Source organism: Coturnix japonica, chromosome 5 (assembly GCF_054131305.1).
Source record: "Coturnix japonica strain WE chromosome 5, WE-NBRP24, whole genome shotgun sequence".
NCBI lineage: Eukaryota > Metazoa > Chordata > Aves > Galliformes > Phasianidae > Coturnix > Coturnix japonica.
Genome location: NC_140667.1, coordinates 33,163,019 through 33,739,734, shown reverse-complemented (window position 1 = coordinate 33,739,734; position 576,716 = coordinate 33,163,019). Strand labels below are relative to the sequence as shown.

Here is a 576,716-nt window from a genome sequence, read left to right as displayed (position 1 = left end):
TAGAACTCTAAGCTCTTGTTTTTATCCGCCATGAAGCTGCACATTTTTGATTGTTATACAGACTTCAGAAATAAGAGCAATAAATGTTGTTTATTAGTCTGACAGGTTTAAAATGCAATACCAAAAATTAAATTGAAGGTCCATTCCCATTTGAACATTTTATCTAGTGAGACACAGATCACCCTTTTCCTCTAATGCCAAAGAAATTTGATTCTACATCCATTAATAATCCCAGATGTCAGCCATAGACATCGTTTTCATCAATCATTGCATTAAAGCACTGACCAAAAGATATACCTATGAAAGAAGAAAATACACTTCCCACTACTTTGATGTCTTTGATGTGTTTTTAAGATTTTAAGCCATTTTGCCAAAGGCTGCTTTTAGTGAAGTGAAGAGACAACTGCATACACATCTCAGCTGCAAGAATGTTGATTCTGTTTAGCAAAGAAAAAGAAGTCTCAGGACCTATTTTAGCTTCATTCTAGATATTCCAAAATAACACACTATGCTTTGTAATACACCTTATTTTTTGCTAGCATTACATTTGGGCTGATCTGGATGGAGTTTGACCTGAACTCTAATGCACATGGAGTAGCTGTAACCAGCTGCTCCTGCTCCATGTCCAGGCTGGCCTGGCACAGAATTGTTAAATGGGGCATCATGGGTATGTATACATCACACCAATCAAATCTAAGAGGAACTACCAAACTGCCTCCAAAAGCACTAATTCAAGTATCAAAACCAGACAGATACATCAGTGCAGTACTAGCCTGCCTATTGAGTGGGACTAATTAGTCTATATAACAACTTGTACTAATGAATTTCAATGAAAATGGGCTAAATCTAATTACCTAGCAGCCTTTCTGCATAAGAGCACATACATTAAGTGTTACTTCCAATTTGCCAGTGCACAGCAACTATCCGAACATTTAACCTTTCACTCTTGTATGTATCAATTTCATTCCCCAGCCATATGTGCAGAGAGAGCCCTCCGATCAGCCACGTGAGAAACTAGGAGGAAGCTGGAAGGAGAACGGTGTGGAACTACCACAGGCAATCCTTTACACTAGGACATTGCTAGTACATATTAAAAAGAGCACGTATTACAAAAATCGCACAGTGTTTATTCTGCAAATCACTGATTTCTGATTAGGTCAAGTCCACCTATAGCCCATGCATGCAACATGGAGGAAGTCTTCCTGGAAGGGTAAGTTATGCCTAATGATGGCCATTGCCATAGAAGGTAATGACCTCACTCTGAACATAAACTTCTTTAGCTGCCCCTGGATTCATGTAGAACCTATGCCAAATATGATATAGTCATCCATCACATTTTCCACGTAATACATCAAGATATGTTTGCTTCTAATCAAGGGTGTTCGCTCAGCATCTCCAGCCATGGTCAGCTAACACTACCACTTCAATTTGTCTGCCTTTAATACTGAAATATTGAGTAACACTTTTTAATGTTTTGAAGTAGCTTGGCAATTGAAGTCACATTTCAATACCTATAAAACTCCTAAATCAATAGCAGAAGTAGGACTAATGGGTAATTATATTTCATATTCAGGCTTATAAAGACAGGCACTCTAGTAGATCCAATTAAATGCACTGGTGAATGGAATACTTAAATTCCCATTGAAAATTTCTGCTCACCTCTTGAAGACACTTCTATTAATTCCAAGTCCCTATCTGCCTTATGATGCCTGTATAAATACACATATAAATATTAAGTTCCTAAATCATGTAAGTTCTTTTGAATTTCCTTCCTGTTTGTTGCAAACATTTCTAATGTTGTTCTCTCACGAGCCTAATTTTATAAGAAATTTGGGCTGATATTTTTCACAGGATATATTTTTACTATATTCCAAGTTATTAAATCACAGTGGAGTTTACCTTCTGTAAGTGATTGAGCAAAAGATGAAATGGAAGCACACAGGCTTCACAGCAACTATCTCAGTCCACAAGTGTCACTTCTAAGTCCCTGTTTGAGAAAAGAAAAGAAAACCCTGCACAAACTGTGCAGTCTTTGTGGGCATCTCTAGAAACCACAGGGACAAGTGCTGATGACTCGTTACCCCAGGAATGGCACTTTGCAGAGTCTCTCTGCCTGTGTGCAAGACTTAGTACATTCCCAATTCAGCCCTGAAATTGTGATAGAAAGCATGAAGAGTAAGTGGTTCTTGCAGATGCTGTTTTGTCTAAAACCCCATAACTTCAAAATATAGAAATGCTAAATTCACAACATACTAAGTACAATAATTAGCATTACTGATATCATAATGTCATTTACATAGCTGCCTAAAAGACCAAGACTACAGCACAGTCAAAATTCAGGGTAAAGGGGTGAGAAGAAGGCCTTTTATGGTCTTGCTAAAATTAAGTTGTTGATCAAACTGTTCGGAAATGTCAGGTCCAAAGAGGTCAAACTTTTAATTTGGATACATACAGCTTACAGGGTCACGTGTAATACTGCTGAAGATGAGTGTGATAAGAATGTAATAAGTAAGAAATAAAAGCAGGGTGGAGGTAGGGAAGAAGGAAGAAAAGATGAAGGGGAAAAAAAGTACTGGGTTCCCAGTGCAGTGCAGGTTCCTCAGCCAGCTAGTAGGGAGAGTAGAACAGGAATCCAGATAGCACCAATTAGGAGACTGGAGAAAGAAAAGGGAAAAGGGCTTATTTTCATTTAGGCAAAATCTCATTCATTTTTATGCACTTTGACCAGAGAACTGCCCACAAGTACGGGTATCACATAGGACTTAACTTTTGTCAGACATACCGCGACCATACCTGTAAAACAAACCTTCAGACCAGCTGCCTGGGTGGCTATGCCAAAGACTGGTGAAGGGGGATGTGAAACTACAGTGAATGATCCCTTATATTAGGACACAGCTGGTGAACAGAAAGATGTATGATTAAAATCACAATGTGGCTATTCTGCACATTACTGACTACTGATTAGGGCAGTCATTTAAAAAAAGAAGCGTGACATAATAAAGGTGGCAATCAGAGTAACTCCGATGGGAAAGGAGAAGCATTTTCCACCTTTTCTCTATCAAAACTCAACTAATGTGCCAGCCCACATCATTGTGAAGCTCTTGGAAATCAGATGACCACAGTGAATCATTACAGGTTCTGTCATCTTCATCATGCACCTGCCACACACAGATGATGGTAAGCCAGGACTTGGTACAGACAATACCTGTTTTACAGAAATTCAGTCTATCCTCCCACTTCTATATGAACTGGTGTTCCAGATAAACAAACTGAACTAACCACAGCTGGTATATATATATACACTGTTTATATATATATATATATATATATATATATATATATATATATATAAATTTTAAGAAAACAGTGTATACAAGTACTCCATACCCTATTAATTATCACTAATAAGGAACTTGAAGTGCTAATAAACAGCTGCCAGATGTGTTCTAATTTCCTAGCACTCACAGTAGATAATGCATATTGCTTACTGATATCCAGTACCATAACTGTGCTAGTTTACTGTCATCTAAGGAAACCATAAGAAACTCCATGTAATGCATAAAAATGACTCAAATCTCATAGTCTTACCTTTCACAGGAAAAGTGCCTGAAATCTGTAAAGAATTTGAACTTCAGGTTTGTCTTAATGAGACAGTCTTGATCCTTATATTAAGTAAGGCAGCAAACTCAAACGTTTCTAAAAATATAGATATTGCAATTCATTGTGACCAAACACTTTCTTGGCACTCATTTCAAAACAACAATACTAATGAAGGATGATAATCATTGATGGTACAGGATGGTTAATGATCTAATTAATATTAACAAGCAAAGAGTAATCAAGGGTTATAAAGTGCTAGAAGCTTGTTTAAGAAAGATGAATCACATAACACTTAAAAACAAATCCTATTGTGATTGGACGCTAATAGTAGGATCTAGCGCATCTAGATAGACCAGAGCACAACTGAGTGCAGAGAGTTAAGAAGTGACAATGAACTTCTCTCAACATCAAAACACCCTCATGGAAAAACTTCAGTTTTGTAAAAATTTTAGAGTTTCTGAGAAGAAAACTCTGAAATGACAAATAACGAATATTAGCAGAAAGTGCAAGGATTACTGCATCCAGGATTTCTAACTATCTATATATGTAATTATATTCTAATTATCTAACTCATTAGAAAAAAATGCATAAAAATACTTTTATATGAAAAGTGGATGCTACGAAACAATCTGGAGAAACAGCCAGACTGTCACAGCTGATGAGAACTTCACACTGAAAGAGGATGGCTGATTTTGAAAAGTGATATACTCAAGATAGATGTTCAGTGAAAGGACTATGCTTAACCAGATGAAAGAAATAACTTCCAGGCAGTAAAAAACAAAACATCCTTATTAATTTAAAAGGTCCTACAAAGCAAGTTAAAATAAACTGATCTATTATTGAGGATTACAAAAGAGAATGTCCTCTGAAAAGCAGGCACACAGCAAAGCTGTAATACTTAGTGGAACAGTTATTGAAATGCTGTCCAGTGAAATAGGAAAAGACAAAGATGTTTGACAACCTTCCTGTTTAATGACATGCTAGATGTAAAAGAAAGAAGAAAGTAAAGCCCCAGTATAGGTCCAGAGCACAGCACTGAAGTTCATTGAAAAAAATAATTACCAAAAGTCATCTCATCACTGACAAAGATTATAATTGATGTTTATCACTGGATGACACAGTTGCCTTTACAGACTACCAAACAGTCTCTTCTTTCAGTAAGAGAAAGAAAAGAGACTGATCATATAAAATTATTTTAAACTAAACAACCATGAGTTCATTCAAAACTTATAGCACATTATTTCCACTCAATCTTTTTGCAATCCTAACAGATCTTTATCTAAATAAGTGCTAATATTGTCTAGTTAGAATTAATGAGCACTTCAACAGATCATGTAAAACTACTACAAGTTTTGAAATATAAACTGATACCTTAGTTCATATTTTAAAAGTTCTGGCATCTCTGAAAAAAAGAAAGAGACAAAAGAGAAAGAAACAGCTTAGTACTTCAACATGAAGAGAAATTCAGAAGAAGAACGAAGTACTTCTGAAAATCATGCAAAGGATATAATGAAACCATACAAATAAAGAAATTACAACTTTTTCAAGGGGTAAGCAGTAAGGTTTTGTTAACTTCTGCTCTTTTTCTTAGTTCTTACTGCTAAAAGTTATTATCTGTACTCATAGTCATGAAATAAATGACACTGACATTTCAGATGTCTGTTTAGATCTTGTGATATGGCAAGTTGTAAAGCACAGCTACAATAATGCAGGAAATATTAATACTCATGTTTCAGGATAACCACTTCCATGCATCTAAAAGGTCAAAACAACATTTCCTGCATAGTACAGGATTGCCCCATTGATTAACACAGAGATTTCCCCTTCAAAAATCCTTTGTAAAAGCAGAAAATAGGGAAAAGAGCGACAACTACGCTCTCACAGTATAGAAAGTCTAGATTTTCCTTTGGAAAATCAGAAGCTTCGTATTTCTCAGAAATTTAGTTTAGTTTTTATGTTTGTGCTTTTTTTTTTTTACTATTGCAATATTTTTTTCCCAAGACTTCTATACTGTCCTATCTGGTTCTATACAAATTTATCCTAAGATATATTAATTTAATGAATTTAAATGTTTTAAAAACACAAAGGTAGAAAAAAAAAAAAAAGGAGGAAGACATCGTGGTCTAGACAAGAATAGAGTCACTCAGATTTCATTTGTGAAATATATCTACAGCAGGAGAAAAGCAAATAAAATGGGGGCATTGCAATAGTCCCCCTAGAAAATTTTGCACGTGTTCAGCCGTGGAGATGGGAAATTAAGCTGCTACACTCTGCAGTGGGCAACAACAAAAAACAAAGCAAAACATGAGAACAAAAAGATGTAAAGCTCTACATCGTGGTTACATGAGAAGAAATTTGTGAGCCTTGCATATTCAAAAGACAAGGACAGCAGCAAAAATATTCAAGCTCTTTTTCTGTTTCTTTGAAATACTGTATGTGTCCCTTTCATTTAAACATCCTGGGTCCTTGTGAAAACTCACACAGAAAAATAGTAACTCAGCATGAATCTTGGAGTCTTCCTTGATTAGCATTTCTGACTGACTTCGGAAGTTCAGCTGCAACATCCTGTTCAGAAATGCAAAAATCTTATCTGTATGCTGATGGAATGAACAGACACTGTATGGATGATGCTCAGAATAAAAATTCAGGCAAGGGTGAGACAGCCCTCAAGCTCATGTTTGCTGGAGAACAGGGACAGGTTGCAAAAGACCAGCAGATTATGCAAGGTATGTGAGTATTTGAGAGGAAAGCTGCTTTTGTGGATTGATTACAGTGGCTTCTTCTGGCCAAATTAGATGTGATCATTAAGTTTCATGTGCTTTGCTTTTGTATTTTTTGATGTTTAACTTTTACCTTCAATGGCGAAATTAGATGCAGGTGAATTAGATCACACATCAAACTTGTGATCAGGAAAGTCAGCCATCCATGTTAACTAGCAAACTCAAAGAGGGCAGATTTAGGTCAGGTATAAGAAAATATATTTTACAGTGAGGGTGGTGAGGCACTGGTATAGGTTGCCCAGTGATGTGGTGGATGCCCCATCCCTGGAGATTTTCAAGGTGAAGCTGGATCAGGCCCTGCGCAACCTGATCTAGTTGTGATGTCCCTATTAATCGCAGGGAAGTTATGGTCTTCGGGGGTTAAGATGGTCTTCAGGGGTCCCTTCTAACTCTAAGGATTCTATGATTCTAACAAGTCATTCTGCCAAAATTTTCAGTATCATCACATGGCAGAAACTGTGAGACACTGTCCCAACATTGTTATTGTTATAAGCAATTTTTCTGTAAAAAGTCTTGTTGACTTCAGTGGATAAGTCAATTTTACTCTCACTGGCAGATCTGATTGCAATTTTTATTATAGGCACAAATTGTTCCCCAGCTTCCATCCACTATCATTACCCATCAACAAAAGATCTTTCTCTGAGAGCAGTTTCTGCTGCTGGCAATGCTATTCAATGCTTATACCAGGAAGAAAGGGGTTCCCACAAGCACCTGTGTAATGCTGTGGAACAGATCAGGTCAGAAGGAATTTTAAAAGTGGTGAAAAATGAGCAGTTTCTTCAACAGCTGTTCCCCTTTGGAAACTTCTTCCCTGCCTTGTTCTAGATGTGCAAGTAGTCCTGTAAACAAAGCAGAGATAGGATGAAGGACTGACTGTTTTGATGTCATTTTCTAAATCTTCTTCAGGAAAAAAACAAACCTCTGGAATATTCAACTTACTGCATATTCTTTCTGAAAATACATTGCCAAGTTTTCAGCCTCTTTAAAAATATATACATCTAAGTGAAGGAGGATTCACCAAGTTCCTCTGAAACTCACTTGTCATACCCATGTATTGAACAATGTTTCATATGGCATTTTAAGCCTAGTGGGTTTATATTTCAATTGTAAGTAAGTGAGAAGATGCAATAGCAAGAAAGTGAAAGCAGTAACACTAGATTTGGACAGAATGAAAATAAGGTTTACAGCTGAAGTACAAGAGAGGGGGCAACAGTGGTCAAAGTTCCTACCGAACTCAGTGCTCCTGGATCATACTACACACAATCTATCTGTAAGACCACAGCCCAGATACCTACAGGATTCCTTTCCCCATATTAACATAAAAGGCAAATGGAGGAAAGAAATAGTTAGATGGCAAGTGAGTTCAGAAGGATTACCTGAATGTTAAGAAACTGCTCACAACATCAACTTTTATTTTTCTCCCAAACATTTGGTTCTTATTACATTAAAAGCAAATAATCACATTTCTTTCGCTAAGCATCAGTTATCTATTGCAGCATCTGCACTCTGCAAATCTTTATCCTCCAATAGTGAAACAAATCAAGAATTCATCCTCTGACAAAAGTTTAAGCCCTCTCAGGAGCCTAGGCATGACTTCAAGCCATAATCTTGTAAACAAAAATCTATCCCAAGGGCAAGCATAACATTTTCAGAGGGCATTCTCCTTATCATTTTCTTGAACCCACGCCATTACGATCTATAGTCCAAAGAAGGCAGATGCATGAAGTGCCAAAGACTTTACCCAGGTGGTTCCTGGGTGTCTCAGCTGCAGTGTGCTACACTCCGCTGTGCCCCTCCAGCCACACAACTGGAGAGCAGGGCAGACAGAAAAGGCAAACCCCAAGAAAGAGCCTGAGAGAAGCTGCAATTAAAATGGGCCTGGGCAAATGCCAGCCCTGAATACTCTCATATACAATGGGTCCTAAACCTAAGTTAGGCCAACTGCCAGGCTTGGGGATGCATGCACAACCATAATCTCCCAGGAACAGAAAGAGGCAGCAAAGTGCAATTAAGTGTTCTCAGTTCACCAATCAGCTACTGCAACACTTGTCAAACATTTCTGTATACAACATGAATAACAAAAAATAAAAGATTTAATTCAATTCCTGCCACTTTTGGGAAAAAGGAGAAAATCTAAAATCCAGGAAGGGAAATACTAAAACAGAGCTAGGAAAAACACGTGTATCATAAAAGGAGGATTTTAAAGCTGGTGGGGTCTTTTTGTTTTGTTGGGTTTTTTTGTTTGTTTGTTTATTTTTTGGTGTCCGTGTGTGTGTGTGTGTGTTTTGCCATAGACGCATAACCACAAATGAGTTGCATTGATTTACCTTCAGTAATGAGAACAGTTGCAAAAATGTTGGCAAACGGGCAATATGAAACAAGTTGAGTAAGAAAACCATCCAGCAATATACTTTGGCTGCAATTTATGTTTGTTGCATTCTCGGCTTATACAAGACAGACTTCCAGTAATCCCCCTTTGACACTACCACCATGCTCCAACTTATTCCCCTCATTAGGCTCAGTTATTCACCATCTGTCTGTGCAAAATAAAGTCAGTCTGAATATTATTTCTTCATCGTGATGCAAAAGCAATAATGAAACACATTATACAAACAGCAAGCTGGAATTAGGATACTTAGCAGTCCAAAAGAAAAAGAGCTGGAGCCCAAACTCCAGCCACCAGAGTCCAAGTCCTGCCACAGCCTGGTGCTGGAAGCCAAGTTCAGGAGCTGCCAGTGAGAGGGAGAGCACTAATGCACAGCCAGACCTGGTTGCGGTCTGGAATCAGAAGAAAAGAGAGGTTTAATTATGAATAATGCCATTGCAAAGAAAACAAATCCTGCAAACATACACAGGCAAAAACCAAAGTCAGGAATGCTGCAGATCTGAGCACTCTCTCTCTTTTACATTAAGCAGAGTCAAGATGTGTTTCAAGTTTTGAGTTATTTTGGGTATATTTTACAGGAAAACCTTAATAAATAAACCTAAGGATATGGAATCTTACCATTTAATAGCTGATAAATTAATCATTATGCAAAGTTGTTCAGCTACAAATCACCAATCCCCTTAGGAAGTCATAGACTCTAAAAAAGGCAAGAAATAGTCAAAGATTTCCATGTACTCTTTCTTCCCATCCTGCTAAAAGGAGAATCACAAGGTATTCATTGTCTGCGTTTTTCCTTATATGATTGGCAGGAGTGAAGAAAGTCTCCCAAAGGAGTGCATAAATAATTTAAATGACACACACGGTGGTTGCCAGTACCCAGCAAAATTCATCCCAGCTGTAATTCAGCTTGGCTCTTTAGCACTCCTTCTCCAAAGCAGATAAAGCAAAGGCATACAAGAAAATAAAGAAAAAATAAAAAATACCAGCAGATCTCTCTACCAGCAGTTACAATACATCTTGCCATAGGATTAAAATCTAAACCTTATTTTCAGAAAGGTTATAAGGAAATTATGCTCCAAATTGCTCTGGGATCTTCGGATGGAAAATATTGTGTATATTCAAAATGATTGTTAACACTACTTGTATGTCATTGCTTTGAACACAGACAGCCCAAAACACGTGTAAAAGATGTTATAGGGGTATTTTAAATCAGAGCACCAATCCAGAGCATATTAAAGCATATAAGCTGCCTTCCTGTCTCTAGAGTTTTTAATATGATGAATGCCTGAACTCCTGTCAGCCTTGTTACGACAGTGATTGTTCAGCTGAGCACCACCAGCCTATTGTAAACCTGAGTCAAAATGATACTGCCCTTCAGTGGAAAATAAGCCTCAGTTTTTCTATATTTTTATGTTGAGTGTGTTTTTTTCCTTTAAAAATATTTCAGTTAAAGTTTTTATTTCAATACTGGAAAGTTAAAAGTTGGTTCACCTGCCACTGTAGACATGTGAGACTAAATTATTCAAGACGACATGGTTTTTTCTACTGTTAGGGAGTTAAGGGATTCTTTTTCCTGTAAATATTTTAGACAACTAAATATCTACACAGATAACTTTCAAAGCTGAAATAAATTTATTTACTCCATGAAAAACATGGCTTGCTATTGAAGCTGAAGGAAAACCTGTTATATTTATTCTTGCCTTTGAACATCATAATACTATTTGAAATATGTCTGTGCTGAGGGAGGGAAGAATACATACAGCTTTGTCTGTCAAAATCAAGGCAGAGAGCACAACATCATTAAATTTTTCAAAATCTTTGTCAGAGGTAGATTTGTTCTCTCTGCAGGGAAAACCAAAACAGAGATGAAAAACTACTCTGGCTTAAATTTCTTCTATGGGATTTTACCTTTAAAGTCTTCTAAAGCTTCTTCCTAATTCACAAAGATACAGGCATTTCAAACAACAGAACTCAAGGACTAAACGTTTTGTGACTTATCTTACACATTTGTTTAGAATCAGTTATTTAACAACAAAATCAGCTTTGATATTAAGAAATTTTTGTATTGTTTCTTAGCGCTACCACAGGTATCAAGAAACATATACTTTTCCAATGAAAAAAAATATTGCAGCTCATATCACAGTCCATTCGTGCAGGTCTTATGAAGTTAGATTTAAATGTTGTTCCTGAACTTGAATTGTTTGTGCATATAGAAATTAATGGACAGTCTGTAGCCTACAGAAGGAGAAAACAACCTTTCAGAAAATTCCAAAGTATGCAGCTGCCTCTCAGTTACCCACTGCTAATGGTCCTGCTGCCTAGGGCTATTTGAGAAGAAGAGACTTCTCACTCTGATACACCCACATCACTGTTAACTCCATTAGAAATCATCTTCACTGGTTCTGCAGTTCAGTGAGACTAAGCTTACCCAGATCTCAACTGTCACATTATTATTTCTGTCAGGCATAGTGTCTCAGTGTTTGCTTGTTGCCCAAGCTCTTCCCACAGATGTATGCGTGCACAAGCGAAAAGGGATCAAAGGAATGACATTCACCTTCTCTAAATGCAGTATGGAACTCTACATGGGCCTGGTTTGTGTGTGTGGCAGAAGCTTACAGCTGTGCACCCAACACTGCAAAAAGTCAAATCTAGCACAGATAGAAATCACCAAGTGCTTCAGCAGGAATTGTAACACAGCAAATCTGCAGAATGTGCTGCACCATTTGAAAATCTTATAAAACATACTAGATGAAACAAAAGTGATTTTTATAGAATTCATAGAACCTGCTTTACAAGTATAAAGGATGTGTACACTTTATCTGCATATGAATGTAATTAAAATTCAAAGCATTAAAATGAATACTAAGAATAACAAGAAGTTTAATGGGTCCCCGTGGAGCACAGACTAAGATGGTTTGTTTGACTAAACTCCCCTTCATTAATATAGTTACAGTGGAACTGCACACACAAGAACAATAAAGAAGAGTAATTACCTTAAAAAGAGAACCACATAAAGGTGAACAAAGTAAAAATGTATGAATAAAGGTAAACCCAGTGTACCAAATATAAATGAGAAATGAAGGCTACTCTATCAGCACGGTGAGGAAGGCAGCTAACCAAGTACTGCTGCCTCTCTGCCTCTGCCTTTATCTCATACTTCCTGCCTGTTTCATGTCACAAAAGCAAGACAAAAGCAACAAAAAGAACTTTTCAAAAAATATAAGATACATACCACAACACTGTACTGAAATGACAGCATGTACAAATAGCTTTTTTCCAGATGACAACTGAATAGACAGTAGAAAGAAGTTTCCCCGCAGTCCATTTCTCCCAGTGCTGTAAACAGACCAGAGCTGGCTGCTGGTTAGACAATGGGTTGGCATCAAAGCAAGCAGTCCCACCTAAGAGAAGTACCTTTTAACAATTTCTTTAATGGATGGTTTTCCAAAAGTGTTCCAAGGACACAAAAGAAGTCAGTCACTGCAATCCCTGCTTTAACACAAGGATTTGATTAACAGTCCAGAATGAATTACCTTGGGAAAAGACAAGGTCCGTATTTCTACATGGATTTTCAAACTGCGTGTGAAACGTTCATAGGGTTGTATCTCAAGATTTTGTTTAAAGCACATGCAAATGAGTGACAGTTCTTGGTCAAATACCACATTTTAACCTAAAGCATAAGCCCTGAATCGCAGACAACTCAGATATGTAGATGGAGCGGGACAGGAAACATGGAGAACTTACTACGAAAGCTTTTCCACAGTGTTTCCTGGTTATTTTCAGAGGCTTGAAAATACCCTTTGTTAATCAGGTTAGATACACAGCTGGCTTTTGAAGAGCATATTTTAGTCTAGTACAACACAAAGGCAATAAGTGGGATTTAAACATTCACTGCGATATGTGCAAAAAATTTGATGATTAAAGGTGCATCTACAAAAATCACAATCGTGGTACATGAGATATGGAATAGACTGAGGGATTGTGTTTACCTGGAATTGGGTCTTGAGCCTGCTTCCGAACTTTGGTGTGTACAAAAGCCATTGACTGTAAAACACAATCAAGAGACCATGTGGTGGTTGCAACAATCCTTTAAGATAGAAGAAGTGATCAGATTCGGTCCCCTCCTGGGACATTCTGAACTTTTTCATATTACTTCCAGTGATTATGTGGGCTACTTTAATTGCTATTTACATAACAAGGCTTTGTATCTTTGTTTCTACTGATATGCCACCAAAACAAAACTCAATAATATTAATAACAATTATCTCTGGTGAATTGCGCTTAGGGAACATCGGAAATCTTCTAGATGGAAACAATGTGCTCAGACATCAGTTTGTTTTCTTTATAAACATCTCTTTACAATATTTACTATCTTCTACCTGTCTCCTTAAACTTCTGAATCTTAACAGGTTCACACAGTGTAAGAACCTTAAGAATAATAAAACAAATGGCTTTTCTACTCAAGAGATTAACCTCTAGCACACAAAACCATTTCTCTCACTATAATAGAATTCACAATTGGTTAAAAGAGCTGTAATGTACAGAGATGGTGTGTCCATCATGCAGACTTGATGCATTAAGTCTTCATATTTCTGATTGTATAAAATTTGCTGTGTTCCAAAGATCAAGTGAACTTGAACGTGTTTCTCACAGCAATGTTTTTTTTTAGCAAGAAGGTCAAACATCACACTGTATGAACTATAGAAAATAAAACCTCTTTTCTAAGAGTGACTTGTGGTGAAGATCATTATTTTTTATGCACTCTAATAAACAGGGATAGTCAGTGTTTACAAAAGGGTCATTACTCAACACAGCATACAAAAAAGCCAGATATTTTAGTGAAGCATTTGTCTCCTACATATACTCATGTTCTGACCATGAACAGATGGAAGCAGCAGCTTTTTTTTTTTTTTTAGACAATAAATTAGAAGACCTGATTTAGAGACACGAAAATAATTAATCCTCTGGTTTTCCATCCAGCTTGATTCACATATGCACAACTAAGACAAACTACAGGATAGAACCTGGGAGAGGATAAATCTGGATGATGCTCTGTGCACAACTTCAAGAAAAGAGCAGAAGTGATACCACACTGAGAACTCAATGAACAGCACTGTCTACTTTGTCTGAGAAATTATGCTTTGCCTACTTATGTTAATGGAAAGAAAATTTATTTACCCATCCATCCATAAAACTGAATGAATTAAACTCTAAATTCTAGGCAGTCTGGAGTAGCTAAATGGAACCTCACAAAAGCAAGAATCTCATTAAAAATGAAAATGTAACCAGTGAAATACGAGACTCAAAGAAATGAACACTCTACCAAAATGATTCATAAATTTCCATCTAATCAGTGTTTTACTGGGTTTGTTGGTGGTAGAAGGGGAAATCAGCACAACAGGGCTCTGAACACTAGGCTGAACAAAAATTGGCTGCACTGGAAAACAGAGTTGATCAACAGCAGATCTGAGATGATGTAAATACGAGCATCACAGATGAAGAGAATACTATAAATACCCCCTATTTAAATTTTAATAAACTATTTGATACAGTTATTCTGCAGCTCTAACTGAGGGCTGGTCTAGCTGTGCAAGTTACAAAAATGAATACTGAACAATCAGAAGCAAAGATGACAACACACTGTGTAACATCAAGCTGAAACTTTTATCACCACTTTGCATCACAGACTCATATTAGCCTCATTCTCTTTAATAGCTACACTGATTAATTAAAGTAGCATGCAAAGAATAGATCAGTGTGTTGGTCAAATTCTGAGGTGATAACACATCTGCTGAGCACCACCATTAGCTGAGAGAAGAGACTCAGAAAGGTTACAGTATTGGCAGAATAGAGATTTTTAACCTGGCAAAATAGAAGCTAATCTATCTGCAAGAGGAAAAAAAAAATTAAAACACAGCAATAAAATATGAGTGAGTATTCAGGGGAGTGATGCAGTAAGGGGAGATGTGGTAGAAAGTGAGGGAAGGAACAGCGATGCCAACTCCCAGGTGTTTACCTGGAGGCTTAAGCCATGATATTGAATCTCCAAGGCAGGCATCCTGTCCTTCTTCCTGCATCACAACTCTGCACTTGGGGCTGTGTGACCTCCTAGCCTCTGGCAGTCAATTGTAATCACACCTGCTGTCTTACTACTGCACATTTCTCTGCTGCAGCACCGACTCAGGTGTATCCTGTCCCCCAGCAAATATTTTGTGGCTGGAGGCCAGCAGCCAATAGAAACTATCACTTCAAAAGAGTGTTTGAGTACCAGAGAGAGAAGGAATTTGCATGGCATTGCTCAGCAGATTCTCTGTACAAAAGGTTTGCAAGAGTTCTGCCTAGTTTGTTGTCTGAGCTGCAGTTTAGCATTGCTGAGTAGAAGAACCACACTGCACTTATTCCCTTCCCAAAACCAGAACCCGAAGAAGGAAGAGAAAGGAGGTAGGCATTCAGATACTGAAAAGATAACATGAGAATCACTTCAATGTACACTTCAGACTGCGGAGGCTGAAGCTGATGGTAGGGAATGCCATGCAAAAGATTTATATAAATGAGGGAAATTTGCAAATGTAACAGCCTGTTCCACGCCTGTCTCCCTCTGGTGCAAAACCTTTCCCTCCACCCTGCTGCTGTCACCAGAAAACAGATCTCAGTGCTGCCCTCTGCTCCCTGGAAGAAGCTGCAGACCTCCAGGAGGCCTCCCCTCAGCTGCTCTGCACTGAACAAACCAAGGGGCCTCAGCTGCTCCTCATTTGTAGACTTCCTTTGGACACTCTCTAACAGCTTTATAGACTTCATATATATAACTACATATACTGTGGCTCCCAAGGCTGCACACAGTGCTTGAGGTGAGGCTGCACAGAACAGAGCAGGACAGCCCCTTCCCTTGCCAACTGGCAGTGCTGGGCCCGATGCACCTCAGACTACAGTTTGGGGCCCTTTAAGTTTTGAAAAGGAACACTCTTAGGGTAGATTTTTCTTGCCCAGGTATGTGCCTTCTTTTGTCTTTGTTGTTATCGCAGAGACACCCACCCTCCGAGCTGTGAAACCCAGCTGTAAAGCTCAGATGCAGTACCAGCTTACCTCAAAAACAGTCTTTGATAACATGATCAGCACACTAGCAAAGCCTTTCTTGTTTCACGGACATGCCTTAGTAATGTTTCAGACAAATACTAATCACATGACTGAGGCAGAAAGAGAAGAAATCCATACTGTGTTAGTATATCAAAAACAGACATACCTGCTAGATGGGGGAAAATGCATTTATATACAGATACTTTATTGTACTATGTATATACACATTGTACTATATACTATATATATTACCGATTTCAGCAGTGGCTTCACTAACAGTGGGTCCTATGGTTACCTGTCACAGTTTTGTAAATAAAGCCCTCACATTCACATAATGCATTTCTAGAATGACATACAGCACACTGTATGGCATGTGTGCATAACTCTGTATCACTAGGAGCATTAGAGAAACATGGTTCCTAACAGATTTGCTTTCAGAAAAGTATTCTATCACATTATTACTTTTCACAGATGTACTGTAAGTTAATTGCTTTGTCATTTAAGAAACTGCTGCTTCCGTATTTTGGAGTGCAGCGTCAACATTAAAGGCTGAAGGCAGGAGGCAGGGATATTGATACTGCAGCACAAAACCAGCATAACCTGATTAATGGCCTCTATTGCTAAGAATTGCAATGAGAAGTCACAACTGCAGTGCTATGGATTTAGCTTCTTATGAATGTAGAGGAAGTGAGAAAATGAGAGGACAGCTGCATTGAAAAGCACAAATCATAGACACTTTTCAAAATTAAAGGGGAGAAGGGTTGGGGAAGAGGTCTTAGTTATTTTTTTGCTCTTGTTGCTTTTCTCTAGCTCAGGAGCTGATGAAGGGAGCCATCAATTTAATAGCCAACAAACCTTATAAAAACATGGCATCAAATCTTCAATTAGCATGTATTAAATGAGATCTCTATTATGGGATTCAGTGCCAAAGATATTTACATCGTTTATGCAACAGCACATATCCCTTTGCAAACAAAGCTAAAAATGCTGCAAGAAAATTCTTATTCTCAAATTGCTAGGAATGAAGAGTTACAATGTATTAACTGATATGCTAAGGTGCAGGAAGCATTTTCACACTTCGAATGCAGAGAATAGAGAAGTGAAGGCATCTAACTTACACCACCTCACTATATTTTTCTCAAATGTTTGAAGTATTCCTAAAGAAAAATCATTAATTCTAGAAACTTCAATGAATGATTTTAATATTTTTAAAGCAAGCCAGTCATGATAACTGAGAAAAACCAAATAGGTGAATTAAGTATATGTGCTAAGGCACATCTTATGTTCCAGACCACTTAATTCAGCAACCCATTTGAAAGGCTGCCCTTGCTTTTATCCAAGGATGACTGTCTCTTTTATGCTTTCTCTGTCATCCTTCTTGATGACAGTGCTGGATCACAGAGTTGCAGCGTGATTGAACAGCTATCTCAGGAGGGACAAATAATGAAAACTCCTGCCTCTTGACTTCCTGGAAAGGCAGAACTTCAACAGCCCCAGGGCAGCACGTTCTCCCTGACACTCAGGCACATACAGAGAAGGCACCTACAGACAGACTGCTCCCAGTGCCTCAAGTGGACAGAAACACACTGAACAAGGCAAGAGAAGAACCCGAGCATCATGAGCTTCAGCTAAAGACAATCCCCCTCTTTGCACGATACTATTTTAAAAGCATACTCTGACAATAAAATTTGGGGTTTGTAGAAAATAAGCTTTGGGGATAAATAGCTGTACACATTGTTTGCGAGATGCAAGAGATACAATACTGTCGTACTCAGTGTTAGTAGCGTGCTCAGAGCTATGACCAGTTTGGACCACCAACATTAAGTTATATAGCTGTAATAGGCCTCAAAAAGCAGCAAAAATCCTACAAGGCTCTTAAATATAACCTGTAAAACAGCTTACAGGAATGTGTTGTTTAGAAAAAGCAGGGAAAAATGTGGAAAGCAGAGGAAGTAGCAGTCTTTCAGCATCTAAAGGTCACCACAAAGCTGACAGTGATGAATATTCACTGCATCCACTTGAATGAAGAAGAAATGAGTTTATCCTGCAGTAAAGAAGATTTAGCTTGGCTACCAGGAAGAGTTTTTGAAACTACCCAGTACAGTTTTAGTAGTTTATAAACACTTCAGCTTGCCTTAAAGATGCAAAATGCTTAGACAATGCCATAAAAGAACCTCTTAGTCAGAAAACTGGAATACCAGTAGGAAACCTAACAATAAGGGGGTATCCCTTTCAGTGTGGATACTTCATTGATATTTCCAGAGGAATACTTAGTTAACTCTAAAATTTTCTTTGAATACCGAATTCTCATTATTTGTGTGTTGTTTTTGTTTGTTTTTTTAAATGAGAAAGCAGGTAAAATATTGTTTGCAATCCAACAACAGAAAACGTACATTAGGATTTACTCATTAAACTGTGTAGACTGAAGATTTGGCTAAATTTGAGAATGTCTGTCAGTAGGCAAATCACTTTTCCAACACGAAAACAGAAAAGACCAGGTATTTCTTTTGAAGCTCTTGGTTCTTACACTGAAAGGGCCGGGTTGGTGCAAACTGTCTTCAGCACCTCCTCAGTCCCCACCAAGCTTGACTTGGTGGCAGCTAAGACCACTGCAGTGCTAGAAAAAGCTGAAATGTCCCCATAACATAAAAATGCATTCAGAAGACAGTGCAAACACCGGAGGGAAAATATACCCACCATAAACATTTCCTCCAATTCAGTTTAAAATTTCAACTTAAAATTCCCACTCCTCAGCTTCCTATTGATGAGCTAAGCCAGTTGCATGTCCAGTTAGGTCATGCTCAGCATGCCTTCTAGTAGCCCTTCATTTTATAGCCATATCAACTTACACTAATAAAGCAGTTGCTTCCCAATCCCCTGCCTCTCAGGTTAATTCAGCACAGAGAGCCATTTACCCTCTAAACGAGTTCTGAAATCATTTTTTAAAACTATTGTTCAGTGCAAGAACTGCGCGGAACTGAATAAGTGAATAACTAATTAAGTTTCCTCAACTAGTATCTCAGAAGTGGAAGGAGGTAAAGTCAGGCTCCTGGAGACTGTAAGTTATTTTTTTCTTTACATTTCTGAATATCTGCCAGCCTACGGCTCTGGGCACCCATCCCAAAGTTAATTATGAATAACTGCATGTAGACATTCCCCTCAGCCCACTCCTTCTCAGCAAATTTAGGGAGAAAAAAAATAGGTTTTGTAGCAAGCCCAGCAGTTTGCAAACCTATGTTCTTGTAGTGCAAAGGAGAAGTAAGATCTAATGCCAAGCACGCCCAAATGAAAATGCCCTGCAGCAGAACCTCTTCATTCACATGGAGGAAACTCCAGATCCCAGATCCGCAGCTCCTGTTGTCTGGGGTGGGTGGGAAGGGGGAATAAGGAAAAAAACAAAAAAAGAGAGTATCTCAGGAAATCCAACTCTATCTACTAGCAGAGTAGTTGCTTACAAACACCCAGGAAAGTGTTTTGAGTGGAACACTGGAAGTGGGGCAGCGGTCAAAATTCAAAAGGAGCTGCAAGACCCTGCTTTGCAGCATATGAGAAGCACTCAGTCTCAGAGAAAAATAGAAGCAACTGGTTCCTCACTGTACTTTGAATACTTTGAATACTAGGACAGGGGCATAAGCATCTGCAGTCTCCTAAGGTGTCTCTAATGCCAAATTACTTGTTCATTTCCCCTCTGGGTCAGAGCTCAGCTTTGACAATCAAATCACATGCCCAGCAGTTCTCCTGCCTCTTAGAGAGAAAAAAAAAAAAAACAAAAAAAAAACACCAAAGCGCATTAGCTTCCTTCAAAGAGGAAAAACAGCCATGATTGAGAGGATAATTTGTTCTACAAATCACTTACTATGCCTTGTACAGTCTTCCAAATGATTCCAGCAGGATTCATGTCTTCACACACTACTTTCATGTCCTCATTCAGTGATCTGGGTATTTACTGCACCGTGTCACTACCATGCTACAAAAATACACCTCTGGCAGATAGCAGCACAGCCCTCCCATTTCTCTTACAAACTGCCTTCTTTGAAAAGAACAGAAAAAAATAACGCTTGACAGTGTCACGTACCAGCCAAAGGAGAAAGGAGTTTGATTTCTACTTCTCTAGAAGCACCTCAGGCCAGGGAAGATTTATATTGTGGCACATAAATCTGGCCAGCTGCAAACAGGTGTGAAGGTGCCTCAGAGCCACAGATCATAATGGCATTACCAATCAACACCATTTGCTATTGAAAAAATGTCAACAGAAGACACTCATGGCAGTAGGGAACTGGAACAGGGATGCCAATGAACAAATAAAAATTGCTATTTTAGTCCCCATTTCAGTTGTTTCAATTGTGGCTGATGCTCACCTGCTAATCAATGACTTTCCAACAGATGCAGGGAACTCCGTGCCTCAAACTCTGCAACATCAACACTGGCCCTTGAGCTTAATGAGAATATAGGCAAGAGTTTTACCATCTCCTCCTCCCTTTAAAATATCATTAAGGCTTGATAACACCCTAAAAACAAACATGTAGCACAAAAAAAGACACCCAGTGAAGGCAAGCATCTTTACCCCCCTAATAAGCTCAGAAGTAACATTTATCCTCTCCCCTTTAAAATAGGTCCTATCTGTTTCAGCATTCTTTCATTAGGGATCACCTTTCCTACCTCCTAGCATACAGAAACTCCAGACACAGACAAGGGTCACACTGCCCTAGGTCCTGAATAGCCAAAAACAGAAAGAAGCACACTGACTGACTTTTATGTGGGACCCAGGATGTCCCTTTAGAAGAGACAAATATTATGATCACGTTACAAATTCTAACTTACCTAGCCTTAAGATTGAAAATATATATATACATATGACAAGCAACAAGAAAGTCACCTGCGATAAAGCTACTTTTCATCTCTAGCACAGTTAAATAAAGAACATAAGATCAGGCTTGTTTGTGTGACCACAGAGGATGACAAAGCTAGACCAGCTAGAGAGTTCACAAAGATAATAGAATCAGATATAGAGCAGCCCAGACCTGAACATGGTACTCCAGATGTGGCCTCATCACAGCACAGTAGAGGAGGATCACCTCCCCTGACCTGCTGGCCATGCTCTCTTTAATGTACCCCAGGATACAGTCAGCCTTCTTGGCCACAAGGGCACACTGTTCTGTTGTCCCCCAGAACACCCAGGTCCTTCTCTGCAGAGCTCCTCTTCAGCAGGTCAGCGCCTCTACTGGTACATGCAGTCATATATTCCAGGTGTAGGACTCTTCACTTGCACTCGCTGAACCCCATCAGGTTCTTCTCTGTCCAACTCGTGCCTGTTTACATTCAGTTTTCAAAACTTACTAGCAGAACTGTAATCGATAGCTATCTGTAGCAGACTGGCCATCTGTCGCTATTTTAGAACTGTTGTTATCAACATCAACTTCATTACTAAGTTTTAGAAAAAGCATGTGTATACAAATATATTTCAGTAATGAACCACAGACATCTATTTCTTGATAATCTTTTTGTTATATTCTGCATTTAATACCCTCATCCAAGTATTCTAAGAAGCAGCTGTTCAATACACAGGACTTTTTGAGGCACTTTTCTTGTTCTCTTCATTCCCCCTCTTGCATAGGGTCAGCAGGACCAAGTGGACACTGAAAGGTCAGGTCACAGTGTAAATAAATAGCAGCTTGCATGGTGAAATGGTGAGCTGGGGAAGCATCTGTGGAAAAAAAAAACCAACTCATAACTTACATTCCAAACTTAAGTAAAACCAAGCAGGAATGATTTAAAAGTCCCATTCTCCTCAGTGGCAGAGCTGAGAGAATTACAGAAGATTAGAACAGTTAGTTTGCTTTCCCTGCAGCTCTTCATGTGCAAAGCAAAAAAAAAATTTGTAAGAACAGGCAGATTGTGATACTGCGATGCAGGGGAAAATGTAAATTGCAGCTACAGTATTTGGGACTGGCTGGTCACACGAGCAGCCAGAGGTGCTCTCCAATTAAACCTGTCTGCCCCTGAAGTAGTGGCAAGGCCATCTTAGCAATGCTCTCCAACCACCTCGTCCACCCCTGAGCTTGTCACAAGCCACTAATAAAGATAGGTAAAACACTGGTAAGATAAACCAGAACAAGCATTAACATGACAAGATTTGCAGAGATTTACATCTCAGAGATCTACGTGGAGCATCCCAGAGATCAAATACAGACTACTTTAAAATGTCATGCAGTCGTGACTGGAAACACCACCACGAGACTCCCTTCTCCTAATTCAAACAGTCTGAAACGACAGCCTTTCATTATCATACTCAGAAACTGAAAAAGCAAAAGTTACTACACTCTACGCTTTCACGGAAAGGGTTTAATTCTCCATATTTGCTAAATCACACCAAATGAAAGAGTAAGGGACAAACTATTATTAGCGTTATCAGGTATATTAAACACTTCTCCATAATATCAAAGCACCAGAATGTCGGTTGTGCACCAGTAACATTCAATTTAGCAACAGAAATACCAAGTACATGTCCATTGAACTTAAAAGAAAGATGAGAAACACATGGACAACAGCTATAACATGCACCATCTACATACTTGTCAATAAAAGTCAATAAAAAAAGGAAGTGATTATTTTCATTAGCCACGATGACAGATCAGATTCATTCCTTCTGATCCCACAGAAATTCTGTTTATTAGTTGGAGGGGAAAAAAATGAAAGAAATACTAATTTTACACGTTGGTTCTGTAGGACAGCCGCTCGTCAGAAAACTGCCGTCTGTCAGAGCCTGAACACAGCGTTATGCTTCAGATTCCAGAGAGATGATGATCTTTGACACAGCAATCTGAGATTTTCACACTGGGATACAGGGAAGATGCATTCAATTTGAGATTAAAACGCACCTGTATTTCCAAGTGCAAAGATTTACCAAATAAAAGAAAAAAAAAAAAACACAACAAAAAAACCCTCAAACCCAGCCCTGAGCAGAGTCTAGATAGAAAAGCTATCAGGAGGTTTTTGCAGTTAATTCCAAATTAGCCATTACTCAAGATGCTTAAAAGAAACAAAGTAAGCATTTACGTTGCACACACAAAGGGCTACAAGCAATACTACAATACTAATAACAAGTTCTAATTAAAAGTTGGACTTATCCTATACCGCTAGAAGAATTGTGACAAATGACCTGAAATTCTGGGAATTTAAAGTTGACCTGACAGTTCAGGTTTTTATTGGTTTACTGGCTTAAAAAAAAACAAAAAAAACAAAAAAACAAAAAAACAAAAAAACAATTGCAAAAGAGTGTTTTCATTTTTTAACCATTCATCTAGCACGGTAGGAATCTGAGAAACCGATTTCCATAATCACAGCCTTTCTTGCTGAGCAGATCAATCTAGAGAAAAATGTGAAAGATCACACGAGCCACAGAATGTAACATGCATTACGCAGTTAAACAGAACACCTTCCATCCTGTCTGTTTTGAGGTCTGCATGTATTCAGCATGACAGACGGGTACATTACCTACAGAAAGAGACACAGCACATTAATCACAGGGTAAATAACTGGCAAAATTCTGCAGATTAAAAGAAGAGATTCAAAAAGGCAGACTCCTTCCCCATCCCACCTCCCTCCCTCAAGGAATTCCTTACACATTTGATGCATTCAATTTTGCACAATTTAATGCTATATTTCATCTCTGTGTATGTGAAGGAGATAATTGGGTGCTTTGCCTTCAAAAATTTAGCAGGCAACTAAACTGAACATTATACACAGTACGCATCTTAGGATTTTATTCATTGCATCTTTTATACAGAATAAGCGTCACTGATATTAAATCCACTGCAGTATTCTGTAGATGTAGCAACAAAGGATTACATTATAAACAAAGAACAAAATTTGTACTTAATAAAAAAAGGTTTGTTTGTTTGTTTTTTCAGCTGACAAACATGATCACATTACTGAGAAAAACTGAGATAAGCATGGAAGGTAAGGCCAAATTTTTCTTTTTGGTCTCAAATTGATAACTTGTCTGTATTTACCATAAATATTAGAAGCTAACCGCCAGCAACTAAAAATAAGCATATCTATAATTTTCTAGCAACCAGAACCCAAATAATGGAGAAAACATACAAGAAAAGAAGCTTCTTTTCGCTCAGATTGACATCTGCAATCTATGTACACTATGTTAAAATTCCACAATGTTCTGGAGAGCAAGGAGTTTTAAAATAACCTGCTAAACATTACTCAGGTTGGCACTTTTTAAACTCACGTGTCGTACTTCAAAACCGCTAAAAGATTGAGAAACAATACACTGCAGAATGCCTATACCAAAATTACATAAAAAAGACAAACTACTCCATAAAGTGTCACTGAGACGCTCAACCAAAAATAATATACATTTGTATTTTTTTCAAGATAGATATTACTGTAAAAATGCTCACATTAAAAAATATAGTTATTATTGTATTTCCATTAAAACTAGAAGGGACTACATGGAGCCAAAGTATGAGGAATTCGTATATAATGACATGCTTCCTCATTTTATAGCACTAACAAAAATAACAGAGAAAGCTCTATTAAGTATCTTTGATCATGATGGTATTACTCTGTAATATCTTTTCCAAACTTTGCTATGACGGTGCATGTGCATGCAGGTCTGTGCACATGTGCTTGTGTACATAAGCACTCAAGCACATCAAAAATAGCCGGGTATGTATTATCCAGATACACGCACATCCACATTCCTGCATATAACACTTGTATAATGCAAATAATATGCAGGAACTCTGCCATGTGACAATCAAGAGTCACATGCTGGTGCTTTTTTTTTTTTTTTTTTTTTCCTTTTTTTCTTTTTTCCTTCTAATGGTTTATCAAGTAAATGCAGTAACACTTTCATTTCTGGCCAAATGTATGTGTTAACTTTCGGGAAATTAGGAAATAAGTAATTTATCCATAACGTCATATACAATAAAACTGATAAAGAACTTGGTGTGAAAGTAGATGGAAAGGAATGTAGACTACTCTAAAAATTAGTATTCAAAGATTAGATAAATAGTATGGCAAATACCTTGGAATTCGTAGAAAGATCAAAATGCAATTCACATTACAAAGACTGGAGATACTTTCATAGATAGATCTTTTAAATATGGATATGACTGGCATTTATTTTTAAGCTTACTTCTATTAGAAATAGACTTGTTTCCTGTACAGGTGATGCATTGTCTATACCATATATAGTAGAAAAATAAATTCTTTAGCAACTTAGAAATAGTTTATAAAACACTTGAAGTTGCATTTTGTTTGCTAAACATGCCAATGTTAGACTGACAACTATAAATAAAAGCTATATAGACAACAGATGTAGTGTCGAACAAGTTAAGAATACTACACTTTACAGGACAGACTTTATTGAACTATTAATTCCTGTGTGCTTTGCAATAGGAATAAGGTTGACTTTCCTTTTTTGTTTTCTTAAAAAAGATAATTAATTGCAAGAATATAACACAATATCAAGATAATTTATAATATACATGTACTTCAAACAGCAGCCGAGTTTATGGTATCATAGTAATCTAGAATGATAACCCAAGTCATAATTAGAAGTACAATACCTAGGACATAAGTGGGAAAGGCAATTTTTATTTTATGCAAATGGAGCAAATCAAACTCTTAAGAGCCTTAATACTCAAAATCAGCTATTTACTATAATACATACAAGACGATCTTAAATCTTGTTATAAGTGAAGATTACAACAGTGACCATCATAAAGCTTCGTTTTTAAAACTACACAAAACATTCTAGCAGCTGAATGAGCCAAAACTGTTTTTTTCTTTGCAGATCTAAAAAGGTGTTTTTTGAGCATGAAAGAAAAAAGCTGCTACGAAAAGTCTCACAAATAGTGATTGCTTATGGTCTCCCCTTTGCTACAGCTTGTAACCTTCTGAAATTTTTACCACTAACAAAATATTTAACCAGAAGTTCTGTTTAAATTAAGCAGCATTCTTTTACAGCAAAATCGGTACCAATGGAGAAGGAAAATTAAAGAGAAAAAAAATAGGACAAAAAAAAAAGAGAAAAAAGAGAGAACTTTAAAAACAAACAAACAAACAAACAACGGTGCAAAACCAAAAAAATCAGTCATTCAGATTTTAAGTTCAACATACCACAGGAAAAAAAAATGAATACAAGTTTATGTGATTTTATATATACATACTCCAAAGAAGTTAATTGTCAGTACCCAAAGTATTTATTGCTATGTATTAGCAATGCATTTTTGTATATCTTTAAAGGGTCACATAAAAATAGATTTAAAGGATAGATTAATTGAAGTCCTAGATTAAAACATTGTTTGGTTTAGAGAATTTTACTACAACAAAGTTCATGTTTATGTATGAAAAGTTATATAACCTGTATGAAAATGTCATGAACTATTTTTCTAAACACTAAATGCATTCCCAAGTGGGAAAAATTAAAATATCTAAAATATATTAGATTAAGTTTACAAGACCGTCAATGATCTTTTAAACATGCAGCTGTTTACAGAATTAACAGTTTTACAAAATGTTTAGTTAAGGAATGGAACATAAAGAAATAAGTAGGCAACATCAAAATTTTTGTACAATATTTGAAACTCACTTTTACAACAAGCATGTCCTTGGTATTGTGCTGTAAGAAATAATAAGCAAGTTCACCCACCCTTAACAAACTGTCCACAGGTTTACTTACAAGTAAAGATGGAAGGTGAGGCATTGTAAAATTCTCAACAGTGCATTTTGCATTCTTCCATAAACCATCCTAAGCCTACGGTCACGTAAGTAGCCGGAGATTATAAAATAAACTATAGCTGGGCTTTAGTTGTTTATACAGAATGCTTGAATGTGAATAAAATTGCCAAAAATAGCATGTTAAATAACAAAAACAGCCATAAAGCAGGCTGTAAGCACTGAATGTTTCATAAATGTAATTTTTTTAATCATTAAATTTCTATAGAAAAATTTTATTCACAATATATTGTGACAAACTGTCACAGGAATGATATAGTGATTGCAATAAAGTATCATGCAGCAGCAGCTTTGTACTTTATAGCTATTTTTGCTTTTAAAAATTAAACCTCTCCAGTCATGCTTACCACATAGTTTTTATCTGCAGTGTGTACAAATGAGGAACACAGTACGGGATATAACAAAAAAAATGTCCAACCAGCTGGATGAGAATTATTTTTCATAAATATGAAGTACATTACTGTATCCTGAAACATGCACGTCTATAGCTTTTCTTTACGGTCCAGTGCCAGGCTGCCTGCAATCATCTTCTATTTATATAATACCAAGAGGGTCTGCTGGTAATTGCGGCTGTATCAGCTGAGGCTGCAGTGGTGGTGGTAACTGCAGAGGTACCATTGGCTCCACCATCTGCACTGTGTTGGAAGGCGGTGGCTGACATGCCACTGGGTTCGGTGCTTCTACAATCTCTCCATTGTAAAAGAAAAACTGACACTGCTGAATGAAAGTCTCTATCATCGACTGGTGGATTTTGGTGGTAGAAAAGAACTCTCTGTTTTCAAAATCGGGTCTCATCAAAGTAGGCCAGAAGCAAATTGATAAGTTATCAGCAGTCATGAAGTTGGTTTTATATTGCTGACTAACCCTGAAATGAGAATGACATGCACAGAATGAGTTAAAAACGGTATGCAATCAAACAGAAGACTTTAAACACATGCCAACATTCTGAAGTGATAATAATAAACAAACTTTCAATTCATCAACCAGACACAGGATTTCAAGTGTTAGAAAATCGATTAAAAGGTCTAGACAAATGACAGAACTGGCTTCCTCCTGCAGTACAGCCAGATAATGAACAACACTTATAGAACTTAAATAAAAAAGGAACAGATTAGATCATTAATTAAAAACAAACAAATGAAAAATATCAAGTGTTTATTAAAGCACATCTCCATAGGTTTTTTCATATTAGCCAGAAAAAAAATTTGGCTCTGCTGTAAAAATGAGGTGCTTTAATAACTGTGGATATTCAAATGTTCAGCACATATAAACAACTGTTAAGAAAGAATAACTTAATGCAATTTTATATTGTCTGACATCTTTACAGCAAAATTTATACTATTTTTTAATAAATCAAAACCTTGGGGAGGAAAAAGGACTCATTTTATCATTTTATACTATTTTGTTGCCATGTTACTTTTTCTCACGGTAGATGTGCAGCCAGAAGCATCCTAAGATTGTGTAAAAGAAGCAGAAGGAACAGGCTCTATATCCAACTTTACATTCCAACCCCTTTGCAAACTTGGCAATTCTTTGCTATTAGAGACACCTCATTATGAAAGAGACTGTTTCCTTCTACTTCTATAATTCTCTTTCTCCTACCCTACTTCATCTAGCATTTAACACTTCTGAAACTATGAATTACCATGTCGCACTGCTCCAAGATCTCTATTTCCCTTTGATTATCTAAGCAGATAACACTGCAACTCCAGCAATTACTACAGTAATCTCCCAAAGCAGCATCTAATCAATGAGCTAGCTTTTTATTTCTATGTTCATTTTCTTCTTGTAGGTACTTGCTGTACTTCTCAAGATGCTAAATTAGTATGAGATAGGTTATCTATCTAGGATGCTAGCAGCAACTGCTGCAAGTGAGACCAAATTCTGACCAGGAAAATGTTATGAATGTCATACTCATTAACTCTGAGCAGCAAAGCAAAACAAATCACCTGGAAACATTTTTTTAAAAGCATGTTATGATTAAGATTTTTTAACTACTAATATTAGTCCGTATGAATATTTCTCCTCATAATCACCTAAGTTTTTAAACACAGCTACATGAGTTTTTAAAAGTAAAATACTTTTAAATATACAAACTACTGAATTCTTAGAAGAAGTGAAGGAATTAAAAGACAGCAGTCCATCTAGTTAATATCAATCAAAATAATTTTAGGTTACCAAAAAAAAAAAAAAAATCCATTTCCTATCAGAATGCTGATTTGCCAACGTAGGACCTGGCGAATAGTTCCAAAAAACAAAATTAACCTAATTCTGTGCATCACCACCAAAAGGAGGAATTCTTTTCCTATTCTCTCTCACCATCATGTACAGAGAAGTTCATGCTTCTCTCCTTGCATTTGTTATGTTTGGCATTTGTCACACTCCTCTGAGAGCCAGTCTGTTTAGTGAAACAGCAGAACACTACCCTAGCAAAACAGGTGGAGCTTTTTTGCTCTGTTTTCCTGATTTTCCCATTTTAATAAATTAAATGAATTCAACATCAGTTCCAGGTTTCCAGAACTTCACAGAACCAACTGAATGGGAGAGAGTGGAAATAAGATAAGAAATGATAGGTTGTTACTCTGTCTCTATGCCAATTCATCCATGGGTATATCCACTAGACTACTATCATAAGCACTGGAATTACAAAACAAAAAAACAAATAAAAAACATTATTCCGTGTCAAGACAGCCTACATAAATTAAGAGAGTTTTAAATAGGGTTCTATTCAATAGTGCCACTGACTTCAGTTCTTGAGTGGATCATTATCAAATACCTCAAGAAAATTGAGAAAAATTCAGAAAATAACACAAAGTTTACAGAAGTAATACACTGTGAAGGCAACCAGATTTTCTAGAATCAATTCAAATTGTTTGATATCACAAAAATAAATACAAAAATAAATAAATAACAGCCAATCAACTGACTAAACCAAATCAACTGCATAAATAAATACAAAAACAAATAAAAGACCCAAATCCAAATGCCCAGTAACAAAATATTAGTCTATTATAGAATGGAGAACAGTTAACTTCGGAATTGAACTGACACTATTTAAGGATGAAAAAATGTAAGATCCCCCAAAGAAGCATGTATCCAGCTAAAAGTCATGCTGAGCCATAGAAACAAAGGAATTTCAGAGTTACAACACAGTTACTAGATTACTCTCATGAGCTATTGCTCCCAAATGATGATCTTGAAGGCTCTTTCTAACCTATGTGATTCTACAAACTTTGTAAGCATTATTTTGATAGGAACATGTTCAGAAAAAGAATGAACCTTGCTTTAGAACTTCTACCTTTCTGCAAGGAATGGATTTACTAAATGCACTTCCATAGGGCAATGCTGTATGAACAACAGGAATAAAACAACATCTGATAAACCTTATTTTTATTATTTCTTGCACCAAAACAAATGTGTGTAATACTCTGAGCAACTTAAGAAGAGAATGCTTGTTTCATTCAGGGGCTATTGGAACAAAAGTAGCCAATTCAAATAAAAGACTTCTGTTTTTAGTAGTGTTAGTATTATTAAACACTACTAAGTTATAAAAATAGAAATAATGTATTATTAATGATAAGTCTATCTGCCTAGCAGAACATAAATCCGTCCTCTCTCTAACCCAAAGAATATTTACGTATCGTATACTGTTCAAGGAGCACAGAACCATATTTGTAAGCTTATTTGTGGTTTGACTGCTTTCAACATGAACTTCGCTCAGCACAAGATGGTAGTATAACAGGAACTATGGGAAAAACAAGCTCCAGTGTGTTTACTTGGTAAAGTACAGGTGCAGAGGTATAACTGCACTCTTACTTATCTTAACAAATGCAGTATGACATAAGATGACGTTCTTCTCCCAATAAAACTTTGCAAAAGCTTCAGTTAAAACTACCTGCAAGAAAGACGTACCACACCTAATGACAACTCTGCTGCTTCAATAAAGTCATTAAACTCAGGTGATATGCTGTAGAAGATATCCTCTTTGAAATTCTGAATGATTTCTATAAACACGAAATCAATCTATATGATCATGATAATCATCTAGGTGATCATCTCCCTACTACTGAACCTGTGAATCTCGCCAACATATTTAGCATTAAAATTCAATACAGGACTACAGTTTTTTTGTGTTGTTTTTTTAAGAGTTACTGTATTGTGAACACCTAATGACGAAACAAATGTTATTAAAAATTCTGAACTTAAAAATGTTCAACTTTTCTACATACATTTTCCCACGAATTAGTTTTTCATCAACATTCTACTTGTACTCGTGCTTTTTTATTTTCCACAATGTAATTAAAGACAAGTACATTTTTTGCTTCAGTTTTCAGTGTATAAACTAAAGGTTCCCAGCGGGATTCTCCTTTTTGAAGTTTTCTGATTTAAGCAGGGGTTGAGAAACGGGTCCTTCATTTTTACTCCAAATTCATAATTACAACAATATAGGCAAGAAAGAAAAAACCTGTCACTGAATATCTACAACTGAATGTCTCCTCAGCAAAATGCAATCTAATTCATAATAGGCCAGAATCAAGATTTTCTGTTTTTGAAAAATATTCTTCATTCTGACCTAACATACAATTTTACTTAGTAGCAATTAGTGAGAGATGCATCAACTCTGATAGTTATGCTGATAAATCTAACGCTTAAGATATTCAAGAATATGCAATTCCTATGATGTGGTAGAAAGTACAAAGGTAACTGAGATACAGTTCTGTAGAAATAGAATGCAAAAAAACTTCAGCAACTTGTCAATTACTATTCTAACGATCAGCATGAGCAGACTGCAAGGATTTCTGATTACACTTCATAGATTGAAAAGTTGTGAAAATCATAGTAAGTACTACAGTTATTGCCATAAGAAAATATTCTCACTCATTTACAATTAAAAAAAAAAAAAAGATAATAATAAAAGATTGACTTGTATTTTAGCATGTGTATTACTTATTCTAAATAGCGCAAGGGAACACAAATAATGCCTCTCTCAACCTGTTCTGAATAAATTTGTCCCAAGGATATTTGGACACTATTCTTGAATGAAGGTGATATTCACACTTCCTTTCCTAAAAGAGTAACATTTAATTTAATTCAAGGAGAATAAATTAAAAACTGAATGCTTTCACTTGACTTAACATTTTTATTCAAGTTTTTTCTTCCTATATCAAATCTTTCTGTATATCTTTAAAAGGTTGAAAATGGACTTCAGCGCAAAGGCCAAAAAGCACTACTTCTCTTCTCCAGTAACCTTTGTGATATATATATTTCATTTGCTTGTATATGTACATGAATTAGGAATCTATTTACGATAACTAAAAATTGTATTTAGCTCTTTTACTTGCAGCAATCTGGGTGCTTGAAGCTGCAGTAAGATTTTTGTTACTCTCCTCTGTGGCATGCAAACAGGCAACCAGCTGAAGATTTTGACAATTCTGAGACTGACACTCTTCTACTGAATTCAAGGAATCTGGTCCATTAAGAACTACTGAAACATTACAAGTGATTTACATCAAATTTGTGATGTTAGTAATGCTAGAGTACTTTGTTAGCCTGTAATATATAATTGCAAGAAATAGTTCTATCCACTCATGAGATTCTATTCTAGAAAACTGGCTAGAAAACTGAATTTTACTTGGCAACCTGCACTAAAAAAAAAAAAAACAGATACATTTCCTTGCAAAGGAAAATACAAACTACACTTGTGATTGAAAGAAGTATAAAAGTAAGAGCCTAAATTACAAAGCTTCCCACATATTCAATGAAAATTGAAAAGTCATTTATGCTGGAAAAGACCTTCAAGATCATCAAATACAACCATCCACCTAACAATACATATCTACCATGTCCACAAGTGCCACATCCACAGATCTCTTACAACTCCTCCAGGAATGCAGACTCCACCACCTCCCTGATGGTAGATATTATGCATCAATTACATCAGACGTCATAATGCATCAACATTAATTCATAATTTTCAATCTCCGTTTTCAACACTTTTACTGGCAGAGGAGAAATGCAGCATGACATTTTAAATTCTAATGTGTTGGGCTTATTTTAATGTTAAACAAAATTTCAGTAGAAAAATACTAAACCTGTTCAGATGTGTTATCACGTATTTGAAGACATCATAGTTCACTGGGTGGAACTTCTTCACAATTTCTTTTAACTCATGTAGCCGTTCTGTCTTATCCGGGATCTCTATAGAAATAAGTGACATTTTCTCATACATTTAGAAAGAAATACTGAATAAAGTGTTGCTAAGTCTTTTTCCAACTATAAGAAGCACAGATATCTACAGAGAAACAGAAAGTGAAAAAATATTCAATAAAATTCCTATTTACATGTATTATTGCAAAGAATCACCTTTTCATAAGAAAGTGGAAAAATCTAAATATATTTCAACTAAATATGAAAAACGTTTATCTGTTTTTAGATAGAATTATTAATTTCTATTTAACAGTCTTTTTAACAAACCATCTTGATCAAGTTGTTGGCTTGTATGCAACTAACGAGACAGGGAAATCTGTAAGACTTTCCATTGCTTGCAAAATGTTTGTAACACATACATAAGATTTATACAGATTATAGTTGCACAAAGTTGCCTCAAATTTCCCTGAAAAATATCCCTGAAAATTTCAGGGAAAATATAAAAAAAACAAAAACATGTCTATAGATGTCATCCAACAATACAAAATTTCTACTCTAATATACATTAACCACGTCTAGGTTGAAGCCTTAGGCTTACAGCAATATTGACATATTTTCAATTAAAAAAACATGGCAAAAATATGTAGTACTTTCTTAGAACTGTTTGCTACCAGTCCAATTGCCCAAACTGATTCCAATAAATATATCCTTTAAAAGGGGAACAATGTAGTCACATTTTCAAGTTTTGAACATTTGTAAACTTAAGTAAGCTTTTCACCCTACACACAATTCGAAATGAATTTGAAAAAAATGCCAGAGATTCACAATAATGCTCCCCAGACATGTGACTTCTAAAGCCTATTTTGAACGTAATACTTTATGAAATCATGGGATACTCTTTTCCACCCCTGTAAACAACCGTGATACATTTACAAGTACTAATAATAGGAATTATTATGCAGTGCTAATAATAGGAATAAAAGGAGATTCCTCCAAATAACCTTCCTTCATAGAGGAAAAATAGCAAACTACAATTTGTTTATGATAACTGATGTAATCACCACACAATTCTGTTCTCATTGTGTAATTATGTTAATTTTAAAGAACACTAAAAAAATTAGCACACCTAAGCAATTAATAAAAATAAGTGCAGCAAGCCCTTTTAACTTACAATGAATTTAAAACTGCAGTAACAGTAAATATTGTTAAAAAAGAAAATATTCTTTATTACTTACTTGATGCTTCTAACAACTCTTGATGCAAAGAGTAAGGAATTAATGGATCTGGCAGATCTGCAAAAAAAGCTTTAAGAGCCCCAGCCACAGCATTTACTGTCACTTCCATAGACTCCAGGCTGATACTATGATCTGTAAGACAAAATTAAAAGCAATTTAAGTCAAACTTATAGTAGTGACTCTTCAAAATACTTTTATGAAAGAATTTATTTAAAACACTGAAAATGAAAACCTTGCATAGTATTTGTCAAAAACCATGAACCAGGGAGTAAACTGCCACTGCTTTGACATACATGAAATAAAGTCTGACAGTATTAAGAAAGCAGTAGATCAAAAAATAAAACTGTCTAACTCACCATGCAGACTTAAACGCTTTTCTATTTGACACCAACCAGCTTCTGATAATTCATTCTGCCCAAGAATGTGTTTTAAAATCTCCATCCCAAATTTTGTTGAAAACTGCCACAGCGTACATCAATATGCAGAACGTGTGAGATGCTGTTTATGTGGCCACATGAGGCCTTGTAAGCAAGGGCAAGACATGCCAGGGACTGCACACGACCATATAACCTACTGCTAGATTTCCAAACAACAGAAGCTTTATGTAATATATTTGGAGATTTTAATTAATTGATAAAAATATAAAAATCATACTAGATAATGTTAAAACTCTTCAAAAGTCCACTGCACTCGAAACACCATGTACTACTACAATGACAGAAGAAAATCTAGCGTAATAGTCAGATTATTTGAAACAGATAAGGCATCAAAAATTGCACCTTTATTCGCTTTATCATCTAGGAGGAATTTTACTATTTCATAGACTTAATTTCATTAGTAATACTAATAAAATAAATATTAAATAAATGGTTTGCACACGGTTTCATTAGTTACATACAGCCTAGACTATATGAATGCAACCTACCAAAGAGTAAAGTGCTATGAATATCAGTTTGAAAGTAACACTTACTTACACTGGCTGTACTATCTTATAAATCCATAAAGAATTCAAGTTCTTTTGGCTTTAAATACTGAAATCTGTCATTACCTTGATCAAACTGTTTCTGAATGTTGTCTTGATCTGTTTTGTTCCCACTAACACGATACAGGCCTTCAGTACATAATCCTTAGGAGGAAAAAAAAATACATTCAAAAATAGGTTATGTACTACAGAGCAAAACAGAGTCAGCCATAAGTACCTATTGAGAAACCATATGCAGTGCCTAAAAAGCAACATTAGCAATTATAGTGTTACAGAACTATCAAGCTGCGAAATACCAGTTGCGTTTTTGAGTTCGCTACTCCATTCAATGTTAGTCAGAAATGGAAAGATTGTTAGGAAGTAGAGGATCTCCAGGGCTCTCATTATTACCTTGTCTTACTACATGTTACAGAGTTGTCATAATTAAAGCGGGCATTCTAGGCAAATAACATTTATGCTATTCATGTATTTATTATGAATACACAAACGCACACACATACACACTCACACTTGCTCACTCCACTCCATTGATAATGCGTTCTATCATAATGCGACCTGTTTTACTCACAGCTACTCACTAAACAGAAGGATCTGACCTGCTAATTGTGGTTACCCATAATCTTTTTTTTTTTTTAATTAATTTGGAAACCACTCCAAGCTGTAAATCCTCACCTTTAAGTGTGCAAAAATATCCATATGGTACATCTCCAAAGTAGTACATGGTTTAACGAAAAAGAATCACATTCTAAAGCTTTACGAAATTTCCTGACTCTACCATTGCAGATGAGTACATGAACGCATTTTACAATATCAGGTCAATACAGCAACTTTTCTGTCACATGAACTCTGGATGCGTACATTAATGAGAAACACTAGAAATCCTGGAAACACAGTCAAAATACAGAATGCACTTAACTGCTTCAAACCACTGATTGTTACTCTCCTAATTACACTTTTCCCTCTTAATTTTCTTCACAACTCACAGATCTCCTTGCTAGCTCCATCAAAGCTACCTTAGTATGTTCTGACTACTTTTTTCTTCAATAAACATTCCTTATAGGTTTCCAATTCCATAGCCAACAATTATCTCTTCCAAACATCTACCTAAACAGAAGAACAGAAAATGGTCTAAAAACACAGAACATTGTTCTGTGATGTCACCTAGAAGCATCAAGAGATACAAACTGGTGGCAAAGTGCAGAAGATGGAATTCAGTAATTTTCACAGCTGGAAGGACTTAAAATTTGTCTTCAAAACAGTGTCCTGAATGTTATCAGACAGAAATACTCTGTATTCCTCTTACCAAATTTGTAAATAAAGATTAAAAAAAAACATCAACAACAACAACAAACAGTGATAGATAACAAGCTAGAATCATCTAATATGGGAGAATTCTCAGTTGCAGCTCTTCCAGCCTCAGGCTATTTTGTGTTTCATCCAACTACTATTCAATTTCTTTCTGTACAAAGGGAATTGAATCTGCTGCAATAGCATTTTCTGAGAAGTCCAATTCAGTCACTGTTTAGTAGCAGTGTTTAAATCCTGAATACTTGAACTGGGCTGCTGTGGAGACAGAGATGCTCTGTCACAGTATTTAGCAGTTATTCTTTCAATTTTATCACACAGCAGACACCTCTTTGTTCAGGCCAGTATAGCTCTGAGATACTGTTAAAGATAATGTACAGAACTTCAGAAACATTTCAGGATGTATCTACTGAAATGAATTGTCTTCCAAGAATAGCAGCTAACCATTGCAATTCTGGATTAAGCTAACTAAATCAGTCATTTAAATTCTTCACATAAATATTTCCTCTTGCCGGAGAAGTGGGCCCATGGGAACCTAATTATGTTCAACGAGGCCAAGTGCAAGTTGTTGCTCCTGGGACAGGGCAATCCCAGGTATTTATACAAACCAGAGGAAGAACTTGAGAGCAGCCCTGCAGAGAAGGATTGGAGGGTCCTGGTTGATGAGAAGCTGGACATGAGCCAGCAGTATGTGCTTGCAGCCCAGAAGGCCAACTACATCCTGGGTTGAATTAAAAAAAGTGGTGGCCAGCAGGGAGAGAGAGGGGACTGTCCCCTCTACTCAGCTCTTGTGAGGCCCCATCTTGGAGTACTGACTGCATCCAGGTCTGGGGCTCTAGCTAAGAAGGACACAGAGCTCTTAGAGCAGGTCCAAAGGAGGGCAACTAAAATAATCAGAGGGCTGGAGCACCTCATCTATGAGGAAATACTGTGGGAATTGGGCTTCTTTAGCTTGGAGAAGAAAAGGCTTGGGGGAGACCTCCATGTGGCCTTCCAATACTTGTGGGGAACGTTTAAACAGGAGAGTAAACAACTGTTTACATGGACTGAAAGTGATAGGACCCCCCTTGTCTGGTGGTTGTCTGGTCTGGAGGTTGGCTACCATGCACACAGCAGGGGAGCTGAAACTAGATGATCTTTGAGGACCTTTACAACCCAGGCCATTCTATGATTCTACAGTATACATGCTTGAAATGTCTGATACATCAAAGTCTTCAAGTATGACACTGCAGTTCACTAGTTTTAGATTTTAACTACCACAGCTCTCGGTTCCTCTAAAGAACACATTAACTTCAGAACAAGGTCTCGTAGGGCAACATTCACTTCCCATGCCATTAAGTAGTATATGGTGGAGGAGAGGTAAGAGCAGTGGGAGAAGAAAAAAGCTGTTTTTCTATGATATATCCTCCCGTCCTCCAGCAGATTCTGGCTTGCATATGTTTTTGCATAAGGAGCTGTAATCACCATTTGAGGATTTATCCTCCATTAATTCATCTAAATCCCCTAAAGTCATTCACTTTTCTCAGGAAATCTTTCTCTCTCTCTCTCTCTCTCTCTCTTTTTTTTTTTCTCTTCACTGTGTTAAAAATCAGGGAGTTCTCTACTCTTTGTCAGCACCACTCATAGTTTTTGTTTATTTCCATTTCTCAGAAATTTTCTAAGCTAATTAGCTTAGCCCTTCTCTGTCCAAAAGTTAACATTATTGTTCTATGCTGTTTCTTTTCCAAATTCTTTTTCACCTTAAGACAGACTGATTGCAATTGTAACCAATGCAACACATGGAACTAAACAATAGTTTAGGTTTTTTTTTCCCTCTGTTCACTCTCTCTCTTTTTAATTCTTTTAATTCTTCCTCCTTGTTTAGTACCAAGTACTGAGAGTTAATATTTTCAGACAGCTTCTGTGATGATTTTAAAGACTTCGCTTGAGTGACAACAGCTATACCAATATTTAGCTTGCCTAGGAGTCACACAGTATCTGCCAACTTGGCAGCTGTAGCCAGGTTCTCAGTATCATTGTACTGTCTCCATCTCTGAACACATGCCATTTAATCACAGCAAGTTTAATTCTTTCCCCTATGGTGACCAACTGCATTTTTTTAGGAATGATTTTGGACTACAGCAGCCAAGAAAATCATTCTTACAGTTACCTTTGTAAATGTTGTGATCTGTATCATTCCATAATCGTATTCAGCAGATTGACCTAGTGTAAATACGCTCAATCCCTATGCCATCCAGACTACACAAGACTAAAGGAATCTCCACCTGACTGATCCACAACTATAATCTGTATGTACGCCAACAGCATATGTGAGTATAAAGACTACAAATTATTTTCTAGTAAGAAAAGTCTAGCACTAAACTGCTTTAAGCACATTTAAAATTCTACATTTAAAGCATTCCTAACCTGCACACATTAGCTTTTTGTAGTAATGTATAAGACAATGAAATATCTAATAAAAAGCAAGCAGTAAAAAAATATCCTGTACTTTCAGGAAGACTCAAAAATAGGAAGCTCTCATCCAATGCTGAATAGTTCTGTAATTTTCATTAACCAATCATTAAACAAGCTCTCAATCACTTCATAAAAAGTTTCTCAAAATTCCACTTCATAGTCTGACTTTAAAAAAAAAAAAAAAAAAAAAAAAAAAAGAAAATGCTTCAAATAAAACAACGTGAGAGACAGCAATTCACTTTTTCTGCATGCATCAAATAAAGGGTAGGTATGTTCTTTACCTCATTAAATATGGGTTAAATCTGAAGATACAATAACTTTAATCACTGTGGGCATAGAGGAAAGTAGGGGAATAAGAGCTCCTGCATAACTGTAAGCATTCTGCAAAAGACATTGATCTCTTGGTCTTATCTGCATTGTTTAGAAATTCTTGACACAATTTTCATGATGTTTACTTTGAAGATAAACCTTAACTATCAATACAACTCAAGTGTACAACATGTATTTATGAATATTTCATAGCATATTTGTTTACAGTTTTCAATTATTCTCAAGCACTAATAAATTAATAAACGTGCTCCTCCTCCATCTGTCTGGTAGTCAGTCTTCCATCAGAAGAAACAACTGATGCCTGTCTTCCCCTCCTCTTGAGTTGGACAGTTTCCCTGCTACTAATTAATTCCAAAGTTAAAAAGCTTCAACTGGTTGTTTAGATGTTAGACCATCGTCAATAGTGAAACCGCCTAATTCAAATTTGAAGTGATCACAGAATTACTCTGGTTTTAAGGGAGCTAAGGAGCTCATCTACCCCAATCTCCTACTTAAACACAGGGCAATGCTCAATGCTCAAAAAAGATTAAGCTGGTAGGTCTCTGTCTAATCTGATCTTGAATACCTCCAAGGACAGAGTCATCAATATCTTTGGGTGACCTGAACCACTGTTCAAATAATCCTCAAAAAAAAAAAAATCTTTTCTTCTTTTTATCTACTTGAAACCTCCAATTTTAATGATCATTGTTTCTAGTTCTCCTGCCATGCACTTCAGTACTTTAGCTTCATTCTATCATCTTGGGATTCTTATAGGCATGAGAAAGACACTTCAAAATAACTCCTTGGCCCTTTTCTCTAAGATGAATCAATCCAGTTCTCATTGCCTCTCCTTACAAACTATAAGCTCTAGTCTCTGTCTTCCTGCTACACTCACTCATGTCTTTTTTTTTTTTTTTTTTTTTTTTTGGTAGCATTTCCAATAATGCCTAACATGGTCTGAGTAAAGAGGAATAATCACTTCTATTGATTTACTGCCCACCTTTTCTTGGGGCAGTCCAATACATCCTCAGCCATCACTGTTAGCAGGATGCACTACAGGCATATGCTTAGCATGCTTATCACCAGGGTCCTCCAGATCCTTTCCAACAGCACTGCTGCAACAATTCCTGCATTACCACTGCAGGAATTTAGCCTCTGCATGTGTCCTTGCTGGATTCCACAAGGTTCCTGTTGTCCCATTCATTCCTCTTGTCCACATCTCCCAGAATAGAAGCCCTGGCCTTGAACATATTAACTGCAACTCCCATTCCAGGGTGATTCACAAATTCGAATAGGGCTCAAGTTGTACTGCAGGGCTATTTAACTCTCTTACTGCCCAGAATCATGGCCTATAAATGTTCTTTTTACATATACAGCTTCATGGGTAGCTGAACCAACATAACTGATCATTATGACTGAAAAACTTGGCTAATTCCCTGCTTCATCAGTCATTCTCTACTTGCTCTACTCATATGTGCACAGTCCTGCTCCCTGCCTTGCACCTGCACTGGCACATATTTGAACCTTAATTTAACAGATGTAATATAAAATAGCAGAACGCAGTCCATTTTTGCCAAGTCAGTGAACTGCACTGATTCAGGGAAAGGTCTAACAAGCACCCACAAAAGAAGTGGCAGAAGCATACAGCATGAGAGGATCTTCAGAACTTACTGGCTATTATGCTGCTTTTTATTAAACAGTCCTTAGAATGTTGTGTCCCATACACCAGGGTTATGGGAATGGCCCTTATCCCATTTTGTTTCTCTGTTCAGCAGAACAGGCTTCCAAAAGCCACTAGCTCTCACAAGACATCTGAATAAAAGAGATCATCCATCTTGAATTTATGGATTTTGTAGCCACTAGATTGCAATGATAGCCAGCCTTTTTACCTCATACGGCTCCGCTGACTCATTCTCTCATACAGCTCTTTGCCTATTTATTCACTGTCCTCATTCTCAGAAGGCAAATATTGCATTGTCTGCTTTTAGTATAAAAATCTGGCCTATTGGCAGATTAAGTGCAAAAAATCTGGGTATAATTCATGGGAGACAATATTCTTTTACTCATTCTACTTCCAAAACTGCAACTTAAATAAGAATGTATAAATATAAAATGCCGTAATTATTTTCCAAATACAATTTCTGATTTCAATTGTAGTTCTCCAAGACAGTAAGAGATGTGGCTCAATCAAATCAACTCACACTGCTTTGTTCCAATCAATGTCTCACATATACTGAGTAACTTAATAAATTATTACAATGTGCACTACCCCGTATGTTTCTCTTTCCTTTATGGCTTTATGTATAGTTAACACCATAGCAACGTTATTGGTTTTTTTATTAAGTACTGAATTTAAAGTGAATAACCTTGTCAATTAAGCACATACCAATATTCTACAATGATTTTTTAATAACTGAAAACCCAAAGAAAAAACACACCGTACATTGCTGTTATTATTATTAGAGCTGCACAAAGTCAAGCACTACATGTATTAACCTGCAAACTGTGTTAGTTTTCGTAACATTGACTCAATTCCTCCTTATTAGAAAACAGACTGAAATGCCATTTTTATCAAACTTTTCACTTATCATTTAACAATGCATACAAAAAAAAATCCACAACACCTTAAAACAATACCTAAATATATATATATAAAAAAAAAAAAACATGAATGTACTTAACAGTTTGCATGTTAGCATGAAATTTTAGTCCAAATGATTGTAAGTGCAGAAAAGTTACAAATAATCAATAAAAGTGTATGTTGGATAACATATAGATAAACAGTCCTTGTACATAAATTGGTGACAAGTAAAACAACATAAAAACATAAGCACATCACTATCACAGAACACGCAAGCTATGAGCCTGCCATAATCACAACAAAGTTCTACGTTTAAATCTTAGAACAGAACTAGCATTCAACATCACTTTATGTGGTTCTACAACATAAAATTCAAATATACCACCAACAATGGTAAACACTCTTTTTGTTGACATCACCTTCACAAACCTGTGCTCTTCTCTTTCAAGCAAAACCAACTACTTCTGAATCTGGGCAGCTACACAGAAGCCATGTACTGTAGAAATATTACAGAATACCCTCCTTACTCCCCATATGACAATTCTTACAGGGAAATGCATAATCACAGCATTCATTCTACTAAGACAACTGAGATTCAAAAATCATCTCCACTTTGCTGCTTATGCAAAAAAAAAACCCAAAACATTACTATGTACTAAAAACATAAGTGTCTACATTGGATAGAATCTAAAAAAAAAATAATAAAGAAGTTATTTTTTTCTCCAAGACTGTACCATAGCAACACCAGCTCTACAGGAAAACAGTCACAGCAATTTTCTTAAAAACCTAAGCTCAACTCTAGCTTTGCTATTAACTGTGCTTCTCTGCTGTGTATGTAAATCTAGTCTGCAGAACACTCATATACTTCAAAATTTTATTTTAAGTGATGAAACACAATGACCTACTCATTCAACCAGGGGAAAACAACAGAAAGAACTGGAAGTACTGCATCCTCAAAACCTTTTGGAAGCCTTCAACTGAAAATAACTACTAATGTTAAAAAGCCTACTTAAATAGCTGCCCTGAAAAGCAAGTTACACAGCAATTTAATAAGAATGTGACAGAAGTAAAAGAACACAAACACCAGCAGCTTCTAAGTAATGTTACGTCACCAATGATATAAAAGTGCTTACACAGAGTTTGTAAAAGGGTACCCTAACCTTTTACCTACCTTCAGTTAAAAAGGTAACAGTCAATGCTCTAGTATTGACTACTTCACTCCTTCAGTTTCTACTTTAAATGCTATAAAGACAAGTTTCCAAAAAAAAAAAATTCAAGTCCCAGATTTTTTTATTTTTAATGAGAAGTTATTTGTCTCCTTACAGCTAAATCACTGTGGAATTAAAATTTTAGCTGGAAAATATCAACCTAAACAGGAACACACAGAAAATATCTTCAGATATAGGTATGTAAACACATGGACCTTGAGTTAAGATCTCCTATCTTTACCAGATCTACCTTTATCCTGACAGGATTTTATGGCTTCTTCAGATAAAAAAGTCTGTTGAGTTAGAAAAGACTAGAATTCTTCAGCTCTTGGATTTACTTTAGTTTTATCCAAACTATTCCTCTTCCACTGATGTGCACTTATTAATTAATTTATTTATTTAAATTGTGAGGATATTGTAGAACAGCATGATAAGACAGAAAAATTTGAACGCATTTTCTGCATGCTCTCAATTCTTTCATGTTTACGTTGGAATCTTCAAGAACACTTGCTGAACTTATCTGAGCATCCAAAGCAAAACAGAGAAATCTGTGTTCTACACTCAGTACTTTTTGCCTCAGAGACAGTTTAGAGAAGTATGTCTAAAGGACCATCTTGTATCATTTCATGAGGCAAAAGGAGAGTATATTAAAAATTAAGGCTGACCCTTCAATTTGAGGTTAACCCTATCTTCATTAGAAAAAAAAATTCAGTTCAGCCACAACGCAAATTAAATTTGATAATACAAAGAGAAGGAGCTGAACACAATGAAGTATCTTAAAGGGAAAAGCCAAGCAGTTATGCCCTCTGTAAAAGAAACATACTGACTAGTTTCCTTCAAGCAGAGCTGGAATAAGACTAGAGCTCTTGATTAAAAAGAAATATGCTCATCATTAGTACTGGTGAATCTGAGGGGCTAGTTAGTACTAACAGTATTTAATATGAGACAGCTTACCCACTGCAGGACTCCCCAGGGCCAAGCAGCTGATACAGTATCTTTACCAATTGGAAATGGTACCATTCCCAACACTATACTGAAGCTAACAGATCCTTACTTGCCTTCTGCAGACTTATCATCTCCAAATCTCTATTTGTAAAACCTTCTATCAGACAGACCCACATAATCAACTCCGGGACTACTTCAGTAGAGGACTTGTGCAACACAAGCAAAATTTTAATTTCCCTTTAACACCCCTGAAAGGCTGCACAGGAACTACAACACATGGTATGAACCTCATCAGATACCGCCTGGATATTAACCTAATATAAAAATAACATATGCTAAAAATGAAACTCCCACAGCCAAGTGTGAGAGTTAAAAAGAACGACCAATCTACTTACAGAGAACTTGTAGAAGAGCTGTTTAAGATCAAAAATAAAGGTTTTGTTCCATTTTTAGGAAATTATTAGCAGAAACAGCAGGTCAGCTACTGTCTTCACAATCACACACACAAAGCACAAGCAATCACAAAAGAAATATTAAATGATCTATACCACTCTATTACCCCTTGCTCTTCTTTCTCTTCTCCCATTATTTTCCTGGGTGAGGTGAGGAAAGTGAAACCAAAAGGGAGGAAATTCTGCTCTTATCCACATTTTATCTACGTCTTATTCTGCATTTAATGCAACTTCAGAGCAAGGAAGAGCTGCACAGCTTCACACAATGCAAAAAGTTATGTTCTCCATCTTTAAAAGCTAAACAACAAAAAAATAATCCACAAAATCCAACCAAATCCAATCCAACCAAACCTCAAAATAACTCCCCTATCCAAAATGAAGTCTTCATCTGGACCAGAATGATCATTCTATTTCCCTTACGACCACACAGTAAAGCAGCTGAAAGCCAGACAGGGCTCAAAACTCATGACTAGAAAGTCAGGTAGAAAAAACAGATGAAAACCATACCATGAAATCACACCTTAGTGAAAACACACATTAATATTGTACAACAAGTAGGAAATCCGTAAATTAAATGAATCATTTGGTACTTTTAACAAAGAATATTTTAAAATATAATATTCAGAAAAGAGATTTTTCTCTACAACAAGTTAAAACACGTGTCCAGGATTATCAGGAGAAAAAAAAAGAAGAAGGGGAAAAAAAAGAGCTGACAAATTAAACCATATGAAATATCTGAAAGTGGATTTCAGAGCTTCTTAATATGTTACATAAAATACAGTGGATTAAAATTAATTTGAAATTAGAAAATTAAGTTTTTTCTCCTTATTAAAGGAAACAAATGTCAAACGTTGGTATATAACAATGGAAATATTAGTGTAAATAAAGAAAAATTACTTGTTAAACATACAATTTAGAGAACGCAACCTATTTTTATAATATGCTTTTCCCATAATAAAGTTATTTATTCAGGGCATAAAATTCCAAAGAGTGTTTTAAAACAGAAAATGAGAGGCACTACTTAATCTGCATGTGGGATAGTTTTCCTGCAATAATTTTCCTAACTTACCTGTATCTTCAATGAATTGCACACATTTTTCAACAAACAGAGGTATGGGTTTCTCAGATGTAACCAGGTCTTGTAGGGGCATTCCAAAGTAATTACTTTCCCAGTTTCTACGGATTGGAGGATTGAATGTCTTAACTTTCTTTTTTTGCTACAATAAAACAGAGTTATTTAAGTAATAATTATTTAAGTAATATTCAAGTAACATTATAACTAACTTAAGCACAGAATCACACATCTATCAGACATAAAAATACCTCTACAGCAAACTGAGTAAAAACAAAAGTACTTTTAAAGCAGCAGACACCAGATAAGCAGCACTCTGATCATTTCTAAAACACTTAGTCATCTTTGCATCATACATAATAACTTCCAGCATGACTCACAAAGGAATCTACATTAAATACAAATTGATCACAGCAGTCTAATGTTTCCTATCACCAGAGAATGTCCTCCATATGTCTTTCAAAGGTAGTATATAATCTTAATATCGCAACTATTTTAAAAGGCTAATGTCACAGAATATGTAAAAATAAATCACAGAGTAAGAGTTTCAGGCACCAGCACAAACATGACTGTTGCAGTGAGGTACCACTAAAAGCACACATTTTTTTCTGAAAAGGAGGTTTGCTCTCAACCAAACGTATTACAAATATGATCAAGAGAATCAAGATTTGTTGCCTGCTTTCTCTAGAGCCCCTGCAACCTCCTGTTGAAGGAACTTTTCACAATTTAACTAACAAATCCACTTTTAATTATCCAGAGTATTATACAATATCATATAACACTCAGAAATGAAACATGAACAGATATTCAGAGATTATCACATAAAAGTGGCTGTACTACATGAGAACTGAATTAATATCATCATCATCTCTAGCATTCTATTTTAGAAGTTTATGCACAGCAAAAACAGTGGTAAAAAGCAGCTATGCTTTCATAGAAAAGCTCTGACTTAAGCATTTTCTTTTTCTTCACATAACAGGTAATACTAATCAAGATTTAAATTTAGTAACAAAGTTTCCAGTGTGTTACAACTTACAGTAAGACTGTATCTCATGTAACTAGTGACATAAAATACACCACCATTCTGTTTCTAGGTTTAACACTTACAAAACTCAAATCTCCCCTCTTCTGCAAAACCACTGGACTTCTATTCCATCAAATTCATTTACTAAGATGTTAAAGACTACCTAGAACTTCAAGGTAGAAAAGTGCATGTTCATCACTGACTTGCTCACTGGGAGGTATCAAATTGAAGTACAACTCTATGAGGGAAGATGGAAACCACGTTTCTCCAGCCATCACCCTGCAGCACTGTGGAACTTCTCCAACAACTGATAATGAGATCTGTTAATCCAAACTTTTCAACAGCCTAATCAACAATTAGAGGAATGTTTCAAGGACAATTTCTGCCTGATGAAACTGGCATTAGGCTGCCTGTTATTGATCACAGTAACAGCTAATAAAAGACAGGGTTTACACCTTTCAAATTTTGAATATCTATAAAAGGTTCAACATTCATAACTTAAAAGAAAGGGACATACATTAGCAAATACTTCAAAGCATTAGAAAGAAAGAAATTGCCCACCAGCAATGTTCTCCTCACAAAGTTTTATATTAATTGTAATTTTTACTTTTTAAATGAAAATAATATAAATATACTGGGGAAAAAAAAATTTAGGATAAGCTTCTGTGGTTAAAGGAGACATCTGAAACTATTCTTTCAAACTGTGAACTCCTCAACTAACTTTGATTTATCTTGGATAAGACATCATTGGTTCTTCCAGTTTGTGCACTCAGGTTAGAAACAGCCTTATCTTCCCTCCACCACAGTTCCCTGTTTTCAAGTCTCCAGCACTCACCCCAGTTCATTGCCCACTTTCTCCTTAGTGGAAAAATCTTATTTACTTAGGCAACAAACACAGACAGTACTGATAAGAAAAAACTGAAAGGCCCAAGCTGAAGCTATGTGTAAGGAACGTGTAAAACTCGGTGAACACCAGTGTCAAATGCTGAATGGTAGCTCATTTTAGGGATGCTTGCTTTAACACAATGAAGCAAGCAAATAATAATTAAAATTAATTTTCTCTCAAAGTGTTCAGCACAAACCAATGCCATCTTAGAGCAAACAGCATAAGACCACTCAGACTATATGCTTCAGACACAGCAGCAAGAAACAGGATGTCACTTTGATAAAGATGTAATATTAACATAACTAATAAATTGTATTATAGCAGAATCTGGCTAATGAAATAAGAAACTAAGATTTTCCCAAGAATTTAAACAAAATTAGAGCAAAGAATGAAGGAAAAAAGAAAGCCATAACCAGAAATGCTTTTCAAGCTGATCCAAAAATAGAGAGTAGAGAAAGCATTTGATTTAGGTCCATTGCATAAACATGAAATTAAGATTTTGTAAGACACCAGTAAAGTTAAAATAGCAATTTTATCATCTTATTCCCATTACACATCAATTTCCTCTCTATACTGTCAAATATATATTACAGTATCTCTTTCATAATTTCCCCACCTTTTGATGCAGTGAGCAGGCAAAAATCTCCAAATGAAATCATTCTGCAAATAGCACATTCTACACAATCTCCACAATAATAAAGCTGCAAATTAATAACACAACTTTAAAGTAATAAAACATCAGTTATTTCATTATTTGAGGCGTTCACACTTCCCATAAGTTGCATGACTAGTGTCATTAAGTAAGGAACTTCTCAATAGAAAGACACATTATTGTGCCAAAGGCTTCACTTTTGTTAATCTTTCCAAATGACTTCAAAAACAAAGAGGTCATATTTCCACAATTTCTTAGTTTTATTTCTAGCTTTATTAAAAATTCATTTTACCCTTTTCCCAACTCTGAGGTAAAAGTAGTCAGCTTTTCTGATCCACCAATCTTATCACAAAACTGTTATATCAGACACTCACTAGCATATACTTTTTCTGTGTAAAATCAATTTCTAAAAGTTTTCAAATGTAAGAGCATTAGAACAAAAATACATAAAGATTAAACTACTCTGGAAGTTAAACACCCTAGAACACTTGAATCATTTCGAACACTTTTGTCATTCACTTTTAGTTCAACAAGTATTTCAGTCAAAGGCATCCCCCACCACAGCTCAGCAGCTGCCAAACACTGCATGCAGTGAGCACTATGGTAGGTATGGTCAGACTGCTTTGCACGCTTCTCTGAAATCATAATAAAAAAGAACAACCAAGTACCAAGTCAGAGAAGACAAGCACCAGCAAAAAGCTGCTAAGCTAATCCTAGCAAAAACCTCAGTTATTTCATATGCCACTGCTTAATGTTGATAACTAAAGTACCACAGAAGCCTAACACCATAAAGCAAAAATCCTCTGGTTTTATGTAAATTTGTTTTTTTATAATTTATTTATATATGAGTTTTACACCATCTCCATCATGAGTTCTATCATTTGCTGCCTGCCAACGGCCTACCAAGACTGCACAGTTCACTCCCTAACAAAAGTTAAGGCCAAACCCCAAGCAGACCCTTTTATTTCTGCAAGAAAGTAGTCCAACTCCAGGAGCCCCAAACTTTCCTTGGGTTGCTGACACCAAAACAATGTAAGGACAATACTGCTTTAATTACAGTAGTTTAATCACAGAAACAAGCCTATTCCAAAAGATTACTTGAAGTCCTCCCAACAGAAGACAAGCTGAACATGAAAATGTTTATTCTAGCACTACACAGCACCCAATTCTCAATGTCCAAGTTAGAATTACTGTTATAAACGAGCATTAAAAAATTAAAACATAAGTTTAAAATATACTCAGGATTAATTCTCTTGACAGTAAGTTCCAGAGAACCAGCTCAGTATTCTCATCTTCCAGTGCAACTAGTCTGAGGTATCAGCCAAATGTGAATCTTTAAAGTACAATGTACTGCAACGAGCTGCCCAAATCTATCCATCAAACTCCTTCTGCTGAAGGGCTATTTACTGCAGCTAGTCCTCTCTGCCCAAGCAGGACTATCCTTTTTTTTTCCCTTCCCACCAGAATCCCAGCATCCTTTGTTAATCCAAGTGGAAATTCAGCCACCTTTCCTCTACCTCCCACACACTACACTACTACTTTTAATAGCAGGGAAATTTTCTGCCTGCTTCATTTGCAGTCAGCCCTGAAGTCATAGTGGGCAGAGTCAGTTTTTTCAAAACTATTAGAATAGTTCATGAAACCAGGTACCACAAGCAGCATTCATCTTATAGGCTTAACAAAGTACTAGCAATTTCTAATTCACAGCAAGCTCTTCAAAGCACGTATAATGCAGATGACAGGCTTTTAACATGCCCTTTCTCCTACTCATGCCTTTTGCCATTTTTTAGTTAAGCTTGTAATACTGAGTTTTAATATACACAAGCTTTAAAAGACATAAAGCTCCAAACATGCATTTTAAGAGTGGTACATTTGAACAGATTAAAACTGGAAGTAGAGACTTGGATCTTCTTTTCTAGAGGCAAAAAATGAAATCAATAGTTCATTACACATTCCAGTTTGAAGTTTGCTAAATCAACCACTGAATTTATACCAAAACAGTTGAGAAGATCAACTTAAATTTTTGCTATTGGTCTCAAGTTTATCACAGTCTTACTGAGACCATGCCATGGTTTTATGATTTTTGGCTACTGGTATTCCACATCACAACATCATGATATATAGGCTATGTATTTTCTGTCACTTTTCAGTAACAGTTTCAACACAAAATTCCATATATTTCTGAAATTATTACAATGAGAACTAACAAGTTTAAACCTGGTACATAGATGTTAAACCTGTGTATCACCAGAATAAGATAGGTGCAACCTCATGCAGATGCTGTTGAACTTTTCTTGTTGAAATTCCACTACACCACAACAAGTTTTCAGATGAATATAAAAAGGCATCTTACAATCAGCATAACGTGAAACAGAAGGTAACACACACTCCTCTCTGTTCAACACTACTTGTAAACAAGCTTAGAACACATAGTGTTTTGAAGTGCTGTTTTTCAAATTTGGTTGATCAATACAACTGGAAACTTCAGGTAAAAAAAAAATAAATATGTACATATATATAATAAAAATAAATAAAATGTAGTTCATTCATTTCCTATTGTTTACAAGATTTCTGTAGTTGGGATTTGTTTTCAGAAGAGCTTCAAATAATTTGATCCATAGGATAAAGTGAAATCTACTCATACTAGTTATGCTCCTACATTTACAAAATTACTATTTGGTGAAAACTTAATATTTGCAAATATTAGTTGCAAAGTAACAAGGGAAGAAACCTGCAGAATTTCAAGATTAGAATTTGTCCTTCTGTTCACAGAAACGTACTCAGGATATATGCTGTTCCTGATACACCATGGAGGAGAAAAAAAACAAACCCACAAAATAAATGCACTTCATGAGAGGGAAAAAGAATGCAGCCTAAATTAGATGCCAAATTTCAGAGGGTTCACAAAGGTAAGAGCGCTCAACAAGATGGGTGAATTTTTAAAACACATTCATTTCTCAGTAAGGATAAATAATAAGGGTATTAACTGCATCACACAGCTACAGGTTTCCATACCAGAAAGGCTTCCTGCCTGAAATTAGAAGTACTAAATTAAGACTAGAATCCCCTAATTGATTTAAATGATTTAATTGACAAATAATTATTACCTACATGTTATTACTTAATGTTGATAAATTGATATATTTTAAAAAACACACAGAGGTTTGGGCCTTACATATTTGGTATCAATGTATAAACTTCCCAACTACTGCAGTTTGGAATTATAGTGCATATGAAGAAGTTCCTTATGCCTGAAAAGCAGGAAGGTTTCTCATAGCATCCAGAGATGCTCACTTCTCTTTCGGGTCTTGAAATCTTCCGCTTTATCAATGCGTTGTTCCGTACCTCCAAACTGATGGAGTTGAACTGAACATACACTTTAGTATATGACCTGCAAGACTGCTGCTTCTCAAGAGACTGGTGCAGATCAACACGCAATACCACACCTCAATATTAGAGTGTTTTAATTGAGGTAAGCATATGCTTGAAGTTCCTACTTGTGCTATTTGAAGAGATGAATGAGTACAGATACACATCTCAGCTGGAGAGGTCTCACCAGTCAAGGTAAAAAACAATCAAGGCAAAGCTGCATAAAAAACTGCATACACCTGGAAGCTTACTTTCAAGCACAGCATTACCTCACGCATGAGGTGCAGACACAACTCCACATCAACCTGGCTAAAAGGTGCTTTGACTCTGAAAACCAGTCCTCATTCTTCATCTCTCAACCAGAGAAAGGTTAACAGACTGCTTGTTAGTAATACACACAAGGCTACAGAACAATTATTTGCAGAATGTTTAGAGTCACTGTAATAACTCTAATATGTAATAAAATGGGATGAAGGTGATTTTATCATAAATCAGATTACAATAGACTGATCCTACCTTCTCCACTGAAAATACACTCACTTTTCTTGAGGCAAAGAAAACACAGTTAAAGGGTAGTTTTACCAACCTGGAATCTAGTAATAGATTCGGTGTGATATGAAAGAACTGTGACAAATACAGTAACAGAAACAGGACAATATTAAGTAAAAGTCATAGTCCAGTAGAAAAATCATGCACTGGAAAACTACCATCTTTACTATGTACTAGAAATACAGTAGTTGGAGGACAGGAATAGGCCTAAGTGTATTAAAGTAGCAGTAACTGCAGGAAAGAGTGGGTGCTACTCGACAAATACAACAGTATTTGCAATACTACATACTGTTTTAGTCATCCTTATTCAAAAATATAAGCTCAGAGGAATTACAAAACTTCATCTTCTAAAACTCAGGTCAAGAAGTAAAAAGCAACAACATTCTTGCTTACATGTTTGCAGGCAAAGGATCACAAAAGGAAAAAAAAAAAAAATCAGGTTACCACAAGAAAAGGTGAAAACTAAAAATTGCAAAAGGGTTCCTCATCAACAGAAAGATGACAGAAGTTCTGGAGTTCTACAAAAACAGTGACAATGAGGGGAAAAAGTCTTCTGATGGATTATTTCAACAGTAACTGAAAATAAAGCTCAGGGATGGTTCCTCCGGTTCTGACCACTAGCATAAAGAAATAAGATCTGAGAACACAAGTGTTTCACAGACAGACCAAAAATTCAGACTAAAGTACGCTCAGTTTTACTGGTCTCTGTTTTAAAAGCTTTACTTTCCTTTGGTAACAAGCAGTGCTAGAGGATATTGCAAGTAACGTTATCTGCTTGCCACTGATCTGTCATCATGATACTTCCCAAAGTAAAACATTCTAATTTATGTTTCCAAACAGAAATAAGTATAGCAATATCGAATATTTATGTCTATCCTCGATAACATCTCAAGTGTTCAGAATAAATGTTTTAAGTTTGGTACAAATGCAACAAGTGCCAGACTCTGTACTTGGGACACAGCAACCCTAGCTGTATAAGTCAGACTGGGGCTAGCTGTAAAGACAGGATAAGAGCCAGCCCTGCAGAAAAGATCTGGGGACTGACTGACAATAACTGAATCTGAACCATCAGTGTGCCACAGCAGTGCCAAGGGCCAACTGTACCCTGGGAGGTACCAGACCCAGCACTGTCACCAGGTAAGGGATTGCTTTACTCTGCTCTGCACTGTGCAGCCTTATCTCAAGCACCACACACAGCTTTCAGACCCAAAAGGTAAGGAGGACATAGAACTATTAGAGACTGTACAAAGGAAGGCTACAAAGATGATCAAGGGTCTAAAGGGCAAAACCAATGAGAAGCAGCTGAGGTCTCTTGGTTTGTTCAGTGCAGAGCAAAGGATGCTGAGGGGAGGCCTCATGGTGGCCTACAGCTCCTCACAGGGAACGGAGGGCCTGCATTGAGCTCTGCTCTCTGGTGACAGTGCCTGAAGGAATGGCATGGAGCTGCATCAGAAGAGGGTCAAGATGGGTGTTAGGAAAACACTCTATTCGAGCAAGTGGTCAGGGATGGAACAGAATCCCCAGGGCAACTGGACACAGCCCAAAGCTGACAGAGTTCAAGGAGCATTTGGATAACTCTCTCAAACATAGCACTTGGATTTTGGATGGTCCTACCATTATGAAGCCAATACTTGGGCTTCATAATCACCGCATCCCCTCACCAACTCAGGTTACTCTGTGGTATAAGGTTTCAGAATAGAACTAAGGCTGGAAAAACACTAGTTGCTTTCCCTATTGTTTGCCAAAACTCCTTTCCTCCTTCCTATCCCTGCAGATGTAATCTCTGACAATGAGGACCGCAGACTTAACTGGTTGAGTTTTAGTTTTGAACTGAAACTAATTCATTTTATGAAAGTTTACATTTTAGTCTAACTAAGGTTATAGCAAAAATAGCTACACTTCAACTTATGTTACCAGTGCATACAGTTGAATAGTGTAGAAAAAGTTATCAGTATGAGCTTTAAGAAATATTTCAGAAGTAGTACTAAGTTGTTAAACACTGTAAACTACAAAATAAATAAAACCATGCATCTCTTACAGAAAAAAAAGAAAAAAAAGGAAGAAACTACACTTAAAGAAATTCAAAGGAGTATATCTTACAAACTGAAGTGACTTACAACATGAACTTCAGTTTGAATTTCCACATAATCCAAAACAACACAACATACACAAAAACCCCCCAATACCTACTAAAAGAACTAGGCATCCAACATTCTTAAGACTTTCTGAATACTTATGAGCATTTTACCTCACAAGATAAATTTGCTTTCTCCATCATTCCAAGTATTTCTACTTCTGCTATTAGACATGAGAGCAACAGCCCTGGACCATAAATTTCAGATTCAGAAAAAAAGCAAGAGGAAAGCTACGGAAAACTTGAAACTACCCTTGTAGTAGTCTTAGCCACTGCAAAGAAAGTTACAACAATCAGAAACTTCTGCCTACATCTGCTCCTCAACAGGCTAAAGCAACAGCAGAGGCCTTGGTAAAGACAGCAGGGGAGCTGCTGACACAATGAGAGGAAGGGAAGATCTTATAACATCCAGTCTACACAGCTTCAACATAAATATCCACCTCGAAGGAACTTTCTCTCAACACAGCTGAGACAGCAGTATGAACACTGTATTTAAATTTCTATGGAATAAGGTAACTTAAATCAGAAGTATATAATTGCTTCATTTTTAAAAAAATTGTTTCCACTTTAAAAAAGTATCTTCAAAGTATTTTTAACCATATGATTTTGTAGTCATAAGACAATAACATTTACGCTCATTAGGAAGCCTTAAAAAAAATACAGTACCCTTTAAGTCGTGTGTGATTCAAATCACATAATTCAAATCTGCATAGTAAGAGCAATTCAGGACTTAAACAATTAGCAAAGTTTAACTCCACATTCTATTTGAACTAAACTTCTGTTTCTATATGCTATTCCGGTAGTCAGATATAAGCTAGTAGGAACATCCAAAAAACTCTATCAAGGACAATATTGAGAACAAGGTCCTATTTTTGACCAAAGAAAGGAATATATTTAACTGACCAATGTAATGTTAAACAGAAACCACTTGCTAGACCATGCTTGCCTAAAATTATAATCTAACCTACAAGGAATATAAATTCAGTACCTAAAATCATAACACAACCTGAACATAATCCTTAAAAAAAAAAAAAAAAAAAAAAAAAAAAAAAAAGTGAAATAGAATACACATTTTTATACCAGTTATTTACAAACTTACACTAGGTGGGCATTTTGTTCTTTTTATTTTAACAGAAAATTGTACAGGTTGATTACTTGTTTGCACACACTAGGAAAACTCAGTGGTCAGTAAAACCACTATAAAATTTTTTTTTTCCAGGCTTTTAGAAAGAGTTCCACATTCCCAGCAAACAACTGAGAGTGAAAAAGAAACCACTCCTTTCATTCCCCAGCCCTTAACTTCATTCCGACAGCAAGAACTGCAAGAACTGAAAGAACCAGTTCTACCCCTGTATTCATAAAGTAGGTTTTGTTTTGTTGTTTGTTTTTTGTTTTTTTTTTTAACAGATTAACAAGGAAGGATTTGTAGATTAAATTCTGCCTTCACTAACGTGTACGTGAAGGAAATGAAACTGCACGGGTACATACAGATATGAAAAAAGGACTAAAACTTGTCAAACAACTGATTAGGCAGACAACCCATCTCATTCCCCAGGTCTGCTGGAGAAACCTTGGACAAAATGAAATAACGCTACTTAATAATTTTACAGTATATTTTTCAAAATAAAGAATCGCACATATTTTTATTTCTCCTTCCTTATAATACATTAGATGTGTAAAAAAGCCAATAACGTATACATAAACACATGTGGTTCACATTGCAAATAACTGACTTACCTTCTTATCTTCTTTCACTTTTTGAGTTTTCTTTTTTATTTTCTTTTCATCCAATTCTTGATCTGATGTAATAGCAGGGTTATCTATGCCGCCCTTCCATGTTTCAACAGGTGACAGAAGTGGGTCTTCTTCACTACCACGATGCCTGCCTTTTCTTTTAGTTTTAGAGGTGGTAAAAGCCTCATCATCACTTGCATCTGAATGCGTTCTCCTATAGTAAGACTTAGCTTTGCTGAACAATGTCTTAGACTTATATTTGTACTTTGAAGGCCTTCTTTCCCCATGACTTTTAGATATTCTCTCAGAAAACCCATTTTCTTCATCACCCTGGGCATTTATAGGCATTGAGTTTCGAACTTTAATAACACGGTTCTGACTATCATCCGGAACTGCGTAGATATCATCTGCATAGCCTTTAGGTTTGAAAACGGTATCAATAGGCTCAGCATAATTGTCAGACTGGTCTACATCTTCTGGTGGTGCTACAGGCACTCGAGAAGGTTGTTTCCTTGGGTTTTTACCAATACCTGCCTCTATTGTTTTCAGAAGGTTAGGATCCAGTTTTTTCACATTTGTCCTTGGAACAAGGGGTTTCGGTTTTATTGGAGGAGGCACTTTATGGTTGCGTTCATGGTCATGACAATTGAGTGGCGTACTGTGAATAGGATACTCATTTCCTTCCAAGTCCAATCGGTACTTTGAACGGTCACTAGGGGTTGGGAGTAACCTTACATCATCACCAATTGGACTGTATGGTGGCGGCCCCTCAGCATCGTCCTCTGAATCTGGATAATTATAGTCAAGGGAACTTCCTCTGGGAGACCTTGAAAAAACATCCTCACTTGTATGTGTTGTTTCTCTTGTGCTGTCCGACATGTAGGAACTTTCAATCATGTTTTTCTTCTCTAATACATCACTAAAGAATAATGTGAAGACCTCCGTTTGACGATGATACTGAGATAATGAATATAAAGCTGTAAACTTCGCAGTTATCTCTGTTGCTATGTGTTCTCCTTCAGTCATGAGCTCCTTGATAGCTTCATTCTCAAAAAAGTCTGCCTGGCTATCCGTAACAGCCACCAATTGGACAGGAATTGTATCCTGAACTTCAGAAAGAAATGCCCGAAGCATCCCCATGGACGCCTTCCGCTTTGCAGAGTAAACCAGTATGTATCCATGAACAAGTTCATCTTTCCTTACACCAATTGAAGAATGGTATGATAATATAGTTATTTGTATTCTACGCCTCTTTTCACCTATAATTTTATCAAGCATCACAGAATTGTTTTGGCCAGCCTGAGCAGCGCTACAGGAGTGGGAGTCAAGGAAGGGTGAAAGAATGAGATCTACACTGAATGGATCACCACACATAGCACACATGACAATTCTTAAGTCAGCTTCTGACAGATCTTTAATAGTGGGAACAGGACTCACAACATCAAAGTGATGTTTAACTGCTTCCAGTACTCCCCTCAGAGCTTGCTTTATTTGGGTCTCATTAAATTTGCGTGGATATGTACCAGCAGGCACATCTACGAAAGGACACTGCAATTTGTTGGCCAGCTGCTGTCCCTGATGTCTCAGAATAGGTAGATTCTTGCTAACACTGTCCCTCTGATTAGCCAGTATCAGTGTAAATGGAAGATTAGCCATGTATTTGTCTCTCCTTATCTGAGATGCTTCAGCTCTTATTTTTGCAATGCAATCCCCAATAAAATTCAGTGATTCAATAGAGTTAAACACACAAAAACAACCATGTGGTTTGAAGGTAGAGGTCCACAACTGAGTCAACAGGTATGGGGATTTTGCATCAACTGGCCTAAGATCAAGCTCATATATTTTTCCATCTAACGCATATTCATCATCAGTAGACTGTGTCCGAATTTCATTTGCTAACTCTTGTGCAAGGCCATCTTTACCCAAAATGAAAAGATTAACCTTATCTATGTTGGCACTATCATGGTATAAATTTGAACGGCCATGGTCTAACTGCAGAAGACTGTTGGCAAGTAACTGCTCTACTTTAATGTCCATGCAATTTTGGCCACTGAGACAAGTTTCTTTAGTTGGATGATAAACAAATCCTATGTGTTTGAGAAGAAGAGATTCTCTATCAGGTGCAAGTTTCTGCAAAGCTTTGTATCTAGGCTCCTCACTCAGAACTGCATGAATTTCACTCATCTTATCTGAACTTGGTGTTGCATTAAGATCCAGGTCATAAAATAGCTCTGAATGTTCAAAAAGCATTTCCTGAAACTCCTCTTTGGCTTTTTCAACAATCTCTCTCTGATGCCTACCATACACTTCCTTACTATCTGCATCAGTGATGTATTTGAACGCCTCATCCTCCATAACAAAACATATAACTTCTTCCCATGGCTGTCCAGGTGAAATGAACTGGATTTTCTCAAGAGTTTTTTTGAATTTCTCCTTCATTTCAATCCTCCTCTTTTCAGATATAAGATGCTGCACATGATTTTGATAAACTTTTTCTGCCTCTAACGTAGTGAGAAGGTCAAATGGAATCCTTCTGTCATTCACTTTATCTATGTGGTCTGTTTCATCCCAGGGTGTTTTTTCAAGCACTACAAAACAGGAATGGAAGTCAGGCCTTTTCTCTATTAACTTCAATGCTTCTGACCAGCTCAAATGTTCAATCTCATCTAGATTTGACAGAAGAGTATTAAGAGCTCTTGGCAATGCATTAATGTATTCTTCTTTTCTTTTTCTAATGTGTTCCTGTTTAAGCTGCTCTATGTGTTTTGAAAATGTATTTTTGGCCTTTTTTGTTCCTTCCAAATTTATGTACTCTTCATAATCAGGGTGGTTTTTCAGTTTGTTACTAACTGTTTTCCAAGTAGCATGATAGTCTCTCACAGTTTGGACAAGTTTTTCAAACTTGTCTGTTGCCGTAACAACTAGCTGTCTTTGAGTTTTGTAGGCATCCAAGTAGGGGATTATTTTAGGTTTACCACGAGTTTTATCCATCATTTGTACAAGGGCAGTAAAACAAGTTTCAACGTTGACATTGAATCTTGCTGATGTTTCCACGACCACAAGGTTCTTCTTATTAGAAGCAAATGCCTGAACTTCTCGTAGATAATGATCCACACATTCATCACATTTTGTTGCTGCTATTATTATGGGTTTCTTAGATTTTGATAACTGAATATACAGATTATTCACAAATTTAAGTTGATCATCAAACTTCCTATTGCATCCTTGGCTTACATCAATGCACAGCAAAAATCCATCTATGCTTAATTTCCCTTCAGGCATTTGTTTTTGCTCAAAATCTTGTTCCAAGCCCAGCTGATCTGTGCAAATGTACATTAATTTTTCTGCTGACTGCAGTTTGGAGGCAGCTGCACGTTTTATGTACGGTTGTAAGTTTGTACTCCGATGAGGCAAGAAAGTCTGATCATCAATGAACTCAGTCTGCTCAATTACGTGAATTCTGCAGTCAATTCCATCCTCCCCACATTGCGTTACGTCACCCCAGTACAAAAAGTGATCATTGTTAACAACTCTTCCTCCAAAGTCAATTGTGCTAAGCACAGAGGTATGCTCAGGATAATATTCATCTGCTTTCGAACGAACGAATCTATTGCACAAACACGATTTCCCAACTCCACAATTACCTTTATCCTTTTCAGTTCCAGACAGTCCAACAACACTAACTGCATAAGATGGGGGACGTGGCTCTTTGTTTTTTGCCATCATAACTTTCCTCTCATTATTTGGCAATTATTAAGGTAACTGTATGTGGTTTTCATTCTGGAAATGTTCCTACTAGGTTAAATTGTATATCCAAGGTTTCACAAACAGCTTTCAGTTGTTCTTGCTTCAGCTTGTCGTTGAGAGTTCAGACACTCAGAATGAAGAAGGATCATCTTCCTAAAGGAAAAAAAATAAAGGAAAAAAAAGTTACAGATTGCAGATTATTTCCTTCCGTAATCCTCAAGAGAAAAAGAGGTTTTAAAAACAATACTGTTTGTTTACCCCGAAATTATTTTCTCTGTACATGAATGCTTCACAACTACTTTAAATGAGATCTTGAGCTCCCAATTTATTCATGTTAATCTTATTTATATCAAAGATTTCAAAATGAACAGGTTTTAGACACAGTTCAGTAACAGTTCATCATCTATTTGAATAAGTGATCAGAATATGGCTGAAAAGAACAAATAAGTTTTTTCTTGCACAAATTACAGGCACTAAGCAACATTTTCTGCTTTATCAGAATTTTCCTTATTACTTGAGATAAGGGACAAGTCAAGCTTTATGGTGGCAGGCTCTCACTATACATAAATATGTTACAGTAACAAATCCAGAGAAATATTCACATACATATACTTTCATTTATGCTCACATCTTCACTGAATAGCACGCTTACTTGCATGAATAACATTAACTTTGGGTCCGTTTATGAATTCCACTTTCAGTTTCCAGTAAAAGAAACGTTCTGAGTATGAAGCTGTGAAACCAGGAAGTTGACAATGCAACACAGTTACCACCTACCTGCAAAAGTAAACTTTACTTGTATGCTAACAGCAAACTGCTTTTAAGGGGAAGCTTCTAATCTAAATTCTATTGAAAAAAAAAAAAAAGTGAACGCTGATATACGGATACTAACATAGAAATATAAGAGTTAATTCTGAAGTTTTTAAAAATATAATGTATATCCCTCTGTCTCTTTAAAATAAATTTAAAAAAAAAAACACAAAAAAAACTGTAAATAGAAACTCAATACACACAAAATCCCATAGAATTATTACAAGGATCCAGTGGTTTTACTGAAACTGTCATCCTGTATAATGAGTTGCACTATCAGTTATTAATCAGAAGATATTGCTTGTGTATGTACTGCAAATGGAAAGATATTTACTATTTTAGAAACAATTGCACTATGCAGAAAACAGCACAAACAAAAGAAGGCTGAGTGGCCACACCCAGCAGGTTGCCATTGTGAATGTCAAGCCTAACTGAAGTCCACAAACTGGAGGAGTACCCCAGGAGTTAATACTGAGTCCAGTAACGTTCAACATCTCCCATAATGATTTCAGTGATGGGTCACTGAGTACTCAGTAAGTTTGCAGACCATACAAAACTGGGAAGAAAGGCTGATACATCACAAGTTTACACTGCTTTACAGAGAGACTTATTGGAGAAAGCCTGGCAGGAACCCTTGCAGTTCAACAAGGAGAAGTGCAAATTTTAGCACCTGGAGAAGAACAACTGCTTATATCAATATATGCTGGAAGCTAACCATATGGAAAGTAGCTTCACAGATGCAAACTTCAGAATCCCAGTGGGCAGCAAGTTATCAGGAGTTAGTACTGTGGCCTTGTGGCAAAGAAAGCTAATGGTAGCTTAGGCTACATTAGGAAGAGTCACAAGTGTGTCAAAAGAGTTGGTTTTTCCAATCTACTTCAGTACTGATGAGACAGACCATACCTGGTGTACTGCGTCCATACAATAAAAAAGATACGGACACAATGTAGATTGTGCAGTGAAGGGTCACCACGCTTGTTAGGGGATTAAAACATTATCTCATTCTCTCACATAAGGAAAGGTTAAAACTGTTTAACCTGGAGGGATCTCATCAATGTATATAAATATCTGGAGGGAAGGTATAATGAATGCAGAGACAGATTCCTTCCACTAATAGTGACTGAAAGAAGAGGTAACAGGCATGGACTGAAGCACAGGAGATACCATATGAACATTTTGAGTTCACAAACGTTAGAACATATGAAGCTTAATTATAACCATTAAGAAGTTTCTAAAAAGTATTTGTATCACACTGTAACAGGAAAAGGAAGTTTTGAAACCTTTAACAAACTGGCCATATAGAATTAATGCTTCACCAGTTTTTCACCTAGAAGTAGAAACTGAAGGTCTGATCAGAAGCACAGTATCTATGTCATCATCTTAATAATGCAGCTCATTGACCACAATATAGAAACTTAATACATTTTTTTTAAAAAAACAACAGCTTTCAGTTACAAAAATAGTGAAGAAAAGTACCTTTTTAAGGCAGAATAAACTATGTCTTATATTGAAAAAGGAAAGGGAAAGTAATGTTAATAATTTTTATACTTAGTAGCTTTTAAATTGCAAGAAGTAAAACTTATGCTGCTTTTTAGGAATTTGTTCTGTTTTTTTAAAAACAACTCAAGACATTCAGGAAGATTTTTGTTTTGGTTTGGTTTTTTTTTTGCTTTTTACTTTTTCCACTATATTTTTATGTTTTTGAAACTCAAAATTTAGAGCTAGAAGAAAATGGCTCTGCACATAAAATCACTTAGTGAAAGTAAATCCTTCGCAAACAGTGTTTGTATTAGTACAAATAAACCAACCCAGTGTTTTCTTTCTAAAGCAAACCTTATCATAGTAGCATCATTCAAACCACCAGAATGAGACATTTAGTCACCACTTCCACTATAAAAATGTTTTCTGTTTAACACAGCACAATACACATTTGATGTGGACTAAACAGAAACCTTCCTTCATAAGACTACTTTATTTAATCAGGAAGATGCTGTCTATTTGCAACTAGTTTACAAGACTCAATCAATACTTTCAGATTACCTACATCTTCACGTAGCAAACATTCTCCCTCCTCCAGCAATAAATGTTTCATCTAATCAATATATTTTTAAGAGACTAAGTACTAAGAGTAAGGTGAAATTGAATGCTTACATGGAAAAGCAAAGAAACCAGTCTCTCACCAAACTTCTGCCACTGAAGACTTTCAAAACAGTGGAAACAGACTCAAAGGAGGGGTTGTTTTCTGCAAGTTATTTTGTCTCTGACTTGAAAATAATAGAGTACTTCTATGTGTAGACAGAAGGATTTTGAAGAACTGAAATGTATGACATCATTGCAGGAAGAATCTCTGACCTGACAATCGTGTCATAAGACTATGTCTCTACAGGCTTCCAGATTTCCTGGTGCAGTTATGAAGAAAATAAGGTGCATCACCTTGTACTTACTCACCCGCCTACCCCCCTTGAACAAAAGGCTATGAAGACCTAAAGCCTAAACTTACTGTTAGAAAAACAAGGTGCAAAGCAGGACAATTATCCTGCTGCGATCTTTCTGCAGTGATGTCACCACATCCAAACAGTGACCTTCAGTAAGTCCTTCTCTGAGGGATCCGAAAACAAAGGTAAGATTCACCAACAACTTCAAAATTATGACAGAAGCAGCAGCAATCAGAAAAGATGTAACTCTTAAGCTGTGCGTGGAAACTGTTTCCCCCATATTAAATCTATACACTTAATTCACAACTCAGAGCCAAAGCTGGATCTTGCTCTTAATTTAAACCATCTAAACACAGCTATTAATACTTGGAACAGACAGAAGACATAACTCTTCCTAAGTAACTGTGATTTCAGAAGTACAAGGTGGTATTTCAGCCACATTTAGGCTGCAAAAGCCTTTAAGTGAATACACTATCTCAGATTATATACAAAATAGGTAACATTTTTTAAAAAATTCCAATTAAAGAATTTGTAACTCTCTAAGACCTGGAATACAGTTTTGTAAGATGAACTTGAAACAATCTGTTAGGTAGAGTACACATAGAATGAATGCCTACATAAATACATGAATCTTATTACTAAAAAAGTACAATCTACATCAAAATCCTCTTACCCGTAATAAACCCCAGTAAATGTTGATTTTGTAGCAGCAACTAACTACAGTACAGTTATCAAAAACCGATCTCATCCATGGATCTTCAATTTGAAACCACTCAAAACCAGGCTTTAAATACCAGGTCAGCGTTACATTTACTAAGACACAGGAAAGGAATGAAACTTGATGCACTTGGACTGCCTCATGGTGCAAGCCCTTTCAACTAAGGAAAAGTTCTGACAGAGATATAGTACCATGCTTTAAATGTGTTAAGCATAACATCCAAAATGTATGTTTTTTTCTATGTCATTTATATTCTCAGTAATACTATTTCGGAATAATACAGGTGGTTGAAAAGACAACTTAATCTTTACTAAGTTGTCTTTCTGATTTTAATAAGAGTTCAGCAAGTGATAAGCAATGCATCGATACCAGAGAAATACTGCAATTCTCAACTTGTGGTAACAAACACTAAAAGATCAGCTAGAGCCACAGATACCATTTACTCCCAAATACATGTATCTTAAAGTCTTAAAATATTTTGAGCAAAAGTCTAAGTATTAGCATGGGAGACAATTATTATCAGCAGTTAATAAAATTCTAAAATAGTATCACTTGTCTTTATTTAGTAATTGCAGCTGCACAGGAAGTTGCAGGTGAGCCCACAGCCAAGAAAATCACTTACACACAGTACTCTGCAATACCTTCTGAAATTATTTTCTGAACCTAAAAACATTTCCAGTGTGCAGACCTAGCAAGGCTGAAGTGTAAGTGCTGTATGAAAGACTCTCCAGAACCGCTCATGACAACAAACTCAGCAGCTGAGAACAATACTAACAGGTAAGTAAAGTTCTCCCATGGCCATCTGCTCACTCTAACGCTGCCTAGAGTCAACAGTTAAGGACCCCTGTTTTTCCAGGATTGGTTTCAATTACCATAGTGCTCTGAGGATGTACATAAATGAGCCACCTAAGCACACTTTTAGAAGAGGGCCATCCCAGCCTAGTCTGCGTCACAGGGTATGTGAATGCCTTAAGTTACTGTGACCGCTACAGTGGGTCACAAAGTCAATTCAAACACTAAATGCCTATAAAACAGTTTGCAGGATGACTTTTGCATACACATCACTTTCAAATATCAAGGACCATGATCCCAAGGAAGCCATAGTTTAAGAATTAAGAATACTGCTGACATACAGCTTCAGCCCTCACTTCACACTGTGTACCAAAATTTAGCATTAGAAAATACTTAGATATCTGAATTTTAACATCTATCAGCACATCACTAATTGTATCCAAAGTGTAACAGAACAATTCAAACACCGTCAATTACTGCTCATTCAATAATTAACCAAGAGGTATATTCTTTACTCTAACAAGCATTAAAAAAACCATTCTCTTCAAATCAAGGTCCTTTTAACCAACTAAACTAGATTCAGAGCCTGCCAATATCATCTCACTAAGAATCATGATTCACCAGTCATTCCGTGTGCCCTGCTCTTCTTACTATCGTGCCAATAGACACACCCTCACAAATAATGGCAACCTTATCTAATTACCTGTACTTGAAATTTTATTCATATATAAAGGTCAATTCAGTGCTCACTGGTAAAATTCTCCTAGTAGAAATAATTTCCTGATGCGCTGTCTGAACCATTATTTAACCAAGAAACAATGAGACAGTAAGGGATGATGCTCTGAAACACCTCCAGCAACAACTTGAAACTCAAACACAAAACGAACACAGTGTTAGACACAGGGAGATTGGTCCTGATACACAAATGAAGGACAAGAAGGGACTGCCCCAATGCATTCATCTCAGATCTGGTTCCTACAGTGTCCAGCTATCGTCCTTAAGGGAGTGAGACACCAAAGACTTCTTCACATAGGAAAGTGAAGTTTATAAAAGGACAGAAAGAAAAACTGACCACCCAATAAATGAACACAAAGCTGGGTTTAAACATTGAAGTTTCCTAGATCTCTCCTACTAATAAGAGTAATTTGAAAATCTCTATTGCATTGCCCACAATTAAAGCAAGGCTTGAATTTTGTTTCTAAAATCAAAACAGACTGTCACCCCTCAGCTGGAATCCTGTACTCCAGGGGAATTATTGTCATTGCTGCTGTTGGCAAAAATCACAAAGAAAAAAAACACAAACACTGAACTATACAAATTAGATCACGGAACAACACAGGTAAACTGCAGAGGTTCCAATTATCATCACTGCACAAGTCTGAACTCAGGCTTCTCAAGTGACTTATCTACAGGTTTCTGAATACTCAAGAGCACTCAATACACATTCAAAGCTTTGATTTTAACAGCAAAGTAAATAGTGCAAGCTTATGGGAAAAATAAATTCATAATCCTTCCTCCACAGGAAAAGCTCCTACTGAAGACATGCCTACTGCTCACAGGAGTTTCTTAGCACAAGACTACCTGATCAGCCTATTGACAAAGTCATTCAAGAACACACAAAAGCACTAAGGGAAGAAATCTTACAAAAGGGAATGAACTGACAGAAAAAGAAGAAAGAAAATGGAGCAGATGAGGGAGGGTGATGAGAGAAATTGGGCTAAAATGCATTTGCTGCAACTTAAATTTCACTGATCCACGTATCTGGATCATTTCATGTTAATTGGCTTGATGAGGAACTGCAGTACAGAGTCTGAGTACTGACAGGAGAAGTTTAGAGACTTGATTCAAAGAGTAATTCATACAACCCAGATGTGCAATTTCTAGTTGTGTAAAGTGAGAACACTCCAACTGTTTGCAAAGTGAACAAATGAAAAGCCACATGTAAGTGGCAAATAATATTCTGCAGAATCATTAGCTAATTTAACTTAATGCTACAGTGTAAAAATAGCTACATTTCTAGAACTGTGCATAGAGGTTTTAGTTTCCCCTTTCTAAATGTGAACATCCTTCAGCTATGCTAACACGTCCAGCAATACAGTACTGCAAAACCAAGGAAACTGCTGTGATGTACCACAAAACACATATAACCACAACGAAATAACCACAGATTCATTCAGTTTCTGATGGGTGATAGGCTTTGCATAAAAAGCACAGCTAATACTCAAAGTAACTTCACTGCAATTCCTTCAATTTCCCGGCCAAATATTCCAAACTCATTTTTCTTTAGTTTAAATATTCTATTAAAATGCACAAACATATGGAAGCGATGACAGGGCTCAAACGATCTGTGAAATTAATATCCTTACACAAGTACCTCCTAAAAATCAACGAAGAAACAACACTCCAACCTCAGTTACACTGACCTCTAGGCTAAGAGCTCTCAAAAAAAAAAAAAAAGGCGATTAAGAGTATTGTGCCTCCTTTACATTGGTCATAATAGACACAAGAAAAAGAAATCCTGGCAGCGCTAACAGCCAGCTCTCGGTATCACCGGGACGACCAGTCACCCAGCTCTACTCTCTGCAGCTCTGGCATCACACCTGCGGGCCAGGAGGCGGCCGGCGGCTCGCCCGTCCCCCACGCAGGTGCTCCCACCCGGCGGGGCGCGGGAGGGCCCTCATCGCCGTGCCGACGAAGCCCCCTGGCGGCCACCGGGCCGCAGCCACAACCGCTCAGCCAGGGCAGAACCGTGCCCTAACAGGGCGGACTGAACCTCGCAGGGGAACCCTCCATCATTCCACGGTAAGAACGCAAGGCAGGTTTTATCCCCAGAGGTACAATACTTACGGATGCGACGCTTCCGGTCTGCCAACCAACACAGCCATGACAGCAGCACTGAACACCTGTCTACACAAACTCTCGTTCCCCCAGGAGAGGTTGGACAGCACGATGCCCCGGGCATGTCTGATATGTGCAATTTGGAGGCCAGTTCACGTGTCAGCCTACTGACAATAATGGCGTGGAGAGCTTTAGAGCTGCATGCAAAAACACCATCAGAAGATGCCAGTACATAGGACGTGTCTGCTGTTGAGGACAGACCTACAGAAGCCTGAAGATCCCGCCTGCCTCCTTTTAGTACCTTCAATAAACGGAAATGGACTTAGCTCTGTACCATCTCCTGGACTAACAACTCCCAGAGTGAAAGCTTATGCAGCACGACCTACCAGCACTGTCAGTGCATTTCTTTACTACTCAGTTCACATGTGAAAAAGCACCTACAGCTTTAGGAAAGCATATTTTAACCTCAAAGAATTGCAGCACGTGATTCTTAGCGCTAAATATAGGATTTTAAAACAATTCAGTCTGAGCATCAAGTATTTAATTGGATTACACTGCACACGTAATACCTTACCTAAAATACAGCCCAACAGCAGAGAGCAGCGACCATTTGGTCGCAATTATTTACCCTTTTTTTATTTAAATACACAATGCTGGCAGCCACTTCCCATGGGGATACCTTTAAAAGACACACACTATTTAAGTTCAGTACGCCCCAGGCTTAAAAACTACTTGATATCAAATACACCAAGATAGCGATCACGTAACAAATGCCTAAAACAATTTCTGCCACTTTAAGTGCTATAGAGTCTTTCAGAAAAGCCCTCTGTAGTTGCACCACGCTTTCTGAGCTCTAGTAACAGAGTTCCAGTAGAGCACTATAAATAGACCACAGCACATCTTTAAAATCATTTTCAAATAAGGCACAAAGAAGAACAGAGCATCCTAAAAACACACCTGGATGAACGGATATGCTGGTGTTACATACTACAAGTTTTACACACAAATGTGGTTCTTTTTACTCTGAGAAAACGTGCAACTATGCTCAGTGATGTCACTGCTGACAGCAGCTGTCACGCTGAAGAGCCCTCAGAAGATATGGCAGCACAACAGCAAAATGCCAGCCTGTAATTCCTCATTAACCTATGGAGTAAGTACATGAGCACCAGTCTTGTAACTGGCCTCAGTGCACAGGTTTAAAATGGACGTCCAATTGACCAGCACACACTGATCTCTCTCCCTCTCTCTGTTTCTACTCTGCAGAAGAGTTTTTTAAATTTCTGTCACGATTTTTTATTAAGAAAAAAATTTAAAAAAATCTTCCAATTACCCACATGACACTAAAGAATACACACATACCCCCACAGGCCTATTTTGGTCTAGATTTAAAACACTTCCCTCCTACTTATTAAGGAAATACTCCACACTGGTACCAGAAGCAATATAGGAGAGGGCAAAAGGGGCCCACTGAGCCAAGGGTAGGCCGGATTCTGGGGGAAGGTGACCTGTATTTCTCCCCACCTCAAAGATAGAGTCCTTATTTTTAAGTAAAAACAGTATTTTGTACTTCTTATATCCTGTATTCTCAACACCGTGGCTCTCTATCTGTGTGTCTCTGGTGCTTTCCTTGGGTGGAGAGAGTCTAAAGGTTATGCTGGTTTAAGGGATTCAAAATGCTCAAGAGCTGCAACACTGCAACTGGCTACCCTATTTCAAAGGCTTAAAATCCACCTGGTGGAAAAACAGAAACGCACACACATCATTAGGAAAGCGAAGTTTGCTTCAATTTAGTATCACGCAACACTTGAAGGTGAAAGGAAGGAGGAGAATTGACAACTGTTCAAATTTTTGCTGGAGGACCGAAAGAAGATGAGGACGAGTAGAAGGGGGCGGTGAGGAGGGAAAGAAGTACGGAGGAAGGGTAACAGAAAAGAGGGGGGGGGAAAGACCGGCGGTGGGAATGGAAAGAAGGGAGGAAGCCGGAGGAGTTGGGGGGGGAGGGGGGGGAAGAGAAGGGAACGAGGAAGGAAAGCAAAGGAGCAGGGGAGCTCCCCTTCCTGCCGCCCTGCCTCCCCAGAGAGCCATGACCAGCTGGCAGCTCGCACGGCAGCTTCAGACCCTCCCATCGCTCGGGCCTTCATCACCTGCCTGGGACCAGGCTCTCTGCCCTCCCCGCCTCCCCTCCCCACCGCGGTGCCGAGGGGCCGCCCTGGGCCGGGGGCCGCCCGCCCTCTCCCAGCTCCGGCCCCAACCCTCCGGACCGGCTGCGGCCAGCAGCGACCGCACCGCCCGCCCGGGCTGCGGCCGCCTCCCCCGCTCCGTCCCTCCCGCCCCGCTGCGGGCCGCCGGGGCTCCCGTGGGAGCGGATTCGTGCCCTCACCTCGCGCCGCCGGGATCCGGCTCCTCCGCGGCGGCGGGATCGGCTGCATTCCCGGGACGCTCTCTCCGCGCCGGCGCCCCCGGCGGCTTCTCCTCCCCGCGGGGCTCCTCTCTCCTCTCTCCGGCCCGCGGCTCCCGAGCGCTGCCGGCGGTCGCGGTCCCGTCCCGCCTCTCCGCTCCCTCCTCAGCGCTCTCGGCTCAGTAATGGCGGCCGCCGAGCCTCCCCGGCTCTCGCTTGGCTGACGGAGTCTCTCTCTCCCCCTAACTTTACCTCAGCAGCTTCCCTCCCCTCCCCCCTCCCTCCCGCCTGCCCGCCCGCCCGCCGCCGCGGCTCAGCGCGCGCCCGCCGGGCCAGCTGCGCGTGCGCGGGGAAGCGCCTCTTCCTGCTGCCGCTGGATTCCCTGGGAAGCCTGGGAGAGCGCGCGCGTCCCGCCGGGTTCGCGAGCACGCGCGCTCCCGCGCTCAGCCCCGCCTCCCCCTGTTCCCTACCGCCCTCACAGGCTCCAGCGGGTGCGCGCGCCCGGAGCCGCGCTCGTGCCCCGGTGGCCGCATGGGTAGCGCGGGGTCCGGGGACCCGGGTTCTAGTCCCACCGCGGGCGGCGGTGCAGGCCGAGGCGCCGTGACGGGCACGTACGTGTGCGCCGCTTCGAGGTGTGTCCGTGCACGCTGCTGCCTGGATGTGACGGGGCTTGTTCCTAAACGGGGGTAGAAGGGGAGAACGCCGGAGTTTGAAACTCTGCTTTAAGAGGCGGAGGTCGTTCCCTCCCCCCCAACCCAGCCGCCGTGCTCACTGTGCCTTCATTGACCCATGTGTCCCAGGGTGCAGTCATACCCTCGGAGCTGCTTTCTACTCCACAGGAGCCTGTGGACCTTCATGCTGCTCTCGCTGGGGAAAGCCGGTCCCCAGAGAAAGGCAATGACAGGCAGCTGCGGCTGATGTGCTGCAGGGCTGGAGTGACCAGCACTGGGTCTCCACTTCTCTCCTATAGAACGTACCACTTCTGTCTTCTTTCAGCCTTAAAGATCTGCAGACACGAGCAGGCTTTGTGGCCTGTAGTGTTCCTGTCTATGGGGCAGACGTTATCACAAATCCCACACTCGTATTTAAGCACCCAAACTTAGTGCTCGCTTTTCACCATTATCTCCGCACACCACCATTTGCTGATGGCTAAGGGATGGTCACATCACCCTCAGATGGCTCTCCCAGACAGTTTGTGAAGCACTCACAGGATGGTGTGAAGTTGCCCAGGTGGGCATTTGTGCCTCTGCTTCTGCCCTATGTCTGAAGAGAGTGGTGGGTGAGGTACAGGACATGAGATGACAACTGGCAAGTGGGTGCTTATCTGTTGTATCCAGAGCATGGGGCAGGGAATGGAATGAGCACCATTTTCTATAAGTCATTTCTGCATAAGCACAAGTGTGTATATATGCATCATTGTCATGTATACATACAAAGGAAGAAATGTGTACCCATAATATTGAATAACTATGTGATTTGTTTTGTGCATTTGTAATGCTGCGTGCACATTTTACAGTTTTACATCTGAAAATTATGGAATTAAATGAACAGTTTAAAAATTCTGATCTCAAGACACATATTCTGTAAACTTGATTTTCTGAGAAAATCCTAACTGGCAAAATCTTTCTGTGTTAAATTTGAGCAAATGGTCTCATGTAGACACTGCGTTACAGGGGAGTATTTCTAGAAATACTCTTCTTACATAGATACGCCTAAAGAAACTGAAAACTCTGTGATGTGATCAGAATGGATGAAAAAGAGGGTTTTTTTTTGTAGTCAAAACCTCACTCTCTTAAAAGAAAGAAAACAAAAAGCCTAAGTGCAGAAGTTAATTTTAATTTGAACTGCCTGATTTTGATAATTTTTGTTTTGTCCTGTTCAAAATACGTTGTGTAGATACAACTTGGGGTATTAAATCTCCATTTAAAGCTCGAAATTGCTATTCACGTGTTTTAGAAATAAAAAATAAAAAATTGGAGGGTTTTTTTTTGTTTTTTTTTTTTTTTTCAGCTCAATAAAATATAAGCTTTAAGGAATGGAAGTTTTAACTTTATGGAAGTTTGGTGGCCCTTCCAACCCAGTCATTCTGTGATTCTGTGATTCTGTGTGAATGAGATCTGTAATTTCATATCAGAATTGATTGTGTCACCTCAAACCTGATGTGCCAACTAAAGTGTGTTAAAAACAAAAAACTCAGGCAAAGCAATCAGGCTTACATACATATATATATATATATATATATGTTAAATAAATTAAAAAAAAAAAAAGAGAAGTTTAATAATGCAGGACATGAGCTTGGGAATAGCAGGAAGCCTTTTCCAACAAGCTCTAACCTGAAATAAGAATGGATGATGCAGAATGCTCCAGTTAGGAGCAGATGGAAATACCCTTTGTTAAAGGGAGGGTGGAGGTACTCTTCGCAAGAATGCACAGTCACAGGGTAGAAGACAGCAGGCACAAGTTGCATCTTACTGTGCTAGTCCCTAGCAGAGACAGCATCAGCTCCAAAAGCATTCTTTGGTGAAAGAAAGGACCACTTTTCCAGGCAGAATTTTATTGGTCAATTCTTCTTCCCCTAAATATCGCCTTAAAAGTTAATATAATAGAGGAAAACTGTACAGACAGGAAGATTTTCATATAGATTTCCTCACTTCAGATTGCTGCAGTAAGAGGAAACTGATGTGCAGAAACTCCATTTGCCAGTTGCCTTTCAGGAACCATGCAAAGTTCTGGCAGGCTATAGCAGGCAGCTTGCTATGACTTTGCAGAGCTTATTAAAACCTTTGATTTTGGATAAAGCTACCAACAGCCAAGAATTATGACCAGTGAACCAGCAAGCAGCATTATAAAGATAGTTATGACACAGTATTTTTCTTATATTCTGTGTTATAAGTTTAATGTTAACTGTTGGATGGAAATAAAGCCCATTTCAGAATCATATTAAGAAGATGTGTGAGGTTTATAAAATTTTGCAGGAAAACTAGTGAGAAAATTGAAAATCAATTAAAAAAAAAAAAAAAGAGTAGGCATACAGGTAGTGTTATATCCTTACAAGAGCCCAATAATCAGAGCTGTAGAATAGAGCTGCTTAAAGTTTCATATCACTAATGAAGCAGTAAGCTATGTGAAAACTTGATCGAAGTATTTTCAAATATGAAATTTATTTTAAAAAAGAAATTTAAAAAAAAATTGAAACATTTGTGAATATTTGTCAGAAAAAAATATTTCCAAAAATCTTTTCTATGACTGACAATAATACAGGAAACATTACAACTTATAGAAGGGGTAAAATATAATAATGAAATCTGATTAATAATGAAATAGTTTAGTTTTTTGTTAGTTATGCAGAAAGACATTTCAGATTAATCTTTTAGTAAAGTTTGAGAAACTCGGAAGAAAGTCATTTCATAACACCGTTTGTTATTTACAACTATTGTTGTTTGAGCCTTTTACTGTAATAGACTTGTCCTTAGAAACCCTAATGTTTCAAGGACTGATTATAAACACAAATATGGTAAACATCTAGAAGCCTGTGCAAGGTGAGCAAAGAAGGTATCATTTGTTTCTGTCTTTCCTTTAGGGCAGCAAGACCTTAGGAATGAAAGAACAACAGTAGCAGCAACTATCTATTTCCCAGACTGCTTCTGTCTCTTTCCTTAAGCAGGGCCAAGCAAGAAATGAATTTGTATCTGTTTCCCTGTGCTTCTAAAATTTGGGGATTTCAAACCACAGATAGGGTCAGCAGTGCTCACACTTCACAAGGGTATGACATTTCCTTAATTGCCTTTGCTCTCTCATCCTCTCTTTCTTTGTTTACTTTGCACATCAAAGTTGTGTAATCTCCCCATTGTACAGAACAAAAAAATCAATGTGCCGTTGTTGGTTGTAGAAAATGAAATCTGCACAAAATATTTTACCGCAAGCTGCTTTTCAGCTCTCTTCCCCAGTATCTTTCATTAAACAGCAGAACTGCCAGGTCTTTCTTACATCAACGAAAAGCCACTGTTTCTTCCAAAGAACCTTGAGAAAATCTTCACACTCCTTTAAATTGTGTTACTTACACTCATGTTAATTCACTGCATTGCAAGTAAATGCATTTGTACATGAGAAGAGAGGGCAAAATAAAACAGTAAATACCCTTTCATCTGAAATTATTAAGGAAAAAATGTCTAGTTTTAAATAGGGCTCATTAAGAGACCCACATTACTGCATAATTCCAGAATAGTAAGGGGAGAGATTCTCATCAACGTTACTGATTTCCTGATCATCAGTGCACCTGCCAAAAAAAGAGCACGCAAAACTTTCTGTACTTTACACCTCATATCTGTCCTTGGTTTTGTTTAGTTTTTGGGTGTGTTTGGTGTTGTTGTTTTAAACACACCTTTTCTTCATTTTCAAAATCAATACTACATTGATGACTACTTTTGATTCATTTTGATGACCTGCAATTCCAAAAGGAATGTCAACAGCATGATCAGTCATCACATTAAACCCAGCTTATGCAAAATGAAGACATTTTTTTTCCTGAAGTACCCTCCCTCTAAAGGATCCTTCACATAAATACAGCAAAGCTATTAATAAAAAGTCAATTCACCGTGGATCGCTGTCTGGGTTTCTACCACTCAGTTGTTTTGGAAAGAAAGCAGAATGCTTTTTATCCACTGAAAACTGAAATGTTAATAAATGTTTGAATATGGCAATGCACTAATTTATACAAGTTTGCTGTATGCAGCAGTGTTTACTAAAAACATCATTTAATTTAATGATTTCTGTGTCAAGATTACTACATATAGTCACAAAATGGTGCAGTTTTTTTCTCACTGCATGACTACACTATAGTTTGAGTAAGTGTGAGTGACAGGACCATAATTTTATCCACATCTAGGAGAAAATCATGTAGTATCCAAAAACAATTTTATACCCCACAAAATCCATAATTTTATATTACATTGCTTAATAATGGGCAGTGTCAAAGTCAGCCATAGGAAAAGGCACTGAGGGTAGTCAGAGCCTCAGCTACTGCTTAAGGGGGTTTTTGTGTTCATCTCACGAATGCCCACAGATCTCACATTCTTGTCATCCTCTTCACTGGTGGGTACCAACATAGTGTTACATAATCATATTTGTATGTTCTGCTGGGAAAATACTTTGTAGAGTTAAAAAAATTACTTCACCTGGACTCCAGGTAGAGCATATTGGACAAGAAATCTCTTTCTGTCCATCTCTGCTCCTAAGCAAGGCACAAAAAGTCATTCTTGTGAAAGAATAAACTGGAACCTGCCATACAAAAACAGCTGTCCCAAGATTTAAGTTGGATCAGAGTTCAAAGCATTTCTATCATGCCCCAGTCCTGGAAAGACAGCCACCAGATTCACATAATCTGCTCTTTGTGCCATGAACCCTTGCCTTTCTCTAAGCCAAGCTAATTTCCACACTGCCAGTATAAAGCCCACAGCTCCTAGGGACCAGGAAGTCCCAGGAGAATGCAGAAAGATGCAACAGAACATGGAAAAGAGCATGCAAAGATATTGTATCCAGTTCTACTTCTAAACGTTATGAGAGAAAAAAATTAACCAGACTTCATGTTTTAGCTTATGGAAAACAAAAAACAAAACAACAACAACAACAACAAAAAAAAAAAACAAACAAAAAAAAAAAAAAAACAGAAATCACCTTTCAGGATATGTTCAGTTCTTTGGTGTTTGCAAATGAAACCTAAACACTCAGGAGAGAGTTTGACACTGGGAAGGAAATAGCCAATTACTTCTGTTTGGTATTTTACTTAAAAGAAGGCAATTTTAATTCCAAACCACAGGCTCTTCTTGCCTGACCTCAGGGAAATGTTGGCACCAGCAGGGGATAGGACCACCCGCAGCACCACACAGACCATACCCAAGGCTTGTGCAGGCCTGCTTGTGGCATCTGCCCTGCCCAACAGCAGCTACCACTGTCATACAGCACTGGACACCATCTCCTATGGACTTGCCAGATGATAACTCATTTCAGTAAAGACATCAGCCTGATGAAGGGGAAAGGAGATAGAGCTCTGTGAACAACAGCTCTTCTGTTGCTTGCTTGTTGAAGAAATCAGTGAATGAAGCGCAGGGAGCTGCTGAGAAGAGATTACGCTTATCACAGGTGAACAAGAAGAGGGCTGTGAGGAGAAGATACTAGAAAAGACTCCTGGGGACAAGGGCATAAAGGAGGTTTGCTTGTGCTATCATCATGTCTCCCTGCGTGCTTTCTGACAACTCAGGCTTTTCTGTTTAGAAGCATACTGGTTGAAGAAGTAAGGGAAGAGGAGAGAGTTGGGAATAAGGTGATTTTCTTGGTTGCTTTCTGTTAGATAATTAGACTGAGGACGTTTTTGTTTCAGGTGCCTCAGGGATAATGCAGCTTTAGGAAATGGGTGGATTTCAGTTGCTTGTTTGCTTTAAAGCTGCGATTGAGAATTTCTTTTTGTAAAAGGAGGGGAAAAAAAAAGGTGCTAAATATGCCTTGGGAGAGGTGATGGAAAATATTATGACACTAGTCAAGATGATTGCAAACACAGCAAGGCTGAAATGTGTTCAGCTGACCTAACTAAGCATGAATAATGTATCTCCTCATTTGACTACAATATTACTGGTCAAATTTCAAACATATCAAGGTGATATCAGTAACCAAGTTGCTATTCTATCAGACATTAACAGTGTAGTTGTTACAAGAAAAATATGCTAAAATATTAAGTTTCTAAAGAAACAGCACTAAACGTGTTTCAAAGCAGCCTACTTTATAGGGCAAGCACCTTCTCTAATAAAATCTTGTCAGACTGCAATTTTTTAGTATCAAAAGAAGAGCTGTTTAATTCAAATTACAAACATCTGACAAAATTTGAAGGCAATCTGTACTGTGAAGAAGAGGAAGGAGGTTCATTTTGCTAACAGCAGTGTCGGTTAGGAATTGATCACACCAGTGATTATATTGACACCTACTATTGAGACTATCCATATAAGGATATTTTACTTATTTTTTATTTAGTAATTGTCTTGAGCAGCAAAGCTAGTAGAAATAAAGAATGCCCAGTTGCTAAGAAGTTGATTGTAGGCTGCAATATTTTCAAGACAGAATACAATTACAGGGTCACATCTCCTTTTTTCAACCTCTTGAAGAAAGAAATACACAGTAAAGGATTGCCAGATCTTGTGTTAAAGATTAGAGAGTCTGAGCAGCCTGTTGCTCTGTATACACATGAGAATCCTGGGCAAAGGCAAACAAATGAAATGCGTTGTCTGGAAATCTGTTGTTTGTGCTTTTGTTATATATTAAGTGTATGTGACTTTTTTTTTTTTTTTTTTTTTTCCTGTGTGAACAACACAAAACAGCTGTCTATTAAGAAACTAGTAGATGTTAATTGCCCTCAATAGATAACGCATTTCTCTCCCTTTTGTCCAGCAGAATGAATTCAGTATATAGTAAGATCAGACTACATTAAGAGAATTCAGGTCATTTGAGCTCATAGTAATTTAGCAAAACAGTATGAAGGAAACACTTATCCCTAAAATGTGAGTTTTGATCTGTAATTCTGAAATGGGTTCTGTATTTCCAGTCAGATCATTTATAATCAAAATACACCTTAAAACACATATGCATGAAAACAGTCAGTTGGGCAAACATGTCCTAAAAGGTGTTGCCAAATAAAACCCCAAGTTACTGTCCATTTGCAATAAACAGAAAAAAGATCTTTTGTTGTCATTGTAAAGTAATTTACTGTTTTTTTTTTTCTGAGCACATTTAACTGCAAAACTAGATTTATTATTGTAATTAAATATTTCATATTATGTTCTGCTTTATTAAAAAAAAAAACCAAAAAACAGATCATTTCTGCAATGAAACATAACATTTTTTGGGGGGGGAGGGAGGGGGGAGGTGGTAAGACAACAAAACAACAGCAACAAAAATCTTGGAATCTTTAAATCCTTAGTGTAAAGAATGTGTTTTGGAGTCCTGGACAACTGCAAACAAATACAACTATGGAATATAGACTGTTTAAACATACTGTTCCTGCTCGTGTTCTGCTTTTTACACCAAATGTGTATATGTCTCCTTAGCCTGTGTAAAGAATTCAGAACAGACATGTTTTCATAGTAGATGCTAACTGTCTTGAATAGATATGTGGTTCTCTCCTTTTGCCCACTGATATGAATTTGGGATAAAAGCCCTTTTCTTCCCATTCTCTATGTATAGATTTTACAGACTGCAGTTGAGAGAAATACTCTACTGAGTACGAACAACTTACATGCATATACTTTGATGGAAACTGTTTCATTAAACAACAGCACAGACATTTTTCTCATTTGGTTTCTGAAAGTCACTCTGCCATTTTTCTCAGGTGTGTGTATTTATGGGTGACATTTTTAGTTCCCATTCTTTTTTCCTTGGTGATTTTTACACTGTCATTTCAAATTACATGGGGTAAAATTTTTATCCGGTTGGTATGATTGGCAAAATTCGCATTGACTGTCCTGAAGCCACGATTTACCTGACAGGGCATTCCAGAAGCAGTAGTGGGGGCACAATACGTTATGTAATTACTTTGTGCTGACAAAAAGAAGTTTCAAAAGAACCATGGGAGAGGTTCCTTTCAGGTGGTTCTCTCCTTTCATAATTAAAACCTTAAATTACTTTCCTCTTAACAAAAAAATTGCACGTTTACTTAGTTAATATGGTAATCAGTGCTTCCACTCTGATTTTTTTTTCCTGCGTTCTTGTCTTTCCAGTTACAAGCACACACGCACGCACATGCTCTGCGAGTACCACGTCAAATGGTACAGCAAGTGGCTGAAAGGCGCTACTGAGGCTGTTTTGTTACCAAACAGCTGCTCTCCTCCTTTAGCATTATTCATGAATCTGCCAACTTCTTCCCTTCTGACAGTGAATCTGTTGTGCACATGAAAGAGGTGTGGCACTCCTCTCTATCTTTGAGCACATGAATAAGAGAAAATCTGGTGTTTAATAAACAGTAGCTATCATTATTACCATTTTGTTATCTTATAATCTAGTCCTTCTTTACAAAGTTTCATCTGCAATAAGACTGAAAGGAAAACAGAAAATAATCTTGTTAAGTAATAGAAGTATTTATGGACTGTTACATCTAGCAACTAATATGCCACCAAATTAGTTTTGCAATTAGGGGAATTTCTCATTTCAGTAAAACAGAAAATGCGTTCTGAGTATTTTGAGATAAGTCAGGCATTTGAGCTGCATTACTTTATAACTTTCATATATATTTGCCTATGTAAAGCATTTAAATTAGAAGCTACAGTGATGTTATCTGGCTGTTAAAAAAGTAAAAATCTAAACAAAAATACTAAACCTTCGACACTCACATATGTGAAATTTTGAACATAACAGCTGTAAGCAAAAATAAGCACATTCCACAGATTCCTGCTCACAAAAGTCATCTCTGCTCCTAGGAGGCTCCTTGGTTTTCTACTGTGCCTACCATACAAGTCACATTTTTTTAAGGGGAAAAAAAAAAAAAAAAAAAGAGTATAATTACACAGGAAATGGTCTTCATGATCAAAAAATTAAAGAAATATTATTTGCTCATAGAAAGATATAGAAGAAATTTCAACACTGCTGAATGTAATTTAATACAGTCCAAAAGTGATGAATATTTTATAGAAATGTCTGTCTTTTGAGACACATTAATCACATAGATCGCATTCAGAAAGCTGACCAGCTTTTTGCTTTAAAAAAAAAAAAAAGAGTATTTATTTTTACTTTTTTTAGTTGTTTTAGCTTCATCAAAAATAACAGTAACTTCATTTCTATTTCCAGTTAAATGCATTACCTGGAATACTTAAAGAATCAGTGAGGTAGCTAATGGCTGTCATGTTTTAGAGGCCTGTCAGCTCCAGGGCAGTTCATTTTTGCTGATAAACACCCCACAAGAATCCATCCATATTCTTACTCAGCAGATCAACTGCATCTCATGTTAAGTCAGTGGGATATTTACCAATAACTCCAATGGGATTTCTCTTGTCTTATATGTATATGATTAATTAATCCCAGAATCACAGAACTGTAGGGGTTGGGAGGGACCTCTAGAGATCATCAAGTTCAACCCCCCAGCTAAAGCAGGTTCCCTACAGCAGGTCGCACAGGTAGGCATCCAGGTGGGTCTTGAATATCTCCAGAGGAGGAGAAACCACAACTTCTCTGGGCAGCCTGTTCCAGTGCTCTGTCACTTTGATGAGCAGTGCCTGGCAAATAATCTCCAGTAGAGCTGAGCCATACCTATGTCAAGAACACAGATACAGAAGGAACTCTTTCCCATATGCTTACATGATTATCCCACCTTAGAGTGGGATATGCATCCTAGGGGCAAACAATGAACAAAATAAAATCTTCTGCTGGCTGTCAAAGAAATCCCTTTTTCCCTCAGGAGAAGTAACCAGATTCTCAGCCATTTTCCAAACCTCTGTATATCACATGAGCTGCTGTAATCTGCCTCAGGCTTTCAAAATGTGTTTCAGGAATGTTCTGTGTGAGTTGTAGCTGCTGGTCATGATACAGAAACCTGCATTTGTTCCGATCTATGTGGGATCAAATTGCTTAGGGCCAAATTTAAAAGATATTTATGCATATATCCAAAATGGAAAACAAAAATATCAGGAAGATCACTATCCACCTGCTGTAAAATCACTCTGTATCATACTGCCCAGTGCAAAGTGTTAGCAGTAAGGAATCTTCCAGCTATACAGATACATGATTTCGGTTATTTTTGTTTTATGTAATGATTACCTAATATAGGATAGTTTGAAAGACCAGAAAGTCAGCACCCTACCTTGTAGCTAATTGCCTAACTGCTGGATACAGTGCATCTCTTCTTTACTCTCTTAGAAGCCATGTGAGCCTTTCCTTCCTTTATGCCCAGTAACATGGCTGCAGTGGAAAGCTCCAGTTCAAACACTTCAGTCTTGCCTCTTCCCTTGCAGTTTGCATATTTTCCTGGAAATAAAAGATGCAAGTCTGAGTACTCGCCATTTGAAAAGAAAAGCAGAAAATATACTATTTTTTTCTCTGTGTTCCTAGGTGACTTTCCACTATACTTCAGAAGATCTTTGAAATCAGAGGGAGAGTCATCTGTCTGTCTTCTATAGTGTCTTCTCTGAGTTCTTTGAGCATCTTTACATCACTCTCCATCCACCAGATGGTTTTATGAATAGCAACTCTGCCTGCATTACAAAGCAGACACTGTGTCTGTTTTTGAATCCCATTCTTATCAACATGTGCCTTAAAGTTACATGTTGTGGCACCAGATTTATAGGTGCTTCTGCCTTTACTGTAATTAACTTTTCTTATTTATAGTTCAGATTTATAATTCAGACCCACAAATGAATTACAATATCATCTCTCTTAAGTTAATGATAAGTTTCATGTGATTCAGGTCTGTAGAATGCCTGGGAACCACCTGAAGTATGCAAAGTAATACTCTTGCTATCATTTCATCCCTTTAAGATGATAGTCTGAACATCCTGGTATGTGTTAGCTTTTATTACATCAATAGTCTTCATGAGCCAAGTTCAATGTGAAGTTTGCAAAACTAAGATATATTTCAGTGGTGGCGGAGTTGCAGTTTCTCACAGTATAATACAATGGAGGATATGACATTAAAAGAAATAATGCCCATCATTATTTTCCCGGCTTTTATTTTCTGGTATGCACTTAAAATCCAGGTAGGCACTTGCTGACTAGGCAGATAACTGTAGATAATATACAGTGACTTATAGAAGAATGATTTTAGTTTCCATTTGGATGTTAAGTCTACAGTAAATGTGCAGGTAGGCCTGCAAAAACCCTAAAGTTTTATTTTCTACTTAAGGAAAGTGCCTTCTGTATCTCGCTTAATTTCAATTTGCTAGCTGGAAACTATACACTGCATTGCTAATTTCTCTAACAATCCTGACTAAACAGTCTGAATGAAGAAAAGCTGGTAATTATCACCCTTTAAAATAATTTGCAGTAATTGATAGGTGCATGTATCTCATTATCTGTGAGATTATTGTAAACTGATTCCTTTTAGTATAGGTTTACTCTATTGTAGTGTTCTTTTTGTGATTTAGGGGTTGGGATTTCTTTTTTGTTTCCTTATTTGTTTGTTGCATTTTTCACCGTATGGTTGTTACATTCCCTTTCATTTCCTCTCAATAGCTAAGGTAGAATTATTCTGAAAACAAGGTGCTCTATTTCAGTTTTTGTAAATTTTAGAAAAATGTGTGCTTAATGTAATGTTCTTCCAAGTAACTGAGCAAGGAAATCAGTATTGGTATCAGTTGTTTTCATTTCCAAAATTACAAGATTCACTGTAATTAGAGAATTTATGTCAGTAACATTCCAGTTTGTTATCTTATTGAAATGTACTCTGTCAAATGATTGCTATATGTTGCCCTGTGCCAGGTAAGGATTCCCCTTACTTCTTGATAATTTAAAAAATGTAGCCATATTATTTCTTCTTATAAAAATATATTATCACTAAATCTTCCAGAAGGAGATATATATATATTTTCAGTATGTTGATATTAGCACATTTCAGAAGCATAGATACTGTTCTTATGGCCTTTCACATTTTAATGTAAATGTCACTGGTTTAATTCAGGTCAGACTATCTGTTTATTTTAATGCTGTAATCTAATTGAGCATTTTCACTCAATTTTCTCTTGGACTCCTTAAGCGTTCAAACCATGACTAAAGTGCTACCTTGATATGGATATTCAGTTTTCAGTTTATTTCTTTGAAACATGAACTGTTTAACTCTCTTCCCTATGTTCTAATTAAAGTCCTCCAATGCCTTCTTCTTAAGGTTGAAGAATTAGATGTAGGCCGAGCATCAGAAGAAGTAAATCCTCATTGATGTGCAGCCTGCCTGGGAAGGGAATGGTGTAAGAACTAGCCAGGGTTTTCCCGGCACCCAAATAGATAATTATTATACATGACATGTAATATCAAAAAATGTGCAAAGGTAGAGCAAAGTGTTATTTCCAACAGCTGAATTTGTAAGCATCAAGGTTTTAAAGTAAGAGTAGGGTGGTTTTGCTGTTCAAGATGTCTTATGCCCAGAATTAAGGTTTTTAAGTGAGTTGATGTCACAACTTTGGAAACAGTACTTTTTTTTTTTTTTTTAATATATATATATGGTACATTTTTAAAATAAATTGATGATAGCATAAACGCAGTCCCAAAGAACTACTTATCCCTAACATTTCCTCAGTCCTTCCACACACAGGAAAGGCATGGTGACTGTTTACTGCTCTTATGTGCTCTTTTCCCTTGGGTATGTTGGCAGAGTCAGCAGGATGTACAGGAGTGATACTAAGGCAATTCATTTTCCTGAAAATGAAAAGAGTGGCCATATTATAGATTAAAAGCCTCTGTCAGTCCAATCCAGAGTTTAATCAGGACTCATAATGAGTTCCTCAACTGATCCATTTGTTGCAGAGAAATAATGACTTAATGTTCCACTTTTATTTTTTTTAAGGATATCATCAGCCATCTGCTGGCACCTGACTATTGATATCACAGCATTTAGTCAATTTCAGTAAAAGTCTCATTTAAAATGGTCAGAGAACACTATGGATGAGTAGAATAAAACTGTGTCCCAAAGTTATCCAAACAATTTTTCAAGTGTTTTTTTTCCCATAAGCGTTTCTTATAAAATGCTTATAAAATCAGGTTTGTATCAGGATCAAAGTAAAATCAGGATCAGAGTTTTAAGACCTTCAAGGATCAATGCAGAACAAAGAAAACCTACTCTTTTAAAGAATTAATGTATCAGGAAAAGAATGTTTATACTTGTTTTTAATCACTTGCAGAAACAATACAAGCCTGTAAAAGCACATTCCAAAACCATCGCCTCTGTCAGTTTTTACCCAGTATTTGACATTGACACAGTTTTCACAAATTCATTCTCAAAAATAGATATACTGAATGTCTGAAAGAGAGAGAGAGAAAAAAAAAAAGAAACTGGCTCAAGTATAACGTGCTGAAGACAGAAGGACAGAAGTATGCTAACAAAAAAGAACAAAACACTTGACTAAAACCTTATTTGAACTCTTAAGTAGGACAATGTCCTTTTAAATGTCAAAAAAGTGGTTAGCAAGGAACTTAATGTCCCCTTCTAATAATCAGCAAGATACATGGTAAGAAACATTTTTTTCTGCCTCCAGATTCCTAGAAGAATGTGCATATGATGGCTTTTAAGCCATGATGTAGAAATCAGTGATTTCTTTTAAAAGATTTTAGCTAAGAATTCTTAAAACCTTCAGGCAGTATAAAATGCTTAGTAAGTGCTTTTTGAATGCATTTCTCATGAGATGTAGATACTTACATTTGTTTTTTTTCTGTCCAAATAATTTTTTCTGAAGTTCCTGTGGCCTGATAGTAGGGCTCCATCCCTGACCTTACATCTCAGCAGTATTTCCCAGGTTGGATGCTGCATTTTGTAGGCCTGTACTAAGGGGGATGAAAAAGTTTTCAAGGAGACTCCCTGTCCTCATTCTGGGCACTCCTGGATGGCAGCAAGCACTGGTCTCCTCTTCTTCCAGAAGCTACCTGAGGTCAAAGCAAGCCCCAGCATAGCCTAGAATTCTCCCATAAAAGTGGAAAAACTACCTATCTCACAGCCAGTCAGCAATGATGGAGTGAATGACACTCCTGGTTTAATTTCCCTGTGGGAGGAAAAGCAAGAAGAGACACACAGCTGCCTTTGAGGCATCTCAGGATTCCTTCATGCCTAAAAAACATTCAAGAGCACATTTAGAAATGTACTTAAGTTACAATACACATGAAGTGGGGATCTGACAGGAAGATATGGAAAGATCACATATGAAAGATCAACAGCCCTATAGTTGTTCTTCTTTCAGCTATCAGTTGCTTACCTGGCAAGAGGTGACTCAGGAAAAGTCTTGAAGTTAATGGCAGATAGCATCTGAATGTAAGTTCCAGTACAATGATTTAAGGTAATCTGCCCTCAAATATCTGTTGTTCCAGACAAGGTCTGGAGAACCTTTGCATGCTACACGATTCTCCAATTTTATGAATATCAACCAGTAAATATTGCTCCTACTCCTGAACTCATTTTTTTTGTAATTAAAGTACTGGAAAATGTATACCTTCTCAGAATTTACATTTTAAATCTGAACAGCTTTGCAAAAGTCATGCAAGTTTGTGCAAAAGTTTGGAAATCCTGTCTCCAGTGTTATTCTATAGCGTACTTCAGAAACATAGATAAGAACTGACTTCTTTATGCTCTCTGTATTTACAGTGGAGAAGGTTTGGATAATAAAGGACTCAGTTTAGTAGTCAAGAAAATAATGAATATTGGTTGCTGATTTTTTTATTTCAGTAATCAATTCATTTGATGTCAAGAAAGAACCAAGAAAATTACAAGGACCTACTGACACATTTATGTGGTTTGGGATGGTTTATCCTACATCTATTGAAACAAATTCAAGCTGCCTAGCTTAAGTCTGCTGAAAATAATCAGAATTGATAACTGGGAAGAGAAACAAGGTGCAGATATTTAAATACTATTAAATCTCAGAGTATTTTACCAAAGCATGTGGAGTTTTCTCTGTGATCAAGATTTTATCATTCTTGAAAGAATACATTTTAATTCAGTTGAGGTTATGTGTGCTATGAAGGGCCCAAGGCCAAATGATACTGTACTCCCCTGGCCTTAAAAATCAATGAATCCAAGCAATAAAATTCAGCATCAAAGGATTCTCAACACTAGGCCACATGTGCTGAATCACTTGTTGTGAGAGACTAGAGCACTTATGGATCAGGAGTGCTTCTCTGTTGATTTTTAGATCCAAAATTGATTCCTTCAGAATTAAATCTCAATCTTTCATTTCTACAGAAGAATGAAAATTGAAGAAAGGGGAGATAAGAATCACCTAGAAGTATTAGAAGGGTTTATTCTGTGACTTAATATTAAAGTAGTAGCAATAAATATTATTTAGTACAGACTAGTCCTGCAAAGACTAAACACTCCATTCAGGATGGAGACTTTAGTTCATAGCAAAGTTATTAAATTTCTCACTGTACCGTCATTTATTCATACAAAAATTACTAACATTACCACTGCACTGCAGGACTTCACTTACTTTACTGCTGCTATTTATATTCATTTAGCTCTGTTCATTATTGTGGCACCATAATGTATACTTTTGAATATATTAATTACGCAGCTATAATGGGACATAAAGGAAACAGAATATGCTCCTGTAATAATATATTAGAAGTTTAATTTCAATTTAATATACTCTAAAATTAGACAAATTATAGATATGGAGCATTTAATTAAACTGACTGCTCTGGCTGTGCCTATTCTGTCTCTGTTAACTGCTTCCAGGTGTGTATAGCATGTCCAGCTCCAGCCCCATGCCCAGACCTGCCAGGTAGAGTACAGTCCAGGCATCAACTGTAGTCCAAAACTCCCTTTTATAGAGCATCAGGCATGCAGAAGAGAAGCTAAGATCAATCAGACAGCATTTCCAACTTGTCATGGCAAGACACCTGTACAAGGATGATATATATGTATGCACAGTGCTAATCTAGTGTTAAAAACATTTTGCTCTGTAGATGGCAAGTTACCCATCTACCCTGTATATGATACAGTCCTTGGTCCATGGATCATCTGGTCCTAACTAGTCTGACAGTGACCAGACAGGGAGTTACAACCAACAATACCTTCCCAAACTTCCTTATTATTAACAAATCCACATTTGTGAGTCATTCTAATGAAGTGCTTCACTAGGAGCCTGATGGTATGGAGAACTGAGAGACAAAAGGATAGGACGTAGTCCCTCTACAAACCTGGCACATAACCCTGCTATTGACGCTTCCGTACAACCTCTTCCACTACAAGAAGTCAGTCACCAACTTTTCTTATTCTCCCAGCGAGTGGTCAAGAATCCCTGTGCACAGCCATTCTGCTTCACTAGTGAGCTATTGGTGAGGAGAAGTAACCATGACCAGAGCTGTGCACCCAGAGGAAGAGTGCTGACTTGTGCCTCAACAAGCCCATGACTCAAACAGGGGCCAGAAGAAAGAAGCGCCTGAGATGATGCCTGGCTAGGGTGGGGAGTGCCTGATCACAACCAGATCATGCTGTGTAATCATAACAGTCCTGCCAAGTAATTGTTTACCAATCTGAATGGTGTGCTTGCATTCAGTAATTGTGTAGAACAAATTGAAAATACTACCATGGCAGCTAATCCAAGCTAGCCTAGAAGGGATTTTTGCACAAATTAATGGTGGGCCTGGAAGTTCTCTGCCCTTCAGGAACAAAACACCTGACACCACAGACCTGACCATGGTGCAGCCCACTACCAGGTGGGGCTGCCAGACAACCTGCTGCACCTACAACAGCTTCTCCCAGAAAAGAGAAACACTCTATCCGTGAACGTTTCAGAATTAATCTTTGTCTAGGAGCAGGGGCAAGCAAATGGATATGGAAGGAGTGGGTTGCTTCTGAAATGTTCCCTTACTCCCCAGGAGTCCTACACCCTGCCTTTGTACAGCTAGAATTTGCCCATCATTATCAGATGACCTAAATCTAAGCAGAGAAGTGTCCCTTCACCTACACAACCCTTGTTCCATTCCCTTGAAACTTCAATATGTGTATAGACATACCACAGTTCAACCCCTCTCAAACTGTCTAGTGCATATACTCTGTTTTCAGCTCCTCAGGGAGGGAACGAGACACCAGCCACCAATGAGTTTACTGGATTTTGGAGACTTTCTGTCTGCAAAGGTTAATGTCATAGATGTGGATATACCTTCTTTGAACTTAAAAGCATAACACTTCCTTGCTTTGTACTCACAAAGCAGCCTAGGGCAGCTCTGTCATGTTCAGAGCACACTTCTGTCAGACAGCCTCCTTGCCAGAGGAGTGATGAATCTTTGCTCATCGCTGTTAATTCTGATGAGTGTCTGAGTCTTTTCTGCACTCAGATTTCTCCTGAGTGCTTTGCAGCTGCTGTGTTGCCAAACAGGGGAACTGAGTGCCTTTTTATGATGTGTACCTGAGAAAGGTGTGTGTGTGAGTGAGGTGTGAGGGCACCATGCAGTCTGAGGAGCCATTAAGTCTTAGCAGCTTGCCAGCAAGCTGTACCTACTGACATGTTCCCCTGTTTGTAGGGAACACTGGGATGCATCTGTGTGTGACATGCAGCATCTCTGTGGGCACAAGTGGCCTTACAAAGAGAACCCAGGGCATAAACCAGCACACATCAACACTGGACAGTGTAGGTTACTGGGGGCCTGACAACCTCAAACACAATCTAGAATGCTTAACAGAACAGATGAACTCTGGAAAAAAAGAAAGGTGCCTCTAAGAAAGCTGGTTTACCATCACTAGAAAAATTAATTTTGATCACAAACTTTATGTCAGACTTCTTTGTCTGTCACTGCCTGTGGACCCCTGTTAGTGATCACAAACTGAATACTGTATGGGAGTGTGGAGCTAGTAATCTAGCTTCCTCACAGTAGCAGGACAGCTTGTTTTGCATTTTCCCTCCCCATTCTTCACCATGCAGATTTCTTGTGTTTGCTGTCAAGGGGAAAGAAATGTTAGAATGAATTGATATAACAGAAACTTATTGCAGGCCGCTGCTCAATCATCGAAAAACTTTGAGAGAATAAGTGAACAAAGTTTGAATAGGGCCATGCTAATACAGTATTTAGGTAATAGGCAGAGTTGTAGCAGACCTTCAGATGAAACAAATTTATAAGCCATGCAAAGCTATATTTAAAAGCTATCAAAGACGTAAACTTAAGAAAAACATGATATTGTGTGAAACCAATCTGTCTAAATATTTCATAGTGTATATATGCTCTCTGGGAAGAATGCAAAGGATACGTGATACGTCTAATGTGTTGCTGAACTGAATATTCTTTTATATTTGTTGCCAGCAGGAAGTACAGGTTACTTAATTTATAAACTGACCTTTGATTTTCTGGATCATCAGTTCATAATGTTTTTGAGATAATTTCACTGTAAAGATACAGAAAACAAACTTGTAACTTGTGTTACAAGTGAGGAGAGGGAGAGGGAGAGGGAGAGGGAGAGGGAAGGAGAGGAGAGGAGAGGAGAGGAAAGGAGAGGAGAGGAGAGGAGAGGAGAGGAGAGGAGAGGAAAGGAGAGGAGAGGAGAGGAGAGGAGAGGAGAGGAGAGGAGAGGAGAGGAGAGGAGAGGAGAGGAGAGGAGAGGAGAGGAGAGGAGAGGAGAGGAGAGGAGAGGAGAGGAGAGGAGAGGAGAGGAGAGGAGAGGAGAGGAGAGGAGAGGAGAGGAGAGGAGAGGAGAGGAGAGGAGAGGAGAGGAGAGGAGAGGAGAGGAGAGGAGAGGAGAGGAGAGGAGAGGAGAGGAGAGGAAAGAGTGTTTTCTATTGTGAAAATTCTCAGCTTCTTCTTGCAGAATCTTCATTAGAGACATTGATCTAATTGCATTTGCAATTGCAAGTTTCAGCACTGCACAGCTTTGAACTCACAGGCACATTTTCAATACAAGATCCTTTTCCTCTACCAAATGCTTCACTGTCACCAGTATGTTTTGAACGTACTGTCAGATTAGGAAGTTTGATACATAGTATTTTCAATTTAAATGGATTTCTTTGACATTAAAAAATATATATTTCCTCTGACTAAGTATTGACTGTAAAAGACATAGAGCTCTAGATCATTTCCCCTGAGAATTTTTCAGTATCCTTCCAATTAGTCAGTCAATAGGATGTTCTTATATATATATATATATATGATTGATAGTCTATTATTCTCTAGGAATTTCCTTTACTGCCTTTATCCAAGATGCTTCCAGAAGACAAAGAAAGCTTTTAAAGCATCTGCTCCCCTACATGGCATTTATTATCACTAAGATGCACCCCATACTATGAATGGTAAGAAAGCAACTGCACAATTATTTTCTTTCTTTTAAATATGTATATATTAAATATATTTACTGTATTTTATTTATAGTGACCTCTCCATGTGGTAATACTCAAGGAAATGACCCTAGTAACCAACTACCTAACTGCCTCCACTGATTTACACCAAGTATTTTTCTACTGATGGTAAAAATTACACATATTTCCCGCTACTTAAATTAATTTAAATTCTTATTCTCTCTTCTGCATAAACACAAAGCTTCTATTACACACTCTAACGTCCCCCACATAAAGTAGACCACAATTGCATGTATATTCCAAATAATTCATAAATTTACAGCAGAGGATGCATAGGATATATTTAAATGCAATCTATTTAGGTAGGATGAAATTCCTTAGTTTCAATAAAGATGCTTGAAAGACTGTACATACTACTTCAGGTCTGCATTGTGTATTTTCCTTATCTTGCAAAAGTCTCTGTACAAAACCAGTACACTTCATATGCTGTTGGTACACATGTGGGAAATACCTTAAGCTTAGAACCTGCATTACAAGCCCCCTCCACTTCTCATGTGATGCCACAGATTTGCAAGCCTGGCCTTACAAAATTCTGTGTAATTTCTGGTATTCGATGAATGTAACACTATTATCAATTTGCTTAGCTAGAGCCCAGACTCCCTTTGTCACCCATCATGCTGGCTTGTCAAGAGGGACAAGCCCAGAAGATGTAGGGAAGATTAAGAGTTCAGACTCAAATGAGCTCAAATCTTGCTGCTCTTGGCAGAGGTGATTGATGCAGCTGGTTCAAGCTGAATGAAGATTTTGGCCCATGTGGGGATGTAGCTAATATCAAGAATAAAGAACAGGCGCTGAACTGCTATTTTGTATCATACTTAAACTGATGAGACTGTAGTCTTCTGCATTTTGCTTACATTCTGTCTACTCAATCAGTCTGAAGTAAGAAAAAAAGTATTCAGTCAGATCAGCAAACTGAATCAAGTTGCTCATCAGCCTAGATTTTATGCAAGAGACAGAGTAGAGATATGCAGCACAGAGACATAAAGGAAGAGGGACTTCCATTCTTAGCATCTGACTGTAGGTAAATCAGTTTGTTTATAAGAGAAACCAGCACCCTCCACTGAAGGGGCAGTTACATGAACTGCATAGCAGATTTACAGCATGTTTTCAAAACACAGTTCTACAAAATCTCATCCTCACAAAATGAAATCACATAAGTTCAAAATGACCAGGAAATGGCACAGTTTTAGTAAAGCTATTCAACTGAGAAATAACAGAAACATTCACACAGCTGTAAAACCGGAATCAGAATTATTCAGCAGAGGTTCTTATTAACAAAATGAAGTATATATAAAGCCAAATTCTCACCCTTGGACAAAGCTCAAGTAAACCTGCCTTTTGCAGGCAAAGCCTAATTAATAAGCTGGTAACAGAATTTTCCAGCTAAGCTGAAGTTTTCACAGTTCATTGACACCTAGAGAGTGAATCAGCTAATTTGATTGCTACATATACTTACAAAAAGCATATTTTTACCTCATTCTAAATCCTATGAATCCCCTTAAAAATCAATGCCAGCAAATAGTAAAAAATGTCATATACGACTCATATGCAAGAAAAAAATAAAATTACCAGAATACGGTATCACCTACACATATTGCTCAGTGAACGTTACTACTGTTCTGGAGGCATTAATTACATTAATTACATAAGGGAGCATTCAATCTTTGATATACACTTGTGAGTCGAACATACTGCATTCAAATATTGGACAAAACACCTCAATTTAGCAATAAAAGTCTCATATGGTCATAGCCCTAGAAAACAAAGTCAAATTCAAATTAAACAATAAACCTTGTAGAAGACTGTATTTTCATTGTTATTTTGGCATCATCTTATTCTGAATCTTATTCTAAGTAAGACTCATTCTGTAAGTATCTTTCTCTTTTTCTAAGTTTTGGTTATTCAGAACAGTTCCTGTAATAGCAAAGAGCTGATACAGAAAGAACCTGGTAATAAATCAGAAACTTTCAAAAAAGAAGGAAAAGCTTTTCTTGTAAAACTAACATTTTTGGATAATTTAGTAGCATCTTGGTATTTGATTTTCTCCTTCAGAAAAATCTTTGATCCAAAGAAAATATCCAGTGAACACTGAGCATTTTAAAAATACTTTTATAACAAGAAAAATAAGTAACAGTAAGAAAAAATTATTTCACTTCACGTTTGCATCTCCTCAGTGGCAGGAGAAAAAGAACTCTTCTAAACAAATGTGGTTTGCTTTTTATTTCTAAACAAACAAAAAAAAGACCTTTAGATCACTAAAATTGCACAATTACAACCCTTCAAAGTTAAGTGCGCAATTTTTCTTCACTGCAGCTGCATGCAGTGACTGTTTGAGTCACCAGACAAGGGAAAGCACTCCTGCCAGAAATCCCTTGATCTCTCTCCCGCAGAAAGTCAGCAGTGACCTTAGCCCATGAGGTCACCTGAGATGACTGCTGTTTGGGACCATTTCATCAACTTCTGCCTGGACAAACTCTTGCAGCCTATCAATTGATGCTGCTTTATCTGCACTTCAGTCCTGGGACTGGAATCCCAACACTGTGCTTCACAAAGAACAGCATCCAGTCATCCATTCATAATTTTCCAGTCTGTCTATACTATGTTCTCCAGGCAGCAAGTCCAAGATCAGTAAAGGTGTTTGTTTGCCATTCAGTTTTCCTATCACCATCCTGTGAAAAATTTACTTAGTTCCACTAACCAAATGTAAAGATAGAGGAAAATAGTGTTAGGTAAAATCCTTGCTGATATAAATGAACAATCCAGAGACAGAGGTAAAGTTTTCCATAGTCACCCAGGGGTCAAAACTGGGTTCAGTCTTGTTTAACATCAATTGGATAATGATGTAGAATGCACCCTCAGTAAATCTGCAGACAATGCAAAACTGGGGGTAGTGGCTGACTCATCAGAGGGTAACACAAGCATTCAAAGGAACCTTGACAGGCTGGAGAGGTGGGCTGAGAAGTATCTCATAAAGTTAACAAAGGGATACTTCATCTGGGGAAGAACAGTCCCAGGCACCAACACATTCTAGGAGAACCCAGCTAGAAAGCAGCTCTGCAGAAAGGAACCTACATGTCCCAGGGGATGCCAAGTTGAACATAAGTCAGCAATGTGTCCTTGCCACTGAGAAGGCTATTGGTATTCTTGACTGGGGATTGGGCAGAGCATTGCTAGCAGGTCAAGAAAAGCGATCTATCTATCTCCTCTACTCAGCTTCAGTGAGGCCACACCTGGAATGTTGTATCCGTTTTGAGCCCTTTAGATCAAGAGACACCTAGACATACTGGAAAGAGTCCCATGGAAAGACACCAGGATGCTCATGGGATTGAAATGCTTCTCCTGTAAGGGGAGGCTGAGAGAGCTGGGACTGTTCATCCTGGAGAAGAGAATGTTCAAGAAGGAACTTAACAATGTCTACAAATACCTGCAGAGAGGAAGGGGATAGGTTCTCCTCAGTGTTGGCCAGTGCCAGGACAAGAGGCAATGGGTACTAACTGGGGCTCAGGAGGTCACATCTAACCATCAGGAAGCACTTTATGATTCCACTGAGCACTGGCACAAGCTTCCCAGGGAGGCTATGAAGTTTCCTTCACTGGAGATATTCGAAAGCTGCCTGGTCATGGCCCTGAACACCCTGCTGTGGCTGTTCCTGCTTGAGCAGAGGTTGGATCAGGTGGACTCAGAAGTTCCCTGCAGCCTCAGCTATTCTGTAGTCCTGTTACATACAGCAGAGGTTCATGGCTTTGGGAAAGATTTTGTTCCAGAAGTCTATGAGGCTGCTTATATTTACAGTATTTATGTAGTTATGGGAATTACAGTCCAAAATGACTCATTTAGCTTTATTCTGAAAGCCTAAGTTATGTAAATGCCACTGCTATCAGAGCTACAAAGTGAGAGCTGGAATCTCTAGAAGAGCACTACAGACTCTTTCTGTGATGGCAGTCCATTGTGCTTACTCAATATTGGACTGCCAAAGTGTCCATACTTATCTGTACTGCCAGCAATACAATGATGGATGTTAGCTCATTGGTATTTTCAGCCCCTCATCTTGCTGCCTCCCTATTGTTCTTCATTGTGTTTGAGCCATTGATTTTGAATTTCTATGTTGATGAATACACTGAACATATAAAAGACTGCAAATAATCTGAGAGTTCTTAAAGCTCAAACACAACAATGTATTGAAGGAATAGCCCAAGTTTATTGGTGCAGACTAACTGCATTCTTCAAATCACTGTTAAATGAACTAAATTTCTAAAAAAGGTGACCATGCATGCTCATATCTGCCACAACCATTTATAATTAGAAAATCTCTAATATTTATTATTAATTCTTTGGTGGTCAGAAAAATTGACAAATGGAACAAGGAGACAAATAAATCCCAATGGAGTTCTCTTTGCTCTTCAGAAAAAGATCTGGAGACAACTGAGAAGTGTAGCATCTCCTGTCCTGTGAGCCCCTTCAACAGGAATTCCATATGCTTTGCAGTGTCAGGCGTGCAACAACACAAGAAGGAAAAATCACTATGAATTCTCGAATTGCCTGTATGTCTGTATGCAGCAGTGCCAGCAATATTGATGCTTTCAAAAATTTAATAACAGAAACCACACTCAACTATTTAGGGTTAAATACCTATAAAATCTGCCCCTTGATTTCCAATAATTTCTACGAAACATTTTTATCTAGAGACATAGGTTTCATTCTAGTGAGTTTGCTGACAGAACAGAGCTCAAAGTCTGGCCATATTGCAGCAAATTTGCCTTTGTGTTAGTCCTTGTGCTGACACTGACAAACTAGAACTCCAGCTCTGATGAGAAAAAGCACGATAGTAATCTCTGGCAAACATTTACAAGTTAAAAAAGAGAAGTGAGGACAGCAGTGTAATGTATTGCTTCCCAGCATTAGAAACACTTCCTCCTGGAAACATTGAGCAATACGTTCAGTACTCAGTCTCCCTCTTGAAGAATCTTTCTCCCCTGCCTTGGTCTCTCCTTCCCAAGCACACTTTTAATTTTGGGAATCAGAAATGTAATGAAATCCAACCCATAATTTAAGGTTAATTTAGAATCAAGTTCAAACTGCAGTTCTAGGAACCAATGGAATACTTCCTTCTTTAGCATAAATCAGGGATAAAGAGCTGGCAAATCAAACCTTATAATCATGTCAAACCAGAAAGTCTGAACATGATCAAATCAAAGCCTAGTTTAAATATGTGTAAATTAATTTTTCAGTGATCCATTTGATTTATCTCTTATGATGATACTACTTATCAAATCAACTTTATATACTTTGTTAAAGTAGAATTTGGGAGGACATTAGGCCTGACCAAATACACAGAACACAGGTCTGTACCTATCTTTCTTTGGTTGGTCTTAGGCATTTTAATTTAAAAAGACTTGCAAATTCTTTAGCTGTCTTTTCCTTGATGCAATCAAGCTTCCCAGGTTGCTGATAGCTCACAGTGTTCTGCTAATTACTGCAACTGATGACAGACACCCTCCCAAACACCCTTCTCTCTAATGAGACATATGGTTGACATCCTCTGCCATTGCCTGCTTCAAGTACACCTCAAAAAAAAGAAGAAAAAAGAAAAAAGCTGAAATAAAAGCAGAAGATGGTGTGTCCATTTAATCTGGTGACCCTTGTGGTTAATTATTACTGCTAGAACAATCAATGGCCACTGGCCATAGCTAGATACTGGCTGAAGAGCTGAGCATTTTGTGCGCTTCTTCCTCCCACAGATGCACCTTGTAAAAGATGAGAATAAAAGCCAAGAGCAGATGAGATGAGAACCAGTGTTTGTTAGACAGTATCACAGGGCAAAGATATTCCACTAAGGTCCAGATGTCCAAAAGCTCCACAATTACATTGTTTCAAACAGATATAAAGAAGTATGAATTGAGGACCATCTCTCCAGAGAAGTAGAGACCTCCTGTAGTCAGTCTACACATTGATACATTATTAAATGAAGAATTCTGGAACAGATGGCGGTCTCTTAAAGTATGTAATGAAAGTGCAGGATAGATCTATCAAATCCTCACCTACAACTAATGATTTACAGTAGCAAACCTCACTTAAGCTGATATTTCATCTAAGTAACTTCTAATCTTATACCAATATACTGTTCTATATTCTAGAACAGTAAGAGGCATCAGCAAATCAAGTCTTTTGTAATTCTGAAATTGCATTGCTCCAGACCTTACTTGACAGGAAGAAAAAAAAATGGGTGCTTCACCCCACATTAATGCAATTCATGTTAAACTAGGCACCAAGTCTAAGCTTCTCCTGTGTTAATTTTGGTGAAAAATAGTTGCTTTCTTCCTCTGAATTTTCATGTTGAAGCAAACACTGGACTCCCAGTTTCTGGTAGTACTGGCTTCCAGGAGGAACTGTGAAGATTCCAAAGGAAGCAAATGGGAAGGGCCAGCAGATTCAACTTATTTGCGTGCCTACTCTCATTTAGCTGTTCCACATCTTATTAGAGTTGTAGGGTTGGATTCTGATTTCTCTGACAGTTCTGATAATCAATAAACTTCATCGATGGACACACCAATTCATCTGGGATTTAAATCTACAGAAAGGTGTGAATCATGCCCAGAGTGTGTCTCCTTATTGGCTGAAGGAAAGGGAAATAAATGCTTGCATGTATCTAAGAGAGATAAGTGGGAACGCATGTGTTGAAAGTGCCTTTTTATTACAGTTTGAAATGCCTTGACTTTCTGCCTCCCTCTGAAATCAAGGACAGATTTAGCAATACAAATAGAAGAGAAAGGAAAATCTTTAAAAATGTCTTCTATTTTATCTTTAATTGAGCTGCAAAGTCTATTTTCTACTTCTCATTATCTATGTATTTCACTAAAACAAGACTGGTGAATATTTGAAAAATAAATGTACAAAATTACAAAATTTGATTACTCACCAGCTTTAATATTTTAAATAATTCTTATTACTATTGTTTCTGAATTAATGCAAATTATTTCCTCTTAATTAATGCATAATTTCCTCTTAATGTCCAGTAGGTCTGCAGAAAGCTAACTGGAATACTTTAGTACTTAATAAAGTTGACATGCAGACTGTACCAAAATAGCCAAATGCACAAATTACAAACAAGTGGGACAAGTATGCTATATTAATTGTCATTTGTCCTGATATATCTATCATCCTGTCTTTATGTTTTGAAACAATACTGAAAACACTGCAGATTATGAAAAGAGCTGATTATGAAAAGGGTACTGCTTCACTCAAATGTTTACAGTTCAAACTCACATTTCTTTAAAGCCATTTTCCAGCAAATGTTCTCTTACTTTTACATCTCTTGGATGGCAGTGAAGATTTTTGGATGTGCTCTGAAGCTTAGTTTCTGTGAGGGAGCAATGTGAAAATTATAAACAATTTATGTCCGTGTCTGTGCTATGAGAGCATCTTCAATCATTAAAGTAGAAAGAAAACTTTCCCAACCTCATGCAGTAGCACAAGTAAATTGTCCTTGTATTTCTAACACTGCAGAGCTACAGCTTATTAAAAGATTATCAGCTTTGGGGTTATGAGAATAAACTATAACAAAAATCATTTATATAATTTTTATGGTTAGCAAAGTCCTCTTAACAGTCTATATATTCACCTAAGTCTAAGAATTTTGGATATATTCTCAAACTATTTTTTCATTTGTCTTTACTTTCCACTGGGTAGAGTAGTGGAATAAATTTTTCATATTCTGAGTCTACTTTCACCACAGGGAGCAATCCTACCTCACAGTGCACCAGCTCAAGGAGCACTGCATGCTTGAGCAACATCTTGCTGCAGTGTTTTGCAGCTGATCAGTTCCTTGCTGTCACGCCTGCTAATACACTAGCCTGCGAGAGACTGAAAAAAAAATATCAGGAGAACAGCAACTCTTCAGCAGTGTGTGTCCTAAGCTTTCTCTGAGTAATTTATCACCTCTGAAAAGAACATGCTTCTTAACTCTCTAAAGCAAGGCACAAAGATACACTGTGTTGCTCAAAGGGAGCCATGGATGTCTGCTTCTGAGTGCAGGTGGCTTGCCTTCAGAAAGTCAAGGGCTAGGTACCTTGGAACTACACCCACCCAGCACCTACGTGTGCTCTAAAAACAGTGGAGGCAGGTAGCATCTTCCTGAGCAGACATCAGACAGAGACTATTTCATGCTGGAGCCTGAGCAGTGTGCAGGAGAAGGGATCAACCTGGAACTGTTAGCTCAGGCACTGACCATGACACAGCTTTTATCACTGAGAGTTGCTCCAAAAGGATGCATCCAGTGGAGGACCTATATATGAATTTTCTACAAGTTTTACAGAGGCCCAAATTCTTTTCTATGCAGTCAGTTGACCTGCAGATTTGTCATAAGTGCATGTGTGTGTGGTGGGGAATTAGATGGATCTCCCCATAGTCAGGAACCAGCAGAAGGAATGGTACTGCATCAGTTTGTTTTACATAGGAAGCAATTATCACGTATCACACTGAAGCCCCATTAACTGCTTTTGTATTTTAGAAATTTGAAAGAATCAGACTGGAGAAAGGATAATTTCAGTTCCTATTGAAAAATTACTTAATCTGTTTAAATTAATCTTGGTTAAGTGCTGTGATATAAAAGCCACAAAATGTAGCCACCAAATATATCCTTATATTGAAGGAATTATTTGGAGCAAACTTTTAAAAATCCTTATGCCTTTTATCATCATGCCAGTTATTCATTATTTCTCTGCTCAAAAGGATTTTAATACTACTCACAAAAGAGACCTTCACTTCAACCAGAGTCATATTTACTAAATCCACAACTTATTTTCTCAGATTTAATTTCATAAGTTGTAGTTTTTCTCCCAGTTTCAGACTGCTATTTCTACATGTACTGTACATTGATAGAAAACAGGAAAATAATGGCTGACAGGCAGTGTAGGATTGCAGTAATTATTTTAATATAAGGCTGATTTGTTCTACTGCTTCTTTCCCTGAGGCTAATAACTGGAGGCTAGTTATACTGAAATACAACAAGCCAGAGGAAAAACACCTGTTGCATATGATTATTCTCTATTAAAATGTAATGAATAATTCAACATGAATACTTTAAAAAGCAGTGTTGCTATCATGCCCTTCAATACTTAAGAAAACGTCTGTAGCTGAAGAGAGGGAGGGTCAGGTCAACCTAAATTATTGGTTGTGTCATATCAGGTATGTTAGTCCACTCATTTTGTAACTCCAAATATAAGATTGTGCTTTTCCCTCTCTTTGATGCGAAAGAAAAAAGAAAGAATAAAAGAGCAGTGATACTGCTTCATTAGCCTGAGTTCTGCTGCTTTTCTACATTATATTATTCTTTGCATAGACGTGAGCTGAAAATCCACAACTGAGCAAGAAGATGAATGTGTGCAATGGTCACTCCAAATAAGTAAATTTAAAATTAAGGCAAAGTAATTAAGGCAAATTTTATGGTGATATCATTAGTGTTTCACTTAAATACTTCGCCATTTCACTGGTCTATTGGATGCAACAGAATGGAACCTAGATATATCTAGGAGTGATTTTCCTCGGAGATTTAGGGTATTTTCCAAGAACTACTTTATTGCTAAAATTTCATGAAAGACAGATAAGTTTGTGCATTGACTTTTTTTAAGCAAACACCTCATTAAGATTACAAGAGTTCAAAATGCATGAGGTTCTCAAATATTCCAACTGTCCCATAGAAAATGCTGGGCATCCTCCATTACTTACATCAAGAATGCTCAGCAGTTTGCAGTATCGGGGCTCTCATGAAGCATGGGAAAATTTCTTATCAGTCCAAGCAGATAAAAATTTAATATACAAATTTATTATTACCCAGATGTGATAATCAGAGAAATCAAGGTCATCGGCTGCAAAAGAGATCCAGTAGACAGGATTAACTACAGATCTAATTCTTCCCAAATCATGATCACGGGGTCTCAGACATGAGCTTTCTGTGTTTAAGAGCAAGTGTGAAAGACAGAAAATCAATGGAACTGTTTCAAGACCTGGCTACAAACAAGAAGAAAATTCTATCTCAATTACATCAGAAAAATTGGAATGTTGAGAAAGATTGATAAAGGACAGTTTCTAAGGTTCAGAGAATATTTTCCTATGACTCTTGCTTCCTTCAAGACAGAGAAGTTGCATGCTTTCAGTGTGAAGGAAGTATGTGCTGAAAGAAAGGCAGAGGAGCTCTATTCATTATTAGTAGTGACTGATAACAGTTTTGCATCCAGTGATTTCTAGAGCAGTAGCTAGGCCACCCAGCCTGTGCCATGGTTAAATTTTAACAAGCATCTTCCTGAAATTCAGACTGAGTTGCTGCAAATGTAAATTATCAAAACTTCCACAGTTAAAGGCTCATTCACACAGAATATGACCTGCACTGCCAATTTATTTTCCTTTTTTTCTATGACTTTATACAGTTACTAAAAAGACAACTAGGAGTACACAATTCACAAAATGAAACAGTGCTTCTGGTAAGATACTGTTTTACGGGCAGATCAGGCAATGAATTTAATGGCATTTTCAGTGATTTTTAATATCACCTCATGAACAAATCACTAAAGTCATAGATTCTGAGTTTCCTAATTAGGCCTGAAGAAAATGCTTGTATTCCTGGAAAATAGAAATATTTTGGCATTGAGAGCAATATTTCTAATGTTTCCCATGTTTTGCAGTATGAAATAAAAACAATTTTTAAAAGATTCTAATTCCTAATTTCTCTAAATTAACATTTTTTCTCAACGCTGTATGAAAAACTTTCCATTTTTAGAATTAGGTGGAAACAACATTATCAGAATTCTCATCGCTGAACATTAAGGAAGCTGCTCTCCCCACAGCTTCCTTAAGATCCTATTTAATCTGCAGGATCTCTCACAGCACTGCTAAAGCACTGTAGCAGGCCTTGCAACCATGAGTAACTTTAAACCAGCTACAGATATAGCTGAAAATATCTGTAAACAGGCAGTACTGCCATTTTCAAGTTTAGGACTTGGAATGTATTCATAAATTTTGACTGGGCTTCGGAGAAAGATTGCAGAGGGTCTCTTAGTTTTCTCAAATCAAGTTTGTGCAATATTTTCTGTTCATTAAAGTTGTTAGCAACTACACTTTCCATGTTACCAGTATTCTCTCAACCTCAGAAATACATCCCAGGTCAAAAAAAACAAAACAAAACAAAACAAAACAAAAAAAAACCAACAAACCACAAGTTGGATAAACCTTCCCTAGTTCAGAAACAGAAACTTCCCAAGTTACACATTGGAACAACATTTTGCTATTAAGATTATTTGTTTTCTATAGATTAGTCTAGTCCTTTTTTGAATTAGACAACATCTTCAGTTCCACAGCTGAAGTCATGCAATTGGAGAACTTATTTTGAAATCTAATTTAGCCAGATTCCTCTTTTTACAGTGAGACATACTTGTTATTTACCATGTTTTTATCTATACAACTCACGATATTATGAATTTCTGTCCCCCCTGAAGCTGTCTTAATTTAGTCTCATATGGAAGTAATGCTAAACAGTTGATTGTTTTTATTGTTCTTTTCTGTTCTTCTTTCCTAATTCTTCTATACTCATTTAGAGATAAAACCATTGAACTGAATGCAGCATGGGGACACTATTTTGTTTTGCACTCAAGCCCTTTTCTAAAATTAATTTAATTCCCTTTGCATCATTGTGATGTTTTCACAAAAAGCCCTACAAGGATTTCAAGGGTTACCAAGGATTTTCCTGTGGCAGTGCAGTTGTATCCTACAGATCTCTCAACAGTACATTTTCTCCATTCAGCAGCCAAGTTTTCATCATGCTTATACTGTCCGCAGTTCTGATGAACAAAAGCTATATGAACTCTTTATATCCAGATGTAACGACACTCCCAGTAGCAATCTCCTTCATGCCTGACAAATTGGTTTTACTGTTTGAGTTGATAGGTATATCCACATAATTACATGTGGAATTATCAGTAAGCTACCTTTTTCCACAGTTTCATGCTACATGTGTATCTGAGTGCTCATCCAGAACTTCTAATTCTATACTTCACCAGGCTTCTAAGTTGAAGATGCAAATCTTCACAGAATAACTGTTCTAATACTGAGGTTATATAGAGATTACTAGGTAAAAAAAGTACTGTGTTTTAAACTGTAAGAAATTGTATTGATAAAAAAAAAGTATATCCCTAGAGTTTTAATGTTACGTTTCAAAAGGCATCTGATTCACAAAGCATTGCCATGACATATGGATGAGAGCACCATGTTTCACTATTACTCGTCCTAGAGTTTAAGTGGCAAACTATTGCTTCAGGCTACAAACACATGATAAGTACATCACATTCTGTGTTGCTTGTATTGCTTTATAATTTTACTGCATCTTTGACATTAAATTAGTTTATGACAAAAAGCAAAATATAACACCTCACCATTCTGTCAGCACTTCTGACAGTAGTACCATAATGCTAAAAATCAGCCTGCCCTGATCTAGTTTCTTTGGCAAAAATATTATTGGGTAATATAAAATAGTGTTTTACATTAAACATTAAAAACTCCATGTTGAAGCAGAATTTACATTTCTACCATCTATGAAGCTCAAGTTAGCTTCCTAGTCAGTGTTCAGCTACCTCATATGTTTATTCCCCTTGGCTTCGTGAAATTGTAATTCATTTTCCCACTCCAGTTCAGCTCCCCTTTTCCCCCAGTGCCACACACTGGAAACACTATTTAATTCTCTCAAGTAGAAGAAGGGAAGGGACTAAACCTGAATCTCTTGCGGTACGTCAGTGTCCTAGTTAAGGGGTGCCCAACCTTTTGACTTGCCTAGGCCACACTGAATGAAAGGGAATTGTCTTGGGCTGCCTAATTTACTCTGAAAGTAATGCCTCCTATTTATTTCCATGTAAGCTACAGCAGCTACAAAGAGTACAATAACACTATTTGATTGAGAAAATTTTCAGCTACAGAACCCTATTTTTCTACACAGTCACCACTATTAAGTATGCATTTTCCCCAGCAAGAGCCTGCGTGCCACACTCATAAAAACCTGTACTTCTGCAGAAAAGCACCATCCATTGCCTCAGTATGCTCACATCCACAATTTGGTTTCCATTAATGTTCAGCAAGCGCTGACAAATGTCAGTGAGTGCCTTTTATTATATATGGAGGAACCACACCTTTGCTTCTTATGCATTTCCACTTCAGACACCATTTTGTCAGAGTGCCCCTTTGCTAGCATCTGTCACATGGCAATAACACTTAATGAAATATTGCTGGGAAGGTTCAACCTCTACTGCCACACCAGCAACATCCACCTCTGATATTGTGGGCCATCATAATAAAACATAAGGCATTATTTTCAGAGCAGCCCTCCTAAAGTGTACAATATTGTTAATATATAAGTAACAAAACATTTTAATTGTAAATGCTTTTCTTAAAACATTTTTTAAAAGAGAGGAAGAAAATCATAAAACTAGTGGGATATTTGACTTCATTTTTGTGAAACTAATGTATCAGTCTGGTTCAATAGCTGTAGCTGCCATTCTTGGTGAGTTCACAAGGTGTTCATCAGAGATTTTTGATGAAATGTTGCTTCAACCTTGAAAACAGGATGTACATATTGCCAAAAAGAGATGACCAACAATAAGGCGTGATCATGAAGTGAGAAATATTTCTGATAAAACAGGGTTTATGACATGATCAGATTTTTGAATTGAATATCTGATTGCAACTCAATACTTTCCATTTGAAAATTTGCAGGTAATCTATTTATATCAATTGAAAATTATGTTGCAAACATAAATTGATGTTTTGTTTTGTTTGCAATCTTGAAACCTGCTCTCAAATTCCTTTATCACAACAGGAAGCACAGCTGCATAATCTTGGCCGTTCAAAGCTTTGTGTTTAGCCAACATATCAAAATGCATAAAGTTATTTGCCACCACTTGAGCCATCACTTGCCATCACTAGAGGTTAGACATACCTGACCTAGGCAGTCTGCTAACATAGAGGAGATGTGACAAGCTTCTTCCTATGTCTTAAAGGAAGGAGGTGACTACAACCAATTTGCTTTTAAATATTAAAATGCATTCCAGAAATACTTACAGCCTAAAGATCTTCCTCAGAAGGCAAAAATCTAATCTCTAGTTTGTGATTTTTATTAGATATGAGCACAAAAAAAAAAAAAAAAAAAAAAAAGCCTAGTGAGCCTTAAATTGAAAGATAAGAATAAGAATTCTGATATCCTCAAGATCAGCTGGCAATTGAAGTGGAGGTTTTTCAGTGCTAGAAGGTTAGAAATAAGAATCTAAATTCCACCTAAGGTATCCAACTTCTTTCTTGGGTCTGGCTTTAAATTCCATTAGTTACATGAACAGAAAGGAAGAAAATCAATACTTCAAGTCCAAATGTGTCTGGAAATAGAGTTAATCCTTTATGTACACATTGTGTCATACTGAAACAATATAAGAATTCTTCTCTTACTTTGGATAACTCACAGCTGCAATATTTCAACACTACTTTGCAGGCTTTTATCACAGTTCTAATGAAGTATAGTTGGTTTTGAAGTAAAAGTCTGTCAGTTTTCATGAAAAGAATTAGTTTTTTGTCTTGCACTGCCTGATCAGCTTTAAGATCAGATTTAGTTTTCATCTTCTGAACAACATATTTTAAGGAAATTAATTGTAGTGATACATTTTAAGTTGACGTGAGGACAGGCTCATTATCAAGAGTAGCACGCCAGTAGGTAAAGATGGATCATCTTAAAAAAAGGGCTCATGGGAAGGAAGTTTAAAAGATTAGACTGTCTCCTGGGCAAAGGTTATTTTAACTAAAGTCAAAAACCTTTGAGAATGCTCTACATAAAATGCACTTTTGATAGATGTACTTTTATTTCTACAAAAGAGGTTATACATACCACAAGAATAATTTCTTTGACCATTATTTACTGGTTGGAAGTAAGCTAAGATCAAGGTAAAAGGCAACTCAATATTTAACAGCCTGCCTGCAGTGGCCTAGTAGTCAGCAAGCACCATGCTCCCTATAAGGGGTTAATATTTCCTTTTAAAAATTTCTGAGGCTTTTTGAGAAACATGCAAGATATAAGAAAAAGGGAAGAGAAAAGTGTTAGACTTTAATAGCCACTGTTATACCTCTAGCAACTTCAGTTTTTCATAGTTAAATGTGCTTTCTGGCATTCAACCTACCAAACTCATAACCATTCAACTTGCATCAAATCTTGCATTGCCAGATTTGGCAAGTGTATTGGTTCTAGCATTAGTGTCATACTTTCTGCCTCTGTGATTTGTAGCAAAGCTCACATGGGACTTCAGCAAAAGAAGGGATTCCTTGGTGCTCTGATCTCATACCTGGTCCCATACCTAATAATGCCTGCCTTTCCTGTTCCTGTAAGTTCTGCTTGACTGTAGAAGTGGACAAAGCCAATCCAGAAATGGTCATTCCTTACAAAGGTCAAACCACCCAGTGTCTCCAGTGTCTGTGAATAGAAATAGCCATGTATAACACATTTTCTCTGCTCTCAGACAATCTTTATCCTAGCTTTCATAATCAAATTGAATGCTGTGATCAGTCTGAATGCTCTGAAGACTGGTGAGGGCTAAGTTGACACCTCCTAATGCTGTGCAGCCAGCCCCGTAATCACTCATAGCCATGCTTCTCTAGAGGGAAGTAGGAACATACTTCAGTAAGAAAATATAGTATTTGGTTTAAACAATTGTAATGAAGAAGAGTTAGAGGGGCAGGCTGGTGACTTGCCAAAATGGAACAATCTGGAGAAGAATGTCACAGGCAGATTTGGGAAAGAATGTGTCAATATTTTTGAAAGGTGAAAGGGCAAGCAAGGTTAAGAAATAAACCTTAATAACAGAGATGATAAAATTCCAAGAAAATTAAGGCTTTGGAGTAGATAAAAAAGACTGGGGGGAGAAGGGAGAGCCAATATAACATTTTAAAAATATTATTGACATTTTTTAGTTTTCAAAGGGAAGAAAAAAAGAAGTAAAACAAGGAAATCACGGGGAAATAAAGACCTTTTCAGAAAGAATCTAGAGAATTCAAAATATCTTACAAGAGAGAGACATTAAATGTCTCTACTAAAGAAGATTTATATAGAGGGGGAAGTTCCCAGCAGGAGACCACCTCTGTGATTAAAAACAGAAAAACTACTATCAACAAATTCCACTGGTTACCAAATGTTTTTCATTGCTTCCGCAGTGAAGGCATCTGCCTTGAACTATGAAAAAAGCTTTGACAAATAGCTTCCAAAAACCAGCTTGAGGAAGCTACAAAGTTGTTTCATTCATAAACAGAGGCTACAGATTACTGGCACAAAGTCTCTCTTGCCAGCTGCAAGACAAAACACCCCAAAATAGTGCACTCAATTAGGTGGGGTTTTTGAAGGATTGGTTGCTGCCTAGAAAAAATAAGGAAACTGATTACCGTAATATATCAGGCAAAGCACACTGAAGAGTCAGCTGCAGATTTTGCAACAAAAATAGGAAAAGAAATTGAAAGAGGCCCTCTCTTTGAGATTATAAACCACTGAAATATTTTACTGATTCTGGAGATTAAGCTTCTCAACATCCTTTTTGAATATCAGTGACTACCCTAGAAAATTATACCAGCAAGTTACAATGCAGAGGGCTTTTTACTTTCTGTATCTCCTTTCTCTGGCACTTCTGTTCCCATAAATGTAGAAGAAAAATGAATCAAAAACACGGATAAAGAGATAATACCCAACCTGCATGTCAATGGTTTGTATTAACTTTGAAAAACACTGCTCAAAAATAAACAGTTTCATGAAAATTTTGACTTCCTGATTGGTCAATTTATTTATTTATTTATTTACTTATTTACTTATTTTCTATAAGGATGAATAACATCTTAATTTTTAAATGAAACTGCATTAAAATGAAGGTTGCACTGCAATTTAAGAGGAGCAATTGAGGCCTTACATTACAATAAAGTTAGAAAGATGCACAAAATCTCCTCCTCTCCTCGTTATCAAAACCTACAGATATTTCAGAAAGAGAGATACAACTATTAAAATAAAAGGAACATGAACCCAAATCCTTGTGTTACGCAGTTAATGCTCTCAGTTTCCTTTTAACAGGATGACACTTATTTGAACAGAGTGGTTGATAGGTCCACTGCATTTTCTAAAACTAACTCACAGACTATCTGTGAATTCAGGCAGAAAATATCCTGGACACACAGTGACAAGATGTGGAATATTTATTCTACATGAATATGCAAGGAAAATGTCTAAATTTGTGCTCTGAATTTCCTCTAGCCTTGCTTCTAGAAATTGATTTTCTCCTTTCAGCAAAATTTTCAGAATACAAAATAAATAAACTAACCAAATTCCATACATACAGTATGACTTGCTGAAGAACCCCCTCTTTTCTTTCAATTTTCATCAAAAGGTCATCAATGGTCAAACAGTGCATTGGAACAAGGACAGTATTTATTCTGTTACCTTGAGAGAACTTTCCCTGGCTTTCTTAGCTACTCTTCAGTTTACTGACGCCTAAGAGCACATCTCTGAAGTGCCTCTCAACTACAAGTCATTGACAACTATTTTTCAACTACTGGCAGCCACTGTAACAGCTAGCATCTCTGCCAGATATGTAGAGATGTGTTGCTAATACTCGTTAGAAGGAATACAAAAGGAAATTAGCTCATCGGGGTCAGTGTTGATGCTATACAAACAGATAATGCTAGGGTACCACAGTGGAGCCGAAAGTTCACCAAAGTAATAGCCACCTATTGTTTCCTCTTGGATCAGAAACAAGTGATGTAACTTTTCCATCACAGAGAAATGAAGATATTTAAGAGGAAACTCAGCCAAGTATTCAGATGGTAGAAAAAGAAGCAGCCAAGACAGAGGCTATTGCCTGGGAACAAGTGACAAAATGAATGTCTAGTCAAAGCCAGTCTCCCTTTGACCAAAAACTATTTAGAGGAGATTCTGCACAGATAAAGAAAAAACTTGTGGCTTTGCAAAGACAAATTGTAAGAGACATTAGCTTTCTAAGCATAAGGACAGAGAAAAATGCCACTAATAATTCAGAGGCTGGCTGTACCCTGATACAATAGCCAACAAATATTTTCATCAAATAGTTGTTAAAAACCCCAGACGGAATTCTATTTTAAGCTTGGTTTTGTTAGTAGTGGGAACATTTGTAAAAGAACTGATCATAGGAAATAACCTTGAATTAAGTGATCTGAAGCTGATGCCATTTAAATTGAATGGAAGAACAAACAAGAAACATAGGCTGTAATTCAGCAGACTGTAATAAGCTTAGACACTAGCTGGAGATGAAGGGCAGGCTGTAAAACCCACCTAAGAAGTAGAGTAAGTGAGCCTAGGCAAACCAAACTGGTACAGTAAGAGCAGAGCATTAATAACTAAACAAAGCTGTTGTGGATGATGTTGTGTACTGTGCTATTGTAACTGTGTGAGCTGTAGTACACAAAACAGCGGAAGTTTCTGACTCAAAATGAGAAATTTTAGGGAAGTAAGGGGACTAGTTGAGCCAGTCAGGCAAAATAGCTCAAAGATGTGTTTCCTCAGTCGCAGTTTCAGTTGTAGAACTGGTAGATATTAAAGAGTACAAAGATACTTCCAAAAAATAAAGAGGGAAAGACTGGAAAAGGGTATGGAAATGAAACTTCCTGAGCTTGTTTTGATGTTGAAACAAATCTCCAAGTGTGAAAGGTCATCTCCTTGGCTGAATTTGAAAAGGAAGACTATGAAAAGTTCTAGATCTGACAGCAAGTACCATCAAATGGGATGGTACTGAACAACCACAGCTTACAAAGCCTTATCTTCTTTATTAAGATAACCAGCTCTCTAGCCACAGCAAATGCAGTATACCTACCCCTATGGGAGTTCATTAAAGCACTTGACTCAAAATTAAGTGAGAATGGTTGGCAAACCTAGAGAAAATATCTCTTTTAAAGAAAATAGTACTATTGATAATTACATGCTGTAATATCTTATTTGCCATATTTATGGCTCATGGCTTGGCAAGCACCAAGAAAAGGTGGAGAGCATAATTTCTCTGCCCAAGTGCAATAAGAATTTCCCTGATGTTGTTTCATGTTTTCAGTGTGCTTACAGATCCTGGAGCATTTGTTTGTCAGCTGAAATAGACACCAGAAAAATGGTAGACCGGTTGATTATATTCCATGGCAAAATAGAAAATGTTTTTTTAAAATAGCGCTAGTCTGAATTTTTGCTATCTTGATCCTGAATAACCAGAGAGCAGTTGCCCTCTGTAATGCTAACACTCATTGCCAGTTGCATATGATCCTATAATGAGAGGTGAAACTTGACTGTTATATTAACTATAGTAGGCATACACTCCTTGTTTTCTCTTCCTCTTCTCATTGTAACCAGTACATTACTGAGGAAATAAGAGTCTACTGACAAGTAACTCTGGCTGTTTATTTCCTACCAAGCATTTCAGGGGATATACTCTTATATCAGTCTTCTGATATTACACCCAGATGTACATTCTGCCACAGTTTAGCAAAGGTAATTAACACTGGCAGAGATTTCTCTATGTGAGGCTGGCTCTTTGCATACCTGGTGCTACCAGTCAATGACAGCAACTGAAATTAACTATAGCTGCTACTCCAGTAGAACACAAACCTATCATTTACTGAGCTCCCCTTTTTAGCAATATTAATCTAGTTAGTGTTTTGCAGGAGTAACAAAGTGAATCAAGAGAAATCCACCCTAGGTATAAACCAAATCTTTCAGCCCTGTGAATTTTTCTGACATAATTTCTACATGAGAACCACACATAATGACTGCTCTACAAGCTTGGGTAATTTAACAGTTCACCTCAAAAGGATAAGGTATGCAACTACAAAACAGCACATCATTTTCACATGGCTTTAACACATCAAACAATTCACTAAAAGATTTTACACAGAAAACCAGTTGGGATTTTTCATTTCTCAAGAAGGAAATAGTCACTCTGCAATGGAAAGCATTTATAAATGTTTTGCTGGGTCTTATACATGGTGTTTAATCATTATGATACTATGGACCTTAATGGAGATATACTTCCACAGTTACAGCTAAGATACAATAGCATTCACAACAGGGTGATTTTAAAGTAATGCAGCTATTGCTTACAAGTGTAAATTGAATAAAAATAAATTGCAGATACTGAACTTTTTTTTTCCCCACAAAGAAAAACAGAAAATAAAATATGAAATAAAGTATGAAAACTCAAAAGCACATTTCTAAGTTATCTTTTAGATACAAATAAAATTATCCCAAAAGACAACTTTCTGTTTGAGCTAACCCCAAATTCACAAAGAAAACCCAGAAAGAAGAGGAACTGAAATAAAAACCAATGTAAGACAGGAACCCTCGAGGATATATTGTCAAAGTGACTCATGAGGTTTAAAGTCAATAGAAGTTGACGGGTGAGACTGAAATTCTGTGTAGTGTTTTAAAAATGTACCCTAAGGTACCAAGTAAGGAAACCAAGAGCTAATCCCTGCATACAAATACCATCTACTGCAAAATTTACTTTAGATTTTTTTTAAAAAGGTCACGAGGAATGGATTTTTTTGTCTGCTCTGGAGGGCACAAAACATTTGGAAAGAAGTTTGCCCCACAGAGAGCAGCAGCCCAAATCTGAAGGTTTAAGTGAAGTTCCAGTGGCATCCAGCTCCCCTTATTCCTCTGCGCTTCAGAATATCACAATCTCTGCTACTGGTATGGTTATCTCTAAAGCACATGCATACCTGCTGTGTTTGCACTTCTGACCTCTAGACCCATGCACAAATCCACTTGCTGTACTTGTTTCTCTCACTTCTCTCCTTCTTATCTTGTCCTCTTTTTCTACAATCCCATCGAAGCAGGGCAATCAGTTTACTGAAATAATCTTCAGCTGAGATTTTTCAGAAAGCTTGATTATTAAACATATGCAAAAGATTGTTGCTTTTGGAATTGCATATTTAAGAGTTTATTTTGTTGCTTGTGGTACAAGGATGGAACCGACAAATTTCAAGTAATAAAAAGCCTAAGCAAATCTGCTGGCATCTCTCAAAACCTATTCAATTGTTTATTCTTCTGAGTCATACTGCAGTTGGGAGGGAGGGAGAGACAGAAAGATGACCTTTCTATTTACTGAACTCACTGCTGTTGATGCTTAATGGAATCCATATCCTTTTAATAACAGTTCTACTTTAGTACCATTTTCTCCACTTGATTTCTCACACATTTTACTTAACATGGACACCAGCTTGAAAATAGGACACTTCACCTGCTTTAGTTTGAGTTTCTCATCCGAACTTCGAAGATGATGTCATTTGACACAGGAATGAGGCTCTCTAAGGCCCTTTTAAACAGAGGCAGAGATCCCCCACATGATAACAGAGCACAGCCAGAACAATGGCTGGCCACATTTGCTGGGTGGGACAGAGAAGTGGGTTCCCTCTCTCCTGCTGAGAAATACTGCTTTGTTTCCCTCCAAGAATGTAGTTCAGTTTTACAGAATAATTGTTTCAGTGTATAAATAAATAACCGTATGCTCTAGACTTTTGGACCGTGGTATAAATGGTCACTTCCTCAGTTACTTCCTATGAACATTTTCATGTTATCCTAATCATACTGACTGCTGGCAATAATAAATTTGACTGCTGTTAACAGCAGAAAAATGTCATTCCTCTCTGTAAAATTCAAGCATAAAACTTTAAACTTTGCTTGATTATTTAGCTTTAAATTATTTCTTAAGCAATGAGTCCAGCATGAGGAATCTCTTGCGTACTACTGCACTGTTCGTTTGGTTTTGAAAGGAAACATCTGAAGATCCAAGCCAACTAAATTCCAGAAAGACAGCACCCTCCAGATGGCAAAATTTCCATAAGTATCTCTCTACCTGCACTCCTTGAAAGCAGACAGGCACTAAGAGTTTCTCCAAAGAAATATTTATTTACAACATTTCTAGCAGCATTTTAAGATAATGTTCCCACAACTCCTGTTTATTTCCAAATTCAACTCAGCTGAGCAGCAAATTAAGCTATTGAGAAGACAAGATCATCAATGATTTAGATTGATAAAGGACCTACTCTAACATACATTACTGGCATAAAAGCTCCTAGAAGTGGCAAGTCAGTGAAGCATAATAGAGCATGCGATTCTGCCCCAGCTCCCATTGGATGTACCAGCATAAACACCCTCCACGTCTGCCTTGCCATATCCCAGGAGTGCCTGGCACAGGTGCTGCCTCCACTGAGAAAATAGCTACCTGCCAACCTCTTTGACCACGCTCCATCCACTTGATCCCCCTGGAGAGGCCCTAGGAGCTGAGCTGAGCAAACTTTGCAGCACTGAGCACTTTCATGGGAGTCTCAAGGACCAGCCACAGACACAAGCATGGACCAGCCAGAGCTCAGCCGCACAGCCCAGCTCCCAGAGGATGGTCTAATGGAGGACCAGCAGATGGCAAGTAGCACAAAAAAGAAGTTGCTACATTTAATTGAGTCCAAGCAGGCATGGAGAAACAAGTACTCTTACGACTGTTTCTATGCACAGCTTCACATCAGACATGACTTTGATTGTTTTTCACACAAGCAATGAAAAGAGGTAATTCTTAAAAGTGTCCCCCAAAATATATATATATTAGGTAAAGTGGAATATTTTGCTACTGCTAACCCAGTGCACAAAACATTCTCACAAAAAGAAGGGTTGTTACTTGGATGGCAAAAGCTATGCCCCAGCAGACAGAGCAAAGCCATGGAGTTCAGTTCTGGGTGTGAACTCCGCCAGGGCCTGGGGCAGCAGGTTGGTGGGAGCCTGGGGTTCAGCCACGCTGGAATCCAGCTGGAATCCAGAAGCTGCTCTCAGAATAAGCCAGGTGACCAACATGGAGAAAATCATTATAAGGTATCACTGATTAGATGGTGACACATGGCCACAGACATGAACTTCTAGGAAACCAGGAAATAAGACATCAAATATTGTTTGGAACTAATGCTTAGATCCGTGGTAGAAAGGAGGGGAAAAAATATATATATTATATATATATATATATATATATATATATATATATATATATATAAAACTAGGTAAAATGATACATTATTCGATCTCAAGAAATTTATCCTTCTATACCATTGTCTATTATTAAAGTTTTATTTCTGTTTTTCAAAATGAAAATTGTTTACATTGATTGAATTCTACCAGTAAAACAGTTACGTACAGGGATTATTTGAGGCCAGCTTCCACTTTTCACTTAATAGTATCTTTTCTCCAGCACTCAAAACATGCTCATCCTCGTTATACTACAATTCTGAATACCATAGTCATAAATATGCATGAATGCCGACTTGCCTTTATATATGTATATTGCCTTTATTTTACACATAAAGCGACTTAATGGAATTTTATTTTTAAATAAAATTAAACTTAAACCTGAAAGAGTCTAACGTCTACCATGCCTGGGTATGTATGGGGGAAGGAAAAGGAGATTTCTGAGAACATCCTGCTATATGTATAAACCTACACTCCCTGTTGGTGGACACTGCATGAATGCTGTGTGTGTAAAGAGCATTACAGATAAATAGAAAGATTTATATGCACACAAAATATATATGTATTACATTAGAATATATAAATTTATTAGCATCAAGAAGTTTATGAATGCCAAATAAACTCCAGGTATTTACTTAAATATTCATGATTGTAATTAGACTCTTAAACATTTCTGACAATTAACTGCTACATTATACTAATTAATGTATCTTCTTTCTCCTCTACAGGTGAATAGCAAAAGCATTTTAAGCTTCTTTACTCTTAAATTATGCATTTCAAATGTAATTTTGTATATATTTGTATTTATTTAATGCATTTAAGAGCAGACAGTAGCTCTTCTGCATTTGAAATGCGAAAAAAAAATTTAGTGGGAGTAAAATATTATTGTGATGTTGTAATTAAAAATTGACATTAATTTCCCCACAGACTGTTCACATCTAGGAGAGAAGTTCATACAGTTGATTTGCTCTTTGCTGCACAATGATGCTCTTATTTTATCTGACATTCACTAAAAATAAATGTGTGTGAATGAAGGAATTAGGTCACCTAGTGACATTACAGGCAGCAAAAGAATATTCAAGAAAAAAAGTTTATATCTGCACACACCAAGTAGTATAGTTTCATACAATAAAGTGACAGGATGGCCACAATAATTGGTTCCAGTCCTGGAGCAGAGCAAGGGATGCCATGGTTACTGCAGGCAATGGTCCATCCTGCTGGCAGTAAGCTCACTGCACGGTGCACAGTATCCTGGCGTGTCTGCTGCCCTGAGGCTGTGATGGCTTTCAGCATAATCAAGGAGGGGCACCTCATTTACAGCCAGCCTCTTGCTGCCAGCTGCCCAGGGTCTCTGCTGTGGGGTTGTAACACATGCATTGATGGCAGGGCAGTGGTATGTGAGGCCTCACTTCACTCCCCATGCAAGGAATTTGCACCTTACTAGGGCCTGAAAACCTTTACTGTGCTGCTCCAGGCATTTACGTGGTGCAGGGAACAAGACTCTCCAAGTACCAGTCTGTGCTGAAGACTACAGGAGTAATATACTTGCTCTTGCCAAATCTCAACACTTCTTAGTTTCTCAGCCAGCTCTGTGTTTGCTCAGTACTGTGCAAGTCCTCAGTTTCTCATGGGTTTTGTTTCAGTGCAAGACAGTACACGCCAGCTCACAACCTAGTGCACCACCAGCCTTGTTTCCTGACTCAGGCCTGTCAGAGCACATAAGCCTGCTAGAGAGGCTTTATCTGATGAGTAGGATATCCACTCTATATGCAGTTAATTGACTTCATTACTTACCCATTTGGGCCTGCCCCAATGCAATGCCTGCTTTGGAACAGGATTAGATAAAAAAGTAACTCTGCTCTAACAAGAAAGGAGCTAATGCAAAGTAACAATCCTGAAAGCCAAGGCAGGGTTTCTCCTTCATCCCCAGGTATGAGGAAGGGCATTCCACTGTGGTCTTTGTAGGAGAAGGATTTAGGAAAAGACAGTATGCCTACAGTTTTGTAGTACTAACAGTGGAATTTCTGCCTTAAATTATGAGAACTAGCACTATCTAATTTCATTTTATTAAGTCTTTTACTCAGCAAGAATGACACGGAAAAAAATCTTAAAAAGGCTTTGGATCTTTCTGTGGGGTCATGATCTGAACTACTCTAAATCTATGCACGTTCTTTTTCAATAGACAAAGCTAATGCAGATGGCTTTATTTATTTGGAGAATTAAAGAATTCATCACGTAAAACAACTTTTAGCTACAACACTAAGTTCAGGCAGAATACTGAAGAGCTGTGACCTTTACACCTACAATGACTGAGCAGTATGTAAAGAGGAAGGGGGGCCTGCTCCCCAGAAGCAATTTATTCATTTTAATTATCTTTGCCTCCTTTCTCAGTTGGCCTTTCATCACCACAGTTCTTGTGTCTGAGAAGCATCATTATATGTGGTTTCATTGCCTTACACTTCTGCCTCTAAGACACATCACAGGGTCTTCCTTCTAATACAATCATGTCCTCCATGTGAAACTCACACAAACTCTTTTGGCTTGGGAAACAAGCAGTAAAGTTCAGTACCCAAACTTAGTTTTCTACATATACCCCAACTCCAGTATTTTGGGGAATATCCTTCCTCATCATAGTATTTGCAGTGCTCTTATAGGCATCTCAAAATTCCTGCAATCATACTCAGCAAAGCCACTGTACCCTGAATTTGAAGGTGCAGTGATAAAGCAGTACACACTAATGCATTGCTAGAGCTTCAATCTTAGCCATGATAGGCTCGGCTCATTGCCAGAAGATAATCAGAGTGACCCAGAAAATCTGTGCAGTAATCTTTATGTATCTGTTTCCACCAGAACTGATTTTACTCCTTTGCTCATTGGATAAGTGATAAGATTTAGCAGTATTATAGTGCTTGATTCACTGAGATGAGACTGATGTGCTGAAAAATTCTGTAAGAATCTTTCAGCTTAGTCAGGAAAGACATCACTAATGAAAGAGCAAGGACGGGTCACTGCTACCAGCAATATAGGACATCACAGACTGCAGTCAGTATACAACACTTCTGCTATAGTAATGGGCAAGGATTATGAGTGTATTGCTTCATAGTACTGGTCCCTGCTTTTCTGTACTGTAAAACAGACTTTCTTGAGGCATGACATTAAAACATCTTATAAGGAACTGAAAATGGCTGAAATCAAGCAAGGAATTTTCTATTGTTTACTTTCTGTCTGTATTGTGTCAGAATTCAACAAGGATTAATTACACTCAGCATGGGAATTAAACAACCAACCAAACAAATAAAAAAACAAACAAACAAACAAACAGCTTTATGCCAGCAATATTTCTGCAAGAGACCTGGAGGCTCTGAGTGAGCAAGGCAAGCAAAAGCTACATTTATAGCTCTGCTTCCCCACACCTTTCCCACATACAAAAGGGCAGAAGGCCTTCTCATTCCATGGTACTGCAGATCCTGTCCTGATGAAAACATTTTACCAAATACACAGCCAAGAGGCTTCCAACCCCCTCCTCAGGATTTTGCCATGTCCGACAAAAGCAGCTCCAGGGAGTGACTAAAGGGCAACTTAAGTCATCCAAGGACTTTCCCTCTTCTTTTTGGCTGTGTGCTCCCAGTCTTGCTCATCCAGGAAGCTGACCTAGCCATGATGTGATGACTTTTCTTGTAAGATGAAGTTTCATCACTTCTCTGAACCAACTCGTTATGCAGTCACAGGAGCACCAGGGCCCACGCAGAGTGGGAGGACAGGACAGTCTACAGCCTGAGCTGTTCTTGATGTGCATATTCAGTATCCTATGCTACTGCAAAGCAAAGCCAAGTCATAATTCATCCCAGAGAAAATTTTATCTGTTGCTACAATATGCCATAACTGACCACTGCTCATATACATTAATTACTCTAAGACTGTTTTGGAGAAAAAAAAAAATAAAAGGCACATATTTATAGGCTAATTATCTACATAATTAAATTCGCATGAAATCTCTGCAACTGCAGAACGCATGCTCAACTCAAAGCTGGCTCATGAAGGACAGCCTCATTTTCTTAGGCCATAGAGAATTTAGTGAAGTTCCAGGCTAGTTTTATTTATGCCTCAGCTCTATGCACAGCAATCTTTTCATAGCACAACAGCTGCCATGCTGACACGTGCAACATCCTTACACCAAAATGACTATCAATCCCACTAAAATGCTCTATTGGCTCTGATTTCCTGTGCTCTGTACACTGAGATTTTGCTGACACAGGCTTTCATTGTGATCCTGATAGTCTGTTTTCAGTGTTTTGGGCTTTTTTTTTTGTTTGTTTGTTTTTTACAGAGGTGAAATCTCAAACTGAGAAGCTATTCTGAACCTCAGATAGATAACACTAGATAAAGATCTGTATTGAGATGTTGCATATGAAAACTGAAAGCTGAACCAATATGACTTTAGAACAGCTTTGGGGAAGATGAATTCAACACTTCCATTGATGTACCAGTTAACTCAAAGGAAGACTACTAAAGTAATGTATTTTTTACAGTAATATTGCTCTCAAAAATATCAATTACTGTCTGCACATTTTTGTGGGTTTTTTCTTTTTTAATTTATTTTAGTGACCCAAGCAGTTTACAGAAATAAGGGGGAAGCTGAAGACATGGACATTTACAGCTGGTAAAACAATAGCAAATACCATCCTTGTGCCCCAAAATAAAGTTTCTGGACCTAACACTGCTTCAACTATAAATGCTTTAACCATTAATATTTGTGATAGCAAGTGGAGAAAGGAGAACATCAGAGCAGCAGGAGCAAAGAGAGAGAGCATGAGGCCTTGCAGGGACTAAGCTTTATGCATTTTAACACAACCTGTCTAAGGGAAAGGAAATCCCCACTGAATGACCAAAGGAATTTTCAGAGAAGTTCAGCATTTTGGAAATATACTGCTACCATGCTTCATTTTAAACAGCTGAATAAAGTTTATAAGGCCATTTTAAATGTACCTTGTTTATTTCCTAGAAACATTAATGTAATTCCAAGAACTAGAAGGTAAAAGGAATATATGTCTTACTAATTTTGTCTAAGGAAGCACTGCTTTTTATCCAACACTCCATTAGAGATAATTATAGTATTTTCCACCATATTTTAGTAATCCAGGGACATAAGTACAGTCATGGGAGTTTCTTTTACAGTTTATACAACTAAGACTACATTTGCTAAAAATCTTCAAATGTAGATACCTAAATGAAAGCATCTAATACCAGATAGAGATACTCCTAAAAAGTCAGAGATCTTCAACAGGTCCAGCTAAATGAATGTTGCCTTCTCACTGTACAGCAATGCTTTGGCAGAAATAGAACCTAACTAAGCACCTGCCTTGCTGCTAAGGAATCATGGCATAGCACTCTCAGCCCCTCTGCTTGGTACAACTCTGCTCCTTAGTGGGAGTACCGAGGAGAAACCTGTTCTTCACAGCCCAAAGGCCAAGCTCTGAAGTTCTTATTCAGCATTTTCCTGGAAACCTTTAGCTGATATAGCCTACTCTTTTCTCTTTCCAGGATATGAATTGTTATTGCACGTAGCCTGCTTTATTCTCTTTTTCTGCACACACATCTGAAAGAAAGGCCAGTCAAGTGGAAAGAAAAAGCATGCTTATTCTAGCTAGATCAATTGACAGCACTGGAAGAAGCAGAACAGAATTTCAGCATCTGAGCTATTTTCGAAGTCTTGAAGTAGCCTTGTGTACTGGAGGCCCTGTTTGCATTTATATATACAGACTTTTTAAAATGTACTTAGGCTGTCACAGCTACAACAGCAATATTAATACAGAATACAGGTATATCATGTAACTCTCCCAACATAAACACACCACGTTCATATAGAATAACAGATTTTCATCCCAACTTATTTATTTATTTATTTATTTATTTTTAACTAGGCAGAGAACATTTTTCTGCCTTTTCTCATGCTCCGATGCTTGCAAGCATGTGACATTAAAGGGGCGTGGTTCAGACCTGCTAGACATGGATAGATTGTTTATTAATACAATTCTTCAAGGCTTGTGTGTAGGAAAAGTATTTATAGAAATTATTCAGCCAGCATCTAAACATGGACACTCAAAGTAAGAGATCCATTGTTACAATTCCTTAAATATTTCTAAGAATTCTAGCAAGTATGGAGGGTCTGAAAAAGACAAAGCAACAGCTTGAAAAGGTGACTAAGCAGGTTCAAAAGTCTCGTCTCAGAGCAGAGGAGGGAAGAGTCCTTCACATGCAGAGAAAACCACCCAAGAGTTGCTAGGTGCTGCCCCTGAGCCGTGAATCAGGGGAAAATCTCAGTTCTAATGTAAAGTGAAGGAAGAGTTTCACAGAAGCAGGGAACTTTGGCAGCTCCCCAGCAAAATGGATCACAAGGCTCTGGTGAATTGGGGGCACCCTCTCAGGTGCAGAATGTTAAATCTGAGATACTGACTCCATCTCCCAGATACAAATGCACACATTTTATATCTTTTATCCAATTTGTCTTTCATTTGATGAGATGAATCTAGGCTGTGTTTTGGGTTTGCTTTGAGGCTAGCATATTTGTCAGCTTCTGAGAAGTCAAGATGACTATGAAGAGACTTAATCTGTATCCCTGTTTTTCACACATACATACATACAGATACGATACACTATGCTGACATTGTGAGAAACACTCAAAGTCAGAAATTTCAGGTGAGGTAAGGATCTTAGTGACAGCAGGCCTACACTGCAAAAACACAGTCTAATTCTCACTACATGAAACACTTTTAGCTATTTCATTTTATAAGGAAAAGTAAACTTTCAAAAATGCACATCTACACAACAAGCTTTTTCTCAAAAAGATTATGATTCAATTAAAAACAAAACACTGAATTTCAGTAGCGCTACCAAAAATGATCAGATATTTTCTTTCCTTACTCTCTTCTTTCTCAGCTAATGTTCTTATTACCAGAGTTTCCTTTTCATCAGAACAGACATGAGGGAAGCACTGTGAATAAACAGAAGGGAATTTGGACGTCAGGACACACTACCGCAGGCTTTTAGCATGCAGTAAGTTTTCTAGAAGGCAGCTTTGATGCCACTGTTCTTTCCCCAAAGACGTTCCTCATTACTGAGTGCTACATGTTGCCCTGTTGGTCTGGAAGAAACATTTCATTAAGTACAATATCACTATAGATTGCATCTAGTTGCCATAGAAACTTTAGAGAAGAAGCTTGGGTTTAACCCTTGGAATGGACTGAATTTTTCATCCCGATAGCGTTATAACTTTAAAAGATACCATAGCTTTTATTGTCCTTTATCTTTCAGTATAAAAACTGGCAGCTGCTGATAATTCATACCGAGTTGATAGCTGTGAAATATTTTTACTACCAATATTTGCTACTTAACTGGGACACTGTGGAGGGACAAAATTGCTGTTGACTTCACTGCAGCTGTGATTTCCACCTCATCTGTTCAAAGCCAAAGGCTACTGTAAAATCAGCACAGAAAATTCCTTTTAATGTTCTGTTCTGTGGCAAGAGAGAAGGAATGAGCAAATGTGGGTGCAAGTCATGAATTTACCACAGCTCCCTTCTGTCTCAATTTGTCAAATGGGCATAAAGACACCATGTATTTCTGAGGTGCTTCGAGTTCCAGGAAGTGACTGCTCATGGACCCTTGATGGCTTCCTTTATATGCATTAGATAATGTCTAAGAATTTTTCCTTTGTAAATAAAGATAACCTTTAAGTCACAAACTATAGACTCCTCCATACATCAGGCTCTGCAGCTCCCTAAGCAGCAGTATTTCTACCAAAATGGCATCTTCTGTTAGCAAGATTGCTTCCTAGTGTACACAGAAAGGACAAACTTCAATGTTTTCACAATGGAGTAATACACTGCTGTACCCAGATCACACCACTTTGTTAGCCAAACGGCTCACTCAGTGAAGGAACACCAGCTCACTCAGGAAACAGAGACACAATTCCATACCTGTCCACACTTTGGCCTTGACATTACATAAACATTTTTTGTTTATGTAAAGCAAAAAGCCTGCAGATTATGGCACTTCCCATTCACATAAGTGTAAGAGTAAATTGTGCAGCACATGCTATTATCACTCAATAAAGAATTCCTTCTACCTCGCCAGGCTACATAAAAATGTGGAAAGTCTCATCTCCAAAAGGTCTCAAGTCTTCTGCCTCCCTTTTTCTTGAGTTCTCATTTCTTACTTTTTAAAAATACTTCAACATCAACAAATGATAGTGTAAGGTTACAGTAGTGGAAGGGTCTGGCATCATCTCCTGCCAACATTCTTTGCAGGGTGGCTTCTGCACACTAGCACTTTTGTTTCTCTTGTTACAAGCTCTTTTCAGTTTGTAAAACTCAGCCTCTAGTTACAGATGGTTTTGTTCCGAAAGAAAAACTGGAGGGGGATGAGGGGAAGGGGGAGGGGAGGGAGGGTGTGGATAGTGGTGTGCAGGCTCAGTTCAGTGACTGGTCCATGGCAGGATTGTGTTGGGGGTTATATTTAACTTGGTAACAGAGGTTTTGTTATTAAGATCTCTTAGCTACATTTCACAGCCCTTACTCATGCTGGTTGACCAAGCAAGTGTCACTGAAGTCAATGAGGCTGTGGTGCTTTATTATTTCAAAACACATAATGATCACTGTAATAGAAATGATCATAATGAAACACTTTCATTGGAAAGTCAATGAGTCTATTTGTGCAAATGTTCACAAGCATGAAAGAGAATTGCACAACTTAGCCCAATACATACTCTTTTCTGAGAAGTTCAGTATCTTTTCTTGATAAAATCTCCACGAATAATACTGTCTTACATGTGCAAATTACACAATGAACCTGGTTCTGCTTGGAATATCTAATTTGTGTCAGTGGCACTGCTCCAGAAGAATGTATTTAACTCTTTGGAGCCACCGTTAGGCTAGAAAAAAACTGAGGCTTTTAGCTGATTGAACAGGGATGATTTGAAAAGGGACTTTCTGTCCTTGAGAATCACTGATTTTAAATGGTACTGTTTCATTTGAAATGCCTCGTTCCTAAAACTGCACTAAAATGGTGCACCCATGGAAATTTACAGGAAAGAAATAAGATTTAGTATAATTCCTATTAGAGGACAACTATATGACGGAATAATGAGGTATTGCAGTGAAAACTGTCCAGTGAGTAGTCTCATCTTTTATTAGCATTCATCATTTTTAAATAGATCTGGGTAGCAGGCTATCTTCCTATGTTCAAATTTAAAATCACAAACATCTGTAAACCCAGAAGGCGCAGGAATTCTGCATGGAGCTATCCTGACATAACATACCAGTAGCACACAGAAGTAAAGGGTTTAATTTTGCTCTGATGAGGAAACTGTAAACACAGAGCTGCTTATCAAACATCCTGTTCTTGAACCAGAGCTAGGTAGATTCTTAGGTTACAAACACACATCTTATTTTCCTGGCAGCATTAGCCATTATACACTGGGTAATTGAACACTGTATTTCCTTTGTCCTGTTCTCCTAGTAGCCAAGGTTCATTCCCATCCCTTTAATTTGCTCCTAAAATGACAAAAATTGAATAGAATCTCATAATCACCAAAGGGAAAGATGACTGATTGCAACAGACTCATACCTCACGTATACAGCTCCCTGAGGTGACTGAAGCAGCTATGCACCTGACCAAGGTAGAACTGGACTGCAGGATCCAAGGGTCTGAAACCACAGAGAAGCAAGCCCTTCCATACCAGCTAAAGGGATTTTCTCTCATGCTGGAATGTGAGATCCCTGAGAGGCAGTAGTCTTGTTTGCTACGGAAGGGCAACAGTGCAAGTCTTTACAGAAAAAGCTCACTAAATTTCTTTTCTCTGACTGCAGGCAGTCCTTGTAAAAAGAGATTTGAAAAGCAGGAGGAAGCCACACAACATCTTTCACAGAATAAGCGACAATGGAATTCTTCGGCTTCTCTGTGTCTGCATTACTCTGGATCCATCTGTCCAGTCTTTCTGAAGGTAAGAATAGCTTTGACTACTTTTCTGGATGCCTGGTGTTCTGGATGGAGAAGATGAATCTAAACATCCTCAGACTGATTCCATACTTATGCTCAGTGAACCCATCACAACCAGAAGACAGATTTATGACACAGGAATGGAATGACACACTGCCTGTGCCCGAATACTTTGCTTGTGGATATTCTGGACAGAATCACGGGAACTCTACATTTTGGAAACATGCAACTGCAGTAGCGTAAAACTCTGAATAACTGAAGAAATGAAAGCAGTGTAGTGGTTGATAGATACCAAAGATAATCAGCTCAGTATTTGTTAATATCAACTGATTTGAAACAAGTGTCCTTTGAACTAATCAGTGTCTGCCCCTTTCTCCCACTGCATCACTCTAGTGGAACAGTTACCAAGAATAAGCCCTGCTGTGACGTTCACCCATCCATCCATCACAAAGTGAGAGACCAGACATGGAGAGACCAGTCTCTCTGATTCTACTCCTTCTCATTTAAGAATTCTCCACATAGTCTGTGACTTGAGTCTCAGAGAAAAATTGCTGTGTAATCATTCAGAATCTCAAAAACTGCAGTATTAACAATCAGATTAATCTATCCAAGATGAAGCAGAAACATCTAGGAGAAAATCTGATCTTAAGAGTCCCTAAATTCTCACACTCACCAGGGGGGACATTTACTACAGTTCAGGATTTGTGCTTTTATAAATGCATTGTTTGCCACAAATCTAAAATCCTGTGTACTTAAATTACCTAACATATGCATTTCTACAACAATTCTACCTGCAGACATCCTGCCGCGGAGAGACCAGATGTCAATTCAACTTCAGATGGAATATCTCCGAGCCTCAAAAAAGGCAAACAGTTCTTGTGCAAAAAAGGAAGAACATCTGTCTAAACAATCACATGAAAACACTACACTGTTCTAGAAGAACAACATAAAAGCATGTAGCAACATTTACTACATTTACAGAATCTCACTGAAGAATCTTATAGGCTATTATTTTCAGTTTACTACTAAGGAGGTTTTTTTTTAGCTTGCACTGTTTTGGAACGTGCTCTGAGGCATGTTCCCACAGAGACAATACTTATAGCTATTAAAACTTAATATTCTGAATAGGTATCAAACAAAATCAAGATATTTTTTCTTATAAACAATAGCTTCTAGTATTAAATCCCTTCAGGATAAGATGATGTTTATGAACATTTGACTAAATTCTAGAAATAACTTCAGAGTTCCAAAATATGACAGAAGAATGTATATATGAATGGCAATTTAATCTAATTTACCTGAAGTTTATATGCACTACTGATATCAAACAGTGTAGTTCTATCTATGTGTTAAATGACCAGTCTTCACTTCAGATAGATACACAAGTAGGGAGCGTATGAGAGAAGGCACTCGAATCCATGCTTCAAGTTACCCTGAAAATAGGGTTAGACCTTAACTATGCGTGTCCACTGAGTTGTACAAATGAAAGCTTACAGAAGAAAATTATCCATAAAAATGGGCTGCTTTCAAACTAAAACCACATCAGTGATGTTAAATTACATTTATGAGATTTTTTTTTCTTTCAAGATATCCCCAAATATGAAACTTATGGTTTTGTCTCACCCCAGTCTCTCTGGCTTGGACTCTGGCAGCTGCCTATTGCAAGTCCTTCTAGAAGGAATGCTAAGGATTTGGCAACAAATACTAAACCATACAAATTTCTGAAGAAAACAAAACAAAACAAAAACAGTTTTTCTGATTATTTTCTTAGACACTGAAAAATAAAGAGTTAAAATTGAATACTCTTTCATGTGCCTTCTGTTAATTTCTCCCATTACTGACTAATTTGCACAGCATAGACACCCAACTGCTGTTTGTAAACAAATGGTTAAAGGATTAGAAACATATAGCAGTCACCCTGCTAGTCTTATTGATAAGTTCTCAAACAGGCAAGTCCTTGTTGAGGGATTTAAACAAATGAAAAGCATTATTTTACTATAGATGATGAGACATGAGTTAACTGCACTTGCAGGATTGTAAGCATCACCATATAGAAGAAATACCTAAGGGTTTAATTCCTAAAGGCAAAGTAGCTGCAACGTTGTAAGGCACAACATAGACATAGAGACCTGGCTGCCTAGTAAGTTCTGGTCCTGAGCCCACAGTTTCATCTGCTTTACAGAAAGAAACAGATGCTTAAGGATGGCATTCACAGACACTGATTGACAGAACATAGAACAACTTATCGTTTCTAGCAGGAAACACAACCACAAAGGATAGAGCTCATAGACCATGATGCTGTCTTCTAAAGTCCCATGAACATTCACAGTTACATGCTCTTCTAAATATCAGTGCCTACATCACATCACTCCTGTGCTGAAAAACCAGGCATAACACCACTCAGAGTGTGTCAGGCCCCACTGTTAAGGCTTGGCTGAGCTCAGGTGAGCAGTCAGTAATTTAGGGTAGCAAGGGCTTTCCCTTTTTTTTTCTTGTTCCTTCCACCACACACCCTACACATCAAATTCTGCCAAAGTAGTAGACTGAGGAGAGAGCAGAAAGCAAGGGGAAAAAAAACCTTAATTCTGCAGAAGTAGGAGTAGCTTCTGTACATTTGTACATTGCTACTGCCCACACTACCTTTTTCTTCCTCAAACCTTCTCTGGCCATTTAATACCACAACTTCCTGCTGCTAGAGGAGACTGAATGACACAAAGTACGGACAATGTATTTAAATATTCATTAGACCAAAGAGCTTAAAAGACCAGTGTAATAACTTCAGTAAGAACACATCCAGGGAAGACCTGGGTTGCAGTTTTTGCTCCCTTAGGGTTATCAGTACTCATACATAGCAAAGCAATGTTCAAAGCAGAAGTAAAGAGATCTTTCTTGGACTACACACTAACAATTACAATCACTTCATTCTTCTTCACAAGCCAGAAGAAACAGTGCATTGCAACCTCAACAAAAAATGAGCAATAGCCATAGGCAGTTTCTTCAGTTTTTCACTTCAGTGAACATAGCCCAAGCCTACTGCACCTTCAGGCTGACATGTCATGACAGAAATTCTTTACCAAATACATCCTACCTCTTTCCTGTCCTTGCTTCAAGCAGTTCACCTCCTGGGTCAGATAACTAGCAGGTGGCAATCTTCTCAACGGTTGGCTAGCAGCACCCTGCAGGAGAGCTCAGTGAGTTCCCACAAGTGCTCATCAGATGAGCGACCATCTGTATGGGGGATGGGCAAGAGCCTTCTTTGTTTCACTTTCTTTACCCAGGAAAATATCTACAAAACTGAATCTAGATCCACCAGGGGAAGAGATTTATTCAGAGCATTAACTTTGTTCTGTGCTTCTCCCTTCATTGTAGGGCAAACAGCAGTGACTGGCTATTACCAATCCTGTTAAACGATGGCATTTCCTGTTCTGGTTAGTACTACACTTGAAGTTTTAAATTATTCCCCAGCTGAATGTTTTCCTGGTTTAATTGCCAGGCTTTGGAGAGAGACCTAGCACCCAGGCCCTGACATGAGTTCAGCTCTGCAATATGCAGCTGGCTGCTGTCCCAAAGCTGTTAGAGCAGGCACTGACTAGAGGGAGATTTACACCCCTGTGGACTCAGATACTTGCAACTTCTCCTGAAAAGCTCTGCCTTCACTGCTACTGTAACGTGCACTTTCCAAGTGACTGCACAGAACTACTTGCTGTTTTTTTGTTTTGTTTTATTTTGTTTTTTGCATTGACCCAGGAAGTCTTGCCAAGCCTTGGGAGAGCTGGATGGGCAGCAGGCTGCTGTGTTAGTCTGTGAATGCTGCTGGAGGGCTGGATGATGCTGCAGTCTGCCCAGCATGCAGCCTTGCTCCACATTGGCTGAAAAATTCTTTGCTGCTGAGCTCCTTCATGAGGATGGAAAGCAGAGAGCTACAATTTCTGATTGCTTTGGCTTAAACAAAGTGTTTCCACTAATGCTAATGCATGGGATTTACTTCTTAGTTAATCTACATTCAGAAGAAAAGATTTCACTTCTTATTAACATCAGTGTGAGGGCTAATGTACACACATTCTACTTGATTATGATGATGATATAATGCCAGTTATTCTTTTCATACTGTCCTTTTAGAGGCACGGGGCTCAATTCTATCCTCATTTCATTTGATTAATGCTATTTACTCCTAAACTGAGCTTGAAGTAATTATTAGCTACACTCTTATTTCCAATAAATGCTCAGTAATCTAGTCTCCTCTGAATTGTTTTGCTTCTCTTGGGTTAGAAGACGTGACAGAGAGAATCAATCATTCAGATGCAAAGACAGTAACAAACTTAAGATATTTCACTGTTGCACACACAGAGCTGTTGTACCAACATTACCAGTGTCCTGCCTAATTGTCACCGTGCTGTCCCATTTCCCACTCCCTGTGGAGTTCTCAGGTAGCTACAGGCATCCATACAGTGCAGCAATTCTCCTGCGTGATCTATATTGAGCAAGGGTTTTAAGAATAAGACTTGGATATTAACGATGTAAACCTGCTCATAATTGCTGCATTGGTTTATGAGTAGACCTCTGCAACACTACAACAGCCATTGTTCTTTTGTGGTGATGGTCGCAGTTATTCTAAGAGCCAGCTCCATAATTTTCCTGGTATTTGCACAGAGTGCAAATGTGCTCATTGCCCAGAGCTTTTTTTAACAAAAAAACTGTTCAGTCTTTATCACTGAGATAGGGCAGGAAGAATTAATGCCAAGTGACTTAAGCCAGAAGCAATTCTGGCCTGCACATTGGTATTTAAGACCTGGGACTAAGACCAGAGCCTAACACTACACCTGTTATTCATACACAAAGCACATCCATTTGCTTAGGCCAGGATGCTTTTTCTGTAATGGGCGAGGAAGTCCTTCAGCCCTCAGAGATCTAGAGGCTTATTAAGAGTCTGACCTTCCTCTTCAAAGACTGGATGAATGGAAAAGTACAGGAGTGTCAGTGCCAAGCTCCTCAGTTTCCCTGGGAAACAGCTGTAGCAGTTTAAGAAATAAATATGACACAGCTGCTCCCAACAGCAAATTCCTGCTGCTTTAATGTGATGAGAAGCAGAATATGAAAGCCTGAAACTCTTAATATATTTTACAATCAAGTTAATTCACTCCCAGTATAGTTTAACCTAACCTATTTGACTTTGCACTGAAAAGGGCTAGGAGCACTAACCCAGTAAACTTGTTTTGCTCTCCAATTCAAAGCTGGGACTGGTCACTAAGATTTCAAGGATACAAGACAGCTCTGATGTACCCACAGTCTTTACAGTGTACTCCTAAGGTTTTGAAACAGAAGTGTGGCTCTGGGCTTGGGTTGCTGTTTTGACCACGTGTTTCTCAGACAATGGTTTTCAAAAGACAACAGGGATGGATAGAGGCTTTAAAAGGCCCTGTCACAGCCCTAATCCCAGATACAGAGACAGAGCTTCTTAGGTTTCCCATAGCAATGCCTTTAAAAGGCCACTGTCCAGGTGATTAATCAGCATAAAAGATTACAATATATCACAAGCGAAGGCTAGGATTTTAATGGAAACATAATGGGCTTAGGCATTCATCTTAGACTTTACTGAGCTAACTCTGTAAGATGGAGGTAAGGAATGTACACTACTGGAGTAGGCTTACAGCTACCTGCTCTTTGCTGAATAAGTTTTCCTTATGAAAAGTGATTCTCAAAGATTTCTTCAAAGAATGCAGAGTGTGAATAAAACAAGAGAGATCTCATCCACCGCAACTTGTCCTAGTGGCCTGAGACCTCTGGTAAGTGTTGCCAAAGAAAATGGCGGGACAAATTATGTGGAAACATAAGATATGCCAGTGAAACAGTAACAGATGAATACTCACAGTTTTGGAAATGGGGCAGCAGCTATTTGTGCACTACTAATTTTGCAAAGCAACTTACAGGCTTTTTTATAGGCCACATTATTGCAGGCTGTTACCCTTGACCGGTGGAGAGCAGGATATATCCATTAACTGCCACTGCCAATTACATTTCTGTCTGCTCCCAAGAACATTACATTCTTAGAAAAGGAGCTGGCAGATCTTGACATGCTGTAACTGTGGGGAGGGCAGAAGCAATGTCCAGAAGGGAAAGGTCTTCAGACAAAAGGTTCCAGGAAAGCATGACAGAGTATAAGAATAGAAAGCAAAACATAGTGAACCAGAAAAATAAAAGCTCTAGGCAATGTATGCCAATGGATTAACTCCTAGTCCTAAAAAACAAGGTTTTTGCACCAGTGAACGAAAATGAGCCTCAGCATGCACTTCATTTTATCTCTGACTGATCTCTTAGATGAATAGTAATAGATTAAACAACATAAGTGTACCTGAAGGAGAAACTTAGATTCTGTCTTTGAATATTCTCCTTCAGCTTTGGTGCAAAGCATTACTTAGGTGGCAACATAAGTGCAGTGCAACATATAAATCCTTTGAGAAAATAAAAACATCAGAAAGAAGTCTGTCCTTTCCCAGAGAATCCTGGCCCACTTGCCCAGCTCACCATTCCTCACCAATTTACAAGCATAAGAGGAAAACACTATTCTACATTTTGCATACTTGCATTTTAAAAATACACAAAGTAAATATATCCTTCTATATGCTCATATTTCATTACTGTCAAAGCATACGGCAGTGAGTCTAATAAACTCTACCTTGAATTACTTGAAGTGTATTAGGAAAATGAAGCCAAGAGAAAGAGGACAATGCCTGAGAAAGCAGGGTCACCCAAATCCAAATGCATACAGAAAATACATTCAGGAAAAAAAAAAAAAAAAAAAAAAAAAAAAAAAGTAAGAATATACAGCTTTGGAAAGGGATAGGAGAGAAGAAATGAGATAGTATAACTGAAGATGGGAATGTGGACCTTTTTCTGTTAGAGTATGGCTTTTGTGGAGAACACTGAACAAAGATATATGATCAGGGGAATCACATGTTTGTCCCAGCTAAAAAGCATGATTAAGTGTAATTAATGCACTTGTTAAGAACAAATGAGACTGACTATACTGAGAAGTTATGAAAAGCAGGTTCACATCAGGCAGTAACTAAAAGACCCTTGCACAAGCCAGAACACATGATAAATGAGCCTTTATGGAAGGGAAGAAGCTGAGCAGTATGTAGTTGCAATACTGGCTGCAGTGTTCAAAGATAAGAAAGCACAAGTTTGCAGGATATACACAACTTGTGAGGAATGTCTGTGATGCGATAAAAATGGCAGCTGTGCACATCACTAAAAAAAGAAATTTCTCTTGTTTCAATTACTGCTTGTGCAGTTAACACATTCCAGTGCTGATAGTGAGACTGAAACAATTCATTAAGGAAATGGATATTTTTTTGCATATAGTCTTTGCTGCTCCTCACTTTTGTTACATATTTAATTCTGACCATGTCTGCACTTGATGACCAAACTTCCAGGAGAGCAGAGTCCCAGAGATCCTACCACCTGTTATATGGTGATATGTTCATTCCCTCACATGGAAAATGGTTGTTAGCATCAATTTTTGCTATCTCCATACCTTACACAATTGAGGTAGAGAAACACTGACTGCTAATGTAATGTAATGTAACTCATCAGTTCAGACTTATCAAGTTAACACAATGTTGCTCTAATGTTCACATTCAATACTTTGGCACTAGGACTGTTGCATCTCTGAGGTAACAGAAATGCAACTTCACAGAGATCATGTACACATACATAACAAAAGACTGCCATGTTTCTTGGTGTTCTTTCCCTCGCCTACTGTAAATAGAAAGAGAATGGAAAAAGAAAAATGGACAGGTAAAGCAACCCGGAATAGTGTTTTGGATTTACCTTCCTTATCTTTGCCCTTAACCGAAAAACAGACTCTGGTCTAGGAGATTAACAGAAGTTTCTATTGGATTTGCGAGTACTATATCATTGTGTATACTATTCTTTCATTTAACATGCCTTCATTGCTATTTTAAATTTAAAGAATTTAAACCAGATTATGAATACTTATCTAAACAGAATAATGTTCATAGAGGAATAAAAAGAAATGCAAGTCTTACCTACTCAGTGGTGTATAAGAGTGCTGTCCTAGGAAAACAGTCTTGTTTTCAGTTCACAAATCATATTTATACAACAAATTACACCTGATCCAAGTCAATAAAAAATAATGAGTGTATATATTGGGCAAATGAGTAGACAATTTTGAAAAGTGCTTATACTACATATTTTTAATCTTTAGCCAAAATGCATTTGTGAGTGTTTCTTCTAATTAAAATATTTTAAGAAAGTTTTGTTGTTTTGGACAACCAAAGAAGAAAATAATTTTTACTGCTTTTTATTATTATTTATAGCAGTGGAGAAGATGGTATTTCCCTGTTCATCTTTCTCAGATGTTAAATTGTTGACAGTTATATTCTTGCAATGAAGGCAGAGTCTGCCAGTTTTGACACTGACTTTAACTGTGGGCAGGATAACATGTTTCATCCTGTTTCCACGAAACACAGGAGGGAAAACTTCTCCTGAATTTTCATGGCACAGGATGAAAACTCTTAAGGATAATCCACGTAGAGTGGGCATTATTCAGATCATTGTCTAGAAGTGTCCTAAAGCCTGAGATGAACTGACTGATAAAATCATATCATAGAATCTTTAATCAATTTATTAGTGTGGTTACTAATTAGAAACTTAGGAAATACTTAATGTGATTTGTTGAAGGATGCCAGTCTTCTCTAATGACCTTCTAACAGTACTGAAAATATAGTACTTTAAAAATCACACAGTAAGAACTGCTTATAGAGAACACAGCATGTGTAACAGCTTTCTGATTTAGATCATCTAATGACAGCATATTATGGTATTATAGAGTTTTGGTTGGTATTGATGCAGGTACTAAGTCCTGCTGTTGGGTCAGTAATTAAACTGGTGTATGTGGGAAAAAGCTTCAGCTGAGAGTATAATAGATGCAGGGTACTTGGATCCCCTTAGCACTATCTGGGTGAATTCCAGCCTTAATACACAGCTAATAGCAGCCAATAATTGAAGACTAAAAGCAGACTGGGGGGCTAAGGTAAATTACTACAGGCAACACCAGTAAAAGTACAAACATTACAGTCACTGGTGGAATTTAACCAAACCTCTACTCACCTGTTATCAACATTTATTCCTGTTGATATGACAACATAGAAGTCATATCAATACAACAGAAGCAAAATAGAAGCTTAGCATTGCCCATGCACCCATTAACTTGGCCTGTTTTTCAGAGGTGTTTTTTACTTCTAGTTTAGCCAAGAAGAAATCAGAAGTATTTTTATTGATGAGCATGAAGATGGGAAAATGGATGTAAGCAACTACACTATAGGACTCTCCCCACTGCTCCAGTTGCCTAATGGTTTCTAGATTATGGGGGGAGCAGAATGAAAAATAAATGTAAGTAGTATGTTCATAGGCTCTTTATAACATGCTCATGAATCTACTAATTAAGTGAAGACATTTTAAACAGAAAACAGCCTAACTAAATAAGAGACAGGAAGGAAACAATAACAGGCATTTACAGTAAGTCAGATGGGAGCCTAAGTAAAGTGTATAAAATTAGCTGTTTACAGCAACTCATTATAAGGTAAAGAAAGTATCAGTTCATTTAAGCAAGAAGATCTCAGTATTCCCTGCTGGCTGTCAGCCTCGCTGGTTACCAGCTGGCAGATCTATATGGGCAGGCCAGTAGAAGCAAGAACTGAAGAAAACTGTGAGTAGCAGTTTCTTAGCTTTTTCTTTACTGTATGCCCCTTGAAATGTAATCTGGTGTTTGTTCCCATAGAGTGAACTTACTTTAACTGTTCATATCTTGTCACTAAGAGTGTTGCTGTAAATAAACACAGAAAACCTATATTAATCCTTATTCATTCCTAAAATTTCAATTTATGCATTTTTTTTAGTAAATCAATAGGACTTTTCTCTAGGTAAAGGCTGAAAGCACAAAGAGATCATAAATCTGCTTAATTTCAAGGTATTCTTCTGTTTCTATTTTAACACATATTCACCTTCAGAAGACAGACAGAAAAATGTGCTTGGCAGGCCAAAGGCATGAGCTGTGAAACTCCTATACTATTTCCTGGGACTCAGCTGCCTGCAGCCAAAAGGCTGCCAGCATACACCCCACAATACCCCAGGTTGCAGCTGGGCCCAGGACCTTAGCTTGCAGTACTACTGTAAAGCCTGACAGTTCTCCTGTATTGCTTTACCATCTCAGCAACTGTTGCTGCAGTTGCACAAATAGATTCACAGATTTTACCTTTGGGCCTGTTCTCCAGCTCCAATGAAAAGCCTTCCTGTCTTTGCCATTGCTCATCTCCATCTTCTCTATGGAGAGGAGACTAAGAAGACTTTCTCCACAGACCTGCCCCATTTTTGAGGTGAAAAGATAGCATCTGTGGAAACATGGTATTTTAGCGTAACCATCAGCTGAGTCTTAGCAGTTCTACACCAACAGCAATTTCTCAGGAGGAAAAAAGGAGAAGTCTGGCTCCCTTCACAAGCTGCACATAAAATAGAAATGATTCTCTTTGTACTTTCTTGAATCACCTTTCATTTATTACAAAAGTGGCATGGTTTTTTTTTTGTTTTGATTTGGTGTTTTATGTTTACCTCGGCATTACTGAATTCCTGGGGTTTTCATTAAGAGCTTTGGTGTTTGTTTGTTTTGTTTTGTTTTTTTTTTTCCCCATTTACATAACAGATTTTCTTTTCACAACTCCTGGAGTTTCATCTGAGTTGTCTTATCAGTGATCCTTACTCACAGACCTGAGTCATGGCCTTTTCTGGCAGAGCCATATGAGAGTCCCCTTAGGAGTCTCAGATCTGAGCATCAGCCACTGAGGATAGTTACTCCAGAGCAAAAAAGAGTCCCACAGAAGGGATGTACAGTGTTTTCACAGCTCTTGCAATCCTCCCAAGTTTGGTGGTTCTGCATAATATCATGCAGAATATTTTGATTTGCTGATGGCCAGGTGGAAATTAGGGTGAACTGATGAACGTACTGTTCTTTCTACTCTGGAAATGGATGGATATAGTCTCTTGTTAGCCTGAAACCTTTATAGTTCCACTGGTATTTACAAGAAACATGAGAATTAGGTCTCCAGGCATGTCTGATACAAACAGCAACTAAGGAAAACAAAGCTAATGAAGATAAACTTAACCAGACCAAGGAGTTTTGCTCAAATTATCTTTGATGCAGAAGCCTAGAGACATGAGAAAGCACTGTATTGCCTCCTTCCTCTCTCAGTTTGTTCTTGGTTTGTTATATTTCCTGACTGCTGCTGCTGCATCAAAGCACTCACACAGAAAAACACAGAAAAGGGCCTGGCATGACATGCCAGGAACAAGATTGTGCTCAGTCATGAGGTTTTGATCTTGAAGACTGTTCAGCTGTGTACAGTACACAAAGGTGCAAGCTTGGTACAAGCTAAAAAAGGGGAAAAACTCTGGCGGTTATTTTTGCCTGGTGACTGAAGAGTTAGTGCAGACCAGTAATAAATGCTGCGTGTGTGGTTTTCATTGCTGATGCAGTTTTAAAACATTGAGCATATGCAGAGGAAGTCCCAGCATGGTGGTAAATTGCAGCATCTAGATTTTTTTTTTAATCGCTCTGTGTATTTTTAGAGATGTACAAGAAATGAAATCTTCAACCAGAAGGAAGTGTTGAAAGAACTTTCTATGCAAAATGGAACCTTCAGTGTTTGTAAACTCAATATATAAAGAGAAATAAATAGATACGTAGAGCAAACTGTTCATGCTTTTTCAGGTTCCTCCATGTGTACAAATACCCAAATCACCTCTAGAAAATTCTTTGTTACTCACCTTTTTAAATTGGATTTTCAATAATTCTTTGACTTCTTGATTTACAACCACAGGAATGAAAACCAAACAAATACCTTTTTGTTGTTGTTGTCTTCTAGATCTCCGAGCTTTGTTCTATTGTAATAACCAGCCTGACAGACTTTATATCACACAGATAAGAAAGGAGATACAGAATGTGCTGTGATCTGTGAACATCTCTAAGAATAAGTGATACTGCACTGATACAAACAAGCACACGTCCCCCATGGAGATGCGGCATATTTAGGGATGACTGGAACATCATGGAGATTTTTTTTCAGTAGCATTAATGCAATGCTATCTGTGAGTCAAATTTCTTATGCATATTTTTTTTCATTCTTTTTTATAATGTGATCAAAGATGGCCAGAACCTCAACAGGTGATTTTAGGCCATCATCAATTAAGTAAACCAATGTCAGTGTGAATATTAGCTGCAGGAGGACAGAGAAGCAGAGAATAAAACAGGAACTGCATACTGCATACAGTACTTGGCCCAGGACACTTGTCTCCATAAATATCTATATACATATCTTAACGCTCAAGTAAGGTTTTAAATGGTAAGGCATCACCTCGCCTTTGCATAGGTTAACTTCCACCTGTACAGTTACAGCAGTATAGGGACACCTTCTCTGGATTAAAAATGATTTTTATGTTTGAAAAAACTGAGTATAGCTGCTAGAAGTGACAATGTGTTAATGTCAGCATCTGATGAATACAAATGTAGAGGGAATTGCTTGTTGCTGAAATACATTAGATCATAGCAGCAGCAAAGTGTAGCAGCGAGACGCCACCATCATCATTTCAACGTCTGTTCCATATAATTGCAGAGTGACTGCAAGCTAGCAGGGAAAGCTATCTATCTTTGGGATGCTTGTAAGTGACATGCTATTTAAAATAAAACATCAAGTCTATGAAAAACATTCAGAAGCTTTTCAGCATCTACTGAATTGTGTACAGTCTTCATGGAACATCATAAATGCAGTTCTCAGAGGAAGTAAATGGTTGTCTGAAGACATTCCTATCAATGCTATTAACACAACTCATCAGCTAACAAGAACATACTCATCTGTCTAGACAGATGATATTAGAAAAGTAATCACCATAGATCATATTCATGTCCCAGTCCTAAAGGAGCTTTGTGTGGTTTGATTCTGTACCTTCTCTGGCCCACAGTACTGAATGCAGTGATCCTCAGTCACCAATGGCATTAGTTATCTAAGCCTTATGTGATCAGTGGAGCTCTTGCTGTCTGCACCTGATGAAGTATTGGTCCGGTGCAGATAAATATAGAACTCATTGCAGAACCAGAGACTTAAGACATCAAAGAAATAGTTTCTTGTCTTTCCTTTTCCCATGATGCTACAGAGAATGTTTAGAAGATTAGCTCAGATTAAACAGCCAGCATTTTGACAGGTAAAGAAAAGGATAAGATTTTCACCCAAACTGAAAAGACCGTTCCAAATCCATGAAGACTGAATGCCCTACCCTTTACGAGCATTATAATAACAACGTACTTGAAATCCATTTGTGTGCTTAATCTCCTTGAATTTTGCTAAACTCCACATTTGGAAATTACTTTGGTTGAGAGTCCCAAACTCATATCTCATCTTCATGAAAAAAACTATTTCTTTTTTACTATTATACTGCCACTTTTCCCCTTTCTGTCTGTGCTCTTATTCTCATGCAAATATATGTATATTGACATTTTGGGTGATGTGAATAAATTATAAATTTCTGGCTAGTTTTCTTATGAGGAATATTACCAATACAATACCTGTCCACTTAATGTATCAGAGTCACAAGAGGGCAACTGTCCATGTTTTGTCTTGAAATTGAAGCTCTAATTTTGTCAGTAGCATCATCTTAGTTTTTAATCAAATACACATTAGAGAAAAAGCAAGGAATCAGAAATTAACTCAGATTTATGGAGGAACTTCAAATTTTGCTTTATGACTGCTATCTCAGCCTAAGGACACGACCCTTAGAGGACTTACAAGCAAAAACGTAGAGGTAGAAATGATGATACAGAAGTAGTTACACATAGCTAGCAAGCGGAATGAAAACTTAAATTTATTTTGCTTAAATTAGAGAAATGATTGTCTTGGTTCTGTTTAAGACGCTGCAGAGGTTTAGAGACACTTAGTGAAATACCAATTACAAAGGCTGATAAAGAGATGCACTCATCCCACTACTGATTAGAAAATGCATTATATTATGTCTGTACTACTTCAAACATTGCGCTAGATATATGAAAATGAAATAATGGCTCTAATGATTATTTTTTCTAGCAACGGTTTTATGTGATAGCCCACTTATCGGGGTAAGTTCCAAAGCTACATGAACCTGTAATATGGATAACACATGCTATTTGTGTATTTTTTCTGTTGCAGAAGTCTTATGCTGTCCATGAATACACTGGTCAGAGTACATTTCAAAATAGACTTGTGTCAGGTTTCATTTGAAAAGCACAAGTATTTTATTATTTATTTGGTATTTACGTGTACTTCATTTTCTCTTCAGTAGGACTCACTTTTTTTCCCCCCCTCCTCAGAAGTTATTTCTATTGTAATCTGCGAAGTAAAAGATTTGTAGTTTAAAGGGTTACCAAAAGCTTGAATTTATATCCATTTAAATCATACAGCTTTGTAATTAATAGCAATACTTCCACAGTAAATTGGAGGGCAGAATACAAGCAGATGATTTCGATACGTACAATTTTAACATATGCATAGTGGAAATTTTCCAGTGAGTTACTGGAAAGAATTACTTAAAAACAAAGGTATTAGAAATTTCTAAACAATTTATGCTTGTTCAAGCATAACAAAATAACCATTTAGTTTGAATAGATCACAGTACTCATGGTGATTTTGTCTACTGAGTCACTGTGAAAGAAAGAAGACGAAATGTCTGAAAAATGGCAGACTAGCTCATCTGCAGAGTTCTTAATGAGCACTGCTCTTGCTAGTTGATTGTATGTTGCTCACAATCAAAAGTCAGAGGCATAGATGGAAGAGATGTCCTTATCTTAAGGAGGAAAATCTTAAGAGAAGAGAAAAAAATTGCATAGATAAACTCAAAATATTACACATCTTTTGCTCTCTGAGAAAATTCTACTCAACACTACTCAAAAACACCACTGCAATGTGATCCACTTCACAGCAGCCCATCCAGAAGGAGGTTAGCCAAGGTATCTGGTCCTATATGAGGTCTGTATGAATTACTAATAAAACATGAAAGTACAGATTCTGCCAGCAGTATTTCTGTCATCACACCAACCTGTTAGAAAGTGACACTGTCAAATGACACAGCTTTCATTTAGGGAAGGAAAACTGAGACCCAGGATATTCCTCCAGCTTCATCACCAGTAGTAGATGGACAAGAGGTCATGCTGTTTTTAGGTCATCATAACTGTAACATTCCCACATTCAGCCTCAGGAAGTGACTACATCCTTTTCCCAGATGTGAAATTTGCATATGCCACCATCTCTTGCCTTTTAGAGTCTAGACAACCATGTCCCATGATGGAACCACCAGAATCATCATAACTGAAATCACAAGAATTTCTTCCAAAAAGGAATAGTACACAAAATCTGGCTTCCTGGAACCTGATTACTGGCACTCAGGGTAAAAGCAGGTGGCACAAAACATCATGAACTGAACTTGATAGTTAGCACTGAGTCTGCCTCAACAGCATCAGACTTATTAGCAAACACAGAAAGCTTCTTCACTGGGACCTGCCTCATATGTCAGCACAAGCCATATAAAACATCCCAGAAGTTATTCAGTAGGTCACAGACAGGAGGAGAAAGAAAGATGGATAATGCTATATTCATCCCCTCATCAGACATCAGATTTTCAAATTTCAGTCAAGCAACCCCATTAAAAACAGTTTCATTGTGGACCATATATTTCAAACAGAAATCAGAACGTATATGTACTCACAAGTAAATGATCGCTGATCCTTTTTGTAATGGTGGTAGAGTCCAAATGTTTGTTACCTTTAGAGATTTAGAATAAAGGTAAGCAACAAGGTCAGGATTGAATTGCCAAAGCTTCTATCATCACTTCCTTCCATAAGATTAGTGCAGGCATCCCAGATTCAGGCACAACACACAGTCCTGCTGTGCTCCTGATTTGAGTAAAAATGTTTAGAATGGCACCACAAGCCCTTATCATTAAGGCAGCTCTCTGGTAACAATAAAGCTCATCCACTGATCCCAGTTCTACTACCGTAAACTCATTCTCGGCCTGTTAGAAGGCACTGCAGCAGGGAGCACCTATGAATTCCCTGCCATTTGCTACCTTTACCTATAGCATACTGGGCTCTCCAGCCTGTGTGTGGACTTCAACTTTTCCAACATCACAAGGCTGATGAAGAAAGAAAAAAGGAAATGTGAGACAGAGAAAAATGACAGAAAAAAATGAAGGCTGAGACAAACAATCTGAAAGATAAAAGATGCCTCAAGGTTTATCTTGCAGCTTTGTTGTAAGCCAACAGAACTTGCTGTTGCCTCATCTCAGTTCCTAGAGCTACTGTGAAACTATAAATCACAGTCAATCCAAAATAACAACATATAACAAAGTTGGACGTTTTCTTCTTTGTAAAGATCACACATGACTCAGGAGCACTTTCTGTAACTCTAGTTTCGCCAAACTTGTGTCCACTTGCATAAAAGCATGTAGCAATTCAGATGTGCATTTCATGTATTTATGAAACGTTAGAGTATTTAAATACAAGGTGATACTTCCACATACTTATCTCTACATTAGAACATCTTCATTACTCTGAAAATAAGAAGTGAACACACTAAATGTAGGAAACAGGACAAAGAAAAGCAGACATAAAACAAAGACAGGGACTAAATCAGAAAATCACTGAATTAATGCTTTTTTTCCTGTATAGCATATGAAAGGATAGGATATGAAAGCATCCATGGCAACAACATATTATATATTATATATATATTATATATATATAAATATATTTCTATAAATAGGTTATTAATAAAAAGAAGTGCAAGGAAAGAACTGGTTTGCCACTCACAGAGAGTTGTCAGTAGATGTGAAAGAGGTCAAAACCATTTAATTCCTCTGGCTGCAGTCAGTTTGCTAACACTAGTAGTACAACTTATGGGTTAATACTTCTGCCTAGAAGAGAGAAAGGGATGTTATAGTTGTTAAGACATTTTCAGTTCACTGGCCAGGCTGATTTCATCATGTGGTACGTAAAGATGTAGGTGAAACTATGACAGGAGCATTAACAGTTATCTCTTGGAGCTCATGGACAGTAAGTGGAGGAGGACCAAAAAAAAAAAAAAAAAAGAAAAAAAAAGAAAAACGAAGCAGTATTGTGCTTTTATTTAAAAGAAGTGGACAGATAAGCTAAAAAATTTCAGACCAGCCCATGTAATTTTAATTTATGGACAAAAGCAGCAGCAGAGTTTTGTAGCTCAGAAAAAAAAAGAGAAAGCTTCAGGAGTGAAAACCCTTTTATCAGAAAAAGACTGGACCAAATAAATAAACTATGTCTAAGGAAAAAAAAAGGAGAGGAGGGGGTGGAAGAGTGATAAGTAAAAGCCAATAATGGACTTGCCAAGAACAAGTCATGTCAAACTATTGTAATTTCCTTCTCTGACAAAGAGACAGACATTATAGATAGTAAAAAATAAGTACGCATCATTTTTCTTGACTTATTATAAAGGCTTCTGACACTCTCACACAACATCACAAACAGACTGGAGAAATATAGCTGAGATGAAACTATTTGATGATGGCTGTAGAACTAGCTGGAAACAAAGTACACTCAGAAACATCAGAATCTCAACATCAAAATTAAAGATAGAGAGATTAGGTAGTAAGATCTACAGGTAGCTGCCTGGATTTACTTCTACTGAGTAATTCCATTAGCAGCCAGAGAGAGGGAATCTAAAGTAAATATGTTACACCTGCAGCTGATGGAATGCTTATAGGCCGTAAACAGTTTGGGGGGGGGGAAATGCAGGGGGAGAATTAAGCAGACCTAAGCCATTACCAATTCTCCTTGTAAGCAAGGCTTACCCAGGACTCTAAAATGCCACAGTCACCCTGTCCTTGGGCTTAGCACACTATCTATGCCAAGTGTGGAAACAAAAGAACAATTTTTTAGACAAAATTTATATGTCTTACATTGTGTTAGGTTCAGAGACACTGCATTGGAAGCACTGCAGAGGCAAGGAAACAGTAGCTAGGTGTTGGGTGGTCACTGCCCTTTGGGAAGATAGGCATGAACCAGACCTCAGACTGAATTTAGCTGGAGAGGGCCCAGACCAGGAAGCTACGAGGGGCAGGAGAGAAGACAACAGGGTGGGAAGCCAGACATAAGTGCAAACAGCAAGTCACCTTATTTGTAATTAATCACAATACCAAACACACTTCCCTAGAAGTAAGGCTGCACTGAGAGATTGATAGACCACAAAATCCACGTACCTTAAAATCAGGCTGGTTGCTTGCATACAGAAGACACACATGCAGAACAACCCTTTGGTTCTGATTGCATGCTGCCATGTGCATGACAGCAAACAGCTCCTCCTGCTCCATCTTTGAGACACAGCCTGTGTGATTCAGGGGATGTCTTTGGATATTTCTTATGGTTATTCTGGTCTTCATGAGTCTATAGAGGCCTTATGTCATGAAGGCAAAAGCCATCTAGGATGGAATGCCTGGCATTAGTTGAATGTTCATCAGTACTTGTACAAGGTTCGTGGTGCCCCTGCTTGATACTGCAATCTGCTCACAATATGTCTGCTCTCAGATGTACTTCAGCCACAAAAATAAATAAAAAAATAAAAAAAATCATTGCCTTTTTCATGCGTAAGCAATACTAAAGCTTTTTTTCTCTCTTCTCCTGCCTGCATTTATAGTCCTTTATGAAGCCACAGAAACAGAAGCACCACAGGTGCCTTTCCCACCCTTTGATCCTGTCAGGAACACCTCTGGGGCTGGCTGCTCCCTATAGCCAAAGCACCAGAAGTGGTGGGAGCTCTCTGTGGGGGTCCATCAGGGCAGCACCTGGTGGCCAGAGCCCATCCTGCCAGGAGCCAAGCAGCCAGGGGCACTGGGCACCTCCTTGTGGAGCTGGACCAGGCAAGGGCAGGACAGGTCATGAGCCTACAGGTTGACTTGGCTCAGCAGGACTCATGGCTGGGCAGGGCTAAGCAATGGGGCAATGAAGCCCAGCCTTGCTACACCTTCTATAGGGCAGCTGACATGGGAGCCTGGGATTAGGCAGGGTGTGAGGAATCCCAGGATTGACTCTCTGCTTGCAATTAATACTTAAGAATTGCAAGACAACCACTCTTCCCTCAGTTAATAATTTGATACATTCTTTCCCTCTCTTTACTATTCAAATGACCCAATGAAAATGTTGCTGCTGATTGACCAGACTATCTGTCCTTATAGGTACCAGTCAGGAAGACTGATGGAATGGAGAGCTATTGGAAAAAGCTACTGGCAAGGTACATACTTATATCCTAATAACTGGCATTAGCTTCTGAAATCACATACTGTGCACAGTGAAAATCATCAGTGCAGAAATTATTATTGTAGCTAAGAAGCAATGCCTGAAAAACACTATTCATTTTAATGGCAAATTGCTGGGTAAGTTTCAAAGCTGAAGGAGGAACAGTTGTAGTTTACATCATTCCTGCATAAAGTGATACAGATTTACAGGATATAAAATATTGTGTCCCACACAGAGTGAGTACAATTTAGGTTAACTCAACTCTTGCTCAATGAAAAATTAGTTCTCTTCTACCATGGAAAACCACTGCAAAGGAAACAGGAGGAGGCAAAATGAAAACGAAACAAAACAAAAATCCACTAACAAACAAAAATGAGCAAAAGATAAAGGACCCACCAAAAAATAAAACAGGCTGTATTTATAGTTGTCTTGTCCCAGCTGAGAGGTATAATGGAGCTCTTTATTAGAAACTGAATAGCAAAAAATACAGTGCAGAACATTTTGCTCTTACGTATGCAAAAAGATAGAGCCAACACTTCTAAAATATTTTATTCATCTAGTAAAAGATACAACCTAACCTGTGTTTATTGACCAAGTTAGCTTTACTCACCAGTATTTCAGCTGTTTTAGAAGAGAAACAGCATGCAGGAAGTCTTTACCTCTGCTAAAACTCCTTACTTGGACAGAGGCACTTATCTTGAAAGTATACCTCATTTTGTTATGATTATTAAAATGCTGCATTACCTGCAACATTTACTACCTTGAACTCGTTGCTTGCAACAAATGAGCAGTAAACATCATTAACGTGGATGTGTACGTTTTGCACTAGGTTTGATGCCATAAAACAAATGAATGAAGCTAATCAAGCTGCCTACCTCATGATTGTTTTTACAGTTCACATCCAGCTGAGTTCACAGCATAGCAGAAAGAAAGGGATATAACAAAAGCATTTCACAAGGGCAATTTGAAAATGTAATTGGTTTAAGTCATTGTCAAAGCCAACAGGCGTACAAGTTTATAGGATAACTGTAAGAGGGCACAAATACTGCTGGTATGAAAACTACCTTGCATTTAACTACATGGAAATTAGCATGTAGTGGCAGGATAACAACACAGTGAGTACCATATCATTACAAGATTATAGCCTTCTGAACCCAAAGGCAAGAATACAGGTTATATGCTAATTAATTTTGGATCTACTAAAGGTAATTACATAGTAATCTTCATGTAGTTACATGGTGTTTAATAGGAAACCCTGTTAACTAATCATATAATTAAAGAATAATTGCATGATTCTCCTGCCCTGTGACATCTACGGTGGCCAGATGAATTAAAACTATTGGATTTTCACAGTACAGACTATTATAAGACTTTAGGGCAGTTCTATGCCTCCTGAGATATTTATATAGGCAAGAAAAAAGTACCAGAAGTCAAGCTATTTGCTGCTTTCTCAGTACTCAGAGAACAGCACCTCACACCCATAACAACCATTCATTTCCACAAGATTACTTAAAGGAAAATCTCACTTGTCTTTTTCTTTGTTTTGCACTTTTCCCTATTATTTCATTTTCTGTATCCTCTCAGTCATGGCCACCCCCTCTTCTCTTTCAGGCACCTATTGATCATTTACCTTCACTTGATCAGAATTCAGATTTTATTTTATTTTATTTTATTATTTTCCCCCTTTCCGTTTTCTGCTTTCTTTTCCAGGGGACTCTCTTTGTCTCATCTCCTTTCTGCTAAGAACACTGTAATGCAAGTAATAGATAGGAACATTACTGGAACTCTTCCATTAGACTTTCCAAAACCTGAACTGCAGCCAGAAAGGCTTCTCCATGTTCTTTCCATTAGCCAAACATCCTCTGCATTTCTTCACCAAGAGTTGCTCACTGCTCCCAAATTCTTTTCTCGATGCTGACACTTGGGCATTTCTAACAATTCCTACCAGGTAACACCACTGACTACAGCAAAAGTTGCACAGCACAGCCAACAGGAAAGAGGAAGACAAACAATGTGGATTGATAAAGAATGCTGGTCAGAATGCAGAAGATACCTTGTCATATGAACTGCTGATGCTAGAAAAATTTTCTCACCAAAATGGGGTGAAAAATGGGAATTTGCCAGAAAACAACATTAAAAATAAAGTCCAGTACATAACAATGTTGTTAACATCTTTATAATTGTTATTATTCTATATTCCATTTCATACCAAACAACGTTGGAGTTATACAACAGTATAATCTACAGCAAAATTAGAAACAAAACAAAAAGATTCAACCTCAAATCAGCATCCTTTTGCAATTCGGTTTCAGTATAGAAGAATTTTCTGAAAGAAGGTCTATCAAAAAATTTCCAAGCATTCAAGAAACACTAAGTGTGTTTATGAGGTTTCCCTGCCCTGTTGGGGATACAGAAATCTCCATTCAATTCAAAATGTGAAAACAAGTGAAATGTCAGACTAATAAACTGCTACAATGATCAATCATCCACGATACCCTGCACACTCTGTCCAGTTTTAAAATACCACGTCCCATTCACTGCCCTCCTGAAGTCTGAGACTCAAACTGTTGCAGAGCCCTGCGGGAAGGAAAGAAATGACCTTTTTCTTATTCTGCTTTGACAGACCTCATTCTGCCTGACCAGTGCACAGCACTGTGAGTGGGTGCTGCCCATTCTCAGTAAGTGACAAGCAAAATAAAGATTGGTGTGAATGACAAAGAGAAGGAAAGCTCCACTAAATGGTAGGCAAAGCTACAGGTCAGTGTAATGCCATAGGAACATCTGAATATATAGAACTCATAAGGTGGGCCAAGGTTTTGGCTTTCTTCACGTCAACAGCAGTTCTGCAACTCTGAGTTGTATACTGAAACTTCGGTTTCTAACTCAGAGGCAAACTTTTGGTGTTGAGAGCTTTTTAGCTTTCCCAGTTCTCCTTGCTGATTCCCGATAAGATACTCCGCACCTTCACACCTCACGGTGGTCTGTCAGAACTGCAGCAAAATAATGCCACAAACAGAAGCAGCCTCATAGTTCATGGCTGTTATTTATAGCCTGATATTATAGTATGTGCAGGTTGAACTTAATGAGGCTGAAACTCCTTGGTTGCACCCCACTGTAAATTGGGGGCAGTTACAGTGTGTTAGGTAACTCAGCATCATACTGTTAGCACGCCAAATCATATCATATGCCCCTACTAAATAATTAGCACTTTAAAAAACAATTATTGACATTAATTTCAATCCCTCCATTCTCGGTATAATCCCAGTATAAATGCAAGTTCAGAGGTCATTGCAAAAGTAACAGGAAGCGAGAAAAAAAGACAACTAAATTCTTTCACAGCCATTTCTACCTCAGAATTGGAAGAAAAAGATGGCTGTGTGCCAGCCGTGTAAAGTACTCCCAAGTCTCATGGTGGGTTTCACTTCCTGGATCCCTGAGCATCTAATGATGGTTCAGAAAGAAGAAAACAAAAGCCTGTGTGTCAGGAGAGTTCCCTGAAAGGTAATGTGGCACTGAAAAATTATGTCTGATTGTGATGCATTTTGGCACTGAAACAAGTCTGCTGGTCCATCATACTCACACTACACAGCAGTTCTCACGTGTTCAGAATTAAATGGGCAGCTTGCTAACTAACAGTCCCCTAAGAACAGGAGAACACATTTGCATATGGACTTGGCATCTTGGTTAGTCACTGTTGAGACAAATGGCTGGGCACAATTAAGTAAACTTAAGCAGTAAGCACAAGTAGCCCACAGCATTACTTCAGTTCAGACATAACAAGGACTTACTAATTAACAGCAGTGATTACTAGAGCCTTAGAGGTTATGAACATCTCTTTTTTTTCTTTTTTTCTTCATGCTAAAAGTCTGTTTACTATGCTGATATTGACATTTTTCAGAACTGCAAATCCATTGTGTTAACATACAGAAATAAGCTTCCAAAACAGATTATGGGTTATTAAAGGACATTAGAATGAAGAGACCATGACTGTCTTCATCATTTTTCCTCTGCAGCAAATACATCCAGAATTTGGAGGTGAATAACCCACTCCCCAAAGGCCCATGATTGTCCTTCAGACACAATGGGGAAAATATCAAGAGAAGTCAGCAGAAGTTGGGGAAAGGAAGAAATTAAGATATTATCCTCTCCATCTCTTCCTCTCTCTCTCTTTGCACCACCTTTGGGACGTCATGACGCAGTGTGTCAAGAATGACTTTTGCTCCAAAGGCACTACATCTGTGTCTTTTTTCTCCTCAATACGTGCAGCCCTTGATCACTGCCTTTAGCAGCTCTGGAGCTGTCTGAGAGTGCCCCGAGTCTGTTTGCTCAGATGAAGGATGCAGTGAGTTGAGAAGCTCTGCTACTCAGACACAGAGCAAGTAGTTCTCCTAGATCTCAGAACAATGTTTAGTCACTGATCTTATCTGTATATCAAATATCCATTATCTCACAATTTGATACATTATTTGCAAAATCCCCAGAAGCCCTGGCTGAGACTAAGAAGTGTACAGGGATTGCTGTTACAAGATTGCCAAAACTAGGCACGCCAAAATCTAATGAAATAGAAACTGGCTGGTCATTTGGAAAATGCAGGCTCTCTTATTCTGTGCAATCAGTCAGTCACCAGGATTTTGGGGTGGCAGAGGCTGACTACAAAACAGTACAGAAACCTGTCAGCAGTAAGAACTGTCATTTGCCACAGGAAGCTCTTTGGGTCATACCTCTGAATTTATACAGAAAACACAGTGACTCACTTGGCAGCTGTGATCAAGACATTTTACATGGCCAGAAGCACCAACCTTAAAGTGTTTGGCAGAGACCAGTTATTAATGCTCATGCTGTGAATATGTTTCCTTGTGTGTCCTTCTTTTCATCTCTCTCTTTCCATCCTGGATGGAAGTAGCTCACCTCTTTGCCCTTTACCACACAAAGGCTGTTGTTACTGAGGAGCTCTTTGTGCTAGCACTTTTTCATCAGACCAAGGAAAAAGAAATAGCGAGGAAGTACAAATAGGAAAGCAGTTCATGTGAAGAAATGCCCTGAACAAAAAGTCAAGAAAGTAAATTCATATGACTCAGTCGCCCTTTCACCTCTCAGGTTTCTTATGCACATTTGAGACACTGCCTGAATCTGAGGATACAAGAAGTACTGTCAAGATGAACAGTTCTAAGAAAATGAAAAAGCTCAGCAGAATTTCTTAATGTATAATTAAATTTGAACCATTAAATTGTAAATTTTTACAAACCTAGCAGAAGAAGGGCCCAAGGCTGGGGAAACAAAGGCAGGGAGCCTGTGTTTATAAGTATTTTAAGTTAAATAAAATGTAATTATGTGGCTAAAACAAAAACAACAACAACAAAGAAGAGGCAGGGAGAGATGAAGTTGTGTATAAGACATGGAAGCGATTCCTGGGTCTCTGAACACCTGGGGCCCACCTAACAGGAAGCAGAGCTGGGACTGAGAAATGCCATTGGAAAAGGAAGATTGCAGCACTGGTAACTGGGGGATCAAAAGGGAGAAAAGTGGTAGGAAGGAGAAGAGGACAGGACCTAGATAAAAGGAAAGAATATATAAACCAACATGTAAATTAATTGGGTTTCATTCAGTCAACATTTACTGATGAAACATTTTTCTGGCAGGATCCCAGCCTTACGGCATCTGACACATCAGAGGTACAGCTTCAGTCTTAACGTTGTCAGTAGAGATCTGCTTAGTACAAAAGAGCAGAAATTACAGTAATTCACATGCTGCATGTAGTCTTTGCTTTCATTCATACAAGTGTCAGGAGGAAGTTAGATGCAGCATACAGAACCCATCCAACACCTGCACCTGACTGAGGCTGCAGCATCTACACACACTGGGGCAGACTGGCTCTCCTGCCAAAGTAAATTTGTACTTGTGGCACAGTGGCAAGGTGTCCCAGCAGGGTAGTTTTCTGTGTCTGTAAGAGAAAACGAAGATGTCTGCAGCAAAGTCACCCAACTTTTCGCTCAGGTCCAGCTACTGCAGGAGATGTGAGCCCCTTCAAAGAATCATTCTGTCCAAGATCTTAATGTACTCAGTACTTATAGTTTGTTGCATTGCAGCCAGTCTGTTTGCTGCCACATGATTTCCTCTTTTATTGATTAGCCTTATTTACTGCCTTATTCATCCAACAGCTTCATTAAAGTAGAGAAACACAAGAACCAAATCCTTTTTGTCAGTGCCCAAGCAATAATTTAATAGCAATGTGTTGTTGCCCTGTATCTCAACAACATGTAATTTTGCCAACTTTAGCAATTTCATTAAAATACTATTTTTTCCCTGTACACTGCAGCACTGAGAGTTCAATATTACTTAAAACAAACTGGTTTGATCTCCATTTGTAGAGATAAATTTGTGAATAAAATCTAAACAAAACAAAACAAATAATAAAAAAAACCATAGGCAAATATAAGAACTTCTGGTTTTTATTTCTTTGTCCTTCCTAAGCAGATGGTGGGTTTTGTGCAGTTGATGGTCTGCAAATTCTGGTTGGGCAGCAGTGAACCAGGAGCACTTCAAGTCAGCGTTAGCTCTTGATTTTCTGTTCTCACCTTCACTTTTGTTTGCCCAGAACTGGAGGTCACACCGAGAAATACGTAACAGGTGTTTTAAAATACAAACCTTTTTGATAACTCAGGCTAACTTTATTTTAGCCACCGTGACCTCTTTCTCCCCTGGAAATAAAGCCAGAAAAGGTCAGCAATGACACATACCTCTCTTTATTGCATCAGGTGGTGACAGCTGAAGTCTGTGAGGGCTACTTGAAAGCTGTCACAGGAGAGGAACCTTTTCATTTCTTTAGTAACCTGGTTTCAATTGGGATAAAACACCATTTTGCGCTTTTCCTGTCATTTCTTGCTTAGCTTTAATTGTTCCAACTTGTGTGAAGACTCCAAGCACTCACACATCAGCTCCCTTGGCCATCACTCAGATCCCAGCTTTGATAATGCCCTCTACAATTTGTTTAAAGCCAAAGGTTGGGAAGTAGACTTCAAGATTTAAAATTTCTCATTAATTCGCATAGTGCAGAAAAATCAATACTCAGCCAATGTTCAGACACTCTGACAGGCCCTATACACATTGTACCAGCTTGATAATTGTTGTAATTTCTCTAGGAGGTATGCTATGCATATAGGGGGGTATATCCTACATAAAAGCACATTGGAAATGGAGAGATTATGACTAGCTCATCAAAGCGCTGAGCCACAAGGAAGCATCCTCAAAACGCAAACCCAAATGGCAAAAGAACAGGCTCTAATTAACCACATCTCAGTGTGGAAACAAAAAATCAGTAACAGCTGTAAGAGAAATCCAGATGGCTGCACTGTTGCAGGGTAAGGCCATCATTGTAATGCAAAATCATGAAGCACAACCGGTACCGTTTTTCCTTCTTTAAATTATTCACAGTGTGACCTTCCAGGGTGGGTTCCCAATTCAGCATTTCACTGTCTCGTTGTCATTAAAGGATGTTTTCCCTGACCTTTGCAAAGCTTTCCCTTTTGTGCACTACCTGGTATCTTGGCAGAAAATACAGGTAATCCACAGCAGATACGTAGAGGAAAAAACTGAAAACTCCATCGATTTTCCCTGCTGTCTAAAAAGACAAAAATTTATCTCCCAAACACAAACTCTGAAAGCTTTTTATAAAAATAAATAAATAAAATCATTTATTAAACAGCATGTGCTTATTAATGAATTTCAAGGCAACCAGATGTAGAAGTCACTTTCAATATGTTGTTGAAGGCACTTATATTAATGAGCATAAGCAGAAGCATTTTTAGATGTTTATTTGCACAGGGAGAACACTACAATATATTGCTGTACCAAGCAACTTTGAAGTACTTGTGATGGATTGTTAAGTATTCTTCTTGAAGAACAGCTGGCAGTATTTGTTCATACGCGCTCGAGAGGACCCTTCCTTCTCAGAAGAGATGCCCACTCACTGTTTTCTGAATCAATTGGTTGCAAGCTTCTATAAAACAGCACTACCATTTTCACATGCGTCATATCCAGACAGCCTAATCCAATATAAATAATACTATTTTTAATAGAGTATTTTAATTGTTCTGTAAAAGCCATTTTAAATCACAACCTTCTTCCTCCTTTTGTTATCTCTGGTATAACAGAAAGAGTAACTGAGAGATCAATCAGATAAGAAGCTCCTGTCAGAATGGTAATGAGGAGAGAAGAACGGTTCTCTCAACTAAAGGAACAGGAATAATCAAATTCCTCTGAAGTGTTGAGGCAGGGCTCTCACTTGGTTATTCTAGCACAACAGCTGAAGAAGATATCGCTTATCTTACTGCTCTTAATAAGTACAACTTGTTCCACAGAACAAACTCACAGTTACCAAAAGGGAGGGCAAAGCACAGCAGCAACTTCCACCAAATGTGGTGCAGGCAGCAATGCCAGCAGTGCTCAGTCACTGGCATTTTCAAGGGATATTTACAGCCAGATATATATGCAAAGTAAACGTGAAAGCATACTGGTTTTAGGGGCAGTAGTATTAGGCAATACACATATGTAAATGTGCCAAATATCCTTGTACAAGTATGCTGAACTTATAGACACAGAGGAGTCTGAAGCATAAAAGCTCCTGAATAGTTCTGATAGTGCAATGTACATCGCTTTGTAGAGAAAAGTTTACATCTCCTCAGATCCGTTTGTTCCCTGGAGCAGGTATTCTTTGGCATGTCAAATGCAAGCACATGGGTACTTTCTGCAGAAATATGATACCTTCCAGGTATGCAAACATCAAATATTGTGGATGCAAATGAAAATGGTATCTTTGTACTAACTGCAGTTTAAGGTGGTTGTATTAGAGGATGAAATCATTCCACTCCTTCTGTATGTTTTTGTAACATTACAAAATTGGGCTGTAGCCCAATTTTCCTCCTGGCAACAGCTACCTAATCCAATCTGTGATCTATGCCATCTCTTTGCATTTTATTTTAGCCATATAACATAAAGTGGACTTCCCAAATGACATCTACCATGACATAGTGAGAATTTTCCTTGTCTCTGCTGTTTTGCTACAAATCTGTTTTGCAGATATCAGGAGAGGAGTCCAGGGGCATCTGATCAAGCCATCTCAGAACAGGACCACAGGAATGGAGGTTAGAAGGCAGATTTCTTACTCAAGAGCTATTTCACCCAGCCACACCAACTGCACTATAAAAAGGGATGATGATGGGGTAGGATTGCTCCTTTTTCTTTTTTTCAAACCTCAGAACTAGCATAAACTAGATCAAAATAATGTAACAATGTAGGTTACAGCATATCCTGAAATATAATTTGTACGCTTTTAGAACAGAATGTTACAAAAACAGACACAATCAATTAGTTTGATTTTGAAGCAATTATATCTGGTATATATCCTAACATTAAATATTCAGCAAAAGAGATGAAGTGTTTGCACACCTATTTATTTTTGTCATAGCATTTCAAATTCAGGCACAGAATAGGAAACAGACACAGTGTTAACAATGACCAATGGCAACATACTAGAATTGAGAACTGTTCTTATGAAATAAACAGTTGCAATACATTCAGTGAAAATCACAGCCTAATCGCTACCAATTCTATTTTGATAAACACCTCCATATTTAGAATAAATAAACATATTTTTCTTAAACAGCTTCTTTAAAGATATTGCATGGGTCAGCAATAAGTATGAAACTTAAATGGAACTACTTAAGTTTTTAAGTTTCTTGGTATTTTCATCAACCAAGAAAAATGGGTATTTTCTGGTAAAGAATAATGGAGTCTACCTCAAATGAACACACTACCTGGATCAGCACTTTCTGAAGTCTTTACCTAAATGTTGCTGCTGGCTCCAAAGCCTCCAGGTGCTTGGAACTAATGAGACCTGCCTCAGTGTTCCCTGTCGAGTAATTGAGTCATTTAAAGGAAAAAAAAAAAAAAGGAAAAAAAAGTAAGAAGTGGGGAAGTTTTACTTGCTAAATGATGAAAGACAAAAGAAATTAAATGAAAAGCAAGTCACTGACTTCTGGGAGGGACATGTTTTACAAAAGAAAGGGAGCTCAGTGTTCCTTTTTCTCATATCTGTCTGTTCAGAGGCAGTTTACATGCGTGATAAGTTACAAAGAAACAATTCAGCACATTTCTGACAAATGTAATCTGTGTTTTTAATCCTCTTAATTAATATCAAAGATAATTAGATAATCATGAGATAAATAGCAATGTATCCTACTCCTCTACAACCACAAATAACTTTGTTGATGGAGCAAAAGGCCTAAGAAATGATAATCATAATGCCACAAAAATGTTCCTGCAGAGCTGCTGGAAAGTTTAGCACAGTGTCTTTACTCTGATACTGACAAAAAAAAAGCCTTGGAAACTGTCACCATTTTTCCCTCCCACATTTTCCCTGTACCTTTCTAACTGATCCCAAGGAACAGGCAGGCAGTACAGGCCAGGATGTGAAAGGGATCAGCAACACTTGAACTTGCTTCAGAACCTACAGAGAATGAAAGAATGCAATCCCATTACAAAGACAGAGAGATGGGTCATACCCTTATTGTGGGCTACAAGAGATGAGTTGCCCTTGCACAGCCCATAACTAAGCCCAGGGCTGGCAGCCTGCTTTGTCTCCCAAGCAGTTCAGGTATGCGAAATTTTCCCAGCTGGGTGACACATTAGGAAAAGCACCTTCTTCCTCTAACATCCCTTTTATAGTACTCACAGTGAATTAATGGGCCTGATCTCCTCTCCAGAGGGATTTAGATTTTGAGCCCCTGCACTGCATGGAAGGGGCTTGGGCCAGGGTTTATATCACATGCACCAGCGTTTACAAAAAATGTTTTGCAGTCCAGATGGGCATCCTTTGTACTGCTGTCAGAATCAGTGCAGCAGACTGCAGTAAGTCAGCAAGATGCTGGGGGCTCAAAACAGAAAAGCCCTATGCCACATTTGCTTTGCAAGAAACTGGGCAAGTTAACAGCACTGCACAATTGAAATACCGCAACAAACACTGCTGCTCCGCTGAAATCTGGATAGGTCTGCAAGGAGGGGCGTCCCCCAGAAACAGATGACAGACTGCAGGTGACTACTAATTGCTGTAAACACACTTAAACTGAATCTACCACTCCAAAAGCAGTGTGATTTTCTGCTGTTGTCAGATCACTTGACTGTGCTTACATCAAAACAACAGCTGAAATAAACATAATGACAAACACTGGTAATGAGCAGTTAAGACACGTTTCAGAATGAATTAGCTAGGATGGGATTTCTGCTCTAGTGGAATCGCTGCTTCACAAGACTATCTACCACTAGCTCATTAAAAGAGCACCAACGCTCAAAACTCCTTCACTGGAAGCACAGCCCGAAGTGAGTCTGGCAGAGGATTCCTGTGTGAGATGGTCAAACAGGGCAGCCTTGCAATCTGTGCCTCCCCCACACATATGCAAAAGTGTGCCCCTTAGATTGGAGGTCAGTTAATTAGTCAAATTAACGTCACAGATGTCTTACAGGACAAAATTTCTGGAGGTCAACATTCAGGAAAAGGCTTTAAAGCGATTGCAGCTGTTGAACAAAATTGTTTGTATGCAGTAATGCCAATAAATAGATCTTGGCCAAATTGTAATAATCCTCTCAAAGAGGAAGACATTAATTGCTAGGAAGCGTCATTGCTGCCTGACTTGTCAAGCAGTAACTGGCCACCTACAGCGATCATGATCTGGTTCTCCACAATACATCACAGGAGTAAAATTAATTCCTATTTACAGCAGAGTTTGAAAGTCATAACATTTCCAATCTGCAGTGAGATCACCACTCTTAGAGCCTGGCTTCAAAATGCCAGCTTCTTAGCAGCTCTCCGCTCTAAGGCAAACAATAAATCACTCTCTCCACATTTATGTTGACCATTTCTCTGCTTCCATGGATGCCAAGCTCTGTTTTTTCCTCTTTCTTTATTTCAGTGGTTCTCAGCTAGGGAGCACAGGTTACAGAAAACAGGCATTGGATACGTCCCATCAGAAATTACAGAACTGTACTGTCAATAGTTTTCCTCATTTTGTTTCTTGGCTTAACATATGAAAACTATCTTTAAAAGTTCTTTTATTATGAATGACATCCTTTTTTATCCTCTTGGAGGATAGAAGCATATCAGAAACATCTTCCATTTTTGCTATAAGTACTGCTTGATTTGCACACATTAGAAATTAAAACTTAAAAAACAAAACAAAAAAACCCCCAAACATATAGAACCTGAATATGATGATGCTAAATTATCAGGACATACTCAATCCAATTGAAGCACAACATATAGCCTTAAAACACTAATTCACAATAGTGACTGCCCTTCCTTGCAAGAAGGGCAGAACAGTACCAAGGTTCCTGGTTTGCTTCCCTACTAGTTTCATGTTCATGGAAGACCATGTCCTCATGCTATGTAACCGCCCTGCAGCTATCCAGGTGTCCCAAGGCCCTCCTAAGTCCTTCCGAAGTCCTCCAAGGGAAAGCAGGCAGCTTTCCTGACAGCTCTGCCATCTCCATGCTCCCCCGCTGTGCCTGATTGCTTCCCAAAGCACCGAGTTACACGGTGAAGGTTGCTAAAGGGTCATTCCTGGTGTCTCCTCACAGCTGCAGGTCTCATGACCTGTGGTAACGTCAAACATGAAGGGCCAGGCATGGCCTACAAACAATGCAGCACTACTCAGCTGGAGAGCAAATCCAAGCAGCAATCCTAGTCCACAACAGTCAGGTGTGGTCAGGTGCAATTAAAGAACATCATTCCTAAGTATCATACACAGCAACTGGGCTCCAGTGCAGCAAACCCCAGCCAGTAATAAATGGTCGCCAGTGCCAACTCTGGCTCCCAGATGCCGTACAGCCTGGTAAGATACACCGATACAGAGATAAAGTAAATAGATTCCTGTTTCCCTGGGCAGCACAGATCACAACGTGGAGAATAAATATTTCAGTGAGTCACTTCCTGTGTGAGGAAAATGAGAACACAGAGTCTAAAGGTTTAATGCTGCCACAGTTCAGGGTGTGACTTCTCCATATCAAGTCACAGACAACCTGGAACTTCCATGGCACAACTGCGATGCTGCAGGCTCCTACAGCACTGAAAATTTGGATTCAATAGACCTTTACTATCCATTGCTGTGACAGTAAGCTCCCATGCTTCTCAAACGCCTTTCACATCTTAGGTGAAAGTCTGATATTTTTCTCATGCCAAGGAAGATAAGGTTAATATGGGATTCATAAAGACAGAAGCCCAGAGCTTTGTAAGGGCTACGTTCCTATTGTCAGTATATGACTAACTACTGGCTAGCAGAGTTCCATCAAACCATTCAAAATGACAGGCATCCTTTCCTACTGTAGTTCCCCAAAACAAAACAGAAAATACAGAACAACCACACTGTTTCTCATTTTGTTTTGAAGAAAATTCTGTAATTTCACCTCAAAACAGCAAAATCCCCCCTTCTAGCCCCCATACATAGACCGATTTATTTTTATGTTACCACCCAGCACCAATAAAGCACTGTAAAGGGAAACATGAAACAATTGGTATAGTGCTCACTAAAAAAAAGAACAGGAATAGATGAAACTTCAGGTTAATTTATTTCAGCCTATTTTCCCAAGTAGCATTCTGTGGCAACTGCTGTTGTTTGCTTGCATTTTAAACAGCTCTCTTGTAAATATACATTCCTGTAACCTCCGTACCATGAAGAAACAGTGTCATAGATCAGGACTCCTGATGGACTGCAGTGATCTGACCCTTCTGTCTCTCCTTATTTCTGAAGCACCAGGATCAATACGTCTCTGTGATGCCACACATTTCCTACGTGCACAATTCTGTTGAAGCAGAACAGGTATGTTCTGATTTTATTTCTATCAGTATAAATGTTTTATTTCCTCTCATACGCCATTCCAGTTTACAAACTACTTAGACCTCCTCTGTTCTGCCCTGACCCACCTGCCTTCACTAAAGGTGTAATTCTACTTGTAGTTTTGCTGTACCAAACAAACTCCTCTTGCTTCCTGGCATGAGGTCATTCCAGGCAAACACTGGCACTTCATTGCTTTCCCTCCTCTCATCTGCTATTGCGGATTCATATGCAGCATTCTGTACACAAATACTGACGTTGAGCAATGCTTAACCTGTGTGAGTCATACTGCGTGAGAAGAGCAGAGCTTCTCAGTGGAAAGTAATCCATTTCCACAGCAGAGTTTGTCCAAATGCCCTTACTACTCTGCAGATCTGTCTTAAAAGCTGTGTTTAAAAAGTACAAAACCAGAAATACTTCAAATAAATATCTCTGCCATGTACTGTTTTCAAACCTTATGAACTACCAACTCTTGATAATTAAAAGACATTTTACCAGCAGTTTCATTTTGTACTATTGAAGACTTATTTCCCATCAGGGTAACAAACCCAAGAACATTCATAGAGACAGATTAGTTTCTACACCAACCCAAAAGGAAGGACAGCATTCAGTATCCATGAGCGCTATCACCTCTTTCTCTGGAGTAATAATTTTATAAATGTGTTACCTCCCAAAAGGCGAGGAAATCCACTTTCAAAATAAGAGCTTTATTATGCAGAGAAATTAAGCAGCAGTAGCAGTGAAGCAGCAGTATCTATGTTGTATAAGAAATGTGTTAAACACACATTTATAAAAAAATGTTGCAAACAAGCAACAAATTCACAGGCTTTCTAAAAGCTTAGGATATTATAGCATTACAAAAGAGAGGTCAGTAGTGCTGGCACTCACGAATAAACACGGGTTTGTTAGACTATGTTTTCAAAGCCTAGTCGCTCAGGAGGCACATTTTCCCAGCCTTTTAATGCTTGTTTTAAAAAGTAACTCTCTGAAATAGCCATTGGGTCCTATTATCCAGCAACAGGAAGTGGTGCAAACCCAAATCCTCCCTGGTTCAATCTTGAATGTAATTAATTAGAGGCCTCAAGGTATCAGAGACAAAAGCCTGTTTATATGGAAATTCCTCCTCTAGAAAGTGGCAGGCAGACACTTCCTGATCCAGCAGATAACACAAACTCATCCCTGCCTGTTCGACCACCCGACAGTCAGGTCTCACATCACCTCCAGAATGCTCGTTGCGGAGCAGGAAACATTCAGGCTCTTCAACTTTCGTTCACTTTAGCAGTTTCACATAATTACATGCAAAAATATTTGTAACATTTACATGCTGAAGGAACAGCACACGAGCTCACCTTAATAAGCTTCTCACATTTTATTTCAACTAAATAGCGGCCAAACTGGGCTTTAAAACTGTTAGAGCATTTCCTCAGTGTCAATTCAAAAGGAAACCCTTTGAAGGGAAAAGTGCTCCAGTACCATCAAAAAGTCATTAAAAATAAATACATTTCAGAAAAAAAAAAAAAAAAAAAGGATTCAGAAGGTTGTATTCTTAAAACAGCCCTCAAGTAGTAACAGGAAGCATTTGTGGGGGAGGCAAGTGTGAGAAGCCTTCTGCCTTTCTCTTGGAAAAGACGAAACAACCTCTGGACCACAGGAAATAACACAAGTTTTATAAAATCCCAGTGGTGTGAGTGAAAGCACTTCAAATAAATCTGTGAGTCCTCAAAACAATATTAAAGGACAACAGATGTTCTCCCCACCAGCTTGTTCGAAGGCTCACGTACACCCTGGGAGAAGCCATTTATTTGCATAGATTAAAGTGGGTACTCAGATCCAAACTCATATAAACAGAGAAACAGAGCAATAGGTGCATAAGGAATAACAAGCTCTGCCTGTCCTCTTTTCACCAAAAAGAAAGCCTCATTGAATGTGTCAAGATAATGGAAAAATACAGATCTTTACATATACACATTATTTTCAGACTTAATATCTTTATAATGTAAAACAGAACCCACATAAAAGATAAGTCTTAAATTTAGCTGAAAGCTACTTCTTGAATGATTATTTTTTCTTTTGCTGATATGTGGGCTGACATACTGGTTCCTTGGCTGCTATGCTGCCAAAATAAAAAATAATCATCATCATAAGGAATAACTCCTGTCATTGTAAGTCAGTTCTGAAATTGAATCAGCAATTCAGATCCATCTTACTGTCACGCTCCTTAAGCAGAACTGTTCTGCCTAAGCATATCCATCAGGAAGCATTTCTGCTAAATAAGGATAATGACAATACAGGTCCAGATGGGGCTGCAAGATACTCATCTGGCACTCAGGTACCAAACCCCAGAGCAGAGTTGTACCATCTTTCCTTCAGTCTGTAAGCAGCCTGTGGCTGTGCACCAGACCTCCCCTACCCATCGGAAAATGTTATTCAGACACTCATTTGGTCAATTCATCAAAAACGCTGCAGGCAAGGATCAAAGTCCAGTTCAAGTCATTAGGCTAAAAACACTTCCTGCAATTAGGACCATGTTACTCACACTTTTTACAAGCAATACAGCTTTATCAGGAGAAGCAGTAAATGCTCCTTGCTTGTCCTTAGTAAAGGCTAAACTGAGGAATTACCCTAAGTGTGGGGGCTGCAGATTTACATCTTCTCAGACGCTGCAGAAGTCTTTGTGCCTTCACTGTTGTTCTTGTGAAGATGCAGGCAGGGAGACACTACCGAAACCAACACCTGGAAAGAGACAAACAGAGCCTGGCTCCCCTTGTTAAAGGAGTGTCCTAGGTATGCAGGTACAGAGCTCACATGACAACCTCAGGGCTGTGTTTGCTATTGCAGTGGCTCTGCACAGCTGGGGCACCTAAATCCCCTTTATCTCATTGCACAGTACAACAGGGGCCTTTGCAAATCAATTCCACAGCCCCCAGAGTCGCTCACAGCTCTTTAATCTTTCACCTAAGCAACAGAAGGCTTTTCCTTTGTTATCACTCTCCTGCTGATTCTCTCCAGCACCAGCAAGTTGGGCGTTATCAAAACAGAGTCTTCTGGGAACCTGGATATATTCTCACTGGCACTATCTCTCTTTTTTTCTCCCCCTTGGCTGTAGCCCTCAGCATGCACTATGGGGCCTGGTAACCACCAGAGCACAGCTGACCAGCACACCAGCAGCCCACTCCAATGGCTCCAGAAGAATCATGATCAAAGACCAAAGGGAGTTGGGCGCAGGCCTGGATGAGAACCATTCCCACAAAGGGAAGGACACTGTGGAGGGATTCATCTGTTGTACTAGGCCCAAGCGAGTCTCACTTGAAGCAAATTCAGAATTCAGATTTACTTCTTTCTTGTTGATACACTGAAATGAGCTGCTTTATCCCCATGATCACCAATCAGAGCAACCAAAAAGTGCTGTAATTTAAAGTCTAATTGAATTAGTAGAGAAAAAAATTGATTTGTAAACTACTTTCCTCTCACAACTTCAAAGAACAATTAAAGTGTTACAGCTATTGTGAAGAGAAATTTAACATCTGCAAGAATGCACAAACCACAATCTTAAGTGGCTTACCAGTTTGCAGCAATCAGAATGTAGCAGTAGAAATTTTATAGCACAATATTTCACCAACACAATTTCATACCTGCTTTGAGCTTCAACTTCAGCAAAACTGATGTTGTTGAAAGCCAGGAAACACATTGTGTTAAGACACAGCGTGTTCCTCATGAAGGAACAGCAGGAGTTATCCACAAGCACAACTGTGCTCATGACCCAAAGAGCAGCGTGCTGAAGAAGACAGAAGGAACTGCAGCAGCTCACACAGGTAAAGCAGCATTGCAAGGCAATTTGGCAGCCGTGCCCTCAGCACACACAGGAGATGGCATCGGGTAGCCTCTGTCCCTCTATCTGCATGCCTCCTTTGCCTGGTGAGATGATACTGTCTGTAATTGCAACTTACAGCACAACAACCATCAGTTATTACGTGCTGGTAACCCATGATCATGGTAATTCTGCAAGAAGTCTTCCACTGCTCCTGAGCAAAGAGCATAGAACCCTGCAGTTCAGGAGAGATGAGTCCTATCGTTAGGATTACCATCTTTACAAAAAAACTACAGTGGTACACTAGGAAATATCAGACAGATGAAAGTAAAATATTAAAGCTGGAAAGAGCAAACAACACTGTATGTCAAGTCTGTGACCTTATTTATAAATGTAAGGTTAAATGCCAGTGCCTCCTGCTCAGCTTCTAACTGATCCAACTGCCAACCGATACCCAATATCGCTGATTTCATGATCTAACAGTCGAAATCATGCACATTGGCTAGAAGTCATTACTCTTTAGTTAACAAGGTACTCTAGAATTTTAAAAAATAACAATAAATGTGTGCTTCTGTAACATTAAGTCCCAATAGACATGGCACCTATTCCCTTCAGTTGTTTTGCAGGAAGAGGCCTGGGAAATGTGTTTCTTGCCCATGAAAAATGGAAAGGTAAAGCAACTGTGTTCCCATTTAAAGTTTGGTTTGGCCACAGTTATCCTTAAAATGCAAAGATGTCCCACCTACTCTGATGGTCCTTCATGCAATTATTAATAAATAAGTAATAAATAAGTAATAAAAATGCATTAAACATAGTTCTACGGGTAATACTTTCAACACAGCAAAGACAACAACTGGTCAAAAGGAGGAAAAGTAAAAATTAGTACATGTATAGAAATGCTCATTTTTCACCCACTCTCAATAGGAACTGCATGTCAGAGGCAGTCACAAACCTTCTTGCAAATACCACAGTCTTTTTCTAAAAAAGACAGGAATCCCACTTCTTTTGTTCCTTAAATGACTGTACTACACCAAAATCACTGCAGGGTTATTATGGACGTAAACATCAAATACTACAACAGGTAAAACACAAGTAAATAATGCACAGAGAAAATTCAGAGGGATGATGTTATCAATGGAATAAAGAGCAGAACACTGAGCCACCTTTTATTTCTGTAAACTCTAGTCAGCAACTGAAAGGGTCTGAATATTTGTGTCAGTTCTACAGGTCTGGGATAACGTGACAAAAATAAAACACTGATACAAGACCTCATGAGGGAAGGCACAGCAGAGGCGACTCAATTACACGTGTCAAGATTGACTTGAAATAACTAAATAAGCAAACCGAGCTTTGAAGCATGTCATTTACATGCTTGCAAATTCAATAAAGCTTGAAATTCGATCCATAATTTATATCCCTCTCACCAATGTAAATTCTGGGTACATAAGATTCAAACATTCCTAATGTAAATGGATACTTTTTTTTAAAATTATTTTTTAATCTTTTAGAGCTTCAGTAAGGAAAATCAACTAATGAAAAATGTATGAATAATTATTTGGATTACAGGAAGAATCTGTGTCCCACAGAAGTCAGTAGCACAGAATTCCTTAGTGTGGAAAATCTCCCAGTGTAGTTAAGATTTATGTTCAGGATGCCTACACTTCACATTGTGTAGATGAAAGGGCCCAAATGTCAACTCAGACATCTAATTGTAGGCAGAAACTCATTCCCTGGAGGCATATTCTTTTACTTCAGCACACCAACACAAGAATAAATATCACAGAATGTAAAGCATTAAGATAACAAAACCAGAAGGGCCATGCCGTTTGAAGACCAAAGTCTACCCTCCTTCAAAATTTTGTCATTACACTTAAATTCCAAGTTGCTGCACTGTAATAGGAATATGCATTCAAGAATTTAATTTATCTTGATTGCTTACGTCCCCTGGCAAATCGAGCTCTGGAGTTTTCCACAAAGACCTCAGTTACCTTGTGTCCTGTCTGAGTCTATTACAATGCAAGGCAGTCAAGAAATGAGCCTAAGGGTCATGTAATCCAGTAAACTGAATTACTTCATGATTGAACATTATCTAATAACAAATTAATTGGTTCATGATCCATTACAGTCAGACTATATGTGTATCTTTTATTTTATTTTTTAAAGGAACAAAAATGTACTGCAGTTACATAACTGAATTTTCTACTTAAGGTTTTGCAAAGGTTACAGTCATTTTGGTAGTTAAGCAAGTGAAAAGCTGAACCAAAAATTACAGAAGTTGCAGCATTGCAAATGTCATTTCTTAAGCAGGACTTGCATCTTGGCGTACCTCTCATCATGCTGCTTGGCTGGACAGGCTGTTTTCCATTCTTGACCTTAAAACAGGGCACATCTGAAAGATGTACTTTGTCCCTTCTTGCTTGATAATGTTACAGTCCAGCAGTTAAATATCATCTATCATCTTCTGCATAATTTAATCCATTTGGGCACAGCCAAATAATGATTTGAAAACCATTAAATATCATAATTGTAACTTAAACTGTGATAAACTAACTCCTAGAAAAGCTCTTTGAAAAAAGAGTGTCCACACCATTAAGCAGCAGGACTCTTGCAGTAGTCACATCAAAAGATCACTTCATGGGTAAGCCTGTGACAACCTGTTCAAGCTGGAGGTGCTGGCAGTCGCTTTACCATTTCCACAGCTATCTTTAGATAAGCTTTAGCCTGTAAAAACAGAAACACATATTCAGAACTTTTCAATATAAAACAACACTTGATGTCTTGTCAGGCATATGCTTTTTCATGCACATTTAAAAAGAAAAGTGTCTTCTATTCAGATAGTTTTGTGTTGAAGAAAACTATACACTACTACATAAAATCAGTACAAGCATTATTTAAATATCAGAGTGAATGAAACTTCAGCATTATTTTTTGATAGAACTTTTAACAATCTGTCCTCAGCAGCAAACAATCAAAATTTTGCAGGAGGTGAGGCACTGAAAAAGAAGGGGGATCTAATCCCACAGGTCCCTTTAGTTATAAACAGCCCTCACCTCACAGATTGATGCACCGTACACAGGTCTAAGAGAATCAGAGAAAATAATGACGTTGCAATAAGAAAAATAAGATTATTAATTCATTATACACTTAAAAAAAAGAAAAAAAAAGAAAAAAAAAAGACATATTTCCACGAGACTGGAACACATATAAAGAAGTTCACTCTCACACCAACCTGAGACATGCAGGTTGATGCTCTAAGTCAGAGGGCAGAAACCAAAGCTGCAAGACTACCCAGAAGTGACCCAATTCAAGCTTGCTTCTCTTTTAACCTCTCTGACAAAATGGCACAGCTGGGACCATAATCAATCTAACATCAAATATTCATAATCCTACTGCCGGAAGATGTATATAGAGACACTACTTGAGCTTTAATGCAGCATAAACTACAAAATTAATTTCAGTTAATTTCTTTATCAAACTCAACAACTGACAGATGAAATCAAACATTTGTTTTAGAAAGGTCTCTGATCTTGATATAGCTATTTTCACGTGAAACATTATGTGTGTGGGGTATGCGTGTACATATTTACCACATATGCTCTTCAGAGATTACTTCCACTGTTAAAATGGACACCTTATCTATTATTTGAATTTGTCATGCCTCAATTTCCAGTTGGTGCATCATGTTTGCCTAGTAAAATAAAAGATTCCCCTTATATATAAAAGATGCTATTCAGACTGCATCCACTTTGTTAGACAGTAACCACAGCAATTTTTCACCTCAAATGAGCACTCATTTGGTGCCCATCTTATTTGGCTCTGTGATTTAGATGTGGTAGTCCTGATGGGCCTTCAGTATAGAAAATCAGTTGACAAATACATAAGGTTACAGCTTGAGGAACAGGAAGAGAAAGGTCTGTTTCCCACTCACACCATGAGCACCTGCTCCCTGAGCACAGTAACAGCCACTTTTTGCAGGCAGCCCTACTTTTCTCTTTTTCTCTTCCAAGCTTTGCTCCTCACCTGCCATTTTTCTTTTCTGGCACTCCCAGACTCTGATACTCTTCAGACAAAATCAAATAATTCTTGGGTTTGTAAGGAATGCAGGCACCCTCTACTTGCAGATAACAGAACACATCAAGTGCATCATGGCCACAGCAGAGTAACCAAAGGCCTTAATCCTAAAATGCTCTGGACACACAAGTTTCACATGCAAGTGGCTGTATCAAAGTCCAGTGAGCAATCTATATTTGTTACTCACGTGATTTAAGCCTGTGCTCAGCTTCATATCCTCTTGCTGTACAGTGACAAAGCTAAGACTTATTTAAAATAAGAGCTATAAGAGATTCTGATGTACAGCCAAAAAAGTACTACTTCCTATCCTGAAGTTCAGTGTAAGAAGAGTTTTGTTGTTTTTTTTCCCTTCTTATAATCAACTGAGCATCAATATTGACCATTAAAGAGAATAAAAACATAGTTCTAATAACATGATGACTATGGTTAGAACGTCTCCAGAAGACTGGTACCATTCAGGTTTATTTTCTCCACAGGCTTACACTACAATGACCTACTTAGGACTCACACAAACTACATGTCAGAGGCTTCTTTAAAACCACTAAGCTGTGTATCACCACTCATAAAGCAGGGTTAAATCCAGGCAACACACAGATAACTGAAGATTCTTTATGGGGGAGTCTGAAGAACTGAATTTTACTCAGCCTTCTGTATCATGGATAAGATGGCTCTTGTTTCACAGTAGCTTTTACATCCCTTAGTACATACACTGACAAAACATCTACAAGTGAATTATTCTGTCTTAAGTAGTCAATTATTCACAGTTAAATGGCACCAATTAGAAAAAAATAGATACTATTTCTTCATCTACTCTAGGAACATTATATATGTTTAAAAACAATCTATACATCCTCATGGCGACTTAGATCATACCAATCCATTGCAGAGAATAAAAGGAAGCATGATTATTCCCAAGTGAGTTATGCTGTTAGAATTCACAGGATCTCACAAAGATTTATATAAAATAGAGGATTTAAGAAGCATGGGACAGATACTGCACAATGGAGACATTACTGCAGCTAAAACTGAAGTGGGTGTAACTACTTGGTCATTTTAACATCTCCTTCTTGATTTTGATATGTTCTCCAGATTTCTCCTTCCTTTCACTTCTGCAATAGGTTATTCTGGTCTACCTAGTCACCTGTGAAGTAACAGCTGTGGTACTTGCAGGTTCCTTCACTAGAAAGTACAGCAGAAATCTCAGTCACTTACATACAAAATAAAATATTGAAAAAATAATGATGTTAGCTTAAATAAGACTGCATCTGAAATCTTACGATATTATTTTTCTGGACCGCATCATGACAGAATAAATACCCAGGGACCGGTGAACACAACAGAATCTACTCAAAAAAAATTAGAAGAAAAATTTAAAGTGAGACATGAGAGCAAACACTGGTTTTTAGTTTATGAGGAACAAAAGCTTTTATTCCAGAGTACAGAAAATATCAGCAAAAGGTTTGCCCTTGTTAAATGATAATTCGTGACAGACAGGTTAAAATTTTCAAGTAGAAAATAAACAAGGAAAGCAAAAAATATCCAGAGCAAAGGCTGACTGAGTGAAGGACAATAATAAGAAATTGAAAACACCAGTCAAGAAAAAAAAAAAAAAAAAGAGCCTTCCAATTCTGTAGACATCAGCACAGCTACAAAGGCTCAGACCAAATGCCAACCTAGCAGACTCCCTTCAGCTGTGGCTAATGACAGAAGCCTACAAAAGAATAAGTGAAGGATACTTCCCTAGGATTCCCTGCAGGCCTCCAACTATTTGTGACTCAGGAACCTCCTGAGTGGTATGTCTATGTATAAATGCTATTGAACTGACTTTTTTCTCTTATGATGCTTTGCAGTCCTGACTGAGGCACTACTGAGCATCAAGCTGACTTCTTCATAGAACTGCAATAATTTCAAGGTGTTTATCCTGCTAATTGAGAGCTCATTACTGCTTATGTAAAGTGATATTTTCTCCTGTATACATAAATTTATGGCAAGAACTTCAGTTACAATTGTGTAATTCAAAGGAGTCCTATAGGTATAACTGCAGTGCAGTTGGGTAGCACAGATGTGTTGATGAGCAATGTGCTTCTCTGTGTGGTCTAGCTACTCCCCAGCTTGAAATCTGCATAAACAGAATAATGGATCAGTTTGGAACAACAGATCAACTTTAAAAAAGGTGACTGACTGAAAATAAGCTGCCTTTGCAATTAAGTATTTACACTAATTGGTGTTGGAGTGCACCAGGTGGGAATTTTGGACTATTCACTTGAAGAGTCCCACAGGCAGCTCCCCCATAGCACAGATCAATTCATAGGTTTTAATGAATCAATTAACAACCAGAATGGAAAACACGGCCCCTTTTTGAGAGTACCCTGGCACAGTTTCTGCTCCAGAACTGACTACAGCGTACATATATAAACACACACCAGAAACTGCTCCTACAGATGAATAAATTTTAACAGAGGACAGTAGTTTTCCATGTAGTTTAGCACACAGTTCAAGTTAGTCAACAACAATGACTATGCATATGCTGGAGTAGTCATGTAGATCAATGACTAGCTCCACTGTTAAAGTCAAACTAACCAGTGGTTTAGGGAGGCTCATTTGCTCCAGATGAAGACACCATCAACAAGGACTTCCATAAACCATCCAGGCAGCAACCAGATAACATTCTTGGGAGATCAGATTCCTTAAATACTACTCTATGTCCAGATCCCAATAAACTAGATTTTTCACTCTCCCAAGCAATGTTCACAAGTGTCTGGGCAAGGACTTCATATTTACGTATGCCAACTTTCATTTGCCATTTATCTGATCTGCCATGCAGTAACAGGAGTCTCCAGTCTCAACCCTCTGCAAACCAGCACGCTATTGCTACTTACTCCGATTATCAGCATTGTTTTTTTGCTTGTGTTTCTTTTGTTTCATTTTTTAAGCTCCCCCTATCCCCCTGTAGCTATTTCATGCATTGAACAGAACAGTCTCTCACACGTTTTGCTACAAGGACTCCACCGGTAATCAGACTCTGACTAAATCAACAGTTTCAAGCCTTTTAACAAGTCACTCAACTATAAGTGAGGACCTGTCTACTAGCAGTAGCATACATCAACGTACAGAAAAAGTCTAGAGAGAATCACATTAATCATCAATACACCTTTTGTTACGTAAACTCAGCTCTATATATCCAGCCTTTCATCCTACTCACAATCTACTTAATGCAGCATCTGAACACAAATAATAGAGCTTGGTTCCACTATTTACTCCATCACTACTAAGAAAAAGAAGATAGATTGCAGCCAAAAATAGAGAATGATTTTTATTTCCTTTTTGGTTGGCAAGACAAAAGAGAATGAGTTCTTAGTCATCACTGACAACCATTTTCATTTATATAGGTTAAAGATGAAGTTCACATGACAGTTTCTCCATTTATGGTTTGGAAGGTGTAAAGGAAGAGTTTATAAACTTTCTGATCTTTTATTTATTTATTTTGCTGATGGACAATTTATATTTAATAGAAACACATAAATTCGTTGGAAGCCAAACATCCTCCCTCTTTAAGAGCATGAAGAGGCACACAGAAGATTGATGCTCTGAAAGCAGACCAGATTCTTTTGTTACAAATGCCGAAGAGGTTGGGCCTGAAAGCAGCACTCCCAAGAGTAAAGGCAGAGACAGAAGGTGATGTTCAGAGTCAAAAGAGGTGATAATGGTCATGTGAAACTACTCACCTCTCAAAGACTAGTACAAACACTGTCAGAAAAGACTGCAGCATTTCTTAGATGACAAAACATCTTACGACTGAGAGGGCGCAATGGATGAAGTAACTAAAGATAGCACAGATCTTGGGGTAGGAATTGGAGAACTTGTAATGAACTTTGTCAGGAAAAGGACTGAAGAGTCCTACTTTGCTTACATAATCAGAATGTCCCAGTTCATTACTCTGCCATGGAATAATAGACGCGTAGTAGAATTAAAATATTTATTTATTTTTATTTTATATAAATTCTTATTACCTCTATTTGATTAAGCCCTATAGTAAAACTAGAGAAATTTAAGACTTTCAGTTATACTGAAATTCCTTTCAGGTATTTAATTCTTGAAAATCTTACCCCTGAGGTACATATGCATCACTCCTAAAGAATCTGCAAAATAACCTAACAGATTACAGCTGACTCTATTTCCATAGGTTGGCTTGGTTTGACCTGCTGATTTGCCTTGCAGTTCATTTTCACTGAAGTATAGATCTTAGGCTGCAAACAGTTCACAGTGTTTAGTACAAGGGCCACACAACCACAGAATACAACTTACCCATCAATAAAACCAAAATAGGAAAGAGCTAGTATCGCATTCATCTTCTCCCAAACCAGTGGATGCAAGCAACCCAGAAAAAAATATACTGATCCCATGACTTTTTTATGGGCCAAGGATACCAAAGAGCACAAATCCAAATAGTGACATCTTTCTAAATGCTATTAAAGGATTCCAAGACTATTAAAACGCTGTGCCTAACTCAGCAATCCAAAGGAAAATCTATGCAAGCACTGTCTGGAACAGTGAATGCTACTATAGCTACAAAGAAGAATACAAATATTTTAATCTGCACAGCTGAGCTGTCAGGGTCTTCTACTATAATCATCATTAAAGAAAACTAGCAACCTTAGGCAACAAGCATCTAATGAGATAGTGGCCATTACAAAGACAAACAGTAGACTTGGCTACCGTCTACATGATAACAATGCTTGATTATATCTTACTGAAAAAAAGAAGTGCATCTTTCTTTATTCAATCACAATCCATGTTTTCAGTTCTACAAGATCTTTTAGTTTAAGCCCACATGGAAATTACTTGACTTTGACACAACTCCAAACTCCAGTGTGCCTGGAGCTGCCTACTTGTGTCTCTATTTTACCACGGTCAGCACAGGAGGCACTAAAAACATAATAAACACAGCTTTAAATGAGCTTCCACTTCAGACAAAAACTTTATAACACTCAAATAAATTTTTGATAGCTACAAGAAGCCCCACTCTGTCTTCCTCTTGGCAGTTCTCTATGATAAGATTCTTCTTTTGATGAACTGACAACTTCTGCCAAACTGCAATGAAGCCCAGAAAGGGGACTTACTGAAAATATGTTAAAAAGTTAATCCATAAATTACAACTACAATGTAGGAGATGGGTTAAGTAAAGTGGATGTCTCCTGATTAAAAAAAAAAAAAAAAAAAAAAGCCACAGTATTCATGGGACACAGAAATCTCCTGTTAATCCTATTTATATGTAAGCAACTGAAAAAGCTAAGCCTTCCTCTGATGCAGCCTCAGCTGTGAAGCATTGCTAGCCTCAAGGTGCCTGTACATATATACATTACTCAGATGCCTTTATGTATAACAAAAAAAAAAAACATCCTGCCCAGAAAACATTGTTAAGCAGAATAGTGCAATTCAAATGCAATGCAGCAGCATCATTCAAACAGACTATCCTAACATTCAGTGCTTTCTTCAGCAGAATGTGTAAATGAAGGTCTGAAGATGTACTATCAGCACCCAGAATGAAGGATTCAAACATACCAAATGTTACTGTGATTATTCAGAAGAAGCCTGGATGGTGGTAAGGCACAGTATACATCATATCAAGCAATCTTCAGGGCTTGCTTTTCTAAAAGATATCATGCCCTGGACAGACCTCTCTTTAAATGAAATCATTTATGACAGCTAAACAACAGCAAACATAATTTGCTACCACTAATTCAATTTTTTTTCCAACTACTTACTGAAAAGCTTTAAACACAGTACATTTTTACTCAACTCACACTTCATCCTTGCAAAGAATTCTACAGAAGATGTCTTTATGAATATAATTTTCATCTGTCCCTTTGGATAATATCAAACTCAAGTCTGTAACACTCCTAATTTATTTGACTGCTGAAGCCTAGTGCCCCTGCTTTCCACCTGACTGGGCTTCTTCCCTCCCCTTACAGAGCTCTGTGCCATTTACTGGCCTCAAATTCTTTCACCAGTACATATGAATACATTTTCAAGGGGGCTGGAAACGTTTCACATAGTTAAACGTGAACTAGACAATAAGAAGTATGTTTTTTTTCTGTCATACGCTGGTCCTTATGACAAGCTGGATGGGACGAAATTAAGCATGTTTTCCAGGAACAAGTCTTAGTTTCCTTACTCCAGGACAAGTTTTTTTGTTCTCCTACCCAAGCCAAATCCCTCACCAAACTGCAAGCAAGTTTGCACGTATCTCCAAAAGGCTGATCAGCCTGGGGTTTGGAAATTCTAGTAGCATCAGATTAATGGAATTTGCTCCCTCTCATGTTCCCATACTTTCTCAATGCACTCTACTTGACTTTATGAGGCTGAACTCAGAGTATCTTTTCCTTAATTGATTCCAGATGCTCTCTGTAACAATTTGTGGCATGAAAACACTAAGGAGTTGACTAACCAAATGTACTCATCCTCTGTATTTTCTGCCATGAGAGCTTACCATATTTTTTAATGGAAGAAGACGAAATGTAAATTTCATTCTACCATGACTACTTCTCTGCAGTCTTAAATACGACATCCTTCCTGAATCTCAGAGGTTTATCATCTCTCTACAGTTCTATTTTTTCTTAATCACTGTATTCCTAAGCCAAGATGAGAGACTACATCTCATATTTATCTCAGTCTCCAGCATATCTTCTAACTGAAACGTCTGTTTCACCAAGACTTTCGAGTTTTTAAACAGTGAATGGTTACACTGGTATAGGAAACATACTTTGAATTCTTTACTTGCTTGCTGACTCTGGGATAGGTGGCAGTTTGGTACCTGATGGTCACAGTCAGCCTGCCTCTTCTGGCAAGGCATGAGCAAATCCACTGTGCTATCAAGGCTGTGAGATACCTGAGGGTTTCAGCCTGGATGAACTCACAAGACAACCACCCTAAACCTCCTCGAGTTTTTTGCTCACAGATGGAAAATCTTTTAGAAACCCATTCTTATGTTTTTCCCATTGTTCAACAGGCACTTTTTAACAATTAGTTTGGTGGAAGTGTAATTCCAGTGGAAACAATCATGTTTTTATCTCTCACTGTGCATATAGTCCCCGCACTGGTGAATTTCAAAATGCCTCTTTCAAACCCCCATTTTGCTGTTGGTTTTCATCTGCAGTCCTTAGTAGGTTCTCACATTTGAGCATAAGCAATTCTTACCTGGTTTCAGTGATCATTCTTTTGTTTCCCCTATTCTCTGTTTCCCATTTTAACAATGTTCTTCATTTTTATTTTTATTTTTTTAAATAGCTCTGCTGTCCAGAGACTTACACTTTTGGACAAGCAAACAGCAAAGCCATAGCCAGCCAATCTGCCTCCACAACTAAGAGAGGAAGGAATCGTTCCCAAGACTCTCAATTACATACAGAAAGGCCTGGTAAGTCCTTACTGTTGACTAAAGTAAGAAACGATAAGCTCCTCATAGAGGTTCTTAGATCACTACCAATTGGTGCTGTCTGCAACCTTTCTGTTAGATTAGCCTCTGTTATTTAGGCTAATATGCAAGTACAGCAATATTCAATTTTCACAGCACATTTCTACAGCAGATAAAAAAGTTTTGCCAATAAAGTCTGTTTAAAAAAAAAAAAAGCCATAATTTAAACAACTAAGCTGACAGAAACAATGCAGATAACGTTATACCAAGAGCAAAATGAATTTGCTAATATCCTGCATTTCTCCTTGAGGATATTATCCCTTGGGAACTTGAGCTTTAGCAAAATAGAACTTGTGCCACTAAGCCCTCCCTATCTTTTAGTTATACAGACAACCCTTTTCACAATAGAGGAGTCTTACATATCCTGTAGATTCTGATGGAAAAGTTTCAAATCTGAAGCATCTACAATTTTACAAGTAATTTTATTTCTTCTGGAAGAGTTATTTTGGTTGTTACTAGTTTCCTTGCCAGTTTTGTATAAAGGCAGTTTTCTTTCTCTACTAACTGCATGTAGGAAAACTAAGCTTTAAAATAAACTATCTAAACAAGTCTGCTTATGCAATTTAAAATCCTAGTGGAAATTGAGAGCTATGCTTCTACATGTCAGCAAGACAAGATGAACCCAGTGGTATGTAAGCAAAAAAAAAAAAAAAAAGAACTAAAAGAACTAGCTAACATTTTAAAAACACCCTTTATTCTTGACAGAACTTAATAGGTGTTACAACATTCTGGGTTTCTGAGAATTCAGTGATCATCCATATCCCCTACTGTATGACTTAACTAGATAATATTTCAGTTCTGTGAGTCTGTATTTCATTTTTAAGTGTGATCTAACAAAGACAACAAGAGAATTTTGTATACAAAAATCTGTAAATTTAAGGGACAAGTGCAGAGATAATTTCAGCAGCTCAGAGCACATTGTTCTCTATCTGAATAACTATGATTGTTCATGCATGAATAGCCACAATTTTAGTTTATTTGAGAAACACGGTGATGGGTGTCATGCATTAAAGATTAGAATCTGACCTTATAGAACCTCTCCCACCATCAGTTGTGTGCTAAGAATTTCATTTTTCTTTTAAAATGTAAGAGAACAACAATCACTTTCTCTGTCTTTATTATGAGAAACAAATCAGTGATACAGGGAAATTTTTTTTTCATACTGTGGAGATTAGTTATGTCTAAAAAAAAAAAAAATCAAACTCATTCTCTGAGGAGAATGATTATCTCACAGACACAATGGCAGAGAAGAATATTAAAAGTTTTCCCCAGAGTCACACATATTTGTCAATCTTTATTCCTCTCCATATTTAACTTAATTGCCACAAATGGTGCTTATAACCCCTCCTTTCATTACCAAGAACAGTCCAAGAAGGAACAGATGGCAACCCTACAGACTCTCTTGTCTTTCTTAATTTTCAGAATGCTATCCTGCACATATGTATGTAAGCTCAGACTCCCGCAGGCTACAGACTCTTGGTTAATACGTATTTCAGAAACTGTGAGTGTTCCATATTGGTATGCTTACCTATTTTGCATCAATTTTGACCTAAGCTATATATCTATTGAAAACCTTACAAATTCTGATCAGACTTGCCAGATAGAAAGTACAGTATTGATTGGAATGATTCCTTTTCACAAGGATCCAGAATCAGGATTATTCTACATTATACCACAATCAATCAGCAGAGGTCTTGTCAAAGACAAGTAAAATTATTGCATTCAATTAGATACAGGTATTCTGTAGTGCTGCTGCTCTATTCAATTAAAAAAAAAGTGCTGCAATGTGAGCCACCATTCACCAGTACATTAACAATATTGGATTACACCCCACCACTATTTTAAAAGAATGGGCAAGAAAAGTTATTTCAGTCTGTACCTAGCAATCATGAAAGTGATCATAGAAAGAATACGTTATTTGTACTTTGTAACTTTGTACTTTCTACCTTATCTATAACTGATTATAGCATCTATTATCATCAAATACTTTTTTTTTTTTTAAGCTATCATCTAAGCAGCCTACAATAGTAAGGCTGCATCATTCAATACACTGTGCCTACACAACACGGCAGACAACATCGTGCCCTACAGAGCTTGGCAACTCCAGCAGAGCGGACAAACAATCTCAGTTTCCAAGTGTTAATGAAATTTTATGTGCACAACTGCTTTACCTCAGAGACTTGCATATTTGACTGCCACCATTTCAACAACTCACATTTTCCTTTGGCAATAAAATGTTATGGTAAATGCACAAAAAATCCATTTCCTCTTGTGAGCAAATTCCTCCACTTCCTGCAGAAAACAACCCAGGTACTGACAATACACAGATTTTGCTTCAAACATTTTTTGATAGGATCCTTTGACAGTTTCCAGGCTCCACTACCAAAGGCTCAACTGACAGTTTTAGAGGACCTCCATTAGCTGCATGGTCTCACGTGGCTTGACACTGACCTTCCTCCTCTTAGCATACCAGAACCTGAATCAAATCCTAGCTATTCTGAATCAAGCAAAAACACATGTACACAAGCAAAACCCATGACCAGCATTCCAAAAAAATGCAAAACATAAGGGCCAAACTTACTTAAGGACACAACTCTCTTTTACAGGAACTTCATTTTCCTCAGTTATGTTCAGGCACACATTTGTTATCAAATAGCAAAAACAAGAAACTCTCCATCCACTTTTTTTAGAGGGTGGGAGTGTGATGAGGTGCTTATTGTTAGTTTTAGTGCAGTACACTAGACTTACGGCATCGCTTTGAGGCTGTGAGATCACAACAGGCTGCCCTGAATCACAGGTCTCCCGTATGTTAACATGTAGTGGAATGTCTCCTGTATTAAAGATACCAAACACGTGTAAGTGAAGACCTGAGATATCTTCAATGTTTCATCAAAATAGCCTTGAAGTAACTTGAAAACAAACTCCAGCTTTCTTGAAGTTCTTTGAATTACTTATTACCAAAACATCAGCATTTCAAGTGAAAATTATCTGCAGAACACTTCCTATATATCCACAGTGTCTAATGCCAAATATATTCTGGCTTTTTCATTCTCTGAATATCACAGACTATCCTTTGTAATAAACGACGACAGGTTGTTTGTTTTTTTCTCTTGATTACACAGAAGAATACAAACTGAGATACAAACTATTTTGAGTACATGAAGTTTGCTTGAGCTTTAGGGCAAATACGCAACTTCTTGTTTAGCCTATCTCCTCATTGTATATTCCTTTCAATGCTTTTTAAAGATCTTAATAGCCGTTCAAGGACTCTGAAGGATACTTTCTGAAATACAGTTTTTCAGCAATAAAGAAAACTTGAAGCTCCCAGAAATAATTAAGAGGTGAATTGAAAAGCAACTTTTAAAATGGAAGATACAGCTGTATTTTACATCACAGGTTGATGTAGACAGAATACACAATGCTTCATTCAATTATGACTCATCTCAGTGGCTGCAATTATAATCCATACATTTTTAGAAACGTTTATTTAGCCTAAACCAAGCCAGTGCAGATTAATGAAGTTCAACATAGTTAGAAGAAAAAATATTTAGATAAATGGTATAAAAACTGACAGGATTTGGAAATTACAAAGCTTGTTAAGGAAAAAAAATAAAAAATAAAAAAAAATAAATCAAAAGCACATAGGAAATGAAATAAATAGCAGACAAAAGCCGTGGCTCCATGATTACGGAGCAGAATGCTTGAAGAAATTCAGTTGTTTGCTGTTTCTTTTTAATTATTATAACCATCCACTTGCTTTGAATTTAATTGTTGCTTATTTTTTTCAGTCTTGAATGACTCTTTTTAGGTATAATAAGTAAATAAATAAATAACAAGTCTTTTAAAATTTTCTTTAACCCTTGATGCTCTTAGTAACAGAATAAGAGTAACTTCATATATCTCCCTGAACTTAACTCTTACAAATATTCTGTGTAAAGCCTAATCTTCACTTGTTTTTCCCACCAACGTTCTCTGTCAATTTAATAACAAACTCAAAATTACAAAGCAAAACTACTCTGCTACTAAGTGGCAGCTTTTCTCTTCCCAATAGTTTCAAAGATCTGATGGCTCAACAGAAGCACAAGGTCTTGCATGGACAAAAGTGCATGTCAGAAAAGACAAAGCAGCAAGCAAATCCAATATAAAAACGTCAAAAATGTCTTAATCATTTCAGACTGTAAAGAAAGCCTAAGGGCTTGGAAATGTTTATTTTATTGTAGGAAATAAAATAAATAAATACATCTCAGAGTCACCGCAGGCTCTATTAGCAGACAGTTTAATAAGTTTGGAAGTGCTAAAGTCAGCACAGAAGTCATTATCTTAGAAGTATGTAAATCAATGGAATATCTTTCTGGTCATAATTCTGGTCACTCAACTGTAACAGAAGAAAAAAAAAAATCAAAATAGGGGGTTTCAGAGAGAGGGATAGAAAAATCAGCAAAGTCTTTCTTATGGTCTTAAGTACTTTTTCCTACAGGAATTCTTCCTACAGGGAAGAATTAAAAGATGAGGGAAAACCTATATGAAATAACAAATGAAACTCAGAAGGTGTACTGGTGACTCAAATGTCTTCTGTCACAAACAAGAATAAGAGAGGTTTTAACAATATTAAAGGCTACATATTTCGAGAAAATAACTGAAAAATACTTCTGTGTTCTGCACATTGTTAGCTTGTAGAACTTGCTGGATAATATCAGGGAAACTCAGATCAACTCATCAGGATTCACAAGAAAACCAGGTCTTTAGCTGAACAAACAGAATAGCAAGATAAAAACAAAATTAATTTTAATAGATAGATATAGATAAAATCTCTCAAAGCTTTTGGGTGCAATTCAATAGCATTAGGATAAAACTACCATTTGGGACAGATTAACATATAAGCCGTAAGCAGAAATGTTTATAATACCATATGGCATTATTGTGCAGTGGTCACCCTTGAAGTACAAGCATACTAAACAGATCAAGTACTGTGACTCTAAATTTAGCCCTTGGGGTACTTTTCTTAATCTTAAAATTGCCATCAAAAGGATTGACTAAGGTAAATTTCACTCTGTTTTTCCTCATACACTGCATCTATCCTCTAACAAACTTCCCAGTGTACCAGACCTTTCCTTAAACACTATTACAATCGGTTCTGTCCTCTTAGGAAATACCAGAAAATGTTAACAGGGCCAATGGTAGGACATATCATTCGTGCCTGTGTATCTAAACGCAGATTTTATTCAACTCCATACGGAACATTTGCATCTATCCACATCACCCAGGGCTGCAGAAATCCCCGTGGGCTCTGATCAGAACTCATTATACATTCAGAAGACTAAAAGATAGACCAAATGTATGTCTTTAATTATGTGCTGCCGTGTTATTTTGTGTCAGACCTTGAAGTTTTTGTGTTGATCTTTCTAAGTGAGCTTCCTGGTTCTTTTAATGAATTAGCTATGGAAAATCATTGAGATAATTATAGTAATACATGAAAACACATCATTAACACATGCAATTATCCCATTTACCAACTTCATTATGCTGTGTTATATTCTTTTTTTTTTTTTTTAACTGATAATGCAGGTTGTGAATATGCCTTTTTAAAACAGCGTGTATTTTATAGATCAGTGTATATTTTAAATTTATGCCAGATTATTTAATCATGGACAATTTCTGTTTCAAAGAAATGTATTTTTTCCTTTACAACAACATTTTGCAAGTCAGCATATTCTTTTAATTTCAACACTTAAATATAATCATTACAGTCTGCTTGTTTCCATGTAAGAGTCAAGATATCTTCACATGGACATAAAAATAACTGCTCTAATGAACTGCATTTCAAACTGGCATATTTATTTCACACATATAACAACATACTTCATTTAAATGAAATAAATCTACTCTTATAGGCCCTGACATAGTCCTTAGGTTTATGTTCTACAGGACCACACAGAAGTCTTAACTGTCTGTAAATACTGGTATGTGATACATAATATATTGAATTTCAGGTAATACAGAACATCAGAAGAAAACAATCAGCGTTCTGCATAGTTTTTAATTCAAGAGATTTAAGATGCAATTCAAGAATCTGCATCACCAGTCCATATTCCACTAGCAAGAATGATCCTGAGAATGAATCTGAGCATACACTGAAAGTGACATTTGACATCTTAAACTTTAATTATATTGTATTTAAACGATGTCTGAATATACAATAATTTACAATTGTACAGATCTATACTCAGATAAAGCCTTCCTCATACATGTTATTAATAAGATAGTCCTATATCCTTACCTAGAACATCCAATCCAAGAGTTTTTGCTAGATCTCTCACACCATCTGCTCCAAAAATATGCGTCTCATGTTTACATTTGGGACACTGGAAAACACTCATATTCTGAACTAGTCCTAAAACCTGTTAAATGAAAAAGGAAGAACGTTGACACCTGGGATTCAAGCTTCAGTTCTTGTTCATCTTTGACAACTAAGAAGAGATTATCAACACAGAATCAAGAAATCATCATCAGTTACTCAGTTTTACTTTCATTTCTAAATTATTTCTACATTATTATTTTTTTCCCATGATTATACATCTAAAGAATTAACTAACGTACACGTCACAGATGGACGTATTGCACCAATCTAACTTTCCAACGGATCTCCTTCTCAGACAAGATGTGTTACAGTTCTGACCTTTGAATACCACTTTCCAGCTTTGTAATTTGCAGTTTGGGGATACAAATTTTTACAAATTACAAGAAACAACAATCAAACGTGATTTTCAGGTATTTCCCAACTTTTCCTGAAGGGAAATGTTTTCAAGAAAAATGAATCAGATTCACTATTCTTCTGTAAAGGGGAACAAATTTTAAAGATCGAGTAACAAAATTAATTATGTGAAAGGAAGTGACAAAAACTACTTTTGTCTTGATGTCAGATGTTCATCTAAATCCTTGCAAAACATCTCCTGCAAATTTGCCAAATCAGGCACAAAAATATCCTCTTTCACAATGTAAAATAACGCTCATGATAAAATTGATCTCATTTTACTCTCCTAGTAAACAAGCCTGTTAACTGGGGAAGAACAGTCTCTCAGAAGCGATGACAGCACACAAACACTGTGAATGAGAACTCATTCCTACTTGCCAATCAATGGAAGACTCAGTTTGATGGTTCCATGTTAGAAAATTTCAGTTCAAGACATCTGTGCTACAGATGAATATATATTTTCAAGTTCAGAAAAGTTGTTATATATTTTTGTGTCATTCTGCGCTTTTTAAAATTTCCATAAACATTCTGGTTACGTATTTGAAGAAGCTAATAAAGTTAGAGAAATAATGTATCCACTGTGGCAATGAAATTATGATCTTAAAGGCTGTTGATTCAATGCAAGCAACAGCTATTACCTTATTAGCAATAATGTACAACCTTTTGACTTAAAGCTTTAAGTAAAAGAATATGGAGGTAGCTCTGCAAGCAGATAAATCATGCTATTTACAATTTCTTAGTGAAATTTTCTATGCACCAAAGTTAGAACTAATCAAAGGATGATAATCTGTTTTTGTTTTCTATACCACTGCTACATGTTTCATGTTACTCTCTAACAGTTTTTAAGGCAAGGAACATTTTAAGAAACAGACAGCATATGTGTGTATATATAGATAGATAAATACAAACATATATTCACGCCATCATCTGCAGCACATGAAAAAAGAGATCTTGACATTTATACTCTAAATGAATTCATCCACCTTCAAATAATTTGTGTCTTTAACTTTTTATTCTCCTCAATACAGCTGTACAGTATTTATGATACAGCAAATTCATAATCAAAGTCATTTAGCCTAGTGAGAATAGCTTAGAAATATTACAGCTGTTTGGTTAGATACTAGATGATCAAAGAATTAAAGAAGTCCTTCTGCCCCAGTTAAAGCAAATACTGAGCTACAGCTGTATTTCCAAAGCTAGATTGGCTTGAGAGGTCTTATTCACTGTCCTTTGTTTAAATGAAAACGAAAAAAAAATCTTGCTAAAAGCATGTGACATTTCAACATTGCAATATTGTTTCTACTATCTCAGCCTTATTCCCATCAGTCAAACACCAAATAGCACATATTTACTACAGTATAGATTGTTCTTCTTGCATACAAATATATTTTTATAATATTAGTTGCCAATTACAAACACTAAATTTAATACAGAATCTGTGCAAATATACAAACTTTGATCACTGAGGTGTGTTTTTAAACACATATCTCTCAGACACTTGGATAAATAAGAGATTTCACTGTTACTCTCAGAGCCTTTAAATCTGTAGAAAATATAATAGGTCAGTAATGACTCTTATTTTCCTGTTTAAATACTAGTTTTGGAAAAGCCTCCAAGTAGCCCTTACTGTCTGGACAAATTATTCCACAAGCGTGCATGAATCTAGTTCTATTCCTCAATGAACAATTCTGCCTGCATACTTCTCTGAAAACTTGGCTCAGTGAAATGAACATGAAAACAGTAGAACTTGATGCTCTGCAGCACAGAGATAGCTGACAATACCAAAGTTGTAGTTCTAATGCTTCTTAACTTCTTTGGCCAAACTGTTTTATCTTGAACAGTGAAAAGACAACCATCAAGAAATAACAAAGAAATTAAGAAAGTGGCAAATTCTCATTACGAATTATCTACTCACATATGGCTCCTGAACGCTTACAAATTCCTTTTGCTCAATTAACCTTTTGGTTACACAACATACGGTGCCCAAATCCAAATATATACTACCTTCTCCAGACAAGGAAAAAACTCTGGAGAAACCCACTTTGAATTCAATTCAGCATAGGATAAACAACATTAACAATTGTGACTCAGATTCAATTTAGACTTAAAACTAAATGCAAAACATAGGCAGGACCTTCTTTAACACTGATGTAAATGAAACACCTATGCTGATGCGTGTATAAAGTGAGAAAAGAAAAAAAGAGCAAGATGTGAGAACTCCAGTGCATTGCAGTTCAGCATCTGGCATAACAGCGTTGCTGTGCCTTATCATTTGATTAAGACAGATGTAGTCATTCCATTCAGTCCACACAGATCTTAAAATCTTGCCTTTCACACATCAAATCAAGCCAAGCCTACTACAGAATGCATGGTTTTATTGGAAGCCACTCTCTGCAAAGAACACTGAATGAACCTGGCTTAGAAAGAAACCTTTCTTAGAAAGAAATCCAGACAATTTCTCATTAGAAGGAAAATTCAGAAAAGTACTAAACTGAATGTAATCTTATATTAAAAAAAAGTCATTCTGCATAATTTTAGTAAATCCAAATACATAGTCAAAATAGAACATCTCATATGCTGTTTTTCTGTCTTATGCTTTTTTTTTTCTTCTAGTAGTAAACACCAAATGCTACCATACTTCCATTTTGGTACAAAGACACTTAAAGAGCCATTAATAATTTTTAATATTGTTAATTTATTTCTTTTTTCTCGCTATTTTGCAAACTAAAACAAACAAACAAAAAAAATGCAGCCTTTTAAAAGAGCTAAAAATGCTACTGATGTCTTTCCCTTTCTTAACAAAAAGTAACCTTCACACAGATAAGCCAGAAAACAATTTTTGAAGTAACGTAAATAGCTTTTTTCTTTACTGTTTAAAATAATGAAGCGTTCCAGTTTGTATTTTCTCATCACATGCATATTTCAAATGAAAAATGAGTCTTTGTGAACATGCACTAGAGTAGAACATTCTGTTACTTAGCAACTTGTAGCACTGTCAAGACCTTAAATCAATGTAATCATACTTAAAGAAAAAAAACATTTGAGAATTAACCTAGTTAGTTCATTTTTAATAAATATGTTTTGATTGTTTATTATCCATCTATTTCAAATTCCTTTATTTGGTTCTTCAGTTTGTGAGCGGTAAGGTGCTGGAACACGCTGCCCAGAAAGGTTGTGGATGCTCCATTCCTGGAGGTTTTCAAGACCAGGTCAGAGGGGCCTTGGGCAAGCTGGTCTAATTCTATGATCCTATCACTCAGTTTAAATGTAAAACATTAATTCTAATATTTACTCCATTTCAATCCACATGAATATTGGGTATAATTCTGAACTTTGCATTTCCCAAACAAGCAAGCTACCACATATGCTCTAAGCCTAATGAAAAGAAAAAAAAAAAAAAGGTGAAAATGATGGACTTCTTCCTTCAGTGACAGTCACGGAGCCTTTCAAATGGCAAAGTGACAATTAGGTATGCAGCTAACTTCATCAAAACTTACACTTCCTTCTTAAATTGCAGAGATATATGATTTCCTTTCATCTAACAATTCTTGAGCAGAAGAGATCACATAATGAGGATTTAGAAAGACAATATATTTGGAATGCAGAAATTACTTTATAAATTACTCTATTTAGCTGGTTAGCATTCTGATCCATTCCAGGTGATTAAACAAATTGATTGAAAATAAATTAAATACTATTATTACTTGATGCTGAGAAATTCTTTTCCTTCTGCTGAAAAAAGCCTCTGGCACAGATAAAAGGCAGATTCTAATCCTTTTTTTAAAACAAGGATTTTTGACATTCAAGTGATCCAAGTGGGTTGTTCATCTATCACAAACAGAGATTTATTTATTTTTTAATTTTGGAATTATTATTATTTTTTAAATCTACTGGTATTTTTAATGTAGATGCTTACAGGTACTTGGACTTTTCTAAACATTTCAGTTCCTTTGCGCGCATCCAACAAAGCCACATCTTGTGGAGTAGAGATGATTACAGCTCCTGAGAAAAGGAAGTACAAAATATCATTAGTTTAAATTATGATTCATAACTGTTAAATATTTTGAATGCTTACTAGTTGTTTTTTTGGTGGTTTTTTTGTTTGTTTGTTTTTGTTCTTTTGGCTGGTTGGTTGTTATTTTTTGTTGGTTTTTTTCAATTTAAGAAAGAAAATTATCCTGTTACTTCTAATGCAGTGACCAAAGCTGCATGAGATATGATGCAGAACAATAAAAATAACTAAGACATTTTCACCCTTTATTTTTCTATGTAGAAACCATTTACGTTTTCCAAATGAGAAAACTGATCTGGCTGCCATATGACCATGAACTGATGATAGAACGGACGTGAGTACCTTTTCAGAGCCACACCACCATAGATGCACGGGACTTTGCAGTGGGAGCCCTAGCATCTTGAGAGTCCTCCTAGTTCGCAAAGCACTGGGATAGGAAACCCTGTCTCCTGGATGGCCCCATGCAATCCATGTGCTGACTGACGGCATCTCTTCTGTGTGACAGTCAGCCATTTCCAAACACTGCCTGACAGCACATGTGAATGTTTTTGACCAGTGTGCTTAACCTCTAGTTTACAAAAGGAAAATATAATCTGGTGTTTCAGGCCTATCTCCGCCTTATGTAATATTAGACTTAAGTCCAAAAACTGAACAGCGTATGTAACACATTAAGCAAACAATTTCCTATTGTTCTCTAAAACTCTGGAATGCAAATAATTTGCTGTTTTTCCTAAGCTGACCTGCTTTCAGTGACACAGCAAAGAATAACCTGGAATCCTTTCAGCTACATCCACACTTAAGCTGGTCCTTTCAATGAAGCGTACTGTTACATTTCACCACCAACACTGAAATACAGAGTTAATTCCACAAAATGAATGCACCCTAACTCAAATGTAGTCTACAAACTGGTAGCTTAGACTCATTGGCCTTGAGTCTTTTAAATGATTTTTTTTTTGTTGTTAAAAAATAATTGTAAAATGAAGATCTTTCAATACTTAAAAAAAAAAAAAAAGCTTATCTTAGCTGTCTTCTCAAACGAAAAGAATTTTCTGCAGGTTAGCTGTCCCACACAATAGGCTTTCGTCTACCTTTTTGTAGACAAAAACGTTCAGCATTCCATGCAGCAGTCAACACGCAGTCAGCAAAACTTAATTCCCCATTTTCTGGTCCAATATTTTTTAACAACTCAAATGATTGGCATGAAGTACAGAGGTTATGAACAATGAAAACATCCACTATAACCACAGGCAGTTTATGTGAAAGGTGTTCTTTATTAACAAATTCTCTTGCTGGAGCACCTCACCCAAAGGGGGAAACTAACAAGATGAAATGATCCACTGGCATTTCACAGACTTCAGGCTGTCATGAATACCAACACACTGTACAAAAAAGAACTGACTTCAGAGACACTTGAGTTAAAACTAGGATTGTAGACAGCCTGCAAGTTTTTTCCATAGAATGAAAGTCTACATGTCTAAGAATCTGCTTGTGCTGACACTGCATAGGTCCCTCTTCTATTTTCCTTTTCACTCTGAAATGGATTATGGATATATATATATATATATATATATATATATATATATATATATATATATATATATTTTAAAACAACAACAACAAAAAACCTTTTACATTTAAGTTTACCTTTGTTACTCCAGTTTGTGAGAATAAACAAACCTGAAATCATCTCCTGTTGACATAGAGGACAGAACAGCTTTGAAAAGGAGAGGAGGCAACATCACAGTGTTTCCTTTGATAACCAGAGGTTATCAAAGTAGAAAGCCTCACTGAGACTACCCGCACAGTGGCTTAAGAAAGCAGAGAACAGCATTCACTAATCAGACTGGTAATGTTACTCAAGAATCTGACACTTTCATAAGCAGTTTAAAGAAGGTAATTTTAAATTACTGTAATTTCATTAGGATTTGTCCTCTGGTTCTAAAGCACTTTCCCGAGGCTCCAACTACTTAACAGAATCATCACTAAGTGATTTACTTCACAATAGCAGAGAAGATAAAGGACATCTCCCAATTTAAATTTCATGAAATAAACTGGAAATTAAAGGTGGTCTCAAGGAAGTGCTACTCACCAATTTTAATCATAACAAAATTAACTTTCACAGTAAGTTACTCATTTCATTTACTTCTTTTTTTATTAGAGGTAATCCTGACTCAGTTTTGAACGTGCTAATTCGGGAAAGTGGAAGTATACTTCAGTTCTTCAGTAGCTTCTACCTTAGACTCCATTGAAATGCAATTTAGTAAGCATTAAATTTTTAAAATAAGCTGTAAACATGATACAAGTTTAAAACGTTTATATTACAGCCACCAGAAATTTACTGACTTGCAGAATTTGATGAGCCTTTTGAACTGTTTATGAAATACCTGTTTGTTGAGTGATTACTTCTTTGCAATCAACTGAAACTCAGTCAAAAAAACCCTACAGGACTGCAAGGGACTTCAAAGGTCTCCACTCCACTCCTAATATTGATATCTAAATCCATGGAAAACCCATCGAAAACTCATAAAGAATAACTGCTGATTAGGGAGAAGATCTAGAAATTTCATGCTCAGAAATCTATGTTTCACATACAGACTAAAACAGCACAACAAGCTTATACTGACTTACACCAACACGCTTTAAACATACTTTCTCTCTCTTTGGTAAAACTGCTAGCCCAGCAAACTCAACCTGAAGTACAAGAATTCAAGAACTTAGCAGCATTATTTCCTCTACCAGCAACAGAATATGGCAAGGAGACTTTCCCTGGTGCTCCCCTTCACTGAATAAGTTTGCATGTTTAATTTGGAAAGCAAATCAAATGTTTCTGTTCTACATGTTTAATAGGAATATCAGACAGCAAAGAGTTATTTTGATCAATAAAGTAATGAAATATGACTGAATTCACACACAACAGTAGGTCTCTTGAAGCAATACGTGAAATGTTTACACAAGATTAACTGAATGAGGCAAATGAAGGCTGACAAATTGAACAGAGAGGTTGCAGAAACTATAATGTTATCACATTTCACATTAAAAACATACTACAAATTCTATGTTAGCAGCTGCATACAGAATAATTTCTATGCCTTGAGCATACTAAGGATATCTACCTTAAACACATTTAGGTTTAACTGGCATATCTACTTATTCATGCATTTCATTTATTTTCCTAACTCCATCGTATTTCAGCTGGCAAAAAGCTGATGCACTTTGCATTAATAAAAACTATGCTAACTCTGTTTTGAATACTTAGCACGCATAATAGAGAGACAGAATGAACAGTGGTCTGTAACACCGATGCTTGCCTTTTTCCTTAAACCCCAGGTGCTTAATCCCAGTAAAAGATATATGCGCTCATACATCACTGGTACTCGCCTTACTGGTGGATGGGTGCTTAGGAAATTAAAAATGCTGACGAAGCTTTAAAGTTCTGCATACAGAAAATATCACCTCTATTCAGCAATTCATGAAGATTTGCATTAGACACCTTGGGTTACAAGGCATAAGGTAGTATCTCATCAATCCTTTGATATAGTCTATTTGAGCCTAAGTAAACCACGTGGGCTTTCTTTCAAGCAAGCAGAAAAAAATCTTACAATGAGAAGAACGACTCTCAAATAGATTCCTTGTGTTGTTTTTCTTCCCGCTCCAGCATTTACAAAGGCAGAATTCATAACCAGGCTATGACTCCCCCCACCAACATTAGATTATGCCTAGATGATATCACCCTGATTCTTATTAGCTTAGTAAAGAACATTAACCAGAAAACCTGTGGAGTGAGATGTAACAAACCAGAAAGACTGACAGAGTTCTAAGGCAAAAAGACACAGAAAGTTACGCTATGTCTCTCTGTCACGCCTGTTGATACACAGGCACTGAACACACTTGCAGAGGCACATCCACATAGCTGCCCCACAGTCTGATCAGACCACAACACTCAATTAATTTTTGTAGCTTTTGCTACCTCTTCCACTGCATCAATTTTAAACTTCCAGGCAAGACTTACAAGTTATAAATAGCCTAATAAACCTGAATCATCTCTACTGCAGATCTTCACAGGCCCTCTTACCTTCCGTTGAACTTCTTGTTATTTCATTGATAAAATATGCCTATAATTATAAGATGCAGTTTGCACTTGAAGATGCAGAACAAGGTATTGACAGAACAATGGCTTTAGTTTTTGCAAAGGTTTCAGCAGGTAATGCTTAAAGTTGTACTAACACTGGAATGTGTCCAGAGACAGGCAATGAAACTGGTGAGGAGTCTTACGAGGAGCAGCTCAGGGAGCTGGGATTGTTTAGTCTGGAGAAGAGGAGGCTCAGGGGAGACCTCACTGCACTCTACAACTTCCTGAAGGGAGGTTGTGATGAGGAAGGGTTTGGACTCTTCTCCAAGGCAACAAACAGAACCCGAGGAAATGACTACAAGTTGTGCCAGAGGAGATTCAGATTAGCCATAAGGAAAACCTTTTGTTTGTTTCTGTTGGAAATACTACTTCTCTGAAAGAGCGGTCAGGCACTGGAATGGGCTGCAGAGAAGTGGTGGAGACACCAACCATGGAGGTGTTCGAGGAACATTTGGAGGTTGTGTTGAGGAACATGGTTCAGTGAGAACTATTGGTGATAGGTGGATGATGGACTGGATGATCTTGTAGGTCTTTTCAAACCCTGGTGATTCTGTGACTTCCCTTTAAGAGATCCTTGAGATTCATAACACATCTCAGAACTGTTCTGAAGCCTGGATCCCAGCTGCATCCCACTTCCAGCCTTCATTTGTCAACTACAATTTTTGACAACAGAAACAAACTACTTCACAGTACAACCTACAGTTACATGAATACAATCATCAATCTATAAATTCCCAATGTTGTGATTGAGGGTTCTTTATTATTCCATCCCAAATCTATGCCTTTTTGTAGTTACTTAAGATATCAGAATATAGCATGAAAGACTAAATCTTCAAGGTCACTTGAAAAAAAAAGTATAAAAGTGTGATACTAAAAATATTTGCCATTCAAAACAGATGAAGTAAAATTTACCATTATCAAAAACCCAGTTGACTTTCACAAAGAATCCTCAAAAATTTACCATAGAAATGAACAATGCGCTTCCTACATAAAAGAGGAAAGAAAGCTCAAAAACTGAGAAAAACATTGCGTATCATTGTTAGACTAAAAGGAAAGAAGATCAGATGCCTTGCAACTATGATTTGCATCAAAGTAAGAGATTTTCAACAAGGGGCAAATAGACACTTGCACAAAGAGCAGTGACAGAATACAGATACACCTCCCTTCAAAGCATACACTACATACAACTTGCATGGCTGCATTGGTTGGTGGTTTTTTTTGATCATCTCTCTTCAGGAAAGAGAGGAAAATGGTGTCATACTTACTCAGACTGCATTTTCAGTTAATATGACTTTTTTTTCCTCACATCAGAATTCTTCTTCCTGCTAACACCACCAATAACTTTTTCTTTTTAAGATCATTATCACTGTTTTCTTTTTAAAATTATTTGAGAATCCTTCCCCCCCCCCCCCCCCCCTTTTTTTTAAAAATGTTTCTTTTTGAACAGACTATCTGTTTATTAACTGGAACTTCCTGTTCTTGTACATTATGATATGTTGACGCAGGATCCAGTTCTGTCTGTATGGGGTTTACATGCCAAAGTTCTGGTGTCAAGGGATTTGCAGGGGTGCCTCTGTGAGCAGAGTCCAGCACTGCCTCATGTCAGATCAGAGTCAGCTCCAGCTGCTCCCAAGGGGACCTGCATTGCCAGAGCTGAGCAATGAGCAACACAGGGTGAGCATCTGGCACAGTAGGTTTGAGAAAGGGAATAACTACTGTGGGTGAAAAAACATGAGAAACAGCCCTGCAGCCACTAAGGTCAGTTCAAGAAGGAGTAGGAAGTGGTCCAGGCACAGGGCAGAAGTTCCGTCCTGCACAGGGGAGGCCCATGGAGGAGGAGGTTGTCCCCTTGCAACCCATGGGCACCATGTGGAGATTTCTATGGCCATAGAGGTGCCTGCAGCACCGCAGTAGATGGCCTGGAGGAAGTACAACCCATGGAGAGCAAGAGCAAACCCAGACTAGAGCTGCAGCCCATAGAAAGGAGTCTGCAGTGGAGCAGGAGGACCAGAGGAGCTGCTGCCCACAGGGACCTGTGCTGCAGCAGTCCACTCCTGAAGGATGGGACTCATGGTACAGAGCCATGCTGGAGCAGTGCTTGGAAAACTGCAGCCTGTGGGAATCCTCTGCAGGATCAGTTCAGGGACGTCATCCCATAGGATGCAACACAAGCTGAAGCTGGGGCAGAAAGACCACGAAGGAATAGCAGAGATGAAGTATCATGGACTAATCACAGCCCCCTACTCCCCATTTACCCCGCATCACTAGGGGGAAGGAGGTGGGAGCGGATGGATTATAGAGGAATTTGATTTTAGTATGCTTTTTGTTTCTCAGTGTTCTAGACTGTTAGTAGTAAGAAATAATCATATCTCAATTGAGTTTGTTTTGCCTATGACAGTAATTGGTGAGCAACCTCTGCATAGTCTCCACCCTTGCACCTTTTTCCATAGTATTTTCTCCTTCTGTTCCTTTGTGTGTGGGGGGGAAAGTGGGTGCACTGCAGTGAGTTCAGTTGGCTGTCATTGTAAAACCACCACAGCGCTATGCACTACTATAACACAGCTGTCTACAAGGCTGCATCCCAGGGCTGTGTGGCACTGCAATAAATATGAATAGTTTGGTTCAGCAGTTTGGCACATAATGGTTAATAATATGTCTTCAGAATTTATGAAAACAATTGGCATTTAAGTTGGTAATACGCCTCTACCCATTTCTTCCTCAATTTGCACTTTTGAACAGAAGAATATTTCTATGACTTTTAAAGTTCAATTAATAGAATTAATTAATTAATCACAATTCTTTGAGAATTCCTTTTTGACATAAAATTCCTTTGGTAAACATTCAATAAATACCCGAAGACAACATTCAGGAGATAATTAAGATCTGTGTTTGGAGAAAAATGCAGTCATTAGGAAAATCACATAATTTGCAGGATAAAGCAACCAAAAGATGGTGTGCTGTATAGGTTTAAAAGGTAAGAAGTGATGGAAGTCATTTGCTGTATGTCTAGCAACGACAGTGCTTCTTTTTTTATGGAGCTTGAAACAAAACATAGAATAGCATTCATGTTGCTTTTCACTTTGCTTATCCTGACTAATAATCTTTTCCAATTTTCAACAGCAGCCTTTTTAAAGGTTATAATAATAAGCTTCTTATAATAACACATGCTTTGTGTGGAGAGAAAAAAAAATGTTACTTTTGAAAGACTGGAAAATTAAACGCACTGAAATAAAACAACAACTTTTACCTTTAGGTCTCCTGTATAAATTCACCACTGTAACAAGTAAAGGACTGTTCAGCAAGATGTGAAATTCCTGGTTTGTCTCAGCCCACTCCCTACTGACCAGACACATATCTCTAATGGCTTTCACTGCCATGGCATCTTAGGGTCCATAGAAAAATTCACACGACAAAGCTTAGCAAATGAAATGACAATTCCAGTATTAACCCGGAGCCAGATCTGTCAACTGAGACAGAGTGCCGTCTCTAAAGCTGTCAAGCTGTCACATTTGACTATTACTATCTTCACTTTAACATTAATAAAGAATGGGCAACAGGCAGACTAACATAGTTAACAGCTTCCACAATTCAGCTTCTCCAGGAGGAAGTGCTTGTGCTAACAGGGCCCTGGGAACCTTTTTACAACAGGCAGGCACTTTCTCCTACCCATGTAGTAAGTAGCAACAAGTCACAAACAAAGCCTTTCTGTCCAAGCTGGTCTAGGATTTCTATGTGGAAAATAAGACTGGCATCTGAAGACAGAAGCTGGGGTGAAACAAAAATACCTATCGTGTTTCCAAGTAATCATTTCTCACCTGCTAATTAGTTGAAAAATGAATGCAAGCATGAGAAAATTCTAACACTAAAGCTCAGTACCCTACCACACACCCCATAGGTTCCTCTCTTAATGTCCAGTGTTACAATGCTACAGATTTACATGTCAATCTGAACAACCCTCCCCCAACAACACCTTTAACAACACCTCTGCCGTTGCTCTTTCTCACACTCACAGAAAAACTTTGTCAAGCAACTGACAAAAAAAAAAATCATGCAGGTTCTACAAATTTATTTAGAGGAAATATTTTCTTTTTTCCTTTTTTTTTTTTTTTTTTTTTACACTGTCTGTCCCTAGGGAGCCATAGATAAGTAATGAAAACATAATGCAAATACTGTATCTCACATATGCATGCATGCAAATCAAAGTACAACTTTCATGCAAACTAGATAATGCACTTCTGAATGTACTTAACTAGGATATATACGCTGCCTCTGAGGAAAGAAAAAATTATGCTGCTAATACCATGACTGTCCAAGGCATCCTCAAAGGAATAACAAAGAACAAGAAAACTGAAGCGGAAACAGAATGGCACAACAGCTACTTTCTGCAAAAATAAAATAAATAAAGACAGCGCACTGTTTGGAAACATGAATTGCAAATGAAGATGGAGCTCTTAAAAAAAACAAGAATCCTGTAAGCTGCTCCAAAGACATCAGCACTGAGATTTGTGACACTATCTTCTGAACCCTTGAAAGAAACAATGCTGAAGGAAACAAAGGTATGCTAAACAAGGCTATGGAGTGTTGAATGCACAGCAACCGATTAACCACAGGGGAAAAAAAAAGATAGAAAGCGAAACAAAAAAAAGTACAGTAAAGTTGTAATACGCAAGAAGAAGCCCTTCCATAGAGAATGAAAAATAACCACAACAGACAGCAGAGGAAATTCTATATAAATTGCTAAATTATAATCCACATTAGAACACATGGATTTATAAATCTTAATCACTGTCTGATGTCCTATTCAAAAACATAATACTTATTTTTACACTACAAGAGTTGACCTCAACTAACACACTGTACTACACCAACTAACATGAAAGACAAATGCAAACTAATGGCATCATTCCTAATTTTATGAAGTTCAGAAGAAGTAGTAACAAGATGAACTGAGCGACTGTGGAAGCAATGTGATTTTAGAACTCAACGTGCAAACTTCAGCTAGAAGGTAGTAGAAATGTGTATATATATATATATATATATATATATATATATACACACACACACACACAGAATAGTCTTTTTTTTTTTTTTAAACCAATACTTAATAGTCTAAAGAGGCATGGGAAATGAATTTATCTCCCTTATGGCATATAAAGAGAATCTGTACTGCTTGTTGTTAGTTTAAAGTGGTTTTCTTTATCTTAATTCAACATCTTCTCTAGTTTGACTTACTGCAAAATTGAATTCAATAGGTATGGAAACCACATGCTTATGACAACCATATTTAACTGAGAACTTATTAAAAAACTGAATAAAAATGGAAAAATATTTACTCTTAATTCTTCTCTTTGTTACATTTACACAAAAATGAGGACATTGCTATCTGTAAGAAAAAAAATAATCCTTTTTAAACATCTATTACATTCTGAGAAGCCAGGTTAGGGAAAAGAAAAATCTTTCTAAATTACTGTTTCCATTTACTGATGCAATTTATCAATTAGAAACTACTTGTGATCTTCCATAAACATACTACATACAACACAACTTGGAAAACTAGGAAATATAGGACTGAAGTGCATTCTAACACCACTCCTCTCGAAGAAAGGACAGTGCAGAAGCACCACAACCAGTGACACTTCTGAAGACACTTCTGTAGAATTCTGGGGGAAAACGGCACAAAATCTCATCTCAAGAAGATCAAGAATCTGTCGATCTCTTTGTTAAGTGAGTGAATAACAATTAGTAATATCATACCATATTTTGAAACAACTCAATCAACACCTTTTGGATTTCATAGTTTTACTGCCTTTTCATACAAGATTTAATGTGAAATTCCATCTTAGCAAAAACTTCATACTACTGGTATACACTGCTAAAAACCTTGGTAGTAAAAAGCCCTCCTGATCTGCTACCATTACTCCAAAAGTAATTCCTGCTTTATTATGCAAGTTTTGATGGGGTAGTGGTAGAAGCTGAATCTTCCCACTGACATTCCATTACATTTTGTTGTTATGCAACAGATGGCAGCAGAGGGGCACTGTGACAAAATGGTATCTAACATGCAAGTGCACGTGAAGAAAGTGAGGCACTTGGTGCATTTCTGCACTTGCGACGGTGGTTCACCTACACTGGTGCAGATTTGTATGAGTGTGGCATTCAGGCTCTTGTTCATGGCTGCCAAAAAAGCATATCTAATGGTGGTGACTTGAAAAAGTGTTTGGTAACTAAGAATTTGTTCTATCAAGTAATGTTACTGTGATGATCTTTGTAGTTGTTTATGTTTCCATGGAACTAAATAGGAAGCATTACTTTTGTACTGATCTAAGTGTGCAACATGCACTAAGTACCAATACCAAGAGTTAGTCTCAATGATGCTTGTGGGTCTCTACCAACTTGCGACATCCTATGATTCATTATTTGAGATAATGGGTTTTACTCATGGTTTTCTTCTCATCATACACCTAAGGTTGCAGATACGCAAAGGCAATAGAAGACTCACACTTCTTAAGAGAAATGTTCATTAAATCCTTTGTCTCAGTTCTGTCGATTTGTTACCTTTCACTGCTCAACGCAATCACAGAGAGCAGAGTGATCCCCCTGAGGATATTAACAATTTAGGGGCAACAGCACTGCAGCTGAAGTAACATTTGAGTTTCGTATGTCAAAACACTTAGATTTTTCTAAACTTGACATCATGGAAGCTTGTGAGATACCACCACATAGCTTTTGCACTAGATTTAACTTTTTCAGACATTCAGACATGTAGATATGAATAATTACCATTACCACACAAGAATACACCTTACAAGATAAATATACTATTTGTCTGATTTAAAAATGACTCCCTTCATTCCACTAAGTTCCTAACATTCATCAGACAGGTTATTGGCGATTGCTTCTGCTGAAGTATGGCAGACAGGTAAGACCCTTACACTCTATTAGATCTCATGAGATGCCAAGCATATCCTTTCACAAGCAGCATTTCTAACTCCTGCTCAAGCCAATGGGATTAGAAGGCAGCCTATATATCTCAAGACTGATTTTTCAAAGTTCATATTGCCTACAAAAATTCAAATTCATAACACAAGAGGAAAATGAATGCATCAGTGCACTACAGTGCTGCAGTTTAACTGAACACATGCTGTGCGTTAACAGCATTGACAGCTTCTAATTAAAAAGCAATCATGAAGAAAAACAATTTTATTGTATTAACATGTAGCAGCTAGAGACAAAGGAACTACTTTTCTGTATTAGCCTTAACAGACTTTGGCATACCTGCCTTTCTTTCCAGAATACTGAAATAACTGACTTCTCAACCTTTATGAAACTTAACTCGAGAGAATGCAACACCATCTCAATATAGACATGCTAAAAATCCCTGACAGTGTTTTTCCTATCACTAAAGTACTGACATAATAGTTACTTAGTGTGTTAGAAAAATGATTAATAGAATTTTTTACTAGCATTATTAACAATGACTTCTTTAATGCTACCAGACTATTTCAAATCTCAGAAACAGTCAAATGATGTACATACCTGCAATTGGAATATTCTGTGAGATTGATAGTTGTACATCTCCAGTCCCAGGTGGCATATCAATTACTAAATAGTCCAGTTCACCCCAGTCAACCTAGAGGAAAACAAAACGTATGTTGGAGCTTTGAAGGGTTTTTATTTAAGACACTTTAAAGGACACGAGGACGGAAACAAAACACATTATGTAGAACAGGTGAGCCAAGGACACCTCAAAGAATGACAGAGACAATGTCATTTGTTGTGTAACAAATATTGCTTAAAACCTGTTTCCATCAAATACTCACTAATTTTGCAAATTACTTGTCAACTCCTTGAAATTATGTATAATCTCCTAAGCAATCCTTATTAAGCTGCTTCTGTGAGGTCATTCATGCATGTAGAACTACTGGTACTAAATGTACTGATATTTACTAGGAAAAAGAGCCATTTACTAAAAAAAAAATAAAAATGTTAAATTAAAGTCTATTACAAAAAATGATTTGTTAAATTAAAGTCACCAGGTATAATACACAGACCTACAGTGCACATAAGACATCACAGAATAAATCAAGACTACTGGTTGCTAGGCATCAAATGAGAGTGATGAAAGGTCCTAGGTTCAAACCTGGAATTTCTGTGATTATGTATGTTCTTGACCAGTACAGACCTTCTGGTGGGCTAAATAACTCTCCCTGCAATGCTGTGATCTTCATGAGCTCCAATGCAAAGGAGCTGTTGAGCAATACAGCCCCTCCTAAACCAGGAAAGGAAACAGTACTACCCCAAATTATGTAAAACCAAGCTACACTTTGCCTAAACACTTCCCAGTGGCCAACTAAACCTTAGGAGACCCATGATTTGACTCTGACTCGGTGTAGGTTAATACCAGTGCACTTTTTCTAGCCAGCAACAATGACATGAGGTCTGTTGTCTCTACAGTACAGAAGCTTTAGAAATCACAGCCAAATTAGAAACAATGAAGATGCACAAATGTCTCCCCTCACTCTTTGGTCCACACAGACAATGTGATTATATGCTGTATCTGATTCGAGCTACAGATACAGACTAAGACCTGCACTAAATAAGAAAACACTAAACTAGAATTTCATCTTCTCATGTTTTACACGTTTCCTTAGTGTCATCTGAACAGCAAAAACAACCAACAATTTTGCCTGTCTCCAGTTATTGTTCTGAAGTTTCAGACTTTGTCAAGGGAATGTTCATTTCGAGTCTTTGTACAGAGAGAGATGCTGGGGAAGCACAAACCATGCTAAGTCCACCCTACTAATACAAAGTAGCAGTCCAGCAAGAAACAGAATGGTTCAGGGCTGACGGCTAAAAACAGAAGATTTCAAAGCACTTCCTGGGAAAGGCTGATGGGAAAGGTGAGTTACCACTTTAGGCATTTAAACTAGGGATTCTGAATTGACATCAGGCCCTCTTCCTATTCCTAGTTTCCTTTACGCTGCAGATACACTAAATGGTGCCAAAGACCATTTCTAGCTAAACAGAAAATGCTATTTTTTTAAATTTTTTTTTAACCACAGCAAACACTGCATGTTTCTTTATTTTTACATTTAGCATTGATCGATATTACAATACTATCAACATTTTGCCAGTGAAAATGACATATGCTGAGCAGGTTTCTTAAGTAATTAACATTCATAATCATATCAAGATTATAAGTCCAAAGAAGAATCTCACTTACATGCAGAAATGTACAACCTAAAGGTAAGCATGAGATACAGAGGCCAGATTATTTCAAAAGTCTACTGTTTTTACTTATTTTTCTTATCTTGTTTTGTAATTAGCAATATTAATTACATATCAGAGCTTGAAGACGTCTCCTTTTCCAGAGACAATTAACTTTGCTCACATAGAGGCATGAACTTCATACTTTTATGTTTCTTAATTAAAAATTAACCACTACAAAAGTGACAAACTGAAAGGTTACTGATACAGATGCTACAAAGCAGCAGTAGCTTACAACAAGAGAAGAGTCAAATTCCTTAGAGATCTTCAACTAAACACATCTGCCACAAAAGGTGGATATTTAAATATACAAGAATAGAGCTTTCATGATAATCACAGCCATTTTGCAACATTAAGGTAGTGAGTGTTTCGTTCATACAAAGGTTTAGATCAAAATGCCTTTTTTTCCCTCATGTCTTTAAAATGTATGATCCTGGCATCTTTTGTTAAGCCCAAATTTACAAGTCCACTCACTATGTTCTCCTTCCTTAAATCCTTCTGTAGAAACTTCGAATAAACTCATTTCTTGCCTTCTGCCTTGCAGCAAGATGCAGACCTGAAACACACATGCAGCTATCCATCTTTACTGTTATTCTGACTCTCCTACCTAGTCTGCCAAAACCAGTTATGGTTTTAGAAAATCTCAGATACTGAGTTCCAGTTCTTTACTACATAAGCTCAGCTTCAAGCATCACCTCAAAAGAATACTGCAAAATAGTTAAACAAACAAACCCTCACCACCTTTGCCAGGGATGACTGAATAAACTGCTTTCAAAATTCACTAAGTAGAATGGGAGAAAGGTTACAGAAATTCAAAGGCATCAGAGCTATTTGCCTCAACCTTGCTTAGTGACTCCATAACAAGAACTTCCTGGATTGCATAATGAATAATGATTTTTAAGTTATAAACCTCTGCAAACAGATGTTAACAATGGAATCTTAAGCACATGGTGAACCTCATGGTAAATCTCATTGCTAGGCAACAGAAAAAATACTCCTAACACACAGGGCAATTACATTATAATGCTTTAGCTAATTCATGGCATTGAAATCACCTTATTTGTTTTCTTCAAATTAATTGATTGAAAAAATTATCCTCGTCAAATTAATTGTGTTCTGCTATTATTCCTACAAATCTGACAAGAAAAAAAAAAATGGAGAAAGTACACCAATATAGCAGCAGTGTAAAGGACATTTTTCTGCTCTACAGAGTAGCAGCAAGACAGGCTCCTGTCATGCTAGTTCAAAAATGAAGTAATAGAGATATTTAGATGTGCACATGTTGAATATGTGCAAGAATTACCCTCCGCACAGCTCACAATTGTGCCAGTACAACTGTTGGAAGTGGGACAGCAAACCAGACTGGAAAACTACTCCTTATTAAAAAATGCATCTCTCTATATATTTTAGATTGTTTAAAAGAACTAAGCTAGTGTTTTTGCCTGGGAACAAACAATATCCTGCAGCCAGTACGGACCTGCTTGGACACAGGCTGGAGAATTCCACACCTCACCTCATTTCACTCTGCAGACCTCTGCTTGGTGCAGAACAGGACTATGACAAACACTGGATTTCAGTTGCTCCTCCATCCTTGTCCCACAAGGGTATGCAACACGGCAGGCTTTTATTAAACAATTATTCAATATAATTTGGAAGGTGTAACTATTCGTTATAGAAATGCACACATTATTAACTGAGGAAAAAAAATCCAAGTCTTTTACTAAATATTGATAAAGCAGAAAAAAGAGAAAGAGACATTTTTAATTAACTTAAAACTGGAACATATAATCATAGGAGTGGCTTTCTGAAGTCTCTTATTGTCATTCTTTCAACATTATTAAAATTGGATGTATAATCAGGTTGTGATATAAAACACTAATTTGAATGCAAATCTTGTTTATATGCAAGAATTCACCAACTAAGGATCACCAGTCCTGGTGTTGTCCTACGGTTCTAAGTGCACCTGCATGCAAATGTCCTTGCATACAAGTAAATGAGCTCAGATTAACAGCACATTACACTAAAGGAGTTCCCTTTGCAAGCACTAAGCAGACAGCAGTTACAAAAGCCTGCCTTGTAGCATCTGTAACCTGTCAGCACCTCCACCCATGTCTAAGAGTGCTAAAACCTTCGACGTTCTAATATACACAGTGTGTAAAACATTTCAAACCATAGAAATATAATTTTGCTTTCCAGAAGTATATCATTCATCTTTTTTATAAAAAGGTTTCACTTGACATTTATTGTTAAGCAACATAATTAAGTGCCACGTGCCTCTGTGTTTTTCCCTTGCTCAGGAACACCATGAATGCTTCCATGTAAATTACTTGAATCAATCACTGTTTATGTGACAATTCATAATCAAAGCACCAGATACGCATTTTGAGCAAGGGTTCCAAATGGCAAGACAAACCTCAGAGCATAGAAAAAAACATGCCTTTTCTGTTGAGGAATTAAGGCTGAGAATCCTGCGCACATGAGGTAAAAATGACAGAATATTAGCACAGAAGAAGGATTGCTGCTTGTGGTTTTGAAGTAATCCTGGTGTTTGGTAAATAACAGACGATATTATTTATTTGTTCTTACTAAGAGGAATACACGCAGAGTTCCAATCAAACAGCACTGCAGGTGCAGACTTGGCAGCAGCCAGCCAAGCTCTGAACACCAGTATCAGAAAAGTCTAAGAGCTACACTGCAGACAGCCTAAGGTCTATTCCTGCCTACCGCCCCCTCCTCCTAACCATTGTGTTGGGGACATATATGTGATTCAGTGCAGACAAAGAGCTGAATGTAACAAAGCTCAGAAAACGTGTTATAAACTCAGTATGAATATGTACAGAAGTTTTCATCTATCTATTAATGAAAAAAAAACATTACAGATGAATTCCCTGAAAATTTACTTAAATAGTCTCCTCAAAGATATACAGGCAGTAGGGATTAAAATGCAGTTCCACATTATATGAAAACAGATTATTAATATTATGATGAAACTTACAATATTGTAATTTTTTTAAAACATATACTCGTTCTCACAAATATTTGATAAAGCACAGGAGATGCTCAGTCCCTGCACAAACTTTCTCTCCACCACTGAAATAATTACTTGCACTGTAGCAGCTTCTTACACTATAGCAGGAGATTCCATAGTGCTTAATGCAACTTGACACTTTCTGAATGAAGAACACTGCTCCTCTGACTTGTCCTGTGAAGCTTAACCAATCTTGAAGACTTGCAATTTAACACCACAAAAAACCAATGCACTGCAGTAATTCAAATCCCCTCTAAGGTATTTTTGAGCAGTCACTTTTTTTCTTTTCTTTTTTTTTTTTTTGCCAAAGTTCAGAGAGAAATTGAGGTGCAGCCTGAGAACAGTTTTCTCCAAAGATTTCCATAAGGAGAAGGAAATTCTCCTATTCCTCTCAAATATTAACTTTAAATGCCTAGAAATCAGAGCTGTGTTAAAGTCAACCACTGAAACGGGAACTGGCCTCCTCCTCCCTGATGGTTTTTTACAGCATTAAGATATGAAGGCAGATGAAGAATATGATGCAGTAAGCCTGAGGTTTCTGTTGCCCTCACCAAATACAACCTACAGGTTAACCCGCCTAAACTACCATATCCCAGATGACTCAAAAACGAGGAGTTTGAGGACAGGCACTTGATGCCAAGCTCCTACCCAACCACGGGAAGACCAGCCAAGGCTGCATCAGCCTCAGAGACACTGAGATGTTGAGCAGCTTGACATATCCTCAACAGCCTGGCTGGTCACTGGAGATAACTGAAAAGGAGTAGCTTTGCGCATCCCCAAAACAATTACTGGAGATAGTATCAGCAATGTTATGTATAAAAATTTCCCTATGGAAGTGCCTTTGTGAGATGAAACTTATTTCACAGCAATTCAAAGCACTTGCTCTCTAATAGAAGACATTTTGAGAAACAAACTGTTATGCAGTCTTGAGACTGATCACTCATCTGCTACTCTCTACCCTTGACCCACAAACAGCCCATACAATGTAACACAGACCACTTTTCTTCAGAAATATACCTTCTTACTGTTCAGTGATATAAGATTGTCTGCAGTTCAGCTTCTCAATAATGATGTTCAGAACATAATTGTGGAAGACAATTTTCTTATGCCTTTCAGCAATAAAGTTAAGTAAAGGAAACAAACACAAAAACATAACCCCAAGCAAATTGGAAGAAAGTGAGATAGTAACACATCATCCAAATGAATTAATAAACAGGTTGGTGCAATTGCTTTAAGGATATTGCCTAAACAATTAAGCCTCTAAGAGCTCTGCCTAAGCACAGAGGGACATTGGCATTATTTAACTATCAGTCTCAAAGTTAACAGACCACTTCTAAGGCAATGTTATTAGGAATCCATTTCAGCTCCTAAGATTTACATGTACTGTCTGCACAACAGATATCAAAAGGGAGAAATTCATTAAATCAGCCCTCCACATATGATTTAGCCAGTATTCCTCTAATGATGTTAAAAAGCTGGTGTATAATTCAAGACTGAATGCCTAAGCTACAAACAGAAAGCTATTTGCCTAATTCTCTTTACAAGTCATTTAACTCCTTTAAACTTCAGTTTATATTCTGGTTAAAAAAATAATATTTAGTTTATTAATAGGTTAATAAAGGCACAATTTTGTGACTCATTGAGAAACTGATTTTACATTAGTAGTTAAACAGAATAATATTAAATTTAAAAGTTAAAAAAAAATTCTGTTTAAGTGTTTAGTTCTTTTTTGGTACAGAATACAGGACTTCAGGACACTAGTCCTAAAGACCTTCAAGAAAAAGATGACAGAAGAAAATAACATCATAGATGTTGTTCAGATCATTTAAGATGCTGCTGAAGAAAGTTCTCCAGTATTACCATAAGGAGAGTAACATAAAAAATGGAAAAGAATCAATTAGATGTAGACCGCTGAACTGAGGCCAGAGACAGTAAATGTCAATACAGAGCTAGATTTTCTGTTTGGTGAGATGTTATCTAACCTCGGAATAAGAAGGCTTGAGTTGAAACATTGATTTTCAACACTAAAGCATTTACATGCATATATTTTAAATAACCTGTTTTCCCACAAACACTGACAAAACTCTATTGTCCAAACTTTACGTACTTAAAATTCACAAGCACATCCTCTCTAGTCACTGAATTCTGAATAGTCTACCCTTGCTAATGAAATCAGCATTGGACTAAGCTTACCCTGGAGTACAATAATCAATGCATCCAACAAGAAACAAGAAATCACAGCAAGGCCACCTAATAAGAATATGGAACCTTTCGCTTCCACAGGAAGACTCAAGGGGATGAGAGAGTGAAAAGAGAGCGTAAGTGAGAACACAGGCAAGAGCAAGCAAAGTAAATCACTGACTCACTGGGATTCTCAACCATGGACTGGTCCATAGACTGTGAGCTGATACAAGTTTTCTGTTAAATGAACTGCCTTTGGGCTAGGAAGGAGTAAAGCCAACTACACAGAGATTGTGTTTACAAAGAGTGGATTACAAAACTTGTACTATAAGAGTAGATAAGATATAACAAACATAACTAAATCTAAGAATTACGTACATTTTGCAACCGTATACACAACTTTTCAAATTAAAGGTGTGCTTACTGCTAGAGTACTAAAAGCATTTACTATGGATTAGACAGACAGCCTACGACGGCTTCATGCACAAGATTGCCAAAATAACTGCCATACTTGCAGATTCATGCTTTTGCAAGCACTCATGCCCTCAGTTCTAATTCTGCAACAGCAAATTAGAAGTGTTATTTGTAATCTAAAGCTAATTAAAATAATTTGCTAAAAATGCTGATACTATGAATTAAGGGTCATTAAGTGATTACTGCCAAGAAAGGGTCAGGTTCTTCCATATTTTCTTCTCCATTCTACACTTCTATTCAACTCCAATTCTTACTTCTTAAAAAAAATATACAGAAAAAATTTGTTTACATCTAGCACCAAAAAAAATTTTGACTTCACAGAAAAAGAGGCATATTCCAAAGGCATAATTCTGCCTTAAACTATTTTTCTTTTAAAAGATATTGCTGATTGAACAAAAATCAAACAAACACAAACCAGAAAAGTGGTAAGGTTTTTTGGGTTGGGAGAAATAAAATACATGAAATCTTTGGTACCTTTAGTACAATTATTCTACATTTGTGTCAATCATTTAGTAAGTGAGGAACAATCACTTTCTGCCAAGAATATAGGTACAGAATCTGCTCACAGATTTGGCTACCCACATTACTTTCTGGGAGCAAAAGAGATAGGGAATGATGTCACGGGTAAAGGATGAGTCTCCCCATTTCAGTGGTAAGAATAAAACAGCCACCAACTTATTGACTCATTTAAAAAAAATCTGTTAAATTCACACTTCACAAAGTAAATTTGAACAATTCTGAACAATCTGGTGTGAGAGCAGGACAGTACTCAGTTTTGAACATGAATATGAAAAAATGGAAATATGGAAAAAAATGGAAAAAAGTAAAAAAGAAAAAACAAAAAAACCAAAAAAACAGCATTAGTGAGCTCCACCTGCACATTCAGAAGCAACCCAAAGCTCTCTTCAAGATCTCGACTGCTCAAGAAGCAAATGCAACTACAACTGAAGAAGGTACAGCAGTGGGCAGACCAACTCCTTCCTCACTTACCTCACTTATTATATTTTTGCATGTATGTGTTATTACTGTTAGATAATAACACTTCAAACGTACTGCTGTCCTTAGGCAAAGCACAGTTTACTAATAGAAAATATTACTATCCTGAGAGTACGACTTTAGCTGTAATTTCAACTGCAGCACTAATAAAGAAAGTTTGGCAAAGGCATCTGTACTTCAGAATTTCTTTAGCTTTCTCGTCATAGCCAATATCTATCAGCAGCCCTCAGTCAAATATCCTAAACCATAATTACTTCAATTTACTTTTGCAGAACAGTTTGACCTAATACTTAGAAAGGCAGAGCCCAAAACCAACGCGTAACACCTCTTAAGCAGTTCTTCTGATTCACAGCAACTCAAACTGTGAATTATGAGAGTTGTGTGCCCGTAACCCAGAGTTACTTGGATGCTTGAGTCAAAACCATGTACATTTTCACCACAAAATATACAGATAGTGAAAAATCTTCTGCAAATACCAAAATTTCTGTTCTGCACTAAGTGTCGACTATACACCCTTTTGGGATCCAATAACTATATATAGCTATCTGAGAGAGGAGCCCTACAGTCTTATAAGACCTATCAGGCAAGCATGCTCAAAATGCACCTGTCACTGTTAACAGTGAATCCAACACAAAGCTGAGTACTCACAGCCATTTCAAAACAAACTAAAGCCAGAACACTGGTTCAGCTGCTGTAATTGTGGGTTTTGATATCATAATTAGATATATGAAACAATTCATACAAAAGATGGAAGGTATGAGTTTCATTTATCTCAGCCACCAGACAAGGAAAATAAGAGTCACAGAAGCAACCATGACCATATACAGAAACTAAGAGTTGTCTAATCCAGGCTACACGTAGGTGCTGAAATCCAGGACACACAGAAAACGAGATATCTCACAGGATTTTCCTAAGACTTCTGCTCAGAGTCCACAGTACCATTCATTTCCAGTCTGTGACCCTCCCACCGTTGACTTAAGACTATTAATTTCCATTTATTCCACAACAAGCTTAGAACTTCCAAATTCGTCATGATACCGTACGTGTTCTGCTAATGCAATAGCAAAGAGTCTGAAGGTGTCTCCAGGATGGGAAAATAACCTCTCAGCAACACTGGGAATGACAAAGGAGGCATTCCCACCATCCTAGATAGACTCAGTTCAGGTTTTTCTTTGACTTTTGAACTCCATTCCTTAAGGCCAGGCACCCACCTTTCTGGCACTGCCACACAGTGTGCAATTACAGCAATGATGATAACCACACTCCTTTTTTGCATTTAACTTACAAGATCTACAAAGAACAAACAGACTCCCTTTATCACTTCAAAAGAACATAGCGAGCAGAAGAGTGGCATATGAGGTGCCTACAACACTTGATATTTTGTGAAGCCTCATGCAAATACTAAATGCTTCATTCAGAAAAGAAAATAAATAGTGCCTTCTCTTTTCTCAGTTCCTCTGCCACCAGTATTCCTGTTTAGCAAACACTTATGAGCATGATTAAATGGCCACCGCTTTCCTTAAAGGACAAAGCTAGATGACATGTTTTAGGCACAAAGTTCTAAACTTTGACGCAACCTTTTAAACCTCAAAATAGCTTTATTTAAAGCTCCAGGAATAAAATATAAATATATGTAAGTATCAGTATCAGTTCTAGCCCTAAGGCAGCCATTTTGGAAAAACAGGAGTTCCCCTCCATTTTTCCCTGCCTAGTCAAACCCAGAAAGAACAGTTGCATGTTTTACATTTGTTTTATTTTATGCAAAGGAGAGCAGACACATGCATACCTGCGTGATTTGTGCAGAAGATGAGACTACTGGAAGCAGAGCAAGGAAAACATTCTCACAGCCTGTTCCCACAGAGGTAGCTGCACAGTCATAACCATGACAGCTGAGGAACCAGGCCAAGAAATGTTTGCTGTAAATACATTCTCACTTACTTGTGAAGCTTTTTTTTTTTTATCCTTATTTTTTTTTTAATCCTCAAAAGCAGTTAAAATACACTTAGTGCAAATGCTTCCAGTTCTGCCCTAAGTTGCTGGATAATGTTTTTGTTTTCTTCTGGCTTTCACTTCTTTTTACAACTGCTGATTCCTTTCAGTGACTATAATCCTTTCTCATATCAGCTGCTAACACAAGCCAATAAACCAACAGGCATCTGTATTAATCTTATTTGCTTCATTAGGGAAAGAAAGGCAACAAAACAGGTTTTGTAGCTTCAGTTGGAAACAAAAGAATCAAGTCTACATTAATTCAATCATACCTTTCCCAAAATACTCAGGAATGCATCACACAGGGGTGACAATAGGAATGCTGCAACTTCACAAGGCACATGGAGGGCCTGGGGTAGACAGGAGGAGTTTTTTAATCTCCTAAATGTTTGCTGAATCTAATGCTTAGCTTCTCACCTCCAGGAAGTACAATCATTTCCCTTTCAATATGTACATACTGGCTGGAACTGGTTTAGGCATTTCTCTATGAACAGACAAGGGCTTGCAAAGTGATTATTAGTATTTTTGCATATTAGAATTGACTACACAAACAATTCCTGTAACAGGCTTTTATAAACATCAAACACTAAATTAAAGCTTAGTTTCAAGCCCGCCGGCTTGAGAGGAAGCATGCTAGCTTTTCCTTTAGTCAAAGCAAAAGAAATGCAACAAAAATCAGGATAAACTTTTTTTTAAAAACAATAAACTATTTTATAAGGTGTAAGAGAATAATATTGTCCTTGAAAAAGATACCTTAAATTTAGTCATGAAATAAATCATGTCTCTCGACCTTCCCTCCTTTTAAATGAAAACTCATGAAAGATATAAGGAAAAAAAACACCTCGCAAGCATTCAGTTGCTTTCTGTTGTTTGCTGGTTGCACATACAAACCCATGAAGCACAGTCATAGGAGCTTATGAGAGCATATCTTGCTGTAAAATGTGGCCACCATTACTACTGAGTTTTGTCCTCCTCAATGGTAAATTTTGTATTTGTTTTACTTAGAAAGGTCAAGGTATCAGTGATACTCTGTACAATGATTAAGTGCCTGGATCTTTTAATTTTTGTACTGAGAACACAAAAATATAAACAGAAAGCATCTTGACTCCCTCAAGATGCAACTGCTCTTGTGTTCCAAAAAACACTGATATCTCAGCTTTCCCCCCCAAAAAAACTTTAGCCTGGACTAACAAATTTTATATTCAACTCAGGCTGAGATAACTCAATACAAAAATAAAGCACAAGATATAATTTTAAGATTGTTTAAATGCTGACATTTATTTTTTTATGTATTTTTTAAAATACAGTGACACCTGTTGAGACTACCATATTTTAAAATTATGCACTGCAAAGAACAAACATCTTTGCAGTTTATTATGTAGACACAGCTTTGTTTAGCTCTCTGAAATGTAAACTGTAAATATCCTGCTACAGACTTCCAGTTTTCCATTACTTGCAGACTGGATAAGTACATGAATATTGCAAAACAATTCAGTGTTGAAATTAGCAAAAAAAATAAAAATGAAAAAAAATATCTGCATTTAGCGTACACATTTTGGATGCATCTATTTCGTTGATAAATAGACAAGCAAAGATAGAATGTTAATATATTAAAATGCAAAAATACGATAAAATACTGATCCTTATTCCACTTCCTGATCACTTTCGCTACAATTTCCCAGTACAGTATCTCTTCCTTTTCTTATCTCCACAATCTGCTGGCAGCACAATGCAAGTTAAATGCCTTCAAGGGAAACCACTTGACAGACTGTCCTTCCTAAACCAAAAAGTGTTAAAAACGAGACTCCAAAAGATCTTCCTGCCTCTTCCTTTGCTGCAGTCTTGTTTTTTTTGTTGTTTTTTTTCCCTCTCCAATTGGTCTTCACATTTACAATAAGAATAATTTTCATCATTGACTCAGTACTGCTATTCTGGGGATCTTTTCAATTCACTCAAAATATAGCTGCAAAAATAAAAAATAAAAAATAAAAAAATCAGAGCCATCAACTTGTTATTGTTGCCTTCCTCTCAATCCAAGATGTGTCATTCTCTGCTGAATCCTAGCTCACCAGTCCCTCTCATCCACCCATTCACTCTCTCAGTAATTTTACGCTGATGAAATATGACTTTTTTCCCCCCTCCCACGCCACTAATAATTCCATCTTTCAGCAAGCTTAACTGATAATTATCGACAAGTGGTTAAACACAGTAAAACTGGAACTTTATGTCAAATCCCACAAGTCATACATTTGAAGGATAATGAAGAAAACCTGTTTTTGTTACCCTACTAAGCTACAGCTAGTACCTATTCTTTTAAAGCACTGGTAAAGAGACTGAAAGTATCTCCAAGAGGGGGAAAATATCCTCTCAGCAATGCTGGGTATGTGACGTTGAGGTGCATTTCCACCATCACAGGTGTGGGGAGGATCTAGCTCAGGCCTTATTTGACTCAACTCCTTTCCTGCATACCTTTCAGGCATTGCAACATTCAATACAGCAATACACATTGTCCCTGTTTCAACTAGCCTACAGCTACTGAAAAGACTTCCTTATCACTGGGGACTCCTAAAGGTTTTGACTGAACACTTTAGCTAGTTAACTTCTTGTTAAAGGACGGCCATTTTCTCCTCTCTCAGCTGCAGCCTTTAAAAACTTACATTCAATTACTCAATAAGCAGCTGGATGGCTATTTTAGAATTAATCACAGAACAATTTAGGTTGGAAAGGACGTCAGGAAGTCATCCGGTTCATCCTTCCACACAAAGCAGAACTTAAAGCAGGTTACTCAGAATCTTGTCCAGCTGAGTTCTAAATATCTTCCAAAAGAGAATCCACAGTCAATCTGGGCAAGCTTTTTAGATGTATGATTGCTTTCACTGTTATATAATAATAAATCATACTATATAGTGCAATTTGTGTTCATTACCTTTGTGCTATCACTGTGCACATTCAGGAAGCATCTACCTCCATCATCTCTGTACATATCCATTAGGCAGCTGAAGACAACAGTTCAGATCTCCCTTTAACCTTCTCAAAAATCAGATAGATTCAATTTTCTCAGTGACTCTTCACTCATTACATCTTTTATCCCCTTCATCATTTTGATGGCTCTTTGCAGGAGGAGATACAAGTGAGGTAGCATGTACCTCCAGAGCTTAAGCAACTGTGCACATATCTATAAGACATTTAGACTCCGATGAGTATCAGTTGTGGTGAATGTAACACATTTACATCAACATCCAAGAACTAAAAAGTTTGGATGTCTAACAGATTTTTATATCATTGATATACACATATAGCTTGGGAAGCTAGAACACAAAATCTGTTATGCTCAATATATGTATAATAAATTTTATATATGAAACATCATAAAAGGAAGAAACTTAAATTTACTTGGAAGTTGTAAATAATAGTCTTTTTATTTCTATGATTTTTTGTGAAGCAGTAACTCACTACTGCACTGAACACCATACGTATACACAATGAAATCTCCACAGTTCAGCATATAATCAACTACCTTTTAGTGTTCCTGTAATATACTGCCTTCATATCACTTCTAGCTTAGAACCTCTCCCCCTAGCTACTTAATTGTGTTGATAAACAGACATAAACAAGATGGTACAAAACAGTGAAAACATATGTTAAAGAATTTACAAGATTTAATACATCTGTTTATAAACACAAAAGGTAAATGAGATCAGACAAATGTACAAAGACACCATATACTGAACAGTCTACTGACAGAGTATGCATGGTACAACAGTAAACAGGAACTCAGTAGCTACTTTACCCGGTGCAAATACATCTGCTCTCAGTATCTTATCTACTTTCCTTGCCTTCTCAAGTGCAGCACTATGTATACTTAAAATAAACCATATTTAAGAAAAAATTGCTCCTGATTTCACATATGCAGTCTATCAGAGTTAGAAGGTTCAAAGGAGGAGCTAGTATATACATACACACTTCTCAAAGAGTAGCAACTGCACACAATAACTTATTAACTAATGAAAGACAAAGTAAGAACAAAAAAGAAATAGCCTGTATTTCCTTTACTATAATCGCCTCCGTGAAGATGCACAACAACAGGCCATGATCAAAATCCATAACACGATAGCTGCTATAGTTTTTGCTTGCCAATAATATTTTCAAACTTAATCTAATCCTGAATCATTAAATTTACATTTTAAGGGTTTCATTTCATCTGTTGTTGCCTCCATGGCAACTTTTTCACGTAGGCTATTAAAATACCCCCAAACCTACAACCTACAGTCCAATATAGTCCTTTTGAAATATTAAGCAATTTGTTTGCATCTCCCCTTCTTCCAGTCATGATACACAGCTATTTCATATGATAACTCAGCATTACAGAATTATGCTATGAGAAAAAAAGTTCCACTTGTATTTATGTACACACACACCTCTATACAAATGTTACCACCATTACTTCTGTTAAGTGTTGGTTTCACATCAACTCTTTTCTTAACAGAGACCAGCTTCAAAAGCAAAGTTGCACAAAGAACTTCCATGTCTAGCCAAACTGTACAACTGTAATAGCCACACAAACAGAACTGCAGGGTTTTTTGTTTGTTTGCTTTTTAAAGGGCAAGACTGGATCTTCAGAATACAGCTCTAATCAGCTTTGGGTTTCTCTAATAAAATCATTTTTGTGTTCTGCTGACTAGGTTCTTTCAACATCAATCTACAGGGAATGAAGTCTGTCCATGCATGTAAGTGCAAAGCACCATTTTCTCTCATTCATGTGCAAATGCCCTGCGTTGAAAGGCCTGCATCATTTCTGCTAACTACCCTGTATTCCTCCCAGTGAAAGTTCATTTCATTTTCATTCAATACATACCTTCAATTAAACAGAGGCACTACACTGTTGCTAAAAGGAGGAGGAAGGAAGAGACAGAGGAAATAAAATTAGATACTAGGAAATGTATTTTAATGACTTCTCATTTTCAACTGAGCCACTGCAGGAGAAGCTTCATTGTCTTTCTGGGAAAACGTGTTCATTCTTTTCAGATGCACGTAAGGAATCCTTACAGCTCACAATATGCTTTAGCAGTGCCAAAATCTTAGTCTGTAACTATACTACGCCAAAGATGCTGCCAGTGTCCAAGATGTTCTTGCTGCTCTAGAGGAGCATGTAAGATTTGAATAGTCTGCAAAAATGTTGGTTACAGTGACATGTCAGGGTAAGAAATTCTGTTAGGGATGTTAAACACACAAAGACCCCTGCCTTGAAAAGAATGCAGCTTCTGAGTTCACTACCAGGGAACTGTTTGCACTTAACAGAATTGCTGACATCCATAATCTGCATCAGAGAATCACAGAACGTCCTAGACTAGAAGGGACCCATAAGGATCATTGAGTTCAAATCCTGTTTCCACGTAGGAATGCGTCACATCCCAATTGCTTCTAGGCAATCCACTTCTCTACTGAAATCAGCCCCACAGCTCACAGGGAGAGGCGGAGGACAAGTAGGTAGTGACTCAACTTTACTGATGTAACAAGTATACATAAGCACTTCATGCTGAAATATGCATTTCATTTATACCTGCATTTATACCCACATTAAGAAAAAACAGGTAAACTAACTAGCCAACTTATCTTGATTATTTTTTTTTCCAACTCCATGCTTGTATTTTGACCTGATAAACTGCTATTTCATATCTGTTAAGATCCAAGAAACCAACACGTGATATCCTTTGCACTCCAAAAAATATTCCCTTTCACTTGTATTTCTTATGACTATAGCAGCAATTAAATTGGCAGCCAACTGCAGCACCACTTCCCTTCTGCAAGCCTTTCAGTGAAACAATTGCCACAATATACCATATGATGCACAGCAGCCAGTCTTGTAGCGGCTCTTGAATCACTTTAGGATTATGCCCATTCTCTTCTATGTGCTCCACTGCTACTGATCTGCCAAGATGTTCACAGACAGAAATGGCAATGGTGCTAGAAAACTTACAATGCAGACTGCATGAGATGGTGGTAACGACCATTTAAAATTCTTGCAGCAACAGCAGTTCAAAGCAGAGTACAAGTCTTGCTAGCCTCCTCCCTTTCTTTTCTCAGCTGTCTACTTGACACTTACTTCAGAGCTTCTCAGCAACATTACTGTTCAAGTACAAACTTGAGGTAACTCTCGAATTACATCAGTATATTTACTGTATTTAAAACTCACTTCTATAACAAATAAAACAACACAATAGGACTGAGTCAGGACAGTCCCAGTAAGAGAATGAGTGCTGAAGGGGACCTACACAAAAGAGGAGGCAGCTTCTGAAGTATATGCTATGTGGAAAGTAAATTGAAAAAAAACTTCTTCTACAGATAACAATGGAGAACTACTAAAACTTGTGTGCCTGGGCCATAATGGTATCTTCACAGAAAAGAATTCAGAACTACAGTTTAAAAAACTCCAGTAAACCAAAAAATTCTCCTCCCCACAAGCCCAAGACAGTAAGTCGTTCTTCAGACCTCCTCTTTCAGATGTGAGGCTCAATTGTCAGGGAAATCACTGATGCCCTGAACATTAAAGGACCCTGCTTTAATAGTGTGCATTTGCTTCCCCAGCTCCTACGGGGCTTATGAGCTCCAATGCATGGCATCATCTATGCCCTCCATGGGGCTGCTGGCACATGCTCCCATCTGGGGATAGCACTGATTGTAGTAGTACTGCAGTGCATGCCAAAGGCCTTCAGTCTCCCAGGGTTGAGAATATGAATACAGCAGGTGCTTACTTGAGCTATGTCTTTGAGGTTTTAGGCTCTGTGCTTTGTGTGAGGCTGGCCAATGCAATGTGACACACGAAGAAGGCAGAATGGCATGGATGCCCCTTAGTTTTAAATGCCAAGTCTAGACAAAGGGTTTCTTCCTTAAATTTTGGAGTGCTCAAACTGCTGACTAGGGCAACATTTGTCACTATTCTGAAGTCTGTGTCAGAAACAGAGGAGAACTCAGTAAAACTGGAAAAAGGCTATAGAAAAATAAAAACAAACCACAACTTCTTTTCCAGTCATTCAGGCAGTGTGAAGTTTGGAAGCATTTACAGAATATATAGAGAAACCCAGTGATCTCTAAGCTGCATACATTAAATCTCTGGAATAGATGTCAGCTACAAAACATACTGGGTCACTTCAAAGACCAAACACAAAAACTTACTGCATTTTTTTCAGCTGTTTGTATCATTAGCACTTCACAGATCTATTCACACGATAAGAAGGAAAAAACCTGTCAAGAAATAAGAAAGCCACCCCGCATCCATATGCCAGGGAATTTAATAACCAACAACCTACCTGCACTAGACAGAGATTGTATCTAACAATTTCCATGTACCTGTCATAGGTTAAAATGCCATCCAAGAATTCTTTATGATGTTGAATACATAAGTGCATAAAGGAATACTGCTGCAGATAAGTACAGATACCTATACATTTAAACCTATAGACATCTTCAAAGTACTTCAAAGAAAAATACAGAAAAACATCCCCTCTTACCTGAAGACAAAAATATTTAGTTATAAGGCAGCTAAACAAGAAAGGAAGTTGTCATAATAAATACCTGAAATGCACAGTAAAAAAGAAATACCCCAGAATGTTTTTTTGTTGTTGTTTTGTTGTTGTTTTTCTTTTTTAATTTGCCTTGCAAGTACCAGCTCAAAAGGGCTGAGAAAACTGCAAATCCAAGGACCAGTAACAACATTATATAAGCACCATACATGAGCTAGTAAGATCAGTAGTAAGTTAATCACCAGGGATAATTTTCTTCCAAACGCATGCTGCTTGTAGTTTGTTTGTTATTAAACTTTCATCAAGTAAACACAACTGTAAATGGTATTTAGCTCCACAGCTCCTGTCAAGAGTACACAAGAAGATCCGTGCTGTTTGGTTCTCCAGTGAAAACCCTTCAATTAAGCAACTGACACTGCGAAAATAAATCCTTAGTGCACAGAACACTCCTTCAGAAGCCTGACAACAAAAGAAGTTCATACAAAAGACCAAGATAGAAAAATGCTCACCACTGATACAAAAAGATATTATGGACACTTAGATATCAGATGCATTTTAAATTAACATGTTAGTCTGAATCACAAATAAAACCTTACCTGTCTCAACAATTTCTCAACGGCTGACATAACCATGAGCCCTCTCCACACAACCGGGGCAGTCTCTTCAATCAAGAAGCCCATAGACATGCTGAAACAATAAAGCAAAAAACGTAACTTTCCAGCATGATATCAAGTATATCTGTCAAGAAGCTTGATTTGAATTAAAACATGCTCACCATGCGATTCCATAGTTCTTAAGGGGCCTCATTAGATTTTCTAAAACAAAAGCAAACAAGTTTTTGGGAACGTGTTTTTTGTTTTGTTTTAAAGAAATAAGCTTAGGTTTTTTGTTTGGTTTTTTTTTGTTTGTTTGTTTGTTTTTTTTCTTTCAAGAGCAGTTTTCCCTTCTCCACCAACAGAATTTGTCTGTTTTTCTCCTCATTCTTTCCATATATTTACATACACGTACTTCAATCTATTCCACCTGAGATCCCAGGCCCACTGTTTCTTAGGCTGCAACATTTTACTGCTGTCATAAGGTATTGCCAGAGATACAGTGTATTTGTCTGTAACATAGTATCACTTGGTTCTGCCGAAACATGGGCTTCATTTCCGGCTACAAAACCCTCATTCCACAGAGATGAAGACTTCAGAAATAAAAAATAAAATAAAAATAAAATAAAAACAAAAAAAATTAATATAAAAATAAAAATAAAATAAAAATAAAATAAAAATAAAATAAAAATAAAAATAAAATAAAAATAAAATAAAAATAAAATAAAATAAAAATAAAATAAAAATAAAATAAAAATAAAATAAAAATAAAATAAAAATAAAATAAAAATAAAATAAAAATAAAATAAAAATAAAATAAAAATAAAATAAAAATAAAATAAAAATGAAACAAAAATGAAACCAAAGTACTACAATGCTTTGTGATTACTATTTTTAATTGTGCTATTAGCTAATCTCATGAATCAGAGGATCACAGCCTTTAAAACATCAGCTTTTCAAGGAATTAAATTTGCCCTAGAACACCAGATGAGAGCTAGAAACTAAAGCTACTTCTAAACTACATGCTCATAACAGTGCTGAAGAAAATCCTCAGGACTTATTTAAATTAAATTTCTGTAAATACATAATATTCTTATTTGGACACTGCAAAGCTAATGCCCTTGCCATGTTCCACACTCTTCCCTATACTTTCCAGACTCAAGAAAAAAAGAGGCAAAATACTGCAACTGCTTCACTGACAAAGGGATGAGGCAGCAAAAAGTAAACAAATCAACAAGAAGATAACATGAGTACACTTAAAAATATTAATAATAATAATTTCCCTGAAGCCAGAAACTCTTCTTTCTTTCTAGACTCCATTATCCAAGTTCACAATTTTCCTTAAAATGGCACATACAAACCAAAGAACCAAAGGAATTATGTTTGAGCCTCATCAATTTATTTTAATAGTACATAGAGGCAGGAACCAGCAGAAAACAGCAAGACCTCTTTAAGCCATAAAGATATATTACAACATGTATTTTGACAGAAACCTTTGATGCAACTAAAGTAAAAACACACATCTAATAAAATAAGGACAAGGTGAATATAATTTGGTGCATTCAAAGCTGAACTCAAAAATTCAGACAAAGAAAACATTCAAGAACACTTGAATTAAACAGCTGAAATAAAATATACAGATGAAAGCTTTCAAGCAATCAAGTAAACAGGCATTTGAGCCACGTAATTGCATAAACTGCAGAAACATGGCTGAAAATAAATTCCATACAGTTTTTGTATTCACTGTACTTCGGTTCACAAATCAAAAAGAACAAAATAGAAAACTAAACAAATCACTTCTATGAGTACTGCATTCAAGAAAGTACAAAGATGGGCTTGGTCTGATTCCCTGAACAAGCTAAGTTCACCTCTGTAGCTCCGTTCAGATTTTAATCGGGGCTGAGTTCTGGTGGCATTATACTGCCTAACTACAATTCTAGTCATCAGGCTTACTTCTTCCCCCTGCAGCAAGATAGCTTTGCTATGAAAAGGTTGATGACATTTGAACTTCAGCCTAGATTCACCTCTAGGCACTGCTTTGGTGTCCTTGTAAGCAACACACATAGTGCCACAAGCTACAATTCTTCTGACAATATTGAGGAAAAAAATGCTATTTTCACGTTTACCTATGAAAAGCTTAAAAAATAAAAATAAAAAATGTGAAGCATCTGTAACAGCATGCATCATTGCAGCATCAAGGTCTGTTTTGTTTTTACTACACAAAAGAAACAATTATAAAGGAAAAAAGGAGGCCAATTCTTAACTGCTCAGCATTTGATGATAAGAAACTGAAAGATAAAAATGAATGCAGAAAGCCTAAGAACACTGAGAAAGCTCCCCAAAATATTATTCAGCTTTTCAGTTCAACTCAGGGGCTCTAAGGTACATCAATACAATATACAATATCTGAGACTAACATCACAATATCCATTACATCTGTAGAGGACCCAGGTAAGTCATATGAACCTCATGCAACAGATGCACAAACACCTCATTCCCCTCAGTGTGTAACAGAGTCACTGCGGGCACACTATGCTGACCTGCTGCCAAAAAGGGTCTCTGTTGCTAGAATGGGCGCCCTGCTTACTTCTCAACAGCAGAGCTTCATTTTATAAACACTGCATCTTAGCTCCCTGGTTAACAACTATGATTATAAACTGCTCAGAGGTGCAAGGTTTAATCAAGTTCATATGCTGCACAAGAACAATACCCAACCTGCTGCATATTCTGGCTATAACTTACTGCATACCCTCAAAGTGGTACAAAATCCGTAAAGCACCCCACTGTTTGCCTACTGCTAAAAAGCATTCTTGAGACTGTCTCAAACCTAAAGTGCTTCAGCAGGCTCTGGTAATCACCCTCGTCTCATCAAACACAACAGGCGTTCTTCCTCTATCACCCTGAGTCTCATAAAGACTTTCTAAAGCATAACATGTTGAGAAGATTAAGCTAAATGAGAACTTGGTAACATCTCAATTTCCTGTTTATTTCAGAGCGTAGTTAACACTTCCTTCTCTGTTATTAGATGTCTACCATACAGCTTCAGAAATCAAGAAAACAGATAATAAATCTGATTTCTTCAAATCATAACAGAGAGAGCCACACTATACCATCCATGTTGATATCAGTTTCTTCATTTGCAAATACTAAGCAAGTTTGGTGGCCCTAAATAAAGATTTCTGTGCTTTCCCTGAACATACAAAGTCAGATCAATAAGATCAAAACAGCATCAACTAGATATCAGTAAAATGCCTTTTCTGCTGGGACACAAATAGGGAATTGGAAAAGGCAAACATGAAAATTTGTTAGAGCAGCACAGGAGATCAGAAGTGTTCTGGGACAAGTCTGAAGACTGGATTGTTACTCACTTAAGGAGGAATGATATTGAACGATGTTCAAGTCCTTGGGAAGGATCTTCCACACTTCATAAAACGTATGTCTTTGGTTTTGTATTTATCCAGAAAACCAAGCTTTGCAGACTAACCTAAGTAACAGAGCTACCCCAGAGAGCTTATTCTCTGGGAAAACTGACATAGCTGTTAAATGGTGTCCATAGGTTAGCATAATACATAGTAGGTATACAACTATAAATTCCATAGGAAGGGACATTGGCTCAGTTTTCAGATGTCTGCAGATGGAAGCATTAAAGCAAGCAAAAGCTTACATTCAGTCTTATCATGTATGTAAAGGTCATTATTCCAGAAGATTGTGATGTTACACTACACCCCATTAAGAGCCATCACGCTGCTTAAGAAAAGTAAATGTAGCTTAATACATGGATGTTATTTCTACAACACCCATGTAGGAAGGCACTATCTCATTTTACAGATGAGAGAATCCAGACACAGGCTGTGAAACTGTTGGTGTTGCCAATGACTGCACAATCCTGCAGACTTGGAGACCTGTACTGCATTCCTCCAAAGGCTGACAGAAGAGAGACACAGCTCTGCTAACCTCTAGTGCTAGAAAGCATGTAATAACTGATAAACAGTTAAGTTTTACTGTTATAACAACATATTTTCCATTGAAACTTGAAAGAATTAAAATAAAAATAGCAATCTTAGGCATAAACAATATTCAACAGGAAAAAACGTAGGAAAAAATAAAAAATCACACTACATAGTCTGTTATAAAAAGCAATTCAGAGACTCATTTATCACCCCGTATTTAAGATCCAGAACAGCAGCTTTAAAGGTGTATTTAAAAGTATATTTCTAAGTATCACATAACTCTAAGCATTCCTTCATCTTTCATGGTATTCTGTTTAAACAAAAATCACACAGTAACTCCTCTGCGTACATTTATCAGAATTTTAGCAAGCTTTGTAGTTTAAACAAAAGGATCTGCTGCTGTTTGTATAACTCAGCATTAGCTAAGGTTTTCACAACAAATTTCTCTTTTCCACCTCTTCACATCTCACTGTGTTTCTGCCTGTAACACATATGGCACAACAGAGTGTAACCTACCTCCAATGGCAAGGGTGGGATGCTGACACCAAACTATTAGTCAAAGTCAGAAATTTTAAAAACCTAGTCATCACTTTAACTGGGGCCAGAAGCTCAGAATATTCTAAGGCAAGCAACTGACTAATTGAGACTTGAAGATTGATTTCACACTGTGTTATAAATTTATTTGCAGGATTGCCCCAAAGGTACTACAATTTGTATTTTAAGCTTGAAGAAGGAGGGATGAGATTTCCCATTATGCTCTGCACTAACAGTGTTATCTAACCATGAAGACACCACAAATACTTCAACCAAAGCAAAAAACCAAAGAGAGTCAAAGAACATCATTCAGTGCTCACAAAATAACTCAATTTTTTAAAGAAATAAATGCAAACAGAAACACGGCTTTTTCCACGAGAATCACTCCTTATATTTTGTCAGTCCAATCCCATTCCCTGAGACGTTTTTCACAGCTTTTTTTCTCCTAAATAGAATGTAGAAGCAACAAAGCTCTGAGAAAGCATTTTCATTAACAGGGCTGCTCTGCAGCTATGCCACCAGTCCTATCTAAAAGCAAGAGACCTAATTGTTTGCTGGAAGAGTATACTTCAAAAGCAAGTCTGGCAAAAGTAAATAACTCAGTGATTTAGTCATGAATTTATTATATTTTAAGGCATCCTTGACTTGTTAAGTTTGGACTAAAGGCACAGGACTAGTTTCAAATGTATTTCCATTGCCTTAAACCACCAGTGTCCTTCTCACAATCTCTAAAATAAACCACACTAAAGAATTCTCAAAGCTTCGTGAAACCAAAAAAAGCTGGTTTGTTTGTTTGTTTGTTGTGGCTCAGGAGCTTTCTTAGACTAATTTGAGTGGATTCCTTAAGTTCTTGGTATCTGTGGGGAATGAAGTGGACTAACACACTGCACAGTTACCAGGCTTCTGTCCTGACATATCAAACACAAAAACTTGGTATACTCACATTACCAGAAGCTCTGCTTCAGTTCTGCTAAAGATGGAATGCCCAAAATAATCACACAGCACAAGACAACAGTAAATCAAAACAGGAAGAGCCATGAACACAGGAGACAGACTTCCCCTGCTCATAACCTTCAATTCAAGATGTAGATGCAAACAACTTTCCCATTAAGTAGGGACTGCCATTGCTTTCAAAGCGAAGTATGGAATTCAACACATTTGATGCAATTCAGCCTTATATAGAGCTTATATAATACTACATTAAAAAGAAGAATGTCGGTGAAAATAAGAAGTAGAAAAACCATTCCAAGTATTGTATGCAACTTTAACAATATTGAAGCACCTGGATGCTAACAAATGAAAACCTGTCGGCTCTCCACGAAGAAAAAAAAGTGTTCTCAGCATTTTCCATTTCTTGTAAAACACCTCTATACGTCCTTTTTAAATGTTATTCTTTTTTCACCATCTGTAAAATGAAGTTCTATATGCTTTACAAGACTATGACTTTCAACTAAAGAGATGCTAGCTTATAAACTTTCAATGTCACATTTAGATTCATGAAAATACTTGCTTTTACTTCTATTTTTGATGTATACGGCTTCATTCTTTTTCCTGAACACGCACTCAGTTGTACTGTGGAGAAGGGGGAGGAAAGATGGAGAACACAATGAAAAAATCCAGAGATAAAGCACGCAAGTGAAATTAGATACATATTCTGAGAAGGTTCAGAATTAGCACCAGTTCTTTAAACATACTTGTAGCAGAAAACAGGGAAGCAAACACTTATTCCTCTGAACAAGTAAATGTGTTTAGCGTACCAAAAGAAAATTCTTTTCTGTAAAATGCTTTAATTACTATTTGTTTCTTATATTGTAATCCTCATTTGTCATTTGTATGATATTTATCTGAAACAAAGAATAAAATTTTAATAGCTGTCCAGAGGTTTTTCGCATACTTTTTTTTTTTTTTTTTTTTTTTCCAAACAGCAGACAACATGCCATTCCTTGCAGAGTTGGCTATTAAAAAATAAAAAAAAAAAAAATAAAAGCCCAAACATAGCCAGGCACTTCAACAGTGAGCAACCACAGAACTGCTTACAATGCTCCTAACTAAAACCTGTTTCCTGTGAATACACTTGCAAATACAGTTGTTTTCAGTTAAAATTATTTTGTTTATTGTGGGTACTAAATACTTCTATAGTACTGCCATATTTTCTGATGTTTTTGTTTTTACTGCAACAGTTTGCCTCTCATACAGCAAAAAAGGTTTTTACACTTCACCAGATCTTACAATTTTTGCTTAATGTTTACAGCCTATTCTCAACACACACTTGCCAGAGTATGTAAGATGGCTCTTCGGGCTAATAAGAAAAGACATAAACCTCAAAGCAGTCTTCTCATCAGTGCAGGGATTTTCAATCAGCTATGTCACTGACTGCTGCTGACTCTTTTCTATAATGAAATCAACACAGATAGTCTTAGTGGTGCAGACATGTCTGCTTAGTCTCCAACTAGATACCCTCAATAGGGATAGTGCAAACAGCAAATGCTTCTGGAAACCAAAGGAGAGCCAGTTAAAAAGGCAGATTAGGCTTTCTAGCCTACGAACAGCTAACAGGAATCAAAATCATTGAGGACAGGAGGTCAGACTGTTGAAGTGAAAAACAAAGTTTTAAAAACAAACATTTGAGGACTGGGATGTTGACCACATTTCAAAGGAAAAAAAAAAAAAGTGTCATTTTATGAGAGTTCTCTGATAAACTCAAGGAGATCTCCAAAGACAAGAGTGCATGGCCTTGTGGCTCAAAAAGTGAAAGAGATACAGAGCTACTTCAGTTATCTAGATAAGTTGTGGTAAGATATCACAAAACACCACATTTCAGTTCAGAATACTTTCAGAAAAGAATAAACAACACGTAATATCAAACTACAGGCAATTTAAAAGCAACTTGTTTACAAATCAAGAAGCAGTAGCTGTAGAAAATATGACATTGAGAGAATCAAATTTAGTTTTTATATGAATTAATCATGATTCTGTTCCACTGGTGAAGCATGATAAAGACATCGTTGTTGATCAATGCAAGCTCTATCTTTAAAATCAAACCTTCACATATGACCAGGAAACTTCATGGTTACCTGAACAACTACACTATCAATGTAACATTTTCTCTATCTAGTACACTCCAAGTTTCCTATTAATAATCCAAATTTTCTATACAACATTTGTTTCAGCCATTTAACAGATTTTGCTTTTTGCAAAGTAGTTCAAATGGAGACTTTAAAAACAAACAGAAAACCCAAAACACCACAACTGAACTTCTGCAGCCTACGAAGTCAGAAAACAGCTTTTAAGTACACAGTTTGAGCAAAGAGTTGAAGTAATGTTTTGCTACTTGTGTTAGAAATGTTGATCTGTAAATATATCGTAGCTGATCTTACTATTTATTCCATAGTTAAATTATCCTCAGCTAATTAAATTCAGTCATAAACTTATTAACCAGTATTTCCCTGATCATTTAAAGTATTTTGAATGATACTCTATTAAACATCAGCAGGTTTTCCAACATACTAAAAGTTTGCAAGATTCAGCTGTGTATCTCCCATTTATGCAGACTCTCCTTACTAAGAACAACTAACTCATATTGAAAACTTTATCATGATAGTGGAATAATTATTCTTAATTCAAGAGAAATAATTGCTGCACAGATTTCTTCTGTACGGTACCAAGCATTCCCAATCTCTTTTTCACTGTTATACATGAGGAAGAACTTAAAAATCCAAGTGCAAGAGTGATCAGAACCCCGTAGAATTACTGTAAATATTCAGTAACAAAGGATGCTGCTACTCATCATTTTCATATCCAGGCCTCATGCTAAAGACATCAATAGTCCCTGAACATAATTTTTGACTGCTACGCTATTAAAAATGTCTTTAATTGACTTACTGATCATTAAGCATACATAAGTAATGCACATCTTTAGTACAACTGCCTGGCTTTGCTCAATTACTGTACAAATCAATACTTGTTCAGAGTTTGTTTTATTTTTGAAAATGCAGTAAGAAACTGGAAGGTAAGGCGAAACTTCATTATAGAAAAATATGACCCTTTTGGTATCTATACCTACATGATACCTATATATACACATATATATAAACACGTACACCCCTACAATTGATCCTGATTTGTTTTGGTTTGTTTTTTGCAACTGTACCCTATTATTGACATGAAAAAAACGAAATCCTTGAAATTCAATATGAAAATTTCCTGTGCCATGGAATTTCCCATTGCCACAACCAAATCACCTTCACGTCAGCACTTTCATTGCTGCTACTGTGCAGCTTCATCAACTCAGGAGGTAAATTCCACAGAAAACAGAACTTCTGAAATACAAATTCTACTCTGTCACCATTCACACTGAATTGTTACACCATTTTCTCAGTAGACATATGTAATATGTCCTGCTTTTGAAAGATACAGATCGACTTTCTGTTAGTTAAAGGTCTGTTCTTAAATCCCAACAGTATTTTCTTGTGTGTTCCATACAAAGGCAGAATATACCTCCGCAATTGAAACATGTTTACAAGACAACAGTGATAATTTCAGCTCAGGGAAATCCTCTGATTTCTACTACACTGAATGCCTTGTTTTTCACAGCACACAAAACATGCTAAGATAAAAGGCCTATCGTTAATTTTCAGCTGCATCCTCAAAGCAACTCTAGTCACTAACATTTACCACAACACTGAGCTGTCACAGTATCTAAATGAATCCTTAATTGAAGTCCTTGCATTCTTAGCAAATTAACTAGTATGACCACAATAAATAAATTGGGCAACTTTCTCCTTCTCTTTCTCTCATAATATAGATCTCAATTTCATAGAATCATAGAACGGCCTGGGTTGAAAAGGACCCCAAAGACCATCTAGTTTCAACTCCACTGCCATGGGGTCGCCAACCACTAGACCAGGCCACCCAGAGCCACGTCCAGCCTGGCTTTGAATGCCTCCAAAATGGGACATCCACAACCTCTCTAGGCAACCTGTTCCAGTGGGTCACCGCATTCAGAGTGAAAAACTTCTTCCTAATGTGAAGTGGATTAATAAAATACAAGATTAAATGTATTTTTGTCCTGGGGACAAATTACATAAGAACATAAGAACACTTCAGTACTCTTCTCTATACATATTGAGAATCAAATAATACATGAGAGGGCTCAGCTATTTATTTATTACACAACAGAATTAGCCTTTACCTTCAAATACTAAAACAGAAGCCCAGTAAATAAAACCAACTCACTTTCTAAGAAAATATCAAAATAATGTATTTGTTTGTTATGTACTTTAATGTAATAAGAACACAATTTGACATTTTCCTGTACAAGCATGTATCTTCTTGTTCACCTGCAGCATAACTGAATATGGAAATCCATCATTACCTCTTTCTAGAAAGTACAGGGTAGAAGCATAAGGATACAAACTGTGAAACTAAACTTGCCACATCCTATATTTTCAGAGGTTAACTCCACACATTCAATAGCAACCTTTTAAAGATTTGGGGAAAAGGCCTCAAGTTGCACCAGGTGAGGTTTAGGTTGAACATCAGGAAAAACATCTTTACAGAAAGGGTTGTTAAGCATTGGAATAGGCTCCCCAGAGAGGTGGTTGAGTCACCATCCCTGGATGTGTTTAAAAACTGTTTGGATGTGGTGCTCAGGGACATGATATAGTGAAGGGTTGTTAGAATTGGGGTAGTATGGTTGGGTTGTGGTTGGACTCGATGATCTTGAAGGTCTTTTCCAACCTGAGCAATTCTATGATTCTACGATTCCATACTAGCACTGTTTCATTCTGCATATTCTCTACCAGCTGAGAACATACAGAACAGCCACTGCAACACCTACAAATGTACACAGATTAGTTAGAAATAGATGTTTTAAAACAATAGTAGGGTAAATATAGAGTAATTACAAATAGGAGACAAAAAGATTGTGGCACAAATGAAAGAGGAAGGAATATTTAATGTGTCTACTACTTAGCAATGACTTCCCACAGATATTAATTACATATGTATATGTGCATGTGTGTATAAAATGTATATTTATATAACATAAGAGTTTCTTCTTTTGGTAAAACCCTTTTTTGTACCATCTCATCTGGTCAGTGTACTCAGTCCCCCCCTGTCAACAAATATTGCCAGTTTGGCTTTTCTTGACTACAATCCTAGCTCACTTTGGTGCAGGCCAAGTGTTAAGAGCATGAGACTGTGGTTAAATGTATATATTTTAATTACATGCACTTTGCCATAGGAAGAGCAAAACAAAGCACTGAAATCCCACCATCTCAAAGGCTGGCAAAGTACTGTAATAGTATTTATTTTACTTCCTATATTAGCCATTTGTTCCCCCAGGTGACAGCTTTCATTTTGTTTTCTGTTGTTACTATTGTCTAATTTGAAGATATTCTACAGTGGGATCCTGTACAGCAATTTTAAACCTGCTGACAATAACCTTCCTTTCCTGGTTACTTGTTCCATTCTGTTTAGTAACTATCCATGAAAATCCCAAAGCCAATGGAACCACTTAAAAACGATGATGAATTTGCTCCCAGCTGTACAACCTAGCTATGAAAGTTGCCCCAGCAATAAAATTAAAAAATTAATGCACTCAATTTTCTTTTTCTGTTTGCATCCCTTCTACACCACAGCAAGGAAGCACAAATTAATGTTCTGTGCTCATGTCTTACAAAGAAAGCAACAAGAAAAAAAGAAAAAAAATCACACTTACTTGGTGTTAACTCTGGGTTTCCTTTTAAGTTCATCATCTTTGGAATTGAAGGCCCATATATGTCTGCATCAAGCAAACCAACTGCTTTTGCCTGTGAAAGAACCAAAGAAAATGTATTTATCAAAATGTCTTTCTTCCTTCAGAAGCAAAAGTTTAAAACTGCCCACAGAAATAAAAAGACAATCTCCACTTTAGACAGAAGTTATTACTGTTTCTTTTCTGTTTAAACTGCAATTGAAGCATGAAAGATAACACTGTCTCTATGCTTTTTAGCCAGAGGTCACAAAATCCAGGGTCTCAAAACACATAATCCTCACTTGCACATTTTGTTATTTACAGTGTGGAGGACCATGGACAAACACTGGAAGCAACACCCTCTCTACTCCATGCGCACAGAAATAAGAGATTTTTAGAGGTAGCACATTTCAATGTAAAAAAATCAGCAACATTTGTAAATACATGTTGAGATCAGAACTACTTCAATGACTGCACAAAGAATGTGAAAACATTAAAATGTATTTTTATCCTCTTTTAAGAGGCCAGAATAAGTTTTGACAGATACCTTGGAAATATCAAAATGTAAGTCTACAAAGCCAACTAAGCAGGTAAAACATTTTAATAATGTACATAAGAATACTAAAAATACAGATTTATAGTTACACATGGCACCTTATGCAGTAAACTTTAAATAAAAGTTATCTCAGCTACGTAGTCTAGACATACAAGATTCATTCCAACAACCTCTTAAGAGTACATACATATTTTGCGGGAATGGAAATATTTTCCCTACAGATGGCAAGACAAACTACCAATTACCAGGTTCTCCAACTAAGTAATAAAGAGCAAACTCTTTTAAATGCTGAACATCAAGTTTCTCACACATAAAAAGCATTCAACATTTTCCAAAATTGCAGGAAAGTATGTTTAAGGGCATGTTTGAAAGGTTAATAAGGCAATGGGAGCTTTTCCAACTATGCTGAATCACACTTTCACTGTTAATGTTTAAAAGCGTGTTTCATTTTTCTGAAAAAAGCCTTCATAATTCAGAATCACATTAAGCCTTCTTTAAAATCATTATTTTGATGGGAAAGATGTAGACATAATACAAAGGCTTGATAATGACTACTACGTTTGGGGTTAGAAGACAACTGTAAGGAGGCTTTTAACACAGGTCTATAGAATCATTAGCTTTAAACAGGATTTCTCAATGTGAACTATATTCCTCTGCACCATAGTTTGCTCAGTTTGTTTTTTAATGCAGAATCGTGATTGGATTAGTAAACGAAGTTCAAGTCGCTAAATAGACAGGAATTTCAATTTACTATCTTATACTAGCTTAGGCACCTTATACTAGTCAGAAACTTAAGTCTGACCCCATTTACAACAAAATGAATCATAAATTTGTTATTTCGGGGTTGTTTTCGAGGGAGGTTACTTTTTCTGTTTTCAACTATCTTGTTTAAATTTAGTGAACCCTGGAAGCAGCCCTAGCAGCTGAGCAATTTAATGTGTCAGATTTAAGATGCATTTGGCTCATATTAGTTAGGTTTTACAGCTAAGAAGTAAAAGAAATACTTATCCTATATATTTTTACAGTTGAAGTTTTTACTACAATAACCAATCTAATTTGGGGTTAGCTATTCAATATACTTCTTTATTAAACAGAGCAAAGCATACTTAATTAAATGGATTATTTCATTTAGAGTTTTTAATACTTCTTTCCTTATAACAACCTATGAAAGCTACTACAAAAAGGCTCAAAAAATTACTCTGACAAATTATTCTGCTTCTTGCCTATGTATGAAAGCTGCAATTTAAAAAAAGATTGAACAGACCCATTTTAGGTTAGCTTTCAAAGACATCAAAAAGAATATCAGAGCTTCTTTGTTCTTGTAAAAAAAAAAAAAAAGCAAAAAAAAAAGCATATTTTAACAGATTAGAAAGATTCATGACTCAGTCCCTTTATCTGTGTCAGCAGCTAATTGAACCCATCAAAACATCATCTAAGGGCTGTGCCACCTAATTAGTTCTCAAATTAAAGTAAATATTTGCAGAAAAATCTGCATACTTTTTTTAAACATGACTGACAATCCTTCCCTCAACTTTTTGAGGAATCCCCTGCAACACTGACAAGGATCATGAATAACCACTAACAGGCTACAACCACCTTACTACTCACTATCATTTTGTCTTCAGGCTAAAGGGACTGTAGACATATGATAATCTAAATTAATTAGATTGACTTCATGACCTCCTGAGCATAATCAGATCTTCACCATCACACACTACTTATTCTCGGGACTCCATAGGAGCACTGACATCAAATCTTTCTATGAGTGAACCAAATTTTCTGACATTATTTAATAAACACACAAAGGAGAAAAAAAATATTCCTCAACTGCCTCAGTCAGGAGGACTTTGCAAATGCAGCTACTATTCCAAATTACAAAGCTGACACTATTGCAACCCAACAAAATAAACCTGACCGTTCTCAAAAAATGAAAATTATCAGCATATTTACTGAAAATAAAGCAAGGTGTTTGTCTCTGAGATGTACTGTTTCTGTTCTTGGACATAGTTCAATACAACTGTCATCCTGAAACAAGAAAAGTTCACGAAGTCTCCAGTTTCTACGGGTCATGTTACTGAAAGCATGAGCGTTCCTGTGAGCATGGCGCTTTGCACAGACTGACAGAAGAAAGATCTTCTGGAAACTTCTTTAAATCACCAGAAGATCACCACTAAAGTAGGCCTAGGGTAGTTTTTCCTTAACTAAGCAATTCAACATAAAAAGAGTTCACACTGTCTTAACACAGCAGCTTTTACAGAAATAAGTAATAAGCTAAGGGTTTAAGTTTTATTTCTCTCAAACACCACTCCATTTGCAGCTAGTGATTATCTCTATAATACTAATAATGCAGAAAATACTAGTAATACAGAAATAATACTAATAATACAGAAAAGCATTATGGAAGCTAACCAGAAATCTTGTAAGACAGGTCCTGAAGATCTCCTTCAGTATCTCCACGATGCTTTAAATCCGCAAGAGACCTTGGTACAGATCTGAATGTTATGTGAACCTGTCTGAATCAACGCACCAATACCAGATACTTCTCAAGCACATTTAAGTTTATTCTAAATGCACGTCTTAACAATAATCAAGATTTTTTTAAACTTCAATTTTATTAAATATCCTGGATTTACCCATGTAATCAGTACCATATATAAATCAACACATATTTCCAAGTGTTGTTGTATTGACACAAATCCTAAAAAATAAACTTAACATCAGTCAAGACAAAAAACAAAAACAAACAAAAAAAACACCTGGGCATAAGAAACAGATAATAAGCAGCTGATCAAAAGCAAGGCCATGAAGGCAAAATAAAAGAAAGAAAAAAGCAAGCAAGTAAGCTCCAGGACTCCTCTGACATTATCTTCATATGCACATACATCTCATTCAGTTGCTTCAGCAAGTAATGCAAAGGTTAAGCACACAGAGACAAAGACCTCAGGAGCACACTCATGCAGGCCAGAGACCTCCTGTTTCTCAGTATTACTTTCCCAGTGCAAGATGTAACACTCAGTGCAAGGCTGCCCACTGCATCCTGTAGAGAAAGGATTCAGGTAACATCTCTACCATTTTCTTCTTACGGTTTAATTTTGTGCTTATAAAAATATTTCTATCCTGCTTTATTCACAGATAACATTAATTCCCTCCAGCTGGCATAGTAATAATCGGCTTCAAAGCAGCTGTTCTCAAGCCTTTGCCCACCTCCTTCCATCTGCCCAGCTGCTGATGTAGGGCTGACTCAGTCTGAGTTTACCACTCCTTAGAAAACACCTTCTAGACACCTACGCTTTTTGTTACCTACCTGCAAATTCTAAACAGTTTAAACTCTGAAGATGTAACTGCAAACACAGCTGTTCTCACCCATTTAATCACATACTTCTAAGTCACTGGACATAACCCACTCTAACTAGAAATAGTATGCCCAACTAATGCACAATTGTAGAAAATTTTCCTAGTGGGTAACATGGTTACCACCATGTTACACCAGACAGTGAGAACACACAATTAAAACAATACCCTTGCCAGGTGAAAACAAAGATGCAATCTCCTGGAATATTCAGCAGAAAGTGCATTTAAACAGTAATGGGTGATCACATACAGTTTATCAGTGCTTTTCAAGTTTATTTTTCCTTTTCTGCCGAAACGCAGGATAACTCCTGCTTGGATTTGTTCTTCCTGCACTAACGGTGCCACCTTTCATGTTCTTAACTGATGACTGGTGATCTCAAAACAGCAAAAAAATAAACTACAGAGTGAAGGACGTGCAACTCATCTTCATTTTCTACTTTTGCACCCTCGACTGTCACCATTTTTACTTCACTGCCACTCATCTTCTCCATAAAACACTCATTTGCACAGTTAGAACTCCCTAAATACTGCAAACAGACACTGAGCACAATGTCCATCTATGTGTCTATCTTTTTATCAACTATTTTAGAAGACAATTAAGAGATATAAAAGAATATGTGCATCCTTCAGATAATAGGAACTATGAAATCTGTTTGTTTTCTTTTCAACCAGCTTCATTCACGTATCACAGATGAGCCCTCCACACAAAATCCTGCATTCAATACAGAATGTGGTGATTTGCATTGATTTCTTCCAAGTTGCCAACTGCTTTATTGAGGAACAGGTCTGATAAAAGACTTTATGTCAGTAGAAGGAAGGAAAAAAAGGGGAAAAAAGAAAAAAAAAAAAAAAAAAGAAAAACCAGTTCACAAAGAGCTGCTATAAATAGCTGTTAATCAACATAGCCTACATTACTGCTAAACACCCAGAGACTCTTAAACAGCATTAATTTCACTTTTGCTCATTTGTTATGAGATTTTTTCCATACTTGGTAAAGGATGTGCATCCCCACTGGATTTTAATGGATGATACTTTACTTTGAAGTAAACTCTGCAGACCAGCAGAAATCCCTGGTGTTCAGCCAGAAAGGGATGGAGACACAGGTTAATGATCTGTCGTTCTGTACAGGAATGATTCTGTAAACCAGAAGTGCTCCCAATATTCAGGAGCCGCAGCCCCTTCCAAAGACAACTCCAGCTTTGCTAAGTGAAGGTGCCAGTTATTTTTAAAGCTGGTGTTCTTAATCCACAGCCAGTGACTCTCAATTTACCCTTATAATGTGGTTATAGAATTAGAGCTAATCCTAAACTGCAAGCAGCAGTATACAGGACAAAAGAGAACTTAAAAATCAGGATAGGCTCTGGATTCATCGTTTGACATACTGACACACTGAATAGCCATCTTTTAATCCCTAATTCTCCAACTCTTTCAGCTAAACACTACTTACGTGCCTAGCTGTAAATTGGATTAAAGCCAATAAAGGCCAACAGCAATTTTATCACTATCTGTCCCAGAAAAGCAGGCTTGTTCATTCTTCTGCTGGTTTAAATGCCTTTTTTCCTTCATATGAAGATCTTCTGACTTTGTCAGTTACAGAACTTCTCTGGCATTTTTTTTCTACATTAGTTTGCGTAGCTCTTGCTCAAATTACTCCGTCATCAGACACCAGTAACTGCCTTCTTTGGCTTTCTTACACTTTATGTATCTAATCAGGAAGAAAAAGTAACTCAAAAAGCACCATTTTAAAAATAAGCCACTAAATCCCCAACACTTCCACGTGCCTCACCTCAAGGGCAGTGTGCTGGCTTGTTATTGTAAACACGTGCCATTTTTACATCAGTTTCACACTTCTTCAGTAGACTTTTAATGTGTGTAGTTAACTCCAGACATAAAGCTTGAAACCTCTCCCACCCCCTTTTTTGTTTTTAATCCTTAAATTTAAGTACAGTAATTTGATTAATCATGCACTTTTAAGAATGTTTTATTCATTTTATACTTGAAAACAGATTTTTAAAGCTTCGTTCTTTCCTTCTCTCAGCTGACTGAGAAGCTGGGCTGTCATTACAAGATAACACCAATCAATTCTCACTGGCATCTCCAGCTTTACTGACGCTATTTAGCATCAAGAAACTAGCATAAACACCTTATCTATAGCAAATAAAGCCTTCTGCTTCTCTAAGCAACAAAGGTGGCTACCGAGAAGCCTAGAAATCAAACCCTAATAATCAGGAAGGTTGCATAAGAGGACAAAACAGGACAAAAGCTTCCCTTCAAACTAATTCCTCAGTGAAGGAAGGCCATTATTATCTAAATTCTCTTATGTTCCCTCCTTCCCCATCACGATTTTTTTTTTTCCTTTTACCTGGACAATAAAGGACTACACATGGCAACATACAACATACATATCACCTCCCGGTCTAATAGTCAGATATTAAACTGCATATAAAAACTATAATTACAGAAGCCAAATGTCTGAGGACAAAAAAGCTGGAAGGAAAAGAAAATAAGGTGAGTTTTGAGTAGTTTTTGAGTAGTTGCGTAGTATGGAACTAATGCATGTTCCATAATAAAAATAAACGTTCTGAAATAACTTGATCATCACAATAGTGATTGACACCGACTCTGCTCATAGCCGCATCACTTCTGTTCCAATCACGGTACGCCTGTACGACACCCCCGCTCCCAGCCGGAGCTCCGCGCAGTGGCGGTGCCGTCCAGGCGCTCCCCCCACGCCCCAGGCCCGGCCCGGGCCCTGCAGCCGCACGGCTCGGCGCCCGCTGGCGCTCCCTCTGCCGGCCGGCTGCCACCGGCCGCAATCTCCACGGGTTGCTCAGCAACCCGAGTTTACTCGGGAAAACAGAGGCCTCTCCTTACAGATCACTGCCGATTATCCCACATTTCGGCCTGCTCTGCTCGCCCCACGTCCCCAGACATGGCGTGAGGCCACAGCACGTCAAGCTGCTGCTCGATTCTCCTCAAGTGCCCAGACATTTCGGGCAGAAGCCATTTGCTTAATGCTTTCAACACTAATTCCTTCCATATGCTTTTACTGCTTGCTGCTCTGTCCTTCACAGCACCAAAACCATCTCATCCTATAGTGAGGAAATGAAGTCTACTTGGAAAGAACAAGAGAGAGTCAGAAGCAATCTGAGTGGGAGCCTGCCTGCAGTGACAGCACAGGCACACGGCCTCCAATTGGATGCGTGCCATCCTGAGTCATGCACAGCTGGTGTTTGCTCACTAAAATACTCTGTTCATAAACAAGCAATCTCTATCCCATTATTGCTGGCACCTATTAATTCAACTTGTTTCTACTATAATAAATCGGCCCCGGCCAGGCAGCTTTCATAGTCATTCTAGTCTGAATATGAGTCGTCCTGGCACAACATCCAAAAACTCTTCTCAAGTGCTCCTAGGAGAGCCCAACTGACTGCCAGTTCAACAAAAGAACCCCCTCCAAAGAAATAAAAAATAAATAAATAAAAAATCAGCTGTCAAACTAAGCAAGCAATTACAAACAGAACACAGAGTTAGAACTTCAAGTTATTTAGTAACACAAAGAAAAAACTGCATGGATTTATAGATCTTGGTACAAGCAAAAGATTTTACACAATTCTTAACTAGTGCATCTACAACATGTAACCTAGGGTACCAAAATCTAATAAACCAGAAAGGGATCCTGTTTGTTTCCTTGGCCTTGCACCAAAAACTCAGGAAAAACAAACAAAAAAACAAACCCATGACAAAACAACTGATCTTGGGGATGGTATCTAAATATCTAAATTAAACTCTGTCTTACATTATTCTGAAACCATGAGGGTAAAAACAGCCCCAGCACTGAAAACTTGAACTGATGAATGCTAATCCCAGTTTTGCCAACAACACTGGCCAGTAATGATGTCTAAGGCTCTGCTGATTCTTTAATACTGCAGTCTATCATTATAGTAGCTCAGAAAGCTTTCAAGTTGGGAAAAAAAAAAAAAATTAAAAAACAGCTTATTTATAGAATAAACAGTGGTTCCTTTCTCTCTTACTGCAGAAAGCAGACTTTTAAGAGAAGATGGAAGGAAGCTTTCTTTTACTGAGAGGACAAGAAATTCCTTTATGCTTGACTGTTAATCTGCTTCCAACTTATGACACTATCAAACAACAATACAGTGTCAAAGCCATTACTGAAAGCAGCAACAATCTGCTATAATCCAGCCTCCTCTGAAAGCATCTTCCACAGACTTCTCTCACCAGAAAACAGTTATTCTCAATATACTGCAACCTGTATAATCTTAGAATACTCGAAAAATCCGGAGGCAACAGGTTTTATTGCCAATTAGCTCCAGTACACTACTTGCTTTGAAAACTTAGCTATAAATGAGCAATTTGTAACAGAAACAGACTGTATCTAATGAAGAAGCAAAGCACAAACCTTTGCGGTCACAATGACCTTTCTTTACAAGTCCTTTCTCTTCTGCTTTAAACAGTTCATCAAGATCAAACATCAGTTTCTACAAATCTGTATTTTGCTTATAAAAAACATAAGCACTGCAATGAAGTTGCAGCAGGCTGCTGATGCCCTGATTTACTAACAGAACCACAAGTGAGAACACTAGTGCATTCAAGTCCAAAGGTTAAACATAAACATGACGTATACTATCATTTTATTGTAAAGATACCAGTGCATAAACCAAACATGGTTGACTTTATTCAGTTCACCTCAGCTTCTTATTTTGTAACCACACCAATGCACAATTTCACCATGTTTGTAGTTTGTTAGGTTGTGACTGGCAGATCAGACTAGTCACAGCCATCTCACCTGCTCTTTCATCAACATCAGCCCAGCCTCTGGCCTTAGTTTTTAGATTACCATATAACATCAGAAATGACTGGTGCCATTCTACACTTCCCAAACTTTCCTGCCTCAACTTCACTTAGAATTATTTCTCAGTCCCTAATTTGCCAAATAACTCCAGTAAAAACCTCTTCGATCATTCAGTCTGTTCATTTATGCATTTTACAAGCATTTTAATGGGCTACTGAAGTGGCGCATCAAATCACCACGTTTAAAGCCAGATATTTAAGCCCCAACAAAAGGGTACAACCCCACAACTTATGAATGCCAGAATTACTAAGAGATGCTCCATCTAAATTCACACAATGCACAAAGCTGCATGCATGAGCAGTATCAGACAATTCTAAAAACACTCAAGCTGGTATAGAAAGTTTCTGTGCAATTAGTTGACATGGTTTCCATGGAGCTACTCAAGGACCATGCCACGGCACAGAACTACTTGCAGGATCACATTTATTTTGGAAAAGTATTACAGCAAATGTCATGTTTTAAAGTTAATTAGAAAGAACCATTCAAACAGTTTTGCTTTTCAAGATAGCAGACTTTCCTCCTGAATCAAATTACTCCAGCAGCCTACTTAAAACACAGAATTAAACACTGTGAAATATCAAGATCAGATGCTACCACAAACAGTATGCATCTCATTTAACAGCTTTAGCACTCACTTCTTATCAAGTATGATTGGTGTTACAGAAATTAAAAAAAAAAAAAATTCTTTTACTAATTTCTGCAAGTGTGCAGAGAGCACTCAAACTTCACTCCTACCTATTTTATTTCACTTGTCCATTGCAAGAAAAGAAGATAGTACATTTACCTGGCCAAAATAAGTGAGAATACCTTGTTTTATATTGCTTTGTAAGCACTGTTTTTGATGATAACTGACATTAACTATGAAATACTTTCCAAGAGTCTTTTGAGAATTCAACAAAATAATTAAAGTTGACTGTGATGAAATTCCAAGGCCATGCTCAATAGGCAACTCTAGATAATTTTAATTTAAAATAGTGGAGCGCATCATCTGAAAAAGATGTTTTCTCACATATCTTTCTTGGCCTTTGCATAGGGATTATCAGTAAATCCGAAGTTCCAGCTTCACTGAAACCTCTGTGGAATACTATTCTAAAGGGTACACTTATTTTCAACTTCTTAGCTACTTTGGAATCAATGCTTTACGAGCTCTGTACTTGCGTCACACACCCTTCCATACAAACTTGCTTCTAGCATTTAGCAGTTTCAGTTTTGCAATACCAAATGGGGCAATTATATTTTTACTAAAAAAATAATAATAAGAAACATATTTCTAAGCTTCAGGAAGATACGTAGCTTCTTTCTTCCCCTCAGCCCATTAAGTGTTTTAATACGTTAATTTCTTCTGGAAAAGTGAATCTTTGCAGCTACAAATAATGCTTTGGACACCACCCAGCAGATACTCATATTTTTTCCAAGTCAGTGCTCTGAAGTAATAGAAATTAATTACTTATTATGCATCCCCAGCCTACACAAACATCCTCCTCTATGTCTACACATCCTTACAGAACTGCAGTTGTAATCAGAGACACACAACAAAAAGGGTACAGCCAAACACAGATGAAGGATGAGAGCTGAGTCACCCACAGCACCAATACAAACAAATTTACATAAGCTTAGATGTCCATTTAATAAAACAACAATAAAGAAATTAACTGCCAGACATAATCTATGTGACCACCCCTACGAGTAACCATTTTATTTATGACTCAAACATTTCTTTAACATTAAGGCTGATAATTAGATGTTCACCTACCGAATCATTTGCTGCTAGGGCGAGGGCTATATTTACTGCAAAAAAAAAGAGAAGAAAAAGATTAACTTTATGATTTCTAACAAGCAAAAACATAAATACACCACACTTGCTTAATAAGTGCACTCATCGTCTTGGTTCTTAGCTTCTAGTATCTCTACTGTATTAGTAGTTGAATAGTCAGCAGAACCTACTTTTCAATCCGTGCTAGCAAATTCACATTAACCTGCAGAAAACACAAGCTCTAAATTTCTACAGGACGCTGCAATATGAAATTACAATTTTAGCATTTAGCCAAAGGATAACATAAAGAAAAGTATATCTTGACTTTTGGAAATGAGGCACTACTATAAAAATCAAATACCACAGCTCTCCACAGTCCCTAGTGAACTTTTAAAACTAGAGATTAGATAAGCATTGAACTAAACTATCAAAATGCAGTGACCAGAAACATGTTCATAAACCTTTTCTGATGTCTTATGATATATTAAAATAGACAGTTTTTGGAAGAAGTTGCAATTCTGCTTTTTGCTCAATTCGTACAGTACAAAACAAGGTCTCATCTACTCTGAAAGCATCTGCAGCAATTAAAGAAACAGAGAAACACGAAGAAGCAATTAGTTTGTCCCTTAGCTTGTTTACAGCTGTTTACAGCACTTCCATCGACAACTTGTGCAGAAAACACATGGAAGAAATGGCATCCTTTAATGGTTCAACAGCTTCAGCTACACCGGACAATCTGGAAACTTCAGTATAACCAAACAGTATGTGTTGTATTCCAAATAATAACATGTTATAACAAACAAAAACCCTCACACCTCTCTTGGACAAAATCTTTTGCCTCCTTAACACACTGCTGTATTTCAGCCTACAAAGCATTTTAAGAAAGATAAGCTGCAATCAGCCTTTCCCTGCTGAAAGAGTACAAAGGTACTGAGAACAAGTTGGGAAGCCAATAACAGTTTAAAGTATTTAGTATAAAGTGGCAGGTTCCATTAAACAAGACAGTGAGAAGGTTAACAAGAAAAATTATACAGCTTTCCCTAAGATGTGCACAGGTGCTCTTTACTCCAAAGCTGATAAAGCGTATAGATTTTATTCTTCGGTTTGCTACGTAAATGGATGCAAGATTAACTATTCCCTTAACCAAGCAGAGAGAATTAATCCTCTGCAACTTGGAGCCTGACCTACAAATCAAAGATAAGGAAAAAAACATGCAAGCCAATGATTAAACAAATAAATAAACCGCGGATCACGTTTGAAGAAGCACAAGGGAAGCAGCAAGTTACTCAACATACTGCTTTAATGTGCCTATCACTTCAGTCCATCTTCTTCACATACAATTATAATATGTGAAAATTAATCTTAAATAAAAGATATTTGACCACTGAAGGGAAAGAAGACAGTGGAAATAATATACTGGGAAAGCTCAAGTGTATTACCTGCATTTCTAGCTGGACAGAACATACTACTTTGAATCCCAGATGATTGTTGCACTCAGTTTTCGTCGTATTACTGTCTGCTCCAAAAAGGCTCAGAAACACAGCACAGGACCCCAGCCCTAACATGACCCTGAACGTTAACACGGGCCCTCACAATTAGACTCCAGCATGATCAGGACTGTAAAAGAGTAGTGAATACATATTCAACAAGTCCAGTACTTTTCACCACCACTTCTTGTCTTCATAGGATGCCGCAAAGTCACCATGCTACCATACTAAACCAGCCAACATCAAGAAGGAAGCACAAGGAGATCAGATTTAGTCTTGATACTAGTACAAGTCTGGGATGGCTTATTAGCTTTGACTTTTAAATTCCAAATTCAAACTGGTTCTAAAAACAAGCAATTCAAAGAACACTGAGCTAACAATGCTAATAAAACTGCTAGGCCCAAAATCACACACATACAGAGCCAGCTGAGTGCATCTGCTGTATAATGAACCTATTTCATCAATAAAATACTCACAGCCAGGAACAAATCTTCCTGAAAGATAAATTATAAACCTAGATCTCAGTGTAAACAACATTTAGAAATAGAAGAACTCCTTTCTCACTAGTTAGCTGAATATTTTAACATGTAAAAAAGGTCCAATATCAGAATGCACAATGTTGGTCCTGAAAAAGAACCGTAATTTGTCATCTTTTATTATCATCTCACATCCAAAGGTCAAACTTATGTCCAGACGGTACGCACGAATAGATGGATTTTGGCCACTAATTTGAAAAGATTAATACATCCTACATGCAGAATAAAATGATACAAGAGAAAAAAAGAAACGATGTGATACATTTAACCATGTCTTGACTACATCAGTTCTCCCGGATAACTGTAAAAAAAAAATCTCATCTTGACAGCCTTTGCTGGAAATGACCAAAGAAAACCAAGGTAAATTATCAGCAGTTACATTTCCTTCAAACTTCAGGATTAACAAAATGTGAGTCAGAACACCACCCCATGCTTACACAGCTGAAATACTAAGAATTTCAGAAATAAGAAACTTCTGTTCTTTCAAGTTCACCCTCTGAATTCTTCTCATACCAGAACCAATTCTGGGACACCGCACTGAGACTGAGGAAATCTAGCAGAACACTGTAAAAGAAGAGAATTCAACAGGAAACAAATACAGAAACCAGGAATCAAACAAACAAAAAAATCTCATACTAGACAAAAAAAAAACAATGTAAGTATTTAAACACAGATTAAAAAAATATATTTTTCCTACCAAACAATTCATTCTTTTAATCAGAGACTATATTGATTGTCAAAGTGCTAGAAGCAACTAAGAATATAATACAAAAGCTATACGCTGTTGCATATAGCAACAGATGAAGAACTACACAACAGAAACACAAAAACAGATTAAAGAATGGCCCTGACAAACTTAACCCCAGTGCATATCCATTCAATCTGAAAGGGAGATCTGGAACAATTGGAATATAAACCTACAGGAAGAAAGAAAACCAGCAGCCTTGACAGTCCCCTTTGGAGTAATGCGGATCATAAGACTGATGATATTTTCTGTGGTGCTTTAAGAGCTATAAATACGACCTCTAATTACCAATTACCATCCTCCCTTCCTTCTCAGCCAAAAAAATTGTAGCCAAATTTCCCACAAGCCTCTTCTACTTTTTTTTCCCATACATATTACTTTATCTTAATAAATTGTTCATCTGAAACATTCAACTTACTTTAATCATCAAGAATCCTTAGTCCTCTTTCTTCTCAACATTATAAATAATATAAATGCATTCATCAACAAAAGGCTGTTCAATACAATAGCATTTAAATGGTCTGTTTACACTTCAGCTCTCTCATTTAATGTCTGGTGAATCCTGATTTACTTTTTTAAAATGAATGGGAACGAACTCCCAGCCGCTTAAAGGTGTTTATACATGTGTTGTGCTTCCTGTGCAAATTACACAGACTACATAAAGATACGTATAAACTATGTACAGATACCAGTTAGAATCTGCATTAGCACTTCTGTTGGTAGATGTGAGGTTATCTTGTTCAGATTATATTCAGTCTGTAAACCTGTTGATTTATTAAACTAGCTGTTCCATTTTCTCATCAATCAGAAACAACTCACCAACAGATTATAACCATCAAGCTCATATACTTAAGAAATGGCGGTGTTGATCATTTTTAATGTCTTTGTGTATGTACAGAAAAGTGTACATTATGTATGTATAAACATGTGTCCTACGTACATTACGCATTTCCTATATTAAGTATATGTATCCTATGTATAGGAAAAGATATATTCAATATTTCTTTTTCCCTGAAGTACTATGAAACACTGTGAATAATGTTTGCGGTTCTAGTATTTATATTTATACACACAAATTTGTTCAACTTCAAGCAGATGTACATGGTACTAGGAATCTACATCATCTTGTTCTACTTCTTAGAATTCAAGTTTTTCTCACTTTTGATTCCAAAGCCTAACAGTGTGGGTAAGAAAAGTCAGGAGGTCACAGCAATTCAATAGGCTCTCACTGCTTTGTGTAGTTTATCACTGGTGTTTCACCTGTCATTATGAAATGTCTTTACAAGTAGTTGAGAAAACTGGCCAGAGACCTGACACTGAACCTTCTGAACACTACAATATTGATAATCTCTACAGAGCACATGACAATATAGGACACTGGAGCACTGTACACTTACACCTAAGATGACTGCAAAGAAGAAATAGCATCACTACACCAGCACGTAATCCCCATCACCTTAGCTCACCCCCAGTTCAAAGCAAGCTGTTCAGGGACAGCACTGCACTACTACAAACACATTATTTCTGCTACCTGCTCTACCAGCACCCTCTTCAAAACTGGTTCCTCTGCATTCATATAGATTTTCAGCAGCTGCAACAGGTCTTCACAAAGGCTGAGGGCTCTGTTAGTGGGACTTAACTGTCCAAATATGCCTTGCAAAGGAATTCTGTACTTTGTACATAATACAAAGTAAAATATCAGGGGAAACCTATGTATTTTGCAACAAAAAGCTTAGCAGCTATGTAGGTAATACCACACTGAGGGATGGAAGCATGAAAACACACTTCTCTGTTGCCTTGAAGTAAAACTGTGTAATCTGTCAGGTGTCACAGCCGCCAGCTGAATGCAATTCAAAAACCACACTGGCACACAAATATTTACATACCTATTATAAAACCATAAAAATACAACAGACAGCTCAACAAAAAGAAAAATCTTACCCGCTGTTGTTGATTTTCCAACTCCCCCCTTGCCAGAAGCTACGACCAACACTTGCTTAACTCCTTCTATGGGCTTTTGTTTGGGCAGCCCCCGTGACTGGATCCGAGTGCGTCTGTCTTGTAGAACATCATCCCTGGAGCCTGAGGACTAATGAAAAAAGAATGGAGCAGAGCAGTTGTGTTATCAATCCACACCTTTTGCAGAAAGAGTGAACAAGTACAGACCAGCCTGTGCTCGGAGAAAACCCTGTTACTGCTCTTAAAAATCTTTTTGCACCCCTACGGCAGCCTGCCTTATGCTTAGCATTGCTTGAAGGAATGGGGCCTACTCAGCACTGACCTCAGGGACATTTTGTTTAGACACGGTTAAATGTGATCTGTCTCACACCTCAAAAAAGAATCTGAGCTTCCTGTAAAATAAATCAAAACCGCATTCGCTAATTTGGAGACTTTTAAAATTCACCACCAGGTTACTTGATTTGCAGGATTCTAATCAGGGTTAAAAATGAAACCTTTTGTTTCCTCTTTTCCTGAATAGGAGTCATTCATAAGAAAGCCATTGCACACAACGCACAGTTTAAGTATAATGAAGTGCCACACTGGAATAGTGGAACTAAAGTCAAGGCTGCACATCAGATTATACTAGCTTTAAATTCACTACAATTAACACACACGGTGGCCAGCAGCTGTTTTCATTTTCAGCATCATATCATCCAAAACGAGAGCCCCAGCATCCCAAGCCAGCAGTCACTGAGGCTGAGCGACCTGGGGGCGGGCAAAGCAGCACCAAGCGCAGAGAAGCCCGCCGAGCCCCGGCTGCTTTCCTGCAGCGCACTCGAGTTACTTAGAGCGCACCCCAGGTAGCTGAGGGCAGCACACAGCTCTTCTGTGCCCCAGGGACTGGGGTGTATAGCAGCGCACAGGAGTTAGCATCTCAGAGGGCAGCACCCCGTTCACTAGACGGTGGTCGAGTTTTGGAGACGGTGAGCAATCAGGCATTACTTCTACAGAATGAAAGAGGGTCCGGGAGAGACTCCTCTTCCTTCCCCCTGTCCGCCTGCTAGGCTGACCGCGACGTTGAAGCGTCACGGCTAACACAGCCCCAAACCCATGGAGGCTACTTCGGAGCATCTTCGATGCAGATCCTGAAGCAGCTGCTCAGGAACCGAGCCGAAAACTTGTCTGACCCCCCGCCCCCGAGCTCGCCCGGACCCGCTCCCCTCCTGCACCGCCCCGGGGCCGGCCGGCCGGGCAGCTCCCGCCTTCACTCACCGCGGAGCCGGAAGACGAAGCAGCGCGAGCTCCGCTGCCCGCAGGGTGCCGCAGCACCGCCAGCGCCCCGCCGCCACGGCCGGAGAACCGGGAGAGGCGCAGCGCCCAGCGCCAAGCAGCGGGCCCCATCGCCGCCTCCCGCCGGGCGCGCTGAGATGGCGCCGCCGCTGCTCGGCCCGCCCCCTGCGCCGCGCCGGGCCGCGCTGTTGCCCCACGTACATGCACAGCTTTCGAGCACCAGCGGGATGTAGGAACGATGGGAACGGCCTCACCGCGTCTGAGCAGCCGGGGCAGCGCGGGCCTGAAATCTTTTCAGGCGTGGCTGCAAACGGGAAGCGGGGAGCGCCGGTTGGGGCTGATGGCCGCGGGCACGGCCATGGCACGGGCCGCCTGGCTGAGCACCACGGCGAGACGCGCTCCGGCCTTCACTGGGGTTGAGCACATCGTGGCTCTCCGCGGTTTGTGTCGGCTGCAGACATAACAGCTGTATTCCACTTCATCCTTTGAGTCATCAGTTCAAAGAACCCGTGGCCAGGTCTGATGCCACTTCTTCGGTATTAATGTATACATACACTTTAAGTGCAATTCATATTGTTCTAAGCAGGGTGCTTTGTGACATGTGAGTGTCATATGAAGCATTCAGGCATGCGCTGCTTAAACCACCCCAAGGCCTGTGGCCATGTCATGAGAGGAATTCGGATCTTTTTGATGCGATATATTCCAGACAACCCCACGAATAGCCTGTTTATCCAGGCAGTAATACTGAAGCGCTTCAGACCTTGGCAGTTTCTGGCCATTAGTTTCCAAAGGTAAAATAGTGTAGATAGTGCCCTTTGTTGGCATCTGCTGTAGTGTGTAATGGATCAGGGATTTTATATCCATTCAAAGTGTTATTGTAGTAAACACTGCCCCTTTTTCACACTGAGAATTTTCACCACTCATTCAATGTTATTTTTTGACTCGTATTATTAAAAGCCCTAATCAGGCATTTTGCTCAAAGCCACCATTTTCAAAGGTTTATTCCAGTGCTCAGCTGCCAGGGAAAAATTACAGTGATAAAAATGAAACTTTTGCTTTCCTTCAAGCGATGCTCATTCAGTCCCTTGTTCTTGCTGTAACCATTTAAGCATATTTTGCATAGTGAGCACAGACAGTGAAGAGGTCAGATAGATTCCCAGTAATTCACCCTACTGAGAAACCAAAATGCAGAAGAACGCAGGCAACCAGTGAGCCATTTAATTCAGAAACTGTATTAGAGATCTCCCTCAAGGCCTATTCTTCACTGCTCCAGGAAATGGTGCTACCTTTTTCCTTGCAAGAAATTTGCATAATTCATTTTCCTACCTTGAGCGGTTAGAGGTAGTGTTAAAGTGCAGAACGCACATCACACAAACAAAATCAGCAATGCAGGATCAGTGGTAGGCGTGCAGAACTGGTTTACGACATTTTTAATGTAATTTTAATAGCAATAGGGAAGCTACGATGGCACTAGGCTGTACTGAATATGAAAAGTAGAATTTGGCCATTAAATTTGCTCTAAAATAAGGAAGTCATTTCCAAAATGCCATAATTGCTTTTGGTTTCTTATTTAAATGTTAACAATTGCATGTAGTGGTGTAACTTGTGTGCATGACGTCCTTACAGTCCACGCATACCACTGGAACATGAGCCCAGGAAAACGCATCAAGAAATCAGCAAAGATCTCACTGCCTGATGGAAACCATGGGCGATCTGTGTTTTTCAGCAAATGCAGGATTTTTCAGTTGTTCAACAAAATGAAAACCACAATATTTAATGTTTATGCAAATTGTAACCTTTTCTTGAAGTGTAAGGAAGCATTTTAAAGACTTCAAATTGGTAGTCAGCCTGAACATACGAATGATAAAAATGTAATTGATTTCTGCCTGAAATTAGATTGTCTTGTATTTACATGTATTTTTCCTCCACCCAAAATCAATGAAGGGCATGCAGGTCTATCTAGGAGAGCTTTGAGGATAAATGACTACAAATTTTAAAAACAGATTCATGTGTGAAAAATGAGTTATTAGATAATTAGGTTCATTTGTGTGCAACATGGAATAAGCAGTTGAGAGTGTATTACCAGGACTGCAACCTTGTCAATGCTGACGGAGCTCTATGTCTCCATTACCATTTCTGGATGCCTGCCGAGTATTAATAATACAGGAGGCTGAGGGCATGCTGCAAACTCTGAACTCACATGGACCATTTGTTTGGGTCACAAATTAGGCAAACAATCACATTAAAGACAGGCTAATAGCACTTCACTTGTAAATACACACTGTAAAATGTTCCTCACAACTTTGGGGTCATTTCAGCTCTGGGGCCTTTGTGGTTGAGGTTTGCTGTAGCACATATAAGACAAAGAAGGCTAAAATGCTTTTTTTTGTCTGCATTGGGATAATTACTTGGCCCATAAAGAAAGGAAGCCTCATAAAGTAAGGAAGGCTCATAAAGTAAGTAAGCTTGATGCAGGTTATCAAAGCTCTCATGATGTCGTATAATTAAGAAATATAGGTGAATATATTAAATGATTAGATAATTCTGCATGTAAGCCTGCTATCTCTGTCTGTGACAGGGGGACAACCATGACATCCTTGCATCTCACACTATTGTCCTTGCTTCATTCATTAGAATTTCACTTCTTGCTTCATCTTCCTGCCAGGCTTGGATATTAAGGTCTGGCACCCATGATGGTGAGGCATTTCTGCCCCTTTTGATGCAAAGGTCATTTGGCCCATGGGACTGTAAAAATCTGCATAAAAAAAGAGGGGTTTACCTGTGCTGCCATATGAAATATTATTCGAGGATCAACAATTTTGTTCATTATACATGACAACACTTGAAACTGTAACAGATTAATAAGCACAATGAAATCACAGAACACACAGCAGTAATACACATTCTTCTTTTTAATGTATATCAATTAAATATAGACCACAGAAGTAGCTTCATTGTATGCAAACACTGTTTTAGACCTTAAACTGAGAAATTTAGTTCTCCGCTTTAGTTCTCTTCTGCTAAATGAGGACCAAGGCCTGGTAGGATTTAACCCAATTTAGTTTGTATATCGCTTTTGCATAGACCCTATAATCAGTTCAGACCTTCACAGTCAAGAGAGACAATATTTTTTAAACTATTGCTAGATTCTTCTGAAGTCAATCATCAAGTTCTTCAGGTTAATGTCATGTACTACAGTAACAGTCACATCACAGTGAAGACACAGCTGCTACTATGGCAGTTTTTCCAGCTTCGAGCAAGGAGTGCAGAAAATGAAGAGATTTGTTTTGTTGGATATGCCCTTCGGTAACAAAGGAACATAAGTATTTTCTTAGGTACACAAGATATATATTCCTTGCATGAATGTAACTAACTCCAATTACTGGTCTTTCTGTACTTAAAAGCTTTGATATTTTTCTCTAAAAAAAAACAAAACGAACAAAAAAAACCCTCACACTTTCCTATTCTTTGCTGTATGTGTTACAACCATTGAAGGAAGAGTGGAAATACCTTGTCTTCCAACAGCACAGACACTGTAATTCCATTGGTGGAAGGAATCTATTTATTTATTTATTTATTTATTTATGCATTTGACACCACACAGATACAGAATTAAGATCTTCACTGCCCTAAAAGCTTCACTAATCCATTTGACTGCATTGGTTTGAGTAATAATGGTATTCAGGCACAACTTCAATTTGTGAAACCACTTTAATTCTGTTCTTCATTCATTTGCTCAGTAATGAACTTATGTTTTACAGGAAGCATTTTTGTTAGCATCAGAACCTGGATCATAAATGAGTTTTGTACAGCAAATGAATCTAATTTGAACAATGAGGCTAATTGAGAAACAACACCAACTTCTAGTGGGTTTGGTATTCACTAATTGTTTAAAAAAAAATCTGTCTCACATTCCAAACCAATTCAGTTTTGCTCTATGTCCATTAAATACTTTTCTCATAATTTCTAGTACATTAGCAACGCAAGGCATCACCCAGGGGAAATGATTTTCTTTGGGTGTATATGGACCACTTACACAACTGTGCCAGCAGCAACATCTTCCAGATTGATCCTTGCATGCTGAAACAATCACAGCTCAAAATAAATGTGATCCAAGAGCACTTTCTATAAGTACTACATATAAAACCATGCTAGTCCAAAACTGTGAAGGCAAAACAGCAGATTATTGTAATGCTTATTTCTTTCTCCAGTTAATCCACCACTGTGAAAGACAGTAACTCTTCATGGTTTTAGACTGAGCCAGAGGCAGATCCATGAGCTTGATCTACAGTTCCTGATCTCTAATCTTCTGTGCTAAAATGTGAAAAGAAAAAAAAAGTTTCTGAGTGTCTCAGATTTTTGTTTATGTTAACATCTAATGCCAAACAACAGGTTTCATTATGCAGAACAATAATCTAGAGAGATAATGAGAGAGTCAGAGAATCCTAACTGCTAAATCAGGCCAAAATGTTTTAAATGCAAGTTAACCCTGACCAAAAGTACGATAAGAACCATTAAAAGCAGATATGAATTAGTATCCAAAGATATTTCTTACAACTAATGAACTTCCTAGATGTAGCCTAGATGTTCACCTGAAGTTGAGCTGAATCATTCTTCAAGCTTCAAAAGATGTATTTTCTCTAACAGTAGGTAACATTTATTTTAGCTACAGGCACCAAAACAAAGTTATTTTAATCCAGACATGAATCTCACTCAGACTGTCACTTTGAAGACTATTATTTGTTTGCCCTATAAGCAACGGAGTACCCAGGGAAAATATAAATGTCTTTAACTGCTACTAAAATATCCCAAGTTCCCAACTAATTGTTTTACCCACTCATTCATATACATATAATTTTTGAAACTGCTGGAGGGTTATCTGTGGGACAAAAAGGAGCACTTTCAGAAAAAAATTTAACAAATACAATTTTTTCATCCTGTTAGAACATGAAATATTGAAGATGGTGATTTTTTTCCACCCTGCAGCAGCTATTTCACATCTGTTGTAAAAGAAAGCTTAACTCTTCAGCAGCTTAAAAAATAATAATAATCAAAGATTATATGAAAAATATCCTTTTAATCATTGCAGTGCTTTTGAGGTATCAAATTGTAAAGAAATCATCTCACTCCCAATGAGTTCAGAAACACATGTTAAAAAGTCAGTGCTTTAAGAAAGCATTAAAATTAAATATTAAAAAACTGGTTACACTGGAAGCTCTTTGAGATACATTAAGCCATAGCAAGAAGCCACATTATTTCTTGACACATGGTATATTATCTTAACTCAATGAATATTCATTAGAATGTACAGTTCCCTATTACTTATTCCACTGCATTAAACATCCGTTGTTTTGTTTTTTTTTTTCCCCCACAAGATCTGAGGGGAAACAAGATCACCTGCTTCTTCTGTTGGCTAAAATCATGGACAGATTATATACAGTATTGCATTAACAGAAACAAATCATTAACAAAGACTGACTGTACATAACAGTCCTACAGTTGCCGCAGCTGCATTTTGTTCTCTTTTAATGGGATGATATAATTTCAAATCAAGCTTATAGACCAACATTACTGTGATGCCGTGTTATGGCAAAAAGGAACACATTTGTGTTGTGATACAGTGATCTGACACTGAAGAGAATTAATTGCCAAAAGTTTGTCAACTCAACTCAGCTTACTGAGCTCTGGCAATCTTGAACCATGTTGCAAAAAGAGGTGGAGTTCAGGGAAACAACAGATTCAACAACTGATAAATTACAGACTGAGAATATGATTTGTGCTTCCTTCGACTTCCCAGTTTTATCACAATGTGTAGCAAACAGAACTTGGGATGACTTCAGAGGTTTGCAATTCAGAGAATCTCCTCATGACCTATCATTTGTGTGCATGCCTTCCTTGCTAAGGTCAGTGTGCCTGAGGAGAAAAGTGAGCCGTGGCTAAAGGAGAAATCTTCTGGCCTGAAACTGCAGAAAGAGCTTCGTTTGAAAGCCATCTATATAAATGCAAAAAGAAAAAAGACATGCAGCCTGATTATTCCTGCACACTTGACAATGACTAGAGGCAAGGAGGCCTTCAGGTACATAGAGAATAATAAATGACCCTTCATGGTGTGTGTCAAAGGAATGGAAAGAGCAGCGTCTCAATTCATGTACATTTTTTAGTAATAACATGAGGCTTTATGCCAACGCTGAGATCTCTGCATACAGCATCTATTGAAAATATGGGAAATTGTAGTTCTAGCACCTAGAAGATTCTATGTGCATTTTTTGCCTATAGGAGTGTCCTCACACTACCACCAAACTTTCTCACCAAAAATGAAAGAAATTGGAATTATTTCCAAAAAGCACACATCTCTAGTATTAAAATAATAATACTGCATTGCTTCTAACTAGTGTGAAGTGTTGTAATTAGACCCTATGCTGCATACACAAATAGGTTACTATTACTGCTCCGTATCCTGCTCCAGTGGAATCAAAATAGTTTATTTTAAAATTAACATCTGTCAGTGATGCAGAGACACATGGTTGGTGCAGTACACACTCAAACAGGGAACAGTAGAGTAGTTAGATGTCACAAGCAGACGAATGTGCATGGAACTTGTTGATTAAAAACAAACACACAAAAACAACTAATAGTGTTCCTGCTTCCTTAAGGCAATCGTGGTAAGCAAGCAGATCACATCTTCGCCTCTTATCTTCTCTCAAAGAGCTACTTCCAGTAGCATTTTACACCAGCATTGTGCAATACTTTGGGTCTTCAAGTGAAAACACTTATTCCAGGTGGTTACTGACAAGCAGTAGGGTAAGTCTTTGTGCTCCCTCCCCATTCTAACACTTCTAAATACCTCTGGTTTGGAAGGGAGATGTACTCTTGACTTTGATGTCTTGGAGGGGATTTGAATGAGGCAAATTAGCGCTAAATACAGTCATCACCTATGACTGTTTACTAAATGTTCTCAAGTGCTTTAAGTACTCTTTCCATGTACACGATCTGCTAGTTTTCTTGCTTTCCCCACTCCCCCAGCACATGGGAAGAGAGAGTTCCACAATGGACAATATAGAAAATGTAATGTTCGAATGTAATTCTTCCCTCAACACTCTACACCCTTTCAGCTACATCCGTGTCACAAAATAAAATATAACCCATTGTATCAACCTATTTTATATCTTTGCTGTCTATAAGTGCTAGGCTGCAGCTTTGTACTGTTTCTCTTCAAGACAGATGACTCTACCCAGAGGCACTTCGTTGATGTGACAGCTGCTTGAAAAACCTTAGATCAATGTTACAGACACCACAGACAGGGGAATAACTTCTAAGATGCATCTTGTCCCCTCGATATCACAGTCAAATATGGCCCCTGCCAAGTGACACACAATACCAAAGTTACTGCTAACAACAACAACAAAAAAACCATCCCTAGGGAAGACTTCAAGACAATCTGAAATCATTTTGGTCCTGAAAGACCATTTTATCCCCTGATAAACAAGAGAAACCTGAGCACCAGCAGAGGCAGAGACCCAGCACCCACCTCTCTCCACAAAAGACACTCCATTAAATGCACATGAAATATACATGACCATTCAAACTAAAGATATGGAAAAATGCATGTGCACTTACGTTCACGAGAAGTGGATCATGCTGCCATCTGTCCCTCTTAAAAAGAACTGGTGTGAAAATAACAAAAAGTGCCTTCTGGATACAGTCACTCTCTAAATACCTACTCTCTGCTGCAGGGTCAAGAAGCAGATAGCATACAGTAAATATCCTGGGACAGCTATAAAACCCATAGCATGTGGGAAAACACCTTTATTATAATAACTGTTAAAAGTATTAATGTATTTTATACATGAATACATTCCTTACAAATACGGAGGTTCTCTCATACAGAAAAACAAAAGAAAAACCAACCACAAATTCAAATGGCTAAAATTTAGCCAAACATTCTTTGGCTTACAAAAGAGATCTTTCGCCTAACTATGGCCCAACACAATTCAAGAAACTGAATATGTGCTACAATAACATACATTTGTTTTTCCAGGGGAAGTACAATATAATTACATCAAGAATGATGCACATAATGATCCTGTACTAATTGTTCAATGTACTGGTTCACAACCATATGCCATATGTTTTTAAACTTGCATATGAATAAATGCATCGAATTCTGGTGTAAACAATGGTATCACAACAAGGAATAACTAATAGCCACATGTATTTGAAACTATTTGTATTCTACTTCCACAATTTGCTCAGAGGCTGTAGTAATACCCATTTTCCTTAACAATAAATTTAAACCACAAATATATATGAAGAAACTCATTTTAAATGGATTTCTACCTCATTAAGTTCTTCTAATTGAGTCTAGGGATAGAGCTTTAGAATAAATGAACAGAAGGTATTTTAAATAAAATCAGCTAAGTTTAAATAAAAATAACTCATACTTACTCATATATTTCCCTACAGCTAATAGAAAAGAGCTAGTTTATGCACTAGCCACCTAGTGTGATTCCATCATTTTTAATAAAGGTTTGCTTTTTAAAGAGCAACCTCTCAGAGCACTAATGCAAAAGAGCATATTTTAATCCAACCTTCGTGTAACAATGGCTATTAATGAGAGCATATTGCCTCTTGCTGTGCAGTGGTTAACTGCACTAAGCTTGTTTGATGACTAAGACCAAGAAATAAAATTTAGTTTCTCATGACTCTGATCTGTGTTACTTTATTTTTTTTAATGTGGTTTTGAAGACAAGATTTCAGGTCTTTCATAGAAGCTCTGAGAAGCTGAGTTCTGCACCAGCCCATACTACATTTGCTGCAGGTGATCCCAACATGTCTCAGAACTCATGAGAGGGGGGCAAAAGTCACCTACTCAGTGGGCCGGGACACGGAGTCGGAAATGTGACCGATCACAGAAGCAGCAGGTGCAATAGTTTAACTTTCCTTCAGATCTTAAATCTGATCCCTGGCCACACATACATCCGTTGTGTTAACTGTGTTATTTGTTTTTCCTCCTGCTTCCAAGTAGTGTCACTGAGAAAAAACCCTGACATGAAACCTCAGGAAATGGAATCCAAGCATCACTAGTCTGCAAAGCAGCAACGACCCGTCCTTCCATTGCTCAGTTTTGGCCTTTACTTTTCATGCAGAATCCACACAGCATGTAATACTGCCCCACTAGGAAATAAGCTAAGTAGCATTTTTCTCATGCAAACAAGCCAAGCGAGCCACCAGCTTCCTGGCAGCAGTAGGGCTCTTTAAATACGAGCTGTTAAAACGCTTTCTGTTCTACAGCTACATCCTTCTCACGTGGCTCCCTGCCCCTCCTCAGACTACTGCTGGCCCAGAGCTCCGCACACACGCCAATGACCCGGCACCCATGCGCAGTGCTTTGTAACGCCCAGCCCCTCACTGCAGCCACGGCCTCGCTAACCCGGAAAAGCAACGTGCGCTGCACCGTGACCCCGCCGCCCTGCCCGGGCTGTGCACCGCTCCCTCCCTCTCGTTCTCTGTCCCATGGCGGCGGCGCGGCCGGTGCTGGCTCGGGCCTTACTGCAGCAGTGCCTGTTCGCTCGGCTGCAGGTGAAGCCGCCCGAGCACGGCGTGGAGGCGGAGTGGGAGGAGGTAACGTCCAGCGCGGCCGCCCCGCTCGGCGCGGTCTGGTCCCCTCCCCTAGTGGCGGGGCAGGGCGGGCAGGGCTGGGGGCGCGGGGCAGCGGTCCGCCCGGCTTTGCGGATGGTACAACACACGGACGGCACTGCCCTCTGGTTTTATCGCACACGGGAAGTCCGAGACGTGCTCCTCGTGGTAACTCCCGTCAGGCTTCACGACACCTGCGTTTTACTATCTGCAAAATCTGCAATTAGTTCCCGTTTACGTTCATTCTTTCAGAGTTTTCAGTGGTTTCTTCTACAGGTCCTGTAGGAGAATAGCAGCTTCTCCATAATATACCTTCTGCTTCTCTCATGTTCCCTCTAAGACTCTCTGTCCTTTCCTAAATACACTTTCACAGGGGTGCCACAGGTGCTGGCTGTCTGTTGAACTACCCAAACGTAGACACGTGTTTTGTTTTTTATATAAAATGAGTCAGTATGTTAGAAGGCAGTTACACTGTGTGAATCTCTTACTTGAAGATTTAAATAACGTAACCAAAATCATTGGAAAGGTTGTTGATAACACTGAGGGAATCGGCATGGGGTTTGTCCAATGTGAGCAGCAGGTATTTTTCAGACATGAAACCTCATTGGTCCTTATGAATCTTTCCTGGATCTCTAGGCTTGCAAAAAGAAATCTGTTGTAACAAAAGCTGGTCACCCTGCAGCAAAACAAACAAGCAAACCCAACCCTGTAGAAATATTATGGTTTCTTTAGCCTTTAATGGCTTTCATTAGAGATCATTAAAAGCCATAATTGCTTCTGATGCTTCCTCGTAGGATAATGCTACTGCATATCAGTGTACCAATGAAAAATAAAGAAATATAGGTCTAATAAACTCTTATTTATGTAAACCAGTGTGTGCGCAGTGACCTGTAACAGCTAAAAAGTAGGTTCTCACCTTGAGAAACTTCTAGTGAGCCATAAATAGTGTGTTATGTAGGTGGCTTTGAATAGCTTCCGAGCTTTAAGAGACCCCTGCAGGTACTCTGGGAACTCTGGAGTGGATGTTCTTTATCAAGAAAAAGGCTGGTAGCGTACTTTGTATATGAGTCACCTCTCTTCATTATGTTTCACAATTGCAGCTTTATGACCTTTTGAGGATTACTAGGTCTTGTTTATGCAGAAATGCCAGTGAAATAGGATCCATTAAAAGTTTCTGTATATGCAAAATACTTTGGAGGGAAAAAAGGAACTGTGTTTAGATCTAGGGGCAAATACAGTGAGATTGGGTATTTCACACTATAGGAGAAACAAAATATAAAACAAATATTCATCTGACAAGTGTGAGCACCTACACTTAATGCAAGGAAAGCTGTCTCTCCCTTATTTCCCTTGATTTATCTTCTAGTTAAGGTACCAAATGGAGTAAAAGATACCTGGTACAGGTTTTTCTGTGACCCGTGGTAGATTATGGAATTTCTCTTTGATGCAGCAGAATGGGTGAAATATGAACAACGCTTCTCACTGTTCAGTGAGGCTGAATGAAGATGTCAAAGAATAATTCATGTAAGTTAGTTCCACAAGCTTGCTTCCTACAAAGCATCTCTGTTTCCATTATCAGTTGCATTACATTTTTTCAGGAGAAAAGAAAAAGAAAATCATGCTGAGATAACATTTTGTGGAATATATTTAGGTTTTGCTAATGAAATCCTGCATAGTTCAGATGAATGTATTTTGTAAAGAGGGTAGGGGAAGGACTTAGTTGTTTATCCTGCAGTGGAGCTAAAAAGGAGTGTTTGGAGGTGGCAGAGCTAAGGCTTGCTGTGTGGCCTCAGGGACTGGATACTTGAGCCCTTCGTGATGCAGGTTTGCCTGCTCTGATGATTACTTAGGACAGTTGTACAAAAAATGCTCATGTTGCAGAGTAACTTGATTCGCTGCTTTTTTTATGTAGGCATTTCACTGATAACAGTAAATCCACACAGCACAGCTGCCTGCCTTTCACTATGTAAGTTCTTTCTAGTGACTGTTTGCTTCTCAGCATGTTGCATTTGTAACTTTCTTATTTGTGTTATTTTGCTTGACATTTCCTGGGTTAAATGTAGCTCTGAACAGCAAGGACACCTGGAATACCTGCGTGAGACCTGAGGACTGACATGTATTACAATTAGGTTAGCTCTTTAAATTCAGTTTTAAGTCTCCCACTCAGTTAAGGAGGAAAAAGTATATATATATTATAGGTTGAGGCTGAAGCATGATTGAATGTGTTGTGAAGTGTTCAAATATAGTTCTCAATCACAGTTGAAACCATGAATTTTAACTTGTGAAAACTGGATAGTTTTCATCCATAACATAGTTTCTAAGTGTCCTAGAAGATAATAAACACATAATACAAACATCCCCTCATAGCATTAACTTGTCTCTGAATTCAGACTTTTTCATTTTATATTTGATTGGTGTGAAGCACTGTATGGTAACTGTTGAGTCACAGCCTGAACCACTGATTGATCATCTGGGAAAAGAACCCAGTCAGCCATGGGAGCACAGGTGAAAGCAATTCTGCTGTGTGAGTGGAAGGGGTGGAGCCTGGCTGCACCTCTATTAGACCTCATTTAAGGGCTGACTGCTACTAGGGAAGGATCTGTGGTTGGAGATTTCTCTCTGGTGGAGTCCTTGTGAGCTTAAATTCTTTCAGATGGGTGAGCACCTTTACTTTTCCTTTGTTGCTCTTCCACCTTGTTAATCTGTCTGATTGTAACAGGTGCTGAAGCCTTTATGTATTTAATTTTATGATGGAAAAAGTGTTCCAAATTAAGCATTGAATCATGAGAGGGGCTGAAAAATAATGTTAATTAACTTAATAGATATTAATAATAATTTTTAGTTAACTGGTCTTAGAGTCTTAAGTGTTACTTTATTTCCCTTTTTGGCTTTTTAAAGGTGCTTCCTGTAGAATGTTGTTATTTCCATGTGTGAAAATATTCAAAAACTTTCAGAAGTCTCAGGGTTGGAGTAATCATTTGTGAGGTGTGCAACACAGTATAATTGCTTTTCTCTAAGTTAGTGTAATAATGTAAATGTATTCGACCTACCTAATAGTTCTTTATTAGTAGTTTTTGTATGCCTTATTCTTTATTAACGTTCTGATGTTAGTCTGATTCTGGAACTAATATTTAGCTAAATACGTAAGACAGTCTATCCTTTGGCAGCCTTTATTTCTCTGTTGTTTGAGTAGGGAGTTTGAAATGCAATTTGAGGTTCGGGACATCAAATTTATTACAGTGTTTATGAAATGTGGCAATCATTTGGGAATGGGAACCTGCTTAATGTTCTGCAGTGGTCAAAATGAGTTTTGAGAGGAGCTCTTTATAGCTTCTGAAAGAATCTCTGCATGTGACATTTAAGCTATAAAGAGCGTTCTCTTCTTCAGAAATTAGGAAGTAGAAAAATAGTAATGAAGGTGCAGATCTCAGACATTGCCTTGAGTGCTTCGTTCAATCTCCACAATAACAAAAGGCTGGAATCTCATGTGTATAGTTGTTTTCTTTTCCAAAAAGTTCTATGTTTTAAGGAAAAGAATAAGTTAGAAAAAAACAACACAATCCTTTATTTTTTTTCTAAGTAACATTCATATTTCTTATCCTTCTGTTTTGATAACTTTGAAAGTAATGAATCCTTCCTGTTCTGATCTAGTTAGCATCTCTAATGTAGTACTTCATTTTTTTCTTTGAGCTGATGTTAATTTTCCATTTAACAGGAATATAAGGATAATTATTCTTGACAAAACAGTGGTGAGAGGGTAGGATTTCTTGTTATTGTCACACTGTGTATGGCTTCTGCTTTTGCCCAGAGAGGTTAAACCATTGACAGATGCTTGAACATGAAACAGCATGCTTGTTGGTTGCGTAGCCAAATAGCTTTATTTTCTTAGTAAAGCACTCTTTGTTGCACATGTTTGTGAACTAAACCAGAGAGGGGAAAAAAGTTACAAGGGAATTACTTTATGCTTTCTTATTACTACAGACCTAATTGTTTCCTCAAATGGACAGTTCTTTCTAGTGGTCTCTTAGTTTGCTAAAGAAGTGGCATATCCTTTACCTGACATGAATCAAGGGAGAGGTCCCATTTTGTCAGAAAGGTTTCACCTGAACTGATGGATAATATTTTTGATAACTTTATAGTATTGTGATATTGTGAACAATTGTTGGTCATCATATTTAAATTGGTTGTTACATTTAAATGTTAATTATCAGACTGCTTTGTTAGAACTGTCCTTTACTAGTCTGTTTTTAACAATAAAATATAATTCAGTTCACAGACAAGCCCCATGGTATTTGACATATTTTATAATAGCAAATAAAGCCATATTTCACTCTGTAAATTATTTTATCTGTAATATCTATAATAACAGTAATACTATGCATACTATATTACAACAAAGTGTGGCTTCACATGAGCTGACAAAGTGACTTAATTGCATGTAGCAGCATTGTGCAGGTAGTTGGCTTATATAATGAACTTTTGTAAGCCCATAAGTTTGAAATCTGATGCTATGGAAAATAAGTAAAATTAATCTTGGGAATTTTGTTATTGTAGTTTTGTCACTTTCTGTATCAGTTTTAATGATAAACCTGCATGGTGGATAATGAGAGATTGATGTTGTTTTCTGTAATCTTTTGTAGATCCAGAGAGGACTTGTTATCTATATATGCTTCTTCAAAGGTGCTGATGAGGATCTTGTTCCAAAAATTGGTATGGTATAAATAATCCTTATGAATTCACATATAGTTTCTTAAAGAATTAAGTGGTAGCGGCAGAGGAAAGGCAGCAGCTATTTAGATCAGAAGTCAAAAAGCCATCAAATAGCATCATTCCCAACTAACCAGGTGGCTGACAGAACAATTTGGTTGGTTATGTTTCATATGTTTCACAGCTGTCCATCTCTTTTCACTGTCAGTTCATGATTAACCTGTTAGAAGACCGATTCACACTGAATGTTCATGTTGAAAACAATCTAGCAAACAGAAAGTGCTACGCCTACTAATGATTATATTACGACTATCAAGCAATATCTTCAGTCTAGGACAGGATTGAACTTAGAGAAGATGGTTTGCAGATAATTCATGGCTTCATTTAAGAGGTATATTAATTTTGATCTTCCTGTATGTACTGGATGTTTAAAATTATAGCCAGTAGAGGGAGTTGGGTGGATAACTTACTAGTGTCCAGTCTCATACTGCATATTGTTAGTCTTTCTGGATCAGAAGTGATAACAGCAATATCTGTCACTCATCTACTCTTCTCCGCATGCACTTTTAACATTTATATCCAGGTGGAACTGATGCTTTATTCAGGTTAAACTCTACCATTTGTCTGCTTTCTTCTAGAGTAGCTTTTAGCAGCAGTGGTGGTTGGTTGGCTGCTTGCTTTGTTTTGTGTGTGTTTGTGTGTGTTTTGTTGTTGTTTTTTACTTTTATTTAATTTCTGCCTCTTTTCCTCTATCACTGGCAGTGGATTATTTGGGGAATTCAGTGATGTGTGTTCCACATAAAAGCGTCCCATTTCTATGGGTTGCTGATAGTAGTAGTTTCACAAAAGGTCATGTAACAGTCTATTTCAAGCTGTTTGCTGGTACCAGCAGAAAGGCCTAGCAATGAGCAAGCACAGGTGTTAATGAAAATGCTGAGAACAGCTCATGGTTCAAGGGCATAGTCTTTGTGATGCTAAACTAAGTTGAAATCTTTAGGTGTATTTAAAGCAGCACGGTATGAAAACTGATCTTATGCTTGTGAGAGTTTTATGATACTGGAGAATAATCACCTTTTCAGCTTTTTGGCAGCTGAAACAGGCCAGAAAAAGAAAGTCCTCTTTGCTATTTAGGAGGTTTATTCTCTGCCCTCTTCCCAAGTGTCTGTTTTATGGAATATTTTTGTTCTTAATGTTTTGAAACTGTTTAAGTTTGTGTGGTTTTTTCTTGTAGGTTTAGAGTGATGACAAGTATTCTGACAGCTTTTAAATGGTTGGAAGAAATTCTGGGGGAAGAATTTAATAATTATAGAAACATTAGAAAATGTAATGTTATCAAACACATCAGTTCTATTTGCAAGCTTACACACTGCATTTAATGGACCAAATTACATCTCTGACTTGCCTGCTTGCCTTTATCTCAAAAGGCAGGCTGACACCTGCATGTCTTCTGCTTGCTCTGGGTGAGACTAAACTGCTGACCCCAGGGTTTCAGCAGGATCAGTTTGGTGTTGGATACTGCTGCCAGCTACTTCAACCATACAGAAAGTCAGGACAGTAATGTCTTCAAGTTTATCAAAGATGGTCTTCTTACAATGTATACTCTTCTGTGAGTGTTGGAGGAGTATCAGGTAATTACTTTAGGGTCACTAGTTAGATCCTGGGTTCCTCTGGGGAGCTCCAACTAGAATAAACTGCAGGATTTTAAAGAGCAAACCATTGTCCCACCCACAAAAACTCTCTACTTAGGCACACTGCATTGATACCAATATCCTTTGCATTCTTCACAATACTCTGACATCTTAACCGGTTAATAGTATTTAATGACAATCCATGTTTTGTTTTAGTAACAGTCAGGACAAGCAAATCAAGTAAAATAAGCTATTTTGGACTATCTTCTAAAATCTTGAATATTGTTTTATGTTATATTAGGTCCTATTTGACTTACTTTAGTTACACTAATTTTTTACTTTATTTGCAGTCAATGTGCTGTTGAATGTTAAATTAAGTGAAAATGAAAATGGAGAGTACGTATCTGTCCTTGATTTACCAGGCAATGTGCTCATCATACCACAAGCTACACTGGGTGGTAAACTGAAGGGAAGAAAGATGCAGTACCATGCAAACATAGAAAAACAAAAAGGAATGGAACTTTATTCTCAGTTTGTGACTTTGTGTGAAAAGGAACTGGCTGCCAATGCCAAATGCATGGAAGCAGGTGTCCTTGTTAAGCACGGCACATACGGAAACAGACAGGTGTTAAAACTGGATACAAATGGACCTTACACTCATCTGGTTGAATTTTGAAAAAATAAATACTATCATGGATACAATAACGGCTGTAACTATTGTCTTTTTTCTTTTCTCAGTATTAATATATTTAAATGATTTGGGAAGGTCAGTATAAGAGGGATGTGCACTCATCTGTGCTGGTATTATTCATCCCATTAAGTAGAAGAATGCCTTAGACTGCTTTGCAATAATGAGCAGGCATTTTATGTACATATCCATCTGAAGTATTCTTAAAATAATTGAGATTGACACAATTACAATATCTCACTTGGATGTTTTTTTTGCCAAAATTCTAGTAGTAGGGTAATGCATACAATTGTTACTTCAAAATAATTACAAAACTATTATGTATGTAACTTGTAGTAAAGTACACTTGAGAAAGCAAAACGGGTTTGAAGAGACTTCCAAACATCATTTAGTCTTCTCTCCCTGCTAAAGCAGGTTCCCTAGAGTAGGTTCCACAGTAAAGCATCCAGGTGAGTTTTGAATATCTCCAGAGAAGACTCTGCAACCTCTCTGGGCAGCCTGTTCCAGTGCTCTGTCACCCTCAAAGTAAAGTAAGTTTTATCTCATGTTTATATAGAATCTCCTGTGTTCCAGTTTGTGCCCATTACCCTTTGTCTTGTCTCTGGGCACCACTAAGAGAGCCTGGAGGAATGCTGTACATGTAATTATTATTATTTTTTTAACCTGATTTCTGGGGTCAGGCACTTAGTTATCTTTGTTTTCCATCTATTAAACGCTATCTAGCTAACAAAGATACTGACAGCAAAAATGCAGTGAATTTTTAGCCTCTTAGATGGTGGCTAAATAACAAAAGCCTCTCTTCTTATACAGCATGTGTAGAAGTAGGTCTTATAGGCGGTACTAGGATTTGAGTATACCCTACACAGACACTGTGAGAAGAAATAGCGAGATACATCCAGAAACTGAAGTCAAGGCAGTACCACTGTATTGCCTTGTGGAAGCTTGCACTCAGGATGTCCTCGGATGTGTTTTGATGGGCTGCTTGCTGTAATTTGTTCTGTGTCCTTGTTGCCTTTGTCTTGTTGTCTATACAATTCTTTCCTAACAGGGCCTCAGGAAAAGGACTGGAATACTAAAATGCAGACAACAAAAACTGTATGATGTATACCACAGTCTCATTGTTCTCTCTGCCTGCATTATTTCCTTTCACTTTTTATCTACTAGATCTGAAGCAGAGACTAGCTTTTATTTCTTATAGTGTTAGCACATTTGGGGTCTCAGTTCCAACTGACCTTGTATGCAGTGCTATGATAAACATTTCTAATAGACAACATTAAGAAGATACAGTGGGAAAATCTGTGGTGTAAGCAGTGAGAATGTGGCAAATTGAAAACTGGTTCAAGTACATTCAACCTGAGTCAAGTTTCTCCTTTGCTGCTGTGTCATAGTTTTATGAAGTCAGTAATTGAAAAGGTTTCAGTAATTTAAAAGATTTAAAAGTGAAATTAGACAATTACGTGGTTTGCAGTAATTATCCAGGATTCAATTTTTAAAAGATAAATGATACTGGAAAAGATGTAAAACATCATGCTTAGTGTTCATGCCTGCTTGCACAATCTTAAATTGTGATTATTTACAAATATTCTATCATTAACTTTATTTTTAATGAAGTTTAACAGTGTATAATTTGTAACTTATACTATGAGAATCTTTTTTTTTAAGGTATGAAGCTCATAGTTTTGATAAGAGAGTAATAGCATTTTTCACATTAAGAAAATGTGCAGTTAGTCATAATGAAATATTTATGGATGTTGAATTCTGGACAATTTGGATTCTCTCAGTTGAAAATATCTACTCACATAAATGGCCTAGAAATATTAGTTAAGTCCCAAACAAGATAGTTATTAATACTTAACAGACAAAGTGAGTCATGAGTTGTTTTCTTTTAGAGACATCCAAATAAGATTGTCCAGATATGAATAATAGAGCTTTATCATTTGACTGCTTGAGAAAACTGGTTTTATTTCTCCTTCTGCTGCGGGCCAAATCCTGAAAAGTGCTGAGTAACTCCACCTCTCACTGACCATACAGGAATTGCAGTTATACAGTTTCTCTCAAGAATTGATCCTTTGAGCTAAAATACAAAGTCTGCAGAATGACTTTTTTTTTTTTTTCCTCTCTCTCCAGAGAGATCTTCAGCAGCCTCACAATTCATTCTCTATATTTCAAGAATTCTGCAAACCCTAAGAGGAATGAGCTTGAAAGTATTTAGTGAAAAACAGACTTCAGACCAAACTCCATCTTGAACTGATGTCTCATATAAAGTTTGTAAATGTTTCTGTATTTCAGTAGCTCTTGGGAAATGACAGAAATCTTGAGTTTCTGCTAAAAAGTGGCATCTTTGTGTAATATCTGCCAGTTTCTGATTTATTCTATCTGATGTGGGATACTGATTTCTGCCATCTTCTGCCACAGCAGTTGGCAGCTTGCTGAATGATGTGCCCTTTGTACTGCTTTATTTATGTCTACTATCGATTCATGATCCATTTACTAAAAGAAGCTATTTCTGAATAATGTGATGGACCACACTGATGAATAAATTGATTAAAATTATTTTTAAGCCAAATGCTCGCTACTTTCTGACATGAGTATATGCTTTAAACAGATGACATAGCATTGCTTTAGTTTTTATTCTATAATTAGGCAAAAGCTCAAATAACTATTCTGCTCTATACTTAAAGAATATCAGTTCTCTACCATATTCTACACTTCCTTGAATTAAACTATGAAATGCATAACCATTATACTGTTCTAGTGTGACTTGCAATTCTGTCATCACACAGGAACTGTTCTGACATGTTTTTATGGCCTTGTTTGCAATGTGCCCACTCAGTACAGGTAAGATGATTGTGCATGAACTATGGACTGTGCTCTCATAAAACTAACGAGTAGGGCTGCAATAGTTCGTTTTTGAGTCAGCAGTACTCTGCTTCCTTTCCACGCCTCTTCTCTTAAGTTTTCACCTCTACTGTTACGTATAGTATGCTACATAAAAATATTAGTCCAAAATTTCAAGGTCATAAACGTCTGTATTTACTCTCTCTGAAACCTGTTCCAGTGTAAGCTGATCTTCACCAAAGTAAAATAAACAGACCCTTTTCCTTTGAGTGGTCTTCAGCATTTTACCTGAATGCCTTAGATAGGTGTCTCTGGATTGACCAGCTATGCTCTGGAGAGCAGAATGGCTGTGGAGATGTCCATCCACATTTGGAAGTACAGTTTTCTCTTTGTTTGGTATAATTTGGTAAATGAGCACCTATAATTTGAGAATGTCTCTCAATGCTGTGTTTCTGCTTCATCTCCTGAAGTTCCTTCAAAGCAACTCGGAATTCAGGGATCCACACAGTGTGGTATAATGTCAAGAATTCTGCTGCTAGGAGTGCTTTGCAGCTGCAGTTGAAAAGTAAATGGTATATGTGGACAAGAGAACAAAACAGCAGTCAGAGTAGCCTGAATAATATGACTGTGTTGCACATTTTCTATTTAAATCAGTGTTGTCCACTGCCAGTGTGTGGCTTTGGGCAAAGCAATTTTCTGCTCCACTTTTTCTGTGTATAAGACAGAGTGAAAATGGAGACAAAAAAAGATGTTTAAAAACACTGCTTTTCTTCTACTAAAGACAAAAAAAAAAACAAAAACAACTCAGTTCCTCATTTTATTTGGGAATGCAGTATGTGCTTGTATCTTTCCATATTGTTGAAGCTGTTTAAGTTTGTCTTTCTTTACCATGTACCTCAGCTTCTACCTTAAAAACATGTTTTGAGGTTAGTGTCCACAGAGAACACGGAGTATCTCAGCAAACTGTTTGGTATCACACAAATATAGGAATTTCCTACAAGACCTGGAAATGCAGATAAATGACTTTCCCATCACATCGTTCTAGCTCACATGTGTGTTGTAACAGTGAATTTAAGATTCTATTTTCTATTCACTGTAATTGTATTATCTGTTGAAGTGATGCAATATGTGTCCTATTACATTAATATGCATTAAAAATGTGAGTGAAGAGGTTAGATTATTTAGATGTGCTTAGTTGGAAATGAGATTGCAAGATAGTTTTTGGATTAACAATAAAACCAAAAGAGTTCTGGGAACTCTTAATAATCAGTTGGCAAACCATATTTAGAATACATTAATGTGCTGCTAATTCTTGTCGCAATATTTTATCCAGGATTCTTTAGGTATTTAAAGTGTACTTAAAAATACACACTATTCATTTTTTTACCAGTGAAGACTGATCTTTTATTCACATGTAGAATTGTTTGGGTTCTATGTGTCATGGTTTTGACAGGAGATTTTTTTTTCCTTATCTCATGTTTCAATTTTGATAACTGTATCTAATGTTTTCTAGACCTGTGTGTTACTTTTATTTACATTTTAGGATTAAAAGTAACACCAGGACTACGTAATCATCTGACAGGAATTCATATTTTGTGAATTTTTATCCTCTGTAGAGAATATAAGCACTAAATTAAACCATATATCACTCTAAATATTCAATCTGATTTATTATTATTATTATTATTTATGTAAAAGATCAGCCATAACAAAAAAAAATACAGAGAAACCAAAGATGTATAACTAAGACTTTGCAAAAGCTGGGACACTTACACTGTATTGGATTTCACCTGTCTCCAGAAAGCCCTTACTTGAGGGAACTAAGTGTTTCCCTTCACTAGCACAGTTACTGTCTCAACTGAGGGGGCAATACTGAACAAGCATGGAGGCTAAAGGCTACATCAGTTCTAGAAATGAGCACGTTATATTGCTTAGAAGCAGATTATTTTATTCAGATTAAAGCCAGTTGTAAGTTGCCTGTTGCTGATGGTGTAACCATCAGCAGAATCAAACCCTAACTGTCTGACTCTGTACTTAAAGAGGTAGCTAGATTGTATAATTTAATATAACTGCAAAAAATAATTAAAAAATAAATGTCTAAACTTAAACTTAAAATTAATCTAAGACAATCCTTACAAAGATTTTTAAGTATAGTGTAATTTGGTTCTGTTTGCTATATAATTGCTTGGTGATATTTCATCTGATTTAAATTATGCTCCTAGTCCCGTGATTCTTACTCACATTTACATGATCCCGTTGCAATCAGAGGAATGCATTCTTTTCCATTGCTGTAGAGTCATCAAGCTATAAGAAACCAAAAAAATGGTCTGCTTAGAGGCGTATGTGACTGAAGAGATATTCTACTATAACTGAAATCTGTTTGGCAGAACTAATTCATGCACTAAATTGTTCAACCCACTTTACCAAAATAGACTAACTAATGAGAAGACTAATCAGGAGCTTTTTGCATTGCAATTGTTTGCCACTTACTTGTTTTATTAAATATTTTTTGTTGAAGCTCAGTCAGGACTAATGGAGAGATGGGAGACTGAGTTAATAGATGGTGAATACATCTCATTATCCTATTTTTGTCTGTTTTAGAACACAAAACTATAAATGCATAACAGTATTTTTATTTCAGACTGAAAAGGGTAAAGATAAAAATGGCAAGCATTACTGCTAAAGTAGATGCTAATTTGAATCAATGCACAGTTAACACTATTGTTGACCAATTTAGGAGGGCAAAATTATATTAAAGAATCAAGGTTAGTTATAAAACCAATAAACATAGATCCTTATCCTCATAAAGCTCTGCTGGCATGGAGCAGTATGAAAGCAAATGTAGACAGAGATAAAAGTAGCACCTCACACCACTGTTCCTCATTGCTTCTTCAGACTAGTGCCAGTTTGGCATTAAAACACCATTACTTAGAGCTGACACCATGTATATTGGGGTCTGGGAGGAAGGACTCTTAGAAAAAAAGCATGCAACACTGTATTTCTCTCTGAGAGATGCTTTATCTTGCCTTATGCTCACATAACATTTAGTATTATGAAATACTGAACAGTGAGTGGGTCCTCTGCCAGTCACCACAACAGAGCGATTAATAGTAATAACAACAATACATTTCTAAAAACTGTTCTAAATATTTCTACTGTTTATTACCTAAACATAATCAACCCTTCATGTATATTTCCAGGTCCTTCTGCTACCCCAAGAACATCAGAAAGTACCTTCTGTTTTTACAGGACATTATTACTCAGCACATCACAGCACCAACAGCCTTTGAATACAAATAGTTTGCTTGACCTTTCTTACAAGTCGAGTGGCAGACTGCACTCTGCTGAGCAGCAGCAACTCATTTGCTCATCAAAATGAGGTTAACTGAGCAAATAACTCTTTTTGGGGGGGAGGGCTGTACACTATTTCTGATACTCCTTGTATCCCAGAAATAACACCTTTACACCAGCAGGAGTTTGTAGAGTTGATTTCTGTGAAATACGCTATGGAAACAGTTTCAGATGTGAGACTTTATGTATTATTCTTCATTACCACATGTATTGGCAGAGCTTTCTGTTGAAAGGTCACTGCCTCAGTGCTCATGTTCCTGTATAATGGTGAATTCAGTAAAATTGAAACCACTGTCCATATATGGCAATGCAGCCTGATGCTTTTAAATCTGTAGAATACAGCCAGGCAGTTCTCTGAGAAGACTATTAAATATTCCTTAGTGATCTATATACATAGGTCTTCCTGAAAATAATGCCTCCTAATTATTTTCATTGAGACTACAACAGCTGCAAAGAGCACAATGTGATAGAGCAAATTCTCAGCTCCAAAACACTGTTTTCCAACAATCGCCATTAGCTCTGCATTTTTGCCAGCCATGAACAAGAGCCTGCATGTTGCATTCCTAACAATCTTTGCCAGTGAAATTGACCCATGGTCACCACTGCTGTAAGGCACCACGCTCACTGTGCTCACACCCACTGTTTGGCCTCCATAAACGTTTAGCAAGTGTTGATGAAGGTCAGTGGGTACCATTTTTTTCTGCACAAAGGAACTCGGTTCCACACCTTTTCTCTCATACATGCCTCCATGTTAGACACCATTCTGACAGAGTAACGTGACAATATCTAATAGTATATTGGTAGGGGAGCTTCAGCCTTTACTGCCATACCACCAACATCTGCCTCTGACACCATAGACCAGCATAAAATAGGAGAAGCCTTCATATTTGAGCATTACAAGGTTATGTAAGTGTTGGGGACAGTTTTGACTCCTATGCTTATGTATCTCATGCATTATTCCCTCTCCACAATGGTTTGCACCACTTCAAAGAGCCCAGCTTGTGGAAAGGAACCTTTGCTCCCAGCCCCAGGGACTAACCTAACCAGTGTTCCTCTGTGGGAATGCTAAGACAAAAGACTGCCTTTTACATCTGTTATCCAGTCAAAATCAGCCTTTGATTCCAGAAGGTGTTATTTACTTCATCAGCTTTGTATAGCAGCAGCTCAAGTAGCAGAACACCTTAATACCACCAAACTAATACTGCCAGTAGAAACCAGACCTCATGCCTGCCTGCTTGTTTCGTCTCCTAGCTGGCAGGCAGAATGCAATTGTATGTACCTATCTCCCGACATGGAGAGGTACACAGTCACAATACCAGAATAAGACTCCTTTAAAACTAAAAAATGGCCGAGATACATGTTTTAGTACGTCAGACCATTTGAGACCACTCTGAAGACAGAGCTCAGAACGGAACGTTCCTTCAACAGAAATTCTCACATAACCAGTGAACTCAGCTATGACAACTGTCAAGGAGGGAGGCCGCTCCTCAGAAAACCGGCCTCAGTCCGGCCCCCAGCTCTCCGCCCCGGGGGAAGCCCCGCTCCCGGCACCGCGAGGTTTATCCTCCCGGCAGCGCCCCCCGGCTATACCCGCTTCACCTCACGGGTTCCTTCTAGCGGCGCCCGCCCACACCCGGCTCCCGTTCCGTAGCGCCGAAGCCCGTGCCGGCCGCAGCGGGCGCTCGATGGCTCCGGCCCTGATTGCACAGCCCTGAGCAGCGGCAACTCCCTCCCGCGCCGGCGGCTCGGGCTCAGGCCCCCGCCACCCCCCCGCACCGGAGGAGGGCGGGCGGAGCCGAGCCCCGCAGCGCCCCGCAGAGCGGCGCGGGAGGCTCGCGGCCGGCTCTCGCCGCCAGGTACCGCGGGCGAGGGGTGGTGGTCCTACCCTGCCGGGCGGGCGCAGAGCGAAGAGCGGGGTCTGGTAGCGCGGGTGCATCCGTCGTGCTCCCTGCTCGGTCTCCCTCCGTCCCTGGGCGCGGGGCGGGAAGCGGCAGCTCCGTGGCGACCCTTCCCGCGGGGAACAGGGGTGTGGGAGCTCTGCGCGCTCCCGCCTTCCGCCGGGGAGTGAGGAAGGAGCCTGGGGGGCCTCGGCAGCCGCCTGCAGCGCGGGCGTGAAGGCCCGGGGAGGGCGTGGAGCTGCCGAGTGACCCTAAAAGACACGAGTGTCGGCAGACCCCGCAGAGCGGGAGAAGACGCCTGGAGAGGTGCTGGGAGATGCGGCCAGGGCTGAAGGAGGCTGGGCGATGGGAGCGGGCGGAAACGCCGAGGGGAGCCGAGAGCTCGCTGAGGGGCTGCTGGGGGTCTGCGTGTGGAAAGCGCTGTATCGTCGCGCGGCCGTCTGCATTGAGCAGCAAGACGGTCGAGCGGATTCGAAAACCGATCCCTGCGATGACCGGTTGGTTTCCGGGCTCCCTGTCAGCGGCCCGAGGCGTCCGTCAGGCGGCGCTGGGGCTGCCCCCACTACGGGCGCAGAGAGCGGGGCGACGGAGCGGAGCTGAGCCCGGGCGGGGCCTCCGCAAGGAGCCGGCAGGCAGAGCGGGGAGGGAAGATACGATCCTCGGTGGCAGCTGAAGCAGCAGGAAGGCAGTGCCCGCCCCACTGCTCGAGTGTCAGGACCGAAGTTGAAGGGTAGGGCTGGTGATGTGCCTGGTGTGGGTCGGTAGAGGTCTTGAGTCTGCAACGGACCGATGTGGCGTTCCCTTGCAGTCAGTATGCATGGCCTGATGAGCTGATTTTATTTTTAGCAGGTCTTTTTAACTGACAGTGTTCTGGGGAGACAGTGGTGGTATTGGAGACTCCGGTGTGCACAAACATGGTGGCTGGCATTTGCGTTTTGAACTGGCTGCCCACAGCAATGCTCAGCATAATGGGTAAAGCTCTGCACAGGGGAATAAAACCTGAATAGGTGCGTTAGTGCTGGCGTTTTGCAATGAGGGGAGGAGAGACTGCTGGTATCTTGGGTTAAAATGCAAGTAAAGCTTATTGAGATACAGGGAGTTCAGCTTTGGGCTTCTGTGCTTGGATGTTTTTCAGAAGTTTTGGTTCACTGTTTGTAATGTCTTAAAGTTTGGGCTAATTATTATAGAAGTAAATGTATGTAGCTGTTGCTGTGACTTCTATTCAACTTTTAATCTTATTTGCCAGAAATGCTCGGTCAGGCTGCATTGTATGTGCCGGTGTTTTGCTGTGTGGTAGGTTCCCACTTGATATGTAGTGTTCTCAACTCGTGTATGAAATAACAACTGTGACACAGGGGATAGATTACTTCTGACTGTGTACTGAAGGATGTTTGGTGCTTTATTTATTTATTTATTGCTTTTTTATTTTATTTTTTCCCCTTTTCCTAATGGTTTTGATACAACGGAAAGGAGTAGGGGAAGCCAGTTTAACATTACTTTGAGTCTGGTGATAAACAGAAAACTTGTTCTTGAACACAGGATTCGTTTCATTGCTGGTAAAACACCCGAGTTATTGACTAGTTCATTGCATTGAAATGAACATGCCAAAAACTTTGTTATCCAGTGCAGGATGATCATCTTTTAAAAAGCAGAACATGCTGATGGAGTGGCTGGTTAACAGCACCTCACAAGAGTGTGGGATGTTTGTTCTATCTGGTTTGTAAGGGAGCAGAACTTTAAAAAGGCATGAAGGGTATCTGTGCTGCAAGCCAAAATGTATGAAATCTCTGTACAGTTATGCTTCTTTTTTTTTTTTTTCTTTTTCTGAGTATTCTTTGAGGAAGTGACATTTAACATACCTGGAGAATGAACCATTACAATCATCTCTGTTTGATTTGTGCCCTTAGAATGGGCTCTATCTGCCAAACAAGTCTCCAGCAGAGTCTGCAACTGTGAGGGCTTCTGCTGCTACATTTCTGTGCTGGTGCACTTAGTGCAGTTGAAGGCAGATTGTAGCAATAAATAACCCAGTACTGCCATAGCCATCATGATTTTTGGGGAAAACAAATATATTTTTTATAGGATTTCAGGGCATGTTCAGCAAAACTATATTGGATTCAGCATTTATGTTAAGGGAAAATGGGTAGCTAAAATAAGCCTGCACATATTATAATTCACTTTAATGTTTTAATGAAGAATTCTATTTCACCCAGCTTCTCTTGTTGTGACAGAAAAATACACTGGCACATTCAGTTTGATGTATCTTGGCTGTATTAGATAAACAATGTAATCTACAGCATTGTCAAGAAGAAAGCGATGCTCAGACATATTGAAATTATTTTTAGGATTTAGGTCAGTGCTTATACTTTCCTAGTGTTTATGCATTTACTTTGCTATCCCATCAGTTTTCAAACCTGCAGATAAGCCCTTTCAATTTGCAAGGTTGCATGTTAATAAAGTGATGTTCTCTGGTCCTTGTAGTGGAGCTTAATTTCTCTTTCGATGCAAGCTTTCAGAAATGAACTGTGCTAGTTGTGGGTGCTGGGGATGAGTGGGGCTGGTGGTTCTGGCTGTGGGGCTCAGGAAGTGGCTGGTTCACATTTCTCAATAACTGAATGTAGCTCTTTGTTTCCTGGAACAGTTAGATAGTGGAGATAGAGATTAAAGTGATTATAGTAAACATGGTAGTAAACGGTAAGTACTTTTTAACATGGCAAATGAATGTTTTCCAATACCCGTGTTTTCAAAAAATGTCTCAAATACTTTGCGTTACTGAAGCAGTGATTGTATTTCCAGGCACATTTTTCAGGGCATGTTTTTACTCCAGTCACATCAAGCATTGTCCTGAAAACATCACAGAAATTATTCAGCATTCCCAGAAGACATTGTCTTGTCATTTCTTTCACACTTCAGCAAATGTAGACTGTGTTGTAATTCTTATCAGTGCCGCTGTTATGTATGAAGGTTGTGGGTGGTCACATTCTTTGTGTGAATATATTTGAGAGCAGCATGCCCCAAAGATTATGCTAGATTTTCTTTAGGTTTTTATTGCATTGAAGCTTTACTGGTTTTTCAGACAGCGTGTGACTTTTCCAAAATTTAGAAATCAAGACCATTAGATGAGCATTTTGCTAAGTCTGGCTGGAAAACCAATAGTTTTAAACAGTTCCTATGGCAGTAAACATGTGCTTTGTATGAGCATTTTTGCTCACAAGATGTCAAAACAAGGCCTTTTTGTTTTGCAACGTGAATGGAAGTGATGTTTGTTCATTAGCACAGTATCAAATGTAATGTGAAAATGACAAAACCAACTTGGAATCTGCAATATAGGAAGATGCACTTGAATGACAACTTTAGCGAGTACTTGTGTAAATGCTGCCAAATATTCACAGATAGAAGAGAGACATTTTCCTGGGGCAAAATGCTTCTTCCAGAACACGGTTAACCAGTGAGCCTGAAAGAGAGACATCTTGTTTCAACATCTCTGATCTCAGAATCATGTTTCTAAGCTGAATAATTACATACAAAAGTACAACAGGATTGGAGGTTTTCCCAGTCTGAAATTTTCTTCAGTAATTAGAGCAAATGGATGGTTGTGTAATGATCTGTTATTTTTCATTGTTGTTGGTTTAACTCATTGGTAAGATTCTTCATTGCTTTCTGCAATTTTGGATAAACATGTGATGCAAATGCATACGTATTTTTTTATTTAAGAAGGAAGATATCTTCATTTGTGACTAGAATTGAATCCCTTCATAACACAGAATAGTCATGATAACATGCTGTGAGATTTAATTTCTGGTGCGTGTTTTCCACATGGTAATACACATAAAAACAGTTATTAATATTTACAATTCTTCTGGATAGAAAAGTTTTAGAGTCTTGGATCTCCTCCTCTATGACCTGGTTTTCTATGTGCTCTGGGGTGTGCTAATTTTATGTCTTGTGTCCTTTCCTTGTAAACTGCTTTTTGACATCCCATTTAGTCGCATCTTCTGTAAGCTTGGATTCCAATTTCCTGCTGCTGACAATTGGAACTTAACATTGCAAAACATCTTGCAAAGAATGCAAGAATGCTGCATGCTTATGGCAGGTCACTTGTTTGGATGGGAAGCTATCAAATCTATTTGATGCCAGGGAGGGATTTTGTCCACATTGGTTAATGACTGGTTAATTCAAGCACATGTTTGTATGCATTTATAGACGAGGCTCTTGTTTCTTAACACTTAAAAGTTCTCCTCTCCAAAGGCTAAGCCATTCATCATACCCATGCTTTTGATGCTGAAATGCCCTAAAATTATTTGTATGTTTTCTTTGAAATAGTACAAAAGTAAGCAGTGAAAGGGTACGTGAAATTCTCAACTTCTGCTGAATGAGCATATTGGGGTACTAAAGTATTTATGTTGAAGCTGATTCAGCTTTTCATTCTCTGGGAGGCAGATTTTGTTTCTGTGTCTGTTGGTAACAGTTTGCAGAAGTAACTAAGTAAACAAAGACTGCTCTGTCTTTTGAGTAATGGTAAGAATCTTTATGTACTATTTGAATATTTCTACCTCTGCAGTATGTTGAGTTCTTGAAGTCCAGGCTGGTTTGAGCTGGGATTTTATTTTCTGACCCTGAAATAATCAGTTTATTTCTTATCAAGCTGCTACAATTGTATCACTGTTGTTTACTTAGATTAGATTATTTATGTACGTTCGATAACTCCTAGCTAAGTTATAGCTGAAGTTACTGTATGGTTTTTCTTGCACTTTTTTGCTTTCTTGAGATCTCTGTCCCTGCTTATGTTTGCCTGCTAGCATAAAAAATACACTAACTACTGGACTTTGACTATGCGCTGTTTTTCACTAAAAATAGCTGGGTTTGTCAAGTGTTTGCTGCCTGGGACAAAACCCACCTTATGAAATAAGCATCCTTCTAAGTTACCAGAACCAGGTATAAATTCTGTTTGTTTTGAAAGCCCTCTAAGCAGGTATGTGAAAGTAGTTAAATAAGCCTAAGCATTGATTGTCCTGTCATGTGCTTGGCTCAGATGCATGGGTAATGATCATCCATTAAACTTTTAAAACAGCGCTGCAGGAGTAAAATTGATCTGTAACTGAATGTGTCAGGCTGGAAAACTCTCTCATAAACATACCAGCTTGCTTGTAAGATAGGTGACAACAAAGCCTGCTTTATGAGGTGGAAAAGATACATGAAGTCAGTTAAAATACTACTTGCGTCGCAACGAAGGACAACCTGAAGCTAATGACTGTGCTTCAGTTCTGTTTTTCAGCAATAGGATCAAAATGCCATTAATTGTATAGTCAGCCCAGTGTCAGCTGTTATGAAAATGCCATTAATTGTTACTTTTTATTTTTTACTATTAGGCATTATTTATTTTTACATATTTCTGATACCAGTGATCACATTACTGATCAGCAGTGGTCATTCACTAGAAGAACTTTGTCTTTCTTACTTCTCTGCTGGACTAATGTTTGGAAGAAGAGAGAATCCACAGGTTTTTGATCTTTGTTTTATATCAGATTTAGGGTATAATTACTGTAATACTTTTGAAATGAGAAAAATATAATTAGAATGATGAGTTCTAGAGCCCTTTCTTCACTGTGTTGTAGATGTAAAGGACTTCTGTGTATATCCTCATTCAAGTGTTGCTTGCTGATAGCTCGAGGAAGCTTCTGTAGGTACACATTTCATTCAGTGAAATTTCATTTTTGTTTTTCCACATTTCTGTTTCAGATCAAGAAGGATCAAAATAAAAGCACAAGGGGGAAAGAGAAGTGTCAGGGGACTATCAAATCAAATAGCTCAACACTTTAAAACATGGGTTTCATCTAAATGTCAGCGCTGCTTTGCATTCTTAGATTGTTCTTGCTTTGATTCACTGGTATGAGAGGATGTTCCAGACAATAATACAAGAACTGGCTGCTGTAATACTCTGTTGTGTTGGAGTGGCCCACCACATGGCAATGCATTGCCTCTAATTAAAGCAGAGCTGCACCTGCGTCAGGGCTTTAAATGCTTAGACTTGATATTTCTTTCTCTGCATAGAAACTGACTAGCAACATCCTGTAACAAGGACATATTTAATATTAATTAATCCCATCTCTTCTCCATATTCTGTATGCACCATGTCTTCTGCATTGTTCTCCAGTGTGACAACTAAAGCAGTGTGTAGTAGTAAATGTTGAATCCCTGCATTCTCATCTTTCTTCTAAGAAGGTTGTATGACTGTACTCTTTTCTTGTTATTGATTCTGAATTTGGCATGCAGGTTTACAATGCTATGAGCGTGGGTTTAGGGACATGTGTTATTGAAGAGAGTAGGGAATATAGTGTTTTATGCATAGCTTTGTGGAACCAAAGTTTTCATGTTGGTCAGCCCTAAGACAGTCAGGTCTGCAAGTCTTTGTTACAAGTAAGTAGGAGGTGGAGTTGTGAGCAGCATAGTTGACAGAGCTTAGACTTGTCCAGGTTGAAAAGCACCTTGGGAGCTCTTTTTGTGTGACGTTTTGCTCCAAGAAGGGTGAATTCAGGCTGCATTGCTTAGGACTTTGTTTAGTCTAGTCTTAGTCTGAGAGCAAAGGTTCTACAACCTCTCAGCACCTGTTCCAGTTGTTGATAATCCTTAGAGAGAAAAACCTTTTTTGCTATCCAGTCGGAACCTTCCTTGTTTCAGTCTGTGCTGTTTCTTGAATTGTTCCTTCCCACAAACCTCAATAGGCAAGGAATCTGCCATCTTCTTCATAACCTTCTCTTGTGAAAGCTGCTGTTAGGTTCCCTTGAGACTTTATCAAGTTAGACGTGTCTGGCTGGTGGATACCATGACTTCAGCCCATTGACTTTCTTCTGGGGAGCCCCAAGCTGGAGACAGTAGCCCAGGTGTGATGTAACAAGTCCCAGGCCCTTCAGTGTTCTGGCTGGCCTCTTTATGATACAGCTTTGAAGTTTAAGCACTGGCCAAGACACCCTGGATGCTTGGTTAGGACAGCTCTGCCCAATCCTGCATTTTGTTTTCTTCTTGTTTAACAGTCGACTTTGCTTCTCTATATTTAGTGAAGTTAAACTGTGTATTTTCTTTCTGTATAGAGAAAGGAAAAAAAAAAAAAACAACAGTGAAAATGTTAATGATCATTTGAATTTTTGCTTTGACTGCAGGGAACTAAATGCAGCACCAGCTGTTTCCTAACCTCCACTGAAAATGGCAATAATGAATGGGAAATCTTTGGGCCTTATAAATATTGTGAATAAAGACTCTTAGTAAAGAAGTTTAGATTACTTTCAAATGCACATGTACCTTTAACCTAATTTCACTTGAGTTTTCTAAAGACAGATTGAAAAATGCTGGTTGTATTTAAAGTAGTACACAAACTGGATTTCATAGCCTGCCAGACTTAGTTAAAGTTAGAGGTTTAAGAAATGTTTAATTCACTGATCGCTGTATTAAAATTGTTTCTGGAACTTTGTATCTATAGTATTGTGTGTGACTTTTTCAGAACAGGTGAACCATCTTTGCCATCTCTGCTGGTTACTGGCATAGATATGAATGCTGTCATTATTATTATAATTCCTATTTAAAATAACAAATATTTTGCACCTGTGAGATTGAAATTGTTATTTTGTGTAGAACAAACACTTGTATCTAATGTGCTTTTCTGAAACTGATCTTTGTGTTACCTCTTTTTCTAGGAAATAGAGTTTTTGACATCTTTTATCCATGAACCTAGAGAGGAAAGAGTTTTTACCATGAGAAGACATCATCAGCAAGGTAGGTTAAGGTCCAGTATCTGACAGTTATGTGTTATCTGTTCAGTTGAAGGGAAAATGTTATCAGACTTCATCTCTTTATGTGCACTGAAATGATTACTGGGGCTGTAGGTGTTTTAGAGACACTAGACATCTGGTAACTGCAGTGCTGAGTAGTGATGAAACTGTACTCAAGTATTCAATGAAATACAAAATCTTACAGATTTTATGTCATGCACAGAAAAAAAAGGTGATGCCAGAGTTCTCAGAGTGTTCATAGATTGCTTACATCTGCTTACTGGGGCAGTTTAAATATATATTTATCTCTGTTTGTCATTTTATCATGTGATGTCTTGTCAAGCTGCCTGGTATTTCAGGTAAATCTAAAATGTCTGGTTTCTTTGTGAGCAAATTTTATATTGAGATGTTCAGAATGTAGTGAAGGTAACCTTTTATTGTGCATTTGATGACAGCCTGAGCGCTGAATTATTTAGAATTGTTTTGTACTGCCTACTGGACTGTTAGATCATTTTACACTATAATATTGTTACTGCATAGGAAAAAATGCACGCTCAGCAGCCTCAGTGATCTCTGGAAAGGATAATTTGTTTGAATTAACAATATGGCTGACATTTTACCAGAATATCCTTGACTATTTTTGTTTCCAAAGGCTACAGAATATTATATTTGACACTATGTGGCATTTATAGGGGAAGGGGGGGGGGGGGGAGAAGTGTAATTAGATGCATTTTTTTTGTCTTAATTTGCTTCTAGCTATGGCTATCTACAAAGTGGGATTTAGTAGAATAGTCTGAAATAAGTAACCTCAAACAACTTGTATCGAATTTGTTCTTGAAACCCTTTTTTTCACTTTCTTAAGGAAAAAAAATAAAAAGAGAGACACCATTAGAGGCTGTTTTTTTTTTGTGCCTCACTTGGCACTTGGACTAGATCAAGAGTTTGAAAAAGATGTTAACATTTAAGTTTGCGGATACAATCAGTGTGAATTCTTAGGCTTAGGTTACTTCCATTCTTGCACTTCGTTCTAAATCACAAAATCCATCCTATTTGAGCCTGGTTGATCATTATTTTTGGGCATACACTTGGTCAGGTACTAGAAAAGCTCACTTCACGTGAAACATGATGAATTAAAACAGTTCAGTGAGAACTCCGATGTATTCTGAACCATATTTATTTGGCACATTATATCAATATCATATTTACCTTATTTCCAAAAACATTAAATATTACTAATACCACCTAAACAGTATGTAATGTTTTTGAAAATTTTAAGTTTTCCTTTAAAAAGTATTCTGAAATATTGGATGTAATAATGACTGCTGATTCTCTTGTAACCTTTCTGTTTTTCTGTTTAGGTGTTCGTGCTTCTGACTCGGTCATCAAATATTAATGGAAAAAAAAAAAAGCTGATTAATTAACATAGTTCTGGCAGTTTGTTGCTTGTTTTTTTCTTTTAATTCTTTGGTGTTTGATGAAGAGAAATTTGAGAAAAATTTCAAGGAATGGAGTTAGCTCACAGTTTACTGCTCAATGAAGAAGAGTACAACCAGCTTGGTGAATATCAGAAGGCAGAGTTCATTTTTGAATGGTTACAGTTTTTGGAAAAGCTTTTACCAGTCACTAGCAGAGTAAGTATAATGTGACTTGAAGAAAAGTGTGTTGGTTTGGTTTTTTTTTTCCTTTTTTTTTTTTTTCCCCTTAAAAAAAGTGTTTTATTCCAGTAGCAGTTTTTTTTCTAGCGGTGTCTAGCAAATGTTCAATGCTGTATGGAAAATACTCTTAATTCTACTAGAAAATTGTGTACTGAAAAATACAGACATTTTTGATATGGCTTTTCTTTAGGTAGAAAAGTACAGTAAAATGAGCATTTTACTAAGAACATCGATGTATCAAAATGATAATAGCAGAAAAATGAAGAGTATTAGAATTAACTATCTGTTAACATTTATTTTTAATTGCTACTGGTTTTGTTTCCAGACTGATATAAAAGAAAACCAGAAGAAACTGGTTGAACAATTGACTTCTTTATTAAACAATTCACCAGGACCTCCTACCAGACGGCTTGTTGCCAAGAATTTGGCTGTACTTTATAGCACTGGAGACACTTTTTCTGTTTACCAAACAATTGAAAAATGCAATGAACTCATTCGGAGTAAAGATGATTCACCAAGTTATCTGCCTACAAAACTGTAAGTATTTTTCGCTGAACTGCAGACTTCAAATTTGGTAACAGCAGAGACAAATGTGTGAGACACATGATAAGATGTGAATGTAGGGAAGGGAATGCTTCCTCATTTCTGCCCGTTGTCTAAACAAGCTTTGTGCCATGAAACAGGATTTGAGCGGCTCCTTGATTAGAATAATTATTATGAGTGTGCCGTGTGTAAAAAGTAACATTTTTCTCCAAGTATCTCTGAACTTTTCAGACTAAGTATTACAAAGAGGAACTGAATTCCTTTGAAAACTGAAAGTAAATTCAAATTACTTCCTGTATGCTGTAAGAGTTTTAACTTAGCCATTTAATATATGCTGCCTTCAAGGCAGAATTATGGATGGTTAAGGATTCGTGTCGCTTTTTATATAAAAAGCTTTGTGTCTTCCCTGGAAAGTTTTGGATAAGTTCAGCTGCAGGTTGTGAATAAAGTCAGGTCAGTACCGTTTAACATAAATTACCCTTCAGAGTTTAATAGCTTAAAATATGTTTTTCATCCTTATTAAAAAGTGCTTAAATCACGTTACTTTTGAAGCATTCAACACAATGGTAATTTGATAGGAGTCAACAAGGATTGTGTACATTAGAAGAAAATTTGGCTTACCAAGATATTTCATGTTTACTGGGTCCACTGGAAAGAAATGCACTGAGTGACCTGAAGCTGAATTAACTTATTTAGAAACACAGACATGTTAAATCTGTATGCGTACGCTACCATTTAATATTATAAATGACCACAGTATGCTTTAAGGTAATGGAAGAAACTAAGGATAGTTTTTGCTTTATGGTCTTTGTGTATGAGAAGACAAAACCAGCTTGAAATGCATATTGTTATATGGAAGCAAGTCAAACACTACCTGTTACAAAAGAGCTTAAGAAAGCTTTTAATTCATTGCTTATTTTTTAGTTAGTAAAAGACAAAGCATTTATCTGACATTATAAATCTAAGTTCACTGCCACAGGACAGATAATGAAAGAAAGGACATAATGGTACTGAATATTGAATATGGGCATCAGGAACCTAAATGATACAAGACTGTTGGTGATTTCCAACCAGGCAATTGAAAATCAGGCCAGAAAGAATAGCAGCAATGGATGACAGATCAGGAGTGGGCAGGTGTTTAAAAAACAAGAAGGCGGTGGTAGTACTACTGAGAATAGCAGTAAAACAGATGAATACAAATCCAAGTACAAAATACAGTGACTGAGCAAATTTCTTAAAGAGCTGAAATGGGTGTAGTTACTTAGAAGCATATGAAATATTTGTAGTTAAATGCCTGAAGTATGGCCAAAAGAATAGAGGAATATGGAATATTTTTTTGCAGGACGCAAAACCAAACCTTAAGTTTTAGAAATATTGGGAATAATTTTTTTTTCTAGTACACCGAATATCCTCCACTGTTGCAAAAAATAAAATAAATAAAAGTAGAGATGAGGAAACTTCATTGTACTTTATTAATTATACAGTATGCAAAGCAGATCAGAATTGGTCATTCCCCTTTTGTTTCAGTTGCTAATTGTTTTTCTGACAATCCTTTTCAAATGATGTTTCCTGAAAACAGTTTTACAAGGAGTCTGTCTTTTCCAATACTATATTACTATATTGTTTTTTTGTTTCCTTCTCATTTCAGTTGACCTCTTGTACTGTCTTAAGAGTTGAGAATAAGCTCATCTTAAAGAGCTTTACTCTTGCAAAGTAAATTACTGCTATAGTACTGTTCCTCAACAGTGAAATGTATTAACCTTATAGGTGAGTTTAGTCTGGCACAGAACTCTACTAAGCTACTTTACTTGCTTTGGCTGCAAGACAGTTGCTTTGGGGGAAGTGATATGATGTCAGCATAGCAAGGAGGGATGTTGGAGAGTCCATTGGCAGCAAGGCAAAAGTGACAAAAAAAGACAGAAATGGTGGAGATCCAGAGTGAGAAGAGAGAAAAGTAGCTGGAGGAGAAAAGAAGAGGCAGCATTGAGAATCCTGATTGGCATGAAAACAGTGGTGAGGAGAGTGAATGAGAGATGATGTGAAGAAAAAGGCACGAATAAATCATGGATTCAAAAAGGGGATTGCTTGCAGTATTGATACTGAGACACTAGACTACAGAAAAGCAAATGGAATAAGGGCTTTATCTTGTGCAGGAATTAGGTGGACTACTTGGTGTCCAGTGAGGAAAGGCTGCTTTTTTTTTTTTTTTTAAATGCTTTGTTTGTGTTTTTGTGTTTTTGTTTTTTTTTAATCTTGACTAAAGTCTTGTCTGTGTTTGCCATCTGTCCTTGTCGGTTTAGCATACGTGCCCACGTTGCCTGGAAGCTCACTTCTCAATCATTGTTAGCAAATTCTGATTCACCTGGAGATTCCTCTAATGGCAGTTCCCAAAGAATTGTTGGTTTATCTCATATTTTACCACTTTTCTTTTTTCATGTGGGTGGAAGATGTTTCAGGCAAGCATTTTTAAAAGAAAATAGCAATCATCATCTACTAAAGTAGAGTGTGATGTGAGTCCTGTTATTGAATCAGACAAATAGATCATGTAGAGTGACTTTAAATTCCAGAGTTTTGAAAATATTCGCTAGTACTTTTAATCTGTAAGCATTGTAAAAATACTTGGCTGATCAGGAAACTTTCATTGCTGACCTCATTGTTAATTTACTACTTTTAAAATCTTAGTTTTGCATTTATTGTTGCTACCTCTCCCAAGTACAGATGTTAAGAGAACAACTGAAGTTTATCCCATGGAATCACGATGTTGGAAAGTACCTACACGCTCATCTAGTCCAACCATCCTCCCATCACTATTGCTACTACAAGCCACTAAACCATACCTCGTAGCTCCTCATCCATACTCCTCTTGAACACTGCCAGGGATGGTGAATCCGTCACCTCCCTGGGCAGCCCATCCCAGTACCTGACCACTCTCTAGGAGAAAAAGGTTTTCCTTATGTCTAATCTAAATCTCCTCTGGTACAACTTGTGGTCATAAGACTTGTGCTCCAGACCTCTCACCAGTTTCTTTGTCCTTCTCTGGATGCGTTCCAGGGCCTCAATGTCTTTCTTGTAATGAGGGGCCTAAAACTGAACACAATACTTGAGGTGCAGCCTCACCAGTGCTGATTGCAGGGGGATGATTAACTTCCAGCTTTTGCTGGCCACATGATTTCTAATGCAGGCCAGGATGGCATTGACCCTCTTGGCCTTCTGGGTACACTGTCGGCTAATGTTCAGCTGAGCATCAACCAACACCCTCAGGTCCCTTTCCTCTTCACAGTTATATTTAAAGTTATTTAAAAACTCAGTGCAATGTGCTGCCAAGGATGAAAAGACACTGGCAGAAATCTTTTCCTCACAAAACATTGGCATCTTTTGAAACTTCCTTTCCCTTCCAGTGAGGTCTCCTTGGAAACATCTGCAAATTGACAGAATCAGTAGCTTGTGTGCTTTGGACTTAGTGAGAAATATTTGTGGGAAAAATTTTAGACAGCTAGAGTTATGATACAGTTCTGAGACAGTCAGAAGAGCTTATGACTTTCATATAAAGCAGAGATAGCTGTGTTCTTATCTTTAGGTAACTAGATGTTACATGTTAACAAATATTGCCAAATTACTGTGCAACACAATGGACTCTTTGATATCATGCTTAAGCAAATTATGGTCTTACTAAACATGTAAGAGTGTTTGCAGGTTATTTCAGGATATAATAAGGCAGCCCTGGAGATATTTTTCTTATATGTGTTCACTAAACATTCTTTATGTCAATTATAGCTTGAAATATAGGTTGTTTAGTCTTAAAACTAGCTAAAGGAGTTATCTAGGACCATCAAATGATCAATGTGATAAGGTACTGCAATTATAGTTTTATGCCCAGCCACTCCACGGGCAAAACTAAAATCCAAACTGTTGGTATGTATGAGTAAAAGCAGTAATGAAAAATGTTGCTTTAAAAAAATAAGAATTTTTGTTTTGATGAGAGAATAAAGATTATCAGTTTTATTTTTAGAAATGACACAGGTGATGTGATGTCACAGACTGTGTCATGCAGGCCATTCTTAGTTAGAAATTCATTGGTAAGGCTTAAGAATGGATCATAAGAAATGTTTTTCAATTACGAAATGTATTAGAGGTTTATTTTGCCAGCCCCTGTATCCTCAGTTCTCCTATAGTGCTATAGTGTGAGTGTGTGCCTCACACTCATCTTTTCTTTTTATTTTTTTTCCTTTTGATAATCCACTTACACTTTTGAAACATTCTATTGAGTTATTTTGTTACTTGCCAATTGATTACATTAGACTTCTTAATCCCTTCCATCTGTTGTTGCATCCATTTTCATGCATTTTTGGATTTGCTTTTGTTTTAGTGCTGCGGTGGTATGCTTGGGCTATTTATACAAAAAATTGGGAAGAATTTTGGGAAACAGTTTTACTGACACCGTTGGGAATGTGCTTAAAGCAATGAAGAATGCAGAGGTATTGGAACAGCATGTTTAAAAAATGATTGGAAAAATAATAGGATGTTTACTGTTCATAGACCAATGAATAGGAGAAATTGCATGATACCAGTGTATGCAAAAATTGTGGTGAGTCATAGGATAAAAGTCAATATGTATATTCCAAAGAATTACCAATGGATTATTATCATAATTGGACTGTAGATATTCTCATGCTGCTTTCGTGAAATAACTTGTTAATTTAGAAGATTTCACTGCCTTTACTAATGAGAACATTTTTGGTTTAGCTTGTTTCATATTTTGAATATTAAATTGCCCATGAGTACCTTTCCATAGAATGCAGAATCTTTTTTCTTTACTTGGTTATAGTATTATAGAATGAGTTCTTTAATTCATTTCAGCATAAACAGATTTCTAATGGTGAAAAAAATTCTCATACATTTGTTTACTTGTTTTGGTAGGCACCATTTTCTGTTTCCAAGGAGTTTATAACTGTGGAACTGTAATATTTCTTCTTTTTCATTTTTCAGTCTCAAGGCCGTTACGAAATCATGCTTAGTTTACAAAATATGTTGAAGGGTTTAGGAGCTGCTGCTATCCCTTGCCATAGAGATATTTATAAAGCTGCCCGATCTTGTTTGACAGATCGATCTATGGCAGTCCGCTGTGCTGCTGCAAAGGTAAAGCGCTCTCATTATTTGCTATTTAGTACACTCCCTAAACAAAGCTTTCATTTAATGGATGATGGGATGTATCAGTAAATACATTGTTTACTTGTCTGTATTTCTTTGACATTGCCCTTGCAGTAAAAAATCAAGTAATTTCAGTATGAAGCAACATGCTTATTTTATTAGGGAGAACTTAGTCTTATGCTGTAAGCTAAAATCTGTACTGAGAGCTTTTCCATAACAAAACATTAACCTTAGGCATTTTTACTTTCTTTTTTTTTTTTTTTTTGTCTAGTGTCTTCTTGAACTTCAGAATGAAGCAGTATTTATGTGGACTACGGATCTGGATAGTGTTGTGACCTTGTGTTTTAAATCCTTTGAAGGTTCTAATTATGATGTACATTTAGCAGTTTCAAAACTTTTAGGCACAGTACTGGCCAGAGCTTTAACATCCAAGCAGACAACAGGTAAAGTATGCACTTGGGTGATTTATCATCTGTAAAAATCTTATCAGATGTTCAGAAACTGAAGTTCTGAAACCTGAAGTAAAATCACCATGTAAACTTCATCTAGCTGTTTGTATCTTTGATTTGATCTCTTTGGTAACCTTTTTCTCGTAGCGTTTTTTTTTCTCAAACAGAATTGTAGTGCTTTTACTTGAGTCGCACAACTATATACACTCACTGACAGTAGCAATAAACAAGAAAAAATATTTGGTAAAACTAGTTTCTTCTGTTACAAGAATAATGTACTTTTGCAATGTGTAAAAAACCACTAAGATGTGATGGAGTATCTGCCTGTCAAACTGGAAAGCTCAGGATAGCTTTTTAAATTGTTTTTCCAAAATTGTCAGTACTGTATGTGGATTTTACAGTGGTACAAACAGGATCTGAAGCAGGAATGAGCACTCAGTTCTGATAACAGAGTGCATATATATATCACAATTTTTGCTGACAGGCATCCTGGCACAAATTTAGCATCTCGAATCTTTGGTATCATACAGAGTAGGAGTTTTTAGTCTAGACCTGGGAGCTCAAAGCTAAACTTCCAACTGTAATCTGTGTGAAATATAACATGGTACAGAGTGAGTGTGATTCTGCTTTTAATGACATTAAGACTTTGGGTCAAATGAAGTCATTAAGCCCAGCTTACTGTTTGTTCAAGATTCTTGAGGCTATCTGCTAACTTTGAAGACTCTTAAAATCTTGAATTCCAAAGAGATTTTTTTAGAAAAAAAATCTTCAAAGAGAAGAAAACAATTAAAACTGGTCTTTTTTTTATTAAAACGGGAAAAAAAAGCCAAACCCACAGACCTCTCTCTTCTTTATAAAATCTTTCTTTTCTCTTTGCAAACAATATAGTTATATAACCTTAACACTTCAGTAATACAAGAAGCTCATCCAGCTGTTTTGTTGGTTATTTTTAGTAGTGAACCCTTAGGTTAAACACAAGTTAGACCTGCATGAGACAGAAGCTGGGTTAAGGCTAAGAGGGGCTGAGGAACAAGTTGGAAAGTCATAGCTACATGTGGAAAGTCATGTGGAAACAAAACATGTGGAAAACATGTGGAAGTCATGTGGAAGTCATAGCTACAACATTTGTATGTGGTAACCTTTTGGTTTTGGGAATTATTATTGATTTATCTAGAGTCTTCTCTGTCTCATCAAAATATGTGAAATAGAGTGAAAAACAGTAAAAATTCTAGGTTGCTTGGTTTACACACTGTGTGGTAATCACATGAAGTTTATTTTTCTCCTTGGTTGGAGAACTAGTACTAATTTGAGATAGTTTATGTTTCTAAAAGAACCTTTTGCAGTGTCCATATCTGGGTAAGTGTAACAAGAAGGTAATCTGTCCTGTCTTGAGACTGGACTAGACGGCCCTTGGTGCTGAGGTGGATGAGTTGGTCAGGGCTTTCATGATGCTTAAGATAGTAGAAGTAGGTTATACAGACTGTTCTGCAGAGAGGGCTTAGATTTAATGATAAATAGTGAGGGAGGGTGTGTGTACACATATGTGTGTGTGTGTGTGTGTGTGTGTGTGTGTGTGTGTGTGTTTGTATATAAAATTTTTTAGGGTGATTGAATTTGGTTGTTACTGGGTTGTGTAAATTCATATTTTCTTCTAATATGATTGGAGTAAAAACTTAACCTCTGAAATATGGGAACCTTCTACAGAGCTATTCCTTTAAACAATTATATCTATTTTTTAGTATCAACCAAGCATAACTCCCGCAAAATCTCTTTGGAAGAAGTGATGGAGCTCTTAGGAACTGGATTTCTGCGTGGAAGTTACGGATTTCTACGAGCCAGTGGTGATATGCTGAAAGGGACCAGCTCTGTCAGCAGAGATGTTAGGGTTGGAGTCACACAGGTTTGTGTCACATTATTTATGTTGTTCTAAGATTGCAAAATGTTCCCACAACAACTGATTTGTTTTTATATATCCCTTATTTCATCCTTGTTTGTAACTGTGTCAAAATATATACAATTTAAAAACAAAAATTTACATCTTGAATTGTGCCGGAAAGATTTCTGATGTTGCTTATTCTTTATCTGGTAGTTTGAAACTTTCAAAACAAAATATATGCTACTAGTGACATCTTCATGTGATTTTTAAAAATAAAAATAGTGATACAAGTAATTGCTTTCATCAAATTATTTCTTAGTGATAATTTATTGTCTTACGTCTAAAACTTAGAGAGGGAAGTTACGAGGATCCTTTAAATACAGAGTGGTTTCCTTCTATGTACAAGACTATTCCCAGTCCCAGTTTGTAAGAATGAGTTCTGCTTTGTGTAATAAGAGAAACAGTTTAGTGACACAAAGCAAATGTGTCAGCTGACTGGTTTTGTGTTCCAGAGTGCTTAGTTAAAGGATAGAACTTTAACTGAAAAGGGCTGAAGTCAGAATGTGCCGTGCACACTGGTGAGAAGTCTAAATTTTTGAGATAAGCCAAGTGCTTCTTGCAGTAAATGTTATCTTAATCAGTGTATACATGTGAAAACCTAGATATTCAAATGTGAATGGTATTGATGAACATTTACATATCCAACAGTAGTGATTATTTTAATGTTTCAGTCTGCACAAGTATTTGATATGTCCCTTTTGCCAGTAGGGGGATTTTTAGGCATTTCAACTACTGTAGTGCAGAAAGCAATCTCTAAAATAGATTGAATTGCTGATGGAAGCTGCCTGACTTTGCACTGGAGCAGCTAGAATGTACTCACAGATTGTGTTCAGCTCATGCTAGGTGGGCATGTGAACTTCTGGCAGAATGACAGAAAAGCCAGGGAAAAATGTTTGCCTAGAAAATGCATGCCATTCTCCTAGGGTTTTCTATATATGCAGTCATTGTATTGATTTTTTATTATTATTTTTTTTTTTCCCTAGGAATAAGTATTTCATTTCAGTATTCTGACTACGTGTACTTTTTTAAAGAGATTGTTTCCCTTTTTCGTGCGTTTCTATGCTAATACATACCAGTTCTAGATGGTGTGCTCTGACTGTGCTGTCACAGTAAAATCAGTGATGTTTCTGTAAGAAATGCTGTTTTATGTATATTGATGCCTGTAAGAAGAAAATGCTTTAATTTATAAAATTATTTGAATTGCAGTCTGTTCTAATTTTTAAAATCTACAAGAAATATCCTGAAGATAGCTTCTTATATATGGAAGAATAATTTGTATTCATTCAAGATATGGTGGGTTCAAGATGTAGCCATGGCAGTATGAGTCTTTGCAACACTATTCTGTTAAATTCCTCAGTTTTCAAATCTGTAAAACAGTGGTAATATACATTATTAACCCTAGGTAGTATTTGTTAAGAGCTATTAATTGCTAACAGGATTTTCTTGTACAGTTTCTCCATCTGCATTACATCACTTACTTTTGTGTAAATACTTTAGTCATTAATGTTAGACCCAAGTCAAAGTATATAAGATGTAAATAGAGAAGTTTGTTGATATGTGTAGTATCTGTGAAATTTCTTTTGAGGACTATTACATATTCAATTGCGTATACTCATTTTATGGCATTCACTTTTCTTGGTGCTAACACACCTATTCATTAAAAAACCCCACGTATGCACATAGAAGGCATTTATAAGGGAGCGTATTATGTAGCAAAATAAATGGACTTCTGGTAATTAGATTTGTGAAGTGACTCTGCATTCTTTCTTTTTGTTGTGACGTCCACAGTCTTTTTATGGTACCTCCACTGCAAAGCAAACAATTAAAATTCATTGAGATTAAGAACAGTGCTTAGGGGCTGCATATATTCCCTAATTCCAAGCCTATAATAACAAAATTCTGTCAGGGTTATGGGTTACTGTATTCTAACATAGTAGTTCTTAAAAAGCATTCATACATTAAATTTGTATTCCACGTGCAGAATGTTAAATAGCTAGGAGCTGTTGTTCGGTGAGACCAAACGCAGTGTTTTACATAACAAGTGCCTGTGTGGGGTAAACTGCCATTTCTCACACTCTGGAATGAAATAAAATAGGCAAACAACTTGAATTAACTTACAGTCAAACTAAGCTGTGTTATCACTAGAATATTTTTAGTGCTACATTTTTGACCTACTACCTGCAGGTGAGAATGTACCTGATTTATGAACTCAGTTCACTGATGTTGTTTTTCTGGCATTACACAGAGGCATAAATAATTGTATATGTGGATAAATAACTATAAATGTGGAATAGCTGATAGCAGCTTTCCAGATGATTTTCCTCTAAAATATGACTTGTTTTCAAATCTTTTACAGGCGTACGTGGTATTTGCCTCTACATTAGGAGGACAGTGGCTTGAAAGGAACTTCTCTGCCTTCCTTTCCCATATTCTAGATCTTGTTTCTCAGTCTCACCCTAAGGCTATTCAGAATCAGACAGATGCTATCGGCTGTCGCTGCTGTGTTTCATTTATCCTTCGAGCTACAGTAGGAGGCCTTCTTGGGGAAAAAGCTCAAATTGCAGCTGCCAAGGAGATTTGTCAGGCCGTCTGGAAACTGAAGAAAGTTGTGGGTATGGATCTAACAAGATTATCCATTTGAGCCTCTGTTTTTTCTTTAAGTAGTTGTCTAACTTCCTAATGCAGAAATATCATATCTACTGTGGATTTATCACCCTAATAATTTAGAAGGTTTTTGATAGTTTGCTTTGTTTTTAACCTGGGCTTTTATTGTTTTGTTTGTGTGTAGATATTAATGTTTTCTTTTTTTTTTTTTTTAATGTTAGTTACTTACTCCCTAGCAAAATCACTTTAACTGCTTGCAAATATAACAGTATAATGTATCTGTGCAGGAATGTAACACAGATGATATTGTAAAATGGCAGTTGACAGTTGATATGCATCTAGCCTTATTCTTCTTTCCTGTTCAGTTCTTATGACATTACCGATGGTTTGTTTCTAATTATAAAGAAGAGTATTCCTCTTGAAGAAAAGAGCTAGTTAGGTACACAGCTTCCAAGCAAACTGCTCATTTCCCACCATCATCCTTGTTGGGGGTGTGAAAGAAAATTCTGTACTGCTGTGTACTGCTTTCTGTTTATGTATCTATAAGATAAAGGTCTAAACTGACATAATTTGTGTCTCAAAAGATGAAGTTAGGAAACAAAACAAGTAAACCTTTTTTTTTTCTCTTTTTTTTTTTCCCCCCAGCTTTATTTCTTCCCTATTATTGTGTCTATTCTTATTCTCCCCCTTCTTGTGCCTCATTCCACACTCACTCTTGTGCTCTTTCCTTCTTTCCTGTGATTTTTTTCCTACTGTGTGTATAATCTGACAGGTTATATTTGTTCCTTGTCAAAGCATGACCTCTTAAAGTCATTTTTGGGAAGACTGGTAATAGCATGCTTCTTGTTAGCCACTGTTCTCATGGAGTTCAGATCTGCAGTTTTTTGTGTTTTTTGTTGGTTTTTTTTTTTACTATTTTGTCTTTCCAACTGCCCTCACAGACATTTAATTGATAGAAATATACTTGCCTTTATGAAAGTAAACCTTTATGAAAACAATTTGATCAATGATTAAAAATGGTAGTGATAAAAGTTGATTTAGCAATACAGACAAACGGCCATAGCAAAGCCCTTTACCTGATCGTTTTGTTTCATTTATGGTAGCAGTTTAATGGGGTTCTTCCTATGTTGTGTTACTAGATGCTTCAATGAGCGACAGTAATTTGGAGACACGAATTAGTACAGCAGATGTAACAGCAAGTCAGCATGTGCTTGTGTGTGCACTTCAAGAACTTGGCAGTCTCATCCATGGCTTAGGAACTACAGCAGCACCATTACTACAGGACTCCAGTACAGGTATGTGCCCTGAATTTTTTCATGTACAAGAGTATAAAATATATTCTCATGTTTACTATGATCTTCTATGATTGCTTGTGGCTGGACTGTTAACTCTTTAAAATTCATTGGCATGGGAAACAGTCCTTGTGTGCAGTTTGTAGCATGCAGTCTCTTCACCTAGACCTCTTTAATTCTGGACTTTTTTCTTCTTAAGGAAAAGAAAAGAAGAAGTTGACTTTTTGCATGCCATATGAAATTTTCAGGCCTTGCCCTGAGAGGTCTATATTACATCTTGTCTGCACTATCATGTTCATTTAAAAATAAAAAAAATAAAAGATGAAAAAAAAAAAAGATTAGTATACAATTTAACTTAAATTAAGTATTTAAACTGAGTCAGTTTGATCAAGATCAGTGTCTTTATCTACTTTTCTTGCTTGCAGAGAGAATGTTTTCTTCTGGATAGGTTTGTGTGAGTCTTTCTCCCTTGAATGCATTTCATTTGTTGAGAATGATTACAAGACTTTTTAATTCACGTCAGTGATTAACCACATGGTATTTTAAAGTTTTTTCACCCTATTACTTTTCAGGGTAGTGTTTTCATTAAAGAATTGTTGTTTTTAAATTTGATGACAAATATTTTGAGATAGAATCGTTAGTACTTTTAAAAGAGAGGTACAGAAATTAGAGATTTCATAATTCCATATATGTTTTGCTTGTTGACATAATCTTATAGATCATCTGTTTGCCAGCTTCTTAAATGTGTTCATGCCTTTTATTTTTCAGGAGTTCTGGATGCAGTAATTTCTGTTATCCTTCATCCCAGCATTCCAGTTAGACTAACAGCAGCTTGGTGTTTACGCTGTATTGCAATAGCATTACCCTCCTCTGTGTCTCTACTGTTGAATCGTTGCATTGAACGTCTGAATGCATTGAAATCCTCCCCAGAAGCAGTAACTGGCTTCAGTTTTGCTATTGCTGCTTTACTGGGTGCAGTAAAACACTGTCCTCTGGGAATTCCACATGGAAAAGGGAAGGTATGGTCCGAATTATAGGCAATTATTTGATGTTTTTTTGCAGCAATATTTGTATTTGTTCTTCATCACGTGATCACAAAACCCAGGATACTGATGTGGTATTTTCTTTCTACAAGAAGGGGATTTCAAAGCATAATCATGAAAATGCAAGTGTTTTTCTCAAATGCGCCTGGATTTTGAATTTTGTGGCAAAGTTCATTAGCGATTTTGTTAGCCATTCACATTGACTGATATCTTTTTGTAGTGGAGAAGATTGTTAGGTATTTTATATATAATATATATAATATATTATATATATATATATATATAATATACGCTATTTTTAGAACGAGGTCAATTTTCTGTGAGGACTTAAATTTAATAGCTCCAAACAGTTTACCTAAAGAAAACATGTCTCAAGTCTGAAGTTTGGGGGATATCCTGATAGCTTCTTCTCCCAGCCTTCATTTCTCTGTTTCCATCTCAATGAGTAGTGTATCCAATGGAGCTGCTCACAGTTGGAAAAACTTGGTGCAGCACAAATATCAGCAGTACATGCTAATTTTCTGCAAAATGCAGAAGCTTACCTTCTTGCTTCTTCTCTAATGTTCATTGACTCTGATTGGGATGTTTTCAGGTGTGGCAGCTTTGACAGTGCTGTGGATTTTGGTGTTATTACACCTCTGTGAAATGAAAGAAATGCTTTAATGTATTAGCACAAAATCACTCTTGCAGTGATTCCAGGCCACCTGCCCAGTGTTCAGAGCTCTGGCAATTCCACACCACTCCTTAACAGACATTACTAGCTACAGTTCTCAACATTCAACACATCAGCTTCTGATGAAACAACTTATATTTTTAAAAAGTCCCTTTTCTTTAACTTTTAAAAACTTTTCCTGGTGATAGACTCTCCAGGGGTGGTGTTCTCTTTCAAGGTGAGAGAACAAAATGAGCGTTGTTTGCCTGCTTGTACAAAAAAGTACTATTCAATACTATGCACCTAAACAGAGCTACAGTATCTATTTGATGAGGAAATTTAACTAATTTACAAAGCTTTCTTTTACAAAAGTAGAATAGAGTCAAATAGGGCCAGTAAGAGATATGGGAAGGCAAAGAAAAGTGTGGGAGAAACAGTGTATTTAGGACTAAGCTGGCAGGGAGGGAGAACAGAAGAGCTGACAGAAGCCCTTCTCCATTCTTTTCTAGGAACACTGACAGATTCCAGACTAACTCTTCTGAGGAACTGAAAGAGAGCAATGTTAAACAGAACAGTTTTGAAAAGGAAATGCCAAAAGTAGATAGTAGCAACCTAGACAGAAGCTGTTTTAATTTGATTTTCCTTTGACAGAGTGGTTAGAGCTACAGGTAGAACCCATCCTCAGAGCAAGGAAGTAATTAGTGGATATGTACATAACATTCTAAACTAATGCTGGTACTTTAGAAAATCCATCAGAAATATGTATTGGTACATGAAGAGGAAAAATTGTTAGAAATCATTAGAGATCCTTTCTAGGATGCTTCTTTATCAGGTAATTTGAATATAGTAAATGATCAGTCATTTTTACTGGTATGATTTAGCAAGAGACTAGAATCAAATACTTTAAACCTATTAAAATCTATTAAAATAAGTTCATTCATTTTCAACCAATAACACTATTGAGGAAAGTAATATTTTACAGTATGTTCATATCTATTGAAATTCTCCATGTATACAAATTGAGAATATTTCTGAAGCCAACTTTCATGTGCAAGCCAACCATTTGCAGAATACTTTTGCATGCTTTAGCCATACTGTGGGCAGTTGTTCATGGACACTTTGTATGATCTTCCGTGTAAATTCTAGGTGCCTTGCGTTCTCTTAACAGGTGCAGATTATCACCTTGAGTTTTGCATGTTAGAGATCACGTGCAGTTATTGTGGAGAAGCTGAGGCAGGATTGACTTTTATCGTAGCATGTCCTGCTATCCTGCTTTTTTATTCATGATATTTGTTGAATTGAGTACTGTCAGCAAAAATGGTAGGATGTATTAAAAAAAAAAGAAAAAAAGAAAAAAGAAAAAGAAGAAAAAAAAGACACTTTACTCCTCTCGCCACTTCTTCTGAGCTCTAATTCATATGTCTCGCTCTATTTATTTTTCTACATAGTAGTAGAATATCAAAACGCTTTGATCCTTCTCATGTATATTTGTATCAGAATTGTCAGCTCTTATTTCACTATTGGTAGTGAAATAAGCTTCAAAAAGAAGCTAGGTAACATACCTGGCTCCCCGCAGCACCTGTTGAAGCTATCCTAGATTAGTACTGCAGTCAGTCATTGCTTCATAAGCCTAAGTGTGAGAGGAAGACCATGTTCTATCCGGGGATAGTGAAATACAGCTAAGTATTGCAGCAAATGCAATTGGAAAAAACATCTGATAGTTGCTAGGATGCTGATGCTCTTTTTTTCTCTCTTTAACTTTGAAGGTAATCATGTCTGTAGCAGAAGATTTGTTGTGTTCTGCTTCTCAGAACAGTCGCCTTTCACTGCAGCGAACACAGGCTGGATGGCTGTTAATAGCAGCCCTCATGACATTAGGTAATACCTGCATACAATTTTACTTAAATTTAACTAAGCTGTCCTATATAAAAAAGGCTGTTAGTTTCAAATTTATTATTAGATCATTGGAAACAATGTTTGAAAGGGTGGGTGCAGCTGGGTGGGACTGCAATTAATTAAATTTAGAAGATAAGCTTAAAAATTAATCTAATCAAATATCCTTGTGGTTATGAATATTTACAGTGATTTTATTTTTTTTAAGTATCTTATTAATTATGTGCTGGGATAGAAGTGTTGAATTCCTTCTAAATGTTATTGTACTTTCTGATTAGTGATCAGGTTATTGATTCTGGTGTATGTTGTCAGTTTTGTTCGTGTTTTTTTCAGTCACCTTTTTTCAGCTGTTATTTCTGCCTAACAGCTCCCAGAGCTCTCTTGAATTAAAGACAACACGCCTTGTGTATTAACATATAACAAATGTTAGCTTTTCTGAGCACTGCTCATTGTGTTATACATCCCTTTTATGCTGGTGATCCACACAGTCTATGCTTAGCAAGACAGAAGTCATAGTTGATGACCTACTAATAAATGGGTCAGTAGTCATGTATGAATGTGGAGTATCAGGTAAATTTCCTAGCTATGAAGTATGAGTAGGTTGGGAAAATAGAATAAAGTTATGTTTGCAGATGTAATGATTTTGTGAAGATAGTGAAAAGAACCAAAAGAACACTTGGATTTTTTTTTGAGCCTTCACATTAGTATGACAGCTGTCAATACCTACAGGTCCTGCGGTTGTCCAATACCACCTTCCACGAATACTTTTACTGTGGAAGTGTGTCTTTCCATCATCTCCTAAAGACCTAGAAACAGAGAAGACACGAGGAGATTCATTTACATGGCAAGTAACTCTAGAAGGCCGTGCTGGTGCTCTCTGTGGTAAGTTGAATGTACCATTCTTTGTAGTTGGACTCATAATTTGCTTTTTCTTCTGAAAGAAGTACTCATATTGCTTTTTCTTTCTTTTCTTTTTTTTTTTTTTTTTTTCCTCCACTGGCTGTTAGAGGATACAATTGCCCCCCAGCACTACAAGCTTGTGTGTTTATGAGTGTATATATACATATATAAACACATATATATATGTGTGTGCGTGTGTGTGCACATGTACTCTCTCTACAACTGCCTGAAGGGAGATTGTGGCAAGATGGAGGTTGGCCTCTTCTCCCGAGTAACTAGTGACAGGACAAGACGGAGTGGTCTCAGGTTGTGCCAGGAGAGATTCAGGTTGGACATTAGGGAAAACTTCTAAAGAGTCACCTTCAGTGGAGATATTTAAGAAACACAGAGATGTACTGAGGGACATGATTTAGTGGGTTTGGATGATTTTGGAGGTCTTTTCCAACCTTGGTGATTTGATGATTCTATGTGTATTTCATAATTCTGAAAACAAACAGTATTGTTGGTAGAGGGTTTTTGCTCATGTTCTTCAATTCAGTTGACCAAGCTGTGAACGATATAAGGAATGCCTCTCTTCCTTAGCATCACAGTACATCACAGTAACATCTGAGGACCCAAACCAGGATATGCTGTGTTGACTTCACGTTATCATATTTAGTGAATGACCAGTTCTGCTTCCTTATAGCTGACTTACTGTAAAATAGATTTATTGTATTAGTCTAAGAAAGCTGCAAGAAGGGGAAGGCTCAGGTAAAAATTACAATTTATCTACTGCCTGATAGGCTGCATTATTTCATTGTGAAATATTGGGAATTTGGATTTCTAAGACAATGTTTCACTGCTCTTGAAGTGCTTAATGTATTGCAGTCATAAATTCTGGAGTACTATAGAGTCTGTTGTAAAGCAGAAGCATGTGCCATAGTGTAGCAGTCCCCTTTCTTTTACTGTTAAAATTCGTCAGAAAGTGTGGAATTCGACATTAATTACTTAGCTTACTTGTAAAATAAAAATAATATTTTACTATTTGTTTATTGTGGAAATAGATCTTTTATGCTTTATAGTAATAGTAATTCAAATTTAATTTTCTGTAAGTAATAAGAACTACTTAAGTACATGTAAGCTGTTTCTTAAAGCACAGTCATTAGGTGAAATTTAAAGAGAAAAGTAGCAGTGCAAGTAAGCAGTGGGTAATCTAATCATCATCCTCCCATATTTTTTTTTTTTTAATTTTCTTTGTTGTTATTATTTTCATGGAATTATGGTGAAGCTGAGTTTTATCCCACAATTCAATTCATACCAAAAAGCAAAAAATGCTTTGGTACAGGTCTCCAAGCTGAGACACAAAAACAATGTATTTGTGCATATGATTTTTTTCGTTTGTAATTTTATCAGTTTTTTAAGTTACTATTCCAAGTGCCTTTTTTTTTTTTTTTTAATGCTTTTAAAAATGGAAAATTTAAAATTTTAAGTGAGGTAATTATGCATTTTTTTTCCTTATGTATCTCACTTTAATTAAATTAAATTTTCTTTTTTTAGCAATCAGAAGCTTCATTTCCAACTGTGCTGGTCTTCTTACAGATGAGGTTCTTCAGAGACTTCTTCCTCCTCTCCCAAGTGCTGTTGATTTACTGACACAGTAAGTGTGTCAAAGTGTTACATGCTATTCTGATTTTAAAAAGCTGCAGAGAAATTCTCTTGCAGTTGATTTGGTGCACTTTCTAAAGAACTTTCTTCTTAAAGCACAGAAATTAGACTATAGGATTTAGCAGTATCACGACTTTAGATGACATAGTAATGTGTACTGCAGATTCCAGTATCACATAAAGAAATTAAGGGAAGAATTTATTATATACTTTCATTAAATTTATGTCTTTTTTTTTCCTGCTTTTTTTTCAAAGATTTCAAACTTTTATCAAACTTGCATATTCATTTGTATACGTGGTCCTTTTTTTAAAATACAATAATACTCTGGAACAAAAAGATTTATAGATGTTACATTTTATATTTAAATTAACAACTAAACTGGAAAGGATTTAGTAATGTAACTTTTGCCTTATGCCAGAGTAAGTAGTGATGTAATGTGCTAAACTCTACCTTGCAAACATACCTGCGCAGAAATCAGCTGTGATACGTACAGGAACAGTCAGGGACAATAGAAAACTTTATATATTTCTCTAGTATTAAATTTAAAACAAAGACAGGAATGTGAACTAAGAGGTTCTCTCAGATGATGTGAAATTGTTTAGCTTCTGCTATTGGTACTGCAAATCAAAACAGTTTAACGCTTATAGAAATTATTTAGTAGATTCTGGTACAAATAGAACCAGACTTAATAATCCTTGAACTCTTTAACATCTCTAATGCACTTTTCATGTTTTAAGGCTTTCTTCTATCTCTAAGTCTTATGGAAATTCTTTAAAAACACCATCAACGGTTTACAGACATAAACTTTATGAATTACTGGCAGTATTACCTCCAAAAATGTATGAAGGTATGTATTCTTACAAAGAACACCCCTAGAAACACTATAGATGCATGCTGAGCATATATTCAGCTAGCAAGATTTAATTTTGTCTTTTTTAACACATTTTGTTCCTTCTGTTTATATTTCATGAAATTGGAGTGAAGTCACAATGAAAAGCTTGAAAAGTTACTGTTTGTGATCCTTTCTCTCCTCTTTCTTTTAGAAATATAGGCTTTGTGCTGCTTTTAATTGAAACTTGAAGGTAGACAACCTTATGATTTGAATTATTTGAGAAATGGACTTCCTGTGATATCTGTTTTACTTCCTTAATTCTTAATCCAAAAAATGTAATTTCAGCATTAGGCAATTGAGTGTGATCCATTGAAATAATTCAATTAAACAGGCTCACAGAATGGCTGAGATTCTAAGGGACATTGGGAGGTCATCCGTTCTAAATCCTGACCAAGCAGGGAAACCTAGAGCAGGTTGTCCAGACAGATACATTAATCTTATCCTTTTCAAATTGATGATGAAATGTTTGCTTTTAAAGAAAAATGTGAAAAAAATCTGAGGGCAGATTCACTGTTCTGTAGCAGAACATAATTTGCCATATTTAAAATCTAATTCTCCATTACAGTGACTAATAATAGATCAACTAAAACATTATTTTTTGTCATTTTGAAATAGTCATATGAATAATTCATCACTGAGTGGACTGAAGTAAGGAACCAGAGTGTCTGATAATTATGAAGTACAGGGTATTTCATTAGGACAGACGAATGTGCCAGCCAGCCATTTAATTGATTGCATCCTCTAGATCATGGAAGGAGTCTTTCTTCAAATAATCTGCTCCATCTAGTGGTAAATGCTCTGTGAATTCTCATAAGGATGAGTCCCTGATTTCTCTGCCTTAAAGCTGTACTCACGTTCTTAATTAACAATTGTTAATATACACTATGTGTGTGACATTTGTTTCTGAATTAAGCTTAAAGTACTGGATGTAACAACTCCATCCCTCAGAGAAAGTTTGTTCTTTTGTCCTTTTATTACAGGGGAACAACATTGTATACAATACAAATATTTGAGGTTGAGCAGATTTAACAGTGCTTTGGTTTGAGATTTCTGCATATAGTCTACCTATTGAATTTTCTGTTTTGCAGAGTGACATGTAAAGCCTGAATCTTGTGTTAGAGCAAGATTCTAGCATAGAGTGTTATAATCTAGAGCCAATAAATAAAGTTCAAAAGTTTTTCTTGGGGGAAGGGTGGGGAAGAATAGGGTTGTGTTGGGTTTTTGTTTGTTTGTTTGTTTGTTTTTAAATAAATAAATAATAGCATTAGAATCACAATACTAACATTGTTAGTATTAACAATACTACATATTATCAGGTGTAATTTAAGAGTTGTCCACCCATTTGTAATACAGCAGTGTGGGGAGGACTGGGAAAGTAAGGGAAAAATGCATATTGCAAAAGCCTGTTTTTCACAGTCTGTTACATGTTCTGATCATGAAAGTTTGCATCATTTTGAAACACTATCAAAGTTTTTAATGGGAAGGTTAAAAGAAGTAAAGTAAATAAATTATTGCAGAAAAAATATGGTTATGGAATCCAGGATGCATTCTTCTGTGTCTAGTATTAGTCTTCCTTATTTACTAGGAGTAATAGTAGATGTACCATATGTTCATACCTGCATGCCTCTTTAAATCAAGCCTTTAGATTTCTGAGGTCTATGATACTAGGACTTGTTCATGCTCTTCTTGGTCCCTTCCTGTTCCCTTTCTTCACCATTGATGCTTTTGTCTTGCTACTTTGTGTTACCAGTAAGATCAAACAGAAGGCTTACTGTGAATGTGCCCTTTTTCCCACCTTTTGGTTTAAAACTAGTCTTCCTTATCCTATCTCTATCAGACTGTATAAAAAGTTGGTCTCCGTCCTGTTTATAATCTTCCTTCTAAGTACTGGAAGGCTACAATGAGGTATTTCTGGAGCCTTCTCCAAGATGTACAAGCCCAACTTACTCAGTCTTTCTTCATAGAAGAGGTGTTCCTACCCACTTATTATTTTCATATCGTTAATTTTGAACTATATTGTGCCCATGTTTCTAAGACTAAAACATTTGCTTTATGTGAATTAATACAAATTATTATAACAGTGTTCAATTTAAGTATTTCACACCATTCAGTAGCTTAAATTTTGTTTATTAGGTTTGCTGTTGTTTTCTGTTATCTGAAATTAATGATTTTTGTCAGAAAACTCATTAGGATTCCTTTCATTATTCAGCTTTTTGTGCTTGTCACGTTCTACTGTCTAAACCATAAAACAGAATACAAGCATCCACTTTTTCACATTGTAAGCAATTAACAAAATTTTAAAAATACTTTTCATTTAAAGGAAGCTTCCATGCTGTTCTGAAAGAGATAGTGGTGGATTTAACTATACCAGATAGCCAGATTGATGCCTCTACATTCTTGCTTCCACCCCTTTGTCATGAGGATGATCTCCTTTTACTTGGTCCCTTACTGCAGGAGACTGACCACCGATTTATTGAAGAGCAGGTACTTCTAGTCTACTGGTATATTGTATACTGGTAGTATTGTATTTTCATTCAGTTCTACTTATTTAGATCAGTGCTGGTTATGACTTGATCACTTGTATCCTTCTTACAGCTCCTTTTACGTAACAACGTAGCTGGAGGAAGTCTGGAATACGATCCTTACTCCATATACAAGAAGCTTGCAAAGTGTGATTCGGTACCTAAACCACTACCTCCCGCACTGTCAGTTGTCAGTGCAGCAACAACTCTTTTTGGAGTTATATTTTGCCATATAGCAGAAATTCACAGGTAATGTAGCAACTTCAACCATTGGGAGATTTGGGGGATGCTGAAACGTGGTCAGTGTACTTGAGATCAAACAGTAGAAAACAATTCTGTGTCACTTAGGAAAGGGGATTCCATGAACCACGTGAATAAAATCATTCAGACGAGAAAATTATTAGATGTTATGTTTGAAGTTGCTCGTGGTGAAAAGACGCACCCAGAAGTAGGTTACTATAATTGTGTTTGTAGTAGGCAGCTATGCTACTTGAAGGAAAATGCTCAGAGCTTAATACTTGATTTGTTTCACCTCACTTTCTCAACAAAATAAAAGGAAAACCTGGAGTAGCTGAGTAGTTTTCCTTCTTTTTCTTTCTTTCTTTTTTTTTTTTTTTTGTTTGTTTGTTTTTAATCTGTGAGGTTTTTTTTTTTCTGTTTTTGTTTAAGGCTCCAAGTATTAGAACAGTTGTTGAATTCTATAAAGCAAACAAAAGGATCACGACAGCAAATAGTGCAATTAAATGTTGTGTCAGCCTTTTCTACGTTTTTAAAGGTAAATCTCCTTTGTTTCTCTCTCTTTCCCTTCCTCTCCATTTCTAAAACATTGCATCCTTTCATTCAAATGTGTCTATGTAGACATTCTTATTTTGATCAATCATCAAGGTAAAAAACAGTCCTGCTGTTTTCTGTGGCAACATTTGTGTTTGTAATGTATTCCATAAGTGCTGCAGAGTCATAGTTAAATTTTTTCAGTGTTTTAAGATTAAAGGGAAATTCTGTTTCTGTCATTCCAAATGTGTCACTATTTATCTCAAATTTCTTACTGTAGGTGGGAAAAAAAAAAGGGGGGGGGAGGGAGGGGTAGAGATTGGTTTTTAAAAAATCTCCAAACTGTTATTTTTTGCTTTTTCCCTGATACTTTATATGTATTTTCCTCTATTCATATGCAGTTTTTGTTCTTTCCTTCTTAAGGTTTTATTCGAACTAAAAATGTTTTTGTGACAGGCAAGACCTTTAATAGCACAGTATTATATTGCTATATTGCAGCTGCTGTAATTTTGCATTTTTTGCTTTTTTTTTTTTTTTTGACTGAAACTCTTCCGTATGTTATCAAAATTTTCTATTTGTCATTTTCTGAATTTTATGCTAGTGGGCTGTTTTATTGTGTTCTACTGTAAACCATTATTTCTTGAAATCAGAATGTTGATGCTGTAGCGTTGTTATATGATGTGTGCTTTTCTGGAGTTAGAATTCTAATTCTTGAAGAGCAAATAAAAATTGAGGAACTCCACAAATGAGATGGAAAGAAAATCAAATTCTTCCTTCAGATCTTGAAATTTTTGCATGACTGACAGAAAAGCTTTCTGATTACTGTACTACCCAGAAGGCTAATATATCTACTGTCTATTTTTAGCACTTGGCTAACTGCAAGGGAAGTTTAGGACCAGAAGAAGTTAGAAGATCTGCTCTGACACTGGTACTTGGTGCCTTGGAAAGCAATAATCCACTTCTAAGATGTGCTGCTGCAGAGTGTTGGGCCAGGTTGGCTCAGGTGGTTTCTGACAGTGCCTTTACTGCCGGATTAGCACAAGTTAGTTTTGACAAGTAAGTTCAAAGAAGTATATTGAATTTCTGTTTGAGTTCATAACAACGCTTAAAAGTTATACCTGGCCCCCAGTATGATAATAATTTAAAGAAAAGTAGTAAAAGCTGGTTTCCTTGATGTTACTTCAAAAATGAAGAAGAAAAACAGTTCGATTTCTGTATGCAGCTGTTTTTCTGTTATTTAAGATTACAGTCTTAAGTGAGCACATAGACTTTCAGAGAAGTTAAATGGCCCATTGTCCTAGCAGCTCTAGTTATGTATGTCTAAAATGTTTTGTTACTTCTTTCAGGTGATAGGTGCTTAACCTACAGTTTTAGCAGTATAACAATGTCTAATCAAGTGTTTTAGTTAGTATGTACTAGAATTTTCATTTGTAGTTGTGATTGTGTAATATCAGTCTTGGTGATCACATTCACTGCTTTCTTTCCCTATAATTAATAGGCTAAAATCTGCTAGAGATGTGGTATCAAGAACGGGCCACTCTTTGGCACTGGGATGTCTGTATAGATACCTAGGAGGAATAGGTTCTACTCAGCACCTGAATGCATGTGTTGGAATCCTTTATACTTTATCTCAGGACAGTACTTCTCCTGATGTACAGGTACTTGTCACTCATCTAAAAATATTATGTTACAAATTAACAGATTTATATTCTAGCATAAATGTTTTTTCTTATAACATTTCACAACCTGTTAGATGCATCTCACAGGTGATGATGAGTGGAGAAGTAAAGGCAATGAAAATAGCTCATACTATTTTCTTTCCAAACAGGACCTAGGATGAGATAGGAGAGGTTCTTAATTTTATAATCGGTGAGAGTGATAAGGCTAAGCTAAACTGTACTTATAAACAATATCTGATGCTTTAGGAATTGATTAATTTCATATTCACTATATCTTGACTTTGACTACATGGCAGCTGTTTGGGTTTTTTTTTCTGTTCTTGTCAGTTTTTGTCTCTGCTACAAAATGTACTTCACAGTTTTTTTCTGTGAAGGCATATGTAGTAAATAACAGGGCTTTGAAGCCTGAATGCTGTAGAACTTGATCAGTCAGGCAAGATGTTCTTGAGATTAATTCAAATGATTTCTCTGTGGCTAAAACTGCTTTCTAAAAGAATACTTTTAAGATACATAGTACATATTATATGTGTTCGTATAAATCTTAATTAAAGGCATGAAATAGATTTAGTCACAATTACTTTGCATCAATAGCCAAAATGTTGTATTAAACACTCTGTTATATTAACTTTGATAACTATTGTTATAGTTATCTATAGTTATCAGTGTTACTATTGCACATGGGACTATAAAATGTTTTACAAACAATGTATCTGAGGAATAATCCTCACAAATAAATTAATTTACTATTAATTTATTCTTTTATAAACAAAGAAAATTTTAAAGCAGTTCTTTCGTTGCACAGCAGAGTTCCTTTAAAAAAAAAAAAAAAGATTCTCGAAAGTTCTTTTTAAAACCTCCCTGTTTGCCCCTTTGGAACCTAAAAGTACGACTTTTATGACGCTTAGAAATTGAATTTCTTTGCTCTCTCAGTTTTTTTTAAAGATTTTGTTTATCACTTATATATTACATAATTGCTTCTTTTATTTTATAGGCATGGGCACTGCACTCTTTGTCCCTGACAGTAGATTTAGCTGGCCCCTTGTACCATGTGCATGTGGAGCCTACCTTATCTCTTGTTCTCATGTTGTTGTTAACTGTGCCTCCTACATACACTGAAGTTCACCAAAGCCTTGGTCGTTGTTTAAATGCATTGATTACCACACTGGGCCCTGAGTTGCAAGGTGAGCAATGTACAGTATTGTCAGCCTTTTTTGGTTTAGCAACAAAATTATTAAAATTATTTGAATTTATAATTAAAATCTAATATGCAAATAAGCATATTGAGTTTTTTCTCTCTCGTTAGACAGTATTCCACAGACCATGAGACCACTGGTCTTTCAAAAACAGTGTTTCCTTTTGACATCTTTTCCTTGGTTTGGAATGGGTCTCCAAGCTGTGTCTTGGCTGGTAATTCTTACGTTTAGCCTGAAAATAGGAGGCATTCAGAGCTCAAATGTAAGGCATTTGGAGCCAGTGTAGTCTTAGCAGTCTTAGCTGTGATGCAGATACATAAAATTTGTCTGGCTACAGTGGTGCATGTAAAACAAGATTTACTTACCTGAACACTGAAATTTCCTCCGGACAGTGATATCAGAATATAACAGATATAGACAATGTTCTTCAAAAGGATGAGTTGTGGGTGGCTTGGGAAAAAAGATGAGTTACCATGTTTTGAAAGAGAATTGGTGTATTTTTTTCTTCTGATTATAGGCAGCAGTGCTACAGTTTCAGCTTTAAGAACTTCCTGTCTCCTCGGCTGTGCAGTGATGCAAGATAATCCTGACTGCCTTGTTCAGGCTCAAGCCATCTCTTGCCTTCAGCAGCTTCACATGTTTGCTCCTCGACATGTCAACTTGTCTAGCCTTGTAAGCTGCATATGTGTGAGTACATGTTTACTCATCCATGTCAATACGGTAGTAGTTGTATTTTAAGATCGTGTGTTCGGAAATGCTTAAAAAATGAACAAGTTTTCTTAACTGGTGTAACTGTTCATTACGTGATGGTGAGATGTTTTATATCCCCTATTCTCTGTTTTTAATTATATACTCCGTTTCTGCGCCATAGTAAGGAGAGAACATTATGTAGAAATCTCATTCTTCTGAACTACTTTGGAAGTGTGTTCTGCTTTTCTTATTGAGGCCAGTTGTCTGACAGAAAACACCATCCAATTTTGCACTAGATTTTTACCATCTATTTTATGCTGGCCATTGTTTTTTTTTTTGGTGGGGGGAAAAGAAGCCCCCAGTGTGTGTGCTGATAAATCAAGACAGTTCTCAGTAATTATTTTTCATGATGGTGGAAAAACTGTAGATTTCTCTATTTTGTTGTTTCTGTAGCGCTAGTTTAAATATTTAGTGTGAACTTCTTGGTAGTCAGTATAAAACTTTTAGACACGTAAGTAATAGTCTGAAACTAGGTATTGGGGATAAATAAAATTAAATACTATTTGATAGGATAGATGTTTGGATTTTTTGTTTTCCAGCTTTTATTTATTTATTTATCTATCCAAAAGTATATATATTTTAATAGCTGCTGTCCCCAAACACTTAGTTCTATCAAGAAAATAACAATGTATTTCCAGTAGATATTAGTTAATTATGTTGTTTTAGGATCTAGGGTTTTTTTTCTGTTGTTTGTTTGCAAATAAAACTCTGTCAAATATCCCTGTAAATCAGAGGTGAACAAAAAAAAAACAAACAAAAAAAGACAATAAAATATTTTTTTTGTTGTTTCTTTGTTGTTTGTTTTTAAAATTTCTGTTGTCTAACACCTTTCTTATTTGCATTTCCTCCTGCGTAGCATTTGTGTGTCAGTAGTGGCCATATGCACCACACATTGGCTTTGTATGAAGTTCAGACACCTTTTATTTATCTTAATTTTGCTTGACTTACAAACATGATTGTGCGAGGTTGGAAGCACCTGGAAGGACAAATTCTTTCAGCCTCATATTGTCTTAAATTTGCTGCTTAGAGAAGAACTAGAACCCATCTGAAGTGTTTGTTCTTCTAACATAAAACAGCTGCAGTTTTTTTCTGGGTAAAGTGCAGGTTTTTTTACATTGATTGAGTCATAATAAATCACATGATTCATTCTCTTGCGCAGAGGATGTATTAGCACTTCGGATCATTTGTAAATCCATGGAGTTTGCAATCTGCTCCCATGTACAGTGCAATCTGATAACAAGTAGCGACAAATAAAGAGGAGGTCATGATGAAGTCTTTCTGACTATATAATGTTATTTTTATTATTTTTTACAAATTGCCTCAAAGTACTAAACGAAGTACCTTATGAATTTTTAAATGATAGATATTATTAAATTAAGAAGCGTGTTTCATTGCTTCTGTGTATGTGTTTGGGCATCTGTAGAAGCGTCCGTGCTCAGCTCTATCCCAGAAGTTATCAGTTGTAGAGGGGAGGATGTCACCAAAGTCAGTGGTCTTAAATGGACAAACTTTTCTCATTGTAAGGAACTTGTTTCAGAACTAAAAGCAGTGTTGCTGATTCTGACGGTTCAGGATATGTCACTCATAAGTGTTAGAATGTTTGAATATGTGCTTTGCAGATCTGTGAGAAGATAGTTGCACAGGCCAACTTGCAAAACTCACCATTTTCCCATTTAGTTTCCACTTACTACATCACTGTCTAGATAGGGAAGCAGAGCAAATCATTCAGTTGGGCCTGAGATCTGCCTTTGAATGTACTTGTCATGCAGGGTGACTTTCAGCAAGTCATCATCTGTGAGTGCAAATTTTTACATGTCATGAATGAGATGTGATGCCCCTCCTATGCAATGTATTTTGGAGTCTTTGAAGTCAAGAATTAAATCCAGATATTAGATACTGTGGATATTCACCATGATTTATTTAAGACAGAAAAATAGGAAAGGTAAAAAATCTGTCATCAGATAAATTATCTTTGAACTTGCTTCTCTATCCTCTTCCCCCATGGTCTCCAGAAAATATCTACTTTCAGACTTCCCTGCATTGGGCTTGTCGACATAACTGATGTGGCAGCTGCAAGCTACCTCCTCCACCTGTGTTCCCTTCCTCTTAGAGTACTGCATCTCTCATGACTCCAAAGTATTTAGGCCATTGAGTTTGTGACTATTTTAGCAGTAACAAAACATGAGTCAGGCAAGGGCTTCACTGGTTTTTGTTGTGTATTTCTTTATTTGTGTACACGTCTGTCATTACTAGCAGCCCTTCTACAGCTTCTTCAAATACTCCTTGTTTATCAGTTTGATCTTTTTCTATGGCACTTTGCATCTAACAGATGCTTATCCTATCAGTTGAGCTCTTTGCTCCAACAGAATAGAAATGATATGCTTTTCATTATAGTATAATGTTAGAGCCTACCATTAGCTCTAACATAATTGTTTTAAGTATAGACTTCCAGAGACCTTGTCTGTGGAAGTTTATGATGTACTGAACATTAATTTTCAGCTGTTAGATGGTAAAGATATTCTGAAGCCATAGATAGGTGATTATGTTGTAGTTCCGGTCCCTTTAAATACTAATTTTAAGGGAAACTGGCTTGCGATTTACAGTTTTCGATGTAAAATATAACTGAATTAAGCAAGATAGGTTTTTGGCATGTTTGAGATAACATTCTGAACTTTAATATATATTGACTTTACATGTAATGGTCTCCTTGTGTGGTTGGTATCACTGATATTTATATTTTTGGTTTTGTCATGACTGGTTTGTCATTTGTTTTTGTGCAGGAAATCTTGTTGGATAATTCTGTGTTGGTAGGTCTCTGTGCCTTGTTAATCCTGAACTTGAGCAGTTTGCAGTGTTGTTTTTATATTTCATCATTTCTCTCTTCCTTTTAACCATTTAATGTAATTTCTTTTAGCATGTCAATTGACATACAGTTGTCATCCTAACCTTCCTAACTTATTGCAAATGACACACTTATATTTCATTTATGTGCTTAGTTAGGCATCATTTTAATCTTAATATGTTCAGTGTGGAAAGGGAACAATTTGTTTGTTTAAGTTTGTATGTGGTGCTTGCATTGCTGTGTCTTGTTTAGTCATGCCCTGTACTCAGAACGTGGCAGAATGAGAGAGTTGAAAAACTTGCATCTTGCTTTGTCCTGGGTTTGAATCAAAATCCTCTTTTTTTTTTTTTTTAACCTTTTAAAAACGAGCATGCAAATTATGCACGTCCAACTTGCAGTAGAATGTGTAGCCTGCTTGCATAAATGTTCCATTAAAAGCCTCATTTTTTTTGCTTTTAAAGTTTCAATTAAGGTATTTTGCGAATATACTTACACAGGTTACTTTTCTTTTAGAAGAACTATACAGGTCTACCAACATGTGTGTTGAATATATTATTTGGAGAGCATGAAAATTCATAAGATGACGCTCAGTTTTGTAGAATAACAAAGCTCAAATTCTGTACCACTTATTCTTTGTGTTATGAAGTTGTTATTTTTAATGATTTACTAACTAATGTATATTAGTTACCTTGACTAACATACATTGACCTGCTGCTGACAAGTGAGCAGCGTGACCATACTGCAAGGTTTCTCTGCAGCAGACACTCAGCTCTGTCAATTTTAGTTAAAGGATTGTGATGACTTTGCACAGTTGCAGCTTTGCACAGTTTCCACAAGCATACAAAATCATACAAAACTGATTAGCTGGAATGGATTACTTTTTTTTCCTTAATGGTAAGGCACAGTTAAATTAGAACAAGTTCCTTAAATACTGGTGTTCTGCATGACCACATAGTTGGTTCCTTAATCTCTTGCATCCCCTTCAGAATGATCTTAAAGCTGAATGCAAGCAAATTAAAGACTCAAAATGCTCCACTCTAGCAAAAAAACATTGAGGCAATGGATTTTTTTTTCTAATGGTTGCTTTGATTTTGTTTTGATTGTTTAAGAGGTTTTGATTGTTCCTGTATTAATGAATTTATTCTCATGTATATTTTAGTGTTAAGTAGCAAACAAACACTATGCTGGTGATGTTAAAATATGATGATATAAACTGCTTTTCCTAGAAATTGCTCAGGACAGCTCATTTGTCTCAGTATGGTACATTCACCAGTAACTCCTACCCTTCCTCTCACCTTCTTTAAAGTAATTTAATGTGATTTGACAGTATAATATTTTTTGTGATGGAATTGTAGCCATGTACTTTGTTCTTTCTTGTAAACATCCTGGTATGCATGGAGCTCAAATTTACTAAAGTCAATTGGTTCACCCTTGTTTACACTGGAGTATTCCTAGTTACTAAGGAAGATTATTTGAATGTATATCTCTTGTGCAGAGATTTCAAACTCTTTATGTATACTTTATGATCAAGGAAGACATTTGTTCACTGAAACCATAAGTCAGCTGTTATTGAAGTTAATGGGGTGTTTCTACTGATATCAATGGGAGCTGATTCTGGCCCCAAAACTTTATTTTAAATTACATTTAGAGAGAAAGTACTTAAAATGTTAATATATTACAATTCATTGTAGAGGTTTCAAAATCTTTCATTTGAGATTTTAAAAAAATAATAAAAAAAAAAAAAAGGCAGCCGTGCAAAATTAGCATCAGTATCAGTTTTGTGCTGATTTCACCTATTTTCACAACTGTAGTTATTCAGAACTGACTGGCCTTATAGAGGTATGACTGTAGAGGCTTGTTAGCCATCTCATTGTTTCTTTTTTCATGTTTCAGGTGAATCTTTGTAGCTCATACTTGTTACTGAGACGTGCAGCTGTAGCTTGCTTGCGTCAACTTGTGCAAAGAGAAGCTGCTGAGGTATCAGAATATGCTGTTGCACTAGTTAAAGAGAGCAGAGAAGACTTTACTCCAGGTACTGTACTGAAGTTTCGAAATCCAAGAGCTTGACACGCTCATTGTGAATTTTAAATACATTCTACTACGGTAATGAAAACTTTGCTGTGTTCTTGTTGAAGTCTTGAACCCCAAAAGATTTTTTGCTTCAGTTTTCTATGTATTTTGGAAGCACCTAAACATTGGTAAAATGAATATACTATTGTTGTCCATATACTGTAGGTAATAAGGGTCACTAATCTAGAAGGGAAAGATGCAGTTTCATACAAATTTAAGTCTAACTACCTTATAGCTTCATATTCCTGCATCTCAAATGCCTCACTTTGTAGTCCTTACATACCTTACATGGTTTTCATAATAAGTTTTACTTTAAAATATAAATTTCCTCCCAAACTAAAAATCTGTCACTTTGAGAAGGTATATAAGAATTTGTGATGAAAGTCCAGAGAATTAGTTAAGTAATTGTCTCTAGAATTTCTAACTACAATTTTTTTTTTTGGTTTCTTTGTGTGTTTGTTTGGGGGGAGGGGGTTGGGGGAGGTGGCTAAAAGGTTGGAAGGTGATCACCTTTACATGCCATTCTATGAGAATATGGTGGTGGTAAATTATTTCACTCTGGATTTCAGTTCATGCTGGTTTGCAAATTTTCAGAAGATGCATAATAACCAAATTGCAGATTTTTGAACTTGGTAGCGTGGCATGAATAAAATCAGTCATAATCATTTAACAGATTATTTCCGAGTCTTTATTTTTGAGCTGTGTTGGAGAATAGCTATTAACTTAAGAACAATATTTTAAATTACAAATAGAATTACCTTGTGGTTCAGTGTATGAAATCAGGTAGACAAATACTTTCTTTTTCAGGAGCTCAGATGCTATAGTGAGTGTAGTGCTGCAAAATTTGGAATAGGACTCTTGCCATTTTCTCTGGCATAACTTTCTCTATTAGTACTATGATCTGTGAAAGTTCGAAGTTTGTTTTGTACCAGATGACTTGGACATGGCATTAAAGCAATATAGATTATTCTTTAAAAATTTTTTGATAACTGAATGCTTGTTGTCAAGCTACTCTGTGTGCAACCTTGAGTGGTCTTTCTGTGGTCATTACTCAGTTTTTGGATGTACAACATGAATCTCACTGACGCTGTTCTTTGCAGATATTAACATCAGAGAAATAGGCCTGGAAGGGGCATTGCTGGGCTTGCTGGACAAAGAATTGGATCAAAGATTGTGCCAGGATATCAAAGAGACTCTTAGTCATATGCTTACTTCAATGGCAGTTGAGAAACTCTCTTTTTGGCTGAAGCTTTGTAAAGATGTTCTTGCTGCCTCAGCTGGTAAGTACTAATAGACTCTAGTTCAGAATACAATAGTAAAGCAACATAAAATTATATCACTGAAGAAAAAAGCATGCTTCTTGAATATTCATGAAGTGTATCATCATCCTCCATAATGAAACACTGGTCAAGGGTCTAGTGTTAAGTTAAAGGTAACGTATTCTTTCAGAAAGACTGTGACTTCTTTCACTTTGGTTGTCTTTCCACTATTCACATGTTTCTGTAAGAGTTTTAGTATGTCTTCAGTGATGATTTTCTAGCTACATTATTGTCTTAGTGTTAACTTATCTACATAACAGGAAGGGAAGCGCAATATATCTGAGCTTGTGAATCCTGGGCAAGTACCAACAAGAAAAATGCTCAGAGCATCTATTCTGTGGATGATAGGAATGACAGAGACCACATTGTTAATGAACATTCTAAGCAGATAGAATTAATTACAGTGCTATGTTCAGTGAAAAATTTTTTGGTTTTTTTTTCTCCTTTCTTTCTCTGTTGCTTTCTATCAATCTGTGATAAAGAAGAGAAACTTCTTTGCATTTGAAAGGGCAGTAGTTTCATATGTTTCATTTATTTTAAAATATTTTTTCCTTCACTTCTTTCCTGCGGTTCTTCATTCGCTTTCATCATATTGATTTTACTTTCCAGCAGGTAGTATTAAAGATGTGCGGACAGCTTTGCTGTGCTTTATTTTATATTCCAGCATTGACTTTCAGACAATGAAATTGAAAGGATTCATTGTGAGTTGGTGGAGACCGGATTAAAGAGATTCTCTCATAAATTCTTCTGTAATTTTTAGCTGAATTAAAAAAAAAAAAAAATATATATATATACATATATATATATATATTTTTTTTTTCCACTTTTTCTCCTATGTTGTAACAACAGATTTCAATACAGTAGCATCAATAGATACCACTCAAGAAGAAGAAACTGCGAAAGTGGATGATGTATCCATATTAACATCTGAAAGTGAAGAGAGGTTCCATCCTTTCAGTAATCCGCGGTGGTCCACCAGAGTTTTTGCTGCAGAATGTGTGTGCAAAATTATAAACCAGTGTGAAAATGCAGGGAATGCCCACTTTGACATAACTTTGGCTCAGGAAAGGAAACAACGTGATTCGAGAGGTAAGTCTGAAGCACTTTAAGAATTTCAAAGAGTGCAAAATATGCTTAAGCTAAGTGTTCCCTTTTTGTGTCTTAATCAGATTCATGATAAATGTGTTTTTTGTACTGTGATTAGAAGCCTATATTGATTAAGGTGTAGAACAACTTCAATTAGTCAAAATATTGGCGTGTTACTGCAGCATCTATACTCTTTTTTCTGGTTATAGCACTGTGGTAAATGTGTACGGAGCTGTTGTTTCTGCATAAACATTGGCAATTAGAAGTGGTAGCTGGCACCAGTCTGCAACTATGCAATTTGGCTACCTGAAAATCTGAGGAAAAAAAAGTGTCAATTTTCAGTACTTATCTGTGTTTATTTAGAAGTGTTTTCCTAAAAAATCAATCAAACAAACAAAAAAACTAGAAAATCTGTATAATATCTAAAGGTATTTATGCAGTATTTCAGTTTAAACTGAGAAGGAAAGTTGCTTAAATCATCTAGCATGAAGTATTCAAGTTTTTGTATGCATAAAATGCCTTAAATTAAACGTTGATGTGCTGTAAAATGTAAAATATGGATTTGGAAAATGTTGGGAGCAATATTATGAAATAAGTTATGTCTATATTTAAATGTTATGAAACTGATTTTTATTTCTATTTTCAGATGACTTTTTAGTATTGCATTTAGCTGACTTGATCCGAATGGCTTTTATGGCTGCCACAGATCACAGTGATCAACTTCGTCTTTCTGGGCTTCAAACTTTGCAAATTGTTGTTCGGAAGTTTGCAGCTGTTCCAGAACCAGAGTTTCCAGGTCATCTCATTCTGGAGCAATATCAAGCCAATGTAAGCACCATTGCTACTGCCTTATGTTTTCCACAATAATAACTAGGAATAGATGAAAAGTGGAGAATATATTTATCCAGATTTAATTAGCGATTTCCTGAAGTCTTGTTCAGAATTTCCTTAAAGGAATTGAGTTTTAGAGGATCTTAAGAAACTGTTATTACCTGTAATTAAAAACAGCCATTTTTTTTTACTTACTGTCAAACTTTCAATGAACACTCATAATTCCTGTAACTGTAATATGCTGAGATGCATCACCAGCTAAGTGTACTTGTCTTCAGCAGACTTGTTGCAGAAATCTTATTTATCATTTGACTTCTGACAAAGCACACATTGACATTTCATTTTCAATATCAACTCAAAACAGAAGTTTTTCAGTATTTCTATAAAATCATATAGTCCATTATCCCTAAAATTTTCCAGTAGGATCTTAGTCCACCCAGTAAGAGACTCTAAAAATGACATAACTGAATTGAAAGCTTGAATTTACTCAGAGTTCAATATTAGAGTTTAGTTTGAAGATTATTTTATGAATTATAGAGTCCAACATTCATAGTAGTACTTATATATATTTATATAAATCATTGCAGAGCTGATGGTATCAGTGAGGATGGTACCATTGCACTTGACTTAGTTTTCATAATCTATTGTACTTTGAAATTTCATCCCAAAAAGCATCTGGCCTAAGTCTGAATGTTCCATTATCATCTAAATCAGCAATTGAAATTTGCGCTGGCCTTTAGAGAAAATAGCTCTTATCAATGACAGTAGGTGAAATCCCTGTGACCTGGTGTGTTCTTTATTAAATAAATGGGCTTTATGTTCTCTTCTTCTTTCAGTTTGTGAAGTTGACCAACTTCAGCTGTTTATTTCCTTAGAGCTGTACTTTTTTTTTTTAGTAAGGAAATGTCACTAGGTGTCTTGCAAGTCTTTAATGGTTTGGAACACTGTTTTTTCTTTTGAGAGCTACTCATCAAGTTAAGAGCTCAGGAAGGAAGAGGTTTCTATTCCAATTTTAGACTGTGTAAAGAAAAGAAAGTTCTTTGAGGTCTCTTTTCAAAGGCAGCTATGTTTTCTGTGTAAGCAAAACAAAATGTATGAATGCAGTTGTCTCCTTGCTTTTGAATCTCACCAAAAAAGTCTGAAAAATGAAAAAGGAAACTGTTTTTTATAGAAGAAATTTGCAGCAAAGCCTGACTTTGCAAAATTATTCTGTACTTAGCTGTTTCGTGTATGTTAAATGTAGTATATAATTTCTTTTTAGGTTGGAGCAGCACTTAGGCCTGCCTTTGCTCCAGAAACTCCTCCTGATGTCACAGCAAAAGCATGTCAGGCAAGTGTTGAAAGTCAGAAGTCTTAGGTAATAGATCCTCTGAAATTTTCTTTTTCCTTGATACATCACACAAGAAAAAGGAAACATTAAATCACCTAGTCTCAGATTCTCAACACACACAAAATAACATCACCCAAGTTACCTGTATATTACAGCATCCCAGATTTTTAATGCACTTTTGAATCTTTTGGGAAACTTTTGTAGCAGCTAATACTTCAGTTATTTAACTCACCCCTCCTAATGTTTTTGGCTTTTGTTACTTACATATGCTGACCAGTAATTCAATTTAACACAGGTTATTATCTGAGAGATGATTATATCTCAATAGAAATGAAAAAAGTTTTTCATCATTTTAATAATGGGAGAAAAGGAGTATCCAGTGATGTTTGGCTTGTTTCTAACTAACTTTTACAATGCTAGGTGTGCAGTGCCTGGATAGCAAGTGGTGTAGTAAGTGATCTCAGTGATCTTCGAAGGGTTCACCAGTTGCTTGTATCTTCTTTGGTCAAAGTGCAAGCTGGAAAAGAAGCACAAAGTCAACAGTATAATGAAAGCACCTCAACTATGGAGATACTGGCTGTGCTTAAGGCCTGGGCAGAGGTTAGTGTAATAACTCTGTAATAGTAGTCTTGATTTCTGGTAGGTGAATTTGAACCTTTCAAACAGAATCGTTTCAGAGATTACTTACGTGCTTCATTAAGTAGAAGTTATTTGATCTTTGCTATACTTTGCTATTTCTAAATAGTACATAAACACCAGCCACAGCCAAGTTGAAAATTAAATGTAACAAACGAGATGCTTGGTAAGCTTGACTGTGGCACTGCTATGTAATTATGTATATATTAATATACTGTATTTTATTTTCATAGAATCACAGAATCAGAAAATCCTTTCATCTTCTGATGTTTCACCATTAATTTTAAATTGACGTGATATAAATTGTTATGGTATGGTAGTTGTAAATAGTTGTTTGTTTTTTTTTTTTCATTTGCCATTTAATTTCATACATGTAGCTCTTTCAACAACATCAGTTCAGTACTGCCTTGGCAAGCTGCCTTGAAGTCAGCTCACATGAATGCCTGTTTTAATATATGTAAATACAAGGTTAGATTGTGTATAACCTCTAACAGATGTCTGAGAAAGCACTGACAACAAACCTGATGGAGGGAATAGATAACCACCTAAATATCATCACGTGTGGTTGACGTTGTGTAAGCGGAGGCATGTTTTGAAGACAGCAGGCAATAAATGGCATTTATTTGACAATTTACAGAAACATATACATCTTCTGGTGTCTATACTGGAAAAAGGATGTTAGCAAAAAAGGGATGTCATCAGAGAAAAGCTAGCAGATGGGATTAAAAGTCTAGAAAATATGTTTGCATTGAGAGACTTAAGTAGATCAGCTTCTTTTATCTATTCAGGAGAAGATAAGGTGCCACTATCAATTTAAATTCCATGTTTCTATCAAGTACAGCTTTTTGAAGTGAAGGTGTGTAGATTCTTCTTAGCTATACATAACAGACACTAGAAATTTCCAAAGTAAACCATTCAGTTTTCTACTGGATTTGAGATACGAAAAACTACTACAAAGAAATTGGGGATAAGTTTTTGTGAGCTGTAATCAGTTAATCCACACCTACTGGACTTGAAGCAGGGATAGATTCTAGAATATCTCATGCTTGAGCAACAGGCAGTCATTATCTTGGTAGTTTTCCAAGTATTAATGTTTGTAAACATTTCTCCAACTATATAAACAGGTTTACATAGTTGCAATTGAAAAGCAAAAAAATCAAGGTGATACACATAGTCACTCCTTGAAAACGGCAAACTCTGCAGAAGAAAGTTATAGAGATGTAACATCTTCCGCCAGTGGTCTTGTGGACTTAGTACAAGCAGATCTTGGAACACTGAGCAAACTCTGGCTTGCTGCACTTCAGGACTTCGCTCTCTTAATTTTGCCTTCAGAATATGCATCACAACTACCTGCTGAAGGTAAGGAGGTGAATAAATTTTCTTTTCATAGCTCACTTGCAATCGTTGATGTCCTATTTGACTTGTGTTAGATTTCAATAAGATAACATTGTATATGAAACACACATACTTGTGTACTTAAATATAAATAAAGATTGCTTATGAGAAAAGAGCTTTCAGCAGTGTGGAAAGTAGTTTGTTCAGTATCCATGTTGGTTGGATATCTTTATGTGGTCGAAAGAGGGAAAAGGTAATTTTGTTGGATTTTATCCAAATAAATCAAAACAAATTTCCATTTTAGCCTAAATTTCAGTATTCCACATTTGAAAAAAAAGAAAAGAAAAAAAAAGTCATAAAATACGGTAAATATTTCTATACGAAGAATCCCAATTTTAAATGAATGAGGAATTATCATAATTGGAAATAAAAAATATCCTTGAAACATAATTTTTCTTTTCATAGGTGGTTCATTTTATACGGCAGAGACAATAGAAAATGCCAGACCTCATTACTACAACTCCTGGGCATTGATACTTTATGCTACAGCATTATGGCTTACTAGCACAGGTTTCATTGTTGCGGATCCAGATGAAGGAGTTACTAATCTCTCTAGACCTGTCACCCCAACTACAATGTGTCAAGATTCTTCTACCAGGCCTTCAGTGAAATCTCCTGAGGATGTGAATACTGACAGGTTTCATCTTATTTTGGGTTAGTGTATCATCTGTCTTGATTTTGTAACACCAGGAACGTTGTTCATTTTTAATCGATGAAGCTGCTTGCAAAAAATGTTATTCTTCACACTTCAAAATAATAACAATGGGAAATGTATCCCCTGCATATAAAACGCAAATGCTATTTGTATGTCTGCTCAACATACTATTAGGTTACTTTTTAAAATTTTATGATTTTTTTTTCTTTTGATCCTTCCAGGAATTAGTGTGGAATTTCTCTGCTCTCCTCGATCAGATGCAGCAATGGAGAACATTATTGCCTGCTTACATGCCCTACAGGCTCTCTTTGATGTTCCGTGGCCAAGATCTAAAATAGGTGGTGATCAGGTAAGGTGTTACTGATCAGAATCCCAACCTAATTTTGAAGGATTTAGCAAGAAGTTCCTTAAGTGCTAATTTTGAGCATGACATCCTTACAGAAAACTTCACTCTAATTGTTATTAACCATTTGGTAAAGAGTGTCTGTTTCTAAACCTTCTGCATCAAAGTGGGCATATATTAAGCATTTTTCTTAATGCTTAATAGGAGTTGGCTGTAGAGCTGCTGAATGTTTTGCATCGACTGATACTGACCAGAGAATCACCTGATATTCAGCTTGCTGCCCTTGAAGTTGTTCGTCTGATTCTTTTTGCAGCTCAGGAACATGTGAAGGAAAAGCGGAGAAGTGCAGAAGGTACAGTAGGGCACAAGATGTTGAATAAATATTCTTAAGGGTATGGCCATTTTTTCTTGAAAAGTAGGATTCTTGGAGTTCGTATTCCAACATGCATCTTAATTGAAGTTCTTCACAGTTAGTGACTAATCCTGGTTCACTTAATTCAGCCCAGGTATCTGAATTCAGAAATCAGAGAGGCATAGATAGCATCTTTTGGACTACAGGCGTGAACTGAGGAGAAAAATTGGAGAAACCGCAGACTGCAGTTGGGATAACCTTGTGTGGTGACAGGGAGGAAGAATTCACAGAAAAAAGGGGATCAATTGCAGTAAAACAATAGAGACTCTGTGCACACAGCTGTTACAGGCTGGACTCCACTAGTTTCTCTGATGATGGCTTTCTAAAATTAATGAGAAAAACAACAAAATAACATCATGGCATGGTACCTCAGCATGTTTGAAGTCTAAATCTATTGCATCCACTTTTGCCTTTCCACAATCAAAGCACAGTTTGCTTATTCAGAAGGATGGATGTTTGCGAGCAGAAGCTGGAATACATCTGCACGCACATGCATACAAGTCAAGGTTGTCATTTGATGATGAAACAGTCTTAAAACATAAACTTTTTGGAAACAAGGTACAGTCTATGTATTTCTGCCATATTTTTTATTTCTGTTGTAGTTGATGATGGTGCTGCAGAAAAGGAAACGCTACCTGAGTTTGGAGAAGGCAAAGATACAGGAGGGCTGGTGCCTGGGAAGTCCTTGGTCTTTGCAACACTGGAGTTGTGTGTTTGTATTCTTGTCAGACAGCTTCCCCAGCTCAACCCTAAATTAACTTGTAGCCCTGCAGTTCAATCAGGAAAACATCTGTTACTATCAGAAGATGGAAGTAGGCTGGTATCAGCAGCGTTACTTATTCTTTCTGATGTTCCTGCAATCTGCTCTCCTGAAGGTATGCTATTTCATCACAAGGAAAGATTAAATGAAAGATTATTGGGCTCTTCTGAGCAGCCTGGTTACTACCTACTTCTTTCAGCTGGATAAATCTGGCAGCAAGGTTCATTATTTGCTTGTGACAATTTCAATTTCCTGTTCTAATTTTTCTTTTCTGACTGCCAGATAACAGAAGTTACCAAAGCAATTGAAAGAGCCTTTGTTCTTTTTATCCTGTGTTGTTGCAGTGCATTTAATAGATTTCTTTTGTACAGAGGAGTGTACAGTAGATTCATGATTCTAGCCTACTTGTATGTTCTGGAACAGAATCATAGAATTACTCGGGCTGGAAAAGACCTCAAAAATCATCAAGTCCAACCACAGCCTAACCATAGTACCCTAACTCTAACAACCCTCTGCTAAATCATATCTGCAAGCACCACATCCAAATGCCTCTTAAACACATCCAGGGATGGTAACTCAGCCACCTCCCTGGGGAGCCTGTTCCAGTGCTTAACTACCCTTTCTGTAAAGAAGTGTTTCCTAATGTCCAACCTTACCTTGGCACAAAATAAATTAAATTTAAAAGGCAAACATATCATGTTAGCTGTAAGTGAAATTTATCATTTGAACATTAGCAACATGCTTTGAAGTAGTTTTGGTTCGTTCTTCAAATTAATTGACTTTTACCCCATGATATATTTTGAATGCACACCAACTTTTAAGAGGAGGTGTTTTTTTCCCCAGCAATATTGTATTGATACAGATGATTATACAGTGCTGCTACAGCACTCAGGTAACCCATGTAACTCTCCTCCTTTCACACCTTAGGTATCCATGTTATTCACTATGCAAACTATTGCCTTTACCAGCTCTGTGGATTTCTTCTTTTTTCTTACATTTGTGCTCTATTACAGAATTCTTTATAGGGGCTAGTGTACTCCAGATGGTTAATAGTTCTTGCTATTGTTGTAGGGTACAATATGATTTCTTTTTCCCATCTGTAGCCCATTATATGTCTTTTTTAATCAAATCTCCCTGAACTTTTCATTTCACTACCATTAATATGCATTGTTTTACAGGAAGTGTTTCAGTTCTTCCTACCATTTTGTACCTCATTATTGGTGTACTTAAAGAAACTGCACTCAAAGAGCAAGATGGCCAGCTACCTTTGCCAGTTGCTGCATCTCTACAAGCTCTTAAAGGACTTCTGTCTTCACCAATGGCTCGAGCAGAGAAGAGTCGGACAGCGTGGACGGATCTTCTGCGTAGTGCTTTGGTCACTGTACTCGACTGTTGGGATCAAGGTAAAGACAAGTTCATTTTATTTAGATTAAATTTGTGCGTGTCTTGTCTAATTAAGTAGCCAACTAATTCTCCCGCAGGTAAGTACTGCTGAAACTACAGTTCCATCCTGTCTCTACAGTTAACATGAGAAGTCACAATCTGTGAAGGATAAATGTGGAACTGCAGGCATATACCTGTATTACACAATGCCACAATGTAGTTACACCATGTGATGGAATAAATGGGAACTGTAACTTCAGTGTAAAGATGAGCATAAAAGACGTGATTTCTGTGCAAAAACTAGTGTCTGTATTGGCAGCAAAGTGAATTAAAACAAGAGTTTAAGAAAAATTCCTTTTTGTTCTCATGTTAGTGTTCTGTATACTGTTTCTTTAGCTCACCCATTTTGAACTTTTGGCTTTTGTCATTCCTTCTGTTTAATCTCAAATCTGTAGCTCATATTGGAACTTTTGTTAATAGCGCTGTTAATAAATTATTTCAACAAAAGCCTCAGCCATAGCAAAAAGGATGTATGTTTTTAATGCAAGTTTTCTGTAATTGTCAGAATAGGTTGCTGCATTCCTACATGTCATACCAGCTTTTCAAAGATGCTTATTGCACTGCCTACAAAGGAAAAATGGAATAGGTATTTTTAAGTAGTCACCACTCCTGAATTCTTATTATGGCCTTGGCTTTTGTAACAGTGCAAAACCATAGCAGTGCGTCAGAGTGTGTCATGTATTTGAAAAAAGAGATTCCTAGAGAGACCAAGATATTTCTATTTCACTTCTCTGTGAAGTCTGAATTCATAGAATTACTTCCCACTCCAAATCTAACAGGCCATTTGCTTTATTGTTAACAGACAGTCTTCTCCGAGAACTCGATGAAGTGAGCCTGCTTACTGCTATCACAGTATTTATTATGTCCACCAGTCCAGAAGTTACTACCATAGAGTGCCTTCAAAAGCGTTGTATTGAAAAGTTCAAAGTAACACTTGAATCAAAAGATCCTGTTGTAAGTACTAGTGAAATTGTAAGAATACCAGTAGTGTATTGAAGTTATTTTAGCTTATTTCCTGTTCAGTTTCTTCATGCTTTGACTACAGTTACTTCTGTCCTACACAGTCCACACATTGGCACTGACACAGTGCTAACGCATAATCTTAACACAAAAAGGAATATATTTTCCTTAACTAAAAAGTCTGGGGAGATGCTGGATTCAGTGGGAAAAAAAGAGGATGTGTAATCCAGTTGTTGTTATTGATTTGATTAAAAGTTATAGTGCTTCTGTGAACCACTTTTTCTTAGCACCCTGAAAACTGATTTATTTTCACATTGTGAGGCAGATTTTTCTCCCTCCCTGAAATTTTATCTGATAAACTGTGAGTTTTAAAACACACTGGCTTGTATTTCAAGGTATAACACTTTGTAACTGCGAATATTATTTTCCCTTTAGGTACAATATAAATGCTACCAACTGCTGCACTCCATCTTTCAGCATCCAAACAAAACTGTGTCATATCCTTATATTCACTCTTTAGTATCATCCATCGTGGAGAAATTGCAGGAAACAGAAAAATCAAAGCCTGAAAATGCTGCAGAACTTCAGGTTGTTCAGGAAGGAATCAAGGTGGTAACAGCTCTTACAGCTGCTGCTGAGGAAGAGCACCGTAAGTTGCTTCAATGATTTGTACCCAAAACACATTACACACACTTAAAGCTGTCACAGGTAATAAATAAGAACAAAAGGATCTCCGGGAATTGACTCCTCAACAATAATTGCTAACAGAATTGTTAGAATGTTGGTTCTTTCTAATACGCATTTCAAATATTAGCTGTTTTATAATTTGTGTTAATGTTAGCTTGGTTCATGACAGAGAAATGCTTCTATTTGCAATGTGAAGTTGTTTTTACAAAGTGTATGTTTTAAGTCCTGTTTTCAATGCTTACAGGTGCTCATCTGGTGGCCTGCCTTCTTCCTATCCTTATTTCCTTTCTTTTGGATGAAAATGCCCTGAGTTCTGCTACAAGCACAGCAAAAAATCTGCATGAGTTTGCTTTGCAAAATCTGATGCAAATTGGCCCACAGTACTCAGTGGTTTTTAAGAAATTAATGGCTTCCTCTCCAACCATGAAAGCCAGGCTTGAGTCAGCTGTAAAAGGCAATCAAGAAAGCATCAAAGTGAAGACTGCTAAACTTGCAAAGAATCCTGGGAAAAGTTCGAGCATTCAGCTGAAGACGAACTTTCTTTGACGTCTCGTTATTGCACTTTGATATCAACAGCAAAAAATACTCCTTATAATTTCTAATCAGAGGATATCTGTGAGTTGCTCTCATATGTTTTCCAGTTTGCATTGAAAAATTATAGAAATCTTTTAAGAGAAAATAAAACTCTAGATGACTGCCTGTTAGTTTAGCAGATTTCTCTGAACAATATAAATAGGACTCTCAGAAAGATTCTAACCCATGTTTTTGGATTAAAGTACCAGAAATGCACATGCCTATATCAAAAGTCTTTAGTGAAGTTTATGATAGATCTATTTAGGAGCAGCCCACAAATAGCCAGAAAGTAAAATTAATTTTGTTTTACATCAATATTTGTCAAAAATAAATTACCCGAATCATTTTTTGGATGCTACTGGGATATAAATTTACTTGCAGGTGGTAACGTATCTTAATTACTAATTTAACACACTGAATTATTAAGTAAGCAGATTAAATATCCTTGTAAGCCTTACAATAAATTATCTTTGATCTCAAAAAAAAAAAAAAAAAATCAGTAAAGATAACATCATTAACATCTGTAACGTTAATAAATTCTTGAGCAGGCCAATGTTTAACAAATGCTGTTAAATACAGCTTTACAGTGCTTCTTCACTGAGGACTTGGTAGTGCTTTGCACTGTGGGGCTGTTGTGAATCTGTAAGCATTTGCAGGCTTGGTGCCTTGCTGCTTGGCATAGTCTCACTTTTCAGTATGTATACTTGTGTTAATTTGTATTGCATTAGCCAGGCAATTGAAGCTCAAATATTTTGTCCATAATAGGACAGCGACTTTAATATACTGTGCCTCGATTCAGACATCTATTCTACCTGGATGTGTGTTTCCTGATCTTTAAACGATCAAATATATGCACACATCACATAAATCTATGCATCTCTGCAATGAGAGCTGTGGATGTACCTGAAGTCAGCTTGTCTTGTGTCAAATGAAGTACAACAAACTCATAAGAAGTATTTAATTAACATTTTTATTAAGGAGCATATTTTAATATAGAAAAATAACTATTAAAAATTGCAATGGCTATAAAGTATTTTCTACATATAGTATTGATTTTTTTTTTTTTCTTAGTACCAGTATTGTCTAAACCAAACACTATGAAACTGAGGATAGCATTTCCTTCTTGGTTCTAATTACTTAAAAAAAATTAAAATTAAAAAGAGAGGGAACTGAGAAACACACTGTGACTCAGGAAAAGTGTGATGTACTGTATTTTATTAAAAGTTTTGTATATAAATATAATTGTAAATTGTACAGAATTAACCATTTGACCAAAGTTCTAACAATTCAGTTTTCTAATTTACATAAATAAAGCTAATTTTCTTCACTTGAGATTTGTCTTAGTCATTTTACCCAGTAGCAGAGGAACTCTAAGGACTTCCATAACAGAAAGAAATGTTTGTATGCTGCTGCGTGGAAAGTGGAAAAACAGGTCATGGCCAGACACACCAAAGTCTGTGGCCCTTCCTCAGTTCTGCACAGCACAATGGTAAGTAAGGGGGATCAGGGAGATATGTATTATATATGCATGTACCTGCTCTGTGCCAAATGCTGGCATGGGTGATCTGTGAGAAGATGGCTGAGACGCCCTCTGTTTTTCCTGAAGAACCAGATTCTTTGTTCCACATCTTCACTGCAGTCAAATCTGTAGTTTGCACTAGCTGTGTCAAAAGAGACGTATGTGAAGTCTGTCAGTTATTGATCTTGATCTCTTCAGTCACTTCTTTCCCTTCACACCTGACTTGGTGCAGTGTTTTTTTCTGTGTGTTTGTTTTTCTCCTGACCACTTCTGGGAAAAATCAGACTTGAGACTTAAACAACTCAAGTGTTGTGCTGACTGTGAAAGTGGCCAAGTGTATTGCTGAGAATGTTACCTGCTACAATAGCTGTATGCGGTTACTTTTTTGAGTTGTGTGATAACAGCAGCCACCTTTTTTTCTTACACTAATTTTTTACTATCATTAATAAAATCTGATAAAATCTTTCTTTGCCTTTAAGAAGCACACTCAAGTTGCAAGAGCACTAAGCTACACTTCCAAAAACCAGAAGAGCTTTCTCCTGGATTTCTTAGGGAATCCCACTTCAGGAGCTGATATTTTTAGTCAGACTGCCAAGAGCCATAATTGTGATGTTTCTTGGTCAAGTCATGTAACCACATGTGGCAAAGCTCCATTTTGAACGTATCTACATACTGTGAATGCAGAAACAAAAGCACGATTCATTGAAGAGAACCGCTGCTAATTGTTAACGTTATCAGTGCTTTTCTGTAATCTGCAAAATAGGATTATATGCGTGGGGTTTAATCCGTGCAGATAATTTATCCACATAAATAGTAAAAGTACCTCTCCCATGGGCTGTGCTTTATTACGTGCACTTAAAATAACAAGTTGAGTGCTCACATGAATAAATTTACCTTATTAATGAATGTTAGAATCCTGTTTCAGTTGGATATCAGATATCTTTGATGCAGTCTTGTTAATTTACTAAGTACCTATCTTTTTTTTTTTTTTCAGAGTAGTTTTGGTTTTAATTCTACTCTTCTCTTCTGAGCATTGCTTGGCTCTCAAGTTCTGATGTTTTGAGAGACAAATATAAATAAATAGCCAACGATGTGCTTAGCCACGAACAATGCTCACTTTTACTGTTACAGCTTCCTGTGCCTTATGCCGCCTTGCTGATTGTTTGTTGGTTTTGTTTGGTTTTGGTTTTTTTTTTTCTATCTTTCTATAAGCACCAGTAAACTTCCATCCAGTTATTATTCTGTGCAGTGGAGGCTGTTCCTGCATGCATGTTCATTTTGTATGTTCCTTCAAAGTCAAATGTTTTTGTGTAACAAGAGGTCCTGCTTATGCCCAACATTGAGTATACATAAATATTACATTACAGAATGTATGTGGTATGCAGTAATTATTCACAAACAGCTTTCTGTTGCCTGCAACAACATGGAATTAGTCATAGCCATGTAAAGGCATTGCACTGTTGGGATGTGGTTGTGTTCAGTTTGATACTTGTCTGTGGCAATCCAGTGAAACAGGCAGCATTTCTAAGGGGCTTGTTTAGCCCAGCATTGCTCAGTATCTGATTTGCTGTGTTCAGCCTGCGAGGTTCCTTGATACAGCATCTTCTAAAGCTTCATCCTTAATCTCTCTGCTAGGTGCAACCCTTTTTGGCTTTCGCTTCCTGCAGTGTAATCCCATTTTATTAGCGGGTCATTGGGCAAAAGCTTGTTTCTGCAATTGCATACTGTTTCTTAACCAACAGTGATTTAAACCAGTCTGTACCCCTTTCAAACTACTTATAAACTTATCATGTTTGCTTTCATTGGAAAACTTGGCCCATGCAATTCCAAGCGAGGCAACACAGTAAAAGGGGAAGATCCTTAGAATATGAACAGCCTTTGTTCAGTCTTTAAATAAAAGAACATATAGCAAAGTATCTTATTCTTCTCTGCATTGTGGGATCAAAGAACCCAGAAGTGTTGCACCCTTATGAATTGAATGTGGTGTTGCTCAGCTCCTCCCAGAAGCTGTGATGCTGTGTGCATTGCCAGACACTGCTTTCTGCGTAGGTAACCCATGTGGCCTGACCACACTTTTCCAAGTAAATTTTTCTCTCAGTATAGAGTAATAATGAAATTTCTGTTAAGTTGCAACCTCAGATCGTTAAAAATAGCCAATAAAAGATGTACTAAGATTTGTTCTTACTCCTCTCTGCTTATCAGTGTTCTGAACTGTTGCTGACAATGTCACACAGGACTCCAGTTAACTAAGTATTTAACAAGCAGCTCATGTTCACATATGCTGCTCCAGCTATTAATGACAGCAGTGTATAGTTTCAAAGACATGAAAAGCACATCTGATGAACTAGTACATGCTTCATCTGTCCCTTAGATATTTTTAGATGTATAATACTGATAGTTGATTATGTGGAATAGAATAAAAAATACCTTATGTCATCTCTGCAAGGAATCCTTAAATGCCAGTGCTATGCCACCAAAGTTTTGTGGTGGTTTAGGTGTACAGTCATAGATTTTATTATCATTATTATTAATATTAATATTCTCTGCATTTTCCAGAGAATAAAAGGTTTGTTACATAAGGGGAAGTGATATCTAAATACAGAAAAAGTAGGGCTGAACAGTTTTTCTGAGAAACAAGGAAAAATAAAAGCCGGCTTCCAAAATCTCTTTAAGAGATCTGTAGTAGATTAACCCAAATTCGCTTACTCTGTAGCTGAATATAATTTTTGATCTGTGGTCTTATTCTCATTTCTGTAGTGCCAGTCATCTGAACTGCGGAATCAGACTCCAGAAGGCAGAATGTGGCATCGAATCTCTATCCTCTGCACCTGCATTCTAGCTGCTTAGTGAATGGCAGCACTCACAGAAGGAAACAAATCACAGTGATGAGTAGCAGACATAATAGAGGATGTTCTCCGTATGCATATTCCTGTTTGTGCAGTAAGTGAACAATTGGGCACAAGAAAGCCCTCTGTTTATATAGGTCAAGTTTGCAGGTGATGAAGGTTTTTTCTGAAGCTTAGAGGTAGGAAGCTGAAAGGAGTAACAGAAAATATGAAAAAAAAATATAAAAAAGTCCTATTCTAAGTTGCCACACGTTATGAATCCCAATTGTCCAGCATGAAATTGGATTTTTTTTTTTAAGCCAATGTTAAAATTGGCATCTGTTTTTTCTGGAAAAACAGAAAATTTCGTAGATATTTCCTGTGGCAGTACAGGCATTAGGGATTCTGGAAACTGTTTGGATTAATACCTTAAAGTAAAAGTTTTTACATATGAAAATACAGCCTATTATTACAAAGGCAAATGCTCTTAACCTCTTTTCCTTTTATGCAAACTACATGGCAAGCAATAAATAAAAATAATTGTCAAAACTGCAAGCGTGTCTTGCAGGAAACAGGTGCAGTCACAGTGGGATCAAACTTCTGTCACTGAATTTACTTGAAATATAGTTAGAGAAATTAAAAAAAGTCTGCAGGAAATCTCAGCTTTTCTTTTATGATAATTCATCACATATGTTAAGCAAACAAGGATGGCATGGGGAGATAAACAGAGGTAAGAGAAAATGTTTTTTCATATTGAACCTGAGACAGAACAGTCCAGCTACAGCTCACTGCTTACTTGCAGCAACAGATGCATTCGCCCAGTTTTTGTTTACTACTGCAGCCATCATTCTAAAACAGTCAACTGTGTTTTGATTTCATTTGTACTGTGACCAGTTCTGCCTGAGGCATAATCACCTACCCAGTACTACTGTCTTTTCTGGGCGGTGGGAAGCTGTGCTGACTCCTTTTATTCCGTGTTCTTTCTCTCTCCACTGTGAGGCCAACAAACCTGGGAATAACAAGAATTTTCAAGGTGGTTGGAAACAGATACTCACAAAGACAAATGTGTGATCTTTAGCCACAAGTGTATTTTGTTCTATGCCCCCTCTAAAATACACAGTAAGGATACACATGGACCTCAGCATGCCATGGGCTTCTATCCTGATTTTTCCATGTCACTTTGGAGAGATGGCAGGCTATGCACATACTCTTTGTAGGTGTGGTAGGAGAGACCAAAGCAGTCTTCTACAGCTGAAGGCAGCTGAACCTGGGGAAGTTATGAGTTAAAACTCTTCTTTCCAAGTGGGCAACCGAAACCAGCCTTTCCAGAAGATTTAAGTACCTGCTCACAACAGTTGCCTGGTCTGGGATCACAATCACACTGCAACATACAGCTCCCACAGCTCATGAACACAAGTTGCATGAATGGTGCTCAGTAAACACCAGCAGCCTGCAACCGTGCCAAGACTTGGTAGTCAAATAATGCAACTAGAATTTGTGAGATAAGATCAACAGATGCATAGACCTGAGCTTGCCTTCAAAGCGATCTTCACTATAATGCAAACATCTCTCTCTTCTTTATCTCCTCCAGAGCAGTGTTTGTTGAAGCCCTGTCATTCCATGTGTATTTATTTATTTGCTCAAGAGTCCTGCCCAGTTTTGTGTACTTGCAACAACATTCGGATCCATGAAATTAAATGGTACAGGATAAGAAGTGTTGATTCAAAAACACTCCTGAAGCTTCTCTGATCAAGACAGAAGTTACTTAGTAACTACAGAGCAGAGTGACTACTGAAGCAGACATGGAGGATGGGGGACTGTTAATGCAAAGCTTCTGTGAGTGGGAAAGTGAATAGGGAACAGGAACTTACCTGGCCTGCCATGTACAAACTGAAGAGCATGGCTGCAACACTTACGTGTATCACAGACCACCTTTGTGTAGTTATGTGAGAATTTTTCAATTATATAAATTTGTGAAAAACCTACAGTGTCTTTGACACATAAGTGAGAGACACATGAGCCCAATCTGTCTGCTGCTGACTTTGGAAACTGCTTGTTCTAGGCTGCAGTACATATTGGCTGAATCAGCTTCACAGCTGGTGGTCAGGATCCAAACTGGGATAATTCAATGCCATGATTTTCTCCTTCAGGATGTAACAAGAATATTAACAGCAAGGAATTCTCCCCTGACAGCATATGTTTGTAAAGCTGTACTTAGCCTACAAACAACGCCCCCAAAATGGGTGAATCTTTTAAATGTTTTTCATATCTATGTGCCTCTGGTAAGTGCAAGAACTGCACAAGACATGCAAGTATTTAAACTCCAGTTTCTGTTCAGGCTAATATCTCAGAACTACATTTAACTCACTGCTAGAGATCATTACTGGTTATGTTCCTTACCTTCAGCCAGCCAACACCCAGCTGTGACTCAGTCAGTGACTTGTGCTCAGGAGAAGTGCTGGAGGGCAACATGACCCAGACAAGGGAAGCAAGACAGTCTCCCGTGAAGATGAGGCAGGACACTGGGAAAAACAGCAGCAAAGGCACCATTACAAAGTTTGCAAAGTAAGCAACAGTATTCTTGAGGGATTCTTTTTCAAATCAAATGAATGCTGAAGGTTAAGAACAGGACAGAGAGGAAGGAAGGGTGAAGCAGAACAAAAGAACAATAGACGCTACTAAGGCACATGCAGTGAGAGAAAGAAAATAGTAATTAAATCAGTTACTTGGTAAAGTCACTGCTTCTAAATGGCCTGTGTGAGATACGTGCCACCCACCTGCTGATGTAACAGCAAGTCAAAAACTCTCCTACTTATTCTCACAAGAGGACACAAACTCTCAGGAAGGACCGTCAAGCAGGCAATCACCTGGAATCTGACAATCAGTCCAACATATTCTAGTTTCCCACTGTACCAAAACAGGTGAGTGTTCCTGTAGAGCTAATTACCCTACAGATTGAAGATGCCACAAAGCTGTTTGTGATCTCATATTAACGTGACTGTTTAATTTCACCTGATAATTATTTTATTCTTTTTTAATGAATCATATTTCTGATGAGGGTACTCACCTCGGATGTGATGAGCCACATTGAAATCCCATAATCCCAGTGTTTATAAGTCTATTCTATTTCACAGCTTCATAGCTGACTGGAATCCTATACATACTTTACATATGAAACTACTTAGATCTGTGACATTTCTATAATGTTATTATGTGTTACCTGTGCTTGTTCTGTTTTGCTGTGACCATTATTCATAATCGGGAAATAAAGAGACTGTCAGTGAGTCCTGTAAATCAAAGCAAAACACTTTGTACTGTGCAGCACAGGATGAGGCAACTTAATGACATTATTATAAGAAGTAATGGAAACTTACTTACACGTAATACTGAAAATCTATACCTGTTGACAACATATGCAAGCTGCTGTAAGTTGATCATATTCTCTGTGGTCACTAAGCAAGCTATAAAAACAGCCAGAATCCAGACAGAAGCTTAATCAGAAAGCTGTGCCGCTTCCACAGAAATATGAAAATGATCCAGTAGTATGCAAAGCAGGAAGAGAAGTTTGAAAATTAGGTAACTAATCAACTGCCTCAGCAGACTCTCAGCCTTGTTTTCATTGTCTTCTGAGCATCAGTTACAACATCCAAACACACATCCTTTATGTTTTCACTAAAAGATTTTGTAACTACTTATGAGGAGTTACATGAGTTGCAAAATTTTGCCACTGTTCTTAGATTAGGATTTGAACCTGGAACAGTAGTTTCTCTGTGTTTTGGATGATTTTCAGAGATCAGAAAGAATTCAAAGAGAACTGAGAAGTTCTTGCTATTGTTCCGTGGCAAATGAGCTTTTCTAGGGCAGGTAGATGAGAACAGAGTGCACTTACTGGTTCCTGCTTATTGTAATCCCTGGGGAACTGCCAACTATCTCTAATTGCTGGCAATACCTCAGTTCCTTGAGGGCAGGGAAGAGAGGGTAAATATCTCTAGTCCTTAAGTGTGACTTGTTCCTACTCCCCTCTTCTGAAGAAATTAAAACTGTTAGTCTACGCAAAGTGGGGCCTGAGAGAGGAACTGATTTTCAGAAGCACAAATAACAGAGCAAGCCTCCCTTTTTGAATGAGAGGAGAAATAAAAACCAAATCATGGAGGTATAAGAAAAAGCTTACTGTGAAGACTAACTATTGCTGTGCCATTGTCCATTTCCCAACTAGCACCCCTAGCTGAAAAGGTCTAACTTAAGTCAGCAGCAAAGTGACAGCTTTGTGGCCCTTTATAGAAATAGATCAAGGTTGCAGGGACAGTTGTCCTGCAAATAACCCTGCAGTGGATATGGATTACTACTAGGAGACAGTGAAGAGTCAGATGTTCCATTTATAGAAAAGTTGTGTATCATTTCATAGTTATGAATGTTTTGATGCTTGCATCTTCTAACCATTCCAGAAGACATGGAGGCATCAGTCTGAGGATCCTGTTTCTTACTATTGCTGTTAATCATGTTAGAAAGGAAAAGCAGATGGGGCTTCAATCTTGAAGTCTGTCATTATCATCTTTATTATTTAAAACATGATAACCTGTTGCTATAGCATAGTTATTGCTGAAGTATACGTGAATTGCCTAATGCTGAATACATAAGTCTCATCTTCCTTGCCTGACTTTCAAGTATGCTTATGGGCTAACTTCTGCACTCAGTTACATGTAAAAACATCCACTCATTTCATCTTGTATTTCCGATATTGGTAGTGTACAATATTGTGATGGAGAACATGATTTACCTCTAAATATCTGTCTTAAGACTGCTTCCTGAGACTACCTGCGTTAGGTAACGAGCAGGTATATTTGCATATGAACTCTGCAGCACATCATCAGCTTTTTGAAAACATTTCTTATTGCTTTCCTGTAGAATTACTACTAATGCAACACGTTGGGCAGTCTTACTTGGTAGAGGCATCAGCCCTGCCTGTGAGACTAGGCTGGATTCTGGCTTTGATTTGTTATCTCAGTTTCCCAAATGGAAGGAAGCTCTGACTTGGTGTGAACTGGAAAGGCTAGTTTCTTCCTAGCTGTGCTCCCCTTCTTTGCAGCACAGGTAGTGAATCTTTCCCTCTGGGTATATCCTCAGTGTCTTGGTGAATCATCCCTGGGCCATGAGATGCAAGCTGACATATACCCTCCATTTGACTGCAGATGCAGATTAACTTCTTCATTCCTCTTGGCTTTCTTTGCACAATGAAAAGTTAGTTCAGTATAGATGGGAGACTGCTAACACGTGGAAGTGGGGACCTGGGACTTCGGTGTTAAACTACTAAGCAGTTTCTAAGAGTGGACTGTGTTACTCTCAGATCTGCATTTAACACCTCTGAATTTTCTGTTTACAGAACTCCGGGTGGACACATCTTTTCTCATACATGTGCAGGAAGGCTTAAACTTCAGTAGTGGCTTTTCTATCATTTTGATAATAATTCCTACCGATGACATAGATTCTCCGCTAGTGAATACCTGGGAATTGGTAGCACAAGATTCAGCAGCCCCAGGCTACTAGTCCTCCCGTCAGGGTCAGAGCAGTGACTGGGACATAGACTAATCATTGTAGTTATGCAGCTATAATTATATACATGAGAAACTACAACAAAAATTAGGCAGACAAATATTTCTAACAATTGAGTTGACCCAAACTGCTGAGACGACCTTATTGATGTCAGTAGAACTGTGTTTCTTTACAAATAATTTTGTCTGCTGTTTTTAAGGCTGGCATTATATGAAGAAACAAGGAAGAAAACATTCTTGCTTTGTTGCAGGCTCAGACACACAGCACTCAGTCATTTTAATAAGTTACCTGTATTCACTGTGACAAGTGTTTACACAGAAATTTCTATGAACAGCAAAACCCTAACAAGCTAATATTTTACAAGAAAACAACAACAAAACCCTTAATCTGTAGCATAGAAGAAATAGTAAAAGCACGGATGAAATGCCTGCCTAATAAATCAATGCTGGTTGTCTTACCATAAGTAACTAAGAATCAATGAAAATAGGTCACCGAGAAAAATCTTAGGCACAAGAACTTAAAGTGGGTGTTAGATCACAAGCACTCCATATCTAGTCTCACTTTTGGGGGGTATTGATATTGAGTACAAAAGAAATGAACTACAAAATCCTGTCAGTAGTTGGAGTAACTTTGAGACCTATTAATTAAAATCCAGTCATACTGGTGTAAGTTAACTGGTTGCCAAGTGGTATAACATACAGTGCAGCAAGAAAATGCGAGGAATAGTTTAAGAAAAAGAGCAATGACTCAGCTGTGTGCTTTCATAAACACCAACATGTCACTCATACATTTATCACGTCAGCATTAGTAACATGCTCACCACATCGACATGTGTAATTGCAACATCTGAACTACCAAACAGGCAATCCCTCACACGGTGCTTGTTACAGCAGATTGCATAGGACTGCACAAAGTAAACACACCATGCTTTACAGCTGGCAGACAATTGTTCTGTGATCGCTGTGGTTGCGAAATTCAGTACTTGCTTTTGGAAAGTTGAGATGCTGGCACTACATTTGTGCTCACCGGACTTCTACAGTGAAGTAGCTAAGAAGGGAAAATGATAATATAGGAAAATTAAAATGAAAAGCTTCCACCAATTACATTTTACTTACAAAAAACAAACAGACAGACAAACACCCTACCTCCCCACAAAAAAACACCTCGGTTTTCAAGAAGAAAATATTTTTCATGGTATGCTTAAGAAGTAAATTAGTTGAAGTAACCAAATTCTATAGATCTTGCTTGTTATGGCAAACAAGTTTCTGTCCTTGGTAATTTCTGGCCTCCTTGCTTTGAAAAGCTTAGTCAACATTTGCTAACTTTTAAAAAGTTCATTCATCAAGAAAACAAAATGCGCAGTATGGAATTATTCATTTTGTCTCAGGAGCAGTAGGGCCATTCAGTGTTTCCTGCCACATGGTTCTGTGAGTGGCAGAGAAAGATTGCTAAAGTGAAAGGGTAAATAATCTGCAAATATCCTGTTTTATTTGGCTGGACACAATGCTGGCCTTTAGCATAAACTGCTCAGTAACGTCTGTGGAGGTGTTCAGGATCTGTTTATGTGACATGGATCTATTTACCCCAGAAGAGCGATATTTTTGGAAACGTCAACTTGGCATGTGCACAAAGTTGGGCAGCGAGGCTAACAAAAACATAAATTAAATTGTACCAGGCTCTACCTTCCATATCAATGAAAAATATACAGGAATCTGAGATATCTTGTTTTGTTTTCATTGTAGGCGTACTTCACTTTGATTTTGGCAAGTTTTCTATAACAAAACACTAACCATTCCCAGCCCAAGTTTACAATCCTTAGTACCACAATGTGACATCAACATTACTTACAACAGACTTTTCCTTGTGCTACCAGTTAACTCTTTATAGAAAACATAAGCCTGAATTAAAAGAAAAAAAAAAAAAAAAAAAAAGCAGTAATAAATATATTTTTGAGCTGTGAGTAAAATAAAGATAATATTTTTCCATCCTGATATTTTCTAGCCATGTGATTTCTTTTCAAACAGAACCAAAACATTCCGAGAATACCCGAGATGTCTTCTGACAAAGGAACTGTCTCAAATCAGCCATTTTTCATCAGAAATTCTCCAGTCCCTGATCTTTGCTACCCCTCCATGACATCCTTCTTTGCAGTTTGTGGGTCCACAATATAATATAATCCTAGCAACTGCACTGACAATTTCTTTATTGAGCAAAGTTTTAATTTTCAGGATTTTCAGGTAAGTTTACAACCAAGCCAATGGTCACTGCCATGCTCTACAATGCCTGACTCCCTGTGACCTTGTTACCATTTCACAGAAGCATCCTCACACATTTACACATGTGGTCTGCTCAAACACTGAGGGATTTTCTTTTACAGTAAGACTTAATATAGTAGCATGTCTAAGCAACTCAGTGGTCCATGTTAAGATATTTCTGACACCAGCCAGCACTATGATCCGGGTGTGTTTTTCTGTTGTTTTTGTTGCTTTAAATAAACAAGGAAACAGAGACATGCAATGACTCAGGGGCTTGGGAAGGTCATACATGTGTGTGTCAGCTCATATTAGAACTGAGGTTATTTTTTTAAACAGAATGAGTAACACGTACATTGTACATGCATGGTGAACAGTAGTTGTTTTTGCAGGTTTCACACACATTTCATTGTAATCATCAAAGAAGTTATCAGCTCCATTACTTCTCACTTCAGTATATGGCCTTATTTGTGTTCCATGTCTGGCTATGTAAAAATCCTTCTCACCCAACATGCTTAGGCCTAGCACTAAACAAATGAGCTGGAAATCTTGGTTTCTGAACTTCATTTATAAGAAAATTAAAAACAATTCCATAAAAATGACTTAGGCAATTATTATTTCCTTCTTACCAGCTAACCATAGTCTTATTTGCTATGGTTTTCCTCATACTAAATACCAGAGAGCAGTCATTTCTGAAGTGGCAGTTCTAGTCTATTCAGGTGCCGTACATAGAGGGAGTCTGAAACAGCAGCTGACAGGCAGTGCTCTGTAGTAAATCCAAATGGAGGATCCTCTCACAACTGCTGAAAACATCTGGACTGTCCATTCAGTACGTGACACTGGAAGTGTAAACCAGACTTTGAACATATACAACAAGTATATATAATCTATGGAGCTGAAATGATGTACTGAGCAGTTTTTATTTATTTATTTATTTTCCTTTTCAGATTTAATTCAAAGGGAGGAGAAATCTCCTTGTTACGAGAAGGACAAATCATGAACAAATTCTTATATATTACAAATGAATCACAATGAAAAAAAAAAATCCTAATCCACCATTAAAGCTGCAATGCACCTTTAAAAATATTATATATATATATATACACACATATATCTCACATGGGGAAATTAATGCAACAGGTCATGCAAGTATTTTAGACATTTGGGACTGAAGATGTGTAGCACTAAAAGCTATTGCCAGCATTTTTAAGCACCATACTCCCATTAAAAAGTACTTTAAACACTTCATTCCTGTTCTCTGCATGCACAATGTTGTATTTTTGACTTTGCTCCACGGTTGGTCTCTAATTTGATAACCTCATCGTCTGCATGGATAATCATGTACCTACCACAAAGCAGGAACTGCAGCCTGCAACAAGAGTGAAGCATCTGTTTGCTTTTAGTTCTCAGTAATTACAACTGAAAACTACCATTTGAGATTGGTCTTCAGGTGAAATTCACAGCATTGCTTTAATTGAAACCTATCTTCCTCGCGATAAAAAGCAAACTATCACGGGACAGGAGTGGTAAGGTCACGTAACAGATGTGGTTCTCACAAGTTTGGCCTAATTCGGCTGCCACTTCTATACCAGTGAAAGTGAAAGAAGATCAAGCTTCTAAATTTAAAGACTGCAGACTCAGTTGTCCCAGTGTCTCATGTCTTTAACTTTAAGCCTTTAAGAAGTCTTGCTCACCTCTGAAGGACAAGCATACATGAAGGAGACACTTCTAAACCTCATCAGGTCTGGAACAAGTGGAAGTTAAGAGGAAGACAATGAGTTGTCTCAGTGAAACAGAAACAGGGACAAGGGAACTATTGTTTCTTGTACTAAGAAAAAAAGAATTACTAAAGATAAAATGTTCTGGGGGTGTTATTGCAACACCAACAATAAAAATGTCTGTGTTTGGCAAGTTTTACCAGAGCATGTCTGTTACTACCTTTTTGTTTGGTGTGTAGTTTGTCTAATTACAGGAAATGTCTATGATGTAGGTAGGAATGACATACAATAATCTTATTTACTGTACTTATATTAATGGGCTTAAATTCCTTGGAAAAACACGTGAGCAGCAGAGATGGAAATCATTTTAAATCTCCTTCACACTTTCAGTCCTTCATTTCAGGCAGGCTGCAGCTTGTTTCATTTGGTGCCAATATGCAAAACAACTGCACACCTTAGCGCAGCGAGCGGCACGGTGGATTCTCTGCCTTGAGACCGGCCACCAGCCAAACGCTACAGCTGCAATATCTCAAACTCACTACGAGATAAGGACAAGTCACAACTTGTGCTCCGAAGGACCGTTACCCATCCCCGCCCCTCGCAATTAATGAACTGCGAGGCCAAGTATAAGACCGTATTTAAGAAAAAACAGAAAAAAATGGCGCGAGTTGAATCTCTCCGTAAGCGTAAAACGAAAACCCCCACGCAGGCCGATGGAGCAGCGGAGCCAGGCGCCCCAGCGGGCACGGCCGGTCCTGCAGCCTGCTCCTCGCCGACGAATGCAGCCGGGCCCTGGGGAGGCCAGGCCAGGCCCGGGCACGGGCGGCGAGGTTGGCGCCCCACCGAGGAGGTCTTAGAGACAGGAAGCCGAGTCTGGGGCTTCCTTCAGGCGCAGAGAGCTCCGCCGGGGCCGGGCACGGCGTGTCACAGGGGAGGGAGCCCCACGAGCACGGCAGGGAAGCCGCAGGGCCCGCACTCTCCGCCCCCAACGGGCCGACGCCGCAGCGCAGCCCAGAGGCGGCCGATGCAGCAGGGGGCAGAGCGCGGCGCTGACGCGGCGCTACGAGGCAGCGGGGCCGTGCCGGCTTGAAGCCGCTCCCCGCCTTCGCGCAGGAGGGGGCGGCGGGAGACGCGGCATCTCTTCTCACAGCGCCCCCAGCGGCAGCGCGTCCAGCCGCCGGCTCCTCCCCGCGGCCGCGGCGCGGCTCCCTTCCCCTCCTCCCACCGATCCCGTACCGGGCGGAGCGCCATGGATGCCGCTGGCCGCCGTCTGCTCCGGCGGTTGGGCCGCTGCCCCCGCTTCGCCTTTTCCCTCGCCTCCCCGCGGCGCTGAGGAAGGGTCGGCTCTGGCGAAGGGGCTCCGGGAAGCCGAGGTGAGCGACGGGGACGGGAGAGGCGCGGCTAAACCTTTATCGGCCCCTTTCGCGAGCCGCCGGGCCGGCTCACCCCGCGAGGCCTGCGGCTCGCCCACAACTCGAGCGTCGCCGCCCGGCCCGGCGGTTCGGTGTGGGCAGGCCGGGAGGAGCGGGGGGCCGAGGCCGCGGCCGGGAGGCGGCGGGTCCCATCCGGGCCTCCTGAGGGACCGCGGGGCGGTGCTGCCCGGAGCCCCTCGGGCCGTGCGGGGTGGCGCGAGGAGGCGGTGTGTGAGGGCCGCCAAGGGGGGGGAGGCCGCGAAAATCCCCTCGTGCTGGGCCGGGGCCGCTGGGGGTGCGCGAGGGCCCGGACCGGCGCCGAGTGTGGGTGAGGGTGAGGGTGAGGGCCGCCGCGGCCTGGCCCTGGCTGAGGCCGCCCTCCCCGGCTCCCTGCGCTGCCCCGCTTGCTGCTCGGCTCTTCGCTGCCGTCTGCTCCCGGCCCCCCACGGCAGGTGCTGCGTTAGACTTAGCCAGCTCTCACTGCCTCTCCTAAATGTCTCTGCCTTCACCCCTACTGCCTTCCCTCATCCTCCACACCCCCAGCCCCCATTTGAGGTTAATCATTTAATCGCATTAAGGAGACTACTATAACTACAAGACGATCTCAGTTATTTTATTTAGTCTAGAACGAAAAATACAGTCTGTAAACAGCTCGGTATTGTAGGCAACCTTTGAAGTGTAGAAAAGGAATTTAGTAACATGGATTACTTTTTATAGTTTGCAATCCAACAAGATAGGAGCAAAACCAAAGTATTTGTAGTGGTAAGCAGTTTTTGAGTTATCTGAAATGTCTTTATGGCTTTAAATGGTAAAAAAATCATATGTATTCTACTTCGTTTTTGTCACATCTTGGGGTTCTAAGCTGTTGTGAAGCAGCACTGCTAGTTCCGTGTCCTTTTCTCCGTGTAACACCAACATCTGCCTCTTCTTTGTACATTCTCATCTGCCCTTGGTGGAGTTATGTTTTAACTATTAACTCATTAGCAGCAAGTAAACAAGGCAGCAGACTTTGTCCGGATCCAGCCTCTTCCTCCCTCCTCTCCCACATGTGTGAGGGCCCTGTCCACTATTTATTCTGTGCTTTCCCATGAGTTTGGTGAACTCGCCCTTCTTTTTTTTTTTTTTCCTCTTTTTCCCCTTCTTAATAAGCTGTAGTAAAAACCTTCCTTTTGTATTTGGCTTGAAGTTGGTTCAGAACATTTGCTCTGATTTTTATTAAAAAACGTGGTCCCAGTTGCTTACAGATCAGAAACACTTCCTAGCATTTTTAAGGGACTTTTTTTGGTCTTCAGCTCACATGTACAACTGTGGCACTGGGCCAACAAATAATGTTGTTTTCCTTATAAGTACATGAATTATTTTAATTATTCCCTGTGCTTAAAAAAAATATGGCACGTGAATGTTTTATTCGTTAAAAAAGGAAACTTAAAAACAGAAGCGATCCTGAAATTGCCCTTTTTTTCTCCTTTGACTTAAAGGAGCTTCTTTTTATTATGTTTCAGAGCTGTTTTAAAGGATGAAGTGCTCATAAAAGTTTTGTGAAGATTTTCCATCTTTAGTTGTTCATCTCAATTTCTTTTTTTGTGCAGTTTGATTTTCATTTGAAATACGGCTTTTGGTGTCTTTTTGTATTGGAATAGTTGAGTGGAGAGAGAACCCATCTTCCAGAAGGTTGGGTGACTTATGAAGAAGAGGTGTTAAAGGGAATGGAATAGGCACGATGGCATTATTTGTCTCTGAATTACCTCTGAAAACAAGCAAAATAGTTAAGTGTGTGTTTATTTTCTATTTCTATTTTAAATGTTGAGTTATTTATGAGAGAAGGCTTTAAGTCTTGCTTGTCAATTGGATCCAGAGATTTGTTCCCAAGAAAGTGGAGCAAATATATTACAGTTGACTCATAAAGCTTGAAAAATTAAAAAAGAAAAAAGATGGCTGGTCAGATATTGGGAAGTTGTCTTCATGTCAGCATGAAGACACGCTGTGTGTGTGTTCAAGAGGAGGGCAAATGAAAAATACTGTAATACTGTGAAGATAATTGTTTGTTTTTTCCTCTTTCCAGGTGAAAGCTGCAGGAGCCTGGGGCTGCTGAAGAGAGGGATTCATCCTATTCAACTTTATCTGACTTGAACAATTAAAGGATATTTTTGGTAGTTTTAAATTTAAGCAGAGGCAGCTTTTTTTTTTTTTTTTTTCCTTTTGAGTTGTTTTTTTTTTTCTTTTTTTTCTGGATTTTGCTTTTTTCTTTTCTTTTTGGGAAGCCATGGCAGATGTGGACCCAGACACGCTGCTGGAATGGCTGCAGATGGGGCAGGGGGATGAAAGGGATATGCAGCTGATAGCACTGGAACAGCTCTGCATGCTACTTCTGATGTCAGACAACGTGGATCGCTGTTTTGAAACGTAAGTAGTTTTGCCTTTCATTTATGGCGTGCTGTTTTTCTCTTTTGATAGCTGTGTATAACCTTAAGCATTCATGGCACTCAACATTGTTGAAATTTAACATTCCAAACTTGAGAAACTTTTGGCTTTGCAAATGGTGTCCAAACCCGAGTATCTGTTATGAAATGAAGTGTCTGCTAATGTGCAAAGTACTGTTTTCTAATGACAAACGTAGTGCCATGTGAGTGATTCACAGTGCCTGTTCTGACTCATGGTTTGATTGTTTAATTTAAATAAACGAATTCAGAGTTGCAGCGTGGAAGAATTTATTTTACCTAATGCTGCCAGAGAAAAAAAAGCTTTTTATAAGTTACAACAGTAATGATCAACTATATATATACTTATATATATTTCCATAAAGGGTGTTCATACTCTTGCGGTGTTTCTCTTAAGAGTTTTTTTTGAGCTCTGCAGACCAAAAAGAATCACAGATATTATCTAATTTTACAGAAGTATTTTGCCCTTTCTTTGAAGGAGGTTGGTCTTTGCACTGCTGTTTCTTGTCCCATCTGTACACCTAGTATCCAGTCCTTGTTCTCACTCCTTTCTTGTGTTTGTCACAAAGTGCTGATGTAACCACTTCTGTTGTTGTGCCTTTGTTACGCTACTTCCTGTGAGTAGTGTGGAAAGGAGGTAGTAAAAACAATCGGCGTTTTCAGCATTTATTAGCAGTTAATTAGCAGTGTTACTTTTTTGTTTGGATTTTTTTTGTTTGTTTTAGAATTCTTTCATCACCTTCCTGTATCTGCTCCATAATCTGATGTGTTTTTCAAGGTCTGCAGTGTTAGTGGTTTTGGGTTTTTTTTCCTTACCTAGTTCATATTTTGATCCTCCTGCTTCTCTTTTCCTTTCCACCTTTTTGTCCTTAGTCTCAGTTTCCTTTCTTTTGCTTCTCGTTCTACATCTGGCATCTTTCACAATTACTTTGCTTTGTTGGTGTGTAGGTTTAGGAGCATTTAGGAGTCTTAAGTGTTCTAGCCCTAAAGAGAACAGCTTTCAGACTGCTAGGGAAGGCCATTCGTCCTTCATGACTGCTTTTATTTCAAGAAGTGTGAAATTCATGCATCATACATAAAACTAGCATTTCTGATAGTTGTGCAATGCTGCTCAAAGTTCTGTATGCTGCTTTAGAACTTGAAATTGGGTGAGCCTGGCCTTGAAGGCCTTATGGGTGAAATTTTGGAACTGAAAGAGATAGTAGGGTGGTGCATTGGACTTTGTACCTGTCCCTATGGACAGTGCTGTGTTTTCAGCTAGTGTGAAGTTTTCAGCTATTAGTGACTTATTAGTTTACCCCTACAAAAAAAGGAATTTGTTAATTTAGAGTGATTTATTTTTATTTTTTATGTCAAATTTAAGGAAACTTTTTACTTCAGTATATTTAATCTTGAACACAAACAGAATGATGGGAATAAGCATTTGAATCTTCTGTATCTTTGAAAATCAGGAGCAAAATGTCAGCTTTTATGATCTAATGCAGTTGTGGGCTTTGTATCTTTTCTTGGAGCAGACTTTCATCTCAAAATAAACAAATGACATGTATGAAAGAAGCAACTTTTTAAAATAACTTTTAGCCTTTTTTTTGGTTTGTATTGAGTTTCAATATAATTCTGCTGGTCTTCCTATCAGTTGGTTTTTATTTTTTTCCTGTTGTAAACTTCCCTTAAGCAGAAAACTGAAGAGAATAAAATGTAAGTTGAGAAGGTGTTACTGAGGTTTTCTACCAGTTTGTGTGATCTTTACTGTAAAGTTTCAACTGCTACTGTTAGTACAATCAGCACTGTTAGTACACTGATGGTGATTCTGTGGTGCTGGGTGTGCTAGCAGTAGTTAATCACCTTTCAAAGGGCTACTGCTGCCATTTATCATAACTTGCTGCTGCTCATTACATGCACATAGGAAGCTGGGTAGTTTTCTGCTCTTATAGTGCATAAAAGCAGAGTGTGGAGGTGGCTGGTAACCGCTAAAGGTGGAACAGCGTGGCTGCAAATACGGGAGAAGTAGAGAGAAGTGTTCACTCTGTGGTGGACTTTGCTTTTCACACACTTTTTTTTTTCACGCACTCTTCACTTTTCATTGGGCTGTATCAGCCTACATTTCAAGGTGACTTTCTTTATTTTGAGGCTCCTAGTAAGAAATTGAAAAGTATTTTTAAAATCTTTTCCAAATGAGTTCAAGAAGCCAGCGTTGTCACATCCTGAGAGAGAGCAGTGAAAATAATATCAGGGATTATTTTAAAGTTGCTATTCAGTGATGCTTTTAAAGAAGTAGAAGGGAGTATCTGGCAGCACCGTTACAAAACGTATTTGTCAGTAACTAGTTTTCAAAATGGGTTCAGCATATGCATGATTTAGGATGTGGATACATTTTTCTGGTAATAAAAAACCCAATCTATGGGCATTAGTGTTTTCTGTTCTCTTAAGCCAGGAGAGCATTCCCAAATTTTTGTATGCCGTCCAGATGTTATTTCAAGGTCTGTAAACTGTTTACTGCTATTCACGACATTGACTAACAAGACTTCTAAGGAAATCTTTCATCTATTGAATTGAACAATCAGAAGGTGGTATTTAGAGATGGTGAATATATGAGAGAGTAAAGTAAAAGATATTTCAGGCATTACCAAGAGTGACTTTGATTATTTAGTACCAGTCCTCTTTGACACAGTAAATCATTTGCTTTTACAACGTAAGAAAAAGTTCATACTTGTGCTGAAGTGCATCTGGTGATTAAAAGCTGCATATGGTGAGGACTGACAGTGAAACAGGCACATGAAAAATATTGACATGAACACTGTGCCTTTTCCTTGAAAGCACAGCATTGTTTCCAGACAAGCTTCTGCAGTCTTTTATGTGCCATGATATGCAGCCTCACTTTGCAAGATTGATCGCAAACTAAAATATAACTAAATTTTAAAGAAAAAAATAGTGGGTTCACAATGTTGTACTGCATTATTGCAGAGAAGTAATAGAGCTACTTTGCAAACATTCTCAGTGAAATGGTGCATTCTAAAGTTAATAATTTGTTTGTTTGTGCAAAAATGGTGGATATTGAAACTAATCTTTCTGAGCAGGTCAGAAAAATGAAAGTAGTCATAACTGCACGATGCTGCATTTTGTGCAGTACTGTATCAGTATCACAACAAGTGGGGTGTGCATCCAGTGTCAGATAATAGTACCAAATAATTGGTGTTTCTTTAGTTTTCCCTGGATTTATAAATTGCATCTAATTAAATTGCTTTTAGCATTACTCATGGGTAAGCGTTAAAATCAATCAGTGGCATAATCATCTTCTGGTGACAATGAGTCACAGCCCCTATTAGTCATTTAGCATGAAGTATGGCTAACATTGCCACAGCAGCAGCAGCTGGTCCTGTGAGCTGTGGAAACTCATGAGTGAGTAGAAGTGGTTTTGCAAAGTCATTGAATGTGGGAACAGCAAAACTCGTTAAGTGTCAGTCCCAAATAGTATTTAAATGGTGTTTTAATGAGTCAACCTTGACAGGAGTTCCAAATGTATGTTTTCTATGAATATTATTGAAATGGTATTTTTATTGTTTGACTTGTTAAAGGTAATTTTAATGATGTTTAGAGACTATTAGTTACAATCCTCTATTATTAATACAGGCCTTCTCCAAATATGTGGCAACTTTTCTTCTTCCCCTTTTGTTTCACTCCATTTTGGTGAAATAAAATGGAAACTCCTCAGACACTGGTTTTGTGGTGCTGTTTTCTTTATCTGTAAGAGTTAAGTGATTAGTGAGAAAGATGTTATTTAGTTACATTCTTATATTCTAAAATCAACTTGTAAAACAAGGCAGTAGTATGACAATCAGTAAAACCTGTGTAAAAACTTTCCTACTCTGTAAAGAGATGAAATAAGCCAATTAATGGGTGTGTGTTGCTATGCAGAGGGGCACTGAGCTCCTGATGATGGAAGATGCCTTCCATTTTGGCTCTACCCTGAGTCACCTCTGACTTGGTCAACATTGAGGTGTCAGGAGTTATTCACTTATTTCACAAAACAAACAAAAATTACAGAAAAGACTGGAATTCAGAGCCCTAGCATGTAAAACAGAACTCCTTTCAGGTTTTGGGCTTGTTTGTATGTTTTTTAAGATGAAATATGTTAGTTCTAATTGATGATACATTACACCTTGTTCTTTTGTGAAGTATGTACTCACTAGAGATAAGGTGCATTTCCGCCATAGATTTGTTAATGTGTAGTAACAAGTGTAAGATAAACTTCTAGTGGAAAAGGTCTCGTTTGATATGACCTAGTGAGACTGGAAAAGTTCAGCTTGACATCAGCCTGATGGCTCACAAGTACAGACTCCTTTGTTTGTCACGAATTTGCTTTAGGCTGCTTCACTTGTAACAACAAAAAAATGTGCTTGGTGTTGCATAGTGGAGAGAAAATTCCCAAATGGGAGAGCACTCAGTATTCTTTGTGTGCTATTTTTGTTTAGTAAATAATTGTATAACTCCAGTAAGTCAAAATTAGATACAGAACAGAAAAGCAGTTTTTCTTGTAGAGATAGGGGTAGGAATTTGAAATACTATTTTTTAGACCTATTTTAAAAGTTTGTTTTGTCTGTAAAGGCATCCTTGTGATTTAGGTGGTGCTAAAGTGCCCTTTCACAGACCATCATGATAAAACTGACAGGCTGAGAGGGCAGCTCTACCCATATGAAGTTTGGAAAGTCATTTGTGATGTACATCCCTTACAGGTTTGCCAGATGTTTTTGGTTGTTTATTCGTTTGAAGTTCTGTCACTCCCATATGTAGTTTGTGGGTTCTTTTTTTCCTCTTTTTTGTTGTTGTTGTTGAGTGCAGCCGCAATTAAATGGGGGTAAGTTTTGCTGTCAACTATAAGCTGCCTTTTTTTTGTTGATTTAAACCACGCAAAGCACAAGGTCTTAGTGAGTTATTGGTTTGAGCTGATGCAGTTATTTTGCTCATTAAATGAAATTTTGTTAAGTTTTACAGTGGCAACAATCATGTGATTCCCATTAACTTGTTGCCTTCTGAAGGCAGAGGATGTGGCAGCAGTGCAATGCCAGTGCTGTAGTTCCCTACTCTGCAGGTAGACTTCAGTGTAGTGGGATCTTCAGCACTCCTGATTTCCTTTTTGGGATGGGAAGTACAGAGATAGCAGGGGTATGTGCTGTATTTTTCAGGGAGATGTCATGTTACAGCACAATGCTTAGAGCTATTTCTGACTTTTAAGGCTATCTGTTTTTTGTTGGTGCTTGGTTTGAATTTTTCTAGTTTATTTTTGCAGTGCTAAAGAGTTTCAACAACTCTTCCTGGTTGCTCTTTGTAAGATGGAAATTATGGTCTCTTCATGGGTGTTACGGAGATGAACTAAACTTGTTTCCTCATTTTGAGAACCTTCATGGTAACAAATGCTGGAGAGGAATATTAGGTCAGCTAAATGTCTGTCCTTTGTAGATATTCCTTTATTTCTGTTGGATCCTCCTGAATTGAACATCTTGTTTGATGGAATCACTCTGTGGAATTAACGTGCCAGGGCTGTTGTGGTCTGCCCTGGGCAGTCAGTGCCCCTTTTCCTCATGTATTGCAAGCCAGTAGCATCATCACTGTGAATATACCTACAAGCACAAGGATCTGGTCAGCTACTGATCTTATTCCTCCTCTCTAGCTCTTCAGCCTAGAAATATTTTCCGTCCTTGACTTCAGCCGTGCTGTTTACAGTAGTGCGCTTCTCTGACTGTTACCAGTTATCCAGAATTCAATCAGGTGTTTACAAAACATTGTACGTGAAGCACCATCTTAGTTATTTCTCCTCAGAGTTGCTTTCCAGGATCTGATTCCTCACTTTTTAGGTATGACTTGATATATTACCTAAACTGAGTTAAAGAAAGAAAAGCATTTGTGTGTTTTCAAAGTGTATTTTGTTTAAATGATCTTGTGCCTCTAGTCCAGACAGCGTGTGCAGACGATGTGCAGTTAGGACTGAGCACAAGTGCTGGCAGGCAGCTGAGCTTGGTTTTCTGCCACAAGTCACATGTCTGGGACCAGGAGTCTGAAGCCAAAGGCTTTGTCAGGCGGTGAGGACTCTGTCAACTGAATACAGCAGTCACTTGAATTGGCTAACACACTGTAATGCTGGAAGCAGCGGTGTTAACTGTTGGGTTGGAAGGGTGAAGTTGCTTGGATTTTTATTTAATCTCAACAGTAGTCTTTAAACTACCAGTGTTGTTGCTGCTGTAGGCAAAGCTTTTGGATGTGCTTAAAATATGAAAAGTGGTTACAGAAATGAATTTACAGTGACTGTTTTTTACTTCCTGTGTATCTTTATAGGCTGGCAAGCTACAAGAGAGCTGAGTCACTTCATTTGTGTTTAAGGAGCTTCCTGCTGTGGCTGTATGAGAGCTGTGTATTCTTATGGATGCTCCTGTTTGTGAAGGATGGGGGAAAGACTGAGGCATAAGCGTTGGTGGATGCAGTTGTGCTGATACAGTGCCATACATTTTCCCAGCCTTTCTTGACATCTTGTCAGTATGATGGCAATGTTTTGAAAATGTTTACTTTGAACTTTAAAGCTACCTATTTGCTTATGTTAGGCATTATTTTCTAGTATGAAAGAATGAAAACTGTTACAAAACAGTAACAAACAGTAACAAAACAGAGTTACTCTTTTCAACTTCGAAGATGCAGCAGCAATTTATTTATTTGCTGTGCTAATTTCACTTTTTCTGCTATATGTTAATACTTTTAGTTCATATATGGCATTAGGAAATACTGCTTTTCCAAAAAAGTGGTCATGTTCTGGAATGGGCTGCCCAGGGAGGTGGTGGAGTCACTGGCTCTGGAGGTGTTCAAGGAATGTTTGGATGTTGTGTTTCAGGATGTGGTTTGGTGAGAACTATTGGGGATGGCTGGATGGTTGGACTGGATGATCTTGTAGGTCTTTTCCAGCCTTGGGGATTCTGTGGTTCTGTACAGCCTGTATGAAACCAACATGGTGAAATCAGTTTTGACACTGAGATACTTCAAGATTAGAAGTGATGTGCTTGCTTTTTTTTTTTTTTTCTTTCCTTAGCAGGAGTTGAGGCCTGCGATAATTAAAGGTTATTGTTCTTTTCTCTTAGATCTGCAAAGCGTCATCAGTTGGAACCTGTAGTTACAGCTGTGTCAATTGCTGTCCAATCCAGTCCTGTCCATTTGGTGTAATAATTATGCCCTCAACTTCTCTGCTGCTGAGCGTTCACCAGTCTTATTATTCTTCCAGTGCTTTCTAGAGGTGAATCCAGCATGTGGCCACTGTCATTCAGATACTCCTGAATGGCTTGCTTTGCTACCTATCAGAGGACACTTCTGTTCTGAGCATAGTTTTAGATGGAACATCACTACAGTCTACTTAATTGATGGACCTAATCTTCAGTAGCAAATATTTAACAGATCTCATTCTACTATGCTAACCTGCCTAAGGAAGCCAGGATCCTTAAGGAAGGATTTATCTTGGACTTAAACCTTGATGTACATGGCTTGTCTGACTCTCTGGTTTCTGCTGGTGTTAAGTGTATTTTCTTACCCTATTCTGCATTAAACAAATAATCAAACAAACCCCCTATAATGCTGATCATTGGAAAATTCTCAGGACCTGAATGCTAGAACTGCTTCCATATGGGTGGTGCTCTTTGTTATGCTGCCTTTGCATTTCAGTAGCAGTGTGTCTGTCTGTGCTGAAGATCTGATTGAGGAAAAACTGCTCTTGGAACCTGCTAGGACATTTTGATGCATAGAGACCAACGACTGGGTCTTCAGGGGGTTGAGTGCCAGTAACCAGAAGTTTACAGAGCTGCAGAATGGGGAGGCACTCTTAATTTGTATGAACGTGACAGTTTTGCATCCCTTTTATTTCCTTACTTGCTGGTGCTCTCTTTTTCCCCCTTCCAGCCCTTTCTCTTGGGCCATTCACACAGGCATATTGTCACCCCTTAGGCATGTAGGGCAGATTATCATACTTGGAACCATTAGAAACCTACGTAGTAGCTTAATGCAGATTTTGGGATTAGAGGGTGATCACTATAAAGCTCACCAAAGTACTTAAATTTGTAACACTTATCCACACCATACCTACATTGTAGTGACTGAAGTTGTTCAAAATGTGACAGCTGTGTAATGTTATGCTGTAATTATTTTATCCACATGTTTGAGATTATTGTAGTTCGAGCAACTAGGGTGTGTTCCCTGTTGTGCTTTTTGGACTAACACCACTTAGGTTTTGTGCCAGTGGCAGCTGGTACGTCCCTGGATAGCAGGAACTTCAGGAGCTTGGATTTCAGCAGGCAAAAAAATATATCTGAAGTATCTGCATAGGAAGTGCATGAGCCCAGTGTGAGAAAACATTCTTGGTCCAGTGGAACACTTGTATGTTTTCCCCAGAAAATAAACACAGCACTATTTTTACTATAGAATATTGAAATTTGCTTCCTCCCTCCCATATGAGAATATTTTACAAGATAGTCACTCTGTTTAAAACTCTTTAGTAGTCTCCTGGTTTGTCTAGTCAGGTTACAAACTTATTCTCACTGTACTGAGCTGCTTCTCTTGATTCTACATTATCTTCCAAGCTTAGGCAAAATGTCTTGGTAGTACATATATCTTTATTACAGAACCAAGTTCAAAGCAGATGGAGTTCTTCTGCAACCTTCAGTAAGACTAGTAGTACTTGGCACGTAGGTTATATATCCTCCACTTGTGCTGAATATTATTGCTCTGAGTAAAGCAAAGCAGGGCATCTTCCTTACCTTGTCATTTTGCATGAATGTGCAGAATGGCAATTTAGGTAGCATCTGTGGACCTAATGAGTGCAGTGCAGTTCATTCTTTCAGTTTCTCTTGGAGAAGCTGGAATAAAATAACCTTCTGTAGAGCCTTTCTCTTAAAAGCAGAAGATGCTGGTGACAGCACTACATGGGTATTAAGTAATGTGCTTTAAAAATATGTGGGGAACTAGAATATGAAAATCCAATGCAAAGATGTGATACATTAAACAAATCACAGTTCTCAAAACTGCCGAGATACTGAGATAAGATTGTGTAATGTGGGGTGATGAGTTTGCATTCTCATCTGTGTCTGTCGTTCAACTAGATGTTAGGTTTTCAAGAATGGATGGAGTCTGTTCACTCTGTTCTTTGCTTAGTGCAGTGAAATATTATTCTGTGATGAGACCCCTCATGTGCTATAGCATGACAAATATTAATATCATGCATGCCACAGGCAGTAGATTAGGAGGAGGTGCTTAGCAGGTTGTGAGGAATTTTTCTGGATGGATGCAGATAATGTAGTAAGGAGAAAAAGGCTCTGAGCTAGCTATGAGTGAGGCTCAGACTTAATCTAACACGCCTAGTGTCACAAGACTGTAATAAGTTCAGGAGGAAGAAAGCAACATCTAGAACTTAAGAGTATGTGTACGTGTGTTTGTATTCCTGCTGGCTTACTTATGTAGTGTCAATGAAAGTCAGTCAATGATATTTGTCCTCAAGAAGCTCACAGTAGTTTGCTTGGTTTAATTTAGCATAGGAACACATTATTAATCATAATCTGCACAATCAAAATTAATGTTTAAATTAAAGGAAATAATTTGTATTTTGATATGCTTTCTGTCTTATCTCTTGAGAACCCAAAAAGTGAAAGACTACTTCAGGTGGTTCAGACAAATATACGTGAAGATGTATTTCGGGAATGCATCCAAATGTAACTTGATAATAATGTTTTCATAGAACTAAATAAAGTCAGTAGCTGACTAGAAAAGCTGTTATATATGAGTGTTGAAGAACCTTGTATGCTTCTCTTTGTAGCATTGTAGGTTATAAGCGTTAAAGACGTGTGCTGCACAGAGCAAAGTGTAGCAATGTGTTAGTCTGGAACAATGTTAAAGAGCAGTGAACAGATATCTGTGAGATCCTGTCTAGGAAAATTATATCTGAGATGTTGTGTGCTGCATTGGTCAAATCCTTGTTTTATCTGAGAATGCAGGTGATAACTTCAATTTATTTTGAAAGCTGTTAGTGTTGCTGTCATCTTTTGGGCTTGAAAAGCTTTTAATATGTTGCCAGCTATGACTTCCTTTTAAATATATATATATATATACATATATATATAGTAGTTGCATATTATAGGTTCTTAAGGCAGTCTTTAGAAAACAGTAATAAAACTACTCATGATAGTCTTAATGGTCAAAGTGTTAGTCCCAGCACTGATGAAGCATGGTTCTGTCTGTTTGACCCATCTCAGAAATACTTCAGACTTCTGCACATGTTTTATTCTCCAGTGTGGCTTTAGGAATAGTAACTTCATTTGTTTTACTGTACTGTGTAGAACTTGAACCAACTTGTTTGAGTTGAGAGAAATGTGAGGGGAGAGAAGATGACACAGCTCTACATTTCCTGTGCTAAGGAAGTGAGAAGAAACGTGAATTTGTTGTCTCGGAGTCTTAAAATGTCTGGTTTGATTTTTGCTATGTTCCCAGTAACATCTTTTGTTACTTTTAAATTCACAAGAGCTGTAATAAAGCCTTTGTTTTGTTTTTTCTTCTTCTTTGTTTGCCTCTTCCATGACTGAAACTTCATGAACCATCCTGGTTATCAGGTTTTTTTTAGAAAGGATTTCTCCATTGCACATAAAGTAGATGATTTGATAGAATTGTTTACACTTGGTTCAGAGCATTGCATTGGAGTGGAACTGCTAAAAGGAACACCAAGTACACAGAGTTCAGAGGCTGAAGTAGCTTGCAGGAGTTTTCTTGTGAAAGCTCATGTTAAAATTAGATCGGTTACTATTTTCAGAAGGGATAATTTTTTTTTGGAACACGAAGTTCATAGCGTTACTGCTGCTCTTACAGGATTTTCATGTGCATTACTGTAGTCTTCAGATTTTGTCTTACGTCAGTAAGCTTTTTATATTTCCAGAACCAATTAATTTCCACAGGTGAGTATAAGACAAAGTTATCCTTTCTTCCTGATTCCCTATGATACAACGTAGTACTTTTATTGGAAGACTGGAAAGCATTCTTTGCTTTAACAGCAAGAGGAGAGTGTTGTTGTTTGCCTTCTAAGTCAAAAAGTAGGACTCCTGACTACCTAGCTGGATATTTTGTCAAAAAGTAATTAAAGACAAAAAGACAAACAAACCAACCAAGAAACAATTTTTTTTTTTTTTTGTCAGTAATCAGTGTTTTTACAAGAAAAACATCACTGCCACGTATGTACTGACAAATAATTCAGTATAAATGGTAGTCACTTGGTGATTTGGTGTTTTTGCTATGTCATCTGAGTTCTCCTGGACAACTGTTTTGAGGACAGAAATTGAGTTCTTTCAAACTTTTCAGTTCCCATTTTCAATAAACTCAAGTTGGTATTTGTGCGGTGTCTTTTTATAAACTGTTGAATCATAAGTCTTTAAATGTTACATGGGCAGGGTGTGATAGGACTAGCAGGAATGGTTTTAAAATAAAAGAGGGGACATTTAGGTTAGATATTGTGTGGAGAGGCACTGGGACATGTTGCCAAGAGAAGTTGTGGATGCCCCACGCTTGGGGCCCTGAGCAGCTTCATCTGTGCGTTGCAAACCTGTTCACAGTAGGACATTGGAAGTGAATGAGCTTTAAGTTCCTTTCTAACCCAAACAGTTCTGTGACGCATTATATTAATGTATCCAATACATAAACCATGTTATTCTAAGTGTTAAATGTGAGGTTTATGTTTATCAAAGGCTTCACTTATTCACATCACTAAGGATCACTGGGCTTTGGATTTGTCGCACATTATTATTTAATCACTTCATGTAGCATGGCTGGCTCTTCAAGGAAACGATCAGCATATTGCTTTCCTAGAATTTAGTGCCCTTATGTGTGAGTCACTCACTGTATGTACCAGGTGGTGTACTGAGTGACCTCTGGGTTGATGTACAGAATGATTAGTCAATGAGTACTTCTGTTTTTCAGACCAAATACATGCTGCCATTTTGCTCTCTGGATTTAGACAAGATTTAGGATTCCTTTTCTAGACCAATGTATTAATGAAAAAGTTGCTGTATTTGTTCTTTTCCTACATCTTGGTATGAGGTATCCAGTTATTATGGCTGGTATCACAATATGTGGCCTCTTCAGTTGATTCCCTATCATCACCTTTGAAGTATTTTATTTCTGTAGTTGATCTACCATTATGTTATGTCATTGCTATTGCTAAGTGGTAACATGATGTTGGAAAACCATTTATCTTAAGTTATAGCTGTAGTGTTGGTTGGGAGAGAAGAGGGAGAAGGTGCGAAAGGGTAAGAAAGGAAGTGGGAATGCTAAGAACATGAAGAAGGGTCAGTCAAGGCATTAAATTGTATGACGTACCTGAGATCTGTAGTCCTTATTATTGAATGTAATATTTCATGGTTAATTAGCTATCTGTCATTGTGAACCCCAAAGGTGTGTTGAGGAAAAGATAAATTGATTGGCGAAACGAGATTAAAATCCAAAAATGACTTTCCAAGACTATATATTTTTCCTAAGATATGCAAGACTTCAACATTATTATTCTGTGTTCTGTGTTTCCCACTCTCTTGTGGCATATTTTTAGGCTGCTGATTTGAATTTTGGGGTGTCTGTGGGATACCTGCATTTTAGTTAAATGTTTTGGACCATCTGTAAACTAATCCATCAATTCACAATACCATGGAAAGCATCAATCGTTCAATGTGAAGATGTATGAAATCTCTTAGTGTAGAGGAACTTGCACAGTGTACTAATTAATCTTTTTTTTTTTTTTTCCTTCAGATGTCCTCCTCGAACTTTTTTACCAGCACTGTGCAAAATTTTTCTTGATGAAAGTGCACCAGACAATGTATTAGAAGTAACAGCTCGTGCCATCACCTACTATCTGGATGTATCAGCAGAATGCACCCGTAGGATTGTCGGAGTCGATGGAGCTATCAAGGCACTTTGTAATCGTTTAGTAGTTGTTGAGCTTAACAACAGAACCAGCAGAGATTTGGCTGAGCAGTGTGTGAAGGTATGTTTTCTGTAGAATCTTGTTGAAGAGTGATCTGGGAAATTTGCTATTCCAGGACAGTTTGTTTGTATTCAAAAATCCTGTATATCATCAAAAACAAAAAAAATGAAAGAAAGGCACTCACAGTTTGTTCAAGTTTACATGCCAGCTGAGCTTTTCAGCTTTATTGTCAGTCTGAAAAAGGAATATATCTTCACAAGAAGATCACAAAAATACTAGAATGAAGTTTTCCTGCTTGTCTAAGATGATTAGCATGCTGGGGGCTAATTTTATGCACAAAAAAAAAATGGAATGGTACAGATAATTTACCTACTGTTTAAAAAAAAAAAATTATTAGCTGTCTCTTCCTTAGCGTGGGGCGTAGCTCCAGTGCAGCCTTGTGAAGTTGTCAGAAGAATTTACAGGTGCCTCGAAATCTTTTCCGTGTTGTGTAACTTGTAATGTGATAGCACATAGGCAGTAGTAATCAAGGACTGAAACTAAGAATTCAGGCGTACTTTCCTATTTATGAAAGAGTATCACTGAGGTAACAGGAAATGTGGAAGTTTCAGAGCTCTCATTTGTGTGTTACCTGAAACTTCATAATCTCTCAGAAAAAGATGCTTTTATATAGCCTTTCTTATGAACTCCTCTTAAAGAGGGGAAAATTTAAAACAAACAAAACTAATGTAGGGTGGATTTTCTTGTATTTGGTCCTGCATCTTAAAAGAAAATCGTTAGTGTACTGGAGATTTTGACTCCTTATGGATTTTGAAGAAACGTTTTTTTTATGCTGTTTTCTCTACTTAAGTTCTGTAGGAATATGCAGACAGCTAACTGTACTTTTATGTACTATAATTCTGTTTCATTTCATTGTAGGTGTTAGAATTAATCTGTACCCGTGAGTCAGGGGCTGTGTTTGAAGCTGGAGGATTGAATTGCGTCCTGACATTTATTCGTGACAGCGGACACCTTGTTCATAAAGATACTTTACATTCTGCTATGGCTGTAGTATCCAGGCTGTGTGGCAAAATGGAACCTCAGGATTCTTCATTGGAGATCTGTGTGGAATCACTGTCTAGTTTGTTAAAACATGAAGACCATCAGGTAATGTAACTGTTGGCTCAATAGATTGTGAATTTAACATTCATTATGTTTAATAAATGAATGGCTTTGTATTTTTATACAGTCTTCATAACAAGGTGTTTACATAGTAGTGGTTATATTTGGATATTGTGGTAGTTTTCTTTTACACTTGTGATGACAAGAGAATATAAATACTGCTTAGTGTTTAACTGCAAGTGCTATTGTGTGAATATGATCTAATCCTGCCCCTGACAATCTATTTAGAAATGTCCTGGTGACTTTTTCTTGGAAATAGCATCTGAAGTAGTTGTTGTTCTGTATCTGTGCTTCAGTCAGTATTACACTGAGTATAAATAAAAGATATAAGTTTAGTTTGTTTTTTCTGTTACCAGACAAAGGGAAACAACAAAAAAAATCCACAACACGTGTTAACATCTTGTACTGGAAGCCACTTAAATGGTACTACTATAGAACCAACATCACTTTTTTACAACAGTTTTATAAACTTGAGGTGGTGTAAAATCTAGGAAATAATTTCTGTAGTTTTCCCACAATTAGCATCCTTTTGTGTATGTTACACCAATGCCTTACAATAACTATTTAGTCAAGTCTTTGCTGCTGGGTTTCTTGTTAGTGCCATTCTTAGGCCCAGTTTCTACCCCACTTTTGTCCCTATACCTGTCTTCACTCCATCCCAACTCCCTCTTTTTGTTTAGTTAGACTCCCAGATATGACATGCTAAGTCTTTTTGACATTGATCTACACTTCTGTTGTATTTTCAGATCTTTAACCAACTTGTCAGATGGCTGTAGCAAAAGAACAAGCTACTTTTGTTTTTTAGACATCATGTAACTTTATTAATCACTGATCATCTGAGGCAAGCTAATTCTGAATTTTACATCATAAGTCTGTGGTCTTTGTTTGTTTTGCAATTTAAAATGTTTGAAAAAAAGCAATTTCTGGGATTGTTGGAGATCTGAGCAAAAATTCCAACTTTCATAAACTTTCTCTTTTAGTATTTAATGCTTAAAGATAAGTTTGCTTAAGCTCAGAGTGCTCAATTTGATAGTAAGAGAATGTGAGAACTGTATGTTTTCTGTGAAAGAAGCTTCAGGATTTATGTCCAATGTTGCCCAGTAACTTCCTGTATCATTTTCCTTTTTTACCTTCTTGGTCACTTTGTGATCAAGTGTGGGTAGCCAGTGAGTAATTTCACTTGATTAGAAGAGTTTAGACCAGATGAACAAGGCCCCAAGAGCAGCTTATGTATGTTTGCTTTTCTACTTCACACGTGGTTTGTGAGAAAAGGTATAAGTATCTTCCACAGTACAATTGCTTTGTTAACTGATGCCCATCATGCAGCACTAAATAAGCTGAACCTTGCTTGTGTATTTCTGACTGAGCAGTTCCAGTGAAATTGATAAATTATGTTTACATTATGATTTATATAAAGATTGATGAATTGTTATTTCTCTTGCTGTCAAAGAATGGCAGTGAAATGTCAGAGAACATGTCTAGTCACCATTGTAAGATAAAGAAAGAGTACTAAAAGAGTACTTATAAATCAGAATGTTTGGCATGCAGGGACCGTGCCAGCAAGTGCTGTATTTAGTCATGAGAATCTTTGTTTTTTCGAGTCCTTGCAAACTTAGTGAAAATTTATGATTTTTAACTTAACAAAGTCGGTCTAAATGGCTAATAATTCCATTATCTTACTCTGTGTATTGATGAGCAACTGTTTTTAAGGCCTCTATATGTGATAATCATTTTGAAAATAGGCTGCACTAGAAATTGATGTCACTTTTGGGACTAAGAATTGTATTAAGTTAGATATTAAGTTAGAGTTGATGATGAATAGATATCGTTGTGTTTTTTGGTTTTGTTTTGTTTTGTTTTGCTTGTTTTTAATTAAACTTGAGAATCTGGTTTGCTGCCTTACGTTTAGGAAGGCAAACATGCCAGAGGCAGCTCAAATTGATGTGCCTATGAAAGTCTGTGATATGATGAGTAGAGACATTTCTGTTGTAATGTGCAGTATAAATGAGAGACATTCAGGGCGACCCCCCTGCTGTTTTCAACACAAGCATGAAAAGAAGTTGTATCCTTTTCCTGGGCAGTTGACCAGAAGTCTTTTTTGCTGGGCTGTTAAGAGGATCATCAGTGAGCCTTAATTCCGCAGTGTCTCTGCAGATTGCATTTTTATTTTTTAAACTTTAGCGAGAAACCTGAATTCCAGGTTTTATGTGTGTATATATATGTCTGTGTGTATTTTATCTATATTATTTTTTAAATTATATGTATATATTATTTTTAAATGTTATTTATTATTTATAAATAATAATAATAATAATTATTTTTTTTTTTCAAAAAAACTTGACGTATCTCTGGCAGATGGACAATCTAAATGTTTTAAATCACTTCTGCCAATTAGTCCTTTTTTGTATGCTTGGGACAATTACAAAATTTATTTTACTGAAGAGAAGCATGTGGACATTTAAATACAACTTCAGCTATTGAATACTGAGTAAATTTAATACTTTGGCAGTTCTGAATTGGTATCTCAGCTAATGGCACGTTGCATTGCATTTCTATTAAAGGAAAGCAGCAGTTTAATGTAACGTACTATTAGGGTTATGAAATTATAACTTAGTAGTGTATCTTATAGATATATAAAATTCAAGTATTTTTAGAATTGTCCTTGTGCCTTGAAAGAATGAATTTGAAATCCAGAAAATGTTTGAAAGTTCAAGTAAAAACTCAGTGCGCCCTTATTTTTTTTTATTTTTTTCCCTTTTGCAGCTTTATTAGAAAATCACTTCAACAATTTCTATCATCAAAACAACCAAAATGTTTTGCACTCAGTGCCTAAATGCCAAACTCCAGGTTGATTGGTTGCTTTGAACTATGTTATCAGAGTAGACAATTACTATTGGGGATTATAAGTAGTTGTATCTCTTGTAAGAGTAACATGTGTAACTATGTGGGGGCTTAAAAACTTTAACAATTATTTAATAACCAAATTTTCTAATTAAATGTTGCTGTATATTTGTTCTGTCTTTGTATCTATAGTTAAGGAGATACAATACTGAATTTTACACAATTTCCCAAAATCATTATAAGAGAGAAAGGGGTAAGAAAACAACAGTACAGTCCTTTAGTGAGTGTTTCAGAACATCGTTGTGTTCCAACTTTGAACTGTCTCTACTCATTAAATATGGAGGGAGCTTGGGGAAATGAGCTTTTTTTCCAGGCATTATCCTTTTAGCACCTTAAGTGACATGCAGATTATTTATTTTTACACTTATACTTCTTTCTTAGGTTTCTGATGGAGCTCTGCGATGTTTTGCTTCATTAGCTGACAGATTCACACGTCGTGGAGTTGACCCGGCTCCATTAGCTAAGCATGGATTAACTGAGGAGTTGTTATCTCGCATGGCAGCTGCTGGTGGGACAGCATCAGGACCATCTTCAGCTTGCAAACCTGGCCGAACTAGCACTGGAGCACCAACTACAGCTGCAGACTCTAAATTAAGTAATCAGGTGTCAACTATTGTAAGCCTGTTGTCAACCCTGTGTAGAGGCTCTCCAGTAGTAACACATGTAAGAAATCATTTTACACTACAGCTTCTTATTCTCTTAGGGTTTTTTCCAGTATGTATTTTAGTATATGGAAGACTTGTGTTGCTGTTTTATATATATGTTTATAGGCTATGAAAAATATATGCATATATATGTATACATATATATACATACATAGGTTATTTATCAAGAGGAGGAAAAAAAACTGAAACATTTCATATGGAAATGAAACCCAATTTTGATAGTATTTTCTAAAGCCCTGTATATTTTTTATTGTTCAGACTTTTAATTATTTCCAGGATCTCCTAAGATCTGAACTTCCAGATTCTATAGAAAGTGCGTTGCAGGGTGATGAGAGATGTGTACTGGATACCATGCGGTTAGTAGATCTTCTTTTGGTGCTACTGTTCGAAGGGAGAAAAGCCCTGCCAAAATCCAGTGCTGGATCTACAGGCAGAATTCCAGGATTGCGAAGACTGGATAGTTCTGGTGAACGTTCTCATCGGCAGCTGATAGACTGCATCCGCAGTAAGGATACCGATGCATTAATAGATGCTATTGACACGGGAGGTAAGCAAGAACAGTCTGGAAAGGAAGTAAGATATTTTATTTATCTTTCTGTTTTTATTATGTATGGTGTTGTAATACGTAGGTGGTACCTTGAAATTTCATATACAAGTTGACTTTGTTAAATGCACATTTCCTGTTACTAATAACTCCAATGCCACTTTTTCCTTTTTTTCTGGATTACTGTTAACAGTATAAATATCTTTATTGGAGATGTTTAATGTTTTTCCAGACCTACCATTTGCTTAAGGAACATTGCTGATCTTTTAATACTTTATATTTCAATTAGTTTTCATTGTGTCTTTCAGCTTTTGAAGTAAATTTTATGGATGACGTAGGACAAACTCTTTTAAACTGGGCCTCAGCTTTTGGAACTCAGGAAATGGTAAATAGATTTCAGATAATCTTAAAAGTTTAGGTTATTTTTATAAAGCAAGACATGAAAAAATTTGTTTGCTTTTTCTTGTTTTATAGGTAGAATTTCTCTGTGAAAGGGGTGCTGATGTTAACAGAGGGCAGAGGTCATCCTCATTACATTATGCAGCATGTTTTGGAAGACCTCAGGTAGCAAAGGTGAGATTTAAACTGATGCTGTTAGGGAGCTTTATATACCGAGTTTTTGCTTTGTTCTATATATAGGTTCTTTGATGCAGTACGTTCAATGTGTGTTCTGTCACCTAGTTTCTTGTTCTTTACCATGTTCATTGCATTCTGAAGTTTTGGTTACAGTAAGTCAGTAATATGAATAAAAGTAGTTTTTTATCAGTTTTACAGATATAATCACATTCTATTCTAACTTTGCATACAAGCATGAGAAAAATGTTGGAAGAATGTGTGGAAAAATACATTTATATCTTTGGAAGAAGGAATCTTAATATTGTTTATTATTTGATAATATATGTTCTCAGACTCTCTTGCGACATGGTGCAAACCCTGATTTAAGAGATGAAGATGGGAAAACTCCTTTAGACAAAGCTCGTGAAAGGGGTCACAGTGAAGTAGTAGCTATTCTCCAATCTCCAGGTGAGGGCAGATTCTAATTCCTTACCCTTTTAACTCAGTTACAAGAATTTGTGCTCGATATAAAATAATTTCAAGAAAAAATATTGTTTTGTGATCAGCCTTGCAAATTACATGTAAAAATTTTAACATTTCACATGTTCTTGAGAGTTGGGTGACTACAGAAGAAACTCAGTGGATGTAGGCAATGCCAGTGGTACTGGTCTATGGCTGTTGAATAGTAGTATACTGGCATTTTACAATGTGATTAGAATGTGTCAGTCTTGGTAGCTTCTCTGGCATCCTTTCTATGTGTAAACTGTACTTTACCTGCTTGTGAGTCTCTTATAGCATAGTCTTATAGTCATAGATAGTTGTTTGTTAGTATTTATCTAAATTATTTTGAGCTACTCTAATGAGTGATTTTTGGTGGTACTTTATCTCATAATTTTCATTATGAAGTCTTGACATATAAATTTTACTTTTTATAAACATGTATTACTGTTCAGGCATCCATATGTTAATAAAGAAAACTTTTTACTTTTATATGAAGGGTGTTTTTTATTTGTTTATTTTCCAGGGGATTGGATGTGTCCTGTTAACAAAGGCGATGAGAAGAAAAAGAAAGATGCAAACAAGGATGAGGAAGAATGTAATGAACCCAAAGGAGATCCAGAAATGGCACCTATATACTTGAAAAGATTATTGCCTGTATTTGCACAAACATTTCAACAAACTATGTTGCCTTCAATAAGGTAATTGGCAGGATTGTCAATTTCTCTGCGTATATTGTCACTTTTTAATAATCTCTGATAAAGTTGCGAAGGTGGATTAGTTTTTTATTTTTTTTTAATAAAAATTATCACAACTGGAAGGTGAAGTCATGCAAGTGACATTTTAACACATTTTTGTTCAAATAGAAGTGATGGTTTGAAAAAAATTTAGAGTTCTGTTTTTACTTAGTATTTTAAATAGCTTTCTTCCTTGCTGGGGAAGTGGTGTCTTGGAAGGAATATGATTAGTCAAAAGGCATACTATTGACTGCAGGTATCATTATGACAGAATATTTTGTGTTCTTATAGTAACTTGCACTATGGATACTCTATTTAGTTTCAGCTGCTGTAATGGAAGTACTCTTTTAGGAGAGGAAAACCAATGAAGTGGTACATACATAGAGGAACTCTGACTGGAAAAAGTTACTGCAGAAGGCTTCTTCATAGCTTAAGTGTACATCAACTGGGAAAAATGCTTGTTGCTGAGAGAATTAAAGCAATCTAATTCGATAAAGCAATACTGTGGGTGGCATAGTGATGTTTGTGATAAATTGTGTCTCACCATAATGTCTCAGCCTTTTACACTGTGTACGTAAAATTTGCTTTATCTCTTACTTGCGATCCCATTCTATAGGTACTTTCAGGGATTAAGTACTTTGGGGCAGCTTAAATTAGGCCATTTCAAATAAAGGGAAAAAGAAGCTATATTAAGCATCTTTGTGTAATTAATTGCTGTTGAAGACTGTAGCTTTCCGTATTTTAGAGCTTTCTTTTTGAATGTGGTTAATCTTTTGTTTAAAAGTCACTTGGAATAAAAATTCATCTTTAACCATAGACAAGTAATTGGCTTCTGAATTTATTTTGCTTTCTAACATGGGAAATGGAATGGTCTAATAGTAATTTTAGACTTGAGAACTCTAGGGATCTTAACCAAAATGCTGAAAGCGTGTGACAGGCTGAAGACTGAAATAGATACCTAAGTGTCAGATGGTGTACGCAGAAATGAATTGCCATCACTGAGAGTGGTTAAAAGCAGAATGTGAAATTGACTTGACTGCAGAAGGGTGGAAAAGACTAAAGTATGTTAGAGTGTCATAGTATTGTAGGATCAAGAAGATCAGTAGGTGGATTATTCCTGGAGTTAATCTGGGACTTAATGATCTGTTCCAGAACTGGAACTCATTTCAGAAAACTGTTTCAGTGAACTTGCATAAATGTAGTGCAAAAGCAATTTTATCTTGAATGTTTTTGTTGCCTTGAGTTCTGCTTCCTTTATCTTTGTAAGAAATCTTTTTCCTGTCATCTGTTTTAAAGGAAAGCAAGTCTTGCTCTCATTAGAAAAATGATACACTTTTGTTCTGAGGCGCTGCTGAAGGAGGTTTGTGACTCTGATGCTGGCCACAATCTGCCCACAATACTGGTTGAGATAACAGCTACAGTTCTTGATCAAGAGGTAGGAAGAAGTAACATTTCTCAAAACCATTAAAAAAATCAACAATAAAAAAAAGAATTATGCTTATCAATTCCTCATGCTTAATAATAGTGAATGTTAAAGTGTTTACAGCATTCATCTATAACTGGGATTATCGTGTCAAGATATTAAGTAAAGAGTTCTCACTTATTTTTTCCTTTTCATTTCAATTTATTACAGGATGATGATGATGGCCATTTGCTAGCCTTGCAAATCATAAGGGATTTGGTGGATAAAGGTGGTGATCTTTTTCTAGACCAACTGGCTAGACTTGGTGTAATCAGTAAAGTGTCAACTCTGGCGGGACCTTCATCTGATGATGAGAATGAAGAGGAGTCTAAACCTGAGAAAGTAAGTGTGGAAATGCTATATTTATTTGTTCCTGTAAAACCAGAACTTCTAATACGGTACTGTGAAAATGTCCAGTGGAAGGCAGCTAGATAGGTTACTAAATTAATGCTTATTGTATGCCCATTTTTGAATTGTTTTGTTACTGTTGTTGCTCTTGTTTTGTAGTTTAGTTTCCTCTACTGAGCATTCGTATTTGTACATAGTTATGATAAGTGGACACTGATATTTGCTGTGCATCTATTTCAGTGTGCATATATCAAGTAACTGTAGGATGTCTTTGTATGGAATATATTAAAAGTGTAAAAATGAAAATAATTTTCCACATGATAAATAGCTTAAATGCATGTTGAAGTTGTTTGCTGATTTCCAGTGGTCATTTATAGACAGCTCAGATACTTGTATTATTCATTTAATTAAAATTTGTAGTTATGCCTTAAGTTTTGCTGCCATCTGCACATGTTTTTAGACAACTGGTTTAGGTGGCCCTGCATATAAGCCAGGAGTTTACGCAAGATGTCCGTCAGAGGTCTCTTCCTGCCTTGAGCATTCTGTTGTCATAAAGTGGGTTTTGAAGAGAGGTAGATGCCCCAGTCAGTAGACTGCTGTTATTGAGTTGATGGGCATCTGAAAAGGGACTTTTTCAAAGTAGTTCTGTTAATGAAGGCTTTCAAAGGTGTATTTTACAGGCAGGAGGGCTTAGTTTGTTTTGTACTTAAATCTTTTTCTAAAGATTTGTATTCTGTGTTTTGTTTTTCAGTAGTGTTTTTTGTTTGTGTGTTTTGTATTTAAATACTTTTTTGTTTTAATACAGGAGGATGAACCACAGGAGGATGCTAAAGAGCTGCAGCAGGGTAAACCATATCACTGGAGAGACTGGTCAATCATTAGGGGAAGGGACTGCCTGTACATATGGAGTGATGCTGCAGCTCTGGAACTCTCTAATGGTAGTAATGGATGGTTCAGATTTATCTTGGATGGGAAACTGGCCACAATGTATTCCAGTGGAAGCCCTGAGGGAGGATCTGATAGTTCAGGTAGTTTTTCCACAGTTCAAATCTTAAGTTTTGAGATCATGTTATTTGTTTATATAATTTGATTGGAGTTATTTTGTTTTGCAGGAATTGGATTACTAAATAGTAAAGGATGTAAACAGGTGGAAGGTGGTCAGTTAATTGTGATGCTTTTCATGAGATAGCATGTGACCGTAACTTGACTTCCTTGTTGATTTGTGTAAACATCTTGCCAGTGAAAGTGTATTAACTTTGTTTTGTTTTGTTTCTTCTCCACGCATACTTAATTTTTCACTCCAGTCATTAAAAGCACTTTGTAGTGGCTGTCCCAAGAAAAGCAAGTTGAAATGGCAATCTGTTGTTTGCTTCTTGCTAGCAGAATGAAGTTGCATGTGTTTGGAGACATGGAAAGTTTCTCATCAAGACTGGGAAACAAATTACAGTATTTTAATTGTTGGAGAGACGATAAGGGGATGGACCTTATATACTGGCAGTGTACAGAGTTTTGTTAAATGTTCTGTACAGAATATACAACTCATTATGGATATAAAAACAATCCCTTTTTGTTTCATCTTTTTTGCAGCAGTTCATACATTTATGAGCCAATAGATATAAAATGTTTTATGACATTAAGTTTCCAACAAGCCATTGAGTGAAATAACAGAACATGTTATATTATGATTCAGGATAGAAGTGCCAATGTCATTATCCCTCAGTTTTTAGGTGTGAGCACAAGTTGAGGTATGGTGCGTTTCTAGATTATAACACAACTGGAAACCACTTCTGAACTTTTTTCTACAAATTGTGTTCTCTAATTCTTTAAGCAAGGAAAACAGTTTCTGTGTTGATATACTGGTTTGTCATACAACGTAATTCTAAGAAAATCCATGAGGTTCATTTCTTAATCATCATATCCCCTGGATGCCACTTCTGCTTGCTTCCTTCCAACTAGTGGAATGGGATGGAATTCTCCTGTTTCTATAGAAGAGCAATTGAGTGGGAGTGAAGAAAACTTTGTTAATTGAAGTTATATGATTGTTAATTGAAGTTTATATGCCTGTTCCTCTCAGTCTTTTTTAATTTTTTTTTTTTTAAATTATTGAGTAGATCCCAAGTTTTTGAATAAGATCTCTAGCATGGTTATTATGGAAGAGAGTTAGCTCAGCTGCAGTTAAATTAGGGTTTTTTTCTATTTTTTTCTGTTGAGAAGATGTCTACTAAGGAGTGCTGACATTGCAGTGTCATTGCTTGATATTTAACCATTAGCTAGTTGTTAAGCATGTGCAGCAGCCTCTTGAGATACAAAACTAGCGTTTAAGATTTAACTAAAATTCTTACAACACAGTATTGAGTCAGAATAGTTTCTTTACATCTTGAACTGTACAATATGTCCCGCTGTCCTAAATCATTGCTGATTAATCCCATGATAGACTTTTTAGTAATGTAATGACTGGCAGGACTATAGAGGGTTGACTAATGGAATTTGTTGGTGTGTATTGCATGATGGGCAAAGTGTGGAGTAATGTCTATATTTCAAATGTGTGTGGAAGGTCTTTCCTCACTCCTCTCTACTTTAGCTTAATAATTGTTTGTTTGAATTCTTAAGGGAAAAAGAAAAATTCAATGCAAAAATTTAAATTCAGTGGCAGTTCTTAATGTGGATTTCAAAATTTTGTCTAAAGGAATCCCAAAATTATTTCCAACTATGCATAATCATTGCACTTTCAGTGTGATGTACAATATAATAAATAAAGTAAAAGTATACATACAGGAACTTGGAAGGGTTTCATTATTGGATTTTTTTTTTTTTAATGAAGTTCACTGGATGCTAAAAGTTTTAAGCACTAAAGAGTGGTATGCCTCAAATTTATTTTTTCATACAGAAGACTGTTCATGTCTTAAAATGTGTTAAGCAGCAAAAAAAATGGCAAATTAAAAAAATCATACAGTGTAAGTCATTGCAGCAAACAGGAAACAGCAATGTTATGTATTTGTTGGACTACAAATGTAATTGTGATCTCATCAGATATTCTAGAATTATGTTAACTAATGTTTTAATGTAACATGCAGTCTTAATTACTGCAATAGCAAAATATAATTGAAAAATTAAGTAGTTCAGAATAATTTCAAGCTAGATGGCCTGCATATCCAAAAAGTAGCATGTGGGCTTGTTTGTTTATCTGTTATCTCTATAAAAATATCTGCTTCTTATCAGATTTCATTTGGTGCTGTTAGATTTAGTTTGTATTTCTCTCAGAATTGGTGAATGTAGAAATTCTGCAAAGGAGATAATTTAAAATTTTAATATTGCTTATAAAAATGTTCTCTTTTTTGTTGACGTTGTGACAGTTAATCCGAACAGGTCGCTGTTATTTTAGTTTTGACACATGGATCTCATAATGTTTTCTAAAGTTTTTGTGATATTTTTTCCATTTTTTTTTTAAAATAGGTTTAGTGGTTTTTTTCCCCTCCACTTGCTCTAAATGCAGTTGATCACTCCTTTCCAGTTGGAAGATTTGTTTAGTTTTCTGTTTCTGAAACATGAGTAGGTCATGATGGCAAAAATGAGATTTAAATTATTTTTACAAAGCAAAGCTTATCATGGATCTTTTCGTTATTAGTATAAAGAGTTGTGGACCATTTTGGTGTGATATCACTGCTGGCATACATAGCGGGTAGAATTTTAAAATACAACTTTTAATTTTAAACGTAATTTTGCATTGAATGTGCCCAGTTATTTTGCTCTTGGGGAAAAAAATTACTTGAGATGGTGAAATCAGTTGTTAGAAGAAACAAAAAATACTTGTTTCTTTTTAACTAGAAAGTAGGAGTGAATTCCTTGAGAAGCTGCAAAGAGCTCGAAGCCAAGTAAAGCCATCTACTACAAGTCAGCCAATTTTATCAGCACCTGGGCCAACTAAACTTACTGTTGGAAATTGGTCACTTACCTGTTTAAAAGAAGGAGAAATTGCTATCCACAATTCAGACGGTCAGCAAGCTACAATACTGAAAGAAGATCTGCCAGGCTTTGTGTTTGAATCTAACAGAGGAACAAAGCATTCATTTACAGCTGAAACCTCTCTGGGTAAGTATGTAGGTATGTATGATGCGTGGGTAGGAGCACGTGTATACCAGGTAGTTTGTTTCTTTGTTTTACATACCTGTGGGAAATGATGACATTTCTAAAAATACATTTCAGGATCAGAATTTGTGACTGGTTGGACTGGCAAAAGAGGAAGAAAGCTAAAATCTAAACTGGAGAAGACAAAGCAGAAGGTTGGCAAACATCTTTTAGCTTTATACTTAAAGTTTATTTTTCATTATGCATATGGAGATATAGTTTTTTCTCTTAGTGGTTTAAGATATCTTTAATTTCAGCTATACACAATTTAAGTTTGAAGAAGAAAGCTGGAAAGCCAAACTTAGAACAAAGCTGCAGCTGCTTTTATCCACAGCATTTCATTTGCTGTACTGTTTTAAAGGAAAGCGATTCTTTTTTTTTTTTTAATTGTAAGGAAATCCAGTTCTCTTGTTGTCACTATCTTTTGTGAATCTTTTTTTTTTTTTTTTTTTTTTTTAAAGTTAGTGGTGTATATAATGCATGATTCATCTATTGCTTGTTTGTTTGCTTGTTTGTTGTTTTGATTGGATGGAAGTTGTGTATTTGATTGGAATGTTTTGGTGATTGTTAAAGCTTAATTTCTGTAAGTTTCAGTAAGATTCTGCTTATTTCCTTGCGTTTGCCTGTGTAATTTATCCTTTCACAGCCTTTTCATCTTATAATGTATGTTGTATGGTAGTTTTCTGTTTCTGGAATCTTGAATAATAAAGTGGTCTCATGCACATTATGAAAATCCTTTTGTAGGTACGCACTATGGCAAGAGATTTGTATGACGATCATTTTAAAGCTGTTGAAAGCATGCCTCGAGGAGTAGTTGTAACACTGAGGAACATAGCAACACAGTTAGAGTCTGCATGGGAACTTCATACAAACAGACAGGTAAACATGTCTCCTTTATTCTATGTGTGCTGTTAGTGGATTTTGCATAGCAACATTTAGACTCATCTGTGTGGTTATGTGGAAGAAAGGCACAATGTGTCTATCTGAACTGTGTTTTTATAGTGGTATCTTTTGTGTGGGTTGGGGATTTTTGGTGAGGGTTTTTTTTTTTTTTCTTAGTGCATGTAGTTATATGCATTAATGGGAGCTCATTTTTCAAATGATCTGGGTGAAAAAACTGTTGCTTTGCTTCACCACAGTTGTCTTCTTGTCTTTCAGTGTATCGAGGGAGAAAACACTTGGAGAGATTTAATGAAGACTGCTTTGGAAAACTTAATTGTTCTTTTGAAGGATGAGAATACCATTTCTCCATATGAAATGTGTAGTAGTGGATTGGTTCAATCATTGCTTACAGTTTTAAATAATGTGAGTTTATAGAACATAAGTCTCTGAAGAAAAGCTTTGAAAGAATATGCCTTAATTTGAAGATCTATTATAAATGTGTTTTTTTCTGTCATGATGAAAATTAAGTGGACTTGCACCAGTCATTGATCTGACCCATTAAGTACACACTATCACTATAGATTGCTTCGGTTCAAGCATGCTGCTAAATGTCTTTTATTTAACAGTGGTCACTTATAATGGCTGGTATTGTTTAGCTTTAGATGTTTAGATTTTTAAATAGAGAATTCAGTAAGCCTAAGGGGATATTTTGCCAATATAAAGGATGAATGTGTTGCTCTTTATTAAAAGTAATATACATCATTTTTTTTTCTCTCTTAGAATGTTGATTTAGATATGAAACAAGACTGTAGTCAACTAGTAGAAAGAATAAATGTATTCAAAACAGCATTCAGTGAAAATGAAGATGATGAGAGGTAGGTTAAAAAATAAAAAACAAGGGTTTTTGATTAAGTGATGGATGTTTAAAGTAGTTTGAAGGCAAATTCAATTTCTTTCCATTACCATTTGTCTTTCTGTGATTAAATAGAGAATTGGTCTTAAAAGACTGCATTTTACACTGAGTATTGAAGTAGTAATTAAAAGAACAATTGAATTACTTCTATCTGCAAGAGTCAACTGTGATGGATGTGTGTTTGTTGACAAATATAAAGGTGATGTTTTCGTTCATTACTGTTGACATGTTAATATTTTTCTTACTGGGCTGTGGCCAGACTGGACACCAAAGGTGAACAACTCAAGCTACACCAGCAGAAATAGCATATTGAAATACTTGCTACGTCTGGGTATTATTCATTGAGATACTGTGGATTTTTTTTCTTGTGTGTGTGATAACCTGGTAACTGTTCACTTCACAGTCGACCAGCAGTTGCATTAATTCGGAAATTAATAGCAGTGTTAGAATCTATTGAACGTCTACCTCTTCACTTGTATGACACACCAGGATCTACTTATAATCTTCAGGTAAATTTACAGTAATATCACATAGTATTGCATATTGTTACACAACTGAATATTTTATATGAATTTCAGGAAGAATTACACACATGAAATTTGGATGAAATACACTCTTGTAAATTGGATAGAGTTAACTAAATAACAACATTCTTGGCATTTTATTGTTCTAATACCTTTCCTAAATGTTTGGATCTTCCTCTGCTTTCATTTACTTTCATACTGTGAAGCAAAAATAACAGTGACTTTTTTTTTTTTTTGGCCTTTAATGTTCTTTTCATGTAAGAATGAGTATCTTCATAACTAGATTGTAATTGTATCCAATAAGAAGGGTTTGTTGAAAACAACTGTAAAACAAGTTCATTTATGATGCCTGAAGATGGGCTGTAATAGTTTAAAGGGCTCCTGTATGCCCAGTATGGTATCATCTCAGCTTAGTAGCTGATGAGTAGCTCGTTGTAAAGGAAAGCTTCAATTTGAAGAAAAAAAATGTGTTTTTTGAATGTGTATATCTGTGTAGATATATATATAGATATAGATACACAAACACAAGTGCATATATATATATATATATATATATATATATATATATATAATATAAATATTACAGGAATTTCATGGAGTCATAGTGTGAGTTGGCTTGTAAGGGACTTAAGAGGCTGTATAATTCCCACCTCCCTGATATGGACCTGGTTACATTCCACTACATAAGGTTGCTCCTGATCTTGATAACTTCCAGCGATGGCACATCCACAGCTTCTCTGGGCAACCTCTTCTAGTGGCCTACTCTCATTGTGGAGAATTCCTTCCTAATATCAAATTCATACGTACCCTATTTTAGCTGAAAGCTATTATCCCTTGTCCATTCCCAGTATTACCTGATGAGGAGTCCCTCTTGGAGCTTTTGTGGAAGCTACCTTTAGGTCCCTGGAAGCTGCTGTAAGATCTTCCTGTACCCTTCTCCAGACTGAACAACCCACTCACTCAGCCTGTCTACACAGGAGGGGTACTCCAGCCCTCTGATCATCCTCATGGCCCTCCTGTAGATTCACTCCAACAGATCCATGTCCTTTTTAAGCTTGAGGACCCCAGAGCTGAACTCAGTATTCCAAGTTTGCTGTTATTACCATAGGTAATATTGAATAGGTCAGTGTAATTTGGAAATTAAAACTGAACAGACATGAAATATGCAAATATTCTCTTCATTACCTAGTTAGTTGGCTTATATGTTGCCTGTTATTGAAGAACTGTTGGGGTGACAAAAATGGAGCAGCTTTTAAAGCAGAAAATTAGAATATAACATTTCTTAAATTGCGCAGAAATACATCTCTTAAGCCACTGGAACTACTGTAGTAAGATATAATTGCTTTTCTTAAAACTACAAAACTTAAACAGTAAAGCCTGGATTAATGTCTAGATACTCTTTCAGATATTGACGAGACGTTTGAGGTTTCGTTTGGAACGTGCTTCAGGGGAAACATCCTTAATAGATCGAACTGGCAGAATGCTAAAGATGGAGCCACTGGCAACTGTTGAATCTCTAGAACAGTATCTTCTGAAAATGGTGAGTAACATACTATGCACACAGCTGAAAGGAGTAATTGCATTCTTCATCCTTAATTTTTTTATTTTTTTACATTTATATGTAGGTTGCAAAGCAGTGGTATGACTTTGATAGGGCTTCATTTGTTTTTGTACGAAAACTACGTGAAGGCCAAACATTTGTATTCAGGCATCAACACGATTTCGATGAAAATGGAATTATTTACTGGATTGGAACAAATGCGAAGTGAGTTTCTTTGTTTAAGCTAAATATTTGGAATTCCAATGTAATAAACAATATCCAGTGGGGAGAAAATGAAAATTCGTAATGAAGTAAAGTTTGTTACTTTTTTTTTCCTTTTTAAGAATGGGAGTTATCTTTGCTTTTGCTGTTGATCAGTGTAATTATTTTTGGCTCTTCTTGAATAATAGAAAACTGTATCTGAAGGCCACTTGAGAATTAGTTTGTATGAATGGGTAAAATGAAGGGGTGGGGATGGTTGGATTTTTGTTAGTTACTGTAGCAAAGTAAAGTATTTGGAACATTCTAAAGAAGTTTTTTAATTATCTAAAATGATACAAATTTTTGGTTTGTAATAAACTGCTGTAATCAATAATTTACAGTAAACTGTCAAATGTTAGTGATACCTGTGTTTTAATGTAAGTAATAATTGAACAGTACGTTTCTCTTTTCAATATAGAACTGCATATGAGTGGGTAAATCCAGCAGCCTATGGGTTAGTAGTGGTTACATCCTCAGAAGGAAGAAATCTGCCTTATGGCCGTTTAGAAGACATCCTAAGCCGTGACAGTTCAGCTCTCAATTGTCATACTAATGATGATAAGAATGCTTGGTTTGCCATAGATCTTGGCCTTTGGGTTATACCATCAGCTTACACATTACGCCATGCTCGAGGTTATGGACGATCTGCTCTCAGAAATTGGGTTTTCCAGGTATCTAAGGATGGACAGAACTGGACTACTTTGTATACTCATGTCGATGACTGTAGTCTCAATGAACCAGGGTATGTCAGTGCATTTTACTAGCTTTTATGAAATTGTGCTCAGTTAAAAACATGCTTGACTGTGATCTAATTTAATGTGTGCCGTGGATACAGTGTGTAATTACATGAAGGGGTGGCCTAGGTTACCAAGGATGGATTGGAAAATAAGGGATTCATAAGTTCATGTAATGCCATTTATATTTTTCTGTGATTGTAAATTCACTTTTTGCAGTTTTTTAAAATTTTTTTAAAAGAAAATAGTAAAACCAGCACTCATTCAAAATTTGCTCCTAATGTTACTAGGTTTTATATCTCTTATGTTCTTGGCACCTTTCTGATTTTTATCTATGAGTGATCACTGTCATGATTTGTTTGATAATAATTCTGAAGTGCTCTGTTTATTAAAAAATAAATAAATGACAAAAATTCTCTCTCTACCCATACCTTTTTCTAACAAATTTGAAGGTCTACAGCAACATGGCCTTTAGATCCTCCAAAGGATGAGAAACAAGGTTGGAGGCATGTTAGAATAAAACAAATGGGAAAGAATGCCAGTGGGCAAACACACTACCTCTCCCTGTCTGGATTTGAACTTTATGGCACTGTGAATGGAGTATGTGAAGACCAGTTGGGTAAGCAAAGTAATGTGTGTATCCTCTTTGTTCCCTTAAAATAGTAATGAACATAAAGTATACAAATAAGTGTAGAATAACCAGGCTGACTTTTGCACTGGAACTTGCTTAAAAACAAGCTCCCTGTTCAATATTGCTAAATTTTTACAGTCATTTAATTCCACTTTGTATTTCTTGAAGGAAAAGCTGCTAAAGAAGCAGAAGCAAATCTGCGAAGGCAGCGACGTCTGGTCCGCTCTCAAGTTTTGAAATACATGGTTCCAGGAGCTCGGGTAATCAGAGGAATTGATTGGAAGTGGAGAGATCAGGATGGAAGCCCACAGGGTGAAGGCACTGTTACAGGAGAATTGCACAATGGTGAGTACAAATTGTCTGAATTTGTAGATCTCTGTAGCATGACTATTCAATATTTTGCTATCTGCATGTGGAATTGGTAACATCATCGTATTTTTACTGTGGTGTCTTGAGGAAGTTGATACTTTTGGGGAGGAGGTAGTAAATTGACTGTAACTACAGTTACAGTACTCATAAAATTCCATTTTAATGCACGGGAAAGAAATTGTTGTAAGTGAAATATTTTTAGACCTTTACTGGTTAGGGTTTTTTTTGTTTTTCTTTGTTATTGGTTTTGTTTTTTGTTGTATTGACATTCATTACAAAGAAATAAAAATATGCCAAGTCTGTTGACGCTTAGTGATTTATCTTTGGGGCTGCAAAATCTTTATTTACATTCTTCATTTCTTCTAGCTTAGCATTTGCAGTATTTTTCTTGACTTTTGTTGTGTCCTCTACCTTTCCTACCTTGCTAGCTTCATTGGGATTGAGTTCTTATTTTGTTGATTAAAAAAAATTTAAATGAATGAGGGATCAAAAGCGAAACCTGCAACAGCCAGGGGAGTCATTGCACAAGAGGATGAGATATTGAGAGGTCAACAGGAGAGGCTGGACGTGCTTTCCCAGTTTCCCCCACCTTTACTCTTATTTTGATCTACATAAGACTGACCTTGTTTCTGAAGCATTTAAAGTCATTCTTAGTCAGGTTTTTAGTTGTCATTTCTTAAAAAATAGAGCACTGTCCAAGATAAGACAATCTAAAATATTTTGAAAAATTGAGTCTTTTTAAAGCCATTCAGTGTAGCCTGTAGGGAACCATCCTATCATGCAGATGTGTAGCTGCACTTTCACTTTTTTAGATACTAAATCTAATTTGTGAGTAGTGTATTACTAACTTAATGTTTTTTTGTTCCTACATTCTGGTAAACTTTTCCCGTTTAAGCATAGGTAAAATTTGTCAAATGATGCCGAAGTGTGAAAAATCTATCAGTGTATTTTTAGTCCTGTCACAGTTGTCCTGCAAATAGAATTCAGAAATTAATATCCCATTGGCTTTTCTGCAATTATTAACATGTTTAGACAAATCTTGAGTTGTTTGGGAGCCAAAATAATGAAGCAACAGGACTAAAAGAAACAAATAAATACTGCATATTTTTAAAAAATTGTGCAAGTTTTGAACTGTTTGTGATTAATATTATTTGCCTCTCAGAGCTTCAGTGGCATGAAACTAGTCAGATGTAGGTCATGTAGATGAAGCAATAAAGAAAAAGTGATATGAGCGTGCTCACGTGGGAATGTGATGTCTACTTCTGGAAGCTTTATCCATTTTAAAAACGTTCTTCCTCCAGAGTGATACTTCTAAAAAGAAAAATGCTTATGATCTTCTATTTCAGTCTAAAGTGATGATGGAATTGATTAGAATAGTGGCACAAGATTTGGTTAAGTTAATGTACAATAAGAAGAAATAAGTTTTTTAGTTGACAGAGATTATGGTAGATATCAGACAAGCAAAAAGATTTTTTCCCCCCATTTCTATTCTAGTTAGCTGAATTTTATATGTTACCCTTATCGTTACAGCTTTAATGTTTTCCTTCACTAAGTTATTAAAGAGGAACTGCATCTCTTTTTAGTACTGTTTTGATCCCAGTGTAGTGTTTTAACTTACTGTGAAAAGTATTCTTGCAGTCCTGAAATAAGTAGTCCTTATCTGCTTTGAGACTTTTCCTGTAAGAAATGCCTTAGTTTCTAAATTTTTGATTCAAAAAGCTGTGTATCATTAAACTCCTCTGTTCACTATGTAGGAAAAAAGTATCAAATCCAAAAGGTAACCTATTTAATAAAATGCCCCTATGCAAGTATTGAAGGAAGAAAAACATAAAATGTTCATACAGGAATAACAGATTATTTCCAGATATTAATCAAGATATTTCCTTACTGTTTCTGATGTTAGATAATCTAATAAGAGCAATTTGAGAGATCCTAGTAGGTCAGGTTCATTCCTGAAGCAAACTTTGCTTTTGGCTAGATTCTGGGATCCTGAAGATAGAAGCTGATCATGCTTGCTGCCTTAATTTTCACAATACGTTGCCAAATTGCATAACCCTTCTTCCTTTTTAATTGGCTTTAAGGGTTAATCAGTAATTTTATCAATTCAGTCATGCAGCCCTTATGAGACGCTGATCCCACATTGTGGAGCTACTGTCTGACGCTCCTGTCTGCTTTCTGCTGGATCTCACAAACTCCTGTCCCTTTCCAGGCTGGATTGATGTCACCTGGGATGCTGGTGGCTCTAACTCTTACCGTATGGGCGCAGAAGGAAAGTTTGACCTCAAGCTTGCACCAGGGTACGACCCTGATTCAGCGGCATCACCCAAACCTGTTTCATCCACTGTTTCAGGCACAACGCAGTCATGGAGCAGCTTGGTGAAAAACAACTGTCCAGACAAGACGACTGCTGCTGCAGGCTCCTCAAGTAGAAAAGGAAGCAGCAGTTCTGTGTGTAGCGTGGCCAGTAGCAGCGACATCAGCTTGGGTTCGACCAAAATGGAGCGGAGATCAGAAAGTGTAATGGAGCAAAATATAGTTTCAGGCACTGACGTCCATGAACCAATTGTTGTTCTGTCTTCCGCTGATAATGTACCTCAGGCTGAAGTAGGGTCATCTTCCAGTGCAAGCACCAGCACCTTAACAGCGGACATGGGAAATGAAAATGCAGAAAGGAAGTTAGGTCCTGATAATTCGATACGTACTCCTGGGGAGTCCAGTGCTATCTCCATGGGAATTGTTAGTGTAAGCTCTCCTGATGTTAGTTCAGTTTCCGAACTGACTAATAAAGAAGCAGCATCCCAACGACCTCTAAGCTCTTCAGCAAGTAACAGACTTTCAGTTAGCTCTTTGTTGGCTGCCGGGGCACCAATGAGCTCCAGTGCAAGTGTTCCTAACTTATCATCTCGAGAAACTTCAAGCCTGGAGTCTTTTGTAAGAAGAGTGGCAAACATAGCACGTACCAATGCCACAAACAACATGAATTTAAGCCGAAGCAGCAGTGATAACAATACTAATACTCTGGGAAGAAACGTCATGAGTACCGCAAGTAAGTAAGAAGTATTGACTTTTATGGTTTAAGCTTTTGTTGTTTCTTTGGCTTTCAGTAAAGGAGTTTGAATTTTGTTGGCCTAATGGAAATACATGGAGAGTAGCCTTGTTCTTGTGCAAATTTACAGAACTGAGGAAGAGCTCACAAAGTTGTAGGTAATAGGAGAGGGTTCTGTGGCCCTTTGATGTCAGATTGCACTGTAATACCATCAAATCAATGATTGGAATTTGATGTTTATTTCATGATGGAGAACTAAAAGGGGGCAGTGATATCTCATTTTCTTTCTGTCTCATCTGTTCTGTGTAGAATTTGCACATTCACCTTTTATCTTCCTGTTTCTGTTATTTGATTTTTATCATTTACCTGAGGAAAGGCAGGTTTTTCAAATTTCATTTGAAATTCTTTCAATTCAATTTCCAATTGTTTGTCTAAACTTAGGAATGAAGAGCAGAGTAGAAAGAAAAAGTGATGAAATTGTTGTAATTTCCTGTTACTTAGCAAGCTGGGTCATCTACTGTACACTAATACTGTCCATGTCTTCTAAAAATGCCATTGTCATTAAGCTTTAGATTTAGCAAATCTTTCAGGCATGTTAATTTTACAGGTGTATGTTATTAATGTCGTTTTAAATGGGATTATGTACATGCTTTATCTTTTTCATGACCTGACTCAGATTATATGTGGGATGAAGGTATTAGCAGATAAACTATAAATTTATTATGAGTTCACTCTTTTTAACTTTAAATATACTTCCATCTGAGATGTTACTTAACCAGCTTTTGTATTAGGTATGATGTTCAGTGTTTAGTGAGGTAGATGAGTTAGGAAAAGTATAATTACCCGAGCCAGAAGGAAGCACTCTGTATTTTCTTGTTAAGATTTTATGCTTTCCTGAAATTTCTGTGCTTTCTTATTTAAAGATGTTATTTGTTTTTAGGGGTTTTGTAAATGTTGATAGTTGGTGTTGCTGGTGGCAGGATTTTAAAATGTATTTATACATTTGTATTATTATGATACTAGGAGTGAAAAAGGCTTGTTGCCTGCATTAAAAGTGTAAATCAAATAGCAAACAGAACATTTCAGATTATCAGTTATTTTAGACAGATACTCAGTGCCTCTAATTCTGAAGTAATTATGTGATTAAAAGTGTATTGGTCAGATTTCAAGCATGTTTGGTATAAAACCATGTTAAAGTTTGAAATAAGTACAGGGTTTTTTTTACTGTGTTCTTAATATTAACAATGAATTAATACTTCTAAGCTATCCCTCATGTGAGAATTATCTACAAATAGAAATTGTAAATGAGAACTTTTGTCCCAAAACGAGATTAGATACTGAATTTGAGCAATCTCACTAAAGTGATGTTGCTGCATTGTAAAAAGCTTTGGTTAAAAAACCTGTGAGCAAATTCAAATGTGTTGCAAATCATAATTTGTAATTTAAATCTGTTTGGATTTGCTGTAGTAATTGCATTTGGAAACACTGGCATTTGTCAGGAGTTAAATGGTAGCCAACTTCTTTTTGTTCTTGAGATCTAAGCAAATGAAATGTTGGGCTTTTTATGTTTCTCTTGCTTGTAAGAGCAAAGAGCTTACCGTTATTAAAGTGGATGAGAGATGTCTATACTGAGCAACTGACTGTCAAGTTCTTAATAGCAATGGAGAAAAGGTTCCATGCTTTCTTGTTTACAGAGATGAGTATATGGTTTGATAACTTAGTAAATCTAAATTTTTCTCTCTTCCTGCCCTCATATGGAACAAAAAAATCAAGTGCAGTGCCTGCCTTTGCTGGTTTTAGTTTGCATTCAAATGCCCTTGAGAGAGGAGTTCTGGTTTGCATTGTATTGTCTTTCAACAGTAGTAGTCTTTGCAAATATCAGTAGTCTGAAATTTATTTTAGTTTTAGTTATTAGCAACACTTCAGTTGAGTAAGTGATATATAGGTATATGGATAAGTTATTGCTTATTATATATATATATGTAATATATGTAGATAGATAAGTTGTAATAACAAAAATGTTTACTTCTGAAACTGTAGAACTCATATTTGATAAATTTTAGAGAAAAGTAGATAGGAAAAATGTACTCATTAAATTTAAGTTCAGACGATCCCTCAGATTTTCATATGCAAACATGTGATTCACCATTTGTGTTTGCAAATAAGAATGCAAAAAAAATGTTCTTTAGATTGGTGTGTAAATGTGTAATTATGGGTAGGATAATTTCTACTATTTCAGATCTGTACAGTATCTGAAATGCTTTCTATTGAGTTTATGGTGAATGGAATTCTGTTTCAGTCTTTAGTCTAAAATGCATTTACTGTGTTATGTTTGAATGTGCAGTAAGGTAAATTGTTAGCTGTTGCTTGCTTAATATAAATCATCCAATGTGAATTACCAAATTTTATTTTTCAAAGTGCTGCTAGTACCTCATGAATATATGCACTAAGAATTGTGTGAAAGATAACAAGCCAGAGTTGTTTTAAAAATGTTAAGGAAAAGGTTTCAAATTCGTCGTATGTTCTGTTCTTAATTCATTTATATATAGTTAAATTCTTTTCTTTGTATAATTTCATTGATGTTAGAAGTTTAAGTAAAATTTAGGGTTTTAACTAATATTGAAGTAACAGATTGCAGGAATACTTTTCCTATGTTTGTGTAATTTTGGATTTACAGTGGGGATTTGGGGATTTAAGTAATAATTTTGGTTGTTTTAACTATACACAAGGGAATATGCTCAGATTATGGGCTTCTGCATTGTAGCAAGCACTTCTGCACTGGGAATCTATTCCCATTAAGTTATTCTTACTTGTAAAATACCACATCAGATAATTTTTCAGTCCAAAATATATTTTTTCAGCACATGTCTCATGCATGTAAATTGTACTCTTCAAATCATCAAATCATTTATTTTATCTTACCGTATCTTTATAGCGTCTCCTCTTATGGGTGCACAAAGTTTTCCTAATCTGACTACAACTGGTACCACATCAACAGTGACCATGTCTACATCCAGTGTTACTAGCAGCAGCAATGTAGCTACAGCAACTACAGTTTTATCTGTTGGTCAGTCGCTTAGTAATACTCTAACTACTAGCCTAACATCAACATCTAGTGAGAGCGATACAGGGCAGGAAGCAGAATATTCTTTATATGGTAAGTTTCATTTTTAAATGAATGTAAACAGACTTCCCAGTAATGATTTTCCCATTCTTCCCATTGTTATGATTTTATTTTTTTGTGTTTAGTAGTCTACGTACTGATAAGAGTTTGGAAGCTGAGTTGTTCATGTGTTAGTTCTGTAAAGCAGTACTTGAGGAAATATTACTTTGTTAGCGTTATATTACTTACGATTTCAGGTTGTCTTAATTCAGTAATTTCTGTATCACATGATGATTATTTATGCTTTGGTTTAATTGAGGCACTTAATCTTTAACTTAATAAAATTGTTTTGGTTTTTAATGTAGTATGCATATAAGCCACCACTTAAAATCACAGTGTTCTTTCTCATTTAACATGCTACGTGCTCATTATGAGGTACATTCTAGTACTCATTGAAAAATATCCAACCATTAGACATGCTGTACACTAAAAATTGTACCTGAGGTTCCAAGTGTCTCCAGACCATAGTAATTGGAAGAAACTGGAAAGAAAACAGAAATGAAATTGATGCAAATAATAGGATTGTGATTTGAGGAACAAAATTCAAAGTTGTGTAGAATTTATATGCTAAATACAGGCATTGGGATGGAATTTATTCGTAGGATATGAATGCTGTGAAAGAGAATTGTAGTTAACTAGGCTGAATGATAAAATCAAGGAATGAAGTTGATGAAGTCAAGAAAAATTTGAACTAGATGAAGGAAAGTATTTCTAATGTGAAGCTCATTGGATTGAGAGCGGTTAATGAAAAAAGAGATACACAAATTGTGTAAAAACTTGGTTGAATGAGCAATTAGAAGTTGTGGTTTATTTTGTTGCCTATCATGAAGTCTGTTCTGACTGCTCACAAATTAGCAGGGCCTTGGAATTGAGTTATTTGGAGTTGGTTAAGATACCTACATATACCATCTCCATTTATTCTTTTAAGTGTCGATATTTTCATCAGGTTACAAGTCTTAAAATAGAAACAACTGAACACATGTTTTCAGAAGTTATATTAGAGTGTCTGTTGGGGACTTTGCAATAGTTCAAAAAGGGTATTTGAGCGGTTTATTTGTATATAGAAAAATGCAATATTTCTGTATCATAATCTGTCTTGGATCACTGTGAATTACTTTTCTGTTTTTGTTTATCTGGAGGAAATTCTGGTTTTTAAGTCTTAGTACTAAGTGAGTGAAACTGAACTTTGTATCTAACTTCAGCTTTTAGTTACAGAAATTCAGTAACAACTAAATCTTCAAGAATGGTGCTCTTAAAATGTCCCTTACAGTATAATTTGAGTTATAAGCCACATATTCACAGTGGAAATTATGTTATTAACCTGCTTTTAAAAATAAATATAGAATCAGATAAAATAAACCAGTGTAGTAATTTTTAGTCTTTCATAATTTAAAATGAATGGAATTGTAACATGCTTGATAAAAACAAATGAAAAACTGAGCACTTTCTGGTTATTCTTAATTATACTGATTTATAGGCTTCATTTGTTAAATATAGTATATCAGTAGTGTTTAATTCTTTTTCTTGTTTGTGAGAATTGTTTTTTCAGTCTTCTCAATGTTAGTTTTTACATATTCTTAATTTGTCTTTAAAAGAGATCTTTTTTATTTTGCAATTAAATATATAAATATATATATATATTATAGATTTTCTGGATAGCTGTCGAGCTAGTACTCTGTTGGCCGAGTTAGATGATGATGAGGATCTACCTGAACCAGATGAAGAAGATGATGAAAATGAAGACGATAACCAAGAAGATCAAGAATATGAGGAAGTTATGGTACAGTATAGTTATTTACCTTAATTAGCTATGCTAACAGGTGCATTAAAAATCCAGATACTTTTGGCAATATGGAGTCTTAGCTAGATATTCTTTAAGGTCCCTTTCAACTCAGATCATTCTGATTCTAATTGAAACATACGCATTCAGATTTTGGACTAAATTGGAGAGTTGCTTGAGGATCTATTTCTTTACTGTGTGGCTGACTGAGCACTGACACATATTGTCCAGAGAAGTAGTGAAGTCTCCCTCCTTAAGTTTCTTGGGCCACCTGCTCTGGGTAACCCTGCAGGAAATCAGTCTTGTGGATCTTACCTATATTATTATGAGTCCTGGTGCTTTATTTGGGTATGCTGTGTTATGATGAATGCTTGGTCTTGTCACCATTGAAGCTGAACTTAATGAGTACTGAAAGAGGAAAAATATAGGACTTCACTAATGTTAGTTTAATGCTTGTTACATAAATGTAAATATTTATGAAACTATACGAACTTCCCCTTCTTAGTATGCTGGAATTGTAAGCATTTTAACCAAAACATTAAGCATTTTAACGTATTGTGATTGTGCTTTTCATGGAAATTCAAGTATGTCACCAAATATTTAATTTACCTTCTGCATAAGTTGCTTATTTAAGACACGTTTTCTATTACTTCCTTTATTTTAGGAGGAAGAGGAGTATGAGACCAAAGGAGGTCGTAGAAGAACATGGGATGATGATTATGTATTGAAACGACAATTTTCTGCTCTGGTTCCTGCTTTTGACCCAAGACCTGGTCGAACAAATGTTCAGCAAACAACTGATTTAGAAATCCCTCCACCGGGTATGTTGACAAGGTGTATTTGTGATATTTGATCAGACTTTATAAGTGCCCATTGGACTCCAGGGATCCTGTCACTATTAGCCAGTACAACATGCTTTTGTGTCTGTGTGGCTTTTCATTGTTTGTATGAGGGCTTCATTTGCTTCTGCACATGCAAGCATTGAGGAAGAAGTGAATTAAGCACCATTTAAAATAGTCACAGTCTTGAGTCTAACTCACATTAGTGTTAGGTCTCCTGCTGTGTCTCGGTCAGCCTACAGGCTATAATCTCTGTATTGAGCTACCTCAAGTAACTTTGAGACAGGGCTTGCTGAAACATTCCAAAGCTTAAGTGATGGAAAAATTAATAGTCACTGAGCAGTCTGTATGGCAAGCAACATAGCATAGGTTCTTATTCCTTAGTTCATTCTTATTCAGCTCTGGAGGCGTAGTCAGTGTTCATTACAGAGAGGAGTGCATGGTTTTAAGCTTATGTGGAAATGAACCATTGTTGATTCTGGTGAACTGAGAAGAGTCAATACGAAAGGAACTTGCCATGTAAGTAAATAATTCATGTGCTATAATTATATTAAAGAGAATGTTACTGATGTATAAGAATCAGTATGGATTTCAAAAACTGATATTAGCTTTACTCACACAGAGAAGTGGTATAATTATGGCACTTAGTATTAGCTCATAGCTTTAATTCAGTACTTGCTAAACTTGCTGGCCTGTATGCAGGAAATCTTTATAGTTCCTTGTTGAAACACTTTATTAATGTTTAGGCCAGCTTGTCATGCTTTATACGTATTTTATGTTAACATCATGTCAAATTATTTTTCTTATGCAGGTACACCTCATTCAGAACTCTTGGAAGAGGTTGAGTGCATGCCTTCACCACGCTTAGCACTTACATTGAAAGTTTCTGGTCTTGGAACAACTCGAGAAGTAGAACTGCCCCTAACAAATTTTCGATCCACAATATTTTACTACGTACAGAAATTGTTACAGCTTTCCTGTAATGGCAATGTGAAATCTGACAAACTTAGACGTATTTGGGAGCCAACATATACGTAAGCTCACAAGTTTGTTATTCTGCAAAGAGAATACTGTGTGAGTGATTAGGAGACAGAAGTAAAACAATGTTAACATCTCTCACCTCCTCTGTAAGAAGCAATGCTAGAATCAGATTTTTTTCCTTACATTTTTGTTCAGATGTTCAGGTCTGTTTCGAAGGTAGTGCTGCAACTACTTCAAAAATAATAATAATAAAAAGCTAACTATCTCTAGTGTTCAGCTGTGACAGTATTAGAGGAAAAAAACAGGGACCTGAGAGAGCTGTTTGTTTTTGTTTTTGCTTTTGTTTTTTTTTGAGGGATTGCTTATTCCACATTCAAAAATGGTCTGTCCCAGTGTGTGGGAAGTCAAGCAGAGACAGTAGGAGACCTGCATAAATGACGAAACTCCCAAAAGAATTCATAACATTACAAAGAAGCATTCAAGTGATGGAAGGAGTGTCAAGTAACCCAAAGGGAATATGGAGACATTGTCTGAGCATGCAAATAGAGGGAAAGGAAAGTCATTGCAAGTCCAGAGTTGAACCTAGCGAGGGGTGTGAAGGGCAGTAGGTTAGAATGCAGCACTGGTGCTGACTGGGAGCCATCTGGCTGGAAAGTAGTTTGGAGAAAAGGGCATGAGTGTTCTGGTAGAGATAAAGTTGAGCATAAGCCAGCCATGCACCCTTACAGAAAAGAAAAGTCATCAGCAACTTTGGTAGGAAGAGCACTGCCACCAGTCTGAAGAAAGAAATATTTCCCTTCAGTGCTATTGAGAGACTTCTAAGTTCCTGAGAGCCTATAAGAGATATGGACCCAGAGCAAGTTATATTAAAGGGTATCTGGGGCGCTTAGAAGGCTTAAAGGGCTCAAGAGCATTTGTCATACAAATGGTGTCCATTCCAAATTCAGCTATTCTCTCTATCCTAACTTGACTTTACTTGGTTTATGGTAATGGGAATTCTTAGAGTGTGATTGTGCATCTCATTTACCATACCAACATAATTCCTGTCTTATTGGAAAATTTATGCATATGAAAACAACAGCAATGTGCTTGTTGTGGTTTTTTAACTTCGAATATTTTTTCAGTGTTTGTGTCACAACTATCATCTGTGTTGTCTTGTAGCTAAAGTAGTGTTTTGTATTAAAAAAAAAATAAAATTAAAATTAAAAAGCAGTAGAAATATTTATAAATATGCACATTTTTTAAGTTAATACATACACAGTAAACTACCGTAAAATTTCAAGCTTCATTGAGCTCATGTAATGAAGATCCTAAAGCCATATTGGGAAATTTGCACAGTAAAGGTGGTTTGTGTACTCAGACTTTACTTAAAGAAATGTAGTTATCTTGCAAAGCATTTAATTTATTCACTCCATGAAAATTAGATACTTGTACTAGTTTAAGAGCTTTGCTGGATGTTCTATGAAGTGAAGCTGCTTGCTTTTTTCAGATTATGCTTCTTAAGTGTCATTTTGTTTAACAACTCAGTATGTAACTTCATAATTTTGAGGACATGCTATGAGTATGGTGTACTAATTCATTGTTTTAATATCTAGAATCATGTACAGAGAAATGAAGGATTCTGATAAAGAAAAAGAAAGTGGAAAAATGGTAAGACTTCCATGCCTTTGTTTATGTTGGCTGTTTAAATAGCAGCGAAGTAAATCTTATTTGTAGTTTATGAAATGCTACATTAAAAAAACTAACAGTTTTCAATTAGCTAAAGGATTAGCGAGTGTATTTGTTAATGCATGTTCAAATATATAATGCATGGTGGAATCTTTCAGACTTTACAATCAGGAAAAACCAACATTTGGTGGTTCCTGTTGTAGGGTTGCTGGTCAGTAGAGCATGTGGAGCAGTACCTTGGCACTGATGAATTACCAAAGAATGACTTGATAACCTACCTGCAGAAGAATGCAGATTCAGCTTTCCTGCGCCACTGGAAATTAACCGGCACTAATAAAAGTATTAGGAAAAACAGAAATTGTTCCCAGCTCATAGCTGCGTACAAGGTATATGTCTGCATCCAGTCTTTTTATTTATGTATGGCTGTGTGCTTTGTTTTGAGTGTTCACAGGCCAATGGCAAGTTTGTGTTTTGCTGTTTTGTTTTTTTTTTAACTTCTGTTAAATATAGTTCTTTTAAAGCATATTTAAATTGTGATTTGAATTATCAGCAATTGAACTAAGTGTAGAACACGGTAACCATTCTGATTTTTCAAATCATTAACTTGGAGCACGAGTGTAAGAATGGCAGTATGCAGTTTTCATTCATGGCGTTTTTTTAATTATTATTTTTTCCCCTTAGGATTTTTGTGAACATGGATCAAAATCTGGATTAAGCCAGGGGGCCATTTCTACTCTTCAGAATTCTGATATCCTTAGTTTGGCAAAAGAGCAACCTCAAGCCAAAGCTGGCAGTGGGCAGAACTCCTGTGGAGTAGAAGATGTTTTGCAGTTACTTCGCATTTTGTATATAGTTGCTAGTGACCCTTACACAGCACGAACTTCTCAAGAAGGTGTGTGAGTTATAAAGCAAAGTTCCTCAAATGTTTTAGTGAACACAAAATAAATGATTTTTTTTCCTCTTCATTTCAGAAGGAGATGAGCATCCTCAGTTTAACTTTCCTCCAGATGAATTCACAAGCAAAAAAATTACTACAAAAATTCTGCAGCAGATTGAGGTAAAACTCTTCCTTACTTAAACTGTTTGAATGTATTAGCTTTTTTGTTGTCTTGCCTTTTGAATTGTTTCATACAAAATTTATTTTCTTTTCGTTTGGAGGAATAAATTCAGTAGTAGTAAGGAAGTCTGAATGGAAACATAGCAATAAATGTTATGATCTTTACGGTTAGAAAGTATAATTTTTTCATTTCATCTCAGTTGAGATAATTGTTGAAGTGATAGCAGTTTTGATCCCCAACACAGGCCTTGATATATATAAAGTGATGGTTTAGTTTATGTCTAAGCTAAAGCTGTATTTTAGAAGTAATATTTCAGTATGGATCATCTCTTCTACCACTGAATTTTTTGTGTCAACTTGCAGAATTGAGGAAGTATTTGACCACTTTTGAGCAAAGTTCAGAAATAGTTATCTTGATAATTACATACTGAGATTTCCCCACAACACTTTGACCAGTAGGTCACCAGTAGGTACTAAATCCCAAGGATTTAGTACAAATCATAGGGTATGTGCCAAAGCATCCTGTGTCCTCTCAAACACTAGAAACTCAACAAACGTCTTGTTAATGGCATTTAAAAACAAAAGGAAAGTCTGCTAGGAAGCAGGGAACTTGCTCAAGTGTAGGTGAAAACTCAGCTTGGGTGTATTGGCTGTCTATTCATTAGTTAGAAAATGGCTGGAACAACCTGAGTGTAATAATAGAAATACTTTCTGCTGTTGTTTCTTCCATTAAACTACAGGAACCCTTGGCACTAGCAAGTGGAGCTTTGCCAGACTGGTGTGAGCAGCTAACAAGCAAGTGTCCTTTCTTAATTCCATTTGAAACTAGGCAGTTATACTTCACCTGCACAGCATTTGGAGCATCAAGGTAAACAAACAAGTGAAAACAAAAAACCCTTCCACCTCTCAGATTGTTTTTATTTTATTTTATTTATTTTTCAAAACAGAGTTTTGAGTCATCCTAACAAGATACACTTGGCTTATTGAGCATTTTAGGCAGGTAGCAGGAAAAATAGGGAGACGCCGGGAAGCTTCAGAACTTTGGGATGCTTGTAACGTTTTTCATTTATTGTGTTAGAAGTCTGTGATAAGTAGCTTATCTTTTGTCTGATATTCTCCTGGATATTTTCTTTGAAGAAATTTCATTCTTCAGTACGTTATATGAAGATACAGCTGGATTCCTGTAGATAGTTATACCAGGTAGTAATTCAGTTGGATTGCAGTTTATTGCATAATGAACTAAAAAACAAAAGAGCTTTCTTAGAGTAACTGTGAATTAACTGATCTTTGAAAGTATAAACCAAAGCACATAAACTTTTGTTTGAGTTGGAAGGGACCTTTAAAGGTCATCTTGTCCAGCTCCTCTGCAGTGATCAGGGACACCTACAACTGTCTCAGAGTCTCATCCAGCCTGACTGTGAATTTCTCCTGGGATGGTGTCCACCACCTCTGAGCAAATGCCAAACAGAATAACCAAAAGATAGTAGATTTGTAGGTATTTGATTGCTGCATAGATGAAAATCCATATGAGAATTTTGAACTTTGCCTTCTTATAAGTACTGTTATTAGAGGCAGTTGTTCTTGCTTAATTGATACATGTCTTTTGGAACTATGGAGGAACAAAGGACCCACATAATTGCTGTAACATCAGTACTATGTTGGATTATTTTTTTTAAGTTGACTATGTTTCTTTTGTACTCTTATCTATAACTATGTAGGTAAGAGTTTTATTATGTTGTTATTACTCTATTATAACTTAATGTCATTTTAGGTTGGATGTTAGGAAACACTTCTTTACAGAAGGTTAAACACTGGAATAGGCTTCCCAGGGGGTTGGTCAAGTCACCATCCTTGGATGTGTTTAAGAGCCGTTTGGATGTGGTACTCAGAGATACAATTTAGCAGAGGGTTGTTAGAGTTAGGGTACTATGGTTAGGCTGCGGTTCGACTTGGTGATCTCTGAGGTCTTTTCCAACCTGAGTAATTCTATGATTCTATGATTTTGCATGTGAATGACTGCACTTCATCTTTGGTTTAATGCTTCTCTTATGGTGTAAGCAAGTAAATTGTGCTGAAAAACTTGGTCAGTATTAGCGGGTTCATGTGTAACTGTCCTGCAGCATAGTGTAACAACCTGTAATGACCGTCTACCATTAGTAAGAAACTGTAGGTTTTTCTGCACGTGTGATTTAAAGTATGATGCCCTCTGTTCATTCCACTATAAAGTTAAAGCTATAGTAATTCAAATCATATATTAAATGTTGTTGCTATTTATTATATTAGATGTTATGTTTGACCCTTCATAGCAATGAAAAATTATTTAGTTTGCATATAGTTTTCATAAAATATAAAGCAGCCCATAGTTGTGCATTTTGGATAATTCTGAAAAAGGTGAACTTTTTAATTGTGGATACTTTCAAGTTTTAAACAACTGTTTTGTGGGGTTTTGTTCTAGAGCAATTGTGTGGTTACAAAACAGACGTGAAGCCACTGTTGAAAGAACAAGAACCACAAGCACAGTGCGACGTGATGATCCGGGAGAATTCAGAGTGGGACGCCTGAAGCATGAAAGGGTGAAAGTTCCGCGAGGTGAATCCCTGATGGAATGGGCAGAAAATGTCATGCAGATTCATGCAGACAGAAAATCTGTTCTAGAGGTAAATTTGCCTAGCAGAGTGAGTTTAGATAGCCATTTCTCATGTACTGGCCAGGATATAACCAACGCTGAACGTTTCACTAGAAATTTCTTTTATTGTTAATATTCCTTGTGTTTTTTGTAGGTTGAGTTTTTAGGGGAGGAAGGAACAGGCCTGGGTCCTACCTTGGAATTTTATGCATTGGTAGCAGCAGAATTTCAGAGGACGGATTTGGGAGCTTGGCTTTGTGATGACGATTTTCCAGATGATGAGTCTCGTCAGGTCTGTTTCTGTTTCTGTTTTACATTCTAAGTGTTCAAAACTTATGTAAGCGAAAAATGAGCTAGATAACCAGGAAGGAAAGAACATTTAATCAGTGAGCAGCCACTCATCATAGTTCATAGTCAGGAATGACCACCATGTTCCACAGCTCCTTCTCACCTTTTTCCTTTATGACACTGAAAGTACAGTATAGTAAGTTAACTAGCACAGTAATACGATTAAATTCAGCTTTATCAATGTTCATTTTTATTTATGAATTTTTAATGTTAATGTTTGTTTTCTGTCTCTTAAATCAGGTTGATATTGGTGGTGGATTAAAACCCCCTGGTTACTATGTGCAGCGATCATGTGGACTCTTCACAGCACCATTCCCACAAGACAGTGATGAACTTGATAGGATAACCAAGCTCTTTCATTTCCTTGGAATTTTCTTGGCTAAATGCATTCAAGACAATAGACTTGTGGATCTACCCATTTCTAAGCCTTTTTTTAAACTCATGTGTATGGGAGACATTAAAAGCAATATGAGTAAGTTGATATATGAATCACGGAGTGACAGGGACTTGCACTGTACTGAAAGTCAGTCGGAGGCTTCTACAGAAGAAGGACATGATTCATTGTCAGTAGGAAGTCTGGAAGAAGACTCCAAATCAGAGTTTATTCTTGATCCACCAAAACCTAAACCTCCTGCCTGGTTTAATGGAATTCTAACGTGGGAAGACTTTGAATTGATAAATCCACATAGAGCAAGGTTTCTAAAAGAAATTAAGGACCTTGCTGTTAAAAGGCGTCAAATTTTAAGCAACAAAAGTCTGTCAGAAGATGAAAAAAATACAAAACTACAGGAATTAATGCTGAAGAATCCATCAGGTTCTGGGCCACCACTTAGCATAGAGGATTTGGGGTAAGAATTTTCATATTTGTAAGTGCACAAGCAGTATTGTATTAGAGACAAGCATTACCATATCTGATAAGAATTGAAATTTCTTCGTTTTAAATAGTATTATTGTGTGGAGGCAGGTGCAGTCATTAGAGATGTAGCAAAATCCATTTTGCTGTTTATAGCTATATTCTAGATCCTACTTGCTGTAGGGGTTTTTCTTCATACATGTTCAGGCTTTTTAACTTAAATGTGACTGCACCATGATGCCATTATGACTCTGTCAGAACACTAAGTACTTGCTGAGACCCTTACAAAACTTTGAAGCAATTCATTTGTTATAACAACTATTGAAATCTATTAAGCTTTTTGAAGTGCTTTTAAAGAGAACCCTTTGAGCTTTTCTGAGATGTGGATATGTGTTAACAGACATCAGTAGTGTGTTGGAAGATACAAAACTACTCACACCTGTGTGAATTTGGGCCAGGATGTCATCTTCTGTAGTTCTAAAGTATTTCTTTCCAAACAACACTAATAGTGTGAGTTATTCATAAAAATCATCTTACACCATGGGGATTATGTAGTTAGAGTTTGGTAATTCCTTATGGCCTTGTTGACTTAAGTGTAACATAAGACAGAGTGAGAGCAAGCACAAGTACCACCATTGAAGGTCCTAATTGTGTTAAGTCTCTCTATAACTATTAGTATTGGAAATCAATGTAAATGATTCTCTGAGACCGTGAACTGAATTAAACTGCTTAAGTTGTTTTGAGGCCGATAGTTTAAAGATAGAGAACTGCAAGAAAGTTTTGATTGCAGAACCAAGTAAGTAGTGAGCAAATACACGTGCATACTGTAGACAGGAAATATTTATTATTTACATAGTCCATTACTAATTGTAGTTTTCTGTATGGTACCACTGTTTAGGAATATGCAGAATGATCCACAATATTTTGAAATGGTGGAGAAGGGAGGATTCATTAATCTTATGTGTTTGCAAAAGCAATTGCAAACTCATTTCCAGTAAGCAGCTAACAATTTTTTCTGTCTTGAAGTTTAAATTTTCAGTTTTGCCCTTCATCCAAAGTGTACGGATTTACAGCTGTAGATCTCAAACCAGGTGGTGAAGATGAGGTAAGGGATCAACCGACTTTCAGAAATCTCAGCAGTAATTCTAATGCCCTGTGAACTCTTTGAGTATTTATATATTGGTTTTTTTTTGTTTGTTTGTTTGGGTTTTTTTGCAGACTGTAACAATGGATAATGCAGAGGAGTATGTGGATCTCATGTTTGACTTCTGCATGCATACTGGTATACAGAAACAGATGGAGGCATTCAGAGGTAATTTTAATAATGGCAGAATATATATTTAAGTGAACTTATTGATGTTCAGCATGTCCTGTTTTGAATTAGTGGTGTAGAATGGCTTTCAGAAACAAAACATTTGAGGATGTAGCAGGTAAATAGGAGATTTGTTTCCTAACACTTTTGCATTAGGTATACTGATACAAACCTTGGAGAGATTGAGTTTTGTTGATTTAGAAGATGTTGATAGATGTTTACTTGGCACTTCAATTGTACTTCAGTCGATGTTATCTCGTAAAACGTTCTTTTGGTGTGCGTTTATAACAGTATCTTGTATGTATTAAAGATGGCTTCAATAGAGTCTTCCCGATGGAGAAGCTGAGTTCTTTCAGCCACGAAGAAGTCCAGATGATTCTTTGTGGAAATCAGTCTCCTTCCTGGGCAGCAGAGGATATCATTAATTATACAGAACCTAAACTGGGATATACACGGGACAGGTACATTAGTTCAAAATGATTTAAAAATCACTTAGATGCATGATGTGACAGTACACCTAGAATGTTCCTTAGGTAAAGATGCAAAATTGGAATTGGCAGCCAATGAAGAGCAACTAATTTGCTTTAACCTGTATGAAATAGTTGTGTTACAAGAGACAGATTAGAAGGTACTTGGTGCTTTCATGATGAGGAGAAATAAAAAAAAAAAGAAAATGTTTTAAACGTCAAACTAGTGGAAGATTAAAGAAGTATCTTTATGTTTTATGATGTTTTATTCTTAACTGTGTGGTGAACAGGCACTGGAGTCTTACAGTGACTACTTAGGGACTACTAAAGATGCTGATATTTCTGTCTGAAGAAAAACTGGGGAGGGAGGCAGAACATCTGTCATAGAATGTTGTTGTAACTGATCATTTTAATTTATTTTAAGCCCTGGATTCCTTCGATTTGTGAGAGTTCTATGTGGGATGTCTTCAGATGAAAGAAAGGCTTTCCTCCAGTTCACCACTGGTTGCTCAACACTCCCACCAGGAGGACTGGCAAACCTACATCCCCGGCTGACTGTTGTACGCAAGGTATGGTTTCTTCAGGTTACCTTTTCAAACCAGTTAGCTTGGCAGTTGTATGTATTCCTTGCTGAGTTAAGGAAAATCATTGATGTGTGTTTTATGTTGTTGTTGTTTCAGTTTTCTTTCCTTTTCTAATTCATGTTGCTGTGCCAAGCTGCCAGTACTACCCTGTGTTTCAGGTCCATCCTCTGACATCACATTTGCTTAGAAGGGATACAATGTACATATAAAGTAGATAAATGTTTAGGTCTGTAGCTTTCCTACTGCCTTTGTTTTTTGGCATCCTTGTGTTGCAAAAGCACATGGAGTGAACAACTGCAGTAGCAAACGTTCTTTCTTTTCCTCAGGTTGATGCTACAGATGCCAGTTACCCGTCTGTGAATACATGTGTGCATTACCTGAAGTTGCCTGAGTATTCTTCTGAGGAGATTATGAGAGAGCGTCTGCTAGCTGCTACAATGGAAAAAGGCTTCCATCTCAACTGAGTTGTTGACTGCGATGTTGGACATGAGAAAGTGTTTTTTGATACTAGCAAAGCCTCTTGTGTTTGTGTGCAGAAAAATATGATCTCCACGCTGTGCTCTGACGAGACTTGCCTTTTTTCACTCGTGAGGAACTTGTGGAATAAGTTTGTTAGCTGCTAATGACAGAATAAATCCTTATAACTACACAGCCAGCAAGAAATTGGCACAGAACACTGTGTGATGCTTCAAGGGCTTGCACAACTGGAAATTAAGGTGGTTCTGTTTGACTGTTCCAAAGAACAGATCATCAGATTTTCAGTGTTCACTGATACAAATTTCTAACAGTGTATTTGTGTAAAGTTTGTCATTTAATACCTTGTACACTACAGTTGCCATCACCGATCCCTGTTTTGCTGGCTTTAAGCTAACCGGTCAGAAACTTGCTTCCTTAAAACTTAGAGTTAATGGGCATCTCCAGCTTTTTCTTTTTTAATGGTGCCTGCACTATTGGAGTATTTTAGTGGGTTTTTGCATATAATCATGCACAACCTTTTGTTTTCTTTCAAGTGGGAATATATTTTGATTTCTCAAATGCCCTGCTATGAAGATCAAATCCGTAAGTGTATTTGTGCAGTTCAACAATAAAGCTATTAAAAAGAACACACACTGGTTCCTAGTGCAAGGCACACTTAAAGCAAGTTTTACTTTTGGTTGTATTTTCTTTGTATATTATAAACATTTATTTAACTTGTTGCAGTTTGAAGTTTAAAAACAACAAAACACCCAATGTGTAAGCTCAACAGTAATCATTAAAATGTTTGCAACATACACAGCGTCTCCTCTGAATACCTTCTTCATATTTCTTATGTTACTGAGTCTATGTATGTGTTTTGAACAAGGGGCCATACTTTTGTCAAGGTTTAAAAGAACTACATGGCGATAGTTGATGTCACTGACTTGTCTGTGTGCTCAGCTCTCAACATTACACAGTGCAACTGGCAGTGATAACTTTGCAGGGTTTGGTGCTTTTCAGTGAGCCCACGGCCTGAGATTTTAATTCCTTATTACTGTGGAATGAAAACTGGGTCCCACGGTGTGGGAGGTTCTGCTTTACTTGAGGAGAAGTGCCTGTCTTGGTTTGTCACATTGGTGAGATGTTTATTGGTGGAAAGCTGTTCATGGTAAGGCAAAGCAAAGCAAAGAAGATGTCATGTAAAGTAATGTGTCTTTTAAACATATTTTAATACTCACTTTTCAAAAGGAAAAAGAAAAATTTAGTTTTATCTGTCTGTGTGCACGCTTTGTTCTGTGCCAGCTCTCTTTGGTAATTGCTCTTGCTTGGGCCCCTGCTGAGGAAAGGCTTGCTGAAAAATTCTGCCTCAAATATAGTAGCCTAAGGAATTTGGATTTCATGCTGAGCCTGCCAGGTTTTCTCCATATAGTTAGTTCTTTATGGATGGATACTTTGTGGACAGTTTGACTGTTATTAATTATTTACATTGTCAATTAAAGGAAATAGTTTTGTATGGGTTTTTTTTGTTTGTTTGTTTGTTTGTTTGTTTTGTTTAATGTATTTAACTGTAGCATTGTCCTGCAATGGGAAGGAATATTTATGTTGGCAACCTGCTGAGATAAAGGAGTAGGCTGCGGTCAGCTGGCACTTCGTTATCTATAATTAGAGATCAACATGCTAACCTTAGTTGGAAGTTTGAGTTTGTGTGGTAGTTTGCAAGAAATGTCTATGCCCTGTGGTGTCTTCAGTTCGAGAAGTTGGAATGCCACCTGTTTCTCAGGATGCTGAGGTTTCCTGGCTGGTAGGAGGAGAACTTGGAAGTTGTGAGCTGTAAACGTTTCTTCTGCACTACACTTCACTCTGTAGTCACTAGGCCTTGCTTTTTGTACTGTTTAACTGCAGCTGTCAATGTGCTTTCAAACACAGAGCTCTCGCTCTTTCAGTGTCCTGTTACACCTAGCTCTGGCTTGGGGGTCATGAAGAAGGAGCCTGATAACTTACATACCCAGGAAGGTAAATTAAAGCAATTGTAGATTGCTGACTTCAGTGACTTAAGTGATATAGCATTTGGATGCAAATGGCTATTTTGAAAAGAAAAAACCCACTAACAGTGGTGTTCCAAAATAACAAAGATATTGTGTGATTTACAAAGCACATACGTCTATTGTAAAATATCAAACCTTTTGATTTTAATTAATTTATTAATGTTATAATATTAAAGTGTAACTTAATTCTAGTTACAACACAACACAGTATGCAGGAATCTTACATACATCTACACTTGTATTACTTACATGTATTTTGTAACCAAAATCAGAAGATCTCTGTGGTCAAGATGACCAGCTTTTTGATTAAGGCTGAATCTAGTTTAAATGTGGTCATAAAAGTTACTGAACTTTAACTTTCAGTGCATATATATGAAAATAAAGAAGCATATTGTTGCTTTAAGAAGTGCCATTGAAAGATAGTTTGAAATTGTTTTTCCATATTTTCAGTCTGTCCAGGTCCGGCAGAATGCTGCAGGATTCGGAGCCGTACCTACATAGTCACAAGTAAGTTTCCATTGCTTTATTCATAGTTTGTTTAGAAGAAAAAACAATTCTTCAGGGACTTTTCTTCTGTTCTAGAAATGTTTCTGCTGTGTCCTTAGAAAGTTACATCTGAAAATAAAGGCTCAACCTTGTGGTTCTGTGTCTTTTTCAGGGTATGGAAGAAGCAGGAAATACTTTTCAGCTGATTTAAATATTGCATGAGTTGGTCTTGCAAAATCAAGAGCCTGCTTGTTGGTGTGCTTCCAAGGGTTTCACCATCTGCTGTTAAACGCTTCAGTGCATCTTCCTAACTCTCTGCCACTTTGTCGAGCACAAACAGAGGAGCAAGAATTCTGCTGGGGTTTGTTTCCACAATGCAGCCGTTTAGCACCATTTCATCCAGAATGATGTGCACTCTGTCCAGATTGAACATGATCTAGAAATGTTACAGGTTAAGTATATTTTCAACTACATGAAGATAAATCAGAGAAAAATCTAAAAGAAAAAAACAAACCAACTTTAAAAAGTAAGTATTAAGTGTGCTAGTTATGTGTCTATTTGTAAGGAAACAGGTCAGCTGATGCTTTTCATGGGCCAGTGCTGGAGATATTAGAAGTTGGTGCTAGAGAAGTTGCATCTTGCAGTATTGCAACACAGAAGTAAAAGAAAACTAAACTTGAATGTAGATGTTGGTGATTAATTTTACTGTCAGCCTAAGCACTTATCTCATGAATATAAAATGTTATCAAGGGATCATGATTTGAATGTGAAGATGCCAGTGTTCTGTATTTCTTGTAATCAAAGTAGTTTTTGAATTCTTAAAATCTGATTCTCAAGTATAAACTTCCTTGCCCTGAATTGCTGATGCTATTTGATTTTCTTGAAAATAGCTTAAGTGGAGTGTGATACAAAAAGGTAATGCATTAATCTAGGAGTAAATCTTGAGGGCAAGGATCAGTCAAGCAAATTGAACACAGATGTTTTATTCTGAGAAGTTATGGCTTCCTTATTACAGTGATGTGAGAAGTTTTAGGGAGACTTGTTCCATTCCTGCTTACATCAACTGTGACACTGACCTACATAGGGCAGGGAGGATCTGTTCACAAAGTCAGATAACATTCCATTCAAGTTTCAACAGGCAATAAGGCCAACTCCTGCTGGCTTTTAATTTTTGCATTCTACTAACTTCAGTGATGACAACACTACAGTTCCCCCAGAGTGCCAGCACTCACCCCTTCCTCTCAGCCAAACATAGGCTTCCTTCTTCAGTTACGTTCGCACCTCACTTTACCATACTGTTCTTGGCTAACAGTCAGACTTGCACGGTGAATAATCTTGGCATTTTTCCCCTTCCTGTAAGTCTCATGACTCTTCTCTGCTGTTACAACTCGACATGAAATAGTGCTCAGCCATTCAAGTCTTCCTGCCCTGCCCAGTGAGAGATGTTTGTGATTTTCAGCAACACTCCTCCACCTGTCACTTGTTTGGCAATTCACTCCAGATTTCAGGGTTTAAAGCCCTGAAGTCATAGATCCACACCCAGCTGAAAAACACCAGAGCAAGCCAGTCTGGGCAACTAGCAACAGGAAAAGCTATATACTGTGCGTACTGACATGTACATCACCCAGAGCTCTCATTTATAGTCTGTTTCCTGTAAGAATAGTAAACACAGTTCTGGCCATTAGATATCATGGCAGTAGAGGGTAATGCTACCTAATAAAATTGGTTGTTCTGCTGGCTCTTGGTAACTTCATGAGTTATCATGCCCTTTCAAAAGGCCCTACCAGTATTTTTTAGTCTCACTGGGAGTGTTTATGAGGCACATACTAAAAGGAGGTAAATGTGACACAATCCTGTCTCTCCTTCCCTGAAACAACTTAGAGGCAGATACTAAAGTAGGGAAGAAGGGAGGGGAAAATGCACATTCAAGTCATATAGAGACATTTTAAGATATCTCAGGATATTCCAGGCAAGTAATTTAGGGTGTGTACAACCCTAAGAGATTATAAACTACAACCAACACCTTGTGATCAGGTAACACACCCAGGAGCACAAACAAAATCTTTGTAGATTATAGCATGAGTACGTATGTGGTTTGCTACTATATGTGCAGTATTAAAGAACTTTGATTTCTTTCTGTCTGTATCATTCATCTTCAGCTAAAGGTTAGTTAAAGTCGCTGCTTTCTTTTTTTCTTCTTTCATCTACGTTCAAGAAATACCATGCATCGTCATTTCATCTTTTCAGATGTTTGCTTTAGGTACCTTCTAGCCTATCTAACAGCAGTGGATACTGTGGGATAAATTCTCTGAAAGTTTGCAAGGTGGCTGTTCTCCTTCTGTGAGTTCATTTCTGTACATCACAACCTTAGAGAGAAACTTGTGTCTTTGAGTAAGCTCTGCTTCACCAGTTCAAGCAACACAAAAGTCAGCTTTTGTAACTTTACAAGACTGTCATGCTTACCAGCATGTTGTTTCCCACAAAGCTGCTGTGATAACCCTTCCATTTTTATCATCTGTGGTAATCACACCAGGAAAGTGGCTCCTGTGCTACCTAAGCTGTGGTTTTAGAGCTACTTGAAATTCCACCCACTTATTTAATACATAAAAGCAAGGCTTATATCGTGATATTAACACATTAAGAAGCAGCATCACTGGGACAACTTTGTTACTTGTTTATTCAACTGTCCTAACAACACTACTGAATTAAAAACAAAACCAAAGCACATTTTAGAACTGCCACCTGTTTCCATCATACACTCAAGTGTATGATTGACTGAATCCCAGGATGAAAATAAACATCATATTATGGTCAAAATGCTTTACAGCCAACACACAGAAGCTCCCATAAAAGCCATGTGCTGCTACTGAAGAGGTAGTTATTTAACTAGCTGTTAGTTGGTCCACATTTGTTTTAGTTGTAAGCCTGAGATGCCCCTGTTTTCCTTGAAGGTACCGAGAAGAGAGTAGCCTGTGAGGGACAAAGTATGGGAGAGAAGGGACTTTGTGCTGCATTCTCCTGGTTCATTTTCAGTATTGTATTCTATGTGCTTGCAATTTCATGGCCATATTTTACTATTTAGTATATGTCTGTGTTTGGTTTTGTTCAGCAGTGTTGCAGCTTTTACTCTGCAAATCATAAATATGAGCATTTTTCTTACAGCTGTAAGGAAAGAAACAAAAAGAGTACGTGATGTCTGTGTCCTTGTCTATAGTCCCAATTTTCTCTTAAGGCTTTTCTTTCTTCCTGCTAATACAGATAGTAAATGTCACTTCTATAAAGTATGATCAAGTGCAAATCTTATCTTAAAATGCTGCTACTGCTTTATTTGGCTCAAGACATGTTTATGACATTTATTTATTTGTGTTGTAGTTCATGTCAGTATCTTTTTTTTCTTCTTTTTTTACTTTAAATGGAAAGTAAAACCCTGAAGTGATCAGTAAGTCAGGCTGAAAGTTCCCCTGTGAATATAAACTTTGGTGTCTAGATGGTGGTTTCATTTAGTTCTCTCATAGCAAACTCTCTTTGCCTTTAAGGTACAAGGCTTATCATGATGACTGAAGATTTAAGTAGGACACCCTCATCAGCCATACTTTCTTACAGATAACAAAAGGTTGCTGTTTTAAATGGACAATTTGTGAAACCCCTGCATTGTCTTGACTGAGTCGGTGCTATTAGTTCCAGTATGAGCTAGAATATACTCCAAAAAGAGAGAAACAAATGGCTTTCTGATACCAAAAAGGATACATCTAATTCACTCTGAAAGAAAAAGAGATAATCATTCATTATTGTTCAATTTTCATCTCAAAGTCATTAAACATTACATATCCCTTCAGATGATAAACAGTGTCTTCAAAATAGAAAATAAAAAAAAATTAGGCTGACTAATATTGTCCAATGGACTGCACAGTTGTGCATTCTTTACTGCACTGCTCCTTTGCATTTGATGTGTTACCTGCCCCTAAAAAAGCTAAATTTCTGAAAATTTTACTTTAAATCAAAACAAAACCCCATTAAAGTCACTCACAAGTAACAACTGGAATATATGTAGTGCTGTTCCAGAGAACAGACGGAAAAACAGCACCTCTGCTTACTCCATCTTCAGCCCTATATTCCCTCTTCCTCTGCAAAATCAAGATGGCAGTGCAAAGTTTATAATGTAAATAAAGACAAGACTGTATCCCCATGGTGGTGGTGGCTGTGGCAGGATTTATTAGGATAGAGACAGCAACTGGCCCCTTACTGCTAAGAGCTATTGCTTCAGAGCAACCAACTTTATTTAAGTGAAGTGTCTGAGCCCTTGTGTTCTCTCTAAAGTCTGCAGATGAGATAGGTATCTTCAGCAGTTGCCTCAGCAAACTTGAGACATGACTCACTTTCTAGAGATACTTGTTTGTCTCTGCTCCCTGTAATGGGAGCATAGGATGACCAAACATCTGACTGGGGTGCTTCAGTTAAATGTTTAAATTTAGAAACAATTAGTCACAGCCTCAGATCCTGCGCACTTAGGGCTGAACTTCCACAGCCTCTGCTGAAAGAAAAATGTCTGTTCCCACAGAATATCTGTATCTGCTACTGAGGGAATTTACTACATTTGTTGATATCGATTCCACCATTTACAGACTAGCCCTGGAATTTTAGTCAGAGTTTGCACTGATAGAAGTACAACTTCTTCTGTAGCCCAAAGATACTCTTAATCAGACTGGTGTGCAGGTCACCGAGTGACCTTGCCATCCTTCACTTAGAGATTTTTATTCATCACAAAACTGTATTTTAACGAGTTTGCTCGGTTGAACTTCCTTATTATTAAAAAGCAGTTGAAAAGATTGGAGTGCGTATTCTAAACAGTACGCATGGTTCTTCCTGAGCAGCCATTACGCAAGTGAAGGTGATTCAGAGTTACATATCGTAGCACTTGCAGTTAATTCTATTAAAATTTGTTCTTCTCCTTTAATTCAAGATCTCTAAACTCCATCAGACAAAACAGAGTGTGAAAATGTTTAAAGCTCACAAACCTAAAAAATAATAGATGAAGTGTCAATCTAGAGAACAGGTATTCTTTCCTTTCCCAGAGTTTTGTTTCCATTGTTGTCATCGTAATTTGGTCTTCTAAAATAGTGCAAATCCTAAACGTTAATCCATAACAGTACAAACTTAAAATATTCCTTGCTCTGTGGTTATTGACAGAAACCCCAACCAGAATTATAGCCGCCTTCTTCAGTGTTCTACCATTTATTATGTTATACGCAATTGAAAATAGGGCCGTGGAAAGGCACTACATTTCTTTAAACGATGAAGAGTATAGAAGCTTTTTTCAGTCAAGTCCTTGAATTCATAAAGGAAGCTCTGCCAGGTCTGCTTTGGATCTACTACATAAGCACCATAAATACTGTGTGATGATCTCTTGTATATGTAATTACCAATGTAATACTCTCAAACTAATGGACTGTGAAGGAAATTGTATCCAACACACTTTAATATAGCCAAACTTAAATTGTCCTTAAGTATTATTCAACCCAAATTTGTTTAAAATGAGATTATAATAAATTCTGTATTAGCTACTGCCAGAAATGTAATTTATAGCACATATTCTAACCATTGTTATTATGCTGCCTTTTCCAGCTTTCTGATAACAAAACATTAAAAGAGAAGGTGTCATTTGAACTGGAGGTAGCTCTGTCTTTGAGTCTTCAAAGAAAACCAAACATGTTCACAGGAGTGATTGTATCAGATGGCCCCTGTAGAATGATGACAGCATGGGGTGCACAAGAACATTCTGGCACTTGAGATTTCATTTGCTCTATCCCTCTAATTTTGTTGTTCAGTGAGATTAATGTCAGCTTCCTGCTTAATGCTTAAACTGTCTTCATCATGAGTTTAGGATTTAAGGAACAGAACTACACTGCTTTAAAAAAAAAAAAAAAAAAAAAGTAAAAAATGTTTTAAAACATAAAATGCCAGTGGCTATTTTGAGAGCAATGACCTAAAGAAATCCCTGAATATAAGCATATAAGAACATGCTTTTCTACCAGAAGCATTTCTGGTATTCCTTGTCAGATGATACATAGACCATGCGTGCTTTTACTTCTCTGAAAAATCAGCTAATACTCTTAATAATTTTTTTTGTTGTTGTTGCCAGTGGTAACATCTTTGCTGCTGTTTTCAAAGTGATGTTTGAATATATATAGAAAAAAATCCCCCCTTTTTTTTCCTTTGAAAAGACATTCCAGTAGAGCTTAGTAAAAGAAATATATCACAGTAGGTTCAAAGTCTCACTCACCACTCTGCTGAAGTATTTGTCCAGAACCTCCACAAAATTATGAATTAGTTCATATACTGCCATCTCATTCTGAAAGCAAGTTAAAAACAATTTAATGTCTCCGGGAGTAAGCTTAAAATTAATTCCAAGAACTGTAAATCAATGTAAACGCTTCAGCTCAGACTCGGCCTTCAAGGCTTATTAAGTAACTGTACTCAGTAATTTTCAGTCAGATAACTTTTTTTTTTTTCCCTCCTTTTGTTTTAAAAATAAAATAGCATCTTTCTAAGTAATAGTATGGATTTTTGTCCTTTATCCAAGGAAGCTGAAAACACAGGGCAGCTGGGAATTCATTACACAGGAAACAACTGAGCTGACTGTAATGCTGATCTTTGTTAAGAAATCTCACCCCACAACTGTACAATTATAGCATCATAGAATGGATTGGGAGGTTCTTAAAGATCATCAGTTCCAACCTTCCTGCAATAGGCAGAGACACCTCCTACTAGATCAGGTTGCTCAAAGCCCCATCCAGCCTGGCCTTGAATGCTTCCAGGGAGAGGGCATCCACGAGCTCTCTCCAGTGACTCAGCACCCTCATAGTAAAGAATTTCTCCCTGCTATCTAGTTTAAATCTACCCTTTTCCATTTTAAAGCCATTTCCCCTTCTCTTCTTGCTACGTGCCCTTATAAAAAATCTCTCCCCAGCTTTCCTGTAGGCCCCCTTCAAGTACTGGAAGGCCACTATATAGGTCTCCTTGGAGCCTGCTCTTTTATTTACAAGTAAGTATTTTTTGCCACGTCTAATTGAAGTTCTCTAATATATACTGCAAATTCCGTGCTGGAGGAAAAAGAAAAAAAAAAAAAAAGCAAAAAAAAAAAGCTTGAGTTCTTGCCTATGATTACTACAAGCTTACGTTTAAAGACCACATATCATCTCTTACCTCTGTCTCATTGATTCCAACGACTACGAAAAGGGCTGCGTACTGTCGGTATACCAACTTAAAGTCCTTATACTCAATGAAAGAGCACTAGGCAAAAGCAGAATTTGTCAGTCATAGTAATTGCTGGTTAAGCTTGGAACATTATTAATCTTTCCTTCATATATAAGGCACATAAAAACCAATGGTTTTCTCAATGTCCAACAGGTAATTTTGATTTGATAGAAGTTTAGGAGGGTAACTTAAAACCTTTCATCTACTGACAGAAAATGTAGTACTGCTTCTTGTATGGATAGCCTGGAGCATGCAGAAGTCAAGCAATTTGTTCAGGGCTGTAATTCAAGGACAGTCAATATCTAAATTTTCAGTTAGAGACACTTACAAAAGAGTCAACTGAAGATCATTTTAATATTTAAGAATGCTCAGTGTTCTTACACATATTAACCATGTTAGATATTCAAACACAAGGGAAAAATCTACTTGTAGTTCACCGTAAGTCAGGAGCCAGTAGATGGTGCTGTTACACACAGCTTTACAGATAGCCTTTCCCTAAGTAAAACTGCTCAGTCCTTGAAATGGCAGCGCGCTGTTAATTCTTCTGGTGAAGTTTCCTTTCAGACATGCTCTTGCAATCAGTATGGAAGAGGTTAATTTCTTTAGTTGCTGTTAATTCTGGGAATCTGCAGTTTATACCAACCGTTTTTGGTATGATTTTTTTTCCCCTAGAATTAAGTGTGTTTAAACAGCCCTACTGGGACACAAAATTAATGAAAAATAAGCTGAATTGAGAACACAATTTTTTTTTACAAAAAGCAAAGCACTCACATTCACAGTCACACATCTCTCAAAGTGGAAGTCAGAGATCTCGAATTCTTTGCTAAGTTTGATACTTTTCTTAAAGAACCAACAGCTCAGTTATGTGAGCGATGTAAATCTGAAGTGCAATCTAACATAAATTCCAGAAGCTGAGCTTTCTGACTTTCATTCACAATCTGTAAAATCTTTAAAAATAAAAAAAAAAAGGAAAAAAGGGAAATTAAAAAAAAAAAAAAAAAAAAGCCTAAAAATGTAGTTTTGACCCAAGATGGCTGAAAAACATGTAAAACAAAACAAAACCCCAAACCTATGTTTTAGGTAGTACATGATTTGGAATCTTTTCTAACAAGTTTTTTGTTTAGAATTGGCGTCGTCCATGCTATTCCTCCACCCTTCTTGGCAAAGAAGACTAAGGTCTATCTATAGATCACTACTAGAGAAGCAATAACAGGAAAAAATAAATTATTCCTGGACTTCTGAACTCTTCCAAGTGAAGGAAGTCTCTTCTATGACAGTGAAACACAAATCTCCAAAATCATTGTAAGCCTCAGAGAAACATTTGTTCAATACAGAGTAACAGTTCATCTACATGAACGCTGCTGAGAAACATTTTTGTTATTCATGGGTACAAATGAAAAAATGACCTACAAAGAAAACTGATGTGTTTCTAGAATTACTTACATGCAATAAAATAACTGGGGAATTAAAAAACTTACTTGATCCTTTGAACGAGAGAGACAGTTTTTGATTACTTCAGCTTCCAACATTGTCCGTTTATGAATTTCTATGTGCTCATAATACCTGGAGAGCCTGGTCTGACCTTGTTTGTTCACCATAAGAAAAAATTTTATCATTTCTGTTTTGTTGATCTCAGCAATCAGTTTAAATTATTGATGCAGGAATTTATAGGAGTATTTCTGTGAGGAGAGAGAATGAAAGAGTAAAAAAAGAATTAGTTTGCATGGGAGATATAAAAGACTTCCTAGAAAGCGTCCAGCCCAGACTGACACTGAAAGGAATGGCAGGTTTGGCACATGACAGAAAACTACACATGGGGCTTAGGAGAAATTTCTAAGGAGAAATCTGTTAGTGTTAATCACTCAAAGTAGCTTAATCTAAATAAGTATTAATCCATACGGTGCTATTGAAGTACAGCCATAGAGTATAAATATGCCAGACACAAACTACAATGAAAAAGACTATCAAAAGGAGCACAAAATACGTTTTCCATACAAAAGCAAACATTTTTTTTCATGTTCTTCAAAGCATGCAGAAAAAGGTAAGCTGCATATGTATTCCATATATATATATATATATAAATAAAATTATTATTATTTTATTTTATTTTTAATGAAGTTTTTTTTCATCAGTGCCAGGAAACGGTCACTGTAATGTTTTCTGTTTGCCTCTGCTTGGATCAAGGACTTATTGGCTCTTGTGTTCTTGGCAAAACACGTCAGCAAAACAGCAGCTACTGCAAAAGTTATTTCTTCATTCCAGTTTTAAAGACTTGCTTCTTGCCTGGTGCTTTAGAAGTTATAATGCAAATACCCTCTCCTAAGATCTCAGAACTCCTGAGAACAGAGAAGACTATAGTGCAGCTATCTGTGTAAAAACTGCATCCTAGAGAAAAGGGAAAAAATAGAAAATCTAAATCTTATGTGGTAGAGATATGAAAAGTCCCAGTATATTGTGCTGACATCAACTACTGCTTACTTCTGATTAATATTGGCCATCTAGGTATTTTCTGAAAGAAAAGCCATCCCTGTTAACATCGCTGCTATTTGAATAAAATGATCACATTGTGCTGCAGTTTGCTCCCTAAACAAAGAACTTTAGACTTCTATATTAAATGCATCTGCACCAATTGGACCTGATAATCAGAATCTGTTTCTCAATGAAGTGTGATAACTACACATAACTATATAGTTATATACAGATTCAAAAGCATTGTCAGTAAGGAATATGAAACCATAGGAAACGCTGGAATTGTAATGGTAAGAGCTAATTAAATAAAACTTATTCTCCAATATGTATCACTTCTACCATAAGTGATTAGAAGGTGTTGCACAGGCATTTCTTATCCTTGAGAACCTTTATTGTGAGTTACAATCAGAGATGATAACTTTAATCCTCTTCTTCCCTTTACTATCCCATATGCACAACTCTTTACACAGGTAATATGTCTGAAATGGAAGAGTAGATAAGAGAAAATACCAGAGGATGCATCAGCTATCAGTGAGAGCTCTTCCTCTGCACTACTGTACGTCTGCGAGAAAGCTTTTATCCCTGTTACTCTGAAAATTTCTTTTTTATCTGCTCTTGTGTAGGACACCTACAGGGAACAAGAGTCCAGATCAATACAGATGACAACAGAGTCTGCTTGCAACCCTGGCAGTCTGTTTTCTCACCTCCTAGACAGAATGAACTCTCTTTATGTCAAGAAGAGAAGTGCCCTCTTGTTGATTCCCTCAGACGGATGAGTCAGGAATGTCAGTAAGTGCTGCTGAAGTGTACGCTGCTTGTCCAGGCTTTGCACTCTTCAGGGAGTGGAAATGGTTCTCTGAGAAAGAACAAATGAGGCAACTGAGACAAAAAAGGCCCAGATGGAAGTGTATTAAGGAATCTTCACTGACAGGTGGCATCTCAGGCTGACATTTATGATCAAATGAGAAGGCAGCTCCTATATAATCTTTTCTGCATTTCATGTATGGCCCTGTTTTTTTTCCTATTCTGTATTGCCACCTTAATTTTCAAAGGGGCAAAACAGAATAGATGCCTTAATGCTCAGAGGAATAAAAAAAGAAAAGTATGCCAGTGAGATGAATCAGTGCTGTCCTTGAAGAAAACTGGTGTCTTCTGAGTTACCACTAAGGAATACCTAACAGAAAAAAACCCACTTGTGAATTGATGTACACGTATTCTACTGCAGGATTGCCCCTAATCCTAATTATTCCTTTGTTAATCTTCCTACGTGATTAATCCCTTTCTGGTGTCATGACTAATGTGACTGTTTATTCTTTCATTAGGCCTGTACTGTTTTACCTGCAAAAAAAAACTTCAGCCTCAAATTATTATAATTTTTAAATGCTTACAAATGCTCTTACCCAGAATCCTTATAGAAATATGAATTATGCTGTAACAGAGGTGGAGCCATTGTAGTACTCAAATGTGTCACCTGTCTTTTATGAGACAGGCATCATTCACAGTATTAGAGCAGGTGATTAACATCTGCAGAGGAGAGGCCGGCAGTATCACCTGCTATTTCTCTAAGTATGTTGTTCTGAGCATCAAGCACAGCTTCCAACATTTTTTCCTCACACAAATGACAGTAAAAGCACACAACCTTCTGCAGAAATCTTGGAATACATTTTTTATCTGATTTACATGGGAAATTATATATATATGTGAAATTATATATACATACGTGTGTATATATGTAAACAATGCATGCAAATATAGCTGTGTAATCTGGCTTTGAGAATAACTCCAGTATTTCCTTTAAGAACAGCTGTGAAAGAAAATCACCCATGTAGTTAAAAAAGCCACCAACACACCATATACTTGAATAATCTGGGGAGAAAAATAAAGATGATCAGACTGCTTATTTCTTAGCTTTCAGATACAGAAAACATGTTAAAATATTTCACATGTTTAGGATGCAATGAGATCTGTGAGGTATAATAAAAAGCACACCGCACACCTGTGCATGTTGATGGGTGGAGAATGTTCCATTGCTCCATCAAGTTCCATGTGTTTCAGGATCTAGTTTTTATGTTCAGCAAGCACTATAATTACAAAGACAGCTCTGTTTCTTCCAGTGCAACTCCTGCATGCTTCTCTGGGCACTCTCACGGGCATGCCTGCATATGTGTGTGCGTAAATGCTCAAATCCAACATGAATTACTATGCCTTTCTGCATACAGAATCAAATGCTTCAAGAGAACTGGTGATAAGATGTGAGCCTTTCATACCGCTGCCATTATTTTGCTCATTTTAGCAATGAAAAGATGTTGCTCTCTGAAGGCTGTTTGTCAGGAATGAATAGGCAGCCTCATTCCAGGTCAGTGGACAACTGTCTGTATCACAAATGGGTTCACAAACAGAAGACTGGAGGGGACTACCCAGATCCTGATGGCCTGTCATGCCCAGCGTTCCCTGTCACAGTCAGCCATGCATTTGAAATCCAGTCCAGAATAGCCTACAGTATCTGCTTCTGCATCTACAAAGCAGCTGTGATACACTGTAACATCATGAAGACTCTGAGAAACAAAACCCAAACCCACAAAAATTCCATACAGAGAAGACATAAAACATCTTGAAATCGTGGTCCTTCCTTCCAAAGTGCCAAAGTGTGAGCCCCTGACTGGCTTGTCTATTTCTTCCACAAGGGGTTTCTATTGTGTGGCACACACATAAAGCACACTCAGTGTAACTCCTGTGATACACACGCATTGTTACACTGTATTAGATCTCACCCTCACTGAAGTATCTCTTGCAGATAAATAACCGTGAGAGAAAACTGGAATCATGACTGGTGTTTGTGACTCACTGCAGCAGACTGATGCAGCATGAAGTTGTTGATGACCTACACCATAACTTTAACTCATTCTACACCAACAGACAAGCTGAAGATTTAATGACCCTGGCTCACAAAGCAAAATGCTTCTGGATTTTTCTGCCCCTAAGCAAGCTCATTTTCCTCACCTGATTGTATATATAACTCCAGCTTTGTACTCAAACTCAAATCCACCCAGTTTTGCTTCAAAACACCAAAATGGAAGCTGTGAAGGACATGCTTCCAGGATGTCAATGTCAGCTCACTATGCAGCGTAACCTGGTGAGGCAGCGCAGACTGTCCCTGTTGGTGAGTCACACCCCTGTACGCCTCTGTTCAGATACTTGCTGAGACCTCTTAGAGAGGCCAAGCCTGCAATACCTGTTCTGGGGATAAAAGGAGGTCTCACATCTCCAGTGCGGCCAGCCCAGCAGATCTCACATGCAGTGATAGAAAAGACAATTTTAATCACATCTCCAATAGCTACAAGCACTTAACACTAATTTATTTTGTCCAAGATTTCACCAATATCTGCACATACATACTCGTAGAACATAAAAAAGAAATACAACCCCAGTTTGAGACCTCAGGCAGTAGATTTGTGTGACGAATTCAAACCACTCTAGTCGACATTCACAGATCTAGAAGTTATTATGAGACATCAAAGTTCTCCAACACTTTAGGACTCTGAGTTAAAGGACAATTAAGAGATCAAATCTAGCAAACAAGAAACATGTGGCTATATTTATATATATATATTTGTTTTGACAAGAATTAAACAGTCAATAATTCACAGCATTGTCTATAAATTAGATGATTTTCTGGACACAGAGGTTTTAATTGTGTTTTATCTGTACTAAATGTAGAAGAAAATAGATTAATCTGGAATTTAAAATGGCCCAGTGGTAGAAGTGCGAGCAGGGGACAGCAGGTGGGCACTTTGGAGGTATACATTGGTCTGATCAACTTCCCAGCTATGAATCTACTGTGAAAAAGAACGTAGCAAATGAAGACAGTTCATACGGTTGATACCTGTGTTCTATTTATTTTTGTTGTTGTTCTGACTGTGGACAGGCTTTACTAAAAGTCGTATCGATCAGAGTGACCATTTTTGTATTCTGGGCCTTAGCCTTCAAATTATTGTCCACCCAGAAATGAAACAACTTTGTCAATGTGGCTTTGAAATAAATCACCATATTTAACTTCAGGATGAGGAATTTTAAGAAAAGCAGCCTTACTAATCTGGGGAAGCCAAGGAGGAAGGAAGCAGCAAAAAAAGTTTTCCTTTGCAGAGCGGTTGTCAGCATGCTGCCTGAATATAGTAACGGAGCTAAACTGCAGCACTTCCAAGGTAATGGGCAATGAGGAATGTCTCAAGGGCTGGAGTAAAACAAAGGGCCAAGAGGACTGTGAGGTAAGGGGCAATTTTTGGTCACGATTTGATACTGTCTGGGGAGAATGAAAAAATCTGCTGAGGTGGAAAAGTTGGATTCAGACAGGCTGATCAGTGTGGAAAAGGGAAGACTGAGGAAATGATGGTAGGAAATGACTTAATGGAGAAAAGTCGGATAGGAACTGGTAAAACAACTGAAACAGCAACATGCACCTGAGGTCAGCAGAGAGGAAATGCCAGCACTGGGACAAGCAGGATTTATTTTTCGGCATTTAATACAATTACAGCACTGTCAAGAACGAGCCCATTAAGGACACCATCCATGTTCCACCCATATATACAGCATATGCATTTTTAGGGAAGTAAAACCGAACCCGTGTGTTATTTGTGAAGGGGTGGCCTACAGATCCACCAGGACGTGGTGGGCACTTGGTAGCGCTGCATTTCAGGGCAGTGCTGTGCAGCCCATCTTTCACCACGTCCATGCTGTGCAGCCAACCCGGGCTGTGCTGCCATGGCACACCAAACCTGCTGCTAATGTGTGCGGGGAAACATTACACAAACCCCTCAACTACAACAGCACGAAGACGACCTTCATTACAATACAATTAGGATCGGGCACCGGCAGAGCACGTTCAGCCAACCTGTTCTAGAACCACCTACTTGTGAGACACACCGAGCAGCGCCCAGCACAGCCCGGCGAGGCACAACCGGAGCGGCCTTACAGCCCCTCCCGAAAGCGGCCGCCCCCCGCCCGCTCAGTGAGCAGTATCGGTATCGGTATCGGTATCAGTATCAGTACCAGTATCGGTATCAGTATCGGTACCAGCATCAGCCCGCACTACCCCTCAGCACAGCCCCCCCCAGGTCACGGCGCTCACCTCCCCCAGGCGCATGCGCGCTCCGCCGCCTCGAAGGGCCGGGAGGAAGGAGCGGAGGGGAGAGGGGAGCGAGTTCCCGGCATGCCCCGCGCGCCGTGCCGCTCCCCCTTCCCGTGTGGGTGGGCCGAGGCCCGGCGGGCTGTAATGGCGGCTGGCGGCGGCTGGGCGCTGCTCTGACACCCGGATACCGCTCGGCGCGGCCCCCCGCCTCCCCGTACCCGGCCCGCCCCCTCCCGCCCGCCGCAGCCAGCGCCGCTCGCCCCCTCCCCGGCCCCCGTTCGTGGCCCCCCGCCGCGGGACGAGAAGGAGGGCTCCCCGCAGACAATGGACGAGCACCCCGGAGCCGGAGGAGGCGGCGGGATGGCGGCCGCGCCGAGGCCGCAGCAGCCCTCGCCGCAGAGCGGGGGTAACGCGAACCTGCAGCCGGGCGGGGGCTGCGCGGGGGCCGGAGCCGGCGGCGGAGGGCAGCAGCAGCCGCAGGGCCCCGCGGCCCCGGGCGGGCAGGAGGCGGCGGGCCCCGCCGAGCTGTCCCGGCCGCAGCACTACACGATCCCGGGGATCCTGCACTACATCCAGCACGAGTGGGCCCGCTTCGAGATGGAACGGGCGCACTGGGAGGTGGAGCGGGCCGAGCTGCAGGTACGGGCCCAGGGTGGGCTCCGCGCGCGGGGCCGGGACCGGCTCGGGGTCTCGGGGCCGCACGGGAGAGCGGGGCCGGCGGGTCGCCGAGGCCGGGGCGGTCGCTGTGGGACGGGAGCGGTACCTGCGCGAGGGCCGGAGGACGAAGCGACGTCGCCGGGCGGCGGGGCTGGCGGAGGCGCGGCCCCTCACGGCCCGAGCTGGGCTCCCTTCCCTGGGGCAGCCATTTTGGTTTTTAGCATGGCGCCCGCCTGGGCTGTTGGCGCCGGAGCCAACCCGGCTCCGCGGGCCTCGAGGGCCGCAAAACGCCGGAGGAGGGCGGGCGGCCGCTGAGCGCGCTGATCGGTCGTGCGGGGCAGGGCCCGGAGCGCCCTGACAGCTGCGGTCCCCTCCCCGAGCACAATGACTCGGGGGCTCTCGGAGCCCGGCCCTGCTCAGCCCTGGGTGCTGCTTTGGGAAAGCCGCGGCCCGCGGGCGTGGAAGGATACGGCTTCACCGGAGCTGAGCGAGCGGCTCCTTCGGGGTAGCGGGGAGGCGGCGGTGCCTGCCGAGGTGGGAGAACGCTAAGAACGGGGTCGAGAAATCTCGCAAGCAACGGACTTGACCGGGTGCTCACGGTGGAGACAGGTCGAACACATGCTCTCTTTCCTTCCTTTTTGTTTCTTGGGAGACCTCACGTGGGAGAAGCAACTGCTGAAGAATAGTGAGGAGCTGATGGGTCTGCAGTGTGATCCTTGTCCTACAAATACAAACTCTGTGTCAGGAGCAAAAATTGAACAACTCTAGAGGGCAGGGAGCAAGTGCTTGAGTTCCAGCATAGATCTCTGGCCATAAATGTTTGCTTTTCATAATGGAAAAGATCTCTTGTATTTACGTGTTCATATAAAAAATAAAGCCACGCATCACAAACTTATGTTCAGTTTATGAAATCTACAGAATCTGAGGCATTTGTCTATAAGTCGTGCATTTTTTTTTCTCCTATGAAAACACAACAGTTAAAATTGTTTAAAAAGAATGTTTCTAGTTGTGATTTATGCGTTGGGTGAATGTTTGTAGTCTTGAAGCAGCATTCCATCAAATCACACCTTAACTGCAGTTTGTGGAAACATGCTGCAGCAGCAGCCAGTGTTTGTGATGTACGTCTGTGTACATGTTGATGTATGTCTGTGTACATCTTCAGACTGAAGAACGGAGAACTCTACCTAAACATGGACAATTCTTTCAGGATTTTTCAACTCTTAGACCACATGTGTAATTTGCAGGGTTGTTGTTGTTACAGCTTTAATTGAGATAGGATAAAAGAAAACAAAACGTCACACCTTCCCCCTCCTCCCCCCAGGAAAAAAAAAATAAAAATAGTAAGAGAAAGAGATTTTGCTATTTATTTCACTTACTGCCTGATTTACTATTTTAAACCTTTCAGAACAGCTGATCCTAAAATCAGTGTGGTGGAAATGGGGTGGGTATTTTCAGTAGCAATGGACTGGTTCTCATATCTTCTGTAGTGTCTCAGTAGTATAGTACTGTATTGATAGGTAAATAAATAGCTTAGTGGTGTTCATTATCAAGCAAGACCATCTTGAAGTACTTGTGTATAGGCTTGTGACTTCACAGTGAAGTACCTCGTTCTATAAATGTAAGGTGCAGTTTTGAGATGTTGAAAACTCTGACTGGAAAGTGCTGGTGTGAACTCATGTGGCCTCTAGATACTGTGATGTGTTTCTGCCAAGTCTGCTGCTTTTTTTTCTATGTAACTGTAGTTTGTCATTCACAGCCACAATGTTTCATTTGCTTGTTACTTAGTCTGCCATCCTAGTTCTGACCCTGGCTTTGTATGTGTTGCTTCACTCTATCTGTGTGTGTGCATTAGGTCATGGGAAGCAGGTGCTCCCTGCCCAGTGTGTGTGTATGAGGGGAACTTTTTTGTTTTTTTGCTGACTTCAGAAGCCCAGGATAGAAGTGTGATCAGGAAGGAGGCAGGGAGAGTGTGTTTCCTTTGCATGTTAGATGTCAGCCTTCATAGTGATTAAGTTCAGTATGGGACTGTGTTGAGCGTGTTCTTTTGGAGGACGTGCATGAAAACCAGGCCCTATGGTTTTCATGTATGTGTGTGTATGTTTATAGCATATAATTACTTTTTGGTCCTACAACTCAAGTAATGAAGTCCCAGTTTATTCTGTGACTAATAAAACATTTTGAACCCCAAACAACTGCTTTGCCCTTTGAAGCCTCTATGACTGTTGTTCATCTGTGAATGCAGCCTCCTGAGTTGAACAGGAAAAAAAATCTGGTAGCATGACAGTAGTAATTAATATGGAAGCTAGAAGCATGAGAACTACATTTCATAGATGCAGCTCTCACCCATGCAGGTAGTTTCTTCCTTCCTTAGTAATTAAAGGTCCCTTCCTAAGTTGACTTGATAACTTTGCAAATAACACTTTACAGAGAGTATGTGGAAAACCAAATGACTTAGCAGAATGTTGTTTTATTTTCTTGCTCTGAACTTAAGATTTTTTTTCCAAACAATGGGATTTTTATTGGCAGCTTTAAACCGGTGGGAATTATTGAGTGATTTTTCCCACCTCTCCCCTTTTGTCCCCTTTGTGGTTCAGGTGACTGGTAAAGAGGAGCCCTCTTTACAAATGGGGGCAAGGCAGGTGGGCATATGGTCTGCCATAAGCTTTCGTTTGGTTTTCTTTCTTGGATCTTGTAGTGAACTTTTTAGATCTTTTATAGTACTTGCGTATGGAGCACATCTTTACAATTAATTTCAGTTGCAAGTTGCTTCACCAACTTGAGGTTTGTACTACAGCCATAATAACCGATCCTCAGTCCTTTGGATCTGAAGAAGTTCTGTACCAGTGTACTTTAGTCTGTGCATGTGTCGGACTCTGAATCCCACCTGTTAGTTTTCTCACTGTCTTTACAGACTGTTCAGGTATGTGTCTATTCAGCCTTTGTCGATGAGTGAATGCTAGTTGCTGCCAAATCTGTGTGCAAATCAGCATCAAGTATAGAAAAGTCAAATACTTGAATGTTAGTATTTAAACTGTAGTAGCCTTTCCTTTCACTTACAGTACTGACTGCCGCAGTAACTTTTAGTGCTTCCTCACTGTTGCATAGGAAGGAAATATCTGGCCTCACTTGGTGTGTTGTGCTCTTGAATAGGCTGAATCTGTTTTGCAAACTAAAAAGAGGATGATTCTCCATATAACAATATTGTGCAATCACAGCTGAAATTTCAGTCTGTGAGTGTAATGACCTTCATGTTGGTTGCTGTTATGCTGAGATGCATTCAGCTCATGTTGTCTAATGTGTTTATGTTTAACATGCTTAGAGGAGTTAAAGCAAACCGTTGTGGTTCGGTGTTACCTCCCAAAGGAAATAAGTTTTATATTGAATATTTCGGTGGCTCCATAGTTGCATTTTTAAAAGAAGAAAAAAAAAAAAGTGAGTGGGAAGGCACTTTGGAGTTGCACTACAGAAACTTATGGGGAGTAACATAACATTGTGTCAAGGAGAAGTTTCATAGGATCATCCTTCAACTTTTCAGGTACTCAGGAAAACCAGTCAATTCCGCTTTCTTTGTCTGCTGAAAGGCTGAGACACTTAAATGGAATCCAGATCTTAGTTGTTAATTAGGTAAAGCACTTTCTTTCAGTCTTCTGAACTAGATAAAAATGGTACTATATGTACTTTAAAATCATGCTAAAAATGTGTTGAGGGAAAATTATCAGGTGCTACTTCCAGGTGTTTTTTAATAGTGAGAATGAGAAGCATCAATTCTCAGAATGTGTCCAATTTCAGTATAATTAAAAGGTTGTCCTTGAATGTGGCTTTTTTTTGGGGGGTGTGGGGGGGTAGAGTTCAGATCATTAAAGGAATTTTATGGTTAGGCCCTTTGCATGTGATTGCAGACATGTAAGCATACATAAATGTGTAAGTATGATGAACTAGATGAGTAAGTTTTCAGAGCGTGTGCTGCGTTTTTGCATTTTTCAAAGCATTTGAGCAATAGAATGGAAATATTAGGAGTATTTTTGTTTTTGAAGGAGTGGCTATTTGGATAACATAGACATCACTTTGCTGTTGGCAAGCACCTTTTTTAATGGTAAATTGGAAGTGAAGTAAGTTATGAGGGTTGCAGAATGGTCATTATTTTTACATTGTGAAGAAAGATTCACTGCATCTCAGCTGATGTCAAGGAAGCGCGATACAAAATCATAAGTATTAAAAAAAAAAATTAAGACAGCTTTTTGGAATTAGCAGCATTTTGTGCAGCGAGATTGTAGCTGCTGAAAAGTCCTGTGGTCAAAAAGTGTTTATATGAGATCATAGAAGTCCCAAGGTGCCTGTATTCAAAGGTGCTGCCACTGGCATGGGCTGTTCTGGAATTACGAGTTACTGGAGATTGGGAATAATTTCTGATATCTTCTGTCCTGTTCCCATAGAGCTGCCTGTTTGGCTGTGATTAAAAGTGGTACCTGGGCTGCTGGTATGACCAGAGGGAGCCATTCTTGCATTCTTTTGACCTCTAAAATATCTTTTGATATGCTTTGGTTTTAGTGTTTCTTAAATACACCTGCAGTGCAGTTTTAGTTGCTTTTTCATAAATAACAATCTGGATGGAGATTTGAGAGCACTGTGATGGAACACACAAAGGCTGCAGATGATAGGAAACAACAGATGCTACAGTAGCAAAACTCACATTGTATTTCAGTTGCATGTGGTGTCTATCAGTTGCATCCCAGCAGGTTTCTGTTAGAAAAGATTTGTAATTGACAAACTGCCATTTCATTACATCTCACGGTATGTAATCTGAAGTAAAATTTACCTACTGAAACACTCCTTTAAAGTATTTAAACAACACTAGTGGAAAATGCGATTAAGTAAGTTGCAAAAAGTTGATGTATGTTCTTACTTGGGAGTATTTGTAAGTGCTGTGAGGTATGCAAGTAACACGTGCTTTGGAAATGTCTGACTTCTGTTTGTGCCAGTCATTATGGTATTTGCTGAGGCACGAGTGCTGGAGTACCTCTTAATGGAAATACGAGTTGTTTACTCATACACTTTACTGTACAAATACTTAAACTTTGTTTTATAATGCAATCTTTTTTCACTATAGCGTGCGTAAGTTCAAAAACCAGAAACGTTCATTCATTAATCATTTCTCTAAGCTGACGGTGAGAACAGCCACATATGTTGAGGAGTTCAAGTCCCTTTTGAGTTTTAACACAACAATTTGAGAATTCTGTATATTTTAGGCAGGGAGAAGTGTGTCTTTCTAGAAGCTGTTCAGTCAGAGTTAGAGGCACACAGCCCCTGGAAGAACTTCAGGTGCCACTGTGTGAAGCTGAAAGCTGCTTTTGTGCGTGTCTGGGGGTGCATCCTGCCTTCTTCATAGGCTCCTTGGCAAGACATCCAAAGGAAGATCGTTCAGAGCTGCTTCCTTTTGTGTATGAATTATCTCTACAGAGATGGTTTCATTTTTAATTAAAAGGTCGCTGCTATATAGCATGAGTTAACCATGAAAGATACTTAGACCAGTTCGAAACGAGGAGATCTCTTGAAATAGTTCAAGTTTGTTCATTAAAATATTTAAATACCATTTGTAGATCCAAAGTACTTTAGGGTTTTTTAGGTAAATGCTAAAGTTTTTAGTTTTCTGTTTGTCTAATCCTTCCCATAATATTTTTTTAAAGAATTGATCTACATCTTTAACTTATAATTCTTGCAAGATTCACCTCCTACCAGCAGGTGAGCTTAACAAAAGCAATAGGATGCTAAGCTATCTGTGCAACCATACAGAGGTGGAATAAGAGAAACCTTGATGGCCGTGGGGTCTCCGTGAAGGTACTGATCTGCATAGCAGTTGGGTAGTCTATTTTCCTGGAATGCTGCTCCGAAGTTGTTCTGTCAGCACTGGGTATTGAAATTATTTTACTGTGTGATTATTACTCGTTTAAAATGATTTGGAATAAAACCACTCTTTCTTAGCAGCAAAGAGTGTAACTGTTATTTGATCAAGTTACTCCGATGAGTTTTTCTTTTACACTCAGCCTTGTTTTGGACAAAGCACTAGACTTATTGGGGGAGAATTAAAATTTCACTGCCATTGTAGCCACGTGACAAATCTTAGCTTGAGGATTTTGTGTGTGTGTGTGAAGTACCTGATACCTGGTCATCTCTTACATGCTGAAAGGACACGTTGAGGTAGAGTTGTTCTTCATCACTTTGTCATTTATGATGCTGGTGAAGTGATGACAATCTCTTTTCTAATTGATGAGAAGGGAATAACAAATCTTCATGACATGCATATGGCCTTTTACAACTTTGTTTGCATATGTGAGTGTTAGATTCTGGCACTCAGGCTGATCTTGAACTATTCTAAGCAGTGGTTCAGCAGGATATACTGTTTAATGATACCTTCTGCTTCATGTGTGCAACTCCAACATGTATTAAGAGCTAATTATGAAGTTGGCTGTTCTTTGGGACCATTCCTGAATCTCTGCTGTGAGTTCAAGCAGTCTTTAGGGCCTTTGTTTGTTTACCATTATAATATTCTTATGAAATAGCTGATTAGCATTAATCTGTTGTTAGAAATGGAGGATAAAATATACATTTCTGGGTTAAGTTCTACTTAATGTTACTGAGGGATATGTGCCTTCTTGTCCTCTTTGGAGGGCTTCTGCATGTTTGTATGTGCATTCTGAAGTACTCTGGCTCTCCAGTACTAACTCAAATGATCCTGGAGTAGAGAATGGACTTAAGGAATTCCAGACGCATTAATTGCTTCCTGACTATCTCCCTTTTTTAAATCTGTCACTTGCAGTGAAGTTTCTTTCATTCCTCTACGTTGGTTTATATTCTCCCAAACTGCTGACAAATTTGGCACTGACGATCATGCAGTGCTATTTAAAAAACAAAAAAAAGTCCTGCCTTGCCAGTGTCATGTGGTAGAGAATGCTCAGTTTCACTACTCAACTCAAAGCTAAGAGTAATTGTTTTGCAGACAAAAGTCACAAAATTAAATCTTCCCAGAGTAACACTACGATCTTTTGCTTCATGCTGAGGTTGCCACCACACAGCTTGTGTGCTTTTGCTTATATTTCATACAATACTCTGCGAGAAAGTAAAGAATGAGTGCTATTAAGTCAGACTAGAATCTCCTGAACTCTCGTCACTTCAATAGTTGCTAAACTGAAATAGCTTACTTCCAAGATAAGAGTGATTTATTTGTTTGGGTTTTTGGTACATGCGTGTTTTGTTCTGTGATCTCAAATAAATGAAATTGTAGTGACCAAACTCATGAGTCATACTGAACATTTGGAAGCATTCAAGGAGAAAATGTAAACACATCTGCAAGTTTTACAAGACTGGTTCTGTTTCATAGCTTTAGCAAGCTTTATACAGTTGAGCTGGCAGAAGTCAGGCTACTGGCTGCTCCCTCTCTGATCAGTGGTGTAAATTAGTGAGCGTTGGCACTGTTCTGTGCCATGAGGCAAGATTATCATTTATGAGGTGCAAAATACCTATTCCTCCTCAACTTTCTATGGTACCTCTCATAAGATGTGTTACGCTATACTTCACATACTGTATAGAAGGGTTTTAACTTTCTATTTCATGTTATTTCCCTATTAACTTGAAAGCAATAGTTTTAAATGTAATCAATATTGCTATTGACTTTACGATGCAAAGCTCTTCAGTCTCAGTGGTATTGTATTTTTTGTGTGTATGTAGATGGCTTCTCATATTTTAACACCTGAAATTGTGTTTTTTTTATTCTTTTCAGTCTCTTCCCAGTGAATGTGTTACTGAACACATTCATGAGCAGTGGTGTAAGTGCTAATGACTAGAACAAGTTAGTTCAGCTCATTGTGTTTGATCTGTTGTAGAGGATCATTTCCTATTCTGTATTTGTAAATGTAAAAAGTAGATATTCCTGATTTTGGAAAAGGAGGTGTGTGTCCTTGAGGACGCTGGCATTTTCCTGCTGCCTATTGGCATTTTCCCTTCCTTTTCCATTCTTTGGTTGATGGTAAGTGTCTGTTGCACTGCAAGGTGTATGGCTTTGTTTTGATCTGTGTGCTGCTGTAATACAACTAAGAGTTACAGAGAGCGTAATCTTAGTTCTGTTTAGTGTTAGGTGCCTGGTTAATCTCTAGATGTGGCAGTTAATTACTAACAGCATAACTTAACAATGTAACTTCATTTTAATTATCTACCAGTATAATGATGTTGACACTGTAGATGTCTTTAATTTTAGTAAGTATTTTCTTTTGATGTTACCATATAATTAGTCTCACTGGTTCTAGTGGTAGCTTTCACAGAAAGAAAACATTATTTCTTTCTTAGATATGTTCTAAAATAATGCCTCACCGTTTAAATGAATCTACAGGATAAAAGGTTTTTTTACTAGCAGTGGTCAGAGATTTGTAAGTTGTTTTTTTTTTTTTAAGGTGGTTCTTATGGGACTTATGCTTTTTGGAAATATGTAGGAAGTCCAAGTGGCAGTGCCAGAATGAGGAACTGCATCCTAGGATGAAACTTTGGTAAAATTATCAGAGTTCTTTTTCTGAAAAAATAACAATAATAATAATTCAGAAATACCTAAATATTCTATTAGTTCACAAATGGAAGCTGTAAATATAGAAACTGGGAAGCAATTCCTGTCCTGTGATCTGTACAGAGTGGGCAAGGGCAATGCTGCAATATAACGTCCCATTCTTTTGTAGTCATTTTGAGAAGAATGCTGAAAATTTGACATAAAAGCTGATGAAATAACATTTCAGAGTGATCCACTTAGAATTCAGTCTTGGTGGTTAGTCAAAACTGTGCCTTGAAAGGTAGCCTGATTTATCTCTCCCTGGGGGTTAGAAATATTCAGAAGCTTTTTAATTTTGAAGTAGAAACTTGTTCGGTTTAAGGGCTGTGACACAGACTGGTGCTCCACTTTAAAAAGAAAAAGAGAAAGCTAACACTTATTTCATTGAGGAATCTTTTCTATCTGTAGTCACAGGAGCATAAATGAATTGAGAAATGTGTTACTCTGTAATCTAACCTAGTGTTATTAATTTTGATGGAAAGAATGTGCAAACTTAATTATTGTATGTGAATGAAGAACGGGGCCATTGACAACAAGCTACCATTAGAACTATAGGATTTCTTCCCTTTTGTTTAAAAATAAAAATGCATTTGTCAGAGTTATAATCCAGTACAAGTGCAACTGAATGGAATATGGACTGTCTAAATGCTGAACTGCTGTAAGCAATCTAACTTAAAAACTGATATTACTTGTCTCAGTGTTGGTTTGAAAACAGTCTTTTCTGGGTGCTCCAATTTTCCTATCAGAGAAGCCCGAAGATTTACTTTTCTGTTGGAAGGCAGAAGATTTGTAGATGTATTTTTGTCTGACTCCACAGTTTTTCTGTAAAATCTTGCATGTTCACAGTATTAAATTGCTGTCTTAGAAGTAAAGTAAGTGCTGTGTGTGCTCTAATAGGTGAGATGTTCTCAAAACAGCCATCGTTTCTTCTCAGAAAGGCGGAATTCTTTCTATTTATTAACTAAAATAGAAACCCAAAGTACTGATGGCCTGCATCAAAGCACAGCAGCTTGGTTGTTGAGGGGTTGTTGAGGACACCTCCCAATGGCTGGTTTTAAAAAATTAAAAACAAGAAGAAAACCAGCAACAGCCCTTGCCATGTAAATTCTAAGACTTCCTTGAAGTTCTCTTACAGTTGCTTTGATTGCTTTGTGCTTCATTCTGTGCTTGGCCATCTGTTTGCAATTGTTTGAAGCCGCACCACATTGCATTCTAAGTTGTGGACCTGTCATGAGCACCTTTAGCAGTGTTGCTTTTATAGAAGACTGTGAGCACGTTAAATAGTTCTTTTTGTATCTGTCACTATTGTGGTGTGGGTGCGTGTGTGTAAGTATAAGTGCATTTATTAAAGTGAGGTCTGGGCAGAACAGTACTTGGGAGACTGATGTTGAGTGAAAAAAAAAATTAGGGTTTATTTTAGCATTACTTTGCATAGGACATGGATAAATTGGTGGCTGTCGTAAATGTCTTTGTAATACTTGCTGTAGAGTGAAGTCACAGCTTTCACTATGGTATGTTTTTTTTGTTTTTTGTTTTTTGGGTTTTTTTTGTAACAATTGGTTTTCTGTAGTGAATATTGTGGAGAAACTTTCTTGTTCATTTGACAAAGAAACACTGACTAGAGGTGAATGTGGCAAGTATTTTGTGTTTGAATGTTGGCATTAATCACCTTAATCTTGACATGCTAAAATGTGTGAGATTCCTGAAGCCATCTGTAGTCCCCCTGAAGAGGACGGTGTTGATATGTCAAACTATTTAATATCTTACTATCGCTTTTATCTGTAAAAGTTACATCAGAAGTCCTGTTTCCTTTAAAGATGATGCAAAATGAATTTAAGACATGAAAAGAGATGTCGGGTTTATTTTGCATGACTTGATCTTCAGGAAATGCATACCGGAGAAGGTTGCATTGCATTCAAGCAGCCCTAATTGTAAAGAGAGCTTGGTTTATATGTATGTTTTGCATTTGTTTGCTGAACTTATTCAGACCCTTTTTGGAAACATGTCTGCTTCAGAGTCTTGGGAGCTTCCATTCAAGCATGTTTGATAGATCATTGCACTTGTGACTGCATTCTTTTAGCAAGTTCAGACTCTTCGTGGAGTAGTAAGGGTTCATGAGTAGTAAAAAATATTATCACTAACGTTTCTGTTAGCTATTGGATTAGCCAAGTGATGGCATTTGAGTTGTTGCTTGTATGCAAAGGTGGTTATTTCTTGGTAAAATTAGATGGATATTGTTGAAAATGGAGTAACTTTGAGGTTAAAACTGGAAGTGTTTTTTTTTTAAACGTGAAAAAGAGTTTGTTAGGTTAGATAATCCAGTGCCTGAAGGCATTTCTGTTAACTGTCCATTGATTAAGGAATTAATTCTGACTGTTAACACCTGTCATTTGAAAACGACTGGGTCTTGGGTCTGCCCGGGATTATTGATGTTCTTGTTGATTTACGTTTTAGGTACAAAGCAAAGTGCAGATTGGTTAGTGCAGGAGTTATGATGCTAAAATAAAGTGCCTGCCAAAATTATCAGGTGTGGGGAGGAGTGGTGGCATGTACAGACATGGATGCTGTCACTGTGGCACCAAGCATTTGAGTTGTTCTGTTACAGTATGTAGATGGTAACAATCAGATTAACTTCACTTCTCCTGAAATTGATTTAATTATTCAAACTCAGTGTGTTAGTTTACTCTTCTTCGTGGTGCAGCTACTATGGAGAGTTTGTGTGATTTACTTTCTTTCTGTTCTCCTCCTAACCATGATCTCTTGCTGTTTCTGTGCATCTGGGTGCATATACTGCCTGTTTTCCCATCGCAGCCTTCTCTGGGCTGCCACTCCTTCAAGAGGAATGGATATCTTTTGCTGAGAAGTATGTAATGCCAATAGGGTGAAGTGAGTTGCGATATTTTTTCAGGAAGATGACAGGTGTTTTAGAAATTTCTGGGCACGAACTTACTTTAAAGTGCTTTGCCATTGAAACATGCACAGTCCTGATATGGACAGTGGCACCTGTCTCACTGCTCAGCTTTTCAGAGTGAGAGTCTTACTTAAGGCTTTAACTTGCAATTTAAAGCTTGAATTGAATAAATAAATGCTATACAATTATTTAGAGTAGTCTAGCTCTTTTTCTTTTTTTCCCCTTGCCCCAGTCTAGTTAACAGTTTAAGGATTACTTATCATTATATATACCAAGATAGCATCATTGGATTTCTGTGGATATATGAAATTCTTCTTATTGATTTACATACAGTTGATTTTATTTTTGAAAAATACTCTTTGGGAGTTTTCAGTGTTTGCAACTGAAATAGGAATGTGTCTCAGTATTGGCAAATCCATCAGAATCTGGTTGCCTGGGTTGTGCAAAAAGGTGTTAGTATGGCAAGAACAGGAGATACATCCTTGCATGCTTTGCCCTTTAATTTGGATTCTATGCCTCTTTTTCTCCTTGGTGGTTCTTACTAGGTTTGAGTTCTTGGTTGATTATTGTATATCAGAATTTATTAATACAGTACAATTGAAAGCCTAGGTAGAATTTATTTAATAACCTTTAGTTTGCATATGTAATTTTACCTTCCCAGACCACTATAATAACTTCCCTCTCAATAAGTTTAATCGAGGTGAAGATTCCCTTGCAGTCAGGCTTTTCTGTGTGTTTGGAGCAATAAAACGCAGGTTAAAGGGCAGTAATTCTTAAAATTTTTAGGACCATTCAAGTTTCTTTAAAAACAAAGCAAAACAAAATTTAATTTTATTCCTAGAAAATGTTTCTTCAGATTTTTAATGGATCAACTTTGATGTGAAATGCTGATATTTGAAGAAGTTCACTGGCAGATTACTTAAAACGTTATGCTTTGATTAAACAGTGGAGTTATGGAGAGTGCTGGAGCACTGTGTGATCAGTGATTTTAGTTACACAGCTTGGGAAGACTTCAGCATTCATGTTTGAGGTCTTGGAGTTGACTGGGTGAAAAACTATCTAGTTTTATTTTACTACTCTTATTATTTTTAAGCACAAACCCTTTGATCTACAACCAAGGACCAAGGTGTAGAGGAATCCCAGAGTTTGCAAGTCTTACTCATTTTTGTGGAAGAATAGCAGATATCAGAGAGATGGGAAAATACTATAAATATATATTTTATTTATAATAAATAAATATTTTAAATATATTTTAAATATTTTATTTATAATAAATATATATATTATTATATATGTATTTTATACTATAAATATGAGATTGGGCAGTCTAGTAAAAGAGGAGGAAACTGCCCTGAAAAATAAGCTTCTTACTTTGTTTATAATTAAAGAATTCAAAGCATAGTCTTGTCTGGCTGGGGGTGGGGGGGGGGAGGGGAGGGAGAGGTGCGGGTAAGGATAGAAAATCTAGCAGCAATGCAGAACTAAATTCAGCTGGTTTTTTTTTTTGTTTGTTTGTTTGTTTTGTTTTTAAGCCAAGGGAAATTATATTTTTGCATATAGGAATATTGTTTTATACATGTTATGATGTTGTTACAGTTTTTGTTTTGAATCTGTAAGTCAGGAGGTGAGAGGTTTGTCTTTGGAGTTTCCTGCTTTCCGTACTCTTGCTTGAAACTTCTGTGAGCTGGACCGGTTATTTTTTGGTGGTCAGTTACTTTGGTATCCTGTTTGTATCCCTTGTGCCAGCTGTAAGTGCTCCCACAGCCCTACGGAGTATAGTCAGGAAATTGATGTAATTCAGAACTGAGTGAAAAATAAAGAGATTTCCTCATTAGACTTAATGTATGTCTGCAAAAGCAGCATTGTCATCCCAGAAGAGGAGCTGAAATATTGGAGGAGGTGGATTTGTAGACCTAGAGGCTTACAGATCGATTAAAAAGAAGAGTTGTCTTGTGAAGGGGAAGGAGGGAAATGAGTAGTAAACTTTCGTGTTGTTTTGTTTCCCAGTTTTGGTGCTAATCAGTCATTAGTAGTTACAAATCTGATCAACTCCTACTCTCCAGAGAATCCTTTCTAAGGAAAGGAATACCTTTGAGTCGAAAGCTGTATTACATAGAGAGCACTTCCTCAATGTTTGTTTTTGTGTATGGAACTTAAATCAGTACAACTGTGGGATACATCTGTTTACTTCATCTTTTTTTTTTCTTTTTTTTAATTTATTTAACCTAAGATTTACTGATTCTCCAATAAATCACTGTTGGGAAGTCATATGTTAATTCTTGGGGCTTAATGTTATGCAAAACGTCAACTGATACTTTTGACAATCCTCCCTGCTCAGTTCAGGGCTTGATGAAAGAAGTTAATTAGCAGAGCTTAACAGCAAATGTGTAACTTAATCTTATTTTTTTATTGTGTATGGAGGGCCTTGATGTCTAGCAGTATTCTGTAAGTCTTCTGTGCAGGTACCTTCACTGTAACTGCTACATGTTTAAAAACTGATTGGAGAGAGGAAAAAAGAAACAGCCTGAAGTGTGTCTGCCAGAAGATATCTGCTACTACTGACATAAGTGACAAACTTTGTAGAAAATTAATCCTTTCCAGACAACCTTTCTGTTAAACCTCTTGGGCCTTATAAAGGTTGATATGAATACAGGTGTTTATTAAGGATTACTTTTTCTTGGCTTTTTAAAGGTGAATTTTATCTAGTAAGTGGGAAGACTTAATTATGTGTGACTATGTATCCAGAATTATTTCCAGAAGGAGATAGTTTGGCTGTGAGCATTTAAGAGGCAGATGCAGCTATAGTGTTTTCTTTTCAGTTATCTGCAGGCAGAGGGTGAAATAAAGCCCAGCAGTTGCACCTGGTGACTGAGGTCTGGCAAATAGTTGTAAAAGGATGCTGTCCAAAGGAGGGAGACTGGTAGAAGATGTGAAGGCTGTCACTTATAGAAGAATTAGGAAAATAATCACATACTGTTGAGTTAAAGAGCGCAAGAGCTTTAGTGACCACACATAGGTGATAATTTTTGAAGTATTTATTTCTGGTATTATTTTTATTAGCAGAGTCTGCATGGATATAGTAGTTTCCAAACTTTGAAAAGTAGTGCTGGGCACAAAACATACTGCTTACTACTTCTTATTTTTCAAATTGCTTTTATTACTCCTTTCAATTTGTGTGTGTAAGGCCATTATTTACATAAAAATTTTGATGTCTTATCCTCATTTTCATTAGTCTAGCCTAACAAGTTGGGCTTGTGGAACCATCTGGTCATTTCCTGCTAGGGGAGTGCAAATTATGCTTAGTTAGAATGGTCTTCAGAAGACTGTTTGCTTTCTATTGGATTAGAGTCACTTTTACACTACTTCTTAAATCTGGATATCAGTGTTGCACTTATGTACAGTTATTGGTTTTGCTCGACTCCCTCCATCCCCTATCAGTGGGAAGATCTTTAGCTTCATATGGGTTGGTATTAAAAAAAGAATTCCTGACATTCTAATTTTTTACTGTCTTCAGTAGTCAGTAGAAGTTGAATCAGTAAAATAAATCTGCTTCCTGTATAGTTAATTTATTAAGGGTCTATCTGAGTTCCTAATGCTATTTTTTTTCTTGGTTTTTCAAGATAATAACATTTAAAACTAAATGACTTCAAAGTATGTATCTTCTAAATGGCTTCTTATTCAGAAGAAAATGTATAGAAGAATGTATGCTTACAATGTCATAAGACAAAGATGTGCATTTATTGTGATGATTCCTGTTTGCACCTTCTCTTACTACATTATACCTGTATTTCAACTCAAAAAGAAAACCCCAGCCAAACAAGAAGTACTGTTATGAGCCAAAACCAACATACAGTCTCTTGGGCAGAAATATTTTTGTTATTAATGATTGACTAAAGTGATTCTTACAATACAGTTCTGCTTTTGTTTTATTTTTTCTTCTGTGTCAGACTTGCTTTGTTATGGGAACAGAATGAAATAAAATGATTGGTTTTTTTTCTTTCTTTTTGTGTGTGTTTTCAGGCTCGGATAGCATTTTTACAAGGGGAAAGAAAGGGTCAAGAAAACTTGAAGAAAGATTTAGTGAGAAGAATAAAAATGTTAGAATATGCATTAAAACAAGAAAGGTATGTATATGTATTTTTTAAACTTTTATTTGTAAGATGTTAAAGACTAGGAAGAAGGGTTCATACACTTTCATCTTCACTTTGTGTGAATAGTTTTTACTAGATGATCCTACAGTTGCTTTATGTGCACTGATTTTGTGGTGGATCATCAACACATTGTGTAAACTGCCAGAGTTTTTAGTAACAATTACTGAAAAAAAACACTAATTACTGGAAATGAAAGAATGCTGTTCTTGTCTCACTTTTTCTGATGAAACTTTTGTGGCTGCTATGATATAAAGGTGCTCTGTTTCCAAATTGGTCTCACGTCTTAAACACTGAAAGTTCAGATTTAATAGATTGTCTTTCCTGGTTTGAAGAATAAGTGCTGTTACTTCATGTGGTGAACACTAGAATTTCTAGTCTCAGTAAGTATTTTCTCTAGTATTAACATGATGTTATAAAAATTTGTAGGATCACAGAGCGACTTGGGGTGGAAAGGGTTGCTACCCTCTAACAGGCACTGCACCAGGTCACTCAAGGTCTAATCTAACCTGTCTTGAATGCCTCCAGGGATGGGGCATCCACCACTTGTCTGGGTAACTTATTCTAGAGCCTCACTCCTCTGAGTGAAGATTTTCTAACTTCAATTTCCCCTCTCGTGGTTTAAAGTTTTTACTGCTTGTCTCTTCACTATTAGATAGTTTAAAAAGATAATCCCCCTTCTGCTTATGTTAAATATTCATTTCACTCCATGCAGGTTAATGACCTTCAGAACTTCTTAGCGTCTTGTTTTCTGTCGGTTTCAGTTGACCAAAGGTAGTGCTTTATTTTGTAAAAGCACTGGGGAGACAACTCTTGTCACATGCATATACTTTCAGCAATGGACTAAATTTTTAAATTTTATCTTGTTCTCAAAATGAAGCCAAATTCATCTATGCAAGCTTTTTAAGAGTCTGGTAGAAAAGTAGTCAGCCTTTGTTCACTTTAAGTTGTGGGGAACATTCTTCCCTATGTAAATGAAAATGTGTCCAGGTAAGGCCTAACTATGTATTACTATGACATTTTTGGTTAGTTGTCCAAGACTGAACATAGGTCACATTATAAATTAATACTGTAAGTAGATAAGTAGTACAAAAACAACTGATTAGTCAGTTTCTTGTTAAAAAAAACAAACAAACAAACCTAGTGTTTTGGCAAGGATGGCTGCATATCTGTGTGTGAAACATGCTGTATAAAGGTGTACTTCAGAACACAGTGTATGTTTATGGGACAAATCATAACATCACATTGTGTATTTTACTGCAAATGTACACTGTAAGGCTGTTTACATACTAAGATAAATCAAAGACAGTTAATAAGAGCTGCAGTGTTAAGGCAAAATGTGAAGCCATTGGTTTTGGTGGAAACTCATTGATGCTTTCCCTTGAAATTGAACTGCCTTTATAGTTTGATTTCCCATGAAATTCCAGAATTCATCTAATGAGGAAGAAATTCTAGTCATACATACAGCAGAAGAAACATAGAGTTTATTTTAGTTCTTTTGGCTTCTGGATACAACCCAGTGCTGCGTTGTTTTCAAAAGGTAAATCTTTGCTTAAGTCCCAGCCAAAGCTGTCATGAAGATTGCTAAAAACAGGAACTGAAACTCTGGCTTTGATTGGTGAATGAGTGGGAGGCAACGAGGAAGCTGTTCATAGTTTATGCTGCTGACGCCCAGTAGTTCAAGGGGTCTAATTGTGCAAGTATGGTGATTTGATTAAGGAGAGCTAGCAGCAACTGATTTCTTAGGATGTCATCTAACAATAATGTTAGCTTTTGTTGTTGCTCTGAATGAAGGCTTTGAGGCGATAGGAGTTGATTTATTTTTCTTGCTGTTGGTATTCTGCATGCAAGAATAGCAAATGATAGGAAACCAGCTCTAAGACAAATAAAAAAAAAAAAAAAAAAAATTTCTGATCTCAACAACGCTGAAAACAGTTTTCAGTGTTATACCTGACTTCTTCCCACACCTTTTTCTTTCTCTTCTATTGCTGAAATCCTCATGCTGTCAAATAGTTTCATGCAGAAATGTTAAGTTGTAGGGAGTAAAAATGCAGCTTATTCAGACTATGATGAATATCGTGGTTTCTCAGACAAGGAACATGAAGTAGAACATTGGTTTGTATGGTTAAATAAAATGTGGTAGTAACTGTGGAGTAGTTCAGTATTTCTGGTATTTCTCTTTTACTGAAAAATCTTGTTTGTTACTTCATTGCCCTTGAGTGTTTTGGATCAGCTTATGAATTTTCGTAACAAAATGATACCTTAAAAGGGTTTATATATGAGTTGGGATTGTTTGTTGCTAGTAGATATGCCTTTATGGCACTCTGCAGAGATAGCCGGACTTATTCTGATGTATACTTTGAGGCACTCTTCTCCAAGCTTAATTAATGTAGTGATTAAATTAATAATACTTTCTGAGATGATAAAAGTATTCCTGTATTTTTACTTCCTGTTTTTTGGTCTTGAGCTGCTTCCAGTTCTTGCAATTGGGTGGTAGAATTCAATGGCTAAATGGCAGCAAACATTTAAATCCACCTAGAGGCATTCTGTCTTCATTTCTTCATTCATGGAAACCTAGCTTTAGAAGAATAGCAAGTCAGTGCTCAAAAGATTGCTCTTACGAAATTCAATTACTCTGTGGTATGAGATGGGAATTAATGTCACTGACTCATGAACAACAATGCAGCTTTTTAGTGATTTTTAAAATGTAATAATTTAGCCTTGGTTGTGTGGAAAATATAGAGGAATATTTCTTCCTGTAAAAATGAAGCTGAAAATCAAATGCGATGTGAAAGACCAAATAGATCTAATTACACGCAGCAACGTTTTGTGTTAGTTGTAGTGGCACAACATTGCTATACTTTCTAGATCAAATGCTTTGTTATAATCTATAAGGAACAGACAAAACACATTTTTGGTTGTGCTTTGAAACTGTGGCTATAAGATGGAACTCAGCAATATAAATTGCAATGGCTGTGGATCGGAAAAAAAAAAATGGTTGGCTTTTTAACTGTAGTGATTTATGAGCTTCAGAATTGAGCATAAACATTTGGTCTGTTTCATTCAACTTCATTTCTTATTTACTGTTGTTTTCAATTTATTTTTTTTAACCCCAGATCTACTACAGCACTTTAGAAATTATAGTCTGTATACTTTTGTCTGTTATGCCTCTGCTGTTTTACTGGGTATAACAAAGCTTTGTCTCAGGTTGGAGTGAGCACCTGGTGTATGCAGTCTTACTAGTAGATGGGTGAAATACTCACATATATAATCACATATATTCACATTCAAGTAACCTAAAAACTTGTGTTTGAATTTAATTGTTGGTCAGCCAGACTGTTCAGCTACAGTTTAATTACTACAAAATGCAGAGTTTTCCTTCTAGGAAGGATCAATAGTGCCATCTACTGACAGTTTGTTAATGAGACTGCACGTAATTGCCTGCAATTTTGGCAGAAAATTTTATGATTTAGATGTCTTCTATACCATCAAGTTATAGCAAGCAGCATTTGGGATGATATTTTATCTTGAATTTTGGGAAAACTTCTGGCAGTGGATTGGCAGTTCAAAAAGGAGATTTTAAATACATCCTTGTTTTTGTCCAGCTTGTTTCATTATGTACGTTTTCCCAAGATGTTCTGTTATCTTGATATTTGGCAACAGTCTTTAAGATTCATGGAAACTGGATGTGATGCAGTCAAATACTTGATTTAGAAGTGTTAAGTTCACTGTTTCTTAGAGAATTCTTTAAAATGTGACTGACTGCTCACTTTCTCTTGCCATTTTTTCTCTACTACAGAACGTCTAGAATTCTTTTCCCTGAAATTTTGAGAATTTATTTTATTATTGCAGGGAGGATGGGTTGAAGATGCTTTGGTAGTCATACTTAGTTGAGAGGATGACTGGGATGGTTCAGGTGTACCTGTTTGGAAAAAATTCGCCAAGAATGATTTTTAAAATCTGATGTAAAAGGAGAAGATAGGCGCTGGAAGAGAAGAAGTAGGAGGGCACACTTACACAGGTGGATTGAGGAGGGATTGGAAGCTAAGCCCCATGTCAGTGGGGAGGAGAAAAATACTAAGATTACATGTGATGGGAGAAGATAGCACTACAGTGTAGTTCTTCAGAGGGAGAAAATCTCTTGATGTGCAGAGGCAGAGTGGAAGTTGATTTGAAGGTGGCAAATAGATCCTGAAGATGACATTCATCCATCATAGTGGGGTTGTTTAGGCTGTGACAGTAGTACAGGTGAAGACATTATCCATAATGGATAATTAAACCTAGCTTTCATGATTAAAAATAAATAAATACAGAACAAATTATTGGAGAACATACTTAATTCTCACTTTTATGTTATTTGATTATTATAATTATCTTTCTCAAACTTGTGTTCTTGACAAACTAGAACTAATTGTATGATACTGTAATTACTGTAAATTTTATTTGGATAAGGGGTGTTATGTTAACAGGGTTGTTTTAAACAGGAGTAGGAAAATATTTGAGCTGATAAATTAGTACAGGATGCTTTTGTTAAATCTTTGCACATTTTTTTTCCAGGGCAAAATATCATAAATTGAAGTATGGCACAGAATTGAACCAAGGTGACTTGAAAATGCCAACTTTTGAATCAGGTAACTTCTATGATAGTACCTGTTCTAGAACAATTTTTTTGTACTGTTCTAGATTTGCTCAATTTAGCGTAACTTTCTCCTTCACCCCTCAACTACATTATAGAGGAAAAAAAATCCAGGAAAAGTTTGATATTAGGTAAATATTTTTGATTCGAAATCATAATGAATTGACCTTTCTCTTCTGAAACAACTGTGAGTATCAGTGAAAGTTTGGAATAGTTGCACAATTCCTTATTAAGCTGCTGCTTCTCTTACTGCTTTTAAAATTGCTGTTATAAAAGATTTAGCATTTCATGTCAGTTTGACATCCATCTAGAAGGGAAGTTTAAGTGTACAATATGTATCAGATTTACTGTTGTTCGGTGCTACCACAAGAAAAGAAACAACCTTCTTTAATTAACAGAAACTACTGCATAAGACTGCAAGTAACTTAAAGATTGCTCTTTGTAAATAATTGCATTTCATTGGTGCATTGTGAAAAGTCAATTTTAAAAATTAAACAAAACCATAAAAAAACCCTTCCGAAAACCAATAACTGCAAATGGTGCTGTCTTTCAGAAGAAACCAAAGATACGGAGGTTCCTGCAGTACCTCAAAATAGCCAACTCACCTGGAAGCAAGGCAGACAGTTACTAAGACAGTAAGTAGCATTGTTGGAATGTTGGTGTATTCATGCTTTTTCCTGAGGTCTCAGGAGCTGTGTATGTGCATACTTTTTGATTTGGAGTAGTTGAGGTGGTCACACGATGGACCATGATGCAGGAGTTTGTAGTTTTGATCTTTAAACAGTGTACGTGGAGCTTTTTTGTGTGAGATGGACAGAGATAAAGCTTATCTTTTGTAAAATATATTATAGTAGTATTAATTTCTAAGAGTCGATTCAGATTTATTTCCTTTTTCCATCAAATGTGCTTTCTTCTTTCTCCTTTTAATATATATTAGGTATCTTCAGGAAGTAGGTTATACAGATACGATATTGGATGTACGCTCCCAGCGGGTAAGGTCTTTGCTTGGGCTCTCCAATTCAGAACCAAATGGTTCAGTAGAGACAAAGAATTTAGAGCAGATCCTCAATGGGGGCGAATCTCCTTCATCAAAACAAAAGGGACAGGAAATCAAAAGGTAAGTGAGGAGGTGAGAAATGCGTGTAGTTTAAGTTTATCTATGTAGTCATTTTAATGTACCAAAGTTCGCGAAGAACTTCAGACTCTCAATTCTCTGAACTGTGAGCGTAGCTAACTACAAATGATTATGAACTTCATTGAAACTGATTGTATGCCTTGCATGGGAAAGATAGGGTTGTATGACATGTATTCAGGTTCAGTGCAGCTTTGGAATTAACATTTTAAGGAAAGTTACAGCTGAGTGATGTAACTTGAAGAATTAGACTGCTGTAGAAACTTCATACAGTCATTTCTTGGTTTTTGCTAGTTTTTAAAATTGTTGAACTGTTGAGTCAGACAGCCATTGTGTTAATGTTAATGAATCTCCCAAAAATCTCATGAGCAAGTAAAACTTTCTCCTTGTTAATTTTTTTGTTTTTGTAGGAACTCTGGTGATGTTCTTGAAACATTTAACTTCTTAGAAAATGCAGATGATAGTGATGAAGAAGAGGAGAGTGACATGATAGAAGATATTGCAGAAGGAAAAGAGAAGCATCGGATAAATAAGAAACACAAAGTAAAAAAACAATTTTAAGATATTGTTTTGCATGCACAAACTCTATCTTAAAAGGGAAATATCTTTTCTTTTTTCCCCTAGATAGTTAAAATTATGTCCTTTCTCTTATTCCATGCTAGAAAATTCCTTCACTGTGATTTTTTTTTTTTTTTTTCACACAAGGAGGTTGATTTAGGGCAGTTATACCACCAATTTTCTGTAGTGTTTTGTAGTGTGGAAGTGCCAGCGGCTGCCTTGAATTTTCATAAGTAACTCAGCTGTCATTCAACATTATCTCAGCTTAGTGCAAGTTTGAATGTCCCAGCTTGACTTGTTAGGAAGGGTTTTACTCTGTACCTGTAGTTAATAACTTGTACATCTAGTACAAGTTGTTGCTAAACATCATGTCAATATTCTTTTCTAATAATTACTTTACTGTGCTGCTCTCTTTTCTTTTGTAGTAAACAAAAGTAAACAAACTTTTCTTAGAGTAAACAACTCTACTTCTGTGTGGGTTTGAATGTGTTTCATGTTGAAAATACAACAAAGTCTTCAATGAGCATAATTGCTATCATTTATAATTAGACGTTTGAGTAGATAAAGGTTGGTGGTTAAAATGCAGAAATGTTCTTCATTTGATTGCAGATTGGTAATGAAGGTTTAGCTGCTGACCTTACTGATGATCCCGATACTGAAGAAGCCTTGAAAGAATTTGATTTTTTAGTGACAGCTGAAGATGGTGAGGGAGCTGGAGAAGCCCGAAGTTCTGGAGATGGAACAGAGTGGGGTAAGATGCTAACAAAACAATTTAGAAATGAAGTAATACTTGTTCATGACAGTACAGTACCTTCACAGGTTGCATGGGTGTGTGGATGGTTGTGATGCTGGTTATTAGCTATTAATGTATTGAATGTTGAAGCTTCCATATTTTATGTTATTTTAGTTGACAGAAATATAATTATACTTCCAAATGTTTTGCTTTTGATTCCAGAAAAATCCAATTAAAGGAATATATTGCTTGAATAATAAGACCAGGATTCTGAATGTTTTTGTATTTGAATTAAATTGGCTTTTGAATTTTGATTTGTGTTCTTTTTTTGTGATAGGGAGCTTTAGACTTGCGTTCAGCTTAAATTAATTTCTTTGGTGCCCTTGTAAAAATTAATTTTGAAAGTACCAAGGATTAGAAAGTGTTTGTTGCTTGGAAAAAGTCAATAACCCTTTCTTTTAAATTTTTTTCCAAGCTCATCTTTGTTTCTAGTTGGAAGGTGAAGGCAGGCAAGTTGTAACCTTTACTTTTGGTAGTATTTACTGGGATTTAGAAGCATTTTAGTTGCCTTTAAAGACTATGTCATTTGACTAGTGTATTGGTCTTCTTATTTAGCCAAGCAGGCAGGTCTGTCAGTAAGAGAATTCTCTTAGGTCCTGAAGCCAAGGTTCTGATTTTGAATTTGCGCTTTCCTTTCAAATATTGAGTGCAAAGAATTCTGGTTTCTGAATCAGTCTTACCAGTATGATGTATAGGAAGACATACATAGCACTTCTTTCATAATGTAGCTCTGTTTTCTTCTCAGTGTTTTTTTCCCTCTTTCAGCATACCCTGTCACTAGCATCCCTACCATTCCTTGTTCTAGTTGAGGATTCAGGCTCTCTGATAAAAATGCAAAGAACTAATGTTTCCAAGCATATTTCTTGATAGAGCTTCTAATATAAGGAAATCAAACGTAGCATATTTTTGCTTTCAATAGTTAATCGTCAAAGTAGTATCAGTAGGTCTAACTCCAGATATGCCAAAACTTTTCATTACTAAATTTGATGGTTACATTTGTGCTGTTAGAAACTTCTGCAAATCAGCCAGCTACTGAATATGGGCATTTTCCTTTTTCTCTATAATACAATTATTATAAGCACATTCTTCCTATTTATAAATACCTGATTTAATGTACTTAAATTGTTTTGAGTTATTGTGTTATAAAGTCTCTGTCATGTGATATTTTGCTAGGAATGGTTTATCTTCAGAATAGTGAAAGATGAGCAAATTCAAGCAATTTAAAACAAGGTATACCATTTTTCATTGAAAAATGAATGTAATTGTCAATTAGAATTTTATGCTTTGTAGTGAAACAGGATCTAGAAAAGGATCGTCATGTAAGTTCTGTTTGCTTAGGCAAAAGAAAATTAAAGCAAATGTTAACAGTTTGTATGCTACTCATTACAAGTGTTATACATCAAGTAGTCATCTTGTTTTGCTTATGATTTTCATGTCTAGCATGTTAATCAATGAATTTTTCCTCTCTATAAAACACATTCTTTTTATGTAACAACGTGAGTCAAACTGCTCAGAATTCTAAACGGGAGAGGGACTGGAATTGAAATTCTCTTGGGTCATTTTTTAAAAATAATGAAATTTGAGGGGGGGAAAGGAGCCTCTACTGAGTGATATTGGCTGTTGGGCATTCTGGATCCTCTGTATGGTCTTGGTGCCAATTAGTGTGGATTATAACCTCTATGGGTGACTTGAAGTTTACTATTAGAAGAGACTTCTGGATGTCTTCCAGTTATGTGACTTTGTTATGAAAAGGGTGAGTGTAGGCATACCTGAGGGAAACTCTGTTAGGTTTTCCAGTAATCTGAAAATCATTTGAGAGCCTCCCTGTTTCGTATGAGGTATAATTTTAATTAGTTTTCTATTTCTGACCTATGTTTCAGTAGCCAACAGTAGTGTTTTTGAATATTTGTTTGCAAGCTTGTTTTTCCTGTTTTCTAACCAAGTTAGCCCAGTTCCTTCCAGTTCATTGCCTCTTGAACTTTCAGTATATCCCACAGACTGGATGTTATTCCTGTCTTGTCACTGAGTTATGTTCTCCTGGTTTCATATGTCGCACCTCTTAAAACGTCCCAGAATTATATACAAGAATGTTTTGGTTTCTTTTTTTTTTTTTTTTTTTTTTTTTGTTTTTATGCAACACCATTACATTTTTGTTACACGTGTTCTGCTTTTTAGTTGAGTTTTGTTAAATGCTTATTTGTACTGCTACAACCTACTTCATTATTTTCATTCTATTAATGTTTTTTGGACTATTGTTTGTTTTTGTTCCTCACTGAATTTCCTTTTTGTTTGTGTGTTGGGGGGAAAAGGGTTGTTTGCTTGTTTATCAATTTCCTTCCCAATTTCTTTGCACATACCTTCTGTCGTCTTTTTGTGCCTCATGTGTTTCCTGAATATGTGGTAATTTTCTGCCACTGTTTTGACCCTGTATTCATAAAGGTTGAGATCTTTCTGTTTGCAGTTTGGTAGCTGTGGCAGTAGTTCGGTGTAAGATGTAATCCTTCAGTTTCCTTTTCCATAGATCCTTATAGACAATTCTTGAAATTTCCCCATCATGTTCTATTTCCTGCCTTCCCCATCATTATGGTTTCTGTGTATCACCTCTTTATCAACTTTCATTTTCATTTTCTGCCCCTTCTGAATGATGTTCTTTCTATAAATTTGTCTGCATCCTAGAATGTATTCATGTTCTTGTTATTTTTTATCATGAAACATTTGTATGTAGGCTGACTCTTACTGGTTTTACTGTTTTGCTATCTAAGTGCCTTTCTTTCTCTGTTGCATCTGGATCCTCTTGTGCGCTTCTGTGAATCAAATGGCAATAATATCAAAAGTTGCTGTTTTGTGGAGACACTGATATTGTAGGTATAGCTGGAAGTTGGGAACCGAATAACTTTTATTATGTTTAAAAACATAATAAACAAAGTTTGACTGATGTTTAGTTGTTTCTCAGATGAGGTCCTTCTGTAAGTGTTACCTTTACCTTGTCTTGGAAACTAGTTTATCCATTTCCTGCTGTAGCCTTTCCAGAAGGGTTTGAGACAGCTGAGAAATTTTGAGACTTGCTGTGAACATTAAATAACTTTCCAATATTTGTCAAATGGAAAAAGTTGTCTTCTGAAATGCCTGTGGAATGTGGTATTTTTGCTTTTTCCAGTGGGTAGATGCTGAAATGCAGTGGGAAGTCAACTTAATTCACTTACATGAATTACTTTTATCAATCTTCATTTAAAATGCTATTTTTCATAGACTTGTTTCTCTGGTTATGTGTAGGACCAAGACTTCTTTCTTGTGCATGTAGAATGAGTGTGAGAGGATGCATGGTGGTCTTCATGAATAAACTGGTCTGACTTACTCAGCTCGCATTTTCATGAGTAATACAGCATGAATACTTTTATTTGCTTGTTTAACACTGGCTGAATAATTTCTTAACACTGTCTTTCTAAAGATGCAGTAATCTTTCTGAACACCAATGAATTTTTCTGTATTTTCAAGTATGCAACATAAAAAGTTACTTATTAAGCTTAATTTGTTTGCTCCGTAGTAACAAATTAATACACAATTTGCAATTGTGTAACTGGTACTAAACAGTGTCTTGGAAAACTATGAAACAAGATTTTGTATTTTGTAAACTTTAAACTGAGACTGCACCTTTTAAAGATTTATTAAGAACTTGTATTGATGCTCTTATACAGCTATTATATTAAATAGCCAACAGCTTGCATTGCCAATTGCTGATTTTTTTTCTTTTAATAATATGCTGCATGTAGACAAAGATGACCTGTCCCCAACTGCTGAGGTTTGGGATGTAGACCAGGGACTAATAAGTAAACTGAAGGAACAGTACAAGAAGGAACGAAAGGGGAAGAAAGGGGTAAAGAGTAAGTGCAGATTCTGAATCTTGTAATACAACGCTTTTTTGCCTATCTGTATAGAAGACCTTTTTTTTTTCCTCATGAGTTCTATTTGTTTTTGTTTTTCATTAAATGTTTCTGTAATGGGGGCAACCAACTTTAACTTTCTACCTGCTGAATGTGAATATATCAGAGCCTTTATCTACAGTCAGTCTCATCTCAAAGAGGTGTGCTGAAACTGAAATAGGTGAAGAGAAATAACGTGCTTTTTAATGGGAGTACAAAAGTAATGAACAATTGGCATTTTGGGATTATTTGTACTCCAGAAGGTTTTCTGAAAGAACATTTAAGCTTTTTCCACATCTTAAATTAAAATACTGTAGTACTGTTTTGACTGCTGGTTGTTTCAGTGTTTGTTTTGTTATTTGGGTGTTTTGGGGTGTGTCTATTATTTTTTTTATTTTTAGTTTTGTTCTTTTTGCCTGTTTGGTTTTACTTTTTTTGCATCATGAGCCTGAATCAAGCTGTAATCGCTATTTATGGGCTGGCAGGGTTTTTTTTTTCTTTTTCTTTTTGCAATCTGAGGCAATGTGAGAATGGAAGAAAAGGCCTGTCACGTGACTATGAATTTTTTTATGGCTTCGTTTATTTTGTGGTGCCTTTTACTTTTCTGTGCAGTTTCTAGGTTTTGGCTAATGCTTTACTCTTGAAGACTTTACAGACCTGTTGCCCTTTTATGAACTGTGCAAGTTAAACTGAATTTTCAACATTACGTACCTGTAAAAAATTCCATTGTGATTTATATCATCAGCTAGGCAAGTTTTCTAGTGGACACAATGTTATTAAATTGGTCTCTGGAGAAGCTCTTTTGCAGGTGTTATGCTGGTTTGGTTTTTTTTTTTTTTTGTTTGTTTGTTTCTTAATTTTTATTTGAGATATTTAAAAGTAAAAAATAGGGTTTGGAAAATTGTGTGAATATACACTAACTAAATCAGAAGATAATTAAGATATAGTGCTTCATTAAATGATTCTGTATTCATTAAGGTTTGAAATGATTTTCTAATCGTAATGTACTAATATTCAGTTGATGCATGTTGTTTTTCAGCAGTTCTGCACAACTCTTATGCACATATGCATTCATGCATGTAGACTAATATTTTCAGCCAGAGAACAAAGATTCTTGCCCAGGTTTTGGATTAATTTTTAGAACTTATGGTAGTAATCTGGATGTCAGTAAGCATCACTTAATGTATTAGCAAGCATCTGACACTTTCAGATTCATGGTTTCTAGTTAAAAATTGACCTTTCAATTGCTGATGTAATTGAATGGCCTGAATGCACACAGTAAAAGTGTGCAGTTATGGTGGGACAGGTTTGTTGAAATTATTCTGTCTGTAGACTTATGTCAGCTTTTTATTAACACTGAGACTGAAAATAGAAGATCTTCTTTATTTCTCCTTCTAATGCTGAATCTTTCACAATCTTCACACTGCATATTCATCTTTTTGCTCTTAAACATTTTTTTTAAGTCCATTGTCAGATTTGTCAGAATTCTGAGATCTGTGGCAGTATTTATGGTCATTATGATCAAGTAAGCATTTTGATCACCACCTCTTGCTGTGTATTTTTCGGGGGGCACAGTAATAGGGCAGGTGTTCTAATGGATTCTTCTATTGAGCGTGTACCTAGTGACTGTACCATAATCTGCAGTTAGACTGATAACTCATGACTTCACGGCCCTGACATGGATGTGGAAACTTAATGGAACAGAAGTTCATTTTATTCATTTTGTTACTTCTCTTGTTTGTTCATATTATGTTTTGAGTGGGACACCTAAACTTAGGTAATCCACTCTTCACAGATAAATCTTAATAAGGTTATTCTTTTTCCTCCATTGTTTTTAAATGTCAGGATAGTCTATCTACTATGTTAAATATTATGTTGAATTCTTTTCTTATTAGAGGAAATTAAAATGAAACAAGACCAAACAAAAAATACACAACGCTTTAATTGCCTTTATAGTATCAACAGTAAAATAACTCAAAGTCTGGCTGTTGAGGTTGTGCAGTGGAGTTGGGTTTGTTTGCTTTGTTTCTGTCTGTAACATTAAAACTATTCACGTGATATTCTAGACTTTATTGTGAAAGATAAGAAGTGTAGTTTCCACAAGACTGTTTTCTTGAAAGCTTGCCTTTTCCACTAATAAGTTGAATTTAAGATGTGAGACATCGTCCCCAAGTTTGATAAAACCAGTAAGCTTAAGCAAATCAGAGACTGACTGTTTTTCAGATATAATTTGTCAACTTTTCACAGCATGATTGTAGAGATGAGAAATGTCTCTTCTGATAGAATCCACTCAGATTATTAATTCTCAGCAATATAGTGATATAGAGTTCACATCTTTATGTTGAAATTAACATTCTTTACTGATTTTTATTCCCCCTTTCCCTCCCTCATCACTTATTCATCTTTGCTTTTCCTTTTCTTGAGTCTCAAATGAATTGTTCTTTATTTATGGAATGATTTGGATTTTACTATTTTCATTGCATCATATGTTGATGCAGAAGGCTCAGGCTACAACTTCTTGGAGGCAGTAGAAATCAGTTTGAGTTCTTATTCAGCACAGAGAAGCTACTGCTTATTTTTGACCTTATTTACTTTTGACTTCTGGAGAAGGAAATGAGATTCGAGGTGTTCTTTAAGTCCTTTTTTTCTTCTGTTCACTGGGGTGATGCCTTGAAATGTAGCTGCTTACGCAGTGTCAGCACATTTTTAAGGATTAAAATCTTTGTAACATTTAGCGTACTTAAACAGTGATATGAAGGCAAGTAATCTGAAAGCAGAAATCTCATACAGTGCGTATGTCAGGAAGACAGTCACAGAATAAAGACTTTTTTTAGCATGAATTACAGGGAAGTTATTGAAAATAACAGGTGCTTGTTTGTTCAGTGTTTCTCCCTCTTTTGTGGCGGATTGAGGGCTGTTCTGAGATGATTCCTGTAAGTAAGCTTGCTGAAAAGCACTTTAGGGCAAGACTGATAATTCCATTGTTAAGGACATAATAAATGACTGACTGGTTCAAGGTAGCATTTGGAACCAGAGTGAGCTGGATTATTGTCAGTTTTTCCTCTGAGTGTGCTCTGATACAGACTTCTTATTCTCATATGTTTGAGGTGAAGGCATTTACAAAAGGTGCTTTCAGTTTGGATGGGGATAAAGACGAGGATAAAATTTGTATACACATCAAGAAGACTAATTAATTAATCTTCTGGAGAATGAAGAGTGTTTTCAAGTAAACATCTCAGGGTACCAGTCATGACTTTTATCATGTAGTCTAGTGGTTACTTCTTAATATTTTCAAGAATATATCTTCTCTTGATCGCTTTAGATAGGTGACTGGCTGACAACCAGCTGGAAAAGATACAAAACAGATTTGTGGTCTGAGTGGTTGAAACCCAACCATTTAATGGTACTTTTAAAAAATTATTATTATTAAATGAGATCTCACTGGCTGACTGCAATTAACTGTTGTACCTTTCAAATGAGATCTTATCCCTGTTAGTGTAGCAGCTATCAGAAACAAGTGTTGTTGGAAAGGAGACATTCCTCGTACTAGTGAGGAACAACATCTTTCACCTCTTTGGAGTATCTTTTTAGACCTGTCCTCTTCAGGTCAAATGTAGTTCATTTCAGTCTGCAGATCTCTTCAGAAAGTGATGAGAGGATGTGATAGAATAGGTCATCCAATAGAAGGTAGTTGTGCACTGTAACTGCAGTGTGTAGTTAGAAATGTAGTTCGAAGTTTGTTTCAGTTGCCCAATAAAGGAAGTTATTTTAAGAACTTTCTCTTTAACATTTGTGTGTGATAAGTGCTTATGACACAGACTTTGTTTCCCTCCAGTCTAGCTGCTTCCTTTGCTTTACAAACTAACTGGAATGAAATCTTTTCTGTTTACGCTTTTAAAGGAATGTTGTGTGTTCCCATTAGTAATGCTGTTTGAAAGAAATGTTTATCTGCTTTCACTGTCTCCTTCAAAATTCAAGTAGGTCTCTGTATTAATCCTTGCTTTTTTTATCCATCTGTGTCTTAAAGTAATAATAATATTGCTTTACTTCTGGGTTTATTGGAAAACGATTCTACATAAGGATTAGAACCAAGAAAGAAAATGTTAAGTATTTCATACTTCTTTATCTGAGATCATAGGTTTCTAGACTCATCATTACATAAGTGCAATGAAACCTAGCCATTCAAGATACATGCTACATAGGGGAGACTTTAGGAAGCCAGTTTTATTCTCAAACCATTATGAGTAGGAGCTTTCATAAGTATGATAAACAATGAACAACAAGTGTGTTTTAGAATTCAGCTACTTAAATAATTTTGCTTTTGAGAAGTGATCTGTAAATCTAGTGTTTACCTCTTACTGGGTCATAAAGTGAAGGCTTTGTTTTGGTTTGTATCTTCTAATAGGAGTGTTGTGTCAACTCAGAGTGTAATAAAATGCTTCCTAATGCATACTTCACCAAAAATTGATTTGTTAGAAATTACTTATGCTCTGTAATATGCATGTAGAAGTAGTAAAACTTTGTAGAGGGTTTTAAAGAGAAATACATAACATAAGCATTTTAGTTTGTTTATAATATATTTGCCAATGCTACCTGTGAGGACTTCCTTTTGATTAAAGCTAGTAAAGTGTTCTTGTAGCAGGAGTCTGTTGCTGAAATTTCACTTATGGTTAAAGCTTTTATTTTTAATGGAAGCTAGAAGTTGAAAACATAAGTGAATTTAATTAAAATATTTTTAATTAGAACCTACTGTTTTTGTTAGCTAGAATCTATATTATGAAATTAATGCACATAATTTAATATATTTTATTTCTAGAGGCAGGCTTATTTAATGAATTCAATGCACATTTGCATTTTCATTTAGTGGTGGTCATGTATTTTAATAAACAATTTATACAACTCAAATACCATTCAAAACCAGGGAAAGTTAATTGTTTGTTGCAACCCCCCCCCCCCCATCCTCTCCGATTATGATTTATTTATACTTTTCCCCCTCATTTGTGAGCTTATCTTTCATTTTCAATCTTTCTCAATGTTCAGTTGTCTAGTATAGGTAGTTCTGTATTAGCAAGTGTTTAATTCATGTGTATTTTTATAATTGTGTTCTTTTGATGTTTGGCTTCTCACAAGGGCTGTATGATGAATTTTTCTCTCCTACAGGAAATGATAAAATAGATGAACAGAATACAAAACATTTGGTTTTTGATCTGGTGAATTCGGACTGTTTGCATGTAACTACTCTTGATTTCCAAAAGATCAATTGTATTTATATACAAAGACAAAAGCAAAGCATTTTGTTTATTTTAAGGAGGTCCCATCAGTAATTTTTCTTGTTTGCTTAGTTTAATGGATTTTTAGACTTCTGTCAAGTCAAGCGGTAGCAATCAAATGAATTTTTGCTGCTGACGTTAATTTACAGGAGTCAACAGGACAAAACTTCAAGACATGATAGCAGATCTGGGCGATGATGAGATACCCCACATCCCTTCAGGAATCATTAATCAATCTAGGTCACCCTCTTCTAGAATGACTGATCATGAAGGTGCAAGAGCAGAGGAAGGTACAAAAAATTCAGCTACTTATTGTATTTCAGGAGATTTCTTGTAGAAGGCACACGCTGTCATTTATTGTCCCCTCTATAAAGCTTAATACAGTTGCAGGTTGCCACATCATTATTATTTACAGGTATTCCCAAATGGTTTCATGAGACTGTAGCTGTGGCTTATTGTTATGGACCTATATTTCCTAAGTATTTTTAAACAATTTCATATACAGCTGTGTGTTCTGAAACTATTTAATATTAAGTCATTGTTTGCAGAGCCCGTGTAGCAAAATGTTGTATGACTAGGGTGTTACTGATTGAGGGTTAAAAGGTGAGTATTAGTGTTTGATATCAGTTTGTGTTTTTGAATGAAATTTATAAGTAACTTAAGAGACTAATTAGTCTCTTTGTCCTTAAGCTTCATGTTGATTTACTATTTTTAAATTCTCTTGTCCTATTTTATGTATAATCTTAAGCATTTTTCTACAAAGTATTAGGTCCAGTTTCAGGATTAGCTTGTGCAGTGAAGGTTAGCAGCATAATAATATCCACATAGCCCAAAGTCTTGTTATTGAGCTGTCATCTACAGTTTTAAGGTTTGACTTTTAAGGGAGTACTTTTCAAGATTACAGTACTGTGATATAAATTGTCTGCTTTCAAAAATAAAAGTGCCCAACCAATTTCACATTTTGCTCCTCTAGGGTGATCTTTGAACCATAAGCCCTGGCATGGTATAAGCTATCCCAGAAGTCAAAACAATTTGCATTATTACTGTTGCTGCTTATTGGTTCTTTTGTTTTTCCTTAATCCTTGCTGTTGTCTGTCCTCCCTCACCCTCAAATTTCTGTCTTGTTCTAAGCAGAGAAGTGTAAAGTTTGTGGGGAAGTGTTTTTGTTGCTATCCTGCACTATTACTTTACCTGTTTTGCAGCCTTCTATTTTACTGCCTTCCTTTTCATCTTTATTTATTCATTTACTTATTTATTTTACAATTTAAAGATGCACAAGTATCAAATTAACCTGTAGGATGCAACTGAAAAAAACTAATGGCAAAGTTTCTTTTGCAGAAATCAGTGTTGCATGTACCTTGTAGTATCAAATATGAATGTGGTCTGATGGCATAGAGCTGTCTGGCATCTCAGTAACTATGTAACTGCTACAGTGTATTTTAAATGGCACGTTACGTCATGTCTCTTTTAAAGGCATTATATCTCTAGTAATACAGTATGAAGCAATCCTTCTGAAGAAATAGATTGTAGATTTGAATTTGTTAAGGGCTGACTTTTGTTGTGTGGTTCCTGTAGAACAGACTCTGTGCTACACTTCAAATAAAGATTGTCCAAACTGTTTTCAAGTAAACTGCCTTCAGAATTGTATTTCTATCTATTTATGAGCTTATATGATTATTTCAGTTCAGTTTGCTGTATTAAGAGCAGTAGTATGGATATCTTTATCTGTTAATTGTCGTTTCTCCATAACTTTTTAGCTGGAATAGTAGTGTAAGTTTTGCTGTTTTGGTTAGAAATTCAGGAATTCTATTCTGAATATCATGTGGCTTTCTAACTCTGCACAACCCCTATTATAAAAAGATGAAGTTAAGCACACAAGCTTAATTTGCATTCATCCTAAGTCTGCCCTTTGTAAATCTCAGATATTTAATTATCTTAATATGGCTTTTTTTTTTTTTTAATTTTTTATTTTTTAAATTCAGCTGTAGTCTTCAAGCTAAGGTTTTTTGCAGTCAGTTTTAGGGAACAATTGTATGTCATGCTAGGGCAGGCTAGCGTGATGAATGTTACCAAGCTGTAATGTTCTTGGGGCTGTACTTAAGCTTTATGCTACATTCTGCTATTAAAGTGTTCCAGTTCTGTTACAAATGGAGTGGCTGAGTGGTTGGAAATGCTATTTTCATGTAGAGATTCAAGTAGTTTTTAAGCTCACTTTTTTAGTTGGGTTTTTTTTTGGTTTTTTTTTTTTTAACTTGGTGAAGTTGAGAGGATCAGAATAGAAACTATAAGTTGTGTTAGAACTGTGGTTCCAATTTTAACTATGATTCTCATTGGCCATGAGTGTATATTTTACATTCTAAAATTTTTATTTCTACTCAAGTTCAGGTTTAAAAATGAGAAAATTGTTATGCTGTAATAACATTTTGTAGTCTCGGCCATTAAAAATAAGTTTCTGTTTTGATGTAGTGCATATCTTCAGAAATAGAGCGTACAGCATTAATCTGAGCCTTGATTCTACCTCCAGTATATTGTGTAAAGAGTTATTTTTGTTGGTTTTTTTTATTTTGTGGAAATAATCTCTTTTTTTTAATAAGAAAAACATTTGATGATATTTTTTTTTCCATATGCCTATTGATATATGCCCAGGTATGGATCTTTTCTTTTTGTAGCTTTAACTTCATGCATATTTCATTGTATTACTTCTCTGTCATGTACATAAAAGGTATATAAAAAAAAAATCCCAGTGCTGAAAACCTGTACAACTTGCAAACATTCTTCAGTCTTTAACTGGATGTCATATTTGCATAAACTTATTTTTAGAACTAATCAAAATGTAGTTATGCTATGTATACGTATTGGCAGCTTTAGTGTTGAGAAATGTGCTTCTACATTTTAGATAGTGTTAACTTAGAAATTTTAAGGAGATGTTGAAATTGATAGGTTTATGTATAGACTTTTACTGTGCAATTTTCAGTGGTAGAGCTTCGCTCATGAAAGCTGTTTTACTAAGCACTGACAGTATTAATCTCATACACTGTTAGGAGGATAGACTTTGGGAGCTCATTTAAACTATGCGAGCATGTCTTAGGTCAGATAGGACTCACAGCATCACAATGAGGATTGAAAGTGTCCTCAGGTGTAAAATGAGGATGTTGCCTCCTTTCCCTGTGGTCTAGGAAGCTCTGTTTCTCTTATTGTGACTTGGGAGGTTTGGCTTATAAGTGGACCATTGTGTTAGTGAGTGTGGGACTGTCAGGGCAGTGTAGGTGATCCAGGTTTGGAATTTCCAAATAAAGTAAAATTTTTTCTTTTCCCTTCTTTTTTTCTGTCAAAAGAAAACCAAGGAAATCTTGAATATTTAAAAAAAAAAAAAAAAAAAAAAAAAGAAGCTAATTATTATTTGTTTGAGGGTTTCACTGTCTTAAATTATTCCAAAGAATGTTTGTGGTGTTATTTCTAGCTTCATATAGAAATACTGTATCTCACTTTAATTCTAGTCAGATGTTTAGATGACAAAAAATAAAAAAATAAAAAAATTGCATGTGCTAGAGCTTTATTTCTAAGAGGATTAGAAATGAGAAGCACTGTCACAGTGATGCCATAACTCAGTGAAATTTCTGAAGATGTCAAATAAGATTTAATATGCTTTGGAAATGCTTATACTTTACTGAAGTTCCCATTTTGCTGAAGTTGATCTAAAATGCCTATCAGGCATCCTGTTTTTTTTTTGTTTGTTTGTTTGTTTTTCACAAAAGAGAAAGATGATAAGTAAAAGCAGCTTCTAATAGTATGCTCAAGTATTAGTTTTTTAGCCTTTAGTCATATTCCTCACCACTAAGTTGGTATTTGGGGATATTGTAGAAGGTGGTAAACAGTATTGTTGATTGTAAAGAATGTGGGTGAATGTTTGAAACTTTATTGTTCAGGTGCTTGTTCAGAATGAATGGTTTGTAGGTAATTTGTATTTATTTATTCTAAATGGCAATTAATAAAAATGTTAACTTGGGGAGGGCACAGGTATTTGAGTTAAGTAGTAGTTGATTTTCAATTTTAGGAATTTAAAATTACACGTTTAGAGAAAGTAAGATTCACAAATCAGAGATATTACTTTTCTTGAATAATCTGATGACTTGGAGTAGAAGTTTTGCAGGAGACTTTGATCTGAGATAAAAATACTTCATCGTGGAGGCAGAGATATTTGATTAGTATAGAGCACAGAGACCTATTTACAAATGGTGGGAAGGCAGGCAACGTGGTGTAGTCAGTGTAGTATTATTTGGAGATGTAGGACATAGATTTGATATTGAAAAATGATAAAACAAGTCACTTCATTCTTGTTACCTTCTCACATCAAATAATATGTAAATTGTAGAATTACGTACATCTTTGTGGGCAATTTGAAATGAAATTACTGAAATTGTGATGAAGAATTGTGTTTTTAACGTGTTTGCATGTGTGTTCTTTTTTTACTTGGAGTGTAGTATGTGATGTGTACTAGTTCAGTTTTAAACTCTGCTTTGCTTGTTAGTGACAATGCAATTTTTCATCAACGTTTAAATTATTGTACTGAAACTTAAAGAAACTTTTATTCTTTGTAGCTGAGCCAATAACGTTTCCATCTGGAGGAGGCAAGTCATTTATTATGGGTTCTGATGATGTTTTGTTAAGTGTACTGGGCCTTGGAGACCTTGCAGACTTGACAGTAACAAATGATGCAGACTATAGTTATGATGTAAGTGCAATTTTATTTTAAAATTCTTTTTACAGTTTAATAAATGATAGCTTCCCTCTACCCTGTCCCTCTACCCTGAATGTTACCAATGCAGAGAACAGAGCTCTTAGTAGCAAATATTATTTGGGAGGTGAAGGGGGCATCTTTTGGATGTACTGTGCATTTTAGATGATCAAAATTAAGATGACCTGTTTATTTTCTTCTAACAATTTCATTCATATTTTGTAACTGGGGGATGTGTAATGACATATAGTTTGACTCCTTAACATGAATTTCTTTAAATGAAGAAGCAATTATACATTGCAATGGAGTACTGAGAAAACATGGCATAAAACATAAATATTTGTACAAATGTATTGCTCTGCTCCACTCTTCCTGTTTATATGGTGTTAATAGCATAAACTATCTATTACTGTTTATTTTTGATGTAAACTTCTAGGGAGTATTTTCAGCATTACCTAGTGATTTGAGATTGTCATTTACCACGTAAATTAAGTTACTTCCACTGGGGTTTTTCTTTCTTTCTTTTTTTCTTTTTTAATTGCCTAATAATATTTGACTAGTTAGGGAAAAGTCCAGGTAAGTCTTACATATTGTACCGTGTTTAAAGTATCTTGTTAGTTTTGGGGGTTTTTGTTACAAGGTCTGGAAGTACTTAAGCTGCACGCCATTTTATTTAATCATAGTTGTCCGTAAGTATTTGTAAGTGATAGAAATACTAAATGTTTTCACGAGGTAAATGTTGATACATTCTTTACTGCAAGGTGTTAGGTTGTGTAATTAGATTTCCTGATTGAAAACTGAAAACTTTAAGTGTACATCCTTTTATAAAGATATAAAAAGTTCAATAAAAACACTTTTAAAAATATTTGCCCTATTTCATACATTTATATAATATATTGCCCTGTTCACAGAAAAGATTAGTCTTCAGATTGTCTGATTCATTTTGAATGACACAGCACTTCTGAGAAATCAGATAACTTGAAATCAGAGTTCAGTTTCAGTTCTTTGTCTTATCTGTCTCTGGATTTTACAATCTTCCAAGCTAAATCTGCCATATAATTATATGTAAAAATATATGACAGACAGACAGACTTGAGGATTGTGTGCAATGTGTAGAATATAACACATTAAAAAATAAATTAAATAAATCAGTTAAATCTGTGAATAAGTGGACATGGAAGAAAAGGTTTCTTTAATAATTTCAGTGGTGTACGTGGTTAAGGCAGCTTAAATTTGAAACATTCAGAACTGGTATTAAAACAACACCCCTAACCTGTCGTAGATTACACTGTGGATTATGAAACTGAATAGCTTGGGGTGCTTTCTTACATAGTCTTCTATTGACTTGGTTTACCTCAGAATGCTCTTCCTTGTATATTCTCTGAATACTAATTTGTGTGAAGAAAAAAAAACAAAACAAACACAAAGCAGTTCAGAATCTCAAAATCAAGGTACTGAACTTCTTGGGTTTTTTGTATTCTCATTTTACCAACAGGTGCTTCAGAGTTCTTGAATTTTCAAGACTCTTTTGCTAAAGGCTGTTGAATTTGAGGGATAAATGGAGTGGTCTCATCAATCCTTAATTATCTGGCAGTTAAAGGAGACAAAAGACATGAATAAGTGTTTTTGGTGTTTGTTTTTTTTGTTGTTGTTGTTGTTTGTTTTTTTTCATTCGAACTGGATCCTTTACCAAATAGAAATAAGAAGTGACTGACTAGTTGTCATTCAGTTTTCTTTCTTCCTCTCTAGTCTTCCTTTCCTAGTTCTCTTAGGGACTTTGAGTATAGCTGAAAAATGTGTGTTGACTTCTTCTTGTACTTGAGAAGAAAAACTTTTAATACTAACTTGCACAAGTAGGAAGGTTTTCTTAATGCTTTTATATAAGAAGGGAATCTGTCCTGCCATGGATCTGAAGAGACTGAAATTCAGACGGTATGTAGTTCTCTTGCATCACGATCATAGAATTACTCAGGTTGGAGAAGACCTTAAAGATCACCAGGTCCAACCGCAGCCTACCCATAGTACCTAACTCCAACAACCCTCTGCTAAATCATATCTCCAAGCACTACATCCAGACGTTTCTTAAACACATCCAGGTCTTTTTTAGTTTTGTTTTTTGGTTTGTTTTGTTGGTGGGTGGTGTTGTTTTTTTTTTTTGTTTGTTTGGGTTTTTTTTGCTTTTAAAAATCTTCCTCAGTTGAAGTTTCTTTCAGTCTGATTCTCTGGTGGTTCGTAAGGCAGAATGACTGAGTTGTTATGTGCTAGGAAGTAGGCATTTCCAGTTCTAATTGTTCTTCTAATCTATTCAGCATTTCCTTCACTGCCCTCCTGCCTTAGTAAGAATTTGTGGGTTCTTGTTCTCTGTTTTAGGTTTAAGGAGATGATGGTAAAGGGTTTTTTTTGTTGGTGGTGTTTCTTTTTTTTTCTTCCTTTTGATTTTCAGTGATTGGCATTTCAGATGGCAGGTTTGTTTTTGATTGGCCTTACTGTTCTAAACATCTGCTTTGTGACTTTTTGTTGATCCAGAGACTGGGATAAAGAATTTATCTTATCTCTTTAATTAACATCCACTGAAGAGGTAGGGAGAGGGCTGATGGGAGAGATAGAAGAAGCTACAGAAGATATATGGTACTGTAGCTGTATCTTCCTTTCTTTATCTTCTGGCTTTCACCAGTAGAGCATTTAAAACTTAATGGAGCTGTGTGTCTACGCCTTTGTTTGGAGAGGTTTCTGATTTGTCCACCTCAAAACATTGATATGGCGTTACATCTTATATTTTACTTTTTTATTTTGCGACTGTCCTGTTCTTTATCTGACATTTATCCTTTGTAGTCAGCAAATACATTTTCCAAGTTCTCTGTCCATGTTTTTGTGACGTACACTTTTTTGAAATAGAGTACTGTTTGTTTTTTCATTAGGGGTCACAGTGATCTTCTTTTAAAAGATGTTAGTTGTTCACTTGGTAAGGTTCTTTAAAAAGATGGACAGGGAGAATTAAACAAAAATCTGTTTATATTTAACTACGTTTCAAGGAAAGGTGTTCATAGTGTTTTCTTAGAAGAACAAGATGCTGATATCTGTTCTAGGAAACAGGAAGTCTTAAAGCCTTACTTAGTGTTGGAAATGCAGCTTCTTTTTCTAAAGTTCTGTCAGTTTGGTACCTTGTGTTTCAGTGTCTCTGAACTACTGAGAATGAAGTTACTGGTGCACCAGCCATTTTAACAATAGCAGTTAATAAACTTTTTGTTGTTTTTAAGTAAGGATGAGTGTTCTCAGTCCTAGTTTTCTTGAAAACAAGTCAAGTAAAGAAAAATCACAAGTGTAACAAAAATCATTGTACGCCACACTGAAAGAATCAAGGTCTTTTCTTTCATCCAGGGTGTAAAGTGTTGAAGTTAAGCACAGCTGTTCTAGATGCTGGGCTTTAATTTCTGTAAGCCACGGACTGCAACAAGTGCATGAGGCAACAGGAGTTAGCCAGATAGATGAATGTATTTATATAATGATGATCGGAAACATTAAGGAGCTCTGTTAGCTAGAAAAATACTTTCTTAATACTTAAACAGAGCTCCAGAGTTCTACTCTGCTTCTTCATACAAAGAGGATATTATTCTTTGTATAAAGGCTGTGCAGTGCAGTATAGTTCTAAATAACTTAAAAAGACAATAAAATAAATAACTTAATAACTTAAAAAGACAAAAAATACTGAGATATTTGGTGTGCTGCAGAGAAGGAGGATTGAAAGTAAAATATTTTGTAGTGAAATTTGTTACATAGTATATTTTAAAAAGGTTACATTGCACATCTAGTATAACAGATTTATTTATCTTGATCTGATATTGGCATAGTTTGCATTTAGGCCAAAAAAACCCAAATACCTTAATGCACAGGGAAAGCAGATGTCTACCCATCTATTATAACTTAGAACAGTAAATTGGATTGTCTGAGCATTTCTATTTATTTTGATTGGACATGATCAAATCTGGTTTAAGTGACTGCTGATAATTCAGTCTAGGATAGGGATGTTATGGTTTACATTATTGTTTGATTCTTTGTTTTCAGTTGTGACATCTACTAAAATTTTTAGTAGATATGAGAGCATTTAATCTCTCCATAATGTTGGGTACTGAGAGATTTGAGCTTGTTGTTGGGAACCACTTTAACAAGTGTGTAACAAGATAGTGTGTAAGGCAGAGTATAGAATAAGTATCTACTGATTCTTCATTTGCTAATTTTGGTAATCTACCTAAGGTCAATTTTCTAAAGTCTCTTTATAATTTCTTGAGAGGAAGGGAGAAGTATATGTATGTCTTCTTTTTCCTTGGATGGATGTTTTAGGATAAGTGGAATGTAATCTTTTGTGGTGGTTCTTCACACTCTGATTAATATATGTTATATTTGGAGCTCTAAATTAGTCTTTGTTGCATTCACTAGAAGTTTTCTGGTAACTTTTTTTGCGATAATTAGCGTTAATATTAAGTGTCTATAATTTGTGGGGTTTAATATCTTAATATTATAATATTTTTCAACATAGTCACCACCATGAGCTATGCATTTTCACCAGAGATGAACAGTGAGTGCATGTTTTTTTTCCTGCATGGAGGAATTCAGTGTTTCACCTGTGCTTCAAATGCATTTGTGTCAACTGTCAGTTTGTTAGGCTGCTCCTCTTCTGCAGTTTGTTGCACAGCAACAAAATATAATGGAATATTGTCAGAAAGTTTCAATCTCTACTGTCATACCACCAGCATCCACTTATGATGTAGTGGGCCAATAACGTAAAATGTAGCTTTCAGAGCAGCCTTCATATTTTAACTATTTCTCTGTACATGCCCTATCTTGTAGAATTATTCAAGATTTGCATATGGTTCCTGTCATTCTTAGTCAAGATGTTAATCGAAGGAAGAGATCTGGGGACCTGGAGTTTATTTTAATTGTCTTCAAGTGATAATGGGCTTTTGAAAGTTGTAATCTCTTCCTTTGTTACAGAGTATATGATAAGCAATGAAATCGGTATTGTTTTGGTTTTTTTTTTTTCAGGGTAGAAGAATTAAGGTATTGTTGTACAAAAGGATTAAAACAGAAAAAATATTGAAAATCTAAGCTTCTTGTTTGCATATTCAGTATTATGTTCTTTTCTACACTGGAACAAAAGAAGCTTCTGCAGTAGGAAAAAAATATATTGCAGACTTTTTTGCATGCCAGAGAGGGAGTTGCATATGTTAATAGTGAAATGCATATTTAAGTTTGAGTATGCATTAACTGAATTAAGAAAAGCAAGCTTTTCTTAATGTACAAATACTTGTTATACATGATTTTAAAACTCAATGTAATATAATGCCTTCTCTTTTTTAAGCTGCCAGCTAATAAAGATGCCTTCCGAAAGACATGGAACCCTAAGTATACGCTACGCAGTCATTTTGATGGAGTGCGGGCATTAGCTTTTCATCCTGTAGAGCCTGTGCTGGTTACAGCCTCTGAGGACCATACTCTAAAACTTTGGAATTTGCAGAAAACGGTTCCTGCCAAAAAGTAAGTGTATGGGTTTCATGAAGCATTAGTTCTGTTTTTAAAAGTATTTGAAGTTGATTCTCTTAAAACTGTTAAACGCTTCTAGAGTTTTTCAGTAGAGACTTCATTTGGTGTAATAATGTTTCCTCTTCATCTTTCAGGAGTGCCTCTTTAGATGTAGAACCCATCTACACATTTAGGGCCCACATGTAAGTGTTTATCAGAATTACTTGATAATTTTTGATCTCCTGGATTCATAAAACACTATATAGACAAGATTATACTCTTTAAACCAGATCGATACTGAATCCCTATCATCAATTGCGGACTTCACAATAAAATAAGAAGGAAGGAAATGTAGAAGATGATACTGGAATTGCCTGAGCAATGTTTTGGGCTGGGGCTTTTAATATGTAATACCTAAAGAAAATAGATAAGGTTGAATTCTAGTAGTCTGACATAGTAGCCCTCAGTTTTGAGAGGTGAAAAATACAGTTGCAGTCATCAAGAAAAAAAAAGGACTTAATGCAGGCTCGACATTCATTTATCCCTGTGTCGAAGCATGTAGGTGGATTCAACTAGCAGTATCTGTTTTCACCGGCTTAGAATATGTAATTTCAGTTTGCTAATCTGCACTTAAGACCAGTAAACTATATCTTAAGCATGACCTGTTGTGAGCCAGCCATCGAATTTTGGGATATTGTTTTACAAGACAGTTAAACCTGACTTAGTGTTATGTCCAAAGGTGCTGCTTCCTTCTGGGACACAGCTTGTCTAGTGTCCCTGCAAACAGGTTCAAGAAGTTAAACCAGCAGTAGTCTAGCCTTAACCAAGAAGTACTCCTCCTAAGATTATTTTTCTGAGCCAGTTTTCTGAAGCATATGTTTCTGTCCATCTGAGAAAGTTCACAGTTTTAGTGGCAGGGAGCTAGAACAACCTCTTTCAGCACAGCTAATTTTTAGATAGGCATAGATTGTCTGTTTAAAAAAAAAAAAAATGTATGTATACATTCCTTCCTGCTTTGCAGAATTAGTTTCTACTGTAGTAAGATTGTGTTCTTGAATTGCTTAAATTTTGATAATTGTTGTATATATTTTAATGTAGGTTTGTATAACTTGCTAAGACTTAAGGTTTTAACAGAATTTTTTAATCCAGGGTATTTGTTTTTGCCTTTTTAAAAAGAGATTGCGAAATTATAACTGTACTGTTGTCAGTACCAGTAAACTACTTATTCTCTGTCTCCCAATAGTGGACCTGTATTGTCATTGGCAATTAGTTCTAATGGAGAACAATGTTTCAGTGGTGGTATTGATGCAACCATCCAGTGGTGGAACATGCCTAGCCCTAACGTGGACCCATATGACACCTATGGTAAGCACCTTTTAAAAGAAAAACAATCGATAGGTGTTGTCTTGGACACAAATTTTCCACTTGGCAACATGTTTTCGAAGCCTATTGCACAATGTGAATGCCACTTATCAAATGAATTGCGCTTTCAACTTTTGTATGCAATTACTGTTTGCTGCTAACTTCGTTTGCATTAGTGACGTGTTGTCTATAGAACTGTAACGGAGAAAGTGGCAAATCATAATGTTTAAATAATGAAGATATCGGTTGTATCCCTTTCTACAAGACAGGCTTTTTACTTTGGTTTTCCAAAATCTGGAATTTTAATGCCGTGTAGGCAAATTGTTTTTGCATTTCATTTCCCATACCCAGTGACTTAAATTGCTGTTAACTGTATGAAAAACTAGTTTGTCTCCCTTATGCTGGTGTGGTTCAGCAGTATCACATGTTACTGAAGTTTGAATTGGTTTAGAGGCAGGACTGTTGTGTATTCTTGCTCTTTTTGTTATGCAACTGTAGTAAGTGATCTGATACACCGCTCAGGCTGCAAAATCTGTATCAGTGAGGTGAAGAGGAAGCAATGCTGTCTTGCATCAATTTAAAAAGACTAGTAAAGTGATCTTAAAATTTACATGGGCCTCAGGCAGTCACTACTGAAGTAACAAAGTAATTTTTAAAAGCCAGAGCTCTCTCAAGTTATTTTTCCTCTTTTGTTTGCAAGACTTTATTTTAAATTTCACACAAAATTAAGTTTTGGAGATTTTTCACTTAGTCCTTTCCACCTACCTTTTTGTCTCTGTACTACTCACAGCCTGGTTTATTGAAAAACACTCTATGAAAAGTAGCTGTAAAATATAGATATATTTCTTTGTTTCACAACAAAAGTAAACTTGTTTCAATATTTGGGTGCCCAGATTCTTTAGAGCACCTATGAGTCAGCAGAGTACAGTAAGTTGAGGGGGGAAAAAAAGCAGTATTACAGTGAAGGCATCAGAGTTAGAGGAACTCAGAGTTTGAGTAACTGATGAATAGGCTGATCTTTTTTGTTTTAGGTGCTTTTACATCTTGCACAAAGAAAAGGCTGCAGTAAAGAATCTTTAAGTTAGTAAATTTAGATGAAGGAAGCAAACCTCTCAGAGAGGAGGTTATAACAAATGTTTCATATATCAATACTTTTAGATTTTCCTACTACTGATATTCAAAGAATAGATGAGTATAACTAACAGATCTGTAAGAACACAGATGTGGTAAATTACTTATCAGTATTTTAGCAAATGTGGCACATAGCTGTTTTACTTGAAATATTATTTATATTGAAATGTGATAAATACTTATTTGGTTTCTGATCTTTTGTCTTTCCAGAGCCAAACGTTCTAGCTGGCACACTAGTTGCTCACACAGATGCAGTCTGGGGTCTTGCTTACAGTGGTGTTAAGAATCACTTACTATCTTGTTCAGCAGATGGCACTATTAGATTATGGAACCCACCAGAAAAAATGCCCTGTATTTGCACTTACAATGGAGAGAAAGGTAAGTTTTTTGCTGGGTAATTTTGGTTTTGAAAATTTGTTATGGGACATCTGATGAAGTTCTTGGCTCGTCTCAATTTTTCAAAGCTAGTTAACACGACTAAAGAGAGATTCTTTTAATAAGATAATCCTGATGCTGTGGTGTTATTCTGAAGGGAGCAAATTAAGTATGGGTAAGCTTAATGCTTATGTTGTTAAGAATGTTAAGATGTTCTCTTGTTTCTAAAGGCATTTTTTTTCCTCACTTTTTAGAGCATGGAATACCTACATCAGTTGACTTCATAGGTTGTGATCCTGCTCATATGGTGGCATCATTTAACACTGGCAGCACAGTCATCTATGATTTAGAAACATCTCAGTCAGTGGTAATGCTTTCATCCCAAGTAGAATCTGGTAAATAAAGCTCTTTTCTATTAAGTATTTAACTTGAATGAAGTGCCTGTATGAAAGTTTTATCATGTGGGAAGTAAAAAAACAAGCTTATGATAATAAGGGATTTCAGCAAAATATTCAGTGTAGAATCTGTCCAGATGGTGCTTCAGTCCTCTCGTATGGAACATGTAATATTAGAAATTCTGTTGCTACAAATAAGGTGTTACATAACTTGTTGTTGATAATTGTATATAGTTGATGAGACTCTAAATAGAGGACTTGTCTTCAGTACTTCATTTTCTTGAATCTATGGAAGTGTTTCATAAAGAAAGCATTCGGTTTCTGATTATTCAAATCTTTGCAAATACATCTAAAAGTGTAGTGCAAGGGAAGAATTTGCTTTTCCTTTCCAATTAGTCCAATTCACTTAAGGATTGTTCTTATAGTATCAAGTAGCATATAGATAAGATAGCTTTTGCAGATTTTTATAACATGTGCTGAAGCCTATACTCTGGGTATTGTGCATAGCTGACACTGACAGTGAGAAGCACCATTGCAGATTGGAGAGATTCCTTTCCTCCTTTAAGAGAATCTCAAAAGAAATCAACAAAACAAGAATGAAGGAAACAATCTTTAAGACAGGAAGTGTATTATAAGGAGCATTCTGAGAACTTACAAAGATGCTCTAAACTTTCAGTATTTCTTTAAGCTGAAATACATAAAAATATATCTGCTGGAATCTTGTAGGTTAGGTTGAGTTTAGATTTTTTGTTTGTTTGTTTTCAAGATGTATTTTTTTAATATGAGTTGTGTTCTAAATATATGGGTGATTTGTTCCTTTCCTGATTTGTTTGCCATCCATCTGAACGATCTTTCTTATGTGTAAACCAGTTGTGCAGCTTTAACCTTAAAGTACATTGGCAGGAGTATACCTGGCTTAATCTATCTTCTGTTAAGGCAAGATGGTGTATTAGATGTATTGATGTTGTTCTGAAGGTGTTCCTTATATAATGTTAATACAGTATGGTAAAGTGGAATGCTAAAATATTTTCATTTTAGCTTTAGCCATTTCTTTAAGGCAAATGAGTATATGTTTGTGTTTTTTTTAATTTCAGGTGTACAATCAAATAATCACATTAACAAGGTAGTAAGTCATCCCACACTTCCTGTTACTATTACAGCTCATGAAGATAGACACATCAAATTTTTTGACAACAAAACGGGTAAGGGTAAAGAGACCCTCATGTGAATGTATGAATATGTTCCAAGTAGATCTGGATGGATATAGGAAGAATCCATTTGTAGAGAATATACTAGTGACCAGGACTTGATGTAGTTCCAAGATTAACTTTTATATGAAATTATGCCATCCCTTGCAACTGTGACTTCAGCAGTCAGAAACATTCCCTTATACAGAGATGGTTATGGCAGGCCAGAATATCCTTTTAAATTAGCAAGATGTTGATTTATAGAATATCTCCACTATTTTATTCCTGTTTTCACCATTTCCATGCTTATCACTCCAAACTTATCACTCAGTTATATTTTCAATTCTCAGTCATAAAAATCATTACTTGGTACTGAGACAAGATATGGCCCTTAATTCATTGTAGCAGTGGAAGCCTTTGTTATACTTAAGTTGTTGGTTAAGTTCTATTCGACTTCAATTTTTGAATCGGCTGTCATTTTCTGTGTGTTATCCTACTAAGCGGGGAAAAAAAAAAAAAAAAAAAAGCATAAACTGACTTCTGTATGTATGTGTGCAAAACCCCTGTTTAAAATGTCTGCTTAGGAGATGGAGAGGGGTGTTATTCTGGTATTTTTGTTTTGGTTTTATTAGCTTTCTGCCTTTAAAAAGAAAAGGATAAGATGTTTTTTTTCCCCACTTCTTCTCACCTGTGGTCATTAAATATGCTGAAATGATTGCTCTGAAATTCAAATGTATTACCAAGTCTTTAAAAGTAACAAAGGAAGATATGGCATGAACAAATAACTGCATTAAAGACTGGAAATGGAAAGTGACCAGGAAGAAATGTAGATCCTTGTAGGCTTGAGAATAAGCATATTAAATTCTGTGTGGATAAATGTGTGAGGGAAAGGAATAGCCAACAATATCAGTTAATATATTGTATGAGTTCCTGATGCATACATACTTGTACTTTGTGTTAGTCTCCTATTGCTCAAAAAAGGATATAGCAAAAAAAGCGTTTCAAAGAGTGGTTTAACGTATGAGAAATGCCAAATTGGGCTAAGATTCTTCAGGAAAAGAGAACTGGATAAAGATGACAGAACTTTTTCATGTTGGTTATGGTCTTACTGTGGACTTGTTAGCTTACTCTCTTTTCCAAAACAAGAACTAAGGTTCAACTGACAAAGAGTCCAGGGGAAATGGCACAGAGTAGTTGGATATGCAGGTAACCACTTAGGTTTGTAACAGTACATTTTAGAAGTTGGAGAACATCTTGTATCTAAAGTACCACTTAGTTGTCCTGTTCGATGGACCTTTGATATTACCGAGTATGTCTTTTCAAAGCTTTGTCAACAGTATGGTAGAGTGATCAGATATGGGGACATTTGCTGGACTAAAACAACTGTTATTGCTATTTGAGAAGATGCCAGATATATCAGTACTTATGATATGAATACCTTTGAGAATTGCCATTTTACCCATATGTTTGTACAAGTCTGTGGTTGAAACTTAATAATTTATAGTACAACTGTAGTTTTCAGATATTCAAATCAGTGTTATTCTCCATTGCACTTAATGGGAATATTATTTTTAGAAGAAACAGTTCTTCCCAGGAAACTGACTGTTTATTTTGCTTTTAGGTAAAATGATCCATTCGATGGTTGCTCACTTGGATGCTGTCACGAGTCTAGCTGTAGATCCTAATGGAATCTATTTAATGTCTGGAAGTAAGGGTTTTTTAATTCTCTTATGTTTTATGCATTTTGTATTTCTTTTGCTTTTAAGCATCTGACAAAAATCTAATCTTGTATTTTTTTTATTTGTTTTTCTTGTTTTTCTCCAAACAGGCCATGATTGTTCCATTAGATTATGGAATTTGGACAGCAAGACATGTGTGCAAGAAATAACAGCTCATAGGAAAAAGCTGGATGAATCAATTTATGATGTAGCATTTCATCCATCAAAAGCATATATTGCCAGTGCAGGAGCTGATGCCCTTGCCAAAGTATTTGTGTGACACAGCAGAACAAGCCTGCGTCATAGCAGCAGGTCTGTTTGGACAAAAAAGAGGGAACGCGTCACTGCCATCAATAAGGTTACCAATAAGACACTACATCCGATCTGCCTGAGTGAAGGCTCTTAAGTGGGGCAGGTTTCAGTTGGTGAAAAGTCACCACATCTTGAACAATGTCAGGCTCATTCATTTAACTGTAATTACTGTATTCGGGGGGGTGGGGAGAAGTAAAAAAGGAAAACCAGTATTTGTAGCCTTGACTGGATATGAACTGAGCGTATGTCTGTTCTTTAGGTGTCTTTAAGCAAACGTGGAGTCTGATCTTACAAAAGACTTTTATTTTGGACTCTGTGTGCTGCCTTAGGGTTAGGAATGTGGTGCTCTTGTGGGGGGAAGTGAGCTCCAAGAGTAGCTTTCTTTTCATCTCTTAGTAATCTTCTGTTTATCAGTTGAATGCCACAGATTCCCCTTTTAAACTTTTATTTTGCTTTAAAGAAAAGGAAATTTAACTTAAAATATTTTAGCATTAGTTGCACAAAATGTTTGGATAAAATTCTAGTTTTTATAAGTCTTTTTATATATTTAGCCTGTCACAACAGTGCTCAAGATTGTATTGATAATGTTTTTCTGCATTATAGAACCCTAAAACACAGAGAACTCACTGACCCGCTGCCGTGTAACCACACTCTTCCCTTCTTTTGCCTAATACAGCTCAGCTAAGTCCTTGCATAAGGATGCTAATTCTTCATCATTGCGTAACTGTCTTCATAAATAAAGGACTGTAAAATGTGTTTAAATGAAACACAGAGGGGTTAACACCCCCCAATGAACTCTTAAAAAAAAATAAAATAAAAAAATATTAATCTTGGCATCCTATCACTATGTGATATTTTGTACATCTTACTGTATTTACGAGTTTATTTATCAAGGATTACCCATCTTGCTAATGGCCTATTGTTATTTATTTCACTTTTTGTTGGTCTTTATATCCTTTTATGTAGTGTGTTAAAGGGCCCTGTATATCTATTATGGCACTCTTTGAACAGTCTAAAATAGATAAGAAAATGGGACATTTCATGATTCTAAAGTTGCAAACCAAGACTATTTTTTTTTTCCTTTGGTTAAGTATTTGAAGTGGAGTGGATTCCAAAAACCAATCTTGTTTCAGAACTTTTGGAGTGAATTTTTTTTTTTTTTTTTTTTTTTTTTTTTTTTTGCGTTTCAAATAGAATACAAAAGTAGTTGATTCAAGATTCATAAATCTGCTGTGTTTTGGCTAGTTATTCCCTGCTTTTATTTTATTTTTGGATGTGCTTCAGTTTATGGTGTAACTAAACATTTTGTTTGTGTAATGCATGATTAATACAATAAAGTATTTTTTCTAGTCTTCCACAAAACTTTTCTGATCAGTTTGCGAGTTTTGATGAGTTTTGTAAGGTTTCTGTTTTACAAACTATGAATCAGCAAATTTTTAAGATTGTACCACATAGCAGAAGTACAGCTGTTGAAAAATAATGTATATAAAATGCATATAATAAATATTAAATGGTGTACCTGTATGTTACTGTTGGCTACATTATTTTGTGTTGCACAGTTTGAAAGTGTCATTCTACAAGTTACTAAATTAGGTCTAAATTTTAGCAAAACGATCATTTGTTTGTTATGCTTATAATCTCCTTTGCTTTTCGGAAACTGTAATAGTTGTCTGGATGTCAACACTGTTTCAAGCAGCACCATCCACCTATAAGAACATGTTTCCACTGTATTCCTAAAGCGTTTTACAAGAACAAGCTGGAAATTGTTAAAGTATTTTTAGAGCCCTTATAAGATGATCACACTGGTTTTGCTTGTCTTTGTACATGAAGTGATTCTCAAGTGATTTCAGAACCAGGGAGGGACTGTTTTTACTTAAAAATGCCATGAAATCATTGTGTTGAATTTAAAAGGAATAAAACACTCATTCATTTCTAAATGCTCACAATTTGTCTGTATGTCAAATGTTACCCATTAACCTTTGCTATTTCTTTACAAGTCCTCCAGTAAAGATGATGTCCATAAGGGCAGTTGTCTTTGTAAAGGGCTGGTCCAACAGGTCAGCAGTTTGCATCTCTGTGATGAGTTGCTTTCCTGATAGTTTATCAGTAGTAAAGAAAACTGCAACACGAAACTTAGATTTTCTTACAAAAGTGCTATGTTTAGGAATAAAGTACCTTTCGCTGGAACATGTTCCTATAGGTGGTTCTGGCTGTATTGTTCCATGTAAGTTTCCAGTTCAGCAGTAAGAATGTATCTTATGCCATCTCCTGTCAAGCAAATTAGTATTTTAAAAACAAGGGGAAAAGGTGCCCATGGTAGACACAATACTGCAGTAATATTCTGAAATTAATTTTGTTTTAGTAATACTGGTATGTTGTTTGAAATGTGTTACAGTAAATAATAATTGTATGGGAATTGGATAACTTTGTCCATTATCATGAAGATTGAGGGTGAGGCCTTTCAGTAACTGCTTGTAGGACACTAAGACTTTACTTTTGAAATTAACATTCAGCTGATTTGCACTTTTTTTTTCCTTTCAGTCTAAAGCATTCAACTAATCAACAGACAAGAGAGTCTTTGAATTTTATTGGAAGTAATTTCATAATTGCCTTTTCTGAAGCCAAACATTGTTTCTGGCAGCTTTTCCAGACCGCTGCATTTTAATGCTTAAATGAAATGTGATTGTTTAATAAACATTGCCATGCATAACAATTACTTTTTTTTTTTTTGAGTTGTATTAAAATTGAAATGGTAAAAACAAAAAAATTGCTTATTTTCTTTAATTGAAATCTCAGTCATCTTAGTTCACTGATGCATAGCAGACAAAATGCTGTACTGAAGCTTCCTTTATTGAATGTTGGCAATAATCTCTCGTACAGTCTTAGTCTATTTACTGTGGGTTATAATGTTCTAAAACCTTTATTTTTAGATTAGAAGAACTATTGTATTGGTGGTGGAAACACTGATAGTCCTGAAATTTCCATTTAGGAAAAACACCTCTGCAAGGACCAATTTCCCTCTGTTTTGGAAATGAGAACCAAGGGATGCACCCTCAAAAACCTGACCGGAAAAATACCAAAATGTTTAATATTAGGGGTTGGTATCTAAGACAGAGTTGCTTGAATAGTCCCACTCCCTATCTTCCTTTTTTTGTATTGTAGGAACTCCTTTAAGTACTGAGCTTTCTGCAGCTTATAAAACGTATTTATGAAATACATCTGAAAAGTTTTAACAAGCCCTGAACAAGAACCTTCCCTAATTTAGGAATCATATGGAATTATTTATCCAACTAGGCAGTAATCGAAAACTTCTTTTTGTGGAACTCTGGGTTTGAGGAAGCATTGTCAGGCTGTACATCTCTTTCACTGCACGCTAATTAATTTAGTTTAAAACTAGCCAAGCGCTGTCCTGGCATGAGATTTCCAATCAAAACAAAAGGAGGCCCTGGGATTGTTTTATAAATCAGGTGAGCATGAATGGTGGTATGAGTTCCATATTTAATATGTTCTCTGTTTGGAGAATACACACTTGTGAGTTCTGTTGGAACTAAATGAGAGACTGAGAAGTAGTGAATTTAAAAAAAAAAAAAAAAAAGTAAAAGTAAGGGGAAAAAAACATCAAAATGCATTGCTTTGTTTTCTAAATTTAACAGAACCAAATATTGAGTGACTTGGTGGGAAATGACATGTCTTTCCTCTTTGTCCTCCTCTTATCTGGAGGTTTTAATGCCTTCCACCCCCATAGAAGACATCCAGTCTTTTAAGTGTGCATAGAGCAACAAAGTATTTGTTTTTAAACATTTATGGGTTTTATGGGAATTAATATCTGGAGCGTTCCCTAGTGATACCAAAAAAGCAATGTGAAGAAGCGTCAATCATGGGACTCTCGTTTCCAGGAATCGCTGAACCTCAGTGCTGTGGGAGTCTCTGCAGCGGTCGGTGCAGTGGAAGTCGTGCTGTACTTGAGCAGTAGTTTCTGTTTCCTTGCTTTACGTGCACATTAAACTAAAAAGTCATATTTCTCACAGTGAGGTGTTTTCTATGAGATCCAGAACCTTACTAGGAAGCTTGTAACTTTCTTGTTACTGATTTCATCTTAATTTTGGTATTGAGAACAGCTGGGAGGTAACTGATAGCGTTCAGCTGTGGGGCTTAATTCTGAAGCGCGGTGCCTGCTGTGTGCCAGCCATTCCCGAGCACGGGCTGTTGGTCATTGCGGTGGTAGCAGAGCTCTGGCTGGGGGTAGTGCTGCACCGCGGAGGGTCGGTGCGAGTATATAATGTGCAAAGCGCGCTTCTGCCCTGCACGTGCTAGAGGCGCTTGGGATGCAGGTTACATTTCAGTGCTGCACAAATGAATCAGAAATGAAGGAAATTCGGGGCCCCGGGCTCGCGTGGAGCGACGCGCCTGGGCTGTGTCGGGAAGCGCTGACCGCGTTCACCTCGTGGGAGCAGAGCAGCGCCCGTGAGGTACGGGCGGCCCCAGGGCGGCGGCGACGACCTTCGAGCGGGGCATGGAATGCTGGATGTCGGCAGCGAGACGTGAGTAGGCCCGGGCGGGCGGCACGGGGTGCGAGGCCTGGGAGGTGGAGAGGTGGTGCTCGCCTGGCAGGGTGAGCGGGGGCTCCTCCTGAGACTGCACCGGGGGCTGCCCAGCGAGCTGCTGGGGCTTGTGGAGGGGTTGGTTATGGCCGGTGGTTGGCAGAAGGACACGTGCTCTTTCCTTCGTTGGCCTCGGGAGCCATTTTCTCTCAGGGGTGCTGTGGACGAGATGTGCTCCTGGCCGCTTCCAGGTGGCTGGCCTGATTGCTGTTGGTTTAGAGTTCTTTTCCTGTACTTTACATGCTGTTTGATAAACATGCGGGTTGTTTTCTCTTTCTAAAGGGAAAGCTTTTTCTGAGGAAAAAGTTTGTTTCTTGATTGCATGAGCATTTTGCATCGAAGCTGTTGTCAGACTTACAATTGAGTGGGAATAAGGAGCTCTTGCTCAGTGCGGAAGGGCTCTTGTGAAGGCAGCAGGGAAGCAGCCAGGCCGTGGGCTGAGCACTGTGTGCCTGTGGGTGTTGTGGCTGCAGCTGTCTGCCTCCAGAATTCAGAGTGTGCTGGACAGAGCCATCACTGCACACCTGGTACTTCTGATGGAGTGGTCTTAACTGAAGAAAACTGCAGGTTTTCTGTGTTACTTCAAAAAAATATGGCGTCTTAATGACAGCAAGTCCTGTCAAATGCTTTTCAATGTTACTTTGCCTCTGTGGTAGTTGTTTATGAAACAGGAGCTGTATTTTAGCTTTGTGTGTTAGTTCTTTGACTATTTTACCTTTATTATTAGCCCAGGTGAGTGACTGCCCCTCTGAACAAGTGTTGCATTCTCTTAAGATGGTGTGCTAACAGTAGCTGTGCAGAAGAATTTCTCAGAGGGCTGTCAGAGTTTCCATAATCTCGGTGATCTGTGTAACATTAGATCGTTTCCATGGTGTGTATCTACATTCTGTGGGAAGCTTTATTTTTTTTGGTGGCTGTTTTTGCTTGAAGGGGCAACTTATTGTGGCTGTTTTCATTGTGCATGCAGCTCCCTCTGGTCCACATTCAGACGTGACCAGGTCAGTTCACTTTAGGTAAAGCCTTTGCTGATGTGTCTGCTGTGTGCTGTGCAAGAGTTCTGTCCTGCTTCTAAACCAGCTCCTAGCCCTAATTAAAATGTGTAGTCAGCATGGCAACACTGCGCGCTTCATTGCAGTCTGAATCTTTAGATGAGATAAAGCCATTGTCTTCCTACTTCTCTGAACAAGTACAATGTTATCAAAGTACCTAAGAGCAAATGTCAGAGAATGACTGGAATTACTCAGAAATAATGATAAGTTCCCAATCAAACTATCCCATTAAAAAGCTTATTTTAAATCAAAACTATGTTCACTTTTAAGTTATTGGTAAATGAGTATTGTATTTTTTCTCTTTTTTACTTTTCTAAACTTTGCCAGTATTTTGACTTGATGTTGTCTTTCTTTTACTTGTATTCCTTGGCAGAGAAGTGTTTATCGTATTGTAATCTGATCACATACACCAGGGCAGAAAAATAGTTGTTATCCCTCTGCTTACATTCTGCCATATTCTGATTGCTGGTAAGTCATAAAGGCTCTATCTGACCTCAGCGGAGGATGAAAAAGTTTAGTTAGCATTTACTAGTGAAAACAACCGTGCAGAATTCTCATGGCTGTATCTTAGGAGTTGGTCCAGGACAAGGTTTAGCTGTGAGTTCACTGCTGCCCCGAGGCCGGGGCGGTTCAAGCCGACAACGGCTGGCTTACAGGAGGGTGCCCTGGGGCTGAGGGTAGGCTGCTCCACAGCAAGGGAGCGGCACTGCCCACCCATTCATAAGCGGGCTGCAGAAGTGGTGCTGTTTGCTTCATTGTGTCCCTATCTAGGATGGCTAGAGCTTCCTCTAGACCTGGGAAATAGGAAGGATGCGGTGCTGGTTTGTATGCAGGCACAGATGAATGTAAATAAGTGTTAGAGTGATAAAACAATAAGTATCTTTTAAGCAATAAAAATGACTGATGATTGAGGATACTTCACTAACTGAACTTGATTACTTGAAAGGAAAGGAAATTATGATCCTAATGAGATTAAATTCAAAATGGGCAGTTTGCTTCAAAGCAGAAATCAAACTTCTGGATTTTATCATAGACCACAGATTTTCAGGACCTATTCTTCCTTCAGCTGAAACCACAGGCAGAATCCCTGCTGGAAGCCAAAGTTTGCGCTGCAGTTGACAGACGTACGTAACTGGAAAATGCTCTTGCTTAGATTGCAAACTGTTCAGTCAAGGTTTCTGTTTATTTGGTGTCTGTATTTGGATGACAGATGATCACAAGCTTTTCAAACACACTGGTTCAGTTTCTCAAGAAAATCCTTTGTTTCCTGTCCTGGGTCCAAACCAAAGCCAGTCAGCATGATTTTCTTTGGACTGCTGTTAGTAGGCTGGGGATCTAAGCCTCCAGCTTCCAGACAGTTTGTTAAAGATACAAGCTGATCTTCTGTGACAGAGTTCTCAGGCCTCCTATGGCACTTGCGTGCAACAGAGAAATTTTCTGTGATTTTTGTGGCTTTGCTGCTTACTGGAGCTAACTTACCCATAAGCCTAATAAAGGAAGGGAAGTGCTGAGCAAACCAGAGTCTCTGCATTTAGAAGCAGTGACTGAGGGAGCTGGAGAAACTGCCCCATTAAAAAGGTGGTCCAAAATCAAGGCATCAAAAGTTGTCATCACTTTTGTTCTTCAGAACAGAAGAGATGAAAATAGAGTATTTGTACTGTGTGGAGCCATACTTCATAGAAGAGAAGGCGTATGTGGCAATGCTAATGTGAGATGCAAAAAAGACTACAAACACTTATGGGAGAAAATACTGTTCTGCTGAAACTGCTCTAGTTCATAAGTTAGAAATCAAAGCAAATAGAGGAGCCCTCACCTCTTCCCTCTCCCCTGGTTACTTCAGAAGATATAGAGAAGTGTAGTCACTGAGTTTTGATCTAAGTGGTTTTGAGCTGGTTACTGTGTAGCTCTTTCTTGGCATTGAGTTTGAGAGCCAAAGTAAATTCCTTCAAAGTTATCGTTTTCTCTTAAGAGTGTTAGGATAATCTCACTTTTGGTTTGTGTTGTTTTCTTGTCTTTTTGTTCTCTTGGTGAATCTATTAATACTTAAAAAAGAGCAATAAAGGTCGGCTTCTGAGATGGTCTTTTTACATATGAGGATACAATAGGAAAGGTGACAGAAGCGCTTGGTAGCACGAAGACCTCTGCAGCATGCTGACCCTTCAGTTACCTCCTGTTTTTCCTGTATACAACCTCTGTCAGATGAGAGTACTAGCTGGAAAGCATCACACTGCATCTATATGGCAGTTCATAGCTAGGAAGGTTCTAAATGCTTAGAAGGTGCATGAGGTATAAAATCTTCAGTGTCTTGGTCTAGGAGTGGAATCAGGGATCCTGAGCCAAGGGCTGTGCTGGCAGCTTGGGATAACAATGGTTAATGATCTGAATGTTGAGCAGGGAGCTTTGTATGGATACAGTCTGTATGCTTCCCTGCTGGAACAGTGCAGGGAACAGTGAGTGGGGAAATGTCTAACATCCTCTATGTATGTAACTCCTGGTTTGGGATCTTGGCCTGGAGGTGAGTGCAGCGTTTCCTTGAAGGATGGAAGCCCTTACTGAAAGTTTTTGTGATTCTAAAAGTAGTTTCAGTTTCTTGAGGAAAGCAAGTGGATATTTTCTACGCTTAGGCTGATGTGGGCGCTCCTCTGCGAAGGGTGATTTTGGATGTGTTAAAATTCATTTGCAGTAGGTACCTAAGCCATTAAGCTGAGAGGCCTTTTTTCTCAGTGACAGATTCTTAGTTTTTGATGGGCAGCTGTCAAATACACTGCTTTCAGTAGTGGGGTTGCAAATCTGAGGCCATTCACAGTAATGAGCATTTGTAGTACTCTTTGTGGAAAAAGGGCATATAAGTTTTCATCCTATGGTCTCATAGCAACCTGGTCTGGAGTACCAGATCTGGAGGTTGGTGGCCCTGCCTGTGGCTGAGGACTTGGAACCTGATGATCCTTGGGGTCCCTTCTATCCATTCTATGATTCTGTGATAATTCTTAGCAGAGAACAGGGTGACAGTCCTAATACCTGCTGCAGTGTTCCCAAATGGAGTTTGCAAGAGTGATGGTGGCTGCAACTCTGTTTTACTGCTTGGTCCTTCAGCATGAAGCTCAACTCTCATGCTGTGGCTTTACTTTTTCTCTCACCCTAAAGAAAGCTTCAAATCCATATCTGTTACTCCGTACCATACTGTAGTGGTATGTATACCCTGTACCACTGCTCCAAACTGACCTATTTACAGCATGGTTCACATCCATTCCACCCTGTCTCTATCTCTCTAGCTCTCAGTCCTTTTTTTTTTGCTGTCATAGACCTTACTTCCAGATCAAAATTGTTCTTACTTGCTTCTGTATAAACTTTGCATATTTAAAGAATTATTCTCTGTACCTGCTATTTATTACCTCAATGTAATTGGGCGCTGTGAGGGTACAAATAGTGTCATCTCCATTTTGGCAAAATGAAAATATGTTGGCAGTTTAGTGCTGCGGCTTCTGGAAATCAGACCTTCTTTTTCTTTTGTGAAGGAATGACATCAGTAAAGCTGCCATCTTCTTTGCAACAGTAGAAGCAGATCGAGGGTGGGAAATGTGGTTGTGCTGGCCAGTATGTGTGATTTATATTCAGATCATTCAACTAGCACCATATTTAATATAAACAACCACTAAAACTTTGGTACTGACTGATTCAAATTGAAGAAAAACAACAACAAAAATCTGTGTAAGAAGTATCCTTGGTGTCTGAGGATGATTTAGGTTCCTTTGCCCTTCACCCCAAGGGGAGACTGAAAATGATTTAGACAGGAAACGGGACATACAACTTATTCAAGCTGTACTACATGAGGTCCATCGTAAAAAGACTTTTATATTACAGGATAATGAAATATCTGTAGTCCCAGTTCTTTGCATTACATATATTTCTATAAAAATTTAAGCTAAATTAATTGAACTTTTTCACAAAGATGATTTTGCACATAAATTTATACAGTGATAGCTGAATACTCTCTTCTATAAACACATAACAACGATAAAGATAACAATTAATAGAAAAATACAAGACATCCTTGCCATTCACGTTTAGTGTAATATATAGCCAGTCATAAGTTATACAAAAATACACAATAAAAGCCCGATGAATATAATCCCTTCAGAGTCACTCCACACCTAAAATTTAACAATCAATAGCTCAAAAAAAAAAAAAAAAGTAGAAAAAAGGGGAAATTCTGCATTGAGGGGAAGAATGCTGATTGTTTTTTTTCTTCATTGTATTTTACTTGCAAAAAAACTTTATTTCCTAAAGAATGCTTGAAGTCTTTTATTCACTCCTGACATCTGGAAGAACTCAGTAAACCATTCCATAATTTTAACCATGTGAATGTAGGTATAAAAATTTTAATATATTTCTAGATTCATAATAAAATTAAGGCCACCTTTCAGGAAGACTGTTCTTTTATCTTTGAGAAACACATCTCTGAAAACACTTCTACTACTAGTGCTAGGAACTTGTTATTCTGTGAGGTACTACATCCCACTTGCATCTACTCTCTAACCATGTAATCCCATATAAACCAGTTATGTTTCAAGGTTTGAAAACAAACTGAAATCCAAAGGTATCTAATTCCCCAGTGTATGTTTTAATTTAATGCCTTTGCCCAAGGTTCCCATCAGGAACTTTGTAACCAATAATAATTTCTTGAAATTAAGAGAGTACAAAGTATTAGAGAAAATCCAGGTAAGCAGATATTGTGAATATCCCAGTTGACTTCACTAGTGTGGGAAATGGTAATATTTGGAACTCAGACCTACAAAGAGAACTGCTTTGCTGTAAACCCTTCTCAAAATCTGTGCCAGAAGATGTCATAGAACCATGCAGATCTGTGGGTATAAATAAATGCCTTTTGGTGCATATTTTGTCAACCAGATGGCAGTATCATTCACTGTACCAAGATGATTGATATACCAAGATGGTGGGGGTGTGTTAGGGTGGGATTTAATGATCTCAGAGATTATTTCCAACCTTTAATGACTCTGCAAATCATTATATCTCAAGTAGAGAAACATCCATTGTCTATCTATCTTTTTAAGCTGCCTGGCACTTGTGACCACTGCACAACTGAAGCACTGAAAATACTTAACACCATGAAAAGAACTCCTTGAAAAAATACAGAATCATAAGCTATGGAAGGTTCACAGAAAGTATTATTGTGTATTTAAAATTATATTATTTTTATCTTGCAAGAAGGCACTTAGGAAGTGGCGGCAAAAATATCAGAACTCTATTGTTTCCTCTGCTGATAACTGATAGCCATAAGTGCACAATATGCATAGCTTCAAAACTCAGGCTACTATAAATGTACTGGAAGTAATAATAGCTGTTGGCCAAATTCTGCTTTCCCCTATCAAGTACAACTTCTCACAAGACCCTCAGCTGACTACAGAAAGTAGCCCTTCTCCTTCCCTTATATGATGATAGTATGTGTAATAAAACTTGTGTATTTAAGAAGGACCATTCCAGACCCATAATTTTTAGTTTCAGAAACTATCCAACAGCAGATTGTTGTGTTACTGCCTAGAGTCCAAAAAATCTTTACAGATGCCTCGAATAACATCAGGAACCATCTGCTCCAATCCAGTGAACTCCCTAGTGAAGAAGGTATGAGATTCCCTTGGTTCAGAAGCCATATCCTTCAGATCATCCAGAGGTGCCCAGGCAACACCAACAGAGAAGACGGTTATCCCTAAAGTGTTAGAGTGTAGCAAAGAAAGAAAATACATAAAATCATTTTGTCTTTGGCTGCAAGAAAAACAAGCAATTTCTACATCCATTATATAAATTAGAAAACAGTGCTTCAGTACTTTAGTCTGTCAAGGATGGTTAGTTTTTGCCACTAAATATCAGAAATTAAGTACTTGTCTAAGATCCCTGATAGAAATACCAGTATATCTTACCAGTGAGTACCATCGATGTTTTCCAGTGGTCACTACAAACATAGCAGTGACACAGTGATTCTTGTGTTTCAAGACTTACTGTTTAGAAGAATTTTGTAAATACATTTGGATCCTTCACGTACATAATACTTAGTTCTCAAGCATCAGAAGCCCCAGAGACTTTTTGATCAAAATTACTTTTCTTTTTTCCCCATATATATGATGGAGGACAAAAATAATGCTATATTAAATGCTGTTGCTGGTTGGAGCTTCACTACATGGCTCATTATTTTTCATCTACTAATTTCTCTCTTATTTAGGGAGAAAAGACTGAGTGCCATGAGTGAGTACTTACACCTGGCTTGATAATCCCATTTTTCATCCTAATGGAAAACAGTTTCTCAGAGCTCCTGTTCTACTAAACTTAAGACAAGTGTGATACTTTGTTTGCTCTCTAGAGCATCATTTAAAATCTTGACATGGACAATCCAGCAGAAATGGAATGAATCGACTCCCACTACCTATGAAGATTATTTACCTGCTTTTTGTGCAGCGATAGCAGGTCCTCTAACGTCATCATAAGACTGACCATCAGTCAGGATTACAAGGAAATTTTTGTTTGCTCCATCCTTCACTGGCCCAAATACGTTTCTGGTTGTGAAAGAAATGGCATCACCAGTAGCAGTGCCACCGCTCATGTAACGAATGTTCCGGATAGCAGAGAGGACCTTTTCCTTTGTGGTGTAGTCTGTGAAGCTGAACTCAGTACGCTGATCATATGTGAACTGCACAGTTGCAATCTTGGAACCAATATCAGAGATCTCAAAAGCCTTTGCAACATTGCTGATGAATTCAAGCATGAGTCGGAAGTTGCTCTCTCCAACGCTGCTAGAACCATCTATCAGGAAGCCTATGTTGACAGAGTTATAGCATGTCTTGCTACACAACATTTGCTCGTGTGAACACAATTTTTGGACAAGAGGTTTTACATATTTGGTGGTGCCAAACCAGCTGGGCATTTGGTAAGAGAAGAAGCCATTGTTGCGACAGACAGCCTATTTGAAAACAAAAATACCAAAAGGCAAATACCAAAATAGGTTCTGTAGATAGTAAACAGACAACTAAGCTTGTTCCCACCTCCCTCCAGAAATTTCAGAAGATTTCATTTTATTAATGAGAACCTTAAGTACTTGAAATTTTAATTATGTTCTTGGGAAGTGAACTAAGCTCTGGCTGCTAACTATTCAAAGGAGTGGAAGTTTTGCCTTCTTTCTTTACCCACTGAAAATTAGGTTTCTGTATTTTTCATTTTAACGTCATAAGCACTTAAAAAATAAACCCCAAGAAATCTATAATACATCACAAATACAGACACACGGTTGAGTAAAAAGATGTATCTAGGTTATTTTGAAGTAAAATTTGTTTTTCCTTTGGTTTCTGTAGTATACATGTAAAGTGCAAGGCTTGCTCAGATCAAAATGCAGAAGGGGAGGAGACAAGCCTCTGTCACATACAGTCATTCCTTTCTGTGTCTTTAAGTCCACACAGGCTGGACCTGTCTTGGATTGGAAGCAAGCTGTCTTGTGCATGGAATCTGCAGAGCCAGAGTGCTTAGTTCCTTGTGTTAAGTTATGAGCTTTCTGCTGAAATAAAATATCCAAAAGGAGGAGGAAGAGCAGCAGCACTTTGGTACCTTTTTGCAGCCCTCTTAGCAAGATAATAACCCAGCAGTTGCTTGTAATTCAGTAAGAAGAAACTAATGGGCTTATTCACATCTCTTCTTCTGATTACTTTAGGCTTCCTAGTGATTCGTCAGTTTTTTCTCCCCTCTTGTATTTTTTTTTTAAAGAATATATTTTATTATATGTGTAAGACTTAGCTCATTAGAACTCTAGCATGAAGTACATTATCTATTCCTACCCATCAATGAAAAATGTATAATTATATTCTCTTACTTTGTCAATGAAACCGATGTCTTGTACCATTCCCAGTTCCTCTGTTGTGGGTTTTGCTACAGATACAATGAACACATTGACTCCAAATTCTCTGGCCACTATACCAGCTTCTTCTAAATCATCTGAGGGCCAGCCATCTAGGAACACTACAATGATCTTGGGTATTCCTTTGCGTGCTCCATTATCCATAGAGAAGAATTTCTGAGCTGTGTGTTTCAGAGCTTTCCCTAGTTTTGAAGAGAAAAAGAATATGAAGAAACAATACAGTAACATTTTGGTACCAGTTTTGTAGATAAAATTGTGCTGAATTTTAATTATGACTGCAGGTGTAACTCAGGAAATGGCATCCCAGAATATTTAAGTAATGATGAAGCTCGAGCAACCTATTGCTTATTAAAAAAAAAAAAAAGTGAAAGCAAATTCCCCTCCCTACAGGTCTTGCTTTATGCTAAGCAGATATATTAGTGCCTGCTAAATGAATTAGAAGGAACAAAGTTGAGAAGCTACTTAAATTTAGTTTATGAAATACAACGTATCTGGAAAGCTTAGCTTCCTCATTTGGCAAATATCCCTTTACAGCCACTTACTACTGAATTAGCCACTGCCACTCAACAGGAGAGAAATGTGAGGCCTTTTAGACAAGAATTTGTCTCAGGACCCCACTCTGTTAGAAGTGAAAAGCTGATTACTGTTTAAAAACAGGAAATAATATTTGTACTAATAAAATATACAGTAAGCAGCCTGAACTTCTGAAAATGAAATTTAAATGCTCTATTTTCAAACATTTTCTTAAATACGTATACATAAAAATATTTATGTAAAGTAATAGCTTCTATTTTCACTGAGGTACGAACTCACCTGTGTTGGAATTGCCTCCTCTGAACCCTAATTCCTTTATGGCAAACAAAACCTCTTTTGCAGCAGTGAAATTTTTCAGATAGAATTCAATTTTTGGATGTTCACTGCAGAAAAATAAAACATTAGTGAATTGTGTAGTCAACATTTCATACCTCTGTGGTATTAGCAAGCTAAATTTGAGTTTGAATCACTTTGTTCTTGTTCATACATAGTAATTTAAAATGTGGAGAATAATCCTTTCATAGCATTGTACTCAATACCTAGCCAGAGAAATTATTTATCAGTGTGGACAAATGAAGAACAGCACATTTCTTAAGCTTAGAGAGCAACAGAAAATACTAGGTTTAAAATGTATATAGAAAAATATTTTTATTGTGCCAGATGTTAAACTAAATTCATTTGTGTATTTGAAACAGACACAATTAAGTGTTACAGAGGCAGAATATTAAGAAGTTTGTTATGTCTTCACATGGACATCTGTCAGTGTGGTACAACAAACAATGCTCCAAGCTGAGTTTATCTTCTCTTGTTATTCTTTTGCCATTATTGAGCAAATACTGTTCTGCGAAACATACATTTCTTGAATTCTCTTATTTGTTGGGTGGTTATATTTTGTATAGGTCTGCTGTTACCTGGCTTGTACAACTCCAACATGAGGCCCTTCCGTTCCAATTCCCAACATTACCGCTACTTTTCCAACAAAGTTTTTCTGCAGATTAAATCTACGTTGGCCGATGTTGTAACTTCCATCAATGAGAAATGCAATATCAGCTTTACAGTCTGCGAGCATTCAAAATAATTAGACTTACTTAGCACCAAATAAATGTTTGTTAGGATTTTGTTTTTCAAAAGTTAAGCCTGTGAATTCCTACCTTTGTTTCCAGCCTTCTTCTCAAGGGGCTTCTTAGGTCTTTTGCCTTTAATAAAAGATACAGAATGGATCATTTAAGAGCAACAAGACGTACAGAAGCTTAGACTCTAAGAATTGCATTGCAGTCTGTCCTCAGTGAAAACTGGCATGAGACTGCATCATTCTTTGGTCAGTTCAATAGTTACAGTTGCGGTGCTGTTTCTTTGCTCCTTGGAAAATATTCTTTTTCAAATGAAACAATTTAACCTTCCTTTCTATACCTGCCTAACTGATTACTGAAATATGTATAGAAATGCTTATACAGAAATCACTTGTAGTTCAGCATCCCAAGCCCTGCTATTTTTCACTTAGCTTTCTAACTGCACAGGGACAGTTTTTGTGCTTTGGAAGCAAGCTGGGACTTAAACTGTAAAGCAGATGATCTGTTCACAAATGTGATCTAAGTCCAGTATGTATATGCCACTAGCCTTCATAAAAACTGATGTAGCATTTCACTGGTGATACTTTCTGCAGAGAAATTCACATAACATCTAAATTTCTGCTTCGTAAATCCTGACAGAGCTTAGTTGTTAAACACTTCTGTAAAAAGGAATGCATAATCCATCTTCTTTGTCATTTAATAGGAATGAATATCCCATGAGCTCACAGACTCTTTCCTTCCTGTATGTCACCTGTATCACTTTTCCAAATTCATTCAAGTTTTTCTTCATTTACACAAATGCTGCTGAAATAAAAATCAGTCTGATTATAAGCAATTCTTCCTTTTCCTGATGAGATATACACAGAAATGAATGTCATATTTGTTTTCTTCTTTATAAGTACATCCCGCGAAACTTAGCATGTTAGTCAGGGACTCATGCCCTATAGCACATGTTAACACAGGAGACTTGCACTGTTGGAGAGGTATGACTGGTACCTGTAGCAGGCCGTGCTGTTGACACTGATCGTCCCACTGCTTCAAGCGCGAGTTTGTTGGTACCCGCTAAAATATTGGAAAAACAAATTAACGTTATTTCAATGTATTTAGGTGAAATTGAGTGCTTTAAGAATACTGTATTTCCAGCAGTTTACTAAATGTAGTCTAGAGATTTTCTGTATAATCTAGAAGGATTAATTTAGACTATTTGCAGTTATTTCAAGCAAATAGTCAAAAATATAAAGATGAAATGAGTTAGAATTGAAAATTTTTGCTACATTTCAAGTTACCTATCACTTTATTCACATATATAAACACATTGAAAATGTTTCCTAGACTTCTGTTAGTTATCTGGAATACAGTTTGAAAAGTAATAAGTGTGATCCACCTACGAGTCACTGAGAAAGATGAAGCCCATCTAGAGAGCACCTGAGACTGGATCCCATTGGCATTTACAGCCGGGTAGTTTTCCTGTCCTGGCAGAGTCTGTATTCTTACAGCTCCTCCTGCATTGGTGATCACCCCTCTGAGAGAAGAAAAAAAGAATTACTACAAATCAGATACTTTAATTACAAGAACATACAGTTTTATATTCATTGGAGACTATATATTCAACAGCAGTCTCCTGAAAAAGAGACCATTTAGTCAAGTGGTTGTGTTTGTGCTAAAACTAACTATAAGGGACTGAAAGGATTGTTAAGGCAAGCTGTTCTGCAGGACATCACATGGGCTTAGAAAAAAATAGCAAGAAGTTCTAAAATTCCAGCTGTTCTCACTGCATCAGAACACACTAATTCCTAATGAAAGAGCTACAGCAAAAATGTATTTACATTCTTTATGGCCCATAAATATTTGTTGCCAAAACAAAATGAGGCATGCTTAATGCAAAAATAACCTGTAGGATAATACTGCTTGCAGTATTAATTGTTACGTTAGATACTGTGTTATGCGTCTACACAGACTGCAATCAGAAATTGTAGATGTTATTGATGGCAACCATCAGATTACTGTTATATACAAGGATGGAACCTAAAATATCTTATTCTTCTCTTTTACCTGTAGTAAAAATTAAGGTATGATATTTGAACTAAATAAAATAAATAGAATGCAAGTTAATAATCAATGTAATATTCCTGATTGCTTTCTCTCTACACTTGGAAATAGTGTATTGACAGTAAATGTTCTACAGCAGAGCAATTTTCACTGATAGAGACATAGAATAGGAACTTCAGAATTTGGAACACTTAGATATGATTTGCTATTTCCTATCTTCATCAGTTTAAACATACCATGATACATCTTAAATACGCAGTTATGATGGGTTAATATAAAAAAGCCAGAATGCTTACTGATTAAAAATATCTTAAAAAATCATTTTTGGTATTATAAAACTATTATACCCCCACTGCCACCCTAGAATATTCAGTACAGAAATGTAGAAGTGAAAACACTGGGGAAGTTTTCTAAAACTGAGTAGAGATTTAAGCCCAAAACCTCTTTAGAGAAGGCCACTATCATCATGCTTTCGATGAGCTTCATTTTATAGCTCGATGAACATGTTCTGAGATTGCCTTCCAGATCTGCTGGTTATCCAAGACTAGTTTGAAACTCTTGCTGATACTTACGTGCTGAGACTGTCAGCACTATTGGGACTTACAGGACGTATGAACATCCAGGAGAACAATAGATTGATGTGCTTAAGAAACTTCAGGGTTAAAAGCAGCCCAAAGATAACTTCATTTGTTATTACAGGCAGAGAGGTTGCGTTGTTGGGACAGTCAAAGGCTTTGTAACTGTTTTTCAGATTTCTTTTTATATGCTACTATATACTGTTCGAGGGGCAGGGGGCACAAAATTCAATGTGGAGCTTGTCTAAATAGAAGAAAAAAGTTAATTATTTGTAGCAGTTGGGCAGAATCTGTACTGTAGGATACAAACAACTGGTTGAAAACTACCGAAATGCTGCAATGTGTGCCTTTGTATTTACTTTTCTTATCTGTTTAGTTTCCTGCTTGAAAAGAGGTCCCAACCTGATCTGATTTAGAACACTGTGAAATAGTCAAGACTGGAGCTTAGAAAATCTTGTACATATTTATGGTAATATGAGCTCTGGGTTTCAGTATCAGAGTTTCTACATAAATCTCCTTGTGGCTACTTAAAATACATTCACAGACATGATTAGCATTTCTGTATGGAAATATGGTTATATATTTTTTGTTCTTGTACAGTGAAAGAATTATGATGGTAGTTTCGGATACCTTTTTATCTTTTATATGTGCACCATATAAACAACGGAGCTTTATTCAAGTTACCCTGAATGCTTGAATTTAAAATCAGGTGAAAAAATCTGCAAATGCAAACAGCACTTCATATTTCTCCTTATTCTCTAATAAGGAGTGATGAGAGAGATTTGAACATTAACAAGGTGTTTTACTCTAAGGAAAGGCACAGCAAGGGTAGCAGTGCTGCAAGTGGTGCAAATGCTGCAAGAGGCATTCACGGCCAGGCTGGATGTAGCTCTGGACACCTGGTTTAGGGTTTGGTGATGTGCACATAGCAGGGGGTTGAAACTAGATGGTCATTGTGGTACTTTTCAACTCAGGCAATTCTATGATTCTATGAAGCAGACTGTTAGAAGTAACACATACTGAGCAGATTCAGTCTTGCAGACCAGAAGCTAAGTGTTTGCTCAGAACCTCACACAGTGTGGTTCTATGCTAATAATCACATTAATCATAAATGTCTGTGGGTCCACAACCTGCTTTTTTACCGAAAGGGAGGGTAAAAAGAGCTGCTGCTCAAAGCATATAATTTTGATCTGAAGTTCCCATTGCAAACAGCAATAAGCAGCTAGCATTTCCTGTAGCGTCCTTGGATGAAAGGAGTTATTTTGAGGGGGAAAAAAACAAACAAATAAACAAAAAAAACCAAAACAGACAAGACAGCCAGATCATCTTTCCTCCTTTTTACCAGCTATATATAGCTCTTTCCACATTGTTCACCTTTCTCCATTCTCTTCTCCAAGCTGCAGCCACCTACAGCTGCCTGACTGCAACCAATTCAGCATCAGGGAGCTGTTTTGGGTTTCATGCCAGCATCCTCTGGCCCTCTAGGTTCTGCTCACTCTGTCTACTCTGCACATATATTGCTTTTGGCAAGAAAGAACACTCAGCAGCAGAAACAGCCTATACAGCAAAGTTTTCCAAGGGATCTACTGGTGCTCAGAAGCCCAGCCCCCTTGCCAGACAACCATTCTATCAGTAGCCTTGTAGCAAATACTACAGCTGCTCAGGGTTCATTGGTGCTTTTAGTTCATTTACAGCCATATCGGTAATATCACTATTCATTTTTGTTCTTGTTCCCACTCAAATTGTAGGAACTCTATTTTTATTTAGAGGTGCTCCCAGCCTGTGGCTAGTTATAAGAAAAATGTGCATGCCTATTTAGCATCTAAAGACTGCATTAAGTTAGGTCTCCATTTAGCAGAATTGGCAGTAGAACAGAACTGCACCAACTGAGAACTGAGTCCTTAATTTGACCTTCTGATTATTAATCCAATTAATCACTCAGTGGTAGATTTAACTCAGTTCTTTATGCTTGCATAGTGTCAGCTTAGTAGGAGGCTGTCCATTCTTCCCCCTGACAAATAAAACAAATCCTTTTGCCCAGAAAAAGAATGGTATTAAATAAATATTCTGTTTCCTGAGAGTAATTACACATAAAATAAGGAGAGAGAAGATAAAAAGCCAAAAGTAACAAACTAAGCTGGCAGAAAGCTCATTCATATGTAGCATTCAGAGTTCTTCACAGCTACATTCTGATCAATTCTTTAAAATCACTGTGTTTTTCTTGCAGTAATAGTCTTATCACAGTAGACATAGGAATATGCTGCCTACAAAAGCCAGTTAAAACATACCAAAGACTTGTTCCTTCCATGCTTCAAACTAGACTGTTTCAGTTATTTGGAAGAAATTTCTGAAATTCTCAAAACACATATATGATTATAGAATGATAGAAGTTAGAAATTACTTATTAGCAACATACTCTTGAATTTCTGTGACATCAAGATGGATTTCTGCCATTGCAACGCAGAACTGGAAGGAACAAGTCTTTGGTATGTTTTAACTGGCTTTTGTAGGCTGCAGTGAAGTTAGCTGATACCTGAACAACAGTCTCCTCTCCTCCATCCAGCAATCCATTTTGACTAGGACCATCATTTATCACTTCTCATAGCTTGGGGAAATGCTCATAGATAGAAAATTCTGTGCTGAATATGAAAGGCTGATGGGACCAATAGCTTAAAGCAGGTCCTTCAAAAAAAAAAAAACAAAAAAAAAAAAAAAAACAGCAGTTCTCCTAAACAGAATACTTCACCTATATTCCAGTATTGATGGTTTTTTTTTTCTTCCAGAGTGTTAAACTACAATTAATTCAGAAGACTTGGACTTAGTTCATTTACACTGGCATCTGCGCTTACTGTGAGACTCAGATTGGAGGGACAGATACATTTTAATCCCTTTGCTGCTGCTAGAACACTTGGGTGGTTAGAAAGTTTTTTGTTTTGTTTTTAAAACAGCATATATTTCACAGAGAGTATAATATCTGTTGATATATGCTGTGGAACATAAAATACTGCATAATCCTTTGCTTCTGGGTTGGAGAAAGCACACAGTTTATAAGATAGGAACTTCAGTGGAGAGCTACATGATGTACAGATGTCTGTGCTTTATTGTACGTATGAATAAGATCTGAACTTCTTGTTTCTTATAAATCCTTTTGTAAAAATGTTGATTTTTCCAGTGCTGGTCTAAAAAATTATTAGAATCAGAATCACTTTTGCTAACTCTTGATTAAATTAATGAGGGATGCTGCTAAGGCACAGTAAATGAAAAACTGGAGTAAAGCAGATGCTGCAGCTGAGCCACGGCACTTGCTGTTTTCCTGCAGCTAATGCAGCCAACTTTGGGCTGGAGGGGAAAGGGGAAACAAACACCCCCAGATTTTGTGGGTGAAGCTTCTTTAGCAGCCAAACCACAGCCACTGGAAGAAGAGGTTAAAGGCTCCTGCCTAGCAAACAGGAAAGGTTTCTCCAGTGACCAGCAAAGGAATGAAATGCTAAAAATAGTCCTTTATGGATCACACTCACCCAAATCAGGCCTAGATCTGTTTGCTTAGGGGCTTAAACAGATGTTAATAGTTTCTATGACATCTTTCTTGAAACTGAAGTAAAAAACTTAATCCGCTTTTATTCTCCTATTAGTTACATTTTTAGACTGTATCTGAGTCTGCTAGTAACATGTTACCTTACAGACAAAGCCTGACTGCCCCTTTTCAGCATCACTAGCTTTGTTGTTTTCAAGGACACTTGCAAACCACCGAGTTTTACCCCCACAGGTGTGCTCTGTTCTTCTAATGATATTTCAGTTACATTAGGAAGCTTTCTGAAGTCCATAAGAATCTTCATTATGATGGCAACAAAAGGTTAGCATTTAGAAGAATAGCAAGATTGTATATAAACTCACTTAATGCATGGATTAACAGTCAGTCATCTGACTTACCTGTGTATGGCAGCTCCACAGACACTGGAAAGAGAGGCATAAACTCCATCTCCAAAGACATAGAATTGCCATAGAGGACAATTTGCTGGGCATAGGACCTCTTCTGTCTCCTTTCTAAGGTCAAGTCCTCTTGTAAAGCATGTGATCGCAGTGGAAGCTAAAGAAAAAGAAAAACTTGTGACCTGAAAATCTTATTTTTTGTTGTTATTGTTCCTAAGCAAGCCTCTCTGCCACCAAATATAAAGCACTGTTTGAATTTGAGATTAGGTACAGCCTGTTGTCCTGTGCTTCAGTACGACTGTAAAGGTCTCTTTGGCACTTAGAAGCATGCAGCTGTAACAACTATAACACAATTCTTAATTTATGAACAAGAAGAGGCAGAATAGTACAGAAAAGCTTAAAGGAAACACTAAACATTAAAATAATATCCAGAAAACACTACAGAGGAAAACAGTAGCAGCAATTCACAACATGTACAAGTTTACCGCAGAGACAAAGGCCAGGGAAAAAATGTAGAGGGCTGGTGGGCACGGGTGGGAACTGCCTAGTAAGTTTGGTCCAGTGTCATTCATGGAACAGGTTGACAGCTGCATCGCCCTGAGCTTCTACAATAAATCCTGCTGAAGCCAGTGTAAAAAACAAAAAGGGAATACCAATCTGTCTGCTCCAACAAGACTAGCTGCATTTCAGACATTCATATCAGCTCACTGCAATGAATTTTAAATCGTTACAGTTGTGCAGATAATTCTAAGATTCACCCAGTAAGGCCAAAATGATTTATTCATTTTTGGCACATAATTTTTTCACATAAGAATTCTGCCTTTTTTTCCTTGAAGGTTGCTCCCCAAATTATCATCCTTTGGCTTTTATTGTGCTTACATGTTTATACACATACACATGTAGACAGGTGTACACCAGTGTTAACTTCTGCCTGTTGGACTGAAGCTTTTTCTTTTGAAAACTTAGAGGTCATTATCTCATATGCTTAACTTCCATGTTACCGGTGCAGTCTGGTATCATAGCAAATTAGGGTTTTAGCTTAGGTCAACATCATCATCATAAGTTCAACTCATGACTGGATATTTATTATGAAATTCCTAAGAGCAAGTCTTGCCTCCACTAAGCACTAGTAAGTGCAAGAACCTCTTCTGCAGCCTTTTTATAATATTGAGAGCTGACAGAGCCTAGCAAACAATTAGGTATATGCACTCTGAGAGTGTTTCATGGATTAGTATCCTGCCTCATGCCTGCTTTCCTGCTCACCCTTTATACTCTTAACCCAAAGTGTTTACTGACCCCAAAATAACCTATTGTTACTTGAAAGAGTGCTTTTGGAGCATATGCTGCTCCTAATCAGCAGATGGAAAAGATCACACCGCTGTGGAGCCTCCTGCTAATCTCACTGACTTGAAAGCTGACAATCAGAACATCTACAGCTGGAAGTGCACAGTGAAGCATGTCTGTTCATTCCTGCTGCATAAATTTAACAAGTGTGTTTATACAACATACATGTAGTTTTGCCTTTTAAGTATGCCTACTCCTCATTAATACTATATGTAAATTACAATAAGATGTCTAATTCCATCTTCCAAAAAAAAAATCTTAGCAGCTATTCGTCAGCACTAAGTTGTTACTTAAATATCTTGAATATATAGTCCAGGTGAAAGGGGTGGGGGGGTGGGAAGGAGGAAAGAAGGAAATGCTTTTTCATTTTCTCCTCTCAAAATAATAGAAGATGCCTACCTAGTAAAAACCATTAGAGTGCTTTAGTCTTATTATCAAGTTTTCTAAAAATATATATATTTTTAGGACTTCCATGGTCTTGCCTACTCACATCCTCTCCATGTTTAGTCTTTGCCTTATAAACAAAAGTCTGCAAAACAAGCAGAACAACCATGCTTCTACCTAGGAGCTCATCATTTCCAGTGGTAGAAGTGCTAAGTTACTTTGTATTTGGCTGAAAAAAAAAAGTCAATTTACTCTGCATTTGAGTCCCCTGATCATTTTGTAGTGAAATAATATCCATCAAGTGACAACTAGCAAGGCCATCAAACAGCAGCCAGAAAGCTGGATACCCTTAAAGGAATCACTGCAATGGGCATTAAAGGTAATCCGGTTCTGCAGTACAACTTGTGCTGTGTACCCTGGAACATTTTTCCAGCCTCCAAAAGTGCTAAACACCGCAGGAAGTTTATAATACCTGCCACTTCTAATGTACTTACCCTGACTGAGTTCCTTGGCAGGCTGCACATATGAATGCAATTGGATATGTCTAATTAATACATGCCTTATCGCTTGAAGATGTTTTTCTCTCACTAGCAGATACTCACTAAATACAGTCATATCAAACTAACATTTTACATTTTCAATAGCATTGAAGATGGCAGTGATCATGGAGAAATCTGGCTATATTTTTCTAGCCACAAGAACACAGATGTACACTGCAGCCCAGTGCATTTTCTATGCACTGACTGCCTAAAGATCCTTGTCTATACCTTGAAAGAGGCACTTTAGAGGGAAGACACCAAGTTGTCACCATGAAGAGCTGGCATGCTGTAGCTAGGACCTTTAACAGCTCATAGTTCAGTTGGATCAGTAAAGAATGTCTTGTAACACACACTTTGACTTTAGATACTTACACTGTTAATTAAAAAGCAGGTTTGGTTTTTTTTGTTCTGTATTTTGCTGTGTAGATAGATATAGCTTCCTAAGCTATAGTTTTGGAATTAACATTAGCAACGTCAGGAACACTATCAAGAAAGTAAGTACTGGGTACCAAAGTTAAAATTAGTGGTACAGCATTTTTGTCCCTCCCTGTTACTTAATGAACCCTGTAAAATCACAAGCAGTCCAGTATGAACTTAAAGTGCATTAATCATACCTGAATACTGGATCATACAGAATAGTTCTTTACCAGTTTACACAGCAATCATTCTTGCCAAGTTTTGTAAGGCATTGCTACTCAAATTTAAGAAAGCATTTGTTTTGTTTAGTTTAGCATATCTGAGGTAATCTTTGCAGAAGCAAAGTGTGATTTAAGAATGCAAGAGCAGCAGCATTTGAAATATTTCTCTGGATACTTATGTGACCTAATACTCTAATCAATTTCATGAATACCTAAGATCTAAATCCATGCATTTTTTTAGAAGGAGGAAGGATAAGCTTGCAGTTAACAAGAAGGGACTCAGTCTTAGACCTCTACCCAGTCTGGACTTTGATAGAAAGCAGAGACCTCCATACATGCAAAAATAACACATTAGTCTGTAAAAAATGACCATAATCCCACTCTGTCAGCCCTGTTTAAGCCTTATGGCAGCACAGTGCATTAGGTTACTCTGGAAAATCCATACACATACACAAATAAAACAAAAAACAAACAAACAAACAACAATAACAAAAACTGCTTTTCCTGCTGTTTCAAGCCATATTTAAAGGCAGGGATGAAAGTCTTCCTCCACTGTAGACCTAAAAAAAAAAAAAAAAAGAAAGAAAAAAGTGAAGGCTCACTTCTGTGCTGACACATCTGTCTGCTAACCGTGCTTCCAGTCTTCCCATCAGTTTTGCCTCATCCCACATACCGATTTGCTCTGAATAGAAATGTCTTATGCCCACCTACAAGAAGTCCTCACTTCATTTTTGACAGGAGGCACTAAGATTCTAGAGAAATAAAACCAGCGCTGAGATCTGAGCTCTGACCTTGAATTTTCCACCTATTGTCTTGGAAAATTAAACTTCAAACAAAGAGACAAAAAATAACCTGTGTAGGTTATAAGTGTCAGGGACTCCTAGGACCAAGATAGCCTAATAGGCCATCAAATAGGGGCTTTTTGGTTTTCTTTTTCTTTAGTATGATTTATACAGTACTTAATTTCTCTTCAGAACAGGAAGGTTTGGAAGTTTGTTTCATTTTTTCTTGTCTTGAGGCTTCAGACAGACCTGGATCTATATGTCATGCAATGAATATTCCTACCAGCCTTGTCTGTAGCAGAAGAAAACCACGTTGGTAGAAATACACCTGCTTACATTTTGGAAAGCATGTTCATAGACTATATTCTGATTTGTGTAATGTTCAGTACGTATTTTGGTACGAAGAGCATTGGGATTTAAAAAAGCATCAGGGCTGTATTAGTGATTTCAGTCTGAGGTTTGCACTTTTCTGCTCACATTAAGTTTGCTTACTACCAGATGTCAGTGTGCACCCACCGTGCAGTCATCTCCTGTACAACAGCCAGAGTCGTCGTACTTGGCTGTATTTGTGTGTAGTCCCTAAAAGGGACTACAAAAGAAAGATCTCCCTGAGTAGCAAGCCTTAGTAAGGCAGATATTCAAGGAAGCTCAGTGTTCTTGCATTACTTCGAATGTCAGAATTTATTTATTTATTTTTTCCATAGAAGTGTATGCATCCTTCTAGCTCAAGAGCATTTGCCAGTGTCCCCTTAGCATTACTTTGGTTGGTCCCAGATACCTTCTAATTGAGGTTGCTTCTCAAGCCTTGGGAGAAAGCATTATAATAAACTTTTCGTTTGTTTCCCGTTGACGTTCACCTGCGATGCATCTGTAAAACAAGAAAAGGAATTGGAGTTGTTTGTTGTAGGTTTTCCGCCGTCGTTTTGGTGTCGTGCTGTCACAGCAGTCCCGTGACGTACGACTGTTATCTCGGTAATAACCGCTTCCTGCTGGAGGGACCCCGAGCGATCTCGCGGAGGCCGCAGGTCACTCACCGGCCGCGTTCAGGGCGATGACCAGGCGGTCGCGCTGCCGGGGCTCCTACCCGCCCTCGCTCGGCGACGCTCTGCGCTACAAGGGCCGACCAGGCGGTTCACACCCGTCGGTGCAGCTTTTTCTTGCGGCGTTTCCTGCGGCTCGCGGTTCCCTGGGTTTGACAGGCTTCGGGCACCCGTTCTCCATAGGCGGGCATGCAGTCCCTCAGATCACGTAACAGCTCCCGCACCGCTATGTGCGTTCAGTTCGCTTTTCGCTTTTCGGGTCACAACGACGGCGGTGCGGACGAGCAAAAAGTCGTATCGATTTCACAAGCAGAAACGCGCCGGGGATCCTGGCACTGCCGGTGCTCGGGCACCCCGCGGCACACACACACACCCGCACTCACTCGGCACTGCCCCGGGTAGGTGCGTTTGTTACCGCTGCCCTTCAACACTCAGGCCAGGAAGGACAAGCGCGGAAACACACCCCCGTGCCCCTCTACATTCACACAACCCCCCTCTGGCCTCCGCACCTCTCATAGCCCAGAGGACACGCCGGCTCTCAGAGCCACCCCCAAAGACGCGTCCTGCCGCCGTGCGGGGCAGGGGACCGCACGCTCACCTGAGCTGTCACTGCCACGCGCGGGGCCGCAGAGCAGGAAGACGCCTGCGGAGAGATAGAGAGCGGGTCGGGCCGGGTCGCACCGAGTCGGGTCGCCCCGTCAGCCGCGGTACGCACCGAGGAGAAGCTGGGCGAGCTGCATGGCAGCGGGGCACGCTCCCGGGCACGAAGAGAGGCTCGACGCGACCCAGCCGACGTCCTCACCGGGCGGCACCTCCACAGCGCTGTGTCGCAGCCGTCGCCGCGCCCGCCTTAAACCTCTCCCGGGGCGCATGGGCACTGGGCAGGCGAGGGCGGCCGGGGTGGGAGCGAGGGAGGGAGCAGGCACCGGCGGGGCGGCTCCAGCGCTGGGCGCAGCCCGGCCCGGTCCGGCAGGTGCTGCCGTTCCGCCCCCGCCGCGCAGCCCATCCCGCCTGCATCCGCTCGGGCGGCACTGGCCACTGCGCTTCTCGGAGCCGCTGGGAAACCCCTCCGGGGCTACTCGCCCCCTGTGCAGCTCCGCTCACAGCCAGCCTGCCTTCGCCGTTTACCCCTCAAAATCAGCCCTCGTAATTCTCCGTTTCCCTGTCACCTGCGTGTTTTGAACACCTTGTTTCAGATGGATTCATTTTGACGTTTCACGAAGTGACTCGGCCGTTGGTTACAGCATCGGGAATTAGCGGGGAGCAGAAGCTCCGGCGGGCCGCCAAACTGGGCCGGGCTCGGCCGGTGCCGAGGAGCGGCCCAGCCACAGCGCGGTGCCCCCTCGGTGCCGGGTGCTGCGGACCCTTTCGTCTCCCGAGCGGGTGGAGCGCCCTGAGCGCCGGTACCGAACCGGGTGTGCTCGGTCTGCAGTGACAGAGTACGGTTCACCTTGGGTTAAAGCAAAATGTTGCTTCAATTAAAAAGCAAATGAGCAAAAAAGACACTTCACAGCCTGCTTAGTCGTAGGATTCGATGCGTACCTGCTTACGTGCTCTAAAGTGTTAACTGGCGTGAGTGTGACATGGGCAGATTGCTCTGAGTGCATCGGAAGGAGTGGAAGGAGCGCATTGATTTCAACGAATGCCTGCAATCGCGTTCCGTGTTGGTTGCGGGCATTCGCTGTTGAACTCTGCTGGGACAGCTGCTTCTAGGTACCGGCCTTCAGGTGGAAGTAAGCTCGCAGGCTTCCCAGCAATGGGCGCGTGGCGAGCAGCGGGCGCTGCGTTGGGGCGGGGCGGCTGCAGGCTGCCTTGGGCCGGGCCGAGCCGCGCGGCTCTGCAGCAGCTGCTCGCGTGGGAGCGCGCGTCGGGGTGGGCTTCTTCCTGCGCTTCCAAAGCAATAGGCGAGATGTCCGCCATCCGCTCAGGGATATCCTGCGCTCACCGAAATAGGACGCGTGACCGGGTACGTTAGTGGTAAACATTTGTCGGAGTTTATTTCAAACGAAGTGAGATCACGATCCCCCTCCCGCTATCCCCAGCTCCGTGTCCCACGAGGGCGCGGTCGTTGCTGCCCTCTTGCCGTGCCCCCCACCTGCGTCGTATCACCGTGCAACGTTATCCGAGCAGTAGGGGCGGCCGTCCAGAGCTTCTGTCGGCCTTTCCCCGTTTCGGTGGGGAACTAGAGAGCTGCCAAGGGCCGCGAACATTGCCTCGGGACGGGAGTCCTGCGGTACTCACTGAGGGAATAGCAGTGATCAGTGCTTTCTGAAGAAGGGGAGTTGCTTAATTATTACTATCTATTACTATCTGTAAAGCCAACCGGCTCCTCACAGAAGATGCCGGTCACGCGGCCAGTGGCCTGACATCGTCAGAGCAGTGGTGATCACCCGATGACCCCCTGGTTCCTTTCCCCATGCCACCTATTCCCTAGCCCCCTCCATCTTCTCAGGCTGGTGCCAGGGTTTAGCAAAGCTGGTGGAACACTCGAGCCTGGCCTTGGGGCAGGCAGCTGCATCACATTGTACTTGGTGCGAGGGAGAGGCAGGAGGGACTGGGAGAAGCTTCATTTTAGCCTGGGAAATACGGGAGATGCTTGTGCTGAGTCACACAGGCTGTCCATCGAGCAGCACCACAGAGCCCCTCTGATTTTCATGTAAAGAGATTTCAAGCTGTGCTGCCTTGGGAAGGTCCCTGAAACATGGGAGTGCTGACATGGGGAGAGGCAACGTGCTGCCATGTTGGCGGAGTGCAGGTGTGTGCCCAGCTGGGGGTGGCTGCCAGTGGCAGGAGCACAGGCTGCCTTGGTGGAGCAACCATCCCAGGGCACTTCAGCCCATGGCTCTTGGCAAACACTGCATCACAGGGCCCTTTTTCCTGACCTCCTTGGCCTTGATTTGTTCATACACACCATCACCTGGTGTGTATGAACACACAGGCTGCTTTATATTACTTTCACAATAGTATTTTTTCCTTTTTTCCACCTGAATTACTGGTTTGTCAGTAAATCTAAATAGAAGCATGCCCACTAGAAAATTACATAGGACAAATGAAAATGTTGCAACGAGATGAACAAAATAACACTGGTGGGACCGCTGCCTAGAGAAGCATCTCTCACAGCAGAAGTTTGATGCTAGAGGCAAAGCTGAGCACTGGCGCTGTCAGCCTCCCTGTCAAGCTGCTGAAATGCTCCTTGGCAGCCTCCTGGCCCAGATTACCCTTCCAGACACAGATGAAGAGTTAGTCTATTCTAGAAACTTTGCATTTTCTTTTTGGAGTCAGATAGTCTTTATTCACACCCATGGACACGTGCCAGAGCACAGCAGGAGGCCAAGGCCCACAGGGCTGCAGCAGGGTGCAGAGGTGGGCACCCTGCCTGGAGCCACACAGTCCTAGTCCTGCCAGGAAGGCTTGCTGCAAAGGCCTCCAGTCACATCTGGAAGCAGCACAGAGCTGCACTCTCCGGTGCTCCTGCCTGGCATTCAGATCTCTCCTTTAAGGGCTCAAGCAGGGCAGTTAGCCAGCAGTTCTGGTAGGGAGCAGCCCTTCATCTATTCATAGTTTATACATTTTAGATTGGCAGTCAACTTCATACAATAATTGAAGTGTCCTGCGAGGAGTGAACAGGTGTGAACCTGTTTCCTCTCCTATTTGAGCTTCTTTCACCAGGGACAGAGGAACCATCAGCCACCTCTTGCTGTGAACAGTCTCCCCTCCACCCAGCCTCTGCTCTGTGCTTTTATATCTTTTGAAGAGACCCAACTTTATAAGATAAAATTAAAATACAGGTTTTTCCTGTAGATTTTAGTACTGTCGTCACTTTGGGACAATAATAATAATAATAATAATAACAACAACAACAACAACAACAACAATAATAATAAAAGAGTAATAGAAAACATTAAATGAATTTCATATATAAACTGCAAAGCTTGTTTTGGAAATAGTGAGAGACTCTGGACTTATTCTTATGTGCATAGCTTGAGATATCTTGAAGGCCTTTGTTAGCCGAGAGGTGTATTTTATTAGCATTTTGCAGACATCTTTTCTGTGTGCACAAACACTGAGGACCATTAAATGTTGGGCCTCACGACTGTCTGCTTCACATTCGCTCTTCTGTTTCACTTTGGGCAGCAGTGATGTTGTGAATAGGAGCGCACTGCCAGTCAGATCTTTTCCTTGCGCTGTGAGCTGAGGATGCTGATCTTTGGGATCAGACCCAAGGTAAACCTCCATGCATTTCTAATCCCACTTCAACAGATAGCGCTTCTAGTCTGGGGGTTTGTCTGTCTGTTCAATCAGGAAGCCAGAGGTATAGCTTCCCATTTTGGAAATTTCTTCTTAGAGAAATACGCAGCTCTGGGTAAGTGAGGTGCATTTTTTCTGCTTCACATAAACGTTATGTTAATCCTGAATGGGAAGTGCCCAGTCAGAGCCTGCCTGTAGTCATATGGCTGTTGTTGAACGTGTGGCTTCTGTTATTTCTGGCTCTGCAATTGGTGAACATGCTGTTCCTTCCACTTCCTTTGGTAATGGTCATCTGCACATTTTGAGGGTAATCCAGGGCACCGTGCACACCCCCTCCGGAGCCATTCTTAAAAAATGCATTCTTTGTCTTTCCTTCGTGCACACTTATGTAGGCACACATTGTCTGCAGTGATCCTTAAATGGAAAAGATATTTACTGATCAAGAAAAATGAAGGTACAGTGAATTCAGTTTGTCCACTTTAACCCCTTATATTTGAGGCAGAAGGGAGAAAATGGGTTAGAATTTGAGTTGCTACCTTTTGAATTGTTGCCTTTTCTCTTAATTGCTATGATAAATGAAGAAAAAAAAAAAAGAAGTAAATAAGGACTGTTTGTAAAGAAACACAGCATGCAAAGAACCTCTGTAGCATACATTTATTGCCCTACCAGAAAAGTACACATTGCCAAACCTGCACAATGCCTGGTTATATTGACAGGCAGAAGGGTATCATTAATGGATTGCCTGGAGTCAGAGTCATAAAACATCGCTTGTAACTCTTATACATTTCATTTGGGATTTTGAATATAACAAACTGATGACAACCTAATATAGCTTTATTTTATTCACTGAGAGAAAAACAGCAACAACAACAAAAACCACATAATGATACTTAATCATTGATAAAGTTGGCTGAAGAGAGGTGCTTATCAGTTTCTTTAAGATGTGCTTTAATACATTTTAACAGTTGTTAAAACACTTACTAGAAGCCTTTGTTTAGAATATTTAATCAGACTTTTAGTAACAATGAAGTGAACAAGTAAAAGTGTCTGCTGTTTTTTAGAGCTGAATTTCAACTTATCTCTCGCAAAAGCTGTATTTTTTTCCCACGTAGCTTTTCTAGTGCTTCAGGTTTTTCTTTTCTCTCTTCATTGGAGTTATGTGAACACAATTTCTTACTGTGGGAAATCCCTGCCACAGCACTGATGTGTCTTATGTCCAAGACGTGTGGAGACAGACATAATCACTTCCATAACTGTGTTTCATCCTCAAGTTTGTCACTCACTCTGCTCGGGCTGATGACTGCAGGGCAGCCACAAATAAGAGGGCAAAGCACAAAGAGACCACCTGACAAGGATGTAGAGAGATGGTTTCCTTGAAATATAGTGTCTTAAAGCTGTAAATAGAGGTAGGCTAATTGTGTTGCTGAAATACGTGGCTGCCTTTGGCAGCAAAACATTGTTTTTCAGGGGAATGTTTGATAGAAAAGCTATATAAATTCTGCGGTCCCCTAAGGCAACATTGCAGGCTTTCCAGGTTGTGCTCTGTGCTCAGCGTTGTACTGGGGTAGCAGAAGTTGGTTTGCTGTCTGTGAGGCTGCTCTTTGTTAAGAAGGGCACGTGAGGACCGAGTGGTGCAGCGCATGCATTTATTGCTTCAAGTTCGGACTCTCCAGCTTTCTTTGGAAAGAACAAAACTTTGCAAGGAGAGGGAAAACGATAGAATGGCTTCTACTCATGCCACTTTGGGTCAACTAAGTAAAGTGAGTTCTTGTTTGAAGAATATTCAGTATAGTGTTGGAGTAAAGAATTAGTTTTTTTAAAACTCGTTTGAGTGAGAGGTAGCTGTGAGCTACCAGAGATGTCTGGGTTAGTCCCTTCTGTTTTCAAGGGCTTCTATTTCTTTCTTTTAACACTGTATTCTCTCTTGGTAAGTGTGTCTTAAAAACTCATTCAGATCACGAAATCAAAAGAAAGGAAATACTTTCCCCTACAAAAAATCGGAGACTGAAGGGTTGAATAAACAGTGCTTCTTTTATTTGGTAAAAGACTTACTGAATGATGAATAGACATTTTCATTTTCATAAAAAGTGAAAACTTTTTTTTCCTGTCAGCTATTAATAATTTGAAAGAAATATAAAATATCTGAAGATAAAAAGCTGTGCAGAAATTAGGGATGTTCTGAGAAACAGGTGTTACCGTAACCCTTTGCCACAGAAATTAAATGTACATCAGACTGTAATCTGACTGCCGAGTTCAGAACATTTGGGGAATATCTTAATTGTAGGATGGGTTATGACAATGTTTACCTCCATATCTTTTCAACTCATACCCTTTAAAGAAGTATTTCAAGGCCTTAAACTTTGTACGCTTTGTTCTCAGACTTTTGTTTTAATTCCTTCTGGTTTCATTGAGATTTATTTCCCTTTTGACACTGTTGTCTATGTTGGCTCTTAGAATCTTATTCAGATCATGATATCAAAAGAGAGGAAATATTTTCTTGTGTCTTCCAGCTTGGCAGGAGGACCAGTTAATTCTTCAAATGTGGATGTGGCTTGGGATTTGAAGTTCTTTTTTTATTACCTTAAGTTTGATCAGTATTTGCAGTCTCTGCATTACACATTTATTTCTATATATTATGACTTGTGCTACTGTGAGGTATGTTACTTCTTTTTATAGTAACAATTCTAACATCAGTGCATTATGGTTATAGAAAATGGTGGATTCTTGGTTCATTATTGAAATAAAAGTTGAAGTATTTTATTTACATTTGGTCCCAAATTAATTTTTTTTTCACACCAAATATTAATGAAAAAAATAAACAGGATTTTGAGTTGAAAATACATAATTTTGTTTTGAAACTGTCAATTAAAAAAAAAAACTCTTGTTCTGAAATGAAAAATCTGATCTTGACATACTTGGATTCTCAATTATAGACACTCCTTCTACTGAAAGGCAGAGAATCTGATTCTTCTCACTGGATTTCAGCTTACTTTGTAGAATATCTCTTTACAGTTTCATTTTCTGAATAAGTCACTACTGATTAAAATTGAAGTTCCTCAGCTGTGTCTGTAGTTTCATGTGTTTGCTCGTATCTGTGACATTCAGTAAGAAATGTTTACATATATTAGCACAGTAGCTGACTCTAATCCAAAGTAATACAGATACTGCTTAAAAACTCAGCTTGTGGGAAGCAGTCAGTATTTCTCAAGGTGGAGAAAATAAATCGGTGAGGAACACTTTGTTTTTAAAAAGTGTGGAGAATTAACATGAACATAAAAGTTGTCCAAAGCCTTATGTATGTCAAAAGGGGTGTGTAACTATGAATATAAAAGGAGAACAGATGTGCAGTGGACAGAAAAGTATGGATGCAGTGTGAAGGGCATAGGACACCAATCAGTAAGCAGTTCCTAAGGAAGGCTTAATGTTCCCTGGTATATGTCCCCTCACTCTTCTTTTGGAAGCAAGCTTGGGCTCTGCTGTTGAAGCCTGAACTTCTATGTGTCCCAACACAGACAGAGGCTGCAAGGTTTGGGATTTGGAAACTTTTGTGCTCCATCTGCAAGGCGGGCCTGCACTGTGATGATGCTGGGGAAACCACTCTGCTTCTATACTGGTGAATAAGGTTGAAAAGAAAGGTTTTGATCAGCCATATTTGAAAGGTAAATGGAGAGAGTGTGGCCTTCTGGGCAGGTGTCAGTGCTGTGGTTCTTGACTGACCCCTGTCCTCTCGCTGGTGGCAGCCCCAAGCCACAGGTAACTTTGAATGAGTTTGTAAACCAAAGTGTTGTTAGGAAGGAGATTAACAATCAATACTAATACATTAATCTGTAGTTAATACTTGTGGGACTCAAACATCACAAAGCCAACTACTTTTTCTTTTTCAGCTGTCTGTAACAAGCATGGCAGTCCCACGTTTTTCTGCATGGATTTGGCTTGCCAAGACATCTGCTTTTATTAGCAGCAGTTGATCTCCCTGTAACGAGGTGAGTGCATTATGGCTTTGTCAAATTTCTTCCCGAGAACAGTACTTCATGTTCAGATTTTCTGTTTATTTCACCCAATATCACACAAAGAGCTGCTACATTCCTTAGAAGTTGATTTATTGCAAGTGTTTCTTGCTGAGATTGTTTTTATTTTTTGTGAATATAAAACTCTTTTACAAAGGAGGATGACTTTACGTTCTCTTTTCTTCTAATACATCTGTTTGGTTAACATCAATTTGCTAAATTCAAGTTAAGTGTCTTCCAGAAAACAACGATGAAGGATATTTTTAAATGTACTTTTAAAAATGTTTCTGATTTGAAAGGAATTAAACGCCTACAATTTCTTAAAGGAACATTAGTAGGAGGTCCATTCTTCATTTTTATAAACATTTTTTCACCTCAGTAAGGCCCACAAGACCTGGGTTAAGGCCAGCGTAGACCAAAAACAAGTTGTCTGATACATGTGCAGGACTTTAGGCCAATATAAATGCATCTATGTAATGAATGTTTATGAAAAAAACTGGGGAGAACAGTTTCTAGAAGACCACCAAGAAACAGATCACACATAAACATTTCTTCTGTGTATTTGAGAGAGTATAATTGCAGAGATATGCAGATAATTTTATTTGTAGACTGTTATTTACTTAACGACAGGAGAGAAAGTGGCGTTTTGTTGCCACTCTCCAGTCTGGCAGAAATGTAAAGAATAAACTTTTGTGGTAAATAGAAACATACATACTACTTAAAAAGAAACAAACAAGTTTTGGTAAGGGAAGCCGTTGTTGAAACACAAGTTATTAGAACACAAGAAATATATATCTGAATTTATTATTTAACTTTGTGGTATATCTCTGAAGAAATGTTTAATCATTTTGCAAATGCTGTAAGCTGAACTGATGAAATGTATTAAAGCTACCACTGTGAATGCTCTGCTTCATCACAAGATTTTAATAATGCATAAGGTGATGAAATACATCTCAAATATAAGAAAAAAAACCTACCCCCTGCTAGGTAGAAAATGAAAGTGTCAGTGAAAGACCCATAGTCATTTTTATCTGAGTCATTCTGAAGTTTGTGACAATAAGCGCTGCTCTGTATTAGCAAGGGTGGCAGATTTGACTGTTTATTAGAATGAATGCTGTATTCCAACATTCAAGCAGAAATGTCACTCTAATGCCAGCATTTATTGGTATCTGGCGGAGTTTGGAGACAGTGAGCTTTTGCTGTTTTAAAATCAAGCACTCTGTGAAGCAATTCTTTTCCCAAAGTGGGATTTGATCTCATTGTCACATCTGGCATATGCAAAGACACGTGTAACTGTTTTTTTCCACGCTTCCAGGAGAAAGAAGCCCACATGAAAAAAACAAACAAAAAAACCCAAAAAAACCAACAATCTCTCCTCACAACCCCAGCTCCAAAAAATATGTTGTGCTACAGTTGTCCTTCATTTGCCAAGTTCTATGTTTTGTCCTTTATACTTAGTGATAACACTTTCTTTTCATGTTTCATAATTACCAGCTACAGTGTTAAAGATTTGTTTATATTTAACAATGACCAACTATTAGTTTAGTTAAAATTCTCAATATAACTTTATTTGTAATCCTGTAGTTCAACCATCGTAAGAAAGTCAGAATCCAAACTGGGATGATTTCATAGGTGCAGAGTTTGCTAATTTTCTCACTAGGAAACTATCTCCATTTCTGAGGTTGTTTTGTATGTTGTTGAACAAAATAGATTATTTATATAGTTTATCTCAAGGCCTTGAGTTTTGCTTCATATTTCAAATACAATAAAAAAGCCCAATTCTGTGAAATCTGTCAAAGAAAATCTTGTTAGTTGTGATGTGAATGTGTACTGTTGGCAGATAGAAGTTTTAATGATTGAAATGGAATTAATGGCTAATATTTTCCAAGGAATATTCATCACCACCTTATTTTGGACTGCAAGTTTATCTGATAATTTGTAATTTAATCACCTTTGGCAGTCTCTGCAGTTAATACAGAAGATAAACTTATAATATGACAGTCTTATTCAAACGTGCTTCAGTGAAAATGGGAAAAACAAGCTTTCTTTTAACTTGGGAACCCCTCCCCAGTGTGGTTGATACCTGAAAGAGGAAGAAGGTGATTTAGGAGATGTCAGTCCTCTCTTCCATAAATAAGTGCTGTTACTGGTCTTACACATATGACACCATCTGTTGTTTCCTACCACCCTTGTAGGTAACCCTGGGGTTCTGGACACCTGGCTCCACAGCTGGTGAGAAGCAAAGCATTTCCACTTTGTAAATACTACTTCCACACACAACTGTAGATAGGAGATGTGGAAAAGGCAGCTCGATGTGTGAGATAACCTGTTCCACTGAAAGCTGAAGTCAGGGTGGGTGGTGGTATAGCATAATCCAGATGACAGTTTTAATGCGCTGTGGAGAGATCAGATGATAGAGGGTTAAGGAACAGGCAGAAAAACGTAAGTTGAATCTACAGATCTTCAGGTGATACACATGTAACAGCAGATTATAGTAAGTAAAGGTATACATATCATATATATTACTTTTTTTTTTTTTTTTGTTTCTGTGCGGGTGTTTAGGAAATCTCTGAATGTACTTATGTAAATATATAGATAGATGTATACATCATATATAGATGAATTTATAAAATCTGGAAACTATAAAGGTAAATAATTTATGGATTAACAGAAGGGTTTCAGTGTTTTTAAAGATAACAGGCTAAACAGCATGCAATGAAAATGTTAGCACTAAAAACAAAGGCAAACAAATTTTTGAAAATATTAGCATTAGAGAACAGTTACCATAAAAGTTCGACAGAACTCCATTTAGTTACAGGTGTAATTTTTTTATGTCTGATATTGCTGTGGTAACAAGATGTTACCAAGAGATTGGAAAGAAAAACAGTGAACTGCTGGCCGTGAAGGTGAGACCTTATGAAGAGGGAACAGAAAAAGGCAGACAATATGCTGTTGAAAAAAGATGACAAGTGAGATATGGAGAGAATAAAAGGCAGGAGAAAGAGGACTGAGTGCATAGGATGTATTTATTCTTTCTTCTGCATACTTAACATTTGAAGCTTTGAACTTACTCTGCTCTCCTGAACTGCCTCAAGACTTTTGTCCAACCAGGAGTAATGAAAGGAGTAGGCAGATGTGGTCAGTGTTCATTGGCTCAACTAAAATGTAATACTGTTAGTTTTTTAGCTACATGGCAATGAATCAGGATTTTAAAAAAAATCCCAAATAGTCTGTGGCTGAAATGTCAATCACACATCAATCTCAGAGGGTGAGTTGTGAAAGAAACACAAGTAATGTAAAATTAGGGATTATAATAGCTAATACTGGTGTTCTGTTTGGGTACAGAAACACCATTTGAACCACTTGTTCTTGCTGCTGGTTTTTGCAGCCTGTCATTCTTCAAACAGACACTCAGAGGCCTTATGGCTATTGAAAAATACATGGAAGAGATGAAAGAAAAATCCACTTCTAGGATGAGGGCTTTTGCCCCACTGCTGTTCCCTGGCCTATGAAACTCTCTTTAGTAAAAATAACTCCTTGTGGCATCTAGTTCCCAGGAGTCTGGAGAAGGTAATTGCTTCTGAGAAGGAGGAATAGCACTCATCTGTCAAGTAATAGAGGAAATAACTCCTTAGGAAAATGTTTTATCTCCCTTCTTCAGTGTTTATTTAATGCATATACGTTTACGCAAGTGCATGCTTACTTCTGCAGTCTCTGTAGATGGATGTACATCAACAAGGCTCAAGTAGAGCTTCACTTTCCTATTTTTATGAGCTATGCCTCTGTGTTCCTAAATGAAAGAGGCTTCTTTTCTGTGTATATATGTGTGTGTGTTCCAACTCTTTTCTTTAATTCAGGCACTGCTGCTTATTATTAGAAAAGTGGTTTCAGAGTTACTGTGTTGCTAGCACTGGAAGCAAGTGCTTCTGCTGTTGATAGCTGCCATGCAAAGAGTGTCTTAGGATAGATTCCCCTCATGAATGCTGGTGAAACCCTGTTGGGTTTGACTTATTACTTAGAAGATGTTTGGTTCAGTGAATTGCACTGAGAGGACAGAGGAACTGAGGACGATTACCTGAAATTACAAAATATCTTCTGTGTGCGTATATTGAGCTTCAGGGACACAGAAAGGAGAAGTATTTTAATGGCTTTTCGGCATTTTGAAATGCCATTGTTCTAATTGAGTATGACAGAAAGACACTCATTCACTCTGCATCATGCATTTTACACATAATTGTTAGACAAGAATGTAGTTTCACAATACCCCTCCTTTAGGGGCAAAGCCAGGTTAAAGGAACCTGTGTTTTCCCCTAACATGCTGCTGGCAGTTTGTTATCCTGCACTATTGTTCACCACCACCTACACACAGTGGTTTATGAGGCCATGCTGACATGATCTGAAGTGATCCAGGTTAAAAATAAATCTCCAAAAGGGTCATTTTCAGTGATCATCAAACAGTTGTTGCGGCACAACTGAAGGGGGGAAGCTGCAGCGGAAGAGCAGCACCACACAACCGGAGGTGGGAGAGCAGCTGAAGCCAATGTAGTGTGGTCCTGTGCCAGTAGTACAGAGGTAGGATGGGCCCTGCTGTCATTAACACCTTTGCAAGTATGGTTTTGATCTAATCCTGCTGAAAGCAATAGGCTTCTTGACACTGATCAAGGGAACTGAAAAGGTGGTCTTTCCCTCACATTGACTCACTGAATTGCAAAGGCTGGTTGATTGTTGGCTTTTTTTGTTGTTGTTGGAGAATGCTTTGCAATATATTTCCTAATTAATAATTCTATAATTATCTTATGTGACCCACACTTCTCAGTATTTGTATACTGGGTTGTTTGTGCTGATTGCATATTCTCATGTAAAATCAGAAATCTGAGATAAAAAATGATCAGTTGAGGATATTCTGACATAAATTCCCACAAAATTCACTGCTGATTTGTGTACACAAATAAAGCAGATGCCTGTAAAAAAACTCATACAGGTTTTTGGGTGCATTGAAAATATTTGAGATCTCACCTAAATGTTGGTTTTTTTTGTTGTTGTTTTTTTTTTTTTACATCAGAGGGTTTGTTTTGTTTTGTTTTGTTTTTCTGTTTCTGAATCAGAAAATTGTCTAGATAGAAGTTCTGTTTTTTCTTTTCTTCTTTCTGTATACTCATTGAGGCACCTTTTTATTATCTGAGTCTGTGTTTTGAAATATTCTCTTGAGCTGTGGCCCATGTCTTGCATGTCTAAAGTTTCACATAATGGAGAAATTATGTAGTATTAAAATTAGAAATAACTATGAATATTCCATTTTGGACAGTAATAGAAAGCTTGCAGAAGTCTATGGGAGCAGGAAACTTGAATTCTCTCAGTTTGTGTGGGCCCTTAGTAAGCAATGTGCACCCTCCAGCGTGAATGGCTAGACACATTTAGAAGCAACAGTATAAATTAAAAGCACAGGTCCCAGAGAAACAGAAAATGATGTAGCTCATTTAATTCTGGGCATTAAAGCATGTGTAGTCTTCTAATTTTTCTGTGCAAACTCAGTAATTTAATATGAAGACGCTGACTGCATTGATCTGTTGTAAATGAAGAACTGACATAATTTCCAGCTCCTTTCCCTGTTCCACAGCACTTTTGTGTGATTATATCTTCTGTTTTGGTCTGCAACTATTCATTCTCAAACTTCAATCTGACACTCTCCTGAATCATTTTGCTAAAACATTTGCTCACCCATTTCATCATGCTAAAACTGTCTGCCCTTTGTCTGCAGCAGTTGTGGTCCTTCACAGGTGCATCCAGTACATGGATTCAGAGAAGTGACATATCCTCTTTGTGCTTACATCGGTGATTTCCTCTCATTTTTTGTTAGTCCTGGCTTGTCTAGTAACAGCATTTGGATATTGCATTTAAAGTCAGATTTGCTAGCTGACTAGCAAAAAAAAAACCAAAAAACACATGCATGAAAGCCTGCTCATCAAAGCAGCCTGTTGTCTGTGTAGCGGGAAATTCCTCTGTCTTTCTATATTAGCCTCAGGTCGCTCACACCTACTCTGTTGGATCTGAAACAGCTGTATTCTCTTCATGATATTTATAGAGCACTAGGAAACTGATCCTAGGGATTAAAAAAGTAGACTTTGTATTTGATAGGTGCTGGCCTACGCAGAGGTGTATTTTGATTCCTCTGAACACCCACTGCTCTGATCAAGTGCCATGGGAATAACAAAACATTACAGGATTTGACCTGGGAATAATGGGATGATTTGTGAAATAAGTTGAGAAAAGTTGAGATGCAGATACAAAATTTGGTCCTTGTGCTGTAAGGCTGAGTGTGTATCGGTGTGGATATCAAAATAGTTGCTGCAGTGCTTTTTTGTTTTTAGTGCTTTTCATTGTTTTGTGTTTTAGAGCAGTGCTTATAGTTTTCCTGAAATATGTTTCTCTACTAAAAAGTTTTAAAAAAACAACAAAACCCACAAACCAAACCAAACAAACGTATCCATCAGCTTCCCAGAATCCTTTGGCTCTTGCTCAGGCAGTCAGAATAGTACGGTCTTTAGAACTGAGAACTTAAAATTTTAGTTACAAATTCTCAGTAGCAGAAGCTTAGTGTGCTCTCTTAGACAGTTAGAGTTTCCTTCTTTCCCATCTCCTTTATAAACTGATTAGAAATGCGCTTGTAAATAGCTAATAGCTTAATTCCACTCTCATTATTCTGTTTGTGAGAGAAATTTGCTCTAGAGCTGGACTTGGAGATACTTAATGAAGTGTGGATTATCATCATCTTGAGGGAGGGTATAAAAATTGGCCTAAATTTATGAGTCTCCTTTTTAACTTTCAACTCAGAAATGTTAAGATAAAAGTGAATAGCAGAGTATGCACTTTCAAGATTTCTGGTTAAACTGGGGAATGCTTCAATAGTATGTCATCGTTATATCTCAGCCTTTGGGCTGTGCTGAATGTAAAGCATCATTTCATATGCAACTGACATATAGTGATTACCTATACATGCCAGCAGCTTGTTATTTTGAAAATGAAAATAAATTTTCCATTACTCATTTGATTCTTTAGTTCTGGTGAAACCCCTTAAATACCTTGAAGCTGATGTGTTTTTCAGTAAGACCTTTTATGGGAAGGGTTTTGAATTAAATTAATGATTTAAAGAGGAGGACAAGAGGAGGAAAAGTATTTCAGACTTCAGGAAATATATGAGCAAGTAAGGGCCAGAAAACAAAAAACAAAAAACAGGAAGGACATGATTGAGATAAGGAGGCCTTGGCCCTAATAGTGAGAAATATAATTAAATGGAGTTTAATAAGAAGCCCACAAGTTCCCTTAGAAGCACAGATGGAGGTGACATACATTTCAGATTTCAGTGTTTTGAAGCAATTGTAAGGTGGAAAGGAAGAATAAAATAGGGAAGAGAAGGGATTTTTGAGTGAATAGTGATTAAATGGCAGAAACCGGTAACTTTTAAGAGGAAAAAAGGCAATTCCCGCATAAAGATTTACTTCACAAAGTGGCACTAGCAATCAGGAATGGTTTTTGAATTCTGGGACAATTTGCTCAAAGGATACAATTATATATATTGGTTTAAAATATTTTTATATGAAATGAAATTGCCTACTCTCAGAGCACTTGGAATAAAGCTACAGAGTCATGTAGGAATGGTTCAGCAGAGGTCTGGAATTTTTGGTCACATAGGGCAAACTGACTTTAATGCAGCTCAGGTGTGATCATGATTCAGTACACTCTGAATTTCAACATCATAGTTTATCTTGCTTTGCAATACCTGTGGTAGATCTCCCTGGTTGCGCTCACCAGTTTTTTTTCTTGTTTTTCCTCCTGAAAGGAGGTGACTGTGTGTGGATCTATTTGCAGTCACATCCAGACTGCTCACTGCATTTCAAGGTTACCTTTAGCCTGAAGCAAAGCAGATATATCACTGGGCAGTGAAAATGAGCCATGGGATAACAAAACAGGGAAATAGAATAATTCTTATTCAAATTCAGACTTCACAAATCCAGGCAGCATGCACAGGCGTAGTCTATCCTTAGAAACGATCTGAACACATGCATAAAAAGGTCATTATAAGTATGGACATAGTCTGTATGACTAGAAATCAAACTCAAATCTGACTTCTAACTTGAGAGAAAAATGTTTAAATTTCTCAGCTTATATAAAGATGTATATACTTTTTCTTTATTTTCATTTTTTTATTTTATTTTTTATTTTTTATTTTATTTTTTTCCCCAAAGGTAAAATCCAGTGGCACTTCTCTTCTGAGGTTTTATAAATATAGACCCATATGCAAATGTCTTTTTGTAACTAATCCCAGAGCCCTCTGTCTGCCAAACTGCCAGAACTTCGCCCAACAGCTACAAGGCTTGGCAGTGCAAGACACATGCATACATATATGTATGGATTTACAGAACATTCTGCCATCATATTATTCTGTGGTCTGGGGAAAAAAGCGATACTTGAGAGTTTGGTAAATGTTACTAAGAAACTCTTGAGTTACAAAATTGTACCGCAGAAATTAGATACAATTTATGAAATATTAGAGTGTGATGTGTCATTACATTTCTTCTGCATTGGTAAGAGGTAGAAAGTAAAAGATGAAATGAATTATTTGCAAGAATCGTGAAAATTAGTACTTCCTATAGTTCTTGGATCATTAGGACAAACTGATCTCTGACAGCCGGTTGGAGCTGCGGTCCAGGCGGGTCACATGGATCCTCATCAGTAGCACTGGGGCCTCTAGTCCTTGAGCTCTTTCATCAGCTCTCTGCTTCTGAACTACACAGCCTGCCTGTGGGGGACTGAGGCTGTGTTGCTAGCTTTGCTAGTTTTGGAATATCCTGCCTGTGCCTCAGACAAATTGTGAGTGTCTGCACTGTCGCATAACTTGTTGTGTTTTCTTGCAGAAGGAAATGGTAGTATTTAGGATGCAGAAATATAAAATCCCCCCTAATCAATTATCTTAGGTAGTCAGTGAACCAAGACTGTGGAAACACTTGCCCTGATGTTGGGCTCTTTCTCCCACGCTGTATACCTAAGAGCAGGACTAAGAAGTATGCTTTATTTTACATATACGTATATGTAAAAAATATGTATATTTTACATATACAGCAGTGGAGAACCATGTGCTTAGAATTGATTCCCCATTTCTAATTCTAGTTTGCTCATGCAGGCATGCTGCTGTGGTGTATTTTAGTGAAACTGTATACTTAAAGGGGGGAAGAAAAAAGCTTCTTATTTTCCCTCTTGGGTTACACAGTGAAAATCTGTACTATTCCTTCATGTTCTTTCTGTTCTAATCACATAACATTCTTAGAATGATTGGAAGCCAATTATTAGTAAATATTATATGAAAAATACCTATGTTCAAAGCATAGTTTTTCAGCATCCAGAAGCTTAGGTACCAAATTATTTCTGTGTGGGAAACTAAAATTTGTGACTGTGATAGATCTATTTGTCTGAATTTTCAGATCCTGGTTCCCTCAAAATATTTCTATCCATAGAGGTTGGAAATTATACACTTTAAAAAAGTAGAAGTCAGGTTTTTTAGAGAAAGAGCTGAGAAGGAGCAGCATATCAGGAGGCAAGATAATAAGGACTGGAATGAAAGAACAGTGGGAAATGTTATGAGGTTAAGTTTTAGCACCATTTCAGTCATTTGTTTTTCTGATTTCAGATAACAAGTGTCAGTAAAGTTTTATGTGAATTCTTTTATGAGCATTGTTTCTAGCAGTGATTTGTTCAGTAAGTGGTGGCTAGAATTATTGTCTTGTATGTGAGGTAGAAGCTTTAAGCTGTGGTACTTGGGAAGACTGAGCCTGAGAAATAGAAACTAATGTTGTGGAGAAGTGGTTACTTGTAAAAGGGGAGATAGATAGTGTAAATGAAACTGTCTCATTTGTGTGGGGAGGGACCCAAGACATGGTTTTTGGTGTAGTTACCTGGCACTCAGTCTGCAACTCTTTTGTTATGTTTCACAAGCTTATAAATAAATAGAGCATTTCAGCAGCAGATTTACAAGCATGAGGGAGACAAGTAGTTAAAAATAAGCAGTATGTTGAGGCATCTTTAATAAGTTGTGAACTGCAGAGGTAGATGGTAAAGAGTTAGCTTTGCTGAAGTAAAAGGGAGCATTGGCCTAGGCAATGTTGCTTCTTTGCTTGAGGAAACACTGGGGCTACTTTCTTCTTCCTTGATTTGCACACTTTTGTACAGGGCTTTGGGGGATGAAAAAGGGTTATCTTGAAGGTAGTTGCCTTTCTGTAGACAGAGTCCCTTGCTGCTCCCTCTGAAACAAATCAGCTCTACATCATCTTAAAGATAGAAATCCTGTTTCTCCATAATTAGAAGAACAAAGCAAAATGAACAGTGTATGTTGAGTGTTAGAATATATTCTTTACTCTTCAAGTACTTGTAAAAATCATGCCATAAGCCCTTGAAGACCACTCTTCTGATTTATCTGGGGATGATAACTACACATACTGTACTGTACCCTCTCATATGTCTGCTAGATATATCTATCCTTCCTAATAAAAAGTCTGAATTAATGTTCTGTTGAAAGCTTGATAGGTATCAGCAGAGCTGGCTCATCAGGGCTTGCTTATATGGAACAGAGATAAGGAAAAAGGAGGGAGGCAATCAGGTGTTAGTCTTTGCTGATTAGAAAGGTGGGAACTGCATCATGTGGCAAGTCAGTGATCCTGCAGAAAGCAGGTTGCTTTACCTGTGATATACCATCTCCTTTTCAATTAATGTCCTCTCCAAATTGGTTCTTTGTCATTGATTTTCATGCTGTCTGTCAATTCTACTGAACTACTCATCTCCAAAGGACCCCCTGTTTGAAAGAGATTATGTTAAAATAAAAACAAAACTTGGCAAAATGCTGTATTTTTACAGCATTTAATACAGGGTTTAATTATTTTTCAGTTCAAGCAGGGAATAGTTCAAGGGGAGTGAGGTATTAATTAAATTAATATGGGTTACTCTGTGACACTGTTAGCAGTGTTTCATTTTAGTGCAATTATAACCTTTTCTTAAACTATTTACTTAATGTAAATAAAGTAAAAAAAAAAAAACTCAAATAAAAGGAACATATAGAAATCTATAGCTAGTGGGACTGAGGGAGAGGGGAAGAAAACAATGCAGCATTTCCAAAGTTCCAGGAATTAAATCCTATCCAAAGTCATTTCAGAATTTTGGCTCTGGGGGTTGCCTTTTGGAGAGTTCTCTGGAGTGCTGTCTCCAAACACCTACTCTAATTAATGTCGAGGGCACCCAAATATCCTTTAGTAGATATTCTGAGGTGCATTCCAGATTCTGCATTTTTGAGGCAAGGGCTTTGGATTAGTTGATACTCTTCGTGGAACATCTTCTAGCACTGATAGAAGTTCTCCACAGTGAACAAGTGAGCCGGTAAGTCTGTGTCTTAACAACATGGCCTTTGCATTTGCTTTTCTGCTTCTTTTGTACTTTTGTCCACAGCAGTGTGGTAAATGAGGTGATGCCTTAATGATTTTGCAGACCATTCTTTGCATTTAATGTATTCTACTGTTATAGTAGCTGAGTAGGGATTGTATTATGGAGCACCCCTCAGAGATGTTGTTGCCCTGTAGAGAGCAGAGGGTTCTAAGTGATTGATGGCTTGGAGTACAGGGTTATCGGTCTCTCCCTAATTGCAGACATTGAGGATGGTTATCTTTGTCCTGCATAAATCAGCTCAGGCTTTTTCTTTCCAGAAAGCTTTATTTGTAGTATCTAATCCCTGGTTGACACAAGCTGCTTTTTGAATAGCTGATAGATAAAGCTGATTCTGTGACCTGTTGTGTAGTTGAAGTTCTTTCTCCTCCCGCTCCTGGGCAGACTGTGTAGGACCAGCTGAAGTGTGCAGCTGAACTAGTGAGCAGTATTTTTGGAGGCTGGCTGTTGCTGTATGCCTAAACAGACACTGCAGAGCTGTGCTTTACAGTGTGTTATAATGGAGAGCCCCGCTCATCTGGCCTCTTCAAATGTTCCATTCACACCCTAGGTGCCATTTACCTTTTGTCTTTATTGACTGTCTACATGTTTTAGATTAATTTTAAATCTTTCTATATTCTTCATTTGCCTCATATAATGATGTCCTGATTCAGGTTTTATGGTTAAGATGTTAAATCAGGTGGAATAAAGACAGTGAATGAGGTAAGGGCTGAAAAGGACAGCACATTGCCTTGTGTGTGGAATAATAGCAGCAGAGTTTGTCTGGAAACAATTGTGATGTGAAAACATTATATTTTACCATGTTCCATTCAGTGCCAGCATTGCTCTCTTACTGTGGATTTGTCCTTGTGTAAATCCCCCACTCTTATCACCCTATGTATGTTCACCAGCTATATAGCTAGGTCATAACATTTTCCATGGGAATGATGATAAACAATTTGCAGATAAGGTGTTTTTATTATTATTATTATAATTATTTGTTTTTAATTCTGATTTCAACAGTTTTTTTAATGGCAAGTAACTTCACTGTCTGTTGGGGGTTATGATGTTCTGTGAACTTCTTAGTAAAAACTCACTGTTAGTATCACTAAACTTTAATAGGAAGTTTTTAGGATGTGGATAACTCCAAATTAAGGAGCAGCCACAAAAAAAAAAAAAAAAAACAAAAAATGGAACACTGATAACAAGTTTCAGGAAAAACGTAGGTGGTCCTCCATCCTTGGTTCACTGCACTGTTTGTTTGATTTTTATCTCATTTCTCAGTGAGCTTGTTTGAATTTTTAAATCATGTCGGTACAGGATTGTTATTAATTTGCTGATGAATTCTATCTTATTCAAACAAGTCAAGACGAACACTTCTTGCCTGCCGCTCTCGACTGGTCCTCCAGCAAGGGCTGAGCAGAATTTCATTTCTGTTATTGTAATAAGTATCTTCCCAGTAATTTCAAATTAAATGTAAGAATGATATTTAGTTTGCACAACATCTAGTAATAACTTTTATTCCTATTCCCAAAATGCTTTTGCTTTATTTTAAGCATGATCCAGGTTCAGCGCCTGTTTGACTGCTTGTGGAGGAGATCCCTCCATAAGCTTTTAATTAAACAATTCCTTTTGTTCCTTAGTGCCTGCATCGGTCCCCTTTGTTCTTCAGATAAATTTATTCTCAGACTTGTCTGTCCACTGAGTTTTTCTTTTCTGTTTGTGTCAGCCCTAGACTTGTTTGTTCAGTATTTACTCTGGGTTTAATCTTCCACACTGCAGGGCTGACCAAAGAGGTCAGAAGCCCGATGTATGTGTCTGTGGAAGGGGAAGAGAGAGAGATTTCCTCCTGGACAAACCTGGAGTCCTTCTGATTCTCTCTTGTTCACAGCCTGAATTTCCTGTAAGCTAAGCTCTTGGCGGAAGAGAGTACCTGATTCATGTAACATTTCTTATTGCTTTCTTGCTAGGAAACTGATGTAGTCTTTCTTCTGTGGTTTGAGATAGTATTTACAGATTATTGTTTTATATGTACTATCTTAGGTTTCTAAATAAACTTGCTTTTGATTTTCTTCCTTGTTCACTTTGTAGAGTCTGACCTTACCTCTGTGCTTAAATTTGGCTTTTTACTTTTTACATTCATTGATTCCGCCGTGACCGAAATAAGTTCCCCAGTATGCGTATAATCTTTCACTAGGGTTCCTTTAAAAGAAAAATGAAAAAACAACAACTTTATTTTTGGAAAATTGAGACAAATTAGAGAGGGCATGTGGGAAATTTTCCTACTTCAGAAAAAGATTAACTTACCACACTTGAACATTTTCCTAACTCTCTTGGCTCATCATGTCTCCAAAACAGCTTGGTATAGAACTTCCAGATGAGTTCATTGACTTAATCTGTTACTTTTGGCAACTATCTGTAGTGTTGAGTAGATTCTCTTCTTGCTGATAAGCCGTTGTTGTTGAAATTACTTTGTTGTTAGAATAGTTTCTACATACATAAAAGGCTCACAAACAAAACCATGGATAGTAACATTAACCTGACTCGAAGTTTTGCGGTACTGCGTAGAAATTCTGTAAATACTGCAGAAATGTCAAATGATGTTGTGATTTTGTTTCAGTTCGCTCTTTCTTCATCATTATTTTTCATCTAGACTGTCAACCTCTTGTTGCTTAATTTGTGTTTTAAAAGTGCTTAAGTATCACCCTCACTCTAAGTTTCTCTGCTATGCTGTAAGCTTTTGCGCACAAAACAAGCAGGTGGGGGAACTGAGCGCTTGGACAAAGCTGGGTTTGGTGGCAGTAAGAGAGCTGAGGAATGCCAGGGCTGCAGGCTGTAAAACCCATCGGGTACTGTGGATCGAGAGCAAGGAGCAGAATTACCTGAGGGTCAGCAAGAAATGGGATGGTTCTTAGCACTGAAATGTTATCTTTGTCTAGTTTCTTTCCTTTGAGGTTTTGAAGTGTAACGTTTGAACTTCAGAGTTGGCCTTCCCAATATTTGAGTAATGTGATGGGGGGTGGAGGAATGTTTTCAAATGTTCTCTTCTGTTGTTGTTTATGGCTTCGTTACGTTGTTGGTTTTTCAGGCATCAAAAAGCGCAACAATTCTTGGTGCTCTTAACACAATTACGCATTAATATTAGTGAAAAAATCATTGCAACAAATAATTGTAGTGTAGAGAGTGTCTTACAGTATGTGGGACCTCCCTTTCAGTGGACAAAGAATGGTTGCAGAAAACTGCACCATTATATGCTTGTCTGCAAGATGTATGTGAAGGCAGAGGGTTTAAGATTGTTGTGTCTAATAGTGCCTATTTATGTTCAAGGGTGTTAAAATCCTACTCATGATTTAAATGGAAATATTCCCCTTCTTAGAGGCTGATTTTGGAGAGTGAGGGCATGATTTTCTTCCCTGGTTTCTCAGAGAGAAACACTTGTCACTAGATCGGGAGGGATTTTTTTCAACAGAACAGTTTCTTTCTCCCAGTTGCTGCTTTCCCGTCAAGCTGATTTAAGTGGATTTTAATCCTCTCACTCTCAATGATGTCCTATAGTATTTTAATGAGTGCCTGGAGGACATTTGTAAGTGAGAAGGAGAGCATGTGTGTAAGAGAGAAAACTGTTCGGGGGAAGGCAGAGGAAAGAAATGAATACTGGAAAGAGACCTTGGTAGGCCCACTTGTCCACAGAAAATGAGCAAAGATAGCAGTGGGTGATACCATTAGCATTAATAGCAAAATAATTTGAATATACCTCCCTAGTTTCCTGGAAGTAGTACAACAAATGCTGAAATGCTTTTTAATCCTAACCACAGCATCTGGAGTTTACCCTTTCTAGAAAAAGACACCACATTTTTGCTTGTATTTGAATTACCTTCATTTGCTGTCTGATAAAGTAGTGAACAATACATTGGAGACCCTTCAGCAGTGGCAGCCACCCTTGTAAAACTGAGCTTGGTTTCCCACAGCTGATGGAAAGTCTGATTTTAGAAGACTCTTCTGAACTGTGCAACTGTAAGGAAGTGAGAGAGGTAACTGGGATCTCGTAACCATCTCCCACTGCCTTGTTTTGGGTGCAGAGGTGTCTGTTGTACTGTTCTTAGAGACTGCAAGTGTTCAGCTCTGAACTCTGCCTGCAGTTGGCATTGTGCTTATACATGTATAGGAGTTTTCAGTAGAGGCTGAAAGGGGTTGTTGGGCTGTTACCATTAAGGGTAAGATTAAAAAAAAAACCAACAAGCTAAAATACATAGTATTTGCAAAGTATCAATGAGAAAAAGTGCTCCAGTACAGTAATTGTTGTGAAAGAAATGAAATGTTTTTTGATTATGGCATATGAAACATTGCATGTTTGGACTAATCTGTTGTGAATCATCAATAGAGAGATGGAAATCTGCAGTGGGATGAAATTCCCTCTCCAGGAGGTGGTAGGCTGGATGGGTTGCGTGGTCTTGCTAATATGGTTAGTGCTGTTACCTCTACTTTGGTGCCTTCAGTTGCAGTAGAATTAAGATGATGATGATGAGCAGTTTAGAAAAGTTATACATTTGTTTTCATATCAAGTCTGCATTTTAGTACATAAAACCAAAATGATTTTCAAATATCTGACTTCAGCCTTAACTTACCAACCCCCAGAATGTGACAGCTGGTCATGGTAATCTCAAAGCAGTTTGAGTGCATAATGTTGAAAAAAATTTAAGAGTCTTACAGAGGTTGTTTAAAATTTTAACAAAACCTGTTTAATAAAATACTGATAGCTTGAGATGTGTTGTTTTTATTTTTTTGGTTTTAGTTGTATGCAATGAAATATTGAAATGGAACATCAGAGGCTTCAGCGGTTGCTGGAAGTCATGTATTTGTGTAATTTAGTACTGCATCAGATATTGCTGGCTACAAGCAGCATTCCTATTAAACACATATTGGCATTATACAGTAGAGAGTAAACGTTTGAATAGTCTACTGCTACAAGACAGGGTTGAAGTTACCTTAAATTCATCCTGTAAAAGCACTGATGGCAGGGTATCATTAGGGCAAGGGTTTTTGGCCTGCTGCTTCAGTCAGTGGTGGGCACTGGAAATAGTTTTGTTGTCTAACATGTGATAGGTGGTAGTTGTGCCCAGAGGCTGCTTAGTGATGTGCTGCTGGTAGGATATGAGTGAAATAAGATGTTTTGCTGCCCGTGGAGCTGCACAAATTGCATGACAGCCTGTAGCTGGAGCAGGGCAAAGGTGCCTGCAGACTGGCTGCTCCTCGGCTCTTGATCAGATTGGAAGAAATACTGATACTGGGCAAATCCTTGGGTTTCTTGCCCCTTAAATAGTGCTTCATTTACTCATCCTCTTTGAAACTATGTTTGTACAGACCAACTTTAATTTTTCACTATTAATATGGCTCTTGCTTCAGAGAAGGCCCTGTTTCAAAATGAAAGGCGTTTTACGGTTCAAATTTAGTTCATAGCATCATTATTCATCTCCTGTGCTGGTTCTTTCGGAAGTGCCTTCAGACACCTGATTGCTGCAAAAATATTTTTGCAAAGCAAATCTGTTTGTGTGTGTGTGACCTAGAAATGTTAGTTTTGAATTGCGGTGAAATACATAATGTTAGTAAGGCTGCAGAGCAACATACGACAAACAGATAAGATTAGTACTGTTTGTGCCTTTTGATTTAATAAAGGCCGTTTTCCTTCTGCAGAGGTACCTTTCTTGGCCTCCTGCTCCTCTTCCTCAAACAAAAGTCTGTAGCTACACATAGCTTACCATCTTAAGTACGCTTTAAAAATGGTAATTTAAAAGCCCTGTATAGCCAAAATAGTTCTGTTCCGGAACAACTCACAGCATGGTCTTTCAAACAGAACACCCAGCTACTGAGCTGTTCTGTGTCACCTCAAAACATCTGCTGGAAAACAAGGCTATAATAGATGCATTGTTCTAAGATGCTCTTTTTTCTTTTTGTTAAGTCTTGTTAAATGGCCTGTAGTTCATTTCAGTAGAACAGGGCCCTTTTCTCTTGCAGTAGGAAAAGCTGCTTTCGCACATTCAGTAATACCCTTGAAGGAGGAATGTCTGTACTTCTTTTACTTCATTTAGGAGGCCAAACTAAAAACTCATCTGATTCAAATGGTGGCTATTCCATCCTCTTAGCCATCTCTTTTCTACTACATGTATGTCTCCCTTTTTCCTTTCCATTCCCTCAGTTATGATGACATTCCGCCTTTTGCACTGAGAAGGGATGGTGATCGCGGCCTTCATCATTTTCCATGACTATAAAATCTGTCACTTCCTAGGAGCTGTTGTTTGTGCTCTTCGAATTAGTGGAATGCTTATGCTACAGCAGCTTCTTCCACCCCCAACTCCCATTCCTTCTTTCCTTATAAACAGCAATGAGTAAAACTAAGTATGTCTATTTCACAAGGAAGCTCTGTAGTTAGTGCTGGGTCTACTGGTCTGGAAACTTAGATGTTAAAAGTAGAAACTAAAGGGTGGCTTTGAGACTGAGAGCTCATAACCCGAGAGGACCCTTTGGTGGTAGTCAGTGGAGAAAGAATCTCCTGTGGCTGTTTGCTTTTATTCATCCTTTGATCGAGATGTTTGCCTCTGAAATGGCAAAGTTTAAAGAATATCTACAAAAGCATCTGCTATGAACCAGCCCCTGAGAAAATGACTGTTACTGTAGGCAAACTGGAAATAACATTTCCGCTGCCAGATGAACTTTTAGACAGTTAAATTCTGATCACAGTGGGGAAAGGAAAAGGGAACACCAAGTTATGAAAAACACTTTTATTGTAAAAAGCAACAAAAAATTCTATTTGAAGTTAATTGCATTCCATTTCGAGTACGGCTCATGATACCCGCGTGCCGTTCAGGTTTACTTTTTGCAAGTAAAATAACTGGAGGTTGTGAGAAACACAGCACGAGCATTTCTCACAAGGTCATTTGATTAATAACAATTTTATTTTAATCCACATAATTGTGTAAGCTTTTCCCATTTCAAAACAGTTGACTTACAGATATCCGAATCTTAGACACGTGTGGACCATTTAAGTGTCAGATACATGAAAAAGACTTTCATAAAGAAGACAACGTGCTCATTTAATTACAAGTGGGATATGGAAAATACTGCGAGTCCTAAAACCAAGTTTTGTGTTTAATTATGAAATATGCTTCTGTTCTTATTCCTGTGAGAATATTTGTTGCACGTCTGCCATTGTACTGCATAATGTGAAGAAGTTTCTGGTGAATGAATTTGGGAAGGAACAAAAAGAACAAAGCAGGAGTAAGATGCTACGTGTGAACATTTCTTGATAGTCCTCCACTATTTTTCAAGAGTTGGATGCATATAGAGCTGTATATTCTGGTGAGAGCGCCAGTCTCAAAAGATGTGATAAAATCTGATTGTATACATCTCAGAGCAGCTGACTGGCATAAGGTGATGTTTCCTTGTGCTTCCTGTCAAAATATCTGGACTGTTTTCTGTTGCAAAAAGTGATATTAGTTTCTTGCATACTTCTAACTGATACCTGGGCCTGCTTAAGGAATTCCATTAATAGCAAGAACTGCAGGATCATCTGAATGCCATGCAGCATCTCAGAGCATCCTGTTGTCAGCTGAACTGCATTATCCTGGTCCTTGTAACTTTTGCTGACAAAAGATCTGCATTCTTTGTGTAGGCAGCATTTGTTTTCCCCCGGGATTTGGTACCATGCCTAAAAATGTGAACTTATGGTAGCTGATTCTTCTTGTGAGGAATGCCAGTGTGTCCCTAATGCCATCCCTGGCTCACCAGGATGGGACTCCTGGATGTCAGGTGGTCATTTGGCTATGGTTGATCACTGGAGGCCACAGCCTCATATGAAGGGAAGGAGAGTAAGGACCCTCCTGTATGAGTGGGCCCCTGCTGTTGGCCATTGTGGGAGCTGGCACCCAGTGCCTCTGTCTTGCTGACCTATGGCATTACTTTCTGTTTTCACCTCCTGTTTTATGAGGGAATCTCTCTCTTGGACTTGTTCTGCTCAAAGCTGTCTTTCTGTGATCCCTTTCCTCTTCCACACTACTGCCTGAGCAGTCAGTCCCTGTTGCACACCCTATTGCCTTGGGAGAGTCCTGGTCCTCCCTTCTTCCTTCTGTGGGACAGGCTGAAGCCCCTTTGGTTACACATCCTTTTCTGTGGTCACACAGATTCGATATTTGACTGTTCCAGTGATTTCAGTAAAACAAATAAGCTTATTGTGCCCTGGGTTCTGCCATCCCCTTAAGCCTTTGCTACTTGCTTGTACCAGCCCAACACCTTTTAATCCAGGTCTGCAGCTGAGATTTGTGCTGTGCCATGCCGAGGCTTGGCATTCTTGAAGTCCTCAGGTCGCAAACACAGCTAATGATGTTCTGCAGCAAGCAGGGAAGCTTAGGTGTTAACTGAGATGCCTCTACGAAGAGCAGTCTGTGCTTCCAGCCCTTCCCAGACAGTTCCAACTCCATTATGAGGAGTAAAATAATTTGAGAAGTCAGACTTGGAAATGGTGAGTGGTGGCTCACAGACTTCTGGGTGCTGCAGCAAAAGAAGACCTGGCTTCCCATTTAGGAGTGCTGTGCTCAGCCTCATCAGAAAAACTGGAACACTGTGTAGAGGGGGAGTGAACCTGGGGGAGTTGGTGAAAACATCTGAACAAAAAGGAATTATTTTAATGCGATAATTTTAAGTGAAAGCAAGGAGATAGATTAATACCACTGCTTTTCAGTGAATACCCTTTGAGGTGACTTAGCTTTTTTGTTGTCATCACAGGAATACATCTGAGCTGCATCAGAATGTGCAATACTGACAACATGATAGAGACATTTGTCCTTTATTTCTTACTGTGGAAACTTCTGGATCTGAGTTAGCCAGAGCTGCATTTATTCTTTCAGAACTGTTTGATTTCTCAGAGTGTGTGTTTATGAAAAATAAGTAACAGAAAGCAAGCTCATTCTGTGCCAAAAGATTCTTCTCAATCTGACGTATTTTTCCTTCATCAGCTTCAGATGCATAAATATTTCTGTGGGTTTGGGAAGGCAACTGGCTGTTTCCTTTGATCAGGTATCAATGCGAGCATTTTGGGGCTAAATCCTTGTCTCTGTTGGGACACTGGAATAGGTTTCTAAGGCCCTTGTGGAATTTAGGGCTCGTGCCAGTGTTGATGAATGGACTTCTAAAAACTGTCAGGCTTTGTAGAGAGCTTGGCTGGGATACTGCGAGCTTGGCACTGGGAGCCCAGATTCTGATCAGATAGATTGCACGTAGGGAGGCCAGGCCAGGAGAATAGCTGAACGAATTACAAATGACACCTAAAAGAGGGAAAAAGAATTTGGGAAACATCACGGATTTGGTGTTTGTGGGTTGACTGCCACAATTATAGAACTACAGTTTTCATCAGGCTTTCAGCAACCGTTTGACTAACCTGGATCCTGTCCTGAAGTACAGGGGCTGTGCTTTTGATCACTTATGTTCTGTGAATTGAGGGGGAGTGGGAAAGAAAAAAAAGGCAGAAATTAATTCAAACTAATAAGAGATTTTTCTCACCGAAATAACAATGACCTTGTTCCACATCAGGGTGACCTCTTCTAGGGTTGCATGTCTTCATGTTGGGCCTTATGCCTGCAGAAATTCAGCTCTGCTCTCTTCTCCAAGAGAGCTGTAACCAGTAACAACACTGCTTTTTGCTGCCCCTGTATGGGAAACTGCTGATCACAGCCTGAACCTCTGATTAACCATCTGAGGCAAGTGATGAGTCAGCTGTGGGAGCACAGGTGAAGGTAATTCAGCTGTGCTACCGGAAGGGATGGAGCTTGGCTCCACCTCTGGTAGATCCCATTTAAGGGCTGACCACCACTAAGGTAGTATCCCTTTCTATCTCCTTTCTATCTTTCAATCTCCCTTTCTGGAATTTTTGTGTTGAGCCTCAACACTGATGACAATCCATCTCAAATGAAGACCTCAGCACTGGTGAGTCTTTTCTTAGATACCCTCTGGTTATCTAAAGAGATGTGCCTACCTGTAAAATGTTTTGTTAATCCCACCACCTTTGGCTAAAGTTTCATCTTCTTAGTGTGGTGACCTGATGTGATGGGCTTTGTGTTGCATGTGTAGCAGAAAACAGAAACCTGACTGATAAAAGAACAAACAGAGCAAGGAGGGAGATTCTCATCGTGTGGGATTTACAGATGATAGAAAGCGTTGCTTGTACTCAAGTCTATGTTCATATGCTTAATCTAAACCACTAATACACAAGGTATGAAATAGGTACTTGCGTTTGAAAGAGAAAAGAACTGTGTAGGTTGATTTATGAAGCCTCACAGGAAATTCTAAGACATCAGATTGAATACTTGAGTTGTATCTTAAAACAAGTTTAAGTCTGTGTTTGAGTTATAATAAACCTGAGTGGAGTTCCTGGCATTGTTTGTGTGTAAGGTATCAGATTTGGCATCCTCTACAAGGTGTTGCTCTCATTAGAGACGTTTCAGGTTAATGTAAATGTGATCACTTAGCAAAACTTTATTGTAATGTAGGGAAGCATTACTGATTTGTATCAAGCATGTTATACTAATAACGTTCAAATCAAGTAGTGGTCTCCAAGTTTCTCTTCTTGGACTACAGCTAAGGACATTACTGCTTGTTTTCTTCCTGAGGACAAGTATAGCACTTGAGACTCAGCCTTGCTCTGCCATTAGTTAAATGCAAACAGAGACCCTGATATTTAGTGCTTGCAGCAAGTTGTAAGATGATGTTTAAATAATATTTCTAGCAAATGATTTCATGAGTTCAAGGTCCCTTCCATCCTAAGCCATCCTGTGGTCCCTTGAAGAATGGCCAGTCTTGAGATGTGATTACGGGAGTTGTGCTGGGTTTTAGTAACAAAACACTCTGCAAATGTGTGACTTAACAGAGGCATTAGAATAGGTCTGAAATGTGCTGACCCTCCATGCATTTACAGCAGCAGGAGTGCTGCCTGTACTGTCTTAATCCTCCCAGTGCTGGGCATGTGGCTTCCTGGCCCTGACCTGTCTTCTCAGCACAATCCTTTGAGGGAACTATGAAGATGTGCAGGGCACAGCAGTTGGCTGTAAATGCAGTGTGCTTAATGAATTACTGAAGTGCCCTACAAGGAGCAACTGGACTGTTTAGTCTGGGGAGGAGGCTCAGGGGAGACCCTATTGCTCTCCCAATACCTGAAAGGTGCTTACAGCAAGAGTGGGGCTGGTCTCTTCTCACTGGTGACAGATGACAGGATGAGGGGAAATGGCCTCAAGTTGCATCAGGGGAGGTTTATGTTGGGTATCAGGACAAACATCTTTACAAAAAGGGTGGTTAAGCACTGGAATAGGCTCCCCAGTGAGGTGGTTGAGTCACCATCCCTGACTGTGTTTAAAAACTTTGGATGTGGGGCTCAGGGACACAATTTAGTGGAGGGTTGTTAGGGTAGTATGGTTGGGTTGTGGTTGAACTTGATGATCTTGAAGGTCTTTTCCAACCTGAGTAATTGCTTTTTTGAACAAAAAGCTATCAGTGGATTTTTCTCAGAACTTGGTTGTCAGCTGTGAAAGAACACTGTGTAGGAACAGTATCTCCACTGTGGCCATTTGGGGTCTTTCAGATGAAAACTCTGGTCTTCCTAAAATTCCTTTTGGGGATGCTTTGCTGAGAACAGCACTGAACAGCCATTCCCATCTCACTGGCAATATTAACAGTAGGTGGACAGTTGGACTGGTTGATCTTGGAGGCCTCTTCCTACCTTGGTGATTCTATGATTCAAGCTTCTGGCACAAACTGCCTCAGGAAGTAATAGTCACAGAGCAGGTTGGGTTGGAAGGGACCTTCAACCACTGAGTTCCAACCCCACTGCCACAGGCAGGGATAACACACCCTGGATCAGGTTGTCCAGGGCAGCAAACCTGGCCTGGAATGCTTCCACTCAACTACACTAAATCTCTTTTCCAAATGCTTTTGACCTTGTTCTCACTAATGAACATAGTGTACATACAGGGAATGAGATGATGAAGGAATTGTGATGTTGAGTATCTGCTGACTGATCTGTGGGACAACATTCACTTACAACTGTTATCATTAACACCACAATAAATGTATTTCTTGAGTTGGCAAACTTGGAAATATAAAGAAATAATGGGGAGTATCTTACAAGACTTGGCTTAGATAATTAAGTAACATTTTGAGTTTTGATAACAGGGTCCAGTTTATGTACATCTTTACTGACACATTTATTGTGATGTTTAAGGAAGGGATCAGCTGTATTTCTTGGGTAGATGTTCCTAAAAAAATTCTTTCAGGGGGGAAAAAACATACTGCTTCTACAGCAGAACTGGCATCAGGCATTGAACAGCCCAAAGAAATGCTGAAAAACATATACGGTATTTTCAGCAATTCTTAGGCTGTCACCATTTGTTAATAAACACACAACAGACATTTCCTTGTTACTTATGAACATTTCAGACCTCTCTTTGAAAGGCAGAGGTGATGTTTTCAGAAGGAATGTTCCTAGAGGCAGAGACTCAAATCTATTACACAGAAATCATGCTGCCTTCTCTCAATTCCTACGTGTGCTCTCTGGAGCTGTAAGTACTGGCAAACATTAATTGTATAATGAAGACCCTTGAATGCTGCCTGCTCCTGCACTGGCTCTACCTAAAGCAATTGTTAAAACGTGTTTTAAATGTGCTTATTAAACAGTTACTGAGCTGCACTATGAGTAGGGCCTGGTTTCTTTCCAAACATAACAGTCAAAGCAATTACAATAAAAAGTGCAGAAGAAAATTATTAAAGGATTTATGGTTTAAACTGTGTGACTGTTTAGACAAATGGATGGATATAAACACATAACCTTAAGAGACAAAGCTAAATTACTGTATCAAAAACTTGTACTGAAGGTAACTAATTTTAAATACGTCTTCAGACCATCAAGCAAAGATGGCGCAGGTCCCAGTAGGACTTTGGTAAAGAAAAGGATAACAGCGAGAAGCTGTAGTTGCCGTGCACTGAGGCTGTTTGTCTGCGGTCCTGAAAGGCAGTTTTGTCCATTTCAGTTTTGTTAAAGGAAGATAGCACAGCTCCTGGAGAAAGACTTGACCTTTACTTCAAAATATTGCTTTGTTTGCTGGAACAGAAATTGTCTGTAAGATCTTGAAAAATCTGCGCTCGTCAGACGGCTCTGTTATAAGCCACAGTTAATGCTGCGTTTACAAAGTAATATGACTTAATGCTGAAGAAAAATATCGCACGTTTTAAGGTTTATTTCAGAAATGTTGATATACACAGGACTAATTACAGACTTGAGAAGTTGCATTAAGGAAGCTGTTGTAAGTTTTAATGTGACAAAATCACAGATCTGAAGTTATCTGGATGCTATCTGAATGCTGTAGGAGTTCCTTTATTTGTCACGCTGGCATCACATCATGGTGTTTCAGTCTTAATTCTGGCCAAGCTGGGACAGCTACATGTGAAGAGAGAAACAATGAGGTTGTTAATGTTATTCTTTCAGTACATTAATATTCATTTCATACAGTAAACATTTTTGTCCTACAACCCTTAAGTTATTTCTCACAATCAAGAGCCTGCAAGCAACAGAATACAACAGAATACTTAATACTTAATGCAAACCCTGATACAAGAGTTTCCAGGTTTCAGATCCGAAGATTTGAATAAATCCAGTATTAAGGCTGGTGTGGACAGAGCTGGAGAACGAGGAAATTAAACTCATTGAAAAGCTGGATGATGATAAGCACCATTTGTTTTTCCTCCTTCACGTGTAACAGAACTTAGTGGCTTTAGTTCTTCAAAATGTAGGTCTGGGTAATAATTTAGGGAGGAAGTAAAAGCAAAAGCACAGGTGGTGACAGCTACTGGAGGCTGAGCACTGTGAATAATGTGTATTTTGCAGCTCTACTGGAGAGGGGCAGAAGTAACGGCATCAGTGCCTTTCTTTTCATTGTTGTTTAAAAAAAGCCAAAACAAGTGGGAATAACCTGCAGCTCCCACAGTGCTAGTCCTCCTAAACAGCAAAACTCAGGATGCAGATTTCAAGACCGCAGTCAAACAGCAATTTTTAACTCAGGGGAGTAGCTGGAATAGCCTAGGAAGATCCTATTTGTGGAAAAGTGTCAGAATTTAAGGACTGATTTATTTATTTTTTCCCCCTCTCTAGGAATTATGTTCAGCTAATTACAAAGAACTGTTCTGGCTCCATTACCTGTTCACTCGCACTGACAACGCAGGCCTTCCAAAGCTAACAACGGTGCCTCCAACCCCCCTACTTAAATCAAGTGTGAAACAGGTAACAAAACCACATCATTTTTTCACATCCTTTTGTTTTTATTACAAAGACAAAAATCCATGGAGAGATAGAAGTTAAGAACCAGTCACAGAAGTTGTAGTCATTAATGACAGTACTAAGTATTACAGAGTTGCTATTAAATGTACCTACCTGCTTTATAAACTGTGCAGCATTGAAAAGTTCGCTGCAGCCGTAGAGGACGTGTTTGCCTTGTTTACCCTGAGGAAAAGATGAGAAGAAATTAGCTGTGTAACAGAGTAGCAAAAGTGGCTTCAACTAATGGCACACCAAAAAGTGTATTTCTCCATGATCTGTAAGTCCTGCAGTTCTGGCTGTGTTTGAGCAAGGAAGTTTCATCATTTACTCCTATATGGCAATAACATTTGAAAGAGCTTACTTTAAAAAAACATTTGGAACAGTATGATGTTGGATGTAGTTGGATTTAATGATCCCAGCATGCAGTGAACAGTTTGATAGAGCTTTTCTGACAATGCAGCATCGCACAGGTGAAAAAATGGTGTAAGGAACACATAGTTTTAGACTGAGTTTATGCCCAGCATTGGTTAATAATCCCACAGCTCCTCAATCTGTCTCACTATTGAATTACTTTGTGCTTTCCCTTTCTAGTCAGAGCGGATTCTTTTTGTTTGCTTTTTGTCACTGATGTGATTTTAAAACAACCACCACCACCAGAACACACCTTACCAGCTCTATGTGAGAGATAAATGGTAGCAGTCAGGGAACTGGCAGGACAAAACCAGAATAGAGGACTCACTCTCACTTTTTCTCTGATACCAAATCAGAAGTTGCTTTAAAAAAGGCAAAAAAGGGACACGAGCCTCCTCAAAATGATTCTGTTTCATAGCTGTTAACAGCTGTGCTGTTTCAGCAGACAGGCACAGAACTGGATTTTAACAGTCTGTGGCTGGTGGGCACATGCAAATTTGGGAGATGGAAATCCTGCTTTGTCTCCTCATCTTTATTAATTTGGAGTGGTTTGTGACAAGAAGCTGCTCTTATCACTGAGCAGAGGCTTGAGCTTGGTTCTCCCCACCTTTCAGCCACAGTATTTAAGTTTCTGTAATATGAATAGATCGCTGCTGCTGCACAGAACATAAACAAACACTAGAGATAATTATAAAGTGAGACTGTTGCCTTTTTAGGCTGCAAAATACACACTCCTGTACAATCCCCATCTTAAACGAATTCTTCTAAAAGTATAGTTTTAAATGAAAGCATACACCTACTCCAAGCTGATTACTCAGCACACTTGAAGTGATGTATCGCCCAGAAGTTAGCAGAGCCAGGCTGAAAATGCTTAGCCATATAAATAATTCAACAGCAGCACTCTTTTAAGTTGTTTTGTTTTTAAAAGCCGTACAGAACTTGATTTTTCTTGTGCTAACTTGTAACGCGTAGCAGAGGCAGGCTGTCAGGCAGTACCTTTTCAACAATATATGAAAGGAAATGGAAGGACAAGCTAAATTTCTGTACTTTGAGATTTTGGTGACACACTTTCTGCGCACTGTTAGCTGATGTATCTGTTCCAAGGCACAACATTCCTGACTATGAACAACATTTGTTCTATCATGAAGTGATCCTGGCACAGAACTGGAAATAACTGGGTTTGAGGGTTCAGTCTCCTACAAAAGCCCCCAAAACGCCTGATCTGAGCACTGCTTCCTGCTTCACAAAGTTTGCACAGATTTTCTGTTTTCAGAAGCAAACTGGTAAAAACAGACTGTGCTTAAAAAAATAATGCTGTGAATAAAATCTTTGTTGTATCCGCTTGCGAGAACAGACCTGTTGGGTTTTTTCCTTCTTTTCATTCTGAAGGAAAACTGATTCAATTTTAGAATAATTAATAAGCTACATCTGGTGAGACAACAGATGCTGGCAGTGTATGTACCACATGCGTGGAAGTGAGCCAGACTGCACTGGCTAAGCCTGGAAGAGCCACCTGGGAAGAGGGTGAGGGGAATGAAGTTTTCTGTAAATTCTCTTGCTTTTCAGAAGCAAGGCGCTATCTAAGTAAAGGTGGGGGAGACTTCCCTCTCAGAAGGTAACATCGTACTGCTGAAATAGCCTCCCTGGAGAACTGTATAACATGTTTCTGCTTTAAACATCAATGAACAAGAAACCACTTTCCAGAGATTCCAGAACAACAGCAAAGAAGCTGCGTGTCTAATCTGTTTGTGTCTCTAAAATTTTTGATTCCTTTTGTCCTTTCCTTGTATCCCTTCAGCTTCATTTCTCCTCTTCCCAATTCTGACCAGCTCTGTTCCAAAACAGCTGCCTGCTAGAGGAGAAAACAGCCCTGTGCAGTTCTGACTTCATGTTCTGCAAGATATACTGGAATATGAACATAAACTCCTCAGTTGCTTGGTACGTGGAGAAATACCTTCCTTTCTAATGTTGCATGTGTATTGTTTTCAGGGAAAAGCCTTGATCCCGATAGACAAGAAGCATAGCAAGGTATAATCTAGAAGAAGAGTATTTTGTTGCTCTTACCTAATTTAAAACTTCATCCAAGTTCCCTCTGTTTCCTTTTTACACCTGGAAGGTGCTTCTACCTCATCTCTGCCCCAGAAGGAATTCTAAAGATTTGGTTACCTCTTTTTCAGCTGCTGTTTTTTGGTGTATGTACATTTCATTTAGGCTCGCAAGGCGGAATCAGAGACTTTAGATCCCTTACACCACCACTAATTACACAGCTGGTCCCATATTCTTTGTTCACTGTATGATTTCTACACAGAATCAAATGATCCAGCATGCTGAGAATGAACTGCCTGTAACTCACAAGTAATAACTTCTAAACACAGGCAATAAGCACTAAGAGATTGATGCCAATGTGATCTTTGCTTTGGTAGGTGGCATAGTGCTTGCATTCAGAAATGCAGCATGAACAAAAATGCCAGACATAATAACTGGCAATCTAAAATAATCATCCATTTTCTACACAATTTTTAGGTACTTTTTCCCCCTGCATTATATGTATAATACCAGTGTAAAAGCTAATTTCTTAAGATTTCATCTTCCAAATACTAAATGTTACAGAAAGCCTGCTAAAACTCATATCAGTAAGTTAGGAACTACAATCAACAGAAGCATACATACCTTTATGTAGTCAATAAGATTTTGATATTCAATATAGTTGCCTCCACCAACTACAAAGACTATTGCCTAAAAAACAACATGAACATAATCAGAACATGCAACCAAATTCTTCATTCTGCACCAGTGAAGTATATATACCACATCAATACATACAACTAAACTATCTTTGTCATGCTTCAGCTAGTGAGAACCCAGCACAGACCAACTAGCTCCCTACCTGCCAGAAGATAACATGAGAGTTTTACTGGGATACTAAAGTATTTCTTTTAACACGTTTCTTTGTCCTACAAAGGAAACAGTGAAACAGTGACAGATCCAACATGTTGCATTTTTGTGTGGATGTGTCTCCAGTGAGTTACTAGAACTAGAGGTAAAAGCAGAGTCAGCGATTCTTGCAAACCAAGGTCTCTCCTTTATTACCAACAAAAACTATTTCACTTACTTGTCAGTGTGCATGTATTAAAAAAATAACTTCAATGTGACTGGCTTACCTCTTGGAATGGATTTTTGTTTCGTGGAACAGAGCTATAAAAAAAGAAAACACCTACAACTTAATAGATAATTCTATCAGTATTTTCTACTGTACACCCATGTTTATGAAATACTGAATATTAGACAAAAATGTACAGTACAATGCAGAAAGGCAAGTATTGTTCAGCAGAGCTATTATTTAAGTTATTGTTCATGGAAAAACATCATTCATTTGTAAGGAACAAACACACACGTAAAGGACATGGCTTTACCTTCCTCAGTTTTAAGGTTGCTGTATGAATATTAAGAGTTTTATGACAACGCTTCTTTTATGTTCAAGCTCCAGTGCTGCTCGCTAGGAGCAAAACCACAGGGAGAGACACAGCAGTCACACCTGCATCAACGTGATCAGCATCTTTGTGACACCTGCATTTCTGCTTATGGATGCTTCAGAATCTCAGAAATGACTATCAGCAGCAGTTCTGTGTTTTGCTGTCAGGTGTCACAGCCGAGCCAGAATTAAAGTGACAGAAAGAAGAAGTTCAGGTGGTAGAGAAAAATCCTCAAAATGCTATAAAAGCAGCATGAAAGAAAGCTGCAGTGCAAATGAAACAAAATACAGTTTTTTCTTTGCTTTCAAAATTGACTTAGCCTTTAAAGTTACTTAAGCTGTGCTAATGCTTTGCAATGAAACATTCACATTCTCTGGAATTTGCTTCCCATTATTACTTAATGCCATTGGAAATTTACTTTCCATGATTCAAGAACAGATGGAATCTGGACAGATTAAATTCTTATTTAATGCAAATAACTAAAAGCAGAGGTATATAATATTCATTCAGTAATAAACCTCTAAAATTAAATGAGCCGACAGCTCTCCCACGGCTCAGAGGAGTGTTGTTTTTAGAAGGTAAGTTAGAATTGCCTTCTCTGTTATCTGCAATATTGGAGGTGAGGTTATCAGCTGTGGGTACTGCTCCCAGAAGCAGGAGATACGAAATGAACACTTCAGTGCAATTCCTCTTTTGTTCTTACAGTTCACCAGTGAAGCGACTGCCCCTTCACATACATGCACATGAAGTTACACGAGCACCTGTCTATACAAGAACAAACACAGGCTGTTTTGTTTTCAGAAAATGTACTGGATGATCACAAACCTGGCTTGTTCTCAGCCTGAAATCTTGGTGGGCTACTCAGTGACTTTTTAATTTAACAGTGTAAAAACATTTTCAAAGAAACCAAGCAGTACTATAAAAAAACCCACACCGTTCTAACATTAATTACTGTTACAAGTCCTCACCCCATCCTATGACTGGTGTAAAATCAGCAGCACCATCAGTCACTGGAACAAGAATTACTTTTTCTTTTTTTACAGTAATGTATCTGGCTGGTGGAGGTGCCAGTTGTGTTTTCCCTCAACATCAACCATCTCGTCTTAAAACAAATAGAGACCTTACAGAATCAACAGTAACATAAGAATTACTTCAAGTTCACCTTTACACAGAGAAGGAAATGAGCAAAACCCCTCATAAACTCACCTGTCACTGCCTCGTAGCATCTTGGGGTCAAAGTATCGGTAGTCATCGGTTTCCTATTCAAAAGGAACGTTTAAATCTCAAAAGACTTGGAGTTTGGCTCACAAATTTCTGCATTTGTTCCATGAAATGACAATCAATCAAATCACTGTGATTTCCCAATTCAGCAGATACATCACTCCAAATTAACTGGGGTGTGCACACATAATATTTGTGTATAACTGAACCAGCGAAGCATAAACAGAGGGAGAGATAAACTGTTTCTGATTCAGCTACAATTGACTGTTACACAATTTCCAAAACACACTTTGGTTGGTTGCATAATAAATCCCAACAGAAGAGCAATATGTAGAAAGAAAGATTAAGCTGTCACCAGCTTTAGAGGAACATCAGGCGGTTCGTTATGACTGACTTACAGATGCTAACATTTTCCAGGTTACAGAGATCTGCTAGTGATTTAATGCCATGAACCAAAACACTTCTAAGGCAATGAATACTAAATACAAGATAGATCAAAATCTGCTACTGTTACGAAACTTACCCTTTTCATTTCATGATTTATGACTGCTATTAAACCAAAATTAAGCTTGTGAGGAAGAAATGAGTTCCACAAGAATTTGAAAAGTTTGACTGTCTAATATAAAGTTTTTTTTTTCCTTCATGCAAAACACTGAGGCACTTCCAATATTTTTACTGGCAACAAGGAGGGTTTTTACCAAGTCTTACAGATGAAAAACAAAGCTTCTTAATAACTGCTTCTGACAACTGCTTGGCTTTAGTCTGTTTCTATACTACAGTTCCATCCAGGTATTCTACTATATGGATAAAGTGTATGTGAGACTGAAGTGGACTTCAGCTGGGTGCTCACAAGCAAGATCTCCATGTTCTGAGAATTCTGCCTAACCAATAATCTAGAAGTAGACAAATTAGCTGGGGGATTTACCAGCTCTCACAAAGCGTAACTATACATAATATTACACAATATTTTGTACACAGGTTGCAGTTAGACATAAAGAAAATATAATTTGGTATTACTGACCTCTGCCATTACATAAAACAAATATCCTATCCTCACATGTTATACTAAAGTATTTAATCTAAGCCTAATTTCACACCAACTATAAAAATAAATACATTTATACTTTCTGATGGAAATTTTAGCAGTGTTTGCCCAGTCTGCCCCATTCATGATCTTGGAGCCTGGTTTGTAGTGGTAGTACAGCAACTCTAAACAGCCACAGCCAGAAACACTTGGAAAGCGCTAGACAAGACTGACAGATATTTTAAAAGCTTTAGCAGGCAATCTCTGATTTTATTTCAGGCATTAGTCCATAATTCATTCTAATTATTGGAGTTAATTAAGATTAAAAACATTTTTCTCATTACTACCTCTGAGTATTTCTCCTGTGGGCATAAAATTAAATAAATACTAAACTGACACTGGAATAGTGGCCAACAAATAGCCATGTGTTATGTTTGTTTTCCTTCCTGATCTTACTTACTCAAAGAGTATGTGTAAGGCCTCCTCCTTAAAGGCTTGCCTGGTCTCCTATGACTTGCAAAGTAAGACTGCCTGTTTTGGATCAGGAATTCTCATCTCTGACATGGTAGCGAAACATGAAGTCACTGATAGATAGACTGAAATTCTCTCTCCTTTTTCAAGTGAGAAGATCTATGTTTTCTTGAAGTCAGCTGTAGCAGAAATGCTACATGACAGCCTGAAGCAGTGATTGAGCACCTGGTGGGAAGGCAGGGCCAATCCAGGGGAGCTTCAATCAATGCAGTGCACCTGAGTTACCAGAAAGGGTAGAACCAGAATCCACCTCTTCTGAGACCTCATTTAAGGGTCAGCAGTGGAGGTGAGGGCATCTCTTGCTAGAGATCCCTGCCTTCCTGAGGCCTTCTAAAGGTAAGAGCTTCTTCCCTTTGTTTCTGTGCCCATGTCTGTTACATTTGATTAAGTCCTCGCTTGATGCAGCCTTGGACCTTGCTGCTCTGCTGCTATTTGCTGTGCCTCCCATTGTAATACATTAGCAAAATAATCTTGGCTGTCTTCTCCAACTACAATGTAAGAGTGTCATGTCAGCAAAAAGACAACATGTGAATTGTAAGCTCCTCCAAATAAGTTCCTAAACTTGTAGCCTGAGGAAGTTAGCACTTATTTTCAAATCTTAAGTTTTCCCCTACTTCTAAGTTACCAGTTTTTAATCTCTGATTTCCATATTAAGTGTTCTGAGTGACCTCTACTGGTTGACCAGATACACTAACCCTGTGCATCCATTTCAAGTCCAACAAATGGAGACAACAATCCATTTATTTCCACATAACAATCTTGACTCATTACCTATAAGGTACAGTTAAATAAAAGCTACTTGCCAATTAGTTATTTTACCTACGCTTCTATTATTTATCCGCCTTTACATGTTGCTAATATCTGAAGCAGCAAGTAGACTATTCTAAATCTACTGAATTTTGCTACTTTCCAGGCACGTCTACCTCTGCTTCTGTCATAACCACTAAAGTGCAGAGTAGAGCCCACCATGAAATCTGTTGGCCCTGGATAGCTCAGAAGAGCTGACAAGTGAATTGCTAACCCATACAAGCAGACTCAATTAAAGATGGATCGCTGGATTCAAATGGTATTTGCAGACCAGCTCTGGATAACACAAAAATTCAGCTAGAATTGCAAAAATTCATGTGTTTATTGTACTACCTTTATTGTTGAACATTTTTCCTTAACAAATATGTAAAGTTTCTGTTACTGAACTAAAACACTGTTCACAAGATGAATTCGAAGAGTTTTATCATACCTCTAAGTATTACAGATGAATCAATGTGAGACATTACCATTGCCACAGATACTACTTTTATGCCAAATAAACTGTATGGAATAGTTATGAAAATGTTTCTGTTTGTGAAATAAAGCACTGCATTACTGTGAACAAAGAACAGGTATGATATATTACCATATCAATTTCATTTGACAAATTCTCTCTCTGACAATTACCCACTTGACAGTTCTCTTATGTACAAGCAGTTATACTCACTGGGTTTGACTTCATCTCCATAAGGTTGTCCAATATACGTGTGACTGGTAGATTCTGTGAAACAAAACATGAAATTAATGGGATACTAAATTGCTTACTAAGCCTTACACAGAGGATAGTCAACAGAACATCTGTAACACTACTTTAGACTGTTTCACTGTTATATTTTGAAGAAGCTGAACAGTACAGACACTGTCCTGTATGGAAGGCAATTCAGGTGATGGTACAGTATTTTAAAAGTCACTACTTCTCAAAGCTAAAGAGCTCCGTTAGCACTCAACACGAGACCCCCTTCACCCCAACTTCATTTCAAGAAGCTGCCAGCTTCACTTCAGAATCCTGGAAATTCAAACATGAACATGCCCTGGAAGCACGATGTTGCATAGCTGTACGTGCACTGCCATCTCAGAACCTTCCAACACTGAAAGCACAAGAATGTTTACTTCAGTGGCCTTCAATGTTACACAATGGAAATATTCACCAACATGGCTTACTTGATATAGGTTCTTTTCCTAGTTTTTGTTTTTTTTTAAAAGACTGCTCATATTTCAGCTGCCACTTAGAAAGCACCATTTCTCACTTGCGTATTCTAAGAGGCTTACAATTCTATATCCTTAAGCCATGCCCTAAGAAGTCACATTGGAACAAGCTGTCATTGCAATAGTCAACCACAACAGCATTTCTGCAGCTTATTGGAAAAGGAACTCCAGGAGTTTTAAATGCTAATGGTCTGTACAATGTACTGGTAGTTAATATATCATTTATGGATGTAAAAGTACAGTTAGCAAACTGCTGCTATTTCTAACAAGCGGGTCCTCAAGTGCTCTGCCTTCATTAACTCTTGTATTAAGTTATTTTACTGTTTCCTGGGAAACTTTCAGTTTTCAAAAGTGTGTGTGGAATTCAGAGTAACGCTGGGAGATCACAGAATCATAGAATGATTTGGGTTAGAAGAGACTTTTGAGACCATCTGATACCAATCCCCCTGCTAGAGGCAGGGATACCTCGCACCAGACCAGGCTGCTGAAAGCCCCATCCAGCCTGGCCTTGAATGCCTCCAGGAAGGGGGCAACCACAATGTAAGATGCAACAGCAGATAGTGCAGACATAACAAATTGACTGAGATTCATGTAATGAACAGCGCTTTCTGTAAGCCAAACTAGTTCAGCCAAGGAAAGTCTCACATGTAGAGGTGTTTTCTAGTGGCCAATACAAACCAAGCCAGACCAGGAAACTCAACAACTGCACTTGCCTAGAACGCCTTAAGGTTTTAACTTGTAATGCAAAATAATATCCTGGAATCATGCTGGCAAACATTAGTTTTTCCTACTAGTTCCAATTCAGCTTCAGTAGCAACATAATACTTCCGAAACTTAAAAAATATACTTTTCTTTATCCAATTTTAGTAGAAGAGTGACTACCATAACAAGTGCTATATTCTGCTTCAGTCCTTTTCTTATAGCAATAGAAAGCCTTCCTGGAAAAACTTTTTTTCCTCTTTATTAAACATAAGTAGAGAAGTAGAGCCTCTGTATGTTCGACTTTTGTCAGCTGGAGATTTCTAGGACACTACTTCATAATTATACCAGTAAAGCTCTACATGATCTTAGATCTTCTTAATGAGACTGTGATTCTAATTGTCCACCTATGATGCTTCCAATAAAAACTCACCACATAAACCTAAATTTACATTATGAATTATTCATCTGCATCATAAACATAGGTCATGATGAAAATGGTGTCTCCTATTAATTTCCCCAGAAACTACAACAGATACAAAGAGAAGAGTAACTCTATTAACAGAGGAAATTCTCAGCTACAAAGCACTATTTTCAACATAGTCGACGTTAGGTCTGCATTTTTGTCAGCCATGAACAAAAGCCTTCATGCCACACTTGTAAAAATCCACTGGAGGGGACCCACTGTTGCTCCGCTGAAACTGACAGCCCACAGTCCCATTGTGCTCACTCACATCCAGTGTTTGGTCTCCATACTCAGCAAACATCACTGAATGACAATGGGTGCCATTTTTTCTAGTCTCCTCCTCTGCTGTTGTGAGCAACCATAATAAAACAGAAGGCATTACTTTCAGAGCAGGCCTCATAATGTGACAGAGGTAGCAAAACTTGTTTTCCTCAGTGTTCACAATTGCTTGACAATGCATGGTCTATAAACTTACTTGTTGCTTCAGTACCAAGTTCTTCACACCTTCCATCACAAACTGTGATCCTGTATTCATAACACGTGAAAACAGACTGAAAACCAAAACAACATTGCAAATGAAGAAAGAAAATGTTACATACAATCTTTAAGCTTAAAATTAACATCCAATTCCTATTAAAGCCAATTCAACTGAGGTACTAATTCAGATTTTCATGAAATACGCTATTTTTCAAACCACACAGCAAACAAATGTTTGGGAATACACTTATAATTTAGTAGTCAAGATTCTCAGCTATCAGCAGGAGCCTTGTGATCTACTCTCTGATCCACTGAACAATTAAAGCCTTCAGGAGGAGAAGGATTTGAATGCTCCTGTTTTTTTATTCTTCCACAACTGAACAAAACAGAAAGAATTCTGGTAAGTCTCAGCACAGCTGGTAACAAGGAATCTCTATGGCTTATGTACAGCCATTACCTTCTCATTTGGTGTCTTAGAATAACTACCTACATTATGTCCAGGAGATCCTAAGAAAAATACGTGCGTTCTTGTTTCCTGCCATGGATTAAATAGGGCTAAGCATGTTGATTGTCTTAGTTTTTCTCTTAATTCTCCTCCTACAAGAGCCCATACACTTCACATGCAGGTACAGGAATTAAGTAACATTAAGTTACTTTCTGGATTCTGCCACTTTTTTTTTTTTTTTAAATGCAAGTCCCATGCACTGCTAATAGGAGAGAAATGCTTCTCATTTTGCCTGTAATTTTTTAGTTGTTTTTTTTTGTTTTTTTTTTCCCCCAAATAGGGAAATAATTTATTCTGGGCTACATACAACGTGAATTACACTTTCAGTGCCACTAAAATAAACCAGAAGAACCCAAAGGTTTACTGACAATTAATGAAAAACATACCCCAAAGGTTTAGGCGTAGAGTTTCCATAGCTGGTTGGAGCTGAAGCCATCTTAGTGAAAGCCCTATGAAAGCAGGGGTAGAAATCAAATGCTTCATCTCACGGCACATCCTGCTGTACAGCATTCCACTCCAGTCATTTGAATGTGAAAATACTTATGCTTCTCAAACTGTTTCTGGAAGAAACTATTTCTCATATGCATCCCTCTTGTCTACATCTACAATGGTTAAGGAGCTGAAAGGAATTAGATTTTGTATTTAATAGGAATTTATTTCTATAAGATGTACAGTAACTGATAGGCAGCGCAGCCCTTTGGCATGAACCACAGAATTTGGAGGCTGAGCAAACCCAACTTTTCACCAAATTCAATACATTTTTTCTGTCTTGGATGATTAAGGACACTGATATGCATCGCACTGAGTAGGGTTCTGGCACTATTAGAGTTCCATTGTAAAGTAAGATTTTGCAGGCCTTACCGTAACAATGACAGCAAAGATTTTGCCAGAATAAATGTTTACGGATAATTCACACTGTGTGATACCCACACTGAATTCTGTACAGTTACCCAATTACAGCCTCACATAGGAAAAAAAAGGAAATTACTCACTTCCACTGTTTTATGTAGTTCAGAGGAGCAAGATTACAACCCGCATCCATCAATGCTTTTTTATACTGGTCCAAATCAATCTGAAATCATAAAGTCGAGAACTGCAGCAGGTTTAAACTACTCTTAACTCTCTCCACATGGAATACAAGATTACACTCACTTCATTCATACTATAACTTATTTAATATTTAAATAGAAAGCATTTATTAATCCCATCCTCTACCAAGTATAGAAATACAATACAGATGTAAGTGCACAGGATTTAATTCCACAAATAAAGTTAAGTTTAATGAAAGCTATTCGTGACAAATGCATTTTAAGGAAATGGTTTGCAGTATCTGCATCCTTCAGAAACTTGACTGTGCTGTGGTTTATGCAAAGCATCATAACAGCAGCCAGTGAAAATGAAGAACATCTGTGCCTAACTCAAGATCATTTTTTCTACTAGTCTGAGTCAAAATATTTCATTGTGAAATGTTTCCATGCTATCTATATTAATTTTATATTACAGTGCTTCCACAGTAACATAGAGAACTTCCTCAAAATTAATCATAAGCTCTAAACAACTATTAATAAATTGTTTCCTGAATTGTTCTATCACAGCATTTCTATATCATGCATCCACTAGTCAACTAACCAAATTATCTTTGAACATACAAGGATAGAGTGAAAAGTGTCATGTTAACTTTTAAAATCTACTTATAGTGGAAAGCATGCCAAATGAGTTTCATAGTAACTCTGAACTAAATGTTCCAGAAGACGATCCTCTTCTTACTGGCCATGCTTATCCTTCACAGTAGTAGCTAATGCTTGATGCACAGATTCCTTGGCAATACTAGGTAAGTTTCTGTATTACCTGTGCGTATCATACTTCTGTTCATAGAGAACCAGAAATACCTACTTAAGGTTGATCAAATACAAAAATGCAGTGTCATGAGCTGTAAAGCACGTACCTCTGATGGCGCCTGAGATGAGCTGATGTAATAGATAAGAAATAGTCGCATTTTGTCTTCTGGAGTTCCTGCTGCAGTGAAACACACAATAAAAACTGTAACTATGCAGCATTAATTGCCCTTCGATGTATGCATATAGTAACCATTACTATCAATAAGGGTCTGAATTATACGTGTATTATCTCTCCTCATAGCTTTGTTCAGCATACACAGCAGTAAAAGACATTCAGCAATTTATTTAAAAGTTATCACACCTGCCAGATCTGTTCACAGCAAACACTGCTCTGAAGGTACAGGTAACATACAAAGTAAGTTACCTACTGGCATTACATCTAACTTTAAGAGGGAACTGCAGGCAGTAGAACCGTGAAAGAGACTGAGAAAAGCATGAAAGTGTAAGCCGTGGCAATCATGTTTTTTCAGCTCTAGAATTTGTTTATGCAGCTCTAGAGTTGGCTGTAGGGAAACAGCTGAGGGCTGGAAAAGCACTTCTGTATGAACCTTTGGTCAGGAAAAAAAACACTGAACTTCAAACTTGTCTTTGGGAAGGATTCCACCTCCGGAACTATTAGCACACCACCTCCTTGGAGAAAGAGATTACAACAAATACTTGGGAAGCATCATCAGTGGGAATCAAAATTCACCTCTGCCAGATCAAACAGATGATCTGACCATCCTTGTGTTCCTTAGACTATAACCAACTACATCAGACTTCAAACAACATCTATTTTTTCCTCTTGAAGAGAACCACAAATAACAGAGAACACTTCTCGATACAAATATTTCAAATCTGTAATCCAGCACTTCATCAGAACAGCTTCTTGTCTTTAGATGCAGCTCAGTATTTTAAAGAAATGTTCCATACTCTTGGGCAAGAAAATTCCAGCAATGGAATACAGACCACGACAACAAGGGATCGCCTCATCCAACATGCAGCTTTTGTTTGTAAACAAGCACATATTTAGTCTGGCAGAAGCCTCTCTTAGTAAGTACTGTCATAATGAACATTCATGACTTGATTCAATTGTTTCCAAAACAAAGTTTTAATAACCTTCAACAAATACCAGTAAGCCAGAAGATAAAAATCGAAAAAAACCTTTGTATCATAGGAACCAACAAACAGCTTTCATGGTAGACATCCCTTCGGAGGCAACTTGGGTAAAGAATGCACTCTGCACATCCTAAAGAAGATAATGTAAGAGAACCAGGTCTCTGTAACTGACTCAGACACTTGGTTTCCAACTTGCCAGTTTATAACTTGTGGCAATACCTGCTGGAACACGACAGCATTTCCCTCACTGAGCATATTTACCATGCCTGCAAAACTCCTGGGAGGTTTGTGCTCACAAAAGTGTCTTGCTTAGACATGAGCAGGTGATATTTTCTCCTACCAAAAAAAATAAATACATTGAAAATAAATGCTTAGGTTATATCACTTACACTTATCTAAAATCTTAGGAAAATACTTTTTTTTCCTGGCAAAAATACTTGAAGTGTAGTGCTGGTATAAAACACAGCTGTGATAAACAGCTGCAAGACCCAGCCAGGCTGCTTATAAAATGTTTCCCTTTTTTTTCCCCTTAAGCCATGGTCTGTGACAGCCTGGGAGGAGGACAGGGATGATAAATGTTCTATTTGAGGTTTGTCAAGTTAAGTTTCCTGCAGAACAACTGTATTTTCAGTGGAAAGCCCTCAGGGCTACTGCTTCACCAACAGAGAAAAGCAAAATCAGTAGCTGTAGTTTCAGCACCACTCCAGGATATTATTATATCTACTGAACTGGGAGACAGCTAATTGCCATAAGCAGTAAGCTACTAACAAACAGCAAAAATGTGGGGACAAAGCAGTTAAGTGCTCAAGTCTGCTGCTGTGAAGAGCTCTGCAGGTAACACTGTCCATAAGGCAGATGTCCCACAGATCATACAAACACATTCACCACTGAGCTTGCTGGAAAATTGCATCAAAACTAAGTGCTCCTTGTTGGTATCTAGCAGAAAATCACACAGCTGGAAGCTATCCAGTTTTGCAAGACAGCATACACTGACAGAACATGGTACTTAAAAGTTTAATTCTTTTGGTTCATCAGTGTCTTTTGTCTAGGCAAAGTATATGAAATGTTAATTAGTTACTACAAACAACTGAATATCTAGCTTATAAAGAAAAGTCTAGCTTGGACCTCTCATCTTTTTCTTGTGCACCCCCAGGATATTCATTGTTAAAAAGCTCCAGTAAGAGTTATGTGAGGCCACTGCCTTTATGCTACAGGCACCGCAAAAAGCTGAGAACACATTCTGGTCTTGGCCTTTTACAGACAAGCTCCCGGTAACTCCTGCTGATAGAGAACCCAAGCAACAGCCAGTGTGTAAAGCTTTAGTACGTAGTAAACAGATATCAATCATTTGGGAAGCTGTTGCTGGGTTCTGATAACAGATCTGCCACAGCTGTGTGAAGGCACATCAAACCCCCATGTGCCTGTCAGCCAGCTGGCCAGTTTACAGATTGATTCCCTTTTCTCCACCACCTCCCACCCATCTTCCCCCACAGGCTAAAAGGTACCTGCCTATACTACTGCCCCTTTAACTAAACAAATCCCTGTTCCGTTCTGGCTTTATGATGTGTGGGATCCTAAAGAACCAGTGCTGTTCAGAACACACAATTCCATGCTGTATGAATAAATACTTGAGAAGCATGAAAGTTAAAATCTTATGACCTTCAGCAACATAGAAACAGATTTTTGTGGGAGATGCAAAAATCATCAATTTTTAAAAATATATTACTCAGCCTATTAATAAACACTCTAGAGCACTACTGGAATTAATGACAAGCTGTTTCCTTTACAAAGTCGCACAGCTTGTAACACACATATGCTCTTTACCATCCATAAGGTTATAGCACGTGTTTATTGCATCTCTGAAGCATGTTGACACCAAGTCCAAATTTAAAGTACTCACCATCTGGGTCAGAAATCATGTCCAGGAGAGATTTATCCAGAGTAGATTTGCTCATTATTTTTTCCTCGTATTCAAAATACACATCCAGCTTTCTAGTCTGTGTAAGAATAAGCATTAGAATTTAGTAACTCTAATCCTTCACACTGTGACAAATAATTCGTTGCTCTTCACAAGGTTTTAGTTATCACGACTGTTTAAAAAAAAAATAAGTTTTTAAATAAACTGCCAGGAAAAAAAAAGCTAATGCGTACCATTATCAACCTCAGCAAATGGACACTACTCAAAGTAGAAGTGAAAATGCAAGTTAAGCAAGGGAGGTCTGATGTACAAATATTAAACTGGAAAAGGAGCTTTGTTTTCAACTCCACTTTTGCTGCAGCTGCAAACTTCACGCCATCACACATAGCGTCAAATTTATGCTGAGCATGAAGTCTCCCAGTCAATGAGACAATTATTCAATGCAGACAAACAGGAAATTCCTAAATCCACTAAAGCATCATCCCAGAGAAGACTGGGAGCTTTCCTTCCAAATCTAAAGGGCCATTAGCATCAATGAGCTATTTCAATAAAGATGGAATAATCAGGTCACCTGAAAACACTGGAAAATAAGTCTCTCATTATACTGCGTCTTATTGTGACAGATTTATAGAGCTACCACATGCAGACCAAATTGTGAAAATCCTTTTTTAGAGAGGACACTGCATGAAACTAAGGCAAAAGCTCTATGGAAGACATCACATGGCCACGCAACTGGTGACTGCGCTACAGTGCATCTGCATGGACAGCCAAGCTTTGCACATCTGATCAGTTTCAATCTGAACACAGAAGAATGCACTCAAGCACTGATTTAGAAACCTAGTGTTCCATCGCAGTTTTTGAGTTTAATATTAAAATGCAGCATTACAACAAATCTTACAACGGCTCAGCTTACAAACCCTTAACTTCTGGCCACTGACTAAATCCTGTTGCACACATTCAGGTATGCAATGACTCCAGAAGGAGGCTGGTAGAGTGGATCTCCATCTCGCTGCCTTGGAAGCATTTCAGCTCCACATTGAGGTCACTGGGAGATTGAATTGATGTTAGCAGAGTGAGGCACGAGTCACCACAGTTTTTCTCAAGTTAACAGATTCTGAACATTTTGCCCAGCTGTTACTAAGGCATGAAAAACTGCTATGGCACCTTCTAACCCAGGGCAGTGCTTGTTCTAATGACAGCAACAGAAAAAATGGCAAGTCTCACTTGCTTTGGAATCCTACTACAATGATTTCTAAGAACACAAAAAAGCAGATTTAAAAAAAAAATTAAAAAAAAGAAAATTAGGATATTTCACATGTGAATGAGTTAGGGATGAGAGTACAAAATAAGAAGTCACAAGAATATTTTACTATTGAAAGTTGCTGGCATTCATGCAGGAAGCTTATGCAGGAAGCCGCTTGCTTTACAGTACCTACACATAACGCTCCTATTTCTCATTTATTATCTACTCAACACCTTGAGAAGAGCAGTTTCCTGCAGAACAGCACCTCAACTTCAGTCACCCTTTGTACAAGCTCGTACTCAAGGATATTTTTATAAGCTCCATCTCTGTAGCAGTTCCCATTAAGTGGGGATCAGAATTGATGCTTCCTGCATCCAGAGCTAGAAGTATATCTTATTTATCTCCATGACCCTCATTACATTAAAGTTGTATGGAGTGAGGAAAAAAAAAGATGCAGAGCTTTTCTCAAAGCTTTATTTGCCTTGTGCTCATGTTGGGAGGGCACTCACATCCACAGTTACACCACTTTAAGGCCCTGCATTAACCGTACCGTACTCAGCTGGAAGGTAATCTGATGATCTATGGCTGTTACACTGGTGTACAAACAACAACAGAGAGGAACTGACCGCCTTTTTCCAGGTTTTTCATTCAGATGCAATTTGGTACCTGGCACGTCAGACATGTTCTGTGACCCATCTCCACAATACTGGACAACTCTAATTTGCATTATAGTTTCTTTAACTGTCTCTAGAGACAGAAAACAACTGCAGAGAAACCACTACATTTTTTTCCCAGCCTTTGCATTATATTCACTTCCTTTTGCGTTTTAAGTAAATTCAAGTTCCTTACAAGGAGATAAAATCAAAGTCTTTAGGTTTAAAATACTTTTCTCAGACAAAAGGCATCCAGCTAACAAAGGGCTGTCACGAAATCTGGAAACTTCATCTCATTAAGACAAATACATTATTGTTGAATTTGGCAGTGCCTCTATTATCTTAGCTGGTGTTTCATTTAAGACAAATTTATTCAGATGGCATGTAAAACTCTATAGCGTAAAACAAATATGTTAATTCAAAACATTTGTCTACAGATCAATCTCTAAATAAAATAACTTAAACATGAGATACTTTCAAATTGTACAAGTGGATTTACAGTTCTTAACTCATTTTCATTGCAAACTACTTAAAATTCTTTGCAACTCTGTGCTACTTTCTGACTGTCTGAGTGAGGCAAAACAGTAACTGCAGCAAAGAAAACTCACTGGCTGCATATAGCCATGGTACTTAGAGCATGAACAGAAATACTACCGGCAGTTCCATACTTACTCTCCAAAATTTGGGACAGTGGTTTTTGAAGCAGGAACTTTGCACTCTTCATGAAAAGAAAACAGACTGAAAATCCTAAAGCTCAGCTCCTTTATGTTTGCCCACATTAGCAGCACACACATCACCTACTGATAAGGTTCACTACAGTGAGTCCATGCAGCTTCCTCATCAGCAGGTGACAAACCAATGTTACAAGAGGAAGTGCTAATTAGGGCAGTAGTTTTCTTATACAGGTACATGAGGAATTAGATGGACACCAAGTAAAATTTCACAGGATTACTGAACAGGCGCAAACACTACTAGTTACCTTTTGACAGATTTCCCAGATATGTCACATCAATGAGACAGTTACTTCCCAAAGAGCCAACTATTCCAAAAAGTGCTGATAAGAAGCAGATGTCCCGGTTTAGAGGAAAGTGCCATTTTTCTCACTCAATGACAAACTCTCAGACATGCCAAGAGTAAAAGCTGGGGAACGGGAGCTAAACAATCCTGTAGATTCAACAAGACAAGACAGCAAGAAAGAGGTCCTTATGGCTGCCAAGCTGGATAGCAAGGTGAAGAAAAATAAAGATGCATTTACATTTACATTCCTTCCTGCCTCCCGCTCTTCATTTCCTAATGCGACATCTTATTGCACACTAACACCATTCAGTTTGAATTGTGAGAGAGCTGGGATTGTTCAGCCTGGAGAAGAGGAGGCTCAGGGGAGACCTTATAGCTCTCTATAACTTCCTGAAGGGAGGCTGTAGTGAGCTGGGGGTTGGCCTCTTCTCTCATGTAATCGATGATAGAACTAGAGGGAATGGTTTTAAGCTGCACCAGGGGAGACTCAGGCTGAACATTAGGAAGTATTACTTCTTGGAAAGGGTAGTCAGGCATTGGAATGCACTGCCCAGGGAGGTGGTGGAGTCACCGACCATGGGAGTGTTCAAGAAATGTTTGGATGTTGTGTTGATGAATATGATTTAGCTGGGAAGTATTGGTAATGGTTGGACTAGATGATCTTCTAGGCCTTTTCCAACCTCGATAATTCCGTGATTCTGTGTAATGGCCTTTTTCATTTCTAGTTCAGGGACAGGATCTTCACTGTAATTAAAGCTCCATATTTCAGCTTTTTTTTTTTCTTTCTTCAACATTTGTGAAAGATTTCAACTTAGCATCATAAAAACAATATGTTATGAAGCCAAAATTTATTACAGGATAAGCTTCCGAAATGCACTGAAATCTCCACCTGAGCACTGGACTCCAAAACAAGCATAAAATTCCTTCATTTTTAAGGCAGAGAAAAGGAAAAGCAGGATTAACTGAAATCTCTTAGAAGGTCACTTATGAGGCATCAGGCATCAATATAAAGCTCAGAGGGAAATAATGAAACACATGGGAGGTCTTCCGAATTCTATGAGAAATCATGTTACTTTAGTAAGCACACAACAGCTGGAGAAAGCCTGATTTGAGCTCTCCTTACAGAAGCAGTGTGCTGTGTGGTAGTGAACACCTTGGGTCTGGAAAGCCTCTCAGGGGTACTCCTCAAGACTGAGATGCTTACTGACCACACTTGGTGAGTGAAATATGAATTCTGAAAGGTACATGATCTATGTTAAGATTCAGCAAATTGAACAGGCAGTGAACTAATCACTGCAACTCTTGTAACCGTCATGAATTAATGATATCAATCTACCTGCCATAATAAGCCAAATTGTGGCAGTATCATTAAAACTGTGTAAGGGTTGGATATCTCATGCAACAAATTGGCTTAGGCTTAGTCTGCTCCTTTCAAGTGGCAGAGGCACTCTAGAAGGCTGGGAGCAGCAGCTATACCACCATTTCCCTCTTACTGAGCTTACAACAACAACAAAGTAACGATGGAAAGGGCACTACAACTGACCTAAAAACACTTATTTGCTGGGCAGTAACATAATTGTCTGTGCTGAATTAGAGAAAAGTGACCTGGACCACTCTGACAGATACATGTAACTATGTACATGTTTTTTGTTCATGTGGTAAGACAAATGTGACCTGTTTTAGAAGAGAACCATTAAAATAGTGAGATGCCATTACAAAACATGAAATGGTTAATGTGGAAGGCCATGCAGATAATGGAATCCTTCACAGCATTGGAGATAAAAAAAAAAAAAAAAAAGGAGAAACGTGGTAAGAAAATTACATGGGAATTCAACAAAACCCAAAGCAAACAAGGATTGGTAATCTACGTCTTACAATAATTCACATGAAAATTCAATACTTAAAGTCGTATGTGTAAAATTCTAGCAAGATGTTATCTTACCTAGTCCTCTCGCTAATGAATCATTTTAGAAAAGTGCAAGGGTATGTGCCATAATTTAACATACATCAGTAATGTGAGCATTTGTGTGAGGCAGATGTGCAAAGATAAGCATTACTTGAAACTACAGTAGCTAGAGAAAGATTATCTGCAGTTCTAGTCTTAAATCTGCCCTACCAGCTGTTGGGCACAATCCTTCAGTTACCAGCTTTTTCAGAGAAGAATCAATGCCCAACAATAATGCATTTGTTCTAAGTGCTGACAGTAAACAGTTGATGGTTCACTTGGTGAAAAAAGTGATGCATTCTTTCCATCATTTCACTAAACATTTAGATATGCCAGAAATCTGCCAGGACCCTTGAGTATGTGATTCATTTCTGGTTTCCTCTGGCTGTGTCTTAGAAAATGATCCAAGACCACATGGAAAGAAGATGTAAACTGAGCACTAAAATATGACGGTAAGAGAAATTGAAATTTAGGCTAACTACAGCTGGTCTCATAGCATTTTTTGCTATTATTCTCACACCTGAAAAAGCACTCGTTTACTGTAGTAAAAACTGTAATGGACAATGCAAAGAATCCATTTTAGAGTCTGAATATGCTTCCAGATCACTGAAAAAGTGAAAGTGACCTGAGAAAAAGTGCAGTATCTCACTAGATCCTCATGACCTGTACATGCACCCAAATATGTATCTTCCTCTTATCCTAATCTGGTTTCTCATTTAACTTCACATAAAACACAGTACACCACAGCACACACAAGTATCATGAGACTTTCTTTAAGAAGTGCTGCCTGAGATTATGTTTTTTTGTGGTGAAAGCATTTCTGAGAAATGCACGCAGTAAAATGTTACCCTGCATTTTAAATGCACCCGCAATGCACTAGGTATTTTTTCTAACACTGGGGAGTGAAAAGGGGAGAAAAAACCAGCACAACGCAACTGAGTGGTATTTCACATTCGTTTAGTGAGAAGGCTTTTGTGTAAGTAAATTCCAATGGAATAAATACTAAAACTTGTTTCTGCATTAGCCCAAGTTTATTTAGTTCCCAAGCACTTGGAGAAAAAGTGATCCTTTCTAAAACAAAGAAACAGTGATAGAGACATGCATCATCAATGCACTGAAGAAATTACAAGCTAATTAGTCTCACAGCCTCCCACAGCTATATAACAAGTAAGGAGCCAGAGCACTTTGCAGGATGAGAAGTAAGAATCATTTATGGATAAATTGATTCATGCTCCCTGGGATCTCTCCAGGAGCAGGCTCCTATCAAAGGAGTGAGACTAAGGCTAGCAGAGGGCTGCTGCAGAAAGACACCAAGGTAAATCCTTCCATCTTAAGGTGACAGGAAAAGTGTGTCAGAGACACCTAATAAAGAATGAACAAGTACATCTCAATTCAGTCTTCTGCCAAGAGCAGCCTGGTCATTAAAACTGCTTTATTTCTATTCCACACATTGCTCTGAAATCTGGCTTCTGTCCTAAAAATCCTATACAACATAAGTATTGGTGCAGGCCTATGCTTCCTGTCAAACCACAGGGTTTGTTAAGATCAGCCTCCTTTTATCCAAGCAGGATTTTCTCCAGGATGCCTGGGCATGGCTCAAAACCATGTAGAGGGAAGTTCAGATGAGACACTAGGAAGAACTTACTGAGCGGATAAGTCAGACTCTGGAACAGGCCTCCTGAAAAGATGGCTGATACCCTCTGATTCTCTGTGTTAAAGAGGCATTTGAATAATACTTTTAATGGTATGCTTTAAGTTTGGATCAGTCCTAATGTAGTCTGATAGTGGATTCAATTTTTGCAGGTGCCTTCCAACTTAAAACTACTCTGTATTTGTTCTGTATCTTATAATTAAAAATGAACTCTTCATTTGTTTATAGAGCTTGGTTTAGAAAAAGTTCAGCACCAGTAAGAACTGAGGATGCACCCTACACACTTGAGAAATGGAAAAGCAGAATGCAACATGTTTTGAAGTCTATCTCTTCTAAATAGCATGGGGTATAATTTTCTAAACTACTTTTCAAGGACACTTGGTGCTTGAATCACTTTCTAGAACAGAAATGCAATGTTTCCAAAAGCCTTATCTATAATTTATCTATAATATCTATAATATCTGCAGGTTTCCTGACAAAAGAGCAGCAAACAGAAAAGTGAAGAAGCATCTTTCTAAAGAGTGTAAATAACACAGAGGAGACATTTAAAGCAGACCCTGCTAGAAAGACCTGTTTGGTAACTTGCATCATTACTGCCACATCTCTGGATATCACTTCCATTTGGTGAACAGTAAACAGTACTCTTCTGACAAGTGCATAAAGCACATAATGAAAATAACATCAGTTATTATATATTATAGTATATAATGTATATTATTTATATATAATAAAGATTATGGCCATCATAACAAAGAACAAAACAAGAGTGTAGTAGTAAATTCCAAAACAACGAAATGGGTGTTTACCTCTCTTCTCATGCACTGATATGCAAAATTCATTCCTCCTCACCCTTCAACACCAGGTAATGTTATATTGTGATTTATGAAAAGGATGAATGAAAACGCCATTGAAAAGGCTTTATTGTAATCCCACTTCACTTGCTCAAGCATTTTTCTCCAGGTAAGGAATACTAACTCATAGAACACTGAACTCAGAGAGCCATCTTACCTTTATATGCTCCAAAACAGCCGTTGCAACATTTGTATGAAGATCAATGAGCCTCTTCTTTTCTAGAAGTTCTGGAAGAGAGCTGAAAAGATTAAATACAAACTAACCTGCTGAGTTGCAGCAATAGTTGAATTGTACATACATACTACAGAAACATTACAGAATACAGTACAGTTGTAACTGAAACATTTCAAAATATAGATCTAATGATTCTCAAATAGAACAAAGTAATCCACACACTCTTATCTTAGTAAGTAAAAAAACCAAATAACACAGGTAATTTAGTATTCCTACCAAAAGCTCATGATCAACAACAGATATTTGCCTTTCTTACCTAAACAAGTCATCTACTAAAATAATGGCTTACATCATCAGCATTTGGTTCATTTTTGGTACAGATTAACATACAATAACAAATAATGTCAAAGATTCGTGAAATAATATACGAAATGATGGAATGAAAAACAGATTCACAATTGGGAACAAGTCCAAATCTCAGATTTTTAGTGTCATTCAAAAAGTTGAGTATCCAGGAGCAGGGAAGTAAACTTCCCATGTAGTATTCTTAAGAAGGAACTATAATTTTGCCAAGAGATGTCACAGTAATTACATTACACAAAATGTAATCAATTCCGCCGTACAAAGCAAGGAGTTAATTTGGGAAGTGGACTTCTTTAACTTTCTTTTGAGGAAGGAATGCAAAGATAGTTGAGGTTTTTGTCATGAAAGCAATCAAATCTATGATGCACTGTGGTTATTCAGCACTGCTGATGAAACATTTCAAGGGCCTGAGGCAGGGGGGTTGAAGCAAGATGATTTTGGAGGTCCTTTTCAACCCAGGTCATTCTATGTTTATGTTTAAAGAACTATCAAACAAATGCTATTGAAGCTGAATGCAGAAGCACTTGCAGAGAATATGCTGTCTTGAATCAGAATAATGCAGCATCTATTTTTTATTAGTGAGCTGAGTAGTCAAAATATTTCTTTAAAAGGATATTAAGAACGAAGTGACAGAAAGAATTAAAACTAATTCCCAACCAATTAAAAAATAATGCAATATTGATTACTTACCTAACAGCTGAAGTAAGCTTAGCTGTATTGTCAGACAGCATGCTTATTGCTCCTTCATCCTCCCCTTCTATTCCCTGTTTTTTATGCAATGGTTTGGAAAGAAAAATGAAAATAATCACGAGTATGAAGACGATACACAGAAGTACAGTCAGTGCACTTAGAACCAATTTTCTCAAACTGATATTAATGTCTGGATTGTGTTTTACTATTAAGGACATTACATAAATTTAATGCCAATACACGCAAGAAGTTGAACTTCAAATGAATAATGGTACTCCTAGTCCCACATCTAAGTTCACATTATGCCTAAAACTCAGCATGCACTGACATTTTTGGTTGCTGGCAGAGGGGGATGAGCACCTGTGTAAGTCCTATTAGTCTTTAAATGAAATGCATGAGATAAGCCATACCATTATACTTTTTAGTCTTTTGACTTCATCTTCTTGGGCTCTGTAGGATTCCAGTTCTTGTTGGACAGATTCAGCTACCTCTGGAAAAGGACTAATGCAATACTCTGCATTAGGCTCAGTTAAATCCACAGTTCATGCCAAGAACATTGTATAACCCAGGTGATGTTGAAAACATACTTCAGAAGTACCAATACATTAGTATTATCAAACATGTGAAAATAATGATGTTTTATGCTTAACTTTCCAAGCAAATTACTGAAAGCAGTAACTATATACACATATTTTGATAAACAGTTTTTTGCTGTGTAACAAAAGCCAGATACAATGAATGATGGAATGGATATGGACAATGATCATTCCATTGAAAAGAAGTCTCTAAAGATATTTCCAAAGAAACTTAAAAACAGTATTACAACAATATGAAAGAACACTACAAATTTATATTCACCTTATTTTTACCTTAAAATTCAACACAGGAAGTAATTTTATATGTAGAGAATTCTCCCCTTAAAATACAATGCATAAAAAAAGCCCACCACACCGGACAAGCCGTATCAATCACATTCTTTCTTTAAAAGCAATAACCTTACAGGAAGGCAGAACTCTGTGCAGGTATTTATTATCTGAGTAAGTGTAAGGACTGTGTACAATCAATTTTCTTTTTGCTCTTCCTAACTAAGGACAGTTATGTCTGTGCTCCAATCCTGCTATTTATACAGGTCAAGTTAGATTTAAATAATTAAGTCTATTACAAAAAAATAAAACTCACCACACAACTCCTAGGCACACACCCCAGTGTGTGAGTCTTATGTGTAGTACTTAAACATATGTCCTCACAGTCAAACAAAATCAAGGAAGTCCTGCCATAAGAGCTGATCAAGCAAACCACACATCACCTTCATACCTAATACTGCTTACCTGCCCTTATGCTTCTGCCAAAATTTATCAGATGCAGTTAAATCATAGGATTTCTTATTCTTTTTCTTAGGTCTGGCACCTGCTGGAGTACCTTCTGTTCCTGTTGATTCTTCCAAGTTAACTCTATTCAAATGGAAATCCTAAGAGAAAAAGAAAAGGGAAGTTCAGTAAATATCTGACAGTTTCAAATCATTTAATCAGTCTTTTATATTCAGATAATTACCTTCAAGATTTTTTCTTAGTGGAAAAACTACTAATAAAGCTTTACATTAAAATTTCCCAAGATGACAGCGAACAGGTTGCCGGTAATAATGACTGCAATGCAAGATCTCCAAAATTACCTGCACTACTGAAAAACTATCAAAGGCAGCAAGAAGCCTTCTTAACATGAAATTACAGGAATACTGTTTCCCATACAGAAAATAAATTCTTTGGCAATAACTAAGTTCTAAATACTCAGCTCAAAAGCTTAAAGTAATGGAAAGTTTGTGTTCTAGACAAAAATTCTAAGGTTGAATTTCTCTCACACAATTACAGCAAAATTAACAGAGTTGTGAGGAAGGTCACATCGGTATCTACTCACAGGCAGACTGGGGTGGGCTATTTAAATTAACCTTTTTCACACATTCTCTTCTACTTTTTTTTTTTTTTTTTTTTTTTCCTAAACACCAGTGAAATAGCATCCATGTAACAAAACAACAGCTTGCAACAAAATGACTATTTTTCCATGTAGCTTCTACTGATGCGCAGATCTAGAATCTACACCTTTCGGGTAGATTGGACAGAGTTACGTTCACATACAATGTTATCACTGCTTGTTTCCCTGTCTGCCTTTTGTTCCTTTTTCCCTTCTGCCAAGGACAGCTCTGTGCTTTCTGCAGCATAACCCCTAATTTTCAACACAAAGATGAGCAAGAACCCTACATGCCAACTTTATACTAACCCCTCTGGTGTACATTTGTGATTTCACAGGTGAACTCTTCTTGTGAAATAATGATTAAGGAGCTAAAATATTGACTTCATAGGAAGTGTCAAGAATTTTTTAAAATATGTATTTTTTCCAGAAATAAAACTGATTTTCATTACAGTAGACCACTGTAAGTGTAACAGTCAAATAAAAACCTTTTAAAAATGTTTCTAGTTATCAGTTGGCGCAGCTCACACTTTCAGAATTCCATTTCAAGTCATCCATGCCAGAACAGAAGCAAAACCAAGTCGCTTCCCAAAGGAAACACAATGCAGCCAATGGGCATAAAACCTCATGTTAGACAGCATGCTTAAGGTTTCAGTAAAACTACAATATTTTTAATGTAAATTTGTTCACTACAAAGTTAAAAGAAAAATAATCATTTAACTGAAATCTCAGCTGTAATTTTTAATGGAGATCTATGCTTTGGCTCAATTTAACTCACCAGTGACCCGAGTTTCCATGTTAGGTTTGGCATTTACAAGTTTTACCAAAATGATTCTTATCGATTCCAGTCCTCCTCATTTGACCTCCACATTCTGTCTTTAAAAAGCCTTCTATCTGTGCCTCCCACTTTTCTGTAACCACTCCTGAAGGGTATTTTAGTCCGAAATGTGGATCTCTGCATACACATCTGTTTATGTGTAGAAACACCACCATTATCATCTCAAAGGACAAAGAACTCCACTTTTTGTGGCTTGGTTAGCATTTAGTTCAACACCCCACAGAACTCCTGGGATATTTTAACCAAAAGCTTCAAATGTGAAAGTAAAATGTACATAATTAACACCACAGTAACAATTACAATTCATGGCCATCTGAGTGGCTACCGTGGTCATTTAATAAAATTACGTGCCATCAGTGAAGAATCTGACATGCTTGAATTCAATGTGAGTAACTTGACTGGTTTTGAAATTAAACTTCTGCCCTTGACATGGAATCACAGGCCACTTGATTATCATTTTATTAAAGAAATACACAATCCTATCAACTCAACCAAAAAAGAGAAGCGAGATGCAATATTGAACAAGTTGCTGCAGAAACTTATGTAGTACAAAGAAACATTCAGTGTCACATTATTCCAGTATCTCTCCATATTTGTAAGTGTTCAGTTTTCACTATATCTTTAATCCCTCTGACCTCCCGATGGACCAAAGTCCTACACCAGTGCATTTCTGAGGCCACCAGACAACTTTCTCTAGCTAGCAGCTGATGAGGAGGCACATGGAGGTGGCAGGTATTTACCAGCCAGTCACTGAGCATTTGCTCATTCATAGACGCGCAGACAATGAGCAGAAATAAGTGCTGACTCCATGCAATAGCATCTGCACCTGTAAAATTCTAATTTGATTCTCAATTCCTGACTCTCACTTGCTCTCAAAAGTAACCAGTAGAAATGCAATATTATTATTACTATACCTACATAGTTGCACGTGTGTATTTTACAGCTTCCTCTGTCAGCCTCAATAATAAAAACAAATTATTCCTCAAAGCTACATACCAAAATGATTTGCATGACTTAACTGTTCAACCCAAAAAAGCCTCCAGATACTAATTATTCCTACTTTTTGTATTATTAATAATATAAATATATATGAAATGCACAAATCCCAAGTAAAGAGTATTTGGTTTCATTCAAGTACATCACCACTACTGGTTTTGTAAAATAAACTCAAGGAAAAGGCTTAAGGTGATCTTTGTTTTTAAAAAAACAAATCTATTTTAGGTTTCTCACAGTACGGTCAGGTACCACCTGGCACATCTATACTGAGCATCCACAACATCTTGTGAAGTAAAACAGACATTTTTGGAAATTCAAGTATTTTTAAAAAACAAATGGAATGTACAGAATTTGGAGTTAAACAATTATGAACTACTGAGGAATCATCTACGACTGCTGAGTTACGTATAAGATTCCAAGTTTTTGACAATTTTATATCTTATTGCTAAGGAAACCTTCTTAAACAATCCTCCAACCTCCCACCTACCCTCTACTTTCAAGTAAAAGTAGTGAAATTGATTTGGGGCTAAGAGAGAATCTGCAATTAAGTCTAGTAACAAGTTGAGTGAAAAAATACTTTTGTTAACAAAATCAGATTTATTCTTACCAGAACATCATGCACTAAAGCTTGGTATGTCCAAGTATGGTGTAGAGGAGTTGCTAAATCTATGTTTCTGTCAACAAGGACTAATAGGGGCCTTTGGAAGCTGAAAAGATGACACTTCATTAGTACTTCTTTAAATGCATTCAGACCATCCCAGTAATATCCTGAGTGATATAAACCACCTTCTACATTGCATACTAAGTTAAAAGTCTAACTTCCTACTGAAGAATTCCACCAGCCTTCCCCAAAGCTTCTGGGGCTGATCACTGCCCGTATTTTGTAGCAGATGAAAAAATACTAAGCAGAAGTCAGAACACTACAGAATAAATACCCTTTAATATTAATTAATACTTCTTTGTGTGGATACACAACTGAGTTTCAAACAAGTGTTCAGTGTTGTAAGAACCAAAGTGGGTCACATTTGACCTTAATCATATTACGTAGCTCAAACATAATATCTCCTTCTCAGCTTCTGTTATTTCATTTTAACTCTTCACTTGCACATTAAGTCCATAAAGAAAAAATTACTTTCTGAGATGCCTTGTTGTAACTGCATTACTAACTCAATTCTGTGAGGAAAAAAACACCAAGACTCCAAAATATCTTGGGTTACAGCCACATAAAAATTAACAATGGAGCTGAAATACCACAGGTGTAACCATGTCCCTAAAGAATATAAAACAGTGACAACTACATAATTTGAACTGATAATTCCATGCTCTGTGTAAGTATTTACATGCAGATGTATAACCTCAACAGCTGGCGTCATTTGGGAAAGCAAACCCAAGATCAGCCACCATTTAACTGTTAGAGGTTCCCATATTTCCTTTATGTTGCGTCTTGATTTTCTGAGGGCAATAATGCTTTCCTAACAGGAAAGCAGGCTACCCTCCTGAAGGAAGTTCACTGGTTACAATTCAGTTCCCATTAAAATAAATAAACTGTCAAATCATCCAAGTGGCTTATGCAATCCTTCTCTGGTAGATACAGAGACCAGCTGACATAATTATAACTGGTAACTGCTCAGAAGTGGGAAAACGGGTATTTCTTTCTTTTTAATATCCTAAAGCTTGATTAACATATGTTCAGAAGAACAGCTGCATATAGTGGTACTGCAATGTGACTATGATGAAAGGGCAAACAAAACTGCCTGCATCATTAAATAATTTCTGTCTCACTGTCACAGCCACGTAAGTTTCAACCCAATTATGCTAAGAGAAGGGCAATCTTGCTTTGGAGCACAACTACTTTAGTACAGAACTCGAACCTAATCCTTGTGGTTTTCACCATATAGTGGTGACTCACCCTAGTAAGATCTTACAGAAAACTGAAACATGAAAAATAAAAATATACAGCTATTACTAACACCTTACCTGAACTGGCCAGCTCCAAGGTTGTCACCTGTAAAAAGACTGTTTCTGGCATCTCTTAGATTCTCTCTGAGCTTCTTATCTAATTTCTGCATGGAGAAAAAAAACACAAAACATTATTTAATGAACCAACGATTTCTTAACCTATTTACTTCACCAATATTTAAAGATCATGCTGGTTCTGCACTTCCTATAGCTAACACTTCCTATAGCTAAGACATTTATGGTCAACTTCACATTCGGTCTGGACCAGGAAATCTCTTCCCTGTTTTTTCTCCCTCCAGTTTTTATACCCAAAACCAAGACTCTACAGAAGATATTCATCCAGCAAAATTGCTCTTTGGTAATTAGCATCCTCTCTCTAAATGCATGAATAAAAAAATAAATACCAACAACCACAGGGAACCAGAAAAGAAGCAGTAGATATTGTCATAGTAAAGCATTTCATAAAAGTAAAAATAGCCCTGATATGAACATATGCAGACTGAACATTTACCCAACATTAAGGCTTCTGTGATGAGGAAAGCTATGAGGAATACAGAAGAAATGAAGCACAGTGACCCCTAGTGAAGACACTGCTGTAACAATTTTTAGTTGTAGTTTAATTTGGTAATTTCATTCCTACTTGACTATCAAGACTACTTTAACATAAGAAAAATGTCTCGCACCTATGGGGTGTTTCAGTAAATACCTACATAGACACAGAAAAACCTCAGGTCAGACAGCAACTTTTTATATAATTTATTTATAGGTTCATGGTTCTAATTCTAACACCTTTCAGAAAACCTACAAGAATTCCAAAGCACAAATGATCTTTCTGATTTAAGTTTCTCATCAGCTGATTTCATAACATTACAGTTTCTACACATGAGTTCCAGGGAACTAAAATCCTAACAGAAGGCTGGGGTAGTCTTTCCAGTTTTATTTCCTTCACTAGGAAAAGGAGACAATGTATCCCTATCTACGTATCACTATGTGGCAATGAAAAAAGCAAACAAGCCCTTAAAGATAAAGTTTACAACAGCAATACTGTTTAAGAAAATCACTTCTTACCACTGCCACCATTTCAGCTGCAGTTCCTCTCGAGCATCTGATTATAGGAATAGCTCCTAATAAAAGATACATTGACTTCCACTTGTATCACAGTTTTAAGACTTTTAAGTTAACATACTTTGCAAAAAAACGATTTCTTAGTAATTATTATGAAATTAAAATTCTCAAGCAGACAATATCAATCCTTACATTAAATTTGTCTCTCACAGTCTTTAAATATGAAACCAAAAATACTCCATACCTGAAGCTTAACAAAACTAACTCTCATGCATGAATTTATGTAAAAGACAGCACATTCTAGAAAGACAGCATATCATGTATTGGTTAAACAATCTCTAATAGGGAAGCATTAAAGCTTAGTTTAAGAAGATCAGAATTTACTTCAAAGCAATAGCAAGGCATATAACAGGAAACACAAAGTAATGTATCAGGAAATGTCATTTTCAAAAGCATTTCCCGTAGGGTTTCAGGTTTAAAAATCTTTAGCTCTGTATCTCACCTATAAAAATATGAAATATGTTTTTTTTTTTAAAAAAAAGTTAACAACCTAAATACCACAAGACTGCCCCAAAGAGATCCCATACTCTCTTAAAGAATACCATCTGCAATCCACTGATCACAGTGAGAACTTACAGTAGATGGCATCACTACAAAAGTGTATGGGTTAAGCAACAACAGAATTTACAATAATGAAATTAAATTTATCTTCCAAGAAGTATTTCAATTAGGCCCTTGCAAGGGTTGTGAGATGTTTTTCTCCTTTTTTTGAGATTATAAATCCAAACTCCCAGCACTGCTGACCTTCAGAGCAAACTAGTATTTCTATAAAAGAACAAATCCAAAACCTTCAGTGTTCCTCACCCATCAATGCTGAAGACTAAATATATCACCTCTCACATGGGATAGCCTTTATTTTCTCTGGCAGTGATGTACAGGAATAATTCTATGAAGTTCTGTAATTCCTTCAGCAAACCATCAAGGTACCTGCCATACACCTACTTCTGCCTTAAATTAGCTATATAAAACTACAAAGTTTCTGTATCTTACTGAGCATAGGTCTCTTCCAAAAGGAATGGAAAATATGCTAGAGTTTGAAAACTTACCAAGTGTAACGAAAAAACAGAAGAGGCTGTCAACAATAGTGTCCATTATCGTTTCCATTTCAGTGTCTGTTATATCTGGTCTGTTAATGGCTGAAACAGTGTGGGAAAGAGTTAAAAACATGGTGAAGGAAGGAAGTTCATGTCACATCAACACTACGAAAGTGACTCTTTTTACATAAAGGCCGTCAATTGCCAACAGCTTTTATAGCTGAAAAGATCAAAACATAAAACATACTTCTATTACTTCCCCCCCTCCCCTTATATATATAATTTTTTTTTTTTTGAGATTGAGATTGGTCACCATGTAAGCCCAACACCACAGCCTTTCCCCATTGCCTCCTTCCAGATTATCCTTGTATAATTAAAAATCCCTCTTAGTGAATCACGTGTTATGGAATAGGAATGGCTGTCTACTTAGAAACCATTTTTCAAATTAACAAGCATTCAAATAACATCAAACAGGATGTCAGGTACAAGTACTTCATACTATTAGCCATTACTCTTTCCTCTGCAGCCATAGAGAAATAGAACTCTGGCTAGGAAAACCTTTTATGTAACTGAACAGTGTTACCATGTTCTCTCTTCCAACGCCATCAGATTTATATTGACCTGGCAGATTACGCAGCTATTTACAAAGTGGCAGTTTTCTGTTAGGACTGTCTTCTAAAGAGTTCACACTCCTTCACTGCCCATGCATTCCTTTTGCCTCCCTGGGTCAGACAGGAGCTCAGAGACGATCAGCTCAGTGCTCTACTGGAAAACTAATTACTTCTGTATGGGAGATTAGATTTCTGTTCCATCAGTGTTTGGAAACAGTCCACTTCTATATTGGTTTAAACATAGTGTGAAACTGCAAACTTCAGCAACCCAGGAGAGAAAAAACAAATCACACAAACTGACAGGTGAAAACGTTTTCAGTCATTTCAATTCAAATTTTCTGTCAGCTAATAGAAATTTTATGAGGCACAGTCAAGAACCTTTATATATGCACACACCCACTGCAAAACAATTATTACCAAAATTGCAAGCAATTGGTTTTAGTTTAAAGCAATTAAAAAAAAAATTCTGCTTTTCAAACAAAAAAGCTCCTCAAACCCTGACACTGGAATAAGTTCCCAGTGTGAGGCCAAGTTCAGTACAGTGGATTCAGCTTGCAAGAAAGACCTTGGAAATTGGACAAAAGAACCTCACTGATAAATGTTAAGGATACAGAGACTTCTCATCTCTCTACCCAGTCATTAGCGAGTGCTCTGTGAAGCCAAATAAAGAAATTAATTGTGTGGCACTTGTGTAGACATTGACTATAGAAATGTAATGAGGAACTTCTGCTAAACTAAGAGCTGCATTGCCAATAACTTGCATGCATCTTCTGTTGCCTTTGCATTGGATTTGCAGATGACACAAATGAGTTGCTGCCTTTCACAGAATGAGACAACCGAAAGAACGGAATACTCTGCAGCTACAAAGTTACTGGTTCTGATGTAAGTTACTCTCTGTTAGTTTAGCACACTAAATGGCTCAGTGGAGTACAAAAGTGAAAGAAGGGAGGAAATTTGTATGATGTTGACAACTAGCACATATTGTCAACTGAGGCTGCTGCAGTAACAGAGCTATAGAGGTAAGTGACTCAAGAGCATCCTCACCATTTTTAGGGTAGGTTCCAAAAAGGCTCAGCAGAAGCCCCATAAGACAGCAAGAACAGTCCCATCAGACTGACTTCATTTTCAACTCGGAGACTTGACAAAGACGTGGACAAAAGTACATGGGCCTACATGCTTGCAGAAGCCATCTCCTTTCATTTTCAGTAATGTTTTTTCCAGATTCTTCCCTGTGCTACTCATCCCTGATCCTAAACACATCCCCTGCACGCTCGCTTATACACTGGTCACCGTCTAGACAATACATAAAATTATCAATTGAAGTTAACATTCTTGCTTTGCATTACCTACAGTAACTTGCTAGCTGGCCATTCACACAAAACTAAAACATTTACTTAAGAACTGTATATAGGACTGTGACTGAACAGTGGTGCATACACAAAGCAGCCACCCACTGTGCCTACCTACAAGTGTAAATGCAAACACATACAAAAAAACATTGTCTGGGGTGCACTGGTTTCCTAAATTTGTTTCTTAAGAAAAACAACTATTTTTCAATATTACAATAGCTTTGCAGTAAAGATGACTAAACTAAGATCTGTGAACTGCTTACTTCATCATACTTAACTTCATATCTGACAGATTATCCTGAAATCTGAGTAGATCAAAACTAAATAATCATTGTTAGGTGTTAACCGTAACTACAAGAGTAAACTTCAACTTTAAAACATTTTATCTTTCATACAAAGAAATTTTACTTACCACGATACGAAACAAGCTCTTTGTTTTGGTTACACAATACAAACATATCATCTTCTAAAGTAATAAAATTAAGATATTGATCAAACACCTGAAAATAAAGGAAGAATGGTCAGAACAGTCCAGCATGAAGTATAAAAACATCAGTGATTAGTTGCTATTTATTTCTGGACTGGAGGCACACACTGACTTAGTGAGACCAGAAACATTCTGCAACTACTCTATTTCCACTCTTTCAGTACAATAGTCATGCAGCACTTTGGTTTTGGAGTAAGGTGAGGTATAACACTAAGCTGGATTAATGAGATGCCTGCAGATACTTTTCTCCAAGTAAATAAATCCATGCCTGTCATTGAACCTAGCTAAACTTCTATTTTGCTCACACTTCAGTCAGGAAAGCTGTCTGTGGCACAGATGTGGTTACATTCGACTGCAATACCTGTAACAGTAGTACCCTATACAGTACAGACAGGAGGATTTTCTTACCTTAGCCACTTGAGCTACAGCATTAGCACCTATGGCAGCATTGGCAATATCTTCCAGTTTACTTCTTGAAATGGCGGAAATAAAGTTTAAATAATAAGATTCATAAAGTTGGTTGCGAAGATCCTAAAAGAAAAACAAACCACAGTCTTTTTCCTGAAAAAGTACTAATATATATCTTAATTATTAAAAAATACAAAACCCTTTAATATGCAATGCTCCAATTATCCAGTCAAAATTATTTTTCTGAAGTGCTTGGCTGTCTAAGCATACAGCCCTATATGAAGTGTTTTGACTACATAGCTTGATAGATTCTAATGCAGAACTGAAGAAAAATGAGGAAATAAGATACCAGACAGCAGCTACTATTCCACATATTGCCAGCAACAAGAACTACCTTTTACTGCTTTCCCTTCCTTTGGTGAATGTCTACCTGCCGCCTGTTTCTCTCATAGAAAGTAAACAGCTCAAGGCAGAGTCAAACAGGAGGTGGCTCACCACTGCGTCTCCAAGGAAGATGACTCCATGCAGTCCCTGGTCAAACTGACTGCCCTGTATTTCAGCCTGTGCCTGATGACTGTTGTCTTTTCACTCCCCAGAGGGAAGACATATTTACACTTCTACTTTCTGGGAAACATTTTACATGTAAAAATGTTGGGTATTATGACAGCGATGTGCTCACATAGATAAAATGCAAGCAAAAGTGTTCAGACATGCACAAGAACCAGATGTTCTTGCGCAGACAGAAGTCATGCTGACATCAATGCAGGATTATCTCAAACACAATACTCCTGCTGCGCCCACTCATCTTAAATATTAAGTATGCAAGTTACCTGGCACATTCTGTCAATATTTTCTTCTGTTGGCATTACAAAGTAGACAGCTGGAACATCTGGAATAGGATCCCGATCTGAATGCAAAAGCCTAAAAAGAAAAAAAAACACAGAACAAAACATCTCCACTCTATTCCTCTTTTGATTCATATAAGATTATGTTAATTAAATTACTTATGCAGATACAAATTTAATTTGCCAGAATGTATTATTATATTTAGTCACATTTTAGCAAGAATAAAACATGAAAAATTAGCAAAATCACATCTGCCTAATTTTTGATAACCCAACATGTCAACAGAGTTCTCTGAACTTTACTTGAAGCTTAAGAAAAGGCTTCACAAATCTTAAAAAAACAGGTTATTTCATTCAGAGGATGATAAAATACTGCACCCATGAACTTCATTCACTAATTATTAATTGATGTTTGTACTATTAACAAACGTGCAGTTAGAAGCGTGGTGTGGTTAGGATGGTATTTTACAGGTTTATAGTTAGAAAGATTAGCGTGGTGGAAAGAAACAATCAAAAATAAATGCCCTGCTATATCCTAGCCTAACAGTAAAAAACTCTAAAGGGAGGAATCTCCAGAAACAGATCCTTTCCCAGTGGCAGACACCTTAAATGGTGTCTAGCAGAGGTGCAGCCAGGCTCCACACCTTTGGGTCATGCAACTAAATCACCTTCACCTGTGCTCCCATGGCTGACTCAGTCCTTGCCTCAGGTGACCAATGAGTGGTTCAGGCCCCAACTCAACAGTTTCTATACAAAATGATATAACAAAAAAACCTGCCTATATCTCACACAATTAACCTCTTCTTTCCTGCTCATTAATACAGACATAGGCAAAGCGCTTACATGTTTCTATAACATTACCGCCAATACATCCATGAGATAACTGTAATTTGTGTTTTGATTTCCAGCTTTTGCTTAGCTGAAGTTGATATAATTTCAAAAACAATCAAAACATTTTCCAATTTTCTTCATGTCTATCACCACAGCTAAGGAATGCCACTGAACTGACTAAACAGTTGTAGACAGAGAAATGGGAAAGCTCTTAAATTCACACTTAAAACTCCCTATCACAGACAGAAGACAAAGTCTGTGCGTAAAAAGATGAGCAAAGATCAAGCACTGTCTCATGTAACAGTTTGTGCCAAAATCATTTTTACAAGATATAAAAGGAGATAGGGATTCGTCCAGGCATTCTCAAAAATCTTGACTAGATTTCTCATTTATTTTGAGCAAAGGCCTCCTTTATACAACAAGAAATGCTACTGAACACCGAATAATTCCTATTATAGCAGCTACTCATTGAATAAGCTTCATTCTTTATTGCTGTTGTTGTTGTTCATAATTTCAGGGAAATATTAAAGTTATTTAAATAATAATAAAAAAATTTTGTTTTAGAAAAGTACTTACAGATGCAAAGTGATCCCCATATCTCTCAGCTCTTTCACTGACAGCAAAGGTGAGATGATATCTTGACCAAATCTGTCATAAATGAGAACCTGAAACAGATAGACTTTTTTTAGTTTTGGGTTTGTTTTTTTGAAGCAGTAAACTGTATATAGGAGTTTAGGTTTAAGGAATTACTATCCTAACCTTAAAAGTGATAAACATGTACCAATTTGTTACTTTGTTGTGATTTTCCATTTGTGCAAAAACCTGAACAATAAGAAACTCCACGATTAAGTGAGTAGAAACTCCACAAGATTAAGTGAAAAAACCATAAATCTAACAGGAATCTCCTGTCAGAACTTGCTTTGTAGAACTGACTACATGTGGGGAGAAACAATGGGAGAAGCACAGAGCAAGAAAGATACTAACAAAAAGAGAAAACAAGGAGCACCAATTTTTCACAAGTGACAAGTTATTTACTTTTTAAAGTTATCAAGGGCAGCCTGAACTCAGCTTGTCCTAAACTTAAGGCTCCCAACGGTTCTTCCTTTTCCACGGTCTTCTTTTTTTTCAGAACACACCTGTAAGATATCATGCAATTTCTTGCCACACACGAAGTATAGGCACACTTCAAAAACATCCTTTTTAGTTGCTCATTAATATATTGCCCAGAGAATCAATCCGTCATAGCATACATAACTAGCCAACACGTCAAAAGTCTTTTTCTCATTAACTCTGATGTTTAACTCTGTATTCATATCACAAGGGGGAAAATATTCTGTATGAGTTAAGGACACAGAGAGTGTACGTGAGTTAGTTTAAATTTGATAATCTGAACTTTTTTTTCTGACATTGTAAAATTCTCCTGTTCCCATTCATGCAGCCCTTACCTTCCATACCGGCTCCCCTGTGCTGTTTTTAACAGGAGGAACATTGAAATTCAGCATACGTTTCAAAGCCACTGGAAAAAAGAGTAGAATATTGCTTTAGTCTCTTTACACTTCAACAACAGACATTAAACATGTGAGTCCTAAAACATGAAGAATCTCTTTCTTTGATTACACGGGCTATATTCTACTAAATTTTGCCTTAAAACTCTTTTCAGACTCTTCCTGAAGAGTCTGTTTTGTATCCTACAAGTTAGTCTGCTTTACTGTAATTGTGCTTCTTCCTACCTGATCAGAACAACACCACACACACAGGATACCACACAGCAATACCTCTCTGACTGACTAAAGCTGACACATATTTTTTACAACATTTTCAGCACTTATAAGAAACTGCTGCATAAGGGAGCATGAAAGCACCCCTAATTTTCAACAGGAAAATTCTGTCCATGTGTATCCATTTAACTTCACATTCAATACACAAAACAAGGCCGATTTTTCACCTACCTCCACTTTCTAAGGGCTCCTAAGGAGCCCTTCCTCATTCATCCAATATTAAACACCATGCACTGTGGCAAAAAGTGAAAAAATAAATTGCATCGGTATAAGCTGGCAGCAATTCTCTCCAAATCCATAAACAAAACTGTCATAGGATTTTGCAAAGAGAAAAACTTTCAGAAATCAGGGCTACATAATCCACTTTACTCATAAACAGAAGCACATAATAGAATAATTTGAATTGGAAAGGACCCATCTAGTCCAAACCCCCTACAATGAAGAAAAGAAATATTTAAATCTCCCCTCTTTTATTCTGAAACCCTTTCCCCTTGTCACATCAGAACAGAGCCTGCTAAAGAGGCTGTCCCATTCCTTCTTATAGCTCCTTTCATGTACTGAAAGGCTGCTATCAGGTTCCCCAGAGCCTTCTCTTCTCCAGGCTGAACAGCCTCAGCTCTCAGCCAGCCTCACAGGAGGGGCTTCCATCCCTTGGACCACCTTCATGACCCTCCTCTGGATGCTCTCCAACAGATCCATGTCTCTCCTGTATTAACTCCACCTCAAGACACAGTACACCAGGTGAGGTCTCACCAATGCAGAGTGGAGGAGCAGGATCACCTCCCTTAACCTGCTAACCGTTACTTCTTTTAATACAGTCGAGATCCACTCAACTGCAAGGGAACATTGCTAGACACCCTCAAGATCTTTTTGTCAGGGCTACACTCAAACCTTTTGTTGTCCACACTGTACTGATAGCAGGGGCTGCCAGCCCCAGGTGCAAGACATTGTAATCAGACTACCAACATGCTGCGACCATCACAAAACCTAGAGATGTACTGGCTGCTTATCTTTTCTGTTCTTGCTCTTCCACTTTATGCTAAAAACTCTATGGGGCAAGGACTGGGTTTTCACAGTGGGGCACAGCAATACACTCTGATTATGGAGCAGGGCCACAGCACAACAGACACACACACAGAGCAGTGTTCACCCTGCTGAATACCTCTTGTTTCCAGCTACCTCCTTGCAAGTGACTGCCCCAACAGGAGACAACATGGGTATAAACGCTGACTGAAAGAGGATGAGAACAGTGAAAGAGAAACGAATAAAGTCACAGGGAATAAAGGCTCAATGACAAGGGGCTTTATCAGAAAGGTGTAAGCGTGAGAAAAAGTACTGTAAAGGAACATGAATCAGTTCCATCAGTGGTAGATGGGCAGTGGAATGTGATCAGAAAACATATAATTATGGTACAGAAAAGCTGGTAAAACATTAAGTTCAAAAAAGAGACTTGGGATGAGACTTTTAAGCAGATGACCATAGGTATCCTGTGTTAAATGAACGCACCCAGAATCCTCTAAGCAGCTGTCACGAGAAGATGACAAGGCTGCAATTAAAACTATAGACAAAAACTCAGTGAAGTGAGCAGGAATACAGAGCTGACACACTCTGTGCTTTAGGGGTATGTTCACATGGATGGCTCGGCGCCCCTGTACAGAGCAGCAGCAAGAGGGAAATGAAGGAATCAATTACAAACTCAGCAGGACATAAGGAGGGACTGAGTAAACAACCCTTTTACCCACAGAATACCTGCCCCAGGGAGCCTGAGTTGGTAATATCACAATCGTAATTTCCTAAAGGTCAGTAAACACTCCACAGAATCACAGAATTGTAGGGGTTGGAAGGGACCTCTAGAGACCATCGAGTCCAACCGCCAACCCCAGGACCTCAGTAGCGTCTAAACAGGGGCAACAAAGCAGTTGTTTTACTTTTTTACCTTTAAACAACGTTTCTGGCTGACCCTTCCCACAGCACAGAGGAAGCCGAACAAAAGGAAAGCACAGCCCAGTCCCACGAAGACGGACACCGCTCCCCTCCCGGCCGCGCAGCCCCACCCCGGGGCTGATTTCCACATCGCGGCGGCACCTGCGGCCGCGTCCCTGGGCACCTGTGTTCCCCGGGCCCGGCAGGCCAGGCCCCTCGGCAGGAGAGCCCCGGTCCCGACACCGTACCCACCGCTGAGGAACACCGCGGCGAGAGGGGCTGGGAGTAGGAGAAAGCCGCCGCCGAGCGACACAAACCGGCCGAGGATCCCCAGGTGGACCGAGGCGGCCCGGGCTCCATCTCGCCCGAAGGAGCCGTCAGAGAAAAGGAGGGGAGGAAAGCAGGCTCCCAGAAGAGCCCCCAGATACACCCTGAGACCCACCGCGCTCTTTTCCCACTGCAGGCAGAACAGCGGCCTCACAGCGCAACAGAAACCATAGGAACCGCTTACCTATCTGCTTCTCCCTGATACCGGCCGCCATTTTGCCTCGCCGCCAGCCCGGCGCAGCTCCCCGCCCCCTGCCGCGCACGCACACACCGCCGACGTGGCGGCCCGGCACAGCGGCGGGGCGGAGCCGTTACTGGGCGGCGCCAGATGGGTCGGAGCGCCTTGCGGCCGCCAGCTCCTGCGGGGCTGTGATTTCCACGTCGCTTTCAGCCTTAAACCCGAGGTTTTTAGGCAAGAAGAGGCTGCACCTGTTTTTGTCCAACCCGCACGTTGCGTGCATAAACTGCAGCCGGGCAGCTGTGAGGCAATTAGGTCTCCACCTGGGGACGGCAGCTGGCGAAGATAAATTCATCAGCACTGACTACGTTTGTGCATCTCTGCTTTTTACAGACTTTAGTAGTTACTATGCTCTCAGCTGTTCTGTGCTTAGAGAAAGCACTGAGGAGGAATAGCCCCGTGCAGCTGAAACTGACAGAGATTTGAGGGTAAATGTGCACCATCTACGAGGGCTGCTCCAAAAGTAACACCTCCCATTTTATTATGTTGGCCTATGATGTCAGAGGTGGATGCTGAGTTGGCAGCAGCTGAACTTTCCCACCAATATTCCATTCCATTTTGTTGCTGTGCAGCAGATGGCAGCAGGTCTGACAAAACGGCCTCTGACGTGGAAGGGCACAGGAGTCAAAGGTGCATCACTGAATTTCTCCCTGCAGAAAGAACTGCAGCCCCTCTTCACCACTAGCAAAAATGCACAGCTAATGGTGGTGATTATGTCAAAAAATAGTGCTTCGTAGTAGACAATTTGCTCTACCAAACAGCATTAATTGTACTCTTTTTATCTGCTGTAGCCCCCACAGAAATCAACAGGAGGCATTACTTTGGGAGCAACCTACTCAGCATACGGAGCAAAAGCTAGCGCAACTAGAAGGAAATAGCAACAACACTTCTAGAACTAAAACCCACCAAACAAAACAAAAGCAGCAAAGATTCACATTTAAATTACCACGTTGTATTAACTCTTTATTGCACTTTCAAACATTTACACAACACTTGTCTCCCACAATTGAGTATTTCAACAATGATGCTACATCTGTCACATACAACATTGCTTGAAGCTGCAGCACTTCAGGCACTGATTCTGCAGTTGACTGCATTGGAGTTTTAAGTTTTTACACAGCTCTAATTAATTGCATGACATTCTAACAACAATAACTTTTAAACAGTTTATGCAAGTACAAAACTCATTTTTTTTTTTTTAATTTTTTTTAAACAAACAATATTATGATTATTACTTTTCCATATACACTAAGATAATTAAAAAAAAATATTAAACAATTACTCTAGGTAAAAAAAGGAAGTAAAACCTGAGTTGTAGAATGCTTTACTACAGAATAAGAATCAATATAAACTTTAAAAGCATATTTTGTAGCCTCCAGTCTCATGTGAATGAGATTTTGGTGTAATTCTTTAATACTATTTCTAAAAAACACATGTGGAATATGACTGAATTATCATAGAATCTTGGAATAGAATCATATAATGTCTTGGATTGGATTGGAAGGGACTCTACCATCCAGTTCCAACCCCCCTGCCAGGGGCAGGGCTGCCACCCTCCAAAACAGGCTACCCAGGGAAACACCAAACCTGGCCTTGAATGCCTCCAGGGATGGAGCATCCACACACTGTGCAACCTGTTCCAGTGACTCACCACTATCCAAGTAAAAATTTTCCTATTGAAATTAATGACTCAAACACTGCTCAGCATTTTAGTTTTACCCCCCAGAACTTTGCAATCTTCCAGCTGAGAAAAAAAGTAGAAACTGATATCAATTCCTTCTCATTTTGCAAAACATTTCTTTCACAAACCAATTTCAAATGCTGACAGCTTGTTCTAATTAAGCATCCTGTGCATAAGTGAAGGCATGGCCCTTAATCCTCTGATATCTAAAATATTTGTGTGGTTTTGAAGTCATATATGCTTTACTAAGAGAGCATACTAAAAACATGAGTACTAACCTAGTATTGCTTACTAGAAAAAAATGATCACCCTAGAAAATAGCTTATTTGCACAGATTCCAGAAAGAATTTGGGTGGAAAGGAGGAATGTTTGATGCAGAAATGGAGTTCTTTGGCCAGTCAAACATAAGACAAAGGTCTGTCATAAGACAGGGTCCCAAGGCCCTGACAAATCCTACAATACAGACATATCTATCTATATACATATATAGAATGGCCTTTTCTAGGGATGCAGTTTAAATTACCAAACTGACAGTAAAGAAAAATGTAATTCTGAAAAGAGATATGCATATGTTAAATACAATGTCATACTTTTTTTTCCCCTCCAGTTTAATAGTTCTAGCATCATTGTGGTAGAGATTTCACTACTTATCACTTATGGCTTAATGTTATTTATACAAATACTGCAGAATTAAAACATTTTACACAGATGCTTAAAATGCATCTAAAATTGGAAAGGAAGCATTTAGAATAAAAGCTAGAGAAGCATCAGGCACTAATAACAGGCTCGACTGTAGACTGCCTGCAATTCAAATAGCTTTAGTGCACATTCATTTGAAAATACTTCCATGGAAGAAAATTCAGTATCTTCTTCTAATAAGCACTTTATTTTGTATCTAGTTTTGAAGGATCACTTATAGTTGCATGTTAAAGATCTACTTCAAGCTTCAAATTATAGGTATAGTCATAACAGAAAAGGCTATCATAAAGCAGCAGGATCAATAAGGGTGCAAATGCCAAAGATTTTGTTCAATAGCAGAAACTCAAGTTCAGCCAGACTTTATTTCTTGCTCCTTTATTTTGCCTTGATCTTCTCTAAATTCTTGCATTTTAAAGTATTGAACACAACAGCCTAAACCTTAACCTTAATTGGCTTAAGAATCAAAGCATAAATGAATCAACATGAAAGCAGTTAACTGAAAATAGTAACTCAGAACTGAAACACTCATCAGTTTTACTTGAGACAAAACTCTAATGCTGTTACCTTAAAAAAAAAACCAACTGCTTTGACTGAAAGAAAAGTGTGTAGGAAATTGATAAAATGCTCCAGAGTTCAGTAACATCCCGTGTATGTCTAAAACAAAAATACCCATTCTAAATAAGACTGCTGGTTTGAAAAGCCGATTTCTAACCAAGGAGATGATTGAAAAAACACCACCACCCAAACCAACTGACTTTCGCCTGAAAACAGCTTTCCATTTTACAAGATTAGGAGTCCTTTCACCATATCTTTGCAGGACAAATGGTAAAAAGAAGAGTATACCAATAAAACATAAAAAGGCACCTTGCCAGTAGACACTCTCACAGAAAACTGGTTTCCAGTGATCGGTTTAGTAGCAAAAATATTTATTCTCTCATGCTTCTTAATGTGTTCCTGATAGCAAATTCCATTTTATTTTTAAAATTCTCGTACGTCCTTGTTATTGGGAGTTCTAAGCAATTAAGGAGTCTGTTTCCAATGGGATAATGTACAGGCAGAAATTTAACAGTAGGTTTAGGATCAAAACCAATAGGTGGTATAGAAAAACAACCAGTTGCGAAGAAGAGAATATCCTGTAATGTCACTATAGACTCACCACCTAAAAAAAAAAAAAAAAAAAAAAAGAAAGAAAAAAGAAAGAAAAAAGAAAAAAAAAACAAAGAAAAAAGAATTAGATTATATCAATAAATAATATATAAAAATATATATCAAATAATATATTTCACAATATATAAAAATATATATCAAATAATATATAAAAATTATATCAATTTTTACCCTTAAATCCTATCCCTCCATGTGCTAGAAGGGAAAAAATGAAATTAGGGAATCTATGATTAATATACTGGGTGAATGTTCAATACTATGGCCAAAGAGAAAAGACTGTAGCAAAACCAAAACACAACCAAACAAAAACCACCCACATAATCAATGTACCTTCTACAGGTACATTGGCCAGAAGAGACAGGCCAAAACGGGCATACCTACTTTGGTAAATTTAAAAGGAGAAATGGCTTCAACAGATGAAGAGAAAGCTGAGGTGCTGAATGAGTTCGTCACCTCGGTCTTCACTGGTGGCCAGGATTCTAGTCTTTTTCACGTCCCTAAGTCCTGCACCCCCATACCTCTACGTGGGGACCAAGGAGGTAAATCCCTCCCCACTGTAAGGGTAGAGCAAATCCGAGAGTGCTTCCTTAGACTGAATGAGTATAAGTCTATGGGGCCAGATGGCGTGCATCCCAGGGTTCTGAAGGAGCTGGCTGAGGTGGTTGCTGAGCCGCTCTCCATCATATTTGAGAAGTCGTGGCTGTCAGGTGAGGTCCCGGATGATTGGAGGAAGGGTCACGTCACTCCCATTCACAAGAAGGGGAGCAGGGAGGACCCAGGTAACTACAGGCCGGTGAGTCTCACCTCCGTGCCTGGGAAGATTATGGAACAGATCCTCCTGGACAACATGCTTGATCACATAAAGAACGAGCACGTGATCCGAGACAGCCAGCATGGCTTCACCAGGGGAAGGTCATGCTTAACTAATCTTGTGGCCTTCTATGATGGAGTGACGGCGTTGGTAGACGAAGGGAAGGCAACTGATGTCATTTACCTGGACCTGAGCAAGGCCTTTGACATGGTCCCCCATCACATCCTCATCTCCAAATTGGAGGGAAGTGGATTTGATGGGTGGACAACTAGATGGATAAGCAATTGGTTGAAAGGCCGCAGACAGAGGGTGGTGGTCAATGGCTCTATGTCCAGGTGGAGGCCAGTAACGAGCAGTGTCCCTCAAGTGTCTGTCTTGGGACCGGTGCTCTTTATCATCTTTATTAATGACATCGATGAGGGAACGGAGTGCACCCTCAGCAAGTTTGCTGATGACACCAAGCTGAGTGGTGCAGTCGATACAGCGGAGGGAACGGATGCCATTCAGAGGGACCTTGACAGGCTGGAAAGCTGGGCTCGGGTGAACCTAATGAGGTTCAACACGGCAAAGTGCAAGGCTTTGCACTTGGGCTGGAAGAACTCCAGGCACCTGTACAGGCTGGAAGGAGTTGTCCTTGAGAGCAGCTCTGCAGAGAAAGACCTAGGGGTCCTGATAGATGAGAAACTTAACATGAGCCAGCAGTGCGCTCTGGCAGCCCGGAAGGAAAATGGGATCCTGGGCTCCATCAGGAGAGGGGTGGTCAGCAGGGATAGGGAGGTGATTGTCCCTCTCTACTCTGCTCTTGTGAGGCCCCATCTGGAGTACTGTGTCCAGGTGTGGAGCCCTCAGTACAAAAAAGACATGGAGATTTTGGAAAGGGTCCAGAGGAGGGCCACAAAGATGATCAGGGGGCTGGAGCACCTCCCCTATGAGGACAGGCTGAGGGAGTTGGGTTTGTTCAGCCTGGAGAAGAGAAGGTTGCGGGGTGACCTCATTGCAGCCTTTCAATACCTGAAGGGAACTTACTCCCAGGAGGGGAGTAAACTCTTCGAAAAGGCTGATAATAGCAGGACACGGGGAAATGGTTTTCAGTTAAAAGAAGGAAGATTTAGGTTGGACGTTAGGGGGAAGTTCTTTACTAGGAGAGTGATTAGGTCCTGGAACAGGCTGCCCAGGGAGGTTGTGGATGCCCCGTCCTTGGAGGTGTTCAAGACCAGGTTGGACGGGGCCCTGGGCAACCTGATCTAGTAAATGTGTATGTTTGGTGGCCCTGCTAGGCAGGGGGGTTGGAACTGCATGATCCTTGAGGTCCCTTCCAACCCGGGTCATTCTGTGATTCTGTGTGATTCTGTGAATCTAAATACAAAAACAAAACTAAGTGTGCTTGCACTGTGAAAAATCTTAGGACATCAGAAGAGTTTTTTGATTGTTATTGGTTTGTGAGATTAGTTAATTCACAGCTGAGCCATAGAAAGGTGGTTAAATTTTCTTTTATAAACTGATCTCAAGTTTTACTATACATGGCAAATGGTTTCAGAAATTAGAATCTGTTTGGAAGAGGTGGTGAGGTGGAAAAAATAGGAAGTGGCAGTCAACTAAAAACTTTCCTCATCTTACTGCAGTAAACTCTGAAAAAATCAATCCCTATGTTTATCGGGGATTAAATGCCCAGGAATGGGGAATAAAGGCTGGGGCGCAGGGGGAAGGAAAGGGGTTACTCACCCTCCACATCTTGCAAATAACCCATCCAAAAATCAGCACCTCCAACTTCATTTACATCTGGTGAGCAATGGATTGTAAAGAGATCACAGAGAGCTTCTGCTGAAAGTTTTTCAGGTTTTTGGCAAAATAAGCTAGAGAAAGCAGTCGGATGCATTTCCATTTTCTCTAGCAGACCAAGAGTTTTCAAACCTTGCCTAAAACTAAGAGAAAGAGAGGGGAAAATAAAACCAAACAAACATGCATCAGAAAGCTGGTAAGTAACTAACTGTACTCTTACCATCCTTAGTTTATTAAAAATACAAACCCTAAGTCTCTACATTTGAATAACTATGAATTACAACTGAGCAGATCTAGCAAACTGTAGCAAAGACCTTTGCACTACAGCTGTCACCCTGCCCCCTTCATTATATTAAAGGACTGCAACTAAGTAGCAGAACAAACTAGGTTATCAAATACTTGCAACAAAAATTAAACAGATATGTAACTGTTTCAGTCCTTCAGGTAAATTACCAAACTAATATATTTCATTCATTTAAATGGAAAATTCACAGACTTGCGAAATTTAGTAACATATATTAGTTTCAGTGTGAAAAATAAAGGGAGCTTAAAAATTCACAAACAAAACAAACCTTTCTAAGGGTGAAATAATTCTTTTGATTACATGATGGATCAGTAAGTCATTCACCAGCACATCCTTATCACCCAAAGCTGTTATGGGTCTTAAACATTCAGCAGCAGCAAGGAAGTCATAGCAGTCATGCACAGTCGACTGTAGGCTGGACAGACTCTCTGAATATTTTATCTGCATCAAAAATAAAAGTAAGAATTTGTTTACTTCGTGCCCATATATGTATAAACACACATTTTTAAGAGGGGGGGGGAGTGAGAACGAACATTTTAATTTGAACTGAAGTTGTATTTTATAAGCTCTTCTTCATATCCAAATATACTTACATGGGAATTCTCCAGTAAGTTTAGATTTAATTACCTTTTTTATTGTCTGCATTACACCAGCATCAGCAACATCATCCAAATTTGGCTTCACATTCTCTGGACCATAGACAAGACAATCAAACAGTGTTTTGGAAAAGAAACCAGGAGATGGGCCACCATGAACTAGAGAAACAGCAATCATTTTGCCAGCTTCAAAATACAGGTTCTCTTTTAGAGCTGCAAATGAAACAGAATATGCTTTACAATGTATCCCTACAATAATTTATGATTTTTTAAAATTAAAGACTCAATTTAATTCAATCTTATTACATAAGTATATGGAGCACTAGAGGTTTATCATTTGCTGTTGCCTGAGATAGTAAAAGCGGTAGTTTTTTTTACAGTTCTTTTACTGTAACTTCTCCAGCTGGCGTTGAGACTGGAGGATCTAACTACAATTTCCATTTTGTATCCAATGCATATTTAATTATGAAACACAAGAACTCAAGGTGGCTTTGGATCTTTAGAGATAAATGTTCTAGAAATTTCAAGGAAACCAAAATAAGTAACAGGTAGAGGTTCGCTTACAGAGAACAAGACCCAAGAAGTTTGAAGTCCACTAACATGCTGTATTTTTCTCCTGACAGTTATCAACATTTAAAATAAAGGAACACTTGGTGAGCTGGAAAAGCCAACAGTAGTGAATTTAAGCGTTTACAATTCCAGTCTCTCCAACTTTTAAAAGTGAAAACCAAAAAAACAACAAAACAAAAAAAAAAACCCAAAAAACCAAAAACAAACAAACAAACAAAAAAAACCACACAAAAAACCACCCCAACAAAAACTATTTCTATACTTTCAGGGCTACCATGAATTAACAATCACACAGGCTGAACATTCAAAAACCTTTAAAGTGATACAGTTCTTCATTCTGAAAAAAGCATTTAATTACCTTTAGGGTCAATCGACAAGTTCTTTGCAGAAGAGCCCTCAAACAATGATGAATTCTGAATATGAAGCATTAGTAACTGGAAAAAAAGGTGTTTTGACCCAATAAGAGAATCTGTTTTTATTCTATTTTTGCAGTTTGTGAACTTCACTTCAATGGTGTTTGTAGGTCTGAAGTTACGCTGTCTAAATCCTTTTAAAGCACTCTTCCAGATATTTTCTGTATTGATGTTAAGCCTTGTGGTTTTCGTATTAATTTGTTGCGTTAACTCCTCCAGTATATTAGAAGCTTCCTTTCTTTTCACTCTTAAATGCCTACAAAAAAATTGCATATGTTTCCAGATCAAATCTCTGATTCCTGAAGAACAGGTTTTTACAGACAGCAACCTAAAATCTTTCAAAGAAAAACCTCTAAACATTTCAGTACATTTAGGTACTGTCTAATTATACCAATAAAACATTTGGAGTAGATTCCTAAAATTTTAACTCTGGAGTGGCAAAATACTTTAAGCTATGACCAAGAGTTAGGAAATAAAAAAGGGTAAAACTAACTACCTTGGCATAACACGACTGGTTTCCTGATTTCAGTTACAACAATGAGGCATCAAGAAACTCTCATATTATTATTCTATGTTTGAACAATGCAGAACAAGTGAGAAATTGAAGAGTGTACCATGTTTTGCTAGAGTTAGAATACTGAACTATTAGCTAATATACATCTTTGTCACTATGATCAAAAATGCATTTGGGTAGAGGAGGAAAAAATGTTTAATTCCCATATTACTGCACAAGCTACATTTTAAACTGACACCAAAACTACTTAAAAGTGCACTCTGCACTGGAAGTAACTGGTTCTTTCATGAAAATTTGTGGCACATACAGGTAGAACTCACATGTACAAGCATTTTTGTACCCTTGAACTGAATATTCTCTGTTAAAACATGTTACCTTACCTCTGACTTTAGCAAAATGACAAGCAACCCTTACGGTGTAAACGCAAAAACACTAAAAATTCAGGATGCTTAATTTTAAGGATGCAATTAGAATTCTTTTACTCCTTTGTCTCTTTCACAAATGGCTTGCCATGCTTCCTTAAGAGCAAATATATATTTTCAAGTTTTGATCACCTTGCTATCTTGCCTAAAAATAAACAGTAGGTTAAGATTCTTCCTTACCTGTCATCTAGCATTTGAAAACAGCAGAGGGCATTATAAAGTTATGTCTTCAGTGTACTCACTCCATCATTTCAGTGACTATATTCAAACATACAGCCACATACACTTAACTACCATACATAAAAACACACGCAAGCACACCATGTTGTGCAGGAAATACTTATAAAGTCATGTGCTAGATTTCTTTTTGATGTACAAAAAAAGGGAAGAAAATACTTTTTCCTTAGGGAGTAGTTCCTGTTTGACATCAGTGGAGATAAAGATATTGCCTCTCTATTGGATGTTGGAAGTTCTAGGAGTGAGCAGGGTGACAAGTTGTTCTGGCACATTATCTTTGGTGATCTATAAGCAAAAAGTACATTAATAGCTACAACCAAAGAATACATAATCACTTCTTAGTTGAAGGTAGCAATATAGTTTTCCCACTGTTTCAGTGCCAAAAACTCATTTGTTGACTCAGTCAAATGAAGTCCACCACTGCCTGAATTACAATTTTACAAAGAATTCAGTGTTTTATTATGAGACGGTTTTAAGATCAGTTTTAAGTTGCATCCTACATAAGAGATGGAAGTCCTGATTCTACAGTCTTTGGAAATTTTTATTACTGCAGAAGAAAACAAGATTTATAAATGATGTCAGTAAACTAGATTTCCAGCAAACTTAACACTGTAAGATACCAGTAAAGAACCTTAGCTTTAACTTTTGCCCCTTGTACATACAAAGTGACCTCTTAAGTTTTAAAGATTCCTTTTATAAATGTCTAATTTAGTCAGACTAAGAACTGGTTTACATGCCATCCAACATGAATTACTGTAGCAAACTTACAGAGTTCATAGCTTACTCAGAAAACCGCAGTCACAAAACTTTGTGTTCAAACTCGAGTACTTTGCATATCAGTATATAAAATCTCTCCTACAAAATAAGCCATTACCTCCCTGTGTTTAAATATTATTTTATGCTACAATCTCTGCTATAAGATTACACACTGGAGAAGACAGCTGCGTTGAGATCCAGGTGACTGGCGGGGGAGCTTTGGAGATGGTTCTTCCAGCAAACAAGTTGTGCCATCCATCTTTTCAGAGGGAGCCAAAGAACGCGATTTCCGCTTTTTGCATTTCTCTGCATGGTGAAATATATCAAGATAATCAATTTGCTAGCTGTAAAACACGTGCATGTACTATTAAAAATTACCATTAGCAAGTTGCCATCACATTCATAACATTACCTTTTGCAAAGATGCTTCTGCATTCTATACACTCCCAGTTTTGATCCCATGATTTTAAGGATGAACAGGCCAAGTGAGTTCCACGGGAACCACAAGACTGACAACGCTTTATTTCCCACTTACTAAAATTAAAAATTTATTTTAGAATTATACAGAAGAATGAGACTGATGAAAGAACATTAAACAGTAAAATTCAACAGTAAATGTAATCGAGGCAGTAAATTCACAAGGCATAATCCAGCAATCTGGTAAGACTGTAAATCATAAAGGGGAACTTCTTCAGACAATATGTACTCAGTTCCTAGATGCAAAGAAAATCAATTATCTGTGTTCTAGTTTCATGTATTAAGTGCCTATGAGTGGATGTGCTCCCAGCGCTGCCTTGAAAGTTAATAGCTTGCTGCCAGTATTTTGTCCTCAAGCTGACAGTCAGCATTCTCAATATGAAGACCTGAAGTTTAGCTTTCCAAAATGTCGAGTTCCATATCTGTTGAGGAAATTATCTGATTATTTTTACACATTCAATAACACACTTAATTACTGCCATTAATGAAGAATCTGCTAGAGTTTTGACTACATTTATTCACATTTGCTTGAACATACTATAATATAACAACATGACTAATACTAGTTCAAACACTGGAGGCCAAAAGTTACAATTCTTGATAGTTCTGAAATGTACATATACCAAGAATGAACCAAGTGAAGCTTGACTAAATCTCCACTAAGTAAACTTAAAACACCTATGGGGAAAAATCTGCCACAAAACATCTTCAAAGTAGAGGCACTGCCTGACATTTGAGTATACCCATCCCAATGAGAACAGATATGCTATACAAGGCAATTAAAAAGAACACATAAAATGAACTTAATCAAAAGTTAAGCAAGTGGTAGAACCAAATAACACCATTCACAATATCACTCAGGCCTCCATAAGATATTAGCAGTATTCTAGTCATCTGCATGCAAAGGAACAGCACATAGCCTTTCTTTCAGGCTACGGATTTTAGAACCATCCCCCATCAGTAAAAGGAGAAGAAGAACCACCAGCAGAAAGACTTATCTGTTCAAAACCCCATTTGTAAAATATCAGCTAATTAAATAATTCAAATGCCTGGTTGTCACTTGAGAAATAGATTTTATAGGCAGATCTTATTTTGTTTAATTTTCACCTAGTTAATACTTTAATAAGTTTCTTGTAAAGGCATTAAGTTATTAGATGCAGTTAGTAAATTAAGCCATGAATAAAAGATGTAACATTTACCTTAGGCACATGCTATTCCATTTTTGTAAATACACAAATTCTACTATAGCTTCTCTTTGAAATGAGAATAGAGATAACTGATAATAGATAGGACTGGCTTTTATAAGCTTATGAAACTCGAGAAATCAGGTATTTAAATATTGGTATTACCCAGAATAAAATAAACTTTATATATAAATAGAGCGTTGACTTGAAATTAAAACCCAGTGCTGAAAATACTACAGCTTTTATGTTTTTTAATTTTTAAATAAAAGTCCACCCCAAATTATCTTCCTACAAAAACTGCCATACCTATCAGGTTTGTTATAGTCTCTTCCATTCTTGCAGAGACATCTTCTAACGTCACAATGTTGATAACACTGCAGTAGGTCTTGATAAGCGTTGTCTTCAAGTTCCCAAGATGCATCCCTCAAAGAAGGCAGAGAGCCTGCTATTACAACTTTGTTTCTGATTATTTAAGTGCGTTATTTCATCTTTTGGAAAATGTGTATGTAATATCCATGTGAAATGTTCCAATTAGGTAACATTTTAGGCAACAACAACTAGAGGAGGCAAAATAAAAAAAGCCTAGGATGAAAGAGAATTAATTGATGTCATTCAAGATACTACCTACAAAAGATCCCCTAAGTCCATAATGTTCACCTGATTTGTATTACTGCTACCACCTCACTATCTAGCCCACACAACCTGACACCAAATACACTTTTTTTCTTTTCAATTTCCTTTACCACTTTTTTAGATTCTCACAGCAGAAACACACTATAGTTATTATTCAATATCCAGGGAAATCCTGAAGTAGGAATAACAAAAATACTATTGTAAATACAAACGGACAGACTGTTCCTGTGAAATGTTGCTTTGACTGAAGTGCTTCTTTATTTTTGTATGACCTTGGCATGTATTTGCTCTGTTTTGTATTACTCTGCTTTCTCGCAGCAGACAGAGGTGCTTGTTCTGGCAATTTACTCAAAATGCTGTTAAGAAAAACAAGACAGTATTTTCCAAGCCATGAAGACACATTTCATCACATATTCTGACACTTATCCTCTCTAAAATCTGGAGCTTCTGTTTCAGAGAATTAACAGTAGTCTCAAAAGATGCTAATAGTTAAAGAATAATTCTTTCAATAAAGAAAAATTCCCATCACCTTGTCTTATTTGGGGCCCCAGCAAATGGTAGAAACTTAAGAAAAAGCAGCCCAGAATTTTAGAATCAGTCCCTGAGGAGAAGCATATGGCTAAGAAATCGATGGACTATATCACTGTTTGGGCAACAACTCAGATTAAGAACTTTGATAACAAATATTTTCTCATCTATCTCCACATTAATGTCAAATAATCATATTTAAGAATTGTTTTAATTTTTTAGGCAGATCCCCTAGTTTATTTAACATTACATTGCAACATTAAAAATGACTCTCCAGAGCTTCCTGCTCAATGTCTAACTAATCAAGCTTTTGACAATTTTGCTGTGTAACTAGAAGGAAACGTGCTACTTCTTACCAAAACATTTCTACCACGGAAGGTAGACCTGAAGTTTCACTGATGTAATTCTATAGAACAGCGATAAAAAAAATTGAAGTTTCTACTACTTATCAAAGTATGCTTGCATAAAGAAGTGATTATTTACCAAATTACTTACTTCTCTGGAATGTGTATGCCCATTCTCAACATTTCTTTCTGAAATTTGTCCTTGTTATTACATACTGCGCACCTAAAGAAAAATATCCCAGCACTCAAAGCTTGATACTGTGAAGGGAAAAAAAAAAAAAAAAAGAAAAGAAAGAAAGAGAAAAACAGAAAAACAGAAAACCAAACCAATTATTGAATTATATTGTCACTAAGAGATTGGTTATGTGTTGTCTTGATATCTCTACCGTTAGCATCCTAACACAGATTTTAGCTCTGATTACAGTCATGATGTCATTTTAACTTGAAGCAAATGCTATTTTGTCCTCCTTTAAAGGACAAATGTACAACTCCGGTGGCCTTTTATGATGGAACAACAGCACTGGTAGACAAAGGAAGGGCAACTGATATCAAAGACCTTAAATAAGTCCAGGTACAGGACACAGCCCTACACCACATCTTATGTCTAAATTGGAAAGGGATGAATTTGAAGTGGCAACTACTCAATGGATGAACAAAAAAAAGTTAAAAAAAAATAAAATAATAATCAGTAGGACTGTCACAGTCAGAGGGTTGTGGTCAAGAGCTCTACGTCCAGGTGGAAATCAGCAATGAGTAATGCCTCCCAGGGGCCAGTCTTGGAACCCGTCCTCAACATCTTTATCAATGACCGAGGCAGTGGTTCAGTAGGTTTGCTGATGACAATAAGCAAAATGATGCAGTTGATACAACAGATGGGACACCATCCAAGGCAACTTGGACAGGCTTGAAAAGTAGGCCCACAGGAACCTTATGAGGTTCTACAGGGTCAACTGCAAGGTATCCAGGATTGCCCCACCCTAATATCTATATAGATTACTAGAAACCTCCTTGAGGGCAGCCCTGCACAGAAGGACTTGGAGTTGGGTCCTACTGGACCAAAAGCTGGACATGAGCCAGCAGTGTGTTTGCACACTATCACCAAATAATTTTACACGATTTTAAGCAGCTGTTTGATTATTTTTAAAAATCAGACTGTGATTTCCATGGATGCAAGGGAAAAAGAACATAAGAACCTGTGTTACCTGCAAGCATTCTCGATGAAACCAAGTATTTTTACAACAAGGACTTCTCAACACACTGTACAGTGGAAGATGTTCAACCGAATCCAGGCATATTGTACACTGTGAAGGTTCTCTGGAGTCTTTATCCGAAAAGATTTGAACTGGCTTATGTTCCCAACAGTAAGATCTACAAACGATAACAAAAGGTCCCCTCAAAAAATATTTTAAGAACTTTCTTCATAAAAATAGGAGATAACAAAATGAACTTCCTAACACATCTATTATTCACAAATAAATACACTATTAGGCAAGATGAAAGGCAAAGAAATTGTTTAAGGCACCAAGGCAACAGAATGGAAGAAACACACTGCCAACTTATACCTGTTATAAAATGAAAATGACATATTCCTGTCTGAAATGTCTATTTCATTTGGTCCAAATATTGTTCCTGTCTACATCAATGCACGATGCACAGGAAATAAGCAGGAGAAGTTGGAGGCCAGTGTACAATCAGAAAACTATGACCTAGTTACTACAGCACAAACACGGTGGGACAAAAATTGCACAACTGGGGCACAAGCTTTTCAGAAGAGACAGGGAAGGCAGGGAAGGGCAGAGGAGTTGCCCCCTATGTTAAGAAATTGACAGATTGTAAAGAGATGCCTCTAAAATAAACAGCCACAATAAAGTTGAGAGCTTGTGGGTTAAGTTTTAGAACCAAAACAAAAAAACACATCTGATGGATAGAGAATACTAAAGGCCACCTGATCAAGGAGAGCCTGTTGATTTGGCATCTCTGCTTCAACTTCAAGAAGCATCACACTCACATGCTCTCATTCTGATGAGAGATCTCAACCACTCAAATGGATGTCTGCTGGGAAAGTGACAAGGTAGGCTGCAGGTAATCCAGTAGACTCCCAGAGTCTGCTGAGGACAAATTCTCAGAACACATAAGTAGTGGACAGACCAACCTGCAGAGAAAGACCTGGTACTGGCCAATGCAGAGGGGATCATTAAGGAGGTTAAGATAAGAGGCAGACCAGGACATAGCGACCATGCCCTGGTTGAATTTGTGATCTAGAGGAACTTGGGCCAGGCAAGGAACAGAATCAGGACCCTGAACTTCAGAAGAACATGAAAACATAATCAAACACACAAGTTGCAAAGATGACAGTAAAAGAGCATAAAACCTAACATTTGACACTAAATTAATTTCTTCTGCAATCAAATCGCAAATAAGTGGACCTAGAAGTTTTGTTTGGAAACACAATGTAATGGCTTTTAACGTACAAGCAAAACAAACCAAGGGAAGGAATAAGAAGAAATCGCTATTTCCACACACAGGAGGCAGACATACAAAAAAACCCCAAAACTATACCCCAACCATTTTACTTCTTTAATAGTGATGGAAGTTTACTTTATACATACTTTTTAATGCAATGTACTTGCTTGCTTTTCACATCAAGATTTTTTAAATTTTCTCAGATAATTAACATAATTTGTAGTTCATACAGACTATTCAAAGGTGGCAAATGAAAAAACAAAGGATCTCCAGTCTAAAAAGAACTGAGAACAACAACAACAAAACCCCAAGCCAACACAAAATCCCCAAACTTACCTGAAGTCTTCCATGAACTGAAAAACACATTCCTTTTGTAGCCCACAAGGAAAATGGTAACTTCGCTTACATTTGGGAGCCACACAACCAATTGAAGCACCCTTTTTCCTGCAGATATTACACGCCTGGGAAGGATATGTTAAAGAAATAAAAACTTTAAATATCTGAAGCAAAATAACTACTTCTGTATGTTTTACACATATTTCAAAGACAAGCTACATACTTATTTAATATAATTAGGTTTTGTTTTGTATGTAACCTGCAAGCTGAAATGCAAATTATTCTATTGGTAGTTAATTTAGTTGCATCTATAGAATTGCAGCAGATGAGTCTGAGACTCTGTATAATGTCATAAGGGATTATAAGAAATGCTTTGCTCTCATTAGTTTATCTACAACACAAGGGAAATAAAAATATTAGCAAATTCTGCAAGATTTATCATCTCTTTGACTCCCAAGAACCTAATACCCTCGTTGTTACTGAAATGTAAAATTCAGATGCTTGAATGGGTTCAGCACATTGCTTGTTGGCAAAAATAAACCCCACAGATGACACTACATATATGCATAATGAAACACTACTCTTTCTTCCCTTATAAAAAACAGATCATTCTTACCAGTCTTGCAGCTCTGTTGACCTCTTTCCTAATATCTTCGACCAAAAATCCATCTACACCTTCATCTTCTCCCCCTCTCTGCCAAATGCCACTTGACATCAACTACAAAAACAAATTAATTATTTAAACCACTCATCTACCTAAAGACTTGGAATTATCTACACTGTATAGTCAAGTAGAAAAGACAAATTTAGTCAAAGCTCACATATAAACATTTGTCAGAGTAGAACAGCCTCTTTCTGGCCCCCAATTCACTGCTATTTGTCTGCCACAACTAACTCATATGTCCAAGTACTGATGCTGACGATATAGCACATAACATTTATATGGGCGCATGATTATAAAAGTAATTCAAAGCATCTATGCTTTATATGATATACATCTGACCCAAAACAACAGGGAACAGTAGCCAGTAATATGAAAATAAAATAATGATACTGTGAAAATGTTTATGCCATCCTGTAAAGCCCAAGACGGGGTCTTATTTTCCATCCCAAAACATGGGGCCTACTCAGATAACTGTCAAGCAATTGCTTTCATCAAGCAAATTTTCAGAAGAAATGAAATGAAATTAGTTCAGTTACTGTGAATGACAATTTTGTTGGAAAGACAATTAAGCACAGTAGGAAGTATCTGTGCTGAAATGCAACCTCAAAAGAAAAGTAATTCACATTAAAGGAGAAGTAAACAAGAACAGAATCCGGTATTACAGCAAGTCATGAGAGTTTGATGATAATTTAGAGTAAATAGTTATCTCATAAGGCAGTTACACCACAGACTTCAAGTAAGTAGATGGATTAATAACTTCAGATTGGAAAGAATCAAGGAGGCATCACATCAAGTTATAGTTTCCACAGAATAGAAATATATATCTCAATACAGCATTGGTTTTTAACCACACACTTTTAGTTGATATTTTTAGTCTAATAAATGTTTCATATTTTTTAGTCTAATAAATGTTTCATAGCAAAAACAATTAAAGATATATTTCCAAATGTGAGACATTTGGCAATGAAAAATATGCACCACTAATTGGCCTCTTTCTAGATCTTAATTTGCATGATAGTCTACAAGAGAACTACAAGAAGCTTCTTACAAATAAATAACTTATAAGTTAGTCATTTGATGCTACAGCACCTTCATAATATCAGTGTTGCAAGCACGCAAAATCCTAGCTGTTCTGCTCCACCAGGAAAAGGTGCTTCTTCTGCCTTTTCATTGGGCTGTACGTGGCACAAGACTATCATAACCAAACCTAGAATTATTTTCAACTGATTAAAACTGATTTAAGAAAAACTGTCTTTACATTACTTCAGAAAACCTCCACTCTACCTTATCTTTTAAGGGTTTAACATCCAAACCATTAATCATCTGCAGAGACTTGAAGTTTAGTTTGAAAAGTAGCATTAAACAGAATTTTAATCTTGGAAATGATAAATTTGGCAAATATTGAAATACAGTATATAATATCCATAACTTTGTGCTACTCAAACTTTTACTCAGTAGATACTTTAGTTGTGAAAAATGAGTAGGCTTCATCTTACTAAATTGAAAACAAGGACTATTTAAGTGACAACAACATCCTACATGCTGACAAGAGATAAGCTCACACCCAAACACAAACTAACGATAAACATGAATAAAGATGAAAACTTTTCCCCACTTACTCCACAAAGGGGGAAATCCTCACATTTCACGTTTTGACACTAAGTTTCTTTTCATAAAAGTGAATATATAGGTGCAGTCTGTTCTCTTTCTCTTCAGGTATACCTTTTTTGCTACAACAGGTTGGGAGAATATACTAAGTAACTCATTGCAATGTAGCAGTTGGCAGGTACAAGCCTTCAGGGCTACAATACTGACAGTAAAGTTTGACAACAAACTGTTTAGCCCAGTTGTAGCTATTTAATACTTGTCATACTTCCTATTAATACTAATAATACTACCACGACATACTTACCAAACAGTAATTATGAAGAGTGAGATTATATTCTACATAGGTCCTTTTTTCCCCATACTTTTCAGGGCAGTTATCTGTCCATCCACAGAGAACACAAGCTAAAACACAGAATCATGTTTAGGATCAGCAAGTCCTGGAATCAAGACCAAGTAGTTACAAAGCAGCAACTTATTGCTTTTAATCACATGCATCCTCAAGTAGCTCACAGGGTAAAGGACATTAGGTAGGTAATGGGAAACTTAGAAATGGCAAACTGTGACCAAGGGACAGTCAGAGAGGGGAAGAAGGCCTGACTGCACAAAGGGTTAAACTGGCTGAAAGCAAGAAGCTATGGCATCTGATGCTGAAGCAAGTGTAAAGAGTGAGAAGGCATCTTTGCAGGACTGTTTACAGTGGTAGAGATCTGTCCACTGCATAATTCATTACATTTGATTTTTATACTTCAATACAAACTTTTATTTGTCTCAAGTCGTCCAGTAACAATTATCCATTAATATCCCTGTCTCAGAGAAATACTGAATTCAACAGTAAACAAAGAAGTAATGAAGTCTACTATTTATTCCTTACTTCCTAGCATGAAAATACTCCACAGGTTCCACCTGCCCACTGATTTGGGAGAGGGCTATCGCCAAAGCAGACTCAGAAGATTTTGCTCACAACCAAAACGTTCTTCCCTGAACACCTGCAGAAAATTATTAGGCAGCCAACACTGTGCAAGTCCATGAAATATATGACATCTAATGTTTTTAGAACAATACACAAAGATGTCACCATATTAGAATTCATGAAGGCTTCTTTGTATTTCTATGTGATAATTTTCATGAAGAGAGTTAACAGTATCCTGACTGCCAAGTTATAAGCAATACTTTAAAAGCATATTAGTTTCAAAACATTTAAAAGCTTGAGATATCGGTGTCAACCAAAGCCTTGAGAATCTCCCCATTTCTGAAGTTCCAAGCCCATCAGGATACTTGAGCATGAATAGGCAGGGAGTATCTTCCCTTCAACTCTCAACAGATATATAAAATAGATTTTAATTACACAAACATCAGGAACAATCACAGTAGTGAGAAGAAAAGAGATGCTGCTTCAGAGTAATAAAGTGTCCTGGATGACAGATCTCAAACAGCTGGGTGAGACTTGGCACCCGAATTCCCAAAGTTACTTTCTCAAAACATCTGCAGAAAAGACTTTAAATATTCCAATTATAGCAAAGAAATCCAAGGAGGTTAACAAGTTATTTCTTTTTCATTCCAAGGCAAGTGGTTCCCAACACAACTTGATTACACAAAACACACCTGCTCTTTTAGACAAACTAAAGCAATTTATAATTGATATTCTATATGCAGACTAAAGACTTACATAACTAGCTGATTAAACCTTACTTACGTGGGCTTTGAACGTCATTCTCACTCATTCTACTGAGTTCTTCAAGCTGTTTATCATGAAAAAGAAATGATGAGTTAATACTTCTAATACATCAAGAATTAACATAATGTACCACTGTTACAGTTTATTAAAAAAATAATAATCGCAAAGCTCAGTAAAGTTCTTAAAATGAAAACAAGAACAAAAGAACCAGTATTAGGATTCAGCTGTTATAGTGAGAGATGGAAGTTGAAAAAGAAGGATGCAGAGTAAATACAGCCATGCCACTGGAACACGTGTTGGTTATTTCCTCAAAATACCAGCAACGTATTTCCTCTTTTGAAAGTAACTAGCTGCTGAATTGGAATTTTATACATTGACATAATTGTACGTTCATAGTTATTTTCAACATCAACAATAATGAAGTAATGAGGAATTCTCCAAGGAGAACTATGGCAGCGGCAATGACTCCTGCTCAAATAGAGACAGCATTAGCAGAAGGAATTTAGGAGAAAAAACTGGTAGAGGATAGATAATGGATGTAGTTCTTAACTGTTCCCAGGACCTTATTCAAAGAAATCCTGATCAAACACTAAAAAAAATAATGCAAGGAATCCAAACCAGACAGGTACGCAGGGGAATCGGCACAGGGCAGAACTACGTATTTCACATTCTGAAGCAGAGTATTCCATTTGGAAACTCTGACCTGACCTAACCTGCATTTCTTCCAAAGCACAACATACTCCTAGAAACCAGATCTGCAGGAAACATTAACACAGATAGGTAGGGAGCTGGCCTAGCCTTCCCTGTGTTCCACAATTCCTGGACTACACGGAGGTGAGTGGCTCACGAAGAAAGTAAAGGTAATGTGTTTCTTCAAGTTAGTCCCAAGAATACTGCTCTTCCTCTAGTGCAAAGCTGAAGCCATACACAACTTGTAAACACACCACTTGCCTTTTCTCAGTATCTGGGGAATGCTTTGGGTGAGATTTGCAAAGCAAACAAGGCAGGACAGTTGCCCCCAGGTCCACACTTGACCTCACAGGAGGGTGCACAACCTCCTGAATCTGTGCCAAGGGAACAAGGAGGCAGCTGATAAAGTCCATCTGCAAACTGGAAGCCTGATAGACTCTAAGCTATCAGAGCTTTGTTATTTATTGTTTTGTTTGAACAGTCCTTACACAAACTTTTACAAATACAGCACTGCAGCCATGTGGTTGAAGTTGCAGGTAAGACGTGGTATCAAGCAGCAAGAAAGAAAGAAAAATGGATGGCAGAAGTCTTGGGTCTGACCTTTGGTCTATGCCACTGCCATTAAACATGAACAAAATACTTCCACAGGAGGTAGTCTAAAATGAAAATAAACACCATTGTAATCAACATAGGTTATGGCAAGTGGCAATTATATAAAAAAATAAAGACATTGGATTAGGGACAGAGTGAGAAGAAAACGCAGCTTATGCATTTTTCCTGTTCTCATCTTACTGCCAGTTCTCACAATTCAGAACCTACTACAGGGTAATGCAGCCAACAAACCCTCCACATAAAACCACACAAGACCGGTTTTACACCTTTCGTATTGCACAGAGCCATACGAAGAGGAGAAAGCACGTTTGGCTGGAAACAAGCAAAGCTCCTTCCCCACTCCCCTTTGTGCTGGTTCCAGCAAAACCAACAATGCTGTTAACCCTCTCCGCATCCCTCGCACTCCTACAGGGAACTGAGCCCTGCAGTTCTGATTGCAAGTCAAAGGAGATGCTAAGTCGGAATCCATAAAAAGGGCTCACACGTGGGTTCCCCAGAAATAAAGGGATCTCGTATTAGTCAATCTGCAGGACAGGAACACATTATCACCCACTGTTTACAAGAATGAAAATGTAAATAAAACATTTATTTGGGCTTCCAAATGTCAGTAGTTCTGCACAGCTCTGTGAGGGTGGATTTCAGGTACCCAATTGGAGTACGAACAAAGCTGCAAGGAACCCCTCGGCCTGTGCTCTCTGCATTTATACACGACAGAGCTCGCGGTTCGTACCACAGCACAGACCCACCGCACATCAAGGAAATGGAACTCTGCGCCCCGCAGGAACTCATTCCCGGCCGCAACACGCTTCTCTCCGGACCTCAGACAGCTGAAGGCTCGACGGGCAGCGCGGCGCTGGGCCAGGCTTGGCCGCACCGCCTCCCCTAATAGCAGCGCGGCAGTTCCGAGGGCCGCCCGCTCCCCACACACAGGCGGCGGCTGCCCGAGGCGAAGGGCCGGCACCGCGCCTCCACGCTCCGCTCGCGGGGAAGCAAGGAGCTCCCGTTCTACAGGCTGTGCGCTTTAAATCGCCCTAGCGCCCCTCACCCTGCTTTCACCGCGCCTCTTTACACCCGGCAGCATCACGAGGCCGGCGGCAGCGAGGCGAAGGCTTCAGCCCGCCGAACATGTTACTCACCCCGAAAGCAGCGCGGTCCACAGCGAGTCCCGACGGCGGCGGCCCCGGCTGGAACCACCCGCGATAACTGACGGACAATTCAAACCCCAACATCCGCTGCCGTACCGGAACTCGGGATCCCGCCCCTCCCCCCGCCCACCAGCCGTTGCGGCGGCTCTCGGGCACCTCGTCGGTTCGGCGGGAGGAGACTCGAGATGTCGGGAAGCGGCGCTGGGTTGGGGCTGCCCAGGGGGGTTGTCAGCGGCAGAGCCCTGTGCTACGACCAGTGTCGGGGAGCGTTTGCGGCGGG

At 37.6% G+C, this 576,716-nt stretch overlaps 10 protein-coding genes and 4 long non-coding RNA genes across 86 annotated transcripts; 5 read left to right on the top strand and 9 right to left on the bottom strand.

Moving 5' to 3' along the window:
- Positions 1-23,589: 23,589 nt before the first annotated feature.
- ARHGAP5 (Rho GTPase activating protein 5) lies at positions 23,590-69,596 on the bottom strand. Its single transcript, XM_015864969.3, has 7 exons — positions 69,357-69,596; positions 55,640-59,536; positions 45,286-45,433; positions 35,029-35,106; positions 33,981-34,112; positions 32,691-32,796; positions 23,590-27,463 (listed from the first exon to the last, which is right to left on the bottom strand). Exons 2-7 carry the CDS (start codon positions 59,360-59,362, stop codon positions 27,133-27,135), a joined length of 4,518 nt encoding a protein of 1,505 aa, XP_015720455.1. The 5' UTR covers positions 59,363-59,536; positions 69,357-69,596; the 3' UTR covers positions 23,590-27,132.
- Positions 69,597-161,611: 92,015 nt separating this feature from the next.
- NUBPL (NUBP iron-sulfur cluster assembly factor, mitochondrial) lies at positions 161,612-264,600 on the bottom strand. Of its 13 annotated transcripts, none has more exons than XM_085549079.1 (12): positions 264,460-264,600; positions 261,465-261,527; positions 238,437-238,584; positions 233,728-233,762; positions 223,180-223,270; positions 212,157-212,196; positions 211,978-212,068; positions 193,463-193,556; positions 181,702-181,787; positions 177,312-177,432; positions 173,783-173,865; positions 161,612-162,213 (listed from the first exon to the last, which is right to left on the bottom strand). In XM_085549079.1, exons 5-12 carry the CDS (start codon positions 223,214-223,216, stop codon positions 162,151-162,153), a joined length of 615 nt encoding a protein of 204 aa, XP_085405205.1. In that variant the 5' UTR covers positions 223,217-223,270; positions 233,728-233,762; positions 238,437-238,584; positions 261,465-261,527; positions 264,460-264,600; the 3' UTR covers positions 161,612-162,150. The 13 variants fall into 13 exon arrangements, with proteins under 13 accessions (XP_085405205.1, XP_085405206.1, XP_085405209.1 ...); XM_085549080.1 differs by lacking the exon at positions 264,460-264,600 and adding an exon at positions 264,174-264,321; XM_085549083.1 differs by lacking the exon at positions 212,157-212,196.
- On the top strand, positions 249,058-256,399 carry DTD2 (D-aminoacyl-tRNA deacylase 2). Of its 5 annotated transcripts, XR_014946659.1 has the most exons (5): positions 249,058-249,347; positions 250,729-250,886; positions 251,426-251,491; positions 254,003-254,072; positions 256,048-256,399. XR_014946659.1 is itself a non-coding variant. In XM_085549091.1 (3 exons), the coding sequence occupies exons 1-3, from the start codon at positions 249,240-249,242 to the stop codon at positions 256,371-256,373; spliced, it is 432 nt and encodes a 143-aa protein (XP_085405217.1). In that variant the 5' UTR covers positions 249,182-249,239; the 3' UTR covers positions 256,374-256,399. The 5 variants fall into 5 exon arrangements, 2 of the variants coding, with proteins under 2 accessions (XP_085405217.1, XP_085405216.1); XR_014946660.1 differs by lacking the exon at positions 251,426-251,491 and having other exon boundaries at positions 256,120-256,399; XR_014946658.1 differs by lacking the exon at positions 251,426-251,491.
- Positions 264,352-318,475, top strand: HEATR5A (HEAT repeat containing 5A). 11 transcript variants are annotated; one of them, XM_015864928.3, is made up of 38 exons: positions 264,352-264,430; positions 272,161-272,239; positions 273,594-273,866; positions 274,216-274,427; positions 278,800-278,908; positions 279,420-279,569; positions 279,853-280,024; positions 281,770-281,930; positions 284,323-284,578; positions 285,710-285,865; positions 286,631-286,881; positions 289,324-289,435; positions 290,180-290,332; positions 291,887-291,986; positions 292,732-292,841; positions 295,207-295,370; positions 295,482-295,657; positions 296,078-296,183; positions 297,045-297,235; positions 297,678-297,837; positions 298,850-299,039; positions 299,569-299,738; positions 302,582-302,608; positions 304,537-304,675; positions 305,814-305,993; positions 306,882-307,121; positions 307,765-307,946; positions 309,211-309,279; positions 309,700-309,879; positions 311,040-311,274; positions 311,716-311,964; positions 312,187-312,314; positions 312,513-312,660; positions 313,323-313,595; positions 314,659-314,883; positions 315,726-315,877; positions 316,319-316,532; positions 316,815-318,475. In XM_015864928.3, exons 3-38 carry the CDS (start codon positions 273,741-273,743, stop codon positions 317,114-317,116), a joined length of 6,168 nt encoding a protein of 2,055 aa, XP_015720414.2. In that variant the 5' UTR covers positions 264,352-264,430; positions 272,161-272,239; positions 273,594-273,740; the 3' UTR covers positions 317,117-318,475. The 11 variants fall into 11 exon arrangements, with proteins under 11 accessions (XP_015720414.2, XP_015720417.2, XP_085405195.1 ...); XM_015864931.3 differs by having other exon boundaries at positions 264,352-264,778; XM_085549066.1 differs by lacking the exon at positions 264,352-264,430 and adding an exon at positions 264,857-264,969.
- A 3,614-nt stretch (positions 318,476-322,089) lies between these two features.
- On the bottom strand, positions 322,090-330,040 carry LOC146760755 (uncharacterized). Its single transcript, XR_014946663.1, has 6 exons — positions 329,919-330,040; positions 328,886-328,935; positions 327,961-328,084; positions 324,708-324,774; positions 323,888-324,009; positions 322,090-322,496 (listed from the first exon to the last, which is right to left on the bottom strand). It is a non-coding gene; the product is annotated as an uncharacterized LOC146760755 (long non-coding RNA).
- Positions 330,041-332,233: 2,193 nt separating this feature from the next.
- HECTD1 (HECT domain E3 ubiquitin protein ligase 1) lies at positions 332,234-386,675 on the top strand. Of its 8 annotated transcripts, XM_085549061.1 has the most exons (43): positions 332,234-332,380; positions 334,482-334,569; positions 334,681-334,822; positions 347,656-347,890; positions 348,749-348,976; positions 352,274-352,555; positions 352,816-353,104; positions 353,410-353,486; positions 353,576-353,674; positions 354,010-354,124; positions 354,681-354,855; positions 356,188-356,326; positions 356,525-356,695; positions 357,507-357,729; positions 360,527-360,790; positions 360,905-360,981; positions 361,571-361,705; positions 361,985-362,131; positions 362,489-362,583; positions 363,025-363,130; positions 364,551-364,685; positions 364,771-364,910; positions 365,365-365,688; positions 366,133-366,299; positions 366,480-366,656; positions 368,890-369,726; positions 372,662-372,883; positions 374,536-374,669; positions 375,334-375,490; positions 376,320-376,542; positions 378,085-378,139; positions 378,361-378,543; positions 378,839-379,049; positions 379,129-379,214; positions 379,955-380,082; positions 381,670-381,871; positions 381,995-382,132; positions 382,429-383,036; positions 384,068-384,146; positions 384,260-384,353; positions 384,664-384,814; positions 385,245-385,389; positions 385,731-386,675. In XM_085549061.1, exons 3-43 carry the CDS (start codon positions 334,683-334,685, stop codon positions 385,866-385,868), a joined length of 7,731 nt encoding a protein of 2,576 aa, XP_085405187.1. In that variant the 5' UTR covers positions 332,234-332,380; positions 334,482-334,569; positions 334,681-334,682; the 3' UTR covers positions 385,869-386,675. The 8 variants fall into 8 exon arrangements, with proteins under 8 accessions (XP_085405187.1, XP_015720413.1, XP_015720408.1 ...); XM_015864927.3 differs by lacking the exons at positions 332,234-332,380; positions 334,482-334,569 and having other exon boundaries at positions 334,597-334,822; positions 352,834-353,104; positions 369,031-369,726; XM_015864922.3 differs by lacking the exons at positions 332,234-332,380; positions 334,482-334,569 and having other exon boundaries at positions 334,597-334,822; positions 352,834-353,104.
- A 1,366-nt stretch (positions 386,676-388,041) lies between these two features.
- Positions 388,042-404,538, bottom strand: AP4S1 (adaptor related protein complex 4 subunit sigma 1). Of its 17 annotated transcripts, XM_085549094.1 has the most exons (8): positions 403,240-403,271; positions 400,111-400,195; positions 398,819-398,970; positions 397,124-397,324; positions 395,595-395,681; positions 394,672-394,740; positions 392,127-392,150; positions 388,042-388,827 (listed from the first exon to the last, which is right to left on the bottom strand). In XM_085549094.1, the coding sequence occupies exons 4-8, from the start codon at positions 397,259-397,261 to the stop codon at positions 388,699-388,701; spliced, it is 447 nt and encodes a 148-aa protein (XP_085405220.1). In that variant the 5' UTR covers positions 397,262-397,324; positions 398,819-398,970; positions 400,111-400,195; positions 403,240-403,271; the 3' UTR covers positions 388,042-388,698. The 17 variants fall into 17 exon arrangements, 15 of the variants coding, with proteins under 15 accessions (XP_085405220.1, XP_085405218.1, XP_085405224.1 ...); XM_085549092.1 differs by lacking the exons at positions 400,111-400,195; positions 403,240-403,271 and adding an exon at positions 404,003-404,297; XM_085549098.1 differs by lacking the exons at positions 400,111-400,195; positions 403,240-403,271 and adding an exon at positions 404,003-404,297 and having other exon boundaries at positions 392,139-392,150.
- LOC146760754 (uncharacterized) lies at positions 388,779-398,875 on the top strand. The gene is made up of 3 exons (XR_014946664.1): positions 388,779-388,917; positions 395,370-395,433; positions 398,738-398,875. It is a non-coding gene; the product is annotated as an uncharacterized LOC146760754 (long non-coding RNA).
- STRN3 (striatin 3) lies at positions 403,309-454,107 on the top strand. Of its 9 annotated transcripts, XM_085549072.1 has the most exons (19): positions 403,309-403,878; positions 419,415-419,518; positions 424,100-424,173; positions 424,732-424,813; positions 425,116-425,295; positions 425,721-425,853; positions 426,478-426,619; positions 430,432-430,542; positions 436,001-436,141; positions 440,450-440,583; positions 445,943-446,118; positions 446,259-446,306; positions 447,347-447,468; positions 448,807-448,974; positions 449,226-449,366; positions 450,461-450,568; positions 452,175-452,261; positions 452,382-452,583; positions 453,187-454,107. In XM_085549072.1, the coding sequence occupies exons 1-18, from the start codon at positions 403,564-403,566 to the stop codon at positions 452,549-452,551; spliced, it is 2,436 nt and encodes an 811-aa protein (XP_085405198.1). In that variant the 5' UTR covers positions 403,309-403,563; the 3' UTR covers positions 452,552-452,583; positions 453,187-454,107. The 9 variants fall into 9 exon arrangements, with proteins under 9 accessions (XP_085405198.1, XP_015720425.1, XP_085405199.1 ...); XM_015864939.2 differs by having other exon boundaries at positions 424,735-424,813; positions 452,382-454,107; XM_015864938.2 differs by having other exon boundaries at positions 403,312-403,878; positions 452,382-454,107.
- A 7,958-nt stretch (positions 454,108-462,065) lies between these two features.
- Positions 462,066-479,859, bottom strand: COCH (cochlin). The gene is made up of 11 exons (XM_015864982.2): positions 479,749-479,859; positions 479,632-479,676; positions 474,307-474,463; positions 469,141-469,274; positions 468,749-468,814; positions 467,834-467,878; positions 467,594-467,741; positions 466,962-467,065; positions 466,104-466,330; positions 464,687-465,203; positions 462,066-463,958 (listed from the first exon to the last, which is right to left on the bottom strand). Exons 1-11 carry the CDS (start codon positions 479,771-479,773, stop codon positions 463,783-463,785), a joined length of 1,644 nt encoding a protein of 547 aa, XP_015720468.2. The 5' UTR covers positions 479,774-479,859; the 3' UTR covers positions 462,066-463,782.
- Positions 478,656-479,162, bottom strand: LOC107315032 (uncharacterized). The gene is made up of 2 exons (XR_014947223.1): positions 479,028-479,162; positions 478,656-478,861 (listed from the first exon to the last, which is right to left on the bottom strand). It is a non-coding gene; the product is annotated as an uncharacterized LOC107315032 (long non-coding RNA).
- A 25,650-nt stretch (positions 479,860-505,509) lies between the features above and the next one.
- On the bottom strand, positions 505,510-508,291 carry LOC146760753 (uncharacterized). The gene is made up of 2 exons (XR_014947222.1): positions 508,176-508,291; positions 505,510-508,062 (listed from the first exon to the last, which is right to left on the bottom strand). It is a non-coding gene; the product is annotated as an uncharacterized LOC146760753 (long non-coding RNA).
- A 3,710-nt stretch (positions 508,292-512,001) lies between these two features.
- On the bottom strand, positions 512,002-554,135 carry SCFD1 (sec1 family domain containing 1). 8 transcript variants are annotated; one of them, XR_014947219.1, is made up of 26 exons: positions 554,075-554,135; positions 551,308-551,378; positions 550,439-550,527; positions 549,017-549,107; positions 548,187-548,309; positions 547,704-547,791; positions 545,344-545,433; positions 544,241-544,296; positions 543,191-543,276; positions 541,821-541,920; positions 538,746-538,885; positions 537,828-537,918; positions 537,418-537,491; positions 536,347-536,428; positions 531,705-531,889; positions 528,812-528,908; positions 525,861-525,931; positions 524,908-524,987; positions 524,302-524,364; positions 523,409-523,484; positions 521,230-521,283; positions 518,186-518,238; positions 516,668-516,701; positions 516,177-516,242; positions 513,210-513,278; positions 512,002-512,219 (listed from the first exon to the last, which is right to left on the bottom strand). XR_014947219.1 is itself a non-coding variant. In XM_015864968.3 (25 exons), the coding sequence occupies exons 1-25, from the start codon at positions 554,103-554,105 to the stop codon at positions 512,196-512,198; spliced, it is 1,899 nt and encodes a 632-aa protein (XP_015720454.1). In that variant the 5' UTR covers positions 554,106-554,135; the 3' UTR covers positions 512,002-512,195. The 8 variants fall into 8 exon arrangements, 3 of the variants coding, with proteins under 3 accessions (XP_015720454.1, XP_085406560.1, XP_085406559.1); XR_014947218.1 differs by lacking the exon at positions 531,705-531,889 and having other exon boundaries at positions 524,302-524,534; XR_014947217.1 differs by lacking the exon at positions 531,705-531,889 and having other exon boundaries at positions 516,668-516,720.
- A 929-nt stretch (positions 554,136-555,064) lies between these two features.
- Positions 555,065-576,492, bottom strand: G2E3 (G2/M-phase specific E3 ubiquitin protein ligase). 9 transcript variants are annotated; one of them, XM_085550427.1, is made up of 18 exons: positions 576,428-576,492; positions 575,280-575,335; positions 574,008-574,053; positions 572,619-572,716; positions 571,796-571,913; positions 570,659-570,760; positions 570,043-570,167; positions 568,446-568,611; positions 567,395-567,501; positions 566,045-566,161; positions 564,490-564,611; positions 564,251-564,383; positions 563,481-563,606; positions 562,094-562,404; positions 561,197-561,378; positions 560,838-561,010; positions 560,209-560,408; positions 555,065-557,667 (listed from the first exon to the last, which is right to left on the bottom strand). In XM_085550427.1, exons 5-18 carry the CDS (start codon positions 571,799-571,801, stop codon positions 557,435-557,437), a joined length of 2,103 nt encoding a protein of 700 aa, XP_085406553.1. In that variant the 5' UTR covers positions 571,802-571,913; positions 572,619-572,716; positions 574,008-574,053; positions 575,280-575,335; positions 576,428-576,492; the 3' UTR covers positions 555,065-557,434. The 9 variants fall into 9 exon arrangements, with proteins under 9 accessions (XP_085406553.1, XP_085406556.1, XP_015720447.2 ...); XM_085550430.1 differs by lacking the exon at positions 563,481-563,606; XM_015864961.3 differs by lacking the exons at positions 571,796-571,913; positions 575,280-575,335 and adding an exon at positions 573,186-573,300.
- Positions 576,493-576,716: the final 224 nt, after the last annotated feature.

Coding starts and splice junctions, on each gene's coding strand:
- ARHGAP5 (XM_015864969.3), bottom strand. CDS start 59,362: ATGATGGCAAAAAACAAAGAGCCACGTCCCCCATCTTATGCAGTTAGT. Junction 35,107..45,285: donor GCAATTCATTGAAGATACAG/GTAAGTTAGGAA, acceptor TTTCCTCCTAAG/GATTATGTACTGAAGGCCTG. Junction 34,113..35,028: donor TCAGAAACAGTTTGATCAAG/GTAATGACAGAT, acceptor TTTGTCTTACAG/ATCATAGTATCAGCCTGGAG.
- NUBPL (XM_015864944.3), bottom strand. CDS start 239,837: ATGGGGCCCGCTGCTTGGCGCTGGGCGCTGCGCCTCTCCCGGTTCTCC. Junction 212,069..212,156: donor AAGAACTATGGAATCGCATG/GTGAGCATGTTT, acceptor TTATTGTTTCAG/CATGTCTATGGGCTTCTTGA. Junction 177,433..181,701: donor TTAGAAAAGTCCAAGTACCT/GTAAGCATCTAC, acceptor TTCATTTAACAG/GTTTTAGGACTAGTTCAGAA.
- DTD2 (XM_085549090.1), top strand. CDS start 249,240: ATGGCGGCGGCGCGGCCGGTGCTGGCTCGGGCCTTACTGCAGCAGTGC. Junction 249,348..254,002: donor TGGAGGCGGAGTGGGAGGAG/GTAACGTCCAGC, acceptor AATCTTTTGTAG/ATCCAGAGAGGACTTGTTAT. Junction 254,073..256,047: donor GGATCTTGTTCCAAAAATTG/GTATGGTATAAA, acceptor CTTTATTTGCAG/TCAATGTGCTGTTGAATGTT.
- HEATR5A (XM_015864928.3), top strand. CDS start 273,741: ATGGAGTTAGCTCACAGTTTACTGCTCAATGAAGAAGAGTACAACCAG. Junction 274,428..278,799: donor AGTTATCTGCCTACAAAACT/GTAAGTATTTTT, acceptor CTTTTGTTTTAG/TGCTGCGGTGGTATGCTTGG. Junction 295,658..296,077: donor CATATAGCAGAAATTCACAG/GTAATGTAGCAA, acceptor TTTTTGTTTAAG/GCTCCAAGTATTAGAACAGT.
- HECTD1 (XM_085549061.1), top strand. CDS start 334,683: ATGGCAGATGTGGACCCAGACACGCTGCTGGAATGGCTGCAGATGGGG. Junction 366,300..366,479: donor AGTATGTGAAGACCAGTTGG/GTAAGCAAAGTA, acceptor TATTTCTTGAAG/GAAAAGCTGCTAAAGAAGCA. Junction 382,133..382,428: donor CAGATGATGAGTCTCGTCAG/GTCTGTTTCTGT, acceptor CTCTTAAATCAG/GTTGATATTGGTGGTGGATT.
- AP4S1 (XM_085549092.1), bottom strand. CDS start 397,261: ATGATAAAATTTTTTCTTATGGTGAACAAACAAGGTCAGACCAGGCTC. Junction 392,151..394,671: donor ACAAATACTTCAGCAGAGTG/GTGAGTGAGACT, acceptor TTTTTCTTTCAG/AGTGAATTAGATGTATCCTT. Junction 388,828..392,126: donor AATTAGATGTATCCTTTTTG/GTATCAGAAAGC, acceptor TAACATTTCTAG/ATCATGTTCAATCTGGACAG.
- STRN3 (XM_085549072.1), top strand. CDS start 403,564: ATGGACGAGCACCCCGGAGCCGGAGGAGGCGGCGGGATGGCGGCCGCG. Junction 424,174..424,731: donor AATGCCAACTTTTGAATCAG/GTAACTTCTATG, acceptor GCTGTCTTTCAG/AAGAAACCAAAGATACGGAG. Junction 440,584..445,942: donor ATGCAGACTATAGTTATGAT/GTAAGTGCAATT, acceptor CTCTTTTTTAAG/CTGCCAGCTAATAAAGATGC.
- COCH (XM_015864982.2), bottom strand. CDS start 479,773: ATGCAGCTCGCCCAGCTTCTCCTCG. Junction 479,677..479,748: donor GCTCGCCCAGCTTCTCCTCG/GTGCGTACCGCG, acceptor ATCTCTCCGCAG/GCGTCTTCCTGCTCTGCGGC. Junction 463,959..464,686: donor TATCGCTGCACAAAAAGCAG/GTAAATAATCTT, acceptor CTAACACTTTAG/GGATAACCGTCTTCTCTGTT.
- SCFD1 (XM_015864968.3), bottom strand. CDS start 554,105: ATGGCGGCCGGTATCAGGGAGAAGCAGATAG. Junction 523,485..524,301: donor TCTACGCCTAAACCTTTGGG/GTATGTTTTTCA, acceptor TTTGGTTTTCAG/TCTGTTTTCACGTGTTATGA. Junction 521,284..523,408: donor ACTTGGTACTGAAGCAACAA/GTAAGTTTATAG, acceptor TTTGTTTCACAG/AATCTACCAGTCACACGTAT.
- G2E3 (XM_015864960.3), bottom strand. CDS start 574,035: ATGAGTGAGAATGACGTTCAAAGCCCAC. Junction 572,717..574,007: donor GAATGACGTTCAAAGCCCAC/GTAAGTAAGGTT, acceptor TCTGTGTTTTAG/CTTGTGTTCTCTGTGGATGG. Junction 568,612..570,042: donor CAGTTCATGGAAGACTTCAG/GTAAGTTTGGGG, acceptor TATCGTTTGTAG/ATCTTACTGTTGGGAACATA.